Source organism: Periplaneta americana, chromosome 5 (assembly GCF_040183065.1).
Source record: "Periplaneta americana isolate PAMFEO1 chromosome 5, P.americana_PAMFEO1_priV1, whole genome shotgun sequence".
Lineage (NCBI taxonomy): Eukaryota > Metazoa > Arthropoda > Insecta > Blattodea > Blattidae > Periplaneta > Periplaneta americana.
Genome location: NC_091121.1, coordinates 113,458,015 through 114,034,730, shown reverse-complemented (window position 1 = coordinate 114,034,730; position 576,716 = coordinate 113,458,015). Strand labels below are relative to the sequence as shown.

The 576,716-nt window shown below is 35.6% G+C and overlaps 1 protein-coding gene across 2 annotated transcripts; it reads left to right on the top strand.

Moving 5' to 3' along the window:
- Nucleotides 1–109,186: 109,186 nt before the first annotated feature.
- Nucleotides 109,187–542,963, top strand: LOC138700080 (uncharacterized). Of its 2 annotated transcripts, XM_069826394.1 has the most exons (8): nucleotides 109,187–109,394; nucleotides 213,242–213,272; nucleotides 338,884–338,947; nucleotides 434,376–434,572; nucleotides 484,273–486,235; nucleotides 491,379–492,706; nucleotides 524,368–524,494; nucleotides 529,952–542,963. In XM_069826394.1, the coding sequence occupies exons 4-8, from the start codon at nucleotides 434,422–434,424 to the stop codon at nucleotides 529,986–529,988; spliced, it is 3,606 nt and encodes a 1,201-aa protein (XP_069682495.1). In that variant the 5' UTR covers nucleotides 109,187–109,394; nucleotides 213,242–213,272; nucleotides 338,884–338,947; nucleotides 434,376–434,421; the 3' UTR covers nucleotides 529,989–542,963. The 2 variants fall into 2 exon arrangements, with proteins under 2 accessions (XP_069682495.1, XP_069682496.1); XM_069826395.1 differs by lacking the exon at nucleotides 213,242–213,272.
- The last annotated feature ends 33,753 nt before the right edge of the window (nucleotides 542,964–576,716 follow it).

The window sequence follows — 576,716 nt, the reverse complement described above, 5'->3', positions numbered from 1 at the left end:
TTTGCACACACTTCATTTCATGGCAAATGTCGCCAAGAGCAAAAATTTTTCTGTCGGAATCACAAGAATTGGTTACATAATTATTAACCTGGTTAATTTTCCCGGAAATTCCAAGTTCCTTTCTTACGCTTTTTTGTTAGGTTGACTACCATCACAAGTGAAAGCCACCACCCTTATATTGTTCTTTTCTAGTTCCACAATGACTTGTACTATTTTTTTTTTTTTGCTAGTGTGGCGCCGTCAGTTGCGTTCTTACTTAAATAAATAGCAATGGGCAGCACCCAGTTCTTCATTAAAGGGACGAGGAAAAATACCAAAGCATGGTCTCCTAGAACATTTTTGGCTTCTTCCTTTTTGAATTGGCCCATATTAACAAATCCATCAAAAGTGCAGCTACTCGAATTATATCTGATATCTTCTCTTAATTTCACCTCGTCGAATATTAGAACACAATTACAGCTATTGTCATCATCTGCTTCCATATCATTGGCTAGTGCTGAGAGTACATATGGATTAATACCATAATTGCATTTCATCCCACGGGATAACTTTCTTAACAAAGAAAGTGAAGGCAATGGCAATAACTGATGGTTCAAACAATGTTCATAACCTTTTCTCGATTTTATTAATAACATCAAACTAAGATAAATTCTGATTCATATATCATTCCACGTGGACATGTCTCACTCTTCTTGGTCATAATACGAACCACGAGTTTTTGTTTATCATTTAACAAATTTATTTTATATCTGGTTAACAACCTTCTTAATTAATTTATTTCATTTACATAACCCCGCTTCTTTTTCCTACTTTCAGAGAGGAGAAGTCACAGCCGCTTTACTTCTTTTCGAAGTTGAATCACTTCATCTGAAAGATCATTGTTTGTAATCGACGAATACTACTGCATTCGATTCTTGTGATATAATTTTGGGTTCCTCAGTCTTTTTTCTCTTCTGTTGATGAGCCTGATTATTTCGTATTTTAGGAGCCTTTCTTTTGCTCGGTTTAAAATTGAAATATTTTGGAATTCCAGGGAATTGGTGTGGTACAGCATCTGTTGTTAATTTCCATTTATCACGTTTTAGTTCAACTGTTTTCCCTTGTATTACAAATGAGTCTACCTTCACTATCATGTCATTGTTAAAGTGAACAACGCAAACCCGATCTTTTTCTGTCAATGAGTGGTCACTTCTCGGAATTACCCTGTTCCATTCATCTAAACTATTTTTAGGGGGTTTAAAGAAGTGTCTACCATCTCCCGCCACATACCCTGATTTACAACCAGGCACAAAACAGCTGGGCATCGTGAGAGTTGACTAATACTTAAACCTTTTGTCCAATATAAAGTATAAAGCCATAAATATACTATTATAGCATAACATTACGCTGAACTGGTATACTCACATGCATTTACTCTCACTTAATCCCCATAAAACACACTATTCTCATAAAAACGACAGCGATTCCACTCACATTACTACATAAAGTCCACAGTCACTGCCAGCCATATCGTCCGTTACGACATCTGTTGAGGAAATTTGCAACTATGTCAGCTGAACTATGGGTTCTTATGTATGTTCCCTCACTTAGTGATTTACCCGCCCTGATAATACTATGATTACAAGCAGTGTAGCCTTATTTACTTTCGTCTGCGTACTGCTTGGATCCACAATTAGCGTCGTTGCGCTTCAGTTTTCTGTTTTGGGAATGAATAAAAACAATATCGGTTGGTGTGTCCCTATAAGCACACTACACTCAAGAACACAGCAATTTGCGTTACCTTTCCGCTTTTCAGGATCATCCATATTTCTAATCATTTAACCTGAGATGTTAAGTATCTTCATACGCTTCAAGCACAACTCTGTCGCTGCTGTCCTGCAGTTAGTAACAACAGTCGCCACCAGAGGAGCTTGCACGGTGCCTATAACTGAACGTTGTATTATTATTTCCTGCAAATCAAGATTTCAGGTATAACTCCCTGTAAAGTTGATTTGAATAATTTCGAGGGAAAAATTGTTCCGGAGCCGGGTATCGAACCCGGGACCTTTGGTTTAACGTACCAACGCTCTACCACTGAGCTACTCGGGAACTCTAACCGACACCGATCCAATTTTTCCCTCTATATCCACAGACCTCAAAGTGGGCTGACAACCGTCAAGCATCCAACTTCGAGTGCACACTAACTCCGTGTGACTTAAATTGTGATTTTCTGTTAACGAACAGTGACGTGTATTATGCAAATCAAGATTTCAGGTATAACTCCCTGTAAAGTTGATTTGAATAATTTCGAGGGAAAAATTGTTCCGGAGCCGGGTATCGAACCCGGGACCTTTGGTTTAACGTACCAACGCTCTACCACTGAGCTACTCGGGAACTCTAACCGACACCGATCCAATTTTTCCCTCTATATCCACAGACCTCAAAGTGGGCTGACAACCGTCAAGCATCCAACTTCGAGTGCACACTAACTCCGTGTGACTTAAATTGTGATTTTCTGTTAACGAACAGTGACGTGTATTATGCAAATCAAGATTTCAGGTATAACTCCCTGTAAAGTTGATTTGAATAATTTCGAGGGAAAAATTGTTCCGGAGCCGGGTATCGAACCCGGGACCTTTGGTTTAACGTACCAACGCTCTACCACTGAGCTACTCGGGAACTCTAACCGACACCGATCCAATTTTTCCCTCTATATCCACAGACCTCAAAGTGGGCTGACAACCGTCAAGCATCCAACTTCGAGTGCACACTAACTCCGTGTGACTTAAATTGTGGTTTTCTGTTAACGAACAGTGACGTGTATTATGCAAATCAAGATTTCAGGTATAACTCCCTGTAAAGTTGATTTGAATAATTTCGAATTTTGCTAGGTGTATTACCAGCATAGGCTATGACGTATATGAGTGACTTGGGGCAATCTACGATATGATTCTTTATGCAACATCTGTACACAACCGGCGCTACTGGTATTGAATACGTAATGTTTTGATCCCTGCGTATATAACTTGAATCCATGAAATCCGTTCTAAGTGCCATTTACCCGCAACTTGTACCTCTGAATTGCATAATTTACATATGAAGGGCTCAGAGCCAAAGGCGACCAACCCACAATTTTGTATTCTTCATTATTAAGCCTTTTTTCATAACTATATGGATACATTGTTGTTCATGATTTTTTTTGTATTTATTCAATGTAGACCAATTAAAATAAATTGTGAAACCAATCATTTTTGTCAGAATCCTCTTAACATCAACTCTTATTTACTCATTTTGTAATTGTGGGTTATTCACCTTTGGCTCTGAGCCCTTCATATAATCATATCTCCGCGTAAACTGAAAATATCACCCCCTAACATACAATATGTTTCAATTTTTCAGGGGCGATTTCTCAGGGCATTCTATGCTTGCTGCTCAAGCCCAATATTTTCGTAGAATGTGCATTTCTCAAAATGGGATTACGTACATTAAAATTTATTTTGATTTTTGGAATATTGTATAGGCGTAATGCCATCCGCAGGTTGCACACCGCAAGTATCGCAACGCTTGCTCGTTTCTCGGAGCTACAGGGAAGACGTAGAAATAGCGAGAATATGATGCGCGCCCAAGTGCCTTCCTTCTTAGTCCGTCCTAGGCGCACATGCTTGTGTTATGCGTTGTTTGAAGCTCTGGTCCGAGAGCTACACCAACGACTATTTAACGTTATACAGAGCAGTATTGACATCGGGAATGTGCTGTGATTTGCGAGTGCAATGTAATTGTATGAACGGAATGCATATGTTAGCTGCTGCATGTATCATTAATTTTTTAAACATTAATTTTAAGTAATGCAATGAGTTCGGAATTGTGTGTCATTGAAACCTTGTTATTAAATCCATTTTCCCGAAGGACTATTCAAGAGAAGACAGACATTATAGAGAATATGTGCGCTCGTTCAGTGCAGCTCAATACAACAATGTGCATTGGTTGGCAGGGTCGAAAAAACTAAATAAACTGTTTTGTTGGCCATGTTTGTTATATTATATCGAACTTCTACATCTGATAAGCGAATATGATCCAAAACTCATGATGATTTCATAATTATAAAATAAATTATTTATGTGGGTCTGATTATTTTTATTAATTATGAATTATTATATCCTCCCATCTTCCCCTATGAATAAAAGAGCAAGCCTAACTTTCGTGACTAGCATTCGCCCCTGCAATTTTTCAATGTCTACGGTTTTATTCTTCGGCATTATGACAAAGACAAAACGAACCTTTACACAACTGCTTCTTTGTACTGCACTGACACTACTGGGAAAGAAAACCACCTATAACTGAACGTTGTACTATAATTTCCTGTTTTGCTAGAAAGTGTATTACCAGCATAGCCTATGACGTGTATGACTGACTTGGGACATTGCTACTGTAGGATTATTTATGCAACCGACGCTACTGGTATTAAAGACGTAATGTTTTCATCCCTGTGTATAAAACTTGAATCCATGAAATCACCACAATGATCCGGACACGGGTTATTAATACAGAGTGATTTATATAGAACTGACACATTTCTTTCATTAATTGTTTCAAAACGAATTGTGCTAGCGACAACTTATTATACCTAAAATGTAGAGGAATTTTGGGAGATTATTTACCTCTATAGTAAATGTTGTCCGGCGTTGTCAAATCCGGAGATCTTGGTGGCCACAGGTTCCTGGAAATTATTCGGTCGTCACATAACCGGATAAATGTTCCATGCTTCATCTGTGAACCATGTGATGGACAATATGGCAGGATTTTGCACAATGAACTTCTGAAACCAACGACAATAATTCAATCTTTTATCCTTATCTGGTTCCTGTAGCTGATGAACAACCCTAACCCTATATGGCTTTAGGCTCTCTGACACATTGAGTAGGTGTACCCTGTCTCCTGCGACAAACGTCTTAATGATTTTTTGGGTGACTGCTCCAGTCGTGCTCTTACGTCAACAACAACCGTGGGAAGCCTAGATGAACGATGCTTGCCCTTTTCACTCACCAGAGATCCAGTTGTTTCCAATTTGTTTACCAGTCCCAGTATTGTGTTTCTTTTGGGAGGATTGCGAACACCAAATTCTCTCTGGTATGCCCTTTGAGTAGCTGTAATTCAATTCGTAATTCAGTATTGCTTCACAAGGAAGAGTCGTTGATTTAATGTGTACTGCATTTTCACGTTGACACAAAATGTCGAAAACAGCTGTCAACAATAGGAATAAAACATAAACATCTGCGCATCTAGTGACAAGGAATCGAAAGTCCAGAACATTCTGCTGTAGGTTTCAGACGTTCATTGTGCAAAATCCTGCCATATTGTCCATCACATGGTTCACAGATGAAGCATGGTTCCATTTATTCGGTTATGTGACGACCGAATAATTTCCAGGAACCTGTGGCCACCGAGATCTCCGGATTTGACAACGCCGGACAACATTTGCTATAGAGGTAAATAATCTCCCAAAATTCCTCTACATTTTAGGTATAATAAGTTGTCGCTAGCACAATTCGTTTTGAAACAATTAATGAAAGAAATGTGTCAGTTCTATATAAATCACTCTGTATAACAGTATGGAAGTTTTAATCCGGCGAAGCGCCGTGAGTTCGAAGTTGCAAGCAGCGGCGGTAGAGGGTGGGACCTGCCACTGGTCGGCTGATAGGAACACCGGGAACATTCGGTGGGACTGACTGTAATTTGAGACACTAAAATTCTCAGTCTGTACGTATCACTTGTCCACGCCTGTGGAGTAACGGTCAGCGCGTCTGGCTGCGAAACCAGGTGGCCCGGGTTCGATTCCCGGTCGGGGCAAGTTACCTGGTTGAGGTCTTTTCAGGGGTTTTCCCTCAACCCAATATGAGCAAATGCTGGGTAACTTTCGGTGCTGGACCCCGGACTCATTTCACCGGCATTATCACCTTCATCTCATTCAGACGCTAAATAACCTGAGATGTTGATAAAGCGTCGTAAAATAACCTACTTAAAAAAAACGTATCACTTGAGCTATATTTTGGTTTATATAATGTTTTATAAAGACCAGATGAGTATTGCAAAAATCACATTTGTCAGGATATCCATGAATATTTGTCCAGTCTTCTGGCAGCAATGTGAGGGATTAAGCTTCACCATATTCTTTTGCTACTTTCGCCTGGATTTTGTCGTAGTCTTTGTTTAATACCGTGCGTTTTTTTTTAAACCGCTTCAGTAAAGCGCTTCATGCCTTTGCTGCAGCAAAATGAGGGTCGAAAAAAAACGTAAGTAGATCAAATGACTGCAAAATGGTGGACAATTAATATTGGCTTCTATTTCTGCAGTAATAAATTTAACCCTAAAGGACCAAACATGTTAAATAATTTCGACTTCCATGATAATGACATGGAATTATTATTACTAGACGATTTTGACAATAATAAACGTTGCAAAAGACCAAAACACACATTCCGCCATGATGGATCGTGCAGCAAACTCGTAAAGCGAAGTTTTGATTTGCTGCACGCTTGCTACAGCGCTGCTGCAGCGACGGTGAAGCAAATGTAATAAAAGAACGGTCTTGCTGCAGCGCTTTATGTCTTGCTTTAAAAAAAACGCACGGATATAGAGTTAGAAGGGGATGGTAGCATGAAAGGAACCCCAGGAAAACATGAGTTGCTTGTAGTGTTCTTTAAAGTGCGGGTTTCCTGCTGTGGAGACAGCTATACCTCTTAAATATAGGCCATTGCACACGTACAATATTGATCAATTATTGGTCAAGTAGGCCTATTTGATTTTATTCAGTGGGCATATTGCCAAAGTACACCCTTTGACTTGGAAAATGGTCTCCTTCCTGTAGCGTGAATTTGTTTGTCGTTTGGGTTAACGCGCGATTTACACGGGGAAATATTAAGCATCGAGGTCCGAGGGTGAAGTCAAGTCGTAGCAGCGACGTGTTTGTATGTCATGAAAGACATATTCTCTACGAAGCCTTTTATGGCTTAGCGATAGAGCTCTTTCTTCTCGTTTCAAAGACTGGGCCTCAAATCCATGTAAAAGGCACGCGTGTAAACAGGGCGTACACGATGATTCCCGAGCTATTCCGAGGTGGGACTTAATCTCTGAACAACGACCAATTTCCGTGTCAAAGTGTGTAGGTACAATGATAAACGTGCCTGTCTTGAAATTCTTGTAGAAGGAATTTGTTTATTTCTTGTTTCCGATTAACTTGAAAAGTCTACTTCTACCGATTCATCAACTTCAGTGTTTTCAGCTGTACCAAGACAAGACTCTGTTCTTACTTACTTACTGGCTTTTAAGGAACCCGGAGGTTCATTGCCGCCCTCACATAAGCCCGCCATTGGTCCCTATCCTGAGCAAGATTAATCCAGTCTCTATCATCATATCCCACCTCCCTCAAATCCATTTTAATATTATCTTCCCATCTACGTCTCGGCCTCCCCAAAGGTCTTTTTCCCTCCGGCCTCCCAACTAACACTCTATATGTATTTCTGGATTCGCCCATACGTGCTACATGCCCTGCCCATCTCAAACTTCTGAATTCAATGTTCCTAATTATATCAGGTGAAGAATACAATGCTTGCAGTTCTGTGTTGTGTAACTTTCTCCATTCTCCTGTAACTTCATCCCTCTTAGCCCCAAATATTTTCCTAAGCACCTTATTCTCAAACATCCTTAACCTCTGTTTCTCTCTCAAAGTGAGAGTCCAAGTTTCATAACCATAAAGAACAACCGGTAATATAACTGTTTTATAAATTCTAGCTTTCAGATTTTTTGACAACAGACTGGATGATAAAAGCTTCTCAACTGAATAATAAGAGGCATTTCCCATATTTATTCTGTGTTTAATTTTCTCCCGAGTATAATTTCTACTGTATGAAATAAGCAATGGATTTTTTTCTTCGGAGGACTTCAAATAATTAAATTTCTTATTCTATTGGCATTGTTTGTATGTGTTTGATCACAATAATGACAGTTCCCAATAATTGTTTCACTGTATGAAATTTATGTTAAATATTTCCTACTCCTATTTTTATTAATCTCAATTACGACACAGAAAAACTATACTTTCGCAATTGAAAACGGATCAGGATTTAAATAAATTGGTTCTGGAAATTACCAGAAATAAACAGTTTCCTGTGTCTTAGACTACATACAGTAAAACATACAACTTCGCACTTATTGTGGGTACATGGAATTGACTGAGAAGACTTAAGTGTTCTTATAGTTTTGGCACATTCGTTAGATATTTTATGCAAAGTAGCGCTTGTTTCTTAATTAGTAGCAATGTTACGTTAAAATGAACGTGAGAGTGAGTCTTTTTTGAAATCAATGTTGACAGTATTATCAAAGCTTACGTGACTTATGACTTTTGGTAAAGCTATAGTTAATGAGTAGAGACCATACTTTGTCCCAGGAGGCTACAAGATTAATTATTATTGGAGTTCTTATGTGGACGACACACGTCCGTCTAGCAAGCGAAGTACTTGACTGACGGCTCACGTGACTCTTGTTTCGTAAAATGGGGCAGAACAAACATGGACCACTTTAACAATTACACTAATATCAACAATGTACATTATTTACACTATGCACACTACTGAGTATTCATTTCAAAGTGTGTCATGACGTCACTGTTGTTGGGTCACCGATTTGAAGCGAGTTTCAGCTTATATGTTAGAGAAGTTGCCTATTATTTAAGGCAAGTTCTTCAATCTGAACTTGAGAACGTGTACGGTATAACTTGAACGTCGTAGCAACAGATGGCGGTCTGCACAGTCTGTGTGCTACCATAACCTCTTTCGAACTGTGTTTTGCGCCGGCGAGTCGTACGCAGGGTATTTGTTATCATCGGTTGCGTACGGTAACATTCGACAACACAAATCAAATGCTCCGTGTCCATGTTGACCGTCGAAGTTAATGTCAACAAATACGTAAGTAATCGTCTTAACCCTCTCCCCATATCCCGACAGTACGTATTTCCTAACAGTTCACATTCCTGCCACTACCGGCGTTACCGTACGTATCGGTACGCACTCTTCAGAATGAACGCCGTACTTGCTAGGCAACTTCTCTGCCTCATAGGTTATACACCTCTGCGGAAGTGTAGGAAGATTGAATTCTCTAGGGTCATCGGCTAGCCACATGACGGCATACAGCGAGCCATGACACACTTTGAACTGAACACCCAGTAGAATTCTCTATTTTCACTATTTACACTATCATAAATCATGTAGGGCTACGTTGATCAAACATTATTTACACTATTAAGCTTATGCACAGTGTTGTGTATTGTAATGCAAGGTGTTTTATTTCATAATGCTATAGCCTACTTATTTTGTAAATTGTGTACAATATTGTAAATAATGTTTGGTCACTGTTAGCCTTCATTATTTATAATAGTGTACCTAAATACCGAAAATATCGTATTGTAGTGTACATACATTAGTGTAAAAGGCTGTCAGACATTGACTACTTTCAAAAACCGATTGTCAGAAAGACTGCTTTTCGTGTTTAGACTATGATCTTTCTAAAAATTTTACTTTTATAGAATATTTATTTTTAATATATCAGTTTTCCTTCATTCTCGATCCAAATTATGTTATTTAACACTAAATTGTACTCGTAATTGTCTGACTCTTAGAATTATATGTAACTAAAAACATCAACATTTTGCTCTTATCATTATTATTATTATTATTATTATTATTATTATTATTATTATTATTATTGTTATCATCATTGTTATTGTTATTATTATTATTATACAAACAGTAGTTAATGATGCAATAATATTAATAATCAATTATGTAAAATGTTATTGAAGCAAGAGAAAACAAGAGTTGATTTTGTAAGAAAGATATGTAAACTGAAATAATTATCAAGAAGTATAAGAAAATAAATATGTCAGCATTGTTACCTACGTAGTCAGTGGGATGCATATTGCGTACCCTTTGAGACAATCCCATTTATCCGTGGGGTACGCATACCATAGATTGAAAGCCACTGTTATATGACAAGAAGAATAATGACATCGTACATTTTTTTTATATTCAGTTTAACATTTTACAACAAATTAAGCACTTCATATTTTCTCCATCAGCACGAAAGAAAAACTGTTTCTCCCATGCTTCCTGAGATTTACGTTTTTGTGCATTTGTTTTCTGTTTTGAAAGATGCATTTTTGAAATATAGTAACCTATACAGGCTGACTGGCTTGAAGAGGACTTCGGCCCATTGTGCGTCCTATATATGCGATGATTGTTCAAGTCCGACAGGTGGCATTCGTGAACCCGACGCTGGTAGATGGGTCATCCTGCCTCAGCCTTTGATAGAGCCAGGTACCGTCCGCATACGAGTAGTCCCAAGGATCTGGAGTCCCAAGCCCTTCCTATATGATCGTCGGAAACCCTTACTACGCCCAGACTTCACCCCAGCCTATTTTTACTATTGCAGATGATAGATGAAATGAGCGAGAGGTGGAGAATGTTGGTGGAATGATAAGGGGAAACGGAACTGTACCCCGAGAATAAAAAACCCTCTACATTCTACAACATCAGCTTTGTCCACCACATATTGTATCACGACCTGGCCAGGGATCAAATACGGGGTGCCTCGACAGTAGACCAGCGCTCTAACTCTTGATCCAAAGATGCGGCTCAGTATTGCTAGTTTAGGTCCGTTGCTGATATCTGTTTGATTACTTGTAAGGGTACGTACAAGTTGGAGCGATGATAAACAATAAAAGAAGCAGCGATGCTATATCAGAGAGAATTGAAGCATGCATTGTCATTGAGGTGTGTATATTGGAGTAACGATAAAAGCGAAGATACACGATAAAAGCGACGAAAAAGATAAGTTCCATTTTCTTCGCTCTTGTCGTTCATATAATCTCTGATTAAGATAATATTGATGTGTATAATGACCGGTGGCTATCAATATATCCGAATATTAATAGATTTATTATTATTTCGGCATATTAAATTAATTGTTGTAGATATTGGCAAATTGATCAGTTGTGTATTTATTCGTGATACATTATGTGATCACAATAACCAATCACAGCACAACGAATTTATACTACCTTTGGGATGAGAAACGGGTTCAATTTTATACGTATTTAAGTTATATTAAACTTGAACCTAGCAGCTGATATTACCTATTTATCTTCTTTCATTAAGTGGATGTATAGAATATCTTCTACTGATAAATCAAAATGTTCGCTTCCCGCGTCCTCGTCGCTCCGATATGAACACTTGATTCTTTGATAATACCAAAGCGTCGCTAGGTCATTTCTTTTATCGTTTATCGTTGCTCCAACGTGTACCTACCCTAACGAGTGAAGGAAGTAAGAAAAGGGTAGAAAGTATGAGCATGGTTGGACAACTCGTGCTCTCAAAGTGTCAACACAACCTCAGTGAGGTAGAACGAACTCTCTACTAATGTATGTATGCTGTTCTTGCAGGACACAAGTTCGCTCGCGTCTGCAGTAAATGGTGGCTTGTTTTAAGCGAAAAACAATATAATCCCCAGATCAATTCCCTTTAGTGATGAGACGAAAGATATTTTTTTTTTAAATTAAGAAGGGAGGTAAAGCTTGTACTATGTTCTATTACACTTTCTTACGCATGGCATTTTATGTTACAAATAAACACGATGAAGGTTTTAGTAAAGAAATACTGTCTAGAACAACTAAATTTAAAAATGGGATATCAACAAGGTGAGACTGATATCAAATAGCCTATCGTTAGCACGTTGTGCGTGCGAGTTACAGAATCGCATGACATATGATCGATTAGCTAAGAGCATTTATGGATAAACTTGAAATGTGGCAGTATCAAGTACCTAGAACATTGACCTACAGCAGAATTCATTGGTAAGTTTGGAGAAACAGTGACAATTGACAAGGAATCGAGATTTTTCTGAAATACTTTCGGATTACAGGCGATAGAAAATCCTGAAAGTTTATAGCTTGAGTTGATAAATCTACAGAACAGCATACCACTCAGATTCCAGCGGAAACAGGAATCGAACTGTTCTTGATGCTGCCTAAGTCAGAATTTCCAAATATACTCTTTGCTTCCATATATACTGTATATGCTTGAGGCAGAGTTTAATACAAGAAAGAAGTGTAAAAGCGCTCAATGTACAAAAAGAGCTCAGAAGTAAGTTTATTTCATCTGCCGTGACATGTAAAAGATACTTCCTTGAATTTGTGATTGTTTGCGAATACTGAGAACAAAGGAATAGGCCTACTCTTTAATGTAAAATACTTAGAAATTCTCGCGTTCTATGTTTCAAATAAGACATATAATAAGAAATATTAACAAATAGTTTAATAATAAATAAGTGTTGCAGCTATAGGCCTATTTGAAATATATTGAAAAGGTTGTATTCAGTTTGTGTTTCCAGTACTAAACTAATTTACAAAGCTAGGAAATAATATAATTTTATTATGTGTGTTTAGGTACAGTCTCTCTAAAATTACTATAATTATTGTACCATGCGTCATTCTGAAATTCAAATCATGAATTAGATATACCGACCACCTGCATGAGCCGCCAGAGCGCACCGTGGCAGTGAACTGCTTTAGCAGCGAAACTACAAACAACTTGTAACTGCTGCAGCCGGCTCCTTCCGTCTTTCTCTCTTTCAAGGTATTTTAGTACTTTGTGAGCACGAGTTGCTCATCCACGGGTATGAGCATGGATGGGCAACTCGTGCTCACAAAGTGCTAAAAAAACCTTGAAAGAGAGAAAGACAGACGGAGCCAGCCGCAGCAGTTACAAGTTGTTTGTATTTTCGCTGCAAAAGCAGTTCACTGCCGCGGTGCGCTCTGGCGGCTCATGCAGGTGGTCGTGATATCTACTCCATGATTTGACTTTTAGAATGACGCTGGTACAATAATTATAGTAATTTTAGACAGACTGTACCTAAACACACATAAAAAAATTACGTTATTTCCTAGCTTTGTAAATTAGTTTAGTACTGGAAGTACAACCTGAATACACCTTTTAAAGAGACAACAAACATAGCTGCAACTGCAACACTTATTTATTATTATACTATTTGTTAATATTTATTATTATATTTCTTATTTGAAACATAGAACGCGAGAATTTAAAATTATTTTTTCATTAAAAAGTATTCCTCTGTTCTCAGAAATGTAATAGTCTATATTCGCAAACAAACACAAATTCAAGGAAGTATTTTTCACATGTCACTGCAGAGGAAATAAACTTACTTCTAAGCTCTTTCTGTACATTGAGCGCTTTTACACTTCTTTCTTGTATTAAACTCTGACTCAAGTACATACAATATGTATGGAAACAAAGAGTATATTTGGAAATTCTGACTTAGGCAGCATTACGAACAGTTCGATTCCTGATTTCGCTGGAATCTGAGTGGCGTGCTGTTCTGTAGATTTATCAATTCAAGCTATAAACTTTCAGGATCTTCTATGACTGTAAGCCAAAAGGATTTAAAAAAAAATCTCGATTCTTTGTCAATTGTCACTGTTTCTCCAAACTTACCAGTGAATTCTGCTGTAGGTCTTGAAGTAGGGTCTTATATTTGATAAGAAGATTTTCTTATCACTCTTCAAGATAGTTTATAATGAAAGAAAGTGAAGTTGTCTATGTTCTACATGATAGGCTATTGCCACATTTCAAATTTATCCATAAATGCTCTTAGCTAGTCGATCATATGTCGTGCAATTCTGTAACTCGCATGCACAACGTGCTAACGATATTAATTGATATCAGTCTCACCTTGTTGATATCCCATTTTTACCTTTAGCTATTCTAAAGCAGATCTAGACAGTATTTCTTTACTAAAACCTTCACTGTGTTTATTTGTAACATAAAATGTCAGGCGTAAGAAAGTTAATAGAACATAATACAAGCTTTATCTCCTTTCTTAATAATAAATCTTTCTCTTTCGACTCATCACTAAAGGGAAATGATCTGGGGATTATATTGTTTTTCACTTAAAACTAGCCGCCACTTACTGCAGACGCGAGCAAACTTGTATACAGAGTCCGTTCTACCTGCACTGAGGTTGTGTTCACACTTCGGGAGCACGAGTTGCCCACCCATTGGTATGAGGCATGAGTAGAGGCTGGGGAATGTGTGGCGACAGCTTTTGGTGATCATTGGTAATGAGCAGGGAACGGATTTATATGGACTAAAAATATATGAAATATGTAAATATATATGTAGTTATTTTTACCAAAATATGGAATTAAATATGGATTTTTACCAAAATATGGAATTAAATATGGACTTAAAATTATAAAAAAATGACTATGTACGTTAAATATTGGTACATTTTAATCAAACTAAACAAAAAATATAATGGACGTACCTTATCTTCCAATGTAGTTTCAACAAAACACAATTTTTATTGTCTGTTACCATAACAATAGGTTACAAACATTTCTTTCAAGTGCTGAAAAGTGAATCTTCTTCTATTGTCTCTGAGGATAGATTTATACTGACTAAAAGAGCGTTCGACGTCACAAGAAGTAACTGGTACATAATTCAATTTCACAATGTCTGCTGGGGATAAGTCCAAGTTAATCTTCACTGTTGATTCACCACTCATCACAGCAACAACCTTTTGTAGTTCTTCATATCCAGGGTTTTTTTAAAGTACAGTGTCCACCTTAGCTCTTACTGCATCTGCAACTTTACCTCTACCACGATTCAGTTGTTCCACAGTACTATTTATAATTTCAAAACTTTCAGATAGTGAAAGGTGCCTATTTTGGAGACTTTTGAGCGTTTTTATGATGCATGAAAATGTATGCTGAATGTGAGCTAAGTCATTCTTCACACTTATGTCACAGGTAACTGTTTTCGCAGTATCAATTGAGACTGCATCTTCAGAGTCCAATGCAAGGAGAACATTGTTAATAGAGTCTATATGTTCGGCATAATATTCAACTGCTTCTAGCCATGTACCCCATCTAGTTAAAATTGGCTTTGGTGGCAATGGAATTTCAGGGTACATTTCTTTCAACACGTTAACTCTACTGGGAGCTTTGAGAAATACTTTTTTCTCTGATGAAATCAACAAATCTACTTTAGGGAAATTGTCTCTGACCACTTCTGCCACACGATGAAATGCATGCGCCACACAAGTAAAATGAGTCAATTTAGGATATACAACAGATAATGCTTGTCCAGCTTTGACCATATAAGGGGCAGCATCGCTAATAAAGAATAACACATTATCGTACATAATACCCTTTGGCCACAGGATACCCATAGCTTCGTTGAACAGTTTAACTATAGTTTTGTTATTGCACTTTTCTAGAACATCACAATGTAAAAGAATTCGTTCAGAATATTGTTCACTTAACAAACCGATAACTACATTACCAACAAGTCTACCTTCTTTGTCGGGAGTCTCATCAATGGAAACCCAAATTGAACTATCTTTAATTTCATCTCTTATCTTCTGTATTGTCTCATCGTAGATGGATGGAGCATACGTCTTCCTAAGTGTTGACTCATCCGGGATTGTATGTTGAGTATATTTTTCAAGGAATTCCCTGAAGACCTTATTCTTTAGTTTGTAGAGAGGAATATCAGCAGAGATGAGAGAACGGCACAGGTCGATGTTAAACTCAGATCTTACATTCGATGTTGTTGGTTGTGTTAAAAACAATTGTCTCTGCTTGGAATTTAGTTGTTTGTTGGCCTGATGTTTACTAGTTGTAATGTGTTGTTGCACCAGGAACTTTTGTGTAGATGATACTGCACACTGACACAAATTACAAAATAATATTTTATTGTCAGTTGATAAACCATCTTCTTTAAATTCTGAAATGTAACTTGTTAGTTTTGATTTTAAATTGACTGAATGACGTACTTTTGGCATATTTACCGTCTTTATAGTATGATTTACAAAACTGAACCTATGTGTACTCTGACTGGCATTTAACTGTTGAGCTGCACAACTGAAGTCTGTTAAAAATTTTAAATTAAATTAATACAGTTTTGTAACTTACTTTCCCATTGTTGATAGGACTGCTAATTTTCAAATAACTCTGATGTTAAAGGGATTACTGAACATGTGTTTAAATCTCTATTGTTGAAATGTATTTTTAAAAGTTAATGGAATTTTGTTTTGTTTTATTGTTAAACCTAATATAATATGGACTGTTTTATATGAAATATGGAAAATATATGGAAATTAACGAAAATATGTACTAAACTCTAAAATATGGAAAAATATGGAAAATAAAAGTAGGATTTTTCAACCCTACACATTGTGAAACATAAAGATAATGCAAAATATAAATTATATTAGCTTTATAAGTAAATATGTATTTACATATAAATCCTTTCCCTGGTAATGAGGATACTGGTGAGCAATACACTTGCAACTGTAGAGGCTGTAAACAAGAGTGAAGAAAGAAACAAGTTGATCAGGGAGAAAATTTTTTAAAAATATTGTATTTCATAAATTCTCTGCGGAAAATTTTCCATACTACATCACCTGCACGACCTTGCGGCAACGGCGTTTTTATGATCGGTGCGGCGTTAACAGAGCACTGCACTTCTGCTTCGTTGACCACGCGAGGCCTCTTCACAAACGGCGGTATTGATCGGCCGCATCGTATCATGTTATATTTGTATGGGACTGACGTGAGACACAGGAGCAACGAATGGAGACTGTGCATTCACATTCCCCTGCATGTAATCCATGTATAATATCGGGATGTTTCTAGACGAATAAACAGCGTCAGGAAGTCTAAAAAAATAGTTGAATCGGTTTTTTAAAGGCGTAATTCAGAAAAAGTGCATTTGGGGAAAATTAAAAAAAAAAACACTATGTTAGAGGAAAACTATTTTGAAATATATAATTCCGGACAATAACAAATATAAATGACACTCGGGAGGAAATTAAACGCAGAATAAATATGGGAAATGCGTGTTATTATTCGGTTGAGAAGCTCTTATCATCCAGTCTGCTGTCCAAAAATCTGAAAGTTAGAATTTAGAAAACAGTTATATTACCGGTTCTTCTGTATGGCTGTGAAACTTGGACTCTCACTCTGAGAGAGGAACATAGGTTAAGGGTGTTTGAGAATAAGGTGCTTAGGAAAATATTTGGGGCTAAGAGGGATGAAGTTACAGGAGAATGGAGAAAGTTACACAACACAGAACTGCACGCATTGTATTCTTCACCTGACATAATTAGGAACATTAAATCTAGACGTTTGAGATGGGCAGGGCATGTAGCACGTATGGGTGAATCCAGAAATGCATATAGAGTGTTAGTTGGGAGACCGGAGGGAAAAAGACCTTTGGGGAGACCGAGACGTAGATGGGAGGATAATATTAAAATGGATTTGAGGGAGGTGGGGTATGATGATAGAGACTGGATTAATCTTGCACAGGATAGGGACCGCTGGCGGGCTTATGTGAGGGCGGCAATGAACCTTCGGGTTCCTTAAAACCATTTGTAAGTAAGTAAGTATAATTCCGGACAAGTCGCCTGATAGTCTAGGTTACAGTTGTTGGTTACGGATACTTAAGGTTTTATTGAGATTTAAAATATGAAAAAATCTGCCCTTAAAAAAATCAATTTTATAACAAGTCAAATCAAATGAGATACAGATATTTTCGTGCTATTCTTGAATTACTTTACTAGAAATCATACACAATCAGCAAACAATGTATAATAATTATAAATTTAAAAAAGTGTAGAAAAATAGCGTGAATGATTCAGAAAAATCAGTCTTTTCACTTGGGATGTATTGTTTTCAAGTCATTGTACGTTGCATTATTGTATGTAGGCCAGCTGGAAAGTTCTTCATAAAATGCCGTGTGCTCAATTGAGATGTAGGGCCTACAGCTTCATTTTTTCCAAGCCTTGCACTTCTTTCTGTTTTATTGGCACTTTTCCTGCTGGGTAGACTGGGCTTGTTGGTGGAGGAACAGATTCTCGCAGAAGTGTCATGAAGAATACGTGTCTTACTAATTAATTTATACTACTAGATACTTTGATGTATCCAATTCTGTCATTTGTATACTCAAAGAGGAATAGGGCACTCATTGCAAAACTGATTATCTCACTTCTTTGTTTGTTCCTTCTTTCTTCAGAAACAGCAGTCTTTTCAGCTGGTCGCACTCAGTCACCACTGCCAATTGTTGTTGTTGTTTAGTCAACTGTCCGAAGACAGGTCTGAACCTAACAGTGATACCAACAAGGCACCATTTATGAGGCAATAGGCCAGGAGATAATTGGATAGGGTGGCCAGTTCTTTTCCCCCCTCCATTGCATACATCGCCGACTAGTTACATATTATACTAGACTGCCAATTGAAGAGTTTTAAAACGATGCATGTCATTGACTACTGACCCATTAAAACAAATTGTTATTTTAACTTGCCTTTAAGAAGCCAACGAACAATGTTATTGGCGCCCTTTGAAGCAAAAACGATGGGTTCATCAATATACTTCCGAAACTAGGATAAAAATGAAAATCTCAAAAATGATGACTTAGTAGTACGCTCTTTTAAAAAAATTCAATTCCTTTCTTTAAAAAGTTGACGTAAAATTAATCATCCCATTAATAGCAAACGATATTAAAATATATCTTTCTTATTGTATTATTTCTTTATACTCATTAAAAATGCTTCATTTATTGTTCGGTCCGTTACTTCAGTTGTTCATCCATTCTTTTTTCCATTTGTTCTGTATTTCTTACTATAAATCACAGGTTAATTCCTTAATTTGTTCTTTTATATCTTTTGTAGAGAAGAAGATATGAACATAATAGAACTAGTGAGCCAGGATATTAAGCAATTTATGATTCAAGGCATATTAAATTGTATATCTGCTAGTTATCTCTAATCCAGATTCTGGCTGATATGTACATCTATTATCAGGCATTTTTTTAAATTTATTATTTTACGACTTTTTTCAACTGCTATGGTAGGCATGTCAATTGATGCCCACAGGAGCAAGCGCGTGCTTTAGAGCCCAGGAGAGCCTGAGCGCTTTATAGCGGAAAGGAAAGAGACAGACGAAATAGGTGGTATATGCCGCTTGGTCGAGCTATATTCAGGGATGGCCAGCACTGATTCAATAGATAAAGGGAAGAGAACTTATTAAAACTGTATACATGTTAATTTTTAGATTTGCCTGAGAAGTATAAGTGCATTATAAGAATGTAAGTTTTAATTTTAATGCTCATTTTTCACAAGTTTGATTTTTTTATTCAAAAGAAATATTTTCTCAACTTTTCGTATAGAAAAGTGAAATTTTCAGGTATAGGCCTATTTATTTAGTAGTCTTACAGAATGTTTTCGTAAATCTAATATACCGTATATACGTATTACTGAAGATAGTGTATTGAAAATTTTGAAAATATTCGCATGGAAATTGTTTGTAAGGAAATGAATTAACAAAGCAACTACTGTTACATCATAAGCAAAAGATACGTGCCCATGTGTTGTAAAAATGTCAGCTCTATAGCTTCAGCAGATTTCGAGAAAATAATTTAATATTCTGATGATAGGAAGTTGCTCACAAATATCACCTTAAAAGCATAATGCGATAAGAGTTTTGTTATGTAATATTAGTTACACTTAAAACAGATACAGTACATAGGTAACTTTGCTTTGTACTGTAATGTTGTTTTGATTAGTTTATTGATTACTTTTGTAAGGCTAAACATACCATCAATATAAATTCCAACTTATCATGTCATACTCAATCTCTTTCTTTGGAATATCACTTTCTTTATGAATGATGTGTTTCATCCACTTAATACAGTATAATATTATACTACTATGGAATTTAAGTGAATATTCCTTCTTAACTCTCTATTATGTTATTAAGATTTAGAACACAAGTGCAATATTAAGAAATCAGTGTTAGTACTTTTGTTTTACAGACAATATAGATAATATTAAACAGAAAGAAGCCATATAAAAATAACGACATAAAATTTCACGTTCCGTTTGAAGTTTGTGCACCACTGTTTTCTTAATCCAACAGGTTGCTTATTCATATACACAACTCTTCCTCTTTCCATACTTAGCGCTTGCTGCCCGCGCACGACGTGAAGGTCAGAAAATGCGCTTGCTTTGACATCACTGTGCTATGGTTATATAGGGTCTGAATGAGATGAAGGTGATAATGCTAGCGAAATGAGTCTAGAGTCCAACACCAAAAGTTACCCAGTATTTGCTCTTATTGGGTAGCGGGAAAACTTCGCAAAAAAAAATAACAACCAGGTAACTTGTCCCAACCAGGATTTGGACCCGGGCTCACTCGTTTCACGGTCAGCCATGCTAATCGTTACTCCACTGGGGTGGACATTATCAGGCAATACTAGATGATCATTTTGTATGTGGAACGTAAACAGCGGCGCTGCGATCTTATGATGTTGCTCTGTGGGAAAGAGAGAGACATGGTCTACGACCAGAATAAGAGCGCGATCGTACTGCACAGGTGACGTAATAGTGACGCGCTCTATATTAGTACAACCCACTACCGTTCCACAAACAGAACGGTCGGGTAATATACATCGGACTTGACGATATGTGTCAGAGGAAGAACAATTGTTTGTACACATATAAATTCTGATTAGTGAAATATGGTACTAGTCAGCGATGTATGCAATTGAAGGGAAAAGAAACTGGCCACCCTACCTCATTATCTCCTGGCTTAGTTGCCTTGAGTAATGGCTTATTGGTGTCACTTATGAGGTTCCAACCTGTCTTCGGACATTTGACTAATCAAGAATATATCTGCTGGTATGGGGACAAAATAACGTTCGTCTAAACAACTTGAAGCTAATGACCAATCATAATATCGAAATTATTTGCAAATTCAGGACATTTAGTTTTCTACAGTTTCAAACTGTTTCACATCGGGAGCACCTAACAACACTGGGAAGGTATCTAGATCAAGAAAGAGAAAAGCTGGAGGAAAATACCTTAAACTTTTTGTATAAACTATCTAACTAATCTAACAAATGGGACGAAACTTTTAGAACACGTCTTATAATCTACAACGTCTGTGAAAAGTAGATTATGTTGATGTAAGTGGTTTATATGTAGGCCTACATCGAGGACACACATTATGCGATACCTTCATGTCCATACTGGTAAAAAAATACGTTTTATCAAATTTTACCACTTTATACCCGGTATAAGCCTATTACCTTGTTTTTTTTATCTAGATGTTACACTAATTACAGATAATAGATTGTCAAATGTCAAACAATTTTAATTTTGAATATTATCTACCTGCTATATACATATAGAGAAGAAAGTAATTACGGTATAAGACTTAATCAAGCACTTTAACATAAGATACGAGTACATATAGGCTACAGTAGTTATCCATGAAACTAGTGGGATAAGTGCATCATTATCGCTTGAGTGTGTTTTTTTAAGAACGTGACGTTAGCCGAGTTCTTTAATTACGCGAGAGCAATAGTAATGCATATCTCGCTAGTTAGATGCAATATTTTATCCATGACCGTTTAATATTTAATTCTTAAATAATGATTTTTAAAATAAAATTATCACCATTCAATGTAGGTAAGACCAGGCATGGGCAATATGTCCCTGCGCAGATACTGTATACATCATCTCTTCATTTCTCACTCCAAAAATATTATTCTATTTGCCTGCATGTAGGCTACATAAAGTGGGTAGAGGTTTAACTCGGTACAGCAGCGTTCTAATCAGGAGTGTGTAAAGTGGTGGAATATGGCGAATACATTATAGGTTTCGTTTTAGTTTCTAAGAAACATGATAACAAGACTATTTTGTTATTATGAATAAAGGTAAAGTTCAATGCCTCAACTCTTCAGTTGAGATTCAAATAATACATTATGTCAGACGGCACTTCGATCTTGAACATAAGTATTTCGGCGAATATAAACTTTAAGGTAAGAATTTAAAATAGGATTGGTCTGTTTTAATAAAATAGTTGTTACATCGATAAGTCAATGCAATGTGTTATTTTAATGTAATTTGTTATGCAGGTTGAAACAGTGAGAGAGTTTTATAAAATCTACAAGAATAATTATTAGTTAATGGGAAAGCCAACCCACAATCACTACTAGTTGAAAATTCAGTCGGTCTATAATTGTAATGATGCCAATGCCTGTTTTCAAATTTTCTACAATTTAATCATAAAGTATATAGATAAAAATACTACTATAAACAGTAATCAGAAAATTTCTAATAAATCAAAGAAAATAAAACCCTGGATCACGGCCGGCATTATTAATTCTATTCGTACAAGAGACAAACTTGCTTTAAAAGTTAAAAAGAATCCAAGTAACGTACAACTAAAAAATTACTACAGAGCATATAGAAATATGTTAACTCTCATCATTCGAAAAACGAAAATTAAATATTATGAATCCAAATTTGATAGATACAAAAATGAACCTAAAAAATTCTGGCAAGTTATAAATGAAGCTACAGATGTAAATGTACAAAATACACAGCCAATCAAGGAGTTAAAAAACGATAAGGGTGAAATATTAAATTGCAGAAAAGAGATTGCAAACGAATTTAATAATTATTTTTCAGAGATAGGACACAAAGTTACTTCTAACATTAATAAGTCAAATTTTAACTCTTCTCCACAAAATGAGACACAAGATGAACATTTAGCTTCCTCCATGTTTCTTTTCCCTGTAACTGAAGATGAAATTATAATTTTGGTTAAGAAATTAAAAAATAATGTTGCTCCTGGTATAGATGGAATTAAGAATAATACTTTCAAAATTATTATTAAATATATATTAAAACCCATGGTTCAAATTTTTAACTTATGTTTTGTGCAAGGTATATTCCCAGATGTTTTGAAATGTGCCATAGTAATTCCAATATACAAATCTGGAGATAAAAATAATTTAAATAACTATAGACCTATATCTTTACTTCCAACATTTTCCAAATTGCTTGAAAAATATTTAAAGAATAGATTAATAAATTATTTAGAAAAACATAAAATCCTCTCTAAAAATCAGTTTGGTTTCTGCAATAATATTTCTACTGATGATGCTCTTATTAATGCTACTGGAAAAATTATCAATGAACTAGATATCGGAAACAAATGTTTGGGTATTTTCTTGGATCTACGGAAAGCTTTTGACACTATCAATCATAATTTACTTTTGGACAAACTACATACTATTAGAATTAGAGGTATAGTTTTAAAATTATTCCAATAATATTTTAGTAACAGAAGGCAAATGACCAAAATTGAAGATCAATTTAGTGAATACAAATATATTGACATAGGTGTACCGCAAGGAACAATTTTTGGACCTATTTTATTTCTAATATATGTTAATGATCTGCTAAATATAAATTTAGAAAAATTTAATGGATCTATATATTCATATGCGGATGATACAGTAGTTATTTTCAGTGGTTTTTCTTGGCAGGAAGCACATAGAAATGCTAATATAGGTGCTAACATTGTTAAAAATGGCTTAATTACAACTTCCTTTCTTTAAATATATCTAAATCAACTTCAGTTCCTTTTTCGTTAACAGCTGCCAGTGTTCAAAATTTAAAATTTAGCGATGAATATAGGCTAATAATATACAGTGAAAATTGTTTAGATCCCAAAAGTTGTAAATGTCCACCATTGAAAGAAGCTACGTATGTCAAATATCTGGGTATCATTATTGATCAGAATTTAAAATGGCCTCATCACATTACTTATCTTTGTAAGAGGCTTCTTAAAACAATTTATAAATTCGTTAATCTTCGATGCTACTTACCCATTAGAGTTCTATGAAATGTTTATTTGGCCATTATTCAGTCTATCATTCAATATGATATAATTGTTTGGGGTGGAAGTACAAAAATTAATCTTAGTCCGTTAAATTTACTACAAAAACGAATAATTAAAATTTGTTTGAAGAAACGTTTCGATTATCCAACTAAATTAATTTATTCTGAATTTAATGTATTTAATATTGAACAAATTTATAAGTATACGTTGTTAAAATTTTATCATAAAAATCGTAATAAGTTTGTATTACAGACACACAATTATGACACAAGACGAAATATTAATTCAACATTAGTAGAACCTAAATGTCTCACATCTGCTGGTCTAAAGCATAGCATTAATTTTGGCCCTCGGTTGTACAATGCTTTAACTAAATTACACCCAGAACTTCTAACATGTAACCCACTAACATATAACAAGAAAATTAGAAACGTGTTAATATCTTCAATTTGATTAAATAAATTTATAGCCTATGTGTATGAATTAATTAACCTATATTATATTTGTATTCTATAATTTTGAAATATATATTAGTCCTACTTTTCACGTGCGATATTATTCTTCTCTAGTGTTATTATTATATTATATAATTCCATTGCCGCTGTAATTATATTTTAGTTCCTATTTTATTTTACTTATATATTTTTATTATTTTTTTTATTTTAATATTATATCTGAACTGCGACCGAGCACGAGCGCTGCTCATTCGGTATCAAATTTTGTTAATACTACTGTATCTTCTTTTTATATTGCTTGTATTATTTTATTTCTATTTCTCTTGTTTGTTTTGTATTTATATTATTTATTCTGTATATTTAAATTTAAATTTAAATAAATAAATAAATAAATAAATAAATAAATAAATAAATAAATAAATAAATAAATAAATAAATAAATAAATAAATAAATAAATAAATAAATAAATAAATAAATAAATTTCAAGACATAGGCGAGTCATAGAGAAGAATAATCTTTTTCAAATTTCAGGTAAAACCAGTAAGGAATTGTATGAATTATTGCCTAATGACAAGTCTATAATTTACGTCATTTCGTGCTAAGATGCTGGCAATTTTTGTATCCAAATATGTTTGCGAACATTTTCTTTTTTCTAAGATGAATCTTATGAAAAATACTATCTACGCGTACACGTCTAACAACCTATCATCTCGTAACTGCTTTACGTTTATGTAGTAATAGTATTCATCTTAATATAGACTCGTCCTGACCAAACAGTATAGGCGATTTAGAGCTTATAAGAGATTATTTATAATGAGTAGTAAGCCATAGTGACCATATGAAGTCTATATTACGTAGATATTTGACATTATTTGAAATATTTAATGTAATGACATGCTGCATTAGTTTTGTACATTAACAGAAATAAGGTCCAATGCAAATACTCCAATGAGCTAAAAGGTCCAACAGAAATTGTCCAGATAACAAAATATCCATGATATAAAGTCCAGAAGGAATTAGTTCAAAGTACGAAATGGTTCAATACTTACATGATCCAGATAAATATATTGTCCAGTTAAGTTATGGCCCAATGAAAAAAAAAAAAAAAAAGGTTCCTTAGAAATATAGTCCAATAGAGATAAAGTACAAGCTGACATAAAGTCCAACAGAGAAGTTTTAATCTGAAGAAATTCTAGAACTTGCATTCTATGTTGAAGCCACATATTTCTAGCGGACGTGCTGCAAGAGAAAGAAGGCGAGCAGTCCCGCCAAGATTTGCCCCTTGGAACACGGAATGTACTTGTATATGAACTGGTACTCAATGGTCGATAATATAGTGGGAGGTTTCCATTTTCAATTTCAGCGACTAGTTGTTGCTCATCATGTTAATATCTGGAGATTTATTCAACACCGCAACAACAACAGGCCGATACGGAGACTCTAGTCACTCAAGTGTTAGGATGACATTTATAGTATGTGAAACAACCACTACGCAGAAAATACATCGCAAATCAACATAGAGTGTTCAATATTATGACTAATAATGAGTGTAAAACAGTAATGACGTTCCACGATATTTAAGAGCCATTTTATATACCTTAAGCTCAACAGCAATCCCGAGGAAGACATTAGGCCTAATCCTTGAGACGGAGACATTTTTTTAGTGTAAAGTTACTTTTGGAAATAGATACTTTGATTCTTTCTTATTTACTGGTTAAGAATAATTGAGGACCGTTTTTGCAAAACTTACTAAATGAAAAAAACTAAATTTTACAGGAGAGACAAAACACTATAGTAAGCAAGTTTTGCTGTATGTCTCACTTATAGCAGAAAGCAAGTTTTGAAAAAATGATCACACTTTGACACACTACAATGAAGAAAAATAACCCAATTTTACTAAGACGCTTTGAACATCATGTAGAGGCCTGCCTTATGTTAACGAATCCATCAGAATCTCAATTTTGCAAATTTTGCAGTTAGCAAGTTTTGCAAAAACGGTCCTCAATTTCTTGTTTTCGTACATTTACCACTGTCACTGGACAATTTGTATTTGGACTTTGGGAATTGGGCATTTTGAATGAAGGGGCTTATTTCTATGGGCATTATGAAAAAGGGACTTTTCACTTGGTTGGACCTTTTGGAAAGTGGACATTTTGTGTATTGGACTTTTTGGGAAGTGGACATTTTGTGTAATGGACCTTTTAGAGACAAGGACGTTATCATTATCTGAACTTTATTTCAGTGTGGACGAATTGAAATTGGACATTGTCTCTGATAATCATTTTGTATATTCCTAAGCGGAAAAGAAGCCAAGTTCATGTGATGTAAACACGTCCGAAATATTATGGAAGGAGTAAACTGGATCATATTTACTTCTCCCCGTTATACCCATGCCTGGGCCCAAACCTTGGAATCCTGGACCATAGTAAGTTATTGATTGTTATGGTAAGCTAATAATGTTTATGATATGAGGCGTCAGGTTCCATAATCCTTTTTATCCAGTTTCTGTGATTTTACATAAAAAATTGTAAGGTATTTTTTCATAACTTTCTTAAACCTAAGTGTTAAAAATCAATAAAAAAAGAACAAAATAAGTCTGAAAAGTTTCATCCTTCAAACTTTAAGGATGATAAGGCATAATATTTTGGATAAGATGTTGATTGGAACCATATAGTACATTGAACACTGCAGGTTCTAGAACTGCACCGCAGGGTTTTGAGGGTGTTTGGAACCAATACAAGTAGGCCTAATTAATCTTCTCTCACTCTTTAACAAAAAGGTACTTATAAGTCTGTTTTATTTCTGAGTCATAAAATACTAAGCTGAGAAAAATATTTGTCACATTACTGAAAAATAATGAAATTTCATTATTTCGAAATGATAACCCAAAAGAATATATTATCATAAGTCATTAGCCTGATGGAAAGAAATAATTAAATTAAATGTCTCTTAAGCTGAATGTATACTATAGTGCAAAATGTGAAAATGAATAGCAAATAGGAAATTAATTGTGCTGGTCTTTAAAATTTCAATTATTAGTCCCGTGGACGTAAGGTTAATGGTACATTTACTACAGCATACTAGATGTTGGTCGCGTCACATGAGCAGGCGGTCATACAAAAAAGGTGTGTATGCACTGGTGGACTATCGGCTGTGTACAGGAACAGTTCTAGAGGGCTACAACTACACACTACTTACGCAGACTACAAGTTGTTCCTAAAATAGATAGTCTAAGTTGCACATCCCTGTAAGGATACATTACTTGAAATAACATTAAATATCTACATACCTTACTTACATATCTAGTGTCTACATTATTTAAAGAAATACATATGAATAATTTAAATAAATTGTGTATATAATTTATCTACAAGTGAATAGTCGACTTTCTGAAAACCGATGTACACACATTTTCGAAGTGGATTACGATTGGAATTCGATGCTTTTCCCTATCCCTATATTCTATAAATGATTGTACCATGAAAAGACTGATGTTTGTGTGTATTTATACAACTTTAAACGTTGAACATTTGAAAATGTCTTACAGTAGGATTTCTTTTTTATTTTCTTCAATTTTACAAAACTTTCTGGAAAAGTCCATTTTGCAGTCCGATTTTGTTTGCATGTCTACAGCACCCTTATTTTCCATTAATGCAATATTTTTCTTATATATCTTAGTATTACAATGGACCTACAGCACATATTTGCGTTTTCGTCCTCTTGTAACTGAATGACAAACTTTGCACTAAATTGCTTATTGTCCATTTTCTTCAAAATATTTTACTTAATATTATTTATTCGTTGGAGACCGACTGAACTCCCGGTACCTTCATATGACACCGTCTCCTTAAGATCACTGTAATCGGTGGTTATCTTACGAGTATACTGAGTGTAAACGGGGATTGCATGACATAGACCAGTAGTCACAACCCTAAGTGTACATAACTTGTGCCAGCCCTGATTATTACACCACAATGTAAAACCAAGAAAACTTAGTATGGCAGATAGATAACCTTGTATAACAAACAACTCAAACTCTGAGGGGGCAGAAAGTCGACGTCTATGGTCGTTATCGTGGTGTGCGTAAGTAGATATTATTAAACGATCGTGGATAAAAAATATTAACATGTGTGTATGTGTGTATCCAATGCCTATCCATTTCACTTGAGTGATTTGGGTTCCACATATTGCGGATAGTTGGCAGGACTATGACCCATTTTCAAGTTTCACACCTCTTCGGCGGGCCACGCTGTGCATGGTATGTGAAGAGATATGTTGTGTACTAAGGTGAGTTTATGTGTGTGAATGTTCATGTAAGTGAAAGTGAGGATGATGATGAAGATGGAGAAGGGAAAACTGGGTGCCGGCACGTAGCCTACTCCTGTCGAATAGCACCAGGTTGCTGGACGAATCACAATCAACAGTGACTATGCCTTCTCTTCATATGCACTGCGGAGAGATTTGGGATTTAATCCAGGCATATTGATGCATAATCTAGTGTTTAGAAGTTGTGCAACGCCACTCCTCATAGTCCCGAGGTAGAAATTTTATACGAATATCTCTGACCACGTCGGATATCGAATTCGGGTCGGCTAGTCTGGAGGCAGACACGCTACCAAAGAGCTAACTCAGCGGACAAAATATGAACATAAGAATTGTTTGGTATAGGCGTATATTAAAGCAAAACCTTATACGACGATTACTGCGGCGGGAATTTTGAAACACCCTGAAAAACCGCAAACTTCGGTATCAAATAACGCCACTGTATGGAAGTTCAAGGACATAGAAAGGAGCAAAGAGAATATTTAGTGCATTTTCAACATTCGTCGAGAATGAATGTTAGTCAACTGAAACAGCGTTATTACCTGAAAGCAGCAGCGCTCCGCAAAAAACGGGAAAGAATGTCACTCAGAGCATGTGGAAACTTTGAGTAATCATACAGAACTGTCACAAGATGCGTGGCAGCATTCCTGCGTGGACGAGAGCAATGCCACGTACAGTACACCCTCAGACTGTTCGTACCGATGTTGTTCGTGCGCTGATGGCCCAATGCACGGAGAAGACAGACGCTGGTTCTGAAGGAGTTAGAAATACTTTTATATGTATTGACCGGGCAACTGTAAATAGAATTTTACGACAATACCTACACATTCAAAGTCTGCTGCGAAGTGGGTTCCACACGAACTGAATGACGTTCAGATCACATTATGAAACATGTTCCGTGAACCTGGAAAGAAAGAAAATTGAAGGAGACGACACGTAGAGCAGTATCACTGCCGTCGTTAGAATTTGGACAAGTGCCCGGTTTTATCGAGCTTCTTTAAATCAGCCAAAACGAAGCGGCAACAAACGCTTCCTTCAGTAATAATTACAATTATTGTAAAGACATCTCTAAAAGTTGGCCGTTCACCAAACCCATTTGTTTTAAATTTACGTGCGCTTACTACGTGCTTACATTTTGCATATCATATTTTTCATGCTACTGTTGTGTCGCGTTGCTTCTCTGACACCACATTGCGTCAACTTGTTTAGTCAACTGTCCGAAGACAGGTTTGAACCTCATAAGTGACACCAATAAGGCATTACTCATAAGGCAACTAGGCCAGGAGATAATGGGGTAGGGTGGCCACTTCCTTTCCCCTCCATTGCATACAATCGCCGATTAGCTACATATTCCACTAATCAGACTTCAGATGCACGCAAACAATTGTTCTTCCTCTGATACATATCTTCTAGTGAGATGTACTGCCTGATATAGGCTAATCAGTGAGGAAAGTGAGGCGGTATGCACCGGTATGGAATACCGCCACTGATTTCTATGGCCAGAAAACATACCGTTAGTGAAAAATGACATACCGTCACTGGAAAAAATGTGATCCGTAAAAATTTGTTTATACATTCTTCACAGCAAAGAGTACCATCTGTTTACTTCGCAAATTTAAACCACAGCCTTCTGGAACTGTATTCAACGTGTATTTAGACACGTTTATTTGATAAGTCAACCCCTGAAATGCTTACAACTGTAGTATTTCAGGTATAGAAGGCTGTGATCTGTAGCTTGTGGTGGTCATTGTAGCCAATTTAGTGACTGTCATTCTTGTTGTTGTTGTTGTTGTTGTTGTTGCACTTTTCATAAATAATTAAGTAAGGCACTTAAACCCTTAACATTATCTATACTAATAATAAATCTGTAGCCGAAATTTTTCTGGTAATTTTCGATTTTCCAAAAATAATTGGTCCTAACATATATAATTAACCACCCTGAAACCGAAAATCGCTTTTTTGAAATTTTTGTTTGTATGTCTGTCTGTCTGTATGTTTGTTACCTTTTCACGCGATAATGGCTAAACGGATTTCGATGAAAATTAGAATATAAATTAAGTTCGCTGTAACTTAGATTTTAGGCTATGTGGCATTCAAAATACATTATTTAAAAGGGGGGTTATAAGGGGGCCTGAATTAATTAAATCGAAATATCTCGCTTATTATTGATTTTTGTGAAAAATGTTACATAACAAAAGTTTCTTTAAAAATAATTTGCGATAAGGTTTATTCCATGAAAAATTTTGATAGGACTGATATTTAATGCGATAAATGAGTTTTAAAATTAAAATAACTGCCATCTAAGGCCGTGTAATGAATTAAAAAACAAATGACTTCGTCTATAAGGGGCCTTGGACAGCAACAATCGAAAGCTATGAAAGATAGCCTATAGAGAATGTTTCTGTGTTTGTATGAAGTAATATCGGAAGCTAAATTAACTGATTTGTATAATTAATTATTATTTCACCATTGGAAAGTGTAGTTTCTCTAGATGGACATAATGCTATAATACAGTAACTTCTGATATATAATATAATATAATATAATATAATATAATATAATATAATATAATATAATATAATATAATATAATATAATAAAAATATAATATAATATAATATAATATAATATAATATAATATAATATAATATAATATAATATAATATAATATAATATAATATAATATAATATAATATAAAATGTAATATAATATAATATAATATAATATAATATAATATAATATAATATAATATAATATAATATAATATAATATAATATAATGTAATGTAATATAATATAATATAATATATAATATAATATAACATAATGTAATGTAATATAATATAATATATGTAATGTAATATTATATAATATAATTTAAGTTATTTGAAGGGTTCAGAACCATAGTGGGCCAAGCGCCATTTACTGAATACGTAGAAAAAAAGGGTTAAAATTAAGTTATTACCATAATTCAATGGAAACCTATAACAAGTAAAATAAAATATACACATTAAATCTAAATGATGTCAATCTTCATTAAACTATGGTTGCATGTAATAAAAATTAAGAAACATGTTAAAGGAATTGTCATTGCACCAGATGAGTGTCTCTGGACCAAAATGATCGCATTTTAATTATTTGGATGCAATTTAAATTAAGTAACATATTAAACGATTTATCCTTCTATCAAACACGAATGTTCCCTGGATCAAACTTCCTATTTTAATTATGTAATTACTTTATATTTATTTCTAACGGGTGCAGCGGAGCGCACGGGTACGGCTAGTTTTAAATAAGTCTCAATGGACATTGCAAAACAATCTAGTAAATGAATGAAGTAACTTTAAAATTTTTGTTAAGAAATTAAATGTGTTGCGTAAGCTTCAAAGATGCGCGTTACTGGCTAAATGAAACAATTTATTGTATACATCATGTAATGTGTATTGTAAGGGAGGGGATATGCATTTTTTAAATCGAGGTATGCCAGGGGAAAATCTTGGGGTAGCATACTGCCTCTGGTTTTTTCCCACTTCCCTCACTGCTGATAATAGACGTACATATCAGCCAGAACCTCAATCAGAGGTAGCGTCACACTTCTGAACACCAATTTTTGTTATGCGCGACAACTTAAGTCGGATGACTTGCAGAATAGATGGCTACTGCATTCGACTCCCACTAAAGACCATACTAAAACTTATCAGGATTTATGATACCATCTTATGATATTTTATAATGGGAAAAGATTAATTGTACTTATCGTAACATTTTACTTATTCGCCCATTATACTTAACTAATATCACTTGCTTTACTTATGCTAGTTTTAATCAGGATATATGGGAAATCTATTATTATTATTATTATTATTATTATTATTATTATTATTATTAAATAATTTATTTATTTATTTATTTAAGCTGACAGGATAAAGTCCTTCCCTTCCATCCTACCAGATAGGACATATAAATACAAAAAAGAAATACAGACGCTGATGAAAATAGTACAAATTAAATTAAAGCCCTATAGAGGGTCAACAGGGTCAAAAGAACACTATAGAGCTCTCATCGAGCTAATAAAAGAAAAAGAAAAGAAATAAAAACAGAGATAGCAATGATGATAGTGATAACTGATAATAATAATAATAATAATAATAATAATAATAGTAATAATAATAATAATAAATGCATTACATATTAATTGTCAATTTTACAACAGCATAGTTACAATATTTACTATATGTAATGGGTTAAGCCGAAGTTGCGCAATCTAATTGGTTTATCAATTGGGATTCAAGATTAAATTAATTACAAACAAAACTGTATTTGATTTATTGAATTTACTAACATAATGAATTATTTACTTACTTACTGGCTTTAAGGAACCCGGAAGTTCATTGCCGCCCTCACGTAAGCCCGCAATTGGTTCCTAACCTGAGCAAGACTAATCCAGTTTCTATCATCATATCTCATCTCCCTCAAATCCATTTTAATATTATCCTCCCATCTACGTCTCGGCCTCCCCAAAGATCTTTTTCCCTCCGGCCTCCCAACTAACACTCTATATGCATTTCTGGATTCGCCCATACGTGCTACATGCCCTGCCCATCTCAAACTTCTGAATTCAATGTTCCTAATTATGTCAGGTGAAGAATACAATGCGTGAAGTTCTGTGTTGTGTAACTTTCTCCATTCTCCTGTAACTTCATCCCTCTTAGCCCCAAATATTTTCCTAAGCACATTATTCTCAAACACCCTTAATCTATATTCCTCTCTCAAAGTGAGAGTCCAAATTTGACAACCATACTGAACAATCGGTAATATAACTGTTTTATAAATTTTTACTTTCAGATTTTTTGACAGCAGACTGGATGATAAAAGCTTCTCAACCGAATAATGATAGGCATTTCTCATATTTATTCTGTGTTTAATTTCCTCACGAGTATAATTTATATTTGTTACTGTTGCTCCCAGGTATTTGAATTTTTCCACTCCAAAAGATAAATTTCCAATTTTTATATTTCCATTTCGTACAATATTCTCGTCACGAGACATAATCATATACTTTGTCTTTTCGGGATTTACTTCCAAACCTATCTTTTTACTTGCTTTAAGTTTAATTTCCTGTGTTTTCCCTAATCGTTTCTGGATTATCTCCTAACATATTCACGTCATCCTCATAGACAAGCAGCTGATATAACCCGTTCATGATGAATTACTTACAAAAAGTATCTGTTGTCTTCACTCCTGTGTACGATACCTAATGCCATAATTTCTTCCGAATTTTCTTGAAATATTCTCTGCAGTCTATGTCTGTCAAAAACCTAATAATAGTCCAATAATAATGATCCAATCCTGATGATAATAATCCTCGCGAACTCGGAGCAACGGGTTTTGTATTCTCAACAATCGCAATTCACCTTCAGTCGGCAAAATACTCGTAAGACTTTTGTGCCTTAAGAAAAACCATAGTATCATCATAATTAAAACACAATACAAATTAGCACGTTGGATTATCTTTAACAGCAATATCGATATAAGTGAAAACAATAGAATTCCGCTCAAGGAAATAGTTCTGTTTTATGTATCGTGAATGAATACACTTATTGAATACTGTAATTCTTATCCACGTGCGTGTCAGCGTCTTCTGACGTCTGAAAAAAGTTCATAGCTATGTTAACTAATTCCCTTCCTGGAAGACAATACATTCTTTACAATTATTATTTATTAACTTCCTTCTCGAGGCTTTTATAACGCGTTACAGTATTTCTCAAATATTTCCTAAGATGATCATAGATCATAGACCAATAGAGAAAGTACTAAAGCGTAGTCATACCCTGGGTCCCAACACTACCATGACTTCAGAATCGTGAATGTGATTGGTTGCATGTGATCACGGCTGACTGAATTATTATTTATCGGCCGTGTTTTGTTTGGCTTGTGCACGAACTGCTGATTTACTAGCGAAGCAAACTAACAAGTTGTCTTTGCTTTTGATATCTTTATTGCTTAAACTTAATTTCAATCAAGGAGCCACAAAACTATATTTTGAGGGAATAATTTTGCGGCCTTTAGGAAAATCCATACGTCTAAAATATTATTATTATTATTATTATTATTATTATTATTATTATTATTATTATTATTATTAATTTGTATTCAAGAACAATATGAATGTCATCCTCTCATTATTATTATTATTACTATTATTATTATTATTATTATTATTATTATTATTATTATTATTATTATTATTCTTTAGTCAACTGTACGAAGACAGGTTTGAACCTCACAAGACACCACTTAGGAGGCAACTAAGCCAGGAGATACTGTGGTAGGGTGGCCAATTCTTTTCCCCCTCCATTGCATACATCGCCGATTAGCTACATATTACACTCGTCAAACTTCAGATGTATACAAACAATTGTTCTTCCTCTGATACATATCGTTAAGTGAGATGTACTGCCTGGAAAATAGGCCTTACTTACTTACAAATGGCTTTTAAGGAACCCGAAGGTTCATTACCGCCCTCACATAAGCCCGCCATCGGTCCCTATCCTGTGCAAGATTAATCCACTCTCTATCATCATATCTCATCTCCCTCAAATTCATTTTAATATCCTCCCATCTACGTTTCGGTCTCCCCAAAGGTATTTTTCCCTCCGGCCTCCCAACTAACACTCTGTAAAATAGGCCTAGATGTACATATCAACCAAAATCTCAATCAGAGTAATATAATAATCATTATTATTATTTGTTTATTTTTTCCAAAAATAAGTAGGCCTACATCCGCCCGGCAGTCCGAATGACCATGAAGATCCGAACATAACATAAATAGTATCATTAGTATGTCAAAAATATGTACAAAAAATAAACACAAAAACAAAAGTGAAAAGTTACTTACATGCCTATCTACATGCCGTGAACTCACAAAATTATATACATACAATGAAAATGAATACCTGAAACATAAATTATATAAATAGTAACACCCATATTTACGAGTAGTGATTATATAAATGGTTATGTAGAGTGATTCATTCTGGTTGGATTATCGTCCACTTCTGCTTCGGCATGTGACCGTTAGGCCAGCAGCCGGCTGGTTGGTCTGGGTCCTTAAAGAACTGTAGCGCCAATGGTTATTATTTTATTATTATTATTATTATTATTATTATTATTATTATTATTATTATTATTATTATTATTATTATTATTATTTAGAATGATTAGTGAATCTTTCAATATATTAAGACAATTATTGTTAAAGATCTAAGTACTTATTAATTATGATTACATAATATAATGATTTTAGGATGTTTTCGTAAATTTATATGATATACCCGAGCCCAAAAAAGGAGACCTTTAATAGGAAAGTTATACCGTGTTTATGTAGCATACATAAATTCTCATTTTCATATTACATAAAATCCGGGCTCTAATGATGAATCATGAGTTTCATGCTCACCAATATCTCTAGTATAGGTAAGTTTACACTGTTAAAAATACTGCCGAAAAAGTTATTTTTTATTTTTTCAATTTTGTCCCATTTTTGGCTTATCCTGCCCACTGAGCAGTGGCAAGGGTATTTTTATTTAAGGAAATTATATTTTAAGTGAGTTCAGAGCAGGCAACATTGTAGACCCTTACGGGGTGTTTGTATTTATAGTAATTTTATTGTAATAAACTAATAAAAGAGAAATGTCAATTTGCGAGTTGCAATCATCGAGTGCTATTGATGTTCATGTTAAACAAGGTATTTATGCACTTCGTATTCCAGTCGTAGGTGAACATTCTATAGTCTTGTGCACAAATTACTGCTTCGGGTGAAGAGAAACTGTACAGAGTGTCAAAGCGATCTAACTTATTATAGAGTTATGGTATTACAGAATGACTAAGTGGCCGGGGTCCGACGGAAACGCAGAATTACTGCACTCAAACTCCATATCTACTTCGGTACATCATAGTAATATGATAAAGCGTAAGTAATCACTTTGTGATTCAAGACGGCGCCATGTTCCCTCGAACTCCGGCCACTTAGTCGCTCGTAATGAATGTACCTCTGTACTTGTGGTTGGAAATACTGTATCTACTGTCACACATACTGTGACACGGTACACGAGGGTAAGCCAACAAAGGGGAACACAGTAGGTAGAACTTAAAAATGAGAGGGATTCAATCCGACATCGGAACTTGAATCCGGTGTGACTTAGTGGATAAAGAACCAGCACGTAAAGCTGGAAACCTGGGTTCAAGGCGCGGTGTCGGAGAGAATTTTTCTCCGTTCTACCGATTCTTCACTATTTATTACAGAGTTGCTCGAAGGGGCAAAAAACCGAGAAAAAGACTTATTATGAAGGATGGCTTTATATTTCAATATTGTATGATCGTTCACCTCTGCTGAGGCATGTGGATGTTAAGCCAGCTGCCGGTTGGTCGACTATGGCTCTTCAAGGGATATCACGCTACATGTGTCTGTAGGCGACAAAGCAAGAGCGAATAACTGACACGCGAAGATAATTACATTTAATAATCATGACGTTGAAGCAGTAGAAAATGAATATTGGCATAGCCAAAATGATAAATGGTTTAAGACGACAAATCGTATGTGTCGCGTATAGAAGCAAGCGTAATGAAAATTTGAGCAGACATCCAATGTAGTCAAAGTTGTTGCTAATGGAACACACGGCAGCTTGAATCGTTTAAATCTTTCTGATATGAAGCCTCTGCGTCGAAATATCTACCGACAACGGCGGATAACTGTGTCAGCATTGCCTTCTTCTTGCAATGAAACACAGAAAGACCTGCGACTGGTTGAAATAGAAGAATTGAATAATTCGTCCTGTTTAACAGCACATTAAGTAATATTATAATTATTATTGAGTTGTGAAAGAAATTTGAGAATTTTGTGTGAAGGTGAAACAATTTTAGTTGATGGAACGCTTAATTTTTACACCAACTATTTTATACAAATGTTTACTGTTCATGCACATAGAAATGAACATTATATTCCATTGGTGTATGTATGTATGTAATGCCTACCTACTTCACTTTACGTGATTCGGGTTCCGCATATTGCAGATAGATGGCAGGACTACGACCCATTTTTCTAGTTGCACACCAATTCGGCTGGCCACACTGTACATGATATGTTTCTGTTGAGGGTTATGTCGTGTACTAGGGTGAGTGTGTGTGTAAGCGATGTATAGAATTTATGGAATGATAATGAAGATGAGGAAGGAAGAAGGGGAAACAGGTGTCGTCACGTACCCTGCTCTTGTCAAATAGCACCAAGGGAGCCGCCAGGCTTAACGTCCCCGTTCGACGGACGAATCACTATCAACAATGAAATAATTATACCTTCTCTTCATATGCACTGCGGAGAGATCTGGGATTTAATCCAGGCATATTGGTGCACAATCTAGTGATTAGAAGTTGTGTTTTGCCATCTCTCCTAGTCTGGAGGTAAAAATGTTACATGCAAATTTCTGAGTCCACCGGGGATCGAACCCGGGTCGGCTAGTCTAGAGGCAGCCACGCTACCACAGAGCTAACTCTTGTGATTAATGGCTTTTCGTCTAACTGCTGTATTTTTGTGTGTTGTAATTCCATGCTGTACAAATGTAGTAGTAATAGTACATGCTGTAGTACAACTCTGAAGAAACAGAAGAGAGTTGCGCGAAAAATTTCCCAGAGTTCGAGTACCAGCGTGTTCCGGGATTCATAAACTAGTGAATAAATTCAAAACGACAGATTCAGTGATGAATGAAAAATCCTACAGTGTTAACGTGTGAAAAGCCTCAGACTTTAGTAGATGTCTCGAGCAATCTCCTAAGAAACCCTTAAGAAAACTTATGCAGCAAGCAGATATTTCTTATTCTTCTGCTCAAAGAGCAACAAAGAACTTGAATTTTGGTCTTACAAAGTGACTGAAGTTTAAAGTTCAAGTTCAGGAGATCCCGCTTCCGGAATCGTTTACTGCATTTGGTGCCGTACATGTACATAGCGTCAAGCATCTGCCGTAACGTGACATTTTTTAAATCCCATTTATTAATAACACTGTTTTTTTATTCCATGCGTGCTTATTGTATAGTCGGCGCTTTTCTTTTCCGTGTGGTGCTTTGTACAGTCTCGCTCTTACGCTTTAACTTGCAGTAAGCCAATATGCAGGAATTACGTGAACATTCGTAAGAATCACACTGTAGTGTACAGTCATTGTAACTATTGGCAAATTTGGATATAGCAGCAAGTTTTCATATTCCAGTTGCTGTGGAAAGAAAATGTAAATAGCCTACATTTTTTTAAATATATAAAACTAAAATAATTAAAGAATTTTCAGCACACCGGCAAGATAATTTCGCGGTCCGGTACTGGTTCACGCACCTAGGTTGAAAAGTTGTCACAAAGTTCATTTTAAATTATCAGTTTCCTCCCACTTGAAGTGCTGACGCAAATTGAGACAAAATCTGTACGAGTGCAGTGCTTCTGATCTGACTAAGCCACCACAGAAACCAACGCTATCAACCTGTATAACTGTGCTGAACGATGACGAGATGGAGAACGAAGAATCTGCGTTTTTAACTAGAATACATGGGCCAGCATTGTACCATTATGCTAAATTAAATATATATATATATATACTTATATACTTTTATTATTTTAACTAGCCGTACCTGTGCGCTCCGCTGCACCCGTTAGAAATAAATATAAAGTAATTCCATAATTAAAATGGGCCATTTGATCCAGGGAACATTCGTGTTTGATAGAAGAATAAATCGTTTAATATGTTACTTAATTTAAATTGCATCCAAATAATTAAAATGAGATCATTTTGGTCCAGAGAGCACTCATTTGATGCAATGACAATTCCTTTAACACGTTTTAATTTTTATTACATGCAACCATAGCTTAATGAACATTGACATCATTTAGATTTAATGTGTATACTTTATTTTACTTGTTATAGGTTTCCATTGAATTATGGCAATAACTTAATTTTAACCTTTGTTTTCTACGTATTCAGTAAATGGCGTTTGGCCCACTATGGTTCTGAACCCTTCAATTATATTATATAATATTACATATTATATTATATTATATTATATTATATTATATTATATCAGAAGTTACTGTAATAACATTATGGCATTATGACCATCTAGAGAAACTACACTTTCCAATGGTGAAATAATAATTAATTATACAAATCGGTTAATTTAGCTTCCGATATTACTTCATACAAACACAGAAACATTCTCTGTAGGCTATCTTTCATAGTTTTCGATTTTTGCTGTCCAGGGCCCCTTATAGACGAAGTCATTTGTTTTTATTTCATTATACGGCCTTAGATAGCAGTTATTTTCATTTTAAAACTAATTTATCTCATTAAATATCAGTCCTATCAAAATGTTTCTAGGAATAAAACTTATCGGAAATTATTTTTAAAGAAACCTTTGTTATGTAACATTTTTCACAAAAAGCAATAATAAGCGAGATATTTCGATTTATTTAATTCAGGCCCCCTTATAACCCCCCTTTTAAATAATGTATTTTGACTGCCATACTCGTATAGCCTAAAATCTAAGTTAGAACGAACATAATTTATATTACAATTTTCATCGAAATCCGTTCATCCATTATCGCGTGAAAAGGTAACAAACATACAGACAGACATACAAACAAAAATGTCAAAAAAGCGATTTTCGGTTTCAGGGTGGTTAATTATATATGTTAGGACCAATTATTTTTGAAAAATCGAAAATTACCAGAAAAATTTCGGCTACAGATTTATTATTAGTATAGATAATTATAATTAGTCATTTGTTTTCTCTTCACTGTGATATTTCATTACCAATTAGAGCAGTGGTCGTCAGCTCTCGCTGATATGGGTATCGGATAGGGAGTGTGTATGCAACGTCGTGCAGAAGGGAGAGGGAAAGCAGCCGTAGTTGTGCGGGCGATTAGTACTTGTAGACGAGCCGCAACTTTAAACAGTATCATGTCGTGGCCCCTATGACAGTCTATCATTCGCACTGTAATTATATGGATTCATGAATACATGTAAGGAAGGCATAGAAAAAATTTAAAATCAATTTTTTTTTTTTTGGAAAGTGAGAAAAAATACTACGAATTGACCTGTTCAAAATAGACATTGAAACCTTCAAAAGTTGGTAAGCGAAAAACTTTTTTATTTTTCACTTTAGATAAGAGGTCAAAGCGAGAGAAATCTTTAGAAAGAATGAAAATTAGTTTTAAAAATGGTTTCTATTTAAAATCTTTACTAGTTTCCGTGTTACGGCTATTTAAACAAAGGAGAAGTTTCGTCTGGCGGACTTCCATATGTATAGTGACTAAACTTTTGTCTGTTAGAACTGCAGAACCTCGTAGAAATCATCGCAATGATTTCAGATTTGTTTTCGAAATGTTTCCATTGCTTAAAATTTCGAAGTTAATCTTGTGTTTTGAAATTTAATAAAAATAGTTCTATTACATAAACCAGGGGTTCCCAACCGGTGTGTCGTGACACACATCCAGAAATTCTCGTTACAACGCACTTTTTATTTGCAACGAAGTCTTTGATATGGTACATTTTATTTTGAGACAGGCTGTACCAATGAAACGTGAACACCTGAAACAATGCTCAGTTCAGTTTTTCCACCATAAGGCCACGTATAGAGAAACTCTGTGCACCCACCAAGCGCAGACTTCACATTAATTTAAGTAGGCGAGTTTTCAAAAACGATAATAAAAATTTTTATTGGACATCCAGCATAAATAGGTTGGAATTTTTGACACATACCTTTGTTTTTTTTTCTAAAGTCACTCAAGTTGCTTCTTGTTCTTTTAGAATTTTCGATTGCATGTTAACATCCACCTATCTACAACACTGGATGTCCGACACTACATAGAAGTTATTAGTGCTTTTTTTGTGGAACGCGCTGGAACGGCGTTCCAGCACGTTTTTGTTGCATTTTTCATCATGGAACCGAAATATGTGTGAATTACTATGTTTTTAATATAATTTTTCTTTGAATTCAGCTTAGATCTTTAAGTCTTAGTTGGACGAAAACAAGGTTAAAAACGACAAAATTCCCGTGCAGTGAACAGTAACCATTTCCCCGTCCGCTAAAAAATATTCGCCCTTTTCTCCAGAAGAAAAGTACTGGTTATTATTATTATTATTATTATTATTATTATTATTATTATTATTGTTATTGTTATTATTATTAAATCAAATAAGTGTGTCGCGATATCGTGGGCGTTCAGTAAATTGTGTCGTCAGTCAAAAAAGGTTGGGAATCACTGACATAAATAATACGAGTATTTATGCTGATTAAACACTATTGTGACATACTTTGAAATTCATAAAAATGAAAAGAATGTCTTAGTAATTTTTATATTTATTATTGGTATTAGTCACTATTATTATTATTATTATTATTATTATTATTATTATTATTATTATTATTATTATTATTATTATAAATTCTAGTTTGAGACCGTAACAGGCCACTTGGCCTAATACTTGTTACGAAGATGATGATGATGATGATTATTATTATTTGGACTGAAGCTGTTTTGTTTCATTTTCCGGCCCTAGCACAAGAGCCATTCCAATTCAAATCTATCAAGACTTCATATTGCTGTACCCAACATTTTTTAAAATTTTTTTCTGGCACTTTTAACTCTGAAATAAATTTTATCTATGTATATTATTTTTATAGAATTATAATTTCGGCAGATATTAAATTACGAAATTTTCTAAAAACCGTTTGTACCTATTTCTCGGATTTATTTATCCCCGGTTCTAATAGTTCATATTATTTAGTCTTGGGCTTAGATGAAAGGTAAAAATCGCAGTGAAATAATGAGATATTTTACATATCAGGATTTGTGGCTTGGCCATTTCTTTCACTGGACCGTTGAATAAGTTCAGGAGAGATCTATATTTTTAGGTTATTGACATTGTAAACGAAGGTGCTGTTTATTTATGAATTATATAAACTATGCTTATTTTAATGCATGCGTGAACATTGTGTGTATCATTAAACTATTCTTGATGACGTAATTTGTGGCACGAACGAAACCCCACCACTGGAATACTGCATACTGCATAGTTATGGAATATAGAACAGTAGGTTGGGATCCGTACAGACAATACCAAATTGATTCAATAGAAAAGGTCCAACGCAAGTCAGCAAAATATGCCAAAATGGGAAAGGGACGTGGTGAGGAGATAGGAAAAGACTTAGGGTGGGAACTTCTCAAATCAAGGCGACGAAAAACCAGACTCATCGCATTGTTTAAGGCACAAATGGGACACAAAGCATGGTTCGACATCAATGCTAGATTAGCAACACCATCATACTTAGGCAGGGTTGATCGATCATATTAGGAAGTTTAAATGTAGAAAACGAAGAACGGACGTGGCAAAATTTTCCTTTGTTAACCGCACAATAGTAGACTGGAACAGCTTACCTGCGGCACTCTTTCAGGGTGGTCCTCTCAAAATCAATACATTTAAGGAAAGGTTGAGAAGATTAGACTGAAAATGTAATTGTAGGTGCAGTGTAAATATCTAAGTTGTGTCATGTAATTAATTAAGTTGATATGTAATTAATTAAGATGATATGTAATTTAGTTGATATGTAAATAAATTAAGATGATATTTAATTAATTTGATTTGTAATTAATTAAGGTGATATGTAATTACTTAAATTGGTAATAGTTGGATGAAATAGAAGTACTTATAAATTAGGTTTACTTTTGCTTATTGTAGGCGTTATTATAGAATAGTTTTTATTTATAGTCCTAGGTTTATTTCATCTATTTATTTATAGTTAGAAATAAGTTTAGGTTTATTTTATTTTATTTTATTTTTCTTTTATTGCTGTAATTATTGTAGAATTATAATGGTATTATTGTATATTATATATCACTGCCACCGGGTGTATACCCAATTGTAGTGTTAATAAATACATACATACCCTCCAGCAGCCACGGTTGCACCCTCGTGTGTCTCATACCTGCGGGTAAGAGATGCTAGCCCGAGAGTGCATTGTCCTGATGACCGCTGAATTAGAGTATAAGTTCAATTTTTTAATTAATTTATTTTACGAAGCTTTATGAACTGTGATATTTATTTAGCATTTGAGTGAAATGAAGGTGATAATGCCAGCGAAATTAGTCCAGCACTTGCTGCAATGAGTTGAGGGATAACCCCGACAAAAACCTCAAGCAGGTAGGTTGTCTTAACCAAGATTGGAATCCGGACAGTTATTCCAAACTCAAATATTATATTGTGTTTAATTAAAAACCCTAAACCTAGCGGTGTTATACAACGTTTTTCCATAAAAGTTGATCATATAGGCCTATTCATTTTATTAATACTTTCAGTTTAAAAAAGTGCTTCATTTTTTGTAGTTACAAGTGTCTGGTTCTATAAATTGTAATAAAGCATTTCTTTCATTAAAAAAAAAAAACAACAAAATTTGATGTTGTTACAGTTTTTCTTCATGTTTCTAATATTTACTTTTTGTTCCGTACAACGTAATTCCGGGAAACATCTAATTTATTATAGAACTTATGTAATTATTCCGCGCATTTAAACTTTTCATATATTTTCCACAATTTTAACGTACAATCTAAAGTAAGTATCTTTATTACGTTCTCCTCGTTCATTACTGATTTCAAGAATTAAATCATTCTAATTTATTTACTGTCCCGTACCTAAATACATCATTCAAAGTTTTAATTCTTTGTCATAGCTTATATTAGAGACGACAAAACAAGGCAATATGGAAATTTGTACAACATAAATAATTTATCAGAAAATATCTTCTCTTAATTCATAGTTTTCTGTCCGGCACAGGTATTTTATCATAAACCCAACATTCTCCAATCCTTCCAATTTTTCGTCTTCCTCTTAGTCTCCGCACACGATCCATATGTTGTCTATCATCTGATATCTTCCGTTCATCATTCCTTCCACTGCATCCTTCGGTAAGCAGTTTCTTCTTAGCAAGTGACCCAACCAATTCCTTTTCCTCTTCCTCATCAGCTTCAGCATTATTCTTTCTTCACTCACTCTTTCTAGCACAGCATCAGTTCTTATTCTGATATCCATTTCACACGCTTCAATCTTCTTCATATCCACATTTTAAATGCTTCCAGCCCTTTCTCTTCACTTAGTCGTAATGTTCATATTTACTCCCCTTACAATGTCACACTCACTAGTCTCTTAGGGTGCTATTCATAGACATTTCGCTAGCCCGGGCTATGAACGTGCTAAAAAAGATTCATATCATATCATATCATATCATATCATATCATATCATATCATATCATATCATATCATATCATATCGCTGACACTGGTTTATGAATACGAAAAACGTTAGTTCGCTGATCATCCACCGAAAGTCCGCACTAAGAATGTCTATGAATACGGCCCTTAGTTATTTATCCAGAGATCAACAGAAGAATTGACCTGGTTGGCGAGTTGGTATAGCGCTGGCCTTCTATGCCCAAGGTTACGGGTTCGATCCCGGGCCAGGTCGATGGTATTTAAGTGTGCTTAAATACGACAGGCTCATGTCAGTAGATTTACTGGCATGTAAAAGAACTCCTGCGGGACAAAATTCCGGCACATCCGGCGACGCTGATATAACCTCTGCAGTTGCGAGCGTCGTTAAATAAAACATAACATTTTTTTCCACAGAAGATGCTCTTCCTTCTATTAAAAAAAAAAAAAAAGATTTCTTCGCTATTCTTATCCTCATTTTGACTTTCTGTCGGCAGCTTATGTTACTGCTTAGACCAGGCCTGCACAAGGTTTGCGCTCTCCGAGCTGGCTCACAGCTCATGAGCGGAATGCAGATATTAGCTGCGCTCTGTATAAGGGTGGACTGGAAGAAGGGGTGATCTCGTACAAAATATAAACAAAAGGAAGTACTATGACGAGTGTTCATGAAATGAATTCCCGTTCAGTGTTTGAAAACTATCTCGGACTTATTAATTAATAAAGAAATATTTATTTTACAGAAATAATAGAAATTCTATAGGCTACCTACTTTATGTACAATATCATTTTGTTATATTTTCATTTATCAGTACATGAAAACAAGGTTTTATGCTGATGGCAGTTGAAAGGAACAGTAGCCTACTGATCGTAATGAAACATCAGTTACAGATGTTCGATGCCTGCCTTTATTAAAGTTGATTATAGAAAACAGTTGCTCACAAATATAAATGTTGAGCCAAACATAGCAATCATTTTCACAGCCAGCCTATGTAGTCGTGGATATTGTTGCTAATGTTTAGTCGTGTAAAACTCAACCAGGCTAGTACTATTATTCAAACGATCTTTAGCCCTTAGGACACATTGAAGATCAATAAGTTCGAGCTGTAAATCGTTAAATGTTAAATGTTATGTTTTATTTAACGACGCTCACAACTGCCGAGGTTATATCAGCGTCGCCCGTGTGCCGCAATTTTGTCCCGCAGGAGTTCTTTTACATCCCAGTAAATCTACTGACATGAGCCTGTCGTATTTAAGCACACTTAAATGCAATCGACCTGGCCCGGAATCGAACCCGCAACCTCGTGGATAGAAGGCCGGCGCTATACTAACTGCGCCAATCAGGCCGACCTGTAAATTATATGACATTGTTTCAACTGGTGTTGAAGGAATTTATTATGATAACTTTAAACTTCTTTCCAATTAAGACAAGATCTTGGAACCTAGAATTAAATTCATTTTGAATTTAAATTAATATTTGCACACAGTCGTTTAACATGGCTTCATCATGAGCAGTTTCTATCGTTCGAAAGTGAGCCATATTACCTTCCCGAAACTGGCTTACGAAAAGTGTAAGTTTAAGACTGAAATTTATTCAACTTATCAACACTGAGCTGGCCTTTTCTCTGAAGAGAGATATTTAAATTGTTGAAGATTAATATCTTTAGTATCTTTATGTGTGGACTCGTAATGACGCATTATGTTATGTCTCTTTCTACCTTTCAAAATGTTGTGGTAGATAAGGCACTGACTATTTAATCCAGCAGCTATGAAAAAAATAAGCATTTTCCCATGCAACATTGAAAGAATTTGCCAGATCACCATTTTTCTCTCTTTTGGATTCCTCCATACTGTATTATAGCAGTAGGTAAGCAACGTGAAACAGTTACTGAGAATACACACTGCACTCCACTAGATAGCTGAGTGGTCGTTTCTCTCTCCTCTACCTAAAGCAAGTCTATGTCATTCTGACGTATCTTCCTCCCCGTTTCGGAGAGCGGCAAACACGGCTCTCCCGCTCCCAAGGAGCGTGCGCGCTCGTTGAGCGCTGTTTGTGCAGATGACTTAGACTATAGCACACCGAAATATTTGAAGCTGTCGACTTGTTCTACTGCCTCACTTAGAATTCGCACGTTTACCATCTTTATTGTTCTTCTAATAACCATGGTCGTCTTGTTTGCATTTATCTTTATCCCGTACTGCGCACAACTGTCATTTAGCTCCAGTAGCATATCCCTTAGTATCGTCTCTTCTTCTGCTAACAACCCCAAGTAATCAGCAAATCTTATGTACTTTATTATTCTTCCTCCTACCATTACTCCTCCCATGTTCACTAATTTCTCAAAGAAAATGTTGAACAGGGTATTTGCCCGACCCTACGAGCGTAGCTCATAGATGTCGGTAGTGCCGCTAGTTCGTCAGACACTATCCAGAGTGCACCACAGGATGTGGGTCTACATTACACTCATAAAGAATTGTGCTGATAAAGATGAATATGATAACTGTTGAGATGTTACAGAAAACCCGGAGGAACCGCTGTGTTGCAGGATCACAGGCTTGCCCAATAGGCCTACTAGTCATAAGTTCAGGATCGACCGGCATTTGAACAGAGTCCCCTGGCTTATAAACATTTGTCGTAATCTCAATATTTTCAGAGTTACATTAATTTGAAATTGCTTGTAAAATACCATTATTCTTCAGTTTTAAGTGTAAAAGAATATTACAGATAAGGAATGAACTATTCAAGGGTATCATTTCTTTAATTGGCTAATATTCTGAAACTAAAATTGTATTGTGAATTCCATAGTTGCTTCGTACAGATTTTTTTTTTATTTTTAACTACAAAATTACATTTTTTATGCATTTATCATACCAATTGTTAGAAATCACGCCACTCTTGTAAATTCTTCAAGACCATACATTAGGATGCATAATTAAATTGTAAAGAATCAAGTTCCTAAAGTCGTATGATTTGTAATAATTTTTATGATAAATGCGTAAGAATGATGAAATTTTTAGTTAAAAATTGAAAAACAAAATTTTTTACTAATCGATTAACGACACATTTTTAGCTTCAGAACACTAGCCAGTTAAAGAAATGGCATTCCTGAATAGTTCATTCTCTATTTTTAATATTCTTTTACCCTTAAAACTAAAGGAAAAAGGTATTTGACTAACAATTCAAATTAGTGTGACTCTGAAAATATTGAGATTAGAACACATCTTTATATGACTTTTTTTGTTCAGAATATCTTCGGAAATAAGCTCCGTAAGTGACGGTAAATCCTTGTGAATCACTCTGTATACGCCTAACCCTAGGTAAAAATGACAAAATATGTAGATAAATATGTAATAAATAAAAAATATGTAACTTAAAATCTAGGCTTTATTAGAAGTATTTTTGCACACTGAAAAGAAAACAACTGGAAAAAATTACAGGTGCACACGTGAATCAACCTCACTCATTTAATTATCGTTTGAAGGCGCAATTAATGATTAAATATTTTTCCACATTTTCTGCCGTCATAGATTGTCTTCTGTCGTTAGAATATTCTTATAAATGGAAAACGATCTCTCAACTTCACACGAAGCAATTGGAGCATATTTGAGATGAGGACTGATACTCGGAACAATGTTCTCAGGGAGCTGCACACACTCACCATTAGTATTGTGCATACAGTGAAGAAAGTTATGTATCCTGGGTTATTTTTCAATAAATCATTCAATCTTACTGAAATACACTCACCGATTATTCCGTCGCTGGTTAACAACAGTGCTACAAATCATGATGCGTTTTGAGAACAAGAAAGGAAAATGTTTGAAACGAGTCATTATTGGCGGCATCGAACTTGTGTATTTTAGCTTTGAATATAACGATAATGTATGAGTATTTTTCTTTTTTCTTACGGTATTGGATAATTCAATATAAGCACAAAATAAACCGAGAAAATATTTATTTATTTATTTACTTATTTATTTATTTATTTATTTATTTATTTATTTATTTATTTATTTATTTTCCAATGACAGGTACTGATATTTACATCTTTGACCTAAACACAACTTCAATACAAAAACATGAAAATAAAAATAAGACATAGAACGCAAGAGGAGAAGAAACATTAAGTTTCTCGTCTCCCAGTATCGGTCACACTTTTTCACTTTGGTTAAGGTTGGACAGGGAAGTCCAACACTATCCATTTCTTCTTGTAGATCACACAAGGTACATTTTGGGTCTGGTAGTAGGAAGCCAAAACGATGGAGGTGTAGAGCTAGGCAGTCATACCCAGTGCATAAGCGGAACTTTGCGACTGCTTCATTTCTTGGCCAATTTGGTATTTCTAAGATCTCCCTTTGCCAGTGTTTCTCTTGTGTTCTGCTCTTAATATCTTGAGCGTAAGCCTCTCGGATTACATTCTTGATGTTTAATTTAGCTGTAAAATAAGGTATTTGTTGTTTCGTTGTTTGAGTTATCTGGGCGCCTTTTTTAGCCAATATGTTGGCCTAGTCATTTCCATATATATTGCAATGGCCAAGAATCCACTGTAGTTTTACCTGTTTATTTTTTTCTATTAAGAGACGTAGCGTATTTTGGCAGTTCTGGATTAATAAGGATTGAGTATCAATGGAGCTTATAGACTCTGTCGCTGCTCTGGAATCACATAGGATGACTACCTTCCTAAAACAACTCTTCTCGGGTTCTCAGCCAGGTAAGTTGGAGATTTGCTCGAAGCTTTCGACGGCTTCAGATGAAGATGGCAGAGCTAGCCGTCGATAGCTTGGAAGCAAATCTCCAACTTACCTGGCTGAGAACCCGAGAAGAGTTATTCTACATCAAACGCCGGGAAAGCCTCAAGTCATACCCAGAGTCCGTGGATATACCAAAGTAGCGCAATCACCGAGTCGGCCGCCATTGTTAGTCCTTTTCAACACGCTAGGGATAGGAATATTTAAAGTAAAACTCAGATATTTTTAATTTGAAGGACAAAAACGTCTAAAGGATCTTCTTACATTATAGAACATTATTATCAGTCAACATACTCATGTATAAAAACTTCATTTAATAATTATTATAGCATAAATACGCATTTAAGTGTTCAATATACTCCTTCATAAACATCACAGTTATAGGTATTACAGCAACACGAACTTAATAAATTACAAGTAACAAATGAAAACAACAATGTTGCTAATAAAATAACAATAAATCTCCGGCTTCCGCATATAAGGGGACACTATACCGAAATTTCTCGAAGTTTATTAGTTTTAAGAGTTCACAACAGTGAAATCAATAACTACCATACTTAAGAAAGTTGATTCACCAAATTTTGATCACTTGTATATCTGCTTAATTGTGACAAGTGTACAAAATTGCATCCGCCTATGATAGGTGGTTTGCATTTTATTAATCATTTTATTAAAATATTGAACCGCTTTATATAAAAAGTCGCTTGCAATACAATTGACATTATTCTTAAGTGATTTTCACTTATATGGCTCCTTACATACATGAAATCAAAGCTTACTATAAGGTTTTGCTGTAAAATTAGGCCTAATAAGTAAATTACTAGAATTTTGTATTATAAAAATAAAAAAAATTAATAGTCATAAAAATTCCTAGTACAGAAAATTCCAATAGTAATGTTTGTTTCAATGTATATAAAGAATCTTATAAGTGAATATCAATGACAAATAATGTAAATTGTCACGCAAGGGACTTTTTGCATTAAGCAATACACTCTATAATTAAGTTATTAATAAAGTGCAATCCACTTATCATAGAGAGAGAGAGAGAGAGAGAGAGAGACGAAATTTTGTACATGTGTTATTATCAACCAGATATACTAAAGTCGTGTCGCTGTTATTTCCGGTGTGACTCCTCCCCTTTGCTTACGTCTTAGGAAGTGAAGGCTCTATGAAGTCTAGGTAGGTAGTATTGTTCGCCATTTTTGTTCTTTCATTCCCGAGCTACCAGATGAGGAATCTATTTGCTTCACCGTTAAACATTATCATGTTGTAGCTCCTATGATAATAAATCAAACGCACTGTAATTGATCAAATAATTAAGCGGAAAATAACGTCCTCGTGTGATTTCAGCGAACGCCAACAAAAGAGGCAAAATGGCGGGCGATTATATTAAGTATTTATCGAGCCATAGTAAATTCATTACATCATGAATAGCGAATCACAAGACGCACACGTTTAAATGTAGCCGACCTGCAACGTGATCGGCTGCCGGAAATAAGAGCGACGGGACTATAGTGATAAACATTTTGTGAGTTTAGCTTTAAAAATATGGAAGTTAGTAATTTCAGTATAATGTCCCCAAGGATACACTGATGTGAGATTTTGTGGTTTCTTTGTTTTTATCTTTAAAAATTCATTTATGATCTAAAGATGCCCTCTGCCAATTTTCATGACCATACGACCGGTCTATCAGCTGTTTATGGTTACATTTTTAAACGGCTGCGGGCTCTGACTGTTAATTTAAATTCTCCGTCCACGACCTCCACTCTGAATTCTGCGATCATTTTGGAAATTACGCTATATTTCATACATTATTTATTATAGCCTATTAGATTTCCGATTGAGCCAGTGTACCTTCTCGACTTCTCGAAATATTTCTTCATAGAATCCAACAGGTGTTAGACCTACTTCAAAGGCTGCTTTCCTTTAAAAGATATTCAGTTACAAAGGAGAGCACAACTCTTATCTAAAGGAAAATTACACTTGTTGCTAGTAGCCATAACAACATGTTTTCCATGTTTGGTTTTTGTTTGTGATACAAGAAATATTTGCAAGTTTCTAACAGTTTTATTGTTGTGCAAATCAAGCTTTCAGGTATAACTCCCTGTAAAGTTGATTTGAATAATTTTGAGGAAAAATTGTTCCGGGGCCGGGTATCGAACCCGGGACCTTTGGTTAAACGTACCAACGCTCTACCACCTGAGCTACCGGGAACTGTACCCGACACCGATCCAACTTTTCCCTCTATATCCACAGACCTCAAAGTCGGCTGACAACCGTCAAGCAAACCAACATTGAGTGCACACTAACTCTGTGTGACTTAAATTGTGGTTTTCTGTTAACGAACAGTGACGTGTATTATGCAAATCAATCTTTCAGATATAACTCCCTGTAAAGTTGATTTGAATAATCCTCCCATTCCTCCACATTTCGGGCCGTTTTCGTCGCACACTCTCTCGTAACCTTCGTAACACATCCAAATAGAAATGTTGGTTCACTGTTTGTCCTGGCGGAGCGAACTCTTTGTGGACAATGCCATTCACATAAAAAAAACAAAGCCACATTGTTTTCACATTGAATCGCACTTGACGTGCTTTCTTGGGACGTGGTGAATTTGGAGTTTTCCACTGGCTCGATGCTTGCTTTGATTCTGGATCGTACTCGTAGCATCAAGACTCATCCCTAGTCACAATTCTTTTAAGAAAATTTGGATCGTTCTGCACATCACCCTTCAAGTCGCGGCAAACTCTCACGCGGTTTTCTCTTTGGTCATCTAAAAAGCCGTTCGGCTGAAAAGGACTGCGCCCTAAAGTTGGTCACCCTTGTCCAAATCTATAAGTTTGGCTTAAATGTAACAATAAATGTCTTTGCCATAGTCTTTTTCTGTACCATGAAAAATATAAGTAAATATATTTGACAATCTGTGACGAAAATAGTTTTCATTGTATCCTTGAACATGTAGGGTAAAATTGCCTATTTCCGTGATACCCCTAATCCCGCGATATTTTTCAAAAATTGAATGTCATTCAAAGCTTTGCAGTTCGACCATAGCGCCGGACATTTTTCTCGAAAGAGTGCACCTTTCATCTACTTTTGAGACATCGGTGAACTTCATACCAAGATAATCCCGTGACATTCAGTGAAAAAGAGTATCACGGAATTAGAAGTATCACGGAATTAGGAGTAGGCTATCACGGAATTAGGAGTATCACGGAATTACGCAAATTTACCCTACATACATAGTGTTCTGCCCAAGGCCACGTCTTTCACTGAAAACCCAGCATTCTCCAATCTTTCCTATTTTTTGCTTTTCTCTTAGTCTCCTCATGTGATCCATATAAATGTTGTCTATCATCTGATATCTTCTTATAACTCTTCTCCCGTTCACCATTCCTTCCAGTACATCCTTCAGTAAGCAGTTTCTTCTGAGCCAGTTACTTAACCAATTCCTTTTTCTCTTTCTGATCAGTTTTAGCGTCATTCTTTCTTACCCACTCTTTCCAACACAACTTCATTTCTTATTGTGTCTGTCAATTTCACACGCTCCATTCTTCTCCTTAGCCACATTTCTCTTCACTTCGCCGTAATGCTCGCGCTTCTGCTCCATACAGTGCCACACTTCACACAAAGTACTTTACTAATCTCTTCCTAGTTATTTTTCCAGAGGTCCGCAGAAAAAAGCTTACTTGGCCATTGCTAACCTCCATTTGGCTTCCTCCTGAACATAAACGGAGTAATAATTATTACATTAAATTTGTAGAATTTCCTATAAGAAATAGTTCGTATAGGTCTACTCGAGAGCTATGCCATAAACCGTAGACGTTTCTGGGGCAAACATTATTTCTCTAGTACTTTTTATTTTGACATTAATGGCATTGAAAACTTGACTATTGTAAAATACGTTTACCTGACACGTGAAAGCTTCTTATAACTGTAATTTTTTTAATACAATTTACATTGCTTCGCGTTCATTCACTTTCATTCCTCATTATTATTCATTTCTTCCCTTGTTTCGTCGACGGTGAAAGTGTTCTGTGCGTGCTCAAAGCTGGAACACAGAAACAAAGAAACAATTTCTTTTACAAATTATATACGGATATTGTGACGACAGACGCTGCACACACTTCCTGATTCCTGTCTGCAGTATGTCTGTTAATGTGAAACAGTTAAGCTCAATTGCAATGCATTATTTTTATATTCGTTGCTGGCAATTATGGTGTAGGTATCGGCAGAAATTAATTAAGACATACTTTCACATAATTACTTACTATATTTCGACTTTCATACTTCTTGACCAATATTCGATGTTTTTATTTAATAATAATAATAATAATAATAATAATAATAATAATAATAATAATAATAATAATAATAATAATAATGTCTCAACAGGGTAACTTTCGCTTCTGGAACCTGGACTCATTTCCATGGCACTATCATCTTCTTTTCACTCGGGGAATCGGCCTGGGTAGCATAGTCGGTATAGTGCTGGCCTTCAGTGCTTGAGGTTGCGGGTTCGATCCTGGCCCAGGTCGATGACATTTAGGTGTGGTTAAATGCGACAGGCTCATATCACTAGATTTAGTGGCATGTAAAAGAACTCCTGCGGGACAAAATTCCGGAACACCGACAACGCTGATATAACCTCAGCAGTTGCGAACGTCGTTAAATAAAATAAATTTAATTTAAATTTTTCACTCGGGCGATAGGTAACTATCGCAGTTGATAAAGCGTCGTAAAATAAACCAATTAAAAATCGTTCTTTATAAATGTCTTGGTGCTAGTGTAACTCCGAGCTCTTCTGATTTCTCGCTTGGTAATAACACTTTAATTTTATCCGTTATATCTTTACTTTTAGCTCTGATCTTATACAGGGTGATTCACGAAGATTGTGCAATACTCTAAGATGTGATTTCTGGCATTATTCTGATGAAAAAGTTCCTATAAACATATGTCATATTTTTTTAAATTGAATGAATTACGCCCTCCTAAATGTTAAACATAAACGTAGATGCTATGAAGGTTTAAGCATTTAAATTATTTACAGTAATGGTACTGGGTGTATTATAAATTCATTAAAGAACTCTCACGTTATTACTCACTTGAAAATTCTGCATTAAAGCCTGTTTTCAAAGACCCCAACTTCTGCAGCAATACACGTAGCCGCCTGAGTTTGAACTGCGCGCGCCACATTCCCTAACTTCCGTTGTTCGAATCTCAGCGCTGAGCAATCTGATGGCATCACGGTGTTCCGAATTTCACCGATGGCGTCACTGATGCTCCACCGGTGCCATCAGCTTGCAGAGGTGGTGGCAGTCTCCATCAGCCATCTGATTGGTTCTTGTATAGGGCGGGAATTAGCAGACGAATGACATCGTGCACTGTTGTGTCATGGCGGTGTATTCTGCTTTAGTTCTGCTGCATTGTTTGTAATGAGCACAACGTAAAAACAATATGTTAATGGCTTATGAGCGAACATGTCAACGGACCAGTTATTACTACCGGTTCAAGAAATAAATTGTTTATGCTCTCTTTTCTTTGAACGAGATGGCAGTACGTAAATTTCGCAAAATTTTGTTAGCGTAGCACAGACAACAACTTATACAGTCGCCATGACAGCCATCGATCCTTCCAGCAGTTTTGTTCCTATTTCGCTGCAGCGTGACGTCATCGTTGTCCACCGGTCCGGTGAAATTCGGAATACGCTGGATACGTTGCACCTGCGTTGTACCGGTGTTGAGTTTATCTCTAACCGTGACCCAGACGTCACGAGATTTTGTGTCGATATCAGCTGTACTGTAACACATACAGCTCCAGACGTCCAGAGAGAGATAAGTTCACAAGAATGCGTGTTACGAAAGAAAGAAACGTGATTTTATCCGAAACTATTCAAAATCACACACACACACACACACACACACACACACACACACACACACACACATATATATATATATATATATATATATATATATGAACTCTTTTCATCAGAATGATGTCAGAAATCACATCCTAGAGTATCTTCGTGAATCACTCTGTATATAAGTGTGTATTATATATATACATATATATTATATATCACATATCACACTGACTATTCCCAGTTTAAGGACGAATATATAGTTAACCATAGCTGTAGTTGCTTTGCCAGTGACATGCGTAATGTGTTGTCTCCTTATTAAGGTGCGTCCAGACTTGCAACAGAACATCGTAGCGCAACCGCGCTGCGATCCTATCTGGACAGCGAACGATACTTCGCAACATCGGCGCGTAGCGTGAGCCCGCAATCTGAGCGTTACGGACCTAGAGGCGCTGAGTTGCACCACTTGTCGTTTATTCCAAGGAAAAATCAAAGGATCCAGGGGCCCGTTTCACAATCCTTACAAATTACAAATTAACAATTTACAAATAACAAGTAAAAGATTACAAATGCTTGTAAATTGTGTTTCACAATGCTACTTTATTAGTTTGTAAAGTCTGACGAACTTTACAAAATCAGCTAAAGAAATTTACAAATACGCATTATTGGTTACACAATATCGCCAACGAAAGTTTACAAAAATCACTAAGGAACAGAGCTAAAGTCGCTGTATTTTTACTACTATCGATACATATGTTTATATTTTGTACTAAAATAGATTATTCTAAGCTTGCTGATTCATATTTCACCAACAGAAAATATAAAATATTGGTTTAAAAAGTTAAAAGTATTTAGATTTTTATATATTGGCGCCAATGGAGTTTCATGTGATGTGATTGGTCGAGTATACCAATACGTCTATTACTTAAATGACCAAAGTTAGCACAAACTTCAGTCAAATAAGTAAATAACAGATTTGGTCTACGTACAAATATGCAATTGATAAAAAAATAATTACGATGTCTAAACACAAAATCAGGTTAATTTTTTGTGTTGATCCATCAGTATTTATTAATGTTTTATTCCTAACCTCACAAACATTAGTGAACCCATTAGCAGCATAAAAATTCTGTGCTATAGTAAATAACATTTTGGTGATCAAAAACCTGCCCCGAATTTAACTCTTTTAATAACATCAACTACCCTGTGCGCACTTTTGCACACTGATATCTTAGAAATTCCGTGCTTATCTGCTAACCCACGGAACTGACTGCATCCAATGCAAAACAATACAGTTCTCGCTTTGAGGTTAGGGCATCACTTTTCTCTTTTGGATGTTGGATATATGATGTCCCATATCTTGTAGGAGAGATTCCAGAGAAACGGGACTCGAAACGACTTCAGAATACCGCGTAAGTAGTGTCGCTATTGCATTATTGAATTATTTATTTTTGGTGCAGGGAACTTCTTTATTAAGTGCGAGTATTTATTAAATACAGTCTTCGTATATAAATACTTACGCAGTATTCTGAAGTATAGCGCGGGACTCATTCGAAACCTTTCATTAAATTTATACAGTGATACGAATGTGCTATTAATTCTTGGCCGGAGAATTTCACGTATACATCATCGTTTGATTAGGCCTAAATTCAATATCTTCGTCTGAGTCACTAGAACTCCTTAATAACATCAAAACTGCTTTAATTCTTAGTATTATCCAGTTACTCAAAAATTAATTTAATAAGTATTTCTTTATTGTATTTATTCATAATTTGTTGCAATATCAAACTTTACACATCTCAGAGGTATTGTAGAAAATGTGCTAATTTTACAAGTAAAATTTACATGTTTGTAAAATTACTCTTCATTGTGAAACAGAATACTTGTAAAGTGAGCAACATTTAATTTGTAAAGATTTGATTTCCTTTGTAAAGTTCAACATTACAAACAAAGATTGTGAAACAGAAGTTTACAATTTACAAGCAAAGTTTACAATTTACAAAGATTGTAAGCATTGTGAAACAGGCCCCAGAGCGTTGAAGTTGCAGTAAGTGTGGACGTGCATGGAAGCTGGACGTGTAACACCTATTCGTGCCGCATGTGTGGCTACAGTGCTAGTGCACTGGCCTTCCATGAAGACGGTCCGGGTTCGGTCTGCGTGGAATGTATGATGGTAAAATAGACTTGCATAAGGGTTTTCTCGGGGTACTCTGTTTCCCTCTTTCATTCCAACACTTCACTTCTCCTTCATTTTATCTCTCGGAACAACTGGATAAGGCGGACCGCACAGCAGCGCCGACTATGCTCGCCCAGTGACCTGGCCGTACCGAAATACAGTAGAACCCCTATTATCCGCGGTAATGAAGGGGGTTGACTGAACGGTTAATCGAAAAATCGGATAATCCGTACCATAAAATATTTTCGTAAATTAAGTGAATAACACTGGTTATTTTCTCCGTGGTCTTGTGTTTAATACGCTAGGTAGTAAATCAGAAGTTCATTAATTTAAGTTCGGTTGTCAAAGACGTGTTTTTAAGAGGTAAAAGAAACTTCTTTTAATGGCTGTCAGCGGAAAGATAGGAATAGTAAAGGTCTCATGTTGTAGATTTACATACTGTATACCCTTTATCCTTGATTTTTATTAAATCGCTCATAGCTGTAACATCAGTCTCGTATCGTGATGCGAGATGACTCACAATTTCTCTTTCCCCAACCACTTAATTATTTGGATTTTATTCGACACTTAGCACAACACGTTTTTTTTAAACTCGTGGAAAACATTTTATACAGAAGTAATAGAACTCGAACAGTACACCAAAACTGTGTAGGCCTAAGTGTAAATGTTTGTTATAACACTCTAGAAAAAAATACGTATACTAATATAGCGTACAACAGTATCAACTTCATACGTTTGTGTAGCGAAAAAAAAAACGAGCGAGAGAAAGATAATCGGATAATCCGCCAATCGGTTAATAGGGTGGCGGATAAACGGGGTTCTACTGTAAGACAATCGAGATTTCGCTAGTAAATTCACGACTATATTCTTTAAGCATTATTTCAAATGCAAGGTTTACGTAGTATAACGGCGGTCTTTTGAATGCACTAGAAGAAAATACAGATTTAGTAAGATATTATATCAGGTTATTACAGAGAAATGAAGGAGAAATATGATGTGCTTTAGGAAATATCACTGAAAACATGAAATGAAATTTCGTGGCAATCGTCGTCAAGCGCTCGCTAGGCTACGTAATTATTACCGCATTGGCGTTTGGTTCACAGAAAATAGCTCATCTTTACGAAAGAAACGTTCAGCTCTCATAAAATTAATTATTGATTTCATAACATTGCTTATCAATTTTACAAAAAAAATATCATCAGAACCATTGGCGACTAGAAACATCACTAGCATCCACCGATGTGGAGTAACGGTTAGCTTGCCTGACTATGCAATACAAATTACAATAAAATACAAATACAATAAAATGTCTCCTCTCACATTATTTATCCCCTCATCTAATCCACTCCAACCTTGTCGCATTCCTCGGCCTTATGTCGCTTAGCTATCCCCTCATCTAATCCATGAAACCTTTTAACTCGCAATATGTACGCAAATAAGTTGCGTTGCAAAATGATTCAACCCCTATACTTATGGCAAGTACGGGTTTCCGATGTTAATCTAGGTTCTAAGGGCTTGAGGCTCCAGGTTCTATTCGGGCTCCTCAGTAGATGATGGAACCTTACCTGCAGGGCCAAGGAAGGATAGCCCACCTGTCAGCGTAGGATTAACGTCAATCAATCAGTCAATCAATCAATCAATCAATCAATCAATCAATCAATCAATCAATCAATCAATCAATCAATCAATCAATCAATCAATCAATCAACCATCAACCAATGAATCAACACCCATTCGTCTGTCTGTGTGGACAGTGAACATGGAATGGACCGAGCAAAACACGTTGCACTTTATGAAATTATACGGAGGTAAATAAATTTTGTGAAATGTCAAACACAAGGAATTTTAACAAAAGTTTAAGGAACGAAGCTTGGGAGCAGCTGGTGACCTTCATGTTACGACCGAGCGTTGCGGACCGAGACGCGCAGCGATCCACTGCTTGTCGGTTTTTCTGCGTAACAATTAAAGGATCCAGAGCTCTACAGTTGATGTGTTAACGCTGACACAAATACGTTGGTCTGCGCATGCTGACGTCACACTGGGATATTAATGATTGCAATTTGAATTTTATTGTTTCCGAATTATTATTAAATTCAGCAAACCATGCTGCACCAGTACCATGTTCATGCTTTATACTTATTTATGTTTATTTTATGTTCAACTTCATTATTATTATCATTGTTATGATTATGATTATTATTATTATTATTATCATTATTATTATTATTAGCATCATCATTATCATCATTTATATTCATACGACTATTTTATTGACTCTGATTATTTCCTGATATATTGTAGTATTCAATGAGATCCAAAATTGTAACATCTATGTTAATTCACATTCGGAAACCAAAATCACTGTCCATATACAAAATATTACTGTCAATAATACGAATAATCAGCAAGTATGAAGTTATTGGCATGTAAAAATATCTCAATAATATATTATTATACTAGCAAGTATAAATAATAATTATTATTTGTATACATACTGCTGATGTCTACACTTCGCTCAAACACACGCCATAATGAATTACTTATTGAAAATTAAATACACGCAAACACTAAAAAGTAATTAACACTTCTTAGGAACACAAAATTGAAGTTACTCTCAATTTCTCAATTGTTAATTGAACATAATTCAATACACCGATACGAAATGAGTGTGAGATATTAAGTACGGTAATTTTTAGTTCTACTTTAAATAATGCAGGATTTTGATTATGACTTAATGTCTTGAAGACTACTAAAATTTTTTATTGTCATGCAAGGTACTCCCTTTAATAGCATGATAAGTTTGATGATGGCGTTTGAAAATCATTCTTTCTGCAGGTATTTATACAAGTATGGCTAAATTAGTTGGAAAATTTCGTTATTACATTAGAGGAAATTTATTGAAGAGTTTAATGTACTGATTTGTTAAAGTCAGAATCTCTAATTAAAAAAAAAATTGGTCTACACGATTCTATAGCCTTTGCTCCAACTATTATTCTAATTTATCTTTTTTTAATAATATATTTTTACTATCCCCAAAATATTATTTCGTAGAACATAATGAAATAAATATAGGCAAATATATTGTCTTTAAGATACAGTAGGTACTCCTATTTACGAATTTTGTAACGACCTAATTGCGAAGCATGCTGAGCTACGTTTAGGGGTTATTTCATTAATATGATGGTTGCAGATTGATGTAGATCTATTATTAATATGCAAACCAATACATTTGGTTGTTGATGTTTCTAGTAGAGGTATATTGTTGATAGTTGTGTCTCATGTTTCAGAGATTAAATTTGAAGAGGATTTAAATTGAATTATGTTAGTTTCATTAATGTTTAAAGCTAGTTTATCGGTTGTAAACCAGTCATAAATTTTAAGGAAAAGTGTTTCTGTTTTATATTTGAATGTGGCAAAGTTGCTGTCTGTAATTATGATACTTGTGTCACCTGTAAATAGTATAGGATAATCTGTTCCTTTTATTAAGGGGCCAAGATCATTTATAAAAATTGGAAAAAGAAGATGTCCTAATAGAGATCTTTGCGTGACCCCTGTATGAACATTTCCCCATGTTGAAGTAGGTTTAAAGGTGTCACTGAATGCGTTTATTTCAACTTTTGTTTTCTGAAATGGAGATATGATTCAAACCATTGTTATGCTATGCCTTTAATAACATAGTATTCTAATTTTTAAAGTAGAATTTTATGATTAATACAATCGAAAGCTTTGGAGAGATCACAAAATATCCCTCCTACTTGTAATTTCCTATTAATTGCTTCCAGAATTTTATCAGTTAAATTAAATGAAGCTTGCTCACTTGATGTATTCTTTCTGAATCCATATTATTGTTCTGAAATGAGAATGTTGCAGCAATTAAGATGTTGATATACTCTTTTATAAACATAGTGAACAATAAGTATGGAATATTGCTAATAACTTCTTAAATTTTACAAAAAAAGTTTTATACAAAAAGCTGTTGGAGATAAACCATACAATATGATACCAGTGTTCGAAAAAAGTTAGATATTCAGACATAAAGGGTGTGACAGTAAAGTTAATTTTTTTAATGATACTCTATATTAAAATTTACATATTCCGATTCTCCATTAAATGTTATGTTTGAATGCATACAAATTTTACCCACAGAGTTAGTTCTGTGGTAGCAAGTTCTACATCCAGACTAGCCGGTCCGGGTTCGATTCCCGGTGGGGTCAGAAATTTTCATGTAAATAGTGATAGTGATTCATCCGTCGGGTGGGGACGTTAAGCCTGGCGGCCATCTTGGTGCTACTCGGCAGAGTAGGCTACGTGCCGGCACCGGGTTTCCCCTTCTTCCTTCCTCACCATCATCATCCTCACCCATTCCCTACACTACACTTACACATACACTCACCCTAGTAGCCTACACGACATAATTCTTCATAGATACGCATCATGCATAACGTGGCCCGACGAAGTGGTGTGCAATTTGAAAGTGGGCCATAGTCCTGCCATCTATGTGCAGTATGCGGAACCCGAATCACGCAAGTGAAGTGAGTAAGCATTAGATACACAAATAATATTAAAATGGATTTGAGGGAGGTGGGATATGATGGTAGAAACTGGATTAATCTTGCTCAGGATAGGGACCAATGGTGGGCTTATGTGAGAGCGGCAGTGAACCTCCGGGTTCCTTAAAAGCCACTAAGTAAGTAAATAATGTTCCTAGTTGTTTTGATTTTATTAGTCAAGTTTAGAATAAATTGTTAAAGTAAAGTTATTTGGCTTTTAAGATTACTTTGTGTTTCATTTAACTGATAAAATTCTGGAAGCAATTAATAAAAAAAATACAAGTAGGAGGGGTATTCTGTGATCTCTCCAAAGCCTTCGTTTGTATTAATCATAAAATTGTACTACAGAAATTAGACCTATTAATTTGCGGTCATTACTATTTCTACTTTAAATATATTGAGTTCTATTTGTTTTGCATGAGATTTTTATGTCTTGTGTAATCCAATTATTTTTAGATGTTTGAGAATTTTTGTGCTTTACAAGAAAACTTAGTTCAAAGGTATTTAAGAATGTATTATGAAACGCATTGAATTTACTATTCATATCTTCAATTTAGCTTCAAAGCCCTTTAAAGATTCTTCATTTATGATTCTTAACCCAATTTTAGTGTTGTGTTGATTCAGCAATGTTATTGCATATTATTGTACGGATGCCAGAAATCGCATCGTCACTGCCACTCTTTCTTGAACTGAATGTGGTATCCTTCTTTGCAACATTAGGCGACAGCAAATATTTAAAGTCTGTAGGTGACATTCTGGTAAAATTTTCATAATGTCCACCAACTGTTTTGAACTTCAAGTCAGCCAGAAAACTTGAATCGCCACATTTATTTCTACTTGTATATGATATGTAACTATGTTTGCCACCATTGCCTCTGTTTCCGTTTCTTTTTGCACGCAAAATGCAAATAAATATAGGCTGCTGCAACTACGTCCACGATTGAAAGTAGGAGTACCTGAACTGGCGGACGCTGGTAGGTTAGGGCCCAGTTTTACCAAACTTCGTTACAATAACGCTAACAGCATGTTAACTAACGTGTTGTTAAAAATTAAACATCCTGTTAGTGTAATAGTGTTTCACCAATCATTTGAGGTAGTTTGGTTAGGTAACATGATGTTAAGAGTAATGTAACAGGAATCAAAGAAGCAGTGATTGTATGAAAGTTTACTGAATGTGCCTTTAGTTGGTGTAGTCATTTGTTTCAGCGGGGAATTTTATTTTTTACATTATGGAAGTATTGGAGACTAACATAATTACAACGGAAATCGAGAAAAAGAAAGTGTAAGGAGCAGTAATTTTACCTCATATGAGAAATATGATTATTTTAGTATATCTAGCAATTATATGAATGTAATTGAACTCAAATGTAGTGATGGAACTTTCATTAGGAAAAAGGAACAAAGATGGGTCTCTTTAACCCAATATTTTCAATCGCCGTTTGGATGTGAAAACGCAAACTATGAAACAAATCAATGTTATGAAAATATTAAAAGAAATGCTAAGACAGGTCATGCACAAGATACAGTGGAACATTTGAAAAACTGACGGTGGTACTTTCACTCTCAAAGTTGATATTTGTACGAAGATTCTTTCGATTATCTAGGATCAAATAGAACCAATAGAAAATGAAAATAATAGTGATGCTGAATAAGCGTTAACATTATTTTCATATCTTATATATCTAACATATCTTCACACGTTATTAGTCATAATTACATGTGAACTCTTAAATCAGTGAAATAAAAAAATATCGTTTTGAAAATCTGCAATTATATCTGAGTATTAATACGAAATAATAAATAATTTTAGTATTTATGAACATATCTATTCTGAATAATTAAAAATGCTGAAGTAGTGATTGCAGCTAATTGTTTTCACTGCAAATATATCTCGATTTTCCGAGGCTAGTCTGGGTTTCGTAAGGGTAGATCTTGCGCTGACAACATATTCATCATGAAACAAATTATTGAGAAGAGGAGAGAATGGAATCAGATCACCTACATTGTATTCATAGATTATGTCAAAGCTTATGATCGAGTGCTGAGGAGTAAGCTTTGGGAAATTATTGACAGAAGGGGAATACCTAAGCACCTCATAAAAATATTACAGAACCTCTATAAAGGGACCCAAATAAGCATTAAGATGAACTCTGGAGACATTAAATCCGAATATATCAACATGGGTGTCCGACAGGGCTGTTGTATGTCACCTATATTGTTTAGTTTGTATATTGACGACGCCATTAGAGCATGGAAGAGAAAATTATTACAGTTGGGTTTTGACAATGACATAAACAGTGATAACTTTGTCCTTACACTTATGTTTGCTGATGATCAAGTAATTGTCTCAAATTCTGAAAATACACTCCAACGAGCTCTGTTTGAATTGCAGAAAATAATAGAGGTGTATAACTTTGAAATTTCAACTGATAAAACAGAATCTATGGCATTCCAAGATCCAACGCAAATCCGCTGTAAGTTTGTTATTAATAATAAATTGATTAAACAAGTAAACCAGTTCAAATTCCTTCGTTACACAATATCGCCTTTTGAAGAAGCGGATGTCAAACAAAAAACGGAAATATTCAACCGAATGTGCGGTACAATAACTAGAACTTGAAAAAAAAAAACAAGGCAAGGAAGGAAACAATGTTGAAGTTTTATAAGGCAATGGCAGTACCAGCGGGTTTATAAGGAGCAGAATCGTGGGTCCTCACCAATAGACATAAAAGTAGAATTCAAGCTTCAGAAATGCGGTTCCTTCGCTCAGTGATGGGTGTAACAAGGAGGGACAAAATACGAAACGAAGAAATTAGGCAATCACTGAATATCTACAGCTTAAACAACAAAATTGTGGAATATAGACAGAACTGGAGATCCCATGTGGAACGAATGAGTGATGAAAGACTGCCTAAATTAATCTTCGGGTATCAACATAAGGGCTTCCGTAATATTGGTAGACCAAGAAAACGATGGCAAGACCAAGAATAAGCAATATGTATGAAGTTCGCAACAGGTCGAGGGGCCTAAAGCGTGATGATGATGATGATGATGATGATGATGATGATGATGATGCTGATGATGATGATATAATAATGCGGCGTGTAACGTATGTTCTCTGGCAGCCATGATTCACGCTGTAACAGGACGTTAAGGATTTAACTAAGGGAGTATGCTATGTTAATTTAACAGTGGGTTTAACATGATGATAGCAGTAACAACAGTTGATGAAACATCACTTCCGTTAAGTTTGCTGTTAAACTGCCTTAACGTAATGTTAAATATTTAACATGGGTTGGTGCAACCGGGCCGTCGTGTTACGGACTTAGGCGCGGGTTTAAAAACTTCATCCCGAAACGTAATAGTGCAACCACCGTGCGTAGCATTGCCCAGGCGCGGGTCGTGGTTGCGCTACGGGTTTCGGCGCGCACATCTGTACGAGGCTTTAGCTTGCGATCAAAAATGGTGCGTAAGTGTTTCACACTATCTGAATGTGGAATATTATTCAGTAACTGAATACATTGGGTGGGTTTGGTTTGCTTGGAGAAGGTTATGACCAGTGCCCGTATCATTGTGGTGATTTCATGGGTTCAAGTTATATGCGCAGGAGTCAAAACACTGCGTATTCAATACCAGTAGCGACGGTTGTGTACAGATGTTGCATAAAGAATCATACCGCAGCAATGTTCCAAGTCACTCATAAACGTCATAGGCTACGCTGGTAATACACCTTCTAGCAAAACAGAAAATAATAGTACAACGTTCAGTTATAGGTGGTTTGCTTTCCCAATAGAGTCAGTGAAGTATAAAGAAGTAGTTGTGTAAAGTTTCTTTTTGAGTTTGTCATAATGCTGAAGAATAAAAACGTAAACATTAAAAAATTGAAACATATTGTAAGTTCGAGGGTGATACTTTCAGTTTACTAGGAGTAAGGATTACATGTAAATTATGGAATTCAAAGGTACAAGGTGCTGGTAAATGGCAATTTGAATTGCACTGCAGTTCTGAAAAACATAGAAGACATGCTCGCAGTAAAAAGATTCCATCGGATTTAAAAAGGTGCACGAATAAGACGTTCTGCGGGATTTATGTGATATGATGATGCGTGTAAATATTCTACGTAATAAATTATAGAATGTAAATTTTCGGGAATTTTTACGAAAATACATCAGGCAAGACATTCCTAGCTTTGTAAAAACTACTTCCCTTCTTTGTCTGTAGACGTCCTAAACAAAATTGGAGAAAATGTGGATGAGAACAAAATATTTGTTAGTATTGACGAAGAAACAGATGCCACTGGGAGGTTTGTAGTAAATGTAATAGTGGTAATTCTACTTCCGAATTATAGCGGAAAGAAATATTTGCTAAACTGTGAGGTAATAAAAAAGGTTAACGACGTCTCGATACCAGCTGCTTTCTCCAATGCCATTGCTTTATTGTGGCCTAATGACATCAGATACAGTAATGTTCTCCTTTTACTAACTGATGCAGCTCAAAATATGCTAAACGCAGCCCATGTAATAATAAAAAACTGTATCCAAACATAATTTATTCTCATAACTTGCGTAGCGCATGGGCTGCACAGAAGGGATTCGCTCTTCGTATATTGATTTCGACAGCTTCATATCTGATGATGAAGGATCCGTGGAGCGGAGAAACACTCTCAAAGCACCTGGATTCGAACTCGGGTTTTCAGCTCTACGTGCTGACTCTCTATCCACTAAGCCACACCGGATTCCAATTCCGATGACGGATTGAATTCCCTCAGTTTAAGTTCCACTTCTTAGTTTCCCTTTAGTGGCCAACCCTCATGCACTGTGTCCCAGATGTGTGACAGTGGCACAATGTCCAACACACTAATGTGCAGAGGTGCACTCATTACGAGTGATCCAGTGGCCGGGATCCGACTGAATGAGCGCCGCCTTAAATCACTAATTGATTATATACGCATATCATATTATAGCGATGTACCGAAGTATATATATTTTCATGCAGGAAGTCTACGTTATCATGTGATGAAGGATCGGTGAAGCGGAGAAAAGTTCTCAAAGCACCGGGATTCGAACCCGGGTTTTCAACTCTACGTGCTGACGCTCTATCCACTAAGCCACACCGGATTCCAATTCCGATGCCAGATTGTATCCTCTCAGTTTAAGCTCCACTTCTTAACTTCCCTTTAATGGCCAACCCTCATGCACTGTGTCACAGATGTGTGACAGTAGCACAATGTCCAACACACTAATGTGCAGAAGTGCGCTCATTATGAGTTACTAAGTGACCGGGATCCGACGGAATGAGCGCCGTCTTAAATCACTAAGTACTTATATACGCATATCATATTATTGCGATGTACCGAAGTACATATGATATTTTCATGCAGGAATTCTGCGTTATCATATGATGAAGGATCGGTGGAGCACATTAGTGTGTTGGACATTGTGCAACTGTCACACATCTGTGACACAGTGCATGAGGATTGACCACTAAAGGGAAACTAAGAAGTGGAGCTTAAACTGAGAGGATTCAATCTGGCATCGGAATTGAATCCGGCGTGGCTTAATGAATAGAGCGTCAGGACGTAGAGCTGAAAACCCGGGCTCGAATCCCGGTGCTTTGAGAATTTTTCTCTGCTCCACCGATCCTACATCATATGATAACGCAGAATTTCTGCATGAAAATATCACATGTATTTCGATACATCGCTATAATTCATATATAACTTTAAGGAGATATTTCTTAAATCTCCTACACCAGAAGAAAAATTCCAGGAATTGGCACCATGAGTTCCTCTTCCACCAAATTCAGTAATAACAAGATGAGGTACGTGGTTACAGGCCGCCTTTTATTATGCCACATCTGAAAATATTGTTAAAGTAATCAATGTTTTTGGTTTCAATGAGGCATGTTCAATAAAGATAGCAAAATCCTTAATCTCAGATAATAACTCTATTTAAAAGTTTATATTTTATAGAAACTATTTTTTCTTACTTGGCGGTTGCCATTATATCTTTGGAGAAGACTGATTTGGAAATGCCAAAGGCCGTCAAAATAGTGAAAGGAGTCTCGGAAAAGATTAACGATTTAGAACCCGGGGAAATAATAGAAAATATAAAGCAGAAGGTGAAGACTGTTAAAAAAAAATTGTTTTTAGTAATACGAAGTATGAGAGATGTTTTAGTGAAAAGTGATAAATCGCCTAAAGAAAAAACAAAAAATATATCCGACGTTGATACAGTATAAACTATTATTCTTATGCACCGGTTACTACTTGCGACATAAAATGAAGTTTTTCGCACTACGCTATAACTATTATTAAGCTAACAGACGTCGGGCTTTCAGATTTGAAAACTTCCGCAAGTACATTATTGTCACTGCAACGCTGAAGTGACATAGGTAGGTGCTACAATATCTTAATATATAAAATTGAATGTGGGTATGTATGTATGTATGTATGTATGTATGTATGTATGTATGTATGTATGTATGTATGTATGTATGTATGTATGTATGTATGTATGTGGGTGGGTGTATATGTTCTCTATACAAATCTACACGCTTTGACCAATATGTGCCAAAGTTTGCACATTTAACCTTCATAACCAGGAGAAGAACATAGGCTACATCAAAATTGTGCAAATGGAAGTTAAATTAATTAAAATTATAAAAAATAAAAATAAATAGATCAAATCTTCATGTATAATATTAAAATACAAAATCTTCTGCAGTCAATTTTTTTTTATTATTGTCTGTTGTATTCAACATCGACTTTCACGAGGCCTTGGAAATTTTAACATGAAATTAAACTACATTGTTGTTACAGATCGCGAAGGCTAAAACTAGATAATTCATGCAATAAGTATATTTACGCAATCCAGGATTGTATTATGAATTCCTCGATGCAGTTTTGTAGTGAGCAGACTGTTTGATACAACTGAATTCTAGAATTCTTTGAAACTACAAGGATTGCTACCACATATTTACTTAATATTGAATAACCAATAGTACTATTGCGAAATATTGACCCACCAAAATTATGCACGAATAAGAATTGGTGTGAAAAACTCATACGAAACGCAAAAGAATTGACAATATTAACTGCAAAAATAAAAGGATATGTTTTTATTCCACGTATTGCTAGGATACTCATTCACTTTTAAGCAACTGCAATTTCAATGCCACTAGCATTTGTAATGACCATATTAAAATGAAGCTCAAGGACAGTCGCTCAAAGTTACAGACATTAACTTAAAAACTGCATGTTTTTCATATCCTCAACTACATTTTATACAAAGAAGTGAAAAAAAAAAGATTTCACACACATCAATAAGCAATTCAATGATACTTTTGTCATGTTGTTAATGTAGTATGTGAATATACATAAGCCCACTGAAAATAACATTATATTAATTCTCAAAATATTGTTGTTCACGTCCGAAAATGTGTTGCTGCGAAATGATATCTGTATAATCACGTTTAAAATTTAGTATGTTAAGCGTTGTGCAAATAAAAATCTCTTAATTTCTAAAATACCGGTAGACCTATACGTTTCTCAGAATATTAGTCTTCATGTTAAAAAAATGACTTATTACGAGTTTATATTGTATCTGTATTCTGTGTATAAAATTAATTAATATAATAGCCTATGTTCTGAATTTATGAGATATAGTTTCAAGTTATATTAAAAAAAACTGGGTATGATATAAGTGGGTGTACAGCGGTCAAGAGGTAAAAAATGTTCCAATGTAAATTAAATTATATATGTATATTATATTGATTCGATGCTGAAACTGATCACAAAGAGAAGGAATTATACTTTCGTTGGATTTTACTTTGTTTATAGTTTGATTTTTCTGTTACTTTGTATTTCTGGAGGTGTGGAAGAGAAGACCTAATGACCTTAACTATACCAGAATAAATAAATAAATAAAAACAAATAAATATATAAATTTAAAACAGCAGTTAAACGTGAGGCACATGATGAAATGTTTTCTTTTCGGTGCCTGATTTACAACTGTTTTAAATTGAGTTAACCCTGGCAGGCATTTGGCTAAGGAGTTCATTAATTCATGTAAGTGACGTTAAGTAAAGATTAATCTTTATGGGCGAGGGAACCTTAGTAAAGACAATTAGTTTTGGTTGTGTATAGTTAGGTTTCCGAGATTTCCGAAAATTTAATAACCAGTTTAATTAAAAATAGAAGCAGAAAGGAAAACCCGGGCAACGCCGGATGCTATCAGCTAGTCAATAATAAAGAAGAGTATCATCATAGAATCCGGTTTTCGATTAGATATTCCATTTCTTATCAAACTTACTTCTCAGTTATGTTTATATATTTTTGAAATTACCTCCTCATGAAGATAACTTTCTCTACAAAGTATGACAATGAAAAACTAAAAATTAAAAATGTAAATTAACCTACAGTATATTGTATAGAATATGAGTTTACACTTTTTAGATTTTTAAATAGCCTACGGATCCTGTATTACAAATGAAACTTGAAAGACATCGAAATTAATTCATCGTTCGCATATTTTTTTACAGAACTGTATATGTTTGACTAGCATAAGTCCAATGTTTACCTCTTCCGATGTCTTCCCATCAACCACATTCAATTGCACTAGTCAGAGGTAAGCCAACCTCACTGAAATCATCACAGACATCCGGGTCTAGTTATGACACTAGATTTTTCTGAGTTTATAGCAATCCGCAACTTTTAAAACCATTTTTCTATCACAGTAACATACCTCTGAAGTGTGTCTATATATTTATATATATATACTTACTTACTTACTTATTGGCTTTTAAGGAACCCGGAGGTTCATTGCCGCCCTCACGTAAGCCCGCCATTGGTCCCTATCCTGAGCAAGATTAATCCAGTCTCTACAATCATATCCCACCTCCCTCAAATCCATTTTAATATTATCTTCCCACCTATGTCTCGGCCTCCCCAAAGGTCTTTTTCACTCCGGTCCAGGTATGCCACAATGGCTAAATAACCACTGAAATATTATTTTCTTTTAGGGATTCTTAAGATTACAGTACTAAGTTGTTTTTGCATAGGAATAGTTCAATGCACATGATAAAGACTGTGTATATTTCATTATATTAACTGTAGCACAGAATGTATAATAAATACAAATATAGAATAAAAAAGCGCATTACTTCTTAGCCATTACAATGAGATATAATAAGGTAGGCCAAGCAAGAACCCATAAGTTTTTCTTCATACATTGGTATGATAGCCAAGTCCAAACCATTACTAATTTCCAGATCCGTACATTAGTGTGTACTAATGATGATGACAATTATTTCTTGTGCGAGACTTTCCCTACAACAGTCGAATCAGATAAGGTAAAGGCTCCAGTGCCTGATATTTAATTGTAATTCTTTATTAATAAGATATAAAATGGAAATCTGCTCACTTACTTACTTACAAATGGCTTTTAAGGAACCCGAAGGTTCATTGCCGCCCTCACATAAGCCCACCATCGGTCCCTATCCTGTGCAAGATCAATCCAGTCTCCATCATCTTATCCCACCTTCTTCAAATCCATATTAATATTATCCTCCCATCTACGTCTCGGCCTCCCCAAAGGTCTTTTTCCCTCCGGTCTCCCAACTAACACTCTATATGCATTTCTGGATTCGCCCATACGTGCTACATGCCCTGCCCGTCTCAAACGTCTGGATTTAATGTTCCTAATTATGCCAGGTGAAGAATACAATGCGTGCAGTTCTGCGTTGTGTAACTTTCTCCATTCTCCTGTAACTTCATCCCGCTTAGCCCCAAATATTTTCCTAAGCACCTTATTCTCAAACACTCTTAGCCTATGTTCCTCTCTCAGAGTGAGAGTCCAAGTTTCACAACCATACAGAACAACCGGTAATATATATATATATATATATGTATTGCACAATATGCATTCCTTTTCCACGCAATTCCATAAGGGTTATAACTAGACCCCGGAGTTCAGATTCCAGTCGGAGAGATAGAGGTTAACTGGGAGCAGAGTATTGGGTGGAAGAAGGGGGGGACGAGGCGAGGGTTTGTTTACTTTTTTCAGCTATCGGAACTATCCACTGCGCTCTCTATCTACGACTGGTTGGAAGTTTCATACGTACTAGGGCTGAAGCTGGGACAAATTGGACAACGTGAAGTCATTGTGATGTCTATAACAATTCAAGTGAAACAAGTTTTAAAATAAGAATTATTACATTCCTTTAGCAAGAAAAAACCTTACAAGTAGAAATAAGTATATTTTATTTGAAAAGGCAAAAGGCGGCACAATTACTGGTACAAAACTACAGAATTATGGACTAAACATTTATAGTCACATGATTTTCAAGTACCCGTATCTATATAGTGGTGGTGGTCATGGTGGTGGTGATGGTATCTAATGCACTGCATGTGACGATGAAGCCATTAACAGTCGAGTCTTCCAATATTTGAACACAATGCCACTTTCCGATGAGAGAGCAGGGCAGGAATGAAGATGTTCTCCGTTTATGGTATCTATATTAAAAATTATAACGTATAAATCCAAATTACAAATAGGACAAATTTAGAATACGTAATTTGCGTATCGGAGAAAATATCCGAGATAATATCAAAATTGCAGCTAAGAAACTAAGAAAAATAAATCGTGGTTTGATGAAGATTGTCGCATGGTAGTAGAAAGAAGGTAACAGGCAAAATTGAAATTCTCGCAGGATCCAGTTGAGGCGAATAGAGATAATTACTTCAATGAAAGACGGGAAGCAAGTCGTGCACTTAGGAATAAAAAGAGAGATTACTTGAAGGAAAAACTGAATGAGGTAGAAACAAATAGTAAGAATAAAAACATTCGGGATTTATATAAGGGTATAAAGAAATTTAAGAATGATATCAGGCAAAGGTAAGCATGATCAAGAAGGAGAATGGTGACTTGCTTGGAGACACTTTTTCAATCCTGAATAAATGGGAAAACTATTTTGGACAACTACGAAATGTACATAGGCAAAATAGAAATGATCGGGACGAAATTCAAATACAAACTGTTGAGCCATTTATACACGAACCCATACTTCCTGAAGTCAAAATTGCGATAGAAAACCTGAAAAAGTACAAGTCTCCAGGTATCGATCAAATTCCAGCAGAATTAATACAAGAGGGTGGAAGTGCATTATCTAACGAAATTTATAAGATGTTACTTGCTATTTGGGAAAAGAAAATTGTACCAGAACAACGCAAGGTGTCCATAATTGAAGGGGGACAAGACTAACTGTAGTAACTTTCGAGAAATATCACCTTTGTTGACATCGTACAAAATTTTGTCCAATATTCTTTTGAGAAGATGAAATTTTTGGGAATCATCAGTGCGGTTTTAGGCGTATAGATCGACTATTCATCAGATTTTATAGTGTTTGACAGACATTGGAGAAAAAATGGGAATATAAGTGTACAGTACATCAGTTATTCATAGATTTCAAAAAAGCATATGACTCGGTTAAGAGAGAAGTTTTATATGATATTCTTATTAGTTAATTAAAATGTGTCTCAGTGAAACTTACAGCAGAGTCCGTATCTGATGCTTTTCCATTTCACTGCAGGCTAATGCAAGGAGATGCACTATTACCTTTACTTTTTAATTTTGCTCTAGAATATGTCATTAGGAAAGTTCAGTATAACAGAAAGGGTTTGGAATTGAACGGGTTACATCAGCTTCTTGTCTATGCGGATGACGTGAATATGTTAGAAGAAAATCCAAAAACGATTAGGGAAAACACGGAAATTTTACTTGAAGCAAGTAAAGCGATAGGTTCGGAAGTAAATCCCGAAAAGACAAAGTATATGATTATGTCTCGTGACGAGAATATTGTACGCAATGGAAACATAAAATTTGGAGATTTATCTTTCGAAGAGGTGGAAAAATTCAAATAACTTGGAGCAACAGTAACAAATATAAATGACACCCGGGAGGAAATTAAACGCAGAATAAATATGGGAAATGCCTGTTATTATTCGGTTGAGAAGCTTTTGTCATCTAGTCTGCTGTCAAAAAAACTGAAATTTGGAATTTATAAAACAGTTATGTTATCGGTTGTTCTTTATGGTTGTGAAACTTGGACTCTCACTTTGAGAGAGGAACAGAGATTAAGAGTGTTTGAGAATACGGTGCTTAGGAAAATATTTGGAGCTAAGAGGGATGATGTTACAGAAGAATGGAGAAAGTTACACAACGCGGAACTGCATGTATTTTATTGTATTGTTCACCTGACATAATTAGGAACATTAAATCCAGACGTTTGAGATGAGCTGGACATGTAACACGTATGGGCGAATCCAGATATGCATATAGAGTGTTAGTTGGGAGGCCAGAGGGAAAAATACCTTTGGGGAGGCCGAGACGTAGATGGGAGGATAATATTAAAATGGATTTGAGTTAGGTGGGTTATGATGATAGAGATTGGATTAATCTTGAACAGGATAGGGACCGATGGCCGGCTGATGTGAGGGCGGCAATGAACCGACAGGTTCCTCAAAAGCGATAAGTAAGTAACTGAGTAACACTCAGGCTGCAGAGCGAGATAAGAAGCCGGTAACATGCCACATTTGGACCACCCAGCATTCTTACTGAGCAAGTGCCGCGAGTCTGCTGTTTTCTTTATGCTGTATCTCTGTTGTAAGTGGTCGATTCCCTTCATATTTGGTATCAGCATGTCAAGCAGTTCTTTAGATATGTAACACTGTTTGTTTTGTTACATTTAATGTTGTTATAGGATGCCAAATTAGCATGAATGGACACAGGATAAAATATAAATATAACCATTGAGTGCAGACTTGGCTAAGGTAGAGAAAAAAAAAACACCCTTTGTTCCGTCCCAAAATGATTGTCTTTCACTTTCTCGAGTATTTAGTTCTGTTTGAAATTACTTCTTCAAGTGCGCAGATTTGCGGAAGTAATAGATTATGAGCACTATTCTTTCCAGATGCAATAGTGCAGTTTTTCTCGATTGCATATTTAAATATCTGCAAACCGAATCTGCTTCCGAAGTACAATTCAGGAAATGCGAGGTGATAGCGTGCTAATTATGTATGAAATAAGCTTTCCGAGTGCCCAAAAGGTGTAGAAGTACCTGAAATGTTACATTTGCCCCATAAGATAATTTATCATTGGAAAGAAAGAGGAAAAAGAATATGATTTTTTAAACTAAATTAACATTGGCTTAGTGAGCTACTTATTAAATTAGGTTCTCATCATGATAATAATAAAAATTTAGAGAAAACGTACCCCTGGAAAAGCCATGGCTGCCCAAGAAAGCTTTTTCATTACAGGATATAGGATGAGATCGAAACAAAGACAGTTCAGAGAAGAAAAGTTACTAATTTTATCTAAATGCATCCCCCTGTAAGGGGCAGTTCCCCTTATACAAACGTAATCAGAGTTTGTATACAAAAGAAATATACTATCTGTAACTACTATTTAAAATACCGTGAAAATCTATTGACAGGAGAAAAGTTACTAATTTTGTCTATATGCACCCCCCCTTACACCAACGTAATCAGAGTTTTTTTTATACGAAACAAATGTATTACCTGTAACTACTGTATAAAATTTCATGAAAATCTGTTAGATAAGAGAAAAGTTACTGATTTTGTACAATTGCGCCCCCTCATAAGGGATTGTAATGAGAGCTCGTATACAAAACATGTATGCTACCTGTAACTACTGTGTAAAATTTCATAAATATCTGTTAGATAGGAGAAAAGTACTAATTTCGTCTAATTTCGCCCCCTTGTAAGGGGTAGTTCCCCTTATACTAACGTAATGAGAGCTTGTATATATAATATATATGCTAAATGTAACTACTGTGTAAAATTTCATAAAAATCTGTTACAAAAGTTACTAATTTTGTCTAATTTCGCCCCCTTGTAAGGGGTAGTTCCCCTTATACTAACGTAATGAGAGCTTGTATATATAATATATATGCTAAATGTAACTACTGTGTAAAATTTCATAAAAATCTGTTACAAAAGTTACTAATTTTGTCTAATTGCGCTCCCTTGTAAGGAGTAGTTCCCCTTATACTAACGTACTGAGAGCTTGTATACAAAACATATATGCTACCTGTAACTACTGTGTGAAATTTCATAAAAATCTGTTAGGTAGCTGAAAAGTTATTAGTTTGTCCCCCTAAATTTGCATTTTGGGCCACTTTGTGATTGCTTGACGTACGCATTGTAAACATCACGTGCTTACCCTACTTCACAATGCGAAACTGACACGTACAGCTCGATTCAGGGATTTTGGCCCCTGCAAAAAGTAAGTAGATAGACTGAGTGAGAACGAGTTACTCATCACTACTGGCGGGCTGGGTCACACAGGTTAGGCTAAACAATCATAACACCTAACACTTCCCTCTTATCATGTCGCGGTACACTCCGTATTAAAACACTATATTCTTTCGCACGTCCCGTCACTAAAATAATCACTACGTCTGTTGACTAAACAATGTCATGATGACTTATATTTTCTTGACATGAGTGTCCCTCGGCTATGAGCATAGATATTATTTTCATTCTTCCTCTTCCCTCTTCCCCTCCTATGCACATTTGTGATTAAATTTCTTTCTTATGATGCAACACACAGTTCGCTCACTAGCCAAACAACCAAGGACAGAGGCCAATAACGTTGAATCGAGCTGTACGAATATTGTAACATCAGTTTGAACTGTGACACTGTGCAGAGAACTCAGAGTACAGTACTTGAAGACAAACCAGCTAGTCATTTTCTTCGCTGTTCTTGCGCAGAAGCCAAGAAATCCAACCATTTCAGGGACGGGTAATGTTGCACACATCGCATCGTTGTGTTCTGATATTCAACTCCAATTACTACGCGCTATGGATCAAAAGCAACTATTACCCCATTTTACTTCTGGATATTGCCTCTAACATCTCTATAACTAATCATCATATCATGCTGGTTCTTATCTCTAATTTCATCGCCAGAAAATCCTCTATCACGCTCCGGTCTTCGAAGACGACATTTAGTATTAATTAAACCGACAAACTCCGAGAAGTTGTATGGGACACAAATACAAACACTTTTCTTTAATGTCATATTGCGCTCTGAGGCACTATTTCGCGAGGACACCAGATCTTAATGTAACACAAACCACTGCCATGCTTTAATGCTTGAGTCTCTTATGAAACATTTACACATCAAAACCACTGCAAAAGATGTTCAAAAATACCTCCATTGACATGTACAAAAAGGTTAAATTGACAGGATATGGATTGTCTAACGCGGTGAAAGACTTCAATATTATCGTTTATTTCCCCTGCTGCAGCAAATATCCGCACCACCAGACCAGTTCAATAAAGCACTGCACTGGGTTAAGACGTACAACAACATGTGAATTTGTAGAGTCGTCATGAACTGAAGAACGCATACAACTTCTGCTGGTTTAATAAAGCCTCTGAGGAAAATATGACATTAGACAAAACCGTTTGTTTTAGTGTCCCATACAACCTCCCGGAGTTTGTCGGTTTAATTACTTTTCACCCTGTGTATACAGGGTGTATACACAGGGTGTATCAAAAGATCAAGTCAAGGCTTAAGAAGGTAATTCAGGACCTTATTTACAACAAAATATCCTAATACACTTTTTCAATATTCATTCCCGTTTCCGAGTTATATGAATATCACGTACCGTATCTGTCCCCATTTGATTCCATACCTAATGGACCTGTCTGCTTGAGAGAAGGTAGGCTAATTGCCAGTTGTCTAGAGTAGATGCTCAAAATGTCCCCCTCTTGCACGAACACACGCTTCAGCATGTCTTCTTACCTCTCGCTGCACATTATCCAATCTGTGCTGGTGTATCTCCATTGTAGCCGTGTTAATCTTTCCAACGAGCTCATACCTCCTTGCTATCTCCGTTTGGTACACTTTATCTTGCTTGCTATCTCTGTTTGGTCCAATGGTGTTAGGTCTGGGGACCGGGCTGGCCAGGCAACTATGGTATCAACTAGACGGTGCTCCAACACACTTCAGACTTCCAGATGGATTGGAAGGGGTGGTCCCATTGCCTGGCCAGCCCGGATCCCAGATTTAACATCATTGGACTCTTTCTTTGGGGCTGCATGAAGGAGAAAGTGTACCAAACGAAGATAGCAAGCAGGGAAGAGCTCGTTGCAAAGATTAACACGGCTGCAATGGAGATACATCAGCACGGATTGGATAATGTGCAGCGAGAGGTCAGACGGCGTGCTGAAGTGTGTGTTCGTGCGAAAGGGGGACATTTTGAGCATCTGCTCTAGACAACTGACAATTAGCCTACCTTCTCTCAAGCAGACAGGTCCACTAGGTGTGGAATCAAATTGGGATAGATACGGTAGGTGATAGTCGTGTAACTCGGAAACGGGGATGAATATTGAAAAAGTATATTAGGATTTTTTGTTGCAAATAAGGTCCTGAATCACCTCCTTAATGCTTGACCTGAACTTTTGATACATCCTGTATATATCTTTGGTAAGCTACTTTTGAACTACTTCTTTGCTTCCGTTATTATGGCCACATCAGTTATAATTTTTTATGCTCGACCATGCCGAAATGTAGTAATTATACACCTGGTAGTAGCCCTTTAATGCACCTCATTAAAGTACACCTATTCATTATAATTAAGTTGTTCAGCCAATGAGAAATCACCATTGTACCATTATAAAACCGCAAGTATCGATTATTCTCGGATATGCAATCGAAGGACAATTAGCAAAAAGTCACGGTGGCTGGAAATCCAATACTGTCGCAGAAGGTTATGTTCTGTTATAATAATTAGCGTTAATTGTAAATAATATTCAAATAAATTCAATTTGTCATCTCGTTTTTCAATTCTAAATCAATTTACAGGTTATATCAAGACTAATCTTCATGTTATTCTCTAGATTATATCAAGGTCAATGACATTCATGCCTCGGAAAAAATCAATACTTTCGCGTCTGCGCACATCTCACAATTCAGGTCATTTCCACTCCTCACTTACATAACCATAACATGAATACTTATTAATAATTTCAAGTTAGAAATATGGTCGAGCATAAAAAGTCGTATGAAACTTGCCTATGATGGTAATTAAGACGCTCGTATGAAAATTATGAAACTCGCTTGCGCTCGTTTCATAAACAAACTTACTCGCGTCTTAATTACTACCATTATAGGCTCGTTGCATAATGTACTATTCTAGTTCATTATCCAGTTGTTATTTCTAATGCGCATCTCTCCTACAGTCCTAGTAACAACCTTCACTTGGTCCAATTTTTTATTTTCTTCTTCCATTGTCATTGGTGGTCTGCGTGGGTTATTCATCGATTTATTCCCCCGATGATTTTGAATGTGTGGACACTGTAGATTATGTAATAATTCCTACAAGCTCTGTGAATGGACGGAGCAGCCCTTACCGTAGGGGTTGGCACACGGAGAAGCCGGGGAGGAAGCTTCCCATCAGCTCCCTTTCTGCGCAGAGCTCATAACGCCGCTGCCGTGGGACATTCTGAACTCTGTTGCTTCTAAAACAAAATAAATATAAATAACAAAGAAGTCGAAGAAATGTTTGCGGATCTTGTCACTCACAGCCGCACATCAGTCAGGTTCTTCGTATGTGCAGTGTTCCTTCCATTCACTGACCTTGAAGACATGTAGACGATCGAGTCCAGTCATTCTGACGACAGGTCGTCCGCAGTCGCTCTCACACTATACTGTTCCGATCTGGTCACCATTAAAATACTGATTTTTATCTGGTTTTACAGTCACACACTTGTAAGAGTCTGATTACAAGAAGTAGGTTGCTTCATATTCAACATCCCTCTCCATGGTTCTGTATGGGAAATATTAACAAACACTTGATCATGGAGTTACATACAATTACCGCATTGTATAGGGTATTTAAAAAGTCAGTTCAAACATTAAACTGCTATAAATATTATAATATTTTAGATAGGGAAAAAACAAAAACATCACAGTATTGGGCAAACAACGGAGTTTACAAAACATTGGGAATATATCCGCCGTTCTCTTGTTGAACGTAGAGCATTCCGCCTGCGACACCATGCACAGCATTTTGCAGATAATGTCTTGGAATATTGGCAATTTCTTGCGAGATGACATCTTTCAGTTACAGTAGGGTTGTTGGATGTGTCAGGAAAACTCGTTCTTTAAGGTAACCCCACAACCAAAAGTCGGCCGGATTGAAATCTGGAGATCGCGGAGTTGTTGGAAAAGTGCCTACTGATGACACGATTGCCAAACATCCGCGTAATTAATTGTTTTGCAGGGATAAAGATATGGGGTGGAGCGCCATCTTGCATGAAGTTTATGTTTTCCATATCGTGAGTTCTCTGTCTAGGGATGACGAAGTTCTGTAACATGCTGTAGTAGCGCCCCCCGTTTACTGTATCAGTCTGTCTTATTCCATTATTGTCCACACCTGTGGAGTAACGATTTGCCCGTCTTGCCGGGAAACCAGGTGGCCCGGGTTCGATTTCCGATCGGGAAAAGTTACATGGTTGAAGTTTTTTTTTTTTGCTGGGTAACTTTCGGTGTTGGACCTCGGACTCATTTCACCAGCATTATCACCTTCATATCATTCAGACGCTAAATAACCTAAGATGATAAATCGTCGTAAGATAACCTACTAAAAATTAATTGTGAAGTTAACATGCGTAATTGAGGTTTGTTTTCTGTCCAAAGTCATCAGTAGGCACTTTCCAATAATGTGGCCTCGGTGATCTCCAGATTTCAATCCGGTCGACTTTTGGTTGTGGGGTTACCTTAAAGAACGAGTTTTCCTGGTACATCCAACAACCCTACTGGAACTGAAAGACGCGATCTCGCAAGAAATTGTCAATATTCCAAGACATTATCTGCAAAATGCTGTGCATGGTGTCGCAGACAGAATGCTGTACGCTGAACAAGAGAACGGCGGACGTCTTCCCAATGTTTTGTAAATCCCGTTGTTTGCCCAACACTGTGATGTTTTTGTTTTTTCCCTATCTCAAATATTATAATATTTATAGCAGTTTAATTTTTGAACTGACTTTTGAAATACCCTAATACATTAAAATAGTTAAGAAATAACTTTAACTTTACTTCGAGTCTATGTATATCCATAGAGTAAAATTCACATTAATGCTAGAGAAGATGACGAAGAATGTAATTTTAATTGTACTCGTATTTCATCCTTACTTTCACAGTGACTGCATTTTCGTGTAAAATGTTTTCACCTTAACTTTTCAGATGTGAATCCAATACACTTAAGGGGAGTGGGAAGTGATGTCTGTTGCAATTAAAGAAATTCAGTACAAAAGTTCAATTGAATATTTCTAGACTTTAAGTGTTCAGAGTGGAATGAAAATTTTCATGGTTGTACAATATGTCATTCTGAATTCAGTGGTATAAAAGACAACTAATTAGTTTTTATCTAAATGCAAAAGAAAGGCCCTAACTGATAACCTGTTTTCCCACTTTCCTAAGTGTACCTCAATCTTTAGGTGCACATTACTTGCTACAGTCTTCACTCATAAATCTTGTATTTATTTAAGTTATCGAGTAATGTATATTGTAAATTGTAAAACAAAATTTACTTAAATATTTTTCCCTTAGTCATCATCATCATTTCCTGTATCTCCCACTGGAGCAAAAGGCCTTAAAAAACTTTCGCCATCGTCTTCTATTCTGAGCGATATTGGCAATTTCGGACCATGATGTATCTGGCTTCCTTAGATATTTCCTCTTCCACTCTTCTTCTCCAGGTAACCTTTGGTCTTCCTTTCTTTCTACTGCCTTGGGAGTTCCATCTTAAAGCTTCTTTCTCAATAGAATTTTCATTCCGAAGAATATGGCCAAGTCATCCCCATTTACTTCGTTTTTTTCTGTACTGTATATTGATTTGCTCTTCTTATATTCTTTCTCATAACTCTTTGTTTGAAATTCTGTTTGGACACCAAATATTTAGGATCCTTCTAAGGCTGCGATTTATAAAAACGTGGCAGAAGAACTGCTTTCACATTACTCTGACATATTCTGATTTTCGTTCGTAAAGAAATATCGTGGGACTTCCATATCGAGTATAGCTGTTCGAATGCTGTATTTGCTTTCCTAATACGGCTTCTACCAACGGGATTGTCACCACCATCTGTTATCACCAAACTACCCAAATATTACCCTTAGTGAAACAGAGAAAATATTGAACTACGATTAACAATTTTTGCCATTTTTTCAACTCATATATATTTCCCCCCTCATGATATGTGTGTAATATCCATAAACCTATAGGTCTACTTTGTAGAACACAGGCTGAGGTAGTACTGTAAAAATTTCATGTAAATATAGGATGAATCAAAAGTCTGGAACCATATAAATATCTTCCATATGCTTGATTTTCGATTACTATAGGTGTTATCAGTATTTGTAAGACCAAATACTCTACCAGTGACACATTTGATTGTAGCCCTCAGCTATCTCAAAAGCCGACATTTTGGATGAAACTTTGAAATTTTAAATGAAAAGGGAGTCATATAGATACTCAAAATCATGTGATATTTTCTGAAAAAAAAAAAAAAACAATGGTGCAATCCGTTTTGAGATATCTCTAATCGTTTTCGAGTTATTTAAAGATATATGTCACAATGACACAAACATTAGGCTAATTACTGCATCTACAGATATTTTGTAACATGGTACAGTACTAAGGAGGCTTTGGAAAAGGTATTTTTATGCAATTCTGGTAATTAACTTTTCATGCTTTACTGTTTGGTTAACATGTGACAGTTTCAATGCATTGTTGTGATTACTTGCAGCTTTCCTATAACAAATTTCTTGATTTTCGTGATGATATTATCGAAAGAGGAAAGAATTGATATCATTCTTCATTCTGGTGGGTTAAGCCACAGAAATGTTGCAGCAGACTGGACGAACAGTTCCCTGGACATTGTATTGGTCGGCGTGGAACAGTAGAATGACCGGCCAGGTCTCCAGAATGAACACTTATTGATTTTTTTCTTTTGGGATTACATAAAGAGCTTGGTATATCAAGAGAAAATTGATATTTGGAGAGAACATTTTGTAGCATTTCCGGAGTGACTTTAGTACAGGCTTCAATGATACGGTTATTTCAATGTTCCACATTCTCAATTTTCTCTTCATATACCAAGCTCTTTATGTAGATAGATATTGTTTTAAAGACCAAGTTTTGTATTTTTTTAAAGCACAAAATAAAAAATCGGATATTCGATCCCTAATCATTACCCAATCCCCTTAAAATGGAGGAAAATATAATATATTAGAGAATTGGTGGAATTGTTACACTGGAAATGGGAACGTCCCGACTAGAATATTTTATACTTACTTAAAAATAGCTTTTAAGGAACCTGAAAGTCATCGCCGCCTTCACATAAGCCCGCCATTGGTCCCTATCCTATGCAAGATTAATCCAGTCTCTATCATCATATTCCATCTCCTTCAAATCCATTTTAATATTATCCTCCCATCTACGTCTCGGCCTACCCAAAGGTCTTTTCCCCTCCGGTCTTCCAACTAACACCCTATATGCATTTCTGGATTCGCCCATGTGTGCTACATGCCCTGCACATCTCAAATGTCTGGATTTAATGTTCCAATATTTTATACTAATACTAAATAAATAAATAAATATTCAGGCTTTAAACATCTTCGGCGATACTACCCTGTTGCTGTTCTGTCGTGCTTCGTCCATCTCACATGTGATAGCTATTAGGTTATGTCTATTTCCGGCTTTCTCTATCAAAATTCTCTGTTCCTTCATATGGAATGGCAAAAATCGGAGTGAGACAAGTGACCAACAAGCTTGGTGATTACACACACTTTCTCTTTTTCTTTTACGAACACGTTGTCGCTTTCTTCTTAAATGTTTCACTTACCATTTCCCCATTGAATCATAAATAAATAATAGCACTTAAATAGTGAAGTAAATGTAAAATATAAATTATTTTATTCGTCCTATTTTGAATTGCAACACAACTATTCCTGCATGTTTTATTAACCGACAGTATATATTTGTATGAAAGCGGCAATTCTGTGAATAACATATGGTTTGTCGAAATTACGATTACATTGATAAAGTTCAGAGTAAGGTTGAGAGATTATCTCATCAGGAATCTATAACAGGTGAGAGGAAAGATTTAAAAAAATTGTCTGCCCTCCACTGAGGGTGATCACAAGCTTCCAGAATATAATAATACAATAATAGGCTAAATTTACAAATAAAGTTGAAGATTAAGATTAAAATTAATACAGTGTTATTAAAAAGTGAAAGAAAAATTAATTTAACTTAACATATAGGATGAAAGAGTAATGGAACGGACAAAAATTCTCTCCGGCGCCGGGATTTGAACACGGGTTTTCAGCTTTACGTGCTGATGCTTTATCCACTAAGCCACACCGGATACCACCCCGGCGTCGGACATAATTGTCTCAGATTAAGTTCCAACTCTTGGGTTCCCTCTAGTGGCCGCCCTCTCCGTTCCATTACTCTTTCATCGTATGATGACGCAGAATATCTGCATGGAAATATCAAATGTACTTCGGTACATTAAAATAATATATTTAACATACAGGCCTAAGTGTTAATTTATTATTTGGAGAGAATTTCTAAGAAATTTAATTAGAATTTCTTGAATTTCATAGAAATTAATTTTTAGACTTTTAAGGACATCACCGGTGAATTTTGGAAGGGTACCTCTTGCTCCAAACAGGAGGCCTCTCACAATGTATTGATTAACTGGAATTTTATATTTTTCTGACTGGAATGGCAGGCAGGGTTCGTAGATAGCCTGTTTCTCAACATTTACTTCCTCCGTCTGGGTAGTGTTCCTTTCGAAGAGAATGGTGGGATCTAAAACCAATGTCATTCCTTTTAAGTGCTATACTGTCAGCTCTCCGATTGGAATCTTTTACAGAAAGATAATGAACGTCCTCATGCACTTCCCATCCACGTTGTTGTAGGATTTGAGCTATAGATGCTCTGACTCGATGATGACGATTGTTTCGCAGCAGTTGGGTGCTTCGAAAGAACCCCAGCACACGTCCTTGGGTTTCTGTCTCCTAACTTAACGTGATTACGCATTTGAAGTAATTGAATTTGTAATATAATTTATTTTATGCTCGACCATGCCGAAATATAGTAATTATACACCTGGTAGCAGTCCTTTAATGCATGTCATTAAAGTACACCTATTCATTAAAGTTCAGGTTTTCGATTATTCTCGGATATGCAATCGAAAGACGAGGGAAACGTCACGGAAGCTGGAAATCCAATACTGTCGCAGAAGGTTATGTTCTGTTACTATAATAATAAGCGTTAATTGTAAATAATATTCAAATAAATTCAATTTGTCATCTCGTTTTTCAATTCTAAATCAATTTCCAGGTTATACATTCTCTACATTACCGGTACATCAAGGTCAATGACATTATTGTTCCTCGGAAAGAATTAATACTTTCGCGTCTGCGCACATCTCACAATTCACGAGCTATGAACAAGGTCACTTCCGATCTTCTGTCAGATACAAATAAAATGAATAATTTCAAGTTAGAAATATGGTCGAGCATGGAAAGTCGTATGAGACTTGCCTTTAATGGTAATTAAGACGCTCGTATGAAAATTATGAAACTCGCTTGCGCTCGTTTCATAAGCAAACATCCTCGCGTCTTAATTACTATCATTATAGACTCGTTGCATAATGTACTATTATTCGTTTTATATATTTCAACTAATTATATAGCGCCTAAACTTTTATTTCTTTTTACATTTTTTTCTAGATGATGAAATTTTCTTTGAATTATTGATAAAGTCTGGAAAAATAATGTGTATTCAGGAAAGTGCATGATACAGCGTTTATATCCTATCTATAATAAATAAATTTCCAAAAAGAGTAAAACTAAAGATATTGTGTAATATCTAATAAATACGGCGTTGACGATGATTATAGGTCACACAGGGCCTTGAAAAAATGAATAAGGATTTTAAAAATAATTTACAGTGAGCAAATAATTGAAGGGTTCAGAGCCATAGTGGGCCAAGCGCCATTTATTAAAAAGGAAGAAAGCAAGGGTTAAAGTTAAGTGAATACCATAGTTTAATGAAGATTGACATATCATTTAGTTTTAATGTGTGTACTTTATATTACTTGCTATATGTTTCCATTGAATTATGGTATTAACTTGATTTTAACCCTTGTTTTATACGGTTTTAGTAAATGGCGCTTGGCCCACTATAGTTCTGAACCCTTCAGTTCTACCTTCTTTTCAATTCCTTGGCATTCCAGGACAAATATAAGTAAATATAGGACACAGAACATCATTAAAATTCAGAACAATCATGGGAAATCCAGAACGTCTGCAACCCTGGTTCAGAGCTGTATAAAATGTGTAAGGAAACCTTTTAAAATCAAGAACTACACGATAATCCTAGTGTAGCAGTTTCAAACATCAATGATACATGTATGTAGCAGATTTATCTGGTCGGAGACACGGGGAAAATAAGGATTTGAGAATACTTCATTATACACATACTTCAGTTACAGTAAAAGTTTCGGTTATGGCCGATAATTGCTATTTTCACTATAGAGTTACGTTACAATTAGCTCAGACAATACCAGTTGGGTACCAGACAGACGCATGCAGGACAGGTCTGCCGTCTAAGACTGGATCCAGACAGCAAACTCACCACGATAAAGCAGTTTGTGACCTGGTTACATAATGATTTTAATGAAACAAGTTCATTATGTGCCTTAAATACCTGTATGTTCTACACAGCTCGTTCTTAATCTTCAACAAGTACAGAAATAAAGCGCGTTTATGTCGAAACAAAGTAAGAACACTACATTCTTTATTTGTTTCACTTCATTTCATACAAAGTCGCAATACATTTGAGTGGAGTAGTTGTCTAACCTTGCTACAACACACACGAATAAATGTGTAAGATTCTGTGTTACAGGCTTTTCAACACTTGAAAGGATATGCAAAATTACGCTACGGTACATGAAATCAAAAATAATCGTAAAATATTAATTGAGACATAAAGACGAAATTTAATATGATTTGCTTAGCACGAAATAATTTTATTGTATATATAGATCAAACCTAAAAAGGATAAGTTACCTTCTATGTGTTATAATAGGCTATTGACAGATTCTGAAATTGTTTCATAATAGCGATAGTATAAGTGAAATCTGTACTGTTAATCTTAGACCACTACTGCTTATCAAAATCAACATCATGTTGTTAAACTTTATTATCTATTTAAGCTATGATTATTAAGAAACATAGCAGTAATGTTTATTTCTCTGTAAATAATTTTATTCAGTTCTTTATGTAATATATTATTTGATTTACTTTCGATTTTCGAGAGCATTAATTTTAATACCGTACTCTATGCTAATCTTTGCTAAGTTGTCATACAAACAGCGAAATTCAACATTCCTCTGTTAGTATATCGATCGTCCAGCTCAAAAGTGCTACAACTAAAAAATTACCATTTTTTAGTTATTTTTACTTCTCAGAGCCCCTTTCGGAGCTCTTTCCGATTCAGTATTGAGATAAGTCATATTTACAACCAAAAAGAAAAAAAAAAACTAAATAAACTGCTTTAGAAATAATTATAACTATGGACTTTATTAATTCACTATTAGTACATTTCGAAATTTATTAATAATGAACTGGAAGATTGTGATAAACTCGTCCTGAATATTGATTCATTTCTAATTGTCGTGGTTATGAACCAGAAATCTGTTCCTTTCTAAGTGATTTATTTGAAACTTTCAACTGAAGATATCTCAAAACTTGTTGTATTTTTTTTTTTTTTTTTAGTTGTCGCACTTTTGAACTAGACGATCGATATTTCTGATTGAAGTCCATTTATTTTTCTTACAATTAGTGGAGAGCAGCTTAAGCCTACTGTATGCAGGTCTCTTACACGTCCTTAAACTCTCTCTACACTGATTTAAACTACATAAACCCTGTAGAATTTCGTTCGCTACTTATCTTTTCATACGCCGAAAGGAACTGGCCACTTTATTCCATTATCTCCTGGCGTAGTTGCCTCATAAGTATTGCATTGTTGTATCACTTGTGAGGTTCAGATCTGTCTTCGGAGAGTTGACTAAACCACAGCGTATCTTTATATGTTATTTGCGACCCTAATAGACATTCTCTGCATGCAATATTTCTCAGCACTAATCAAGAATGTATCAAGTAAAATCGTGCAAGAAAATGTCCTCCAAAGAAGGAAGACAATAGTTCTACTGTTCCGACTTTTTATTCTTATCATCTTCATCGAAGTCATCATCATCATCATCATCATCATCATCATCATCATCATCATCATCATCACCACCATCATTATCTCCCCTAAACCTGTTGCAGCTCTAAATACACTTTAGGTTATAGTTGCTCAGTCCATATTTTAAAGCATCTTCCTTGAATCTAGGTTTGGAGGCCTTTGATATCGCTTGTAACGGCATTCTCTCTTCGTTAAATCTATCGACATAATCATACCTAGAGTGACCAGACGTCCTCTTTTGTCCGGACATGTCCTCCTTTTTAGACCTTTGCCCTTTTAAAAATCAAGAAATGTCTTCCTTTTCGTAACTTGTATGCTCGATATTTTTAAACTGTCTGATTTGACGTCTTTTTCGAGTAATTTGTCTGTAGGTGGCAGCAGCACCGATGAAATATACTCTCTGCCAACGATCATAACATAACTCTCCTTGCCCCTACTTGTTATGGTCGTTGCTTTCATATGTAGGTAACTGTAAAATAATGTTATATCATTAAGTTTTATCATAAGTGTCCTGTAATAAAATAGATATGACATCATTTTAAGTATAATATAGGCCTAAGCTTAAATCTAAATATATATTTTCTGTCCTCTTTAATATTATAATTTCCTTGTTTTTCATATTTTAACTAACTGTAAAATTACTATTATTATTATTATTATTATTATTATTATTATTATTATTATTATTATTATTATTATGACTACTATTATTATCATTATTATTATTGCTATCATAATTATTTTGTAATAAAATAGATATTAACATACTTTTGAGTAGGATATAAGGCTAAATCTGTACTGTAAATATTTTGTAATTAAATAGATTCTGACGTAATTTAAAGTATAATATACGCCTAATTCTAAATCTAAGTACATATTTTCTGTCCTCTTTTTTCGAACAATGTCCTCTTTTTTAAGCTTTGTGTCCTCTTTTTTATCGATGTGAATCTGGTCACTCTAATCATAACACTTTATTCTATAATTTTGTTCTTTCTAAAAGAATAGAAGTATTCAAATCTACACACCTTTTTAAATTTGGTTCTTTGTTTGTCAGCAAGTCTGGTTCGGATTTTAAGATAACGAAAACATAGTCGCCAGTGTATTGTAAAAATCTTAGTTACTTGCTTTTTTCTCATGGGAATAATTAGTTCAGACAATTATGAGGAATATAATTTACTGCACAGAGAAGAGGGATAAATTGTAGAAGGTACTATAGAAATCATTGGTACCACCCCTAATCCCGATAATATGCGTAGCAGAATCCATAGCAGCCAATTGGTAAATCTTCTCTTATTTTCATAAGAGTTTTGAACTGAAAGGATTTGTCATATATTGCGTTCCTCTATTTCAATTCCAATTCTCATAGTTATGAAACAAAAGCTATGAATTCTTTAAGATTGTTTGAACCGAAATGCAACACTGGTACAGTATTTAATCATAGTAATAATTTAGGCCCAAGAATATGTAACAAATTTATATTTAATATCCTAATAGGCCTATTGTCAATTCTAATAGTTCTAGAATTAAATTTAAAAAGTTATATATAGATTTTATAAATGATGAAAAATTGTAAATTAGATTTATATATTCTTATTGTGTAGTAAATATAAGACAAAATGTATTATATACTTCTTCATTTAAATTCAGGAATCCGCCCCTGAGCACGAGTTCTACTCTTTCAGGGTTGAGTTAAAGTTTTATCTGTTTATATTATATTTTATGCTCGACCATGACGAAATGTAGTAATTATACACCTGGTAGCAGTCCTTTAATGCATGTCATTAAAGTACACCCACTCATTAAAGTACAGGTGTTTTCAACCAATGACAACTCAGCTTACAGGTGTTCAGCCAATGACAAGTCAGCTTTGTACCGTTATAAAACCGCAAGTATCGATTATTCTCGGATATGCAATCGAAAGAGAATTAGCGAAAAGTCACGGAGGCTGGAAATCCGATACTGTCGCAGAAGGTTATGTTCTGTTACTATAATAATTAGCGTTAATTGTAAATAATATTCAAATAAATTCAATTTGTCATCTCGTTTTTCAATGTCGAATTCAATAATCAAGGTTAAACCAAGTTTAACGGGATTAGCTACATCAAGGTCAATGACATTATTGTTCCTCGGAAAAAATCAATACTTTCGCGTCTGCGCACATCTCACAATTCACGACCTAGAACAAGGTCACTTCCGATCTTGTCAGATACAAATAAAATGTATATGTACATCTGAATAATTTCAAGTTAGAAATATGGTCGAGGATAAAACGTCGTATGAAACTCACCTATTATGGTAATTAAGAAGCTCGTATGAAAATTATGAAACTCGCTTGCGCTCGTTTCATAAACATCCATACTCGCTTCTTAATTACTATCATTATAGGCTCGTTGCATAATGTACTATTATGTTACAATTATTTTCAAAATATATACAAATTGCAGGAACCGGAGGAATATACAGTAATTGAAGAGTGTGATCCCAAATTATATATATATATATATATATATATATATATATATATATATATCGTCGTTGTTCCTGTAATAACTTCAATGTGCAAAATATAAACATTTTCAGTAGGAAGAAAAAACACATTTATTTATCCTATGGCAGCCGTACATAGGAGACTGTGAATTCTTACATTTTCGGAACAAAGAAATATAATCACGTATAGGAGATTTTATTATTTGCTGTATCACCATTTAAATTATTTAATAAAGAAAAAATCCGAAAATCGATAAATATGTCACATAGGAGTTATTGTAGGAACAACGACGATATATATATATATATATATATATATATATATATATATATAAAATCCGTGACGCTACAGCCCATGAAGGGCCTAGACCGACCAGCCGGCTGCTGGCCTTGCGTCCACATGGCGAAGCAGAGGTGGACGATCATCCAGCCAGAATGGAGGTATCGTGTGGTTAGCACGATGATCCTCCCAGCCGTTATGGCTGGTATTCGCAACTGGATTTCGCTACCTATCGCAGCTCACCAAGTGCATCACGATGCTGGGTGGGCACCAGTCCCATACACTGGCCGAAATTACATGAGAAAATTTCTTCCCCCCATGAGGACTCGAACCAGCGCGCATTCCATAACACGAGTCCTAGGCAGAATGCCTTAGACCACGACGCCACGGAGCGGGACATATATATATATATATATATATATATATATATATATATATATATATGGGCTATATAACAATGTTTGAGCCCTCAATCATTATAATTATTGTAAGCATGTTTTCTTCCAAAACAACGATAATGCTTGCCTAAAAGAGCGTATTATCTTGCATGTCACTTGAAAACTCGCTCAGTCCGTAGGCCGGTGGATTAAAAAAAACTACCCCAATCCTTTTATAAAAATTGACTGCACGCGTTTTGGGATCACATTTTTCAATTCTATAAGATTGTAGCTTACGAGTTGAATTTGTAAGGTTTTTGAAAGATTGATAAGTGAAAGCTTTATTGGTGTACTCCAAACAAAGACGGATTATCCGGATTTCATGTAGTTCTCATAATCACAAACCAGTCACAGATCATCTTTTAAGACAAAAGAGCTTCTTCAAGAATTAGTATTTTGTGGGACCGTTTGATTTGCAAAATTCTTATAGTAGTTACCAGGAGACTGTATGCAATTCTGCTCACTTTGTAGAGCAGGAATTTTGGCGAGAGTCTTCATTATTTTCATCAACTTCATAGCAGAGATTTGCTTCCGATTTTACCTATATAGGACACATTCCAATCAAGTCATGAAAATAGCGCTCAGAATATTTTGTATTGGGTGTCCTTTTTCCATTGAGATGAATGAAATAACTGACATAAAAGATGGTCATATTTCGGACATTTCAAACGCTGATGTTTTCAGTTTATAATATTGTAGTAAGGTAAAGTACCCAAATAAGAGACAGGGCCATAATAAGAGATACATTGTTAATTTGTCTGGTATAATTTGCCACCTCTCGACAACTATGAGAAATCAATGTTTGTGCTTCTAAGGCATCATGTTCTTTGTCTGGCCTCAGTTGAAAGTAAGCAAAGAAATTGAGAGTAAGGAAAGTAATTTTTCACACTTTGGACTTTTTTTGGTTTTTGTTGAGGATGTGACCAGCAGTTAATGTAAGATACAACAAATTTATTATTAATTTTATAAAATTTCTGGCAAAATGTTGCATATAATAAGGTAGATTGCTAATAAGAAAGATAATAATTTATGACCTTGGGTAGCTATTTCATTTTTATTTATTCCGTTCCCTAATAAGAAATACCTAGGGGTTCTATTAAGAGATAGCATCTCTTATTTACAACCCTTATTTGGTTTCATTATGATGCTCACCTTTGAGAGTTCACGAAAAGCGTTAATGCTTCTAGTCGTGTCAGTTTGTCTGCCATTAACTACATAAGAACCAATGAAAGAATAATTGAAATATTAATTAAAATTAGTTACGAATTAGGTCAATCATTAATTTATCCTTTGTCCTCAATTATTCATTACAAAAATTACTAATTGAAATGATTAAGTTATCATTATTAATGACTAAAATTAATTATTCATTGAGATGACAATAAGATCAATAGCTAAAGTCAATTAAAATTGGCTAGTCTGACAATATTTATCTTACTTAAAGATCAAAGCATAAGTGCGTAATTCGTGAAATATTCTCTACATATTTCAAATAAAAATCTTGTGTAATCAATAAAACTATTAAATTTAATTGTGATTCTTGGTTTCGAAAATTTCGTTGGATCTGTATAAATATCGCCACTGCAGCCAGTGCCAGCGTTTGTGGCGCTTGTCCTTGAGTACAAGTCAGTGAGCACTTTTTGTCAGTATAGCTGAAAACGGTAACACCCATGTCACGTAAGCAATCTGCCAATCACAGTTGTCAGTCTTTTTGCCCACTGACAGCATCAAAGGCAAGACACTCGCACTTTGCGTTTCTGGGATCTGTCCTTGAGTACACTGTCTAGTCAGTGGCTTCTGTTGCCACTTCGGCTGAGAGTGGTACCACCTCCTAAACAGATGTGACTTCAACAATCTGCCAATCACAGTTGTCAGCTTTCATGCCCACAGACTGTGGCAAAGATAAGTTATTCGCTCTCAACGTTTCCATTACTTATTTCACGCGCCAGAAACGGTGACTTTAGTTATACAACAGTTACAAAAGCAGCAGCAGCATCAATAAGCATCTCAAGAGCCGCAAGCTTCAACCAGTGGGGAGTCGCATGTAAAGTATCCAGGGTAGGAAAAGGATCTATTATAATATCAATGCTTTATCAGAGACAAATGGGAAAGAGTTGATTTTTTTTAGTTCGTTATTTAACGACGCTGTATCAACTACGAGGTTATTTAGCGTCGATGGGAATTGGTGATAGCGAGATGGTATTTGGCGAGATGAGGCCGAGGATTCGCCATAGATTACCTGGCATTCACCTTACAGTTGGGAAAAACCTCGGAAAAAACCCCAACCAGGTAATCACCCAAGCGGGGATCGAACCCGCGCCCGACCGCAACTTCAGACCGGCAGGCAAGCTCCTTAACCGACTGAGCCATGCCGGTGAGTGAAAGAGTTTATATATAAGGAAAAACAAAGAAAAGATGGAGCTCGCAAGACGTTGTTCGAAAAACAACAAAAAACAACAGAAAAAATCAGTCCAAGAAGCACTGCTTGAGTTCAATCAATGATGAAGAATTCGATGTGGAAATAAAATTCATTAACTCTAGTGACTCGAAATGTGGAGAAAATTATGATGATGGAGCGTGCTTGTTTTGCACTGGATTTTTTTTTTCAGAGGACACCAGGGCCCAGAAGGGAGAAATAGACTCTGTGTTCCAAATGTCGTCGTTGGGCACCCGGAGATTGCAGCACTGATGAAGAACTTTTCATTTGTCCAACTTGCTCAATACAGTGACATAAGAACTGTGTCAATTAAAGGAGTTACAAAATAAGTGCAATCAACTTAAAATTGAAATATGGAGATCGAAGTTTAATACGCTATCATTTTCTCTTTCTCTAGCAAAATATTAACGTTAGCAATAGTAGCCTAAGTAAAATTAGTACATTCATGTCCAATTTTACCGACTTTGTGTTATTTTCGTAAACCATATTAATTTCACATGGAAAAATTCCAAATAAACAACAGAATTTATTTTGATAGGAGTTAGACCACTGTTGCACTGATCCCATCAATTTTAAAATGTTATGTTTTATTTAACAACGCTCGCAACTGCAGAAGTTATATCAGCGTCGCCGGATGTGCCGGAATTTCGTCCCGCAGGAGTTCTTTTACATGCCAGTAAATCTACTGACATGAGCCTGTCGCATTTAAGCACACTTAAATGCCATCGATCTGGCCCGGGATCGAACCCGCAACTTTGGGCATAGAAGGCCAGCGCTATACCAACTTGCCAACCAGGTCGACCAATTTTAAAATGTTCCTGAATTTGTTAAAGTATCTACATGATTTAACAATGTTATATATTGCTTCAATTTTCACCCAATGATGATAATTTTTGTCCTTATTCAAAAATATAGTTAAATAACACGTATCTTATTTGGAACCCCTTTCCATAACATCATTATTTCCCAGTTTTACTTCTTTTTATAATTTAAAATAATCAAAACCGACTAAAATTTGTATTGTCAATTAAAAAAATAGACGAAATGCTGTATGTATTCCACTCATTCAGAATAAAAATGTCTATTCTCATCCTCATTTAAAAGCCGTTAAAAAAGTGTCTCTTAATTGGGTACTTTACCTTATGTCTCCCGATACCTGTTATCTACCTTTTGTCAATTGCAACTGGCCGTAAGCGCCCTAATGTATGTAGTTATAACGTAGTGGATATGAATATTTTGTACTCAGGCTACAAAAATGTTCATTTTCACAAAGTACGTGGACTACGAGTTGAATGCAATTCTTAAAAATTTGCTAGCAATCATAGTATAATGGAGAAACATTTTTACTGAAAATAAGGTAATGTGGAAATATAATCCATGAAACGAAAAGTAGTTCAGGAACACTGTGCTATGAAAAAAGACGTGGAATAACTCTCTTTACAAGGGAAATACTACAATGAAGGTAAATCGTCTTCTTCAAAACCGGAGTCAAGTATACATAATTCTATATGTATTATGTATAATGTTAGTTTGTTGCAATATGCTTTTAAACAAGTGAAATTCCTGTAACAATCATACTGCTGCAGTCAGAAATTTGGAAATGACTGAAGCCGTGAAATATGTGGTAAAATAGTATTGTTCAAGTACTGGGTGTTCAGTTCAAAGTGTGTCATGGCTCGCTGTATGCCGTCATGTGGCTAGTCGATGAGCCTAGAGAATTCAATCTTCCTACACTTCCGCAGAGTGTATTACCTATCTGCCAAAGAAGTTGCCTAGAAAGTACGGCGTTCATTCTAAAGAGTACTTACCGATACTTACGGTAACGCCGGTAGTGGCAGGAATGTGAACTGTTTCGAAACATGTACTGAGGTGAGTTTTTTTTTCTTACTGTCGAGATATGGGGAGACGATTACTTATGTATTTGTTGACATTAATTTCGACGGTCAACATGGACACGGAGCATTTGATTTGTATTGTGGAATGTTGCCGTACGGAACCGATGATAACAAATACCCTGCGTACGACTTGCCCGCGCAAAACACAGTTCGAAAGAGGATATGGTAGTACACAGACAGTACAGACCGCCATCTGTTGCTACGACGTTCAAGTTATACCGTACACGTTCTCAAGTTAAGATTGAACGCCTTGAATAATTGGCAACTTCTCTGACATAAAAACTGAAACTCGCTTCAAATCGCTGACTCATCAACAGTGACGTCATGACACACATTGAAATGAACACCCAGTATAGGCCTACTTAATATACCAATCCGCAGACGTCCCTATAGTCATTAAAGAAAATATGAAAAGTGTCCTTGAAATGAATTATGGGTTGTATTGTATTGTATTGTATTTATTTACATTCCATGGTTTTCGTATTTGCTTCACAGCTAGAATATGGAACATATAAAAAATCTTAATAGAACTGGGTATAAAGTCTTAATTACAGTCACAGTCTAGATGAAATATATACAGAAGAGTTTTACAATATAGTCTACGAGTACAACATAAAGGTTTAGTATCAATACTTAATACAAGACATAAATATTCATGAAGCGTTGTTGAATGTCATAAATTCACGTACAAAATATAAGGCATGAGAAATTAGTTACTTCTTTAATTTGCCCCTAAATAATCTTATGTTAATATGATGTGCCACTTACGAGATGCACTATTAGATTCATAAAGCTATTGTTCACTTGACAATATAGTAGTAAATACTGTATCAAATTTCAGATTTGCTCTAGTTGCATCTTGTGAAGTAGAACGATCATTTTCCACATACAAATAGTTTTACGATTACAGAAGAAATAGGCTATTTCTTTTGACTATTACACTCTTACTACGTCATACTACATTTTACCAATAAAATGGTACGAAAGGACGTATTTCAACCAATCATGGCTGCTTATCGCACAATTTTATCGCGTCCCTAGCATTTGTTTAATTTTATCGCGTCCCTAGCATTTGTTTCTTTTTTGCCAACATTTGAAACTGCGCTGGTCTGGACATCAAAAAAAAAAAAAAATATATATATATATATATATATATATATATAAATTAGAAATCAGTCCAGTGGCTTTTAAGGAACCCGGAGGTTCATTGCCGCCCTCACATAAGCCCGCCATTGGTCCCTATCCTGAGCAAGACTAATCCATTCTCTATCATCATATCCCACCTCCCTCAAATCCATTTTAATATTATCCTCCCATCTACGTCTCGGCCTTCCCAAAGGTCTTTTTCCCTCCGGCCTCCCAACTAACACTCTATATGCATTTCTGGATTCGCCCATACGTGCTACATGCCCTGCCCATCTCAAACGTCTGGATTTAATGTTCATAATTATGTCAGGTGACGAATACAAAGCGTGCAGTTCTGTGTTGTGTAACTTTCTCCATTCTCCTGTAACTTCATCCCTCTTAGCCCCAAATATTTTCCTAAGCACCTTATTCTCAAACACCCTTAACCTATGTTCCTCTCTCAAAGTGAGAGTCCAAGTTTCACAACCATAAAGAACAACCGGTAATGTAACTGTTTTATAAATTCTAACTTTCAGATTTTTTGACAGCAGACTGGATGATAAAAGCTTCTCAACCGAATAATAACAGGCATTTCCCATCATTTATATTTGTTACTGTTGCTCCAAGATATTTGAAATGTTATGTTTTATTTAACGACGCTAGCAACTGCAGAGGTTATATCAGCGTCGCCGGATGTGCCGGAATTTTGTCCCGCAGGAGTTCTTTTACATGCCAGTAAATCTACTGACATGAGCACACTTAAATGCCATCGACCTGGCCCGGGATCGAACCCGCAACCTTGGGCATAGAAGGCCAGCGCTATACCAACTCGCCTACCAGTTCGACAAGATATTTGAACTTCTCCACCTCTTCAAAAGATAAATTACACATTGTAAAATTATATTGGAAGGAACGTATACGTTAATTGTATGATTATATGTATATGAAGACTTCGCCATCAGGGAGTTATTTTTGTTGCTCGGCCAGGAAGTCAAACAAAGTTTTCGACTTGATCCGTGATCATTTTAAATCAACTTGGAACAGGAGGAGTACAAATATTTTGGATAGAGAGAATCTACTGAGAAATTGGAAAATCATTTCTGTACAGGTGACACTGGGTTCTGTTGTACTCATACGATGTTTAACTCAACATACATTCTCAGTACATTTTTTGTGAAGTTTCCACATATTGCCTTTGTTTATCGGTGCACAGGCCATCTATGGCAATCTCGTCTAGCAAGTGTCCGGTTTAGCGAACTACTTTCTGTTATGGATATCCGACTACCACCACCAGCATTAGAAAATCACGTCATTCCTCCGTGGATTATGAGTGAACGACTATTTGGTTTAAGCTTGAGACAATGTTTCAAAACTTATACAGTTAATTTACTCTTAGACTATTTATTTATTTACCAAAATTTTCTCAAATCAGAGGCTGCCATTAGACAAAGTATATAAAAGATGAAAAGGGAACAAACAAACAGACAATGAAAGATAAGAGAGAAAGGCCTACTTAAACAGACAAACAACGGAAGTTGACAGAGTAGAAAAATTGACAACAAGTAAACAAACAAACAAAAAACAAACAGAGTATGAACAGTGACAAACAAGTAAATAAGCAATGAACGCTAATAACAAGAAAAATGATAATGGCGCATTAATTTTTTCACTCCATTGAATTAGAATCCATAGGTGGTTCCGTAAGAGATTTACTGATTCTTTAATTACGAGGAGGGCCAGATCATTTAGAAAAGATTTGTGCAGCCCTAGAGTCTTACAGAATTGATACGAGAAGTCGGGTATCGTTCCTCCTGCTCCAAATATTCATCTCGTGACACTGATATAGTTAAGTTGGTATTTATCTTCATAATATGGGATGGTTGGAACGTAGATTGCTCGTTTCTCCTCGTATATGTCTTCAGGCTGTCCTTTATATGTTTCAAACCTGATGGTGAGGTCAGTGATCATACCCTGATACAGGGATTCACTAATGGCGATTATATCAATGAGTCTGTTACTGCCATTGTCGGAAGTTCCTTGGACTTCTTCATAGACGGTGTATTTTAATCTTCTAAGGGCATCAGTCAATTTAGTTCTGACTGCATGGTGCCTATGCATAGCATAAGGGTAGGCTCCCAGGACATGTCTAAGGGTTTCTATCTGACTGAGGCATCGCTTGCAGTGGTTATCCTGAGACCTACCGGGTATGGCACTTACAGCACTTACATTGGCCGTCATTTTGATAGCCTCCTTCCATTCACCGCTATTTATTCCATCTGGTTTAGTTATTGTTTTTATTTTATTGGGTTATTTTACGACGATGTATCAACATCTAGGTTATTTAGCGTCTGAATGAAATGAAGGTGATAATGCCGGGGTCCAGCACCGAAAGTTACCCAGCAGTTGCTCGTATTGGGTTGAGGGAAAACCCCGGAAGAAACCTCAACCAGGTAAATTGCCCCGACCGGGATTCGAACCAGGGCCACTTGGTTTCGCAGCCAGACGCTCTGACCGTTACTCCACAGGTGTGGACTGGTTTAGTTATCCAGTTAGTGAACTTAATTGAAGTGTTATAGTTTTACAAGTATTCTAGTGTTTTCAGTCTAATGAACTTTTTATTTGTTTCTGTACCATAGATGGACACATCTCTGGATTTTAACTAAATTTTATAGGTAGCAGTGTTTCTATTGAAGTTCTACAGTCATGTCTTATATAGGAAATAATCATCATGCTCATAATCAGTATCATCCTAATCATTACTGAGCTTTCAATGATGACCTGCTCCAACCTCAGAATTCGTCCGTCACTTTCTTCGTTGGTCGGCCCAGCTCTCTTCTTTCGTTTGCAGTATATGTCATTGTTAATTTTGTGTAAATTTGGTTCACAACTTCAACATGATTCGTTCTGTACGTTGAATTTTATTTTTTCGAAACTGGTATTTAACTTTGAACTATTGAAAAATTTCGACTTGAAATCTTATCAATTGTATCCAGCTGTTCTTCATATAAATGTGTCTCAGCAGATTTCAATCTGGATTTATCTATAGCTTCGAGAATTCAGCTATGTACTACAATAGCAGGTCTTGCGTTCCGTATAATTTTATTCATGTACTTTCTGTACTTCGTAGCGTTTGATGATAATAACAATTCCTAAAAAGATAAAACAACTTCGAAATATTACTATCTTTATCTCTTTCAGTTTCATATAAAACTAAACTTACTAGACAGTTGAATGTATTTATTTTTTTGATAATTTTGTTGTTAATTCATCACTTAATTCAATTTTATGAAGCGAAAATATTATAAAGGAGTAACTTAGTCACTCGTAATGAGTACACCTCTGTACTTGTGGTTGGACAATGGTGTCTACTGTCATACATACTGTGACACGGTACACGAGGGTAGGCCAACAAAGGGAAACATAGTAGGCAGATCTTAAAAATGAGAAGGATTCAATCCGGCATCGAAATTTGAATCCGGTGTGGCTTAGTGGATAAAGCGCTAGCACATAAAACTGGAAACACGGGTTCGAGTCCCGGTGCAGGAGAGAATTTTTCTCCGTTCTACCGATTCTTCACCATTATAAAGGAGACTACAATTTTAATATACAAAACATTCAGTTTAGAAGAAGACCGTACAATGAAGAGTAAGGTATATAATTATGTGCATATTTTGTTTGTAATAGTAATATATATTACTACGTCTATGTATATATTACAATTTAATGTTGTGGTTCAGAGGCAAAATGCGACATGTGCTTTCTTACAGTTTTTTCAGAAGCGAGCATTTAAAGTTTAAACGACTGCATAAGATCATAGTAATCATATCTCATAACAACGGTTTAGACAGAAAAATACCAGAGATATGCATGCCATCTTTTACCATGATAAAGATACCATCAGGATGTACAACATATCTCAAAATATCATTTTCGTCAAAAACTGACATCACCTTTAGCTTGGAACCACTGAACTAGTAACCGATCATTAATTTTTGTTGACAAATGCATTAAAACGGAGCGAATCATTTCTAACATTTGGTGTAGCTATGTATGGTGGGTCTTCTTTTAAATAGAACACTCTGTATAACACAATAGTAAAAAGTATTTTACTTTATGATGCCGAAGCATGGACACTGAAACGGAAAGAAAAAAAATAAATTGCTTATCGCTGAAATGCACTTTTTGAGATGTTCGGAAAGATTTAAAGAAGGGATAAAGTGAGAAATAATGTAATAAAAAAATGGAAGTTACAAGAACATTCTTCAAGAAATAGAACTGCAGTTAAAATGAGGAGAGAAGAAGTTTCGAACTGAAAGCCACCTGGAAGAAGGTCACTACCTACTTGGGCTGATGGAATAAGAAGAAGAGGGATATGGAAGATAGAAATTTTTCTGGACCGAGTTTTCTCGAAAAGGAAAACTGTCTAATGGTTAAGGAACTGTGTGTATATCCAGAAATATTCCACCGACAATTAATGACGAATTAGCTAATGTTTTACCTTCTTTGGATGTTTACCTCGTAACGTCATTAAATCATAGTCTTTTTTATTAATTGTTTAATTTGTTACTTTAAAACTGTAAATTATGTTCTGAATCTGATATTATGAGCTGATTATGTACGAAAATTGTAGTTCAAATTATCTTCATCATTCGTCACCATTAATGATAACAGCCTCTTTCGATATCAGTCCATTTTCTTAGAGGTCTACCAACATTCCTTCTCCAAGTTGGTATTTATGAAAGTATTCCTTTAGGCAATCTCCCTTCCTCCATTTGATCGTGTTCTTTCCATTTAAGTATATTTTATTTCATTTTATCATTTACTGAAAAAAGTGATATTCTCTTATATTTTCATTTCTTATTTTATCCAAATTTGTACAACAATACATACTCCGAAGGAATTTAATGTCATTAGCTTGTATCTTGTTTTATTCTTTTCTACACACAGATCATGATTCACTGCCATATAAGAACGTCCGTACAAAGAGTAGTTTATAGAAACGTAACAGGGTCTCTCGTCTACATTTCCCATGTAATGTTCTTCTAGTGAATCCATTTGTTGTTTGATATCTTTGGAGTTTCTTATTTATATCGTAATCCTCCTGGTAGAACCCTAAAATGTGACACTTGTTCCAATATCTTATTTTCAACGGTTATTATTTTTTTTATCCTCAGGATACTTGTCACAAGAACATAATAATAATTATATTGAAGACCTCACCGGAAGAAAAATTTATCATCAGATTCTTGAAATATGTAGAAAAATGTAGGTGGAAAAAGTAATTTTAAAGGATTTATTTATAACAGTAAATTATTGCGTGCAATGGCAGAATAAACTTGTAATCTTGTTTAGTCAAATGACTATATGATAGTAAATATAGGCCTAATGAAATATGACCCTGAAATTATTTTTCTTTCTCTTGAATTATGAATTACAATTTTGTTCGTTACATCCTATTTAGTGCTCTCCACTCATATAGAATTTAATCTATTATACAAATATTGAATAATGTTAGCGACTGAGGAAAAACCTGCTTCATTCCTCTGTTGATATCTTCACGGCCCACATTTCTCATCTGATCTCATCCACTAGGGGTCATTCATGTCTCCACATTTTCGTTTCTACTCCTCGTTATAAGGACAGACTCTTTGCCACTCTTTGTGACGTCGAGTTCTGAAGTTTGAGTAACGTGAATTCCGGGTCCGTGATATATCCGAATTATTAAATGATACCGATGCTGCTTCGATTGGCATGGTGGTATGACCAATTGACAATTAAAGCACTTAAGGAATTGTCTGCAGGACTGGGAAATAATAAGTGGCATATAAGAAACTTGTTACGTCTGTAAGGGATTTGCAGAAGTAGCACTCACCACACTAAAGAATGGCCGTAGTCATTTGCCATATGGCTACTTTCTTATTGTCAATCTTGCATTTGAGTGTGATGCATGTTACAATGAATCTTATAAAATAGGTCTAAACAACTAATAAAATTACAAAGAGTTTAGTACCGTTCGGGACCTTCATACTCCGTTCCATGCCTGCGCTGAACCTCACATTGCAACCGTGAAAAGTTACTAAGGAAGATACTAGTGAAGTGCTCTGTGTGGAGTGTGGCATTGTATGGAGCAGAAACATGGACATTACGACGAAGTGAAGAGAAACGACTAGAAGCATTTGAAATGTGGATATGGAGAAGATTGGAGCGTGTGAAATGGATAGGCAGAATAAACTAAGCTGTGCTGGAAAGAGTGGGTGAAGAAAGAATGATGCTGAAACTTATCAGGATTAGATAGAGGAAAAGGAATTGGTTGGATTACTGGTTGAAAAGAAACTGCATACTGAAGGATACACTAGAAGGAATGGTGAACGGGAAGAGTTCGGGGCAGAAGAAGATAACAGATGATAGACGAAATTATGACATATGGATCATAGGAGGAAGCTAAGAGGAAGTCAGAAAATAGGAATGATTAGAGAATGCCGGGTTTGCAGTTAAAAGCCTGTCCTTGGGCAGAATACTATATACGAATGAAAAGTAAATCTAGAGAGATATCATTACGTTTCGATTTGTTACTTGTATACGTATGCGTGAGTTATTTTAGACTGTAAATTACGGAGGTAAAAATCATAATATAATAAATTACATTGGATCACTTAGAATAGGATGGTTGGGTCACATAATAAGGATGGAAAAAATATATAAATGGAAACCTATAGCGAGTAGAGCAATCAGCGGAGCAGACTTAAATTTAGATGGGAGGATGATGTGATGGATGACCTGAAGAAAATGAAAGTGACTTAATTTGAAGTTAGCCAAAGACAGAGGTGTCTGGAAGAGTATTATTAAGAAGGCCAAAATTTTCGATTTTGAAGTTGTTGTGCCTTTGGATGATGATGAAATTACGAAGGCTCAAATTGGCAATTAGTGTCTTTTTACATTATTTGTGTATTGTGTTTCTTGGTCTATGACCGTGGACCATTGACACAAAGACAAATTTGGTTAACACCCAGCTGTACATGTTTCTTTGCTGGTTTGTTGACGTTTAGAGCTGCGTTCCTACTGTTCATTCGGTAGATATATATATATATATATATATATATATATATATATATATATATATATATATAGTCAAAGTTCACACAACGTAATAGTCTCGGTACCAACTTCCTAGCTCTGATTTTTTTGTCTTTAAACGCGTGACGTCACGCTTGCCCAACTTGATTCAAGAGAACGTCTTTGGATTCAAGCGTATAGAATAAACACTTATGTTTCAGCGACTTGTGTGTGCTGTATTGTTTCAGTTCATGCCAGTCAGACGTCTGAAATTAAAGCATACCAGTTCGAACCTAGAAAAGGAGGAATGATAATAAGAAAGATTTCGATAATACGGACTTAAAACCTGCACATACATCGTGGTGTTAGTCTTGTCAGTGCGAAATGTTACCAACAGATGAGGAATACCATTGTTGTCACGAAAGTGACGCAATACAAATATAACGGGTAGTGCAGAATGCATAACGTTGCATGATTCGTTTGGAACAGTTGTGCTGGCACTTCAAAACACTTCTGGGTAATTAATGATGGCGAGGGAAATATCTGATAAAAAGAAGTAATAACACAGACTATATAAATTTTCGTAATATACTAGTCGTATAGAGGCAATTTGTGCATTGGACAAATTGAGGCAATCTTCTAGGGGGGGGGGGGAAATTCCCGTATGTTTCGTAAGCAAAATCGGAAAACTGTACCCTGAATCTGATGGAGGGTAATATAAATTTATAACGGCTTGTGGTAAAGACGTGGATCATTTCGACTAAATGGACAAGTTGGTTTCTTCGTCGTATTTTTTATTATTATTATTATTATTATTATTATTATTATTATTATTATTATTATTATTATTATTATTATTGCTACTACTACTACTACTACTACTACTACTACTACTACTACTACTACTACTACTACTACTATTACTAAAACAAGTTATAGTCGGAGGCACCGATTTTGGCAGATGACCTCGATGACATTTCCAGTAGGCGAGCCAATATTGCTTGTGTAAGCTGCGAGAATGAGATGCGATAACATTCTGAGTCGTTCATATTTTCATAACAGCAGCTCATATCAATTATCCTTATTATGAAACACACCACGGTACAGTCCTACTCAAAGAATACCTTTAATAAATGTAAATGACTTCCGTTCGCAATGATTTTACAATACGTCTCCTACATTTTCTAAATTAAATTAATTCTTAATTAAAAGGAAAAAGCATTGCATTGCGCATATATATATATATATATATATATATATATATATATATATATATATATATATAATCCTACCCTTACCAGATCAATATACAAGATCTGTCCAGTAATAATCTACGGATCATCTACTGGTGGTGCGACAATTCAAGTTAATAAAATTACGATTCTTCTTAAGAATCAAAATATAATTTGGTTAATTGGGTAAAATTGCATGCTGCGGAAGTTAGATTTATATAAGAGTATAATAAATAGGATTGTAATGGATATTACAAGGGCAATAATTTCTTCACACGCACATTGTGAATAGAACAGAGAAGAAAGCATTTTAAAATATTCGAAATCGTACAAAATATCGGAGAAACCAATTTTCCCTGCACAAATTGCACCAATTGAAAATATAATTACCATTCACAATAAATACTGTATTTTATGGATTCTAAAAAGTTAATCTAGAGGTATTGGCTGATGACTATATTAAATTCCAGCACAACATTCATTCAGAATATGTAGAAATTACACTTTGGATTTTACTAAATGTATAGGCCTACTATCAAAAGGTGTTACATACCCCGATAAATACTGTACATGTGTTACCTGTGCGATATCCGATGTTTATTTTTTTTAAATATAATTCATAGTACTGAAACTGCCATATTGAATTCGCACAAATTGTATTATTCGTAATTTTCGTCTCGAAAACCCCTAAGATATCTAATTTAATTTTTCACCCATTTTTGTCCCACTCCACCACTTTAGGGACAAAGTCGGACTAAATAATACCTTATTTGTATTCTGTGATCGCAAAGATCTCTAGATATCGACTTTCATCGAGATCAGATGACATGAGATTTCTCACTCCCTTCTGCCTTTTCATCAGTACCTTAGGATATGGTATTTAAAGAAATCTAAGAATGTTTAACCAATATTGTAGAGAGTAACCTTCATTTTAAATGTTACGTCTCTAGTTAAATATAGTTTAGTGAATTTTTAAAATCGTCGACTTCTTTCTTTCTCCTCTCTACTCGGAAGTAAAAAAAAAAAAAAAAACTGAAGTTATTTCAAGGGAGTAGCCTACATGAAATTGAATTTTTTTACTTCCCTTATACATTTTAGAAACAATTCTGAGAGATGAGATGAATAGTCTAACCCAATTTTATGAGTGAATCTTTGTTTTAAATTTAAAGGCTGCACGTCTGCTTGTTAAAAAAAAATAAATCGGTATAATTATTTTGATCATTACTGCCTCCCATTTTCCATCCCTTAATGTTCGTATTTCGTAAAACTCAGTCTTATCTATTGACTAAGGATTAACATATTTCCATATACATATATATATATATATATATATATATATATATATATATATATAACAGATTATATTTCCATTTCGTACAATATTCTGGTCCCGAGACATAATCATATACTTTGTCTTTTCGGGATTTACTACCAAACCTATCGCTTTATTTGCTTCAAGTAAAATTTCCGTGTTTTCCCTAATCGTTTGTGGAATTTTTCCTAACATATTCACGTCATCCGCATAGACAAAAAGCTGACGTAACCCGTTCAATTCCAAACCCTCTCTGTTATCCTGAATTTTCCTAATGGCATATTCTAGAGCGAAGTTAAAAAGTAAAGGTGATAGTGCATCTCCTTGCTTTAGCCCGCAGTGAATTCGAAAAGCATCAGATAGAAACTCGCCTATACGGACTCTGCTGTAAGTTTCATTGAAACACTTTTTAATTAATCGAACAAGTTTCTTGGGAATACCAAAGACACATATAGACTACTGTAATATTTTTTTAGTTTTTGGAGGTGACTGTGCACAGTTCAATAGAATACTCGGGCGTGCATGTTTACTCTTATGTCCTACCCATTTCACTGCGACAGAGATAACAGCCGATCTTGCAGCGGTGAGGACTCGCTCTCCAGTTCACATTAAGAAAATCCATCTGCCAAAATCCCTGGCGCGACCTATAGTAGTACGAATCAATTTACGATATGAATACGGTAACATTTATTTAATTGACCACCATAAATTAATATATTTTAGTAAATAGCGCATCTCTCAATGTCAGTGAACCAGAACGACAAACATATACAGCCCAATGGTAACCAAACATGTGCTACAATCGTCCACAGCCTTAGAACAAGAAAATAATAAACGAGTAATAAAAAAAAAACAATAATTTGTAATTATAAATTTCGTAATTCCCAAACAATAATAATTTACCCATACATATAAAAATAACGTACAGAGTATACAATTATGATTCTAGCCTCATTATAATAAATAACAATGAACATTTTCATTTTATCAAAAGAAATACTCCTTTTGTTCAGAGAGAAAAAAAAACAATACTTGTACTCTGAAAATATTCGTTCTACGTCACAAGACGTTACTGGAGCAAATATGAAATATGATATAATATATCTTACTATCATCAGGTGAACAACTACTTTACAATTCTAATAGTGTATCTCGTATGTGGTACATAATATTAAAGCCATAATTGTTTTAAAGAAGACTTTTCATTTCTATTGTAATGACACGTAGGAAATTCGTATCTACTGTAGTTCCGATGTTGGACTGTAACGCAACCGAATGCATAGCAACACGAGACGTCAATATTTAACGAAGAATAATCCGGGAAAAAATAAACGTGCTACACACTCCTGTTTGCATAATTATTTAATAACAGATGCGTTTACTTTCTTGAAATCATGCATAATATTAACATTGCGTAAATAATGTAATAATAACAGAATCACTTTCAATTAATACAAGAATTTAATTCAGTCAATACTTAACAATGAGAAATACATTAAAATTTATGTTATACCAAAAAGTAACATTACATAGGTATGTTTTTAACGACAAACGTTTTCGCCAATTATATTGGCATCTTAACAAAATGAACACTTGGTCTTAACTAGTTAAAACAACGTTAAAAGTAGAATATAAATTAAAACAGTTAATAAAATTGAGTGATGCAGCCACCAGGTTGTATGTAGAAAATGATGTATAGTAGAAAGCATGTATGACGAGGGGGACGGCAAGACCTCTTCTAGTATTGGGGTAGCAGTTTCGAAATCAGATTAAAGTTGCTACAAATAGGGCGGTCGTGTTGCCGAGTAATAGTGACAGGATAAAGCCCTGTAATTAGCAAAGGACGGTATGAACAAAATTGTTTGAAAATATTATTTAAGATTATATAGAACGTTACTTGCAAGAAGTTGAAAGAGAATCACTTTGTTCAGAACCTAAAATATTAATATGAATTAACAATATTCTTCAAACTATTCACGACTCTATACAGCTTCACAGAATGCCACTATGCGTTGTTTACGTGAACATACTGTGTATCGTCTGTAGCAAGGGGGAGTATGAGTAGGGCGAGACGCAAGTGACATCTGTACTCTACTGAAATCCATTGTTTTGGTACAAACTTCCTATCTGTGGTTATTAGTGTTCCAACCTACTGTCATTATTTGAAGACATGTCAAATAGCAGAGAATTGAAATTATGCACGCGTATAATGAGACTCTCAGTTGTAGGGAAGAGAAGTCATGTAAGAAAAAGAAAACCTTTAAAGGACATGGTTTCTCTGTGTTGGGAGTTGCCCAGGAGCAGAATACTTGAAGTAGCCATGGTCCTCAAACTGACGGCAGCTCTTCAACAAACTTTTATTTGCGCCGCGTTCAGGAGTGGCGAATGCAGCGCCTCGAAGTCTGTGTAACACGATGGTGGTGGCAGGGATTGTAGCCAGTCCTCCGCCGGGCGGCTTCTTGGTTGCACGCGTGGATGCAGTTGTGTTCTCTGTTGTGGGTGTGTTCGCGGAAAGCTTCGTCCTACTGTAGCGTGCATGCGTACTGGAGCAATCCTAAGTAACCCTCAAGACATCATGTGGTGAGTTACAACTCAATCGTGTATGTCATACTTTATTAGTTAAACATTATACCTAGATTAATATAAGACATCAGGAAAATTGCATCGTTTATTTGTCATGTAATGTACTTCGCTTCTCGTAGTGGGTTTTGCTGTTAGTTTCCGTTTTTCATAGTTTTCGGTGATCGCTAGGTTATGGCAATAAAATATTATGTATGTACTATGTTATTTGGTCATTTTTATCTCATATTAAGCAAAATTAAGAAGTAAATTATATCACATATTATACATTTTGGAAACCAATGTACTGGACATAGTGATTTAACATGGGAATTCAATTATTTATAAATATAATGCTCTCTGTATTTACCGAGGAAAATTTTATGATGATAAATCTTAAATTAATATCATTAATGCAAGAAGAAACACTACTGTATTTTATTTTCTTGAAAAGTTTAGAGGAATTAATTAAATAAGCTCTTGTTATAAAATGTACCTTCATTTGTTTTATATGACATTTTACATAGTTTCTCTTCTACAGTGAATAATTTTGATTTCTGTTGTATTTAACATTGCATTTCACACTGTTTCATTGGAGAAATAGCATGCTACTTAAATCAGTAAAATTAATTAAAGTGAATAGCATGAAATTAATTAGCCACTGGCGTAGCTCAGTCAGCTAAGGCGCTTGCCTGCCGATCCGGAGTTGCGTTCGGGCGCGGGTTCGATTCCCGCTTGGGTTGATTACCTGGTTGTTTTTTTTTTTTTTTTTTTTTTCGAGGTTTTCCCCAACCATAAGGCAAATGTCAGGTAATGTATGGCGAATCCTCGGCCTCATCTGGCTATCACCAATCCCATCGACGCTATATAACCTCGTAGTTGATATAGCGTCGTTAAATAACCAAGTAAAAATGAAATTAATGAAAGAATTATAAAAATAATATCCAACAAAACCACATTGAATAATATTAATTATTAATAGCTTTTCTTTGTACTTTAGCATTAAAACAGTTTTTTGTTAAGTTTATTTATACACGCTTTAACATCTACGGCCATGTCGCGTGTTAGAATCTCTGGGTAAGAGAGTAGGCCGTTGTTACTATTGTTCAGTTCCTGTTTCTGTTGTGTGTGTAGATGGCTTGTGTTCATATAACTGTTTTCAGATTTTCATTAATGTTGGTAACTGAGGTGGTGATGAATCATAGTATGTAAATTTCCAATCTGGAATTTGCCTTTGTGACTGAGGGAAACCATGAAAAACTCCAGTCAGATTGGTCGACCACGGGGTTTGAACCCGGGACCTCCCGAATACGAGTCACAAACGCTACCGTCTGCGCCAACTCGCTAGGTGAAACAGTCTGTATCGTTAGTGAAAATCGTGCATAATATGCCACATTATTGTACCAGAGACGTAAAATATTACCGTGCCAACTAAAACATCATGGCTCCTATTATGACTGCATAACTAGTACCATAAATGTAATATTATGAGAACGGGTTTTCGTGCTATAATATTGTTCTCATAGCAACTACTTTCTTCATAGATTATATCAAACTACCCATCATTACAAATAATGTGATGTTATTTCTTTACTAATTCATAATGCTGTCGTATAAAAAATAACGTATGAAACACATTTGAAGAGTCCACTTTCTTGTCGAAAATGAACCAAGACTGTCAATGCATAGCTTAAGCCATATAGAATGTACATACAGAGTTATATGGCATTAACACTGATAGTCATTGCCCAGTAACGATCGGAAAATCACAGTTAAGCTTTGAGCGCTAAGCATTTCAAACTTTTAATTGCTTCTCCTGCAAAATGTATTCCAAATGACATCCATCATTCTTGCAGTGGACTCTTCATTTATAATGTTATACAGTTATTGCACCCGTCAAAATTAGGAAATTCGCTTCGTTCGTTTCCTAAACATTTACTCGTGGCGTATAATACAACTTTATAAACTTGTTTCATAATAATGCTATTTTTATCTCATGGTCCTTATTTGTTATAAAAGTTGTAACATTGTTATGAATCATGGCTAACATCAATGAAACGCAAATCCTCATATAAAAATTAACGAATTTAGTAACATTGCTATTTATCTCTAACAGTAAATAAAACATTAATTTGCTTTTGTTGTATTATGATTCATTTTTTTTTAATTTTTAAATAAATAAATGAATAAATGAATAAGTGAATGAATGAATAAATAAATAAATAAATAAATAAATAATTAAATAAATAAATAAATAAAATATATGCCAGGCCAGGGCACTAATATCTAAGTCGAGTCACTGCAGATTTCCACTTAACTCCCCACTCCACCTTCCCCGGCTGTGACGAGTAGACAAGAAGGTAAGCATTGCTCCATGACGCATTGTATAAGGCAGGCATCATAGCTTTTATGAAATTTTTGCTCTCGCTGGTCGCCTGAAATCCATCACTGATGCACAGTACTTACTGTGCGTTTGTTTACAAGACAGTGTAAGCGAAAAGAAGATAGGAGGGGTTTTAGAGTTCCGTTCCACTTCTCCGTTGTGCCCAGGGCTGATATATACGTATATATGATTATCTGCATGTTGGTTTACGTAGACTGGTGGTCAGCATACTTACTTCCAAATCTGGAGGTCCTTGGTTTGTTTTTCGGGTCAGCTGTCGGGGAATTTTCCTTGAAAAAAAAAATCGATGTCTAGAGTCTAGAAATTTGTATGAACACATGTTTCAACATCAAATTTTTATAGAAATACTAATAACGCCATCAGTGAGGACAACCAGAAAGCACTAAGAGATTGCAGAGAGTTAACAGTCAATTAAAATATAATATATCCTATAATATATACTTATAACACTTATTTTCTGAAATGAACAGGGGAGAGAGTATTTGAGAAACACTGACTTCACATGTTGTCTGTATGTCGTGTGCTTTGATTTCCACAGTGTATGTGTGGGTATTGTAATGAAGTATCACAGTCCTATGTTACCGGCTTCTTAGGTGCGAACCAGTGCAAAGTCTTAGAACGGGCGATTAGTGTTTATTTCGTTAAATGGGAATAACACACAGGGCATGATCAGTTAAATGGACCTACGATAATCCCATTAAATAAATACATTCTTCAGATTCTGTGAGCTAATGACGTGGAACAATTGTGTAATAAAACGGACAAGTACGTGTAGAAATGATGAAGAAAAACCTGTTTGATGTGTGAAAAAGATATTAAATCCATTGGACAGGTTATAACTAGAGTCCTACGTCTGGTTACTTTAAATACAAATTGGGTTTACAGTATATCTATCATACGGTACGGAGAGCAAGTTGCGCGTCAACAGTTCACCCTGCAGTTCAGCACTCTCCGGTATTGTGTGTTTACATCTGTTTATTCGTATATGTGTGTCTACGTTGGTGAAAACAGATATAGTAGTCATGTACAATATACTACTTGGATTTAATAATAACATAATATTTAAAGGGAGCATTATATGCAATAAAATATAATTTTTACTAGGGATAGACAAAAAAAAAAAAAAAAAAAAAAACAGGCGTCAGCTGCTTTATTTTCAGGATCCATGGTATTTTACAGTAAGAAAACTATTTGAGCTAACATAAAGATAATTCTACTGAAATATATTAAATAATATTAAATATCTATGCAATGCAAATATACCCTGTCAGAGACGCTTTCAAGCTATGTAGGACAATATCTTGAGATATTAACGTTATTAATTTAAAAAGCACATTCAAATATCTTCCTACGACCGCTTTTGTTAACATTATGTATTAGTAGTAGTGACATAAAATAAATCGAAATCTAAAAGAAAACAAAAAAAATTTTTGAACTCAATAAATAATTCAGGCGCCATATAAAATTTTTTAGTTGCTGTGGTTACATGGCGCCAGGAATTTGTCTACCCCTGATTTTCACAATTAGTAAAACGCATATATATACTTTAGATCAGTGATGTCAACGAGAGCACAAGCGTGCCTCATCGTCCGTATGCGCTGCTCAGAGCACGTAGGGCACGCAGGTACAAGTCACTGGTAAACACAAGGGTTGTACATTACACATTGAGGAAGAAGTCGTTCAGAAAGTTTTAGGCTGACTAGATTCCTGACTTCGTATGAGTAAAAGAGGCGAAAATGTTCTTTGTCTGATATATGGAAAGCATTTAGTTACGAAGAGGAGCAATGTGAAACGCCTGAAATTATTAACTAATGCACATAATGATGTATTGAAATTTTGTTGTTTTATTGACATTAAATAGTAATAAATATATGTTTAGATGTACTGTAGAGGTTCTTCCTTGCTGTATTCATTTAAGTTTACAGAATGAAGTACAGAAAGTATGGATGCTAATAGCGTGGACTCGTTATGAATTGTGTCTAAAAAATTGTGAAGATATGTCGTCCATAGATTTTCAGTTTGACAATGGTCCTTACCATTGTGATATCCTTTGGTTAAGCCGAGCAAAAGTTCTCTCCAGGTTATTTGAATTGTGTGAACAGAGTCAAGTTGGAAGTTCGCCTTGCCTGGTAATATATCCAAGTTACGAATTTTTGCGGCGCAAATTATTTCTATATTTGGCAGTAAGCACGTATGTGAGTAATTTTCCTTACATATGAACCTCACAAAACCAAGACTAATACCAAGATTATCAGAAGATAATAAGCTTGCTATGCTACGTCATGTTGCAGGAAACATAATTTCGTCGGACATAAGAAGGTTGATGTCGGCAAAAACAAGAAAAAAACACTTCTGTATTAGACGAGAAGTCAGGAATTTAAATTTGTTTCTAGAAATGTGCTGTTCATATAATAAGCACATTATTAAGTTACATAGCAATTAATTAGGTAGGCCTCATTATCTAAAACCTCTAAGATAAAAATATACTATGTTTATTATTTGTTGCAATCCTATTATTTCATTTTTCCGTATGCACAATGTCCTGTAATTTCTTTCACTTTTGTATTGGTAAGTTTGAAACAGGAAAACAGTGTTTTTATACTAGTTGGATTATTAGATAATTATATAAAAATTAATTATATTCTAGCTATTATCTGAAACTATGTAAGTTAAGGAGAAGCTATGCTTATTATTTATTGTAGCCTACTATTTTATAATTCATTGCATTTATTAGAGAGATACACTCTACAAAACATGTTCTGATTTATTGTCATGTATGATTGTAACATGTTATCTATTATTTAAAAACAGTTTAATTCATCTTTAAGTGACAGGCCAATAGAGTTCACTTTGCTCACCCCTCCTTATTCTCCGGTGCTGCTTGCAGAATAGATTCATTGCAACCAGTGAGCGCTGGATCGTACGCAGAACCATCTACGTGCTCTTGACCTTGACATCGCTGCTTTAGATATAATTAAAGTTTGGAATTAACAAACGAAAAAATATAATTAATGTTAGCATAAACTTAAAAATTATGAGTGCGTGCTTTACGAGTCTCTGCAAATTACAATCAATAACTATAAACATTTTAAGTGTTTCACATTACACAAAATGCTTATTTTGATAAAATAAATTTTCTTCTTTTCTATTGACGAACTCGCTACCAAATTCTTACATTAGAGCACTCATTTGCAATAGCCTAGCTTTGTTTTGTTTTCGTATGTTCCCAGAACAGCAGACCAGAACTAAGCAGCGTTGGATGCCGTCAAGTTGTACTCCATATAAACCTACACTGTTGCGGGTTGCTTGAAGGCTTTAGGTAACCAAACGCAGGACTCTAGTTATAACTAGTTTTCTGAGTTGAGGCACATAAACTCTGAAGTTGCGTGCGCACAGGATAAAGCAGTATTTACAGAACAGCTGGCAAGGTAGTCCTCTTCCACCATACATACATCGTATCATTTAGAGATTATAGGCCGAGTAAATAAATAAATGGATGAATAAATAAATAAATAGATAAATAAATAAACGTCCGTCTAAAGTACAAACGTAAATTTTATGTTGGCTAAAATACAATGTAGACTATTACTGTCTATTAATTGTAGAAACATAGCATTTTCTTCGGCCTATAAAAAGTTAGAGCAATACAGTTTAAAATGTAATTTTAACAATTTGAATAATGATGATGATGATGATAATAATAATAATAATAATAATAACAATAATAATAATAATGATAATAATAATAATAATAATAATAATATGAGAACATAACTTACAACATTTGCAATTAAAATAAACGTCATAAATAAAGCAATTGTGGAGTATAAATCCAGAAATATTATTAATGTACGTATTTGAAATTCATATGTGCCTATGTTAGAAATATCAAGAAAACTTTAAAAAAAATTACGATACCAACTTAACGCAGCTGATTTCTTGGCAATAGAAGGACCGAGACTAGATCCTGAAAACTTACTGCGAGATTTGTTTATACAGGGACATCATTTTATTTTTACTAACATTTTTAATATTAACTTGCCTATACCTCTGGATCAACGCCGTTTGTTACCCCCTTCCTCGACTGGAGTTCGATGATACTGGCGTAATATACAAACAAATCACTTCACTAGGTATAGGAGGGAAGAAAAGTAATTCATCCATTTACGTAAACTAGGAAATATTGCGCTTTTGAGTTTGATCATTTTCATTAGATTTTTGTTTAATCAAAATACAGTACAGTGTTAACAATGAGTGTTTTTACTCATGAAATGAGATGTCCATGTGGACGTATTCATTATGCAGTTTATATTATACTGTCTACAGCACATTAGAATACAATATAGAGAATGAAGTTAAACTGAAAAAATAATCATAATATGGATATTTAAACACATTTTTGAAAATGGTGGCCGTTCATTTCGATACAGGCTTCAGTTCTATGTGCATATTATCGCACTATAGACTATTGTACCTAATCCCAATTACCAGTTTCGTTCTTCGTACTAGTAACTCATGTTGAAATAATTCTGTACCTACTCTTTTAAAGAGTACCTTACGTACTATAAATTCAATCTTCACTTCTGCCCGATCCGAAACGATAAAATTACTCAGACATGCTATCTACTGTCCGTCCAAGTGGTTATGTCGTAGGGTCGTAGAAAGGGAGGAAATCACGTGACAGTTAATTACTTAACGAGGCCCTTTTATTTAAGTTATTTTAAATAGTTGTATAATATTACGTAGACGTCCAATTCCTAACAGAAATTAATGTTCTCAGAAAAGAGCTAAGACAGCCCAGCCACTAGCTGGCAAATAAAAGCTGGTGGGGGCAAACAGGGATACGACGTAGGCAAATGGACGACAGTACCTGAGCGAAAATGATTCAATATTGAAATCTCTTTCGTCACTGGAAAACGCGAACATATTTTTGGAACGTACTGTTCACTATGACCGTAAGGCTACTATGACTGTATATGCAGTCTTGGATCTGTGTGGAGGACGATTGAACTTCATTAGTAGAAGGGGTGGGAGTGAAGTACATTCAAAAACTCAGGTACAATAAAAATTGAAGTAAAAATAAAATGATGTCCCTGTATAAAATGACTGTGGGGTTGATTTCTCAGGTCATTTAGTTTTTTTCAACTGTTATAATTTCACTATCGCTTCATTATCGTAATAAACATTGTTAAACAAATATTTTTCTTGTCGAGAACCAATCAGTTCCTGTGTTTGGTAGGAGATATTGAATTGACATATTTTGGCTTCTTCCACTTTCATTTCAACATAAAGTAGTCGATAATCAACACCAAATTGTAATAATTACTGTATTACTATCAGGCCCATGTCAAATTCAAGGGAGAGGAATGAAAGACATGTACCGGTAATAAAACATAATTTGAAAATATTTATTCGTAGGCCTACCTATATTAATAACATGCTGGAAAATAAATACATATATTATTATTGTTATTATTATTATTATTATTATTATTATTATTATTATTATTATTATTTTCATCCTTTGCGTTTGTATCTTTCTGCTGTCATCGAGATGACTTCACCGCCTGATAATCGTCTTGTTCCTGCAATAACTCCTATGTGACATATTTATCGAGTTTCAGATTTTTGCTGTATTAAATAGTGATGCAACGAATAATAAAATCTTCTATATGTGATTATAATTCCTTCGAAAATTTAAGAATTCACAGTCTCCTATGTACTACTGACATAGAATGAATAAATGTGTTTTTCTTCCTACTGAACAATTTTATATTTTGCACATAGGAGTTATTGTAGGAACAACGACGTAATGCAAAACTTCTATCTTCTCGCGAATTTGTTTCTTAGTTTTTGTTGGTTAATTTGTACCTCTGGACAGTCTTTGAAATTTAAATCATTAACGTATAGTGGCCTATTTCATTCTAATTAATATATTATACAGTATCTAGCATTTATAACTACGCAGAAGAACAGGAAACACTAAAACTGTATAAAATTTTCCATTGCATAGGCATATTGTTCTGTCCTTAATAGCCATATCCCTTTTAACCCACACATATTTTTAATGTTTTATATACGTCCGATTTATGTTAGTGGCAAGTTATGGCTAGAGAATGTATTTAATCTTTAGATACCATCAGAGTGATCAGTGTTTCGTAGAGTGGAGGGGAAGAAGAAAGTGAAATTCTTCTGGCTGCTGACTTGAGAAGGTTGAGGAATGTGGTTATTGCAACGTAACAGGAACAGCTGTAACAGCGTTAAACAAAAAATTACAACTTTGCTTATTTTGAAATAAAATTGGATGTTTCTATTTCGTTAGTACGTCCAATCGTAGTCTGAAATAAGAAATGCTTTTACATTTTTGGATATTTAAAAATATTGTAAACTTATTTAATTGTTAATCTCTTTTACATTAAGTAATTTACTGTTTATCTGGTCAACTATTGGGTTTGCTGAATTTTTCATAACTCCTAGATTGTTTGCATGCGTACGTAAATTAGTTCAACACATTCTAGGTATTTAACATGTGCGCGACCCAATGATAACGCCAACTTTGTTGAAAGTTCTAATTAATCATAGTCACGAAGACGAAACAGTTCAGGAAGTATGAAAGAGGTTAATGAAGATTAGTAGGTTTGCTAATTAGATGGAATATGTTCCGTAAATGCATTTATTTCCGGAAATAAATACTTAGTCACCGGCGTAGTTCAGGCTGTAGCGCGTTTGCTTGCTGATCCGGAGTTGCGCTCGGGTGTGGGTTTGATTCCCCCTTGAGCTGATTACCTGGTTGGGTTTTTTTCCGTGGTTTTCTCCAATCGTAAGGCGAATGTCAGGTAATCTATAGCAAATACTAGGTCTCACCTCACCAGATAGCATCTCATTATCACCAATTCCATCGACGTTAAGTAACTCAGTAGTTGATTGCAACGTTGTTATATAACCAAGTAAAAAAATACTTGCTCCATTCGACATACGCAGAAAATTTAGTGACGAGAGTTACATTCCTATCCTTACTGTGCGTATGTTTGATCTTAGACAAAAAATGCCATACGCTAAACCTCCTTCGGAAGAACGAATTTCTTATGCAAAACTCCACTCTGTTTTTCCTTTGTTTTGTTTGTTTGTGTGTTTGTTGCTTTTTCTGTCTGTTTGTAGATCAAGTGTTGTAACTAATCTGTAACAAATATACAGGGTGATTCACGACTAATGAACCGCGGTTTAGGAATCAGTTCTATGGACAATATTGGGCATAAAATGTCATATGAAGATGCGTTTGACTATCGACCGTTAAGGAGTTGTAACTGATTGAATCCTATGAAAGTAGCAGTGGTTTTGAGCAGAACTAAGAGTTATTCACTTAAAATACACAAATATTAATGAAAAATACTATATTAATCATACAATAAACATACCTCAGTTTGGAAGCAAATTTTGAACTATCCTTCCTTCCACTTCAATGCACTTGGTCGCACGGATGTGATGACGCTTAGCGTTCCGTACATCGGGAAGGCTGTCTGAAAACCTCAGCCATGTCAGCTTATAATCACCAGACCTATCTCTCCCTTCACCCTCGTACTTCACGTCACGACGCAACCCTCTGTTTAGTTTATGTTCCAACATTTGTATTACGATGCAAGCAACTCCAAAGCCTGATTCATAATATGACGTTCGGATTTTTACGAATAACTTTTAAATTAATGATAATCGGACCCATGTTCATATGACATTTTATGCTAAAATGGTCTGTAGAACTCATTCTCAAGGCGCGGATCATTAGTCGTGATTGGTAATTTTTTGTATCTGAGGCTGTACTTGCTCTACCACGTCCAGATTTAATTGTAAAAAAATATAGTTTACTAGAATAGAGCTTATAATAATCATGGATTGAGTAGAAAGAAATTTAATGCTATTCAGAAAGGAGAGGATATGAAATAATTACTTTTATTTTCGAAAATATTAGAAGAAAAGAATTTTTCAGGATTTCCACTATCCTATGTCTGCTATTCGAGCTATTTACGTGAAACTCAAGTATTTACAAAGGGAAAATAAATGTTAATAAATTTAAATAAAAAAGAAATAGAAAAAATGAATGAATTAGGAAATGTGAGGAGAAAAATTTCATCAGTGTGGATTTAGGCGTAATAGATGAAATATTGATAAGATATTTTGTATTCCACAGATAATGGAGAAAAATTGGAGTATAAGGGAACAGTGCATCAGTTATTCATAGATTTCAAAAAGGCATATGACTCAGTTAAGAGAAAAGTTTTATATGATATTCTTATTGAATTTGGTATTTCCAAGAAACTAGTTCTATTAATTAAAATGTGTCTTAATGAAACGTACAGCCCAGTTACTTTATGGTGACAGCTCGTCGACGCGAGAGAGGAGAAGGTTCGACTGTGGGAGGGAGACCGATCCGAGACGAGCGAATGGAGGGAGGGAAATACAGTCATATCAGAAATGAAGTCTCACGTTGCAGCGTCTGCATAATTTTGAGTTCCTGTCAATGTGTTCACTTCATATTCCGGAACAATAGTCACTAATAAACACTAAAGAAGTAAACTAACATGGAAATACAATGAGCAGCAGTTCGGAACAATAATAAACACTGAAAAAGTAAACTAACATGGAAATACAATGAGCAACAGTTCCGAGCAATAATAAACACTAAAGAAGTAAACTAATGTGGAAATACAATGAGCAGCAGTTCGGAACAATAATCACTAATAAACACTAATGTGGGAATACACTGAGCAGCAATCGAATCACTATATTTAACAGTTAATCACTAATTAACAATGAAATATACTCATGCGGAAATATCGGTAATATTCATCAGTGCTTCACTGTTACCTTTCCAACCACCACAATCATCATCATCATCATCATCATCATCCATGTAAAAGATGGAGCGCCTTCTTCTCTGTACTTCTTTATTTCCCTCAAATACTGCAAACTTTTGGCCTTAATACTGTGATGCTCGACCAGAATTTGGCGATTATTTTGTTTTTCTTTTTTCAATGAAATCCTAATTTCAAAGTAACTTTCCTCAAAGTTGAGATACCTCCCTGAAGGCCGATAGTCTTTCAATTTCAATAATATATATATATTTTTTTTAAGTGTGGGCCGCTATTTCTGTGAAATATAGAACTCGTGTTTTGGTTCGTCTTATGACAGCTTCATTAAAGTTGTCCACAGTTGATTTTGGCGCCGATTATCAATGTCTCCCTTATTATTTGGCTAACACAGCTCTCAGACACAGCGGTAAACTCTGCTACAGGTTTTTCAAAATTTGTTACGTTTTTTCTTCCGACGCTATCTTCATAAAGCGCTACACGTTGCTCACGACATCTCGCGACTCCGAAAGCAATACCCGACCTTTCAGTTTGCTTCTAACAGACAGCATTTTCACAAACAGAAAATAGCAGTGAATCTAGACAATAAATACTTCGTACTAAACAATACAAAACAGAAGCACTACAACTATTTAAGTAACTAAATGAAATGTACGTAACAAACACACTAAATTGCAATATACAAGACAGTGGTGGTGTAGTACGTCCTTAGCGCGACTGTATGCCCACACTAACGCTCCCGAGATGTGACCGCTAGCGCAGCCAGGGGAAGACTAAAAGGGACACCCCTTCGAACAAACAGTGAACTCGCCCAAACCACTGCGTCGCCAGGCCAGAGCTGTCACCATAAAGTAACTGGCCTGTACAGCAGAGTTTGTATAGGTCAGTTTCTGTCAGATGCGTTTCCAATTCACTGTGGGGTAAAGCAAAGAGATGCACTATCATCTTTACTTTTCAACTTTGCTCTAGAGTATGCCATTAGGAAAGTCCAGGATGACAGAGAGAGTTTGGAATTGAACGGGTTACATCAGCTGCTTGCCTATGCAGATGACGTGAATGTTAGAAGAAGACCCACAAACGATTAAGGAAAATACGGGAATTTTACTTGAAGCAAGTAAAGAGATAGGTTTGGAAGTAAATCCCGAAAAGACAAAGTATATGATTATGTCTCGGGACGAGAATATTGTACGAAATGGAATTATAAAAATTGGAAATTTATCCTTTGAAGAGGTGGAAAAATTCAAATACCTGGGAGCAACAGTAACAAATATAAATGATACTCGGGAGGAAATTAAACACAGAATAAATATGGGAAATGCCTGTTATTATTCTGTTGAGAAGCTTTTATCATCCAGTCTGCTGTAAAAAAATATGAAAGGTAGAATTTATAAAACATTTATATTACAGGTTGTTCTGTATGGTTGTGAAACTTGGACTCTTACTTTGAGAGAGGAACATAGGTTAAGGGTGTTTGAGAATAAAGTTCTTAGGAAAATATTTAGGGCTAGGAGAATGAAGAAAGTTACACAACACTGAACTGCATCCATTGTATTCTTCACCTGACATAATTAGGAACATTAAATCCAGATGTTTGAGATGGGCAGGGCATGTAGCACGTATGGGCGAATCCAGAAATGCATATAGAGTGTTAGTTGGGAGGCCGGAGGGAAAAAGGCCTTTGGGGAGGTCGAGACTTAGATGGGAAGATAATATTAAAATGGATGTGAGGGAGGTGGGATGTGGTGATTGAAACTGGAATAATCTTGCTCAGGATAGGGACCAATGGCGGGCTTATGTGAGGACGGCAATGAACCTCCGGGTTCCTTAAAAGCCATTTATAAGTAAGTAAAGAGGAGAAACATTCAAGAGTTACGCGAAAACTCATAATAGCAAGAGGAATTTGGACTATGAGGAAGTGTTATGTGAGTTTCAAGCCTGTTGGCCACTTATCATATTCCGATTTCTGCCGTTCCGTTTGTAGGAACATAACAGAAATTTGAAAGGGAAAAGCCGAAAAAAGGAACGTAACCTAATAGTTACTACTTGCGAGAAGGATGAGATGAATAGGATGACGAAGCACGGCAGAACAGCAATAGAGCAGTTCGCCGAAGAGGTTAGAAGCCTTGCACTCTTTTATTTGCATGTAACAATTTTGTCAGATTAAAGAAAGAATTTTCTTTTTAAACATTAAAAAATTATTATTTTATTTTAGCCTATTGTAACTCATCATTACATAAATAACTAATAGGTGAATTGACCATCACAATTAATTCGTCACTAGTTTAGAACTTCAATTTATATAATGCTCTAGTCAATTTGTTTCCTCTTAACTCACATTATATAATGCTCTAGTCAATTTGTTTCCTCTTAACTCACAATAATACAGTACAGTGCAATCTATGGCATCTGTCACTCATTCGTACACCGTCCAAATCCATTGTACACACTATGCTTTCAAGAACCGAAAGGGTAATTTGGACCTAAAGTAAAACAATGTTTAGACAAAGATAAGCTATTTTATGTCGTGGTCGATGCAAGTAGTCCCGGTAAACTGACAAAGAAATCACGTGAAAAGATGGCTAAGAGATGCATTTCTACTGGATGTTAAGAAAGACACACTACTACTTCTGGATTCCTGGAGTGGTCAGATAAATAACACTATATTTACTTTTGAAGAAGTAAACAATACTGTACAGGATAAGACAATGAAAACACAAATTACCCCTGCAAAAACAACACGATTTTTGCAACCCTTGGATGTGTATCTTTTTAGACAATATAAAGCTGTAATTCAAAGGCTAGAAGATTATTTCATACATATAATTATCTGTGAAAACATTCCGAACATATTGCACGATAGGGGCTTCATAATGACATTTATATTCTGTTGTGTATCACCAGTTTCATTCACCTATCCTTGAAGACATATTATACAAATATACGAGCGGCAGAGGTGTGAATATGTGACGGAGAAACATGTGAGAAAGTTTGATAACGTTCTTGCAACAGTGCTGCATGTTAGAAACAGTGTGTGTGTTAGAGAAGAGTGTGAAAAACCGGTCTATATAAAATGTTTGTACTGTTCTAATGGCTCTTTGTTCCGAACACTTCATTTCGAATTCTGCTGTCATATTTAAGGTTAACACACATTTTAAATTCAAATTGAATTTGTATTTCAGCAAGAATACTCTATTAATGTGAGTTAAGAGAAAATGAAAATAGACTAGAGCATTAATGCGGGAGCTGTGTGTGATACGGTGTCGCGAACTATGAAGATCTAGTGCGTGCAAGAAGCGGTATAAGTAGCATCGATTTTCAAGTCATTATACAGAGTGGATCGCTCGAATGTACCTAATTTCAATTTATGTGACTGGTAAACGGTTGAAGATAGAAACCTACAGTAACGTTTGTATGAAAGGAAAACTCAACAAGTTTCGATAAGCACATCACCATATCTCTACGTGAGCTCCAGCTATCACTATGACGATATCAAGGCAATGAACGATTTCTTGCCAAGCACGTTGGAGCATGTCTTCTGGAATGTTCTCAATAGCCTCTATGATGCGCTCCCAAAGATCACGAAGGTCTCTGACTGGGGTGGCGTACACTTTATCTTTGACGTAGTCCCAGAGAAAGAAATCGAGCGGTGTCAAATCCGGAGATCTCGGGGCCAAGCGACCGGTCCTCCCCTGCTAATCCAACGGCCAGGAAACACGTTGTCTAAAGTCGTACGAACGTCATTGAACCAGTGTGGAACGTGGCTTCGTCCGAGAAGAAAATCTTGGACATAAAATCAGGATCAGCGCCGAGACGGTCTAGCATCGTATTGGCGAATTCCACTCGTTTGGGTTTGTCATCCGGCTCCAGAAGTTGCATTAACTGCACTTTTTATGCGTACAGTTTGAGACGTTTGCGGATAATTTGTTGCAATGTTCACTTTGGTAGCTCTTCTGAATGACTTCCGTGGGCTTCGCTCATACGAGGATTGAACACCTGCAATCATTTCGTCGAATGTTCTACGACCACCACCATGCTTCTTCAACACCGATCCTGTGGCTAAAAATGTATTGTGCCACTTCTTAATGCTTTCAGCAGCTGGAGCATCATGGTTAAACACTCGCCGATACTCCCTTTGAACTCTTACAATTGATTTAAACTCTGCATACCACAACACAGTTTGCGCTTTCATCTGCGGTGTCGCCATTTTGACAATCGATACAATCTACGAAAAGACACCGTGTCTGCGCACCATCTACCGACAGGATTCGAAACTTGTTGAGTTTTCCTTTCATATAAACTTTACCGTAAGGTTCTATCTTCAACCGTTCACCAGTCACAATTGAAATTAGGTACATTCGAGCGGTCCATGCTGTATTTCGTAAACGAGGAAAAAGCGAAACCAACGACTATCACCACGTTACTTAACGAACGAAAATTAGCATAAATGTGCATTTTCATTAAATTCAAGCTGCACGACATGGGACGGTTCCCTCGTCAGAGTTGCTGAAATTTATGGAAATACCTGTGCATAAAGCCAACGTTGAAAGAACAATAATTTCTTTGATGAATGCTCAGTGGTCAGAAGGAAGGAACAGCCTATCACATAAGTTAAATGCAATTATGCAGTCTATACAATATAATATGGAAAATGTAAATTGCAGTGAATTTCACGTTATTCAGAAACAAGATGCCTTTCTTCTATTCACATTTCTATGAGTGGTACTGTAGTGGTGATACACAGACTTGAATCACAGTCTACTGTATACAGTCACGAAGGTCAATACGTAGGGAATATGCATCCATAGATAGTTGCTAACCACTAGGATCGCTACTATCGCCTCATCACAGACAATGCGAAATAGTACCGGCACAGTCTATTGTTCCTAGTACCCTCAACAATTCAAGCTTCGTGACTGTATATACTAGACTGTGCTTGGTCTACTGCTAAAATAAATGTTAATGTCATGCTCATGCCAAATAAGATGATGATCGACAAGATAAATCGTATTACTGAAGTGTCCAACCTTGTTCATATTAAGTAAATAAGTGATACTGATGTAGTGCCTATAGTAAATGAATTATATTTAGTGTCATATTAAATGCAGTATAAGTTTCTTAGAAGTTCGTAAGTTTTCTGTTGCCGATCGAAATGACGTGTCCATCATGTTCCGTTTTATGTTTCTTCATTATGGCAACCTTAGCTGCTAGCATCAGATCGTCTTATCTTTTTTATGCCAAGTGCAAGGTCCAGTTCCAGGTTTAGCAATCGAAAAGCCAAGGCAGGCCAGCTATAGTTTTTTATCCTATGCCTCACAACTCACATATACTATGTGGCTTAGTCCGATAGAAATACTTTATCCAAGTTGTACACACGACATCCAATAATACTTTTATAAAACAGCATTCCTGCAACAATCAGTCTTGCACTGTCATAACCTCACATTTTATCAGAATGCGATTTGTAGATAGGGCACAGAGGAACAGTACGGAAAAATATGTAAATCTGTATAAAATGTCAACGACATAACTGTACTATATCTTGTATAATAATGAAAATTAGTGTGGTGTATTATTTTTATTTTTTTATTTCAATAGGTTATTTTACGACGCTTTATCAACATCTTAGATTATTTAGCGCCTGAATGAGATGAAGATGTTAATGCCGGTGAAATGAGTCCGGGATCCAGCACCGAAAGTTACCCAGCATTTGCTCATATTGGGTTGAGGTAACTTGCCCCGACTGGGAATCGAACCCGGGCCACATGGTTTTTCGGCCAGACGCGCTGACCGTTCCTCCACAGGTGTGGACAGTGTGATGTAAAACACTGTCCTGCTATATGAAAAAAATGTTTTTACGATTTAAAAAATTATTATTATTATTATTATTATTATTATTATTATTATTATTATTATTATTATTATTATTATTATTATTATATTTTTTTTAATTCACAATGGTGGCAGTTCACTGTGCAGTGATGAAGCGTTTCCCTCATAACTAAAAAACTATCCAACATTCTGTGATGAAATTTTTTGTGTGTATTTATGCATGTCATATATACAATATGATGCACAATCACTACTTTACCTTTAATAGATTGATAAAAATAAATTCATTTAAAAAATGGTCAAATATCAGTATTTTCTTCTAACACAATATATATATATATATATATATATATATATATATATATATATATATATATATTTATTAAGGACTGTAGTTGAAAGAGCATTATATTGTAAACACGAGTTTCAGCAATAAAATAAAAGAGAGAGAACATGAAAAGTTAAAATTTTAAAAGTTAAGAGGGAAACACTTCATCACTGCACAGTGAACTGCCACCGTTTTGAATTTTGAAAAATAAAAATATATAAATATTTTTTTTCGTGCAGGAGAAGGGCAGTGTTTTACACATACCAATTTTCATTGTTGTACAAGATATGATAACGGAGGAAAAAAATGTTGAATATTTTCAAAAATTTTACTGCTGTAAGCTGTACCTAATCCCTTAATATTGAAATAATGGACGACAGAAAGACATGAGCGCGACGAACACATTTGCAGAACGTACAAACGTTATTCCGAAAACTGTTTGGTAGGCCTACTATACGTTAATATACATACGTCATCAATACGTCACTAATAACGTGAATATAGCGTTAACGAATTACAGACGGGCGGAATGCGAAAACTTTCTATTAACACTTTATTCTTACTGTTAAGTATTTTCAGGAAGGAAATGTTAGTTGTTAAATTTGAATGAATTAATTTCGAAATTGTACGTAAGAGAGCGAAATAATTAAAATCGATACTTGAAAAAAATATGATATTAGGACAGTGATTAAAGAGTGACGAATTCGGGAAATACTGTAAGTTTATGAATAAATAAAATTTGAACTCTTATCAGATTCACTACAAAATAATGGAACAGTATAAGTTAAATTAACAATAGGCTATACAGAGCGTTCGTCAGGAAACAGATTTCGCTCAGGTATTGGCCTTCATCCATATTGTTACAGATCGAACGCGACTGCCGACGAAATAGTTTGTACATTTCCCCTGAATCGAACATGGGAAAGTTTTGTGTAGCGTAGTGTGGATAAATAACACAGAATGAAGAACGCAAAGATTAGAGCATTAGTAGGCATTTCCGTTCAGTGCGGTTCGGTTAGTTCGTGGCAATGCAGTAGGCCTACACATCAGAACGTGAAAACTTAATTTGTGATAGTACGTACTTATATTACGAAGAAATCGTAGAAGAAGTATCGTGCTCTATTGCTACTCAATTATCCATGTGTTCAAAAACGATCTAATTCAACAATCCAGAATTCAGCGAAAAATGAGAGAAACCGATTCCCTTTTAAATATAAAGACAAATCGCATACGTAGCGTTGTAACTTAACAAGAACTCGATTACATAGGCTCAGCCCGCTATAGGTTAGAGCAACCGTGGCGAAAATGTGACTCGCGAGCACATTGTGGCTCGCAATGATAGCTATGCATTTCTCTTGCTTCCTATCTTCCCCAACGCCCACCCTCTCACTCACTGAAGTCAAACTCCGTTCCATTTGTATTTGCCTCTGACCTGCGAGTGGCGTATCGTGCAATGTCTCTCTCGAAACCATGTACCTCTACAAAAACGAAAGTTTCAAATAAGATGGGAGGAGGCATTTTTTCTGCCAATATGATGAGAATATTAAATGTATGATTTGTTCATAAGTATTACGAGGAAAACGGTTGTATATTATAAAACTGCATTATACTGCATGTTAAAGTTATGGTTTATTTAACGACGCTCGCAACTGCAGAGTTTATGTCAGCGTCGCTGGATGTGCCGGAATTTTGTCCCGCAGGAGTTCTTTTACATGCCAGTAAATCTACTGACATGAGCCTGTCGCATTTAAGCACACATTGCGACGATACGCCACTCGCAGGTCAGAGACAAATACAAATAGAACGGAGTTTGACTCCAGTGAGTGAGAGGGTGAGGGTTGGGGGAGTTAGAAAGCAAGAGAAATGCATAGCTATCATTGCGAGCTACAATGTGCTCGCGAGTTACATTTTCGCCACGGCTGGTCAAGACCATTGAAAATTCCACGGAGACGTGAATTTCGACTAGAATATCGATGCTTGTAAAATATATATCAATTAATGTTGTAATTATGCTAAAATTTGTAATTCACTTTCCTGTAAATTCACAATTAAAGATTGATAATAATATAACTTTCATCCGTTCTATAATTCACCAAGAGGCACTATGGAGCAAAGCAGCAAAATATGATTGTTATGGAGTTAATTGTTGACACCATGACCCAAATAAAATCAAAGTCACATTAAAACATCAGAAATTCCGAAAACTCCTACAGGATATGGAGGAAGAATACCAGATTGTCTATATTATACAGCTGTAAGGTGACTTAGCCTTGAAAAAATGCTTTGTCGGTTTTTGGCAAGCGTAAAATAACTTCTGTCTTTAAATACCGGTAATTGTCGCCTATATTTGAAATATATTACACTGCCCTAGGATTTCAATATGTTAATAAATAATTACAGGCGTAGGACACAGAAATTCCGAAGTTGGAGGAAAATTGGCTGCTAGATTTGACATTCCTTTCTGATATTTGAGAACACTTCAACAATTTAAATCGATAGTTTCAAGAGAATAAAAAAAATTTAGTTCATATGTACGACAGCATCAATTCTTTCCTTTTAATTATAGATTTATGGAATCAAAATTTGTTAGAAAAAAAGACATTTAATTTTCCTTGCTTACACTCAGTTGGCATTTCGAAAATAAACTTACAATATCACATTGACCATTGACCTCTTGAATGAACACCAAATAGATTTTCTAACAAAAGATTCGTTCAGTTTAAAAAATTGAAACTGATTTCCAATGTCATGGAAATCCTTTTCGCTTAGAAATAATGATAGTAAGACCCCAATTACAATAGGAAGTTGTATATCTATTAAACGACATGTTTTTTTTGGAAAAACAGTATAAAGATTCCGAAGGTGTTAATATTTTCAAATTGCAAATACAAATTAAAATACGCAGCCAAAATCACAGCCATGTATAGTATGGCTCCACATTATAATATGTGAACAAATTTTTACAAAAAATGAACATTGCAAAATCAAAAAGAAGAACCCGTATTATAGATGAGCATCTCACTTTACAGTTAAAATTACTCATATGTAATTTTACTTCTGACTGATCATTTACTAAAATACCATTTTTCTTTGAATTACTGTCCCAGTTTTGTTTTGTTATGCTTTATCAGTCATTGTTCAGTGAAATTTGGAAAAAGTGACGAAAGTAAATGGAAACATTCTCTCACGAAATCGGTAAGAGAGCTCAGCAGACAGGTGTATCCAAGACACAACTTGGAAAGAGACGAAATTGTTAAAACTAAAGCCTTACAAGACAGTAGTCTTTCATAAATTGTGTCTAGGGCATGTCTATAAATGATTTTCGAAATTTATGTCATTAGAGAGCATGGTAAACAGTTACAGCACTTGTATATGGTAAGCCAATAAATTACATCCGTTTGAATACTCTTGTCAGTCGCGAGATTTTATTACCGAAAGCGGACACGTTGGATCACCCTAAACGTGCTGTTACTTGCCCATGCCATTTTCAAATGGTGCCATATTAAGCGAAACCTAGTTCAGGCGTACTCGTTGCAATGAAATAGCCTAATAGAAGAAAAACAAGGACGAAATACAGATGATGAACAATAATGAAAAATAAAATTATTAATACTCTAGGTGTAAATAATTTTAATGGTAATCATATATTAAAACATATAAGCAAATTGAAGATAATAAAGACTTAACTAATTATAGGTAAAATGATGAGATTTGAGTAACGTAGAACTTTCTATAGTAGAAAATGTAATCAATCGGTATACTATACAGGATGTTAAAAATGAGTCTGGTTTTAAGATGAAAGGTGGGTGAAGCGGAGAAAAATTCTCTCCGGCACCGGGACTCGAACCCGGGTTTTAACTCTACGTGCTGACGCTTTATCCACTAAGCCACACCGGATTCCAGTTCCGATGTCTGATTGAATCATTACGAGTGACTAAGTGGCCGGGATCCGACGGAATGAGCGCCGTCTTAAATCACTAAGTGATTAATTACGCATATCATATTATTGTGATATACCGAATTACGTACGATATTTCCGTGTAGGAATTCTGCATTACCATCTCCGCTCCACCCATCCTTCATCATATTATGGTAATGCAGAATTCCTGCACGGAAATATCGTAGTACTTCGGTACATCACAATAATCTGGTTTTAAGAGGTGGTAGAACTCATCAAAACAAGTAAAAAAAGGTTTAATAAACATGTATCGTGAAATTAATATCTTCCGAGATATTACAACTTAATTGTTCATGGTAGATGCTTGATGTGACTTCCATTCATCGTACCATATCCTTCTGCTCACGTCTTAGGGAACCACGCAAACTTCCGAACATTCCAGATTGGTCTCGGATGTGCTGACAGGCTTTGAAAACACGCTCCTTTAGCGTTTGGACGTCTTCAATGGACGTTGCATACACTAAGGCATTGAAGTGTCCCCATAACCAAAAGTCCAAGGAATTAAGATTTGGGGATCGATCAGGCCATGGAACAGGACCTCCCCTACCATTCCATCGAAGATTAAATACCCGTGTTAGATGTCGCCTGACTCTGATATGGAAATGGGCTGATGCTCTGTCATGCAGAAACCACATTTATTTTGTAGTCTTTGATGGTATGGTACTTCCTCTAGCAAGACGGGCAATTGGTTTGCTAAGAAACGTCGATACTGAGAACCAGTTAATCTATGTGGTAGAATGTGTGGCCCTATTAAGCTGTCACCAATAACTCCTGCCCAAATGTTGATTGAAAATCGATGTTGACTGAATACACCATATCTTGTTACCCGTTTACTTACTGCATATCAGTTATCTAATAAGAAACAATGAAAGAGTCGACATTAGAAGATAGTATTCTGTTGTTACTACACGACTTTTAAAGAACGTTTTTTGTAAAAAGTGTTAATTTTTCTTATGTTGAGTAATTACTACACTCATGAAAATATTAGACTCTTTTACAACATCCTGCATAATACAGGGTGGCGTAGAATAAAAGTAGCCCGCCTCCCGTTTCAATGCGAATGCGGTATTTTGACTGCTTGAAATTCCATTATCGTATTCTCTCGTATCGCATCTAACAAAATGAGTAAAGAGCTACAACAATGGACAATGTTGTGCAATAATAGATTGTTGGCAATCTTCCTGTCAGTATTTCATCAGTCATCAGTCAAATGACACATGTCTGTTCGCATTTTGTAAAATGACTTACTCGATACAAGAAAAAGTGGACATAGTGGAAGCGTGTGTGAAAACAGGTTCGATTAATCCTGGAATGGTAACATGAAATTGCCTAAGATAAATGGTAACGTGGGATGTCATTAGACCCCCTTATTATATGCAAGTCTGAAGACTGAAATATGGAAGAAATGTAATATATTCTTTAATATTACATAGAACCAATATGCTTACACTAATAGAATTGAAAAAAAAAACATATTTGGCCTACAAACAAAACAATAAAACTGTCCATTCGTCTGAGATATTCCAGGAAATAAGTATTTGGGGGTCTAGTGGACCCCCACGTTACCATTCCAGGGTTAAGGAAACCCACGAAAATTTCAGGGACAAGTTTCAGGATAGAGGACAATCGGTAAAGAGAGCAATACAAGAAAAAGAAAGAAAGAAGGAAAGAAAGTTTGGTGCAATTTTGGTAACGAAATTCACAGGAAAAATCTACAAGCTATAAAATTTACGAAAATGATAAGAACTACGTACTTCATTTTTCGCTAAATTCTCGAATATATTGTGATGGTGTTCGGGTAAATGGGGGTTAAGTCATTTTTGTGCAAGTGGAGTTTTGTTCTCCAGCTGACTATACCAGTTAAATTCTACATGTGGGTGTCTAAATATCAAAATAACACTAGCATTTGATGTGTTTTATTTTCTGTATAAAATTATTTACAATGAGGGTCCGAAGTTTAATTTTCATTTATATAATTTTTATTACCTCTCTACCTTTACTCAAACACCATAGATTTATTTTTTGGGAACATCTCTAAGCTGGGCATATTATGTGGAATTTTGAAGACAGTCAAAAGTTGCATTGTTATGGGTATATTGTAAGAACATATGAAAGTACATCGGCATATATTAAAACCGTAATTTTTGAATAGTTGAAAGGACTGAACTAATTAGCTTTACTAAATTGAATTAATACATATTTTATTTTCAAATAAAATTAGTAGTGTCCAAAATCCCTATATCAGCGGTGCCCACTTGGCACCTGTGGGTCACTTTCCCTTTAAAACGTAATTTCACCCCTCCCACCGCACTAGGCAACTAATGACCTGCGCACTCGGTGTTCGTATATCGAAACGAAAGAGCAGTGACAGGCGTAAATGAGTGACAATGTCATCTTCTGCATCAAGATATAATTTTTTATGTTGAATGGGAAAGAGAATACTTCTGTAATTTAGATTGCGGTAGTATTAAGTGTCTTATTTGCAATAAATATTTATCATGTGTCTTCCATTATAACATTGCAAAGGTAGCTCGGTCGGTTAAGGCGCTTGCCTGCCGATCAGGAGTTGCGCTTGGGCGCGGGTTCGATTCCCGCTTGGGCTGATTACCTGGTTGGGTTTTTTGCGAGGTTTCCCAACCGTAAGGCTAATGTCAGGTAATCTATGGCGAATCCTCGGCCTCATCTCGCCAAATATCGTCTCGCTATCATGAAATCCATCGACGCTAAATAACCTCGTAGTTAAATAACGAATTAAAAACATTGCAAAGAATTTCGATAAATACCACCATAATGACCATGGTAACATATTATTCTCTCCGGTATGTAAACAGCAACGGTAAATTGTAAATTGTCAGTGTATGCGTTATGAGTTAATCACAATTTAATTTAACTTATAGTAGTATGATTCAGAATTGTTTGTTTTCAGGCGAAACTAGATCACATAAACTTGAAAGTTTGAAACCCCAAATTTATTATGTTTCTAAGATTGATAATTTTGTCAAGCTTTCACATAGAATATAGAATTGTGGAACTTACTGGAAAAAATATGAATTCATTTAGTGAAGGACAATTTATGAAAGACTGCTTCATAACAGCAGCTGAGGAAGTATGCCCTAATTTAGCAGATATGTTTAAAACTGTAAGTCTTTCGCGAAAAACTATAACAAGACGTATCGAAGAATTTTATTGGGTTGTGATTTGGAACGAACAATATTTCTGAGGGGCATTGACTGAACTAAAAACGTATTACTAGAGAATTTCTAGATACCGATATAGTATCTCTTAAAACTAAAACCTGTGGAGAATACATTTTCAAAGCTGTTTGTAATGTTGCATACAAATTTTATCTCCCATGGGATAAACTCGTCAATGTTGCAATATTTGGTTCTACGTAGATTTGTGAAGAAATATTTTCAAAAACTCAACTACATTAAGAATAAATATCGCAACATGTTAAGTGAGAATCACTTCGTTTAGTGATGTCCATGGTTTGGCAATTCGTGCTCTCAAAGTGTCAGCACAACCTCAGTACAGATAGAACGGACTCTGTACTAGCTGTAGTGTCTGTATTCGCTTCTTGCAACACGAAAGTTTGCAGTAAGTGACGGCTCGTTTTAAGTGAAAAACAATATAGAAGGTCTTATGGCCTTAATCCTGTCAGATTAAATAAATAAATAAAATATGTTTTATTTAACGACGCTCGCAACTGCAGAGGTTATATCAGCGTCGCCAGATGAGCCGGAATTTTGTCTCGCAGGAGTTCTTTTACATGCCAGTAAATCTACTGACATGAGCCTGTCACATTTAAGCACACTTAAATGCCATTGACCTGGCCCGGGATCGAACCCGCAACCTTGGGCATAGAAGGCCAGAGCTATACCAACTCGCCAACCAGGTCGACATAAATAAATAAATATAATTCCCAGATCATATCTCTGTAGTGACGAGTCGAAAGAGAAATTTTTGTCTTATTAATAAGGGAGGCAAAGCTTTGTACGCACATTATGTTCTATTACACTTTCTTACGCATGGCATTTTATATTACAAATAAACACCGTGAAGGTTTTAGTAAGTAAATAGTTTCTAGATCTGCTTTAGAACAGGTAAAGGTAAAAATGGGATATCAACAAAGTGAGACTGATATCAAATATCGTTAGAACTGTAAGATGTATGATCGACTAGCTAAGAGCATTTATGGATAAATTTGAAATGTGGCAGTATCATGCAAACATAAATAACTTCACTTACTTTGACAATAAACTATCTGAAGAGTGACAAGAAAATCTTATCAAATATAAGACCCTACTTTAAGACCTACAGCAGATTTCACTAGTAAGTTTGGAGAAACAGTGACAATTGACAAGGAAACGAGATTTTTCTGAAATCCTTTTGGCTCACAGCCGACAGAAGATCCTGAAAGTTTGTAGCTTGAATTGATAAACCTACAGAACAGCACGCCACTCATATTCCAGCAAAATCAGGAATCGAACTGTTCGTAATGCTGTCAAGTCAGAATTTCCAATTATAGACCCACTCTTTGTTTCCATTATATGCTTGAGGCAGAGTTTAATACAAGAAAGAAGTGTCAAAGATCTCAATGTACTGAAAGAGCTCAGAAGTAAGTTTATTTCATCTGCCGTGTCATGTAAAAATACTTCCTTGAATTTGTGATTGTTTGCGAATACAGACTATTAACTTTCGTATGTTTCAAATAAGACATATAAAGTGGGTGCTCCTGTTATGACCATGTTCCTGATATGGCCATCCCCCCCCCCCTTGTGAGTTAGTTAACCAAAAAATCCGCTAAATTGCAGCAGCATCCAGTGAAAGGGCATCCTGGTATGTCACTTGATCGTTTTCCATCCAGTCAGGTTGAGCAATATGGCGTCAGTTGCCTGTTTTGCGGTTTTCATGTGACCTCTTCTTATTTTTCTCTGGTAAGTCTCTTTTGTTTTATGTATGTTTTTCAAAGACTTGTTTCATGAAAACCATTGTACTCCATTCAGTTTTTAATTTTCTGTTGATTGGTGTTGTAGTTGATGGCGTATCTTTTACGAGTTCTTCATAAACAAACGATTTTCGTGAAAGCTTACCTGCTCCTGATATGGCCATATCAAATGCACCATGGCCATATCAAGTTCATTTCACTTTTATTTTTTCACCTGACAATTTACATGCCTTATAGCTGGGATCACGCAAAAATTTTGTATTTTAGAAAAACAACTTAATTTTTTATGGAAAAACCTGTTTTGACTACATTTTTGAATTATAAAAAATATTATTAAGTGTCATTTTTATTCATTTTACACCAATATTATTTAATTTTAATACAACTGCGCTATCAAACTGAAAACAATCACGATTTGTAGAACATGGAACAAGGGTGGCCATATCATGTGCACATGTTCCTGATATGGCCACTAGGTACACTTTTGGAATTTGGGACTTTTTGGACAATTAAAGCTATTTTTATGGGGAAAGTAAACTGTTTTAAGAAAGTCCATTAGACTGAGAACGAGTAAGAAAAAAGTGGTTTGAATTTTGTTTCAAAATGACGGCTAGAAAAATTCTCAAACCTTAGCATGGCCATATCAGGGACACCTACCTTAGTAAGATATATCAATAAATATTATAATAATAAATAAGTGTTGCAGCCATATTTGTTGTATCTTGAAAAGTTTATATTCAGTTTGTCTTTCCAGTACTAAACTAATTTACAAAGCTAGGGAATAATAGGCCTATAATTTTATTATGTATGTTTAGGTACATTCTGTCTAAAATTACTACAATTACTGTAACACGCGTCATTCTGAAATTAAAATCGTGGAGTAGATATCATGACCACCTGCAGGAGCCGCCAGAGCGCACCGTGGCAGTGAACTGCTTTTGCAGCGAAACTACAAACAACTTGTAACTGTTGCGGCTGGCTTCGTCTGTCTTTCTCTCTTTCAAGGTGATTTTTTAGCACTTTGTGAGCACGAGTTGCCCATCCATGGTGATGTCAAACTCAATGCCAACATAAACGTACACAAAGCACGGTATCAGACTCGGGGCAGATGTAAAGCAGACGACAATTCAATCGTACCTGCATTCAGTGTTCTGTGACCGATCATTTTGCCGTATGCGAATGTAAGACCAGGGAAATTTATTGTGGACGATTAGCTACAGTATTTAACGACAAGCTTATGGTCTCAAACTTGGAAGATTCATTGGAACATAGGCTACATTCCTTGCTGTTGTTAAAATGCAGTCCTTAATAAATTATCCGTCTGAATAAATTCCATGTCTTGCGAAAATCATACGCGGTAGTTCTTAACTTGCTCTCACAGCATCAACACTATACATTTCCATATTCTACGGAAAAATATACAGGATGAAAAGTAATTAAACCGACAAACGCCGGGAGGTTGTATGGGACACTAAAACGGTTTTCTCTAATGTCATATTTCCTTCAGAGACTTTATTAAACAGGCAGAAAGCGTATAAACCTTACATTCTTCAGTTCATGACGACTCTACAAATTCACATTTCGTTGTACGTCTTGACCCAGTGCAGTGCTTTATTAAAGCGGTCTGATGGCCCGGATATTTGCTGCAGCAGGGGAAATAAACGATAATCCTGAAGTCTTTCACAACGTTAGACAATCCATGTATCGCCGATGTAATCTTTGTGTACAGGTCAATGGAGGTATTTCTGAACATCTTTTTCAATGATCTTGGCGTGTAAATGTTTTTGAACACCCTTTGCAGTGATTTTGATGTGTAAATGTTTTATAAGAGACTCAATCAATATAGCATGGCAATGGTTTGTGTTACATTAAGATCTAGTGTCCTCCCGAAATAGTGTCTCACAGCATAATATGACATTAAAGAAAAGTGTTTGTATTGGTGTCTCATATAACCTCCGGGAATTGTCGGTTTAATTACTTTTCACTCTGTATATAAAAACACTTTAAGAACAGTGCGCTAACCGACAGGTTGTTATCTCAGTTTTTGGACCTATTTTCAGTGAAACAAATGTGTCTTATGTCCGAAAATTACGGTATATACCGGGTAATATATAATAAACATTCATAGAATACATAGTAATTATAATAAAAAAAAGTGTACCTCACGGAATAATTAATGTTTGTTTATGTCACTCGCTTTAAATTTGTGGCCATTTCCTTCAAATTCTACTATAAATTTAATGTACAGTTTTATATTTCCTTGGGTCATCGAAATGCAGATCCCGGTCATTAATATTACTTATTACTGGTACAATTTTTTTTTTACATATTAATTATGTTTCTATGAGACATATCTTTATTTTCCTCTTAGGATTGTACAGTATTGGCAAAAAGAAAAAACCGGACCGACCCTTGTAGCTGATTTCAGAGCCTTTTCACTCCAGAGCACGATAGACTGGAAACTAAGACTTTCGTGGTTCGAATCCTGCCTGGGAAGGAAACTTTTTTTTTTGTTCCTTATTCAAATTTATTCCCAATACTTTTCGATTGCTGGTAAAATTCATGTTCTGGGAATAATATGTTAATTAAATAGTAACATATCGCTGCATATAGACATTCTTAGCGCGGGTTTCCGGTGTATGATCAGCGAACTAACGTTTTTCGTATTCATAAACCAGTGTTAGCGATAAGATATAGGCTAATATGAATCCCGTACAAGTAATCAGTCGATAGCCGGTGCTAGTTTAGCATGCTCTTAGCGCGGGCTAGCGAAATGTCTATGAATAGCACCCCAAGTGCTTACGTCTTCGCCAGTCAAAGCACAATGCTAGCAGCTCGGGGCCCTGGGCCGAGCTCGTGGCAAACCTGTGGCAGCTGCCATCAGTGGCCGAATTTGACATGACTGACTTATTATAGATTTTTTTTTATTAATTTGTCAGACAGAATAAAATATTAAATATTAAATGACTGACTTAGTTTATATACTGAGGCTGTGCACTTCTTCTTTTGAAACAAATATTGATGAACTGGTTAAACGTAAATCATGCCATAAAAGTCAACCCAAGAAAGTTAAGCCAGGTTAAAACAGAGGCAGAAGTGTGTGTGTGTGTGTGTGCGTGTGCTATTATTACCTTTTTATAAATCAGGAATAACATTGCGACCCGTAGATCCGCCACTGGATAAAACTAATTAGTAGAGACGTTTTTATACACAAAGAGTGTATGAACGCGTCATTCTCTTGCAGTGAGTAGGAGGAGGTGAGTCCACCTTCCCCTCTTCTGAATGTTTGGTCGCCCATGCCCTATATTATACTGTACTATAAGTGCGATGTTTTTAAATTGAATGCACTTTTCGGCATGATGCCATCACGTGCTACTAGTTAATATTACGTTATTTGAGGAATTGTTTCATAAAATAGTATATTAAAGTCAAATTGAATTATAAGAATGAAATAATTCAAGCCGTGAATAAGATAATAAAAAAAGTTATGTGGTAAGTTAGCTGAAGAATGAGGAAATATTCAGAATTATGTAGATCTGATGTCTTTTTCCAAATCGTCTAATCATCTATTTCGGGCTTTCCAATGTTCCTTTTTCCCCTCTTACTCTCCTCTATACAGGATCTCCTTATTTACCCTTTCAACAAACTTTTTTTTCCAAATTAATGCCCTAACTACTTTTGTTTAGCTGTAACCAGGTCCCTATATTGATAAGCTTAAACATCATAATTATGTTTCATGATTATCTATCTTATTCTGTATATTTCACTCCCCTGTTCTGGGCCATGAATCTTCCCTAGAATTTTCCTCTCGAAGATGTTAATGAAGTTTTCATGTGCACTCGTTACCACTCAAGTCTCTGTAACTGTTAGCTGATCAGGTGTTTACTTCGGTAATTTGGTTTTACGTGTTACTAGTGATTACCGTTACTACGGTGTTTGCAAAGAATAATAGCAGCGGTTTTCTATTGTCAAACGAGCTTGAATTTCCTTCTTTCCTCTAATATTAGGTCTTAAATATTTTAGCTCTTTCATTCTGTGAAATTGGTTTTGCTTAAGACATAAATCCTTTAGTTGTGCCATACTTTTGATTTCTTTTTTTCTAACATGTACATGATATTCATATTAAAACCTGATTTCTGTGTTTCTTCTTTTAGCTCCACGTAGTCTGATTGTACTACATCACCTACATTTGCTGCAACTTGTGTTGTCTGATTGCGATTATAATCCTTCATGAATGTTGTTATGAATTTTTCTGAAAACCTCTTCTAGATGTAAATAGTTCAATAACTTACAAATGGCTTTTAATGAACCTGGAGATTCATTGCCGTCCTCACATAAGTCTGCCATCTGTTCCTATCTTGAGCAAGATTAATCCAGTCTCTAGCATCATAATCCCACCTCTCTCAAACAACTGCGCAGATATTATATCACCTTGCTTTAAACCATGATATGTGCCAACAAGATCAGATGACTAATTTTGAACTTCATTTCCTGTTCTAGTCATTAAAAGGATCATCGTCACCAGTCTTACCTTCTTTTTAGGTATGTCCAGTTCACCCATTGCAGAGTATCATCCAAAAACTCGCCAAGTCCATTTAGCCATGCCTGGTTGGCGCAGTTGGTATAGCGCTGGTCTTTTATGCTCGAGGTTGCGGGTTCGATCCCGGGCCAGGTCGATGGCATTTAAGTGTGCTTAAATGGGACAGGGTCATATCTGAAGATTTACTAGGATGTAAAAGAACTCCTGCGGAACAAAATTCCGGCACACCGGCGACGCTGATATAACTTCGGCAGTTGCGAACGTCGTTAAATAAAAACACAACATTATATATATATATATATATTATATATATAATATATATATATGTATATATATATTTATATATCTCCCGCGTCGTGGTCTAAGGCATCTTACCAAGGACTCGCGCTACGGAATGAACGCTGATTCGAGTCCTCATGGGGAAAGAAATTTTCTCAAGAAATTTCGGCCAGTGTATGGGACCGGTGCTCATCCAGCATCGTGATGCACTTGGGGAGCTACGTTAGGTAGCGAAAATCCGGTTTCGCAAACCAGCTATAACGGCTGGGGAGATCATTGTGCTAACCACACAATACCTCCATACTTGTTGGATGATCGTCCACCTCTGCTTCGGCATGTGGACGTGAGACCAGCAGCCAGCTGGTCGGTCTTGGCCCTTCATGGGCTGTAGCGCCATGGATTTACTTTTACTTATATAGCACGTGTGACCGAATCCAGAAATGCATATAGAGTGTTAGTTGGGAAGCCGGAGTGAAAAAGACCTTTGGGGAGGCAGAGGCGTAGATGGGACGATAATATTAACATGAGTTTGAGGGATGTGGAATATGATAGAGACTGAATTAATCTTGCACAGGATAGGGATCAATGGCGGGCTTATGTGAGGGCGGCAATGAACCTGCGGGTTCCTTAAAAGCCATTTGAAAGTAAGTAATATATATATATATAATTAATAATATATAATTATATATATGAGACCTCTATAATTATATTTTAAGCTTCTTTTCTTCCAAAACAACGCCAATCCTGTCTAAAAGTTTGTGTTATTGTGCATGTTTCTTCAAAACTCTCTCAGTTCGTAGACCGGAGATAAAAAAAAAACCATCCCAGTCTTTTCCTGAAATAGATTTAACGCGTTTTGAGCTCGCACTCTTCAATTTGTGCCTGTTAACGTAATATTCTTCATTTGAGTGGATAAAATTGATTTAGGGTGATATACTCGAAACAATTTGCCTAAGATATTCCTAATATAAAAAATGTAATCTACATATCTATCTTTAGAAACCGCACTGATAGTCTGTAATAATATTTTATGTATAGAAATATATTAAAAATACGTATTTGAGTTATCAAAGAAAATATTAACGATAAAATTAGAAATTATGTAAGTCTAATATTCTACTATATCATACATTTAATTTACGATTGAAACTTGGAAATGTTCCTTCCTGAAAAATAAAAGTGATGAGATCAATTATTATTAAAGCTCAATTGAGTAAAAAATGTAATGTAATTATAATTGAGTTAAACATAGTCCTACTGAAGAAAACATAATTGAAGACATTGATTCAAGAGAAGTAAGGATTATTATTATTATTATTATTATTATTATTATTATTATTATTATTATTATTATTAGTATTATCAGAATCATCTGTTATGGTTACCATTGGCTATTAATGGAGAACAAGAAATTCTTTGTTATTTATTTCCGTTAAATGAATGTGTTCATTGAAATTTGTAACAGCTAACAGATAAAGTAAATTCAGTAGATGCTGTTAATGAAGCAGAGTTCGATATTACAACGAATAGTCTGTTATTGTAGACCAAAATTAACTTTACATAACATTGTAATTAATAAGTGAAGAAAAGTGCGCATTTTCCTTCTTTTTATGAAAAATTATAAAGTTAGTACACAAAATGTTTAACTTGATAAAGTAAATATGTAACTTTCGAATTATTCTAACCATAACACATTGAGATTTTCGATAAATACTTAGAAAAATGTGTATGGTTTAGAGTGTAAAATAAATACATTAACATAACTAAAAACGTACCTCCTCATACTCATCCTCTTTCACAATAGCCCTGCCAAGACTCTGGAATTCGCTACCTGCTAGCATCAGGGACTGTCGAAATAAAATTGAATTCAAACGCAAACTTACTAGGCACTTGGTCAATAATTGATTTCTTGTAAACAGTTTCCTTAATCTATCACAAAATATTTCAATATCCAGTAATTTCATCACTATACAATTTTGTTATTCTAGGTTTAATTTGTAATTCAGTAAATATAAAATGTTCTTTGTTTTTATATGATAAATTATCTAGCTTTAATTAGTGAGGTAATCTTTTCGTACTTTGATTTTTATTGTAATTGTAATTGTAAATTTAATAGTAATTGTAATTTTACTTGTACTTGTAATTGTAAATTTAATACTAATTGTAATTTTATTCTTCGTATTATAGTTGGAATCTCCTGGTAGAGGGGCAGAGAAGGCCTGACGGTCTTATCTCTACCAGGTTAAATAAATAAATACTAATATATACTAATACTAGATAAATGTGGTACGAAACGTGGGCTCACAGTCGGAAGTGATCCATATCAACATGTAGCCCTAACTGCACAGCGATGCGAACAGATATGTTCCGATAATAACGTAGGCTTATTATGGAAAAATAAGCATTTTCCGTCCAAATAATGGAGACTTAGTACTAAAGTTTAATATATGTAACGAGTCATTTTGAACCAAAAATCTCATTTTCATTTATTTGTGAAAAATGAACTACTTGGCTTGCATGCAAAATTTGAACTTTAAAAGCTTTTTTTCACACACTAGACCTACTTTGAGCACATTTTCTTAAGTTGACATTGAAACTCTGCCTCTTGATTATAATCATGTTGAGGTTATCAGTGCGTTATTTATCTATGAGAAAATGACAGAGTAGGGAAGTTTCACGTTAAATCTCTTGGATTTCATGAAACGTCTTTATTTTAGACATGTAATTTTTAGGTTAAGTATGGATGAACTTATGGTTTAAATAATTTACTACTATAGGCAGGATGAGTACACCTTATCCAATAATTAGATAATCGAGCGAGAAGGGCGAGAGATATTCAATAGAGAATGGAGAGTGTCGGACAGCTTGGGAAACCACGAGGCACGAAGTTCATCTTACACTTTGTTTCCATGGTACAATTTTTCTCTCCTTGTTGATCGAGTAGGGAAGTTTCACGTTAAAACGACGATAAATGAAACTGATTCCATGTCGATATCATGCTTCACAAGCAACAAGTAAAAGAAAATACTCTTAATTTCGTCTTCACATTGAAAAATAAATTTCTCTGGCCTACATAGAACCAAAGTAAATATAATCTTTAAAAAGGCGGTGAATGAAACCTGCTGTGTGGTACGATAAATTATACGGGTGGAGTGTGCTTTTAACATTAAGCCAGTCTATTAATATGCTATGTGGGCACTTGTATATAGCGTAATTTCTTTACACGCAAACACACAGCAGGTGTGGGAATCGTAATTTCCTTCCCTAAAATCGATTTATGGTACATAATAAATTGATGTACCATTCACTACAGTATTAAATAATCAAATTATGTTAAGTGATTATCTTAACCCTCCCCTCTCCCCCAAAAAATAACATACCAGATTTTGATTTGGCAAAGACGATATTTTCATAAATTTTGCAGGAGAGACAAAAATCACATCATTTCTTCCAAAATGAAGGTATAGTAAATACAGAGCGTTATGCCGTAATGATCGGCAACTTTTTAATAATTTAGATTACCGAGCACCACGAGATCAATAAGGACACAAAGCTCCAGCAGGATGGAGCGACCAGTCAAACCACCTGGACTATCAACATTTTTTCCGATTCACTAATTTCTAGGCCGGCTTGATGATATACCCTGGCCGGAAAGATCACCAGACCTATGATAAGTATCGAAAGACTCAAAGAATTCGTTATTAAGTGTCTCAAATCCCCGTGCTGAGGTTGCGCCGTGTGATGGGTTCTCTACGATCAAGACTCGAAGAATGTTTCCAGCTAAATAGAGGTCATCTTAAGAACGTGGTTTCCAGAACTTGATAAATTATTACATAAAAGTAAACGGTAGGTTAAGTACTTTATATTCATTATAAGTAAGACTTCTTAACACGCACATTAGTAGATTAAGAAATATAAGAGTTTAAAAACGCCCTTTTTATTTGGGTCTTCTTGTTTTTCACTATTGTAATTTCTCCGTGCTATATTCAATTCCTACAAGTATAAAGCACAACAACGTTCTAATTTTAAGGAAAACTTATTTATTTTGATTCCTGTTAATGTATTACGTTTAAAATGTAAATTACTTATCGTCATGTTACTCACATAAGATAACTTATCGTAAATGAAAGTGATCCGAAGCAGATATCATGAATCACAAGTAGAGTTAAAAAATGCTCTTAATATCTTTAAAATTACAAAATTAAAGCATCACCCTCACTTAGCACCAAAGTAAATATAGTTTTTAAGAGGGCTTGAAAATAAATTACATGGTAGAAAAGCACATCGAGGGTTCAGAATGACAAGGTTGTATCTAGTGTTTAGTAAATTTTACAGGATACCATTTTAAAAGTTCGATTGTTAATAAAATCAATACAGATAAGAACCTTTTCAAACTAACTTTATCACGAACAATGATTGCGATATCAACATATAATTTATATGGCAGATAGCTGTGAAGTAGCAGAATTCAATACAAAAAAATCTCGATTTTGCTAAAAATGTGAGATAGAATCTTGTCATTTTGAACCCGCGAATGGCAGAAGTCAGCATTTTGTAGAACCTGCGAATATATGTTTGCTATGCGGACACTTGTACATGCCAGAATTTTCTTTATATACAAACACGTGAGAATCGCAATTCACTCCTCTAGGGTAAAATCGATTTTGGCTACATAATTGATGTGTTATGGAGTGCAACATTAAATAATCTATTATGTGGTATCATTATTTTGAAATCCTGAAAATCTCCTCATAGCATGCTTTGACTTGGCAACGAAGATATAGGATGAGCTGTAAGTAATATCATTATTTTCAGGCGGTTATTCTTCGAGATATTTCAAACAAAAAATATTACTACAATTTTTTCTCTTTTTTCTTCCTATCGAGATAAAAATTGTTTTGGGAACTACCATTAATTTAATTCTTAATATGCTGAATAAATTTAAAAGAAAGCAGTATAATATGATAATAAATGATTGAAAGAATTTTAGTTTTGTCCTTTTAAATTTGCAGAAATTTGATCGGAACATATGTAACACTGAAAAATTTCTTTGTAGAATGAAATGTTAAATTTGTTCGGATCAATGAAACCTACCCTGGGCATTGGATCGGTCTTGGTGGTGTCATTTCTTGGCCACCGAAGTCATTCGACCTTGCACAATTAGATAATTTTTTCTGGGGTTGCCTGAAGAGCGAATTCTACAATTGCAAAGTGGAGACAAGGGAGCAATTGCTTGCGCACATTTCAAATGATTGTGATCATAGTAAGTAATGTCCGAACCAGCTCAGATTATCAACACGAGCTGCAAAATGCATCGAGGTTGACAGTGACATTTTTTAAAATGTTATGTAAAGTTGAATGGATAATTATACACAACATACAGACAAGAATCTATTGATTCACTATCATCTACTTGTTGCCGTCCATCATGTTTTTAATTGTTGTTCTCCAAAACAGTTGAAAATAAGATATAATGTTTATATAATGTTTTTCATTTAGAACTGCCCGCAGGCTATTGTCATCTCTTGACGTATGGCTCTTTTCTCCTGAATATCCTGTGTGTATATAATATATTAAAGAAATACTTGGAAAATAAATAGGAAATCCGAACTATAAAAATAATACGCAAGCTGGAGTAAGTTTCACTAAGTAAGAGGATTTCGAATTGTGAATCGAATAATAGCCGAAAAGTTTGTTATTCTCTTATAGAAGACTTCGGCTTGCAGCCTATTGGGGAAAAGAGTTGAAGAGGAACGGCTGGACACCATGAGTAGACAATAACTGAAAGCTTTCTGCAGACACACTTGACTACAAAAGCACGTGATGTCTTGAACGGAGGAAGGGGTGGGGGATTATGAATGTAGGACATCTATATGCGGTGAATGTATCGAAATAGTGGCAACGTCATGGATGGATAAATCGAAGGACATTGTATCTGCACAAACTAAGTTCCACCAAATTTATGAAAGAAGTGTACGTACTGGGTACAAATTCGTAAGAAGAAAATTTTAGTGTGCTTTCTTTGCAAGAGTGTCTCAACGAGAGGACAGAAAAGAATCATGATATGAGAAGTGACCGATGAGAATTCAATATAGCTACACAATTTCCAATAGAGTAAGTAAAGGTATTAACGTCATCAGTTCAAAAAATGGGTTACAACCGACCAGAAAAATGGACAATAATATTGATTTATTAGATGTTGATTATTTGAAGGGTTCAGAGCCATAGTGGCCAAGCGCCATTTATTAAAACCGGAGAAAGTAAGGGTTAAATGTAAGTGAATACCATACTGTAGTTTAATGAAGATTGACGTATCATTTAGTTTTAATGTGCATACTTTATATTACTTGCTATATGTTTCCATTGAATTATGCTAATAACTTAATTTTAACACTTGTTTTCTACGTATTTAATATGTATATGGCGCTTGACCCACTATGGTTCTGAACCCTTCATTTGTAGCCTTACCTGCGAATTGTACGTTTCAAAAGTTGTAATTGTGACAAGATTTTACATCAATACAAGTAAATAAAAGTATGACGCATACTGGCTCTATTACCTGCAGTGAAGGTAATAACACCACTTATTTTTTTAGAACAAAGAAACACGTTTATAAGCAAAAGTGATAAAAATGTAAGATTACATTATAGACTTGAGCAACTATAAATGATTAAGGACAACAAAAAAGTTCCAGTTCTCATTACCACATAACTAAAGAATTCAATCAAGGCCATTGTCATTGAGTGGTGCACAACTGTCTTCTCATAGTGAACAGAGTCCAGTTTTCTTTGTGCTACTCATGTCGCAGGTTTCGTGGTACCCAAGTCCTGTCAATTAATTATCCCTAAGTTAGAGACGATTAAACTATCCGCTATTATTACATAGGCCTAATAAATCAAAGTTTATTCTAGCAGCGAGATGGCGTTATTACCTGCAGTCGCAAATTCTATTTTAAATGGATAATTACCATGACATAATAAATCACAGTCTAGTATATACAGTCACGAAGCTCAATACGTAGTAAATATGCATCCATAGATAGTTGCTAACCGCTAGGATCGCTACTATCGCCTCATTACAGACAATGCGAAATAGTGCCGGCACAGTCTATTGTTCCTAGTACCCTCAACAACTCAAGCTTCGTGACTGTGTATACTAGACCAGTGGTCGTCAGCACTCGCTGAAATGTGCGAAGGGTACGCGGTACTGTCCCGTGAGCACTGTCTTGCAACAGGGAGAGATAGAGAGCATACCCGCTAGCAGCTACGGAGTGCACCCTAGACTGTGATAATATTATACATGTTAAAACAGCACCACTCCACTAAACTTAAGAACACATAAAAACCAATTTCTCATAGCATTTCATCATTCACTGTATTTCAAATTCAATTTTCTGTACTTAACTACTTTATGCAAAATACAATATTCACGTCATTCGACTATCAACTCAAGCGCGCACTTCTTCATTTTTAGATTGTTAAACTCACAGACAGAAATCTGTTTCATTGTTTGTTCTAGATGTTTAAGAAAGATTCCTCTAAACTATATACTTTTCTGACTAGAACTGCCAACACAGATTTTCACGTAACTAAAATTATAAAATATTAGATGGCGTTATAACCTGCATGTGCGTTAATAACTTCAGTTATCCTATTTAAGATGCTCAACAACAATACAATCCGGCTTTCATATTTATTTTCCGAAAATTGCCATGAATAATCAGATTAATACTTTCAGACCCTATATAGTGTGTTGCATAAAGATGTACTGGCTTGGCTTTTTAAGGATTGTTCCTGGTCGATGCACTTAGGTTTGCTTTGGCCTATTGTGCGCCCATGTGTGAAATGACTATCCAAGTGCGATAGGCGGCCCAGGTATCATTAATGAATCAGATGGTGATAGGTGGACCATCCTATGTCAGCCCTGACAGAGCCATGTCCCATACTCTAACGAATAGACCGATATGCGCCAGGACCCTGCCTCAAGCCCTTCCTATATATACGTTGGAAAATTGTACTATCCAAAAGAATTCATCCCAGCCTATTAGGGGCTGCAAGACAATAAACACCTTTAAAAACAGCTTAAAAGATAACCTTATTAGCATTTCACTTCAATCTTACTGATTTAAACTATCACTGACTACATTGTTACTTCATTCTTTAGACATCATCCTGATAGTGCTGTATTTTCAAAATTGTCTCATAATAATCTCTTTCTATTATCTAATATTATTTGAAATATATTAACATTCTATGTATTTTAGCTTAATTCTGCTACACAGTTTATTTCAGTGTCTAATTAATAGTTCATAGTATTTTGTTGTTTAATTCGTATATAACTCTTGTATAGGCTACATGTAACTCTCACTTAATCAAATTGTTGAATTTTTTGTAAGTTCATGCATATGTATATACACTTTTTGCTGGTTGAGTGGAAGAGAAGGCCTTACGGCCTTAACTCTGCCAGCTAAAATAAATAATAATAATAATAATAATAATAATAATAATTATTATTATTATTATTATTATTATTATTTTTATTCATTGCTGGTAGAAAATGAAAATGAGAGGAAGCTGGAGTGTGTTGAGAAAATGTCGGTAAAATACCATGAGAAAAATCCTCTGTAAAGTCTGCTTCATTCACTAAAAATTAATCTTTTTCATCGCATTATGAAATTGTTGTACTATTAAGAATACCTATCATACAATTTATATTATCTGCCCATGATTACTAACGTATCATATGACAACACTGCACGAGAGTAACAGCGGGAATATCATCATACGAGTATTCAGATTCAGGGGACTTGCAACTTCCTTAAATTAGTGATAGAGTGTCGAAGCGATAGTGTTACTTCGGCTGACACAAACAATTATCGGGAGCCTGCAACTCTACTGAATGGGTACGTGGATGTCATAGACACTAATTGTAGTCTACACCTGGACGTGTATCTTGCTTACCTAAAATATTAGGCGCCAAATGAAACATTGTTTTAAACTGTTTTTGTTTTACTCTGTTAAAATTTTATCATACAAATCATAATAAGTTTATATTACAGGCACATAATCATGACACAAAACGAAATTATAATTCAACATTAGTAGAACCTAAATGTTTTACATCTGCTGGTCTAAAACATAGCGTTAAGTTTGGCCCTCGGTTGTATAATTCTTTAGCTAAATTACACCCAGAACTTCTAACATGTAACCCACTAATATATAACAAGAAAATTAGAAACGTGTTAATATCTTCAATTTGATTAAATACATTCATGGCCTATGTGTATGAATTGATCAGCCTATATTATAGTTGTATTCTATAATTTCGGAATATATATTTTTAATAAATTGTCCTCCTTTATTCACGTACGATATTATTCTTCTCTATTTTAATATTATATTATATTATATAATATTTCATTGTAGCTGTAATTTTAATTTTAGTTCCTATTTTATTTTATCTTCTATATTCCTCTTATATTAATAATATATGAAGAGTCCACTGCAAGAATGATGTATGTCACTTTCTTGTCGAAAATAAACCGAGACTGTCAATGCATAGCTTAAGACATATAGAATGTACATAGAGAGTTATAATGGCATTGACACTGATAGCCATTGTCCAGTAATGATCGGAAAATCACAGTTAAGCTTTGAGCAATAAGAATTTTAAACTTTCAATTGCTTCTCCTGAAAAATGTATTCCAAATGACATCCATCATTTTTGCAGTGGACTCTTCATATTATATTACACAATTTCATTGTAGCTGTAACTTTAATTTTAGTTCCTATTTTATTTTATTTTCTGTATTTCTCATATATCCTATAAATAATCTGAACGGCGACCGAACACGAGCACTGCTTAAATTTTGTTAATATTATTGTATCCTCTTTTTTATTGATTGTATTATTTTATATCTATTTCTATTGTTGTAGTCTGATGTATTATTCTGTATTATATTTTCAGTTCTCTATTATTATTATTATTATTATTATTATTATTATTATTATTATTATTATTATTATTATTATTATACAAATTTGTAATTAATTACGTTATAGCATCTTCCGATGCATTTGAAATTTGAAATAAACACATGAAATTAAAAAAAAAGTTATTTAAGTAAAATTGAGAACTGAAACAATTCTTCTTGGGTTCTCAGACAGGTAAGTTGGAGTCGACGATTAGTCAATCCCTAAAGAAGCTGGCATAACTAGTCATCGAAAAGTTGGAAGCAACAATTAAACTCACCTGGCTGAGAACCCGAGAAGAGTTACTCCATATCCAACGCCGGGAAAACCATAAGTCCTACAAATCGAGAATTAACAGTATGGGTATATCTTTATTGCGACTAGTTCATATAGTAGATACGGATAATAACTTCATTTTTTTTTAAATTACACTGTGTACTTTTTATTCAGTGAATAATTTGACATCTTCAAGGTCTGTTAAAAATGTAGGCTATCACAATGTACCATTCTAATAAACAAAACATTGAGAGTTGCAAAAGAATATGGAACTCATAGTCTACTGTACATACTTGCTGCAAGTCCGAAGTAAAGAAACACTTTGGTACTGCCGCTAAAACTGAACATTTCCATGTCCTGCTTGAAGTGCTCACCATTGGAATTAATGCATAATTCCAATCTGTGGATGAATGACGCACAAGAGACTAGATCGTTTTATTGTTGCCTACTGAATGGATATAAAAGCATTAATGGAGTGATTGTAGGAGGAAGAAGAATAAAGTATATAAGATTTGCTGATATGGCGTTGTTGGCAGAAGAGGAGATGTTACTAAGGGATATGCTACTGGAACTAAATGACAACTTTGAGCAGCATGGAATGAAGATAAATGCCAACAATAAGGAAGGAAAGTAAAGAAGGTAAACTTGCGAATTCTAAATGAGGCAGTAGAGCAATATACGTGCTTGGGGTGTACTATAAGCAGTAACATGAGCTGCTGCCAAGAAGTCAAAAGGAGAATAGCAATGGCCAAGTAAGCTTTTAATAGAAAAAGGGGCATCTTCTGCTGACCTATGGAGAAATAACCAAGGAAGAAATTAGTGAAGTGCTTTGTGTGGAGTGTAGCTTTGTATGGGGCAGAAACATGGGCATTACGACGAAGTGAAGAGAAGCGACTATAAGGATTTGAAATGTGGATATGGAGAAGAATGGAGCGTGTGACAGACAGAACAAAATTGAAGCTGTGTTGGAAAGAGTGGGTGAAGAAATAATGATACTGAAACTGATCAGGAAGAGGACAAAGAATTGACTGGGTCACTGGTTGAGAAGAAACTGCCTTCTGAAGGATGCAATAGAAGGAATGGTGAACGGGAGAACAGTTCGAGGCAGAAGAAGATATCAGGTGATAGACGACATATAAGAAGACGAAGAGATAGGAAAGGCTGGAGAATGCTGGGTTTCCAGTGAAAGACCTGTCCTTGGGCAGAACACTGTGAATGAATGAATAATATGTTGTTGCATGTACTCTGGTGGTGTTGGAACATTTCGATAGACGACGTCCTTGACTCCTCCCCAAAGAAAAAATCCTAGCTTGGTAAGTTCAGGAGAACGAACAGGCTAATTGGTCTAGCATGTCACGGCACTGTTACAGTAGTTATTAAAGAAAAAAAATTCGCTTCGGCGCCGGGGATCGAACTCGGGTCCTTGGTTCTACGTACCAAGCGCTCAAACCACTGAATTACGGCGAAGCTCAATCCATAGCACCGGATCGACTCCCTCTTCTCTAGTGTTTTTTCCCCCTTTGTGACCTTACGTAGTACTATTACTATTTCGTCTCAGTTGTATGGAATGGAATGTAATTAAGATGTATAATCCAGATGTATAATTAAGAACATAATTTTATAAACTTGTACATTTTAATGGAATATTATATTTGGTAATCACACATCAGAAGAATATGAAGATGTAATAAACAGTTTTAAATGTTAAAAGTACAAAAAATTAATCTTGTTACCAAAACAATTTCGTTTATGACACTGGAGCATAGTCTTTCATACATTTTTACATTCTTCAGAACTCGGTAAGTCTTCGTCTTGTCATCCAGAAACAACGCCATCAAAATGTGCGTGTTACACTTGAATCTTCTTTGGCTTTGACGGTCTAGTGTCCTCTACCTGAAAAATGTGTCCCTTGATGATCCAGGTTCAATGTACATTTCATAAAAAGAACAGCATAGTCTCATAGAAAAAACACAGCAACACTGAATTAAAAGCTTTCATATTCACAGACATCTCGTTTCACAGACAACTAATGGAGTTCGGCAACGGTTTGTATTTAAATGGCCTTTATTACAAAGCAAATAACTATGGAATATTGTGCAACGTAGCGTTACTTAAAGGTACTAGGAATCACACAGTTCAAAGAATTAGCAATAGATGCCTACGAGCTTGGAAAAAAATCTCGCTTGTCTCACAGACGGTTGGTCTGTGTTTAAGGTTTAAGAATCTAGGATATCGTCTCCCATTTAGGCTATCATTTATGAAAATAGGCCAAATAACGGTATTGCAATGCTACAAAGTGTCATTTTACTTCCGACTTGCAGTAAATACGTACATTATAAGTCCCTTATTCTTTTGCACCTCTCAGTGTTATTTTTTATTAAAATTGTGATACATTTTTGAACAGACCTTGAAAAGGTTAAACGATTCATTGAATAAAATATAGAGAAATGAAATCATTACTTATATCTCCTTGATGAATAAGTTTACGAGAAAGACATACACATATTCTTAATCCCTCATTGTACTTAAACAATTTTTGTTTGAAACTATTTTTCATTTAACGCTTAAGAAAACATTTATTTTGGGTGAACAAGATAAATGGGACAATCTGTATAATATAGAGGTAGTAAGAAACATTAACTCTATCTACGGTGCTAGTATCCACATAGGGACCACGGATTGGAAATCATCGTCTTAGTTACCTTACTGTTAACATGCTGACCATTTAATACGAGATTCTCAGATTGAAATCCGGTCAACGACAGCGATGGATTTTAAAGGATAATAAAGTCCTTAACAAGGCTTCCTCAGGAGAGAAAGTAAAGTGAAAGGGCTGCAGGCAAAATCTGTTGGTCACTTTCAGCCCCCGTTTAATTTTGAACGTGAACCATTTATGTTCGTGTGTAAAAAATATAATAAAAATAAAATAAAAATGGGTACGGCAATCTGAACATCTGACGTCACTTGCTTAGCAAAGACGAGTTACCTCAGACTATTGCTTAGGAACGGCAAAGAGTTATGTTTGTAGTCTGACGCCATTCCTTAATAAGTTTCTGAACTTGATTACAATGACAGCTCTATGAACCGTGCATGCCGGCTCAGACGCCAGAACTGCCTACTACAGCTCATTTTGACTAGGACGACATCTATACTATGAGCATTTCCTACCTTCCTTCCTTCCTTATTGGCCAGCAGGAAATTATGGGTATGTAAGAGATGGGGAACCGAGCTCAGCTGGATAGTGGCGGTAGATTACTATGCCACTCGGAAATCTCTAGGCATGTAGTGAAGAACTAATAGTGTAAAGAATATTTGGTATTCGGAATCTATTATCATGTAGGGTAGAACTGGCTAATAGACTCAGAAACCTGTAGGCATGTAATAAAGATCAACTAGTGTATTGCGATAGATTTATAAATGCGCCTAGCCGCAGTTGGATATGGAAAATAGTATTTAGACTGTTCAAAATATATCTCGGCATAAATGTCTGTTGTGGTTATATTTATGGAATATAAATATGGTTGTTTTGGTAAATTAGTAGCTGGTTTCATAGTATGGGTATTTTTCTTCCTCTCATTACTATACGCCAGAGTTGTAAATGATATATTGTACAGTCCACACCTGTGGAGTAACAGTTAGCATTTCTGGCTGCGAAACCAGGTGGCCCGGTTCGATTCTCGGTCGGGGCAAGTTACCTGGTTGACGTTTTTCCGGGGTTTTCCCTCAACCCAATATGAGCAAATGCTGGGTAACTATCGCTGCTGGACCCCGGAGTCATTTCACCAGCATTATCACCTTCATTTCATTCAGACGCTAAATAACCTAAGATGTTGATAAAACATCGTAAAATAACCTACTAAAAGATATATTGGACAGATGTTAGTGAAGAACTGTTTTATGAACATGGGGGAGTTATAGTAGGAGGAAGAAGAATAAAGTGTATAGATTTGCTGATGATATGGCGTTGTTAGCAGAAGAGCAGATGATGCTAAGGGATATGTTACTAGAGCTAAATGACAGCTATGAGCAGTATGGAATGAAGATAAATGCCAACAAAAGGAAGACCATGGTCATAGGAAGAAAAATAAAAAAGGTAAACTTGCGAATTCTAAATGAGGCAGTAGAGCAAGTGGACAGCTTCAAATACTTGGGATGTATTATAAGCACTAACATAAGCTGCTGCCAAGAAGTCAAAAGGAGGATAACAATGGCCAAGGAAGCTTTCAATAGAAAAAGGAGCGTCTTCTGCGAACTTCTGGAGAAGGAACTAAGGAAGAGACTAGTGAAGCGCTTTGTGTGAAGCGTAGCATTGTATGGGGCAGAAACATGGACATTACGACGAAGTGAAGAGAAGCGACTAGAAGCATTTGAAATAGGAATATGGAGAAGGATGGAGAGTGTGAAATGGAATAAGAAACGAAGCTGTATTGGAAAGAATTAATGAAGAAAGAATGATGCTGAAACTGATAAGAAAGAGGAAAAGGAATTGGCTGGGTCACTGATTAAGAAGAAACTGACTTCTGAAGGATGCACTGGAAGGAGTGGTGAACTGGAGAAGATTTCGAGGCAGATATCAGATGATAGACACATTAAGATATATGGATCATATGAGGAGACAAAGAGGAAGGCAGAAAATAGGAGAGACTGAAGAATGCTGTGTTTGCAGTGAAAACTTGCCCTTGGACAGAATAGTAGGAATGAATGAATGTACAGATGTGTGGACAGAGTTTGTTAATGGCCGAAGTTATATTCTATATACGACATTGTACAGGAAATAACCTGATAGGATTATTGTAAGATGTGCCGGTCATTAAGAGCATCAAATTTAGTAACTATTGTACGTTATCAATGTTATTGTGTTACCATAATGCATATTTGTTAATTCATCAGAATAAATTCATTGTACATTATTGTTATACGTCTTATACGTTCAGTCAGATTATATACCATATTGTTTGAAGTACTAAATTTATTAATATTATTGATTCCACTGCGCTAATCGACCAACCCAGTGCACCTTAGCACCAGATTTTGAGACGTAAGAAGTAGTAGCCGAAATGATAGTAGAGACGATAGTAGTAAGGATAACTGGTACTTCTCCGGTTCAACTATTAATAGTAATACCGCAATCATTGATAGTTTCTCATAATTGTATGGAGCTTAACAAAATGTGTTTGTCATGAGAATTATTTCGAGGCTGAAGGTTGAGAAATAATTATCTCATGACAAGAGACACGAGTTTAAAGGAACTGAAAATATTGCGAGTGGTATTCGGCTAGATAATATCCATGCCAAAATTAATTATATTGCATGATTGCGTTCCATTATTTATCTGTGGAAACAGAGGTTGTAAGTACATACCTAAACCTTCTGCAGCATGAAGTTCGTTAATTAATATTTGAGAGAAAAGAAAAAGATCTTGACTTCCTTGGAATAAAACAAGTAAAAGTTTGAGATCGATACATTTCATCCAGTGATATGTTGGTGTGTTGTTAATAAAAGCCACCAGCATAGCTCAGGCGGCAGCGCGGTTGTCTGCTAAACTGGGCTGCGCTCGGGCTTGGGTGCGGTTCTCGTTTGGGCTGATTATTTGATTAGTTATATTTTGGAGGTTTTCCCGAACTGCAAGGCGAATGTCAGGTAATCTATGGCGAATTCTCGGCCTCATCTCGCCAAGTATCACTTCACTACCACAATTCCATTGACGCTAAAAACCTAATAGTTGATAAAGCGTCGTTACATAACCGAATTAAAAAATTAAAATTGAAGATATTAATTAAAAAAAAAGACAATCATTCCAATTTTTCACCTTGTTTTATTAAAGCTGAGTGCTTGGTGCTCTTATGCATTATGCAAAAGTGAGTTCATAATGTCCATTTCAAATTTTTTATAAATTTATTTATGGAGCAAACTGGCATTCAGGTTTAGCTCCCTGTGAAGCTGACTTGAATAATTCCAAGGGAAAAATTATTCCGGGGCCCGGTATCGAATCCGGGACCTTTGGCTGAGTGCGCCAACGCTCTACCGACTGAGCTACCAAGGAACTGTACCAGAAACCGGCTCAATTTTTCCATTCATATCCACATACAAGACAAGAATTATTCAAGTCAGCTTCAGAAGGAGCTATAGGCGTACCTGAAACCCAGATTGCATAGTATACGTTAATGTTCGTTAACAGAAAACCACAATTCAAGTCACACAGAGTTTGTGTGCTCTCAGTGATGGGTCTTTGACGTCTTGTCAGCCCAGTAGAGGTATGAGGATATAAAGGGAAAAATTTATCCTGTGTCTGGTACAGATCCCGGGTAGTTCAGTCGGTAGAGCGTTGTCGTGCTCAACCAAAGTTCCTGGGTTCGATACCCGGCTGCGAGACAATTTTTCCCTTGAAATTATTATTTATGGAGATACATCAATGGAAACTTTATTATTTTACGATAGAATTCGAATATTTATAGATTTGTGTACATAGGGTGTACGAATTCTACCGCTTAGGGCATTTAGGTACAATGGAATGCTATAAATAGCGAAATAATTGAAGGCAAATTCGGGAGACGCGCCGCACTTTTTCAGAAACAATTGTACTTCGCCACTAATGCGATGGAAAGTGAAATCTCCATATATCGTGGTATGAGTGGTCCACGGTGGTAATATTATTGTCATCATTTTTTGTATATAAAATTATTTTCGTGACATTTCAAACGAAAGGATTGAAGGTGGTACAACGGGAGAGTTGCCGCAATGCCAGGTGTTATGCCGCGTACTTGGGAGAGATGACGCAGTCTCGTTGAAAGGGAAAATTAATGTGTGTTGGTGGTAGGAACACATTTTTAGGAAATAAATAAATAAATAAATAAATAAATAAATAAACATATATATATATATATATATATATATATATACACACACGACCTAGTCCTTTACACTCGACATAATATAGACAATTACTCACTAGTAGCTAATATGCTGTACATGATCATGAAATTAGAAATAGTGAACAATGAACAAATTAATATTCCATACTGTAAATTACATAAGACTAGTACAAACTTTCGTCATGGGGATGAAATTATATAATAAGCTTCCCAGTCAATATTATAAGTTACCAACCAATAGTTTCAAACTAGATTTTATAATTGACTTTTAGTTAATCATTTCTATTCTGTAGATGAGTTATTTTTTACTTAAATTTATATAAAATTGTTTTTAATAAATAAGATTACTTACGTTCAGTTACAAATAATACATTAGAAGTGAAGTATTTTCATTAATTTTTAGAGTTTCAGAATATTTTGTAATTTTGTATTGCCTGTGCCCATTAACACTTATCGAAAACCAATCTCAATGCGTTCGCTCTCGGCACATTAATAAACTTCTCTTTTACCGGGACAGTAGGCTATGATGACACCTAGCGCATCCAAGAGCGGTATGTATAGCCACAGGAAGATGAGGAAATGAGTTGGTTGCCATGGCAACACAACCATAACTAATTCTTTAGGTACTGAACATTTTTTTCGTGTCGGGTATTGTCCTCAATATAACGCTGGGATTTTTTCGATTTTCTTCACTTGCTTCAAGTGAGATTAATTGGCATGCGTGCTATTTCAGTTTTTGATGTCAGTTCATATAGCGTTGTCTTGAATGTTAGCTCTTGGTATTTCTGTGATTATAATTGAAGAGTCCACTGCAAGAATGATGGATTTCATTTGGAATACATTTTGCAGGAGAAGCAATTGAAAGTTTGAAATGCTTAGCGCTCAAAGCTTAACTGTGATTTTCCGATCATTACTGGACAATGACTATCAGTGTTAATGCCATATAACTCTCTATATACATTCTATATGTCTTAAGCTATGCATTGACAGTCTTGGTTCATTTTCGACAAGAAAGTGACATCCATAATTTTTGCAGTGGACTCTTCAATTATTATTATTATTATTATTATTATTATTATTATTATTATTATTATTATTATTATTATTATTATTATTATTATTATTATTATTATTATTATTATAAGATCAATGCGGTATGCAGGGTAACTTTCGGTGCTGGACCCCGGACTCATTTCACCAGCATTATCACCTTCATCTCATTCAGACGCTAAATAACCTAAGATGTTGGTAAAGCGTGCGTAAAATAGCGTACTAAAATAATAATAATAATAATAATAATAATAATAATAATAATAATAATAATAATAGTTTATTTAACCTGGCAGAGTTAAGGCCATACGGCTTTCTCTAACACTCAACCAGGTGGTTCGTAAGATTATAGTTCTACCGTGAATCATAATGAATCAACGGATAATTTAGTGTGTTGCTTAATCCAGACACCTTTTTTGTCTATGAAAAAACGACGACAAACGTAATCAAAGAGCTGATTCTAAAACTTAGAAAATTTAAACCTCGTTGGTATAAGGAACATAAATGGCTGTGTGACAGTTATTTCCAAAAGCTTTATTGTTTGCCGTGTTCATTCATTCATTCATTCGTTCATTCGTTCGTCCGTTCATCCACTCAGTCACTTACTCTCTCATCGTTTTCTGCCCAAGAGCAGGTCCTTCATTGTAAACCCAGCATTCTCGAAACTTCTCTCTTCTTTGCCTTCCTCTTAATCTCCGCATGCTATTAGTATATCTTAATGTTGTCTATCATCTGATATCTTCTTCTGTCCCAAACTTTTTCCCCCGTTCACCATTCCTTCCAGTACATCCTTCAGTAGGAAGTTTCTTCTTAGTCAGTGAGTGATCCAGGCAATTTCTTTCTCTGTTCCTGATCGTATTTACTAATCGACGTCAAAAAGAGGCTTATGTAACTCTAACGGCATGGCAGTTTGCAGTTTAAAAATATTACACCAGCATTTCGCAAAAAAAAAAAAAAAAAAGTATTCTTTAGAGCATATTATAAACTATTGGGTCGGCTCAAAGAGCTGGGAAAAATTAGGAGCCTAGCCGTCCACTGGCACCGTGAACGGCCGAATATTTGTTAGGCCGTATACGGCCGAATGCCGGACAACCGGCAGAAGAGCCGATCGATCGTCCACTGGAGCCGACACTTCGGCCGTCAATTACCAGTTTTATGTCCTCGTGCTACATGCTTATACTTAATAAATACATACATACATACATACATACATACATACATACATACATACATACATACATACATACATACATACATACATACATACATACATACATACAACCAGCGGCGTGGCTCAGTCGGTTAAGACGGTTGCCTGCCGGTCTGAAGTTGCGCTCGAGCGCGGGTTCGATCCTCGCTTGGGCTGATTACCTGGTTGGGTTTTTTCCGAGGTTTTCCCCAACCGTAAGTTGAATGCCAGGTAGTCTATGGCGAATCCTCGGCTTATCTCGCCAAATATCATCTCGCTATCACCAATCTCATCGACGCTAAATAACTTCGTAGTTGATACAGCGTCGTTAAATAACCAACTAAAAAGTACATAGGCCTACATACATACATACATACATACATACATATATATATAAATGGCTTTTAAGGAACCCACAGGTTCATTGTCGCTATCACATAAGCCCGGCATCGGTCCCTATCCTGTGCAAGATTAATCCAGTCTCTATCATTATATCCCACCTCCCTCAAATCCTTTAATACTCGTATTATTCTCCTATTTACGTCTCGGCCTCCCTAAAGGTCTTTTTCTCTCCGGCCTCCGAACTAACACTCTATATGCATTTCTGGATTCGCCCATACGTGCTACATGCCCTGCCCATCTCAAACGTCTGGATTTAATATTCCTAATTACGTCAGGTAAGGAATACAGCGTGCAGTTCTGCGTTGTGTAACTATCTCCATGGGTAAGTTTCATCATCTACACCTACACAATAAAATTCTAGAAGATGGTGCTAAGTTTTTCGATTATTATCGGATGAATGTTGATACATTTCAATATATTTTAAATGTAATTCGTCCATCAATCTCAAAATGGTCAAATTTCAAAGAAGTTGTACCACCTGAGAAACGTCTGTCACTGATATTAAAGTAAGTAGTACATGAATAATAATTTAAGCCTTAAAAGTTTTAGTTCACTTGTTTAATGAAAAAATACAAGATCTAATTAATTTTTCGGCGTTCATGGCGAAATTTATGGAAACAGTGACCACGTGTTGCTCTGTTCGGCCGAATGAGACCGGAAAATCCCATCTGATTTGGATCCAATCGCCATTCGGCCGTCTTCGGCCGCAAACGGCCGAATAGGGCGATTGTAATGGACGCGCGCCAATGCATTCTCTGGTTGTGGGATGATTCGGCCGTGTACGACCGTAAACGGCCGAGTTGTTATTCGGCCGAATTCGGTTCCAGTGGACGGCCAGCCTAACTGCAGATACACTTGTATATAAACATTAAGATGAGTTTTACTTTAGTTGTTGAAGTAAAGTAGTTTGATGTAAGGCACTGCAATAAACTCGTTTCTTAGCAATATGCTTCTCTGATTCGGTTTTTTCTCGCCTTCCGCGATGCTATATTATCATTACAAATCTTGGGTATGATTCCCTGTTTTACGGTGCTTATCACCAACAATTAGTCAAAGCTGAAGTCATCAAGTGCGTTAATAATTTATTGTTATTTTTATATTTAGTATTATTGTTATCATTATTTTATAGGCTTCGAGACTTGGGACCCGATACAATAAGCTTACTGTGCATGTACTATAGGTTGTTGACTCGCTGCAGGTAATGAAAGGTAGAGGTAACAACGTTGCTATTTAGAGTAGAATACGGTAATATGGGGAAACACACACACATACAGTATATACATTCTGAAAGTAAATACACATTACACAATGACATTGTCAAAGAATGTGAAAAGCATTTATTCTCCTGTCTTTTATAAGCATTTGTGTTTAATTACACACAGTGTTAATGGTGGAATTAAACACGTAGTAATTTTAATTTCTTCATTTAGCCTATTGGTCGTCTTTAGAAAGTGCAGTTACAGTACCGAATTGCAATGTATTACAAGATACATTTTCAGTGTCTCAAACGTAAATCTTTTCGGTTATCTGCCAAACACAGTTTGTGCTGTGAAAAGCTGAGCTCTACGTCGCATGACGTGATAGGAGCAAAACGAAAAAATCTAACATATTGCAGTCTCTAAGGGCCGTATTCATAGATATTCTTAGCGCGGGCTTCCGGTGGATGATCAGCGAACTAAAGTTTTTCGTATTCATAAACCAGTGTTAGTGATATGATAGGATTCCTGTACAAGTAATCAGTCGATAGCCGGGGCTATTTAAGCACGCTCATAGCGCGGGCTAGCGAAATGTCTATGAATAGCACTCTAGGAGACAGTCCTTTATTCTCGGATGACTCTAAGTCTACTGATTTGCTTTTATATTACACAATGTTCCATATCCGTTATTTTTACATAAAATTGATTTCCACTTCTGTTTTACACTTTCAGTAACCGGCGTACTTGGTGTCTCATTAATTCTCTGTGTCATTTCCTCAATTAATTTGAGGGCTTCCGGCATGTCTTGCTCTGACTTTTCTAACCGTGTAATAGTTTCAGACACAGTTTGAAAATAGGTTTGTATGAAAACCAAATTACTCGTCAGAACCTTCAAATCCAGAACGTTTTTCTTTGCGTATTTGTTGGCATTCATTCTACAGTACTCCCACCCACTGTACGTTTCACCACTACACTCAGTACGCCGTTATATGGATTTCCCACTGAACTGCTCTATTGGGTCCGAAGTCTCGAAGCCTAAATATTAGTATTACCTATTATTATTATTGTTACTATATTAATAATAATAATAATAATAATAATAATAATAATAATAATAATAATAATAATCCGAGACAACTTAAGAATGAAGTGAAGTTACAGTGCAACGGACTGTAAATGGAGTGAGGTGGCGCGCTGAGTTTTGTTTACCTTTGCGTCAGTGTACAATCCGGTTCGTAATCAGAAGTACAGTATTCTTCCGTGTCTCCCTACGAAACGAACTCAGGCCATCACAGTGCATTTGAATTCATAATAAACAGTTTTTTCGAACTAGTTGCAAATATGTACATGGTTGTTCACTGTAACGCTAACGCCTTCATCGTCGCCGAGGGACATGAAAACTTGTGAGGTATGTATCCTACTTCATTTTCCACCGTCACTAGATTGTACTATTAATAGTAGAATATAACGAAGCACATTGACGTCTTTGTTTACATGTCTGTCTACTATGTTCAAGGAACTCTATAGTTAAGGTGTGAGTATATTGGTTACTAAAGTGTCCCCGATCCTAAGCCTAATTATTATTATTATTATTATTATTATTATTATTATTATTATTATTAAAGGTTCTATATTGTGCGTAAAAATGACTTGGCAAGCCTCTACCTGTTCAATTGAAGCATTACCTCCGAAAAGGGCTTATAGTAGTATGTGTTGTTGAGAGCCGTGTAAAGGACACGTAATCTTGTGTTACACTATTCTGTTTGAAATCTTTAGGATATTTCAATATTTGAGTGTAGTGGACTTCTGTGTTTGAAACCAGCGAATACAGCAATAATCCCATCTCAATATCATATTTTATTTTTATCATTTTGTTTGCCTAACAAGAAACTTGTAAGTGTATTTTTATATTGCACTTATGCTGTGGAAGTAATAATAAGCACTGTTAGCCCAGAACCACCATTACAAGCATCCAAACTTGGTGGAAAAAAATCAATGAATGAAAGTGAGTGGAAACAGGAAGTAAACATGAGAACAAACATTGTTAGTTAATTTTGACAGCGGTCAGAACGTCTACAGATTTAATGTATAATATAACAATTATTTATTTATACTGACAGAATTAAGGCCAACAATGTCTAATTCCTTAGGTCTAACGACAGAGAATTTAAGAAAACGGGTCTAATACCAATATGTCTAATGTAAAATGAAGTCCATTACATCTATGTATGTCTAACTTAAAATCTTGTTCAATACATCTATGTCTAACTTCTAATATTGTCTAATTCCTTAGATCAAATGACAGAAAATCTAAGAAAGCGGATCTAATACCAATTTGCCTAGTGAAAAATTAAGTTCAACACAGCAATACTTAAAATTAGATCTAAAATTGTCCAGTGTTGCTTAAGTTGTGAAAGGTGAAAAATGTTCAACAGATTTTGATTTTAGATAGAGGAAATAACATATTTGTACACAGTAACATTTGCATTTTATATCTGTAACCGTGGTACATAATATACGGTAGTTCCGAAAGTATTGTCACCCCCCTTACTTGTATGTTGATGTGCATCCATGTTAAAATGTCACAGTAGATGTGTGACAATGGTTGACATTTTACATTGCAGCTTGTTTAGTGATCCAGAACATCAGTATGGACACCATCATTGTCGCGGTACAAAATGATGCGGGGCCATGTCCTGTGTGAAATTTTCCGCAGCAAAGGCGGTGTGATTTCCCTGAATGCCTCCCTAACAGCTTGCTTCAAATCTTCAATTATCTGGTATCGATGTTTCGAGACATGCTGCATAATTATTCCCCGAGGGGAAATCACACTGCCTTTGCTGCGGAAAATTTCACACAGGACATAACGCCGCGACAATGATGATGCCCATACTGATGTTCTGGATCACTAAACAAAGTGGAACGTGAAGTATCAACCATTGCCACACGTCTGCTATGACATGTTCAAAATGGATGCACATCAACATACGAACAAGGACTTTCGGACCTTACTGTATATTGAAAAGGTAGTGCAACCCTTTTAATTTTCCTCTAATGATTCGGTTTGCAGTTTGAGGCTATAGCGTAAGGTTCTAAGGAAGAGCGACCAGTTTCTGGGACTTTTGAATGTACATTTTTTTTTTCCAATTAGGCAATGTGCGATAATACTACATACATGGTTTTGGGTTTTGTCGGATGAGAGAGCGGTAACACTGATAGATTGATAGTATGTAGGCGTTTCATTGTTATTTACTTTGTATTGTATATATTTGTATAGATTTGGCCGATGAATTGTATATGCTTTAAATTGAATAGTAATCTATATAGCTCTACTGATAAATTGTTTGTGTTTGTAATTTGAAGTAGTTTGCATGATATGTATTATCAATTTCTGTATATCACAACTGGTTGAATTGTTTATGCCTTAAATTTAATTAAATTGTTTTGTATTATAATATAGCTCAACTTATGAATGATCGTTTGCGTTTGTAAATTTAATAATCTGATTGGCTATGTATTGTATACTTTTAGTAGAGCCATCGATGTTGGTCAGTCGACAGACTCGCTGGGCTGCTGATCCGGAGCTGCGTTCGGGCTTGGGTTGGACCCCCCTTTGGACTTTGGTTTCTTCGGAGGTTTTCCCCAGCCGTGGGACTGAAGCCGGATGGTCTATGGCGAGTCCTTGACATCAACCCCTTTGATTTGATTACCCCCTTTGATTTGATTACCTGGTTGGGTTTTTCCGAGGTTTCCCCCACCGAAAAGGCAAATGCCGGGTAATATTTTGGCGAATCCTCGGACCTCATCTCATCTCACTACATCTCGCCAAAATGTAAAAAAAATGTAAAAAAATGTAAAAAAATTGTACAAAATTGTAAAAATTGTAGAAAATTACTAAATTGTAAAACTATAAAAATTTGTAAAAATTGTAATTGTAATATTGTAAAATGTTGACATGTTCCACATCTTAAAGCTTCATTGCTCATGTAAGATCTATGGAATAAAATAAATGAATGAATGAATGAATTTTTCAATTGACCTTATTGTACCATGAAGTTTAATGGGTATTGTTACTACAGTATTAGACCATACTTCAGTAGACAATATTTGTGATTAGACCTAATTCAAAATTAGACATTTTGGCATGAGACCTTTTCCCATTGTGCATGGACAAATTGTAGACTTATTTTTCATTGGGTGTAATTGCTTAGTAGACATTATGCACTTTAAACCAGCTCACCTGAGGCGGAACAGGCCAAAAGGCCTAATCCTTGACAGAATTTGGTGATTATGATGATGATGATAATGTACTTTAGACCTCGTACGTTTGGACGTACTGACTTGAAAGTATTTTGACAAAAGCTTGCTGAAAGATTGGAGTGGGTCCTTGGAACCTATGCTTTTTAAACATCCTACTGGTCAAAAGAAAACAAGATCTAAACACAGCCCTGTTTAAAAATGTAATACAAAGCAGATAGAACTTTGCTGTTATCACTTATGAAACAATATTTTGCTCCTATTGTTTGTGGAAAACATACTATAATGTTTTCATGTTACGGTCTATTCATCCAGAACGTCCGAAACACTGGAGTCAGAAGTGGAAAATTGACAGACATACGTGTATTGTTCAAGTTCAGGGACCAACACGAGAGCATTGACTGGATGAAAGCTCTACTAGACGAAAGTTCATCACGTCTCTTACAAGAAGTCACTTGAGGAAATGAGCGATGACGACAACACTTAAACAATGGGGAACATCTAAAAAAAAAATTACTTTTTTTTTTTTTTACTAAACTATGTGATCTGCAACCTAATATTACCTCAGTAAACAAACAGTCTTTAAAATAGTGTTAAAAACTTTCTTGTTCTTCATTTCATTTGTTGTATATAAATAGGACATATAACATGCTTTATAAAAATATGTAACGTTAATATGAAAACAATCTTACAGATACAGTTATCTCTGTTGTCTGTTATATGAATACATGATATTACTTCCTATATTAATACTGTATACCGTATTAATAACTAATTATTTTTAAATTAATGACCAATAATTCATATAAAAGTCATTAAAATTGATTTCCCAAATCCTGCCATTTTCTGCATGTGCCCTTTTGGCACTGTCATTGCTCACAAGTTTGCATTGGTCCATTGTACGCCTAAGTGCATTGATCTCTTGCAGGTCCAGCTCTAAAAAAATCAGCCAGCCGACCAGGGTTTCACAACCATAATGGACCAAGTCCACTTAAGAAAAAAATGTGATATTTCATGTATAAGGTACAGTAAACTCTACTCTATTCACTGCCATAGTGAACCAAGCCAAGAGTTCAGTTAGGGGAGAGTCGGGTAGTATCGGACATCGGGTAATATCGGACAGTGAGTTTCTTTCATCTACCACACAATGAAAGTACCTGATTGACATGGTTACGTTTCTGTGATGTCGCATAGAGAAACGTAACCATGTCATTCAGGTACTACCATATGGTGGTAGATGAAAGAAACGCACTGTCCGATACTACCCGATATCTGATACTACCCGACTCTCCCCTACTTTCTCAGAGCTAGCACCTCAGTCCAGAAGAGGTGAAGTAATTCATGTAACCTTCACAGCCATACTGAACCAAGTCCGTAGTGGTCCAGAAAATGAGTAACGATATTGACATAAGGGCATTATTCAATATTCTGATGCATGTGGTGTGGTCAATATCGGAATGTCAAAATATCTCGTACACTCCTGAAACTATAATAACTACTGAGGCTTTCCTGGCCATGTGATGACTTGCAATTTTCTCGGACTTCCAGCCAGGTAAAATGTTGATGATACAACTAGTCAACAGCTCAGATAATTGATCAAAAAATTCATTGTGTCCGGCCACTCTTTCTGTCCAAACGGAACGAATGAAGCAGCAAGTTGCAAGAAAGAACATATCTATGGTCCTGGAGACTGGAAGAAAACTGTCATGAACACAAAGAGGAAATGCCCAACATTTTACGTCACTGAAGTTAATAATTCTGATTTCCTTTCTACTGCAGCTTTGGAAGAAGCTGTCATAAACAGAAAAGGTACCGAGGGTACTTTTTGAGTTAGATGGACGTTAGATGTCTGCGAGTTGTGAGAGATTGTCCCTTCATATTACATTTCAAAGAAACCTTGAATGAAGACACACATACCTATTCGAAAATTAAATTTGGAAAAGCAGGCTCGTGGACAAAAGTTCCTTTTTCTGCCACATGTCACCCAAGATGTATTGTACACTGGCCGTGGAAAGATCAATGTGGCTAAAAGAGATAATATGATGTATCTTGTCACATACATTAAGCTGATTCATCATACATACTTTAAGAATCTTCCATTGGAGGCAAATAGTAAGCTCCAAGCTACTTTCAGCACAGTAGAGGAAGATGATAATGTTTCTTCTGTGAGTGATGTACATGATAACATGATTCACTTTCTATGTTTTACAATAGAAATGTAATAAATAAATCAATATCAATAAATACAAAGTTATTTTCCGAAAATAATAAGGCAGTTTTCATTTAAACTGTAACATAATTTTTCCTGAAACTTTCATGGCCATGTGAACTAAAAAGTATACGATATAAAAATAGACATAATAACTTTGTTATTTTCCAACGCAGTTATTATAAAGATGATAGTTTTAAATGAATATTGCCATTTGTATTATTACATTATCACTCAACCTGAATTAATTATCTCGTGAAAACTTTAATGGGTTGATTTCTCAAAATATTCTTAGATGGACTTGGTCTACTATGGTTCTGAACCCCTCATATATTAGTAGTTCGGTTTGGCTCTGTCTACTTGTTTCGTCTAGCCATACATGAAGCACTCAGCAAAGTAGAGGGTTCTTCAGGTAGAGTTCGACTCTTTTTACTTTACACCCTAAGGATAAAACCTAACCATCTTCCCCCCTGTTACTACACAATAGTGGACTAATGATTTTGTAGATGTCAGGTTGAATTTTCTTTTGTCAACTTTATTTCGAATTTCGGTACAGACAAATACTGTAACTGACAGTTACTTTCTAAGTTAGAATGTACCTTTCCCAAAGGAGCACACCATCTAAAATCTCGCATAGCTCTTGTTGGAGGTACGTGCGACCACTAAGTCTGCCGAGTAAGAAATTATGTTGAAAATGTACCATGTATAATCGGTTGGCGGCTACAGTGATGATGTCATACCTCGGAAACGATCGGTTTCTGGACCTTTATTTATTAGATCTTTCACTGTCCTCTAGCCACCCCTCCAATTGGTACCTTTACTTATGGAACATCTTGTATACTGTAACATTCTTAGTTCTGTGGAAACATTTCGGCATTACTACATGATCAATTCGCACTATTATTTAAAGCGAAAATTACATGATTATCATTGTTACTATAATTGAATCAGTCGGAGCTAAAAGGAATTAAGTTACTTTTCACAACTTTCCAGGAGAAGCAAAAAACATTCCACTAATAACACAAACGTATATATTTTTATGTTATAGAAGACAAAATAATAATTAAAACTCTTAGTTCCTTCTTCCACCGTTAGATGCGCATGACATCCATTGTTCAATTATTGCATAACCCAAAACTGCATATTTTGACTTAGTTCCTTTTAGCTCCGACCGATTCAATTAATATCTCCTCAAAAGTGGCAATTTCCTTATAAAGTAGCATATATTCTTGAAATTCATAGACATTCAAATCAGCAGGACTCTCGTAATGTGTTCAGCATGGAGTATACAGTAGAATGGAATAGAAATTACTCTGAGGGACACTATGGCATAACACTGCGACCTATTACGATCTATTGCGCTAACCCTCAAGTTAGGCGGATTCCCAAACCCACACCGGTTGACTACATTAAGGTTCGTTGCGTACCTTGTTCCTAGGCCAGCCCCCTCCGTGTGTCACCAGCCGGCGATCGAGGAATGCTATGGAATGATGACGAAATGGAGAAATGTTGACGGAATGATGTAGAGCCTCAAATGGGGAAAAACGGGAGAACCGGAGAAGAATCCCAACTGCGACCATGTCCACAAGTGTCACTATGGATTCTTCAATGAAAAATTCCAGACCTGACCTGGACTCGAAAGCTGGCCGCCTGTGTGACAGGCCGGAGGTCTGACCACTCAGCCACCGCAGAGGTACAGCATTGAGTAACTCTGCTGCTGAAGACGTATTTCTCACGCTGCCAGTAGAGACAGATGTGGGAAAATACGTTCTATTTCAGTTTTCAGTTTTGGTTTATACATATGTTCACTCGTACAAACGATTTTCCCCATATTCTCCCTATTTCGTTATTATCTTCCTTCATGACGACTGCTTTTCGTGTCCGAGTTCCGGGCTCATGAATCAGTCATTTATTTTGTTGCTCACTTTGTAACATACCTCCAAATACGCGCGCTGATTTTCTTAAAGTTAGGTAGGCCTACACTCATGCATTTTGTCAAGACACTCACGATGTGCAGTACAGGAACAACGTTTCTGTCGAGGGGGTAGGAGTAGAAGGAAAAGTCGGACGTGTGTCTACCGAGTTCAAGGCAAAAACTAATCCATTCCCCTTTAATTCGTAAGTAGACTCATCCGATCTCGTGCGCAGCTCTGTGGGAAGAGTGGGGAAGTGTCTTGACAAAATGCATGAGCTGTACTTCCTTTCATTCATTATGTTTGTGTTTCTTCTTAGGTATTTTTTTCTGTAATGCTTAGGCTATGTTTTATTTTGTGGGAATTGTGTTATAGATTCCTTAGGATAAACTATCACGACTACGTCTTACTGTGTTAAATATTCTTACAAGCTTTTGTATTCCTGAAGTCTTCATTTGAATTTTTGGTAAAGGTTATTGGTTTTTATGTTTTTTGGTATGAATCACTACCTACAGCATTGTTGTTTTCGGCGTTTTGTTATTTGTGTCAAAATAAGATATTTCTCAAAATTTCGTTATGTTGCATACATTCATTCACATTCACACAATCTACATGTGAATGCGTGGTCCAATCGAAACATCTGAAGCGTCAATTGGTAGTAGAGTTAGCAGAGCGAGGTTAATTATGACATGTATTGATGTATGAATTCAGGCTTCAGTGAGTTTATTTCCTACCACTGCTTAGTATCTGAGTTTATATTTGCACAACCTAGTTGCTACAGCATTTAATGCATGCTGTGTTAATAACATCGCGCGTGCATTAATATTTAGCTGCCCATGAAAGGGGATAGGTACAGGAAATAATATTTCTTTTTGGGATTCCTCGTAATATATACTCGACAGTTTTCGATATCATTGACAAAGTTAAATAATTATATGATTTCATTTGATTTTGTAATTTATATTTTTCCAAGATTGAAAACAGTCAATGATGTGACGTGTAAAACGGACGCGAGAAAAAAAAACGTCATATGGTTAATAGGATTCTGCATTATTAATCGAGCCTGAGTCATCTTGTAACTTACTCCAGAACACAGTAGGTAAAGAAGTAAATATTTTAAGTCTTAGTTTGGGCCGAAAACGTATCTGCCTTGTCATAGATTCTTGAAGAGAGTGATTTTATTTTTGCAATTTAAGAACAATTGGAATTCGTCAATAAAAAATTGTTGAATCTTAGTACTATTTCGACCGTTGATCACAAGAATCTTGTCCACTCAAATTTGGGCTTAGATAACCAATGTAGCCTATTTTTTCGAATATGTATCCCACATTTTAATGAAGAGACTTTTAACACCAACATGGTCCTTCCAGATTTTCTTGCTTTCCGAAGGAATCTGTGTTAAGAATTTTTATAGCATTTAAAAGTCCATTGTTCTTGACCAGACGAACCTAAAGCTTATTAGCTCGTAATGTACGGCATGATCAGTGATCACCATTTAAATACAAATGAAGACTTGAATGATGCAGATATGGTTTTAGCTAGGCGGTAACATGGTTTAATCAGAGCTTTGCGTGGTTTCGTCTCCCGACCTAATGTTTTGAATGTGTCCAATAGAATATTGTTAAGGAAACAGCGATTAATAAAATAAACAAATTATTTTGTTTGATTTTAGAATTAGCGGATCGTGGATTGTCAGAGCTATTAGCTCTGGTTGAATGTATAGGTCTAATATTGTAATGTAGAAAATAAGTAATATACAGAAAGGAAAGTAGATATCGGTTCCTTCGATTATTATGAAGCCGTGCTGTCAGCCGTGTTGAAACCAGGCCTGGTATACATACTAGTAATACAAAAATGAAAATGTATTACGTATAGAATTAGACTTATTATACACAATAGAAAAATACAGTAGTAGTGGTAGTAGTAATAATAATAATATCGTAATAACGAAATTAATTATATATACATATTATATACGGTATTCAAGGAATACCATACTTAAAAGGGTAGTGCTTTTTGTCTCATTTTTTAAATTCCCATTCATTTATGAAGCAACTACAAATATGTAGAACCTACATTGAGACCTACCAGTGCATGCCAAACATAGATTAGGTACACATTTCATTGTACAGTACCTGTATTTACCTAATCCTACTATTTCGTCATTCAATATGAAGCAAAAAATGACATTTCATCTGAAATTAAGACAATATTTCTCTATGTCACTTAAATTACTCAGTTTAAACTTTACACCAGAAAATATAAATTAATTTAGGGAAAGAGAGTACTGCCATTTTTCTGTTATTTGTCTTAAGCACATTGTAGACAATTGTTGCAGTAGGGTATTGCATAAACGTATAAACATTAGGACTTAAAAAAATCCTTAGAGCCACAATTTTCAGCTCCTTTGGGTATCAAATTCCTTTCTTGTACTATCCCGTAAATCCATTTGAATTTTCACAATGTGTGCTGAATCTTTACGGTAGTTAAAAACATATCACATAAATTTTTAATTGGTCGCTATTTCCACCCGCAAGCTGAAAATCACGACTGTTTTCTCCTGCTTTGTACAGCTGTCAAAAGAAAAAGTGGCCGCTCTCCTGGAACAAAGTTCCCTTCGGGTATCTTCGCTATAATTCGGAGACAGGCGATGTTACATGTTGTTGGACCACGTTGCCTGATATCTACAGTTATAATTGAAGTATTATCTCTGTGATTCGATAGCGTAAAGGTAGCGTTCAGGCCTCTTATTCATGAGGTCCTGCATTCGACTACAACCTCGTGCTTTTTATGTTCTTTTTTGTTATGTTTTTGAGAGAGACAAACTATACATAATGGCTCCTTTCTCTTTTACGATTATTTGAGTAATTAACATCAGGTTCATTGATATATTATGCCATGACTTTATCATTATGATATTGTGGCTGCAAATGGAAAGAGAAAAGATTTTATTCTCAATAAAAATATCTTTCGTGGCATAAACAAAACAAATTTACTGGCGTCGGCCTTAAAACATTCAAACAATTAAGCGTTCAAAAAACAAAACAAAAAGCCACAATTCAATATTTACTCTATCTTCCTCTTATCTCGATCATCTTGCAGTCGAGTGGGCATGGAATCGACTAGTCTTTGCAAATAGCGACTGTTCTTAGACACGATATTCCAGGCATTCTGAACATACCCACATACATAAGTGTTCTGTCCATGGGTAGGTCTTTCATTGCAAACCCAGCAATCTCCAATCTTTCCTATTTTCTGCCTTCCTCTTAGTCTCTGCATATGATCCACATATCCTTATGTCTTCTATTATTCTTTTCAACCAGAGACCCAACCAATTACTTTTTATCTTTATAATCAGTTTCAGCATCATTCTTTCTTCACTCACTTTTTCAAACACAATTTTATTTCTTATTCTGTCTGTCCACTTCACACGCACCGTTTTTCGCCACATCCACATTTCAAATGCTTCAATTCGTTTCTCTTCATTTCGCCGTAATGTCCATGTTCCTTCCCCATATTATGCCACACTCCACACAAAGCACTTCACTAGTCTCTTCCCTAGTTCTTTTTCCAGAGGTCCGCAGAAGATCCTTCTTCTTCTATTAAAAGCTTCCTCTGTTCATGTTTGCAGTTTTTCTTGGAAAGGATAGGCCTAAATGCGGTAACATCCCTTTGCTTTCCGCACACCACTATCTCTTTCGCATCTTATTAAATTCTAGGGGACCCAAGCATGGAGATGAGGAGAGTGGATTTGAGTAATTGGGCCCTCCGGACTTCACCGAAAGTCACGGCAAGGGTTAAATATAAATTCTATCAGGATGTTTGACCCGATCAGAGACCGGGAAATCTCAATTAGCCTTTGCCCCCCCCCCCCCGCATCCTGGACTAGCTTCTACGAATCATCAGAAAATCTTAGAGTGTGATTGGGCCAATTTTTCCGAAAATGTTTCCACACTTTTGCCCTCGTAGCTCAGCGGACGAACGTCGAAATTTAGATGTCAACGTGTCAGGTTCAATTCCTCGTTACTCCTTTTCATTTTATTGTGGTTCAAGATAGTATAATGTAATAATACAAAAAGAAAAACTAATACCAGTATTATGCAACTGGATTTTTCCAAACCTAATATTAAATTTATGTTATTTATATCGCTAAAGAACGATTACAATATAAATAACTAGAATATTATTTATACAGTATCACTAAAGAACGATAACAGAATATAAATGATCAATATCGGTTTGTTTAATTAATATAAGATATTATATAATACTTATTTAATTATCTAAATAAAATAACCTATTTTACAAAGAAGGATGGTTATTTGTGTTATAATAAATACTTACATAAAATACAGATTATTTATATTGCGAAAGAACAATAACAATATAAATAACTTGAATATTATTTTATAATGCTAATGAAGGAAAACAGAATATAAATGATAACTTGAATATTATCTATATCGCTAAAGAACGATAACAATATAAAAAAACGTGAATATTATTCATATCGGAATTTCACAGATTTATTACAGATATATTTAAGAAATTGTAGAAGAATAGTAATTAGTAACAGTGTCCTATTTATTCTTCTTGGAGCCAAATTTGTAACTTTTAAAAGTGTGGTTACTATGTTGAAGTGTATGTGTTGTAACGGATGCTTGATTTGTTATGTATGTGAGTCAGTTATGTGATGCTTGATGTCGTCGCAATGTCGTAATTATAGTTTGATTGTGTTTGTGTGACTATTGTGTATTAATTTATGATGTATGGCACGGAAGGCTGCGTATTTGTGTTATAGAAGTGTTACGTATGTGTGTTGTTAATGTTTTTGTATGTTTAAAATTGATACCTGATATTTATTTTGCAATCGCAATGCCTAATTTACGGTTTGTTTATGTTTTGTTTACATCGCGTAAGCTAATTTAATTTTCTTTTCCATTTCTCTTTATGCTTATGTTTTTTGTGTATGAAACTATAGCCCTAACATACATATGTAAAATAGGGCTAACCCACATTGGAGATACAATAATAAAAATTGTTATTCATATCGTTATAAAACGATAACAGAATACAAATGATGACTTGAATTTTATTCATATCTCTAAAGAACGATAACAAAATATAAATAACGTGATATCCATAAAGAACGATAACTGAATATAAATGATAATTTGAATAGCATTTACATCGCTAAAGAACGATTAAAAAATAAAATGAAAACTTGAAGAAGGCCCGAACCCACAACCTTTGAATCACTAAACAAGCACTCTACCGCTGGCCTACGAGGCGCAGACATGGAACACTTTCATAGTTCGGGAACTGCTTGTACAAGCACATGCATCGTGTAACATCGCCGCGACCCGAAGTGGACTTTGAAAATATTCGCTGTTCACGAGTGCGGCCACTTTTTTTTTTGACAGCTGTACATGCCGTTTTCTTAAGTCATTTTAATTTCCTCAATCTTTCTTTCCTCGGATTGTGGTCTGATAAATCAACTTCACTTCCAACAGAAATAGTTATTTTGGAACACTTTGCAGAAATATCAGGGTTGGTGCAATTACTTGCATTTTTATTTATATCTTCAACCTAGAAAATAAGATATAAAATTATTTAAAGACATGTAGTTCTGATATCTAGGTTATATCAGGTGACTTTCTACAAAAGTAAAATATCCCTACATACTAAATAACTGCATTTAGCTTGGGTTGACACAAAGGGTCGATTTCTAAAACACGGACCAAATTGTGGTTCGAATCCTCAGGTTTAAACCGCTATCGAGGTCTGAATCCTTACGCGATTTCTAAAACGGGGTCGAGACGCGGCTTGAGAAGAAACCGAGTTTCGTGGGTTTTATATATGGCAACGTAGCTAGGAATCGATTTTTATTCCTGATAAACAGTCGATATTAGAAAGAAATGAACATCGGGATTAATATTTTTATTGAATTGCAAGAAGTCACATTCTTTTGTTCTCAGGTTGTATTTACTGATTTACAGAATATAGGCTAGGCCTATGTGCGTTTAATACTAGCATTACTTTTTAATAGGGAATGAATTTTTAGGTACCAGAATGATATTGACCAAATAATTACCACAAGTCGAGCGTTTATGTTGTAGTTCATCATTTGTTCATAACTAGTACCAACATTAACTAAGTACCTGAAAACCCGGTTGTAAGGAATTAATAACCTAAATATTAACTCGATTAAAATTTCAATTGAAACTAAAATGTAGTATGGTTGTATTTTCACATATAACTGGCCTACTACGTGGAAAGCCCAAGTAGCATAAAACTTAAAATAAGAAGACGAAATCACGTTTGCTTCATATTCTTGTAGGCCCACACCATTTTCTAGTGGTATTAAATGAAATGTCCAAAACTACTGTAAAGACTAAGAATTAAGTTATATCGTCTTATTAGCACAAAGATATAATTAATATAAAATATTATATCGTATTTTCCTCAAAGCAACAAAGTGTAAAAGAATTGTCAACCTGCCGCCTCTTGAATTTCGTTGCAGATTAATATTTACTTTTGTGTTGATTCCTTCGAAAATCGAAATATCCGTATGAAATTATGGTCGTTATATAGTTATAAAGAATTGTTTTTGTCTCTCATCACTCTAATCCGGGGATTTAATACTCGTAGACACAAATTTTCATTTTGATAATCATCCAGCTGATCTACTACCTCCATCTTGTATACATGAAGCCGTGGTTTTAAACCTACCCCAGCCGTGGTCTCTGCTTTAGACCATGATTTCGAGCCATGGCTCAGAAAAATGAAAAAGACCACGTTTTATAAATCCAAACGCGGTTTAAAGCCATGGCCGTGGCCTAGACCTTGTTTTAGAAATCGACCCAAAGGGTTTTTAATAAAAGTCCAAGCCGCCCAGGACTATAGTTTAGTCTAATAATAAGTCCACATGAATTTAGAGTACATTAAATATATCAGAAAGATACCAAAATTATTTACGTATAGTAGCGTGTACCTATCTAGTTCCTAAGACATTAATATATTATTATGAGGTATTGCAAACGCTAAGTTAAACTACTGTAGTTTGCCATACACCACAGCTCTGATAGTGTCTGGCATTGCGGTCTGCTCCGATAGTCTGTCTGGATTGCTACGGAGAACGAAAGAAGCTCGCTATGACGTCACAGAGCATTGAGCTCGAACTGACTGATCTACAGGATATAATCTTTAAGAAATGACTTTGTGGTTAAGTAAGTGATAAATGGCATCTCTATTCCAATTATTTCAGCATCCATGGCCATATGAAAGGTCTATGCATTTAAAATAGTAAAACACGGTTAAAGAGGGGAAGAAACTGCCACCCTACCCCATTATCTCCTGGCTTAGTTGCCTCATGAGTGATACCTTATTGGTGTTGACTATACAATAACAACAACAATACTGTTATTAAAATCTCCCGTCTCCACCTTGTAAAAGGGTGGGGTGACAGTGTTAAAACAATTGCTATAGATCTGTGATTTCGGCATCAGATGGACTTATAGTTAGTTTAATATGGCCTAATTCTACAATACTTAAATGTGGTATTAATTTTCAAATGAATCCAATTCTCTGTATTGTCAAATTATTAATGATTATATTATTGAAGGGTTGAAAGCAAAAGCCAGAGAAGTTTAAAATATTTATTTTTCAGAAAAAGGAAAAAACTGACCCTACGTTTCTCATGCAATATACTAATCTGATATTTTATATAGGTATCTCATATATCTACCAACTTTGGTAAAAAGTTTCGCCGTTCTCTTTTGTATGGTTTCTTGGGGGGGAAAAATAATTTGGACATATCCACTTTTTGGAGAACATTGTATATATACACACATTAATTAGGAGAAAATATATGAACTGATGTTTAATTCATACTTTCAACTGTATCGACATACAAATAAATGCTTTATAAGTGTTTTATTAAATTAAAAACTTCATGTTGGAATGATTTCCTGAACACGAAATAATAAAATATTGTTATGTTTGCAAATTAAGCTTTCAGGAATAACTCCCTGTAAAGTTAATTTGAATAATTTCGAGGAAAAATTGTTCCGGGGCCGGGTATCGAACCCGGAACCTTTGGTTAAACGTACCAACGCTCTCCTACTGAGCTACCCGGGAACTCCACTCGACACCGATCCAATTTTTCCTCTATATCCACAGACCTCAAAGTGGGCTGACAACCGTCAAGCAACCAACATTTGAGTGCACACTAACTCTGTGTGACTTTAAATTGTGGTTTTCTGTTACGTACAGTGACGTGTATTATGCAAATTACCGGACGATTCATAACACATTACAATTTCGTTACCGGACGATTCATAACACATTACAATTTCGTTACCAGACGATTCGTAACACATTACAATTTCGTTACCGGACGATTCGTAGCACTTTACAATTTCGTTACCGGACGATTCATAACACATTACAATTTCGTTACCGGACGATTCGTAACATATTACAGTTTCGTTATCGGACGATTCATAACACATTACAATTTCGTTACCGGACGATTCGTAACATATTACAATTTCGTTATCGGACGATTCGTAACACATTACAATTTCGTTACCGGACGATTCGCAACACATTACAATTTCGTTACCGAACGATTCGTAACACATTACAATTTCGTTATCGGACGATTCGTAACACATTACAATTTCGTTACCGGACGATTCATAACACGTTACAATTTCGTTATCGGACGATTCGTAACACATTACAATTTCGTTACCGGACGATTCGTAACACAATAAATTTTTGTACAACAATATGTCTTCCGCAGTTACGATTTCACATACCATTCAACAAAATTTGTATAAGCGTTTCCACAGTTCCGGTTTCACATTCCATTCAAATAAAATTTGTGCTAATTTTTATTGTAATATTTCGTAATGAAGAACTGTTCCCAATTTTCGACTATGTGGAAGACAATTTCATTAGAGGTCGAAGACGCGGTTATGGGAGCCAACAACCCCTTTTCCCACCGAACATATGGAACTGCTATGATAGGTCCTTAATGTAATTACCAAGGACAACATACACCTGTGAAGCTTGACACAGGCGACTTAACCTTTTAATGGGAAAGCGCACACCTCACTATACCATCTTCTGGCACTCTTTTAGAGAGAAACGGCGGAAATCAGCGTGAAAATAGAAAGAATGGTAAGTGGCATATCTCTACGCAAGAAAAAGAAGACATACGTTGACTTAGAGAAAACAATTCAGAGAATTGTTGAAAAATAGGGGAGTACAAGGATAACGATAATATATTGGGGTACTTACGGTTTCTTGGACATAACGTAGCAGGAAATTTTTTACTTTTAAATATTGAAGATATAATAAAATGTTTAAGATTACAATACAGTATTTATTCATTCATATTGGCAGCAAATAGGACTGTGACTAAACTGTCTTTGTAACGAACATGTCACATGTTACGAAAAAATACATGTGAACAACTTATCATTGTGGCGAACGGTATTATGGCGAACTTATCATTGCGACCAAGATGCATTGTGACCAAATTTTCATTGTGACGAACTGTCAGTGACTAAACTAGCCGGTGACGAAACATTTGTGACGAAACGTCCTAGACCCAACTGTACTATGCCCAAAATTTGAATTTTTGGACTTGTCCGGCTTTTGTTATTAACGCTTCACTTTCAAACAACTCATTGGCGTCATATTAATGTGTGAATCATTTCGATTACGAATTGTATTGTTGTCTTGAAACTAGGCCTTATGGAATGAGGAAGCGTTTATGAAGTAGTTAACGAGAAGGCTCCACCTTGTTAAATTTAAGTGCGGGGAGTATGAGACAGAAATTAAGAGAAATAAGAAACTTTTATTTCAAATTCCACATATTCTTACAATTCCGACCAAGCTCATAACAACAATCACAAATTAGAATAAACTTTTCACGTAATTGTAGGGATTTTATGAATCTCCTGCTGTATTTATTGAAATAAGTTTGTCATTGAAACTTATTAAAATGAATTTCTTTTTTCTTCTCCTATCCTCCTCTCAACTACCATCCGACATCTCTCTCTCTCTCTCTCTGCACTTACCTCTCCCTTTGTCACCTCTGTAAACTTTATTCTCGTATGTGTCGGCTGCCCATTGGATCAGATTGAATATCATGCGTTCCATTTGAGCGTTATAACAAGGTCTTGTTTGCCCCGGTCTAACAAAGGAGATTATGAGAACGTAACAAAGAGTTGGCATTTCTCGCTGCCGGTGAGCAGCTGACGCTCCGGTGCTGCATTGCCGAGAAGCCAGGCGCTTAGAATGTCACCGTAAACCCTCAGTAATGGTTACTGGTGTACGCGATGCAGAGCGGCTGTCAGCCCCGGGTCCTCAGTGACTATATAGGCTACTATGTACCTACATCGAATCTACATGCTCCATTCCTGAATATTTTCCTCGCGGTTTTTTTTTTCATCATACTTGTGAAAATACTCTAAACCAGCCGTGGCGAAAATATCATCGTGCGCCGAGCCACAGTGTAACCTGCAACGTGCATAGCACCTATGGAGGGAGGCGGACACCCGAAGGGGAAGTGAAGCAAATGTCTGACTTATTAATGGATTTCATTTTCCTTAGTCAAGCACTTAAATATAATTTTATACAGTAAAAGGTTACAAACTAATGTCTAGTACTTGCAACGAAGAAAGAAATGAACAAAAAAACATGGGACACATTATCACAACCTATTAATTGTCTTCAGAATGTCTCTGCAACAGTTTAAAATCAGGAATTATGTCACTTACTGTCGGTCGTAGTTGATCACGAAGGTATTTTTTCTGTCAGTCGTGATGTAAATTTGGTTTTTATTATTTTCATTGCTGAAAATAATTTTTCAAAAACGTAAGTTGTAGCGAACATGGCTTCAACAGAACAAGCGAAAAAACGAATCTTCGGATATTTATTTTTTGGCAAAGATTTGAAAAGTTCAACATTTGTCAAGTTCTTACATATATCTTTCATTTAACATCACATTGCAAATCTGCGAGTTTAAATTGAAGATCTAACGGCATTATTCGTACATCTGCTGAAAAAGGATCGACGTACAGAGATAATAATAATAATAATAATAATAATAATAATAATAATAATAATAATAATACTTCACATTTTAATGTTTCATGAGTGACATGTAGTATCATGCTGTTTTATGTTATACAACCGTTTCCTCTTAAAACTTGTGAACAAATCATACATTTAATATTCTCATCATATTGGCAACAAAAAAATGCGTCCTCCCATCCTCCTTGAAACTTTCGTTTTTTTAGAGGTACATTGGTTTCGAGAGAGACATTGGACGATACGCCACTCGCAGGTGAGAGACAAATAAGCAAATGGACGAAGTTTGATTCCAGTGAGCGAGAGGGTGGGGCTTGGGGAAGGAAGGAAGTAAGAGAAATGCACAGCTATCATTGCGAGCCACAATGTGCTCGTGAGTCACAATTTCGACACGACTTCTCTAAACATAAGCTTTCGAAGCTAAATTTACTCTCCGAGTAGGTAAAGATTGAATATTAAACTTTGTAATTTAAACATAAGATTATTTAAAAGAAACTGATTCATAATACGAATATACAAGGGTTCCATTCAAACCTCTCTGATTTGAATTAATTATAAAAGAGAAAGTATGACAGATAGGGCAATGAAATTACAGAGAATTCAAGAAAAACTAGTATATTTTATTTTACTCACATTAGTACTCCTCTACATATGCGCATTGGTAGCACGAACAATATCCAACCTGTATGCAAGCAAATTCCTTACGACGCACAGTGATCCTTCTACGCCATCTGGACGCGCAAAATTCGATTTAGTATTAACAAGATGTAGAAACATTAAAATAACAATTTGTACTTGTGTTAAGTATTTTATTTATCCATATCGACATGATTCGAATTCAATTTAGGCTTAATATTAACTCTCAAGCACAGACATATAGGCTAGGTATTCTACATGCAACAACACTATAGGACTTCAGCCCTTCATCACTGCATGTATGAAATATATAAGTAAAATACATGGAAGAAATCAGTTACATTATAATTCTTATTTTAATTGCACTCTTAACTTCACACATGACATAATATTTCAATAAAAACACTAGTCTATATGGTTTCCCTTATGTTAATCGAGTGAGATATTTCACTGCAATCAGTAGATAAGTACATTTTCTTTCCATACAGAAAGTAGTGGGTGCCCCAAATTTTAACAAGTTTTATCATAACAAAATACATAATATATTAAAACTAGATACACGTGAGTGTACTTCTACATATTATCTATATTTATATATTCACAATAATGATTTCACCTCTACAGTCGCAGCGAGGCTCGTGCCATTCCTGCAGCTATGTGCTGCTTATGTGATCCTTCTAAGGAGGGAGGTATTGTAATCAAACATTCATTTTGAGGGATGTACCACACATTTATCACTTCAGTGTTTTCTATTATGACATTTATGACATAGCTAGTTTTTTTATTATACTGTAAATTGTGAGGAGTACGAGTATAAAGTAATGGGGGAAAATGACATGACGTACACTAATAATGAACACTTGTCGCTACTAATTTTTCCTTTAATCTTTAATGTAATTCAGTGTTGAATGTGTTTTCAATAATATTTAGTTCTCAGTGCTGCTGTAAGCTTCAGATTAAGTTCCTGAAACGGGCTCGGGGTCTTGATTAACAAAGAACTTCATTAGTATAGGTCCACTTCTCTTTCGCGCTTTCTTTGTGGGACTGCTTACTACACGATCTGGCGACACCAAAAGCATATTCAGAATTAAGTGACAAGCGACTTATGGAAACTTTCATATAAAACAAATTTCTCGGCTTCTTTTTAAGACCGGAATTTACTCAGAATTCGGTGACAAGCAAGTAAAATTAACAATCTTAACAGTATCTTAAAAAACGGATTATCTGTAAGTTTTCGAATCATTATTTTACAGTGAACAACTAATAGTTCATCACCTCTTTCTGCTTTGTCATCTGGATGGCGCCAAAGATGAAAAAGATCGTTCCGCGATACCTCTTCTGAGAGTACTAAAACCTGAAAAAAGGCAAAGTTGCAAAAAGTAGCAGCTAGTTTTTATGTAGGAGAAAGAATAAGGTATTGGCTTTAGTCTTCTGAAAAATAAGTTTGACCAATCGTTGACAATTCTAAATTTCCGGATGTAAAAATACTCAAAACTAGAAGTTAAAATAGCAATAATTTCTCAGTTTTCAAGCAAATTTCACTTTAAAGTAGTAAGTTCTGTGGGATTTTAAAAATATTACAAACATAGCACATATCTTGGTCTCCCATATCCACCAGTAACCGATTAGAATCGTCGGAAAAAAACACGTCCTTTCAAGCACAGTTATCGAACATAAATTATGAGCTCGGCTTCAGGCCGGGGATGCGATAAGACACACCATACTTGTGACTTATTTTGCATCAAATAAGCATAACTATAAGAAATCTGGTATCCTTATATTATAGTAATTAAAAACTCCATAAAACATGAAAATATGTTGTGATACTCAATTTTTGTATTTTGCGCGACCAGATAGCGAAAAAGAATCACTGTGCGCCGCGTACTATTGTTTGGTTTCAGTTGTTGCACAATCTGCACTTCATATGGAAAACCGAAGCCGCTTATGCAGAACTCGACGCACAGTTGTTGGCACATTTAATTGCCTTGATCCTTGGCGAAGGATTTATTCGGGCTTCTATGGAATCCCGCTCGAATTTCTTCCGCCTTTTCTTCTCTCACAGAATGCCGAGCTCCACCAGATTGTTTTAGGATATTGCCGTTCGTAAGCAACTTATTGAACCAGAGCCTAATTGATTTTGCATCAGATGCAACTCCTCCGTACACTCGTCTGTAATTTCGTTGCAACAATTGATCAACTGAACAAATAAGGCTAATAGGCTATACACAGTAGAATAATATGACTACTTTGTCTTCGTGTGAAAGTGTAAATCGGCTATATAATAATAGTAATAATAATCCAAATGTTATAAAACTTACACACCCTGTAAATAATGGTTATTAATAATATCTGTTTAAAACTGTCATATTGGCAAAACTTATAACCAAGGAACTTTCGAAACCAAAGAGTTTCGTATTACTAACTTTACAAACTCTTTGATCGAAATACAGTTAGCGCTGTCCCGCTGCGGCAAACTAAGGAACATCTATGAGCATCCAATATCTATCATGTAAGTTAAACCCCCCTGGTGTTAGGTGCACCACGATTCCCGACCGGAGATTAGTGTTAAATGCGCCAAAGTTTCATAACTGCCTATAATGACACATTATTATATTTTCCATTCCTACTTCATCAGACTTGGACTGGATAAGAAATTACGTAGACCTGGTTAAGATGATTGGTCAGAGCATTTTGTCAGTATTGGTTAAAATGATTTAGGGAACATTTGTTGTCCATTATGCAATTTATTACTGTTTGAAGTATAGAGCATCTGTTTTCATAGGGTGATTTTTTCATAAAATCTGCTCGTGTTCTTTCAGAATCGTAATTTGCTTGTACTTGTCGCAGACATTACGAATTCTTCTCACTGATACATGCTGAGGACTGCTTAGAATGTATAAATATATTAAGGTTTGGAATTCTAGTACGGTGTCAATGAAGAGAACTATGTCTGAATGTTTATGACAAAAAAATTGAACTTGGACTGCAACAATTCTACATAATTTGTGTTTTATTTCATTCTTGTACAGTAGCCGTCAGCAAATTTGTACTCACGATGACAACACTGGACGCAAGTCGCAATATATAAGATGTAATATCAATCGAGGAGTATAGAGCGCTCCGTTCGGATCCCAGTGGCGGACTCTCAACCTAATCATCTGACGTAGACTACACAATATTAAATTTATAGTTGGACAGCTTACATTTTATTTCATCTTTATATTTACTGTGCTAAAACAACCAAGGAAAATAGTCACAAATTGCCACTCTTAATACAACTCGTAAATTTTCGTCTTCTAGCCACGATTTTTCTTTAGATTTTACAAGTTTTCGCTCAGAAAACAAGTGTTCGGAAATATACTGAATGCAGAGCCAAACATAGCAGCTATGTAGGGTTTCGGGAGGCGACCTATGATAAGACTACATATATTTTTCTATGGAGAGCATTTTAAATAAATCTGTGAGTTTGGTGTGTTATACAGGTACAATAGCAACGTTTTATGTCCTCACTTATTTCCAGCTATATTAATAACACGTTAGTCCACACAGTAGACTTCTTAAAGTCGCAGTTCGAGTCCCATATGTTCCTACATATACAAGTTGCTTTATTTCGAATTCATTTCTTCTATATATTTTATTCATGCTGTATTTCCTTCGAGTGCAAAGACATCAAGTAATTATTATTATAGAAAGAGATCCTTCGTAACTCCGTATTTTTGTGTGCTGAAGTAAAAAATGACATAAAAATGGCACATCTCTCACAGTTTTTTTTTTCAGAACTATATTTTATGTTTTACAATATTAATGTACTGGTGATTTTGCTGCACCCATGACCCAGTGGTGTAATGTAAAATTTTGTACTAACCTTTCGATGAGCATCAGAAACATAATCTGGAAGGGTGTGTGATGTAGAAAGTGGAAGTCCTGAAGAGTTCACCAGTTTGAACTTAATGATTTACTAAGAGATTTTGGATTACCGAAGGAAGAACCTGAGTTCTTATACTCCAGATTAAAACAAATAAATTTGCTGGCACCAGGAACATTTCTTCATTGGTATAGGAGTGAAGATTAAGAATTTACTGCCTACTTTTTACAAGAGGGTGCCATAGTATACTGCAGTGATATACCTGGTTTGATACAAAAGTTTAATATTGAGTACGAATTGGATGAATGGAGATTTTGATCGATTTCTCCAAAAGAAGTCTGAAGGCTTTTGCAGAACAGCAACAAGTATGCTTCGTTACCTGTTGGGCATTCGGTGCACCTTAAAGAAACTTATGAGTATCTTGAACTGGTTCTTACAAAGATAAAATATAAAGATCATAACTGGATGATCTGTGGAGATCTGAGAGAGTTGCGCATACTTCTTGGTCAGCAGTTTTCATATGTCCTCTGTGAATGGGACAGCAGAATAAGAAGCAGTCATTGGGAACAAAAACATTGGACATAAAGAACATCGTTTGTACCTCATTCAAGAGGGAAAGAAACAAACGCGACTTCAACATGAAGAGAAAAGGATGGTATAAAGCATTTGACCAAATGTGAGTTGTTAATTATGAGAGTCTAATAGTTTTGTAAAATATCCTTTAATATTTTCCACAGGACATGTTTAACTTCATCACTTTTTCACATTAAATTCAATAGCGTTACATTCACGTTGCTAAAAGTGCCAATGCATGTTGCGGAAAAAATGGTACGTTATAGAGAAAATCTGAGCTCAGTTTTGGATTCAGCACCCCAAGAAACTATAAACGTAGCATCAAATTTTAGAAAAGTTTTTATGACCTTTTGCAGGCCTGTGTTATCTTTATTCTTTCTACTACCATCGAACAATCCTCATCAAACCACATTTTCTTTTTCTTAGTTCGATAATAACCTGCGTTCTACTCAGCTGCCGACTAACTGTATAGATTATACTTTTTTGTAGTCTATATGTTACATAAGGGTGCACGCGGTAGCGTCGCGGAAAATTCGTAATGCTTTAAGCCATAAGGTCGCGAGTTCGAGTGTGTATGTTGCCAAGGAGTTTCTCCATTGATCTAATCCTTCCGGCTGCAACATTACCCTGGATTTTTTTACTCTGAGGAGGTTCCGATGGCTTGCACCGTAGCCTTAGACTTATTGCTCTTACCTCCTTTAGATGTGGATGGTTATTTCAAGTCCGTAGGACCGCGTTTCGGTAGATATCTTTATTCACTATTTGGTGCCATCTATCGATTCAGCTACATATTATCCAAATGGAGTACGCACGAGAACCGCTACGTCACCATGGGAATTCTTCAGTTTTCTCAGATATATGTATTGTTCAAGTAAGTCACAGTTCCACATCCTGCTAAAGGTCGCAGTCCTTTAAAGATATCGTAAGTCATTGTTTGGTGCCAACTATCTATTCAGTTATACATCCCCAGTTTCGACGGAGTCCGCACAAGAGTTGCTCCGTCTCCCTGGACTTCCACAGCTTCCTCAGATCGATTCCGTCTGCATGCAAGTCACGATACATCCTGTAGCATTGTGAAATTGGCCAGAACTATTGAAAGATTGGGATGAAATTGAAATTAACGAAAGCGAATGAGTTCGAGGTCCAACGCTGAAAGTTACTCAGCAATTCTGCTTCAGTTGATGGGGGGGGGGGGAACCTCGGAAGAAACGTCGCTCAGGTAAGTTGTCTCCAACAAGAATTTGAACTCGTTCCACCGTAAAACTTTAACAGAAAAATTAAAATTATGGTTTATTTAACGACGCTCTCAACTGCAGAGGTTATATCAGTGTCGCCGGTGTGCCGGAATTTTTGTCCTGCAGGAGTTTTTTTACATGCCAATAAATCTACTGACGTGAGCCTATCGCATGTAAACACACTTAAATGCCATCGACCTCGGCCGGGATCGAACCCGTAACATCGAACATAGAAGGCCAGAGCTATACCAACTACGCTACAGAGGGCGACTCTTTAACAGAAATGAGTACCGGGAGTATTTACTTTGAAGTAAAGGCGGCTGGCACGTAGGACTGATATCCCTACTGTCATTAATGCCGATTGTCTATTCAGAAGGGAATCTCAGCCTCCCGCCTTCCTGTGGACCTCCATGGCCTATAGTGTGTGATACTTCGTACCTGTTATAAAATATATTACCAATGGTACAGTTTTTTACTTAGTTATTTAACGACGCTGTATCAACTTCGAGGCATTATAGGACTTGGTAGTGCTTATAGTACCTCCCTCATGCCAATAACTCTGCCATAGAAAATAATAATAAAAAATGCCATAATAAATCTCTTGATTATCCTTCAGAGCTTTTGTATTCAGAATTTAAAGTATTTGACTTCCATCAAATTTATAACAATGTATTTCTGAATTTCGTACATAAAAACCGAAACATATTTAATTTATATTCACATAAATATAAAACCAAAAGATCAGACGACATAAGTTTGACAGTTCCTAAATGTACTACAACTGTAGCATATAATCATAGTAGCAACTTCGGTCCAAGGCTTTATAACATGATAATAGATAAATTCCCAAACATACAATTTGCTAATGTTCCTTATTTCAAAACATCTATTAAAAATTGCTGTTAACAGAGAAAGTTTAATGTTCAATTATTATGATTTGTGTTTTTTCTTGTTCTTTTTTTTTCTTTTATTACTTTTTACTGTGCTATTCAATAAAATTTCTTAACATTAACTTATGTGGAATGCCCTCTGAGCACGAGTATGTAACTTACACTTTCTGGGGGTGCTAGAGAGTTCTTATATAAAAAATCAGTATGTATCTTTGTTCTCGCAATAAAGTATTACTATTATTATTATTATTATTATTATTATTATTATTATTATTATTATTATTATTATTATTATTATTATTTAGCGTCGATGGGATTGGTGGTAGCAATATGATATTTGGTGGGATGAGGCCGAGGATTCGCCATAGATTACCTGACATATGGAAAAAAACCTTGGAAAAAGCCCAACAATGAAATCAGCCCAAGCGGGAATCGAACTCGCGCCCGAGCGAAACTCCGGATCGGAAGACAAGCCTTGGCCAACTGAGGTACGCTGTTGGCTGATAGGGTTAATAACTGAGGTCTTTGGTGCTATTATCGCAGAAATAAATAGCAGAGACGGTTATAAATATGTGACTTCATTAATTAAATAAGCTACAGAAGACTGAGAACTGTGATTTTGATCCAATAGTAAATAAGATTTTAATGCATAGTTCATACGACAGGACTGATGCCTTCAATAGAGAAACTTTCTCGCTCATCCCAAACCATATCCATAACTGAGGCCTTTCAACTCTGTTGAGTGTGCAGGCACTTCATTGTAAAAATTGAATCATATGAGACAATATTTTCCATCTACTTGGCTTTCTAGATCAGAAAGGATTCATAATGAATTAGTAGATCTTCATCACAAGGTGTGTATGTAAGTTTATGTAAATGATAGTGTATGTAGGCTATCTGGTGAGAAATCCGATTTCTCGGAGTGCTTTTCGTGAGCATAATCGGACGCCGGAAATTTTATATTAGGCATACTGAAGAACGACATCGACTGTACCTTCCTTAAAAATGGGTTTACTGTGCAGTCTTATTTGATTTTAGAAAGCTTACGAAACCACATGTAGCTATTATGCACCGCTGAACACTACGTAACGTCTTTACATTCATGTTCATGGCAGAGAGGTTTCAGAATTCGCAGAGGTAGCACACTTTCTTCAGAAGAATAGCGTTCCGCAAGCATCGCTATTGAGTGTTAAACTACTTTACACTGGGACAAACAGAATAGCTATGACATAGTTATCCGATTTTCACTTTTCATGGTAATGATTTTACCGCGTACGATTCGTTCCTGCATATTGGCAATCAAATCGGCTGGCAATTCCAACTGGCCATCAGAATGTTAAACAGCACAAATCACGTTCTGACTCTTATGAGAGAAATGTTACAGTGTACAGAATTATCGCCATTTTTCTGGATTATGACCTATCGCCTATTCTGGATACAGAGGAATGAATTGTCCCACAATTGTTTGTACCTTGCATGGTTTCTTCTCCCTTCCGGTTCAAAATGTAGAACAATGTTTGGCAATCTGCCGTTTCATTCTCTGACCGCCTATGCATCGCTAATATTTTTATTCTTCTAATCTTCTATTTAAGTTTATATACTTAGACCCAGTTGTACGAACTCGGAATAAAGTCCTATTAAAATTAACTCCATGATTACACGAGAAATATGTTGTACGGACTCGAAATAATGCTCTATTCGGAGGATATCTTCCGAATATGCTATTCCATGCTTTCAGTCATTGTTGAAGTGTTATCTAGAGAATTAATTATAAAATGGCAGCAACATTAAATATGAAGCTCTGATACTGATTATGAATTGCAGTAGAACTCCAATTATCCGGACTAATAGGGGAAGTATGATCCGGATATGCAGGGATCCGGATAATTGGGTCGGATGTGAAAAAAGTCCAGAAATAATAGTACTCGTAGTAAGCTACTGCATGTATTAAGAATGTAAAATGACTATAGGCCTACAGTTTATAATGAACAAAGTTACACATATTCAAACAAAATAGTATTTTAAATGGATTAAAATTATAAGAAATCTTAATATTCCATACAGAACAGAGCTTTACACGAAATAAGAAACCTAAACATATGCAACTTTCTTTGAATGAACAATTCTAAACTGTCCTGAAACGTGATCCGAATATTTTGAGTTCGCATAATTGGAGTTATACTGTACTATAATATACTCGTATTTTTGAGAACGTGAAAAAAAGAAAATAAGGCATAATAGACCTGATGTATGAAATGAGTATGACGATGAAGAATTTCTGGCAAGATATAGTCTAAAAATGGACACTGTTTTAAGCGTACTGGAATTAATTATTTATGACTTTGAACACATGACAGATAGGTAAAAATAGTTCACATTATCATCATTATAAATAAATGCTAATTCTTGAAATAATTACAATTTTAAATACACCGTGTCCCGCTTAGAGAGATCGAGAAATAAGTGCTAATTTAAAGGATAAATAATGGTTTTATAACATAACATTTTGTACAACTTTATGTAAAAACTCTCCGAGTTTCGTAGAATGGTCAGTGCAACTCGATGTGTGCATCTCGAGTTACCCTGAAGACATCTTAAAGGTACTCAACCTTCTGCCAAGTGTTTCATAACATTCGTGGGGTGATTAGCGCAGCTACATTTATAATGCGTTGTCTCAGTTTTTCCAAAGTGTAAGCCCCAGAGGAAAGTCAATGGGCGTCAAGTCGGTTGACCTAGGTGGCCAGGAAAGGGTTCTCCTCTTCCGATCAACCTATTGGGAAAGTTTGCAATCAAGAAGCCACGCACTGCTCCATTGTAATGGGGTGGAGCCCCATGTTGCTGAAAAACAGATTCTGGGAGGAGTTGATAACTGACTGTCGCCTCGATGAAGAAGAATGGTCCAATTACGGAATATTCTACTGAATGGCGACAGGCTTGTTTCCACGATAAACGTTAGTGCGCACGCCCATGAACATGCAACAGTTTTTAAACCATTGGTGAATAAACTTGAACAGTTTCTGCATCTTATTAGATGTAAATCACAACGATAACTTCTTCTGATTTTAAATGGTGAGAATTTATTTCTCGATTCCTCTAAGCGGGACACGGTGTATATTCATAAGGCAATATTAATACATAATATTACAATATCCTTGCTTGCAGACTCTCATTCAATCCTGAACAGATGGAAAAAACTATTTTCGGCAACTACTAAATATACACAGAACAAATAGAAATGATCGGGACGAAATTGAAATACAAACTGCTGAGCCATTTATACCGAACCCACACTTTCTGAAGTCGAAATTGTGATAGAAAATCTGAAAAATTATAAATCTCCAGGTATCGATAAAATTCCAGCAGAATTAATACAAGAGGGTGGAAGCGCATTATCTAACGAAATTTATAAGCTTGTATATGCTGTCTGGGAAAAGGAAATTGAACGAGAACACTGGAAGGAGTCCATAATCGTACCTATCTTTAAGAAGGGGAACAAGACTAACTGTAGTAACTTTCGAGGAATATGCTTATCACTTTTGTTGATGTAGTACAAAATTTTATCCAATATTCTTTTGAGAAGATTAACTCCATATGTAGATGAAATTATTTGGGATCATCAATGTGGTTTTAGGCGTAATAGATCAACTATTGATGAGATATTTTGTCTTGGACAGATAATGGAGAAAAAATGGGAGTATAAGGTTATTGTGCATCAGTTATTCATAGATTTCAAAAAAGGATATGATTCGGTTAAGAGTGAAGTTTTATATGATATTCTTATTGAATTTGGTGTTCCCTAGAAAATGGTTCGATAAATTAAAATGTGTCTCAGTGAAACTTACAGCAGAGTCCGTATAGGTCAGTTTCTGTCAGATGCGTTTCCAATTCACTGTGGGCTAAGGCAAGGAGATACATTATCACCTTTACTTTTTAAATTTGCTCTAGAGTATGCCATTACGAAAGTCCAGGATAACAGAGAGGGTTTGGAATTGAAGGGATTAGATCAGCTGCTTGTCTATGCGGATGACGTGAATATGTTAGGAGAAAATCTACAAACGATTAGGGAAAACACGGGAATTTTACTTGAAGCAAATAAAGAGATAGGTTTGGAAGTAAATCCCAAAAAGACAAAGTACATGATTATGTCTCGTGACGAGAATATTGTACGAAATGGAATTATAAAAATTGGAAATTTATCTTTTGAAGAGGTGGAAAAATTCAAATACCTGGGAGTAACAGTAACAAATATAAATGATACTCGGGAGGAAATTAAACACAGAATAAATATGGGAAATGCCTGTTATTATTCGATTGAGAAGCTTTTATCATCCAGTCTGCTGTCAAAAAATCTGAAAGTCAGAATTTATAAAACAGTTATATTAGTCTACCGGTTGTTCGTCATGGTTGTGAAACTTGGACTCTGACTTTGAGAGAGGAACATAGATTAAGGGTGTTTGAGAATAAGGTGCTTAGGAAAATATTTGGGGCTAAGAGGGATGAAGTTACAGGAGAATGGAGAAAGTTACATAACACAGAACTGCACGCATTGTATTCTTCACCTGACATAATTAGGAACGTTAAATCCAGACATCTGAGATGGGCAGGGCATGTAGCACGTATGGGCAAATCCAGAAATGCATATATAATGTTAGTTGGAAGGCCGGAAGGAAAAGGACCTTTGGGGAGGCCGAGACGTAGATGGGAGGATAATATTAAAATGGATTTGAGGGAGGTGGGATATGATGATAGAGACTGGATTAATCTTGCTCAGGATAGGGACCAATGCAATGGCGGGCTTATGTGAGGACGGCAATGAACCTCCGGGTTCCTTAAAAGCCAGTAAATAAGTAAGTAATATTACAATATCAGCATTATGTTCTGCATTCCTGTACGTATTTGTCTGAGCATGAAATAACCAAGCTACAGGCTCCCGTGCGCTTGCCTTTTGATAGACGTTGTGACTTAAGACATCAGTTTTTTCTAGCACATTTTTATGGTCATTCACTATCTCACCTAGCTCGAATGTGTCTTCTCTCTTATAGTTTTGATTCCTAATTCCTTTTGATTCAATTTAATTTCTTTATAATAAACTCCGTACACAAAATAGTAATAATATGTTCAGAAATATTGAAAAAACTGGTATTGTAAATGCTCTTTATAAACAAAATGCAATCTAAAATAATTGCCCACTTCTATTTCAATTCTGCTATGGGATAGATCAGCGGTTCCCAAAGTGTGCTCCGCGGAGCCCTTAGGGCTCCGCGAATGATTTTCAGGGGCTCCGTCCGCGGAAATTATGAAGATGACAAAAATTGCTAATTCCATCTAGTCTCTAGCGTCCATCAAGCGAAACTATTCCATCAAGCGAAAAATACTTTCTGAGAAAGTAGTTTTCGTTCTTCTTGCTACATGGAAGCATTAATATTAGATCTACTCGTCACTGGAACTATCTCGATCTTTGTTGCTTGCCAAGTAAGTTACTCAATGATTCTCGAAATTTATTTTATTTTTATATACTGGGCAGGCAGCGTTTGTTATTCGTGGTAGGTGGAATCTACAATCTATTGACTGTTACGTTACCTCAGAAAATATATATACTGTATACAGTGGCGGCTCGTGAACTTGTAGATTGGGAGAGCTGCAGTAGATTTTGGTACATACAAATTTCACTTCTTGATACCATTACTAATAAATTTAGGACAAAAATAAATGCACTACATATCGAAAAACCAAAACTTTCTGACCTAGTTGGGAGATGTCTGTGGTATCATTTGCTAATCGCTTAAAAAAAAAAACTAATACCATCGATTTCAGTCTGAATTTCTGATCGGCAGACACTCAACTTGCAATCAACCAGTTCATTCTGAATTGTCTTAGAATTACCTTTAAAAAACAGTGGCATGTTCCAAATGATTTTTGAGACGCTCGTTTAGATTACTCACGGACTGTAGCCACCCACGAAATACACCAGAGTCCTTCGAATCGTTTTTTCATCATGTCCCCTAAGGGGAAGTTCATAATGGCCACAAAATTTGATACAATCTATATTTTTTAAAATAATTTCACGATTTTTTCCCACTTCTTGATTATGTTTGAGAATGTTTGTTCTGTTCGTTTCACTTAATTGCGCAGCAATATTAGTTTTGCCTAACATAGCCAATGAAACAACATTTTTCAGGTGAGATTGCGAAGATTCGTGCTTTTTAATTTTTAGGGGCAAATGTCCTAAATCTGTGACACCACTCCTAGTCTATGCAGTATCACTACCGAAGAGGAGGCAACCACAAATGCTCAGTGTAAATTTCATTGTTATACTTCCTTACATATATGCACTATTTCGGCTGGATGAAGCTTGAGTAAGATTTAAGTCGGGTAACGAACGACCCTTTAATTTCACTTCATTACATCAATTTTCTCCGCAAGGGAAAGTTGAGAAAAATAAAATTAATATTCTGTAATTCACACACACTCATGCTTGCACATTTGCACTGGTTAAGTTACGGTACTAAAACGTCACACCAAAGCAACACTCAGATATACTAATGGTCAACAATTTTCTAAAACTGGAAAAGAAGTCTCTTTCGTATTTTACGTGCTATATCAAAAGGATTCTACTCGTGCAATCATTTTGAGTTAAGGAAAATATTAGGTTCTGCTGGAGAATGGATATATACGTAATAATAAGGCAAAAGAGAATATTAATTTCGTTATATTAACTCGATAAGATTCTACAACAATAAGTATGTGAAGAGAAAATAAAAATTTTGTCGTTAAGTTTCAAGGGAATAGAGAATCCATTTGACGTAGCATTACAATAGCGGTGTGGGAGGGAAGAAAAGATCCCTTGTGGCCTGGCTCTGCAAGCCACTGCAGCGAGATATGGGTTTTAAACAGCGGCAGTTTCCCTCTGCTTCCCTTCACCTCTCTACCCCCTGACCAAGCAAGACACACTCTCTATGATCTGTCCCACCCTGCAGATCCCAGGACGACTTTGAATGCAGTGTCAATTCCAGTACAGTCGACGCGGAAAAAGATAATGCATATGATAATAGTACGATACACATTCCCGGCCAGATGAAATATAAAGCAATTTACCAATAAAAGCTGTAACAATTCTTCTACAAATTAAAATAAATATTATTTTTATTTTCCTGTATAAGCAGGGAGTGCTGCAGCTCCGCAGCTCTTATGGACGAGCCGCCCCTGACTGTATAATTTGATAGCAGATGTGTTAGCTAAACTTTCGTTGAACCGGAACTGTGGCTTAAGACGGGCTCCCTAAGACCTAAGAGTCATTAGCCATCAACCAGTGCTCAGTCAAAGGGAGATAACAACAGCTATAACCTTACTTTCAAAGAAGATAGTGCGAATATGTTGAACATGATTCTGTCTCAGAGTCTACGATGCCTAGTGTAGAGGTATTGAAAGTAACAAACGAAAATATTGTGATTTATATTTGGACATGGGATTCACTGAGTTTGCTGATGAACGTCCACAGTGTGTGATATGTAACAAAGTTTTTCCGTAGTTCTATGTTCCCTGCCAAACTTAGACGGCATTTCTCAATTTAAAAATTTACAAATAAAACTGCAGACTACTTCGAAAGAAAAAGTGACGAACTCCATGCAGTTCAGACAATATTTTACCTCGTGTAAAAACAAACAACGAGAAAGCACTGAACACGTCTTATTTGGTTAGTCATGACCAGGCTCTTCCTGGTAAACCTCACCCTTCCTGAAACTCTTATGAAACCACTATTAGTGAAGGTAGTGAAGTGCATGGTGGAAAAGAAAACTGCAAAGTTGATTTCCAGTGTGCCCTTATCAAATAACACTGTGCATAATGGAATCCAGAATAGCCTATATGAAAAGACGTAAAAAATATCATGATTTTCCGTATCAGTTAAACGAAATTTTCGTTACAACTTGACAAATCCACAGCCTTTGCAGGATTAGCTATGTTAATGATGTTTGTGCGGTATGAATTTTCAAGTTCTTTCATGAAATATTTTGTTCTGCAGCCATTGTCATCCTCTACAAGCGGTATTGAATTTTTTTTTTCTTCATTGAAAACTCGATACCGTGGGACAATTGCATTGACGTGTGCACAGATGGCGCAAAGGCCATGGTAGGTCCTGTTGCTGGCGCTGTTACAAGGATCAAGAAAGTTTTAAAAACTGAACAAGTAGTCACTGTGTACTACACCAACACGCCCTCGCAACGAAAAAATGCCAGCTTATTAAAGTAGGTACTAGACAACGCCGTCAAAATGATCAACTTTGTTAAGGCACGACCTTCGCAGTGTAGATTACTTAAAATCCTGTGTGAAGATATGGGTAGCATACACAAGTTATTGTTAGTAATATTACACACAGAAGTGCGATGGTTGTCGCGCGGTAAAGCGTTGTCCCGATTACATGAACTTCGAACGGAAGTTTATTCACTTTTGAATTACCAGAACAGTTTGCTAGCAGATTATTTGAATGATCAGGAATGGTTGTACAAATTATGTTACTTGGCAAACTTTTTCAAAAATGAATTCAGCACATACATATAAGGTAAACGGAAGACTATATTCGATGCTGATGACCAGGCTTCGAAACTTCGGACTCAATAGAGCAGTTCAGTGGGAAATCCGCATAACGGCGTACTGAGTATAGTGGTAAAGCGTGCAGTGGATGGGGTACTGTACAATGAATGCCAACAAATACGCAAAGAAAACGCTCTGGCTTTGAAGGTTCTGATGAATAATTTGGTTTTCATACAAACCTATTTTCAAACTGTGTCTGAAACTATTACACGGTTAGAAAAGTCAGAGCAAGAGATGCCGGAAGCCCTCAAATTAATTTAAAAAATGATGCAGAGAATTAATGAGACATCAAGTACACCGGTTACTGAACGTGTAAAACAGAAGTGGAAATCAATTTTATGTAAAAATAACGGATCTAGAACATTGTGTAACATAAACAGCAAATTAGTGGACATAGAGTCACGCGAGAATAAAGGACTGTCTCTTAGAGACTGCAATGATGTTAGGTTTTTTCGTTTTGCTCCTATCACGTCATGCGACGTAGAGCGCAGCTTTCTACAGTACAAACTGTGTTTGGCAGATAACCGAAAAAGATTTACGTTTGAGACACTGAAAAATGTATCTTGTAGTAGGTAGATTGCAATTCGGTACTGTAACTGCATTTCCTAAAGACGACTAATAGGATAAATGAAAAAATTAAAATTGCTACATACTTATTTCCACCATTAACACTGTGTATAATTAAACACAAATGCTTATAAAAGACAGGAGAATAAATGCTTTTCACATTCTTTTGATATTATCATTGTGTAATGTATATTTACTTTTAGAATGTGACATATGTGTGTTAAACCATACTACCGTACTCTATTCTAAACAGCAACGTTGTTACCTCAACACATCTCTATCTACCTGCAGCGAGTTAACAACCTATAGTGCATGCACAGTAAACTTATTGTATCGGGTCCAAAGTATCGAAGCCTGCTGATGACAAATTGTCGCACTGAAGAAAAAGATAGCGTTCTACATAGAAAGCGTCGACAATAAGGATCTTACGTTTCTCATTGACTTCAAACTTTATAGAAGAAAATAACATAACAATGAATGTCTCATTCATAGCAATAATGAAAGAACACCTTGACAATTTGCTTCAAAATATGAATTCATACTTTCCAAGGGACACTCAGGAATCGATTCTAAAGAAATATGAGTGGATTGTAGATCCATTTCCAGTGATGTCAAAACCAGCAGTCCTCACTGCTTCAGATATGAGGTCCTTATAGACATGGTTTCGAACAGCCACTGTCAGGCATAATTTAAAAGCAAACCATTTCCCAAATTTTGGGCTAAGTTAGGGGAGGATCTTTTGATATTAAGTTCAAAAGCTAAATTTCTCTCACTACCTTTTGGTACTGTGTACAAAAATAAAATATCGAACTTGTTTGGACACAGAAGACGATATACGTCTTCAACTGACTTCTGTGACACCGGACATTGACAAACTCTGTCTCAAGAAACAGGCACATTCTTCACATTAACTTCGGGTGTACATGTAACATTGTAACATTTTTTAATTATCTTAAATACTTGTTAATATCATTTTGTAGATTTAAATAAGTTATATCCAGTACTTTTTACTAGTGTATATATATTCATACTTCCGTTTATGTATCGTGTGAAATATGCTTCATAGAACGTAGACAGATAAAACTAAAAAGTAAACATTTCTTGGGGCTCCACGAGAAAATTTTGCTTCAAAAAGGGCTCCGTGGCTGAAAAAGTTTGGGAACCACTGGGATAGATAACCTTGGAATAAACGAACGTCATACAACACGGATCTTCATTTATTCTATAGTTAGGCTATTCCACGAAGAGCTATTCCAAGATTTATTCGCAATCGTACAACTGGGCCTTAGTGGTTTATTTATACTCGTAAATTTTCGTTCTGTTTATCTAATAGGGTTACAGTAAATCCAGGCACAAAACGAAGAAGTGGCATTTCCGCAGATTCAATTATATTTTATCAGTTCTATCATTAGTCCAGGTTTTATAGAGACAGCCACCATCCCTCTTCTAATTTTTTTTTTTAAGATTTCTAACGGTTCTGCAGGTCAATCTGATTTTTATCTATGTTATTATCTGAGTCCATATTTCCTTTTTTTTATAAATGCTTGAAATTTTAAACTTTCTCAATTATTTTCCATCCCTTCGAATTTATTTCACAAAAGTCATAGTTTTACATTTTATGACTGAATTTATCAGTTTATGTGTATTTATATTTTTTACAGTTAGTGTGTAGTTTTCTTAACTGTATGTCACTTATTTTTTATACATTTAATCTAAGATTCAATCCTTCACTAATAGGCCTCGTCTGTACATACGTTAAAAGTGTTCGTGATAGAAGGTAGCTTTCTTTAACTATATTTGGACAGAGTTTCGCAATAAGAGACCAAGCGCCAAAAACCTTTTTTGAGATATTGGCCATTGAAATAAATCTGTTTTTTTTATAAAACATTTTAAGCAAGAACTATTATAACATTCATATTATTACAAAAAAATAGCACAAATAATACCAAAAAAGGCTAACCGATTTTTAATAAGAGACCAACAGTTGAGTTAATATTTCAAAGCAAGATAAATAAATGAATTTTATGCAATAAACGGATTTTTGGATATAAATACCAGCAAAATTCAGATATCGCATTCTTGAATTTTTCTAAGTTAATTAGCCTGCCATCAACAGATTTGTGCAAATATCTCATTTTGTTTTCAAATTGTCGGTTGGTCTATTATTGCGTAACTCCGTCCATTTATTGTTTCACTCTTATTATTCCCTCTGATACTAACTAATATGCTTTATATAAAATAGAACTTTGGAATAAATTCTGCTACTGTTCTAACTGAAATTGTTATAACTTAATACAGGGTATCTAAAAATATACTCACAAAGTTAATTGTGGTAATAGCCACACAATAAAGAAAATGGGCCATTCATTTTATCATTCTGTAGTATGTTAAACTCCAATCTCAATAATGAAAGTTAGACAACGTCTGAGAGGCCTAAAAAACGGAAAAATAAGGTCCCTGTGGTTATTAAGGCCCACGTAACGGATCTTTTATTATGGCCGCTACTGAAGTTGGTTTAGAAATACACTAATGAGGTAATGTCTAAATATGTTCATTTATGTAACAAAATACAAAAAGAACAGACTGATATATCAAAATGTTTCCCTGTTATTCCAAATTTAGCAGATCTTTACAACTGGGCTTTATTTCCCGAGTAGTCTGTTAATATGGCCCATGCCGTAGGGTAATAGAGCCCAAAGAGAGTACATTTCAATTAACTCATCAAATTAGAAAACAGAGTTAATATCACAATAACATAAAGTGAAATGAATAGAAGCAACAATTACATGAACTGGAATACCTGAACAATCGTATTTGTAAACAATAGTGACAATAAACTTCTGATAATCTGAAACAGTTTGTCACAGAAAAAATCTGACTATTCCAAACATTTAGGGCATACAAGAATATCTTTATAAGAGGCAGTGAGGCCCACACAAACTTCATGGACCCACGATGAACATAATGCACACTGTCTCATATCCAATGCTTCAGCTGATTGACAGACAAAACAGTACCAATCCTTATTAACATCATGTCTCGACATGACATGTCTCTTTTTTAAGCCAACTCTTCTCGTTTCCTCAATACTTTCCTGCTTAGTGTTTTTCCTTTTAGGGGTTGGATTCTTATTTCCCATTCCTTTATTATTGTCTTTCTTATATCTTTCTTCTTCGCTCTCTTTGGTTACTTTCACAAAGCATTCCTTTGTAAGTGTGACTGCTTTATAATTTAATGCTTTTTTACGGAGTACCTGTTTCTCGCATGCTACTTTCTTCGGTGTGCTCAGAATAGTTGCGAATGGGCTTGTTATCTTACCAGTATTTTTGATTTGTACTCCACTTGTGCTGGCACCTGGTTGTCATCACTCAGGCTACTTTCTATTGTAGTTGATTGAGGTGTTGAAGGCTTGGAGCCAAATGCCTATTTTCTATACCAAAGAAAGATGATTCAGTTGTAATTTGTGAATGAGTTGCTGCTGGTATTTCTGACTCCTGTTGTTCCAGTGGATGTTCAGTGACCAAACTTGGAGCAAAGACTGTTTCTCGTATAACATCTGGCGCAAAAAGATATATACCAGTGGCTCGGAAACCAGTGGCGACATTTTGTACGGTCATGCATTTATTCCACACAGGTGTAAATATTGCTGAGAATCTCTCTTTATGTAGTCGCCTTTCAGGATGAAGCTCCCAGTATCTGAGCAATGTTTCATCCCAATAGTGTTCGAAAGATCTATAGACTGTTTTATCAAGTGGTTGCAGTTCACAAACACATAAGAGTAAATGTAATGTCTGCGAACAAAGTAGTAATCTGTACTTAAATTATTTATATAGCCTACTTTAATTGTATCCCTAGATATTTATTATTATTATTATTATTATTATTATTATTATTATTATTATTATTATTATTAAAACATTTGCAATCTGAAGTAGAAGTTCATACTCAACAATGTAATTAACTTATTTAATCGTCTTGTAAATTTTAATAGTTGTCGGGAAATAAGGCCCGGGCCTTATTTACCTGTTGTTGTCTGGGCCTTATTGCACGATCACAGACCTGGTATGATTTTGAGGGTATATCTGGTCATGGAGATTTGGAAAAATTATTTTGAACCTGTATCTGGAACGATGAAATATCTCTCAAACATAACATGCAATAACAATTTCAATATTCTGAGCTTTGAAATTTATTATTACATTTAACTTTACTTCCAATGTTATAGTTTTGTCTCCTCAATAATGTTTCGGCGCGTTTTCTTCTTGTTACTGCACTACTACCAACATAAGCTGCGCGCAAATTATTAGGCAGATCTAATTTTAGTTCCCCAACATGACTACAGAGTGGTCACTCTTATTCTTAGCCTTGATCCGCGAATTTCAAAGTTGGGCCTTATTTCTCGATGGGCTTTATTACCCACTGGGACCTCATGTGTTTTTTCCAGTAATGATATTCACGATGGTTGTTTCTTTTCGCTCAAGTGATTTTCACTTTTTCAATAGGTAAAATGATGCAAATTCAACCTAACTCAGAGTGATTAGATAGTGTGTGAAAAGCTGTTCTCTGATTCCTCAGGAAGATAGAAGTTGAAGAGGACGATGTGAGGTACATACTAAACAAATGTCCAATGCATATGGTGTACACCAACATACTGTCTAGTTACAAATTAAGTTTATTTTTTATATCTCAAGGACTATTTCAGTTAGAAGATTGAAACTGTTTGATTTTGTATTATTTTCAATATTTGAACATTCCAGAGATGTTTTGGTTCATTTTTGAGACACCCTTTTATGCTCTTTATTACCTTTTCAAGGTGTGCAGGAATTCCTTCCTCAATAAGAATTGTACATAATTATTTTATTCCAAAGTACACTATCCAATACTTTCACGTAAACAATAGTATGTAGGTTGGAAGTCCGCATATCTTTGTTTCTGATTCAGTTGTTTCATTATAAGTAAGAATCTGTTCAGGAACTCCGTGTTGTGAAACGGCATTGTCCCCCTTTTAATATCGTTCTGTTAATTTAATTTAATATCTTAGTCTTTGTTTTTGCACATATTGTGTGTACAGTATTTAATACGCTAATGTGTCTGTAATGTTTGTGCTAATTTCTTCTGCTCTGATATTACTCGTATAACTGCAATTTTCAATCTTTCGGCATTGGATATGTCTACCAGCATACATTAAGCAGCTCCAAGAATTTTTATTTTATTTCTGGAGAAACATACTTCAACAATTATATATTTGGTTCCGTGGAGTCTTGGAGATTTTTTACTTTAAAAAAGACCTTTATTATGTTATCTAATTCCTTAGATTCTATTGGGTTAGAGTCTGTAATTTCATCAAGATTGGCTGCAATTTTCTGCCGTTTCTTGTAAGTTATAATATTAATTCGTCCATAGCATTTTGTCAGCTATTCCTCTTCGGTTATAACCAGGCAGCGCATTTTCGTTCCGAAACGTTCAGCGGATCGAGTAGTTTCTTCTGGTAGCTATATCAATTACGTCACGCGCATGCGTAAGCAAGGTCGAATTGCAAGCAGGTACGCATGGGGTCATTAAATAATAATGATATAATGTAATATAAATTTGCCCCTGTAACGTAGAAAGAACATTCTCTTAGTTTAAACAAATTTTATGGGATGTTCGTAAAAGATATGCATTTCATAACCTCAGAATATATGTTTTCGTTCACTGCAACGGGATAGGTTAGATGAACGAATTATTTGTATATATTGTGTAAAATGTAAATATTGATAATTTGTATATTGATTTTTGTTATTATTATTATTATTATTATTATTATTATTATTATTATTTTGTCCCTGTAATATCACGTGACGTAGGACAAACATTTTCTTAGCTTAAACAAATTTTTCCTGGCATTATAGTAAAAGATATGAATTTCATAATCTCAGAATATATGTAATTATTTGATATCGGATTTTTAGGCACTAAAAATTGCAGTCTTAGGCGCCTAAAATAAGCTCAAAATTTGTAAAATTAGGCTCTATTTTAATGAAAATAGGCATTTTAGGCACATCAAGTTATCATACTTATTTCTTTCACTGAAATGTTTAGTTATACACTAAAATACGCACAAAAAAGTATGTTTAAACATTAAAAAAGAATACTATATTATATTTATAAACAGAGCTGCACAAATTTAATATATTGAAACTAATGAAATAATGATTATTGTTATCAAGATTACTCATTTTAAGTTATTGAAATTCAGTTCCATGCTCAGACTTTATTATAATTATCTGCACAGTACATCACCAGAATTTTTTCTAAATTCTCCACAGTTAACCTTTGCCTTTTGTCTCTGAGAATCATTTTGAAAGCAGAAAAACTTCTTTCAACCGAAACTGATGTGAGAGGCGCAAATTTTAAATTAGGTACAATAGAAACATCAATACTTACTGGAACATTTACACTTTCCCCCGATATCACTCTTGATACTTTTTCCAACAATGAAAATCCTACATTCTTATTTAATACGTTGTCCCACTTATTTTTAACTTTTTTCCCAGTTTCGCCCAAAGCAGAATGTATGTTCACTTGAGCTTCCTTTACTATTGCTATTTGGCTACAAAGAGATTGTTTTTCACGTTCTAATTGTTCAATGCTTGCAGGTATGAAAGAAAAGTTTGATGTTATGTAGGCAATATCGTTTTTCACTCGTGAGTCATTCAGACAATCTTTCATTGGTTTCACACACGCTGCACTATCAGTTTCAGGTAATTTATCAATAACTGTGACCACTTCTTTAAAATATTTAGAATAATACACCACTGACTGAATCCAGGTTCCCCATCGTGTAACAACCGGCTGAGGTGGGAGTGGGATATCTGGAAAGTTCTCTCTGAATATTGAAATCCTGGATGGGGCTTTACAAAAACATTTTTTTCGTGTTAGAAATAAACGAATTGACAAGAGGAAATTCATTCCGGATTGTTTCAGAAACCCTGTGAAGGCCATGTGCTAGACAGGTTATATGCGTGAGGTTAGGATAACATGTTTTAAGAAGTGGAGCTGCAGCAACCATGTATGAGGCAGCATCAGTACAAAACAACAGAACTTTAGAATCGTCTATATTACCTGAGTATAAAGACTGTAGGCCTTTATTTACAAAATAAGCAATGGCTTGGCTATTCACTTTCGAAAGTTCCTTAACACATACGAGGTGTGGAATCGAAGGTCCATCAGGACTAAGTTTTCCTACTACCATATTTGCTATATACCTATTCATAGGATCTGAGGTTTCATCCACAGAGACCCATATGTAAGAATCACCTATATCCTCCCGAATGGAAGCTAAAGTTTCATTGTATATTCTGTCTAAGTAATTTTTTCTTAGGGTCGACTCAGATGGGATATTTTGTTTGCAGTATTTTTGTAAAAACTGTCTTAAAACCGGATTTTCAATTGCATTCCAGGGAATGTTAGCAGCAGCAAACGCTCTGGTTAAATCAGCATAGAAATTGCTGCTGAGATTGGATGAAGTAGGCTGTGTTAGTAAAGTTTGTTGCAGTTGATTTTTCTGCTGAGCTTTAGCCTATGAGCCGCTCCTTGCACATGCTGCTTTAGGTGGCACTTCTTTTCTTGCGAAATCTAAAAATGTAAAGTAAACTGAATTAAAATAAAATCCTAATTGCTGTATTTCCGTATTTCTATCACAAAGTTAGTGGGTTCGAACAATCAAAATTTTAATGACCTGCAAATACTTTAACTATCGGAATTTAAAAGGTTAAAGTGTAGTGGTCTTAAAAAGAATTATACCTCAGGATAGCTCAGTCAATGTATAAATATTATAGGCCTACTCATTAAAATTAATAGAATTTATATATTTCAACTATTGTTACATACCTGTTTGCTACAAATCTTGCAGAATATTATTTTTCCATCATAAGTGAATTCTGAATATTCTGTTAGACATTGCCGGATCAATGTAGATTTTGCACTTATATTTTTCGGCATTATCGCGTTAAACTTCACAGGAAAACGTCCTACCGCTCAAAACTTCTCAACACAAATAAGGTGAGGGAAAGAGCAACTGTTAACGAGCATTCAAATGAACCGTTGTTATTGAGATTCAATTGGACAAAAATACAAAGTTCCACTTATTGTTGCATTTCCTGCTAGTGTTAACACTAGGAGGGCCATTCTTTTAAATATTTTGTAACGGTTTACCCTACTAATTCGCAGTTTTACGACTTTTCATAAATATTTAAAAAACACTCATTCTCCAAAAATTGTGATTTTATGACACTCTGAAAGGCAGTACAGCTAATCGGTTTCAGACCGAAAACAGTCATTTTTATAGTATAGTATATCTCTGAATCGGTAGCAGCACATGTGATTGTTGCCTGCTTCAAAACTAAGGTTGGTTCTTTGTCGGCATTTATGCCTCCAAACATGTTAAATTCGGTGAAATCTATTGCGAGTGTCGTGAGATTCAAAACATTTTGTTTCCTTTATCAATGGTTTCATGGCCGGTGTGAAGCAAACTTTCCACTTTTTAAATGCCTTAAATTTCGCAGTGAATGCATGTATAAATTATAAAAAAGTAAGAGTAAAATGCGAAACTTTACAGTGAGTTAGGCATTTTTAGGCGAATATTAACAAATTAGGCTCTAATAACCGTTTTAGGGCATTTTAGGGCACTATAAAACTCTTTGAATACCTTTCAATTTCCATGAAACACAAATATTAATAATTATTTTTACTTTTCTCCTAAAGAAACAAAATAGGCATTTGCCCTAGAATCCGATGTCTGGTAATTATATGTAATTGTATTCTTAATATTGTAGTTGTAATCCCCTGGTAGAGGGGAAGAGAAGGCCTGATGGTCTTATCTCTACCAGGTTAAATAAATAAATAAATAAATAAATGAAATAAAGAAAATATTTCTGTTCACCGTAACAGAGTTGATTTCGTTAAATGAATTAATTGTGTATATGATATGATATATGATATTATATATATATATATATATATATATATTTGATGTCAACATTTGCATCATTGTAATGTGGACCTCACAATTCTTATACAGTATAGGGTAAACTTTGGTAATTTCGTGGCAGTGGTTATTTCGTGATACTTTTTCTTTGCTCTTTTGTGAACTAACCAATGGTGTTACGAGATCCAAATTTCCGCCAAGGGATTGCATGTGTTGTCCAGTTTCCAGAAACATACAGATAAGCTTTGTGTGACTATTGTAGTTGCTTCAGTGAGCTTTTATGTTTGGAGAGAGCAAGTTTGCGTCGACTTCTCAGGCATACAAATTTTGTGCATGTTTGTAATTACATTACAGGCTTATTACTAAAGGTAAGCATATGATATTTGGCACAAAGATTTATTGTATCTTCATGAAATTTTAGGAAATGTTTTTGGAATTTTAGATACATCTGTAGTCGCCATATAGGCTTAGCTTTACTGATAGAAATCTTAGCTGTTTGAGGCGAAATTTTGTTGAGCATTAAGTGTTACAATTTTTAAAATATTATAAAATGTATTACAATAGAAATTTTAGAAATCTGAAGACAAGATGTGATAACAAAAAGGAAAACGGAGACGCAATGGGTTCAGTTAGCTTCTGTTTGATTTGTTAACATGCTAAGTGTCAATGATGAGTGCAAGAATTGTGACAGAATATGGAACATGGCTCCACCATTTTGGACCGGAGACAGAGGCAGACAATGGAGTGGCATCATGCAAATTCACCAAAGAAATAGAAATTCAAAAGTACACCTTCGGCAGGAAACGTTATGGCTACTGAGTTTTTCGATTCAGAAGGACTCTTGCTTGTGGACATCATGCCACACGGAGCCATCATTAATTCTGACGGGTATGTTGCAACTCTCAAGAAACTTCAAGTTCGACTGAGTCGTGTTCGACGACATCGGAAGAAGCAGGATGTTCTGCTATTGCACGACAACGCACAGCCATATGTCGGTCACAAGACCACAGACCAGATCAGAAAATTCGGATAGACAACACTGAAACATCCGCCTTACAGTCCTGAATTGGCACCGTGCGATTACCAAAACCTGAAGGATCCCTTCGTGGAACGAGGTTAGAAGATGACTCCCTTGTGCACGCTGCTAAAGAGTGGCTCAGACGTGTTGGTCCAGACTTTTACCGTGCTGGTCTACAGGCCCTCGTTCCTAGGTTACGTAAGGCAGTTGAAAGGGACAGGGATTATGTGGAAAAGTGACATTTTGTTCCTTAAGGATGCATCTACATCCTGTGAAAATAGCAAAGCTGTAGGATTAAAATGTAATTTTTAAACAAACTTTATGCATTACTTTTGGACTTACCCTAGTAATATAGGCAATAGTAAAGTCCGTAATAAAAGTGTTCACCCTTTCAGGGCAAAGAAGATCCCTTTTCAATTTCAATTTTTACTTTGATTTCATTCTTATTATGTGTTGACGTGTATTTCTATGTTTTCTTGCTATGAATATTAGACGGAATTACTATGTTTGAAGTCTTGTAACAATAAATGAGAATTTCATTTGACTGTAATGAATTTTTCCACAATTCTTCTACCTCTCACGAAATTATCAATGCAATATCACGAAATTACCAATGTTATCACGAAATAACCAACCTTTCAGCTTAAGTTGTAAAAGTGGTTTTGGGCACATATTCAAGAACGTATCCAATCTTTTATGTCTCCAGATTTGTACAGCAAGTTATCGTCTTTTAGATGAAAAAATCGGAATAAGGATATATTTACACATTTACATTTTAGATTAGTTTTCATGAAATTATCACGAAATTACCAATGTTTACCCTATAGAGTAGGGTAAACTTGCCTAATGCCGTGATACCCCTAATCCCGTCAAACTTTTTTTAAACTGAATGTCAGTCAAAACTTTCCGTTCGATCATAGTGCCGGACGTCATTCTCGAAATAGTGCATATTTCACCTACTTTTGAGACATCGGTGAACTTCCTAGCGAGATATTCAATCCCATGATAGTGAAAAAAAAACGTATCACGGAATTAGGGGTATCACGGTATTAGGAACTTTACCCTATATACAGTTAATGTGTATAATGTATAATATATATATATATATTGTATATACTAGTTCAGTAATATTATCGATCTATTTATATTTTCTGTAATACTCGTATGTAGCACTAATATTTTGTACAGAGCTAGTTTCGCAGTGTTAGTGCGTTTATATGGTCAAAAAGTAGCTGGACAGACCATTTCAATTTAGTAGCAATCCCACTTACAGTTGTCATGCTCCATTATTATTAAGTACCGAAGCTAAGTTATACCTTTCGTAGCGTCCTGATATTTAGGGTAGTTTGAACTCCAAAACTCCAGGATATACTAACCGATAACTTTCGTAACTTGTTTGGGAACGAAAATGCGCTGCGTGGTTATAATGTTGATATGTTATTTACATTTCGGATTTATTTCATTCCTTCAAGATTTTATAGCTAAAAGAATTGTGTTTCGTGTACATCACATATTATTTCACGAACTGCTACGTTGTAGTTATCTAGTTTTTCCTTTTGAAACGACACACACACTTTTTTGTATGCTAATCTGCCATCTGGAAATTTTGTTTATAAAAATTGTTGATAATTTCTTTTCTTCTCACGTATGGCGTACTTCATTTATTAATGCCAAATCTTTATTTGGTTGGTGCTATGACTCTTTCCCCCAAAGCTTCATTTGCAGCCTTATACAGTAGGTATATGTTAGTTAATTTCTTAAGGATAAATAGATTAAAAATGAAGAAAATTGATCAACTCACCTTATATTATTTTTAGCTCTTACAGTTACATTCTTAATATTATTTTATGTGAATCTAGGAGGTAGCTTTAGCTTAAACTGAAGACGTATAATTTCCTTATGCTTTCCTGCTCTCCTGCTGTAGAATGACATTCTGTCCTCACTATTACTTATCCATCTTTGTGGAATTTTCAATTCTGTTACAAACAAGAAGTGTTCTGAAATTTATTCTGGACCTCTATATGATCCTGTGTCTTCTGCCAAATATAATAGCTTAGTATTTTGTCAATGTCTTCTAGCTGATCATATAAATTTATGAATGTACTTATGCCGGTAATATACAGACTGAACCATAAGTACAGTAATATAATTAATTTCAGGAAATTATTCTTTGAGTTATTTCAAACGAAAAACTTTAATACAATTTTGCTCGTTTTTGCTTCGTTTTCGAGATAGAAATTGTTTTATATGAAACATTTCTTAGCTTGTTTTGAATAGGCATTGATTGAATTCCCGATATGGTCAGTCAGTTTAAGAGGGTAGTATATTGTGACAACAAATGATTGAAAGAATTTTAGTTTTGTCCTTTACTCTCGACCACAAGCGTTTACTCATACTGAGGTAAATTCTTTAATTTATATTTCTGTTTTATGTAGCCTATATAATAGCTTTTAATGTATTTTTGTTTCTATTACATTTAATATGTGTTTATGTGATTTTCGTATTGTAATAATTGTGACAATATATGTACAAGTATATTTAAATTTTAATGTTGATAAAAATGAAAATGTGCAGAAATTTGTTCCAAATAAATGTAACATTGAAATAGTCTTTGCGCAACGAAAAGTGGCATTTGTTCGGATAAAATTTCTGCACATTTAAAGAACAAAACTAAAATTCTTTCAGTTATGTATTATGATGATACATATGTATATCAGTATTCTGCCCATGGGCAGATCTTTCACTGCAAACCCAGCATTCTCCAATCTTTCCTACTTTCTCTCTTCCTCTTAGTCTCGCACGTAATCCATATATCTTAATGTCGTCTGTCATCTGATATCTTCTTCTGCCTCCAACTCTTCTTTCGTTCACCATTTCTTCCAGTGTATCTTTCAGTAGGCAGTTTCTTCTCAGCCATCGACACAACCAATTCCTTTTTATTTTTCTGATCAGTTTCAGCATCATTCTTTCTTCACCCACTCTTTCCAACACAGCTTCATTTCTTATTCTGTCTGTCCACTTCACACGATTCATTCTTATCCATATCCACATTTCAAAAAATGCTTCTTCTCGTTTCACTTCACTAGCCTCTTCCTTAGTTCTTTTTCCAGAAGCATGCAGAAGATACTCCTTTTTCTATTAAAAGCCTATTGTCTTCATGGCTGCAGCTCATGTTACTGCTTATAGTACATCCCAAATATTTGAAGCTGTTCACTTGCTCTAACTGTTTCATTTAGAATCATGATACACAGCTCTCTTAAATAGAGTGAGCATATTAGTAATTAAAACAATGACGTTCCCAAAACACGCTACGGAAAATTTGAAATAAAACATTTTTTATCTCGAAAATGAAGCAACAACGATAAAAATTGTATTAAACATTTTTGTTTGTAATACCTCAAGGAATAACCCCCTGAAATTAATGATATTACTTACGGCTCACTCTTTATATTTTAGGTTTTGGACAGAAATGTCGCTTCAAAATTTTTTGGTTAGGATTTTCCAAATTCATTCAAAGTATTTTCAGCCTAACTGTTGGTTAAATTTTCAATGGAGCTATTGAGAGCACGTGGTACGTCATAGTCTGCTGTTATTATAATGTAGAGTAGCCTATTTACATATTCCAAGTTTATATGTACCTACTGCTGTACTCTTTCATACAATTTATTTATCGCTGTCTTACTTATGTCATTCTGGTGTTTATATTCCTACTATTTGAAGGGTTCAGAGCTATAGTGGGCCAAGCGCAATTTATTAAAATCGGAGAAAACAAGGGTGTAAGTTAAGTGAATACCATAGTTTAATGAAGATTTATATAGCATTTAGTTTTAATGTGTATACGTTATAGTACTTGCTATATGTTTCCATTGAATTATCGTAATAACTTCAATTTATACCTTGTTTTCTACGGTTTTAATAAATGGCGCTTGGCCCACTATGGTTCTGAACTCTTCATTTTTAGATAGGTTCGAGAAATTATATTTGTCATGTTTATAATCCTGTCATTAATAAAATTATAATTATGAAGCTCTATTTGTTCATTCCTTTTCTTTTATTAAGATGGATACTCCATGTAAAGCGCATGTTGTCGTTGTTCAACTCCTGAGTAAAACGTAATGCATCCATGAAGATGCTGAGTGTCTTTCAGCTTATTTTGGTTTGTTAGTATAGCCATATGAACAATCACTTCTTAATCTCTTTCTGTTTCTACGTTACTGTCCGTCAGACTTCTAACATTGTATTAGTTTGTGCCTAAATTAATTCCTTTCGCGATATCTAATATGTACAGAAAGAGCAAGGGATTTTCAACATAATCGTTCATAAATATTTGAGAGATGCATGTAAGAAATTATAAGGAGGCTATGATATAAAGTTATATTATTCATGACTACGGGGATTTTATTTATGGTTTATAAAGTAATTAAAATTTTAAAATATTTTAGGAACTTCAGCATCTGACATCGAAGTTTAGCACCGGAATTTTCCGCAAAAGTCGGATGTAGAATCTCTACTGTCATTCAGAAAAAGTGTAAACCTAGTAGCCAAGATGGCATTCTGTAGCTATTATTCTGATCAACAGTTCAAATTGGGAATTTTTACCTGGCTACTGTCATTAATGTGTTTGGAACTCTCTTTATACGTTTGCGAGTTATGAATTGCCTGCTATTTAATTTAATTGGGAGAGACATTTCGACACCGCTTACATACGGGCTATGTATTGTCAACTCACATCGATATTCTTAATCTTAGTTGAGCTTTTAAAATCGGATCACATATGGATGAATCTGTAAACTCTTATTTTTTTTTAAGTAAAGCAGAGGTACATATTTAAATAGAGTACAAATAGCAGCCTCTTCTCTGAAAGACTGTACCTTAGTACAGGTTATAGCTCCTTTTAGTTAATTACAGAGGGCAGATTTCTTGAATAATTTCGAGGGAAAAATTGTTCCGGAGCCGGGTATCGAACCCAGGACCTTTGGTTAAACGTACCAACGCTCTACCCACTGAACTACCCGGGAACTCTACCAGACACCGATCCAATTTTTCCCTCTTTATCCACAGACCTCAAAGTGGGCTGGCAACCGTCAAGCAACCAACATTCAGTGCACACTAACTCTGTGCGACTTAAATTGTGGTTTTCTGTTAACGAACAGTGACGTGTATTATGCAAATCAATCTTTCAGATATAACTCCCTGTAATGATTTATTGTGTAGGTATTAAGCTTCAAACTACGATTACTTATCTGTAATTAAGCTGTGATTCTTATGATTTGTTATTAATGTATATGTATATTGCTTCTGTGGTTCCTATGAAGATTTTGTTGCATGATAAGCATATCACGTTTTCTCCACGAGCACAACAGAAGAATTTTTCTTCCCAATCTACCTAAAATGGGCGTTTATGAGTATTCGCTGAGGTTGACATGTTCAACATCGCAAAGACAATCCGTCACATCGACTAAGGGTCGCTTACAGAGGGGTGGATGTTGGGGGGAGGAACGTGACGTCAGAACCCTCCTAGCTATTGGAAGTAATCATGATTACCTGTTTCCCCACTGTAAAATGTCAAATAATTAATGTATTGCTGATATCACAAATAATATAGAATTGAAAGGAGCAATGTAATACATATTATGCAAGTAAATGAAGGTGGTTAAATCAAACAAGTACAAAAATTATTGTTGGTTAAATTAAATAAACATGTGCTGCCAATATCATTGAAATTACACCCACATGTAAGTTAGATTAAGCAATCTATTAATATTACATTCAACGTCATATTCATGTTCAGTATTATAATATTTAAGGTATTTTAAAATGCTTTAGTAGATTGTTGCTATTTTTTTATTTTATATTTCTTGCGTATTATTTTTAAAGTTAAAATGAGTGATTTCATTACGATTTGATTGTATGTTTTATTTTTTTTTTTTTTTCAGAACTTGGATCTTAACAATTTCCTGGAAATAGGTAAGTAGATACGGACACAGTAAGAGAGTTCGGAATTCGATTCTAGACATGTATGTTACACAGAATAATTTTAGAATAGTTTTCCAGTGAGTCTGTTTCCCCTTCTATTCATAGTGTACCATTTGTCCTATAAAGCGACATTTGTTATCCGTGAGACGCCATCATCGCAAACTTAGGCTACCACACGCCAGAGCGATGGCAACTTCGCAAACGATGCATCAATTATCTCTTCTTGCTTCCAGAATTACCGCTTTGACTCTCAACAAATCTCAACGCCAGGGACACACATTCTTTTCTGTCCTTAACAATAATATTCATATGTCCCCGCATTATGCCCTCAGGATCGATTGGTTAATAATCATTTATTGGAATCATCTCATAATCAATTAGCAAATCCAGGGGCGCCGAACTGATGCTCCCGGTAGAGGCACTGGTGTTGTAGTTGCTTTTAAAAACGTTGCCTTTTGACCGAAGGTAACCGAATGGTTCTCACCAGAAATGCAAACCGGTACTCCACAGCGGTGGATTAGCTCAGTAATTAGATGCGTAGGTGGATCGGAAAGTAATGCACAATAATAAAAAAAAACATTTAATAGGTAAACAAAAATAAAATATAGACAAATGAACTCGCATCTTTTAGCTACTTTTCTACATAGGCGTCAAGTTTCTCAACACATTTCTCCCATCGTGGTACCAGTTTCAGTATACCTTGTTATAGAAGTCCTTTCAGTTGGAGTATAGCCATCTGTGGACAGTTGATTGCATTTCTGCATCGGTCGCAATGCATTGGCCGGCCAGGAATTTCTTCATGGCACCAGACAGATGAAAGTCCGACAGTACAAGGTCTGGACAGTATGGCGGATCCTGGAGCACTTCCCAACCAAATGTGTTGATTTTCTCACGAACAGAAGCCGCAACGGGGGGGGGGAGCATTGTCGTGAAGAAGTTTGACATCGTCAGCATTAATGTTACGACGGTTGTCACAAAGGGCACGACGCAACTTTACCAACGTTTGAATGTAGGCTGCAGCATTCACAGTTGTCCCGTGTTTAGCAAAGTCCACAACAAAACACCATGCGTATCCCAGAACACTGTCACAAGCACTTTCTTAGCGGATTGCGTGACTTTGCATTTTTTCTTTACTGGGGAAACAGCATGTTTCGACTTCATAGAGGCCTGCTTTGTTTCGGGCGCGTAGTGGTACGCCAGGACTCATCACCAGTGTGTCAGAAAGTCATGTCCTTCTGAAGCGTAACGCCTTAAGTTGTCCAAGCATGTCATCATTCGCTGGCCCTTGTGGTCGTTTGTCAGGTTCTTAGGCACCCAGCGGGCACTAAATTTATGAAATTCCAATGTGTCATGCACGATATCGTACACCGCACCATATGAAATGTTGAACTACTGAGATAAGGTTCGCAGTTGGATCCGCCAGTCTTTCAAATTACCATCTCAATGCCTGAGACATTACGCTGGGTTATAGCTGCAGCCCGGAACGTGGCGAATCACAAAGGTTCTCAAGGTCGTCTGCGAAGAATGCTCACCACCTGGAGATGCTGCTACGGTGCATACAGTCTTCTCCGTACACGCCACACATATCTCTGTGAATTTCACTCGGGATATGTCCTTGAGCCTACAAAAATCGCGCAACACTTCGCTGCTATTCACAAGTTGACAACAGTAACATGTACGCCATCTTTGTTGGGTAGTTCACGCTTGTCTCGCTAGAGCTGCACATACAAAACAAATTATGTCTGTTGTAAAAACTTCAAACTATATCTCGGTAAAATGTCAACATCCCAGCAGCAACACCAACGCAGAAAAAAATTATTGTGCGTTACCTTCCGATCTACCCTCGTATATATTTAATAGAGATAGAATAAAAGGGGACTGATTTTTTTTTCAAATTTGTCATTCAGTCATAGTTTTTTTACCTGTCATAAATTGATAAAGGGACCCCCAGCTTCACTTTCCTTCCAAGCGAAATCATATTAGTGGTTTTTATTATAATTAGATTCTGTCTTCCTACGTCGTATATGAACTCATACTGAGCATAATAACCTTAAAGTAAAATTTAGATATCCAGTCGTAAGGAAATGTGTTTGTAGTCTTTCTGGTATTGGCTTGTATGTTATCAGTGAAGCGATGGCAAACAAAACACAGTATGATTTACGCAGGGTAGCGGTTTGAATTGCTCATTCGAGCTACTGCACCGGAAAGCTACTACTTTCCGGAACACTGCTCAGTATCTTTCAAATCAAACGGTCAATTACGATCTAGGTCACGGCGACACGTTCGTACTTCACCGTAGGTTAGATCTGGAAACCACGTCCACGAATTATTGGACAGCCTCAATTTACAACTCTTTTTAATGGCAAATCATCTTCATAATCACCACCACCACCACCACCACCACCACCACCACCACCACCACCACCACCACCACAGCCATCATTAGTGGCCGTACTTTGTCCCTTGAGATACGGAGTTTTTAAGTGAATGGATGCGTGCGTCTAGCAAGCGAAGTACTTGACTGACGGCTTACCCTACTCTTGTTTCGTAAACTGGGGCAGAACAAAATATGGACCACTTTAGCAATATTACACTGTTGTTTAGCTCGTTACAAACCCTAGCATACGAATATGCCATTAGGAAAATCCAGGATAACAGAGAAGGGTTTGGAATTGAACGGGTTACATCAGCTGCTTGTTTATGCGGATGACGTGAATATGTTAGGAGAAAATCCACAAACTATTAAGAAAAACACGGGAATGTTACTTGAATCAAGTAAAGAGATTGGTTTGGAAGTAAATCCCGAAAACACAAAGTATATGACTATGTTTCGTGACCAGAACATAGTACGAAATAGAAGTCCACACCTGTGGAGTAACGGTCAGCGCGTCTGGCCGCGAAACCAGGTGGCCCGGGTTCGAAACCCGGTCGGGGTAAGTTACCAGGTTGAGGTTTTTTCCGGGGTTTTCCCTCAACCCAATACGAGCAAATGCTGGGTAACTTTAGGTGCTGGACCCCAGACTCATTTCACCGGCATTATCACCTTCATTTCATTCAGACGCTAAATAACCTAGATGTTGATACAGCGTCGTAAAATAACCCAAAAAACAAAGTACGAAATAGAAATATAAAAATTGGAAATTTATCGTTTGAAGAGGTGGAAAAATTGAAATAACATGAAGCAACAGTAGCAAATATAAATAACATCACTACATAATGGAATAATAATAATAATAATAATAATAATAATAATAATAATAATAATCACCATCATCATAATCACAGTAATAGCTAGTAAGAGTAAAATGTAGATGTGTTTCGTTACATGTAATTCTGAAGAGTTAAATAAGTACAATTTAGTGTTAAATAAGACAGTAAGGTGGATCGAAGGCCTGATTAACATAATGAAGGAAAATTGATATATTAAAAATAAATATTCTACAAAGGTAATATTTGAAGAAACATCATATTCTGGAGACGAAAAGCAGTCTTTCTGACAATCAACTTTTGAACGCAGTAAATGTCTGACAGTCCTTTACACTATTCACACTAAAATACGCTATTTTCACTATTTCACTATCATAAAGAATAAAGACTTACATGATCAAATATTATGTACATTATTGTACATAATTTACAAAATTAATATCCTATAGTATTATCACAGTCCAATATACAGTCACAAAGCTCAATATGTAGGGAGTATGCATCCAATGACAGTTGAACTTTAGTCACTAGCTACTAGGATCGCTACTATCGCACAGTCTATTGTTCCTAGTACTCTTAGTTGCTAACCGCTTGGAGCATTGTATCTCGAGCAATGCAAAAAATCACCTCAAGCTTCGTGATTGTATGTAGGCCTACTAGACTGTGATATTATGAAATAAAATAGCTTGCATTACAGTACACAACACTGTATATAAGCTTTATATTGTAAATAATGTTTAATCATGTTTATTAGCTTTACAAGTTGAGGTTTGCGAAAATTCGAAGCGTCTGAGAGATTTCTTTGGCGATTTACTTGCGGCTTCTTATCGAGAACAGATCCCGTTTTCCTAGGTTTATTAACAAGATTACGCAAGTAGCTTAGTTTTGTGAATCAGAATTACCGGGAAATAAATTTCTTTAAAATTCGCCTCATTCTTCTGCACGAATTTTTTTTCAGACGCTGACTGAGTTCCCGGGTAGCTCAGTTGGTAGAGCGTTGGTACGTTTAACCAAAAGCCCTGGGTTCGATACCCGGCCCCGGAACAATTTTTCCCTCGAAATTATTCAAATCAATTTATACCTGAAAGGTTGATTTGCATAATTCACGTCACTGTACGTTAACAGGAAACCACAATTAAAGTCACACAGAGTTAGTGTGCACTCAATGTTGGTTGCTTGACGGTTGTCAGCCCACTTTGAGGTCTGTGGATATAGAGAGAAAAATTGGATTGGTGTCTGGTAGAGTTCCTGGGTAGAGCGTTGGTACGTTTAACCAAAGGTCCCGTGTTCGATACCCGGTCCCGGAACAATTTTTCCCTCGAAATTATTCAAAATGATTCTCGTTTTATTTTATTTCCGCCAAATAAAATGTAACACAATCATATTTGGTTTAAAACTTGAAGGGAAATCGCGATACATACCATAGTGTAAAAAGTATATGGTTATTCAAAAGTAAGTTACATAAATTTAGAAACGGATTTAACATTTTTTTTTTTAATTAACGTATAGACCTATACAAAATGGTAACATATTTGTATGTATCGAACAACGAGATTTGTTCATTTATCACAGTCTTTTCTTTTGGTTAACATGGTAACTGGTTTTATTTATATGTATCAAAAGTAAAATTACTTCTTATTGAATATTTAAATCACTCTCATTGACTGTGTTTTAAAATAATTTTGACTTTACAAGATCGAATTAGTGTTTATCAGTTGGTATTATATGAATGTAAATGAAGTTTAACAAACGGCATACGAAAATTCAAAACAAAACATAATTTACCTAACACCTGGCCAGCGCTCTTTCCTGATATCAATCCAGCAGATTTTTGGCTGTGGAGTTTTTTGAAAGACCGATTCTTTTAACTAGACTACCGACGAACTAAAATATGCAATTTCGCTACAAATTCAAGACATTCCACCAGATCTATTAGTCAATGCAGTTTACAACATAGAAGAAATATTGTTACTAATTGAGGAACAAAATGACAGACATATTCAAAATTGAAACTGAAACCAATAAACCCCATATCTTTATGAGTATAAATGTGTTCCTGTTTTGTGTACCTATATCTAATTCTTAAAAAAGCGTATGGCGATGTCAAAATGTATTTTACTTTTAAATAACCTTATATAACTATATATTTTTTTAATTAACTCTCTTTATCCACCACAAATGGCAAAATTCACGTTATATACAAAAATGCATTATATCTAGTATAGGTGATTAGTACATAAAATCTTACATCTTACACATGACTCAACCCATTTTTCAAAGGTTGGTGACATCTCTCTTTATCCAGCCACCCGGGCACTCAGTATATTTCAACATACAGATGTTAAATGCAACATTTGCGGGTAAGCGATCTTTAAGTGGCTTAACTTGGTCGTGGGCCTCAGAGTATTAAAAGCACTACGACTTTCTGCTATCTCTCTTCCCCCTCACCGCAAAATGTAACGTTGGACAGAGACAGAGATATAATAATAATAAGGACCGATGTAACCAAGCTTATTTAACTTTAATTGTTACTTATAGTCGTTTTAATTGACGCTGAAAGGAACAAGGCTTTTCACCAGCACAAATTGGGTTTTAAACTGTCATTAAACTACATTTAAGTTAATTGGTCAATATTTGGCCATTTAAATATTTAATCCTTCATTAACGACAGTAATTTTCATTATGGCGAAGACAAAGATAGACTTGGTATTAAAAATGATTATTTCTTACCTAGATGGGTGAGGATAACTTCCTAAAGAAGAGATTAGTTTAATACAATGGACGAAAAAAACTTTCAAATGCAGTTTAGGTTAAACAAAACAATAAGCGTTGTACATTTTGAATGGTACAAAAGGTGATTTAGAATTTCCAACTGATAGTTATTTCATATTATTATTTAAATTCAAATTCAAATTCAAATTTATTCACAATTTACATTTGAAATGAATACAAATGAATATATACCCGAAATGAGCATATGCTCGTGCTCGGGTACAGTCCAGTAGTCTACATAAATTTTAAAGAGATCAATAATAAAGTTGATGTTAGAAATAATAGTAACAATAATAATAATAATAATCATAAAATTATAATAAGTTAATAGAATATCCGTGACGGAGATAATACAAAGATAATAATACAAATTAAATCATTAATAATAATAATAGTAATAATAATAATAATAATAATAATAATAATAGTAATAAAACAAAAATATTTACAATAATAAAATAGGGCTAAATACTAAGACGGATAAAATAAAATATAAAACCACTAGCGAGAGTTAACACAACTTAAATAAGCATATAATAACCAGAAAAAAAATGATGAACTCGAAAATCAACAGAAAAGTTCGATGTATAGCAGACGACAGCAACCGCCGTATTGACATTGTGTTGTGCATTATTGGTAGTAGGGGGGCCGAAGGTCTACGAAACTGCCGTTCTCTTCGAATCTTCTCATACAATCATGGGAAGTTAATACTGAAAAACAAAATGTCTACGAGTCAAACTGTTCGCTAATATATACCAGGATAAATACAAATAATACTGAAATACAATATACAAATATTAATCAAGTTTCAGTTATAGATCTCCCCTTTTGTGCAAGAGGTATCATAACAAAATATTTTATGAATGGCGGGGAAAATATAAATTTCAATAACTCTGTAGTGAGAGAGATAGTGACAAGTGCAATCAAGTGTATATGTGGCAATGATAAGAACTCATTTATTGGAGATATACACTGTTATTAATTAAGAAAATGGTCTTATATTTATTACAATGTTTTATCTTATAGGTTACATGCATCAGATAAATAGAATAAATATTAGTAACATATAATGCTGGTAACACTTAAAAGATAATAATAAAATTTATCAAATATCATACAAACATTTTCACTTTATTTTTAAACTTAAGAATATGTAGATTGCTTAGGTCTGGATTATTTTTCAATACTGAATTGTATAATCTTGGTCCATAATTCCTACTGTGTCTTAATCCAGCTATAGTGTGGCATTTAGGTTCTGCCAAAAGAGTTGGGACATTTCTTCTGGTGTTATGTATATGTTTTTCAGTTATAAAATTCATTCGATTTTTGTGAAAATAAATTAGTACTGTATGTTTATATATTTGCTCAATTTTTAGTACTTGGAATTCAGAATGAATAAATGATACACTTATTGAAGAAACGTTTAATCAATCTTATGTTACCTGAAATACAGCAACTAAAGTACTCGTAATTTGAATAACAAATTTATCATGTAGGCCTAATATTACATTTGAAGGCATTGGAATGGCGCAAATCTGTGAAGTCTTTCCATTTTGCTTGTTGCATGATATTTTCTTGCATCTGCTTTCATATTATTCCGTTTTGTCTTCAATATTGCTGGAGATATTGGATGAGGTTTCCTTGCATTGAAATCTCTCTGTACATTTCAAACCTTTCTTCTAAAGTCTACCCATCCATCTTTTTGTTTAGATGATTTTAATAATTGAGGAGTTGAATGCAATAAGGGCCCTCGGGAGGTTTGGCCCATTTTGCGTTCAACGGCTTTTTAGAATCTTTAAACTTTGCTTAGTATGCCTGCTAAGTTTGGTTATAGTATTTTAACAACAGAGCTCAGGAGAGGCTGGAGAGAGAACGAGTGTTAAACTCTCACTTCCGGTATCTTCTTCAGCTGGTGTTGTGTTATGTGCAAAAACTCAAGTTTTTGGCTAAAAATAGTTTAGTAAAGAGCAAAAAGGTGATAATTATTTATTTAAGGAGATTTTTGATAAGTATTACTAAGATTAGCCTTGAATAATGAGTACAGAAGATATTGCATACTCTTCTACTGTAGATGGAGAAATTGACTCAGAAGGTAGTCAGGAGCCTGGGCCTAGGAAACAGAATCAGCGAATCGAAAGGAAACGAAAACGAAATAGAGGCACACCATATTTGAATACAAGTGGCAATTTGTAAGAAGTAAACTCTATGTAGGTTATTTTACGATCCTTTATCAACATCTCAGGTTATTTAGCGTCTGAATGAGAGGAAGGTAATAATGCCGGTGAAATGAGTCAGAGTCCAGCACCGAAAGTTACCCAGCATTTGCTCAAATTGGGTTGAGGGAAAATCCCGGAAAAACCTCAACCAAGTAACTTGCCCCGACCGGGAATCGAATTCGGGCCACCTGGTTTCGCAGCCAGACGTGCTAACCGTTATTCCACAGGTGTGGACTATGAAGTAAATCTTTTCAACTTGTTAGTAAATGTTGTCCTAAGAAATGTTTCGAAAGAGTTTATAATCAGGTCGATCGTTTTAATTGTTTCTATGATTGTGATGAATCATCTCGAATGTGGTGTGAAAAAGTCCTTACAAAAGCTTAACAAAATGATGATGGGAAGAAGAAGAAGATAATGAAGATGATTAGGCAAGTGAAGAAAGAGAAATGAATGTTAGACTACTATTTTTATAAAGCTGTGAACATTAATAACATAATATGAGTAATAACATTTGTTTGCATTTTTTATTAATATGTAGCTTAAGTTAACTTTTTAAAGTTCAATACACATTCTTTCAAGATGAACTGTTTGTAATTTTATTCTTGCTTATTATTTTTAAATGTTAAGACAGAATACAACCAAATATATGTATTTATCATTACCATAATATGTAATCAGTCTGTAGGACTGTTGAATGCAAAAAGGGCCCTTGAAGTGTTATTATTAAATTCATCTCTCACACACTTATAATGATGTTAACATCCAAATTAAAGTGCAATCCTGCCAAAAATGGCCAAAAAAACTAAAAAATATAGTAGTGTTACTATGGAGCGTGCCATAACATTTCTATGGTAATTTGACAACTTTGAAGGTCATTATCTCAAAACTGCTTTTTGTGGGTTGGGCCCTTATTGCATTCAACTCCTCAATTATGTTTTCAGATTACCTCTGTGTATGACGACATTTTACTCTCGTAATATAACAAATGAACTCACTAAGTATATAGGTCTCTGCTTACATTAACAAGGCACATGCTTTCGAAAATATGATTTTATCAACTATGATTCCGAAGGCCGCGATGACTTAATTGGGATTTAAATTGACTGACTTTATTATAATTGTGTATTAGTTTGGTGAAATGGAGACGAATTAAATACGATTTAACTTCCATATTTAATTTATTATATATTAAGTCAACTGCCATTATACAAGGAGCGCACACAGTTAAGTGACTCGGTGGCCGGGATTCCACAGTAATATGCACTGTTGCTCGAAGAATCTGCGTGAAGATTAATTTTTTGGTCCTACAGAATACGTCTGTTACGGTAACAATTAATATTGGAGGAGAAAAATTCGCTCCGGCGCCGGGGACCGTAACAAACGTATTCTGTAGGACCAAAAAATTAATCTTCACGTAGATTCTTTGTGCAATAGTGCATATTACCGGGAATCCCGGCACCAAGTCACTCAATTGAGTGCGCTCCTTGTATAATGGCAGTTGACTTAATATAAAAATGTGAATATACATGTCGAACTTGGAGACAGGCCATAAAGGGAAAAACACTGAAAGGGAGAGATTCGATCCGGTGCTGTGGATTGAACTTCGACGTAGCTCAATGGTTAGAGCGCTTGTACATAGAGCCAAGGACCCCGGGTTCGATCCCCGGCGCCGGAGCGAATTTGTCTCCTCTAATATTAATTGTTACCGTAACAAACGTATTCTGTAGGACCAAAAAATTAATCCCTACGTAGATTCCGTATTTAAGTTAAATTACAATGAGTTAATTGTGGATTAGTAACATGTTGGTGAAATCGGCCTTAAGTGTTACACATTCTCGGTTAATCGAGCCACAAAAAGAGCTGTTTATTATGCTGACGTATACTGTTTCTTCCACAGGAATTCAGGCCACACTTATAAGGTGTCCAAACGCTGAAGATTTTTCCAACTGAATACAATATGCTTTTCGTCCTCCTGATGGCTCAAAATTCAGACAGAACCTTTTAGTATTCGATTGCTGTAGTTCGAATTCTTACTGCAAATATGAATAAATTCTTCCTATTAAATTATTAATGTTATGTCTACATTAGCCAATTTTTAAATACAAGTAGTCAAACAAAATGCGTGCGTTACGTACGTAGACAAGAAATGTAAATTCAAATTCAAGTAATATGAAGTAGGACCAGAGATCTGTGAAGGCGAAGGAGAATCGTCAGTTGCCCGGGGCAGAATGCAACTTATTTGTTTTCATATTGTGTAACAACAGGTGGCGGTCAACGCTCTTGTTTCCTTTTAATATTTTTTGTGTCGGTTGCCACGCGAAGCCAACCAAGGTCCTGCCAACAGTGAGTAGCGCAGCTGCTGTGGGCAATGGCCTCAGGGATCACCTTCTTCCGTTCCGTCTGCCCTAGAGCGTCAGTCTGTCGCCACACACGCTTCGAAATCTCTGCCCAATTACAAACTTCTTGTTTTTCTTTTTCAACTACTTAGAAGATTTTTATCCTCTAAACCTTTTTGTGGGTTACTTAGTTATAATTAACAGAAGAAATCTCGTTAAAATAGAATTCTAACCGTTGCGTTGTTCTGAATGTAAAGTAAGAAACTCCTTACCTTATCGTTAATAATGTATAATATCTTGAATAGTACTCATTAATATTATAAGGGCCTGGGCACTGTATCATCACAATCTAGTATATACACTCACGAAGTTCAATATGTAATAAATGTACATCCATAGATAGTTGCTAAACACTAGGGTTGCTACTGTCTCCTCATTACAGACACTGGGGAATAGTACCTGCACAGTCTATTGTTCCTAGCAACCTCATCAACTCAAGCTTCGTGACTATATATACTAGACTGTGGTATCACCACCCCTTCATTTCTCCCTCCAAAAGTATTCTGTCTCCATGTAGGTACATACAATAGCAGAAGTTGAACTCGGAACCATAGCCTTCTGATCAGGAGTGTGTAAAATGGTGGAATATGGCAAATCAATTGTAGGTTTCATTTAAATTTCCAAGAAGCGTGGGAACAAAACTATTTGATTATGAATAAAAGTAAAGCTCAATGCCGCAACAGTTCAATTGAGATTTATATGAAGCATTATAATAACAACCATCACTTCGATCTTGAAAATAAGAAGGATTTTGGTAAAGATAAACTTATAGGTAATGGTTTATATTAAGGGAACTGTGCCTAATATCGCACCCATTTTGAAAAAGTAATATTTCAAGTATTAATATATTACAAAAATTTGAAATAAACATGGATACTTAATACGGGGTTATTATGTTTATATCAGCGAGGTCAGATTTGAAAATTACTTTTATTTTGCATTTATTTTTCAAGTACAAAGGAAAAATTGCAAAAACGGTACTAGGAGAACTAGTGCTCCTAATATCGCACCCCTCTTTTTGTGGAAAATACATAGGACAAATGCTAAGTTTATTGTACAGAAACAAATTTTCTTACGTATTTATTACATATATGTTGTATTTAAGCACAAAACATGTTATTTTTTAAAATAGCATACGAATACAGCTCGGAAATTATAAGATTTTCTGATACAATGTGTTTGACAGTAAATAACTACACATTCAACTGCCAAGGTATAGAATGTCTGTTAGTTAACGGTATACATAGTCCAGATATTTAGGGAACCAAATCTAACCTTCCAAACAATAAACACAAATGAAACTTTTGTAGTCATCCTCTCCAGAACACTCTTCGTGGCACCAAATTCCACATTTCGTGCATACGATCCATTTTTCTCCCCTTTTGTCACAAGAAAACTTGCCGTTGCAATATGGACATTCTGCGTCATCTTCACTATCTTCATTATCAGTGGAGATGTATACTGGATCATCCAACTCTTCGCCTTCTGAATCTGAAGATATCTGGCTTTGTTTTTTCTGTCTCTTTCTCTGAGTAGGTACTTTATCAGCCTGCTTCTTTTGAACGCTTTTTCGTTCATATGTCTTCTTATCTGTGGGTGATTTCCTCTTAACATCATCAGCCAATTGGTTTTTATATGGTGAACTTGTTAGTAGAGCGGCAGAACCACTTTTACGTCCTCTACCAGTTGGATTTTTTTGTTGTATTGTAGGAACTGGTGAAATGTCAACAGGCGTAACAAAAGGTGTAGTTTGCTTCTCGACTGGTTTTGGTGGAGTTTTTGGCTCGTTGATACCGCTAGGGCCTGGCCGAGGTTGAGAAGTGTTGGCATCATGTAGTCTATTTGGTAAACCTTCAGGTGAATGGTCACTTGCTTCATGGTTATTTGGGGAAGCTTCTTGAAATTCAAAGTCGCTGAAGATATGGCGGTTGCAAGGATACAGACCAGTTTTTCTGAAGCCATTTGTAGCTACAGCAACAGTTGCTGCTTTATTGAAAGCTTCTCCCAATAGCATACCAACCTGGTAGTGAGTCACTACTCTGCCTGCATTTTGTTTGAGCCACTGTTCAATTGCTTGAGCATAGTAAGTTTTGAAAGGTAGCATAAATGCCACATCCAAGGGCTTCATCTTATGTGTGCAATGTGGAGGTAAACACACAATATGAACACCATTAGCACGTGCTAGTTCGAGGAGCTCAACATTTCTAGTGTGGGAATAATGCCCATCCAATACTAGAATTACTGGGTCATCTTTCGTAGGCTTCACATTGCTGAGAAAGTGATGAAACCAATGAACAAAACTTTCATTCTGAATCCAGCCAGATTTGTGACACACCGCTAAGCTACCATTTGGTGCTCCATCCAGAAGTTCGGTTTTCATGTTGACCCTTGGAAAAACCAACAACGGGGGCAGGAAATGGCCTGCTGCGCTCATGCAGGTCACTGCAGTCACTAGAGATCCCCTCTCTGCTGAAGATACAGATCCAACCTGCCTCTTACCTTTCAGACTAACTACTTTGTTGACTTTGTGTTGAACTACTGTCAACCCAGTCTCGTCACAGTTGTACAGTCTGTTTGGTGAATGGTTTATAATGTTCATCAGTGGTTCATAAATGTCAAAAAACTTAATTACGTTCTCCTGATTGAAGCCTCTGATCCTTGCCATAGACGTGCTTTGCGGTTTCCGGAGACTCAATTCCTGGTGTCTTCTCAAGAAACTGTGCAGCCATTTCCATCCTGCGGCTTCATCGCTCTTTGAAAATGGATGCTTCAAACCATTCAGAGATGCTAACTGAAAAGCCATAGTTTTAACATCCTTTGCAGATAAACCATAAAATCGCTTCTCCATTTCTAAGCAATATGAAACCAAAGAATCTTCGAGTTCAAATGGAAGTACAGGTTTTCTGCCAAGTTTCGTGCTCACTAGCTTATCTACATCCTCCTCTTTGCTATTGACTTTATCTTTTAAAGTATACTTAGGAACATTGAAAGTATTGGAAGCACGTTGCAATCCCCATGACTTTGTTCCTAACTGATATGATTGCAGCCTTCATAACCTCCTCTTTCCACAGCTTACGACATTTTGGATTCATCTGCAATGGCAATTTTTTATGAACCTTCGAATTACCAGATTCATTGTACGATTATATTAGTTTGCAGTAACATCGTCCTAATATCGCACATCATCATCCTAATATCGCACTGTGCGATAATAGGAAAACAGTAAGTGTGCGATATTGGGCAAATAACATACACGAAACATAATAGTTTGTTTCAATAAAAATAAAAAGTTTACAATATTTCTTTAGCGGATTAAAAATATTACACGACTAACTAAATCAAACTAACAGTGTATAAAAATTTTGCTACTTACCGTTAGTTGTACAATCGTCCCGAACAACGCACACTACAAATATTTTCACATTGGCTATTCCTGACTAAAGGCGTGTAGTGTGTATTGAAGCCCGTAGCAATCCATCTGCGGGCGCTAACGCTACTTTTAATTGAACTGAATAAGCTACTACTCCATTCAGGGTCTTATGCCTGCTCTCAACTCAGAAACCATGGGGTGCGATATTAGGCGCGTGTGCGATAATAGGCACAGTTCCCTTAATGAAATAGTTGTTACATGCGATAAAGCAATGTGTTATTTACTGTAATTTGTTGTGCAGGTTGAAATAGTCGGAGAGTTTCCAAGAATCCACAAGAATAATTTGTTAATGGAAAAATCAACCCACAATCACTATTGGTAGAAAATGCAATCCGATCAATTTATGGCATTTCAAAGACATAGACGAGTCATAGAGAAAAATACCCTTTTTCAAACGTCAGGTGAAATCAGCAAAGGATTGTAAGAATTATTACCTAATGACAAGTCTGCTAACTTAAGTAATTTCGTAGCTGAGATGCTGCCAATCTTTGAATCCACGTAAGTTATGTGTGCGAACAATTGTTTTCTAAAATGAACCTGATGAAAATTATTGCGCGTACACTTCTAACAGCCTCTTATCTCATAACTGCGTTACGTTTATAGAGAGCGAACAGTAAGTACTTACGGCTTTTAAGGAATCCGGAGAGTCATTGTCGCCCTCACGTAAGTCCGCCATCGGTCCCTATCCTCAACAAGATTAATCCAGTCTCTACATTCATATTTCACCTCTCTCAAATCCATTGTAATATTATCCTCCCATGTACGTTTCGGACTCCCCAAAGGTCTTTTTCCCTCCGGCCTCCCAACTAACACTCTGTATGCATTTCTGGATTCACCCATCTGAAACGTCTGGATTTAATGTTCCTAATCATATCAGGTGAAGAATATAATGCGTGTAGTTCTGCGTTGTGTAACTTTGTCCATTCTCCTGTAACTTCATCCCTCTTAGCCCCAAATATTTTCCTAGGCAACTTATTCTCAAACACACTTAACTTCTGTTCCTCTCTCAAAGGGAAAGTCCAAGTTTCACAACCATACAGAACAACCGGTAGGCCTAATATAACTGTTTTTTTTTTTAATTTTAACTTTCAGCTTTTTTGAGAGCAGGCTGAATGACGAAAGCTTCTCAACCGAATAATAACGCGTAAAAAGAACACCAGCACCATGGATGACTGCTGACATACGTAGTATGATTACGGACAGAAACACTGCATACAAAACGTTTAAACATGACAAGATAGAAATCTCTTATAATTATTATAAACTCTTACGTAACAGAACTACTCAAGCCATTAGAAACGCAAAACTGAGACATTTTCATAACATCTTGAAGGGGGGAGCTGACCCTTCCAAACTGTGGAGAAACTTACGGACAATTGGCTTAGGAAATCCCAGGACTCAGGTAGACAGTGTGCCAGTTTCTCTTGACGAACTAAATGACCATTTTGCAACGGTACAGTCAATAACCTTGGATACGGTTGACAAACAGCAGACAGTTAACGAATTACAGATGACTCCAATTCCGGATAGAGAAATATTTTTCTTCACTTATGTCACAGAAACTGAAGTGAGAGCGGCAATAAAACGTATTACTTCTAAAGCTGAAGGTGTGGATAATATTAGTATAATATTATTGAAGAAAATATTGGACATAATACTGCCGACATTAACACATATATTCAACGCCTCACTCATAACTTCTACCTACCCGAACCTCTGGAAGAAAGCCTTTATCCGTCCGATCCCTAAAATTAAAACCCCATTATGTGCAAATGATTTCCGTCCAATTAGTATCCTACCTGCCCTATCAAAAGCTCTGGAACGTATTGTTCACAAACAACTAATGAACTATCTAACCGAACATGCCTTACTGGACGAATACCAATCCGGGTTCAGAAATGGACATAGTACGACTACAGCACTACTAAAAGTGAATGAGGATATACGTGAAGCCACAGATGAACGTAAATTAACATTACTGACATTACTTGACTTCAGTAAGGCATTTAATACAGTTGACACGGACCTTCTATTATGTAAATTAAGACTTCTGCATCTTTCTGAAAGTTCTGTTACTTGGTTTGAATCCTACCTTCGCGAACGTCAACAATGTGTCATTGCATGCGATTATTCTTCAAGATGGTGTGTCGTGAAATCTGGAATTCAACAAGGATCAGTTCTCGGACCTTTACTCTTCATGATTTATATTAATGACGTGACTAAAATGATAAAACACTGCAAATACCATATGTATGCTGACGACTTGCAAATTTATTTGCATTTCCACCCTGATGAGACTAGTGACGCAGTAAATAAAATAAACGAAGACTTAAATTCGATTTCACTGTGGTCACACAAATTTGGATTAAGGTTAAATCCAGAGAAATCGCAAGCAATCGTAATGGGACATAATCGTCTACGAAGTACTCTTGATAGTGGTACTATACCACATATAACATTGAATGGGATTATTGTTAAATACAGTGAAACAGTTAAAAATCTTGGCATTTTTATGGATAGCGATCTAAATTGGAACACCCAAGTAACACACACTTGCAAAAAAATATTTTCTCAACTTCACTCTTTGTTTCATATGAAAGAATTTCTACCACTTAGTCTAAAAAAGAATCTTATTCAGACGCTTGTAATGCCCCATTTTGATTATTGCGATTCCTTACTAACTAATGTAAGTTCACTCTTAGCTGAGAGACTACAACGTGTTCATAATGTGTGCATACGATTCATCTGCAATACTCGTAAATTTGACCATATAACACCTTCCCTCCAGTTACTTTCATGGGTGCGTCTGAAGGAACGAAGAACAATACATTCACTGTCTCTTCTATTTAGAATCATGCATACTTCTACTCCGAATTATCTCTTATCGCGCTTTCAATTTCTTACAACTCTTCGAAACCGACATCAAGCACTTCTTTCTATCCCTCATCATAGAACGTCTCTATACTCATCCTCGTACACTGTAGAAATACCTCGTCTCTGGAATTCGCTACCTAATGATGTCAGGGACTGCCGGACTTTATCACAATTCAAAATTAAATTGGAAAATTTTGTCTTGTTTAATGCTTTTTAGATATTGCTAGAAGTGTCGATTTGTGTTTTTTTTTTTTTTACTCCAGATTAAAATCGCAAGTTTCTTGTTTATGTTAGTTAATTAGGATACAATTAATTATACTTAATCACTCATTTAAAGTTTGTGTGACTGCAACCTGTGTATATTTTTGTGTGACTTTACTTCGTTTATAGTGTTTTTTTTTTCCTTTTTATTTCTGTTATTGTATTTGTATTCCTGGTGTTGTGGAAGAGAAGGCCTGATGGCCTTAACTACACCAGAATAAATAAATAAATAAATAAATAAATAAATAAATAAATAAATAACAGGCTTTCCCCATATTTTTCTGCGTTTAATTTCCTCCCGAGTGTCATTCATATTTGTTACTGTTGTTCCAAGATATTTGAAATTTTCCACTTCTTCAAAGGATAAATTTCAAATTTTTATGTTTCCATTTCGTACAACATTCTGGTCACGAGACATAATCATATACGCTAATTTGTATTTTCGGGATTTACTTCCAAACTTATCTCTTGACTTGCTTCAACTAAAATTCCCATGTTTTCCCTAATAGTTTGTGGATTTTCTCCTAACACATTCATGTCATCCGCATAGACAAGCAGCTGATGTAACCTGTTCAATTCCAAACCCTCACTGTTATCCTGGACTTTCCTAATGTCGTACTCTAAGTTAAAAAGTAAAGGTGATAATGCATCTCCTTTAGCTCGCAGTGAATTGAAAAGCATCCGACAGAAACTGACCTATACGGACTCTGCTCTGCTTTTCACTGATACACATTTGAATTGATCGAATTATTATCTTGATAATACCAAGAGTGATCCGTAAGTAATGTCATTAATTTCAGGTTATTATTCTTTGAGATATTTAAAACAAAAATGTTTAATACAATTTTGTTGGTTTTTGCTCGTTTTCCGAGAGAAAAGTTGTTTTATATGAAAGATTTCATAGCGTGTTTTGGAAAAGCTATTAATTTAATTCTCAATATGATCAGCCAATTTAAGAAAGCAATGTATTATGATAATATATTATGTTTGAAAGAATATTCGTTTTGTACTTTAAATGTGCAGAAATTTGATCTGAACAAATATAACATTTTAAAATTCTTTTTCAGCAAGAAAACATAGGCCTATTAGCTTACACAAATCAGATCTCTCTAATTATTATTATTATTATTATTATTATTATTATTATTATTATTATTTTCACAATGTTGAAAAAATGCAGATAATAACACTAGGTACGTAAACTATTTAAAATATTTTATTTTTAATATTCAACTCTCTGTATTAGATATCTTGGAACGATCAAGTTGCAAACGCGAACTGACCTTGATTGTTCTTTGCTGGTACTACTGAACTGTAGATTAGCTTCGAAGATGTCAACCTTATACAGTGGATTCTTCTAAGTTCGTCAGAACAGAATTGAAAGTTCTGTCCAATAAGGGTAGTGGGTGTGGCAGGTGAAATGAATAAAAATTCTTATTGGTTATCCATCAGCGAATACAGTACTGTACTTGCATTTCCTGCCCGCCCCGAGACTTGCGTAATGCGTTTCTAGTACCACAGTGGGTTTCGACATTTCCGTCTCACAAACGGCACAGTTCTCAAATAGAAAAAGAGGAGTTCATTAATTTGAAATCAGTGATCAATATGGATGCCCTAATCAATAAAATATTTTGTTTTCCTTTAACAAAAATTTCACTACAAGACACAGAACCAATTCCCATTCAAATGCCAAACCCATTTCTTAGTGCCCGTATAGGGCGTGTCTAATTCTCCTACGTAAGCAGTCGAACTATAGGATGTCGAACTTGATTTCTGTCAAACTTAAGAGCTTCTACTGTATTTTAAATCACAAATAATTAATGTTTATTGTGATACGAAGTTGAGAACACATTAAGCTTGAAGTTCTGAAACGTTTGCCCTCATTCGATTTGAGTGTAATAGAATTCTCATTCCCTTCTAATAGCACAGAAGTCAGACAAGTTCTAAATCTAAAGTCCTCGAACGTCTCATTAGCATTATGATTGTAACTGCTTTCATAGTGTTCAGCCCAAGGGCAGGTCTTTCACTGCAAACACAACATTATCCAATCTTTCCAGTTTTCTCTCTTCCTCTTATTCTCCTCAAACGATCCATATATCTTAATGTTGCCTATCATCTGATATCATCTTCTGCTTTTTTGCAATTGTTATCCTCTTTTTGACTTCCTAGGAGCAGCTCATATTACTACAGGGAATATCTTTTAACTCTCCTGGAGAGTTGCTGATGACACAGTTATCGGTTGGCGGTCTCAGTGCTAGACTGGCTGCCGTACGGGGTGGGTGCATACTCCAATGCTGTTTAATTTCTGAGCTGTGCTTAATTATGTACGTGAAGTTAGTGATTAGTGTGTGAAGTGATTAGTTCAAATATCATTTTCATTACGAGAGAGTGTATATATTTATAATACGTACATAAAATACAGAAAATCTTGTGCAAACTTGTGACAGTTAATAATCATTTTATAAGAAGGTGTCAGCAAAGTGTAGCAGTCAACGGGGGGACATTTTAGCATAAAATATGATCTGAGTAAGTACAAATAACTGTACATTATTTGCCTGCCAGGAGAATAGTGGGTGCATAAATAGGGAGAGACAGTCTCTCTGCAGCCACGACCAGAAAATTCCAATTCTCCGGGACAATTAAAAGATATTCCCTGTACTTATAGTACACCCCAAGTATTTGAAGGCGTGCATGTCAAAACACAACTGAGTAACATTATTATTTTAAATATATTGCAACCCCAGTATTGATTATACTACAATACACCCTCTTAAGGGGAGGGGCACTAGCTTGGACTGCTCGTACACGTAGGCCGCTTGATTGGGCCTATTGTGCTACCTAGGATGGAATGATGCGCATACCTTAAATTTCCGCGCTACAGATCCCCCTATGAGCCCTCCCGAACTCCCCTGCAGCCTGTAGAATCCCCTTTACCTTTTCACGTAGGCATCATCACTGTCTCTCAACCGCGGTCTCACGAGGTAATATGGGAGACAGTAGAGCCCACGGTACACAGCACTACCTCCAGCAACTAATGGCCAGTAAGCTACCACGGGGTCGAAGTTCGGTGGTGACCCGCAGCAGACTCTGCGTCGTTCGCAAATGCGAAATGGCGAAAAGAAACGGAGATAATTATGAAAGAGCGGAAGTGTAGGGGAAGTGGAGTGGTCGGTGTGAAGATAGAGAGATAAGGAAGTACTCCGAGAAAAATCTTTGCAACATCTGCTTTGTACACAACAAATTCCATCAAGACTTGTCGTGGATCGAAAACGGTGAACCTGGATGGAAGACACGGATTAGGTGTTTAGTAAATTCTTCGAAGTATGTTATGCATATACTGTATGCAGATCCCCCATGTGTGTAGGGATTGACTCATTCAGGTGCTGAGGTTTTGGGATATATTATGTAAGTATTGCCGTGACAACTGAAGTCCAGTATCCGTTTCACATAATACTTTCTTTTTTTCTATTAGTGTAGGTTGAATGTAGACGTTGAACATCAAAATATTAAGCTTCCTCGAACGTGGACTTTTATTCATTGCCGGTATTTTTTGAGTTGTGCAGTATGGCTTCACAGAATCAATAGTAGAGAAATGTGAACCCGAAAATCGAAATCTGATATTCTCCTAAGACATAAATGTCTAATGGAAGGAGTAGCTATATGGAAGGTGTCAAGTTAATAGTCACCATGATCAATTATGTAAGACTGCATGTTAAACATTAAGGTAAAGTACATCGCACCGTGTGACTGAAGGAACAACTGGACACAGCGAATACAGCCGTCTTTAGTTTTATGGCTGTGACGCTGTCGGTTGTGAATTTGCGTACTCTTTCGAACATGGACGTTTATTAGTAGCCAATATTGTCACATGTTATGAAGTGCCGGCTTCATGCCAATCTCACAAGATAGGATTGTGAATTGATAAATTTGAATCTCAATAGACACAGAGAAAGCTAAAGTTAACAGAAGCACATGCCAACACATATATCATATACAGTACATATTCCACAGTTTCTGCAAAACAATGGTATAATAATAATAATAATAATAATAATAATAATAATAATAATAACAACAACAATAACTATAATAACAGCACTAACAATAAAAACAACAATGAAGTTATTATTGAGGATTCTATTCTTTCACGACCTGCTTTTCTTACTGAGTTTTTTTTTTTTTCACAGTTTAATCAGATACTTGAAATGTCAGTATAACAACTATATACGGAATATTAATGTATCATTCTGATATTGGAGTCAATTGCCAATGTTGTTTGAAGTAAATAAACAGCGCTATAATGACTGTTGTGAAAATAATAATAATAATAATAATCTTCTTCTTCTTCTTCTTCTTCTTCTTCTTCTACTACTACTTCAAGGTTAGGCTTTAAGTCTGTGCCGACTCAAAGAATATCCGTCCACCTGGTCATGGGGCGTCCAACGGAACGTCTGCCTCTAGGTCTATATTGTAACGTCTGTTTTGATAGTCGAGATGTCTCCATTCTGTCTCTATGTTGAAACCATTTTAGTTTGCTGTCTGTCAATTTATTTACTAATTCATATATTTGTAATTGTTTTCTAATATCGCCATTGCGAATATGATCCTTTAGAGCAGGGATGAGACGATATTAGCTCCCAATCATGGTAGAAGAGCTCGACCTTGATCACGAGCGCATAGCGCATCCACTACGTAGCGTCGTAACGTAGACACAGGGATGTACAGCACATGCACATGCTGCGAATAAAGGCAGCAATTATTACAATAACTTGCGTTACTAAATTTCTGCTATGTAATAGAGCTAATTACTAAGTTATTTAATATACATGCACATATATAAACAAATCGCAAAGGGAATACATAGAGAAATAGGAAAAGTTAATTGTATGTAAACCATTTTATTGTTAAAAGCAATTATTTATTATGTAAATACTTCACTTCATTGGTTAGGAGAAACTAATAGAGTCTATCTGCTCGACGTGTGTGATCTCTAAGTACTTTTGAGTATTTGTTGAAAAAATAATAATGACATTATTGATTGAAATAGAGTATATTGATTGTGTGATTGTGAAAATGTAGTCCTTACTCTCCAGTCGTGATTATGTAATGAGTTTTCTTAGAGTGATTTGTGAGATTCACGTAACACGAAAAAACAAATTGATTAAATTAAGATAATTTTTGGGGTAAATCATTTAAGGGGATATGTATGACTTTTAAAACTTCCACAATTTCGGCCAAAATTTGTGAAATTTAAACTATATAAACAGATCTATAATAATATCATCTGTACAAAATTTGGTGCAATTAGGTCTAATAGTTTTGAAATTATATTTTTAAGTGTATTTTATATTGACGTTACTAAAAAAGCTTTTTGCATCAAAGTTTTCAAAATGTTTAGTTCATATTTGCTCAAAATTATGAAAATAGTTATTGGAATAAAAGTGAATTAGCATTTTGAGCTTAGTAATAGTATAAGTTAAAGTGCAATCAAAGCTAAAATATTATTTCTAAATTAAAGAAACACGTAGTCTAATAATAAATATCCAGAAACAAGCAACAAATAAAACATCAACAATTCATTTAAAATAAAGAAATAAAAGGAATCTAGATACAATCTACTGACCCAAATGTAAATTAATTTACCTTCGATGTCAATTCCGAAATGAATTTATTTCTCTCTTGTCCTGAATAATGCCTATATTTTTTTTTTCATGTTTCGTCTCATAATGCCGTTTTATGTTGCTTTTTTTTTGCAAAAGATATTTTTTACACAACAATCACTGGACTTCATCACCATGTTGGAACCATAAATATTGTATGTTCCACTCTTCCTTGAGAATTTTAAGCGTTTCCGTTCCGTCATGATGCGCTGTGTTCTAAGATCTGTACATCCTTTAGCAATGTTTACAGGTAAAAGAATTCCGTGCACGCGCAGCGGGCATAAAAGAACTCTCGCTCGCAATTATTAATCACCATCGCAAGACTGCTTTAGAGTGTATCCTGCTATCCTTCTTAAGAAGCGCATTTCTGCCGTTTCGATCTTCCTTTTTCCATATATATTTAATGTCCAGTTTTCACTTCCATATGTTACAAGTGGGACTGCCAAAATCTTATAGAATCTCATTATTGTCTCTTTCGTGGTTTTATTACGCAAGGTTCTTTGAATTGTTCCGCACATATGCTGGAACTTTGATAATTGAGTATCTAGATCTTTCTCTTTTTCATAAGATAATAAGCATCCTAAATAATTGAAACATCTTACTTCCTCTATTGTAATAATAATAATAATAATAATAATAATAATAATAATAATAATAATAATAATAATAATATATTATTATTATTATTATTATTATTATTAGCATTATTGTGGTTATTATTATTATTATTATTATTATTATTATTATTATTATTATTATTATTATTATTATTATTATTATTATTATTATTATTATTTAGTCAACTGTCCGAAGGCAGGACTGAACCTCACAAGTGATATCACTTATGGGACAACTAGGCTAGGAAATAATGTGGTAGAGTGGCCAGTTCCTTTCCCCCCTCCATTGCATAGATCGCTGACTAAAGATGTCGCCATGTAATTTGTCCACGAGGTGCGCAAATGATGGCGAGAGGGCGGGCGGGTGGGTGGATGAGCTTATAGTCTGATCACCCACATGTGAGCTAAGCTATCTGAGCGGCTGGAAGCAGTATCGGGGAGAGGAGTGTAGAAAGGGGAAGACTCCGTCACGTGATGTGAAGGTAGGAGTGACTGCCCAGAAATTGGTTTCTGCGTCGAGGACAAATTGCGTGGCAACATCCCTAACATGTTACACTAAACAGACTTCAGATGCATACAAACAGTTGTTCTTCCTCTGACACATATCGTTAAGAGAGATGTACTGCCTGATAATAAATGTAGGCCTACATATCAGCCAGAACCTCAGTCAGAGGATAATACTTTTCTGCCCAAGGGTAGGTCTTTCACTGCAAACCCTGCGTTCTCCTATCTTTCCTATTTTCTTCCTTCCTCTTTATCTCCGCATAGGATTCATATATCTTAATATTGTCTATCATCTGATATCTTCTTCTGCCCCGAACTCTTCTCCCGTTGACCATACCTTTCATTGCATCCTTCAGCAGACAGTTCCTTCTCAGCCAGTGATCCAACCAATTCCTTTTTTGTCTTCCTGATGAGTTTCAGCATCATTCTTTCTTCATCCACTCTTTCCAACAGAGCTTCATTTCGTATTCTGTTTATCCATTTCACAAACTCCATTCTTCTCCATACCCACAATTGAAATGTTTAATAGAAATAGAAATAAATGCACTACGTTAGAAGCGGTTCTCTTTATGGCTTTGAAAAAATATTCTGAACCAGCCACATAGTTATGTATTGGGTTGATGCGAAATGTCGTAGCGTTTTTTCCCTATGACTATAGTTTCTATTTGAGATGAATTGAAGATACGAGTAGAAATTAATCAGTAATATATTCTTTAGCATTATCTACTCTCTGTCAACACCGGGTAGTTTTTCGATTTCGGGTCTAAAGATATTTACTGGTTTGGAGTTAAAGAAGTCGTAAAGCCAAGTTTGTAAAACATCTCCGTTATCAAAGGAATTTCCTTGAAGATTGTTGTATAGAGAACAGAAAAGATGGAAATTTGAGAGAGTTAGGTCGGGAGATTATGTATGGGGGATGGTGAATAATTTCCCAACCAAGCTCCTAGATACCTGCTTTCGTCATGTTAGTTGAGTTCGGTCGTGCATTATCGTGTTGCAGCTGCACTTGATACAGCCTTCCCGATCGTTTTTATTCAATTGCAGCCGCAAGGCTTTGGCAATAAATTTAAGCAGTTATGCTTACATTTCTGGGAAGCAATTCGTAATACAGAGCGCATCTTTATGCCATCAGACGCATAACATCATATTCTGTGGAAGGGCAGTAAGTTTTGTGCGGAACGTTGTGTGTTGAAACGACAGAACAATTTTCTTGCAGTGCTTTCTCCGATAGTATTCTCCCCTTACACGTCATAAATATTTCGAGCCGTCTTCGTTGCATTTGATCCTCTATTAAACTCAAACAGAAGAATAATGTACGAGTATATTGGAAGTGTTCGCTATGTTCCACTTGACACTCCACCTCACAAATTAAGCAAACGTTTTTCAAATGCGCAAAATTCATGGCGCAAATGAAAACTATAAACAATCTCCTAACAACGCAGTGTTGTGATGGCGAACTTATGGATCAACCTAATAGTAACTTCCACTTATTCTATTTCTCTATGTTGGTTACAAATTAAAACTAATCTCTTAAGACAGAAAAACCATGGGGAACGTAACGATTAATAGCCAAATCTGAAGCTACATGAAAGACGTAATTATTTCGAATCTCGTCTAGAACAGAATAGTTACTACCGTTGTGTTAACTCAGTGTAGTCTTCAGATCTACCACTACTGTATATTATGGCTTTGTGTGGCTGTTTTATTGCTGCAAGATAACTTTGTATGCTTGAAAGTAAAATACGTGATGTAGACTAAATAACACATACATACATACATACATACATACATACATACATACATACATACATACATACATACATACATACATACATACATACATACATACATACATACATACATACATACATACATACATACATACATACATACATACATACATACAGGGCTTTCATTTCAAAACTTTCTAGTGTAAATAACTAATTATTTAAATTGAATTCAATTTAAAAAAAACACGTCAATTTAGATACTGAGAGTCTGAAATCAGGTTTAATTGCATTTTAGATTTCATCCCCACCCTCAAGCCATGCCTAATTTGAAATTTCAAAGCCACCGGCGTGGCTCAGTCGGTTAAGGCGCTTGCCTGCCGATCTGAAGTTGCGTTTGGGTCCGGATTTGATCCCCGCTTGGGCTGGTTACCTAGTTGGATTTTTTCCGAGGTTTTCCTCAACCGTAAGGTAAATGCCAGATAATTTATGGCGAATCCTCGGCCTCATCTCGCTAAATACCATCTCGCCATCACCAATCTCATCGATGCTAAACAACCTAGTAGTTGATACACCGTCGTTAAATAACCAAATTAAAAAAAAATCAAATGCCACCCCTATATTTTTATGCTTAAATATGAAAAAGCATTCAATTGTTTATACACCTCATTCTTTTATTTCACATCTTTTGCCTGGCAACCTGACAAAAAACAGTTTATTTTGCACTAAATCAAGTGTTCAAAACGTGATCCATTGTTGGTTAAACAGTAATACAGTCTATTTTCAAACTCCTCGCGAACGTTTTGATGTGATTCCTTAGTAATCCGAATACTTTCTTGGATTATTCTATTTTTCAGTTTTTGAATATTCTCAGACGGAGGAGTATAAACAACTGATTTCAAATGGCCCCATAGAAGATGTCAAGCAGCGTCAGGTTTGGAGATCTCGCCGGCCATTCTATAGTACCTCTCCTACCAATCCATTTTCCAGGAAATCTTCTATCCAGCCATTGTTGCACAAGTACTGCATAGTGTGGGGAGCTTCGTCTTGTTGAAAATGCAAATTTTCTTCGTCCAACACCAGTTTTCCTTCATTGACTTGGTTCTTTAGCGACAGTATGACAAGTGGATCAATTACATTTTCTAATATGCTCAGATACAATTCTCCAATCAGGTTTTCTTCAATGAAAATCGGTCCAATAATATCATCCCCAAAAATTCCAGCCCACACATTGATCTTCTGAGGAAACAGAGTCTTATCTTCACGAAACACATGAGGATTTTGAATGTCTCAAAACCTACAATTGTGTTTGTTGACAAATCCATTTAAGAAGAAAATCGCTTCATAACTAAAATAAATATTTTGTGTCAAATTTGGATCATCTTCAATTCTCTGAGACATCTCTTCACAAAATTCCACTCTTGTATAAAAATCGTCTTCGCTGAACTGTTGGTGACTGTATTTTGTAGGGGAAAAATTTTTTCATTTTCAGCACTTTAATTTTGGAACCAACCGAATTGTTTGTTACGGCAGCTACTTTTGAAATGGAGGTGGTGGTTTCATTAATGAAATTACCGTAGTATTTCAATGTGCGAAGTTTCATCAAGTTTTCTTGGTTGGCCATTTCCTTTATTGCACACAGAACCAGTTTTTTTTTTTCAAATTTCCGTATTAGATCTATGACATATCGATGACTTATGTTTTTCTCACGATGACTCTCATTGAAAACTCTAGAAATTCTACGAGCACAATGGTTTTTAGCTCCATAAATAAATATGATTTCTGTTCTCTCTTGAAGGGTAGACACCATTTTACAATAATTTAATATACGAACACATCTGTTACAAGAAATATTCAATGATATTTGTAGCTTCAGCTCTAATCAACAATAACAACAATCGAATTTCCAGGCAACAAAAGAATGAAATAAATGAATGAGGTGTATAAACAATTACTGATCTTTCATATTTAAGTATAAAAATATACGGGTGCCATTTGAAAAATCAAAGTGTGGTAGGCTGGGGGTGGCGGGTGAAATCTACAATGCAATTATGCCTGGTTTCAGACTTCCCCTTCTATATCTAAATTGACTGTTTTTTGTTTAAATTTAAATAATTAGTTATTTGGACTGGGAAGTTTTGAAATGAAAGCCCTGTATAGACATTCACGAACCGTTGGCAACTGAGCTACATAGTAAGAGAACGATTCATATCGCGGTCACATTATATTGTGGTCTCTGAAAATAAACGAGACCATGAATTGCATTAGACCTTGGCGAAACAATTTGGTTCGTTGACGTTTACATGAGTGTCGTTTAAATGCCCACGGATATGTGTGTACATTCCAAGATGGGCAGAATTTTAAAAGAATGTAGTGAACGTTCGGCATTTCGTGGCGGTGTCATTATACTTTCAGCTTCCTTCAGTCTATTACACATGCTTCATATTTTAGACATCTGTATGCTGATTCCTTTCAAGCACATATGATATGTAAGTTTCCAAATGAGAAAAAATATATAAGCAAATAAATAAATAAACAAACAAACAAACAAACAAACAAACAAAGTATTTAATTGAGTAAGTAATCAAAGAGGTAATTAAATAAGTAATTAATTGAGTTCGTAATCAAATAAATAAATAATGAAGTAAGTAATTAAATAAATAAGTAATTAAATAAGCAATTAATTAAATAAGTTAGTAATTATATAAGTAAATAAATAAATAATTTTATATATAATGAAATAAGTAAATACTGGAATAAGTAAGTAATTAAATAAGTAATTAATTAAATATAAGTAATTAAATAAGTAAGAAATTGAGATAAGTAAGTAATGAAATAAGTGAGAAGTTAAGTAACTATTTAAGTGAGTAAGTAATCAAAGAAATAATTAAGTAAGTTAGTAGTCAAATAAGTAGGTAATTAATGAAATAAGTAATTAAGTAATTAAGTAAATAACTAAATAAGTAAGAAATTAAGTATTTAAGTAAGTAATCAAAGAAATAATTAAATAAGTATTTAGTACGTAATCAAATAAGTATGTAGTAAAAAAGTAAGTAATTAAATAAGTTAGTAATTAATTAAGTAGGTATTTAAATAAGTAATGAAACAGGCAATTAATTAAGTACTTAGGTAATTAAATAAGTAAGAGTAATTAATAAGTGATTAATTAAGCCACGCAACGCAATTCCGGATCGGTAGGCAAGCAGCTCAACCGACAGTGATAGGCTGGTGGCTTCGCTGAATGATGTGGATTCATTTTTTTTTCTTTCAATTTCTGTTACGACAACCTTTACTATTTTCATTTTCTCGCAGCACACCAGCGGACCATTCTTTCATTCGCGGCAACCCGATTGAAAATGCCTGCGTTAGAGTTACAAGAACAAGTATTTATTCTCATCTATCGCTACTTTTTGACTTCCAAACAACGTCAAAACTTTTCTGGAAATTTGTGTTTCTACTTCTAATAAGGAATTAGGCGAGTTCGGGGTACATTTATTATAATCGAGGCAACATTTACATTTCAGCTTCTTCAAAATACTAGTTATATATTCTCAGAAATAAAGAGAAAATATACTCATATGAAATATGTTGCGTTCGATTTGGAAATAGTCTACAGTGAAACTTTCCTACACAGCTCTACCCTTTGAAATTATTGTAGTGCACAGCCTCTCTAATAATTCAATACTGTTTCACTCCATTTCTCGAGATTTATCATTATATATCTTTTTTAATTATTTCGTCACTTCTGTTTAAATATTGTAGTCTGTTTACGGTTGTAAAGTTACTGATTTTGTGACGTTATATGTATGGAGAAATTTTCCTCTGGTAGGCCACTTCAAGCCGAAAGTTTTTATTCTTTCTATTCTATTTAAAGTTCTAACACCATAGGAAAGGAATTCTTAACCAAGACCTAAGTCAGCCAGTATCAGGCGATCAACTTTTGCGATCAATGGGTCTGTTTTGAAGTCTAACACTTCTAATGTAATAATATCGTATAAATGAGTTTACAAATTAGTTACTATTATAATTATATAGTGTCCCATTTATCTTGTGCACCTATTATAACTTTTTTGTTTGGATAGGTATTGGAATTTTTGTTTTTGAGCGTTATGTTAGAACAAGGTTCTAACACGAGTGCGGAGATTTTGTGCATGTAATTACATTATGGTACAAGCTGCACGTGATGTCATCAATTTTTCAAATAGCACTAAATACTTTAATCATGTTACATTGATTACACACATTAAGACGAGTTCAAAAATGTATCACAATGTCCCTTTCCTAATCAATAACGACAAAACGAAACAAAAACGTACTTCCAATGTGATAATGTTATGCTTTGAGAGGCACAGAAGATGTTCCAAATAGTGACCATTCACATTAATGCACATTCGAAGACGTTCCCCGAAAGACGTGTGACTGCCCGGCATGTTGCTGGCTGAATGGACACACAAGCCTGTCGAATGCGTTGCTGCATGTCTTCTGGTGTTGTCAGAATGTTCTAGTACACACTGTCCTTTACAGTTCCTCACAGGAAGAAGTCGAGTGGCGACAGGTTCGGAGAACGTGCAGGCCACTGTACGTGGATTGTGGCGTCCACAGTTGTTGAAGTTTGTTTACATGTTAAGACAGCAAACACACAACACACGACGTGTACGGACGTCAGTCGTTTTTCGTTTTGTGTAAGTTAATGCACAAGATGAATGGGGCACCACAACAAACGGCACATTCTGATGGCATTCATTTTGCATTCTGTTGTTATTATTGATTGAGATGGTGACATTGTGATATATTTTTGAACTCGTCTTAATGTGTGTAATCAATGTAACATGATTAAAGTGTATAGTGCTATTCGAAAAATTGATGACGTCACGTGTATCTTGTACCATAAATTAGTTATATGCACCAAATCTCCACAGTCATGTTAGCCCCTCGTTCTAACATAACGCTCAAAAACAAAAATTCCAATACCTATCCAAACAAAAACGTTATAATAGGTGCACAAGATAAATGGGACACTCTGTATAGACAGACATTATCGTATTTTCATTATTTTTTTGTAAAAACGTAACTGTCTAGAACAATAGTTCCCAAAGTAGGAATCGTGTAAAGAGCTGAGGAAGGTCGCGAGATGATTTACAAAATAAAACAAGAAACGCCTTATTAACATATAGTATGTTATACTTAGAAACATGAGCATAAACAATGTCGAACATAAAAATCTAAAAATGTTTCAAAAGTTATAAAGTAAAAAATAATGCGATAAATGTGTCAATTTTTAGAAAGTATACCTTCCAAAATCTGAACTCTGCATTCGATACATACAATTATTGGTATTTGAATTTCAAGGAGATTTTTCGCTCTTGTTTTGATGTCAATCATGGACAAGCTTGTTTTTTTTTTTTTTTTCAGAAATACTGGATTACAAATGTTATAACAAATTTAAGAGATTCTTTTGCAAGCTCGAATTATTCTTGCATTCTCTCGATCCAAAACTGCCCTACGAGCTACGAAAAAAAAAAAAAACAGTCCCAAGATTCTGTCAGTAGGTACATATTTAAATGAGTCTTTCCTTAATATTCTTTGGGATTTCAGTCAGTTATGCAGCTATATAAAAAGTGATTCAGTTACTATAATAACTGTTTTGAGTTTCTTTCGAAAAGTTCTGAAACATATATTGTTTTAAAATGTGCAAACTCAACGATATGTCCGTAAAAACAAGCGGTGCTTGTCAACGCATGTGGTATGTACGAGCTAAATTTTCCACGACTTTTTTAATATTCTTTTTTCTAGTCTTACAGGTACTAGTACAATTTGATCAGTCATTTAAAAAAAGTGACAGAGAATACCTAGCATACAGCCTTATTAGTCTGTTCTAAACAAAAATAATTAAACTTGAAGTCTGTTGCAGATGCGTTTCTCTTTATTTGATTGTGTACAATTCAGAGTTTTCTGTGAAATCTGCTTTTCCATTTAATGCTATTTTGTAAATTAATTCCTTTTATAAATACGTTCCATAAGTAGTCTTGTGTTTTGTAAACTTCCGTGATAATTGAATACCCTGGTGCAGTGCCGCAATTGTGATAGGATAGTACAGAAATTAAGGGATACCATGCCTGGCAATTATTGTTTCGACTTCTGAAAACAAATGTGAGGGAGAATTTTATAATACGTGTGGACGTTGACGTTTCAGAGGCTTCAAAATACTAATTATCAGTAATTATTATATCCTACAAAGAAGAAAGCAAAACTACTTCAGGACACATACTGTATGTATATGATTTAGTTTAAGTTAGCAAAAGAAACTAAGACCTTACTTGAGCAACAAGTCTATGCCTATTATGCCACTCGCACGCCCACAAGGCGTGTATGTTCTTGACATTGACTGTAGGTTTGTTATATCTGTTGTAGTCCACGGCATCATGTCTGGATTCGCATTACGGAGCGCGCGCTGGTTTGAGTTCTCATGAGGTAGGAATTGTTTTCTTGAAATTTTGGCCAATGTACGGGACCCAACATCGTGATGAATTTCGGAAGGTACGATAGGAAGCGAAATCTAGTTTCGTAAACCAGCTATAAGGGCTAGAAGGATCATCGTGCTGACCACAACATACCTTCATTCTGGTTGAATGATCGTTTACCTCTTTTGAGGCGTGTGAATATGAGATCAGTGGTTGGCTGGCTCTTCATAGGTTGTTACGTCATGTGTTGTTATTTAACGACAGTGTATCAACTACAAGATTATCTGGAGGAGGTATAATAAATTGATGATACTGATAACCAGATTGAGGTGCAGGGTACCGAAATGCATGAAGTCACGAACTCACTGACCACTGTGTTGTGTAGATCGAGGGGAATGGGAGATTGAAAGTGCAGTTACTCCTTGCCTCAACATGTAAACATTCAGCCACAGTAGGACACAAAATAAATGTTCACGTTTACACACACACACACACACACACCATATATATATATACACACACACACACAGTGCATTTCTAGTACAGCAATTAATGGCCTAACAATACATGTTTCAATTTACATTGTACTGTATAAGTTTTAACAATATAAAATAATAATTTTTGTGTGTGCGCAGGAAAGAAAAAAATATACAGTACTACATAAAATACATTTCTTCACAATTTAATGCACAGAATTACAAAGTACATTCGAAGCGTATCAAAAGAAAACTTTTTTCAAGAAACGCTTTGAAATATTGTTGAAAGGGATGTTGTTTGGAATGTATCAACATTATATACAAATCTCGAAGAAATTCTTTTTCATGTTTTATGTCTGATTTTGATGTTGAAGGCCAGTTTTACTGCATAATTAAATATTTTCCACGTACCTTTTGCTATTACACAGCTCTTTAAAGTATTGAGTTCTATCTGTCCTTATATTTTTTTATCAATTTGCAAAATTAAGTTTTTTTTTCCTTTAATAAGTAAAATATTCCTTTCCGAATTTCTCTATAAGTTTATTATGAAGGAACGCTTGGTGCTCTTAATTTTCGATATGTCCTCAGTAGTGTGAATTATAAAACAGCGAAATTAATACTAATACAAATATGTATGTATAAGTAATAAAATAAATAAATAAAATATACTTGTTTACTCACAGGATCTCAAGTACGTGTGATGATTGCAGGGACCCACGCCAAGCAGAATGAGAACGGCGGTAATGTAATTTCTTACGAAACCGACTGTACTCTCACAGTGCCATCCCACCCCATGATTCACGTATACTCCGTGAGTTCCAAACTTCAGTTTCGCCAGTCGGTGACCCTAGGCCGCAGTCCGTTGATAACGATAGGCCTATGAGACCGAGAATTCACCGTGGAATACCTGAAATTTGTTTTGCACTTTGGGAAAAGCTGGGATGATTAAGTCCACTCGCTGAGCTGACCCTGAATTTCGTTGCATTATGAGATTGTCTTAGTTTTAATACCGTTCCTAACCGTAAAATTTGAAACAAATTAATAAATTACTTTGTTAGCTCTTTTAGTTATTGAGTACTAGTTTAAAGCACCCTATGTTGCTCGGGTTTTTTCGTTTTGCTTCTCTTTTTAATCAAAGTAATGTTTAGACTTTCCGAGATCTCATAAAACTCAGCTATAGGAAACTGAAACGAGTTGTCTTTGCCAAGCTTTCCTCGTCTTTATATAGCGTCACTTACTTGAATTAATGACCTTCTTAGCCAAAATATCTGCTAGGGTTAATTCACTTTAAAACAATTGAATATAAGGCACCGAAAAGAAAACATTTCATCATGTCCCTTACTTTCAACTGCTTTTGTTTTTAATTAGCAGTCTTTGAAGTTAAGTAAAATAGAAACACAATCCTCGGTCCCCATATGCCCGCTTAGTGTTGACTCATTGTTCTACATACTGAATCTATGCTGAGACATTTAATGTAATTTCACGTAAATGTATGCTTTCACTTGACCTTCAAGGTCAGTTGACGATAAATGGGGAATTCCAATCTGAACCCCTTGGGGTGTCATAGTGAGCTACAATTTACCTCTTTATCGGTCATACCAAATAATTATTTAATTTACATTTACACATAACAGAAATAAACAACAATTGAGTGTAGAAGAGCCTATTTTATTATTACACATGAATGTTTGATCATATTAATTTTATATTTATTTAAAAATAATTTAAGGCCCATTTATCGAATTTTAATGTTATGAAGGTTTAACATACATGTATACATACATACATGCATACATACATACCCATACATACATGCATACATACATACCCAGCTTATATCAAGACTTCAATCTTGTAAACAGCTGGGTCAGACACACAGGCCCTTCTAGCTCCAAGTGGAGAGACAAGCTAAAGATGACCGGTAATGTTGTTCCTGTATGCGTTGTTCCAGTCAGAACTCATGACATTAACACTGTAGGGAACACCACAGTGAGGTTGAAACTTTCGCTCATGTCTTGGGTTCATGCCCAATTTGGCGAAACTCCTCGTAACAGCAGACACCATAAGATCAGGTCTGTAATCGCAACATGCCTTAAGTCCAATGGTTACACTACCTACGAAGAAGTTCATGGAATAGCGGATACCGAAAGTCTTCGACGTATTGGTATTATAACATTTAAACTTGGAGAGACAAAATATTATATTCTGGATCCGACCATTAGATTCGAGATGCATCAGAATTAACCCGAGGAGGTCAATCTAGAGAAAAGGGCAATTTATGACCCAACAATCCCTTATTACAAAACATAATATAAACTGACGGATATAGAAGTCATAGGATTAATGGTGGAGGCTAGAGGGACCATAACAAAACAATGCGTGTCGTTCTGTCACAAATTTGGAATCCCAACAACAACAATTAAGAAAATTTCTATGGTAGCTTTGAACGGTTCTCTGAAGTTTTTACGGCGACGCTTGTACTTTATTTCAAATTGAATTATCTCATTCTATTTTATTTTTATCTGTATTTTTTTATTTTACTGCAAATTTTCGATATCTTAAATTATAAAACATAATCTACTGTAAATTTCAGTTTATTGAAAAACAATTTCTTGTAAAATGTCACACCTTAAATATTACTGTTTAACATTCTTTGTCTCTGGCAACCTCACCAAGTTGAGGAATATTTTATATTATTATTATTCGTGTCAAGATTTGTCATTTCTTGTAACGGCACAGTAGCAGGATCAGACCCTACAAGGTAAACGTTGTTCATTAATTAATTAATTAATTCATTCATTCATTTATTCATTCATTCATTCATTCATTCATTCATTCATTCATTCATTCATTCATTCATTCATTCATTCATTCATTCATTCATTCATTCATTCATTCATTCATTCATTTTATTCCATAGATCTTACATGAGCAATGAAGCTTTAAGATGTGGAATAAGTCAAAATTTTACAATATTACAATTAAAATTTTTACAAATCAAAGGGTTTGATGCCGAGGACTCGCCATAGACCATCCGGCTTCTGTCCCACGGCTGTGGATAACTCGGAAGAAACCAAAGACCAAAGAGGGATCCATCCAAACCCTAACACAGCTCCGGACCAGCAGCCCAGCGAGTCTGCCGACTGAGCTACATCGATGGCTCTACTAAAAGTATACAATACATAGCCAATCAGATTATTAAATTTACAAACGCAAACGATCATTCATAAGTTGAGCTATATGTATAATACAAAACAAGTAAGTTAATTAAATTGAAGGCATAAAAATTCAACCAGTTGTGATATACAGAAATTGATAATACATATCATGCAAACTACTTCAAATTACAAACACAAACAATTTATCAACAGAGCTATACAGATTACTATTAAATTTAAAGCATATATAATTCATCGGCCAAAACTATACAAATATATACAATACAAAGTAAGCAGAATAATTTAATTTACAAGCATACTTTAATTAAGCTATACAAATTTGTGCAATTAATATCAAGTAGATTAATTCAATTTATAATCATAAACAATTCATCAGTTGAGCTATACAGACTACTATATAATTTACAGCATATACAATTCATCAATTAAGCTATACAGACTACCATTCAATTTACAGTAGGCCTATATACAATTCATCAGTAGAGCTACGCGGACTAGTAATCATTTTAAAAGCATATACAATTCATCAGCCAAACTATACAAACATATACAATCAAATTAGTTCAATTTACAAACTTATTTTCGTTAAGCTATACAAAATTGTACAATTCATATGAAGTAGATTAATTCAATTTATAAGCTTAAACAATTTATCAGTTGATCTATACAGTATACTATTCGATTTACAGCACATACAATTCATCAGTTATGCTAAACAAAAATATACAATGCATAGTAAACAGATTAAGTCAATATAAAAACATATTTTAGTTGAGCTATAAAATTGTACATGCCATTTAAGTAGAATAATTCAATTCACAAGCATAAACAATTCATCAGTTGTGTAGAAGGTATGAGTATGTAGAAATATGGTTAATTCTTTTCTAAACCTTTTCTCGTGGTTCTTCAAATCTTTAAGATAATTAGGCAGTGCATTGAAGTACATGAATAGCGAACTCCTTTTTTAAAACAGCTTAGACTAACAGAGGGTAGATGATCTGATTTATGTCTTGTATTAAAATGATGAATGTCTTGATTAATACTGAATTTATCTTGGTTCTTAATTTACAGCATCATTAGGGAAAGAATGTATTCACAAGGTAAAGTCAAGAATTCTAAGTTTCGGAAAATATTTTTACATGATGTCCTTTTATGCACACCGGCCATTTTTCTCATAGCTTTCTTTTGTAAAACAAAAACGTGTTTAGCTTCAGACGAGTATGTACTATTAAAATAATAATAATAGTCTTAATGATAGTGATATTGTGGTGGTCTTAGTTATAGCGATAAATATGGAATGAAAAGCAAATACACAAGTAGGACTAGAATTAAAATATTCCAAAGAAAATCAAAGTTAAGTCTAGGTAATTGCACTACAGCACGCATGGTTTCGGAATTAGAAATGAGTACTCAAGGGTAAGCTAGAGAAAGGAATACGTGCCATTCACCTGTTCCCCAGCGTGGTAGAAGGCTGGAGATACACTCTGAGAATTTTCGAAATCAAAGTCATTGAAACTCGTTAGTCAGCAACGGTGGAGTTGGAGAGCATATCACAGTAAAGAAGAGGAAAAGCAGTGATAGAAGAGCCACTTTAATGGAAGAAGAAGCAAAGGCTGGAGTAAATATGGATTACGGGAAGGTTGGATTGGAGGATCGGGTAAGAAAAGAATTGTTCATTCTTCAATTTATAGAGAAAAGAAATGTTCATTCTTCAATTTATAACTTATAAGCACATTAATTCGGGTATTCGTTTCTAAATTTGATTGTCGTGCAAAAACTGGACTCAGTACGAACTGAAAGCTAAATTATCCTTTGTGCACTTTTTTGTTAAGTGGCTGTGTGTTCCGTGCATGTTCTTTGCTACGGTAATTATGTTTACACCGACATGTTTGTGTCATTTTGCTATCTGTGAAAAAGAAGAATGTTGAACTTGCGGATACACATGCAACGCTCAAACATGTCTTTGGATTCAGCGACCTCGTGCTTAAGCGTATGAAATAGGACGACTGTCATTTGACGACGACAAACGTTGTTTTCGCAGTGTAATCTGAACAGAACAAGAAATCATCCTAAAAAGCTACAAGAAAATATTCAAATATTTGTAATGGGTATTTTGTATCCGTATATCAACTCCGCAGTTGTTTATTGTCTATGGAATTGGTAATGTTTTAGCGAGTGGAATCCGAGAGTTCATGACGATATTCTACCTAATTTGGAGAAAACCTTGTAAAAATCAAGCCAGATAAATTGTCCAAGCAGGTTTAGAACTCAAGTTGCAGTGCAGCCACGCTTGTGGCTTCCTGATGTTTGAAGGATTACATATTTTATGTAGACTGTAAATCCTGCCAGTACATTTCATCAAACATTTTCAATAGGTGGCTTATTGATGTCAAATTTGTGCCGAGATTTCTGCCTTGAATAAAATTCCAGAAAAAAAATATCGACTGGGCGTCTGGATGGAGGATATGGAAAAGAACAGATAAGCCTCTAACGTTTTGTCTACCCTGTTTGCTAGTGACTAATGTTGGTTTGTATAGATGTAACCATGCATGCGCTGTCATATGTCGTTCTGAAAGTAGGGCTATTCATAATTAATTATTGGAATCTGGCATTAGAAACGGTAATACATGTAGACAAAAAGAACCTACTAACATTTCTAAATGAACAGAAGTCGAAACATCAGAACCGAAATATATTATATGTTGTTTGTTGTTGTTTAGTCAACTGTCCGAACCTCACAAGTGATACCAAGAAGACACCACATATGAGGCAACTAGGCCAGGAGATAATGGAGGTAGGTTGGCCAGTTTCTTTCCTGCTCCATTGAATACATCGCCTACTTGCTACTTAAAACACTAATGAGACTTCAGATGCCTACAAACAATTGTTCTTCCTCTGACACATATCGTCAAGTGAGATGTACTGCCTGATAATAGATGTGCTGTACATATCAACTAGAACCTCTCAGAGGGAATAATATATATAACTAATTTTTAATTGTGAATTTTCAAATTTCAATTCTTTCAATAAATTCTAAACTCATTTTCCTTTGATAAAATATATTTACTTATTTTAAAAACTGCAATTTAAATATTCAAAACTCTGTGAATAGGCGAAAAATAATGAGCATAGACTTTTACTTATCAGGTGAAAAATATATTGTGAAACAAAAAAACTAGGCGTAACTAGAGTCTAGATGTGTTTTACTTATTGTGAAAATAATCTTCTGTTTTCCGTAAGATGACTTTCAATAAATATTTGTTTGTTATTAAATACACATTAATTTTTATTTTGTACGTGAGCAGCATTCTCATTGTTCAGTGCCTCTACTGCCCTATACGAAGAAGTGGATGTAAAGCAGCCGTGGCGAAAATGTGATCGTGCGCCGAGCCACTCTGTAATCTGCAACGTGCATAGCACCTATGGAGGGAGGTGGACAGCCGAAGGGGAAGTGAAGCAACTGTCTGACTGATTCATTTTCTTTACGTCAAGCACTTACATATAATTTTATACAGTATAAGGTTACAAACTAATGTTTAGTACGTGTAACGAAGAAAGAAATGAATAAGAAAACATAGGACATATTATCACAACATATTAACTGTCTTCAGAATGCCTCTGTGACAGAGTTTCAAAATGAGGAATTATGTCACTTACTGCCAGTCGTAGGTGATCACGAAGGTATTTGTCTGTCAGTCGTGATATAAATTTGGTTTTTACTATTTTCATTGTTGAAAATAAATTTTCACAAACGTAAGTTGTAGCGAACATGGCTTCAACAGAGCAAGCGAAAGAACGAAGCTTAGGATATTTATTTTTAGGCAAAGATTTGAAAAGTTAAGCATTTGTCAAGTCCTGATATCTATCTTTCATTTAACATCACATTGTAAATCTGTGCGTTTAAATTGAAGATCTAACCGCATTATTTGTACATCTGCTGAAAAAGGATCGACGTACAGAGTGGATGATGATGATGATAATAATAATAATAATAATAATAATAATAATAACAATACTTAACCTTTTAATGTTTCATGAGTAACAAGTAGTATAATACCGTTTTATGTTACACAACCGTTCTCCTCGTATACTTGTGAACAAATCGTACATTTAATATTCTCTTCATATTGGCAGTAAAAAATGCATCCTCCCATCCTACTTGAAACTTTCGATTTTGTAGAAGTACAGCTGTCAAAAGAAAAAGTGGCCGCTCTCCTGAAACAAAGTTCCCTTCGGGTATCTTCGCTACAATTCGGAGACAGGCGATGTTACATGTTGTTGGACCACGTTGCCTGATATCTACAGTTATAATTGAAGTATAGTGTGTGTTATTCGATAGCGTAATGGTAGCGTTCAGGGCTCTTATTCATGAGGTCCTGCGTTCGACTACAACCTCGTGCTTTTTATGTTCTTTTTTGTTCTGTTTTTGAGAGAGACAAACTATACATAATGGCTCCTTTCTCTTTTACGATTATTTTAGTAATTAACATCAGGCTCATTAATATATTATGCCATGACTTTATCATTATGATATTGTGGCTGCAAATGGAAAGAAAAAAGATTTTATTCTCAATAAAAATATCTTTCGTGGCATAAACAAAACAAATTTACTGGTGTCGGCCTTAAAACATTCAAACAATTAAGGGTTCAAAAAACAAAACAAAAAGTCACAAATCCATATTTAGTCTATCTTCCTCTTATCTCGATCATCTTGCAGTCGAGTGGGCATGGAATTGACTAGTCTTTGCAAATAGCGACTGTTCTTAGACACGATATTCCAGTCATTCTGAACATACATACATAAGTGTTCTGTCCATGGGCAGGTCTTTCATTGCAAACCCAGCAATCTCCAATCTTTCCTATTTTCTGCCTTCCTCTTAGTCTCCGCATATGATCCACATATCCTAATGTCGTCTATTATTCTTTTCAACCAGAGACCCAACCAATTCCTTTTTCTCTTTCTAATCAGTTTAAGCATCATTCTTTCTTCACTCACTTTTTCAAACAATTTTATTTCTTATTCTGTCTGTCCACTTCATACGCACCGTTCTTCTCCACATCCACATTTCAAATGCTTCAATTCGTTTCTCTTCATTTCGTCGTAATGTCCATGTTCCTTCCCCATACAATGCCACACTCCACACAAAGCACTTCACTAGTCTGTTCCCTAGTTCTTTTTCCAGAGTTCCGCAGAATATCCTTCTCCTTCTATTAAAAGCTTCCTTTGTTCATGTTTGCAGTTTTTCTTGGGAAGGATAGGCCTAAATGCGGTAACATCCCGTTGCTTTCCGCACACCACTATCTCTTTCGCATCTTATTAAATTCCAGGGGGCCCAAGCGTGGAGATGAGGAGAGTGGATTTGAGTAATTGGGCCCTCCGGACTTCACCGAAAGTCACGGCAAGGGTTAAATATTAATTCTGTCAGGATGTTTGACCCGATCAGAGACCGGGAAATCTCAATTAGCTTTTGCCCCCCGCATCCTGGACTAGATTCTACGAATCATCAGAAAATCTAAGAGTGTCATTGGGCCAATTTTTCCGAAAATGTTTCCACACTTTTGCCCTCGTAGCTCAGCGGACGAACGTCGGAATTTAGATGTCAACGTCTCAGGTTCAATTCCTCGTTACTCCTTTTCATTTTATTGTGGTTCAAGATAGTATAATGTAATAATACAAAAAGAAAAACTAATAGCAGTATTATGCAACTGGATTTTTCCAAACCTAATATTAAATTTATGTTATTTATATCGCTAAAGAACGATTACAATTTAAATAACTTGAATATTATTTATACAGTATCACTAAAGAACGATAACACAATATAAATGATAAATATCGGTTTGTTTAATTAATATAAGATATTATATAATACGTATTTAATTATCTAAATAAAATAACCTATTTTACAAAGAAAGATATTTATTTGTGTTATAATAATTACTTACATAAAATACAGATTATTTATATTGCGAAAGAACAATAACAATATAAATAAAAAACGATGAATGTCACATTTCTGTTAAGGATCAGATAATGATTAATTGAGTCTATAACTGCAAGATGTAGTGCTGTTTCTATAGAAAATAAAGGAAAGTATTACTGCATTCGTGGTGATAGTTACTCCTTTTTACCATTTTTCATAAGAACAACATTAAATTTCGCAGTGATCCATTTAATTAGATAATGACATCAACCTTAAGAAAACTGTGACATTCATCGTTTTTCCCGCGAACTCTTCAAATGATAACTTGAATATTATTTATATCGCTAAAGAACGACAACAATACAAAAAACGTGAATATTATTCATATCTGAATTTCACAGATTTATTACAGATGTATTTAAGAAATTGTAGAAGAATAGTAATTAGTAACAGTGTCCTATTTATTCTTCTTGGAGCCAAATTTCAACTTTTAAAAGTGTGGTTACTATGTTGAAGTGTATGTGTTGTAACGAATGCTTGATTTGTTATGTATGTGAGTCAGTTATGGGATGCTTGATGTCGTCGTAATGTCGTAATTATAGTTTGATTGTGTTTCTGTGACTATTGTGTATTAATTTATGATGTATGGTACGGAAAGCTGCATATTTGTGTTATAGAAGTGTTACGTATGTGTGTTGTTATTGTTTTTGTATGTTTCAAATTGATAACTGATATATGTTTTGCAATCGCAATGCCTAATTTAAGGATTGTTTATATTTTGTTTACATCGCGTAAGCTAATTTAATTTTCTTTTCCATTTCTCTTTATGCTTATGTTTTTTGTGTATAAAACTATAACCCTAACATACATATGTAAAATAGGGCTAACCCTCATTGGAGATACAATAATAATTATTATTCATATCGTTATAAAACGATAACAGAATACAAATGATGACTTGAATTTTATTCATATCTCTAAAGAACGATAACATAATATAAATAACGTGATATCCATAAAGAACGACAACTGATTATAAATGATAATTTGAATATCATTTACATCGCTAAAGAACGATTAAAAAATAAAGTGAAAACTTGAAGAAGGCCCGAACCCAAACCTTTGAATCATTAAACAAGCACTCTACCGCTGGTCTACGAGGCGCAAATATGGAACACTTTCATAGTTCGGGAACTGCTTGTACAAGCACATGCATCGTGTAACATCGCCGCGGCCCGAAGTGGACTTTGAAATATTCGCTGTTCACGAGTGCGGCCACTTTTTTTTTTTTTTTTTTGACAACTGTACATGGTTTCGAGAGAGACATTGCGACGATACGCCACTCGCAGGTCAGAGACAAATACAAATGGAACGGTTTGACTCCAGTGAGTGAGAGGGTGGGAGTTGGGGGAGGTAGGAAGCAAGAGAAATGCACAGCTATCATTTCGAGCCACAATGTGCTCGCGAGTCACATTTTCGCCACGGCTGATGTAAAGACACGAAACGGAGAGGGCAGACGAGTCAGAGCCCTTTCTTTGCAAGCGAAGCTAATATGATTTATGTGCATCCAACTTGTACTCAAAGTAACCACACGCAGGAATCTAGAAAATATTCCAATAAAATATAATGCATTCACTGTGCAGCATGTATCTTCGTCTTTTGTTTTTTTTTCTTACAATCTTGCATAACAAATGAACATCACAAAATTGGACGTAGATATCTTTTAGATGTATCAATTATTATTAGTCCAAACGTGTTAGACCTCTTTTATTAGACCTAATGTCATTTTATTGGACCTTCTGTCATTGGACATAATTTTCTTAGTCTTACTGATAGCAGATCGTTCCAAAGACTTTAAGAGAGGGGGAGAAGTCGGAGCTCTCACTCCCACATCCCAGCACTCTTACTGGGATCTTTCCTCTCTCTCTCGAGATGTTTTAGTAAATGGATCGGACTGAATGAAGTATTAATGGTGGTCATAGTACTGGTGGTTGTTGTAGTAGTGTTTTATTTAACACTCTCAACTGCCGTGGTAGTGCAGAGTATAACTTGAACGTGAACAGGTAATGGCTTGCACATTTTGTCTGCAATCTTCTATCAGGAACAGGGTTCTTATCCACGTCGTAATGAAACCATGCTAAAGATTTAATGGGCGCCATAGCACATAGTAAGAACCTCATAGTGGGAGTAAGTGAGCTAGCTAGGTACAAGTGGAAGCGTAGACTAAGGGAAACATTTTCCTTACGCGCAAGTATGTTTCACGAGATAACGAATGACCTACAAAATTTATCACAGTCATCCGAGTTTGAACTCGGGAATCTCGGATCCATCTGACAGCTTGTTAACCGCAAGAACATAGAGGACGAAAAAAGCGAAATGCATGCTCTTAACATTTTTCAGGTATGCATTAACTTATATACAGGGTGATTCACGAAAGAAAGCTATGACTATAGAATGTGACGATTGAAGTCATTTTGAGGAAAAAAAAGTTAATATAAATATGGCTCCGATTTCGAGTGATTACAGAAGTATGACTATTTTAATTTACAAAGATAGCTGCATTTTCACAGCTATAAATAATATTTAGAGAATAGTAGCTGGTAGCCAGAAAATTTACACGATGTGTTCACAGTTACATACTACTTAGCAGTAATACCGCAGTCTAGTATATACAGTCACGAAGCTTGAATTGTTGAGGGTGCTATTTCGCATTGTCTGTGATTAGGTGATAGTAGTGATCCTAGTAGTTGGCAACTATCTATGGATGCATATTCCCTACGTATTGAGCTTCGTGACTGTATATATTAGACTTATTGTGGTCTATGATAATGCTTACAATAGATTTTAAAATGTGGGCTTACTGTCCTCTGCAGCAATGCACTTTTGCGCTCGCGTTTGAATCGTGCGCGTAGCTCGATCCAGTTCTTTTTGACTGTCTCTTATGAGTTCTGCGAAGTCCAAAATGCCATGGAATAATGAGTCTCTCGTATTTATTTCTACTTTTGCCTTGTAGACCAGATCTTTCATCAGGCAAAAATCTAAGGGAGCTAGATCTAGGACCTGGGCGCCAGTTTTTTGGGCCACTCCAACCAAAATATCGTCTATTCCAACACTCGTTGAGATAACTTCGAACTACACAGAAAAATGAGGGGCACGCCTTATTGGAAGTACATACCACGTCCTTTTGCCTAAATTCACGTCTTCTAAAAACTGCGACAGTATATCTCGCAGAATGTCCTTTAAGACGATCGCCCAAAAATAAATGGACCGACAAGTTTATAATTCACACCACACCACACCACACCACACACACCACACCACACCACACCACACCACACCACACCACACCACACCACACCACACCACACCACACCACACCACACCACACCAAAAAATATTGGAAATTATTGTTTTCCACAGCCTCATCAGGATTTAACTAAGGCCTCGCATGCGAGTTTAGTTTAATGTTGATATCTTCACTGGTAAATGATGCTTCAACAGCAAACAAGATGTAACGACACAACTACCGATGATGATTTGGCCAGTTACAGAATCCATGTGTTGGGAAGGATATTCTGATTCGACGTGTTGAACACGTTGTACGTTCTTTCTTTGTGTAACACGAAGACATATAAAAAGCCTTCACGTACGAGGACTACGTTGAACCATGAGAACAATGTTATCTTCATCATCAGCATTTTGTTGAGCTCCATGTTCAGTTTTCTGATTAGCACCAAGAAGAGAACTTGTACCACGCAAAGTCTGGAATACACTGGTAACATTCTTCAATAGTCCGCCGAGTTAGCTCTGTGGTAGCGTATGTGCCTCCAGACTAGCCAGCCGGGTTCGACTCCCGGCGGGATCAGAAATTTTCATGTATAACACACACACACACAGATATATATATATATATATATATATATATATATATATATATACATATATATATATATATATATATATATATATATACACACACACACACACACACACACACACACACACACACACACACACACACACACACACACACACACAGAGTGTTTTTCCGAGGTGGTGATGGCGAAGGGCACATATATCAATTTGAGATAAGGAACCACGGTCCTAAACTGACGAGTCAAAAGTTATAAGCAAAAATAGTTGTGTTGAAATGGAATTGTAATTTGACACCACGTGCCCTCCTTCCCTTAACCTTTGGAACAGTCGTGGAAAGGTGGTATGGGCCGGATGTCTCCTACGTGGGTACTTGTCCCGTTACAATCCATGAGCTTGTCTACAGTTCCCATTGGCTCATCCGTATTCGAAAATCAAGTCTGCTTATTCCGCTCTCATGTACTCCTCCATTTCAATAGGACTGATCGACTGGACACTGCAACTTGTACACATACACTGCTATCTACAGACGTGCATATCAGGACCCACCATGTCCGTTACACATTACGCTATCTGCATTGCTTTAGTGTAGTTTCCTGTCCCTACCCCTCAACCAGCGCACTGAATGGAATACTGTAAGTAGACAACGTAAACAACATCAGATGAATACAGTATGTGTAAGATATACAGATAAATACACATAAATAAGGTGTACAGAGGAATAAAATTATTTCATATCCACACAACTTTTTTTGTTTGTAACTTTCGACTCGGTCATTTCCGGACCAGGGTTCTTTATCTCAAATTGATACATGTGCCCTTGGCCATCATCCCTGAAATTTGTAACACAACCTCGGAAACACTCTGTATATATATATATGACAGTCGTGCGAAATTGTTGTCTACATGCGAGTGGACTCCCGTCAAGACTTGCTCCAAATTTTAATTCCGCATCTGTGTAGTCTTAGACACAAAAAAATAACCGATCTCCGATGTTTGTGTAAGACCAGCTATGGACAGCGCCTGGTTCACATGAGAAAAATTCTGTCGTATTTATAACCATTAAGAGAAGAATTTTGTATTGCACCTAATATACTTCTTGCAATAATTATATCTTTGTTATACATTATTTGTAACACTTGATCTATAAACATACAAATAAAAACTAAAACAAAAATGAAAAAAAGAGCGAAGTCTTAGTCTCGTAACCTCTCGCTAGTCACATTATTCATAATGGATTCGAGGAAAGAGTATTATTCGAAACATTGACAACAAATTGTTAGAACTCTACCGCTGCAGAAGAAATTAGTTCATGTGTGAACCGAAGTCTTCCGAAGAGAACTTATGGCAGCGGATAAGTTTTTGTTTAATATGATGGAATTTCTCTCTTTCGGAATAATAACAGTAGGCCTACTGTATTGGATATCACAAATTATTTTTTGAACAAATAGGTGTACTTCTCAATTCTTTTCTTATTTTTGAAATTATTTCATAATGTCAAAAAACTAAGAGTTCATGTCAAACATGAACTCATGGTGCACGAAGCCAAATTCTACAAAAGAAAAGAAAGGAGAGATTGCATAGACACGTTGCTTTTGAGCGCCCAATTGTTTATACGCCATTTTTGGGTCGTTTCTCCTCACGTTCTCCCTAAGCCACTTCAAAAGTAATAAAAGAGCTTGATTTTGCTGCCTGCCCTGACAAAACAAATTCTTTATGAGCAATCGTATACGGAGTAATTAACGAAGAAAGGTAATAAATTAAAGATATGGTTCTCTGCAACCGTTTCGAGTGAAAAAGTTCATATGATTTTATATATATATATATATATATATATATATATATATATATACACACATACATACACTATTTGGAAATAGTAAGAAGTTATAGCCATTCATTTCTTAAAAATGAAAACATCACTCTACCCCTTCGGTACCTATGATATCCAGTGCCATAGTCTTGTTCAAACATTCAAACATTACTCTTAAGTCACCAATGTGTGAGAGCACGTCCTATTCAAATGAAGATTCAGTAGCTACGCTCGCATACTGGATGTCAAGGTCAAGGATAAATTAAAGCCAATATTGGTCACGCTACTATACATACGCAAAATGTATCAGTTGATTAAATGTTAACGTGATAACAGTAGCCTAATTATGTGCTATACTTTCAACATACCTTTTATAAATATATAATATAGAATTATGAATATAGAGTTATGGTATATCTTTATGAATTTTCGATGAAAATTCGATTGCTGCTGTCGCTGAATAGCAACGATATTTCCCAAGTGGGAGTATTTCATATTGAAGAGGGTAGGTCTATGCATTATGTATGTATGTAATGCCTACCCACTTCACTTTACGTGATTCGGGTTCCGCACATTGCGGATATACACTAGCTACAGAAAGTTTAAACTCACCTTTAAAAATATGTTAATTCAACATTTTATGATACTCCTTAAGTAAAAATAGTTGAGATCAATTACTAATTTTATTCTGCAACAAGCTTCAGTGCATGTCCTATGAACTTCATACAAATCACGCACATAAAACATATTTTAAGACTGAGAAATAGTCTTTTTTCGTGAAGTAAGAAAATGGTTCAAATTTTGTGTTCATCTATAAGACCATCTCTTGCTTTGATGACAGCTTTACAAATTCGGGGCATCCTTGCAATCAGTTTTTGTAACACCTCTGTAGTTATAGAGCTCCAGACCGGCAAAAGACACTGCCACAGCTCATCCACATTAGTAGTTGCCGCTTGATTTGCTTTCCTTTCAAGTTCCTCCCAATTGGTGACAAATCCGGGGACTGGGGCGGTCAGTTCATGTATTTTCGGATTACTGCTGTTACTTTAATACTGATATGATTCTTACACATCTTTGAAGTATGTTTAGGGTCGTTGTCTTGTTGGAGAACAAAACCACGTCCTATAAGTCTTGTACCAGATGGCACAGCATGAAGCGAAAGAATCCAATGGTATTTTTTTTTTCCAAAATACCAGCCACTTTTACTAAGTCTCCAACTTTATCATTCTCGAAACACTCCCGCACCATTACAATATCATCTCCGTGTTCCACAGATGGGGTGAGACAACTCCCCAGCATTCTTTTCCCAGGACAACAGCGGACTAATTGCTAACTATTTGAAGCAGATTTCTCGTATTTGGATTCATCCGTCCACAGGACATTTTTCCAGTCGTCCATGGTCGAATTTTGATGCTCCTTGGCTCATTGCAACCTTTTAAGCTTGTGCTGACGGGTTAGCAACGGTTTCCGCACAGCTATGCGACCAAACAATGAAGTTGCATGCAGGTGACTTGTTACTGTTGACACTGATTCTGACTCCTCCCTAGCAGTATTTATTTCACTGCAATTGGCTACTGCTGAACGTTGTCTGTGACGTTTGTCCAACAATATAATCCTGTTGTCTTCAACTTTGATGTTTTTCTTAGATGCCCATAGCATGGTCGATGAACTTAGGACGCAGTCTCTTCTCTGCGCTTCAATGCAGAGCGAACACTATAGTCAGAAATGCCCAATTTTTCAGCAATTTTTCTGTTTGATCGTCCTACATCTTTATATGCACATGCCATTGCTCTCTTTTCCTCACTCCGATTGACTTTTTTCCCAAATCTTGCTTTATTAAGACACTTAATACTGCACTAATAAGTTTACTACACAATTAAAACTATAATGAAAATTCATACACTAGGCTATCGTCAGAAGTGATCAACATGACTTTAAAAACGGACTGACTGCACCACATGCTTTGGGAAGTGCTCTGGAATACTCTAGATCAATCATTTTTTTTCACGAGCCATAAGAGGATAGGTCGTGATGTATAAACAAACAATACCATATCACAAGATAAGGATCAATAGAAGAGTACAGTCACAGGTTAAAAATGATATAACACGTTAAATGTGTACAAAAATATAGTAAGAAGGCTCAATCAACTTGTAACAGAGCACTTTGTTACAAACTTTACAGTATTTAATAGGAAAAATAATTTTAGTGGAATAAATAACATTACAAACAAGTATAAAGCAAAATATAGCAAGCGAGTTTAAACTTTCTGTCGCTACTTGTGTTCTAAGAGAAACTTGTACAATAAGGAAGCTCCAAATTTTATTTCCGTATCTGTACATAGTCAGGTCGATATGAGGATTCTGATGGTTGTTACATAGGCTACTTCTTATACCAGCTATAGCCTATTTATTCCTTTTCATGTAATGTGAACAATATGTTCTCCTAAAACCATATTATCATATTAATTGATATATAAATTACAAATGTGCGTAAATCTCTTACAGTCATAATCAGTTTCACTCTTTGTCCGAAATCCAACAGGTCCCACTGAACGTTCTACTATTGACATTCTGACCATCTCTTAAATATTTGGGAGGGACATTCTTCAACTAGCACCGGAACACTTCCAAGACCTCATTATGTGAGCCCTCGACTGTCGTGAGCGTTTCACAGTGTGTTATTATTCTGGCTGGCACTCCTCTTCGATAATTGAACTTCACCCTAAAGCCATACTTTTTTGCTGGTATCAAATTATATGACAGAGAAAGTGAAATTGAGAGTATTTATGCAATGCCATTTATAATTCTGGGGGAAACTGAGTACTTCGGGAAGTAACTTCACCCTACGGTCTTGTCGCAACAGAGACCACTGCAATCTATGCCAGGGATTGAACCCGAGATAGGTGAGTCATAAGTCAGTGCTCTCTCGCACACCAACAGGATAAGGCGCTGGGGTTGTATTAACATGTTCGATCGTACCTCATTTACTTTATTGTTTATTAGCCAGAACTAATTCATTCATAGTTTTCTTCCCAAGGGCAGAGCCTTCACTGCAAACCCAGCATTCTCCAATCTTTCCTATTTTTTCTCTTTTTCTTAGTCTCCGTATATTATCTATATATATTAATGTCATCTATCATCTGATAAATTATTCTGCTCCGAACTCTTCTCCCGTTCAGCATTCCTTCCAGTGCGTCCTTCAGTAGGCAGTTTCTTGTCAGTCAGTGATTCAACAAATTCCTTTTTCTTTTCTTCATCAGTTTCAGCATCATTCTTTTTTCACCTACTCTTTCCAACACAGGTCCATTTCTTATTCTCTCTGTCAATTTCACACGCTTAATAATTCTTCTCCGTATCCACATTTCAAATGCTTCGATTCACTTCTCTTCACTTCGTCGTAATATCCATGTTTCTGCCCTCATACAATGCCACACTCCACACAAAGAACTTCACTAGTTTCTTCCTTAGTTCTTTTCTAATTGTTCACAGAAGATGGCCCTTTTTATATTAAAAGCTTCTTTTGCCATTGATATCCTCCTTTAGACTTCAATATACAATTATTACAGTATCAAACCAAAGACCAATGCATCACCTCTCCTTTTTGGAAACCTTATTGAAATTTCAGCTTTGTACGACTACTTCAGTTTTAACTTCCCCGAGTGCCGGATAGCTTGGATGTCTCAAAAAGTGTGAATTTTAAACGCTTACTGCACGGAAACTACAGTCTGATCTATTTGGGTATGGATAATATTAATTTATTATTATAAATTTCTTGCTTGTTATATTATGATTAAGAGATGAGAATTTCCATTATGACAATCAACAATGCATAATCTGAAAGGACAAATTGAAATCGTAGATGAATAAAATGGCTACTACAAATCAACAGCGAGTACAATGTGTTCTTTGGTATGTTCAATTTGAGAGTGTTAAAAAAGTTCAAAGGGAATTTCGACGTGATTATGATGTGCGTAAAATACCTAAATACGATTTCATAATGTTGTGGTATCGAACATTTTTTAGAAAGAGGTTCCGTGTTAAAAAAAAAAAAAAATCAAGCAAGAGGTCGCAGGCGAAACCCAGTACGAGAAGCAGCTATCTCTTGGCTTGGTCTCCAAACTCCCCAGATCTAACCCCTCCAGACTGCTTCGTGTTGGGTTTTGTCAAAGACAATGTCTATTCACAGAGTCCAGGAACATTGATGACCTGACAGTAAAAATTACTCAAGAATTTCAACAAATCACTCCACTTATGTTATGACGGATATGGGCTGAATTGCATCACCGTTATGAGTGAAGTATCTCAAGGAATAACTTCCTGAAATGAATGGCATTACTTATGGTTCACTCTGTATATTTGACTCTGAAGCTTTACGAACTTGAGAACGTAATTGACTGCAGTGGATGTTATGTTGTAGAAGATTTAATTTGTTTCAAATGCATACGAAGGAGAGTGGGAAATAATAGTGCCTTGTGAACGGGGAGAGATTTTGTTGGATTGTGAACATTCCCGAATTATTGGCTAGACGTTTTCAAGTTTAAACGCTACCTTTCATTTTATGTAAATAGGAGAATGACAATAAATTATATTGGAAGTGTGAAAACAGACTAAACTTTGACTGGTTTGGTAACTTGCGAAACGTCACGTGCTCTTTACACGGAAGGAATACAGTTCCGATAATCAGAGCACGACAATTTTTCTAGCGTCAAAAGAGCTCTTATATACGAGTACATAGGCTAATATGATGAGGACAAGTTAGTATCGCAAAATGTAAGAACTTAACATTGTTATGAAATAAATACAGGATATCTACAAAGAAATGCCTCACTTCATCCTGTTCACAATGCCAGAGTAATAAAGATAAGGGAATTTTATTCACAACATGAGTCGTATGAGGTATTAAGTTTACAAAATAAAATCGAAACACTTCGACGTGGGCCCCTGTGGTGGCACATTCCGTTTAAAATGGCCGCCGAAACATGCAATTGGAAGGGCATAAGTATGTGAAAATTGCTGCAAAGTTAATGCTAAAAACTAAAAATGTGGCTTTTTGACCAAAAAGGACTATTTTTCACCTATGTGCACCTTTAAGCATATCACAAAAAAATTCGTATCGTGATGGCTTGTCTTTGGCTTTAGAGCCTGCAGAATCTACACTTTGTATGCATAGAGACGCAACCGCTTTCGAAGGTTCTTATACGAGGCGTATCCAGAAAGTAAGTTTCCCTGTTTAAAAAAACACACACTTTCAGGAAAACATTTATTGGCAACAGGTACAGCAATGTTTCAGCTATTTTTCAACATAGCCACCATCAGAATTGAGACACTTGTCGTATCGTGGGATCAACTTTTGTATCCCTCTGTCGTAGATCTCTGCCGCCTGTGAATTGAACCAGCGTATGACAGACGTCTTCAGCTCTTCGTCTTTGCCAAAACGCTCACCGGAGGACAGGAATTTCTTTAGGTGCAAGAAAACGTGAAAATCGCTGGGAGCAAGATCAGGACTGTAGGATAGATGATCAAACAACTCCCAGCCAAATTCCGTCAAAACGGCTGATGTGCACCGAGCCGTATATGGACGGGCATTGCCATGGAGGAGCACAACACCTGCAGTAAGCATTCCACGCCTCCTGTTTTGAATGGTACGTCGCAATTTTCGCAGTGTTTCACAGTAACGGTCAGCGCTCACTGTTTCACCTCTTGGAAGGAAGTCAATGAGCAGAATGCCCTTCCTGTCCCAGAACACCGTGCACATCACTTTCTGTACCGACAGCGTCTGTTTGAATTTCGTCCTGACCGGAGATCCACTATGTCGCCAATGTATTGACTGCTGCTTGGTTTCCGGGGTGAAGTGTGAAATCCAAGTCTCATCGCCCGTGACGATCCTGTCGAGGAACTCGTCGCCGTCATCGTGATACCGTTGCAAAAATGTGAGTGCTGCTCCTAAACGTTGCATTTTGTGTTCGGGTGTCAGGTTTTTCGGCACCCACCTGGCACACACTTTTTTGAACAGCAGGTGCTTAGTGACAATCTCATGCAACAAGGATCGCGATATCTGCGGAGAATGGCTGCTCAGCTCCGTAATCGTGAAGCGACGGTTTTCCATGATGCACTGCCGCACCAGCTCAACACGATCATCATTGATGAGGGACGGTCGCCCACTGCGCTCTTCATCATGGACACTTTGACGACCTTCGGAAAACTGCCTACACCAGCGACGTACCATCTGCTTACTCATGATGTTCGGCCCATAGACCTGACAGAGCTGCCGATGAATTTCAATTGGCGCAATGCTTTGTGCATTAAAGAACTTTATCACCGATCGAACCTCGCAGGCGGCGGGAGAAGGAATAAGAGCTTCCATCTCGGACCACTGCTGCCATGCTACTGGCACCAGACGGGACCTGTTCGGCTGGCATATGATTGATACGTCATAGATCTGTTACGCATGAGCATTGACACGGCTAATTACGTTTACTTTCAAGGGGAAAAATCGGGAAACTTACTTTCTGGATGCGCCTCGTAGATAGTTACTCGTGACACGAAGTTCCTGTGGAACCTGGCGAATAGTCTCTGCCTGGTCATCGGAGACACGCCCGCCTTCTCCACATTTTTTCAATACGCTCCCAGTGTCCAGAAACTATGATGTACTTTTATCTCTTGGTGTCTGGTGATGCTTTGTTGTAAACACAGTGAAACTCCCTTTCCACCTTAACAATGGACTTGAACTTGAACTCGGAGTCAGTCCACACCTGTGGAGTAACGGTCAGCACGTCTGGCCGCGAAACCAGATGGCCTGGATTCGAATCCCGATCGGGGAAAGTTACCTGGTTGAGGTTTTTCCGGGGGTTCTCCTCAACCCAGTACGAACAAATGCTGGGTAACTTTCGGTGCTGGATCCGGGACTCATTTCACCGACATTATCACCTTCATATCATTCAGACGCTAAAATAACCTGAGATATTGATACAGCGTTGTAAAATAACCCAATAAAATAAAAAAAATACTCGGAGTCATATCTTCTTTCTTCTGCTGAACTGGCGCTGTTTTCGCGCTTCCTGACAACAGCGCCAAATGTTGTCTGTGAGACAATTTAGGCGGAAATTTCAAGTCCTGCCGTACAGAACAGACAAGTCAGACCTGAAAAAAATGCATGTCCTATTATATAAAGACTCCAGAATTAGGGTATTTCGGGGTAGACACCGTATATATTAAATGTGATAAGACGAAATAGTTTACCTCGATATTCAGCAGCTTCATATCAAATTACGAATAACTCAGTGCGATTCTATTTGGTAACTGGAGACGCAAGGAGAAGAAGCGATTTGTAGGAATATTTTCCAGACTAATTACAATATTCTAGGTCAATGATGTCAACGAGAGCGCAAAGGTGCTCGTAGCCAGTATGCGCTGATCAGAGCACGTAAGGCACGCAGGTACAAGTCACTAGTGAACACAAGGATTGTACATTACACATTGAGGAAGAAGTCGTTCAGTAAGTTTCAGGCTGACTAGACTTTTAACTTCTTAGGTAAGTGAAAGATGAGGTGATGCCCATTGTTAATTTGTGGAAATTATTTAGTTACAAAGACAAGCAGTGTCGAACGCCTGAAATTATTAGTTCATCATATAGAATGTTAAAATATTCAATTTTGTTTGTTTTTATTACATTAAATAGTAGTAAATGTATGTCAAGATGTATTGTAGAGCTTCTTCCTCGCAGCATCGTATTTATGTTTACAGAATAAAGTACAAACAGAAGTGTGTGCTGCTAATGGCGTAGACTCGTTACATGTCAGTTACGAGTTGTGTCCATAAATTGTCCAGGTTTTCGTACATAAATTCTCAGTTTGACGATGTTTCTTACCATTACGATATTGTTCTGTCCAGGTGTTTTGAATTTCGTGAATAGTTATCAGAATTCATAATAGAAAAATAGATACAGTCCAGAACTAATTGACTCTACATGGATCGAGGAACTTAACTTTCTCAAGGATATATTCGAGCATCTGAACGTTTTGAATTTGAGATCGCAAGGAAAGAATCGATTAATTTGTGTCGACAGATATTGTTAAAAGCTTTCAGATGAAGATTTCATTGTGGATGTCACAGATCTCACAGCACAATTTTTATAGTTTCAACGCCTTCAGTCACTGAACTTCTGCTCAACAGTGTAAAATATTGCAATGTTTTAAAAAATCTCTGGGAAGAGTTCCATAGACGATTTAAAGATATTGACCTTCTCCAGCCCAAGCTGGATTTGTTCTGTGATCCTTACTCATCAAACCCAGAAAATATAGGCCTACCAACACAGTTACAATTGAATACCTGAATTGACAAACATTCCGAGTCCAAAATTTACCGAATTCGACTTTTTATCTAACAAGTTGTGTTTTACATACATAAACTATCACTCTGTAAAAAGAATATCCGAAGTCCGATTCTAAGCCTGTGTTTTTGGAGCATACAAATATTTATTTCAATACTCATAATACAAGCCTATGTAGTTTCTCTGCAGTTCTGAAAAATTTACTTCAGCGGACTTGGAGTGTTATTCAATTCAGGTCTTCCATTAGAAAGTATTTTGCTGCAGGAAACATTTCACCAGACATAAGAAGGCTGGTGTCCACACCTGTGGAGCAACGGTCAGCGCGTCTGGCTGCGAAACCAGGTGGCCCGAGTTCGAATCCCTGTCGGGGCAAGTTACCTGGTTGAGGTTTTTTCCGGGGTTTTCCCTCAACCCAATACGAGCAAATGCTGGGTAACTTTCGGTGTTGGACCCCGGACTCATTTCACCGGCATTATCACCTTCATATCATTCAGACGCTAAATAACCTAGATGTTGATACAGCGTCGTAAAATAACCCAATAAAAAAAAAGAAGGCTGGTGTCGGCAAAAACCAGAAAATGTACTTCTGAATTACGAGAGAAGTCAGGAATATAAATCTGTTTCTTTCTTTCTTTCTTTTTCTTCTTTTTTTTATACGGCGCTGTATAAACATCTTAGGTTATTTAGCGTCTGAAGGAGATGAAGGTGATAATGTCGATGAAATGAATCCGGAGTCCAGCACCGATAGTTACCCGCATTTGCTCATATTGGATTGAGGTAAAGCCCCGGAAAAACCTCAACCAGGTAGCTTGTCCCAACCGGGATTCGAACCCGGGCCACCTGGTTTCGCGGCTAGATGCGCTAACCGTTACTCCACAGGTGTGGAAAAATTTGTTTCTAGAAGTATGATGGTGCTCATATAAGTAGTACATGATTATTTAACAGTTAACAACAATTAGGCTAATTATACGCCTCATTATGTAAAACTGCTTAAATTAAAGAGAAGCTATGTTTATTATTTGCTATATCCTACTATTTTATAATTAATTGCATTTATTAGAGGAGTAGGGGAGAGTCGGGTAGTATCGGACATCGGGTAATATCGGACAGTGAGTTTCTTTCATCTACCACACGATTATAGTACCTGATTGATATGGTTACGTTTCTGTGATGTCGCATAGAGAAACGTAACCATGTCATTCTGGTACTACTATATGGTGGTAGATGAAAGAAACGCACTGTCCGATACTACCCGATGTCCGATACTACCCGACTCTCCCCTACATGCTGCAAAACATGCTTTTATTTCTTATTTTCTTGTATGAACGTATAGGTCGCGCCAGGGATTTTAGCAGATGGATTTTCTTATTGTGAACTGGAGAGCGAGTTCTCACCGCTGCAAGATCGGCTGTTATCTCTGTCGCAGTGGAATGGGTAGGACATAAGAGTAAACATGCACGCCCGAGTATTTGTGCACTCTGGACAGTCACCTCCAAAAACTAAACAAATATTACAGTAGTCTATATGTGTCTTTGGTATTCCCAAGAAACTTGTTCGATTAAAATGTGTCTCAATGAAACTTACAGCAGAGTCCGTATAGGCCAGTTTCTGTCTGATGCTTTTCCAATTCACTGCGGGCTAAAGCAAGGAGATGCACTATCACCTTCACTTTTTAACTTCGCTCTAGAATATGCCATTAGGAAAGTTCAGGATAACAGAGAGGGTTTGGAATTGAACGGGTTACATCAGCGTTTTGTCTATACGGATGACGTGAATATGTTAGGAAAAACTCCACAAACGATTAGGGAAAACATGGAAATTTTACTTGAAGCAAATTAAGCGATAGGTTTGGTAGTAAATCCGGAAAATACAAAGTATATGATTATGTCTCGTGACCAGAATATTGTACGAAATGGAAATATAATCTGTTATATATATGGAAATATATATGTATATGGAAATATGTTAATCCTTAGTCAATAGATAAGACTGAGTTTTACGAAATACGAACATTAAGGGATGGAAAATGGGAGGCAGTAATGATCAAAATACTGTAATTATACCGATTTATTTTGTTTAACAAAGATTCACTCATAAAATTGGGTTAGACTATTCATCTCATCTCTCAGAATTGTTTCTAAAATGTATAAGGAAAGTAAAAAAATTCAATTTCATGTAGGCTACTTCCTTGAAATAACTTCTTTTTTTTCCGAGCACAGAGGAGAGAGAAAGAAGTCGACGATTTTAAAAATTCACTAAACTATATTTAACTAGAGACGTAAAATTTAAAATGAAGGTTACTCTCTACAATATTGGTTAAACATTCTTAGATTTTTTAAATACCATATCCTAAGGTACTGATGAAAAGGCAGAAGGGAGTGAGAAATCTCATGTCATCCGATCTCGATGAAAGTCGATATCTGGGGATCTTTGCGATCACAGAATACGAATAAGGTATTAGTTAGTCCGACTTGGTCCCTAAAGTGGTGGAGTGGGACAAAAATGGGTGAAAAATTAAATTAGATATCTTAGGGATTTTCGAGACGAAAATTACGAATAATACAATTAGTGCGAATTCAATATGGCAGTTTCAGTACTATGAATTATATTTAAAAAAATTAAACATCGGATATCGCACAGGTAACACATGTACAGTACTTAAGGGGGTATGTAACACCTTTTGATATTAGGCCTATACATTTAGTAAAATCCAAAGTGTAATTTCTACATATTCTGAATGAATGTTGTGCTGGAATTTAACATAGTCATCAGCCAATACCTCTAGATTAATAAACAACTTTTTAGAATCCATAAAATACAGTATTTATTGTGAATGGTAATTATATTTTTCAATTGGTGCAATTTGTGCAGGGAAAATTGGTTTCTCCGATATTTTGTACGATTTCGAATATTTTAAAATGCTTTCTTCTCTGTTCTATTCACAATCTGCGTGTGAAGAAATTATTGCCCTTGTAATATCCATTACAATCCTATTTATTCTACTCTTATATAAATCTAACTTCCGCAGCATGCAATTTTACCCAATTAACCAAATTATATTTTGATTATTAAGAAGAATCGTAATTTTATTAACTTGAATTGTCGCACTACCAGTAGACGACCCCTAGATTATTACTGGCCAAATCTTGTATATTGATCTGGTAAGGGTAGGATTTTCCTTTTAATTAAGAATTAATTTAATTTAGAAAACGTAGGAGATGTATTGTAAAATCATTGCGAACGGAAGTCATTTACATTTATTAAGGTATTCTTTGAGTAGGACTGTACCGTGGTGTGTTTCATAATAAGGATAATTGATATGAGCTGCTGTTATGAAAATATGAACGACTCAGAATGTTATCGCATCTCATTCTCGCAGCTTACACAAACAATATTGGCTCGCCTACTGGAAATGTCATCGAGGTCATCTGCCAAAATCGGTGCCTCCGACTAAAACACATTTATTACTGAAGAGTAGTTTAATTCATCTTGCAGTGGTAGGCCTATAGAGCTCATTTTGCTCACCCCTTCTTTTTCACCGCTACTGCCTGCAGAATAAATTCATTGGAACCCGTGAGCACTTGGTAGCACGTAGAGTCTTTCACGTGCTCTGACATTGACATCCCTGTTCTAGGTGAAATGTGTATGTTGTCACTCCCTATCATGGATCGTTTTGCTACTTTGAATGTAAAATATAAGCGATTTTTTGTCGACTTTATGTTCAGGGGCCCACTGTGTATAGGCGCCTAATTTTGGGGCAAGCACTTTCTGCCCCTTATAGAGGCAATAAAATTAACAGAGAGGCGGTCCACCGCTATGGAGTAACGGTTAGCACGTTGACTTTGCAAAGAGGGAACCCGGGGTCAAATACTGGTTGGGACAAGTTACCTTGTTGGGGTTTCTCCGGGGTTTTCCCTGCTGGGTATTTTTCGGCGTTGGACTTCTGACTCATTTCGCCATCATTAATTGACATATCATCATCATTCATACCATAGCCCGAGTTAAGTTCACGTTACGAGGTGTTGTACTTGTACAAGAACGCGGCCTTAGTCTACCCAAGCATTCACAGAATAGGAATGGAAAGCACAATAAGCCTGAGTCTGCAGTGTGAGCTTTCGAGTCCCTCCTCCGTACAAGTAAAAAAATAAGGGGGTGGCGAGGCTCCAGATAAAGTCCGTTACACACTTGAAAAAATCTCGCTAACGAGAAATGTGTAGCGAGAAAGAGGCGAAGAGCCCTCCTCCACACACTTAGCGAGTTATCGCTATGACCATCTATGCACTAAAGCTCTTGCATTTTGTCAAGACACTCGCGTTGTGCAGTACGGGAACAACGTTTCTGTGGAGGGGCTAGGAGTAGAAGGGAAGGTCGGGCTGTGTCTACTGAGTTCAAGGCAAAGAGTAACCCATTCCCCTATAATTCGTAACTATACTCTGTAGGAAGAGTGGGGTAGTGTCTTGACAAAATGCATGAGCTGTACCTTCATACAGATAGTATTTTTCTGATTGTAGTAATGAGTAATCATCACTCATTGAGGTTATGTATTTAATGATGTCGTACTTTACAAAATATGTGCGAACGCCACTATGTTGAATCTAAATCTTCAGATGATGACGAAATGAAGTTATATTAACATATTTTGTTAACGAAATGAATAAGCAGGCCTAAAATTAAAGCCAGAAATGTCTGAAAATCACATTGCATTTCACGAAGATAAGGGCGAGTTTCAGTCACTGATTTCAATTTGGATAATAATACGTTTATGCGTTATTTCAGGGTGAATAAACCTCAGTTTTTTGCAATTCATGATATGATAGAGGATTGTTTGCTTCGTTCTGATTGAAATTATGTAAACTTTAAGAGATATAGATACAATTTAAAACACATAGATACAATTTCAAATGTTGTAAATAATAGGCTACTATTAAAGCTCATCAAAATAAAATATAGTCCTACTTATTTTCAGACCATCTGATATTTGTCTCCAGTTTTATTCTTTAAGTTTCGTTTTTGATAGTTTTCATCATATGTATCATATAAATAGGCCTACATGTGACATCGTACAAGTTCGATAAGTTTCTCACTGCAATTATCAGCCATCTTTCCTCATTGCCAATAAAAAGTAAAAACAATACAATTAACCGCTACCTATTATATTGTCTTCATCTTTTTCTACATTCAATCGCCATAACAAAACAAAGAGTACTGAATTTATCGCTCATCTGCTGTCCACGCTTTCCTAGCAATGAAGTATTTATTTATTGTATATAATAGTTTGAGAAATTGTGAATTCAGTATTGTGTTAATTTCTGAAATTATGGTTCTCACAAGAGAGGAGAAGTTATTTATTGTCGAGCATGATTTCCGGTCATACAGAGTACTGAAATCACAAACATACTCTGAAAATCAAGATAAATTGTTATAAGATGCAAGGCAACATAAGACTGATCGCGTACGACGGAACTTCTCGACGACAGCTAACATTGTTGTGTTATTGGTGCCGCATTATTAAATCGCTCCTGGTACTGCTCTTTAACGTGACGCAAGCTCGGTCCATTCTGACGCCCCACTCCGTATGACCGGGAATAATGCTCTGCTGGACGATAAACAGCTTCTCGTCTCTTGTGAAAACCATAATTGCAGCACTAACCCCAACACTGAATATACAAAATGTTAAACTATCATACAAATTAAATAAATATTTGGTTGCTAGGGAAACATGAACAGCAGATGAGCGATAATTTCAGTGTTGTTTGTTTTGGCCCATACCGTATTTTTAATGGTAAAACATATACACACACAAGATACGTACAGTCTTCATCCGTACGCTTGCCATGAACATGGTTGGAACCTATTTGAATACACCAGTCGAGAATTACAATTTTGCTTAAAAGTAGGGTAGACTGTGTAGTTATTGACACATTAAGCACTTTTCTTTACATTTCTCTCCTGCAGTTCTTTGTTTTCAGTAACTAAGATGTTTTAATTTTTTTTACTAGTTCTAAAGAACGCCTATGTTATCTTGGGTGAGTCAGATACGTTCAAATACACTTTAATGGTCTTTAATTGATTAATAAATAAAAAATTACAAGAAAGTATAATTATTGACACTTATTAGATAAATATTGACACCTTTGATACAGTTGTTGACACAAAAGTATTTTATTTACATACAGACCTAGCCTACCTGTTTTTAAGTCCACTTTTACACAAAATGAAATGAAGGATATTTAGACTACATTACACTTACAATACATAATAAATTATGTAGTCTATCCACATAAAGGTCAACAACTGGTTATGAGAAATGAACATAGAATCCTACATACGATCATGTAGAATGTCATCCATAAATGTTTTACAATGGTCACAATAGTGAATACTACTGTCGGAATTTTATGTTGAAGGGAGATTTGAGAAACATTAGTCATGAAACAGTTTTTCACAGAAGTCACACTCTCTTCCATCATTCTTTACATTTGCTGCACATTTAAAACATAGTCCATCTAAAGTGGGTCTTTGTTTTTTCTCTGAAATATTGAATACAATATCATTTTGGCTTGTCAAATTCTGAAATTTCGTTGTAGCTTCATCAGAGAAAACTTGTCCCCTGATTACCTTAATTTTTTCTTGTACCTGATTCCCTGTTTAATTTTTTTCTGTAGAATTTCATTCTATTTTAGCTTATTTTTTTTTACTATCTTCTACCCTATTTTCAGTTACAGTCTTCTTTACGTTTTGTTTCTGTAAACCTTTGTTCTCTTTTCGGACTGCTTTACTTATTTCTTTTTGTTTTTTCTTCTTTCTTTCCTTGTCTTTTTCTCTTCCTTTCCAATTTCTCTTTTTCTAATGTAAGCTTCTTCTTTTCTTCCTCATTGTGTAACTCCTGCCATTTATCTGAAGTCGGTACAAAAGGCATTCTTTCAATATTTCTTTTCCCCTTCCTCTTAGGGGTATTTGGCCATACAAGAATATCTGACAGTGGTGATTTACCCTGGTTATTTTGTGTTGGTAGACTATTATCAACCAAAGCATGGTTATCATTTACACATCTTTGAATTGATTTTGATTCACCTATTGGTTGATTTGCATCTGAGATGTACTTTTCCTCTTCGAGTACAGAAACATTATCTTCCTCTTGAGTCAAATCTCTTTCTTTGTTCCCATCATTCTCTGCTGGTAATTGTTTCCAACATTTCAGTCCGACTTTCATGGGAAGATACTAGCTCGATCCATATTGTAAACAACATTTTAGACTCTTCATTCTTCCAAGTACAGATCTTGTTGTTTCTGTCTACAGACTCAAATTTTGAAAGCAAATGTTGACCAATAATTTCCTTGAATCCGTTGTATGTGAGAACAGAGTTGGATGTTCTCTGTACATAGGTATCTCTACTAGGTAAATCATTTCCATTGGCTTTTATTTTATTGCTGTCACCCAAACACGTTGAATAATCTATAGCATTGCTATCCCAAAGACATAGACCACAAGCTCTGAAACCTTTCTGCAATGTTTCAGCCTTTATTTGTGTCTTCACCCTTTTTTTCCACGATTGCAGCAAAGAATTCCTTGGTCAATGCTTGTGATGGGTGTGCCTTTCGTCGTTCTAACACAGCAGACTTCCATCCAAATTTAAGGGGAACGAAAGCAGATACATCTGCTGGCTGTATGATTCTCGTAGAATTTGGATACAGAGCAATCAGAATTATTTTTAATTCAGAACAGAGTTGACTCAACTGATTTGTGAGATGAGTTTTGTGCCCATTCACAGCGTCTATAGCAGTCTCCAATGCTTCAGAAGAGTACCAATGTTTTTGTTTATTCATATTAGGCCTAGGCCTAATAAGAATAAGATAGTTGTTGACACACAACATACAGTTATTGACACCCATGTGACAATAACTGTAAGAAGTGAAATTAGCACTTCTAAAATCCGTATTATGGTTTCATTATGGCAATATCTATATAATTCCTTTAAAATTCTAGCTGTAAATAAATTTCTCAAAAATGCAGTTGTTGACATAGGGTATCAGTGACTGAGTTTAATAGCTATAAGGTTCTAGTTATTGTCACTGAGAATAAATCATCACAAGATAGTTAATAAAAGTGGTACAAATAGTTTTAATATATTAGGTTGTTTCATTATCAAAATACTAATTGAAATTATGTCTTACCTGATACTAATATGTACGCAGGCACACAAAGAATAAATGTAAATGCTTAAGAAAATATTAAAAATTTGCACTCATTTTTACACGTCCTATGAAAGTTGAGAATTATTCGACAATGCAACCAATTATTTAAAACGAATTACCAGTGTTGTTTTAAGATTGAAGTGTACCATCAGATAATGAAAGTACCTTCTTTCTCTTTGCAGTAGGAACCTTATTATGTACACAATAATGGAAAACTGTCGATAACTGTAATAGTGTCAATAACTATACACTCTACCCTATATTGAAAACAAATGGCTCGGTTTATTTCAGCAACGGAAAAAGTCCCAACAACATCTATCCTCATTAATGCTGTATTCACTCTTCAAAATATTTCATTTTATTTTTTCATCATTTCCATAAGGTTTATACTTTATATGTATACTGAGTGTTTAAGAAAGTATCGCATATTTTTACAGGAGGTAGCGTTGGTCGAAACTAGAAGAAAGTTCCTATAAACATGTGTCCAGAAACAAATATCTGTTGAGATATGAGCTATGCTGTAGACCTATTGTGGCCTATGATCGTCATTAGTTTAAAAACACAAAACAATGGTGCATGTTTTGAGAGTGGACAGTATTCCTCAATAGAAGTAAACAGAGAATGTAGTAGTAAACAAATTTCCAAGATACTACGGAGTCTATCATTTTACTTTCGTTAACAAGTGTTAGAAGAATTGCAGTTTCTGAAGGCATCAACCACGCTCTTGCTTGGTTAATTCTACACTAGTACGATGAAAGAGTAATGGAACGGAGAAAAATTCTCTCCGGCGCCGGGATTTGAACCCGGGTTTTCAGCTCTACGTGCTGATGCTTTATCCACTAAGCCACACCGGATACAACTCCGACGCCGGTCAGAATCGTCTCAGATTAAGCTCCAACTCTTGGGTTCCCTCTAGTGGCCGCCCTCTGCACTACGTCATAGATGTCTATGAACGCAGGACCGAAGTCCACGCATGTGCTGAGGTGCACTCGATATGAGTGACTAGTTGGCCGGGATCCGACGGAATAAGCGCCGTCTTAAATCACGAAGTGATTTACGCATATCATATATATTATTTTAATGTACCGAAGTACATATTATATTTCCATGCAGATATTCTGCGTCATCATACGATGAAAGAGTAATGGAACGGAGAAAAATTCTCTCCGGCGCCGGGATCCGTCGGATCCCGGCCAACTAGTCACTCATATCGTGTGCACCTCAGCACATGCGTGGACTTCGGTCCTACGTTCATAGACATCTATGACGTAGTGCAGAGGGCTGCCACTAGAGGGAACCCAAGAGTTGGAGCTTAATCTGAGACGATTCTGACCGGCGTCGGAGTTGTATCCGGTGTGGCTTAGTGGATAAAGCATCAACACGTAGAGCTGAAAACCAGGGTTCAAATCCCGGCGCCGGAGAGAATTTTTCTCCGTTCCATTACTCTTTCATCGTATGATGACGCAGAATATCTGCATGGAAATATCATGTGTACTTCGGTACATTAAAATAATATATCTGCACTAGTAGTTATTTTATGCATACCATATCCAACGTGTACAAACGCTTAAGCCATCAGACCACCATGCCAGATTAGAGTTCTTTCAATGACTTCTAAGGCAGAGAGAAGGTCTGCAGGTAACAGCCTACATTTTATTTACAGACGAGGCGGGATTCACAAGAAATGGCATAATAAATTACTACAATACACACGGATGGGCAGATGAAAATCCTCGAGCGGTTCAACAGGTAAGGCATCAGGATCGCTTTGGTATCATGTCTGGGCATGAATTGTGAGTGGCAGACTCATAGGGCCGCCTTACCGAATAGATTAACAGGTACTGTTCTTCACGAATTTCTGAGCAACGAATTACCCGCGCTATTGAAGGACATTCCCTTTGCACAAATACAACGCATGTGGTTTATGCACGACGGGGCACCGACCCATTTTCTACGCCTCGTGCGACAATACATAACCCAGAGATTAATAGACGATGGATTGGTCGGGGAGATCCAGTAGCATGGCCTCTTCGATCACCTGACCTAAATCCTTTGGATTTCTGGCTATGGGGACATTCAAAGATATCGGTGTATGCAACACCCATCAACAACGTACAAACGTTACGGGAGCGTGTATTCAATGCATGTTATTAAATACGACAACAACCAGGTGTAGTCGTAAGAGTTAGTCGTAACAGACGGATGGGTATCGTAGGCCAAAATATAGCATGGCCCATATCTCAACAGATATTTGTTTCCGGACACATGTTTGTAGGAATGGTTTTTTTTTCTGATTTCGACCAATGCTACCTTCTGTAAAAATATGCGACGTTTTTTTAAACATCCTGTATTAATCCTTCAACAACATTACCAAAGTGTCAAAGAAAGCGAATGATATGAGTTTTTAGGATTTACAGTTGTGCTAAGAAGTGGACTATAGGATACTTGCCTATCCCATTGTTTGGTGTAGCCAAGAATAACGGATCCATCAAAGTACTGTATGTGACTTTCCAGGTCTTACCTATTTGCATGATGATATCTGTATATAATTCCGGAACGTTAGAAATGTGACGTTTTAGGGCACGGTGGAATAGCCAAAAGTATAATTCTGAAAGTTAATGATTAGTCAGGTAAAATTCATTAGTTCGTAGAAATTTATTATTATTTTTTTATTTACTTCGTGCTCAATAAAGCATTACTTATGCTAACCATTGTTTCTTAAGGCTCGTCTCTACTATTAAACATTTAACAACAACAGATATAACGTTGAATTTAACATGTATATGGACATTTCAAGTCTCAATTAACTTAACATGTTGACTGAGTTTGTTGAAGTTAACACTTTTAACATGTTGGCGTGTTTTCCATCAACAATGGAAAACATGTCAAGTCACTTCATTTGCTCGTGCAGCGTCGGTACAATTCTGCAAAGTTCGTACAGTTTCCATAGCAATAATTAACTTCCGATTTTGTGGCGCGTATCTTGATCATTTTTATACTATCATTGGTCCTTGTTGTTGGCTGTAAGTTCGAAGTAATGGAGTGGACGAAAGAAAGTGCGTTAGAATAAAATTAATGCACTGATGGAAAGGCCTTGTTTGTGGGATGTGTCTGCAAAAGGATACAGAGACAAAACAAAGAAGGCCGACTTTAGATAGCTGGAATTATTATTTAACTGTTCTCGAGAATACAATAGAGAGTTTTCACACTCTCGTCGTACGCTAAACGTTAATGCTATGTTGACGTCAGTAATAGTAGTATTTGGTGGTGTACGTTAACGTTCGTAAAACTTCGGAAAGATTTTATACGATATCACCCGCTCCTTTAACATCTGCATGTCGTAGGTCCTATGATAGTCAATCAATCGCGTTGTAATTTCTTCAATTGAGATGAAATGGCTGTACTTAAATTGTGTCTTTCTTTGATGGAACAAGAAGTATTTTTGCAGCACTATATTAAAATGTGTTCTGACATTCTCAGCAAGATTTTGATTCCAAATCTATCTTCAACTTTAAGCTTGTTTAGAATGTCTTCTGCATAGTGTCTTTTACTAAGATATTGCCGCACTATATTCTCATTTTCTTCCTTTTCAAGGCCTTGTAACAAGCAATAGAGGCAATTACAAAAGTCAAATCACCATCTGAGTCCATTGTCGAAGGTTTGAAAATAAGACACTACCTACATTAAAATCTCGTAGACTGTTTGTGGTGGACTACGCAAAGAAAATCAAGTTTAACATGTTTAAGATTGTGGACAAGGTGTTAAATGAAATTAGCATTAACATGTTCAACCAACATGTTGGGATGTTAACAGTAAACAATTGAATATTTAAAAAAAACATTCAAAGACTCATAACCTAAATATGTACGTACTTTTATAATAATTGTAAGTTCAAAAGTGTTCCGTGCCGTAGAATCGTAGTATACTGCAGCTTGCCTGAACTAATCAGCGTTGATTTGAGTCCTCATGGGAAATAAATTTTCTCATGAAATTTTTGCCAGTATATGGGACCCGTTCCACTCTGCATCGTGATGAATTTGGACGACTACAGTATGTACCGAAATCAGATTTCGCGAATCAGGTATCAGGGCTGGGAGGATCATCGTGCTAACCACACGATATCCGCGTAATGCCGCTTGATCGTTCACAACTGATGATGCGTGTGGACGGGAGACCAGCTGTCGAATGGACAGTCTTGGCTTTGTCTGAATTGTCGCATCCAGGATGATGATGATGATAATAATAATAATAATAATAATAATAATAAGAGCATTATTATTGTTATTATTATTATTATAATTACAAGAAACAAATTTAAACAAAAAATAAATTAAAAACAGGAGACGATTTATAATGAATCGCCGTTACGCTCCATTTAATTTAAAGTAAACGCAGTAATCCTGTGTAAAATTATGGTATTTGACGTCCGAATTAAATTGACTCTTAGACACTGAACGTGAACAAATCTGTTCATATTTGCTGTTTGCAAAAAGACGGATACTCACAATTAGACAGTGAGTATTCCCAAAGATTTATTAGGTTTCAGGGCTGTTCAACATGTTTATATTCACGAAATAGATTTTTGTAGCGTTCCAATATTTTATCTTTACCGAATTGAAAGATATGCCACTTATGCGCTTTTGCAAGAAATTTTCGTTACCAAGTTACGAATTATCAGAGCTAGGAAGTTCGTACCAAAGCTGTAGATTTCAGTTGAGTACAGCGAGGAGTATAGATATCACCCGCGCCTCGCCCTGCTGCCGCTCGCTACAGATGATATATAGTACAGTAGAATCCCTATTACCCGTCACCTTATTAACCGATTGGCGGATTATCCGACTGTCTTTACCTCACTACTTTTTTTTTTTTTTTTTTTGCTACAGAAACATATGAAGTAGATACTATTGTACGTTATATTAATTTACGTATTTTTTCTAGAGAGTGTATTACAAGCATTTACACGTAAACAGTTCTGGTCTACAGTTCGAGTTGCCGTATTGCACAACTTCTATAATATAAAATGTATTCCATGTGTGTCAAAAAAACTTGTTGTGCTAAGTATCGAACAAAATGCAAATAATAATTAAGTGGTTTGGGGAAAGAGAAATTGTGGGTCATCTCGCATCACAATACGAGAATGATGTTACAACTGTGCACGATTTAATAAAAATCAAGGGTAAAGTAAATCTACAACATGAGACCTTTACTATTCCTATCTTTCCGCTGACAGCCATTAAAAGGAGCTTTCTTACTCCTTAAAAACACGTCGTTGAACGTAAATTAATGAACTTAACATATCAAACACAAGACCACGGAAAAAATGACGAAAGTTCAGTGTTATTCACTTAATTTACGAAAATATTTTATGGTACGGATTATCCAATTTTTTCGATTAACCGTTTAGTCAACCCCCTTCATTACCGCGGATAATAGGGGTTCTGCTGTATATTCACAAACAGTGCATAGTGAAATTCTGTGAATCTGTGTAGAGTCGTGAATAGTTTGAACAATATTGTTAATTTATATTATTATTTTAGCCTCTGAACAATTAACAGTGCATTCAACTGCATTTTTGCCAAGTATCAGGATTTTGAAGGCTTGCATGCATATTTCTTTCCATGTACTGCGTGATGCCATAAGAGTGCACACATAAAAGAAAAGTGTGTTGCAGAAGAGGAGAAGCAATTTGAATATTTGTATTGAAATTTACATTTAAAAATATAAATAAGATAGCGAAAAATATACACATGATCTTTAATTTTTTTTTTGTTTTGTTAATGACCTGAATACAAACAAAACTATGGTACTTAATATTTATATAATTTGAACCAGTATGAATAGTCCTAGACATTTATGCAATTAAGTGTAGGATGTCCAATAAAACATACCTTTGTGTTACTCCTCATTCTGTAACACCTATGTAATTTCAAACTACGGTACTTCAAAAGTTAGGCTTTGGTCAACCCTACTTTAAATATACTATTTTTAGATACTCTGAAGTACGCTAGCTGAGTTGCCTGGAATCAAACTACAGTTTATCCAAAAATCTGGTTTGTCAGAAAAGACGAAAAACTAGTACAGTTAGATCCCAAACGGTGATTTTACTACTAAAAAGGCAGATAAATTCCAGTTTGACTCCAAACGAGCAAAATACTGCATTTCATAATTTCATATTTCATAATTTGGAGAAATTGCAGTTTGTTTTTAGGCGACTCTGTTATGGAAATGTCCCTATTGTTATGGGACACTTGTATTTGAGGGGGTTTTATGAAATTCTAACGAAATTCCTTTTATTGTAAATTAGCAATTCTGTTATTCAGACATACGTACATCTACCCATATACGGCAAAGGAGACTAACTAGTGTATTTTATTTCTTGAAAAAGAAGTGGAGCTCAGGCGACAGGGACATCCCTCTATTGATCCGGAGTTTCGCTCGGGCGCGGTTTCAAATCCCGCTTGGGCCGATTAGCTGATTGGGCTTTTTTCGATGTTTTTTCCAACAGTAAGGCGAATGTCAGGTTAACTATGGCGAATCCTCGGTCTCATTTCGCCAAATACCATCGTGTTACCGTCAATTTCATCCACGCTATAACACAGTAATTGGTACATCGTCGATAAATAACCAACGTAAAAATAATATATAGTCCCAACTTTATCTGTTTAATCATCTGGATGAAAGGGACAATAGCTTTGATTTAAATCGTCGATGTGTGTTTCCGATTTCAAACATTGATCTATTTATTTATTACTAAATTTTATATTCCATGTATAGTACATTGTTTCCAAGTTAAATGTTCATAGACAAAAGGACACACTACGAGCCGTAAACAATTTTTTAGTATCAGAAATGGGAAAGCCTATCTATGTCGACTTCCTTCAGCATGAGAGAACTATATCTTATGCATGATATATTATGGAAGTATAGATATACAATACACTTTAGATATGAGAACAGATACTCCATTTATAGGCTACTACTTAAGCAAGACTTGTATTTTAAATTAATGGACAAACTTCGTTCACGTTCAACATTCACGCCTCAATTTCCTGTCTTTCTCCATGTATTTCTCCTCTATGTTTACCTATGTGCAATTAAGTTTGTGCTTGAGTAGCGTTTAAAGAGAAAGCTTCTTTTACTACCGTGAAAGCCGTTGCGGGGCATTCACGCTGTGGTCAAGGCACGGTCGAATTCCTTGCTGAGGAGGCAGCCACATCGTCAGCTGAGTTTCCTTCTGCGTTTCAAAGGAAACGGAATCTAGATAGCGGTCTTGCTATTCCTAAGCAGACACTATGTTCCTCTTTAATTGGACATAGTTGGCAAATTTTAAAGCATTGTGCGCCGTTCAGAAGTCGTATTTCTGCCGTAGATAATGTGAGGGAATGAAATACCTTCTCTCACCACTAAACAGAGACACTGGATGTAGAAGTCTTGGTAATACAACAGTCTAGTACATACAGTCACGAAGCTTGAGTTGTTGAGGGTGCTAGGAACAATAGACTGTGCAGGTATTATTTCGCTTTGTCTGTGATGAGGCGATAGTAGCGATCCAAGTGGATAGCAACTATCTATGGATGCATATTTACTACTTATTGAGCTTTATGACTGTATATACTAAACTGTAGTAAAACCACAGTAGCCTGTGGTAATACCACAGTCGTAATATACAGTCACGAAGCTTGAGTTGATGAGGGTACTAGGAACAATAGACTGTGCCGGTACTGTTTCACATTGTATGTGATGAGGCGATAGTAACGATCCTAGTGGTTAGCAATTATCTATGAATGCATATTCCCTACATATTGAGCTTCGTGACTGTAATACTAGGACTGACTGCAGGAGGATAGGAAGACAAGAGGGACCAAAAGCTTAAGTGGAATAAAAATGGTACTGGCGCTACGTGGGACGAGGTTTGGTGGTAACCCCCCTCCCAAGACCCTCAGAAAAAATAAAAAGCGAAACGCTGTTGAAATTCTGCAACATTGTAACTAATAGTGACTTACTTCCAGTAATACAAAACTGTTCAAAATAATGGCACCTCTCCCTGTAACTACTCGTACTTCTTTAAGGTCATTTTCAACATTATGAAAATGTAGGTCTTAGAACCTTAAGAACAGCAAAGGGGAGGAAGGTCTTACATGTAGACTACATACCGGGAGATCATTTTATTTTTACTAACATTTCTAATATTAACCTGGCTATACCTTTGGATTAACGGTTGAGAACCGGAAACACTGTTTGCTACCCCCCTTCCACGAACTGAGTTTGATAGTATTAGCGTAAAATGCAAACAAATCACTTTACTGGTTACAGGAGGGAAGAAAAGTAGTGCATCCATGTACGTAAACTGGGAAATATCACGATTCTGAGTTTGATAATTTTCATTAGATTTTTATTTAATCAAAATGTACTACAGTATTAACAATAAGTGTTACGAACTGAGCTATCCATGCGGACATATTCATTGTGCAGTGTATATTATATAATACTGTCTACAGCAGATTAGCATACAATATAGAGAATACATTTAAATTGAAAAATAATCAAATATGGATATTTAAACAAATTGTTGAAAATGATGGCCGTTCATTTCGATACAGGCTTCAGTTCTTTTTTTTTTTTTTTTTTTTTTTTTTTTTTTTTTGCATTTTATCACACTATATTGTACCTAATTCGTATTTCCAGTTTCCTCCTTCGTACTAAAAAACAGTAACTCATGTTGAAATAATTCTATACCCACTCTATAATAGAGTACCTTACATACTGTAAATTTAATTCTGATCCCACAGATAAATTTACTCTGTCCGTCCAAGTGGTTATGTCGTAGGGTTGTAGAAAGGGGGAAATCATGTGACAGTTAAGTTATTTAAGTTACTTTAAACAGTTATATAATATTACGTATACGTCCGATTCCTAACAGCAAATGTTTTCAGAAAAGAGGTAAGACAGCCCACCCACTAGCCTTTACAGAGGTGCGAGCAGAAGGTGGTGGGGGATGCGACGTAACCAAATGGACACAGTACCTTTGCGAAAATATGATTCAATATTGAATGCTTTTTCTTCATATTTCTGGAACGTACTATATTCACTCACTCAGTACTGCCTATGCGGCCTTGGTTCTGTGTGGAGGACGGGTGAGGTTTACTACATAGTAGAGGAGATGGGAGTGAAGTACATTAAAAAAAACTGAGGTAGAATAAAAATTGAAGTAAAAATAAAATGATGTCCCTGTACTGTACATAAATGAGAAAATTTCTGTGAATGAAAATGACGTGCTCAAGGAACTAGGTAAGAAAGGCAGAAGGTTGATATACATTGTGTCCGACTTCAAATTATAATAAAAATAATGTGACCGTCAGTAATTCTGTCACAGTTTATTTTTTTTTCTTTCCGTACATAAATATTTTTCATTTCTTCGCATGTAATGAACATATAAATCTGTGCTCACCTATCCCACTCTCCTCAAGTACTGTATACGGGATAAGTCGCTAGAAATGTATTGTTCGTACTGGATCAATATGAATAATTTCTTACGTGTTTGTTTATTCCCCCCCCCCTTTTTTTTCACTGTCCTTCGCACTTCTAGTGGCTCAACACAGTTTATGTTTCATTTATATATATATATATATGTATGACTAGGAAGATTAGGTGGATTTGTTTTACAACATTCATGCTGCAGTCCATTCTGTACATTTCGAAATTGTGGTGTTTCAGCTTACAAAAGGGGGGAGGGGAGGAGATTGTTATTTCATTGCTTTTCAGAATATAATGAAAAAATTCAAAGCATTCACTAACAGGAGGGGCCTATGATACTAGTTCTGCAAAAACATTTGTTTTTGTCGATGGTAAATAGGAAAGACCAAAAAATAAAAGTTTTAAAAAACTTTCGAATTTGAGATTTTTTGTGAATTATTTTACGACGCTGTATCAACATCTCAGGTTATTTCGCGTCTGAATGAAATGAAGGTGATAATGCCGGTGAAATGAGTCCGGGGTCCAGCACCGATAGTTACCCAGCATTTGCTGATATTGGGTTGATGGAAAACCCCGGAAAATATCTCAACCAGATAACTTGCTCCGACCGGGATTCGAACCCGGGTCACTTGATTTTGCGGGCAGACTTGTTTTGTTTTGTTTTGAAGCTCCTGGTTTGATAGACGAGTACTATTTCCTTTAATTTTCCTAAGCCAATTCTGTCCTAAGTGAAACTACACTCTGTAAATTGAACACGGGAAAAATTAATGTTGACATCATTGTGTGACGATTAGACATCGGATTTATATGCACTAAAACTATCTAAAATATGCATGCATTTATGCTGTCAAAATCTTTAATATATGCTCTATACTTTTGAAATATGCACTAAATATGCACTAGAAATTTTAATTTTAGGCGTATACATTTTGGTACTTGCAATGTATATTCTTCCTTTGACATCATTCTGGTCGTTGTAATTTGCTTTAGAGCAAACAACTATTATTTTTCCAAATGCTCAGAGGTACGTTTATGGCGTTTATCACTTAACAGAAGTTTGTATGCTGAGAAGGATCTTTCCACGTCTACATATATTTTTGGACAAAATTTAAAAGTACTTACTAGCTCTGGGGAAATTTCTTCTGGAAGCAGTAGGTCTTCAGCTCCATATTTGTTCACAGAACGCAAGTTCACAGAAACTTTAATATCAGAATTTCGCTCTAAAACACTGCACAATTTACCACGTAATTTTTCTGCATACTTTAAAGGAGCACTCTGAAGTTTACTCTGAACCTCCTTGAGAGGACTGGTAAATATTCAAGTAAAGACAAACCACATATTCCGAGTTTTTTTTTAGAGGCTTCAGCTATTACTTTGAAATGTGCCTTGATTACAGCCAAATTCATTTGCAGATAGTCACTATTAAAAATATTCTATGAACATTGAAGGTTAAGCTGCATGGTGACGCAATATAAATAAAGAAATGGACAACACGTGATTTTGTCGCAACAGCAAACTTACTGGTTACTTCCATAGAGAGAAGGACTGCATGATTTCAGTTGGATGGTGATATAATCTTGTCTCTTCCTGCAGACGAAACTGATTGGTAACTCCTCACTCTACTTCTCGCTAACACTCCTGCTTCCAACTGTCCGTAGGAATGTTATTTCCCGTAATATCACGTGATTTTTGTCAGTAGCTATAGAAGAGGCTCCTTACGAGTGCCCCTATAGTAAGGACTTTATTATCTTGTCACTAAAGTGTTTAAATATTAATTAAAAAAATTAAAATTAAAAAAATACATGTATACAGGGTGTTTCAAAAATACGGGGCATAATTTCAGGTATGTATTTCCCACATGTAGACAATCAAAATAGTTCATTACAACATGTGTCCGGAAATGCTTCATTTCCGAGTTATGGCCTTCACAACATTGAAATTCACCGGAACGTTTTTCTTTCCGCAGGTCGTTGTCATTACAGAAAATGTTCAAAATGTCCACCTCCTGCTTGAATACAGTCCTCACATCGATGTCTCATTGACCTGCGAACACGATCCCAAACTCCAGGAGTATTGCGTATGTCCTCAGAACATGCCACAATTCGATTCCGAAGGGATTCCAAATCAGGCACCGGAGACGAATAAACCAATGATTTTAAATGGCCCCACAAGTAGAAATCGAGAGGCTTCAGATCAGGTGAGCGTGAAGGCCAAGCAATTGGGCCACCTCTACCTATCCATCGATCAGGAAACCTTCGATCCAAGTACCGGCGAGCCGTACGACTGAAGTGTGCAGGAGCGCCATCATGCAAGAAGTGAATGTGTTGACGATTGATCAGTGGAGTGTCTTCTAAAACATGAGGTATTGTGTTTTCCAGGAAGTCTGTGTACAATAAAATAAGTATATATAAATTTCAATCATAAGACACATCTGTTCGCAAATGTTTATTTGCTATATGAATATGGAATATATTAACGTTTTCGCCTTATTGGGCATCATCAGATATAATAAAATATGTCATCTGAACCTTGATCAAATTGAGAAAATAACAAATGAGCAATGTATTATACATGGTGTTGGATCTTGATGAGCTTTATGTACACAATTTTCAGATGAGGATATCGAAATATTGAATAAAGGATATAAACATAATTACCCACAGACAAATTCAACTAAAACAATAGAAAACTTAATCATTGAAACAGAGTCAGTCATACAAAATAGTAGGCCTAACCACGGTAATAAAGATTACTTACGATATAACGCTGCTAAAATGATCAAAAATTACAAAAAAAAAAATCCTAAAACTAAAGAACAGTTTGAAAAAGCCAAAATAGAAAAGCGCAAAATCAATAACCTAAAACAAAATATGAAAGATAATAATCTCATACACGTTAAAGCTGATAAAAATAATGCAGTAGTTATCATTAAAAAATATCAATACATCGAGAAAACCACTGATTTTCTAAATAAAAATCAAATAACAGAAATACAACACAATCCAACTGATAATTATCAAAAACAAATAAAAGATACATTAAAATCAATACCAGACATTATTCCAAATTCAGATAGACATAAATACATTAACCAAAACCCCACAATCTCCACTCTTAGAACATTACCAAAAACTCATAAAAAAGATTTAACAATGAGACCCGTAGTCAACAATATAAACGCCCCAAATTACAAATTGAGTAAATTCTTAGACAAATAGCTAAAACAAACATTACAGCTAAAAAATCAATATACCATAAAAAATACAAAGCACTTAATAGATAACTTGAATAGATTAAAGATCAACAAGAATTCAAAATTGATGTCTTTAGACATAGAAAATTTGTACACAAACATTCCAATTCAGGAAACCATACTTATTATTAAAAAAAAAAAACTACATAATTTACAAATACCAGAAACTAAAATTCAAGAAATAATACGATTGTTAAATACCGTCACTTCCCAAAATTATTTCACATTTAATCAGAAAATATATAAACAAAATATCGGCCTAGCTATGGGCAACCCCCTATCAGGAACTCTTACCGAAATCTTCTTACAAAACATAGATAACAAAATCAACGAAATTTTAAATAAACATAACAATAAATCATACTATATGTATGTAGACGATACAATCATAATTTATGAAAATACGTCAACAGATAATTCCATTCTCGACTCATTTAATAAATTACACAAAAATCGAAAATTTACAGTTGAACATGAAATGAATAATTCTATACCATTTTTAGGTCTAAAAATAATAAAACATAAATTCGAATTGAGTTACGATATCTACAGAAAACCAACACATACAGCACATAGTATACCTGCAGATTCAACACATCCCCAGAACCAAAAACAAAGCATGTTTAATTACCTAACAAATAGATTAACACAATTACCTTTATCCAAAAACAAATACAAAAAAGAAGTGCAAAGAATATTAGACATCGCAAACGAAAATGGATACACTAAAACTCTCATTCGGAAACTAATTCGGAAAAAAGAAAATAACATACAACGACAGACAGCCATGACCTTAGTAAGATCTACCAATAAAAAACCAAAATTTTGGTCAACACTCACCTACAACAAATACATATCTAATAAATTAAAAAACTTTTTCAATAAAGAAAATATAAATATAGCATTTAAAACAAATAATAAATTAAATAACAATATCCATAATACAATAAACACTAAAGATAAATTAAATAGTAAAGGTATATATATGCTCAAATGTCACACATGCGAAAAGAAGTACATAGGCCAGACCAAACGTAACTTAAAAACAAGATATAAGGAACTTGTCAATGACTTTAAGAACAAGAGAGAAAAATCAAAATACGCGGCACACTTAATTAATACAGGACACGAATTAGGCCAACGTCAGAACACATTAAGTATCTTAAAAACTTACAATAATAATAATTTCATAAATGCAGCTGAAGAACTTTTCATTGCATATTATCACAATAAAGATAAAAATATAATTAATGAAAATTTACTAAACTTTAGAAATCCGCTTTACACAATTTAAAGCAGACCCACCCACATCACAAACGTCCATGATACGCCGTACAAATAGGTCCCTTTAAAATCACTGCGGCACTACACAGCTGAACATATACGATCACCCAGTCTTTAGTTCGCTTCAAACCACCAACACACTTCTACAAACATCAAGACATATATATATATGTAAGTAATCAAAAACCGTTATTAACATTATAACAAACTCTTAGTATTCCAAAATTTGCATTTGCTTCTTAATAATTACTTAATAATTCCCATATTTCTTCCCTCGTTCTTAAAACTGTTTGAACAGATTGAGATAAAATAGTAAAATCAACATTGTCTTATTTTTACAGAAATCATCTGTACATATACAGTCCCTGATAAATTTTGATTACACATAGCAATTCATCAATGATAATTATCTGTATGTTATTAAAATCAGATAGAATATTTTAGATCTAAATTATCAATAACAACCACTATTTGCATCAATGTCAGATAACATTCAGATCACAAGCGAACGTATACGTAAGTAATCTTATAACAATTTATTATATCCATCTCTAAAAAAAAAAAAAAAAAATAAAAAAATAAAAAAATAACTTTTCATCCTCTCTATTTTGACTACTAATTAATGCTTATATCAAGTATAACTATTACGAATTACAACTCTGATTCTTCCCACCTTTGTTTTTCAGTACACGATTGAAATTCTACATGTATAATTACAACTAATCGACAACATAAGATCCATCAGTCACAACACAACATCAATATTGTATATAGTACCTTAAGACATTTTATTCTTCGAACAATGTGAATTTAATTAATTCTTTTTTAACTAATATATTCATTTTATTCTTTTTATTTATAATTTATTTTAACATTACTGATAATTCGTATAATTCTAATTGATTAATTTGTATTTATACTGTAACATGAGTTATATGTATACACAATCAATTTCAATTTCAAGTTTAAAAGTTTGCATCACATTGAAATTAATTATCCTCCAATTTTATTTATAGTTTTATACATAAAGCTTATGAAGATCCAACACCATGTATAATACATTGCTCATTTGTTATTTGCTCAATTTGATCAAGGTTCAGATTACATATTTTATTATATCTGATGATGCCCAATAAGTCGAAAACGTTAATATATTCCATATTGATATAGCAAATAAACATTTGCAAACAGATGTGTCTTATGATTGAAATTTATATATACTTATTTTATTACATTACTAGGCATATCTGAAAATATAAAATGAATTGTAAAAAAAAAAAAAAAAAGTTTGTGTACGCCTGCCCCGTAAGTCTGTTTACAAGTACATGGGGTCCTACTAATCGATCACCAATGATACCGGCCCACATGTTGAGTGAGAACCGCACCTGGTGATGAGATGGAACAGTTGCACGTGGGTTTTCATACGCCCATACATGCTGATTGTGGAAATTTGTTATGCCATCTCGTGTGAACTGTGCTTCATCTGTAAATAATACTAAGGCAGGAAAGTTCGGATTTACACCACACTGCTTCAAGAACCACTGACAGAACCTAACTCGTGCAGGGTAATCTGCTGGTGACAGGGCCTGTACACGTTGTAAATGATAAGGATACAATTGATACTCTTTCAACAGTCTCCAGACAGTCGTATGAGGAACATTGACTTGCAACGCTACCCTTCGTGTGCTGATAGAAGGAGTCATGTTCACAGCCTCCAGAATCTCCTCCTGTACTTCTGGAGTTGTAGATCTTGGTCGTCCCCTTCCCAAACCAGGAGAGTTAAATTTTCCATACTCGCACAGACGGTAATGGAGACGTACAAATGTCTTCCGATCTGGACATTGTCGTTGTGGGTACCTCTCCTGGTACAAACGACGAGCCACAGCAGCATTGCCGTCCGCCTTACCGTACATGAAGTGTATCTCTGCCATCTCTTGATTTGAATACATGTCGCACAGTCTAATGCCTACACAACACTGAATGTAATCTTCGCCTCGGAATGAACTGTCAGAGTGCCCTCTTAATGTCTCCTTTGACGGCAACGACCTGCTGTAAGAAAAACGTTCCTGTGAATTTCAATGTTGTGAAGGCCATAACTCGGAAATGAAGCATTTCCGGACACATGTTGTAATGAACTATTTTGATTGTCTACATGTGGGGAAATACATACCTGAAATTATGCCCCGTATTTTTTAAACAACCTGTATATATATATATATATATATATATATATATATATATATATATACACAGGGTGATTCACGAGGAGTTACCACAACTTACGGAGCTTATTTGCGAAGATATTCTGACAAAACTGTCAATTAAACATGGGTCCTATTTTAAATACTTTCAGAATTACACTAATTTGAAGTTACTTATAAAATACCTTTTTTTTTCTTAAGTTTTAAGGGTAAATTATTATTTAAATAGAGTATAAAATATTCAAAAACATAATTTCTGCAATTGTCTAGTATTCTGAAGCTAGAAATGTGTTGTTAATTCCTTAGTTGATTCATGCAGAATTTTATTTTCAAGTTTTAACTAAAAATTACTTTATTCTTACGCACTTATCACAACAATTGTTACAAATCACACCACTTCTAGCGATTTGCTTCTTTACAGTTCAATTTTGCATCCTAATGTAGAGTCTTAAATAGTTTACAGGAGTGGCGTGGTTTGTAACATTTGTTGTGATAAGTGCGTAAGAATAATGTAATTCTGTAGTTAAAAATCGAAAAAAAAAATCTGTACGATGCAATTGTGTAATTAATTCACAACAAATTTTTAGCTTCAGAGTTTTAGCCAATTAAAAAAATTATACTTCTGAATAGTTCATTCTTTATTTGTAATATTATTTTACACTTAAAACTAAAGAAAGAAAAGGTATTTTGCATACAATTTCAAATTAGTATAACTCAGATAATATTAAAAATAAGACCTATGTTTATATGACATTTTTTGCTCAAAATGTCTTCGGAAATACGCTCTGTAAGTGGTGGTTACTCCTCGTGAATTACCCCGTATATATTCTAGGAAATAAAATTAATTTGTTTAACTTTTTAATCAGATTCGCTTTTGTAATGAATTAACAACTCTTAAATACCTATTCCCGTATGATCAATTTTTTAGTGTCCATAATATTTCTTTCTGTACCCTATCTTCCTAAACATGATGCTTGCCGATTGCAGGCGACTTGCTCTGCGTGTTTTTTTTTTTTTTGCAACATAAGAATCTTACGAATGTGATATACCCTAACTATTAGATCACAGATGACCACTAATTATAGTTTTTCAGCTGCTTATTTCACTAGACGATTTGTATTACGTCTGTGCAAATAAGTATAAGATGTTGGGCAATAAACAGCATAAATTTAGAGATGCTAAACCTGTAGTTTCTGTATCATGTTCTTAAATGATCAAAATGAGTTTCTGAATCATATGCAATTATGTTAATAGTCTTGTAAGCGGAAAAGAAACACGAGAATCTTGGAAAGAACCTTAAAACATGATTTTTAATTGGTTATTTAACGACGCTGTATCAACTACTCTGTTATTTAGCGTCGATGTGGTTGGCGAAAGCGATATGGTATTTGGCGAGATGAGGCTGAGGATTCGTCATAGATTACCTGACATTCGCTTACTATTGGAGAAAACCTCGGAAGAAACCCAACCAGGTAATCAGCCCAAACGGGAATCGTACCCACATCCGAACGTAACTCCGGATCGTCAGGCGAGCGCCTTAGCCGTACAACATGATGTTAGGATTAGAATAGGTGAAATATGATAAAAAATTAAAGATATACTGTATACTAATAGATAAAGAATATTATACTGTTTCATTAAACAGTTCTTATGAGAAAGATAGTACCGTAATTCATTATTTAAAGAAAATACAAACATTTTTAATTGCTAGATGTATTCGATACCTAAAACATTAAAAAAAAAATATATTGCAATTCAATTATAAATCATTTTAAAAATATTTCATTGTTCTAGGTGCAGTACTTCAGAAAATATTAATGACTTTCTGAAACAATACGTTTCGACCTACATCTACCCTTTGTCTTGCAGATTAGTCATTACGTTTTTTTGAGTGACATATTTAGGAAATTAGCCAATAGTCCAATTAAGTGAACAAATTACTTCTATTTTCAGAAAAGAGCTCTTCTAGTGTCTTTCACGGATTCTTCGTAATCTCTGAAATGGGTCCTATGCCATAAATGAGACGTACCGTTTGTTAATATATGCGAAATTATACATGATGAAATAATTGAAGTACTCTCAGATCAGTTTCTCTCTTTAACATAAAATAAAGTGACACGTTAAACAAACCAGTTTCACACTTCCCCCCCCCCAAATAAACTGTCAAGATATATAGCATGTGGTCCGTCAAACGTTTAGTTCTGGTCCGCAGAGCAAACGGCAAAAAGAAAAATAAGCCCAATCAGATGAAGTAGTTACGCGAAATAAGATTGTTTTGAGGAAATCTTCAGATATTATTCCAAGCAAATTTCATGACAATATTGCTTATATAAACAATTATAATTCATAATTTGAAATTTATGACATTCATGGGTCAATAAACTTTAAGTCATTTAATTGAATTTAATTTTTTTAAAAGGGCGTAAGTCATGATTTTTGACATTTTCATTTTTATCATAGTTTCGAAAGTACATTGATAAACCCATCGGTTTTGCTTGAAAGGGCGCCAATAACATTGTTCGTTGGCTTGTTACAGGCAGTTAAAATCATAATTTGTTTTAATTGGTCAGTAATCAATGACATGCATAGTAGGGCAGAGTGAATGTACACATGAAATTGATTTTTATCTGTTTCCTAAATGTAAGAGTTGCGTAAATCTGTGTTTTCACTTAGGAATGTGAAAAATATGGAGTTTCTATACCAATTTTTGATGTGCCCCCAAGGGCTTTGAAGTGTCTTAAAATTATAATTTATTTTATTCTTTGTATATTTTTTCTATTATTTTGCTTTTCATTGTATAGCTAGTGAATTGTTGTAAATCACATTCTCTTTATTTGGAAGACTCTAAATTGGGATTGCAACAGACAGTTTTGATCACGATAAGCACGAATCAGTTGTAATATTCTTGTATGACTGACTGTCAGAATAGATGCATTTACCCAGATTTCCTTACTTTTGATAGTAACTCTTTCTGAAATCTCTCCAACAGTAGGTTCTTTTGATTTGAAGTCAGGTTTTAATTCATTTTTGACCCATAGATAATATTTCATGATAGATAGATAGTTGTTGGGTTCAGCCCCTCCGGCATTCCGGATACAGGGCAGAAAGTCGGATTTCTTGTCTTAATTAGAGCCATTGTTCTGATTTAAATAACCTGCCACATAAGAAGAATGAATTTACATTAATTATATTAATATTATATCATACCTAAGAGTTTTGCGATGTCCACACCTGTGGAGTAACGGTCAGCACGTCTGGCTGCGAAACCAGGTGGCCCGGGTTCGAATCCCGGTCGGGGCAAGTTACCTGGTTGAGGTTTTTTCCGGGGTTTTCCCTCAACCCAATACGAGAAAATGCTGGGTAACTTTCGGTGTTGGACCCCGGGCTCATTTCACCGGCATTATCACCTTCATATCATTCAGACGCTAAATAACCTGAGATGTTGATACAGCGTCGTAAAATAACCCAATAAAAAAGTTTTGTGATTATGCCCAATATTTTTATAAATTGAATTTTGTGTGGCATTTCAAGACGAAATAAGAGGGAAACAAACCTATCCAGAGTCTTTTAACATTTTTTTAAATCTTCCTGGTATCCTGTTCAGATTACACAACTGGAGAATGTTCTCTCTGTCTCTAAAAAATCTGAACCTCCAAATTTTGTGAAAATTAAAAAAAATGGTGTTCATGGGTCACCTCTAAATATTAAGCTATAGAAAAAATATCTTGTATTGTTCTTTATGATATCACCCCACAACTTTTCTCTGGTATTGCATTTTGATTCCGTAAACGTCATATTTTCACTCCACGCTAATACACAATTTTAACACTATTCAATTGGTAATGGTGACTAAGTACGAACAGCTGAAAACAGAAGAAACATTACAAAAGACTGCTGTTTCTGAAGGAAGAAGGAACAAACAAAGAAATGAGATAACCAATTTTGCAGTGTGTACCCTATTTCATTTCGAGTATACACATGACAGAGTTGGATACATCAAAGTATCTAGTAGTATCAATTAATTAGTAAGACATGTATTCTTCATGACACTTCTGCGAGAATCTGTTCCTCCACCAACAAGCCCAGTCTACCCAGCAGGAAAAGTGCCAATAAAACAGAAAGAAGTGCAAGGCTTGGAAAAAATGAAGCTGTAGGCCCTACATCTCAAGTGAACATACGGCATTTTATGAAGAACTTTTCAGCTGGCCTACAGACAGTAATGCAACGTACGATGACTGGAAACAGTAATTGCTTCCCAAGTGAAAAGACTGATTTCTCTTCATCATTCATGATATTTTCCTATTTTTTTAAGTCAGAATTATTATACATTCTGTTTGTTGATTGTGTATGATTTCCAGTCAGGTAATTCATGAATAGCACGAAAAGATCTGTATCACATTTGATTTTATTGTTATAAAATGTATCTTTTTAAGGTCAGCTTTTTTCATATTTTAAATCTCAATAAAACTTAAGTATCCTCATAATGTGTATAATTACTTTAAATACCAACAACTGTACCTAGACTATCAGCCCACATGTCCGGAATTAGGCATATATATTTACGAATATTTTTCCACTAAATTAGTTCTTTTCAATTTCCCACAAATTTATTTTTCCTGACTTACGTTCTTAAAAAAACGAATCAATTATATTGCCTTGTATGGCCAAAATATGTGAATAATTTTCCAAAAGTCAAGAAACTCGCATTGTGAATTTTGCCAATATTTGCGTTAAGCTACACGAGTGAATCAATCTTGTCTGACATAAGTAGTACGAACTTTTACAGAAATGTAAAACCACAAGATCCTAAGTTAATGTACACTTAGCGGCAAAAAGAATGGGCTGGCCGACAATTTCTAAGTTCCAGAGACATAACATTGTGCATGCTCGTCTCGTCAAAGCCATAGTTCACCAGGTGACACATAATTAAACCGTTTAAATTTGCTGTATTTTGTTTAAGAGTCTAAAACATGTAATAAAATCGAATGGCGGGTTGATTCTAGATACATCAGGCCCTTGAAGAATGAAATAATAATACAATTGATAAATACAAAATCAACCGGAGCGAATATGAACAGGAAAAGCACGTATTATGCCGACCTGGTATTAACAGTCACAGTAGCATAAGTCGTTACGGCATTGGTCTATTGAACAAGTTGATGGTAGTAGCTCAAGGTTCGAATCTTCTCCAATCTTCATTTTTTTAATTACAAATTTGCCATCATATGTGTCTCGCAAAGCTATAATTATGTGGCGATATCTCTTAGAATATGCCCAAACTCTATTAAATAATAAACCTCCCTCTCTCTTTCAAGCAATACTGCTATCTGTTAATACAACGTTCTGTCTCGTCATTACGCTTGAAGATGGCACAGAAACAATACCCTGGTTCGCATAGGTTATTCTGCGTATGCTACTCTCCGACATGACTTCGATTGGAGAAATGTCATTTTCTCCGCCGAGGTAACTGTCTCCAATAGCAACGATAGTACTGCCCTAGTTTATTGTATGAATGGCCACCGATAATATGAACGCTTCGTGAGACGAATTATTAACAAGTCGGGTTGCGTGGATGTCATGCGATGGGGCAGAACTTCTGGAACGCATCCACGGACGGTTTACGGCAGAAGTCTACGAACACATTTTGGCAAATGTAATGATCCCTTCCGCCCGAAAACGATATCCAGAAGGAAGACTTTTCTTCCAGCAGAATAATCATCCGATACACACCGCCAACCGTATTCAAAGATGGTTTACGTGGAGGCGTGATGTCGACCCAGTCGACTGGCCTCCAAATTCACCAGATATGAATCCGATACAAAATTTGTGGGCTGCAGTCAAAAGGATCCTACGCTCTAATTGGACAGAACAACCACCCGTTCAGACACCTGAGGAATTGCGGGACAGAGTTCTAGATGCGTGGGAGGAGATGGCCAAGAATTTAGACTTGTTCCATAATCTTGTGGACTCCATGCCGCGCAGAATGAGGGCAGTTGTTGACGCAGGTGGTTTGTGGACGAGATACTATTCCCCACCACAGGCCTTGTTTTGTTAATATATTAAAAAAAGTGTTTGTTTTTGTTAATTTAATTATTTATTTGTGTTTGATATGCGTCCGGTTTTTTACGATGTGAAGCAAGTATTTTTGTTTATATAGGCCAGGTCTCACCTATTAATAGCCCACAGGTGATGGGCAATATTTTTAAAAGGCAGGCATAACGAAGTTTGTTAACAAATGCTATTTCACATTTAAACTAATAAATTAAATAAAAGTTAAAATAAAAAAAATAATTTTACCGTACCGGGACGCGAACTCACAACCTCTGGTACGGATGTCAGACTTCTGACCACTGGGCCACACACTGCTCGTAAGGTTTGCTACATTATAGACGGACGACTTTCAATAAAGTGACACCACAGCAATGCCTTGCACTGGGTTACGTTTACAGGAGTGAACCGCGCGATAGAACTTAACATTTCTATCGACGAAGAGTCGGCCCATTCTTATTGCAGCCAAGTGTACACTTCTGTCTACATAGTACCACGAGTGGCGCCATAGTAAACTTATGTCAAAACGTTGCAATTTTATTTGTACCTCGAACACACATTTTCACTACACAACTGAATGTTAAACATTAGGTACTATGGAGTTCAATACTGGCCAAAACTGACAATAGTTACAAAACTACTTTGTATATTATGGAAACAAATGTACATTATGTGAAGTTCAACCTTAAAATGAGATTATCTGGAAGGAATTTTGCGATCTTGTGATTTTTACACATAACAGCGCCATCAGGGCGGAAAATTAACCGAAGTTTCTATAGATAACAAACAGTTACCTCTCAGTCCTGCATATAATGTGGAAGAGGTTTACTTGATTGTGCATGTCTTATACTGGTGGGCAGCCGATACACTCGTACTGTGTGATGGGATGGGAATCGCAGTCAAAGAGAGAAGGACGTCAAATCCATCCCGGTAAATAACGCGTGGGGTGCGAGATGAAAGGCACGAGGGGTAGATCCTACCCCTTGGCGCTGTAGCAATGCCCGACTGCGGTCCAGGATATTGATTTGTCAAAGCCACCTCGGCTATGTTGGGGTCTGAGAGGTGTTCCCCGCGCCCCCTCATCGTAACATTCATTACAATTTCATTGAATACATGGAGTGATACTGTGCAACTAAGCTCGGAATTGAAACGAGTACTACACAGGCCTACGTACGCAAACCAACGTACACATGTCAAATGAACGTAATAACATTTTGGATTTTTGAATCTATAGCTTCATCTTGCGAAGTAAATGAACCGTTTTCACTTTTATTTATTATAACACAAAGTCTACTATGTACTACTGCTTTCACTACTGATAATACTTACAATGCTACAAAACTACTATTACTTAGGCCTATGGCTTTTAAGGAACCCGGAGTTTTATTGCCGCCCTCACATAATCCCGCCATCCTGAGCAAGATGAATCCAGTCTCTACCATCATACCCACCTCCCTCAAATCCATTTTAATATTATCCTGCCATCTACGTCTCGGCCTCCTCAAAGGTCTTTTTCCTCTCCGGCCTCCGAACTAATGCACTATATCCATTTCTGGATTCCCCCAAACGTGCTACATGAACATGCCCATCTCAAACGCCTGGATTTAATGTTCCTAATTACGTTAGGTAAAGAATACAATGTGTGCAGTTCTGCGTTGTGTAACTTTCTCCATTCTCTGTAAGTTCGTCCCTCTTAGCCCCGAATATTTTCCTAAGTTCCTTATTCTCAAACACACTCTCAAAGTGAGAGCCCAAGTTTCACAACCATATAGAACAACTAATAATAATAATAATAATAATAATAATAATAATAATAATAATAATAATACTAATACTAATAATAATAATAATATAATAATAATTTATTTATTTACTTACTCACTCACTCACTCACTCACTCACTCACTCACTCACTCACTCACTCACTCACTCACTCACTCACTCACTCACTCACTCACTCATTTATTCATTTATTTATACTGGCAGAGTTAAGGTCATAGGGTCTTCTCTTACACTGTACCAGGTCACAAAGTATACAAGCAGCAAAAATTTAACAAAAAGCTAAAGAACAGAATACTAACATATTACACAAAAATTTATAGCATAACAAAATCGACACTCAACAACATGAAAATAATACCACAATAGAAAAAAAGAAAGTAAAATACGGATCTAAAGATTGGAATATAATAAAAGAAACTCAGTTAGTACAAATAGTTAATAGGGAAAACATAAGGAATAATACAACAAAATGGAATGTAGTAAAATAATAATAAAAAAAGAAAAAAGAATATGAAAATTAAATAAAGTTCACAAAAAAAAGGGTATGGTAATAAATTCATCTGGCGATCAAGGGAACAAAAAAAAGGGGAAAGGAAAGGAAAAGAAATATACATATATTTTTAAAAACTATCGCAGAGAAAAGGGCTTATAATTGAAAGGAAACTGAATTGAAAAAGTGCAATATTAGTTTATTTGTGAAACTAGATAATGTCCAACAATCTCTGACATGTTTTGGTAGAGAGTTCCAGATGTGAGCTGCATAAACGGTAAAAGATGAAGAGTAGAAGGATGTTCTGTGCTTAAACATGGAGAATGTGATATGGTGTTGTGAGCGAGTATCTATTTCGTGATATGAGAACAAATGTTGAAAACGAGAGGCTAAGTAGCTAGGGTTGAGGTCTGAAGAATGTTGAAGAGTAACGTGATATAACTGTTTTATAAATTCTCTCAGATTTTTTGAGAGCAGACTGGATGAAAACCTTCTCAATTGAATAATAACAGGCATTTTCCATATTTATTCTGTGTTTAATTTCCTCCCAAGTATCATTTACATTACTACTACTACTACTACTACTACTACTACTACTGCTAATAAAATGGGCGGCCGGGTAGCTCAGTTGGTAGAGCAGCTGGCTACAGACTGGAAGGTCCGGGGTTCGATCCCAGGTGGTGGCAGGATTTTTTCTCGTTGCCAAACTTTCAGAACGGCCCCAAGGTTCACTCAGCCTTCTATAAAATTGAGTACCGGGTCTTTCCCGGGGGTAAAAGGCGGTCAGAGCGTGGTGCCGACCACACCACCTCATTCTAGTGCCGAGGTCATGGAAAGCATGGGGCTCTAACTCCATGCCCCCCAAGTGCCCTCATGGCATGTTACGGGGATACCTTTACCTTTTTTACTGCTAATAAAATATCGATGATGTTAGATAAAACGGCTTAATCCTCATTTTTAAATGTGACTTCTTTTGCTGTAATCAGTGTAATTATTTAAAATTTAATTACTACTACTACTACTACTACTACTACTACTACTACTACTACTACTACTACTACTACTACTACTGCTATACTCAAAAAATATATAGTAAGGTACCGAAGATCACATATGGCTGACATTTAATACTCCAAAGTTGAATCTAAGATACTAATGTTACAAAATATATGTTCATTGCCTTAAAAAGTGATGTGACGGTAACAGTAATTTCACAACACGTATAGGGTGTCTTACTGAAGTCGTTCCTTTTTGCTTAGGCAGCCCAAATAACAGTCGAAACATGTAATAATAATAATAATAATAATAATAATAATAATAATAATAATAATAATAATAATAATAATAATAATAATAATAATAATAACAATAATGATTTATTTAGCCTGGCAGAGTTAAGGCAATACGGCCTTCTCTAACACTCAACCAGGAGTAAAAACTGCGTTATAGAAACACTACAAATTTACAAAGTACACACAAAACTGAATAAGATAATAATAATAAAATGTAAACAACAAGTAAGAAGAAATCAGACATAATATATAACATACAGAAAGAAAGAAAAAAGCATAATAAAATATGAACAGCAGGTCAAAAATAAATGAGGCCTACAAAGTATAAAAACATAAGACAATTATTGATAATAATAATAATAATAATAATAATAATAATAATAATAAATAAGAATAGTAATGATAATAATAATAATATTAATAATAATAATAAATAAAATAATAATAAATACAGGCCTAATAGTAATAATAATACTAATAGTAGTAATACAATAGTGCAGTACAAAGCATACAATGAATACAATATTTTTAAGTATACACAGTAAGGAAAATTACGTTTATATATAGCTCAACTTATCACATTAGAGATATACCATTATCGGAAAATATGAAAACAAAAATATAAAATAAGTTAAATATCACTAGAACATACAAAAAAAATGTGAATACGTGGAAACATGCAATACAACACTTGTCATAATAGTAAGTTAGTTTGGCAACTCGTCATAAGGTAATTTTCTAACTTGGATTTGAAAGATTTCAATGTTCGGCAGCCCTTGACTTCAGGCGGCAGAGAGTTCCAGTGACGAGAGGTAGCAACAGTGAAAGATGAGGAATACAGAGATGATGTGTGAAGTGGAATTTCTAGCGTGTTATCGCGTTGTGATCGAGTATTAATATTATGATAGCGAGAGAGAGAGTATGAAAACGAGCGAATAAATAATAGGGGGATGAAGTGTGCATAATTCGATATAGGAGAGAAAGTGAGTGCAGATTTCTCCTCTCATGTAACCTAAGCCATGATAACTTCTCGAAAGAAGGTGAGATATGATCATAGTATTGAACATTACAAATGAAGCGGACGCACGCGTTATGAACACGCTGTAGTTTCTGGGCGGAATCAATCCTGAGATCACTGAACAAAACGTCGCAATAATCGAAGTGAGGTAGAATGAGTGTCTGTACCAGCGTCTGTTTTAATTTAGATGGATAATGATACAATCTTTTTAGTGAATGGAGAATAGAGAATGCCTTCTTACATGTATATTTAATATGCGTATCCCAACTAAGATTAGATTCGAAATGCACTCAGAGATTTTTTACGGTAGAGCTAAACGGGATGACTGTTTTATCCAGTTTCACAGGTGGAATATTCAGGTCGTTGACTTCAGGAATTAATCTACGGTTCGCGAACAGAATAGCCTGTGATTTACATGCGTTTAGGTTAAGCCCAAATTGTTGAGACCAGGAAGAGATGGAATCAAGATCTTCATTAAGACTATTAATGCTATCATTTAGTGCATCAGGACGCGCTGAAATATACAATTGAACGTCGTCTGCATATACTTGATATCTGCAGTGGTTAAACGATTTAGAAATTCCATTTATATAAATAGAGAAGAGCAAGGGGCCTAATACTGATCCCTGAGGAACTCCTGTATCTACAGTACGCCAAGATGAGAAACGATTATTAGATATGACACGCTGCTGGCGGCCAGTAAGGTAGGAGTACATCCAGGTGATAGCACTATCAGAAAGGTGTAGCGTTTGTAGTTTAGTCAATAGTAGATCGAAGTCAACAGAATCAAAGGCTTTGCTATAGTCCAATAAAACTAGTACAGTAGCCTGTCGTTTATCCATGGCTGCGCGTATGTCCTCAGTAACATTCAAAAAAACATTAGAAGTGCTATGGCCATTTCTGAATCCTGATTATAAAAGGTCTAAAAGATTAAATTCTATTAGGTAGTCTGACAACTGCTTATGAATGATGCGTTCCAGGGCTTTGGATAAAACGGGAAGAATGGAGATTGGCCTATAGTCTTTTGCAGAAATTGGTGAATTTACTTTAGGAAGTGGGCGTACCAAAGCTGTTTTCCAGAGTTGCGGATAAACAGACGTGATAACTGAAGAATTGAAAATATGGGTTATTACAGGAAGCACGATATCAACTAACTTATTGATAAAGACTATGCTTATGTTGTCAGAGCCTTGTGCTTTAGATTTAATGCTTTTAAGAGCCCTTCTTACTTCAGAATCAGTAATGTGCGAGAAGAAAAAATTTTCGCGAGAAGGAGGAGGATTAGCTAGGACAGTATTAATTGTATTTAGTTTTGACTGTTTTTCAGGTCGTATAGTGGGAGGTGAGGTAAAGTATTCATTGAGTTTATCAAGTGGTATGTTTATAACTTCAGCTTCTGATGCTTTCTTCCCTACTCCCATATCACGTAAGTTATTCTTAAGACACCGCGGGGGAACGGACGGGTCGACGAGACTCAGAGCGTGACGGCGTTTAGCATTCCTAATGCTTTGTGTGGTTTTGTTTCTAAGTTTTTTGTAGTTGTTAAAGTTTTCGGCAGATTTGTTGTTTCTGTACTTCCGGAAAGCAGCGTCACGTGACGTCATAAGATTACGAATACTGTCATTCAGCCATGGGGCGGGTCGGTGGGTGACTCGTCTCTTCTTTAAAGGTGCATGTTTGTCGAATAATTGTATTATCATGTCATTAAAGGTGGCAACTTTTTCGTCAACTGTGATTAAATTAAAAATAGTATGCCATGGCATTTGTAAGGCGTCAGAAGTTAGTTGGTCGTTGTCAATGCCTTTTAGATCTCTGTAAGTAATTACCTTAGGTGCATTTTTTGGGCACTGAAGAGAGTACTCGGCAAAAATAAGATCATGACCAGATATTCCCGGAACTGGTAACTGTCCTGAAGTTAGAATTCTATCAGAACTATTCGTAATGATTAGGTCAATTAAAGTATCGGAAGTAGGTGTGTGGTGGGTAGGATTGAGTGGAAGAATTGTTAGATTGAAAGTTTCGAACAAATTACGGAGTTGATTAGTCCCATTTGATCTGACTGCCAGAAGATTTAAATTGAAATCCCCCATAACCAAGACATGTTCATATTGCGGTAAAAGATCGGCTAACGGACTTTCTAAATCGGATAGATGTCCAGCTTTGGGAGGCTTATAAATAACTGCTAAGAGACATTTATGAAGACTTGCTTGTATTTTTACGAACAAATATTCGGGTCGTAATGCATCGCCTTGTGATTTTAGAATAATTTTAGGGTGCAGATCATTCCTAATATATGCGCAAACTCCACCCCCTCGTTCGCAAACTCCACCCCCTACGTAGGCGTAGGCGGAATCAGGAGTCGGTATAACATTCCACGACATCATCATGTAAATGTTACGAATATTAGTCTCCGTATGATAATTTTACGTGCAACACTTACTGTCAATCTGTTATTTTCTTCCTCCTATCCAACGTTTATTTCAGTCTTGTAAACTGTTTTATGGAGTCATCTGCTCTTCTTATACTCCTACAACATCGTTTTCTTAATACCCAAGTAATATCCAGTTCTTCAAATTAATTTATTTGTTTTATACATCTTGATTAGATAACTTTTAACGTTATATTTGTTTTGTCTCATTCGGAATGAGTAACGTATATTTAAAGAACAAAGAGCAGAGAATTTTAACACATTTTATTAATCTATTTCAATATATTGTGACAGCGACGTGAGATTCGAACTCACGACCAGCGTCCCGCAAGAGAGCAGACCGCACGTGAGCCGACACAGGCTCCACGAAGCACTGTGGGACGGCGCGCGGCGGAGAGAAGAAAGGGGAAAGAGCCTAAGCGACGAGGGAGAGTGCGCGCGCAACTGCTGCGTACGGAGTAGGGGGGACGGACTGTCCCGACTCTTCCAGAAGTGCGTCGAAGTGGAGATATCCAGATAATTCTCTGCACACCTGTAGAAATTTCTCGCAACTATGATTTCGCTATAAAAGAAGAAACGCTAGCGAACTCGAGCAGTTTTCAGTTATTCAGTCAGTGAGTAAGCCAGAGCAAGCAAGCCAGACTTGTGTGCCGGAGTTCGACTCGAGTGTGCGTCCGCATCTGCTTCAGCATCCAAAGGCCTGAGTTCGAGTGCAGTGGACCGCAGTTGGAGGGACCTGAGTTCGAGTGCAGTGGACCGCAGTTGGAGGGACCTGAGTTCGAGTACAGTGAACTGTCTCTGAAGGTGTGTGGTTCGAGATACTGTGAACTCGAGTGACTGAGCTAGAAGAACTGTGAACTGAGAACTGATAGTTCTGATTTGTAAATAGTGCTTTGTAAATATTAGTTAAGATTAACAGTTCATTGTTGTTCGTAATAGTCCAAGTAAATTGTCATTGCTGTCAGTGGAGTGCTATAACGAATACTGTGTTGAGTGAAAATTCCTATTGTTGACGAGAGCGTTTAAGGTGAATTGTAGAAAGGAATTATTGTTGGAAGAATAAAATCCTATTGTTGAGTAAAAAAAAAAAAAATTCACAATATTATGAATATGTCACGCCTAGTGACATTACCATGAGAACATCAAAACCTGAGTAGACCAAGAAAAAATTCTATTCAGCCTGTGACAGACCATATGGTCTAAGACATACGAGATCGATAACAACCCGCATTGAGTTGTCCAATGTCGACGTAGTTTGCTTGCTGGAACATCTTATACAGGGTGTTTTAAAACAGATGTCGCATATTTTTACAGGAGGTAGCATTGTTCGATACTAGAAAAAAATTTCCTATAAACATATGTCCGGAAACAAATATCTGTTGAGATATGGGTCATTCTATATATTGGCCTACAATACCCACCTGTCTGTTACGTAGAAATTACAGAAGGTGCTCTATGTGGTTACCACATATTGTTACACTCGCTTCAGCCCTTCTCAGTTAATAACAAACTCTTGCGACCACACCTCATTGTTGTTGGATTTCCTCACATGCAGTGGATACGTGCTCCTGTAATGTTTGTACGTTGTCGATGGGTGTGGCACACACCAGAGTCTTTAAATGTCCCCATAGCCAGAAATCCAAAGGATTTAGGTCAAGTGATCAGCGAGGCCATGCTACTGGATCTCCTCGACCAATCCATCGCCCATTAAACCTCCGGGTTAGGTATTGTCGCACGAAGTGTAGAAAATGGGGTGGTGCCTCGTTGTGCATAAACAGACATATAATCTACACCACTAAATACTGTACGTACTTACTAACACAAGTGAAATGATATATACTGCGTAGTATCCTGGATCTTCATTTTCTATTACATTCTCTGTTTACTTCTGATGAGGGCTGCTATCCACTCTCAAAACATGCACCATTGTTTTGTGTTTTTAAATGAATGACGAACATAGTTCACAATACAGTATGGTCCATATCTGAACTGATAGCCTATTTGTTTCCGGACACATGTTTATAAGAGTTTTTTTTTCTGGTTTCAACCTATGCTACTTCCTGTAAAAAAAATATGCGACACATTTTTAAACACTCTGTATTAATTGTTCTCTCTCTCTCTCTCTCTCTCTCTCTCTCTTTAACTTTTGCTGTTACGAGCTTCAGATATTCAAACCGTGATGATTACCGACGGTAGAATTCTAGCTTTTATACGTACAGTGTGGAACATTCTGTTCATATGATGTTGCAATGGATTACGTATTTTCATTGTAAAGTACCGTAGTATTAATTAGAATATTCTAGAACCATCAGGATTCGAAATTCTAAATTACAGAGTATGAAACAAAGGACCAAATATCGAACCATCCATCTCAGATAGTCGAAACATTCATACGAATACATCAATCTGGCTAAGAGCCATGAACTATTCTCGAGAGATTCGCGTATTATTGATTTTTTTTACTCAGTCGCATTGTATGAATTAATATATCAAATAGTCCACCGAACCTATCTCTATTTATTATTTTTAGGTGTTCTCAATCGTTACTTAAGGGGTTAGGTACAGCTTACAGCAGTAAAAGTTTTGGAAATATTCAACATTTTTTCCCTTCATTACTGTTTCTTGTACATTAATGAAAATTGGTATGTGTAAAACACTGTCCTTATGATATATTATGAAAAAAGTATTTTTACGATTAAAAAATATTTGTTTTTTTCAAAATTCAAAATGGTGGCCGTTCACTGTGCACTGATGAAGCGTTTCCCTCATAACTCATAAATTTTGTTTAATTTTTCCATGTTCTCTCTCTTTCATTTTGTTGCTGAAACTCATGTTTATAATATCATGTTTTTAAAACTAATTCCTTAATAAATATTTTTTTTATTTTGTGTTGGAAGAAAATGGTGATATTTGATCATTTTTTAAAGAAATTTATTTTATATCAGACAATCTATCAAAGATAGACAAATGATTTTGCATTATATGTTGATATGACATGCATAAATACACACAAAAAATTTCATCACAGAATGTTAGATAGTTTTTGATTATGAGGGAAAAGATTCATCACTGCACAGTGGACTGCCACCATTTTAAATTTTGGGGAAAAAAAATTAAATCCTATATATATATATATATATATATATATATATATATATATATAGGACAGTGTTTTACACATACTAATTTTCATTATTGTACAAGATACAGTAATGGAGGAAAAAAATGTTGAATATTTCCAAAATTTTACTGCTGTAAGCAGTACCTAATCCCTTAAAATAAAAATAATATAAGCACTGCGATTTAGGGAATTTCAACGACGAAAAGTATTATGCATCCAACCCTAGTTGTGTTGTGCGTGATGCATAAAACAATTTATGAACGGCTTGAGTCAACTATACAACTCGCTAAATAAAGGAATAATGATTATATTTTCGCAACAGATTATGTTATATTATAATCGCAACATAATATAGGCTTGTACGCATAATTTGGCTTCTTAATAAAACTGTGAATTAAATGTAGAGTAGCTTGCCTCGCCTAACTTATATATCAAATTGTGCCAACCTAATAGTTACAAAATGACCAGTTATTGTGATTTCTGTAACATGCGTGTTTAGGAGAAAATGTTTCCAGTAAACTTAACAGCTAGAAAATCACTAAATTTAAATGATCAAGTAATGCGGGAAAAACTATTGAAGTTACAATTTAATACCAGTGTCATCGACGTAGCTCAGTTGTAATAAGTTTCAATTGGACCAACTATGCTTATCTTATGTTACAAATATAACAATGAACATTAAGTGACAATACCCATCAGATAAGATATCTCAAGGTCTGATTTATATTTATTCAAAATACAGTGCAACTAATATAGTGAAACTAATGTAGTGAAATTTTAATAACTTGTTGTCCCATTAAACTATCACGACAACACACATCAACAATATCATATAACCAAGATCACGTCATATCAGAAACGACCACGGTGTTTTAAACAATTGATTTTAAATAATTGATTTTTAATTGTTTGTTTTACTTATTTAATAGCATATAAGTGTTTTATGTTATTTATCTATGTAACCACAGTAATTGATCATGGGTACAGTATATTACGTACACAAACACAGATCATTCAAGTCCACGATACATGCATCTATTGGCCTGGTTCATAATTAGTATCAAGTATACATCTGAAGATGGTACACATAGTACTGAAAACGTTAATATGACAAATCAATAAAAAACTTATATTTGTAACATAAGATAAGCATAGATGGTCCAATTGAAACTTATTACATTATAGTTAGCTTATCGGAAAATCAAAACAAGATTAAATTGTAGCTCAGTTGGCTAAGGCGCTTGCCTGCCGATCCGGAGTTGGGTTTATCCGAGGTTTTCCCCCAACAATAAGGCAAAATATGCCAGGTAATCTGTAGTGAATCTTCGGCCTCATCTTGCCAAATATCATCTTGCTATCACCAATCCATTGACGTTATATAACGTCATAGTTGATACAATGCCGTAAATAACCAAGTAAAAAATTAGTACCTTACGTTATATTCTACCGGCACTACTACTGCTGCTGCTGCTGCTAGTGCTGCTGCTACATACTTCGACTCAATTCTCTGAATTTGCAGTTACTAATATTCAGTACAGGTGATCCTCTGTCCAATGTAACGTACATGTATTACATAAATTCTATCTTTATTCTTTTTAACCTTAGGCAATGATATCCTATGGGTATATTGTTCAAACGACCATATAACCCGACTGTTGTAATATAATAGTAAGTAATACAGAGAATTATAATGAACCATTTATGTTGGAAAACCATAAATGACGCTGAAAAATATCATAAAATTTTTTCGAATGTCAGTAATATCCACAACAAATGCTTATATATCTACCACGAGTGTAAAATTCTGAAGTAAAGCAATTTTTGGGGCTACATGTAGCTGAGTGAAGAAGTTGAAAAGTTATCCATTATTTACTTTATCGCCTTTCTATGCAGCAATGCAGAACATTTTCATATGATGTTTTTAATTATCGCTATTATTATGTTTGATATCTTCTTGTTAGCTTAAGATTATTATGATATATTAATTACGTAAAATATGATTACTGTCGGTTTAGAATAGCTGTGATTTTAGTTCAGCGAAGATTTAAATATCTGAAGTTTTAATTTGGAATAATTTTGAATTTTATATATATATATATATATATATATATATAGTTTATAAATTGAGCGTAACGGCAATTGCTGCCACTCCATACACAAAGCAGTTCTCTAAGCGCATCTAGTAACCATATAAATGTTTCTTTGCCATCTCTGTGCTCTTCTCTGGAATACAAATTCCCCCGTTGAACGTCCTTATCGTGTTCCTTCCTCTGTTCCTTTCATAGTCCATAGTATCCACAGTGATCCATAGTGTCGCAGTACTCAAAGTCCTCTGGCCTTTTCTGCAATAATATACTGATGCCACAGTAATGAAATAGACGAGAAATTGTTGCATTGATTACATTTGACAACGATAAGAAACACGTGCTACTTTTTTGTACTCACGTTTTGAAATCCGTGTTAAAGTTACAGTACGTATTTGATATTGCAGCTGACCTGAAGAATATCCATCACAGTATCCTGTAAAAGGCCTAATCACTCAATATGGAAGTAACTGTTCCTGGTATCTGCTTTCTGTCATATTAATGATATAATTTGTATGCCTACTACTAACTACATTCAAATTTTCGTTAAACGTGGTGTAAATTAGAATTAGAGAAGTACGTTATACATATTAGATACCATTCCTCTGTACATCTTAGAAAGATCTGCAGCTTTTACAAAATAGATCTCAGGTCAATAATTTTCGAAACTACTTTCGGATTCTTTTGTTCGCTTACACAATCAGAAAATTGTAGGCCAGATATCTTGGAACGCCAGTGTACATATTATACATCACGTAAATTATCTGATATTATTTGAGAACTAGAATGTGACGTACATAATTGGAGTTGTCGTGTAAATCAATGAAATAAATTTAATAAAAATATTAGATAAATATCCATTATATCAATACAAACTTATTCCAAGATAAAGTGAACTTTTGCTGAACACAACCATTGTTTAATAGTACATTATGCAACGAGCCTATAATGGTAGTAATTAAGACGGGAGTATGTTTATGAAACGAGCGCAAGCGAGTTTCATAATTTTCATACGAGCGTCTTAATTACCATTCTAGGCAAGTTTCATACGACTTTTTATACTCAACCATATTTCTAACTTGAAATTATTCATAAGTATTCATGTTATTCTTATCTGACTGGGGAACGGAACTGACCTTGTGCAATATCTCGTAAATTGTGAGATGTGCGCAGACGCGAAAGTATTGATTTTTTCCGAGATACAAAGTCGACGACCTTGATATAATCTAGAGAGTAAAATTAACATTAATCTTGATATAATATTGAAATTGATTTAGACATTGAAAAACGAGATGACAAATTGAATTTATTTGAATATTACTTACAATTAACGCTAATTATTATAGTAACAGAACATAACCTTCTGCGACGTATTGGATTTCCAGCCTCCGTGACGTTTCGCTAGTTGTCTTTCGATTGCATATCCGAGAATAATCGATACTTGTGCTTTCATATTGCTACAATGGCGTATTCTGATTGGTTGAAGAACTGAACTTTTATGAATAGGTGTACTTTAATAAGGTCCATTAAAGGGCTGCTACCAGGTATATAATTACTACATTTCGGCATGGTCTAGCATGAAAGCTTTTACCAGTAACATAGAAATTTAAGAAGAAAATTAAACATTGGAACGATGTACAGAATACTGCGTATGAATTTAAAATACCGTAGGTACGCAACATACGATATATTAAATAATGCTAAATTCTGTGAGAATGTGGGAAAATTTATGGCAAACGTTCGACAGCTGAGGGTGGGACTGGCTGAAGGTGAAACTGGCCGAGGGGGCCGAGGAAATAAGGCGAAGAGTTATTTATTAGTGTTGCAGTGAGTAATATTAACACTGAGCGAATTAGGTAATTAGGGGATAATGTTTTTTATTTATTGTGTCCTTTCTATTTGTTTTTATTGCGTGTGTATATGTTTTTATGTCTTACATTTATATTTATTATTTGGATTATTTATTGAAATTTTAATGAGGAATTGAATGAATTGTTTATATATATATATATATATATATATATATATATATATATATATGTGTGTGTGTGTGTGTGTGTGTGTGTGTGTGTGTGTGTGTTTCCTATCACCTTTACTTTTTAACTTTGCTCTAGAGTATGCCATTAGGAAAGTCCAGGATAACAGAGAGAGTTTGGAATTGAACGGGTTACATCAGCTGCTTGTCTATGCGGATGACGTGAATATGTTAGGAGAAAATCCACAGATGATTAAGGAAAACATTGGAATTTTACTTGAAGCAAGTAAAGAGATAGGTTTGGAAGTAAATCCCGAAAAGACAAAGTATATGATTATGTCTCGTGACAAGAATATTGTACGAAATGGAAATATAAAAATTGGAAGTTTATCTTTTGGAGTGGAACAACAGTAACTAATATAAATTATGCTCGTGAGGAAATTAAACACAGAATAAATATGGGAAATGCCTATTATTATTCGGTTGAGAAGCTTTTATCATCCAGTCTGCTGTCAAAAAATCTGAAAGTTAAAATTTATAAAACAGTTATATTACCGATTGTTCAGTATGGTTGTCAAATTTGGACTCTGACTTTGAGAGAGGAACATAGGTTAAGGGTGTTTGACAATAAGGTGCTTAGGAAACTATTTGGGGCTAAGAGGGATGACGTTACACAACACAGAACTGCACGCATTGTATTATTCACCTGACATAATTAGGAACGTTAAATGTAGACGTTTGAGATGGGCAGGGTATGTAGCACGTATGGGTGAATCCAGAATGCTTATAGAGTCTTAGTTAGGAGGCCGGAGGGAAAAAGACCTTTGGGGAGGCCGAGACGTAGATGGGAAGATAATATTAAAATGGATTTGAGGGAGGTGGGATATGATGATAGAGACTGGATTAATCTTGCTCAGGATAGGGAACAATGGCGGGCTTATGTGAGAGCGGCAATGAACCTCCTGGTTCCTTAAAAGCCAGTAAGTAAGTAGTATGTGTATATATGTTTCACTGTGTTTTTCTTTCATATTTTACATTTACTTTTGATTACTGTAAAATATAACTGTCAACGATGTACGATATGCATTAGAAGGGAAAAGGAACTTTCACTCTACCCCGTTACCTCCTGGCTTAGTTGCCTTATGAGTAATGCCTTATTGGTGTCATTTATTAGGTTCAGACTGTCTTCGGACAGTTGAATAAAGACAAATTCGTAGTACCTTAACGCTGAAAATTACAGCTAAACTTCATGTAGACGGAATGAATAATTACATCATTCATTTCTTTGTGATACTATTTTTAATAAATTATTGTAGTTCCGGAGTGTGTGATAAGCAGGCTTCGAGACTTCGGACCCGATAGAGTAGTTCAGTGGGAAATTCGCATAACGGCGTACTGAGTATAGTGGTAAAGCCTACAGTGTAGAATGAATTCCAAGAAATACCCAAAGGAAAACGCTCTGGATTTGAAGGTTCTGACGAATAATTTGGTTTTCATAGAAACTGTGTCTGAAACTATTACACGGTTAGAAAAGTCAGAGCAAGAGATGCCGGAAGCCCTCAAATTAATTTAGAATATTATGCAGAGAATTAATGAGACATCAAGTACACCGGTTACTGAACGTGTAAAACTGAAGTAGAAATCAATTTTATGTAAAAATAACGGATATGGAACATTGTGTAACATAAAGAGCAAATTAGTGGACACAGAGTCACCCGAGAATAAAGGACTGTCTCTTAGAGACTGCAATGATGTTAAGTTTTTTTCGTTTTGCTCCTATCACGTCATGCGACGTAGAGCGCAGCTTTCTACAGTACAAACTTTGGCAGATATCCGAAAAAGATTTACGTTTGAGACACTGAGAATATACGTATCTTGTAGTAGGTACATTGCAATTCGGTATTGTAACTGCACTTCCTAAAGACAACCAATAGGATAAATGAAAAAATTAAAATTGCTACATACTTATTTCCACCATTAACACTGTGTATAATTAAACACAAATGCTTATAAAAGACAGTAGAATAAATGCTTTTCACATTCTTTTGACATTATCATTGTGTAATGTATATTTACTTTCAGAATGTATATATGTGTTTGTTTCTCCATACCACCGTACTCTATTCTAAACAGCAACGTTGTTACCGCAACACATCTCTATCTACCTGCAGCGAGTCAACAACCTATAGTGTATGCACAGTAAACTTATTGTATCGGGTCGAAAGTTTCGAAGCCTGGTGATAAGGGTTGATGAAATGGTTGAGACTCATTATCATGTACTAGGAGTTCATGAGTTCGATTTCTGTTTGTGAGCTAACAATCTAATGCTCTTTATTTCTCAGACTGACATCCCACATTCTTTGCTGACTCCACATCACGAAATCCCATTGTCTTTTTATATAGTGCAGTTATAGTGCCATAAAATTTTCGACTGCCTGCCCACACCGCAGTTGCGATTTTCGGAAACACTATTACACGACAATATTTCTTTTTCTGTCTCGGTTTTCTTTTTCGTCTTTCGCCCTGTAACCAGTTGATAATCTTTTCAGACAACTATCATTACTCATACTTATTTTCTACACTATTTGAAAGAATGTCCATCAGTTTTCTGTACTAGAGACGTTAGTGCCCAAAATGTTAGCCAAAATTTCATTCATAGTTTTTAATAATCTTGATGTTATAAAAGATTGTCTCCATAAGTCCATTTACACTGCTAAGAGCGTTTCTAGCCTTTAAGGGGTTTCATGCAGTAATGGTTGCACTTTTTACAAACTATTAAGTAACTTGACTACCACTTCATATATTTTCTTCAAATTTTGCACACTTATTGTACATGAATTTAGCTCCACTTTGATATATAATACGAGTACATCTAGTAACCATGGATATCTTTGAAAGTTCGAATTTTTGAAGAAAAAATATTGTCTTACAAAAAACATGATTTAAAGTAACCTGAGAAAATAATTGTCATTTACTATTTTTTTCCTTAAATCTGAGATCATAGTCTCAAGATTGGTCCTCAATGAGCATGACAGCTGGTTTCATACTAAATTGACAGAGTTTTTAATTAGCATTTTAAAATGTTTCTTTATCAATATTTTTACTAAATATTTGCTCATTTTTCATTCAAATCTAACCATTGTAGTCCAACTTCGAGAGATTACAAAGGACAAATGTACAAGATTTGAATTAAATCAGACAAACGGTTCTTGAGATATCAGGCATTTTTGTATAGAAAAATGTAAATATCAGAAAAACGAGTCAAAAGTTGGGACATGCTTGTACTTAATTCTACACTAAAAAGCACCTGCTCCATATGTTACACCCTCCCTGTCAACATTTATCTGAAAATTTGTAAGTACATACAGAAAAGTCGTCTAGCCGCGAAACCAGGTGGCCCGGGTTCGATTCCGGTCGGGGCAAGTTACCTGGTTGAGGTTTTTTTCCGGGGTTTTCCCTCAACCCAATATGAGCAAATGTTGGGTAACTTTCTGTGTTGGACCCCGGACTCATTTCACCGGCATTATCACCTTCATGTCATTCAGGCGCTAAATAACCTAGATGTTGATAAAGCGTCGTAAAATAGCCTAATAAAAAAATACAGAAAAGTATACTCTATCGATTGAGACGATAAAAAATTTCAAATTTCTGCACGATTCTTACAGTATAAGTCCCTTAAAAACACTGTAATAAATATGTATACTGCAAATCTAAAAATCCCAAATGTCTCATTATAGAATTATTAAATTCATAAAAAGATAGAAATGGAAAGTAGCCTATCTATGACATTTTACCATTAATTGAAGGGTTCAGAGCCATAGTGGGCCAAGTGCCATTTATTAAAAACGGAGAAAGCAAGGGTTAAAGTTAAGCGAATACCGTAGTTTAATGAAGATTGACGTCATTTAGTTTGAATGTGTATACTTTATATTACTTGCTATATGTTTCCATTGAATTATGTTGATAACTTCATTTTAACCCTTGTTTTCTACGGTTATAGTAAATGGCGCTTGGCCCACTATGGTTCTGAACCCTTTAATTTTGTGTAGTGTAGTGTAGAATTGAATGTATTTTAGTGGGACAGAATGTAGAAGAAAGATATGTACCCCAGCCTCCCACAAACTGATGGCAGTTTTTATCCTCTACAGATCTCTTCTGTGGAGAGAGTTTATAAAAATGTCACAACACGGGAAAAAGAAGGGACAGCATCCTGCTCATATATGCGTGAATTTGAACAGCGTATCTCCAGCTTTGAAGACATGTTGAATTAAATGTCACTCCTTTACCAATTACTCTCTGTATTTCTTTGACACTAGCTCGTTCATACGAACTGCTTTGTATTCCTTTTTAAATATACAGTAAAAGCTAACTGGACACTTGATGTGACAGAAAATCAATATCATGGCACCTGTGTTTTAACAGAACCTAATTACAGAGCTCCAGTGGACATCTGAACGAAGTATTAGGTACGTATTATATCGATGTCCCTTTAGTGCATATCTTTTCACTTATCTAATAAGTTATAAGTAAAATTTTATTTTGCGTACTACAGTGATTAACAGAGTTAGGCCTATACGATTTAAATCCTTTCTCAAATGTTCCGCCTTCTATTCCTCTTCCACCATCTCATTCTTCTTGTTCTTCGTCTCCTTCCCCTCTTTTTTCTCCATATTTCCTCGCTCTCATTCCCTCTCTTGTTGCACGCACTTCTGCTTCTCTTAAGTCGTGAGGCATTTAATGAACTAATAACTATTCATACGAGTATAAACTTATTCTCTGATCCTTTATTCATTCATTTATTATAGTCCATAGATCTTGCATGTACAATGAAGCTTTAAGATGTGGAACAAGTCAAAATTTTACAATATTACAATAATTACAATTTTTACAAATTTTTACAATATTTTACAATTTTTACAGTTTTAAAATTTAGTAATTTTCTACAATTTTTACAATTTTTTACAATATTTTGGCGAGATGTAGTCAGATGAGCTGAGCTGCCTTTTGGTTAGGGAAAACCTCGGAAAAACCCAACCAGGTAATCAGATCAAAGGGGTGAAATGAAGTGATGTCGAGGACTCGCCATAGACCATCCGGCTTCAGTTCCATGGCTGGGGAAAACCTCGGAAGAAATCATTCAATGAAACCAAAGGGGGATCCAACTCAAGCCCGAACGCAGCTCCGGATCAGCAGTCCAGCGAGTCTGCCGACTGAGCTACATCGATTGCTCTACTAAAAATATACAATACATAGCCAATCAGATTATTAAATTTACAAACGCAAACGATCATTCATCAGTTGAGCTATATGTATAATACAAAACTAGTTAATTAAATTTAAGGCATAAACAGTTCAATCAGTTGTGATGTACAGAAATTGATAATACATATCATGTAAACTGTTTCAAATTACAAACACAAACAATTTATCAATAGAGCTATACAGATTACTATTCAATTTAAAGGATATAGAATTCATCGGCCAAAACTATACAAACATATACAATACAAAGTAAGCAGATTAATTCAATTTACAAGCATACTTTCATTAAGCTATACAAATTTGTACAATTAATATCAAGTAGATTAATTCAATTTATAATGATAAAAAATTCATCGGTTGAGCTATACAGGTTCTTTGTTGAGTAGATCTTGTTTTCAACAAGCCGTAGTGACGGTTACCAGTTATAAAGTCCAGAATTAGATTGTCCAAGCGTCTAAATAGCCATGAAATAATGTCCATGTTGAAAATGTCCATGCTAAATTGTCCAGAGTCAAAATGGCCATAGTTCTATAATGTCCACATCACGCTGAAAAAATGTTATGTTTTATTTAACGACGCTCGCAACTGCAGAGGTTATATCAGCGTCGCCGGATGTGCCGGAATTTTGTCCCACAGGAGTTCTTTTACATGCCAGTAAATCTACTGACATGAGCCTGTCGCATTTAAGCACACTTAAATGCCATCGACCTGGCCCGGGATCGAACCCGCAACCTTGGGCATAGAAGGCCAGCGCTATACCAACTTGCCAACCAGGTCGACTTCACGCTGATATTCAGAGTCAAAATATCCACTACACTCCATATTGTCCAATATATCCATTGTTCATAGTAGTTATAGTAACCTAGGTAAATTTTCAATTGCAATGGATAGACCAGCTGAAATGTTGACTTCACAAAAGGGCAAGTCTATCCTAAATTGTCGTGGATACTTGTACCACCATCAAGGCTACAACAGAGGTAGAATAAAAATTTACTGGAGGTGTAGCGAAACAAAAATTTGTAATGCTTCTATGATTACCGACAGCAATCTTCAATTTGGAGGCTTCTACAATGCTTAAAGAATGAAGAAAACCAAGTATGGACGCGAATCATCCACGTAAGGGTTGGACACACACACAAATTAAGGAACCTCTAAATAAAACATGTATCTAAAATCAAAGATAAATCCTGCAAATTGTGAGAAACTATGGGACAATTCTCACGTATGTACGAGGGATTGGATGTAATCTGAAATCTGGAGCTGTGCCCCAAGACGAAGACTAGTAGTTCAGTTTTGGAAAATGTAGGCAATAAGGAAAGAAATATCCTTTTCACAAGTTGTTCTCTTAGGATATTTAGTGTTGTGAACATTTTGATCTCATGGACATTTTGTCCTCATGGGCTTTTTGGTGTAAGGACATTTTGGTTTATGACAATATAAGGTGTAAGGTACTGACATTTCTTCTTGTTTGTGTTCACTTAAAACATATGGCCACTATTGCAAAGTGTTTTCCTTCCCACAGAAGATAAGTATTAGCGTAACATTACTGTATTTAATAAGAATGTAGAGCCACCGGTGTAGCTCTGTCGGCTAAGGCACTTGTCTGCCGATCCGGAGTTGCGTTCGGGCACGGGTTCGATTCCCACTTGGGCTGATTACCTGGTTGGGTTGTTTCCGACGTTTTGCCTAACCGTAAGGTAAATGTCAGGTAACCTATGGCGAATCCTCGGCCTCATCTCGCCAAGTATCATCTCGCTATCACCAATCCCATCGACGCTAAATAACCTCGTAGTTCATACAGCGTCGTTAAATAACCAAGTAAAAAAACATCAACAACTGTAAGGCACCTTATGTATGATCATAAAATCATTATAGTTAAGGCATAGGCCCACATCGATTCTTAGGATAAAATTCTCCATCTTTTCTTAATGGCCATCGAACATTGGTGGCATGATTCTTGGGAGTAAACTAAGTAATTTATATAATTCATACTTAAAAATTGAATTTGGGGCCGAAAGAATTAAAAAAAAATTAATAAAATTTTGACCTACATAACTTTATTAGAAATTGCCCTAGAGTAGAACTTCTTTCGCCCAAATTAATACCCTACATATGAAGAATGTTATACAGGGTGTTTAAAAATACGAGGCATAATTTCAGGTATGTATTTCCCACATGTAGACAATCAAAATAGTTCATTACAACATGTGTCCGGAAATGCTTCATTTCCGAGTTATGGCCTTCACAACATTGAAATTCACCAGAACGTTTTTCTTTCCGCAGGTTGTTGTCATTACAGAAGATGTTCAAAATGTCCACCTCCTGCTTGAATACAGACTTCACATCGATGTCTCATTGACCTGCGAACACGATCCCAAACTCCAGGAGTATTGCGTATGTCCTCAGAACATGCCACAATTCGATTCCGAAGGGATTCCAAATCAGGCACCGGAGACGAATAAACCAATGATTTTAAATGGGCCCACAAGTAGAAATCGAGAGGGTTCAGATCAGGTGAGCGTGGAGGCCAAGCAATTGGGCCACCTCTACCTACCCATCGATCAGGAAACCTTCGATCCGAGTACCGGCGAGCCGTACGACTGAAGTGTGCAGGAGCGCCATCATGCAAGAAGTGAATGTGTTGACGATTGATCAGTGGAGTGTCTTCTAAAACATGAGGCATGGTGTTTTCCAGGAAGTTTGTGTACGCCTGCCCCGTAAGTCTGTTTACAAGTACATGGGGTCAAACTAATCGATCACCAATGATACCGGCCCACATGTAGAGGGAGAACCGCACCTAGTGATGAGATGGAATAGTTGCACGTGGGTTTTCATACGCCCATTACATGCTGATTGTGGAAATTTGTTATGCCATCTCGTGTGAACTGTGCTTCATCTGTAAATAATACTAAGGTAGGAAAGTTCGGATTTACACCACACTGCTTCAAGAACCATTGACAGAACCAAACTCGTGCAGGGTAATCTGCTGGTGACAGGGCCTGTACAAGTTGCAAATGATAAGGATACAATTGATACTCTTTCAACAGTTTCCAGACAGTCGTATGAGGAACACTGCCTTGCAACGCTACCCTTCGTGTGCTGATAAAAGGAGTCATGTTCACAGCCTCCAGAAACTTCTCCTGTACTTCTGGAGTTGTAGATCTTGGTCGTCCCCTTCCCAAACCAGGAGAGTTAAATTTTCCATACTCGCATAGACATTAATGGAGAAGTACAAATGTCTTCCTATCTGGACATTGTAGCTATGGGTACCTCTCCTAGTACAAATGACGAGCCAGCGCAGCATTGCAGTCCGCCTTACCGTACATGAAGTGTATCTCTGCCATCTCTTGATTTGAATACATGTCGCACATTCTAATGCCTACACAACACTGAATGTAATCTTCGCCTCGGAATGAACTGTCAGAGTGCCCTCTTAATGTCTCCTTTGACGGCAACGACCTGCGGAAAGAAAAACGTTCCTGTGAATTTCAATGTTGTGAAGGCCATAACTCGGAAATGAAGCATTTCCGGACACATGTTGTAATGAACTATTTTGATTGTCTACATGTGGGAAATACATACCTGAAATTATGCCCCGTATTTTTAAACAACCTGTATACTAAATATTTATTTATCTTGAACCATTCTGAAGATATGCCACATTATATAAACACTTTAGAAAAAATATATATGTATATTTTAGGGATAAAATAATTACAATTGATTGAAAATAATAATTTTAGTTTACAACACAACCATATATTTAAGCTTTAATTTTATACCTCAGTGAAGTCTTTCGCCCAATTGGAAATCTACTTTTTGATTTTTGAAAGGATATTAAATGTCGGAAAATGTGAAATAAGAGAAAACAGACACTGAAGATGGCGTAAGGTATAGAAAGTATAGTGTGTTTATATTAAAAATGCCCAAATAATTATGAAATTATTGAGATAATGGGTACAAGTTGTATGTTTTTAAAACTAGAAGAAATGAGCTTGCAGATGAAGCAAAAACATTATTTACGAAAATTCTGAAGGAACCTGACGTTTCTAGAGTAGATGTATACCTTCATTGAACCAAGCTTTAGACACTACAGTGTTCAGCAATATATTTGAACACTACTTAGACCCAGTTGTTATTCGGAGGATATCTTCCGAATAAGCTATTCCATGCTTTCAATCGCTGTTAAATTGTTATCTAGAGAATAACATATAAAATGGAAGCAGCATTAAACATGAATCTCTGATAGTGATTGTGAATTACCATATCAATTATTTTTGAGAGTGTGAAAACGAAAGAAAATAAATTAGTACGCAGATGAAGAATTTCTGGAAGATTCAATCTGAAAAAGGACACCGCTTAAAGCGTGCTCAAATAAATCAATGATAAAATGGAACATATGACAAATAGGTTAATTCACATTTTCGTCATTGTAAAGAAATTTTAGTTTTTTAAATAATTAATTAAACTTAAATTAAATTAAATTAAATTAAAATTAATTAATATGATAATATCAGTATTACTCGTATATTCAGTATTCCTGCAAGTAGTTGTCTTGACATCAAATAACCTAGCTATAGACTTCTATGCTCTTGCCCTATGTTTAGAACTTATGGCATAAGATTTTATTTCCTAGCACGTTGTTATAGTCATTCACTGTCACAACTAGCTTAAGTGTATCTTCTACCCAACTACCGTGTCTCATAGTTTTGATTTCTAATTTATTTTGATTTACTCATTTCTTTGTAATAAACTCTGTCCACAAAATAGTGATATGTTCAGAAATTTTATTAACACTATTACTGGTATTCTGAATATACTTTATAAACAAAACACCATCTAAAATACTGCCAACTTCTGTTCCAATTCGGCTAACTAAAGAATAGATAACCTTGGAAGAAATGAACGTTATATAACACGATACTCCATTTATTCTATAGTTAGGCTGTTCCACGCATAGTTATTCCAAGTTTTACTCCGTCGTCGCACAACTGGGCCTTAATAAAATATACTGAGGTTTCAATTTAAGAGAAAGTCTCGTATTATGGCAACTTACCTTGGAGAAAAATTTCAAATTCGTTCAAGAAATTAGAAACAAAATACCATTGCAACCGGCGAATGGGAGACAGATACCAACCCAACTATATTATGAGGAGAAATGAAAGGATACGTCAATAGTCACAAAGGATCGCATTATACAGTTAGGTAGAGGATGTACTCTAAAACGTAAAGTGTATTCTCTAACGTAACGGTAAATTGGGAAGTTCAAAACTTTACATTGAAATTTGTACCTCTGCATCAGGGTAAAATTAGGTGAATAATTTTTAAACATTACTGATCAAAATGAGATAGATGAAACAGCATTACTCAAAAATAAACAAAAACTGAAATTAATTAATTAGTTTTTACAGCATTTATCGAACAGTCTGAAGTAGCACAGGATTTGAAGATGTGGAAATTTGTATAAGCAATATAAATATTACAAAATTACAATTACAATTGAAACAGTTCTAATATCTCAGAAATATAAAGTATTGATTGTATTTTAGACGACAAAGAAAAATGAAACATTTATGTTTACCATTCACTAAATATGACATAACTATATAAGAAAAGGATCAGCAATATATAGGTCCTATTAAAACCACACACAATAATTTTAGGAGATGTAATCTCAAAACATACACATTGGGGTTGCAAGACCATTAATAATCGGGAAACAGAATTACTCCTTTTGAACCATACTGTAGATGACGGTGATAAATGATGGAAACGTTACAGATTATTCATATAGCTACAAATCTGCAGATCTCATAGTTTTCACAATTTATACCTGAAACTTACATCCCAAATGTACTTATAAAATATATGAGATACCGTATATAAGGTATAGGGAGGGACAAATAAACGTAAAATATAGCTAACCACAAAAATGTCAGCAAACAAAACCACAAGGATTTGAAAGAGCTAATTGGAACTTATATCAGCAAAAATTCAAGAAATATTGACAAAAGTTGAATAATCAGACCTTGAAAACATATGGAAAGGAATCAACGATGCAATAATAATAGCTGCAAAAGAAACAATATTTATTTGTAAACAACAAAATTGGCATGTGAAATACTAGGTATGTTCATTAACAAAATGTGATCCAGTCTTCAATTAGATGGGAATAGAATAGAATAGAATGTTTTTTTTCGCTGACAGAGTTAAGGTCATAAGGCCTTCTCTTCCACTCAACCAGCCTTAATAAATACAATACATATTTAAATTACGAATATTTACATTACACTTAAAAGATTCTCCAGCAATATTCTTTAGTTAAGTTTTAACGGCTAGTATATGTTTATTTAAATTTAGATAAACCTATAAGATAAAGTAATAACTTAATTTATGAGCTAATTTAATTAAATCAGTTATAATTAAGTTGAGGTAGCTAGTAAAATGATGAGAATTAATTTAATATAAGTTTCCTAGAACTATGTTATGGGAAGAAAAAATATAAATCTAAAATATATTTATATAATGAGAATGTTAATGTAATGAAATTTTGCCATTAGAGGATTTGTATTTTATTTAGAGAAATTAATGGTAATAATAAGAATGGGAAAATGTTAGTTCCATTATAAGTAACAAATATTAATCAGAAATTAATCTGTTAAGTAAGAATTTATGTAATTTTGTCCTAAATGAAGTTATTGTCCAACAACTTCTTATATCACTTGGAAACGAGTTCCAATTTTTAGCAACTAAAACTGTATATGATGAAGAATATAAAGATGTCTTGTGGTACGGTATAATGAGTAAATTGTTATGATGAGACCTGGTACTTAGCTGATGATATGCGGATAAGTTTTGAAAACGAGAAGCCAAATAAATTAGGGTAGTGGTGCGCAGAATTTGAAATAAGAGAATAAGAAAATGCAGGGCTCGTCGATCGCTTAGCCTTAGCCAAGACAGATTTTGGAAAGACGGGGAAACATAATCATACTTACGAATATTGCAAATATAACGGACGCACGCATTACGCACACGTTGTAGCCTGCTGCTTAAATTTGCATTTAGGTTACTTAATATAATATCCCAGTAGTCGAAATGTGGCATCACGAGTGTTTGTACAAGGATTAATTTTTATTTATCAGAAAGAAAGTGCTTCAGTCGCTTTAATGAGTGAATAATAGAAAATGTGTGTTTTTTAATGTGATTCACTTGTTCATTCCATTCCAGGTGACAATACATATAAATGCCAAGGTTCTTCACAGTCGAGCTGTATAGAATAGTAGTATTATTTACAATTATCGATGGTAAATTTTATTTGGCACACTTCGATCTTTGATGTTCCATTAAGATAGCCTACGATTTACTTGCATGCAAATTAAGTCCGTGCGTTTTCGACCATATGGACATTGAATTCAAGTCATCATTAACTTTAGTTATAGCGTCATGGGAAGTAGAGTGCACGAATGAATACCACAGAGCTTAAACTATGGTAACATATCTTTAAATTAATATTAAAAACCATGCAAATAGGCTACTAAAATTTTTTATGCAAGTAAGGAATTTCAAAATTGAATAGAAACGTATAAAATTTAAACTACGGGATTCAGGTACAAGAATTTGAAGAAAAAAATTGACACAGACTGAAAGATAATAACATTCAAATAAGCAAAAATAACATTAAATTACGATTATGGAAGAACTGCACTGACTCATATTTTTTTAATTACCAGGGTATTCGATAAGTAGTGGAAACAATGCTGTAAATCAATGTTTTCTAGTGATGACCATTTGAATCTTGTAGTATTTAATAGAGCAGCAATTTTTCATAAACCTGCAATATTGAAAGCCTCGAAGTAACCATATTTTGTAAATAATGTCATTATTTCTGATTTAGAGTAAGTAATACAGGCCTAAAAATTGTTCATTAAGTACAAAGGTGCTTCATAAAACTAAGTTGCAAGGGGAAAAAGTGCATGTCAGTGTTTTAGGGTATTATACGAAGGTTGTGGGAAAGAACTTCTACCATACTGAACTACTGCAAGATGGGTGGAAGCGAGGCATTCGCTTTCAATCATGAGTTGGCATCCAAAGAGATTCAATTCGATCAGTGACAGGATATCCAGAAATGATGATGCTGCAGATGGAGTCTGCGACATTCCAAGAATTTGGGAACGTGTTGTTGACATGACAGGGGAATATATTTCGATTATAGAATGTTAGAAGTAACCTAAATATATTTAGTGTGAAACGGTAACTGTGTTGCTGATTTCCGGTGTAGTTCCTGGGTAGATCAATCGGTAGAGCCTTGGCCCGCTCAGCTAAAGGTATCGGGTTCGATACCCGGTCCTGGAACAATTTTTCCCTTCAAATCATTCAAGTCTGCTTGACTGAAAAAGCCAGATTTGTATAATGCACGTTACTGTTTCGATAACAAAAAACAAAATTTAATTCACACAGTAAGTGTGCACTTAATTCTGGGCATTGACGATCTGTCAACCCACTTGAGGTATGTGGAAAATATCAAAATTCAACGACCCTTCGGTTTCATCGTGGCCTCGAATCGCGAGTTCAAATGCCCCGCAAAATTTTACGCAGTGAATCATTTTTGATATTATGTAACGATTTTTACGTACTTGGTCGTTTTGTCGTTCAATACCGTGCCTATATACGTATATATTTTTCAACTGCTGCCGTATATCATATTTTCCTAAAAGATTAGCTAAATCCCATTAGCGCATTCATATGCGAACTTGATTGTTCTTGTTTTTTATAATTTTTTTTGTGACAAGTGACCTAGATCTATTACACCAGTCTACGTCCAAGACCGTTCTGCACCTCCAGTCCCAAACAATATAATATAGGGTAAACATTGGTAATTTCGTGATAATTTCATGAAAATTAATTTAAAATGCAAATTTGTAAATATATCCTTATTCTGATTTTTTCATCTAAAAGACTATAATTTGCTGTACAAATCTGGAGACATAAAAGATTGGACACGTTCTTGAACAAGTGCCAAAAACCACTTTTACAACTTAAGCTAAAAGGTTGGTTATTTCGTGATAACCTTGGTAATTTCGTGATATTACATTGACTATTACACTCTTACTACGTCATACTACTTTTGACCAATAAAACGGTACGAAAGGACGTATTTCAACCAATCATGGCTGCTTATCGCACAATTTTATCTTGTCCCTAGCATTTGTTTAATTTTATCGCGTCCCTAGCATTTGTTTAATTTTATCGCGTCCCTAGCATTTGTTTCTTTGTTTTCCAACATTTGAAACTGCGCTGGTCTGGACGTCAAAAATATATATAAAATTACAAACCACTCCAGTCGATGCACAGCAGTTTCAAATATGACTCGCATTGGCATTCAAGAATAAGAATTAATAAAAATCACTGATCATACCTATGCATCTTCTGAAATCCGATTTACAAATAAATGAAGAGCACCATTCGGAAATCCTGAATAAGTTGAATACACCATGTAGGCCTAAATCAACGAGTTCCACTTCTATTATGCACACGTCCAATATAACATCAATTGAACCACCAACCACATTCAAATTTGAAAATTGTGCATTCAATAATTATTCCTTTTAAAATTATTCATGTTTATTTTTTATGCCATCGTCGTTAATTAAAACTTTTCTAACACTTGTGTATATTAGTTAGGTTATGTTATAGCTTCTGCTCTGAGAGGATAAAAAGAACTTCTGCTATATGATATTATGGATAGTCACGTATCAGAGATTGTTTAATATTAAGATTTATTGAATAGTAATCATTTCAGTGTCTGTATAAAGACACTACTGCCATATAGCATGCATCTAGCGTAATATTTGTAATGTTGAGATGGTACAATAATACATTTGAAGACAATTGTATTTTCGTAAGTCAATTAATATTTTATTGTATTGGAGTACTTCGTTACTTCTAATCTTTATATACTTTCTTCTAAACGTGTAATAGTCAATTAAATCCCACTCGAGTTTTGATTTTCTCTAGATAAATCAAAACGTCTAGTGAGAATACTGTTGATAATTTCGTGATAGGTAGAAGAATTGTGGAAAAATTCATTAAAGTCAAAGGAAATTCTCACTTAATGTTACAAGACTTCAAACATAGTAATTCCGTCTAATATTCATTGCAAGAAAACATAGAAATACATATCAACACATAATAAGAATGAAATCAAGGTAAAATTGAAATTGAAAAGGGATCTTCTTTGCCCTGAAAGGGTGAACACTTTTATTACGGACTATACTGTAGCCTATATTACTAGGGTAACTCCAAAAGTAAAATTATATTTTTATCCTATAGCTTTGCTATTTTCACAGAATGTAGATACATCCTTTAGGAACAAATGTCACTTTTCCACATAATCCCCGTCCCTTTTAACTGCCTTACGTAACCTAGGAACGAGAGTCTGTAGACCAGCACGGTAAAAGTCTGGACCAACACGTCTGAGCCACTCTTTAGAAGCGTGCACAAGGGAGTCATCTTCTAACCTCGTTCCGCGAAGGGATCTTTCAGTTTACCAAAGAGATGGTAATCGCACGGTGCCAGTTCAGGACTGTAAGGCGGATGTTTCAGTGTTGTCTACCCGAATTTTCTGATCTGGTCTGTGGTCTTGTGACTCACATATGGCTGTGCGTTGTCGTGCAATAGCAGAACATCCTGCTTCTCCCGATGTCGTCGAACACGACTCAGTCGAGCTTGAATTTTCTTGAGAGTTGCCTGCCACAGACGCGTTTTAGAATGAATGGTGGTTCCGTGTGGCATGATGTCCACAAGCAAGAGTCCTTCTGAATCGAAAAGCACAGTAGCCATAACGTTTCCTGCCGAAGGTACACTTTTGAATTTCTATTTCTTATTTTATTTTATTTATTTATTTATTTATTTATTTTTTTTGCAATTCATTTTTCATTTTCAGAGAAGTCTATATTGTATCTTAAGAGTATTTATTTCAGTCACTGACTTCACAGCATATGTTTAAGGTGCTACACCTTTACATTACATATTTAAAGGACGTATGAACGTTTTCGTTGGTCTACGCCAACATCATCAGATACGAAGTACATTTCAGCAATATCAGTGCTCTCTACATAATATCTACAAATACAAAACTTATTTAGTGGCATGCAAAATGAGATATATTAAAAACCAACATTGCTGTAACACACATTGACATTCTATATGACTGCCTTGATTGTCACTTACTTAAAATACACGTATAGATTACAAAAATTGATTTACATATATATATATATATATATATATATATGCAAGTCTTCACATATGAGATAATAAAATGACATGATTTAAAAGTGATAAAACAATAAAATATAAAACTAAGACAAAAAGTATTATGAATGTGAAGAGTTGCAAAATTACAGTAATTACATTTAATTATATTCATATTTCTGTTTCACAATAATATATATATTTCCACCATTCAGAAACGTATGTATCATGGTTTGTGTCACGTAATTATTTGAATATTTTTCAAGTTTATATGGTTTTATTATAAATGCCAATGTATTATACGTTGGGTTGTTTGATGTTGGTTAATGATGTATATTTGATTTTGTCGATAATGCTGTTCCTCCAATCTGGAAGTAATTGAATTCAATAAGTTGATGACCCAATTTTAACGGATTTAACATTTAATTTGTATGATATGTTAAATGGAAGAAACTTTCATGGCAATGTATTGTCGATATCCAATACTGTAATTGTAATGAACATGTGGTATAGGGCAAGTAAAGTATCAGAATTAACTGAAAAAATCAAAATTGAATAAATAAATCACTACTAATGATACTGATGAAGCAAGTATTTGACTGGCATCATATGAATTTAAATGAAGGTCAAAATTCGGTGCAGTTATTTTGGGTAATGAAATAGTTACGAAAATAAATATTTGTGTGCGGTTATTATGTACTAGTAGCAATTTGAAATTGTAATATAGTTAAGTGAATGTATAAATCAAGCTTTTTAGTTATATTATCCAAAACAGCATAAAAATATCTATATAGACTTACTCAGTGTAGACGTGCCTTCTTAGATGTTTATTATATGGTGGTTGTGTGAGGACTGTGTGACGAGTACGTGTATCATGGTCTGAGGAAGATGTGGACAGTGCGCGCATGAATACATCACGTCATATGTTGTATAGTGTGTTCTGTAAGTTAGGTAAATTTTCATTAATTAAAGATTTATTTCTTTTATAATATTTCGAGATATAATATTCTTCCGCTGTATTTATATGAGTATTATCTTTATATGTTTTAATTATTGTTAAAGTATCATTTACTGAGCCAAGTTCGTGTCCATTTTGAATGAGATGGGATGCATATTTTGACTTTGCTCTGTTATGTTTAAAATCGGAGATGTGTTCTTTATATCTTACTTTGAAGTTCCGTTTTGTTTGCCCGATGTATTTGGCATTACAGGTTTCACAATTTAACATATACACTCCTTTCTTATTAAGTTTATCAATATGGTGCAAATGGTTATTAATGTTATTGTTGATTTTATTGTTAGTTTTGTGTGCTATTTTTATGTTTTCTTTTTGGAAAAATGTGCTAATTTGTTAGAAATTATTTTATTATAAGTCAAAGTCGACAACGTTTTGTTGCTCTCTTTAGTAGATCTAGATAAAGTGGACGAACTTTTCATTTTCTGTTCGTTTTCTTTCTTAGATATTAGTTTTCTAATTAATGTTCTATTATAACCGTTTTCATGCGCGATGTCAAGAATGTTCTGTATTTCTTTTCTGTATTTTGTACGGGATAAAGGAATCTGCAATGCTCTATTAATTAAATAGTGAAACATACTTAATTTATGGGCAGGAGGATGCTCTGAAGTTGCTGGTATAGTATGATTAGTATGTGTTGGTTTCCTATAGATGTCGAAGGATAGGTTACTTTTTTGTTTTATTATTTTTATATCCAAAAATGGTATGGATTTATTTGTTTCAAATTCAACTGTAAATTTTACATTATAGTGAATTTGATTGAAATCGTATGCAATGGAATCACTGCTCGATTTGTTGTCGTCTATTATGATAGTATCGTCTCCATATCTGCGGTAATATATTATACCGCGTTTATTTAGTAAGTTTTGAATGTGTTTTTCTTCTATGTGTTGTAAAAAGATTTCTGTTAATTCTTTGGTGAATTTGCATGATGCCACGCCATTGTCCGCCTCTGTCTCCGGTCCAAAATGTGGAGCCATGTTTCATCTTCTGTCACAATTCTTGCAAGTAAGTCATCTAGCTCTTATCATTGGCACTTAGCATGATAACAAATCAAACAGAAGCTACATTGAACCCATTGCGTCCCCTTTTGTTTTTTTTATCATATCTTATCTTCAGATTTCTAAAATTCGTATTGTAATGCAATTTTTAAAATAGTATAAAATGTAACGCTTCATGATCAACAAAATTTCGCCTCAAACAGCTAAGATTTCTGTCAGTAAAGCTAAGCCTATATGGCGACTACAGCTATATCTAAAATTTCAAAAACATTTCCTAAAATTTCATTAAGATATAATAATTTTTTTTATTTTATTGGGTTATTTTACGACGCTGTATCAACATCTAGGTTATTTAGCGTCTGAATGAAATGAAGGTGATAATGCCGATGAAATGAGTCCGGGGTCCAGCACCGAAAGTTACCCAGCATTTGCTCGTATTGGGTTGAAGGAAAACCCCGGAAAAAACCTCAACCAGGTAACTTGCCCCGACCGGGATTCGAACCCGGGCTACCTGGTTTCGCGGCCAGACGCGCTGACCGTTACTCCACAGGTGTGGACAAGATATGATAAATCATTGTACCAAATATCATATGCTTACCTTTAGTAATAAACCTGTAATGTAATTACAAACTTCCACAAAATTTCTACGCCTCAGAAGTCGACGCTAACTTGCTCTCTCCAAACATAAAAGCTCACTGAAGCAGCTACAATAGTCACACAAAGCGTAGCTGTATGTTTCTGGAAACCGGACAACATTTGCAATCCCTTGGCGGAAATTTGAATGTCGTAACACCATTGGTTAATTCAAGAAAGAGCAAAGAAAAAGTATTACGAAATAACCACTGCCACGAAATTACCAATGTTTACCCTACAAGAAAAACAAAACACTGTTATAACCCGACCCAGGCGAGTGTAGACACGGGCGTAATGTGAACTATCGCGATGACGCTATACGAACGCAGGAGAAGTACAAGTGGCTCTTCGGGATGCAGGACTCCTCCGGCCTTGGTCGAGTAATACTATTCATATTCATTCATTCCTATCATATACATTCATTTTAAATTTTCTAATTATTTGTCTTTGTTTTTGGTTTGTTTAACTATACTAAGTTCCGGTAAAAGCCTACCCAGTTTCTTAATATCAACTTTGCTCTGAAGCTACTACAACTGAGAAAAGTTAGTTTTTAACGTAATCTGTACACTGTTGCCAGACACTGTCTCATTCTTATATTATTTACAACACCGATTGCTTATAAACAAATTTACATAAATAATCGAAAAGTTAGCTCTAAATGTGTTAAGTATCATTTTTTTTTAATTTCATTCTATTCAATCTAAGGGAGAAACTTCCATATGAGAATATCATACTAAATTGTCTTTGTCGTAGCTCAACTGTAAGTGACTCATTCATGCGCAAAACGACGGTGTTGTAGGTATCTCAACATGCATTTCCCAATGTCTTTTTCATCAATATCTCAGAAAATTTTTTTTGGCACTTATCGCATGTAGAATATTAGGTCCTCAACTGTAAAACAAAACACACTTAATAAGGAACGTCATAATTAACTTGTTTTCGTCTTGTATATTAATATCAAGAAGGATACCACTGAAATAAATAATCTGTTTACAGGCATAAACACTGTAATGGCAAGAACGCTGCTGAGGAAGGACCGAAGCAATCGAACATAAGGAATTTTAATACATTACGAGGTGGCGGTGAACAACTTATAATCACTAAATCAAAAAGAAAATGTTATTCAATTATATGACTTATTTTAATGTAAATTATACAGTTTTGAATCTACAATGCTCATACAAAGTGTTCTAATATTTTAGAATATATGTGACGTTCAGAACACAAGGGAATCAAGTCCACTTTTGGTCAATTGGGAGATATTTCGTCTGTACATACCTTAGATGAGGCTACTTTCAGAGCATAAAAGAATCATGTTCTCACAATCTTTGCAATGGTGCAGATGTTTAAAATCACGTTCACCTTTAATAGGTAATTAACTGTAAATAAAATACTTTGTCTAATTTTCTTATATGTTCATTTTTGTGACTTAATTCTCTTGTGCTCTGAGCGCCCCATATATCACAGGCTATTCAATAACACGTTAACACACATAGGCCTATAGGTAAATTTTTAATACACACGTAACTAGTGAAATAGGTATATTACATATAAATATTTTGTGCATGTATATTTTTGTTTTGTCTTCAGTATAATACAACTCAGCACAAAATAACAACCATATTGAATCCTACAATATACAATCAGACTTAAGATTCATTTAATCATTTCGTAACCTATAACATATTCAACGCAATTGAACAAATCCTTCTCCATTCTCATAGTACTAGCATCATAACAATTTATATGTTTTTAGAATAGGCTATTAATTCAATTTTAACACATTTTGTAAAAATATACATATTTAATAACTTCATACGAGTATACAGTATTTAAATGCTTGTATATTTCCTAACAAAAAAATCACTGCATATTTATTCAAAAAAATTCTTTCCGTGGTAGTTACTTGTGAAACATCAACTTGACAGGTAGTATTCATGCACATATATTTTAAAGTAATTTGACATTGTTATTTGATTAAATATGCATGGTTAAAATATTTGATTGCAATTGGTAAGCTTACGTGTTTCACTATTTTAATATTTTAACTTTGATATCCATTAACTACACTTTGCCATGCATCATCTTCACAATTTTATTGCAATATTTTGTTTTCATAAGATATCTATAACCAATGTGTGAAGATGCCATATTGCATGGCGAAAACCTTAACAGTTTCAATAAATAAAATGTAAATTTATAACTGTATAATTTACTGTATAAGAAGTCCGGAAATTAAATAGAGAAACATGGGAGACATTCATTAGCAATAATATAGAATATGATATACATGGCCAACAGACCAAAGATACAAAATTTTAAATGAATTAAATAAAACGGTAAAAGATAATTTGAATATAAATCCCATTCCAATGGAAAGCTGGCTAGATTATTATGAACAACTATGGACGAACACGGAAGCCTCAGAAATTAACGAAAATTTAAACTATATAACAGTTGATCAGATTGACATGGAAGAACTAATATCAGTGCTTCAAAAAAGCAAATCCAGGAAAACACCAGGACCAGACGGAATCAGTACTGAACTCTTTAAACATGCCCCGCCATCATTCCTGAATAAGTTCCTAGATTTCATAAATGTCTGTTGGAGCCATGGAAGCTTACCTGATGAGTGGAATGAGTCACTAGTGGTTCCCATTTACAAAAAAGGGAATAGAAAAGATAAGATTAACTATAGAGGCATTAGTCTATTAAATTCAGCCGATAAAATATATGCAAAAATCATAAATAGCAGACTAAAGCCAATCACTGAAACGATACTTCTTGAAGAACAAAACGGCTTCAGAGAAAATAGATCTTACATTGATGGAGTTTTTACATTGGCCCAAGTTATTGAGAAACATCGAGAGTTCAATATTCCAACACACATAACATTTATTGATTTCCAAAAAGCATTTGATACTGTAAATAGATCAACACTTTGGAACATTTTAAAGAAAGAAGGGATACCACAAAATTTAATTTATGCCATTCAAAGCATGTACATTAACACAAAGATTAAAATTAAAATTAATAACAAGATTAGTTTAACGACTAGGATAACAAATCAAGGCTTAAAACAAGGTTGTCCGCTGTCTCCTTGTTTATTTTATATATATATATATATATATATATATATATATATATATATATATATAATGCACTTATTAAGGACTGGGAAATTGATTTGGCCACACATTTTATGATCGATAATAAACCCCTTAACACTCTGCTCTACGCAGATGATGTGATTATATTAGCTAACACCGAAGACAACTTACAAATGACAATTCATAGGTTATATCAAAAAGCAAAAGAGTACAATTTAGAAATTTCTATACACAAAACAAAAACCATGGCCTATATTGATAAAAATTCTATAAGACCTAAAATAGTTATCAATAACTCTGGAGTAGAGCAAGTAAATGCTTTTACTTACCTTGGCTGTAATCTCTCCTATATTCATTCTCGAGATATAGATAATAAATTAGCCAAATTTCAACAGCTGCTAAGAACAATTAGAAATACACTGTTTACGAAGGTCCGGCAAGACACAATTTTGAAATTCTACAAAACAATGGCCATTCCAACTTTGCTATATGGATCAGAAACTTGGACTCTAACAACTAGTCAACTGAAAAGAATAGAAGCAGCTGAGATGAGATTACTAAGACCGCTAGCAGGCTAACTCTCTATGACCATAAATATAATGAAGACATCCGACAAGAACTAAATATCGCAGTCATTACAGAGACAATCCACAAGTATCGGAGCAACTGGCATGAGCATGTTCTACGGATGCCAAATGATAGGCTACCCAGGAGATTATTAAATTACAGACCCCTTGGATCGTGGACGCCCGAAGAAGCGATGGAGAGACCAGCTTTTCACCTGAGACGGAACAGGACAAATGGCCTAAACCCTGATAGCTATTGATGCTGCTGCTGCTGATGATGATGATGATGATGATGATGATAATTTACATTAAAATAAGTCGTATGATTGAATAACATTTTTCTTTTTGATTTAGTACTCGACTTATTGGAACTTTGCCAAGATGAACTCAAAATTTATATTTACTAGATTGTGCATCAATTTGTCTGGGTTAAATCCCAAATCTTTCCGCAGTACATATGACGAGGGGACATAAATGTCACTGTTGATAGTGACATAATCTGAGGAAAGTCTGCAACCAGATTCACTTGACATTTATAAGAAATATTAACGCTGAGTGTATTCCCTCTGTACCTTTCTTAACATGTCATAGACCAATCCTCAACAAAACCATTCTTACTATGACGTATGGAATGAAAAGGAATGGAATCCTCGGCCTCAGCTCGCCGAATACAATATCGCTATCACCAATTCCATCGACGCTAAATAACTTAGTTGTTGATACAGTGTCGTTAAACAACCAACTAAGAAAAATACCTATTGTGTTAACCCTCCCACTAGGCGCATTGCCAAACCCACACCTGCTGATTACATTAAGTTTCGCTGCGTGCGCAGGTTTCGAGCAGAAAACCCCAATTTTCCCTGCGCCAGCCCCCTCCGTGCGTCGCTCGCCGGCGTTTGGGAAGTACTATGTACGAAAATGAGGAATGTTGACGAAAAGATGTGGATGCCTAATATGATGTAACGAGAGAACCCCAAGAAAAACTCTAACTGGACATTGTCCGCCACAAGAGTCACTATGGATTTTTAAATTAAAAATCTCGGGCCTGACCTGGACTCGAACCCGACCAGCCTACAGATCTGACAACTCAGTCACAACAAGGATTTCATACTACGTAACTTGTCAATAAACAGATACTGTCATTTCATTCATCCATCCACATAACACAAAACGCTATCGCAAGATGTATTCTGTGTAAAAACAACGGCTGTGTTGGGAGCCTACCACCTGTGTTTTTCCTCATTTCATCAGCGGATGTGGGAACACAAACAGCGAAGAAGATTGGGTTAAAATAGGTATGGTGGCGTGGTAGACAATCTGCACGCAATGCTGGTCGGCTCTATAAGAACAAGTAGAAATAAAAGAAGAAATGAGAAATAATACATGTGAGACAAGATAACAGGAAAAGAAGAGCACGATGCACACCACCACTTCTCTTTTAACGAAAGGCGGAAGTATTAAATCTGACAGGTTTAAAAAAATTTGACAGGGTCTGTTCTTACAGTTATTATCTATGAGTCAATTAATTCGAAAGTGATGGTAATGAGGTATGCTAAATTTTAGTTAATGTTATTGCACAGTACAAAGGTACATCTTCCGCTGCTGTGTCTATGTGCACAGTTTGTGAGCTTCTCAACCAAGTGGTTCGAGGTTCGATTCCCGGTGTGAGCAATGGAGGAAATTTATATTCCTTGTACTGAACTGGTTATTCGTTCGTCGTCTTCTGAATTGTCCTATGATATCTCTCCGTTGGTCCTGAGTCATGCTAATCCTATAACCAAGGAGGCCCACATTTGTGAACTGTTTAGTGTAGGCCTATAGTTCATTCAGTATCGTTAGCGACATTGCAGTTGGCGTTAAATCTCGGACAGCAACTCGTTTTACTGCAGCTCTATACTAATCATTTCACGTGATCAAACAAAATACACTTTTAGGTTAGGTCTCGTGAATCGCAGACTGTTTAGTCAAAGCATATGAATTTCATGTTGTCAGACAAAATACATTTTAATATTAGATCATAGTAATCTACTAATTACCAACATAATGTGTGAGAGATCCAGAAGGAAAATATACTCTTTCACAAATTATTGACACATTTAGAAAACACCTCCCCAACATTAAGGTCAGATGTGGTAAATAAATAAATAAGCAAGACATTGTTATTATGACTATATTATTATTATTATTATTATTATTATTATTATTATTATTATTATTATTTCAGTACATAGGATTGTGACTTTACCCACTTTGATTACATCTGGTATTAATTGACAATGCTGAACAGACGGTCAAAATTAGCCTTTTAGGAACTGCTCTTACGTGATTCTCACTGTACTCAATTTAGCATGGTTTTTAATGTACCAGTTTCTAATATAAAAACTGTTTGTTGCAGATGTAGAAAGATCACCTTACTGAAACTTTGCGGTTCCCAACGGCAAGAAGAATGGAATAATCTAGTAAGTGTTAAAGTCCAAAAATAAAACTATAATTTATTCATTTAATAATAATAATAATAATAATAATAATAATAATAATTATTATTATTATTATTATTATTATTATTATTATTATTATTATTATTATTATTATTATTAGTGTTACTTCTTCTATGTATGAATACTGTCTACATTGATTTGAGTTTCTGTGTGTGGATATAAGAACAATATTATACAGAGTGATTCTTTGACCTCGTAACAACCTCCCATTTAGGAGTGATAGCAGGATCAATTTGAATAATTTTCACATAGGAACCCATGTCTGAAAACGTTCCCTTTGGCAATTAGAAGGTTTGATTTGTGTAGTCAATGTAGTAATGGACTCATTCATATTGTTCAGTTTATCGCGTGTGACGTAAGCGTTTCCAAGTCGAACGAAGCCAAATGACGTCAGTGTAATTTTCGTTCCACCAAATTCTTTCATTTTTTTCTATTAATATAGATTGAATATGGAAGTTACAAGTAAAACATATTTGTCTTGCATATATTAATTCATTCATAGTTTTCTGCCCACGGGTTGGTCTTTCACTGAAAATCCATCATTCTCCAATCACTCCTATTCTCCGCCTTCTTCTTAGTCTCCTCATATGATCCATATATCTTGATATTGTCTATCATCTGATATTTTCTTCTGCCCCGAAGTTTTCTCCCGTTCACCATTCCTTCCAGTGCATCCTTCAGTATGCAGTTTATTCTTACCCAGTGACCCAACCGATTTCTTTTTCTCTTCCGGATCAGTTTTAACATTATTCTTTCTTCACCCACTGTTTCTAGCAAGCTTCATCTCTTATTCCGTCTGTCCATTTCACACGTTCCATTCTTCTCCATATCCACATTTCAAATGCTTCCAGTCGTTTCTCTTCACTTCGTCGTAATGTCCATGTTTCTATCTTATACAATGCCAAACTCCATACATAGCACTTGGTTAGTCTCTTCCTCAGTTCTTTTTCCATTGGTCCGCGGAAGATGCTTTTTTCTAGGAATAGCTTCATTTGTCATCTTTGCTGTCTCCTTTTGAATTTCTGGCAGCAGCTCATGTCATTTTTTTTTAGTTTTATTTATACATGGTTTAATATCTGTGGTCATAGGATCTGCGCGTACACCAGCATTCCGTGTTTTTCTTTAGTATTGTTGAGTTCCTGTTACTATTGTAAGTTATGTTGTAGATGGCTTGTGTTCATGTAACTGATTACAGATTTTTTAAATTAACGTTTATTATATTGCTAGTTGAGGCGGTGAAGAAGCATGGCATGTAAATTTCCAATCCGGTATTTGTCTTTGTGTCTGAGGAAAGCCATGAAAAACTCCAGTTTGAAACCGGGACCTCCCGATTGCGAGTCTCAACCGATAGCATCTGAACCAACTCTCTCAGTCCAACTTGTGTTGTTATTTATAGTACTTGTCAAAGAATTTCAAGCTGTCCACTTGTTCCACTGCCTCATTTCAAATTTTCAAGTTTACCTCCATTACTTTTCCTCCACTGACCATGGTTTTCATCTTGTTTCGATTTGTCTTCATCCCATACTGCTCATAGCTGTTATTTTACTCCATTAGCTTATCCCTTACTATTATCTCCTCTTCTGCTAACAACGCCATATCATTAGCAAATCTTATGCACTTTATTCTTCTTCCTCCTACTGTCACTCCTTCCATGCTCTGAAGAGTATTTTTGTCGCTATATTCTGAAAGTAAATGCTGAACAGAATTGTTGATGAAGGACATCCTTGTCGTACACGTCTTCCTATTCCACTTATCTGTGACATTTCTTCTCCTACCTTGACTTTGACTCGTTTCATATACGAGTAAAGACTACTGAGCACACAGCAATTTTCTTCAAGATCCCTATAAGTTTGTTCCAATCTACTATGTCAATGAACATAAACGTCGATTCAGTATTCACCGGAGTATCTTTGCCAAGTGCGATGTGAGGGTGATACATTTCTTACTTAATTATCGCCGGCCCAGTTCAAAAGGAAAACAACTCAAGATTAAAAGTTTTGAGAAACCTGCAATTTAAAGCTCTATGTTTCTGTGAAAAATAAAAGTGTCGTTGGAATCACTCCAAATTCAATTAATGAAGTTTTATATATATCATAAGTTTCAAATTATAGTGTGTTATTTGGATTTTTCTTAGCAACACAAAACTTTAAAATTCAGGATTTTCAAAACTTTAAATTTTGAGTTGTGTTTTCTTTAATAATTATTTCTAATGCAAAATATTGTTGGTGTTGATTGCTGACATTATTTTTTGTTGTGTTTTATTTATCTTATATAAAAGTATAAAGCAAAATTTGGTTTAATAAGCAATACGTATTCATGCCTAGCGAAAGAGCAGAAAAATTAAATTCCTATTATGCCACTGTTTTTGGGATGAGGACAATAATACCACACTTAGCTTCTGTGGAAAATACGGGTCAGTTTTCTATCAAGCCTAGGGACATAAGGAGAAGGATCTCTAAATTGAAAGCTCATAAATCAATAGGACCTGATGGTATCGCCGGAGACGTACTAAAATTGGGAGGGGAAGCCATGATTCCCTATCTAGTGCGTATATTTGAAATATCAATTAACAATGGTACTGTCCCGCGAGATTGGAAAGATGCAATAGTGGTGCCAATTTATAAGTCAGGGTCTCGCTCAGATACAAAAAATTAGAGACCGGCCAGCCTCACCTCTGTGGTTTGCAAACAGATGGAACACTTGATTTCAGCTTTTCTAAGGCAGCATTGGGATGACTCAAATTGGTTACATAACTGTCAGCATGGATTTCGGGGGGGCTATTCATGTGAGAGTCAATTAGTAACTGTATGTCAGGATTTAAAAGACGGAATAGATTCCAGTAGCCAAGTAGATGCAGTGATTATTGACTTTTCACGCGCATTCGATGTAGTCCCACACGATATATTGTTGGTTAAACTACAATCAACGGGGATTGACTCAAGAGTACTCCAGTGGATCAAGGAATTTTTAACTTGTCGCACTCAGAGAGTACGGGTAGGGGAGGAATTATCGAACCCAATTGAAATTACTTCCGGAGTCCCACGGGCCTCTTCTATTCCTGGCTTTTGTAAATGATCTGCTAGTTAATATCTTGTCTGGGGTTCGCTTATTCGCGGATGATTATATGGTAGCCTATACAGAGAAATAAAAAGTTATGAAGATACTACTCTTCTTCAGAATGATCTCAATAGAATAAACGATTGGGTTATAGCCAACAAAATGAAAATAAATTCTCTAAAGAGCAAAGCCACCAGCTTTACAAGGAAAAGAAATAAAATAATTGCATCGTATACGTTAGGGGGTGAAACCATTCCGGAAGTTAACAAATGTAAATATCTCGGAATAACATTTAGCAGCGATCTTGGCTGGGGGGAACACGTTAAAGACACAGCGGGAAAAGCATGGAGAGCGTTACACTTTGTGATGAGGGTACTAAGAAAAGGCTCTGATAAATCCAAATAGATTGCATATAAATCACTAGTACATCCAGTAATGGAATCCTTACGGACTAGAACGTATTAAGACACTGGAAAAGATTAAAAAACGGGCTCTCAAGTATTGACGGAAAAATTAACCATTAAAATGGAACACACTCACGGACAGGAGAACGCGAATTCGATTATGCGCACTGTTCAAAACATACAGAGGTGAGCCTGCCTGGAGAGAAATAAAAAATAGGTTGCAGCCGCCAAATTACTCTTCAAGGAACGACCACTCATATAAATTGAGGGAAAGAAGACAGAGGACGGACACTGGAAAGTTTTCTTTTCTCAATCGTACTATCAAGGATTGGAATACTTTACCTGCAAATTTACTAAAGGCTTTACCAACAACCAAAAATCTATTTAAAATAGGCCTAAGGACTTTACTAATAGACGATAATTATACACAGTATTTAAAGGGTGTAATTGAAATTTTGTTATTGACGTGTTCTATCAGTGAAGAATTATGTTGTGTCCGTGAAGTGTGTTGAGTAAGTGAAACGTGTTCCTGTCAGTGAAGCTTTATAGTTTATAGTGGCAGTGCAAAGTATTTGAACAGTGAAATGTTTTTGAAGTGTTAGTGAAATCAGGATAGAATCAGTGAAATGTGTCGTAGTTCTAGTGAAGTGAGTGAGTTGACAGCGAAATGAGTGTAGTGTTGAAAGGTACTTGTGCAGATATGAACATATCATACTCGTGGGTTTTAGTTCGAACATAGTTTTAAGGTACAAATTAGATTTACTTTAAATGTTATTTTAACCGATCGTGCTTCATTTAATTTAGGATGTTCCCTGCTGTTGTTATTATTATTATTATTATTATTATTATTATTATTATTATTATTATTATTATTATTATTATTATTATTGTTAGTATTAATTATTAGTATTATTATTATTTGTATTTTTTATTAATTGTGTTTATTATTGTCTTTATTGAGTGTAATTATTTACCACTGTAACCGGGTATATACCCATTGCAGTGTGAATAAATACATACACATACATACTTAATCCAGAGTATGAAGAGAATTAAAGGATTTACTTTATACTCAGGTTTCATTGGCTTACTTTCTTGTTGTCTTAATAAAGCATGTATCGCTATGTTAAGAGATGACTACCTAGTCCTATAGAATGCCTGTTCTTGAGTTTGAAATAGTGACTGATACAGACGTCTACTTTCATAGCTGTTTCCGTAGTCTTGTTTCTTGATGAATGATTACTAGGGCTAGGACAGGAATGTAATAACAACTTTTTTCTGTTTCATTAAAACATATGCAGATCGTAATGTATGCACTCAACAATGTTTCCCCATTCAAAAAATGTAATTTTTATACTGCATGTTTTTGGATATATTTTTAAATAATTTCATGATATTCAGCATTTATGGGTGAATCCAGAAATACATATAGAGTGTTAGTTGGAAGGCCGGAAGGGAAAAAATCTTTGGGGAGGCCGAGACGTAGATGGGAGGATAATATTAAAATGGATTTGAGGGAGGTGAGATATGATGGTAGGGATTGGATTATTCTTGCTGAGGACAGGGACCGATGGCGGGCTTATGTGAGGGCTGCAAATTTACATTATGTTACCCACGTACATTCATTCATTCATTCATTCATTCATTCATTCATTCATTCATTCATAGTGTTCTGCCCAAGGGCAAGTCTTCAGTGCAAACCAAACTTTCTCCTATCTTTCCTATTTTCTGCCTTTCTCTTTGTCTCCGCATATTATCTATATATTTCAATGTCATCTATCATCTGATATCTTCTTGTGCCCCTAGCTCTTCTCTCGTTTACCATTCCTTCCAGTGCATCCTTCAGTAGGTAGTTTATTCTCAGCCAGTTACCCAAACATTTCCCTTTTCCTTTTCCTGATCGGTTTCAGCATCATTATTTCTTCATCATCTTGTTCCAACACAGCTTCATTCTTATTTTGTCTGTTCACTTCACACGTTCCGTTCTACGTACATCATTTTTACAGTTGTTTACTTACTTATTTATTTATTTATTTATTTATTTATTTATTTATTTATTTATTTATTTATTTATTTATTTATTTATTGTTTTTAAGGAAACCGGAGATTCAATGCCGCCATCGGTCCCTATCCTGAGCAAGATTAATCCAAAGTCTACCATCATATATCACCTCTCTCAATATATTATCCTCTAATCTACGTCTCGGTCCTCCAAAGGTCTTTTTCCCTCCGGCCTCCTAACTAACACTCTATATGCATTTCTGGATTTGCCCATTCGTGCCACATGGCCTGGTCATCTCAAACGTCTCAATTTAATGTTCCTAATTATGTCACGTGAAGAATACAATGCGTGCAGTCCTGCGTTGAGTAACTTTCTCCATTCTTCATCCCTCATAGCCTCAAATATTTTCTTAAGCACATTATTCTCTAAGACCCTTGACCTCTGTTCCTCTCTCAAAGTGAGAGTCCAAGTTTCACAACCATACAGAACAACAGGTAACTGTTTTATAAATTCTAACTTTCAGGTTTTTTGATAGCAGACTGGATGACAAAAGCTTCTCAACTGAATAATAACAGGCATTTCCCGTATTTATTTTTCTCTTAATTTCCTCCCGAGTGTCATTTATATTTGTTACTATTGCTCCAAGATATTGGAATGTTTTCACGTCTTCAGTTGCAATTCCAAGAACACCATTAGTCGGAAAAGAAGATTAATCATTACCTGTAGACTTAACAGCTGCTACCGAGTATCTGGCCCTGCAATCAGAAATTAACGACGTAGGCGCAGTATCCTTACATCGGTAACTCGTTGCAGAAGTGAGAATGATTCGGATTACATCACTAAACTCTACATTCGTCTTTTAGCCGACACGAAAATTCTGATAGTAACTTCATCGATGCAAAAGTATCTTTCATCGCAGAATCTGATTTAAGATCGATCTAGTTGTCATACTCCTGTGATATCAGACAGGCTGGCTTGCCCGATACAGCAGAGTATGCGTTTACAACTCAAGCGCTTTCTTTAATTCTTATTTTCGTGAAGTTCTCCCGGAAAAATAGCAGTTGAAACTGCCACGCAAACTTAGCAGGTGATAGTGAAGTTCATTTACGACAATTCCTGATATGTCGGAATCTAGTTTTTTTTTTACCATTGAAAGGCTATCTAGATTTTGAGTTTTCATTGACAACGTATGGAAATTGTTAAAAATGAATAGAACATTCGAGTGTACATATTACAAAATTCTGGAACTACCTAAGTATTTCTCCATAAGCATAACCAGTTTGATTGTATATCTGTTAACATAATACAAGATTCACTCTTGCAATACGTAAAACGGATTTAAGATTGATTCTTGTATCCGGCCAGGAGATCTCGTAGGTATATCTCCTGCCTGTTTGTATATTATGCATTACATACCGTCGTTCTTGTATCACCTGGTCGTTTATATCCTTCCTGACGCCATTGAGGCTTGTTAGCTCATGTAGGCTGCTATATAGGGCAAAGCTACCGACATGCATAACACCTGTCGACAACTTTCTCATTTTTACGACCGAGCTTTCATAGCTTGAAGGTCGTTTGAGAGGATATGTGAGGTCTGCAATGAAAACAACCTACGATGCGGCACTGCACAAAAAATTGCTGTGGACAGGTAAAAGCATCAAGAACAAAATATACTCTCTAAGGAACAAATCGATTAAGTAAAACTTAAAATATTTGAGTGGTTAAGTACACATAAGAAATAGGCTGAATTATGATATGCAGTTAGTTTAGAAAACTAATACAGTATGTAATCCAGTTCATGGATTCGTTGCTACATTTCTCATACGAATCGTAATGACTGAAGTGAAGATGTAGGAAGTTGATAACCTCCATATGATCATGTTAATGAATATATAAAAAAAACTCTCCTACAGTTTTCTTGAACTCAACCAATGACTATTGCCACATTTCTGTGACTCAGTGTTAGCGCGCTGGTCTCCCATCCAGTTGGCTAGGATTTGATTCTCTGCCAAGTTGTGATGGAATTATCGTGAACAAAGCAGATATTGCAGAGGGATATTTCCTCTATTACTTTACCACTACTCTCCATATCCCTCTCATTTTATGTCTTAAATTTATTCTGTCATGGAATCTTGCGGGTAGTACGGGTTTCCGATACTGATATAGGAAGGGCTTGTACTTCTGGCCCTGTAGCTTATCAAGCACTCATCTGAGGGCATCGCTCTGTCAGAGTTTAGGCACGATGATCTACCTATGAAATGCTTGGGTGAAGACAAGAAGGAAATTCTATCATTATGGAACGAAATATATGATAAAGAGAATGGCCTGAAGATTTTACGGAGACAGTGTTGTTGCCAATACCGAAGAAAAATAATGCCAAGAAACGTAATGAGTTCAGGACTATCAGCCTGACATCACACTCGGCGAAGATTCTCCTTCGAATATTGAATCGACGGTTATATTCTAAGATGCAAGGACAGTTAGAAGAAGAGAAGTTTGGCTTCAGGAAAGAAAAAGGTCCAAGGGATGCAATTGTACTACTATGAACAATCTGCGAAATATACCTAGAGAAGAATAAAGAAGTATATATATATATATATATATATATATATATATATAGGCCTAGTATTTGTGAACTTAGAAAAGGCGTTTGACAGAGTGGATTGAAACAACCTGATGGATATCCTGAAGAAAATTGGTGTGGCTTGGAAAGACAAGAGGCTTTTCAGTAACCTTTGTATGAAACAACGAGTCAAAGTCAGGATAGGAGAAGAAATGTCTGAAGGAAGTGAAATAGGGAGGGGAGTACGACCAGGATGTCCTTTATCATCTACCCTATTCAACATCTACTTGGAGGATTTGCTGATGAACTGTTTTCAGAATATGGGAGGGGTGAAAGTAGGGGAAAGAAGAATATAGTGCTTAAGATTTTCTGATGATATGGCGTTGTTAGCAGAAGAGGAGACGATAAGGGATATGTTGCTGGAGCTAAATGACAGCTGTGAACAGTATAGGATGAAGATAAATGCAAACAAGACTAAGACCATAGTTGTCGGAAGAAAAATGAAGAAGGTACATTTGCGAATTCTAAATGAGGCAAGTGAACAGCTTCAAATACTTGGGGTTCTATAAGCAGTAATATAAGCTGCGGCCAGGAAGTCAGAAGGAGGGTAGCAATGGCAAAGGAAGCTTTTAATAGAAAAATGAACATCTTCTGCGGACCTCAGGAAAAAAAAACTAAGGAAGAAACTAGTGAAGTGCTTTGTGTGGATTGCAGCATTGTATAGGGCAGAAACATGGACATTACGACGAAGCATTTGAAATGTGGATATGGAGAGTAATGGAGCTTGTGGAATGGACAGAGAGAATATGAAACGAAGCTGTGTTGGAAAGAGTGGGTGATAGAAGAATGATGCTGAAACTGACAAGAAGAGAAAAAGGAATTGGTTGGGTCACTGGCTGAGAAGAAACTGTCTACTGAAGGATGCACTGGAAGGAATGGTGAACGAGAGAAGAGTTCGGGGCAGAAGAAGATATAAGGTGATAGATGACATTAAGATATATGGATCGTATACGGAGACTAACAGGAAGGCAGAAAAAAGGAAAGATTGGAGAAAGCTAGGTTTACAGTGAATGATCTGCCCTTGGCCAGGACACTTATGTATGTATGTACTTACGTATGTATGTAATGTATGTATGTATGTATGTATGTATGTATGTATGTATGTAAGTATGTATGTATGTATGTATGTATGTATGTATGTATGATTGTATGTATGTATGTATGTATGTATGTATGTATGTATGTATGTATGTACAGTATGTATCAGTATTTGCTTTTCGTCAATTCGTCTGATTATTGCCTTTTTTCCTTTTTTCGAATTTTAAGGGTGCGGCTTATTTTTGTATGCATGTATGGGATAAAATTGCTATCGGTATTCGCTTTTCGTCAATTTGTCTGTTTATTGGCTGTGTTTCTTTTTTCGAATTTTAAGGGTGCGGCTTATTTTTGGGCCAATGTGGTATATTGTGTAGTTCCACAATCCATTTCTGGATTATCCTGGAAATCTTTTTCATCACCCCATGAATCGAAAAATTGGTTTTGGCATGCATAATGTTTGTCCCATCTAGCATCTTTCCCGGAGTGGCCAACCGGAAACTGCTCAACAAGTCACTTTACCTAGTCAGGAGACTCTTGCCCTTCATGGGATGTTGTGAGTAATAATAATAATAATAATAATAATAATAATAATAATAATAATAATAATAATAATACTTCCTCTGTCAAGCAATTATTCTAACTATTGCCAGAAAATTATCCTTATTAATTACCTATAAAACCTGTTCAACCGATGTGTTCTTAATTTTTATATTAAGCAGTACAAAAATACGGACGATGCGGTGTGGAAATATTCCCTGAAATAAATTAATTGATATACAAAGAATTAATTTTACGATTCATTGCCATATTAGAATAAGATTTTATCCCTCCATTCAACCACAGAATTGCCGCGCCAATGCCCTACCGACTGAGCTACCCAGGAACTGCACGCGACACCGTCTCATTTTTTTCTGGGTAGCTCAGTCGGTAGAGCGTTTGCGCACTCGGCCGAAGATCGCGGGATCGATACTCGGCCCGGAACAATTTTTCCCTTGAAATTATTAAAGTCTGCTTCACAGGGAGATATACTTGAAAGCCATATTCAATTAATCATTGATCCGAGCGAAAATCTTAAACGGATGTGAAGGTAAACCAATTAAGCCATTGGGCGGTGTTGCCAGACACTAGAAGGCGTGTTAATGTAGCTATGGAATGACATATTTATGGGAGTGGGGGAAGGCAGGTATGTATTTTTGCTTCCGCGTGAAGGTGTCGGAAATGAGATTATTGGGTGTATTCGTTATTGGCGTAGGTATGTTCTGCGATCCATAGGCCTAGTACAGTCGGTCGCAGGCTGCCGCAGCATTCTCTTTCTGACTTTCGCACTTTCTTTCTCAGATGTATCGTCTGCTGTCATATCACATACAGAAATACGAGACATTTCATTATTACCCTTGTTTTATTAATGAAATTTACCAATGTGATGGGATTAAGTAAAGTGAATCTTAAGAAGATTAATTTTCACAACTTAAACATATCTCATTAACCCCTGCAAGGATTTTCACAAAACATTTTATGCAACATCATAGAAGCATAAAAATTAAGCATTCAAATTTTATGTTGTACAGTTAAGGAACACTAGACTGAGTTTTAAACTTTTACCATTTTAATCCGATTCATTTCATTTTTCAGGTTTTTATTACATGCATTAAGAATAAGGTGTGTGCAAATTTTGAGCTCAATCGCAATGCTAGTTTCGAAGTTAAGTTTATGTTAACTATGCAAATAAGTGATATTATAGTCCAAGTGTTCCATGCACATTATATTTAATTATCGCAAATTCATAATGTTTCTTATGCATCCTAATTCACAAGAAATAGGCTAATTTACCAGTGAGAAATTCATAATATCTTGGTTATTTTAAAAATAATAAACTTTTGAGTATCAGACATTTATTTTATTACGGTACATATATATATTTTTTTAATTTTCAAGATATTTAAGATTTCTCAACTTTAAATGTCATATATCTTGATTACACAACTTTTAACACTGTATCACTTCGGAAAATGTATTATTTGTCTTAGACAGATAAAGACAGATCCAAAACCTGCATCGACACATAAACAAAATACATCCGAAGCTACACTACACATTAGAAATTGAAAACAACAAATCCATAAATTTTCTAGACATCACAACAACAAAAGTCGACAAACACACGTTCAAAGTATACAGAAAACAACAACACACATACACAACACTTCCAACCACCCCACACAACACAAACAAGCTGCATTCCGAACAGTGGTACACAGACTACTGGGTGTTCATTTCAAAGTGTGTCATGACGTCACTGTTGATGAGTCAGCGATTTGAATCGAGTTTCAGCTTATGTGTCAGAGAAGTTGCCTATTAATCAAGGCGTTCAATCTGAACTTGAGAACGTGTACGGTATAACTTGAAAGTCGTAGCAACAGATGGCGGTCTGTACGGTCTGTGTGCTACCATAACCTCTTTCGAACTGTGTTTTGCTTGGGCAAGTTATACGCAGGGTATTTGTTATCATCGGTTGCGTACGGAAACATTCCACAACACAAATCAAATGCTCCGTGTCCATGTTGACCGTCGAAATTAATGTCAACAAATACGTAAGTAATCGTCTTAACTCTTTCCACATATCCCGACAGTAAGAAAAAACTCACCTCAGTACATATTTCGAAACAGTTCACATTCCTGCCACTACCGGTGTTACCGGACGTATCAGTAAGTACTCTTCTGAATGAACGCCGTACTTGCTAGGCAACTTCTCCGGCACATAAGTAATACACCTCTGCGGAAGTGTAGGAAGATTGAATTCTCTAGGCTCATCGACTAGCCACATGACGGCATACAGCGAGACATGACACACTTTGAACTGAACACCCAGTACTCAACGTACCAATGAACCAACATGACTACAAAGAAGAGCTAAACACAATCAAATACATAGCACAAGAAAACGGATATAACCCCAACATAATAAGAATGTTAAAACATAATGACAAAAAAACATAACAATACAACACAAACACAAGAACACAAGAAATACTCGTACATCACATTAACATACGAAAACAAAAACACAGAAGATTGCAACCTCATTCAATAAATTAAATTATAACATCGTATACAGAACAAATAATACTCTACAAATACATCTCAACACACAAACAAACAAATACAACCACACAGGCGTATACAAACTCAAATGCAACACCTGCAACAACTTCTACATAGGACAGAGAGGCAGATCATTTCAAACACGTTGCAAAAAGCACATCACAGCCATAGCAAAATTACAAAACACTTCCACATATGCAGAACACACACAAATGCTAACCACACCTACAGAGACATCAACACAGACATGGAAATTCTACACATCCAACTAAAAAGCCAGAAACTAAACATACTAGAACAATACGAAATATACAGACACACAAAAACACATCCAAATGAAATTCTCAACACACAACTCAATTTCAGAACACTCACACACTCTTTGACTCCACATTACACTACACAAACACACCTCCACAGGAAACAAAACAAAAGACGCCAAGACTAGCAACAACCAGTTCTGAAGATGGCCAATAGCAGGCTGTAACATGTTAACAAGTTAATATAAAATGTAACACAAGAAAGACAAATAATATGTTTTCTGAAGTTACATCTCAGTTAATATACTCATGGACACGTACGGAATATTTTCATTGAACTTGGTGAAGTCTGCATAGTATGAGCATTTTGAACCTAATATAAAAATGTTGTTTCGAGAAAAAGGAAAATTTTTGAAAGAGGATGCAGTACTAACGTATATGGAGCAGGCCTATATAAAAATCGCTCCTGCAACTGAAAGAAGACGTAGAGGCATAAAACCTCTTGCCATCAACTTCCTAAGTTCCCAAGAAACATTTTCGTACAAAAAGAAAATTGATTCTTTGGCCATAACCTATTTTTTAAAACTCAGTCCTATTGTAGGCTATACATAGTCGTTCAGGAGAAATAATAAATATTTTATAGGGTGGTAATTATGGACTATTCTTAGTAAAAACGTTCATATAAACATGTGTCCAATTTTGAACGGGCAGGGAGATAATAGTTGTCTGAATTTTACGATTGAGAAGCATTGCAAATGGTAGCAATGATGACTGTCTACGTACAGAGGATTAATACGTATTGCTATCCTAAGATCATCTGAGGGGTGCACTGTTCATAGCGAGTGTAGAACAGTGGTTCCCGAACTTTGGACAACCACAACTTCCTCTTCCTGCTGTTCATATACTGGCGACGGTCTCGTTGTAGTTACTCGGGTAAAGTCGGGTAAACTCTGAATCTTGTATTTATTTCTGACTAGGTTACTTCTTTACTGGACTCTCTAATAGGAAATATAAAATGATAAATGATAACAGAATTAACACTATTCCGTAGAAAAACGTTTATATACTAAAAAACGCCTATGTGGATGTTGTGATTTTATCATTTCTAACCACTGAGTAAGCACACAACAATATCCACCTTGCTAGCGCCTTTGCCAAAGTCTGGCGGTGCACCTGGGAGTCGCGGCGGACATTTTGAAAGCCACAGTTGCATAGAAATAGCTGTTTGCAGTTTTCTTGGCTACAAGAATGGGAATGTTTTTACAGTATGACTGAACTCTTGTATATGTTAAACTTTAGGTAACACATAAACTAAATCTCACATGGTGGTCACAGTTATTGGCCACCAAGGTCCCCCGACTTTACTCCTAAGGATGGATAAGGCGAAGTGTACAAAAACAAAGTAAAGCTGGACGTCCTTTGCGACTTGGGTCATAGGAGTGGGTACCCCGCCACTTTACGACACAACAGTGCGCGATTGGTTGTACGATATTTTTTCCCGTTAGATTGGTTGCAGAGGTTCCGTTGAATGGGGCCCACTTTCGCCGGACTCTAATCCTCTGGACTCTGCTTTCCGGACATATGTTATGTCATATCACCTGGATTTGTGACCCGGGTTTTAAACAAAACGCATTTACAACTCCAGACGTGTGTGGAGCTTGATTGAACATAAAATAGACCACAAACTATGGTTAATGCTATGGTGCGGGACATTTCGGATACCATGTACAACAAGAACCATGGCTTATGCACAATGATCACCTACTGTATTAGAAACATAACATCTCGTACATAACGTAGTCTGATCAAATTATGGCCTACTACAAACATAACAAACATCTCATATATACAATAGTCTGATCAAAGACTAATTTTAAAATTTTTGTCCCCTGCGGTGATCCAGGTAGGAGTCCCGTTCAGGTCCGGGATAGTGACACTTTTGTCGTACAAGGTGTCAGTTGTGATTTTTCTCGGCGTTCTCCCGTTTTCTCGTATTAGATATCTGCATGATTCCGTCAACATTTCTGCATTTCGTCATCATTCCATAGCATTCCCCGAACGCCGGCTGGCGACGCACGAAGGGGGCTGGCCTAGGACGAGTGGACTGGGTATGCAGCAATCCTTAGTGTAGTCAGCCGGTGTCGGTTTGGGAATGACCCTTGGTTGAGAGTAAGTGTAGTAGATCGTAAAAGGTCGCAGTGCTAGGTCATAGTGTCCCCCCCTTCCGAAAATTCCATTGTATTCGAATTTGAAAATGTTGATCAAGTGACTTTTGCCCCTCTCTGTGTTTCGAGTAATATTTCGTTAATGGGCTCCTAGTTTATAATTACATTTACAAGCTTCTTTTTTTCATCACTACTCCTGCCTTTGCCCTATCCTCTTTCCTCACACCTCTCCGTCTATAGTTTCAGTTCCATTTCCCTTCTTTGTTTCACAAATGACAAGAATATTGTCGGTCTAGGTGGCACAGTCAGAGTGCTGGCCTTCTGTGCCCGAGATTGCGGGTTCGATCCAGGATCAGGTCGATGACATTTAAGTGTGCTTAAATGCGACAGGCTCATGTCAGTAGATTTACTCGCATGTAAAATAATTCCTGCGGGACAAAATTCCGACACACTGGCGACGCTAATAGGCTATAACCTCGGCAGTTGCGAGCGCCGTTAAATAAAACATAATTTATTGATTTATAATTTACAGGACTTTCAATATTTGTTTCCTTAAATTATCTGTCTTTAGTTCTCCACTGTTGAATATTCGAAGTTAGAGAGAGCGGCTTTCTTCTATCTTTTTCTTCTTTGTCATATTTGTGGGGTTAAGATGAAAGATTGGGTTTTGAGAGCATTATATTTTAATTAACCTTTTCATCCTACCAACAAGCTCCTACTGTTACATTTTTTCATGTGTTAGGTTGCTAAGGCCTAATTCCCTAACCCCCGGCCTGGAGGACCAGGATTCCTCCTCTCGACAGGTTTCTTTCTGTAGAGGGGTCCTAACTACCCATCTGTCTAGTTCTTGGGTAGTGTTTTATTTCCCAACTACCCGCCTATTATAAACCTGACGAAGGGATTCCCCTATCCGCCACATGGAACGCACCGCTTTAGGAATGAGAGGTTCCCCCGAGGATATTATCAATTTCATTTGTTTTACTTACAGTGTTTATGCCTATTAATTGCTCTCTCCATCGTTTACATGGACGCCCCCGGCCTCTACTTCAGGGTAATAATCCAGCATTACTCTTTCGAGTCAATACTGATAAACTCTTTGTACGTGTTCTATCCATTTTATCCGATAGGTTTTATTACTGAAATGCTATCTTATATTAATTTATAGCTTCCTTCCTTACTTCGTCTGTGCCCAATAAGACGATATCCAGTCACAGATCTTAAGAAACGCATTTCGGCATGTTCCCATCTACTCTTTTATTGTTGGGTAAGTGTTCAACATTCAGATTCATAAAGAAGAACTGAAATAAAATTGACATTATAGAGTAGAACTTCAAGGTAGTCTCCTTTCTGACATTATCAATCAGGGTTTTTCTTAGAGTTCCACACACAGGATGATTCACGGGGATTTACCGTCTCTTACAGAGCTTATTTCCGAAGACATTCTGAGCAAAAAATTTCATATAAACATTTGTCCTAAAGTCATTATTTTCAAAGTTACATTAATTTGAAGTTGTTAGTAAAATACCTTTTTTTTTTTTAGTTTTAAGGGTAAGAAATATTACAAAATATAGAATGAAGTATTCAGAAGTGTTATTTCTTTAATTAGCTAGTGTTCCGAAGCTAGAAATGTGTTGTAAATTGTTTTGCACACATTTTATTTTTCAATTTTTAACTAAAAGAATGACATCATTCTTTCACACTTACCAAAAAAATTGTTACAAATCATACATTTCAGGAACTTGATTATTTACAGTTTAGTTATGCATCCTAATGTACAGTCTTAAAGAATTTACCAGTGTGGCGTGATTTGTAATACTTTTTGTGATAAATTCGTAAGAAAATATAATTTTGTAGTAAAAAATCGAAAAAAAAAATTCTGTACGAAGCACCTATGGAATTCACAACACATTTTTAGCTTCAGAATACTAGCTAATTAAGAAATGATAGGCCTACTCCTGAATAGTTCATTCTTTGTTTATAATATTCTTTTGCCCTTAAAACTCAAGAATAATGGTATTTTACAAACAACTTCAAATGACAAATGTTTATATGACATTTCTTGTTCAGAATGTCTTCGGATATAAGTTCCGTAAGGGACGGTAAATCCTTGTGAATCATGCTGTATATGTTTGAATCTTCGTAATAGCTCGTTCTATATGGCATCCCACATTGAAATCTATACAATTAAAAATTTGTCATACTTAAATAACTACTTTCTGAGCAAGCGACTCGTTTTTAACACCGACGCAACATTCGTTTCCCTTCAATTCAGCGAGGTGTGACAGTTGCTCTGCACCCAGCTGATTATCGAAATTCTCACTCGTTTCTCAAGCGCGCGTATCTAGTATTATTATTTCAGAAACGGAGCCGTAGAGATTTGTATTGCGAATGGTAGTGGCAATCGGCATGCAAACTTTGTGACAGTGACAATATTACTAGTGATTATTTTTGTTGCTGTTAGTATTGCGTACTTAAACTCGACAGTAACTCAATTAATACATTTTCAACATGAATTCAGAGTCCAGTCTGCTTTTAAAACACATGTGTTTGCATTTGGCGGAGAAGTTGAAAACGAAAAATTTAGGACGACCATCGAACATAAAGGAGTAAGAAGAGGCAGTACACACGTAAGTTGAATTAATCAATTTATTACAAACATAATTGTATTTTCGGCCGTGAAAATAACAATTCAGCGCACTGTTCCCATGCTTGTTGTTTGGAGGCGGAGATTGTATTGACCAAAACAGGTGTGGCAGTTATAAATCACCTGACAGGATCAAAAACAGGAAACCTCGAAGGCGTACATTAAAAATACTTTAAGCCTACCATTGTTTGGAAATTAAACAATACTAGACAAACAGAGAATACAGAAGATCAATGTATAGAGTATAACTTATGAGCATGAACCTTAAATGGCTTTATAAATTGCATTGGATTCTACGGAGCATTTGAATTGGCGGTTAGAGGATTAGACAAAACTAAATTCGCAAGTGATCTCGGTGTCTTCAGAGGGTTACAAAATTTCTAAACGGAATTATTGTTTCTTAACGGTCTATCGGGGTAAGGAACTAGGCACCCTACTTCATTATCCCCTGACTTAGTTTCCTCATAGATAGTGCCTTGTTGGTGTCAATTGTGAGGTTCAGACCTGTCTTCGGACAGTTAACTAAACAACAATCAAAGGAGTCCATCTAGAGAAGGTCACTGTTTCAAGGGGACTTATGAAACAATACAAAACGAAATTATCCAAATTCTATTTTATGTGTGTTAGGAAGGAATACACTAGTAAAGAAAATTCGTCAAGCGAATTTCCTTACACATCATTGTAGTGATGGTGCCAATGCATACAAAATGAGATTCCCAGCCTTTCTTCCGAATTAAAGTTTTCCGAACAGTAATATTCCGAAATAGGTATTTTCCTAATGAAAATTCCGAATTGATATAATTTCGAAAGCGAAATTGCGGAAAGAAACATTTCCTTAATGTCAATTTTTCGGAGTGTACTGTTTTTTTTTTTGCGAAAGCATTTTCCGAATTATTTTTTAGAGTTGTGACTGACACAGTAGTATTCCACTAGCTATCATTCGATCTGTTATTGCGAATATTTTTACAGTATTTGCATTTGATCTTTTCACGGGAATTTTTCAAATTAGTTTACAGTATTTTCATTTGACTTTTGTGCTGGAATTTTGCAAATCTATTACATTTGCAATAGTCTATTTACATTTGTCATTTTTACAGGAATTTTGCAAATCTGTTTACAATATGGCTACTTACATTTCACATTATTACTGGAATTCTACAAATCGGTTTACAATAGTTACATTACACCTTTTTATTGGAATTTTGCGAATATATTTACAATTTGCTCAGAAAATGAATGATCGAAGTCAATGATTTGGAAGGTGGTAAGGGATTGCAGTTATGAGCAGAAGTGTGATGATGATGTAGGGGAAACCCGGGCAAAGCGGATAAGCTAAGAATAATCAATGCCACAGGCTAAATTTTGGTGATCCCGAATCAAAAACTTCATGACTTTGGTTGTGACACATGTTGTCTATATATCTACAAAACAGCAATTAGTTTCTCGTACCTACGGACAGTGATATGATTTGAGAAAGAAAATATAGTTAACTATTCGCTTTGCACGTGTACCTGGGCAAAGCGAATAATTAACCCGGACAAAGTGAATATCCCTATAACATTTTCACCTTTCTATTTAATTTCTATTCACTGATAATAAAATGAAATCAACACATAATCACGATGTTAATGAGTCATATGAGATGATACGATATGTTATTACATCCCCTAACAGCACGTTAGATACAAATTTGAACAAGTCGACGTTTCACTGGCGCTGAAGACTTGGATTTCTTCTGCTTTTCCTCCTGCCCATAAGTTACTTCTCTTTCAACGTTTTTAATCGATATAGATGTAAGAGCTTCAGAGCGCTGACATTTTCTTCGTTTAACTAGTATCGTTCGAGCATCCACTTTTGGCACTGGTCTAAATCAAAAGAACTGACTTGGGTTCTCCTGCTAACGATGTTGAGGGTTTTGGTGTAACCGGAACTGAAAATCTGAGTGTAATTGATGTATTGAATATTTCGTCAATCTCTGTATATGCCAACATCAAGGAGATGGTTGATTCTAAGTGACCATTAACTGTTTCTTCAGCCGCTGAAGAAGCTGGCACCGCAGAATTTGTTAAATCTGAGCCAGCTGTCATTTCGCAGATTTATGTCTCAAGTGGGCGATCTGTAAGTTGATCTGGAGCAAAATCTTCATCAACAAACACATTATGGTTGTATGGCCAGGTAGCAGAACCACTGATTGGAAGATTGTATTTCTTCAAGTGCTTTCTTCATGGCTTCTTCAGACCATTTGGCTTGCTCCGTCTTCCTCTTGAAAAATTAGACCATCTGAAAACACATTACGACCTTTCTAAGTAAAAATTAAGATCAGTGTTGCAGATTTATAATTTAATTAGTGTGACTTAATGCCTCCACTATGTAAAATCATCTAACACGCTTCATTACAATAGACAAATACATACAAAAATACAGCTGATACTTATATAGTCAAAAAAGGTGGCAGGGCAAAGCGGATAAGTTATTGACTTTGCCCTATTCACTTTGCCCGCAAACGCCACTTCGCTTTTCATTTAAGGTTATACAAATATAAACGTGAATAATCTTCTTCATAAGTAGGGCACTTTAGAACTAATAGTATCGCCTATATGTTACTATCACATAACAAAGAGTTTCTGCAGTACTATATGTTGTACATATATTTCTCTTACCTTGAAATATTTTAAGAAAACAGTCAATTTTCTTCAAACACACACTGACTTCTTTTGTCACTAGGTAGAATGACGACAAATCAGTTCCAGCAGCAAAATCTGGTAGGGATTCCTCCCCAACATAGCAGAAAGCGCTACCTATTGGCGTTTCTGAGAAATATACATTATTCACTTTGCCCGCGTTATTCGTTTTGCCCGGGTCTCCCCTAGATATTAATTCCAGTCTGCAGAATTTAACGTTTGTCCCTTCGATTTCTGTGATGTGAAGAACAATTTTCCAGTTAACGTAATTATTATTGCATTAGACTTATTTATTTTTACTGATAGAAGAAATACGTTACATGAGAATATTTTATGTAGAAAATTGTGAAAATATCACTTTTTCCAGCAGTTTCATAAACCCATAATAAAAAACGAAATTTTTTCTCCTGAAAAATTATTTAGCTGAAATAAGAGATGTCAAATTATAACTAAATGTTTTCTTTCTGGAAATCTGTAAATTGAACATTTCAATTTATACGACAGTGTTTTGAATTTTACGGTAAGCAATACAATGTTAGTGTGCTATATACTTAATATTTAGTGGATTTTATATATATAACTGCATCGGATTAACAAAAAGTTTGAAACACAGAAATTTTACTTGAAGCAAGTAAAGCGATAGGTTTGGAAGTAAATCCCGAAAAGACAAAGTATATGATTATTCAACATCGGGAAACAAAAAATTTATAATATAATTTAATAAACCCTGATACATAAGGTACAACATAAATCTACTTTTATAAATTAATAATATAACCTTTACAATGAAAATAAACTATAATTAAAAAAATTTAATCAACAACATATACAAAAACAATCAATTAATTTTAACACAAAAAAAAAAATAAAAAAAAATAATTTATATAATATTTCAGATTATATCGAATTGCACCATAAAATTATGTCTCGTGACCAGAATATTGTACGAAATGGAAATATAAAAATTGGAGGTTTATCCTTCGAAGAGATGGAAAACTTCAAATATCTTGGAGCAAGAGTAACAGATATAAATGACACTCGGGAGGATATAAAACGCAGAATCAATATGGGAAATGCCTGTTATTTTTCGGTTAAGAAGCTTTTATCATCTAGTCTGCTGTCAAAAAATCTGAAAGTTAGAATTTATAAAACAGTTTTATTATCAGATGTTCTGTATGGTTTGAAACTTGGACTCTCACTTTAAGAGAGGAACAGAGATTAAGGGTCTTTGAGAATAAGGTTCTAAGGAAAATATTTTTTTGCTAAAAGGGATGAAGTTACAGGATAATGGAGAAAGTTACACAATGCAGAACTACACGCATTGTATTCTTCATCTGACATATGACATAATTAGAAACATTAAATCCAGACGTTCGAGATGGGCAGGACATGTAGCACGTATGAGTGCTAGTTGGGAGGCCGGACGGAAAAATATCTTTGGGGAGGCCGAGACATAGATGGGAGAATAATATTAAAATGGATTTGAGGTAGGTGGGATATGGTGATAGAGACTGGATTAATCTTGCACAGGATAGGGATCGATGGTGGGCTTATGTGAGGGCGGCAATGAACCTCTGGGTTCCTTAAAAGCCATTTGTAAGTAGGTCTAAGTATATATACTCGTAAGTGCATCTGTTCGTAGCTATTCGTGTAAATGCAGAATAATTAAAAAGGAATAGTATATGTTTTAGGGGGTGGTAGCGTTGACTATTCTGACTATGAGTAAAAAAGTTCCTATAAACATGAGGTCCAATTTTCAATGAGTGTGGAGATAAATCTATTTGAATGTTACGCATAAGAAGCGTTAAAAGTGGCAAGAAGTAAACATAAATGACTTAAAGATTACATTGTATAGGCCATTGCTTATTTACGTCTATTAATAGGCCTACATTTTAACACTTCAATGCACTTTTCCGCTCTTGTTCTTCTGAGGTCCTTTTGTCATTCTTTTATGAGGGCAGTGCTATTCATAATTAGAGCGACCAATTCGTCCCTTTGTTTTTGTACACATCACCTCTCGTCCACCCTCACAAATAAAAATCGGCAGTAGGAAGGTCTGGAGATCTTGCTGACCAATTCACGTGACCACCGCGGCCGATCCATCGTTCGGAAAATGTGAGATTTATATGATGCATCAACTGACGGCTAAAATGTAAAGCAACTTCGTCATGCTGGAAGATCGTGCACATCTTTGAAACCAAGTGAATTACAAACTGCTGTCTCTCTGCATCTATTGTTAACAATGCTGTCTGATTACAATGCTTAGAAAAGCGACACGTATTATTTCTTTGTACGTAGTCACTTGTCGTTGCTTAAAACAATTTTTTAGGATTTTTATGAGTAATAATGAAACAGCTGTATCACCCTACGCATGGAAATTGGACCCCCTGCTTATATGAACGTTTTATTCAGAATAGACCACAGTACCACATCCTGAAATATATGCTATTCCTCCTGAATTACCCATGCTTATGTTTGGAACGTTTAGAGAATTTTTGCATTCATATTTTAAAACTTATCGTTGAATTTATGAAACCTTTTATGTGATAGTATAAGAAATAATTTTTCAGGAGGAAGAAAAAAATAAATATCAATAGGCCTGCACTGACTCTCAATGATGTCATTTATGTTGATCACATTGACCAATGTTTAGGCCTACTACCGAATCACTTCATATTCTCATATAGGCCTTACTTAATTTTCTCATCCTCCTGAAAAATTATGTTGTACACAATCACAGAGGAGATTTTATAAAATCAACGCCGATATGATGCATATAATTCTCAACACTGCTGATCAATTTATTATTTATTGTTAAATGTTATCACTGTAACTCTCGCTTTAACATTCCTCTTTTTTCTTAAAATTCAAATATTCTAGTGTAAGTTCTATTATGAATATGGTCGATATTACATGGTTTTCGTAGTGATATTCCCTTCCTGATTAGCTATTACAGTCTGACATCGATTTCTCGAACCGCTATAACTCGAATATTCTATTTCTGGAAGAATTTTCTAGATCCCGATCGTATTACTTATTTGTAGCTACGTTACGCGTTAATAATGACATCGTTAAGCCGAAATTCGATATTTAGAATTTTCGATATCTAGAAGCAAAATTTTGATCCCAAGAGACAGAAAATACTCTATATCTAGAATTCTATAGTGTCACAGAGGAAAAGATTTAAAACGTCTACTTTTTCGTAATTAGAAGGGGTATGATTGAGTGGGTGAAGTGTGTTAGGGACAAAAATATTCCCATTACTGGTAGGCTAATTCGCGAAAAGGCAGAAAAATTGGCCAAAAACTTAGGTTACGAAACTTTCCAAGCTAGTTCAGGATGGCTAGAAAAATTTAAAGTTAGAAACCGAATTGTGCAGAAAGTTATACCGGGGGAAGGTGCTGCAGTATCGGAGGTAGACTGTGAACATTATCGGCGCAATGTGTTGCCACCACTATTAGAGGAATACAGTTCAGGAAACGTGTTCAATAGACTGGACTTTTATTTAAATGCTTCCCAGTAAAAACACTGGCTTTTTAAGGAGAAAAGTTTGTGGGGGGGGGGGCTGAGAAGTAAAGACAGATTATCAGTGATGGTAGCGGCTAACAAGACGGAAACAGAAAAACTTAAACTTCTCATAATCGGCAAATATCAAAACCTGTGATTTAAGGGTGTCATGGCGTTATCTCTTGAATATGAAAGCAACAAAAAGGCTTGGATGACTGCGACTGAATCTTAGCTCCATCGGATTAACAAAAAGTTTGAACGTGGAAAAAGGAAAATTATTCTTTTCGTCGATAATAGCCCAGCCCACCCAAAGGTCCTTCCTTAGGGGAAACCCGGGCAAAGCGGATAAGCTAAGAACAAACAATGCCACAGGCTATATTTTGGTGCTCTCGAAATAAAAACTTCATGACTTTGGTTGTGACACATGTTGTCCACATATCTACAAAACAGCAACTCGTTTCTCGTACCTACGGAGAGTGATATGATTTGAGAAAGAAAATATAGTTAATTATTCGCTTTGCCCGGTGAATATACTTATAACATTTTCACCTTTCTATCTAATTTCTATTCACTGATAATAAAATGAAATCAACACATAAACACAATGTTAATGAGTCATATGTGACGATAATAAATGTTATTACGGCCCTTTACAGCACGTTAGATTAGTACAAAATACAAATTTGAACAAGTCGACGTTTCACTGGCGCTGAAGATTTGGATTTCTTTTGCTTTTCCTCCTGCCCATAAGTTACTTCTCTTTCAACATTTTTAATCTGTATAGATGTAAGAGCTTCAGAGGGCTGACATTGTCTTCGTTTAACTCGTATCTTTCGAGCATCCACTTTTGGCACTAGTCTAAATCAAAAGAACTGACTTGTGTTCTCCTGCTGACGATGTTGAGGGCTTTGGTGTAACCGGAACTGAAAATCTGAGTGTAATTGATGTATTGAATATTTCGTCAATCTCTGTATATGCCAACATCAAGGAGGTGGTTGATTCTAAGTGACCATTAACTGTTTCTTCAGCCGCTGAAGAAGCTGTACTACAGAATTTGTTAAATCTGAGCCAGCTGTCATTTCGCAGATTTATGTCTCAAGTGGGCGATCTGTAAGTTGATCTGGAGCAAAATCTTCATCAACAAACACATTATGGTTGTATGGCCAGGTAGCAGAACCACTGATTGGAAGATTGTATTTCTTCAAGTGCTTTCTTCATGGCTTCTTCAGACCATTTGGCTTGCTCCGTCTTCCTCTTGAAAAATTAGACCATCTGAAAACACATTACGACATTTTTAAATAAAAATTAAAATCAGTGTTACTGATTTATAATTTAATTAGTGTGATTTAATGCCTCCACTATGTAAAATGATCTAACACGCTTCATTACAATAGACAAATACATAGACAAATACAGCTGACACTTATATAGTCAAAAAAGGTGGCAGGGTAAAGCGGATAAGTTATCGACTTTGCCCTATTCACTTTGCCCGCAGACGCCACTTCGCTTTTCATTTAAATTTATACAAACATAAACGTCAATAATCGTCTTCGTAAGTACGGCATTTTAGAACTAATTCAATCGCCCATATATTACTATCACATAACAAAGGTTTTCTACAGTACTGTATATTGTACATATGTTTCTCTTACCTTGAAATATTTTAAGAAAACAGTCAATTTTCTTCAAACACACGCTGACTTCTTCTCTTACTAGCTGGAATGACGACAAGTCAGTTCCAGCTGCAAAATCTGGTAGGGATTCCTCCCCAACATAGCAGAAAGCGCTACCTGTTGGCGTTTCTAAGAAATAGGCATTATTCTCTTTGCCCGGGTTATTCATTTTGCCCGGGTCTCCCCTACACATGATTTAATATCTGTGCGAGTGGTTTTTCTACAGTAGTGCACTACGTCTCTTGTAAAACATAATCCTTCATGCATATGTAATCTTTTATGGCCAAACAGTATGTTATTTTGTAATTGTCCAATGAAATTTCAATGACCCGAAATTTCTATAAGTCGAACTATTTTTTTGTCCCATTGTGATTCGAGAAATGTTACTGTATGCATTATATACATTTTTAACGAAAATAATATGAATGTTTGTTGTGTGCAGTTTGAACTTATGAATTATATGCACGAACTCAAAAAAATACATTGAATTTACAATAACTTGTTTTATAGCAAGATGAAAATACAAAGTTGAGGTTGAAAAAATATTAATGGTCGTTTAATATCTTTTATTATGTCTTGACCTCAAGAATTTGTGTTTCTTATGTGAATCCAATATACAGTCATAATTGGAGCACGGATATTTAGGCAGGCAAAAAAGGCACAATAAATTTTGAAAAAGGCATTATGCAATTTAAAAAAAAATCATTTAACACTAAATTTAAATTATATCAGCATAACTCACATTTTTACTTCGTAGTTGACACATGTTGACTTACAAAATACTTTTTTTTTCATCATTAACTGTCTTTTCACAAACCTTACATAACAAAACTCTTCCATGGGTTGAAAACACATGGGCACCAAATTCACTAACGTAAACATGAAGTTAATTTTCAATGGTTTACTGAATTTAAGCATTCTAGCTAACCGATCTTATACCTTCTGTCACCCGACAATAACTGACTGTTCCTCACTGAAATTTCTTTATCCTGCAATAATAAACACGTGTAACACAAAATTGTAACAATAAGATTTGAAAATGTGAAAACTAACAATTGAAAATGCTACTTGACAACTTATAACAATAGTAAATAAAAGTAATTTATTTCGGTGCTTAATCTGCTAATATTCGTGCTTTACTACTTTTGGCGTAATGTGAATAATTCTCGACAATCCACAATTACAAATATAATGACATGTCTTCACGATACCAATAATCAGCTTTATGATTTTTAAATTGCATACACATTACATTACAATTAATTATAAAATTGCAAATAAACAACAAATATTGCTGTAAAATGGCAAAGAAGACATTTGTTATTGAATTTGTAAGAAATGCCTTAAAAAGGCAAAATAAAAATTGGCCCTATCACTTTGATTTACCCCAAAGTACATTTATATCTATGAAAATAATGATTTACTTCCATCCAGTAAAAAGGCATTTTACCATACATCCGGGCTGTAGTCATAAGAAACAATTATTCAAATAATTTTTAAATCAATTAATGAAGTGAAATGAAAAGATATGAAGGCGAATAATGAAGCAGTTAATTTATTTGATAGATTCTTGCATCTTTAAATCAGAGGACACTGGAAATATCTTAAGGAAAGGTCTGAATTTGAAGTTGTTTCTATCTCCATTCACCGAGATTTTTTCTTCTTTTTTCGATTTCAAGAGAATGCACATGTTGTCGCTACGCTCTGGTGGTCGCCTGTATATAATGGTGTATTTCTCTTTGCTTGCTCAATTCTGGAAAGGTCAAGGCCAAAGGTGAATGTTACTTGAGAGAAATACTCTGCACCAGCAGTTTAAAGTTAACATGTTATAGTTGCAACCCAGACTAGATGCCTGTTGTCATTGTCCCTCGCGTGGAAACACGTTTCGTACTATATTCGTGATCTGAGTCATTACGCAGCCTCCAAATTATTTCCCAACAGCTGCACCTGCTTTTTAATCGCAGATTCCGCCTGAACGATTTAACAGTTAAGTTTTTATCACCATCTAAAAGGAAAGTGTTTGAAGTTGCCAAACAGTATTCAGTATTTTAATTAAATAAGTAGGAGTATATTTATAATAATGTATTCCTAAACGATGTTGTGTAATCAAGTATTATTAAGTAGCCCCTACTACTTTATAACTTGAATTAAAATGTTTCTTGAAATTGATATGAAGTTTAACAATACATGAGAGAAAAGTGTTATGATGTTTGGGCGGTCGCAAAGTTTAATGTTGGTTTTGAGTATTAAGATCTTGTGTTCTTTACTGTTACATCAGTAAATAAAAATGTCTCTGAAACGCATATCTCTATTTGGCCTTGATATTGAGGCAGTAGAGCAAGTGGACAGCTTCAAACACTTGGGGCAGTCATCGGCAGAAATTGTACTCACGATGACATCAGGCAATGCAACCAGCAATACACATGACGTCGCATGGTTGTGGGGAGGGTTGAGGGCCCGCTCAGATATCAGTGGCGTGCAGCCATCACAAACTTAACATTTACTGTACCGTACCTTTCAAGGTGCCACAGAATTCTGAGTTTATGTCACAAGTAATGAATCTCAAGATAGCGAATAAGCTTTCATATTTCAGCTGTGATCTTTGTTTTGATTTCGCAAACTTCAATTCTGAAAAAAAAAATGTTCGCAACTGTAAGTGGAACCAAACATAGCCGCTATATTGGCCTCAAATAACCTAAGGGAAGCATATTTTTTCGTAGACAGAATTTTAAATAAATTTAAACCACATATGTCTTTGCACCGCGTTTGTAAATATGTATCACTACTACTTGCTGCATCTCTGGTTTAACCTTGTTTATGCCTATGGTCAAAGTATTCGCAAAAAGTTAGAAATCATTTGCAATATTTTTAAAATCACCGAATCTCCGTTGTTCAAATTCTGTTTTTAGATTTAGATGAGCATAATTATTTAAATTTGATTTAGAAATATCAGAAAGAGGCTGTAAACATGGGAAATGATGGAACTGTTTTTCCCTCATATTTCATTTCCAGATATCTATCATTGTAATGAATGATCGCACCATATCGTACATATCTACTACGTTTTGCTATTGCCCTTCGTACTGCAATTTGGATTTAAAATATTCATAAATATATGTGATTTTCTGATGCTCTTTATGGCATAGGCTACATTATAATGACGTTTAATATTGTGTTGATAAATGCCCTTTAAAACTCTCAAGCACAATAAACATACTATTGTTTCCATAAGAACAATAAAAATACGTCTCCTCCCATTCTTCTTTAAATACACGTTTCCTACCTTTGGAAAGAGCCATGCTTCACTAGCTATATGTTACGCCACTGGTAGTTGCTTGTAAAATGTACCTGCAAAGGGTTGGTTGGGAAGGGGGATATGTATTCCTTGCCTGCCCCTGCAAAGTCACTTAGTAACAGTCAGCGCAATGACATTTCTGCTGACTTGGGGTATACTATAAGCAGTAACATGAGCAGCTGCCAAAAAGTCAAAAGGTGACAGCAATGACAAAGGAAGCTTTTAATAGAAAAAGGAACATCTTCTGCAGACCTCTGGAAAAATAATTAAGGAAGGGTCTAGTGAAGTGCTTTCTGTGAGGTGTGGCACTGTATGGGGCAGAAACGTGGACATTATGACGACGTGAAGAAAAGCGTATAAAAGCATTCGAAATGTGGGTATGAAGAAGAATGAAGCGTGTGAAATGGACAGATAGAATAAGAAATGAAGCTGTGTTGGAAAGAGTGGATGAAGAAAGAATGGTGCTGAAAGTGATTAGGAAGAGAAAAAGGAATTGGTTAGGTCACTGGCTCAGAAGAAACTGCTTACTGAAGGATGCACGGGAAGGAATGGTGAACGGGAGAAAAGAAGGTATCAGATGATAGACGGCATTAAGGTAAGCTATGTGGATCATATGCGGAGACAAAGAGGAAGGCAGGAAGTAGAGAAGATTAGAGAAAGCTGGGTTTGCAGTGAGAAACCTGCTCTTGGGCAGAACACTATGAATGAATGAATTATATTTTATGAGTTTACGTTAAAATGGTATTTCACTGGTTCACTGAAAATAAAGGAGCATGCATTTCACGAGGAAATATTTTCATCTCATTTAATAGGTGATATGTAGAGTGATACCTGATTGAGTTTCTGGCTCATTTGTACATCCATTAACAGACAGTACATCTCGAAATGGAATGATTTTATAATTTCCTCCTCAATACCAGGACAGTCTTAATAATAATTGTTTATGCTCATTGGTATAATTTTTTTTGATTATAATACAAATTATATACAAATTGAATATTATCTTCTAAAAGAGCTAGAATATTTTTCTTTGTTTTCATTTGTTTGTCTGAAGTTACCAAAGGAAGAGTGGCAACAAGAGTCAATAAGTTTAGAAAATCAGCAACTTGAAAGCACTTGAATACGAACGCATCTTCTTCAACAAATGCTTCCTGCATTTGTTCTATATGTGGAGCAGATTTTTATACTGAACAAAATGGAGAAATGTGAGTACAATGTGAAGGAAAATGCACTTTTTTGTACCATAAAGAATGTGTTGAGATGGAAATTGATTCATTTTGCTGTGATGACTTCACAAACTAAATTTAGAACATTATTTTGGCTTCTTTTGCTTTTGTTCTTAGTCTTTTAGGGATTTATTTCATTTGAAATAACATTTCTCATTACTTAAAATATTTTTCATGGTCTTTCTTCCTCATTGAATGTGTTAAATCGATTTTTAATGTAGTCTCAGTGTTTACTTAAATATTAGTTTTTTTTATTTGTTCATTGTTTTGTGACTTCACCAATAAAGTTGTTCTATGAATGGTTAGTGTAGAAAGCATAAAATACATGTATTTTGTATTGATTATAGGCTTCAAAATTTAAAATGCACTTAATTTCTATACTGCCCATATTACCAGCAGAGTCCGTATATGCCAGCTTCTGTCTGATGCTTTTCCAATTCACTGCGGAATAAAGCAAGGAGATACACTATCACCTTTAATTTTTAACTTCGCTCTAGAACAGCGGTTCCCAAAGTGTGCTCCGCGGAGCCCCTAGGGCTCCGCGAATGATTCTCAGGGGCTCCGTCCGCGACAGTTATGAAGATCACAAAAATTTCTGCTTCCATCTAGTCTCTAGCGGTAAAAACAGAAATTACTTCCATTAAGCGAAAAATACTTTCTCAGAAAGTAGTTTCCGTTCTTCTTGCTACATAGAAGCAGCAATAATAGATTTACTCGTCACTGGAACTATCTCGATCTTTTTTGCTTGCCAAGTACTCGATAATTCTCGAAATTTCTTTTATGTTTTATATACCTGGCAGGCAGCGTTTGTTATTCGTGGTACGTGGAACCTATAATCTATTGACTGTTACGTTGCCTCAAAAATATATATACCTGCATATTAATTTGATTGCACAAGTGTTAGCTAAACTTTCGTTGAAATGGAGCTGTGGCTTAAGACGGGCTACCCAAGACCTAAGAGTCATCAGCCATCAACCAATGCTCAATCAAAGGGAGATAACAACAACTGTAACCTTACTTTCAAAGAAGATAGTGCGAATTCCTCGGAATTGAGTTCAGAATATGCTGAACAAGATCCTGCCTCAGAGTCTACCATGCCAAGTGTACAGGTATTGAAAGGAAGTATAATATTGTGATTAAAATTTGAACATGGATTTCACTGAGTTTGTTGATTGACTTCCACAATGTGTGATATATAACAAAGTTTTGCCCAATAGTTCTATGTTCCCTGCCAAGCTTAGACGGCGTTTCGAAACTCATCCTGAATTCACAAATAAAACTGCAGACTACTTCAAAATAAAGTGACGAACTCCATGCATTTCAGACAACATTTTTATCTCATGTAAAGACAAATAACGAGAAAGCACTGGAAGCGTCGTATTTGGTTCGTCATGATCTGGCTCTTGCTGGTAAACCTCATACCCTTGCTGAAACTGTTATGAAACTACTATTAGTGAAGGTAGTGAAGTGCATGGTGGACGAAAAACTGCAAACTTAACCTTATCAAATAACACTGCGCATAATCGATCCAGAATCTATTAAGAGATGTAAAAAATATAATTTCCCGTATTAGTTAAACGAAATTTTCGCTACAACTTGAATCCATGGACGTTGTCGGATTAGCTGTGTTAATGACGTTTGTGCGGTACCGTCAAGTGGAGCTACTTTGATAGATTTAACTTACATTTTTTATGGTTACAGTTCAATTTTTTAGCATTTTAACATATAAAAAATATGTAGATATCAGATTGTCTTTACCTTGCTATCCTATTTGTAAGAAAATAAATGTGTTGATTTGTACCCGTGAAAAAAAATAAAGATCACACTATCAAAGCTAAACTGTGATGGGGGCTACTTTGATATACCATTATTTAAAGCCAGATTTCCGTGGTAACCCGAAGATGACATAATAGAGTCAAACTAAAGTTGTGAGATTTGCTATTATAGAGGTAAATCAGGGCAAATTAAGCAAATGAAATTATAATTAAAGGACATTTCAAATACCACATTAGTATTTCATTTGCAAGAAAAGTACAAAGGCTCATTGTGCATTATAATAGACATAGAAAATAATATAAATTGTTGAAATCAAATTTGTTCTATCAAAACATTACCAATCTCATAAATAATTAATTTAGACTACAAACTAAATCAACTTTTCATAAAAATAATGGAAACAAAACTAGAATTTACTTGAATTCAAGAACAATAGGGAAGACATAAATCATGGAATTGTCAGTTAGTTCTGAAACTGAAGAAGGTAAAATCTTGATGATGTGTTGCATTGAAATATTAGAAATGTTCTGTCAATTGGCTTAAATTTTGTTTCACTCTCATCAGCTCTTTTGAGACCATGAATCACTATCCCATTTGATGCCATGTCCAAAATTTCAAAGACATGTGTGAAGATTTTCTTTTCTTTACTATAAATAAACTTAGCAAGGATGAAATTTCCTGTTTTTGGGTTTTCTAATTCTATTTCATATGTTAGCATCTTCTGGAATTTTGAAGCCTGAAACTTTGATCTGCCTATTTACACAAATCACCTGAAGCTCTTCGTCATCATTGCTGCCTTTGTTGTTTGAAGTAGACGCAGTAACTATACTCTTCCCTGATTCAAAATTGAGTCGTCTCTTTTTTTCTCATCATAGAGCCAGCTGTACTAGAATTCCCAAATCAGTGTTCTTGAAGAAATGCCATGAGGCAACTCTCAATCTGTTGTTCAACAACTTCTACAGGCTCCGGAATTTTTTTGAGGACTTCTTTCTCATTGCAAGTACAAATGCCCGTAGAAAAGGAACTGTTTTATCAAAATGTGTTTTATTTCAGACTGTGCTGTACCTCCGGGAAATGATTGTTTATTAGTATTTGTCTGTAACTTTGTCTTATCCATGTGGATCAATCCTTTCTTCATCAAGCTTGGAAAATTAGCCTTCGGTACAGTTGAAAATCGAGGATTTTCTCTTTCCACTCCATCAAAATATGTCTCCAGGCTCCTCTGAAGAATCTGAAAAATTGTTGTACTGACGAGAACCTAGTTCCTTTTTATAATCTCGCACCATAGTAGCTCTGGACGAACAGCGATAACGTCTAAAACAATATAAATGTAATTTTAAATGTTTGACTAGATTATCAATTTCGCTCCATCCTCTCTATCAAAGTTACCCCGTGACACTTCAACGTAACTGGTGTGCATACTGCAACATTCAAGTGAACGACAAGCTACACTTTAAAAGCCAAAGAACAACTTTATTTGAAGATAGAATTGAATATTCATTTATAAGTATGCTTACCTGTGTAGCTTCAAAGTTATGCAGGTATCAGAAATCCTCATTCACTTTATAAACCACAAAATATTTAATTTCTCCTCTTCAACATGTAGTATTTATATAGCACCGTCGCTATCCCATAACTAGTTTAACAGAGCAGCCAACACGAGATCCAAAGTTGGCCACATTCTGATGTCTTTCGCGCGAATTCGATTTTAGTAATCGATCGAAGTGGTTATCAAAGTAGCCCCCAATATCAAAGTAACCCCTAATGACGGTATGAATTTTCAAGTTCTTTCATGAAGATATTTTTTTCTGCAAGCCATTGCCATCCTCTACAAGTGGTACTGAATTTTATTTTTTCATTGAAAACTCGATACCGTGGAACAATTGCATTGACGTGTGCACATATGGCGCAAAGGCCATGGTAAGTCCTGTTGCGGGCACTGTTACAAGGATAAAGAAAGTTAAAAAAAACTGCACAAGTAGTCATTATGTACTACACCAACACGCCCTCGCAACGAAAAATGCCAGCGATAATAAAGCAGGTACTAGACAATTCCGTCAAAATTATCAACTTTGTTAAGGCACGACCTTTGCAGTGTAGGCTACTCAAAATCCTGTGTGAAAATATGGGAAGTATACACAAGTCATTGTTATTAGTATTACACATTAAAGTGCGATGATTGTCGCGCGGTAAAGTGTTGTCCCGTTTACATGAACTTCGAACGGAAGTTTCTTCACTTTTGAATGGTCAAAACAGTTTCCTAGCAGATTATTTGAATGATCAGAAATGGTTGTGCAAATTATGTTACTTGGCAGACATTTTTTCAAAAGTGAACGAATTTAACTCATCCATACAAGGTAAACGGAAGACTATATTCGATGCTAATGACAAAATTGCCGTGCTGAAGAAAAAGATAGGATTCTACATGGAAAGCGTCGAGAAGAAGGACTAGACATGTTTCTCATTGTCATCAAACTTTATAGAAGAAAATAACATAAAAATGAATGATTCATTCATAGCAATAATGAAAGAACACCTTGACAATTTGCTTGAAAATATAAAGTCATACTTTCAAAGGGCCACCGGTGTGGCTCAGTCGGTTAAGGCGCTTGCCTGCCGGTCTGAAGTTGCGCTCGGGCGCGGGTTCGATCCCCGCTTGGACTGATTACCTGGTTGGGTTTGTTCCGAGGTTTTTCCAAACCGCAAGGTGAATGCCAGGTAATCTATGGCGAATCATCGGCCTCATATCGCCAAATACCATCTCGCTATCACCAATCTCCTCGACGCTAAATAACCTCGTAGTTGATACAGCGTCGTTAAATGACCAACTAAAAAACTTTTAAAGGGACACTCATGAATCGATTCTAAAGAAATGTGAGTGGATTGTAGATCCATTTCCAGTTAAGTAAAAACCAGCAGCCCTCACTGCGGCAGAATATCAGGTCCTTATAGACATGGTTTCGGAAAGCCACTGTCAGGCAAACCACTTCTCGAATTTTGGGCTACGTTAGGGAAGCATCTTTTGATGTTAAGTTCAGAAGAAAAATTTCTCTTACCGCCTTTTGGTATTATGTTTGGTACTACGTACCTTTGTGAAACAAACTTTTCGAGGTACACGGCTACAAAAACAAAATATCGAGCTTGTTTGGACGCAGAAGACGATATATTATGTCTTCAACTGACTTCTATGACACCGGACACTGACAAACTCTGCCGCAGGAAGTAGGCATATTCTTCACATTAACTTCGGGTGTATATGTAACATTGTAACATGTTTTTAAATATCTTAACTACTTGTTATATAATTTTGTAGATTTAAATAATATTATCTTCAGTACTTTTTTACTATTGTTTCCTTTATTAATGTAGCCATATATAACTTATTATTCATACTTCCATATATGTATCGTGTGTAATATCCTTAATCTGGTTTCGTCTAGGAGCCTGGAGGGCACTTAAAATCGTCAACGAAGAGGGGGCGAGAATATGTCCTCTTTGCGGTAGAGGCGAGACATCACACCATATTTTATCGGAGTGTGAAGCCACAGAAGCTCTGAGGAAACGATTCCTGTCAGAGTCCTTCATTACATCTAGCAGGGGGCATTTGGCAACATACGATATATTAAATAATGCTAAATTCTGTGACTGCATGGAAAAATTTATGGCAAAAGTTCGACAGCTGAGGGTGGAACTTGCCGAGGGGGAGGGAGCCGAGGAAATAAGGGGAAGAGTTATTTATTAGTGTTGTAATGAGTAGTATTAACACTGAGCGAATGAAGTAATTAGGGGATAATGTTCTTTTTGTATTTATTGTGTCTTTTTTTCTATTTGTATTTTATTGCGTGTGTATGGTTTTTTATGTATTACCTTTATATTTATTATTTGGGTTATTTGGTGCAGTTTCAATTAGGAATTAAATTGTTTATATATATTTATGTATGCATGTATGTATGTATGTATGTATGTATGTATGTATGTGTTTTTCACTGTTTTTTTCCTTCATATCTTACATTTATTTTATTTTTATTATTCTTTGTGAAATTGGTATGAAGTTAGATTAGTTATAATTGTGATAATTAATGATAACGGTAGTAACAATAATAACTGTTCAAATTAAAAAAAAATCAAAATTCCAATTCAAATTTATTTACAATTGTTGTTTTACTATTTTACTATTAGTAGTATTATTTTTGTTTTCTTTGAAGATTCAAACTATGCATAGTTATAGCACGAATGGCCGTACGGGCTCGTGCGAAGGATCTTGTGTACACGAGTTTGTAATATGCTTCATAGAACGTAGACAGATAAAAACTAATAACTAAATATTTCTTGAGGCTCCAGGAGAAAATTTTGCTTCAAAAAGGGCTCCGTGGCTGAAAAAGTTTGTTAACCGCTGCTCTAGAATATGCTATTAGGGAAGTTCAGGATAACAGACAGGGTTTGGAATTGAACGTGTTACATCAGCTTCTTGTCTATGCGGATGACGTGAATATGTTAGGAGAAAATTCACAAACTATTAGAGAAAACACGGAAATTTTACTTGAAGCAAGTAAAGCGATAGGTTTGGAAGTAAATCCCGAAAAGACAAAATATATTATTGTCTCGTGTCCAGAATATTGTACGAAATGGGAATATAAAAATTGGAGATTTATTCTTCGAAGAAGTGGAAAAATTCAAATTCTTGGAGCAATAGTAACAAATATAAATGACACTCGGGAGGAAATTAAACACAGAATAAATATGGGAAATGCCTGGTATTATTCGGTTGAGAAGCTTTTGTCATCTAGTCTGCTCTCAAAAAAGCTGAAAGTTAGAATTTATAAAACAGTTATATTACCGGTTGTTGTGTTGATTGTTGTATAACTTGGACTCTCACTTTGAGAGAGGAACAGAGATTAAGGGTGTTTGAGAAGGAGGTTCTTAGGAAAATATATGGGGCTAAGAGGAATGAAGTTACAGCAGAATGGAGTTACATAACGCAGAATTGCACGGATTTTGTTCTTCACCTGACGTTATTAGGAATATTAAATCCAGACGTTTGAGATGGGCAGGGCATGTAGCACGTATGGGCGAATCCAGAATTGCATATAGAGTCTAGTTGGGAAGCCGGAGGGCAAAGGACATTTGGGGAGGCCGAGACGTAGACGGGAGGATAATATTAAAATGGATTTGAGGGAGGTGGGATATGATGATAGAGACTTGATTAATCTTGCATAGGATAGGGACCGATAGAGGGCTTATGTGAGGGCGGCAGTGAACCTGCGGGTTCCTTAAAAGCTATTTGTAAGTAATTGCCCATATTACCAACATACCGTACATATGTGCCCATACTAAACTTACAGTGGAGATAATATGGGCACTTGTAATAATAAAAGGCATATAAATATGCGACATAAAATAATAATTTTATCCTTTGAATGGGTTATACCTTTTAAAATATATATACTCTTTCAAGCTGTTAGGCCTATCATTACTCAAGTGCAAGTTATAGAGTAAAATGCCGTATGGTGCCCATATTTGCCTGATTTACCCTATTGTTACGCTTTTAAAACGGGAAATTCTGATGTTACATTAATAAACAGTTCAACAAATTCCTAAAGTTAACAACAGTTCATGAAACAGTTGTGTAAAATATATGATTAAATTAGTAAAGTACGTTATGCAACGAGCCTATAATGATAGTAATTAATACGCAAGTATGTTTGTTTATGAAGTTTCATAATTTTCATACTAGCGTCTTAATTACCACTATAGGCAAGTTTCATACGACTTTTTATGCTCGATCATATTTCTAACTTGAAATTATTCAGACTTATTCATTTTATTTGTATCTGACTCAAGATCGGAAGTGACCTTGTGCATAGCTCGTGTGAGATGTGCGCAGACGCGAAAGTGTTGATTTTTTTTCCGAGGAACAATAATGTCATTGACCTTGATGTAGAGAATAACATGAACTAATTTTGGTATAACCTGGAAATTGATTTAGAAATTAAAAACGAGACGACAAATTGAATTTATTTGAATATTATTTACAATTAACGCTAATTATTATAGTAACACAATATAACTTTCTGCGACAGTATTGGATTTCCAGCCTCCGTGACGTTTCCCTCGTTACCTTTCGATTGCATATCCGAGAATAATCGAAAGCCTGAACTTTAATGAATAGGTGTACTATAATGACATGCATTAAAGTACTGCTACCAGGTGTATAATTAGTACATTTCGGCATGGTCGAGCATAAACATATTTAAATTTTAATATATATGTTGGTGAAACCGACTGTATGTTCAGTAAACATTAATGGTCATCTCTCTTCAAATTTCGTACATTTTTTCACTCTCAATAATGGCCGACACGCAATTTTAAAATCAGCTTTGTATGAAATGATGCCGGCATTAATTTTTTTAATTTATAACACTGACGAATATTAATCACTTTTAGTGTGATCTTACAAACCTCGAAATTTACGAAATAAATGTGGAAAGTTTGTTCATATAGGCTATGCAGGCGCCTTCCGAGAAATTATCGATACTTCACTAAGATGTATTTGGAGTTACTGCCCTGGTCAAGAAGCGGTCATTTGAAACACGTATTGAAGTCTAAGATGAAGTTTCATCCAGTGCTACATATTCGTAGTGTAAGCCCAGGAAGTCTGGGAGTTGATATGTCCTGACTACAAATTGTCTTAGAATAATTCCTAAGAGATGCGTCTATATTGCGCACTTGTCTGTGTCACACTATGTAACTTCAAGTTCATTCACTGCGTCTCACTCCATGACAGATGTCAAAAACTGCAACGGAACAAGATGTTGTTATAGTTGTGCCATCACAGTAACATGGTTGCTATTTTCGATGACTTTCTGACGTACCTTAGTTAATGGTAATGCTGTGAAACGTTACTGGACAAAGCGTCTCAAGAAATACTTCCTTTACATTATTTCCAAAGGGACGTGACAAATATGTGCAGTGATAAATGTCACACTATTATATTAAGATGGATCTATATCAAATATACAGGCTGATCCGTTTGGGTATCAATAATTTTAATTTATTATCATAAAACTATTATGAGAATATGAGAAATTTCTTGCTCGTAATATTATGCTTAAATGATGGGAGTTTCCATATATGGTAAGAATGAAAATCAACTATGCATAATGTGAAATGAGAATCGTAGAATCATTTAAATTACTATAATGTGTTCTTTGGTATGGTAAATTTGAGAGTGTTAAACGAGTTGGAGAAAACTGGGTTTGCAGTGAAAGACCTGCCCTTAGGCAGGACACAATGAATGAGTGAATGAATGAATGAAACGAGTTCAAGGAGAATTTCGACGTGACTATGGTGGGAGCAGTGTACCTAAATACGATTCCATAATGTTTGTGATATCGAATATTTGTAGAAAGAGGTTCTATGTTTAAAAAGAGAACATGCAGGAGGTCGCAGGCGAAACCCAGTACGAGAAGCGGTCTATTCCGTCTAACATTATTAACTTGCCTTTTCTCTTAATAAGTAAACACACACAATTTCATAAGACTTTTCTGAAGTTCTTTCTTGATTGAAAACCCACTCCTCTTCGACGAGCTTCAAAGGTCAAGTCCAAAAGTTAACTTATGGTGTGGAGTGAGTCACAATGAAGTATATGGACCATTCTTCTTCGCAGAAAAGACAATACGCTATGGCCCCCAAGCTCCCCAGATCTAACTCCTAATTTTTTCGTGTGTAGTTTTGTTAAAGACACCCTCTAGTCACTGAAACCCGGGAACATTGATGATCTAAAGGTAAAAATTAATGTCTTTACAACTAATCACCCCTCTAATGTTACAACGGACATGGGCTGAATTGCATTACCGTTATGAATTGTGCAGAGTGCGCATTGAGGGTCATGTAGAGTTCTGAGAAATCTCCCATCTTTCAAAGTTTCAACAAATAAAGTTCAGTAGTAAGTGTTTAATAGTGTTTTTAACTTATCCATACCCAAACGTATCACCCTATGTTATGCGTTTAATTCAAGTTAGATGAAAAATGTAGGCCTATTAATTAGCTCAATGGACTGTGTTACCGGTATTGCATTAAGCATAATAACATGTTCCCCAGAGTTTAACTGTTAAGAATAACCGTCATCACCATCATCATTATCACTATCACCACATAACTTTATATGGGTTTGGACTACTGGTTGATTCTTTTGGGTCTGAGTGGTATATGTAATAGCCGTTTTAGAGATCTTCCTCAGACCTTATTCGACTATAATAAACAATATGTGTGTATATCTAATGCCTAACCACTTCACTTGTGTAATTCCGATTCCGCATATTGCGGATACATGGTAGGACTGTGACCCATTTTCAAGTTGCACACCACTTCGGCGGGCCACGTTATGCATGATGTATATCTGTGAAGAGTTATGTAGTATACTATGGTGACTGTACGTGTAAGTATTCATGTAAGTGTAATGTGGGGAATAAGTGAGGATGATTATGAAAGTGAGGAAGGGAAAAGGGGAAACCCGATGTCGGCACGTAGTAGCACCATAGGGGCCGCCAAGCTTAACTTCCGCATCCGACGGATTCCCGCCGGGAATCGAACCCGGGCCGGCTAAACTGGAGGCAGACGCGCTACCACAGAGCTAACTCGGCGGGCAAATAAACAATTATTAGAGCTCTATTTAAAGAATTGGTGGGCATACATGTCTTATTAGTAATTCCTATTATTCTTAAAGGTTTTGAAATTATTGTTATGCCACTAATGCCGTTTTAATTTTCATAGAATAATAAGAATCATAGATAATTAAGTGGTTTGTTAATTAATTTTATTGTTTATTACTTTATTACTATTTTACTCCGTATTGGATCTTATCCCTTAAAAGCCATTGGTTGTGCCTTTCTCGATTGAAATTTTATTCCATACTCCATACTTTTCTGTTACTTTGTTGAGATTGTGTATTGGTAATTATTGTAAATTGTTTTTGTTGTTCTATATTACGTAACTACTTGACCACATGCAAATAGTATTGTTTTTATGTCATAATCTTGATAGCCTATACGAGTATTTTAAACCCAATGATTTCCTTTTCGCGTATCTGAATTATTCAATTCAAATATGTATTAAATAGTGTTCGGGAGAGACTGCAAACTTGACATACTCCTTTGTTATCAGTTAGTTGAGACAATTTTTAACTAATTTATGCTTCAATTTTATTATTAGTATAATCTATTATGACAGAGTTTAATTGGCGGATTTCTTACTTTCAGAATTTTCTCATTATAATAAGAGTGAAAAGTGTTTTTAAATAAAACTCACGATTTTTTCTCTTAATAGTTTAAGGCAGAAAGTTGCATCAGTACAAGGGCGAACTTTTCTAAATCCATTCTGTGTTTCAAAAATTAAGGTTTGAGTTATGTATTGAAGTATTTTACAAAGAACGTTGGAGTAGATTTTATAGAAGGTATGATGTAAACTAATACATATATTAGTTTTTAATCTCTCTTATTGCCCTCTTTGAATATAGATATGACTGCTTCATTCATCTAGGATCTCGTTTGTTTCATATACAGGGTGAACCGTAAGTAATGTCAGTAATTTCAGGGGGTTTTTCTTTGAGATGTTTGAAACAAAATCGTTTACTACAATTTTGCTCATTTTTGCTTTCTTTTGGAGATAAAAATTGTTTTATCGGAAACTGTTCATAGCGTGTTTTGGGAAAGCCATTGATTTAATCGCCAATATGCTCAATCAATTTAAGAGAGCACAGTATTATGATAATAAATGTCTGAAAGAATTTGAATTTTGTCCTTTAAATGTGCAGAAATTTGATCAGATAAATGTAACTTTTTGTTCTGCAAATTAATTTTACAATATTACATTTGTTCAGATGAAATTTCTGCATATTTAAAGGATAAAACTAAAATTCTTTCAATCATTTATATCGTTTCAACCAGCATATTGGGAATTAAATCAATTGCTTTCCCAAAACACGCTCTGAAATGTTTAATATAAAAGAATTTTTATTTCCAAAAGGAAGCAGAAAAGAGCTAAATTGTATTATTCTTTTTAATTACCTCAAAGGATAACCCCCTAAATTAAATACATTACTTACGGTTCATCCTGTATATTAATACAGAAGTGATGCATATTTGCATAGTAATTGTTAGACAGCGGAAAAAAGTCATTCGGATGTGAAGGTATCTATAACGCGAGTAGTTTGTCTCGTCAGAGGGTTGTTGTTTACGTAAGCACAGCAGGCATACTAGAGGCGCGTGCAGGTAAGACCTGTTTTCGAATCGATGATTCAGAAGATTCCTGAGAGCTTGTGTACTTTGCTATAAACCTTTTAAAGTGAGGATTGTCCAACGTTTTGAGTGGAATATTACAACTTATCACCATTCGACATAAATCCTGGCAAAAGTCATATTTCATACATAATAAATTTATTTCACTATTGTATTGTGTTACATTAAATATAAAAACATATTTATAGTCTATGTAGTAGAAACTGAAACTGTATGTATTGATGTTGTGGTTGAATAAATATTTGAGGCGGAATTTGAACTTGAACGCCTATTTTATTCTAACATAGAGCAACATTTTGCATGTTTTTCTGTGCGTTACATTGATGTTCTAACGATAATGCACACATACATAACCCACACTTAATTGTTTCACCAGTATCACTACTAAAAACGTGGACACCATATCCTTGTATTAAAGAATACAGCCTATGTTCTTTAACATCTGTCTTCGGCATTATGATCACTGCACCGAACACAAATGAATAATATGTTTACGTATCTCGATGTTCTCTCTTCACGTACGGACGAGGACTGACTGAGAACGCAGAGTGGCAGTTGTTTTCGGTGTTCGCGTGGTGCTCTCTGCGGATGGTACCGTGTTGTAGCTACCTACTTGGAAAGCGTGTACACCTCATGCCATAGTCTATGCGTACAGTACTTGTAAACCATAAACATGACTTTTATTTGACTTTTTTCCGCTGTCTAGTAATTGTGAATTTATGTGATCTTTGCTGGAACTCTTGCTATTTGTGTAACGATCTTATTCTAGTTACGTGTAGGTGAATTATCTTCTTGCTGACTACTTAATATCCGTTCACTGCATATTTGCTTGTTTTGCTTCTTTTGCTTTGTAGCCATCATAGAATTAGATTTCCTTGAATGTGAACAAAGAACCAATATCATGGAAATATCGGATGCAAGATTGATACGTTATCTCTGTCAATTTCATTAAAGTGAGTATAAATAACTATATTTTTGAAGTCCTTAGTAATGTTATAAATCGACTAGCATGTCAAGCTAAAATTCTAGCTGATGTCGCTTAGATTTCTGGCAAGGAATTAGATATTTATTATCATTCTAAAAAACTGTTCATTACATCGAGAGCATACTGTGTTAAGCGACTTTATGCCTATTTAAACATACAGTCTCATATCTCGCAGCAGGTAGAACGTAATGAGCCAAGAGCTCCACCTTAGATGTAGATGTTGACATGATGAAATTATTGATGATGAAAAACAAAATTATGAATATGACGGTTACTTTCACATTGTAAGAAAGAAAGGAAGAAAGAAGGAAAGAAAGGAAGAAAGAAAAAAAAAAGAAAGGAAGAAAGAAACAAAATATTGTGATCTTATATAATATTAATTTACATATTTCACTTTTCGTACACGTGTTATAAAAAGTTTATAACTTGTTTATAATAATAATAATAATAATAATAATAATAATAATAATAATAATAATAATAATAATAATGCTCTATTTTAGCTGACAAAGTTAAGACCATAAGGCCTTCTCTTCTACTCAACCAGCAAAATGTATACATATATACATACTGTATGTATGAACTTACAAGCTACAAAGAATTCAATAATTTGATTTAGATAAAAGTTACATGTATACAAGACTTATTTATGAATTAAACACCAAAATACTATGAACTACAGTAGCGTGTAAATTAATCCGAACACGACATATTTTTACATTTTCTGTCATTGTTGGCCTCACAGCTGCTCATACCGCTTTAATTGACATCTATAGTACGTGTAATTCCATTGTTGAAGGTCTGTCGTTATTATTTTTTTTATAATATGTGACATTTTGCCTGTAGTTTTGTACTTATAAGTATTTCAGTTGTGTTGAAGACTTAATACTGCAATCCTGTGTACAGTACATTCTGTCGTCTTCACAAATGGATACAACTCCACGAAAACGGTCTAAAATTATAACAGCAGAGCATTCTTCTATGACACAGAGGCAAATTGCTGCAGAATGTCACATCGGTTTTGCTACTGTTAATTCGATCATAAAACGATACAGGGAGACTGGATCCATCACACCTCAGAAAAAAGGAAACTGTGGCCGGAAAAGGAAGACTTCACCTGCAGATGATCGTTTAATTGTCAGGAAAAGTAAATTAAATCCTAGATTAACTGCTGTCGACTTAACTCGCGAGTTAATGGCTACCACTGGGGCGAATATTCACGTCACAACAGTGCAGCGTAGGCTTTTGGAAGTTGGACGAAGGGCTCGTAAGCCTATTAAGAAGCAACTGCTAACCCCTGTTATGTGCAAAAAACGCTTAATGTGGGCAAAATTACATCAACACTGGACAGTGAATGACTGGAAGAATGTACTTTTCTCCGATGAGTCTCATTTCGAGGTCCACGGTCACCGTGTTTCTTACGTACGGAAAGGACCAGAAAAAGTAACAGCAGCTCATCTCCAACAAGCACCCAAATACCCCCCTAAAGTAATGTTTTGAGGTTGTTTTACACATGAAGGGCCTGGAGCATTAATACCTATCAAGGGAATGATGAATTCTGGCAAATATATTCACTTATTGGAAACCAGATTCGTACCCCAGCTGCAAAAATCATTTTTGGATGGCAGAGGTGTGTTCCAACAAGACCTGGCACCATGCCATACGTCTCGAAAAATTACAGAATTCTTCAACTAGAAGAATATTCAGGTACTCCCCTGGCCAGGCAACTCACCCGACATCAACCCCATTGAGAACTTGTGGTCAATTTGCAAAAGAAGAATGCAAAAAATGGATTGTTCTACAAAGGAGAAGATGATTTCTGCCCTCATTGGTGTATGGTTTCGCGATGAAGAAATGAAGAATATTTGGGGAAATTAGTGGAATCCATGCCAAAAATGTCTCAGAGCTGTTATTAGGAACAAGGGAGGCCACATAGATTACTGAGGTATGTCTTAGATCCTTTTTTTATCCCGTTTGAGTGTTTTTGCATAAGTAATTACGTTGTTCGGATTAATTTGCACGCTACTGTATTAATTAAACAATGAAATACAAACTGCGTAGCAGAATTGAGCTAAAATGCATAGAATTTTAATATATTTCAAATAATGTTAGATAATAGAAAGAGATTATTATAAGCCAATTTTGAAAATGCTGCGCTATCAGGATGATGGGTAAAGGAAGAAATAACAATGTTGTCACTTAGGCTGCTATTCATAGACATTTCCCTAGCCCGCGCTACGAGCGTGCTAAACAGGATTCACACCATATCATATCGCTAACACTGGTTTATGAATACGGAAAACGTTATTTCACTGATCATCCACCGAAAGCCCGCGCTAAGAATGTCTATGAATAGGGCCCTGATAGTTTGTCAGTATGATTGGAGTGAATTGCTAAGAAGGTTATCCTTTAAGCTATTTTTAAAAATGTTTGTCTTGCAGCCCCTAATACTTTGTGACAAGGAATTCCATTATCGCGAGGTGGATACTGTAAAAGATGGTGAATAACAAGATGTTCTATGAAGAGGTATACTTGGGGTGTCACAGATAAGTGATCTGGTATTTACGTCGTGGTTAGAGTATAGGTAAGAGAAACGGGAGGAAGTGAAGTTGGTGTTGAAGTGTGCAGAATTCGAAAGAGTAAAGACAGAGAGTGTAAAGTTCTACGTTCTTTAAGTCAGAGCCACAAAAGACTTGCGAAGGACGGTGATATGTGATCGTATCATCGGATGTTGCACACGTCTCTATCTGACGCACATATTCTGAACTCGCTGTAACTTGACTGACAGTTCAGAACTTAGGTCACTTAATAGAACGTCACAATAATCGAAGTGTGGCATTACTAGAGTTTGTACTGGGGTAAGTTTTAGTTGCTGGGGCAAGAAGTTTCTTAAGCGACTCAAACGTTTCTTTAACTTTAAAATTGCAATTAAAATTATTATCGTAAAAGAAACCAAAATTCTTGTAATGTATATAATCTGTTTCTCTGGTTGCATGTAGCTGTTCCTTCTAACCAATTTTGTTCTGATTCCGCAATAAGAGATACGACGATAGAGAAAGAGGAGTCGATCATAAGATAATTAAAGCATTTGATTATCCAAAATAAATTTATAAAAATATTGTATTCTTTTAATCATATGGCTTATCCAGTTTTAATATTCATTAACACTTATTAATACATGATTACGTGTTAAAATGTATGAAGTAAAATATTTGCAGAATTATCTGAACAAGAACGTCTTCTTGACAAACTTCTACGCTTGCAAAGTTAATACAACAAAGACTTAATATTCTTCAAATAAAAACCTACACAACGTAGAAAGAAAACTACTGCTACTATATTTATATACATTGCTCCAACTCAACCACAAACTTAAGAATACAATATAAATCATCACAATAATACATAGTTAAATCATGAAATATGGAAATTTAACGTTACTACGTGAAATAGTGATAAAACGTTTTAACTCATAACTTAAAACATATAAGATAAACATATACAATTGAATGTTAATAATTGTAATTCATGGGTTTTGTAGCTACATATATTTTAACAATTTTAACTACAGTAATGTTAATAGGATAATTTTAACTTATATATATATATATATATATATATATATATATATACATGGTCTAATGAAAAAAATTGAAAATATTACTAAACCAAAAAAAAAAATATATGTAATCATAAAACTCATGAAGATGAACATATGTATTAATACTTACTTACCGTTAACATATTACCACAGTCTAGTATACATAGTCACGAAGCTCAATAAGTAGGGAATATGCATCCATAGATAGTTGCTAACCACTAGGATCGCTACTATCGCCTCATAACAGACAATGCGAAATAGTACCAGCACAGTCTATTGTTCCTAGTACCCTCAACAACTCAAGCTTTGTGACTGTATATACTGTACAGTACTAGACTGTAATATTACCATTACTTTTATAGAATGACGTAACACAAATATCACATTCACTATGATTGAAGTTAAATAGATGTCGCATCGCATTAACAAGTATCTGAAGATAACTGAAAAGGCGAAAACTTTTGTACAAATATTTTACTTTGTATATTAAACACGTAATCAGTGCATTAATAAGTGTTAATGAATATTAAAACTAGATTAAGTAGTATGATTTGAAAAACTATAATATTTTTATAAATTTATATAACTTATCTGAAAAGATCAGCCTCATGGTCTAGTGGTCAGAGCTTCTGGCTATAGTTCATGAGGTCCCGGGTTCGATTCCCGGATAGAGCACAGGATTTTTTCCTTATAGGGGATTATTCCTGTGTTCGTCCATGGTCTGGAATTTAGGTTAAGTTTAGATTTAAGACCTCTCCTGGCACCACATTATCATAATCATCCTATCACATCATCGGGGTAATGTAACTCCGCCTTCCAGGCGCCCCAACCTCAGAACTAACAACTTACAACTAAGCCACGGCCAGGAGAGAAGACCAGAAATGTCGAAAAGAAAACCTGATGGCATTGGATTAAAAAAAAACTTATCTGAAAAAGAAACAAAATGAATTTTAAACTATGTAAATTAATTTTAAGGTACATTTTTGTTTCCAATTGTTATGAAAAAGAATAATATAAGAGACTTAGGTGAATTGTCCTTAGAGTTGACATGGAGGTAGTCGAATTAACTTTTAGAGACCTAAATGGGACTAAAAGAACTTCTATCGAAACCTAGTCTTTCAGCGAGTTCTAACACCGTGAATAGTATAAGAGTTAATCAATGGTACAGGAAACGAGGTTATACTGGAAGATAGAAGTGACGTTATAGTGCCGGAGAGCTTAATTTGTCTCCTGTTCTGATGAAGGAATGCGTTCACATTGCCTGAGTAGATTTATCAAGGATGAATGAGAATTGAGAAGATTCTGGAACTGGTAGCAGGGAAGTTACAATATCTGCGAAGTTAAAGTTGTATCGTATGGTCGAGGACTGAAATCAGAGAAATGTTGAGTGTCCGAGAACAATCCCGAGAAGTTAAACCTGGTCAAAAAAGGGGAAAGTAACTTTTTCAACAAATTATAGAAATCTTTTATTATTCTTGAAATTTTTTCTCTTTTCTTTGTCGATTTTGGCACTCGACTGTCGGGCTACACTAGAGACGTGAAAGTTTCTTGAAAGTTTGTGTTCTTGTCTCTTTAGCGTTAGGACAAGAGAGAAGTGGTGGTTGTTGCGGTGATACAGAATGAGAATTTGAAGAAATGATTGCAGAAAGCCTTATACGTAGTAGGATGTGTCATATTTGGTTGGTTGCATCCTAGATCATATATAAAACAAATCAGCCAAGCTTATATTAAATTTGGACGCAACTGGAAAATAACGGACGCTATGCGTCGCTAGTGTCGAGAAATGAGCTTGCGATAACAAACACTAGATGGCAGAGTACCTGAACAGTACATAGAGTAATACGACTGTGGGATTACTTTTTTACGTCATGCCACCTCCAAATTTCTTTCTCATTGTAATGTGAGGTTATGTTACAATAAGACTTTGATGTGTCGCTAAATTGTAGCATACAGAAGCTTGTTTTACCCAAATTCATCAACACACATAGATGACATTTTGGTACATGGCTGATATAATGTTGTTTGCGTTCAATATATAATGTGTCATCATTTGATGTACGAAATCTAATTGTTTTTAATTTTCAGTATACAATACCTCCCTAGCAACAGTTATCACAAAATACTAAAAAGAGCAGATTTGTCTGCGTTTGTTGAATGCACATCATGATGCTCACGAAAAGGCACTAATTTATTTTGTGTGAACAAGATTACAATTTTTTAATATGAAGGAAAAGCAGGTATCCCTCTTCTGAAATTTATCCGAAAGGGGAAGAATTACAACTCCCTCCCCCCAAACATGTTTCCTCTTTTCTAGGCCTATATGTTTTCATTTTACAGGTGTATTATATGATGCGATATGGAAGCAGATAAATAATAACTGTACGTTTCTCGTCCACATTAAATTCAACGTGTTCATAACGTAGACCTGATATATTGCTACACAGCTGGCAGTGTTCTTTTTACGAATAAGCGGTCGTACTAATCATTTTCTTTTCATCTGAACTATTGCTAGAATATGCGTTTGTGTTTTTATTTGCTCTGTATGTTGTTAAATAACTACTGAACATCGTCTTTGGTTAACAAATTGTTCTAGTATTCGTTTCATATCAGTCTTATGGTATTGAATTATGTCCATAACGTGGGCGAGATATTATCAGGCTGGAAAATTCGCTCTGAATGTATTTTTTTACACAATTTTCTAATTTTCAGCAGATTTACGATACCCTGTGCGGTTTCTCTGCCAATGCAGAGTTAATTGCAATATACGGTAATTCTGTTATTTTCCTGACACTTTTATATCCGTTCTCATAAACGTACTGATTTAGATTCTTTACCCTACTGTAGGTATTTTGCTCTCTGCAAATCATCGTTAGTCAAATGAAATAGCATATAATAGTTGTTTGTAACGAATTAGTAGACAACCTCAATCCCTCCTGACCGCCTCCCTTACGAATTTCTTTCTCACTTTAATCAAATTTACTTTATACTGGTCCTTAAATTACTGAAACTAGTGCTGAGGTAGTTACGGTGATTTCTGAAGTCAAAATCGTTCAATTTATAAGGGTGAAATCAAAAATAACTTTTGTAGCCTTTCCTTGTCCTTAATTGGAAATTTGAGCAACTTCATATGACGACAATATTTCTTCGTTCTTCTACAGTTAACATAATCGCAGATGGGCATTTCTAAATGAAGTTTATTGCACAGAAACCTTTGAGACAATATTGACACTTGAAGTTCTTTATATAGTTCATATATAAGAGTTAAACTAGCGCTGAGGTAGTTTCCTTCATACTCAGCTTATTCACCTTGCATACATGAGTCTGTAACAGGTTAGGTTTGGTCAGTGCTGTCATGGTAATTTTTTTCTTGGCCATACACCCCACCTCTTGTTTTCTCCCTTGAAATATATTTTACTCTCCTCTCTCTATTTCTCCAATTGTCATTTAATTATTTTTTTAATATTAAAGAAGAAGTAAAGAAATTATTTTGCTTTACAATTTAATTGTACACGTTTGATTTAAAGAATACACCATGTAGTACCACCATAGATGCACACTTGTCTCGATGAATCTTGGAGTGTATATTTGCAGCACTTCTTGTTTTTCAACCATTATTTTATATAATTCTGGATTCCAATGCTGAAGAGGTGGATAATTTTTGTTTATGAACATCAAACAAAATAGGCGGTAGGTACAGTAGGAACAGGAAGAGATGATCTAAGCTCTGTATAGATCTCCACGTACAAAACTTAGGCACCCATATGCCGTATGGCTCCTTACAGACAAAATTTTCATTTCCCCATACGATTAATTAAAAAAAAATTGTAGGTTCCATACGATATATGGCCTCGTGTGGCCTCCATGACAGCACTGGGGTCAGTTAGTTTAGGCACTTTTACACCTTGCATATACAATCAAATGCATCTCCACAAAAAAATTCCTTGTAAATTGAACGGTTTTCACTTCAGAAATCACAGGAACCACTTCACCCAGGTAAGTAGTTAGCAGTTAATAATTTCAAAGATCTTGTTATATTATGAAATAGCATCACACAATGCTGCCAAAATAAATGTTCCCAGTGTTAAAATTACAGAGTGTAAATTTCGCTTAGGACAGTTTTTGCTCTGGAAAATTAAAGGAAACAAACAGTATATCAAACCAGCAGCTGAGACACAAAGCACCTGAAATTCTAAAGTGGTTAAAAATTTTTATATTTCGTTCTTTCTTATTTACCAGCAACAGAAGTACCGGTATCAGATTTTTTGCAGAGCTAATATCAGAGGCCCCTCCCATTAGAGAATGTTTTGAATATTATTATATTCTGGAAAACTACATTGGCACATCAACCTCCCCTCCCCCCGCCTGAATTCTGGGCTGAAGCACGAAAATTTCGAAATGTACAAACTACAGATGCGGCAGAATATTACCACAATGGTCTTCAGCAAGAATTTTGCAAGACATATCCAAATATCTTCATGGTCATTATATGTACTAAAATAAAACATATACTACATGTGAAGTACCTACTAAAAATGAGAGAAATAGAAATGGGAAGGACAATAAAAAAAATGGAATGGACAAACACTAAGAAACTATTCATCTTGAATCAATATGAACAATAGGACACTTTTTTTTGGTGTTAGTGGTATAGAATATGAAATTAAGTTGCATCAATAAGTTTTTCGAGTTTAGCATTACTTTAAGTATTTATTGTCCCCCTGTTGGAAAGATGGAATTAATTTGTTTGAAACTTGATGAAATTTTATTGTACCTTAACTCAATTTATTAAGGTACAATAAAATTCAAAATAATAACTGCAGGCCATTTTAAAATAAATCTGTTGGATGTAAATTATTTCTTAATTTATTAGGACCACAAAGGTATTATTACAAGCGATAGATTGAATCATTTTTATCTTAATAATTTAATGTAGGATGATTATTTCGGGAATTGTTATGCTCTAAATTGTGAGGATATTTTAATACTTTTTAAAAATATAAATTTGGAATATGTTTCCAGTTAGTAAAGAGTAATTCAGAGAGACAGAGGTCTCAAGCATATTTATTGACACATGCCAGAATTATTAAATATGAAAAAAGAGTTCTTGCACTAACATACTGTTTATAAAGTAATCAAATTTTAAGAAATACAGTATATGTACTGGTATTCTATATAAAGGCATAGGAGTGAATATAAATCTGTTTTAAGGAATTCCTATTTAATATTCCTGCTATAGGAACATGACAAAATCAATACAACGCAGCATGGAAGCTAATTCAAGTCTTATCGGGTATTGTTGATGAGATGTGTTATGAAGGTTGACCGAATCATTCAATATTAATGTATAAATAGGACGAATAATAATAAATTAATTTCAATGTATGTAGTATCAAAACTGAAAGCGGTAACTTGTCTATGGATGATGTCTTAACAAGTATAAATAAAATGGACTCTTGACAATAGACACACATTTGGCTTCAGTAATAACTAGGACTTCAAGGAATTTATGGTAGCTCACCTGTCAGGCAAAACTCTGAATAGTCAGCATTGTCGAACTATAGAAGCGCGATTAAAAAGTATTTTTTTCCCCACCCATTACATATGATTGCTTTTTTCAAGTCCCGGTAATAACATTATTAAATTAATTATCCACATATTTGGGTGGTGCCTTTCTTTGTTTCTGACATAATTTATGAGAGTTTCTCTTTTGCACTTCAATAGAGAAATACAACTTTCAGTGGACAATGAACGTGTAACTCTAATGGAACTCTAAGAACCACAGCATTAATGTTTTCTTCTTTTGTTTCATGCCCTTTAGTTTTTGTTGCAGATAATATCATGCTATTGGATAATTATACATGCACCTTTCTAATAAAATTGGCATATATTTCACTGGTCTCAGAAGTAAAATTAAATGTATAATAGCTTCTCGGTGCAAAATATTTACTGAAAATTATTGTAGAATTTGAATAGAAATGTCACTTCTCAGGCAAGGTTATTCGTGGATGACTGTATAATATATAGAAAAAATTAGTGATAAATCTTATATCACCGCCTTGCAAAACTAGCTTGACGTTATTGAAAACTGGACTACAACGAATAAAATTAAAATCAATGTGAGCAAAAGTAAATCAATATGTATCCTTCTGTAAAACACAAAATTAAATTCGTCTCATATACCAATTAAATGGATCACCAGTGTCACAAGTAAACACTTAGGTACTGTATATATTTTAGTAACAAACTGGTTGAAATAAGTCACTAATATTACAAGGATAGCCTGGAAAACACTACATTTCTTTATGCGTATTCTTAAGAAAGCTAACCGAAAGTCAAAAGAATTAATGCACATAACCCATGTTCGGTCCACTGCTGTGGAGTAATGGTAGGCACATCTGACCGTGAAATGAGTGGGCCCGGGTTCAAACCCTGATTGGGGCAAGTTACCTGGTTGAGGTTTTTTCCGAGGTTTTCCCCAATTGTAAGGCGAATGTCATGTAATCTATGGCGAATCCTCAACCTCATCTCGCCAAATATCATTTCACTATCATCAATCCCATCGAGGCTAAATAACCTAGTAGTTGATACAACATCGTTAAATAATCAATTTAAAAAAAGACGTCAGATAAGCAGAGGAAGTTACAAAAGCTTGTGGTGGCGAAGAATTTAAAGCGTCCGTGTTGTTAAAAATGAGAAGTACTACAAATGGCAGAAAAAGTGGATAGCCTATATTGATGTATTTGTTACGTGACATTACACAGGAGATATCACCACATATAGTTGTAAACAACCGTGGATATTTTAAATCTGAAAGTGTACTTTAGTGTAATCAAGTGTTGCTTTGTATAATAAGAACTGTAGGCACAGTGTCTACGGTAAATCTCTATATGCATTTGAAAAGATTAGTAATCAACTTGACAGAAATGTTCGTGTGTCACAATATAATTTGTAATAATTTATTTGTTAATGGCACTGTTATTTTCATTAAAGTATGCGATTTAGCAGTTACATGTACTACACAAATGTCTTAATTGTTTCGAAAACAACTAAATGCATTTATGACATTTGGCACAATAATATGAACATTTTCCATTTTGGTAATAAATTAAGTGGCAAGAAAATGTTCATGTGTCACACCATATAATATTTAATATTTTTTACATTATTAATTATTCCTTTTCATTATGATTTTCTGTTTATATTTTGGAATGCTTACGTTAAAAAACAGTGATGTGTCTTTCATGAACTCCTAAGTACCGGTATTTGATTAAATATCCTGTGAAGATCATAGTTACTTCGAAAATGTTATGTGTGTCTATGGAATGACCCATCAGTATTGTTACAAATTACAAAACCTGAAACTGTTAGAATGGGATCAGGAGTAGTGACAAAAAATGTAATGTTGTAGGCCTACATCAACATGACTATTTTAATCCAGTTTCTGATAGTTTTTAAGGTTTGAAGGCCTTTTGAGGTAAACAGTATTGAACATGTGAGGGAAGGGCTATTTCTTGGTAATGGATTAGGCCTGTATATTTTATAATATTATTAACTATATATTGTTGAAGTACCTAGTAAATATCGTAATATGTATATTATATAATACAATATCACAGGCTGCAAACTAGATTATTCTTGTTTTTGTATAATTATACGAACATGTCTGAAATAAACAAGACTACCATTGGTTAGGTTAGGATAGGATTACTTATATATTGTAATCAGGCTATATGCACAAATTTTCCAGTATACTACTATCATAACTAAATAGGTAATGTTAACATTAATTTTCATACGTTTTTGTGGTGCAAATTAAAATAATTCAAAGTAAAGTATAACAAAACTCCGACAACATTATAATCATGAACGTCAAATTCTCTTATTTTATTTATTTTTCAGTGTTTAGTCCCTTATTTCCCATTGTTCTTTGGATTTATCATTAGTGAAATATCAATTAACGGATAAATTATGTTACACACTCAGTTGATAATATAAATAATATTCACGACAAATATATAAAAACAGAAGAGATAACGAATCATAATTTAGCCGACCGATAACTTTATAACATGGCCTACATATTCTAGGTAGATTGGCTTTGCGCGAGACTCTGTATTGTATTCTATTCAATACAAAGGCGTACTTTATCTTATCTCTTCGCTTCGCCCACGTGACAACTCTAATTAGAACTCCCTCGTTCCGAACCAAGAGGAGTAACTCCTCTTGTTCCGAACTTGCCAAGGTCATATAGGCCAATAGTATTTATCCATGGTCATCAGTTGTCGACAGTACATACCGTTGCTTACGAGAATATTTCGTAAGCAAGAAATAATCGATTTAGACCGACCAGACCGGTTCAGAGTTCGTGTCTCGTGATGGTGTTGGTCATTGTGCCATCTGTTGACGATTATTGAACTACATCAAGCCGGCCTCGACTGCAAACTCTAAAGCCTATATAAGAGAGCTATCTGTTAGTATATATGATCTAGGGTTGCATACAAACAATTATTCTTCCTCTGACATATTGTCAAGTGAGATGTACTGCCTGATAATAGATGTACAGCAGTGGCAAAAAAACCGAACCGACCCTTGTAGATGATTTCAGAGCCTTGTTCACCCAGAGCACGATAGACTGGTAACTAAGACTTTCGTGATTCGAATCCTGCCTGGGAAGGAAACTTTTTTTGTTCCTTATTAAAATTTATTCCTAATACTTTTCGATTGCAGTGATACTTTACTACTTAATTAACGAAAGTCTTAGTTACCAGTCTAGCGTGCTCTGGAGTGAACAAGGCTCTGAAATCATCTACAACGGTCGGTTCGGTTTTTTTGCCACTACTGTACATATCAGTGAGAACCTCAATCAGAGTATATTATAAGAATAATGCATACAATATTAATTCTAAAAGCACTAACTAATTGACAAAGACTATCATACAGTGTAAATCTACCTAATTTCGTGATATACCTTATTTTGTGGTATGTGAAGTTAGTTCTATAACGGAGTAAAAGATACCACACTGAAACTTTTTCAAGTGTGCTGCACACATGGCATAAACCCTATAAAAAGTTTCAAGATTTGACTCACCCTTGTTTGGTGTAGAACTGTAGGAAGTTCTGTGATGAGGTTGTGCCGCTGCAGCCTCCTCGAAGGAAGGTGATTATCTTATTACTACTAAATATTTATATTATTTCTAATTATAAACTAATCTTAATATTCCAAAGTATAAATCTATCATATTTTATGTCAGTTTGTCAAGTGCAAGAAAAATACGAAGCTTACGAAAATGAATGAATTTCTTACGATTTTATGAATTTCTTCAAGAAAAATTGCTCCACATAAAAACAAATAATCTGAATGTAGTAGTAAAAATGCAATAATAATTGATGGCTCTCTTGCCAAAAGAAGACAAAATTGTAACACCTCAAGTCTGAAAAAAAGCTCTTCGGAAGGTTAAAAAAAATAAATTGTGTTTTATTTAACGACGCTTAAAAATGCCGAGATTATATCAGCGTCCCTGGTGTGCCAGAATTTTGTCCCGCAGGAGTTCTTTTACATGCCAGTAAATCTACTGACATAAGCACACTTAAATGCCATTGACCTGGACTGGGATCGAACTTGCAACCTTGGGGACAGAAGACCAGCACTATACCGACTGCGCCACCAAGGCCGATTCTTCGGAAGGTTTTAATGGAAGAGTGATCTATGTATAATTCTGCCAAAGATTCCCGGAGGCACACTGAAGGACTATGTGAAAGTGAAATGTAGTTAAAACGAACCTCAATCAGTGTCTATTGAGAAAATAGGAACATCTTGGAAATAACGACAAGGTTTCTTCAGGAATCGAATCAAACAAGTGCCCTGAAGCATTAAAAACAAAATTGTGAAAAATAAAATATGAGAAATTTATTTGCCGTACATATAAAGACAAATATGGCAGTGGATAAAATAAAGATCATGGATTGAGCGTTGCTTTTGTCTTCGCTGGTATTATGAAAACCACCAATCTGTAGATTGAAGAAATCTATATGTGTTGAGTGAGAACGTGAAGGAAAAAGTAGCAGTGACAGTGGATAAATGTTTTAGATGAGTGTGCAAGAGAAGAAGAATGTGGCAGTGACAGAGAATAAATATTTTGGATGAAACATTGGTTATCATGGAAATAGGTATCCACTATCACAGACTTAGGTAGGCTATTACGAAATAAGGTACATGTAACGTGTTTTGAGTTTGGTTTGTGTCTTCATTACCTTCATTACTTTGGAAAGCACATTTTATAATGGTCAAATAGTAGGCCTAAGTATGTAGGCAGTAAAACAAATTAAAACAGTATTCATGATAACCATGTGTGATATTTTCCATAACAAATCCTTACTATCACGAATCTTACAAATTTAACGAACTCTTCATAGCAACATTTTATGAAATAATTTTGACAGAGGACAGACATAAACAATATTATTGTGAGAGGTGTGATATCAATGCAAATCGTCTGCGTTCAAACACTTCGAATTTAAATAGAAGTTCTTCCATAGTTTGTACTGTTCTTTGGCATACAATGCTGATGACCTTAATGTTACAATTTTAAACCTCTGAAAACAACTTCCAAACTTCCCACGCCCCGATAAAAACTGCGTCATTATAAAATATAGTGATAATTTATTCTTGTCGGTAGATCAAATACAGTTTCTTCGTTCGGGATTCATTTTAGCCTCTGAGTCAATGTTCATTCCAATGTTCTGTATATGTCCCTCTTTCAGGACATTCAACGTAAGCATACTCTGAATTAGAATGAGGTGCTGTTTTGGCAAGTTTATTGGCTCTTTTATTTCCCAGAGTACCGGCATTTTTAAACATTAGAGACCGAATAGAAGCAATGTGTCAGATTTCAGTGGAGTGTACGATCAAAAGGAAGGGAGATGAACACCTAAGCTGAGCAAGGCAAATGGAAAACAAATTAGTTCTCGGCGTCATCATGTACATGACACAATGTAGTTTAAATTTACTAAACATTTTGTTGAAGAAGCATTCTTGTTTCTCGCTGATAAGATCTCAGTTTGCAATAAAAGTTTTTCAGAACAAGTGTTCATAATTTTTACTGCTGGCTATATATTTCTGGATTCGAAGAAGCTAAGAACGAAACTAGACATTATTTATCTGAGACAAAAGTTCAGAAACATTCAAGATTTTTAAAGTGTTTTGGATTTAATTGGTCTGAATAATCTTCCTCAGCTCTAAGTGAATATATGTAGCTGTGGTTATGTTATTTGCAATTCCTATGATGACATCAGAAGGAAATACATGTTTTTATACAGTAGAGCGTATAAAACGTTTCTTAGAAATAACATGTTCCAGGATTGACTGTCAAGAAGCAATGCAGTCCCGGACTTCAACCAACGAGTAATCGAAAGATTTGCGAGGGGCAGTGTAGATTTCTTAAGTACTGTAAGGTATGTTGCTTTGCTAGGAAGTATTCATGGTGGTATTTCTTACTTTAAGTATTTTTACTTTATTCTTCTATCAAGCAGTGGTATATTTTACAAGACGGACAGTAAATTTTAATTATCCCTTTTTCCCGTATATGATAACACCGCAAATTTATTATTTCGTTTTTATTTTTGGACTCTTATCTTGCGTAAATTACTTTAAAATGCCGAATGACATTTTTACACTGATCTTTAGAACAAAGAAATTTTTATTATATGATAGGCTTTTGTACAGCACCGCTAGTTTAAAAAGTCATAAGGTGGGGGCGGCCAGCAGCCAACTGTACATCAGAGCAAGCCCGAAACCTAAGAAAGAAACGGAGATGATGATGAAAGAGGGGAAGTGTAATTATGATGGTGAAATGAATCCGAGGTCCAACGCCTGAAGATACCCAGCAATTATGCTTCAATTGGTTTAGGGACAACCTCGGAAAAACTTAAATCAAGTAACTTGCCCCAACCAGGATTTGAACGCGGTCCCGCTCGTTTCAAGGTCAGACATGCTAACCATTACTCCACAGCGATGAATTTGTATATTAATTAGTCTATTGTATTAATTAAATAACATCAGAAGCTAATAAAATATGAGAAATTCTGTCATAGAATTTGAGGTAAATTAATTGCGTGTCTACTTTCATGTACAAATTGAGAAGTTAGTTACAATGAGGGCCTATGAGCGTATATGCCCTCATTATGGACATCATCCCAAAAGAATATTTGGAGCTCCTTCACCTTCCCTCCAAGTTTAATTTCTTTTTCTCAAATATTAATGTTTGTAGGACTGTTGGAAATTTGTGATCCAAGTTATTACTACCCGTCGCATGTATCTAACCTTCTTGGAGAAGGTTTCAGCTGTTGTTTACGGAGTGACGTAGATAATTCGTTCTCGAACTCGTTACTAGAGACAGAAAATAGACACTTTATGTTCACAGCTACATGTGCCAATACATTGCTTACAATGTATTTTCCAATGTACCGCACTCTGCATCAGTACACTTTTTCTTTCACACGTGAATCGAGCGTGTAGCTCGAACCAGCTCTTCTTGACGGTCCCTTATGTGTTCTACGGAGTCAAAAATGCGATGAAATAATGAGGCTCATTTCCACTTTCTCCTCGTAGACCACATCTTTCATTCAGCTTCACAGACAAAAATCTAAGGGAGCTAGATCTAAGGATCTGGCCACCAGTTGTGTGCTCCATTACAGCCAACCCATCGCCAATTGAAACAATCGTTGAAATAACTTCTAACTGCAAAGAAAAAAATAAGGGGGAGCACTGTCATATTGGAAGCAGGCTACATATTACGTAGCGTTGCTAAATGCACACATTCCTGAAGTTGCGGCATTTCCTTGCTCAGAAATTGTAGGTAAGTCTGTCCTGTGAGACAACCCTCAATATAAATGGATTTATTAGTTTATCATGTACCGTAGCACTCCACACATTCACGCTAACGCGATGTTAGAAATAAATTATTTTCCACAAGTGCATATTTAAGGATTTAACTGTGACCACACAACCGAGTTCGACTATTGTTAACACCAGCGCGGGTAAATTCGGCTTCTTCGGTAAACAGGATATATTTAACGATGCAACTGCTGATCACCAGTTAGCTAGTTACAGAATTCCACATGTGCAGGATCTCCAGGTTCGAGGTGAACACTTTTCACATGGTATGAGTACACTCATTCATTGTATAACGCATTGGCAGCTCGTGACCAACTTTCTTGGGGATTCAAATAATTCTGAAAAATTTATATAGGCTATAAACAAAAAAAAAAAAAGCTTTCCATATTACAGAATTTTTTATATCTGGATCAGATTCACCACAAATTTCTATGCATTTCTATTACATGTCAGTTGCTGAAAGAGAAAACAAAATAAAATTGTAAACTTCTTACGCACATAACGTAAAAAAATCTGTCGTAATTTACAACAAAAATCCAAATCTCATTGATTTGCCAAAATAAAATAAAACAAAAACATATCTTGAGTTAATTCAATAATTTGTGTGGCCTCCACGAACTTGTAGACATTCCTGGACAGTACGTGGCATTCTATAAACCAGGTTATCCAATTAATTTTGAGGAAAATTGTCCTATTCCTGTATGACAGCTGGTATCAGATCCCTTATGGTTTCTGGAGGATGTGGACGTTTGGTAATTGCTCTCTTCAGAAGGCGCCATGCATGTTCTACACAGTTCATATCCGGAGAAGCTGCTGACCAGTTCATCGTATGAATTCCATGTCTTTGCAAGAAATTATCCATAACATCGGCAAGGTGGGGACGGGATTTATCATCTATGAACGTGAATTCTGTTCCAGTATCCTGTGCAAATCCAGTAAGAACATTGTCTCCGTATTTCTGTGCATCCATGTTGCCCTGTATATGAACTAATGGTGTGTGGTGTCCCCACATGACTCTTGTCCACCTTGCTGCTGGTAGTGTTCAGCCATAAACAATTCATTGTAACTTTGGCCATTGGACTCCACACACGAATGCTGTTGTTATCTGGATGGAGGGCAATCCTTACTTCAACTGGAAACAATGTTTGTCTCCATTGTTCCTGAGTCCCGTTTACATGGTCTCTAGCCCATGTTACACAGTGTGCTCTGTATTGTGGAGTGAGTCAAGGAATCTTTAGAGGTCTTCGAGAACGTTGCCCTACATCGTGCAGTCGATTTCGTACTGTTTGAGTTGACACTGTGGCCCCTGTAGTCCTATGAAGGTTCCTCTGTAACTGAGTTTCAGTAGATGTAGAGTGTCGTCGTGCAGAAATACGAAGATACCGGTCTTCTACAGCCGTTGTTTTACGTGGTCGTCCTGCTCTGTGTCTGTCTGCTATGGAATTAGTCTCTTGGAATTTCTTCCATACCCTAGAAACGTCACTTTGATTACAATCTATTATTCCTACTATCTATACCAGGTCATATCGTATGTTACAGCCATATAGCACCCTCTCACTTTCTCCCCGCTCTCTTACTGAAACCAGGCGGGATGGTGTACTATCCTACTTGGCAAGTAACTTTTGCATCGATATGAGCAGAACTCAACCAAATTTTGGCATGCAGATTAACGCTTAAACACATTCATTCATTCATTCATTCATTCATTCATTCATTCATTCATTCATTCATTCATTCATTCATTCATTCATTCATTCAGTGATCTGCCCAAGGGCAGGTCTTTCACTGAAACCCAGCTTTCTCCAACCTTTCCTATTTTCTGCCTTCCTCTTTGTCTCTTCATATGATCCATATGTCTTAAAGTCGTCTATCATCTGATATCTTCTTCTACCCCGAACTCTTCTCCCGTTCACCATTCCTTCCAGTGCATCCTTCAGTAGGCAGTTTCTTCTGAGCCAGTGACCCAACCAATTTCTTTTTCCCTTCCTGATCAGTTTCAGCATCATTCTTTCTTCACCCACTTGTTCCAACACAGCTTCCTTTCTTATTCTGTCTGTCCACTTTACACGTTCCGTTCTTCTCCATATCCACATTTCGAATGCTGCTATTCGCTTCTCTTCACTTCATCGTAATGTTCATGTTTCCGCCCCATACAATACCACACTTCACACAAAGCATTTCACTAGTCTTTCCTTAGTTATTTTTCCAGAGATACGCAGAAGATGCTTCTTTTTCTATTAAAAGCTTCCTTGGCCATTGCTGTCTTCGTTTTGACTTTCTGGCAGCAGTTTATGTTACTGCTTATAGTGCGTCCCAAGTATCTGAAGCTGTTCACTTGCTCTAAAACATATATTCACGGTTTTTACGCGTGACAGAGAATAAGATTTTTAAACGAAACTATATGGGGTTCAATAAACCACTGAACACGTAGCATGAGCCACGCCTGTGTCGTGTCCTCGGACATCACGGCCTCTGTGGGATGTGAATTCGTTGAAGAAGTAAGTCCTGAATTAATGTAGAAATATTTAATGGAAGAAAAACAGAGTATAGATACAGTATGTAGGGTAAAGATGTCTAATGCTGTGATACCCCTAATCCCATGATGCTTTTTTTAAACTGAATATCAGTCAAAGCTTTGCCGTTCGATCATAGGGCCAAACATCTTTCTCGAAAGAGTGCGTCTTTCAGCTACTTTTGAGACGTCGGTGAACTTTCAAGCAAGTTACGAATCCCGTGATAGTCAGTGAAAAAAACGTATCACGGAATTAGGGGTATCACGGCATTAGGCAACTTTACCCTACAATTGACCACGAAAAGTAAAGGAGCATACGATGGTTCCCTCGCCTTATAAATCCTTGGATCAGGTTAAAGTCCAGTAGTGACACAATGTCTTCTGATTGGTCAGTGATGTCGTCAATGGGGGACCTACGATAGAGTTATCGACTGACTTCTTACCTTGACTGTCCTGTCTCTCATCGTAAGTGGGGGACTCAGGGTAAACTGACCGTCCACCGTCCACCATCCACCAAGATAAGATACCATGTTTATGACATCCGGAACGAAGCGGAAAATAAGCTTTAAAATTGACTCCCTTTACACCCTGGTATAACGTTCCCCATACTCGCGACTGGAAAGCATCAAGACGCCTAGAAGTCCATGAGAACACTGCTGCCTTCTTCACCCGCATTATATCGAGCTCCAAGCTCAGCTTAGTGATTAACACTAGGAAATGAACGTATGCCACTAGAAGTTCGGACAACTCTGATAAGCACTTGTCGATCTGAAATTCTCCTATTCGGCAATCGTCATTGATATTCTGCGACTGAATTTCCATTGCAAAATCGAGGTACAAATGCTATAACGGTATATTTAGAATTACATATATACCTTCCCATGGTTAGGTCTCTCACTGCAAACCCAGTAATCTCCCATCTTTCTTATTTTCTGCCTTTCAATTTTTCTCCGCATATGATCCACATATCTTAATGTCATCTATCATCTGATATCTTCTTCTGCCCCGAACTTTTCTGCCGTTCACCATTCCTAGGGAATTTAAAAGGGCACCTTGAGAGTAGAACACTAAACTACTATTCACTTTATATGACGTTAATCAACTGCTAGATTTTGCATATTGGTAGCGTTACTGATATTGACACGAATTTGTCTTCGACTTTGACATCCTGTGTGCGAGCATTGCTGCTGTTATCTTAATCCAGTAATACGTCGTCCCATACAGTCATGGCACAGCAAATCATATGATTCCTACAAATACTTCGAGAAAAAATTCCTGCTGTTAAAAAATATTTAATATGTTCAAATATAAATCGGGACACTTAAGTCAAAAATGGTTATTTTATATCCATAAAGAGGCTCACCTGTCACAAGGTAGATGTTAGTGACGCAACTCACACTGCCTTCTCCTGTATTTGTGGATCCCCATATATGATGAGACGGTGACTCCACTTCTTTGTATATGATCCATATTTCTTTCAGTTCAATATTGCAATTGAACAGCAACGGTCGAAGTATTGCAAGGAAATAATAATACTGTATAGAATTTACACTTCAAGTAACACTATTCCTTTGCGTAATATCCGTAAACAAATTATGATTGATGGTGAGGATTTGTAATAAGAAATAAAATTTGTTATGAAGTTTTAAAGTATAGCCGTTATCAACACTCTACTTTAGTGATTGTTCTTGAGATGATCGGTGTTGCTGGTTTGTGCTTCTAATTTTTAAGTGATCAGTGATTTTGATATAATTATTTATCGAAAATAAAACCGCAGTGAACGGGAACAGAATGATAAATTGAATTGTAGTAATGGCAGATTATATTCATCATCGCTGTAAGGATCAACGAAAGGTGAAAACGAAACAGTGAAAGGAAAAAAGATAATGCATAAGGGCGTAATATTCAGCTATCTTGAGTTAAGCAATTTCCATAGATATTAAATGAAAAATCAGTTCAAGTCATTTTCTGTAAAATATGTCTGGAAATTTTTGAGAAACAGCAATTAAAGTTTTCTCGGAATTTTTGTGCACTTCTTCCCCCCCTCCCTAATATTTCAAAGAATTCGGCGCCTGTGACATTTATATAGGTACAGATATGCAATTGCATGAACTTCTTGCCTCTGGTGATCATGTTTAAATAATATATTATTTTTATATAATTTAATTCAAATAAGAGATTATTTTAGTTCTATTTTTCATAATCTGTTCTAAGGACTGCATCAAAGTCACAAAATTATTAAACATTTTTTCATCCATTTTGTATGGTCTCAGGCTCTCTGGAGCGAGCAATTCGGAAAATGGTTAGTCAGTCTCGCATTTTGTGAACTGAGACAAATATCTTTGGTTTTTCTTCGTATTATGCATGAAATCCACTTCCATGTGTATAAGAGCGATCTCTTTCTAGGAATTTGTGTTATATTACCTAAAGAAGAGTATTTTTCACTAAATAAAAGAAAAGTGCAGCAACATGTTGATTATGATTCAATCTTTCACGTGTATAAAAAAATAGACATACTTCAGTGACCTCTTCTGGAAAGCTTGTCAGATATTTACGCAAGCAGGAACCAATTTCAAAGCTACCTCTTCTTGTATTTATTTCAGTCCATGCAAAGCACTGAGCAGTATTTAGTACGGCTGACTCATAAAGGGTGAGATTATAAATACAGAGTTTTCAACTGTAGCACATCTGGCTGACATCTGAAGTTGGTATTTGTAAACTCTACTGCAAGTCGAATGTGACTGAACCAGCATATTTGATTGTTCTTTCTTCATCCCTAGCCTTAAGTGTGTTGCAGTATTTCGTGCTTCTTATACAGGGTTGTTTCCGATCTCTGATAACGATTTTGAATGACGTCATGTGCGTCAGGAGTCACACCGACAGCTGAATTGCGGCTAGGGGTGACAGACCAGTAGTGAGTGATTTCATAATCAGAGTGCACAGTGTGTCACAGTAGCAATGCCCAAGAAAATCGAGCCTTTTTGGGAGGGGTACATAACAACTCTTTCCGATGCCATGTACAGTTACGTGAAAATCATAGGAGCCTACAAAATACGTGGTTTCGCTATTTCCAAGAAAGGCATCCTGTGTATACCTAATAAGATTGGCGAAGCTCGGTTGAAATTAATTCCAGAGTGGAAAAGCAAGCAAATCCACCCCCCCCCCCCCGTCACAAGTCGCCGCACCCCACGAGATGATACAAATTAATTCCATTCGAGCTTTACCAATATTATTAAGTACACAGAAGATGCCTTTCTTGGAAATAACGAAACCTCGTTTATTACAGGTTTCTTTTATTTTCACTTAATTGTACTTGGCATTGAAAAGTGTCATAATGTACCCCTCCCAAAAAGGCTCGATTATCTTGAGAATTTCTGCTCTGGATCGCCGTGCACTCCGACTATGAGATCACTCACTTCTGGTCTGTCACCTCGCGCCACAGTTCAGGTGTCGTGTGACTCCCGACGCACATGTCATTCAAATTCGTTATCAGAGATTGGAAACAACTCTGTATGTGCAGCACAATTGTCCGCACCCTCAGATGTCTCCACTTCTTTTATACTCCCATAGCCTCCTGAGTCCTGAGACATTTGTTGTTTTATTTTTAAAGTTCAATATAATTATACACTTCAGAAAAAGTCAGACATCAATGAAAATGCTGAAAAAATTCTGCAGGTTACAATTAGAGCACAAATTTAAGTATATTATACTATAGCTCGGGTATGATGAAGTTAGTATGAACTTTTTATCTTGGAGTGCGTTGTAGATGGGTAAGTAAAATACCTAAATTCTTTAACAACCCTTCGGTTGTTAAGGAATTTAGGTGACTGCCATTACTACATTATTGATCAGTCGGAAAATCTAAGTTAGTTGTACAGAATGATGATGATATAAAACTAAGAGACCGACACGTCTCGTAATCTTGTCTGAATATTTGTGTGTCTCGCAGCTCACATTAGGCCTATGGAGTTTTATATGCCTCGGCGTAACTAACGTCATTGTGACCCTTGTAAAGTGTAAACCTATGAAATGTCACAGAATATTCTGGCACATTCAGTGGTCGTCAGCACTCGTTGAAATATGCAAAGGGTAAGCGGAGCTGTCCCGTGTGCCCCGTCGTGCAGCAGTAAGAGACAGAGAGAATACCCGCTAGAAGCTACGAGTGCATTGTGTTCTCCGCGCGGGTAAGAGACGCTAGCACCAGTGTGCTCTGTGCTGACGACCGCTGGTCTAACTCATGATGTGACATGGTTTGGACTTTGACTATGAATAAGTGCCCATATCAATAATAGGGTCTATATAGACGCATAATTATGAGTAAATACACTGGCACGCGTCCCTATGTGGTTTGGAAGAATTTGATTTCAGTCATAATGGTAATAGTATCACCCTTAATATTAATAATAATTTCCTTAGAGTAAGTGCATACTTATCATACGGCATAGGCTACATCTTATATCGTAATCATGTATGAAGTATAGTGTAGTACAGTAGCGTGCAAATTAATCCGAACACAACATATTTTTACATTTTCTGTCATTGTTGGCCTCACAGCTGCTCATACCGCTTTAATTAACATCTGTAGTACGTGTAATTCCATTGCTGAAGGTCTGTCATTATTTTTTTTATAATATGTGACATTTTGTCTGTCGTTTTGTACTTATATGCATTTCAGTTGTGTTGAAGACTTAATACTGCAATCCTGTGTACATTCTGTCGTCTTCACAAATGGATACAACTCCACGAAAACGGTCTAAAATTATAACATTAGCAGGGCATTCTTCTATGACACAGAGGCAAACTGCTGCAGAATGTCACATCGGTTTGGCTACTGTTAATTCGATCATAAAACGATACAGGGAGACTAGATCCATCACACCCAGAAAAAAAGGAAACTGTGGCCGGAAAAGGAAGACTTCACCTGCAGCTGATCGTTTAATTGTCAGGAAAAGTAAATTAAATCCTAGACTAACTGCTGTCGACTTAAACCGCGAGTTAATGGCTACCACTGTGGCGAATATTCACGTCACAACAGTGCGGCGTAGGCTTTTGGAAGCTGGACGAAGGGCTCGTAAGCCTATTAAGAAGCAACTGCTAACCCTTGTTATGTGCAAAAAACGCTTAATGTGGGCAAAATTACATCAACACTGGACAGTGAATGACTGGAAGAATGTACTTTTTTCTGATGAGTCTCATTTCGAGGTCCACGGTCACCGTGTTTCTTGCGTATGAAAAGGATCCGAAAAAGTAACAGCAGCTCATCTCCAACAAGCACCCAAATACCCCCCTATAGTAATTTTTTGGGGTTGTTTTAAACATGAAGGGCCTGGAGCATTAATATCTATCAAGGGAATGATGAATTCTGGCAAATATATTCACTTATTGGAAACCAGAATCGTACCCCAGCTGCAAAAATCATTTCCGGATGGCAGAGGTGTGTTCCAACAAGACCTGGCACCATGCCATACGTCTCGAAAAGTACAGAATTCTTCAACTAGAAGAATATTCAGGTACTCCCCTGGCCAGGCAACTCACTTGACATCAACCCCATTGAGAACTTGTGGTCAATTTGCAAAAGAAGAATGCAAAAAAATGGAATGTTCTACAAAGGAGAAGATGATTTCTGCCCTCATTGGTGTATGGTTTCCCGATGAAGAAATGAAGAATATTTGTGGGAAATCAGTGGAATCCATGCCAAATCGTCTTAGAGCTGTGATTAGGAACAAGGGAGTCCACATAGATTACTAAGGTAAGCCTTAGATCCTTTTTTTTTATCCCGTTTGAGTGTTTTTGCATAAGTAATTACGTTGTTCGGATTAATTTGTACGCTACTGTATTATCGACCGAGGCCAGTGGAGTCCTGCAGCTCGGAGCCGTGGCGGCTTTGCTCCTGCGTTCGTAATACCCAAAGAGTTTGTAATACTTAACTAGAGACACATACCCGCGAGTGGCAAGCAAGGAAAATGTCACAAATTGAATCAGCTAGCATCCCCCAGGGAGTGTTTGCGGCGTGAAATTCGAAAACAGTACCACAATACATTGATGTAGCCTGGTGATAGACACTATTTTAAAGATATTTTACCAAGGATGAGTCGTGATGAAAGAACATGAATGGCAGAGGAGCGCTGTATTTATTGAAGTATTATATGATTCATCTTTGGCGATATTGCAAAAAAATAAATAAATTCAATCACCCACATATACTCGGGATAAGTAAGTGAAATATTGAATAATGGCAATACCAACATGAATTTTCAGTATTAGCAGTATTTTTAGGGCCACAATAATAGATATCTACTAATATTTAAAATAATATATATTTTAGTCCTTTCATACAAAGGAAGAGGAAGATATGTGGTGCGTAGAAAATGTTTAGTGGTGAAATATGAGGTCATCAAAATTCTAGAAACCTGATTTAAAACATAACAAGAATAAATTTTTAGCATAAAACAATTTATTAATTGTATAGCTGTCAGTACAGGCTTTTAAATGGAGTAGTATTAATAAGCCTAGTAGTAGTGATATAATAAAGGCCTAGTAGTAGTGGTAATAGTAGGCCTAGTATTGGTGATATTAGTAGGCCTATTAGTAGTGCTAAGAGTAGGCCTAGTATTGGTGGTATTAGTAGGCCTATTAGTAGTGGTAAAAGTAGGCCTAGTATTGATGATATTAGGCCTAGTAGTAGTGGTAAGAGTAGGCCTAGTAGTAGTAGTAGTAGTAGTAGTAGTAGTAGTAGTAGTAGTAGTAGTAGTAGTAGTAGTAGTAGGTCTAGTATTGTGGTAATAGTAGGTCTAGTATTGTGGTAATAGTAGGCCTAGCATTGGTTATAATAGTAGGCCTAGAATTGGTGGTATTAGTAGGCCTGGTGGTGGTGGTGGTGGTCGTAATGGTAATAGTAGGCCTAGTAGTAGTGGTATTAGTAGGCCTAATATTAGTGGTATTAGTAGGCCTAGTAGTAGTGATGGCAAGGCAAGTTGTGGTGGTGGTGGTGGTGGTAAATTTGTGGCCATCAGCTATATTTTCACGAATAAACTAGAAGTACCAAACGGAAATTACATGATTTCATTTATTCTGAAACAAAACAGTTTTATACAGATACTGTCTGAGGATTTTCTTATGTACTTTATTATTATAATACGCTGTAATATGATGGCACCTAACCCTTACATACATTGTTGAAATCAACCATATAAACCTGATTAATGTGTTTCTGCAAAAACTTTATCCAAGAAATGTTCCGATATTCTGTAAACATATTGAAAGGAGGAATTGCATTTAGAACATTCTTCCAAATATTAAGAGAGCATGCTTTCCTGGGCATCCTACAATAGCAAGCTACGTTAGAACAATTGTTTGCGGCTCAGCATTTCACCATTTCTTATTATTTTTCCTTCAAGTGTACTTATATTTATTCATACTCCTCAAATAAACGTGAACTGCTCGCACTTCTGGCGAAGCATCAACTCTCTTTAATGGCGGTCGAACACCGGTTCAAATTTGTACGCTACACTAGCGCAATCGGTGTCTCTAGTTACGTATTACAAACTCTTTGGTAATACCGCATCGCGATAGTTCACATTACGTCCGCGGCTCCACTCACCTCGGTTGAGTAATACTTATATTATACTTTCAGTACTCAGGAGGTTATGCAAGACAGTGATGGCACTGCTCTATCATCATCATCATCATCATCATCATCATCATCATCTTCTTCTTCTTCTTCTTCTTCTTCTTCTTCTTCTTCTTCTTCTTCAGACAGAGGGCTGTTAGCCTGTTACGACTCCAAATTGGCTTGTCCAGCGTTTGTAAGGTCGACCTATATTTCTATATCATATAGATTTGTAATTTATTAGTTCATTTGGGCAATCTTTCACTGGACTTTCGATACATGCAGTCTCGCCATTTTTCTCTGCAATAATAATTCTTTCATTTACAGTATGCTATATCTCTAATTTTTTTAATTTTTTTTTTCCATCCGTGTAATGCCCAGCTCTAAAAAATCTAAACTTTGCAGCTTGTACCCAAATTCTCGTTTAATTGACCAGCATATAGACAAATTGTTGCAGCCAATGTTTTATTTAAATTCTAATTAATAGTCTCCTGCCTTTATTTTCAACGTTCTTTTATTGGGTCACATATCTCATTGAAATTTTTGGCCTTTTTTGGCAATATACAGTGATAACTAAATTATATATATATATATATATATATATATATATAGATGAAAAAGTAGTTGAACAAGATAGCAAGTTTTTCTTCATAGTCCAATTTTACGTACTGCTAGAGACATGTTGTATTATTTCCCTACTTAACCTCTCTCCATATTATGTCTTCATTATTGACAATAATGTCAGTTGATCATCAGCGTACATGAGTGACAAGACAATATTCTTATTATTCCAATTATCCTCAGTGTTTAAAATACATCAATTGTGCTTGAACTGTCGGAGAGCATTATGTATGTATATATATATATATATATATATATATATATATATATATATATGAGGATGCTTAAAAAAAGTAAAGTAACAAGAGCTCTCGTGAATAAATTTTACTTCACAGGCAGATATACTGATACACTGTAGTAGGGCACTGGTACGCATTACTTTTCAACATAGGCACCATGCTTGTCCAAACACTTGTTCCAGCGATAGACCAAAGCATCGATGCCGGCATAGAAGAAATCTGCGTCAAGTGTCTGAAGTCACGGCATGACGGCACAAGTTGACGATGAATATCTGCTGGTGAGATGCCCTTCAGGCGCAAAAACCGAATCACATTGCGCATTTCCACTTTTGACTATGATTCCACGCGCGCATCCATCTTAGAACTGATATTGTGAGGGTCTGACGCAACATATGCGCCATCTAATGGCTACGTGATAAAAGTGTGGTGTTTTGCTGCAGCCCTGGCAGAAAATTCGAACGAGAGGAGAATATGTCACCCATGACAACTCTTCTTACCCTACTTTCTTAATCACTCTCGCATAAATTAAACAGCACCGGAGAAAGTACAGAGCCTTTTCTAACACACGGTGAAGAATGTGTAGAATGGAGAAAAATTCTCTCCGGTATCGGAACTCGAACCCGGGTTTTCAGCTCTATGTGCTGACGCTTTATCCATTAAGCCACACGGGATTCGAGTTCCGATGCCGGATTGAATTCCTCTCGGTTTAAGTTCTACCTCTCTATTCCTCTTTGGCGGCCTACCCTCATGTACTGTGTCACAGAATATGTGACAGTGGCACACTGTCCAATATTATGTACAGATGTGCACTCATTACGAGTGACTAAGTGGCCGGAGTCCGACGGAACAAGGCGTTGTCTAATGTAATGTAATTCGGTAAATCATAGTAATATAATAAGCGTAAGTAATCACTTTGTGATTCAAGACGGCGGCGCCCTGTTCCGTCGGACCCCGGCTACTTAGTCATTCATAACGAGTTCACCTCCGTACATAGGGTTCGACATTTTGCCACTGTGACATATTACGTGACACAGTACATGAGGGAGGGTAGGCCACCAAAAGGGAATAGAGAGGTAGAATTTAAACTGAGAAGGATCCAATACGGCATTGGACTGGAATCCGGTGTGGCTTAATGGATAAAGCGTCAGCACGTAGAGTTGAAAACACGGGTTCAAGTTCTGGTGAACGGAGAGAGTTTTTCTCCGTTCTACCCATTCTTCACCATGATAATGCAGAATTCCTGCACGATTATATCACAATTATGTACTTCGGTGCATCATAGTTTCTTGTCTAACATATTTATTGTTTTTCTATCATTAGAACAGATTATGGTTTCATAAAGATTTTGATTTTATTGTATTAAAAAATCGGTTATTTGAGAAATCACACAAGTCCATTTTTAGCCAAAACGAGTTTCTTGTGTTTCTGACATTAATACGTCATATATTTGCGCATGAGTAGAAGAAAGTACACATATCCGTCTTATTTTGTGTGCTGATGTTATGACAATATTTTCCTGAAGATTTTCAAATGATTTTATTAAGACATATTTTCCTCCCCTAGTGGGAACAGAAAAAAGACAGCTGAAGAACTTTAACTCATATATGCCTGTAATTTTTAATTTTGAAAAACGTCTTCATTTTCACAAATGTTGCTTCTTTTATTCATAGTAAGGGAATAACAATGCAAAATCTCTGCTTACACAATCTTTAGTGTCCATTTAACCTTGGATCGAAAACGACCCTGTGGGCATGTGAGCAACCTTTTCTTGCTTATTACTGTAAAGTCATCATAACGATTATTTACTAAAACTGTTGGACATAATTAATAAAAAATGACTCTTTTGCTTAATATAACTAAAAAATGTATTATTACACTTATATTTTGTGTATACAAATACAAAGGGACATACTGTAAGTAGAAAACTACAATGCATATAAACTATCTCTGTTACTCAGAAATTCCAGGTGGGTGCTATGTAATAGGGCGTATTTACTAAAGTTGTTGGACATAATTTATTCAACCTTTTACATGTCTAATATAATAGGAATTTTTTTTATCACTGTAAGGATTCAGTTTTTACAAAAAGAAATATAAAACGATAAATTTATATAACTAGTACTACCAATGAAAGAAAAAAGTTTTGCACAACTAAAGCAGTCTAAACCAAACAAAATATTACCGGTAACCACTAACCAAATAAGTGCTGATTTCATGAACTTGCAAATTAAGGGAATGGCAATGGATGTACATCATAAAAAATACGCATGGAACTATATGAAACACTTATCATACAATGCTATATCACATCTTTTGCATTCTTTTGTGGTTTTGGTTTTGCAGTAAACACATCTTTTAGATTTCTGGCCCACACCGCGAGAAAAATGAACTCTAATTCTACAGAACTGGAACGATTAATTGTAGCTAAAGACTGTTTTTATAAGGTCACATCAGTCCCCCCAATTATCACTGATGCTCCTACAGAGGAGGCCCAGGAATATAGTTGTAATGGTATTTCTACCACGTTTTCATTTTCGCAATCTGTGTTATGAATAATTTCATTGCAATCTACAGACTCCTTACTGACAAAAAGTTCAGCTGGAGCCTCAAGTTGACGATGGCACAGAAATTGTTACAATCTCCATCAACCGAATCGTCACCAATTTCATTACCGTCATCTTCAGGAGGTTGTAGAAGAACTCAATATTTGAAACATTTTCTTGAGAAGATACTGCCTCAAGTTCTTCCAGTATTTCGAAAGTGGTAAGTATCTTTTTGTGAGACTTGTCGTAATTATCTCTAAAATAAGGGAAAACAAACGTCTCACAAGAAAACATTCTGATGGAGGCAGAGAAAAAAGTTAATTAATTTCTTTCACCATGTTAATAATCTCAAAAGAAGTGCTTATACAAATTTTGGCCACTCAACCGCAATTACGAGAGCCGTAAAAAAAATAAGTTCACCAGGGGAAGTTAACAGAGAGAAAACACGATTTCTTTGGAAAAATTTATTGGAACAGACAAAGCAATTGTAGAGCTATTTTTCAACATATTCTCACCGGAACTGAGATATTTGTTACATCATGGGATCGACAGATACTTGCAAACGGCTATCAAACGCTGATTCCGATCCCAAGCGACTGACTTCTACGACACAAAGATACAAAAATTGATCCCATGGCATGACTGATGTCTCAATTCCAGTTGGGGATATGTTGACAAATACTGCAACAATTGCTGTATCTGTTCCAATAAATCTTTCCATGCAATTGTGTTTTTTTCTGTAAACGGTCCCAGGGAAAATTACTTTCTGGACGGCCTCGTAATTGCGGTCGGGTGGCCAAAATTTGTATAAGCACTTCTTTTGACATTATTAACATGGTGGAAGAAAAAAAAATAACTTTTTTATCGGCCCTCATCAGAATGTTTGCTCGTTAGCTGCGTAGGCAGGACAGCAGTTTTCCAAAAAAATTAGTTCACGTATTTATAAATCGTAAATTTTCGTAAATTTTCATAGGGAAAATGAAAGTAAAGAAAATCAGCTCACAATGATTATCAATAATATTATTACAAAATTTAGCATAATGTACGAAAGGTTCCCTATGTGCCCATAGGGTCGAAAACGACCCACGCCAAATTTCTTACACTATTACGTCTCTACTGAATACAATTCATGACTCCACCTCATATAATCATATTGGTTACTGCTTTTCCTACGTAATAAAACAATAACAGAACTAAAATACTTAACAATGAAGTGTCTATTTACATTTCTTTGTTGACGTGTATTATAACCAAAATGTAGTGTTACACATTTTCAGTTAAAATGCATTACAGAGAGTTACAACGGAATGCTTGCACAAACAAAAGTATTGCCAATATATTATCGAACACATAATGATGGTGTCCAACCGAAAATTTAAACAAATATTAAAGGTACTAATAAAAATATGATGTGTGTCATTAACGACCCTGTGGGCATATATGGGTGTGGGTCTTGAATAAGATATTAGTGTTTTCACTTTAAAATGTTGTAGAATTCTTCTATTTATTTTGTAATATGTAGGACGATAATACATTATTTACTAAATTGATACTTCAACAGTTTTTCTTCTCACTAACTTACGAAATAAATATAAATTATTATAGTTTTTTACTGCAAACATTTCGGGTATTTTGGAAACGATACATGTCAACGAAATTTAGGGCACCCTGGCTCTCTCAAATATAATTAAACATTTCTATAGAATATGTAGAAATATTACAATTTAAATTAAAGATTCAGCTGATAAAAATAAGAAAGTACAGCCAATATTTGTAACCTGCAAAGAATTTTTTCTTTCAATTTTCTCAAAACTTACAGTTAAGAACATGTGTATACATAATGCTTGTACATAATGCTTGTGTTCGTTTCATTTTTAACAGCCGTCGCTATGATCATGTCTCCGAGTATTTCTTTCAATTATATTGGCTTCGTTTACGGGAGAGACGTTCAGTTCATTCACCCTCTTTACTGTTTCAGATTTTAAATAATTCCACACCTAGTTACCTAGTTCCTCGCTTCACACTTTTAGCATCCCACCACAACCGTGATACGCGTTCACAGCATAACCTTGTTCTATCAATTCCATTCCATCAAACATCTCTCTACTCTGTTTCCTTCACAATCCACAGCTCGTGCCTGGAATTCCTTGTCACAGGAAATCAGGAGCAGTCGGAGTCTAAAATCTTTTAAGTACACTCTACTTAGAAATGTTTTTAATGAACAGAACTAGACTCTTGCGGAAGTTTCTAAATAGTCTTAAATGACCAAGTTGTAATTTTTTCTCCTTTCTCTCTTCTTCTTTTTTTTTCTCTTTTTTTATTATCTTGATATATTACTAATCATTTGTATTTGCATGCCATTTAGTACGACTTTGCTAATCAACATTTTATGTCTTGTAACCCACATGTATTCTCCTATTAGTATATTAACTGTATAGTATATTTGAAGTGAATTAATCGTCGAATTTATCTCGAGCATTTTAGGTCTTATAAATTGTGTGTGTGTTTGTGAGTGAATGTGTATATTCCCCTTATGTTATGTAACTGATTTAGATTATGTGTAATTTTCTACTTTATTTTACATATTATGTAACCGAACTTGACTATTTGTAATTTTATATTATGTAACTGATCTTGTCTATTGTAATTTTATACTATATTTTATGTAATTTCTAAGGTATTTTCTTTTGTGTTGTTTTGTAATCTAATTTTGTATTTCATGTATATTATTGAAACCTGGTTGAGTGGAAGAGAAGACCTCATGGCCTTAACTCTGCCAGGCAAAATAAACCTACTACTACTACTACTACTACTACTACTACTACTACTACTACTACTACTACTACTACTACTACTACTACTATTATCTCAAATAATCGATTCAAATTTTCTATTACTCTAATAATTAGTAATGATGTAGAATGCCTTTATTATCTAATACAGCGGTTCCCAAACTTTTCCACTCGCGAACCCCTTCCACAACGATCTGAGTTGAGTGAACCACTGACTTTTAAATATACTGTACATACAGTACACATGCATAAATTTAATTCCAGGCAAAAGGTTTAATAACCATAAATTAACTTAACCCTTGACGGTTAAAACGTATAGTTATTCTAGTTACGGCTTAAAAGTTACACAACGTGTAGGCTTAGTTGCAATAATAAATACAAGTTTTCACTGTAATTACTCACCTCTTCCTTGGAATTCAGTGAGAAGGTTGCACCTGCTTTCCATGGCACAGAGCTTTGAAGTTAGGAACCACAGAAGTTAAATAAAGTCTCAAATCACTTTCAGCACAAAATCTGTTTCTGTATTTATTTTTTAAATAGGCGTATAAAGAAAACGAATTTTCGCACAAATATGTGGATGAAAAGGGTAATAAAACCGTTATGGCTTTATTCCCTAACACTGGGAACTCCTTCAAACTCAACAAAGAACCAATTAATGACAAAGATTTATAACTTTTCTGTAACTGAAAATCAGTGGAAATTTCAAGAAGCTGCTCTTTTTCATCTACGCTTTATGTGGATTCTAAAATTGTTGACTCCCGTTCGAAGGGATTGCGAATCCAATTGTTATTATTGGACATAGCAGGGGAATATTCTCTGAAGGTTTTTCAAGTCCCTTCAAATGTTCTTTAACCATGTTCTTGACATTTTCGTCCAAAGAAAGATGATTTTTCACCAGGAAGTCGTGAAGGGAATCAAAGCACTCGGTTTGATTGCTATTGAAACATGTTTCCCCAAAATTAAGTTCTTAATGAATGATTCAATACGGTCTTACACAATATAAACGTTTATATTTGACCCCTGGAGAGATACGTTTAAACTGTTAATTTTGGAGAAAATGTCTGCCAAATAAGCTAAAGTCTGAAGCCAGATTTCATCTTCCATGGATTTTGCATGGTGAAAGGCATGGCTGGTGAGAAAAACGTAAACTTCGTCTTTAAGCTCATACAGTCTGGAAATAGTTCTATCTCGAGATAGCCACCTAACTTCAGTGTGAGGCAATAAACACTTATGAATGCTTCCCATTTCCTCACAAAGCACTGTAAATATGTGGGAACTTGTAGGGCGAGCCTTAATAAAATTAATTATTTTCACTGCATCGTCCAGCACACATTTGAATTCATCGGGCATGCGTTTAGAAACAAGAGCCTGTCTATGAATACAACAATGTGTCCAAGAAGCGTTCGGCGCTACCGATTTCACTTTGGAAACAAACTCAGCATAACACCCTATCATAGATTTCGCACCATCTGAACAAATACCAACACAGCGAGTCCAGTCTATTGAATTTTCGCGAAAGTATTCGTCGGTTAACTTGAATATATCTCCTTCTGTAGTCCTCTCTCTTAACGGTTTGCAGCTCCTCTTCTACAGACTCCCCATTAATATAACGGACGATAAGTAACAAAATGGCTAAATTGGCAACATCAGTGGATTCGTCAAGTTGAATCGCAGAAGAAGGACTGGCACGAACTCTTTCTAAAATTTCATTTTCGACATAATTTGCCATGCGGTTGATCGTATTGTCGGACAATGGTACCATATTGACTTTTTTGTGAAAGATTCTCCAAGCATGCACTGTACTACATCATTTATACATGGCCGCACTAAATCCTCAGCTAATGAATGAGGTTTTGCAGCTAACGCGATAAGACGCTTCAAGAGCATTGTCATTGTCACTGTTTGCAGCGGATACAAAAGTAGTTAAATCATTTTTCCACTCGTTAGCTTTTCGTGTAAAAAAATCAGCAGATTTGTTTACGTGGATGGAGTGTTTAGTTTCTAAATGGTGGTTAAGTAGAGAAGGGTTCAGACTACTGTTAGCAAGAATGTCGCCACAAACAACACACTGTGGTCTTGGACAGTCCTTGTCACCTATATATGAAAATCCAAACCTAATGTAATTATCATCGTACATTCTTTTCGTTACACACGGTTCACTTTTGTCGGATTGACACACATCACTAGAAGCTGAATGACCTTGCGATTTTGTTAAACTTTGTTTCCCTTTCAAACTTCCACTTTTCAACCAGTTATCCATTTTAATGTGAACAGAAAGGATTCTGATACAAAACTGACAACTTACTGCATTTGCTACAAAGGAAGTAGAAGTAAGCTATTGTTGCAAATACAAAATTAAATATAAGTGTGTTGAAATTCCACATTAACATCTAAAATCAAAGGCCTGACCGCCATGTAACCGTTCCTTATTCGGGTCGCGGTACTGTTTAAACCTTTTGATTACCCAACAAAATTAATTTTTCAGGAATTTGGCGTATCAAATCTAGAACAAATTTATAAACAAAAATTGCTGATTTACTTCCATAAAAATCACAATAAATTTAAATATGATCCTCATGAATACCAGACGAGACAAAACTACAGTTTCTTTCTAAATACTCCCAAATGCCACACAACTGCTGGATTAAAACACAGCAGAAATTTTGGACCCAAAATATATAATACATTAATTAGAGCTTACCCTGAGCTAAGTACACTTAACACACATAGATTTAAGAAACAAATCAGATTAATTATTTAACTGTTTAAGCCAATTGAGTTAAAATTGTTACTCTAATATTCATGTACTTCTGTATTTTCTATTTGTATATAGACCCTGTTATTACATGCTGTATGTATTTTACCATTTATTAATGTGATTGTGCTCAATGAACTCTCGTAATTTTGTGATATATTTTGTATAACTGATCTGAACTGCGCCCGAGCACGAGCTTCTGCTCTTTCGGGCTGCAATGCCTAATGTAGCTCAAGTGTATAGTATTAATAAATATTATTATTATTATTATTATTATTATTATTGGGACCGCTGGCGGGCTTATGTGAGGGCGGCAATGAACCTTCGGGTTCCTTAAAAGCCATTTGTAAGTAATTTGTAAGTAAGTATTATTATTATTATTATTATTATTATTATTATTATTATTATTATTATTATTATTATTGTTAAAACACAAAGAAGCTGGCAGACTAGATTTCCATTATAACGAAATCAAATGCATTACTAACGTTGTTACATAACTGTAAATCAGGCATTAGCGGTAAATATTAATTTATTATGGAAATAATGTGATAAATTCCCCGATGTTACGCATATGTAACAAGGGGCATTATAGGGTTAATTTAATTTTAAAATTATGATTATTATTATTATGACAATGCCGCAGAAATGAAGGAAAGAATAATAGGCCTAACCTCGAAAGCCGCCATTACGAAAAAGTTTTGGCGAACACCTTGAAATATTTTGGGTTCGCGAACCACAGGTTGGGAAACGATTATCTAATACATAGCGTTCAATTTAAAAGAGGACCCTGGCGATGAAAATGGAAATGATGTCCCTCACTTCCAATGCATTTGTCCTCAAAAATTGATTGTTGCTTGGTTACTAATTATGACGTATGCATATGGCATAGGAATATAGCCTATTACTACTATAAATAATATATAGGCATAGTTATGTTATGTACTCTTCAATGTGCTGCCATCTTTTAAATTGAACATATTCTATTTACCACTATTTTCTTTATCAGTTGCTTAGGAATAATCCGCGATGAAGCATAGGTTTCACATTCTATTAACTGCTTCAGAGTGAAGATACTATCTATTGTATATCTTCCTTTTCTGAATCCTGGTCTCTCTTGGATTTCAAAATGTAAAATTATAATTATAAAATTCGCCCCTGTGTAACTCTTCTGCGCTTATTTGCTTATATTAATACATGATTGATCATTTTACCGCGTTTTACTTTTCATTATCATAATATTTTAATTGTTTATTTCAAGTGACTATTAGCTACGTGCTCACTGTTGCCAATTGTATAAAAAACTTACAAATATCAAAACAATTGCTTATACATATTTTGACCACTCGCCCGCAATTACGAGGCTGTCCAGAAAGTGATTTTGCCTGGAGCTGTTTACAAAAAAACAGTCCGATTGCATGGAAAGACTTATTGAAACAGATACAGCAATTGTTGCGCAATTTGTCAAAATATCCCCCTCTGGAATTAAGACATTTGTCGTACCATGTGATCAATTTTTTTTATCGTTATTTCGTAGAAGTCTGTCGCCTGGGATCGGAACCAGCCGTCTGCACCTCTCTGTCGATTTCATGGTATGACAAATATCTCATTTCCGGTGGGGAATATATTGAAAAATAGCTAAAAAATTGCTGTGTCTGTTGCAATAAATGTGTCCAATGAAATAGTGTTTTCTTTCTGTTAATGACCCCTGGAGAACTTATTTTTTACGGCCCTCGTAATTGCGGTCGAGTGGCCAAAATTTGTATATGCACTTCTTTTGACACCAACGTGGTGAAAGAAAAGAATTCAACTTTTTTTTTTCTGCCTACATCAGAATGTTTGCTTGTTAGATTTGGTGGTAGCAGTTCTTCCTAAATTGTTCAAAATTGAAACATAAAAACTGTAGTCAGGGAGAACACGCTAGAGGTGTTTCCCAGTCAAGAATTTGTAATTTGTGGATTTGGATTTCATCTTCATAAGAAATAAAGACGGGATAGAGGTAGTCTATTAACAAACGGATTCTCCCAAATTACAGAGCGAAGAACTCTATGGGCCTACTTAACTACCACATAATTTATTATCTGATTGATTTGTTTTTGAAAATTGGAGTTGGAGGATTTTATTTATAAACGTACGATTTAATCTATTATAATGGACTATTTCTGATACAGTATCTCAGGAATACTACATATTATTTTGTTTTAATGTGACTATCTTTAAAAAATTAAATTTTTGTAAGGTTTTAAGTGGCCTGAAATTTAATATAACACTGATAACAGTCAAAGCTGAATGAAACTGATATACTATGAAATATAAATTTAAGTAGTTAGACTCATTATTAGTTCTTATTGGTAAATAATATTTTTTGAGGGACTGGTTGACTTGTTGCTGGAATAAGCCTAACAGTAAGAGCAGCAGCAATGATTACCAGAGCAGGCCGCATACAGTGTAGAATTCAAAATAATAATGTACATGTTCTATTCGCGATGTATAGGCCTAACCTTTACCCAAGATTTAAATTTGTCTAAACCTAATATTACACCTGCCACTTAGCTTTAAGTGTGAATAAATATTTGATTGTATGTATTCAGTCGTAAATAACACCTATTCTTACAAGAAAGTTGTTCGTAATGATCTGTTCTATCATCACTAAAAGTGTCTAAAAAAGTCACAGAATGACCCTATATATTTTATATGAATGGTATATTTAAATGACACTTATAGGCGTGAATTTGCAATGCTATTAGAGTAGAGGTAACTGATATCAAAATCCAAGACCTGAGTTCGTCATACACGTCACATCTGTTGCATTAGTTGCTCTAGAACACAAAGACTCTCCTCTTCTTTAGACCGCTGAAATGGCATCTGGTCAAGCGAGTAATCATAAGCTTATTAAGCTTTTATTCCTAGAACGATAGCAAAAATTCGTTTTTCTTTACAACTATGTTAACTGATCTTCAATTAAGCGTTTCATTTTCCTTCGAGATGTACACAAATATGTGATTCTGTATGTTACAATGACCGGAAATGTCGGTAGTTTCTTTAACTGTACCAGGAAATCATAGTATAGAAAAACTACTTAACTATACTGGGTGTTTCAAAAGTTATAGGCAATAGTTTACAGATGAAAAAGACAAATTAGCACAAGCAACACAGCTGAAATGCACATTGGTCCGCAAAGCAACCGTTGTCGAGATAATGCAAATTTTCTGTTGAAATTTTTCTTTGACTAAAAGCTGACATGCAGACATCCCTAACTGAATTCTACATAAGGCATATGTTCAAAATGATTTCCATATCTGAAAGCAACGTTGTGCTCTTCTCTGTAATGAGCTGCATATTCTCTCGGGCAGTCCTGAATCATTCCTTATTTGCTGAAAGGTGCGTTCAATTCTAAATAGTAATTCCTGAAGTGTGTTGACCTCAGAAGTGTAAACCGGGCTTTTTACATGATCCTAAACACAGAAATCTATCCGATTTAAATCCGGTGACCTAGGAGGCTACGGCATAGGACCTTCTCTGCTTAAGGAAATATTGCATGATCAGTTAATTTGCGGGCCAATGTTTATTTGAGCTTTTGTGCTTGTTTCAGTTTGTATTTTCATCTATAAATTTGTGCCCATCACCTTTGAAACAGCTGGAATAACTGACTAATGAGTAATGAAATAAGTGACTAACAAACTGAGTAAAACTAGCTAACTACATAATTTGTCTAAATTAATTAAAATTAATATTCATAATTAATATGAGTCTAAGAGACACAAGACTCGTTTTTCGACATGAACCAAAAGGAACGTGAAACAATTCGAGCTTCAGGAATAGACAGGGATGCCTACACCATAAAGTATCTTATCTGCTGCTGGTAATAGCGATGATGACGACGATTATGATTATCATGAAGAATTGTATACTTTAACTCAATTAATTAATAATCCATTTTAACATACTTCTCCTTCGCTCCACATATGTTTATAATTCAGTCATAATTGTATTAACATAGCCTACTGCGTTGTATTATACTCGTTAGCTTCAGTATAGCAAAACTATTTAATACATATAGCATCTGGAAGCGACAGAAAATGCGTTCCCCAGTGAAGACCCGAAAAAATGAGTTTTCCATAACGCACTTACAGGCGTGATACCTTTGACAACGACACTACGGCGAGGGATATTTTAACACATTATATCTTCTCATATCATGGTTCAACTATCCCCAAACGTTACTTTCTATCTTTCAAAGCCACTTAAATTTTGAAGTTGAGATATGTTGGTACATTTATTTGCTTGTTTGCTTGCTTGCCTGCTTGATTGCTAATTTATCTATCGGACTGCCTGTCTGTCTGTCTGTCTGCCTTTTTTCTGCATCTTTATCTATCTATCTATCTATCTATCTATCTATCTATCTATCTATCTATCTATCTATCTATCTATCTATCTATCTATCTATCTATCTATCTATCTATCTGTCTGTCTGTCTGTCTGTCTGTCTGTCTGTCTGTCTGTCTGTCTGTCTGTCTGTCTGTCTGTCTGTCTGTCTGTCTGTCTGTCGGTCGGTCCGTCCATTCATCCATCTGTCTACGAGTATTGATGAAATGGCTGGAGCCAAAACTGACGACATTTTCCCCTCTAGTCTCTCAGTTAGGCTAGGTTAAATTGGATACTAAAAACACTGCAACTACTTTTTCATAATCAACTGACTGTAAATCCAAACTTCACCAAACTACCTCTTAATAGATTTCATTGAGGTCGTTGAATATTTTAGTGGTAATATGAGCATCCTAGTGGCATTTATGGACCACATAGTTGTATACGACGTACTATAGTGAAATAAACTTCTTTGGAAATTACAGAAAATAGTAGTAAATAGCAAGGTTGCTACAAGTCACTTACCTCTCAGAAACTGAATATGGAAAATGTTTAGCACTCTGCATTCAAAACCAATGTTCGTCTACTTCAAGGAGCCGTTACATGTAACAGAAAGGACTTATCGTATAAATTTTAAAAAATAAATTACGCTAAGTTTTCCATGTCTATTGAAGACATACCGTAATTTCCCATAACTATGGTCCAGGTACCCAAATATGGTCCAAAACGCATTATGTACTACTTAGTCCCCCAAGAGTTAGGTGTTTGCCATTTAAGGCGCCACTGTGATGGAATTATGTTCCCCATAGATGCTTCTATCTACCATTATACATGGCAATGATATGGATGCTTAACAAGGTCAGTGTGCATCGTTCTATTGAATGTGTGAAGACACGAAATCATTCAGTTTGTGATTATCTGTTTTATTAAACTCTCCTCTGTAGAACTGGTACGTTATAGATATATGATTCTTTGTACAATTAAATCTGGCTATATAGTGTTTACTTTCACGTAATAATTACACTGGCAGAGGTTAAGGCCTCTGCGTGAAAAATGTTCAACCTCAAGGCTAGAAGTCAGTCCTCAACTATGTACCACAATTTTTCGTGCACCATAGTTGTATTTCATTTTGAAATATTTGTTTCAATAAAATGTGACCAATGTGATTATTTACTTCTGCAAATACGATATTTCAGTATATTCTAAAACACCATTTAACATTATAGTCAAGTAAACAAAGAAACAAGCTGTTCCAGCATCAATGGTACTAGCACGAATGATGGTCCGGTAAAACGAAAACTTCAGGGTAGAAGGAAAACAACCGTCCCTGTAAGTGACTATGAGAGCGATGAAATTGAATTGGATACAGATTATGATGTTTCCGGTGTTCTTTCCATATTTACAGATAGTGAGTCAGATATGGAAAAGAAGACGAAATCTGTTAAATTAATGCTAAAGGCACATAGTTATATGGTAGTTACTTATGAGGAGGAATTGTGGCCAGGGAAAGTTTTGGAAGTGAAGAACAATGGAGCTGTTATTTCATGTATAGTAAGAAGCGGCAATTACTGAGGTGGTGAGAAATGGAGACCAGAAGAGCCTTCGAGAAAATAAGACAAGTTAACGTGAGTAAGAGAACTGTAGGAGGACGGCTGGATGAATGTGGGCTAATTCCAGAAGACCAGCCAAAGGCCCAGAATTTCTCCAGCAACATCATGTTGAACGATTACGTTTTGCTCACAATCATGCTAATTGGAACCTGGGGGGAGTGGCGACGAGTGCTCTTCATAGATGAATCGAGATTTAGTTTACAGATGGACGTGAAAGAATGTGGAGAAGAGAAGGAGAACGTTTTTCTTCATGTACCTTCAGTTCACGTGTCAGTTTCCAAGGTGGATCAGTAATGGTATGGGGTGTCATTTCGTATGAAGGTCACACAGAACTTGTTTTCATTAATGGAGGTCGTTTGACTGCTCCAAGATATATCGAAGAAGGTCTAATTTAACATGTGGTACCATATGCCCCACTTATTGGTGGAAAGTTCCTGTTAATGCATGGCAATGCTTGCCCTCATGCTACAATAATCGTGGATGAGTTCCTTCACGACGTTGGATTGAATAGGATGACATGGCCAGCAAGAAATCCTGATATAAATCCTATTGAACTTGTGTGGTAAATGCTAGGGAAGCGAGTTAGAAGTCGTCTAACTCCTCACAGCAACTTACAGCAGCTCCGAAATGTTCTAAGTAAAGAATGGAATAGAATCGATCAGACTGACATCCAGAATCTGATCGAAGGGATGAATCGGCGAATGGTAACAGTCATACAGTCACGGGGAGGCAATACCCGCTGTTAGCAACATCTGGGTGGCCACGAAATCAGTTGAACTTTTGGAAGAAAATTGATATAATTCGTAAGTTTTTACACTTTTTAATTATATCCATTGTTTGGCGTTGAAAATAATAGCACAAATGATAATGTATAACTTTTTTCTGGGAAGCAATGTTTTCTTCATTTCATAAAGGATTTTCTGATTTATCACCTCATAAAAAATTGAGAAACTTTAGGTGGCCCGTTTTTTTTTTTTTTTTTTTTTTCTCCCGGTGAGTGTAGTTCTTCATTATTGCAGAAAAATGACTTTCAGATTTCACTTGTTTATTGAGTGTTTATGTAATGTGTACTAATAAAAAGAATCCATGTACTTTTTATTTATTTTTAATAATTCTGTGCTAGATTATGTTTCTACCCTTAAATGAGAAACTCAATGTATTGATTTACGAATAATTACAGCTCCAGCTATAGTTAATTAATTTTTTCAAGCTTGAATATATGAGTGGATCATAGTTGGGCAACTCAGACTACAACTATGTACCAATGCTTATTATTTTTTTAATACTTGTAATTAAATAATTTCAAACACATATGCCAATATTTATTTAATATAAACTTACAAGAGCCCGAAGCCAAAATTTCACTTAATCTGGATGAATAGTACTGAATATACAAAGAAAATGTAACAAATGTGGACCATAGTTAGGGGAAACTACGGTAGTCATTTGGAAATCGATGAAATCTTAATAAAAACATAAAAATGACTGAGAATCCTAAGAACATGACAACGTAAAACCTCACGTCTGGGTTCAAGAATTTGACCTGGTAAACTAACTACCAAAAACAACAAGTACGTATCTCCAAGACCCAAAAATTAAAGGAAAGTCTAACAATAAATAACTAGCATAAAGAAATACACAAACATTCGATATAAAAATAATGAATTAACTTGAGGAGAATATACAGTATAGTCTCTGCGGCATCTGCTACACTTAATCCCGTATAAATAAATAATGCGCCCGTAAGAAGTATTAAGAGAATGTTATGTTGATCTTACCTTTATCAGTGCAAAAAATCACATCGGTGTAGAACATTCTGAAATACCATCTGCAGCTTTCTACTTGTAATTATGGAGCTTGCTAAAAAAACGACCTCGATTATAAAACTCTATTTTGAGAAAACAACCGATCGAAGAAATGAAAAATATGATAATGGAAACAATTTTTTTCTTGATAAAATTTTGTTTGTTGTGAATTTAACCATTCTTTACCGTAGTTGACATTCTTCCATTATAGTTTAATATTTAAATTTCTATAAGAAATTAAGATATTGCCAGAATTATGACATTTAGAGATAGAGCTGAAGTCGTTTTCCATCATTCCATTATTGTGTTTATTACAAATGATTATATATTTACTGAAAAAATTAGAACAGCATTTGTTTTGCATTCTGATGATTTTAAGAAACATGTTCTTTAACAGAAATTAAATTAATGTCCATTAATTCCGAATCATTAACTTGTGTCTTCAGCCTCAGGAAAGGTAAGTTCATTATCAGAAATGTCACGAACATCATAATGAAGATTCTTCTTAGTGAAGCTACACCTCAAACCGCTGTATTTGTTTACTTCACAAGAACTCATATAATGACCTTATATATCCTTCAGTTTTGTTGGTTTCATTTTGTTTTTTTTCGCATCAATGTCAATATTTCAGCAAAGTTCTAAGGAAATTTCATTCCCTTGATCAGAAAAGAGAAACGCACATAAGTTATACTCCATTGCAAGTTTCTACTCCCAGAAGATTCCCATTTTGTGTGAATTGAATCCTGCAATATTTCTGAATAGAAAAACTGGTTCATTTTATCTCAGGTCTATTCTCAAACCTTTTTTATAATCAGTAGGGAGCGGATTTTTATGTACTAAAAATTTAAATATATTTATTTTTTATGTGCTAAAAAGTACGAAAATATTAGCTAAAAAAATTATTTTCCCTTTTAATATAACAAAAATACCTTACTTAGCTTGGAAAAAAAATTGTTACTAGATACTCACCAATCACACTTGAGTGCTGGTAGTTGGCCGAGAATTGCAGTCAACAACAAAGGTCATCTCCATATTCTCCATCACAAATGCATGCCGATTATCTCTGAACAACGACTTATACTGTGAAAACGATCTTTCCACATCGCAGGACGTCAGACGTGCCTATTTAAAGAGAGGAATGTCACAAACACAAAGATCGTCAATTTCACCTACAGGCACACCCTCCAATACTTGAGCAACTTTACACATTTTTTTATATCCACTGATTTTCCCAAACACATTCTGGAATTTGTCCTTTAGTACTTCTACTTCTGAACCTGGTAGCGTGTCTAGTTTAATTTCCACGGCACGCACCTCCCTGTTTTAGACAACAGGTTTTTGGATGTTTCGATTTTTTTATGGTGTCACACAAAAAGCTTAGATTTGCTAATAGGAAAGCCAAATCGTTTTCTAAATAACCATCTTTCAGTATATCTTGAAGGATATCGGTTGACGAATCCCAATAACAGGGAATCACAACAAGATATATTGCCTTACTTGATAGACATGAGCGAGAGGCGAGAGATTTGTTTAAATTAAATAATGTTCATACCCGATCTCTTATCTGTTGTGTTTCACAAACAAAGCGTGGAATGAAATCATCTTCAGCAACAATAAACATTCCTAATTATGTGTTGCAAGATCTCTCCTCCTTGTCCATGTTAATTTATTCTCTAATAATAACACTGATATGCTGCCTAGCAATTCTCAGAACTTGAGGTGATACTATTACAAAAATGTATCACCGATACACCACACAGCGCTTAGAAACACGAAGCAACCAAGACTTCTTTAAAAAATAGCGTACTTCTGAGTGACATAATTGATATAGTTTTAAAATATTTAAAAGTTCTTGTAAAAATTATTTAAGTAAAAAAACTCCAAGATGTATGTGTTTATAATAGATTTCCTGAAAATATGTATTTACATAATTTTTTTTGTCAAAATATGTGTTTTTATGTGAAATAAAATTCGGGTTTTAAACTTGAAACTTCATGTTCGGAATTTTTAACTTTGTTAATTGTGTTTTATCACACGCAAAAATAATATTTAATTACATAGGAATCCGCTCCTTATTAATCAGCTTCCCACTGTTTTATTATTCCATTTCCATGAATTATTACTAAAGTACATGGAATTTTTGGGAGGGAGACACTAAGACCCAGCACTACGAGGTAGATGCTTTTAGATCTATTTACAATCTTAAAGTGAACTAACACACTTCTGTCTATTCTAAAATTCAACGACGACAGGAATGATGTAATGGAGATAAATATTATTTTTGTTTCTTGCGTAAAGTTGGCTACTCTACGCATTTCCGTTTTTGTATATGATGATGTGTGCTGTCTGGAATCAGCTGTTTATATTTATTCCGCTTAACGAACATGATTGTCACAAAAATCCCTACAACTTCCTCTGTTTTATAACTATGTTATCTTAATTCTGGTGAAGCATGCTCAACATAGTGTAGAATCGTTTTAAATGATTGATGAAGAAACGGCACGAGTGAACCGAGTGCGTTTTTCCAGCAAACTCCTCAATTCACTGAAAAACATGGATCCAATAACCCGTTTACATGAAAAATCCACCTAAATTGTGACCCCAGATTCAGTCAACTATTGTTCCATTCTTAGATAGGGGTTTATGGTGAGTAGTAAGTGTAATTTTGCTTATTAACAGCGCCTTGAAAGGTCACATTTCGTCTGACCAAGTAATTTTTCGAATGATACTATCACCTTGCCTTTATTCATTCTTTTCACATAGGCCCTAATTAGGCTAAGCGGCGATCCGGTTCATCCTCTAATAGTCCATGAAGTAATTACGGCTAAACTTTCATCGGACAACTAAAAAATATGCGGAAAATGCCTAACTCATAAGAAACTCCTTTTTCTTTTTTGAGGGGGGGGGGCCTTTCAGTAAATGCTAGAGAAACACACATTAATCATATGCAGGGGCAGTAACACTGACTGGTCGACCACTTTTGATATATTTAAGATGGATCCAGTTGAAGCAAATTTATAAAAAATTGTTAGTCTAGTTGATGGAGGTGTATAAAATTCTACATCTCAGTTCTACCTAAAACGTTTGATGCTCTGTCCCCCTGTATTGTTTTGTTATCCAATATCTTTGTTCCTTGGTTATTAATTACCGACCATAATTATCTGAACTTTGTAATGTTTACACAAACATCACCATGGCATCATCAAGACCTATAAAACCACACAAAGCATTAGGAATGCTAAACGCCGTCACGCGTGCGTCCGCTTCATTTGTAATGTTCGATACTATGATCATATCTCACCTTCTTTCAAGAAGTTATCATGGCTTAGGTTACATGAGAGGAGAAATCTGCACTCACTTTCTCTCTTATATCGAATTATGCACTCTTCATCCCCTATTATTTATTCGCTCGATTTCATACTCTCTCTCGCTATCATAATATTAATACTCGATCACAACGCGATAACACGCTAGAAATTCCACTTCACGCATCGTCTCTGTATTCCTCATCCTTCACTGTTGCTACCTCTCGTCACTGGAACTCTCCGCCGCCTGAAGTCAAGGGCTGCCGAACATTGAATTCTTTCAAATCCAAGTTAGAAAATTATCTTATGACGAGTTGCCAAACTAACTTACTATTATGACAAGTGTTGTATTGCATGTTTCCACGTATTCACATTTTTTTTTATGTTCTTATGATATTCAAGTTATTTTATATTTTTGTTTTCATATTTTCCGATAATGTTATATCTCTAATGTGATAAGTTGAGCTATATATAATCTTAATTTTTCTTATTGTGTGTACTTAGAAATATTGTATTCACTGTATACTTTGTACTGCACTATTTTATTACTATTATTATTATTATTGTTATTATTATTATCATCATCATTATTACTATTCTTATTTATTATTATTATTATTATTATTATTATTATTATTATTATTATTATTAATTGTCTTTTTTTGTATGCCTCATTTATTTTGACCTGCTGTTCACATATTATTATGCTTTTTTCTTTCTTTCTGTATGTTATATATTATGTCTGATTTCTTCTTATTTGTTGTTTATATTTTATTATTATTATTATTATTATTATTATTGTTATCTTATTCAGATTTGTGTGTAAAATTGTAGTGTAATTTGTAAATTTGTAGTGTTTTTGTAACGCAGTCTTTACTCCTGGTTGAGTGTTAGAGAAGGCCGTATGGCCTTAACTCTGCCAGGTTAAATAAATCATTATTATTATTATTATTATTATTATTATTATTATTATTATTATTATTATTATTATTATTATTATAAGTCCACCGCTGTTGAGTGAAGTTTAGCATATCTGACCGTGAAACGAGAAGTCCCGTGTTCAATTCCTGGTTGGGACAAGTAGACTATGTTCAATACGAAAATATCCACTTCGAAAATATTAGTTATCGACATGCGTGTATTTCATACTGTGAAGAGGTCGTTCTAAGGGTTTCCACTTTGAAATGAAAATTTTCCAGTCTTTAATGAAAAAACATTTGAAGTGTTGCGTGGAGTTCGGCATGGTACTGACCTCTCGTCACGGAATTTACATGACATGTCTGTGTAAAATATAAAAGTGAAATTGTCTGAATGTTAAAAAAATAATAGACTCTGAGGGGATATTGTGTGAAATAAGAACTAAAATTAAGAATAAAATAAAATAATAAATGCATAAAATAAGTATCATGAAGTTATTCAAAGCATTGCACTTCAGGCTCATTGCCAAACTAGAATGTTACACACAGCATTGTCGTTTTTAGTGTAGTGATACATACAAGCAGAGAAGTTGAAAGAATATGAGGTGATTATTGAGATACTTAAAACTGTTTCTAGGACCTGCTACAATGTATGACCGTTGAGATATTAATAATGAAGAAGGTTCCATCAATAATATAATAGATCACATGAGTCATATTAAAATAATTCTTCTATTTAATTACAATGGATAAGAATCGATTATTTATCACAGTGAAGCTTTGATTGTGATCGTGATGAACGCAGAGGTACTGGCAATAATCCAGGACATTGATGTTGGTTAAGGACACATCGAACTCGAGTGGAATATGTCCTAGAATATAAAGCCGAAATATTAATCATTATCGTAATGGTAGTTATGATTGCAATGCTGATAATGAATTCAATTATGAAGACAGGATATTGAAATTAGAAATTGTGTCAAATTCCTATGGAAGCATTTCCCCTACGTTAGGACGCGCATGACTGAGTGTCTGTCAAAGAGAAAGAGAGAGAGAGAGAGAGAGAGAGAGAGAGAGTGAGAAATGAGAAGTTAGACGAAAAAAGAGATCTCTTTCGCCCGGATTATACGTCGATTGATGAAATTCTATATGGCATGAAGTTCTCGTATAGTCAAGTCGACACTACGTATCTCAAATTTCCAGGTGAGTTATAAATAACTTAACATTCTTGTGGTGACGAAACAAAAAATTGTGTTAATGGAGATGGATTTTCGTTTCAACAACGGAAAAACAAGCTATTGCAAGCTGATCGCGCTTTCATTTACAGATAACGTAGTGTGCATGATGGTGATTTCCTTCAAGGAAATGGCTTTCCAAATCTCCTGATCAAAGCAGAATAATGATAGAATGTTTACAATGCAATCACGACTTTCGAACTTGTAAACAGAGTCAGTTGAGACTTTCCGTTTTAATTCTGCTAAAATAAGAGAATGATTAATAGAAAGAGCTTAAATGTAGTCAACAAATAAGAAAAAACATAGGTCTAAGATACGAGGAGCAAAAATTAAAGAGACTAAATTAGGAAAGGGAAGCAAAGAAAGTAGGATAAAGAGAAAGTACATGTAAAAGAAAATACATTAAAAAGAAAACAGGGAAATAAAAACTAGGAAATATAAAATATTAAAATTTGTAATTACTATAATAAAGAAAATATTATGGAATTAAAAAGTAACCATATGAAAAAAATCTCAATGAAGAGATATACAAGAAGGTAAAAAAGAAATAAAAAAGAAGTGGAGTAATTATAAGAAGAAAGGAAGATGTAAAAGTTGAAACAGCTTAAAGTAACAAAGAAAAGGACGAGCAAAGGAAACAAAAACACATTTAACAAAGTTTAGAATAACCAAAGCTGTTGATAAAGCGTCGTAAAATAACCTACTAAAAAAAAAAGCAAAGTCTAGGAAAAATAGCACATATATAAAAATCATAATAAGAGGAATTATAATTATATATAGCTAGAGAGATTGAGTGAAAGAATTGTATGACTTTTCATAAATAATATGGAACTCACATTTTTGTATATAAAATGAAATCATAGTTCGTGATTTCTTCAGAGTAACGACAGAATACAGATGCTAGCCATGTGTGGAGTAATTACAATGATTTGGCTTAAGGCAGAATTGACGTATACAGTTTATAGACTGAGAATTTGGCTATTTTGTCAGTGATTTATGAAACAGACCACAGGCGTAGTTTAAGACACTCACCGTGTTCCGCAGAGCGTAAGACGTTTGGGACGGTCGTGCGTTTTATTACCTACCTTTATAGGTACCTATTCAGTATAAGGAGGTTGAAGATATAGGGACGGTGCACAGTGTGTAAAAACGCTAATCTAGCTGGACAAAATTATAACTTCTCTCCTGGCCAACAGATTTTTATGAAACTTTGTCCATGTGTTACGGGTAGCATATATTTCTCGCGTGTAATTTTTTTATTATGATTGTGTAAGAGTAACTACCCCTTTAAAAGGGGCGGTTTTAGACAAAATTAATAACTTCTCTCTTGTCTAACAGATATTCATGAAACTATGTACAGGGGTTATAGGTAGCTTATATGTTTTGTGTCCCAACTCTGTTTACCTTTATGTAAAGAAACTACCCTTTCATAGAGGGTAGTTTTAAAGAAAATTAATAACATTGTCTCCTATATAACAGATTTATATAAATGTTTGTGGAGGAGTTACAAGTAGCATATATTTTTAGTGTACAAACTCCAATTCGCAAACACAAAGTGCAAATGACACAATCCCGGTAATCCGTTATGATTTCGAAGTATTTCTCCAGACGTTGAATAGCTGCTGTCTTAAATCTATTCCAAACAATAATTAAAAATATAAGGTCCGCATTTTTCCGCACTTTAGAATTTTTCATAGACACTGAATAAGACTATACCTACCATAGATATACATTTATTTATTTATTTATTTATTTACTTATGTATTTCTTTATTTGTTTATTTATTTGTTCATTTATTTGTTTATTTATTTGTTCATGTGTTTACTTGTTTTTTGTTTGTTTATTTATTTTTCTATTTATTTGTTTGTTTATTTTTTATTTGTCTATTTATTTATTTATTTATTTATTTTTTTGTTTCTTTGTTTCTTTGTATATTTATTTATTTATTTATTTTATTTATTTATTTTATTTATTTTTTATTTATTTAATTTATTTATTTTATTTATATGTGGGCCTAAAGCTTGTACATAAAATTCAGAGGGGAAATTTGGAATATTTTTTTCTAGGCATACTCAGAAAACGAAAAACTTATTTCTATACAATATGTAAGCTCCGGGAAAATGTAGTAATTTAAAAATATATTATTAAACAATTAAACCATACTCGAGTTACACTGTTTCTTCCGAAACTCACTGAAGTCGACTAGCAGCACGATACGTCATGTCATAAAAATAAACTTCAGACTTCTGCTGAGTCCACAGTTTGATGTCAGAAGGTGAGAACCAAAGGTGGTGATACTTTATTGTCTGATTAACATTATTTTTTCTCTGAGACAATTGTTGTAGTCCAAAAATCGATTTTTGTTCTGTTAGAATTGAAAATTTTCATATTGTGACGCTTGATATCCTGTAAAACAGTTTGTAAATGTGCCAGGTTTAATTTTGAGTTCGATTTCATGTTGAAAATTTTCGAAACATAATACAGTTATGACGTGATTAATTAAACACTTCAGCATTGCGCGTCTCTTTCTTATTCCTCAACACAAAACGCCGAACAGTTGCCGGATTACGGAGTACCGCGGGACTGAAAATGATTGGTTTCAGTTAATTGTACATGTTTGTGTAAGGAAACAAAAACCTGAATCGCCACAACAATAAGATTTAATGAAATACATAAATTATCTTGAGTCTCCATCAGCTTCTTTATCGTATTTCTCGTTAAAGCTTGAAAATTATTTGAAAATTCATGTATGCAAATGTTAAAAAAGATACCCTTGTGATAAGGCTAAAAATAAAAATTAATAAGATTTTATGTTTTATTCTAAACATTGTATATGGATTAATAAATTCCATGACAATAAACCATATATACCGAGGAATAACACCTACATAAACATGCAATTTGTTCTTGTTTTCGTATGTTAGTGTGATTTATTTGTTTTGTTCTTGCAAGATTGCATCATCTTTCAAGAAATTAAAACACAACATTGCATACAGATCACAGAGCACACTGCAAAAACATCTTAACACACAGACAAGACACACAAATAAATACAATAAAATAGGAGTATACAAACTACTATACAACAGTTTCAACGACTTCTACATTGGACGTTACAAGAAACATATCATGGCCATAACCAAACTACACAACAATTCAACCTACGCAGAACACATCAAAAACTACAATCACAACTACAACAGCATAGACACTGACATGAAAATGCTATAGATCCAGCCAAAAAAAACCAGAAACTTGACACTCATGAACAATATGAAATATACAAACATACAAAAACAAACCCCCAGCACATCCAGAATACTGAAATCAATTTCAAAACCATGAACACACCCCACCACAATAGGAAACCTAGAAGATTGCGCGGGATGTTCACTACACTTTGGACAATGAAGAATAACACTTCGAAAGTAGCCAGCCAGGTAATTTTCTAAAACGTGAAGATTTTGTAAAGTTGATCAGTGATTATAAAAGTGCTAAAATATATAGAGAACAATGAAGAAAAAAGCATTATAAACTTCTACCATATCTTTTATGCAGTGCGAAAGTTTTACCTTAACCTTTGCTGACATTATGACCGGAAACAGAGTTATGTAATAAAAACAATCGATGGGAAATGAAATTATTGTGGTGACTTTTATGAAGAAAGAAACATAAAATCTGCAGGCAGGAAGTCTCGACGTTCTCAAGGCCGGATAACTTCCGTTTTGACGCGAGTAACGACCTGGAGGTCGAACTCTGTTATCAGCAGCACATTGCGACCCTTTTCACTCCTTCCCAAGGAGAATAGAGTTACCGCACACTTGATTACATACCAGTCATCGCTTGATTGTGCAGGTTGCTGAAGGCAGTGTTGTTGCTGCACCCATGTGAAGAAGTCGCGATGCGCCTGTTCAGGAGCCGAAGACACTCCGAGCCGCCTGCGGCCCCTGGACCGCTGGAGTCCAACGCCAAGGACTGTGTGGAGTACCAGACTGTGAAGGCGGTGCCGGCAGTCGTCTTGGAGGAGGCCAGTTCCAAAGAAATGAAGAAAAGTGAGTACATACATTGCTATCGATTGTCTCAATGGCGCAAACATTACGAAAATCACTCAACAGAGGCAATGTTAGAGACTTAAAATTCACTGTGAAATATCAGATAAGTCAATTAATTATTTCAATATTTGTATTAATTAATTAATTTATTATTAATACAGTCAATATTCCTTATAATACAATATTGTAATTAACATTTACATCATGCTATTTACATAATTTAGTAGTTATCGTTTTCACCATTTCGACATCATCAGACTACAATAAATAAATAAATAAATAAATAAATAAATAAATAAATAAATAAATATATATATATATATATCTGAATGTGGGTGTATATTAAATTTACAGTGTCGCACAAGTACAGGGTTGTTTCTGATCTCTGATAATCAATTTGAATGACATCATGTGCCTCAGGAGTCACACAACACCTGAACTGTGGCGCGAGGTGACAGACCAGTAGTGAGTGATCTCATAGTCAGAGTGCACGGCGACTCACAGCAGAAATTCCCAAGAAAATCGAGTCTTTTTGGGAGGGTAGATAACCCATTCCGATGCCAAGTACAGTTAAGTGAAAATAAAAAAAAGCCTGCAATAAACGAGGTTTCGTTATTTTCAAGAATGGCATTTTCTGTGTACTTAATAAGATTGGTAAAGTTCGAATGGAATTAATTTATATCATCTCGTGGGGTGCGGCGACTTGTGACGGGGGGTGGATTTGCTTGCTTTTCCACTCTGGAATTAATTTCAACCGAGCTTCGCCAATCTTGTTAGGTATACACAAGATGCCTTTCTTGGAAATAGCGAAACCACGTATTTTGCAGGCTCCTATGATTTTCACGTAACTGTACTTGGCATCGGAAAGGATTGTTATGTATCCCTCCCAAAAAGGCTCAATTTTCTTGGCCATTGCTGCTGTGATATACCGTGCACTCTGATTATGCAATCACTCACTACTGGTTTGTCACCTCACGCCGCAATTCAGCTGCCGGTGTGATTCCTGACGCACATGACGTCATTCAAATTCGTTATCAGAGATCGGAAACAACCCTGTATAATGTAATATGTTCTATTAACATCTTTGACCCGGGTTGTACTATAGGTTATACAGAGTGAACTCTAAGTAGTGTCATTAATTTCAAGAGCGTATCCTTTTAGATATTCTAAACAAACAAAAATCAATAAAATTTTGCTCGTTTTTACTTCCTTTTAGAGATAAAAATTGTTTTTTTGTATGAAATATTTCATAGCATGTTCTGGGAAAACCTTTGATTTAGTTCCCAAATTGTGTAGTCAGTTTAAGAGAGTGGTGTATTATGATAATAAATGAGTGAAAGAATTTTAGTTTTGTCCTTTAAATATGTAGAAATTTGATTCTAACAAATGTAATTTGTCATTTTGCAAAGGAATTTTACAATGTCACATTTGTTCGTATCAAATGTCTTCACATTTAAAGGACAAAACTAAAATTCTTTCAATAATTTTATTTATTATCATAATACACTGTTCTCTTAAATTCACTGAGCATATTGGAAAATAAATCAATGGCTTCTCCAAAACATGCTATGCAGTGTTTCATATGAAACAATTACTATCTCGAAAAGAAAGCAAAAACGACCAGAATGGTATTAAACCTTTTTGTTTGAAATATCTCAAAGAATAACCCTCCGAAATTAATAACACTACTTACGGCTCAGCCTATATAATCCAATCATTTGTTGAAATGTTACACTACATCTTAATTTAAAGCTACTCGTCTCATCATTAATTATTATGAACTATTTGAAGAGTTTCACGGGAAAAACGATGAATGTCACATTTCTGTTAAGGATTACATAATGATCTAATTGAGTCTATAACTGCAAGATGTAGTGCTCTTTCTATAGAAAATAAAGGAAAGGATTACTGTATTCGTGGTGATAATTCTCCTTTTTACCATTTTTCATAAGAACAACATTAAATTTCGTAGTGATCCATTGAATTAGATAATGACATCAACCTTAACAAAACTGTGACATTCATCGTTTTTCCCGCGAACTCTTCATTTTAAAACCTTAAAACTTAACCTGTTTTACAATAATTGAAGACCTAACATTGTAAATGTGCTAAGTACGAGTTTTTCAAATTACATTTTATTCAATCTAAGAGAGGAACATTCATATGAGAATATCATACTAAAGTGTCTTTACCTTTTTTGGGGGGGGGGGTATTTTACGACGCTGTATCAACATCTAGGTTATTTAGCGTCTGAATGAAATGAAGGCGATAATGCCGGTGAAATGAGTCCGGGGTCCAGCACCGAAAGTTACCCAGCATTTGCTCGTATTGGGTTGAGGGAAAACCCCGGAAAAAACCTCAACCAGGTAACTTGCCCCGACCGATTTTCGAACCTGGGCCACCTGGTTTCGCGGTCAGACGCTCTGATCGTTACTCCTCAGGTGTGGACGTCTTTATCTTAGCTCAACTGTAAGTGACTCGTTCGTGCGCCAAAAGACGGTGTTGTTGGTATCTCAACATGCATTTTGCAGCGTGTTTTTCTTCCATATCTCAGAAAACTGTTTTTGACACTTAGCACATTTAGAATGTTAGGTCGTCACTTGTCGCTAATGCCCAGAAGCTTAGGCTAATTAGTTTGGCAGAGTGCGTCTCAGGTGGTGGTCCATCATTATACTAGTAATGAATGACGATGATGGAGAATTGTTGGGATGAGACAGGGGAACCGGCGTACCAGGAGAAAATACAAATTGTCCAACACAAGTTATAAATCAGAGTATATCGGGATATTAACCAGAGACCCCTGGCTTATAATCCCAGCTCTCTAGCACTGAGCCACTATGGCCGTTACGTGACGAAAATACAGTTTTACTATTAATCGATGGTAATATAGCCTATAGTATGAACCTTACAAACAGGGCCTAGTGTTATATTTTTAAAACATTTTTGAATGGAGGCCACGTATACACAATTTCACTCAAATTTCATATTTTTTGTTTTATAGGATATTGCATTTGATAGGAATTGCTTTGTAGTTTTAAAAGTATCTGCTATTATGTATATAGAATTACTACTTCACACATAAATAAATTAGTTACTTCTTTGGGGCATGTTGTGAGTGAAAATGAATCAATATCTTAGCGTGTGTAGGCCTACGCATATGTGAGTGAAGCTCATTTATATAAACTTCATGTATTCGTAATGCATGTGTGAATGAAAATCATTTTTGGAAACTTCATGTACTCGTAATTTCATAAATAATAATGGCATTATTATTCCCCTGTTAGAAAATACATGATGCTTAATATTTGCACTTGATTAGACATGACATAAGATAGACGGATCATAGAATTCAAGAATGGCTGTATCGGTAGTTTCTTCTACATGAGTAGTCTCGGATCAATATAAGGTAGGCCTATGACATTTTTAACAGATAAAGGGGAGAATGTAGGTATCGGTAGGTCCCTATCTCCGCCATGTTAAATTGATGCACTTTATGTGCCTTTTTCTCTAAATGTATTTAATATAGAATCATGCAATTTTGCACATTAGTAAACCAGAATGTTTTTAATCATCCTTGGAATCTTTAGATTGTAATGTTAGAAATATTGAGATTTTTCACCAAACATACATACATTCTCCCCTTAATACAATAACCATGTCCTAAGAATATAAATCCACGACCGTGGCTTCCACACAGGTTTAAAATTTTGTTGATCATTATAATCTCGGCCATCCAGCAAAATAAATTTTATTTGTGAATTTAGAAATAAAGTAAACTTACGAAATAATGGCACTTTTCCTTTACATCCCCACATGGTAGTTTGTCATTACCAGGCGAGGGTTAGGTAGGGTTAGATGAGATAGTGACCAGTTCGCCGTTCCTTCATTTAATCTTGCGTAACGCGGGGTCACTACCCACTCATCTAACCTTACTTAACCTTCGGTTGGCAGTGGCGAATTACAATGGTGGCAGTATAACAGGAAAGTACCCAGGAATAGATGAATTAATATTAATAAAAAGATATAGATGTAGTATTATACAGAATTATACACATGTTCACAAGTTAAATGTAGAGTAATTAAATGTAAATCCTTCAATAACTGTTATATTTTATTAGATCTGATAGTTATACGGATAAAACATTAGGTCATGATTATAAGTTAAATATGACTAGCGCTTTCGCCGTATAAGGCAACATCGGTTCTAATAGGTAAATATATCGAGCTGTATGAACGTAAAACATAACTTCTTTGTTACTGCTACACTTTGGCCTAAGAAAACGTATTCCTGAACATAGTTAATGATTGATATAATAGACCCACCAAATAGTTCAGCATTTGATTTTGCTTTCAAGGAGTTCTCTATGCGCCAGTTAGCTGTCTCAATACAGGCCTTAACTTAGCTTTCTGTTAAGCACTTACACGTCATTGCGATGCGGGACACGTACTAGTAGGAGCACTGCAGTGAACTGCGCAGCAATAATGAGGGCTGAAGCGTTAGGAAATGATGTTTCCTCCTGCGTAACGGATCTTAATTTCGAGCAGGAAATACAACATAGTACGCATACCAAAATACCCCGCTGTTCCTCCGCGTAATAAATGAGAGTCGAATGTTTTGTTTATTTATGTAATAATTTTCTATGTATCGATTCGAAAGAAGTGAAACTGTAGGTGACAAATTTAGAAATGAGACCTCGATAGAGTGATGAAGTTATTGATCTAGCGCAAACTTCGACGACATGCAAAATTTTTTATTAATTTTTTTTGTCATTATTTCTAATACCTAAAACATAATATAGTATGTAGCTACAAAGTGTAAGTGAAATTATCCTGCAGTTATGCAGAGCAAAATGTATTCGTCATATAGAGTACAACAAGACAGTCTAATACCATATCGGTGTGAACTTTATAATTTTCGAATTTTTTTTTATATCCGAAAAATTTAACGTTGTCGTTGTTGATAATTACTACACATACGATCTTGATTACTGTCAATACTAATAGAGAATGTAATAAGTTATATTTTGTCCTTTCTCGTATTCATTTAGAATGGACGATTTGGATGTAAATTAAATAAGTACTGCAAATTTGTTGGCTGACTATCAAGACTAAACGTGGCAACACTGATCAGCTGTTCTCGAATTTCTTTCGATAGGGGTAGGGGATAACTGATAGTCAAGGTCGTATTATCCCAGTATTACGTGAATATCCAGTGGAAGTAAGTGTTTAAGTCTTCCGATCTTAACTGAACTTTGTTTTGCCATTCAACTTAGCGTAACGCATGATTTTAATTTACGGAGATGCCGTAAACACGTGTATGCAGAAAAGTTTCCGGTAGGATATTAAATATTGTAAATAGTAAGCTCAGTGATTTTGAAAGTGATATTTGAAGTAGCAAACATAGATGTCAAAATATTGTAAATAGAAAAGTCAGTGTTTGTGAAAGTGCCAATTAAAATATTATAAGTAGTAAAGACAGTGTTCATGGAAGTGATGATATTAGCAATATGTGGACAGTGCATAAAGGGACCAAAGAAAAAAGTGCTGAGACTAGTAAACTTTAACAGAGTTAATAACCGTGCCATGACAGTATTTACAACTTCACCTGGATTGACTCGCCAAACGAGTACCCATGAGCCACCTCTTTAAAGGAGGTCCTACCTCCCAACAGAGGAGGTCTTTGTCCAATATGGGACATCATTCATTCGTTCATTCATTCATTCATTCATTCATTCATTCATTCATGTCAGTAGATTTACTGGCATGTAAAAGAACTCCTGCGGGACTCCTGCGACGCTGATATAACCTCTGCAGTTGCGAGCGTCGTTAAATAAAACATAACATTTAACATTTCATTCATTCACTTATACCCAGTGGAATACGTAACGTTTTGTTTACATCTCACCTCGAATAAATTAAATGCCTCCGGGTGGAAGTTTGGACACTGCGACGTTGATAGCGAGTATAACCTTTTGATGAATTTATTTAATTGACCATGCACTTAATCTCAAAACGTACGAGATTTTTTGTTTATTTTCATGTATAGTAGTGGAAAAAAACCGGACCGACCCTTGTAGTTGATTTCAGAGCCTTGTTCACTCCAGAGCACGATAGACTGGTAACTAAGACTTTCGTGGTTCGAATCCTGCCTGGGAAGGAAACTTCCCTTATTCAAATTTATTCCCAATACTTTTCGATTGCAGCGATATTTTACTACTTAATTAACTTATTATTCCCAGAACATGAATTTCACCAGCAATCGAAATTATTGGGAATAAATTTGAATAAGGAACATAAAAAATGTTTCTTCCCCAGGCAGGATTCGAACGACGAAAGTCTTAGTTACCAGTCTATCGTGCTCCGGAGTGAACAAGGCTCTGAAATCAGGTACAAGGATCGGTCCTGTTTTTTTTGCCACTACTGTCATCTACCCCTTCTTTCAATGTGCAGTTTTATATCGCTTCCAGCCTGTGGGTGTTTGTGCGTGCGTGATAACTGTGCAGATTGTTGAAGGCGCGATAGAATATATTAAAAGAAATAAAAGATATGCTATGCGTTTTCTAATTAAGTGCATGATTAATTAGAGAATTAGGCTAAAATTCTGTGTGGTTTGGCAACAGTTCATCGCCGGCTCACCTACAAATACACGTACGAACTCGGTCTGAATAGCAGCATTCCGTGCCATACTTAATGCAGTGGGGTTGCCACACTTTCTAATGGCAGGATATAACAATACGTATTAATATTTGTATGTAGTTTTCAAGAAAACCGTCAGTTTTATGTGAAAACTGAGAAGGAATAAATCATTCCTCGTCTTTCTCTAATGATATAAGTAAAAATCAGTATCGTACGGATAGCACTTATCGAGTAAAACAGTGTTAACATTTAGGGATTCTTTTTCTGAGAAAAGAATTCATTTGGGACCAATATGGCATTATAATTTTTGTATACCTTGCAACTTGCTGATATGAATTTCATTTACGGAAGAGCAAAATGAAAGTTGCATGGTTTAATGAGTCAAAATATCATTTACAATGCCAACTAGCTTATCCTATGTTTATGAGAAATCACCAACATTTGCAAGAACAGGTCGTCTGCAACCAAACTTCAAAAGGATGACCTTGAGTTCGATTCTAAATCGTTACACTAGGCTTGTAACTAGCAAATGGACATGACATAGGTTCCTATATGAAAATTGTTCATAATTCTCTTCAATATCGTCCCTAAAAGTTTGTAACATAGTCACTGAATCATTGTTTATACAAAATTTGTTTGATTCTAGTTCTTTGCCACAGGAAGTTATTATTAGAGATTTTTCAGCTAATATTTTCATAGGATATTTTATACTACTGATTCCCATTCAAATATTGATGTTTGTAAAGCTAATAAAACCAAATATATGAGAAAATTAAGATATATATATATATATATATATACACTGAGTGATTCACGAGAAAGGTCAAAAATTTTGGATACGATATCTTAGGCCATTTTGAGGGAAAACGTTGATATGAACATAGGTCCGTTTTCGAACGACGGCGAAGATAGAAGCATTTTTTTTTTTTTGGTAAAACGTCTCGCCCCAATATGAATCAGACGTTACCATATGCGCTGACGTGAGACAAGGTCACCGATCGCAATGAATGACGTAACATTGGAATCTGCATTGTGAGCGATGTAGATAAGAGAAGTTCATCTCACAATCCGGGTGGTGCAGCATTACACATGTTCAATTGTCTGCCCTTGTCTGATGTAATGACACAGTACTCTCACATAACACAAATACAGTACACTATCACTTATCAGTTCACAGCAGTTCAGTCAGCTACCTACAGTACAGTAGTTATACAGGTACAGTTATCAGAAGTGTTAAGTTGTGTTTTTCAAGTTTCCTTTAAATTTTCGACTACAGAATACTCCGATATTGTGTATGTTTATGGTTTTTTGCGATGGAAGTTCCTTGCGTGCTGTCGCTGAATATGAACGACGCTTTCCGAACAGAAGGGTACCATATCGAAGAGTATTTACTGTCTATGGGGTTGGATGAAAGAATTGGTGGATCTATACCAAAGGAAGGTGGACACAAGAGAGGCGCTAATCCACCGCTAATCGCACGCCGCATAAAGAACAGCTACGAGCAACTCTCCCGAACGATGAGCGCGATTCACGCCCAAGCGCAACAGTGCACTGAAGCAGAAGGTGGTACCTTTGAAAATGTGCGAAAACATCGACCCCAATGCACAGTGTGTAATTTCAAGCAGCTAGCCGGCCAAAAATCATATTTCTCACCCCTGTCTTTAATTCTCAATTCTTGGGTAGGCGTGTTTATAACGCTCCAAAATATAATATCCAAGTGGTAGACAGATGGTTGCATCTTGTAAAAGACCCTCATAACTGAGCGAAAGTTGCATTTCTCCGATAAGATCATTTATGCTGCAGAGGCAGGCGTGCAGTTTGTATTTGGATGGTGCAAAGTGGTGAAGTTAGTACAGTATTTCTTCTAATACAAAGTGTGGAAATATTATAAGAAGGTATGTACTTACATATAAGCTAATTTTCGTGACAAATATTATTATCTTATTGTCTAGAATAAGTGTCTGGATAAACATGTGCAAAGAGTTTGAGTTTTACCTGATTATATGAATTCGAGTTGACTTTTAAAAGGTGTAGCCCTCTATCACCTCGATAAAATTTTGTAGACATATTCATTATACTTTTCCGAATACGACGTCGTGATTTTTTTCTGCAAACAGGTGCATACAGAGTAGCTATTAATTATTTTCAGACACCATGCGCTCCGTAACCCGGAGAGCTGTTTTCCAGGTGTGGAACAAGAGCGAGGGAAAAGTGAAATTCTCAAATATATAATTGAACATTTTGGTCTCAAAGATTACTCTGAAGACATTTTACAGTCAATAAAGAAATGAGTTAGATATCTATGGTCGAAAATTCGATTACCGTGGGAAAAATACAGCACAAATGAGAAAATTTTCTTAAAATATAATGCGCTATGTGTGAACAAAGTCTGGGAATGAAATTTATAATGTTTTGCCATTTACTACAAAAAAAAATCCAATTTGAGTCTACCAGTACAAGCATTCGAGGACGTCCACGTTACCTTTTCGGAGAACTGAGCGAAAGATCAAAATTGAAAAAAAATTTGTCCACTTTTTCAAGAAAGATCGCCAGAAGAAAAGCTTTCTGCTGCCCATATGAGTTTTAGGACTTCTAGGAAAAGAGATGCGGCCAATATTGTAGGAGAGCTTTCACTTGCATCACTTCAACGTGCGGCATATCGGAGAAAAAAACGTGAAAATCGATTTTGCAGGAACGACCAACAACTGTCACCTAATAAGAATCTCGCTTTGATTACTGATTTATAGTTGACTTCTAATCAATATTGTGACAGCGACGTGAGATTCGAACTCACGACCAGCGTCCCGCAAGAGAGCAGATCGCGCGGGTTCCACGGAGCACTGAGGGATGGCTCGCGGCGGAGAGAAGAGAGGGGAAAGGGCCTACGCGGCGAGGGAGTTTGCGCGCGCATCTTCTGCTTGCCTAGAGAGGCCGAGAAGTCCGTCGAAGTGGAAAAATCGCGAATTCGAACTTTCCAGGCTACGTCGCTGTGGTTATAAAAGAAGAAACGCGAGGGAACTCGGACAGTGTGTGTGATTCATGATTAGTTCAGTCAGTAAGCCAGTGGACAGAGCAAGCCAGCCAGTCTTGTGTACCGGAGTTCGACTTGAGTGTGCGTCCGCAACTGTGTCAGCATCCGAAGGCCTGAGTTCGAGTGCAGTGGACTGCAGTTGGAGGGACCTGAGTTCGAGTACAGTGGACTGTCTCTGAAGGTCTGTGGTTCGAGATACTGTGAACTCGAGTGACTGTGCTAGAAGAACTGTGAACTGAGAACTGACAGTTCTGATTTGTAAATAGTGCTTTGTAAATATTAGTTAACATTAACAAGTTCATTGTTCGTAATAGTCCAAGTAAATTGTCATTGTCGTCAGTGGAGTGCACTAACGAATACTGTGTTACGGTGTGGAGAGCAAATCCAATTGTTGAGATAATAAAGTTACATTGTTGTCTAGTTTAAAAAAAAGTTGCACTGGTATCAGAATCGGGACATTATCGACAATGGAGAACTTACAGCAGATCCTGCAAGCCATCGTGGAAATGAAAGCTGAAATGAAGAACGACATAAGTGAAGCAAAAGCAGATATGAACAAGCACATTATTGAGGTTAAGAACGACATAAGTGAAGTGAAAGACGATATAAGCGGAGTGAAAGGCGACATAAGCGGAGTGAAAGATGACGTCACTACGCAAATTGAAAGCGTTTCGGCCCACGTAGATGGAATTGTCGCCATCGTGAAAGACGAACTTAAGGCCGATTTGGATAAACTAAACCAGAATTTTACAACTATAAACGAGACAGTAACCGAGTTGAGACAGGATGTAGACCATTTCGACGGCAAAATCCGCGATCTCGAGCGTCGTCAAGAGCAGACGACCGAGTTGCTGGACAAGACGAGTGAGGTGATGGACAAACACGCCGAGGAAAACAACCACATACTCACGTTGATGGACCGACATGCTGAAGAAAACAAGCACATCCTCGCGTTGGTGGATCGCCAGGCTAGAGAACATAAACAGATAGTTGCCGAGGAGGTTCGACGTGCCATGCAAGAAGCGGCCACAGAGTTGAGGACCACATATAGTGGCCCTGCGGAACCATCGCCTTCAGCCAGACATTACAACGTCAAGACGCTGAAGTTGGACGGTACGACGTCTTGGACGATATTCCGTCGCCAGTTCGAGGCCATCGCAGAGCACAATGGGTGGACGCCAGCAGAGAAAACCACTCAGCTGCTGGCCGCGCTTCAGGGACAGGCGTCGGAGATTCTTCACAGCGTTCCAGAAGATGGGACAGCGCCGAGATAATGGCGGCCCTGGAGGGCCGTTATGGTGACCATCAACTTGCGGCAGCATTCAGGACCCAACTGAAAACGAGGGTCGAACAGTCAGGCGAGTCTTTGCAAGAATTTGCAATGGCGGTGGAACAACTGGCCCATAAGGCCCTCAGGGGCCTACCTAATAATTTCATCGCTGGAGAGGCGGCCTACACCTTCGGCAGCGGGGTTCGAGACCCCGAAATTAGACAGCAGCTTCTCCTGGCAGAGCTTCGTACCATCAACGCAGCTCTGGCGGCGTCCCTCAGGATGGAGGCAGCAAAGTTGACGGCGAACGTCTCGACGTCGCACCGGATTAAGTTTGTGGCGGCGGCCGACGTCGAGGAGCGTCAACCGAAGTCACCCGAGCGCCGAAGACGAGGAGTGCCCACCTGCTGGTCCTGCGGTGAACCTGGACACCTGAGGAGGGACTGTGACCGATCTGGTCACAAACAGGAAAACTAAAAGGGGCCGATGCGATGAGGGGCACGTCGGCGCCGTCATCACCATCCCCTCGGCTGATCTTGAAGACGGTTAACAGAAGATGCGACGATGGGCTGATTCCTGACGGATGGATAAGTGGCCGCCCATGCAGAGTACTGGTAGACACCGAGGCGTCGCTCACCATCGTCAGACCTGAAGTCGTGCGTGGCCTACCTGGGAGGACGCCGCTGCGCCGGTATGAACTACGTACTGCCTCAGGCGAGAACCTGCCCATCCAAAAAGAGGTTTTCCTGGATCTGACATTGGGAAAGAGGAGACTGGAGATGTGGGTGTTCGTCGCCAACATCACTGATGACGTCATCCTGGGACTCGACGCCATGCGGATCTTCGATGCAACGGTGGACGTCCGGCGCCGTATCCTCCGTTTTGGTCAGGATGAAGTGTTCCTGAGGGACGTCGAAGACCAACCCATGGCCAGCAGACTCACCTTGGAGAATCAAGTGACTATCCCGGCAGGCTGCGAGATGGTGGTGACGGCAAGACTGGACGGACAACCTAAGAGAAACCTGCTCCTCGATTCGCAAACAACTCCGATAGATGGGGTTTATGTGGCCAGATCCCTACTCCCGAACAAGAAGGTGGTACCGGTGAGGGTCCTGAATGTCACCAGTCGGGACAAGGACGTGCCTAGTGGAACTGTATTAGGTAGCGTCGAGCCTGTGGTGTCTATGACGTCTCTGGCAGATAACGAGGAGTGTTACCGACCACGTCCAGATCTAGACCCATCACTGAAAGAGCTAGCTCGAGAATTGGCGGAGAATTTAAGCAAAGGAGAAAGAAGACAAGTCCACGATTTGCTGACAGAAATTCAAGACGTGTTCAGTCTGTCTGAAAACTACTACGGGAGGACGGAGAAAGTTCAGCACAGCATCGACACCGGAAATGCTCGCCCAATCAGAAAACCTCCTCGACGCGTCCATCTAGCTGAACAGATTGAGATTGACAGCCAACTGGAGGGCATGAAAGCAAGAGGGATCATCGAGGAATCCGACAGCCCTTGGTCATCACCTGTGGTACCGGTGAAGAAGAATGGGGACCTGCGTTTCTGCGTGGACTACAGAAAACTGAATGACGTCACCAGGAATGACTGCTTTCCCCTTCCACGAATTGACGATTCCTTGGACACCCTGGCCGGAGCAGAGTGGTTCTCGATGTTGGATCTCAAATCAGGATACTGGCAGGTGGCGCTACATCCGGACGACAAGGAGAAAACGGCATTCTCTACAGGCCAGAGACTATGGCAGTTCACCGTTATGCCGTTCGGCCTCTGCAACGCCCCGGCTACATTCCAGAGACTAATGGAGTCCGTAATGAGAGGCCTGACATACGCCACTATTTGCTGTACCTTGATGACTTCATCGTGGTCGGCAAGACTTTCGGCGAACAGCTGTTGAACCTGAAGAAAGTGTTCGAGAGACTGCGACAAGTCAGACTGAAGGTGAACCCGAAGAAAAGTCATCTATTCCAGAAGAAGGTCAGCTATCTGGGGCACGTAGTAGGGACCAACGGAGTGGCCACGGACCCAGAGAAGCTACAAGCCGTCAGAGGATGGCCGAGACCGAGGGACAAGCAGGAGCTACGCCGCTTTCTCGGCCTCTGCACTTATTACAGAAGGTTCGTAGCTGGGTAAGCCAACATCGCTAAGCCTCTAACCCAGCTCACCGAGGAGAAACGACAATTCCAGTGGACGGACGAGGCGGAGTCATCCTTCCAGTCTCTGAAAGAGGCGCTCTGCACTGCTCCTGTACTGGGATATCCCATCCATGGAAGGAAGTTCACGCTCGACACGGAAGCTAGCAACGTAGGCATCGGCGGAGTACTCTCTCAGGAACAGGACGGGTGATTGCCTACTTCAGCCGAACATTATCCAAGGCTGAGAGAAACTACTGTGTAACACGTAGAGAACTTCTTTCCATTGTGGAAGCCCTGAAGCATTTCGACAAGTATTTGTATGGCCAGGAATTCCACCTGAGGACAGACCATTCTGCACTCACCTGGCTATTGGGCTTGAAGAATCTGGAGGGACAGACCGCACGTTGGGTTCAACGACTGCAGGAGTACAACTTCACCTCCGAACACCGCCAAGGGAAGAAACATTCCAACGCTGATGCCTTATCACGACTCCCGTGCCCGGACGGCTGCAAACACTGCCTGAAAATAGAAGAGCAAGATGGCGCCCACGCAGTCCTAGCAATTGCCGCCCAGCCGAGCCCAGGATGGGATAACGCCGCCATAAGGAGGGAGCATCTGGAGGACCCAAACATTGGACAGCTACTTCGTGATGTGGAGTCCGGGCAGAGACCAGTATGGGCGGATATCGCCAACCGCAGCACTACTTACAAGAGCTACTGGGTCCAGTGGGAATCCTTCATTGTGAAGGACGGTATCCTGAAGAGGATTTGGGAGTCGGCCGATGGAAGGACCCGCATAGAACAACAAGTCCTGCCCAGGAGCAAGGTGAAGGAAGTGCTGGAAGAGACTCATGATGGAGTGACTGGAGGCCACCTGGGAGCCAACAAGACACTGGACAAGTTAAGGCAGAGGTTCTATTGGTTGCATCAGAGAACCAACACGGAACAATGGTGACGAAGATGCGACAACTGTGCAGCCAGTCGCGGACCAAGGACACGCAGCAGGGGAGCCATGCAGCAGTACAACGTGGGAGCTCCTTTTGAGAGGATCGCCATCGACGTTACTGGACCGTACCCGATCACGGATCGCGGGAACCGCTATCTGCTAGTCGCCATGGATTACTTCACAAAATGGCCAGAGGTGTACGCGATTCCCAACCAAGAGGCTTCGACGGTGGCCGACGCGCTGCTTGACAACTTCATCTGCCGATTTGGGGTGCCCCGGGAATTGCATAGCGATCAGGGGCGCAACTTCGAATATAATCTGATGGGCGAATTGCTCGAGCGTCTGGGGGTGCATAATACCAGGACCACTCTCCTCCACCCACAATCCGACGGCATGGTGGAACGCTACATCAAAACCGTGGAAGAGCACCTGCGGAAGGTGGTGTCCAACCATCAACGAGACTGGGATGCCAGAGTCCCACTGTTCCTCTTGGCCTACAGAGCTTCGGTCCACGATACAAGAGGGATGACACCGGCAAACATGGTGTTCGGGAGAGAGCTGCGCCTACCCTGTGATCTGCTGTTTGGCACACTACCCAGCGCCGACCAGCCAGCAACTGACTATGTGGCAGAACTCTCCGAGAAGTTGAATGGAGTTCACCAACTGGCCAGAGAGCACCTCAAGATGGCCAGCGACAGGATGAAAGTGCGCTACGACAGATTAGCCAACTCTGCAGGATTCCAGGAGGACGACCTGGTGTGGCTGTATCGACCTACCAGGACCAAAGGAAAATCACCAAAGCTGCAGAGTGCCTGGGATGGACCATACCGCGTGGTGACCCGGATCAACGACGTGGTGTACCGCATCCAGCGACAACCCCGAGGGAAGATGATGGCGGTGCATCTGGACCGATTAGCAGCCTACCAAGGGACTGCCCGGGACGAGCAGCCCTAAGGAGGGAGCAATGTGACAGCGACGTGAGATTCGAACTCACGACCAGCGTCCCGCAAGAGAGCAGATCGCGCGGGCTCCACGGAGCACTGAGGGACGGCTCGCGGCGGAGAGAAGAGAGGGGAAAGGGTCTACGCGGCGAGGGAGTTTGCGCGCGCATCTTCTGCTTGCTTAGAGAGGACGAGAAGACCGTCGAAGTGGAAAAATCGCGAATTCGAACTTTCCAGGCTACGTCGCTGTGGTTATAAAAGAAGAAACGCGAGGGAACTCGGACAGTGTGTGTGATTCATGATTAGTTCAGTCAGTAAGCCAGTGGACAGAGCAAGCCAGCCAGTCTTGTGTACCGGAGTTCGACTTGAGTGTGCGTCCGCAACTGTGTCAGCATCCGAAGGCCTGATTTCGAGTGCAGTGGACTGCAGTTGGAGGGACCTGAGTTCGAGTACAGTGGACTGTCTCTGAAGGTCTGTGGTTCGAGATACTGTGAACTCGAGTGACTGTGCTAGAAGAACTGTGAACTGAGAACTGACAGTTCTGATTTGTAAATAGTGCTTTGTAAATATTAGTTAACATTAACAAGTTCATTGTTCGTAATAGTCCAAGTAAATTGTCATTGTCGTCAGTGGAGTGCAATAACGAATACTGTGTTACGGTGTGGAGAGCAAATCCAATTGTTGAGATAATAAAGTTACATTGTTGTCTAGTTTTAAAAAAGTTACAATATAAAGAATTAAGGGAAATGCGAAATCTTGTAACAGTTAATTTAGATCCACTGAGTTATTATTGCGAAACATTGAAGACGGGATAGGTTAAGGCAGGAAAGGGGACTACTTGTTGGCATGATAAAACAAAATAGTCGCAATAAAAACGATGTAAATACCGCAAAAGATTTTTAAGGGCGGTTTCAATTTTCACATATATTACGGGAATAGATGGAAATCTAATAAGTCGTCTACGCACATAATATTAGAAACCTTTTCTTTCCGTTTTGCAATACTGATAAACGGGCATGTGACATGTATGCAAGGGAGAAAAGGGAATTATATTTATGCTTGTACAAATAGTATTATATGCCTACAACCCTTCACAAACTCTTGGCTCACGAACAGAAGGTCACAGGACACTATTATACCTATTCGTAAACTAAGAAGAGAAAATCGCTGTCGATTTCAATATTAGAGTTACAGTCTAGTATATACAGTTGCGAAGCTCAATACTTACTAATATGCAAACATAGACAGTTGAAATACGCATCCATAGATAGTTGCTAACCACCAGGATCGCTACTATCGCCTCATAACAGGCCCTTTCCCCAGCAGACGATACAATGTACTGTACTTTCGATATCGTATTCTTTTGAAAAAAATATTACTTTCCTTCCACTATTGAAATATGAAATACATAAGATTTATATATTATTTTCATAAAGCATATATTATATTTTATAAACTCACCTCCCTGGATCTTTCGGAAGAAGGATAACTCTGACCTCTTTTTCTTACAATATTTATAGTACTGTACCACAAACGTGTTCTTGTCCCATATTATTATTCAAATTATTGTATTTTAGCCATTTAGGGTAAACATTGGTAATTTTGTGATAATTTTATGAAAACTAATTTAAAATGCAAATGTGTAAATATATCCTTATTCCGATTTTTTCATCTATAAGACGATAACTTTCTGTACAAATCTGGAGACATAAAAGATTGGATACGTTCTTGAATATGCGCCAAAAACTACTTTTACAACTTAAGCTGAAAGGTTGGTTATTTCGTGCGACGTCTAGAATATTAGGTATGTATGGATACGTGAATACAAACTTTAAATTTGTGTGTTATCTCTCTCTAATTGCGAGTTAGTACAATGGAATCCCAGACTTTTTGTGAAATCAAAGAGTCATATCTCCGTAACCGTTCGAAAACGGACCCATATCCATATGAACTTTTTGAGTCAGAATGACTTCAGAATTCACATCCCAAACTTGACCTTTCCTCGTGAATCTGCCTGTATATATACTTTTTAAATTTTCCTAATATTTAGCTTAAGTAAAAGAGTACTACTACTACTACTACTACTACTACTACTGCTGCTGCTACTGCTGCTACTATTGCTACTACTGCTGCTACTATTGCTACTACAACTACCGCCACCAGCACTACTACTACTACTACTTATAATAATGATAATAATAATAATAATAAAATAATAATAATAATAATAATAATAATAATGGTAATAATAATAATACTGTTAAACGTAGCAATGTTTTATAGAGTAAAGAGGTGCTTATAGGACCGGACATTGAGAATACTTAAGTACTTCAGCACAGAGAGGCCTATTGTGCACTCGTGATGTAATGCGTGCCACATGTGCTGCCCAATTGAGCCGACTCTACCATGCGCACATTACGAATTCTTCTTCTCTCCAGCCTTCAAATCTGTATACTATACCACTGATGGTGGTCTGCCGCATCTCATAGATCTATGCTATATGAGTAATCATGATCTCGTTAGGAGGAATGTAGTCTAAGATCCTGGGGGAGGACTCCGGTTCCTCTTATCCATATCTATGCGTCATCTGGGACGCACTACTTCTGAGATCTACAAAGCTTTGGTCAATCCGCTGGAACGTCCACCATGACGGAAGGCTGATTGGCGTCAGGTTTACAAAGAGGGGACGGTATTTTTCGGAACGGAGATAATAGTGGAAGATAATATTTTTAATTTATTATTTTACGACTAGCCTATTAATCCACTGCTATGTTTATCTAGCGTCTGTATGAAATGGTGACAATGCTGGCGAAATGAGTCCAGGGCCCGTCGCCGAAAATTACCTATCATTTTCAAAGGGTTGAGGGAAAATCCCGGAAAAAAATAGGCCAGATAACTTGTCCCAACCAGGATTTGAACCAAATCCTGGTTCGTTTCAAAGTCAGGCATGCTAACCGTTATTCAACAAAAAATACATTCAAACCGCAGCAAATCCCTCAGAATCTAGGATTTTTCGACCACAAATATAAGTCTGTCATCTGCCAAACTGAGAAGGAAGGCTTACCAGGTGATAATACACTATGTAACAAAGAGTAATTGGGCACTGATTTGCCCCTTTAGAACCTCGCGGTACCACCTTTTGTTGCTATAACAGCAGTCAGGGATGCTCTCCACTAGTTTGTGTAGGATATCCACTGGAATGTGGTACTCAGTTGGACAATGGAAATTGGCCGCATCTCCCGAGACCTCAATCGCCGGTCCAATTCTCTCCAAAGGTGCTCAATGGGATTGAGATCAGGACTCTGTGCAGGCCAGTCCAACGGTGAACATTATTGTCTGCATACCACTGCATGGTAGCAGCGGAAACATGAGGCCAACTTCCATTGTCCAACTGACTGCCATGTTGCAAGAGCAATGATGACGCATTCCAGTGGATATCCTACACAAAATATTGGAGAGCATGCCTGACAGGGTGACTGCTGTTATAGAAACAAGAGGTGGTACCACGAGGTCCTAAAGGGGGAAAAACAGTACCCAATTACTTTTTGGTAGATAGTGTACTTACTTACTTACAACTAAAGAACCAGGAGATTCATTGCCGCCCTCACGTAAGACCGCCTTTGGCCCCTATCCTGTGCAAGATTAATCCAGTCTCTATCATCATATACCACCTCCCTCAAATCCATTTTAATATTTTCCCCCCATATACGTCTCGGCCTTCCCAAAAGTCTTGGATTTAAAATAAGAAATCTCCCTGTAAATTTCTACATCCGGATAAAGCCTAGTTTTCGAGATAAGGTTTTTCATATTTTTCAATCTAGAACTGTAACAGCTAATGGAAGCATTGCTATGTGCTAAATATATCAGACAAATCTTATCTAGCTGCATACCGTACTGTCAAATTTCCTTACATAACGTAAGTTATGAAAATGACATATCAGATTTATAATATTCATGAAATTGGCCACAGAATAGTCTGTGAACAAATGATAAGGAAATGTAAGCATATCTGAAATTACTTACGGTATTGATCACACTATTGGAAATCGTTGTAAAAATGCTAAAAAAAAAACAGTGGAACTTTGCACCATGAGCATTTCTGAAAAACAAGTTTCTCACAGTCGGCTTTAGAGCAGTTCTGCACTTATGAGGTTTATGCCAGACATATTTAAACAAATTTACATATCTAGAAGATGAAAGCTGATTATGTGTTAAAGGCTGAAATTTTATCACAATATTACTCTGGTGTAACATAATATTCGTGCCAAGTAACAGAACACTATCAGAAAACTTCCAAATTAAATTATTCCAAGGCCTAATACTATAAACATCAAGAAGTTGAACAATCGGAGTTGATTGTGCTTTGGAATTGTTAAAACTTCCACCGTTTCACCTTCTGGAGTTATTCTTTCTATAGTCCGTCTTACTCGGCATCTGGAAAAGAATGCTATGATCACTGGCACATGGAGAGTTTTCTTCTTGAAAGCACTTGAAGAGTTGAGGTTTCATAAGCTTCCCCGATTTTCAGGGCAGTGCATAAACATTTGGAGCCTTAAACATTTTCTTCTTCACGATGACAATGGAGATATGAGACATATGAGGGTCAAGCGATTATTTTGAAAATCATATCTCGAAGGATAGGCTTTCTCCGAATGTAAAATTTTTTTGGGAGATTTCTTATTTCAAATGGAACGTATGGGAGAAAAATCTTTGTGAAAATCCATTATCACTTGGTGAACTTTCCTTGTGAGCTACGAAGTCCGCATAGTAATGTTATGCTACACAAAAAAGACATTTCACTATTGAAAATATTGATGCAGATTGTTCAGCTGGGCATTATTTGATTACCTTGAAGCACCACGGCAAACTATTCACAGGGCAAGCGATACACACTGAATATTAGAAAATAAACCTCTTGCGCGACAGCCCATGAAGGGCCAAGTTCAACCAGCCGACTGTTGCCCTCACGTCCAAATGTCTCACCAAAGATGAAAGACCTTCGTATGTATGTATGTATGTATGTATGTATGTATGTATGTATGTATGTATGATTGTATGTATGTATGTATGTATGTATGATTGTATGTATGTATGTATTTAGGTATGTATTCACACTGCAAATGGGTAATTACACGGTGGCAGTGGTAGGCTAATTACACTCAAGGGCAATTAATAATAAACACAATTAGTAAAAAGTATTTTCAATAAATAAATAAATAATAATACTACTAATAATGATTAATACTAATAGTAATAGTAATAATAATAATAATAATAATAATAATAATAATAATAATAATAATGAGCATCCTAAATTAAATGAAGCAAGATCACTTAAAATAATATTTAAAGTAGGCTAAATATAATTTGTATCTTAACCCTAAGTTCGAAATAAAACCCACGGGTATGATAAGTTCATACATGTACAAGAACCTTTCAGCACTACACTCATTTCGCTGTCAACTCATTCACTGCACTGGAACTACGACACATTTCACTGATACTATCCTGATTTCACTAACACTTCAAAAACATTTCACTATTCAAATACTTTGCACTGCCATTATAAACTATAAAACTTCACAGACACAGACACACTTCACTTACACAACACACTTCACTGACACAACACACTTCTTCACTGATACAACACTTCAAATAACAAAACATCAATTTACACTCTTTAAATAGTGTGTATCATATGCTACCGGCTGTTAGTAAAGTTCTTAAGCCCATTTTTCAAATACATTTTTGGTTATTGGTTAAGCCTTTAGGAAGTCTGCAGGTAAAGCATTCCAGTCCCTGATAGTGCGATACAGAAAGAAAACTTTCCAGTGTCCGTCTTCTGTCTTCTTTTCCTCAAATCATATGAGTGGTCGTTCCTTGAAGAGTAATTTGGTGGCTGCAATCTATTTTTTTATTTCTCTCCCGGCAGGCTGACCTCGGTATATTTTGAACATTGCGCATACTCGAATTCGCGTTCTCCTGTCCGTGAGTGTGTCCCATTTTAGTGGTGAATTATTACGACAACGCTTAAGAGCCCTTTTTTTTTTTTAATCTTTTCCAATTTGTTAAACTTTTCCAACAGTCAATATGAGTTAACGTGTGGTTATACGATACTCTACCAGCCGTATTAGCTGGCTTTAGAAACTGGACTTCACTACGCAATGCAGCTTCTTAAATTCATCACGTTGCTGGGTGGGCACCGATGTCATATAGGTCTATATTACATTTCCTTCCTCATGAAGATGGCCCAGAGTTCATTCTGTACCTATCCTAGTCTACGGCTTGACGTTTTAGACCACGCATCTGCTGTTCGAGAGGCACTCATTAAACAGGGGAAATTATAAACTTTCACTTTCTCCAAGTAATCAGACCAGTATCTGCTGGAATTTCAGCAGGAAATGCTACTTAATTACAACGTAGGATAAATGTAAATTAGAATGAAGTTACTGTACATTTAATTCCATAAGTAAATAATCCTTCTCGTGATATTACATTATATAGGGTGTTAAAAACTATATCCAATATTTCAGGAGGTGGTAGTTGCATCAAAACAAGCAAAAAATGTCTAATAAACATGGGTCCTACAACACATACTTTCTCAGATATGAACACATGTGCATAGGAGGTGCTCAATGTGACGTCCATTTATGGTAATGCATTTTTTGCCCTAAAATACAGCAGGCTACTAGATAATCATACCGTAGTTGACACCCCTGGCATGGAATACTGATACGTAGCAAGGAATACTGAAAAGAAAACTTTGATTGCGGGTATGAGCGGGGTTCAGCAGAGATGGTGTTGTGAATTTTGGTAATCAACATGTGCGGGCTGATGAGAATTCCCATGCATTTGAAGAAACTTGAACATGAGCACTGATTCTCAATCAACGTATGCCTTCTTGGTAATAGATTAAGGGGCATACGTGTTACCACAGAAATTAACTGGGGCTCGTTATCAGGATTTTCTAATTAATGCATTGCCTACCTTGCTGGAGCATGTGCCATGTCAGCAAAGACTACAGATGTGGTTCATGCATGATGGCACACCAGCACATTCTTTCCGCAATGAGCGTGAACACCTGACGTTGATATTTCAGGACCGCTGTATTAATTGGGGAGGCCCTACACCTTGGCCTTCTCGTTCCTCAAATCTAAATCCCCTAGACTTTTGGTTATCAAGAACAACCAGGTCAATTTCAAAGAGTGAGTGATTCCTTACGCGGAAGGACAGAGGAATGCATTACTATGAATGGACGTCACATTGAGCACCTCCTATCAACAAGTGTTCATATCTCAGAAAGTATGTGTTGTATGACTCATGTTTATTAGACATTTTTCTCTTGTTTTGATGCATACTAGCATCTCCTAAAAATTGGATACTTTTTTCTTAACATCATGTACACCTACTGATCAAGCAACTAAATTATTCCATTTATGCCCACTGCCCACTACACAACAGAGAACTGCACACATTGTGGTCTTCACCTGACATAATTAGAAACATTAAATCCAGACGTTTGAGGTGGGCAGGGCATGCAGCACGTATGGGCGAATCCAGAAATGCTTATAGAGTGTTAGTTGGGAGGCCGGAGGGAAAAAGACATTTAGGGAGGCCGAGACGTAGATGGGAAGATAATATTAAAATGGATTTGAGGGAGGTGGGATATGATGATAGAGATTGGATTAATCTTGCTCACGATAGGGATCAATGGCGGGCTTATGTGTGGGCGGCAATGAACCTCTGGGTTCCTTATAAGGCAGTAAGTAAGTAAGTATGCCCACTGCCCCAGTAGTGGGGCGTTGTATATTTTAGCCTCCCACTGTTCACGAAGCCTTTTTTTTTCTTGCCGTAACTGTTTCGAGACTTTAAGTTGGTACTACTGAAGAACGACAATGTACAGTTTATACAATCTGGGCCTTCCGTTGTAGACAGAACACAAACAAAGAAGGAGGTTTTATGAGAAGATGGCATCTACAAATGTGTAAGTAATTTCTTATGTACAGTTATTGATAATGTGATTAAATTTTATAGTAAAGTATAGTATACTTGCCAAATAATGTAATTCGAATATGCATTCATCATATTATTTCAGTTTTCTTTCTATTAGATGTTACATTATACCGCCCCAGAAGTGGGGCACTGGGCACGGTCGGGTAGGGGTTTTGTGTCTCCTACCAGAGTCTAAATTATTGCTATTGTGGAGGAAGATAATAATATCCTGGATGCCAATACATTTATTAACCCTCATGAGATAACCGTTTTGAAGAAATTTAACGTATTTTCATGTATGTGATAATGGGAAAATTGACAAAAATGACAACTTTGATAAAGTGAGGCCACTGTGGTCGCTTCTAAATGAGCGCCAGTTTCAGTTCTTTCTAGAAGAAACCAATTTAAGCATCGATGAAGCAATAATACAATATTTTCTTTGTCACAGTACGAAACAACATATTCAAGTTAAACCCATAAGATTTGGTTACAAGTCATGTCGCTTGTGTACACGTCTTGATTACATCATTCAATCTGAATCGTACTGAGAGGCTTCTACTGGCAGGATAATTCCTGGGTGGGTCTGTTGCCAGAATTACCTTGCCAGTGGTGGACCTTCTTGCTGAATTTCCAGAAGAAAAATCTTACTTCTTATATATGAATAATTCCTTCACTTCATTGTCACTTTTCAGAAAATTGAAAGAGAATGGTCATGATGCAACTGACACTATAAGGGCAAAACGGACAGCAAAGGCTGTTCTGAAAACAATAGAGGCCATGAAAAAAATTCCGCGTGGTTCACATGACCAAGTTATTGTTATTGTTAGTAAAATAACATGTAAAAATATGCAATCTTAGTTCTTCCCTGAAGGAGTAAAAGGAGTGACAGATGATATATCAGGAATCACTCTGGTAGGTTACTACGACAATAGTATCGTAACCGTTGTATCCACGAGCACAGCACAGAACCCATGGGAGAAGCAAGACGTTGGAGTGCAGTCCAGAAAAAGGATCACAATTCCACAGCTTGCCTGTGTTGTGACCTATAATCTGTTTATGGATGGGGTAGTAAGATGGACAGAAATATATCATCTTACAGAATCAATATTCGAAGCAAGGAATGGTAATGGCCTCTCATTACTTTCGACTTCAATGCCACAATGGGCAATGCTTGGCAACTGTATTGTCTAACACCAAAGGGTAAAGAGGTGGTATGGATCTTCTGTTCACGCGATGCATTGTACAACATATATGACACAATACCCCGAGACTAGATTATGTCCTGGTCGCTCACCACTCAACTGGAAAACGACGGGTTCCTGATGACTCCCGCCTCGATGGTCGTAATCACATGATTGAAAGAAGTGAAACTCAAGTAAGATGTGCAGAGAGTCATAAGAATACCTTCAGAAAGAGTGGGAAATGTAATGTAGACTGTTACATCCATTGCTTTGAAAAATTCCATACCTAAGTTGCAAACTATGACTAATATCTGAACTAAGTGTAAAATAAGAAGAAAGTGAACGGCTCAAATAGGCCTATGTTTGTTTGTAATGTAGAATTGTTTATAATTTTCTTACATAGGTGTTATAATAGATGAAAAAGAGCTCTATACGATTTATTTTACAAAAAAAATATCAATTATAAAAACACCCATCCCATTCATGCCCACTGCCCCATTTCTGGGGCGATGGTTTTCTTCAAACTGGCTAAGTGAAATTTGTTTTGAGTAATTTTATTTTTAGTTACTAAGTCTTATGGTTACAATATTAAAGTATTTCTAAAAAATTGCAAAAAAAATTAACTTGGGCATAAATGGGTTAAAATAATAAACGTCAAAGTATTATCATATCATTAAGAGTCACAACATTATGGCTAATGAACAAATAAAATAGTAGTGACATCAGTAAGCATAGCGAAGGAAATATAACAGTGGTAGAATAATATAGGCTAGTATGACCTTGACAATATCGGTATTTTCGTTAACGATTCTACACTGAAAACTGTAAGCTTAATGTAGGACTATAAGACGAAAGGTAAGATGCAGAATGATAGAGTGAATTAGAAACCATGAATTTTGGGAAGAAGAATGAGATCTATAAAATATCCATTAAGGATAGAAATTATAGACAAGGAAACGATCGGCTATAGTAAAAATAAGAATAATTGATTTTAATTCTATAAGTTTAAATATATTGGAATATTAAAGCTCATAAATGTGAGAGATTTTGAAACATTTGCAAAATATGGCATTAATATTTTAGAACATATGATATATACCATGGGTTTTCAAACTTTTTGCTGTTGTGGATCCCCTGAGGTTCAGAAAGCAGCACACGTCTCCCCTCTCGACAATTAACTTTCAATATGCGATAATAAGAGAATGTTTTTCACGTTCTATGTTTCAAGTAAGACAAGTATCAGCAAATAATGTAATAATAAGTAAGTGCTGAAGTTACCGGTGTATTTGTCGTAGCTTGAAAAGATTGTGTTCAATTTATGTTTTCAGTACTACATAATATCGTATTCTTATTAAGAAATATTGGTATGTGTGTTTAGCTACAGTTTGTATAAAACTAATACAATTATTGTACCATCCGTCATTCTGAAATACAAATCATTAATTAGACGTGGTGACCACCTGCAAGAGCCGTCACAGCGTACGGCAGTGAACTGCATCTGCAGCGAAACTACAAACAACTTGTAACTGCTGCGGCTGGCTCCGTCTGTCTTTCTTTCCATCAAGGTTTTTAGCACTTCATGAGCACGAGTTGCCCGTCCATGTTCATTATCAACAGTAGCACTGATGAAACCGAAGTACAAATACCTCTCTTAATATTTGCTGTACTTCGGTTTTGGTTTATCGAAAACACTAGGTTCAGCCTAGTCTAGTTCTTATTTCTTACATGTACCGGTATTTAAAAACTTATACATTGGGATAACACACTCACGAACTACTAAGTCTCAAATTGAAAACAGACGAAGTGGAACTAGCTTTTAAACCTCAATACTAGGGACTGGATTTTTATGTAATTACATATTATATTCCTTCCAACCTAACCATATATAAATAAGAAATCTTTGGGAATCTTGTAATTACCATTAATATATTAAAATTTGATACTATATATTTTTACATATTTACCTCATATTGCATATTATGGCTTGGTATTACATAAATCTACATATTTAGGGGTTTTATTCATTTTTACTTCTCTAAAAAAAAAAAAAAACTTCTGCTGGGGAAGTTTACAATTTTAAATACACACTTTTAAAAAGCCGTTTTACCTACCCGAGAAAAAATATATTTCGGGACGAAACATAACGTTCTTAGTCCCAGGAAGTAATAGAGGCATTCGCTCGATACCACCCACTGTAAATATGAGTGAACAAAAGGCAACCTTTTTCATACAACCATCTTGTATTGTAAAAATCACTCAGAAAGTAGCATTGCCTTCAGGGACGAGGACGACATGATTTGTCTAGAACTATAATTTATTGTTCTGCACACGTCTTAACAAGTCGTTCCCATGCAATTTGCAAACTTACCCACCCTCTTCCTAATCCTTCCACGGAAAACCCGTGTCAAGTCTGACATGAGTCGCAATAAAGTAGCCGACTTTTGAAAAGAAGCTGGGGTAAAGGAACAAACTTGAAAGATGTTTAAAGATTAAAATAAATATCCTTTCAGGTCATTACTTAACCTCTTTACTTTAAATTTAGTAGACGTATACGGAAATGGAATTTTCCGAGCAATTAGAAAGTATGGTTCTCGGCTGGAATAATCCTACCCTTCTGAATGAGACAGGAATGTCGCTTTTCAAACAACAATTTCTAAATGCCTATAGTTTGAGGTTTTAGTAGGTACTTTGTTTCTTACAGGGAGCAGCTAAAATACGTGTGTCCCACATCTCCTCTTATTTTCTCCTAATCCAGTAAAGCGAAACAGTGCTTGCAGTACTGTTGTGTCATTCATTTCATTCAGTTCTCTAGTTTTAGTACTTACAGTATAAAGTGCAAGTGAGTTTATCCACTGCTTTTAACTAACTAAAATGTCCCCTGTATCTTCAACCCTAACGACAAAAATAAAATCATGGATTGCGATGGACGAAGCTTTCACTACAGATGGAAAAATAGTAATGTGTCAAGTGTGTAGTGAAAAAGTCGGGTGCTCTATGAAATCACAACTGGAGAGTTTTACCTATCCTATACCTGCCAGATATTCACATTAAATATTTTCATGAATGTACATATTTTGGTACATATTCAGTTTCGACACCTAAGAATGAAAACCTCGTAAGTCAACTTTTTTTTTTCGAAAATGCGATTTTCACTCAAATTTATAGGAAAGCCTGTGCTCTTATGGTCTACAATTGCAAAATTTTCATTTTCAATTTTTTTTCATGAAAAAATAGAAAAATTGAAAACCAAGTATCTCTTTATGCTTTAATTTTAAAATGAAAAGCGCGTATCTCTAGTCATTATAGAAAATCCGACTTACGAGCCATCTATGTATGTCGATTTTTTGCTCTCCTGTAAAATTTAGAAAATTGGACATACGAGGTTTTCATTCTTAGGTGTCGTAATATTTTTCTTACATAAATATTTAAATATTTCACACCTTGATATTACATAAAATTCCGGTCCCTACTCACTACTCTTGGAGACACTAGTCACTAATGCTGCTCGCCTACTCTAGGTACAATCAGGCTGAGTCATGGACGCTGTTGCCAGACTGCACTTCCTATGCCTCTAATTGTTATCAAGGAACTATGAAAATAAAAAAGTTATTACAGAGTAGTTTTTTTATTTCGAATATAATCCATATTTTACAATTTCGGTACAAAAATCGAGTACATTCTTGCGCCTCCCTTGGTAAACACTGAAGCCTCCCCAGGGAGACGCGCCTCACAGTTTGAAGAACACTGGTATATAGCCTACTATATATAAATTGCCTTGTACACTTTTTATCCATTACTGCTACTTTTGTTTGATTTAGCTAACTGGCTTGACGAGGACTTGACCTGGCATGAATCTCTACACTTTTGGTACGATTTAGCCCAAAGTGCGCCCTATATATGCGATGATTGTCCAATTCCGATAGTTGGTCCTGGTGGCATTCGTGAATCCGACACTGACAGATGAGTCATCTTGTCTGTCATCTCTTATATAGTCACATCTCCTTTCGCGGACCAGTATCCAGGGGCCCGGAGCCCCAAGCCCTTCCTGATTAGCCGACGCTGACAGATGAGATATTTTTCCTCATTCCCTGATAGTCAGGTCCCATTCACACAGAAGTAACCTCATAAGCCGTAGGGGTCAGGAGTCTTAAGCTCTTCCTATATCAACATCAGAAACCTGTACTACCCTCAGCCTATTTTTACTCTTGCAAATGATGGATGAAATGAGAGAGTCGTGGAGAGTATTGATGGAATAATTGTGGGAAATGGGAGTATCGCGACAAAAACACTCTGCAACGTCTTCTTTGTCCACCACAAATACCAGCACCACCTGGCCGAGGATCGAACCGAGACCGTCTGGATGGAAGACCAGCGCTCTAGCATTTCACCCATAGGCGCGGTCTTTCTTCGATTAGTAGAATACAACTGGATCAGGTAGCTGAAATAATTGATACTAAATTATCTGAGAATTAGCTTCAAATCACTTGTATAATTTAGTACACGACTTACAGTAAGAACTTACGTCTGATAACGTTGTAATAATGTTGGATATAACTCATAAAAATCCTAAGTTGACGAGTGGTATACGGACCATTCTGTAACCATTGTAACACGTCGGATATACTGTGGTGACTCATACCCTATTACTATTAATCTTTAACGTGAAACGCTTATAACCTTTCTTACTTGTGCCTTTTTAAGAAACCCGGAGGTTCATTGCCTCCCTCACATATGCCCGCCATCGGTCCCTATCCTGAGCAAGATTAATCCAGTCTCTATCATCATATGCCACCTCCCTCAAATCCATATACATTACTTACAGAGGAAAAAACTGTATGTTTGACATGAAAGGCTTTTCTGTATACTCTAACGTCAATCATGGTACCATGCATGATTGACTTAGAGGAAAAATCTATGTGAGCACCTAGCCTGTTAGCCACTTGGGTTACTCCGATGTTCGTCGTTCAGATTGAAAGTACAATAGAGAGTTTTGAAGGGTTAATGCCGAGAATGGTCGTAAGCTAATAGCTGCCACACGAGGGAGAGGAATATCGTGAGCATAGCTGAAAGCAGCAGGGCGGAATAGGCTTGGAGCTCACATCGAACTTCCTCTCAGCAAAGAAATTTACTTGCAAGAAAGCGCGATCTCGTATTTCTTAAATATTTCTCCTTTCATTTCTTCTTCTTTTCACTTCATTGTACTCATTCTGTCTGTGGTAGTCAAGGTACAGGATTATATAAGATAAACCGTTCCCGTACTCTTTGATCTCATTGGCTCCTCAATTAAAAGTTAAACTTTGTTTTAAACCACTAACTCCTCTATTAGTTCATGAGTCATTCAATAAAAAGAATTAGTATATAACTAAGGTAGGTGTATCAAACAAGGCCCACCTAAATTTTGGGACCATCTAGGATTTTAATGGTTAAATATGAGAAATCGTTATTTTCTATGTTCACAGTTGAGTTAGTACTCCCTTCGAAAAAAAAAAATTCTAAATATATGTTTTTAAGATTTTGGCCGTGGTAATTAGGCCCATTTTAACAATTAGTTGTCATGAGGACCTTATTGAAAGCACAGGTTCTAAATAAGGCCGAGGACTGTCTTTATTTTTGTTGATCACAGGGGTGTTTAGAGATACTTCACTGTTAATGTCTGCTGATGTTAGATCCGTCACATCATCAGAATTATGAACTTCTGCCTCTTCGTGGGATGACAGGTCTGGTATATCTGCATTTGAACCTGAGTTTCCTTCAGTAGGTTTCAGATTGAGGAATAGCTTGAGAGTTTAAAGGACAAATTCTTGTTCCTCTAAACTTTGCAATCAAATTGCCATTGCTCTGAGCCAAGCAGATGAAAATAGTTCACCAAATCTTGATTGTGTAATCGTTTTGACTCTTCATGTACCAAACAAGATCCACCCGGGCCTTATTACAGACCTGCAGTTTTTCTTCGGTCTCTTGCTCACTACTCCTCGTCACTAATATCTTAAATCTAATTATATTATCTTCAAAAGGAATAAAACAGGTTTCGAAAAATTTATAATATTTAAATATTAGTTACAAATAGCTGCAGAACTACGTAAAACTGCACTTTCCTTAGTTAGCCAGACGAACAACTCAAACACAGGAACATACAATGGCGGCAAACCAATTACAGCTGGCATGGAATCCATTCACTGTTGTCATCTAGCAGATATCGCATATACGTTTGGCACAAGAAGGGGTGGGCTTTGTTAAGAGCTGGTCTTGTTTGATACACTTACCTTATGAGAACTATTTAAGCTATATAGACTGTTACTAATGGATAATTAATAGAACATAATATACATGCAAATAATATGCATTATTAATTGCTATTTATACTGTAAATGCATGAGAAGCCGCCTTCATACATATTCTAAGCTAATCATAACATAACTACAACATGCTTAATTATTTATGTTTAATTTTAGGAATAGTCTTACAGGTGTAGAAGCGTCAGATTTACGTTGTTTTGGAAGATCTCGTTGTCACGCACAGCTGACTCTTCCCCTCTATGTGTTCCTACATATTTTCCGTTCTCATTTTCTTGTTGCGCTGGCGCATTGCAAAGCATATAATGGTGGGTTTACATGTGCATGGATATACTGGCGATAGTTAACACGCCAGTCGTACTTTTGCGCCAGTAAAGGTTTACATAGGTTTCTTTATTTTGCCTCGCCAGTGCCATTTTCAAATGAGGCTGCTACCTGAATGGTGCACGAAGACATAACATGTCAAGTGATGTTGAACTTGTTCTTAGCGCTTGCCTAATAGTCGTAACTTCGTTGGTTGGGGAGATGATTTGTGACTTGGAATGAAGAAAAGACATGAAAGAAGATTGCATATTATGGGTGAAAAAAAATGGATTGTTCGGAGGGAGAATTTTGATACATCTGCGAGAATTCTGAAAGAACTTTCAACAGATACCTACTAATGTTACATATGACAGCAGACAATTATGATAATCTACTACAAAATGTAATAATAATAATAATAATAATAATAATAATAATAATAATAGTGATAATAATAATAATAATAATAATAATAATAATAATAATAATAATAATAATAATAATAATAATAATCCGTGGCGACACAGCTCATGAAGGGTCTAGACCACTAGCCTGCTACTGGCCTCAAGTTCACATGCCGAAGCAGAGGTGGACGATCATCCAACCAGAATGGAGGTATCGTGTGGTTAGCGCGACAATCCCCCAGCCGTTATAGCTGGCTTTCGCAACCGGATTTCGCTACCTATCGTAACTCCCAAAGTACATCACGATTCTGGGTGGCCCGAAATTTCATGAGAAATTTTATTCCCCCATGAGGACCCGAACCGGCGCGCATTCCGTAACGCGAGTCCTAAGCAGGATGCCTTAGACCACTACGCCACGGCGCGGTACCACTACAACATCTAGTAGTATCATTATATTCAAAAGTGTGCTACCGACATAAGAGATGCTTTACTTCCAAAATTGAAATCGAAAATTACATTGCTATATTTGGCACCTGGAAATTATTTTGCTTCATTATAACATTTTCGTTTTTACGCTGTATATATACATATATCTTGTGGCGTTAAAGATCCTTAACACCACCAGAATAAATACATATATTATTATTATTATTATTATTATTATTATTATTATTATTATTATTATTATTATTATTATTAACCATTATCATCATCATCATCATTAATATTTGTATCCTGTTCCAACGTTTAAGTTACAATATCGAAGTTCTAGCCAGCCAGAAGTTCAGATACCATCTATATTGCACTAAGTAGAGCAAGCGGACAGCTTAAAATACTTGGGGTGTACTATGAGTAGTAACATGAGCTGCTGCCAAGAAGTCAGAAAGCAAAGGAAGGTTTTGAGAGAAAATTGAGTATCTTCTGCTGACCTCAGGAGAAAGAACTAGGGAAGACACTAGTGAAGTGCCCTGTGTGGAATGTGGCATTGTATGGGGCAGAAACATGGACATTACGACGAAGTGAAGAGAAACGACTGGAAATATTTGAAATGTGTATATGAAGAAGAATGGTGCATGTGACGAAAGAATAATCCTGAAACTGATGAGGAAGGGAAAAATAATTTGGCTTTGTCGCTGGCTAAGAAGGAACTGTGTACTGAAGGATCCACTAGAAGGAATGGTGAACGTGAGAAGAGTTCGAGGCAGAATATATCACGTGATAGACATCATTAAGATGTATGGAACATAATGCGGAGATTAAGAGGAAGGCTGAAAATAGGGAAGACTGGAGATTGCTGGCTTTGCAGTGAAAGACCTACCCTTAGATAGAAAATTATGAATAAATGAATGAGTATAATATTTGCATAGGTAAATAGCACGCACACACGTCAAAATCTCATTTTTCAGTAGATGGCACTTAGGCTCTATTCAGTCTTAATAAATTGTGTATAAATTAAGATTATAATGTTTTTTTACAAAGTTCCAAAAATTTCTGAAGACTGTCTTTCTCTTATTTGCACTACATGGTACAAAATCCCATTAGCAACTGGAAACCATGTTAGTTTACGTTTGTTGATGTCATCTGAACCACCATCAGATTTCAGGCTTCTTGTTGCTTTCCTTACCTGCAGAACGTACGCATCTCGTATGAATTTTATTTTTGCTTTCACCTCGGTAATTCCGAATCCATTAATTTTCATTGTCTTTATCGTGCTTTCGTAAGCCTCTATTCTGGCATCTCTATTTTTTATAAAGATTACTTAGAGTTCAGATCCCACAAACACTCGTGTTTTGTGACTATTTTAGAATTGCACTTACTCATTCTTAAAAATCAAATTTATAAAACTTGATGCAAAGACATCAGCGGACTATGTACTGTATAATACTGGCGTAGTGGCGTGCCGATGAGAAACTTCATGTTTACACGTGCAACAGAAATGTCCGCCTGCGCCTGTGTCACCACTGGCGCATTGAAAAGTTAGAATGCCACTAACTTATCGAAACATTGCATGCAGTGTCTAAACTTGCACGCCAGTAAAGGTTTACACGTGAAAGTTGTTTTTACTTGCACACCAATAGCTATTGGCGCCAGTGAATCGATGCACGTGTAAACTCACCATAAGGGTCCTGACATGGAGCAAATATTTTCCTCGTCGAGTTCATCATTTTTGACCTAATCTCAGAGATCGGTGTTTCTTTGATAAATCGAAAAAGGAAATACAATTTCAAATTCGACAATATTTTTGCACCCTTCTCCTGATGGCTGAATACGTCCTCCCTTTGAAATAATATAAATCCAATTCTCAGAACTTAAACTGTTGCAAAATAATACCTATTGTCACTAATTTCCAAAATATTGTCGACAGAACGACACTTAAAAGACAATTTAGCCAGCGAAAAATTTCACTGCAGTACGTTCTGACTTACATAATAATTTTCTAGGATTTTGGTCCAGTTTTTGTCTTATACTTGTATTAATATTGCCTCGTAAAATTCAACGGTATTGGAAAATGTTCAACAACACTCGCACATAATAATAATTGTAAAAAGTTGTCCTTGTTAACGTCCTGGGACATATGGTCCTTATATCGTTGTAATGGGCTACATTCAGTTTCCAGTGATTCAACACTAGAAAAAAGGATTTCCTGGGTGCCTTTAAATAACAGAAAGCAAATTAAATGCGTACTTGAAAAGGAGACGGATTCTTACAAAAAAAGTTTAAGCCTCAAACACGAGAGAAATAGGCTATTGTTTTCTAAACAGTCTTGGTTCAACTTAGAGCTACTTTTCAGTCAGATATTTTCAAAATCCCTGTTGCTTATCATTTTGTGACACGATGATTTTGGAGGCAGGGCCCTAAACTTTTGCCGGTATTCGTCCCAGCTCTACAACGTGGCTCATAGGTGTCACTAGTATACCAAGAAACATAGATCACTTACATTGTTATGATGTGGCGAAGTACATATATTTCCATGGAGGAATTCTGTGTTACCATATGATGAAGGATGTGTAGAACAGAGAAAAATTCTCACCGACACCGAGACTCGAACCCGGGTTTTCAGCTCTACGTGCTGACGGTTTATCCACTAAGCCACACCGGATTTTAGTTCCGATGCCGGAACGAATCCCCTCAGTTTAAGTTCTACATCTCAGTTTTCCCTTTGGTGGCCTACCCTCGTGTATTGTGTTACAGAATATGTGACAGTGGCACAATGTCCAACGTACTATGTACAGAGGTGCACTCATTACGAGTGACTAAGTGGCCGGGATCCGACGGGATGAGCACCGTCTTGAATCACTAAGTGATTACTTACGTATATCATATTATTATGATATACCGAAGTACATATGATATTTCCGTGCAGGAATTCTGCATTACCATGTGATGAAGGATGGAACTGGAATCTGGTGTGGCTTAGTGGATAAAGCGTCAGCACGTAGAGCTGAAAACCCGGGTTCGAGTGCCGGTGCCGGTGAGAATGTTTCTCTGTTCTATCCATCCTTCATCATATAGACCACTTATTTTGTCAGAAACTATGCAGAGTGCACCACAGACGATGGTTCTACATTACATTCGTAATTGATGATGATGATGATGATGATGATGATGATGATGATGATGATGGCGATGACGATGATGATGGAGAATTGTTGCGATGTCACAGAAGGAACCCGATAAAACCATTATGTTGCCTGACTACGGACTTTCCCAACACAAGTTACAAATGCAGAATGATCAACCGGAAGATTTGAACTCAGGTCGCCTGGACTATAAGCCCAACGCTCTTAAACTCAGCCACCGTGGCGGTACTTAGATGTTAATATGTGTATCATATTTAATTGTTTCGTGTTCTCATAAAGTCCTATAACAGATCGAGAATTACTTCGACTGTGAATCTACATTCTTTCGAATAGTTCGAAGTCCTTAATCAGAAGTACGAACGTCCCTGAAAGATTTCATTCACGATTAAACGAATCATTCTGTTCTCCACAACCAAATATCTTTACTTTCTTAGATGTGGTTAAAGAGTATCAGATGACAGAGCCATAGTTATTAATACCTCTAAAAAGGTGACGGGCAGTGGCACAAACGTTTAGTTGGGAAGAGAGATAAAATGTACAAAGAAAACGCAGTTGACAGGTTTCACTGTTTCATCACAATCTTAATATTTCAGTCACCACGAGACATAAGAAATGTTAACATTTTAATCAACATGACACATTATTAAGAAAGTGCTTAACATTTTTGGGACCTAAAACTGCTAAGACTGGTCCAGAATAAACCGAGAATGGAAACGATAACGAGATCAAGAACGGAAATATTGTTGAAAAAAATGCATTTAAATGTGAACAATCACAATTAACTTTCACGTTCCCCATAGGCGGAGAGAGAAGAGTTTCCTTGGAGGGGGGGGGCAAAGCAAAACTGTAGAATCCCCATATAACGGGGTTACGAGGGACATCATTTATCTCATAGTTTTACCGTGGTACAGTATATCGGAATATGACTACTATATTTTCGAGAGCATGTTTCTTAGAGTGTTACATCCACATCCGCGATGTTTCGGACCGAGTTGTATAGGACTTGAACTGTAGGTCTGCTGCAAATTATAAAAGGGCATAATTTAAAACAATCTTCCTCTTTTTCTCTCTGGTACAGAAACACATGCATACATCAATAAAACTACGTAACAGTGCTAAGGAACTTTTTTATATATGAAGTTTACCCTCCTGAAGATATCATATGAAATATAAACTCTAATTATTTTTTTAGAAAGCATGATGGAATATTCAGATTGTCAATTTCTATAAATGAATGATATAATATTTTATTACTCAGTCAATGACAAATCAATGTGAAATAATGACTTATTTTATAGTCATTCAGTTTATATACATGAATTACAAAATTGCGAACGTTTTCGCCTATTCAGGCATCCTCAGGCAGAGTTATACAATATCTCAATGTCACATACGTAGCTATTGGTGGTGAGTACTATTTGAATTAATGATGTACAAGCCATCTCCATTGATAAAATGTAATATTACAGGTAGTAAACTTAATAATGTTAAAAATGTTAGATAGCCTTACAAATAAAGTTGAAATTAAACATGATATTGAACAACAGAATCCAAAACCCAACAGGACAATTAATTTAACCGATGTAGAATTCACACAGGAAGAAACTAACATTTTGAATCTAGGTTACAAATATAATTTTCCTCAACGCAATATAAACCAGACATTAGATACGTTAATAATTGAAACTGAAACCATAATACAAAATTGTGCTCATCCAAACAAAGATTTTCTCAGATATCAAACCGCAAAGTTAATAAAAGATTACAAAAACAGTTCCAAAACCAAAAAACAATTCAAAAAAGCCAAACAAATAAAACGAAAATTAAATAACTTACAGAAAAAATTTAATGATAATAATTTGGTCCAAGTAAAAGCCGATAAATCCAATGCTGTAGTAATTTTAGATAAAGAACAATATTGCAAAAAAACTTTAGAATATTTTGAGAAAAATCAAATTATTGAAATTAAAAATGATCCCACAGATATTTATCAAAAAGAAATTAGAACCGTTTTGAAAACAATGCCAGATATTATCCCACCTAATGAAATCTTTAAATATATTAACCAAAATCCAAAAATTCCATCTATGAAAACCTTACCCAAGACACATAAAAACCCCATAACAATGAGACCAGTAGTTAATTGTATAAATTCTCCAAATTATAAAATATGCAAATTTCTCCAACGTTTTCTAAAATCTGCTTTGAAATTACACCATTTATACACAACAAAAAATTCAAATCAATTGATTAACAAACTTCAAAATTTCAAGATTACAAAAAATACTAAAATGTTATCATTAGATATGGAAAATTTATATACTAATATTCCCATAAAAGAAACTCTTGACATAATAGAGAAAAAACTACTTAAAAACAATATACAAAAATCCACAATAGAGAAAATAATTAAACTACTACACATAGTAACCAAACAGAATTATTTCCAGTTTAATAATAAAATATATACACAACAAAAAGGATTAGCTATGGGTAACCCATTGTCCGGTTTACTTGCTGAAACATTTATTCAAGATATTGAAGATAAGGAAGTCAATAATATTCTAAAAACACACAATATTACATTTTACAATAGATACGTAGATGATACTTTAATAATTTATGAAAGCCAACAAATTAATAAACAAATATTAGAATCTTTCAATAATTTGCATAATAACTTAAAATTCACACAAGAAATTACAGTTAATAATATGATTCATTTTTTAGACATTATGATAAAAAACATAAAAATAAATTAGAATTTAATATTTACAGAAAACCTGGAATTACTAACCACTGCATCTCCATAAATTCAGAACATCCTACTGCACATAAATTAAGTAACTTCAATTACATGGTTAATAGATTAATACAATTTCCACTAAGTAAAAACAATTACAAGAAAGAATATAATAAAATAATACAAATAGCCAACGAAAATGGCTATAGTACTAATTTGATTAAAAAACTAATAAACAAGAATAAAAGGAAAAAAGAACTAAGTAATATATCTACATTAACAAAACAAAACAAGACCAACAAAAAATACTTTAGTTTAACATATAATAAATATATATCTAGCAAATTAGCTAACTTTTTTAAAAAAGAAAATATTTTCATAGCGCACAAAACAACTAAACTCAATAACAATTTAAACAATAGACTTCAAGAAGTTAACAAACTCCACAATAATGGTATTTACAGATTGGAATGTTTTACATGTAAAGAAAAATATATAGGGCAAACCAAAAGAAGTTTCAAAATTAGATACAATGAGCACATTTCTGACTTCAAACATAATCGTAAGAAATCTACATATGCATCTCATCTAATAGATACTGGACATGAATTAGGCACAGCAAATGAAACCTTAAAAATATTAAAATCAGGAATAGAAACTAAATTGATAAATTCTGCAGAAGAATTTTACATTGCTAAACAGATTCAAATAGAGAACAGCATTCTTAATGCAAATTTAACCCAAATCCGAAATCCCCTGTACAACCTCTAACCCCGTTACCACGCAGTATCCTTCCGCGTAGTTGTTTACACGAATATACACTTCCCCCACGTCATACCAGTTACAGTCCTAATAGCAACAGGTCGTCTCACCACTACGTAAGTACCTTCATAATTTAGCCCTCCAATTAATTTTTCAAATTTTACTAAAATTGATATTAATTATTATTTCATTACAGATAATTTGCATTAAACACAGGATGTTATAGTAATCCATACAGTTGCTAAGTATGCAGTTGTCACATTTTAAATCGACGTGAGTACTTTTAAAATATCCAATTCGATTACAATTTACATTTGATATTCCCATTTCTATTATATTTTTTATACATTTCAGATATTCACCACTCATTGGACTGAACAAGAGTTCCACATATTATGAAGTTTAATTACTAAATGGTTTTAACATTTTTAACATTATTAAGTTTACTTCCTGTAATATTACATTTTATTAATGGAGATGGCTTGTACATCATTAATTCAAATAGTACTCACCACCAATAGCTACGTATGTGACATTGAGATATTGTATAACTCTGCCTGAGGATGCCTGAATAGGCGAAAACGTTCGCAATTTTGTAATTCATGTATATAAACTGAATGACTATAAAATAAGTCATTATTTCACATTGATTTGTCATTGACTGAGTAATAAAATATTATATCATTCATTTATAGAAATTGACAATCTGAATATTCCATCATGCTTTCTAAAAAAATAATTAGAGTTTATATTTCATATGATATCTTCAGGAGGGTAAACTTCATATATAAAAAAGTTCCTTAGCACTGTTACGTAGTTTTATTGATGTATGCATGTGTTTCTGTACCAGAGAGAAAAAGAGGAAGATTATTTAAATTATGCCCTTTTATAATTTGCAGCAGACCTACAGTTCAAGTCACATTTAAATGCATTTATTTTATAAATATTTCCGTTCTCGTTGTCGTTTTCGTCCCCGGTTTATTGTGAACCAGCCTTTAGTCTACCTACGGGGAACCCTGAGTAAGAATAAGTAAATTCCGATAGGCTACGTTCAGCAAATCAATGTGTCTGGAAAGCAGATGAGCTTCTCTTGCAGGAAACAACTGGTCTGTAACCCTCGAACGGCCTAAAATTATCCTGTACGCAACGAGCGACAACCCTCACGGGACTCTTCGACATTTTTACTGCTGTACGGAAGTGGGCGACTCCCGGCCCCGTGACATTGCACAGTAAACGTTCACCTTCGGCGATTTCTTTGCAAGCTCCAGGATCGCGTGAGGACATCGGATTACCGAGACACGCAGATTATGGTGATTGTTTGCCGCTGGTATGGAAAGTTACCACATCGCTAAACACTAGGCGCTGTGCAATAGATTCATCATTATACATTTCTGCCTGCAAAGTCTCGCTATGCTTTTCCGTTCAAAACAGGAGTTGTCACATTCCAATTCGTGAATCATGGAAATTGTATGAGGTTTCATACTAACCTGAATGTTTCGGATAATCCTTTCGGTGTTTTTAAGTCACGACTTCCCTTCCACACAAATTTGTTTGACGCTGAATTGAAAATGTTTAGAATCAGATAGTCCAAAGCCACGCTTTAAACAAAAATGGTTTTTGTGCGAGTTCATTTCTGACACCTATGGGGAAGTTACTCATGCAACATTCATTCAGTGTTCTGCCCAAGGGCAGGTCTTTCACTGCAAACTCAGTTATATCCAATCCTTCCTGTTTTCTGCCTTCCTCTTTCTCTTCTCACATGATTCATATAGGCCTAATTTCGTCTATCTGATATCTTTTCCTGCCCCGATCTCTTCTCCCGTTCACCATTTCTTCCAGTGCATCTTTCAGTAGGCAGTTTCTTCTCACCCAGTGACCCAACCAATTCCTTTCCCTTTTTCTGATCAGTTGCACCATCATTTTGTCTTCACCCACTCTTTCCAACATACGTTCATTTCTTATTTTCTCTGTCCATTTCACACGTTCCATTCTTCTCCATATCCATATTTCAAATGCTTCTATTCTGTTCTCTTCACTTCGTCGTAATGTTCATGTTTCTGCTCCATACAATGCCACATTCTACACAAAGCACTTATCTAGTCTCTTCCTTAGTTCTTTTTTCAGACGTCCGCAGAAGATGTTGCTTTTTCTATTAAAAGCTTCCTTGGATATTGCTATCCTCCTTTTAACTTCCTGGCTGCAGTTCATGTTACTGCTTATAGTGCACCCCAAGTATTTGAAGTTGTCCACTTGCTCTACGACCTCATTTAGAATTCGCAAGACCGTCTTCATTTTTCTCCTATGACCATCGTCCTCGTCTTATTTGCATTTGTCTTCATCCCATATTGCTCACAGCTGTCATTTAGCACCATTAGCATATCTCTTAGTATCATCTTCTCTTCTGCTAATAACGCCATTTCAGCAGCAAATCTTATGAAATTTATCCTTCTTCCTCCTACTATTACTCCTCCCATATTCTGGAAACACTTCTTTAATAAATCCTCCAAGTACATGTTGAACAGTGTAGGTTATAAAGAGCAGCCTTGACGTACTCCTTATCTAATTTCATTTCCTTCTGACATTTCTTCTCCTATCTTGACTTTAACTCGTTGTTTCATAAAACTATTACAGAAGAGCCTTCTCTCTTTCCAATCCACACCAATTTTCTTTAGGATCCCCACCAGTTCATTCCAGTCCTCTCTGTCAAACGCCATTTCTAAATCCACAAATACTAGCCTACATGCACTTTTTTATTCTTTTCTGGGTATCTTTCGCCGATTGTTAGTAGCAGTTCAATTATTGCATCTCTCGTACCTTTTCCCTTCCTGAAAACAAACTGCTCTTCTTCCAACTGTTCTTCCAACTTAGCATATAAACTTCGATTCAGTATTCGCAAGCTACTAAGCTTATTAAAATAATATGAAAGTTACTCAACAAATTAATGACGTACCACACCTAATAGCATCGGACCCTAATCCTTTAACACGCTCTGCTGTAAAATTTTGTCTGTGTGGGTTAGAGCTATATCATTATCATTGCTTCAGTTTATATGCACTAAAAACTGCCAAAAACATGCATGCAACTAGATAAGCTTACTAAGAACATAATGAATGTGAACTTAATTATGAATTAAAATTAAAAAAAAATAAGCTATGGTACGCATTAGTGCGCTTTTAATGTGAGATTCAGATGAATTTCAAACAACACTTTTACTTTAAAAAAAATTCTGATAGCAAATACACCCTACGTTCCGAAGAATGGTATAGTAACAAACAAAACAAGTTTGATTATTGCGCATGCGCACAGAAAATATTTCGCGGTTAGGTATTCTGTTCAGTAGTGAAGGGACTATCAGACAGTGCAGTTGTGAATGTTTCTAATCTTCTGTGGTGCATCAAACTATAATATTTAAATAGTTAATTATGAACAGAAATCAAATGGGCACCTGCTGTTGTATTTCTGTTACAGAAAACGTAACACCAACCTAGTCAATTTTGAATAGAACATCTAAGGCACAACAGTCGTACAAAAACGGGCTATAATTTATTGCAGTTTTTATGTTAATTTACCTCAAAACAATTTTCGTTTCTTCTTTAATAATTTGACATCACAAAGAATGAAATATACCTAATTTTTATGTTTTTCTTATGTTAATTTATCAATCAAATAAATATGTAGAAGATGTATTATAGTTATATTATATTACTGAGAACTTTAACAAATGAATACCATATTTTGGAACAGAGGGAGTGTCAAATAATTCCACAACATTGCTGTAATTTAAGTCGCAATAAGCTATAATGATTTTTTCAAGATGTTATTTTTCGAATAAGGGCTTTCTTTCAGTTATTACAAGCCTGTAAGTTAAGCTGAAAATCAATGTTCACTATTAGAGTATGTAACTAGGGAAAACTTAAAAAGTGGGACCATTGTAAAATTCCAATACCGGTACCTGCTCCTTCAACACTTCGTGCAAATGACAGACTACTATTTTTCTGGCAAATTGTGATACATTTTTGACGTAATTTCTCCAATCTCCTTTAAGCCTATCTTCTGCATCTTCAACTACCGCTAAAGATTCAAGGAGAGGTAGATTCTTGGTCTTCAGTTTTTCAATGGTCTTAGGCAGAAACGAGTAATGTGCTGCTAGGAATTCCAGGATCTCCTGCGGACTAGGTTTACCATCGCCCTGCCTTCTATAAGTTATTCGCTGGAACTTAGCCGACTATCCGTAGTCGTCCGTTTATGATCTGTGAATAAACTTTTTATTTTCTTCTTCTAGCGATCTGGCTCAAACCAAGCGCATAAATAAACAAACAATTTGGAATGTCTGTTCACTTCCATGGGTCACGAATTTCTTGAACGTGATTATCACAATCATCTACCTCACTTTGAAAGTTTCATTGTAAAAATGTGTGCAAAACGTGAAAAAAAGAATGGCAAAATAGGAAATTATATGCAATCTTAAATTAAAATATGCACTTTTCACCAATATGTTCAAATATGCACAATATACAAAATAAACTTCGTCTTATTCGATTTTTCTTCGGTCTAAAAGCAAAGATATATCAGTATTTCTTAAATGTGAAGTATCAATAAAAACATACATTTTGATGCAAGTCCTTGGTCCAAAAGTGATTTTCACCTGTTGTACGGTCTCTTCTTCTCTTATTCGAGATCGGCCATTTTTTCTTTTGGTGTACTGCATATCTGGTTTTTAATTTGTCAAACTATCTTTTATCGATGCTTCAGGAGGAGGAGAACCTTTGCGAAACCGTCATCTAAAAGCCCGCTGGATACAGGATCATGAATTTGTTTTCGTGTTCTCAATCACGCAACATATTTTCTCCATGGGTGCCACAAGGCCTATTTATGAAAAATAAAACAATAGTATATTACGTTACAAGGTAGGGAAGTGCTTTTTACAAAATCGATTAAGAGTTTGAAAAACGAGCAGGGAGAGTTTTTCAATTTTCGAGATTTTGTAATGTACTTTACAAACGTGAATAGTACAACATTTTTTGAACGATAATATTTTGATGTATGAAAGAGGATATTATTCATGCAGTAATACACGTTCACTGCAACTTATTCACTTATTTTCTCATCCAGCCATTTCTTCAAGCTTTCGTTCATTTACACACTCATTCCCTATCAAATACCCACTCACTTCTTCATTCAGTCAGTAATTTATTCATGCAATATTTTGCTGCTTGTTAGTACGTTCACTTACAGTTCACTACAGCAAACTATGACTAATTATGTACACTATACACCAATTTTGTCACCCATTTACCAAAACGGGTTTACCAACTCACCTCACTCCTGCCTGTAATGAATAGTGCATGAAGTCGTGGTTAATTACTAACATGGTACATACATAATTGAAAATTAAGTAAGAATTGCTAGGCATTACCTAGAAAGACAATGAAGTAAATATAAAATTGAAGAATCGTTTTAGGCATCACGGCAATGATTTGGCACTTCGAGAATAACAGGAGGATCGAAGAAATATTATTGAAATAAGTTTTAAATAATAATTAGATATAATTTTTGATACAGTTCCCACATATAGGGTGATTCAAACCTACGCGACAAACTCTGACGAGTGATAGCTCTAACAATAAGGAAATCTTTTTGTTAAACAACCTATGTCTTTTGACGCGTCGCGTCGTTTCGAAGTTACCGTTGAAAATATTTTTACGCGGGCGAATGTCAATTTATGCGAATATGTGCACCCCTGTTTTGTTTGTTGAGATGTTTGTAAGAGACGGGAAGGGTTGTTGTTGGTGTTTGTTTACGTTTAATATTCAATACCTTTTCCGTTCAGTTCAGTCTAATCATCAATTGAGAATGGATGTCTATACTTTTCCCGAGTTAGTCGACATGGTAATGTGTTATGGGAAGGCTCGCGGAAACGGAAGAAGAGCTCTCCACATGTACTAACAACAGTTTCAACACAGAAATCACCCTCATCACACAATGTTTGTTCGACTTTATCAGCGCCTTCGAGACGATGGGTCTCTTCTTGCCCGGCGCATTGGTGAAAGGCCGTGTAGACATCCATTCTCAATTGATGAAAGGAAAGGTATTGCACATTAAATGTAAACAAACAACAACAACAACCCTCCTCGTCTAAACGAACATCTCAACAAACAAACAGGGGTGCACACATTCACATACATTGACGTACGCACGCTCAAGAACCTTTTCAACGGTAACTTCAAAACGACGCGACGCGTCAAAAGACATAGGTTGTTGAACAAAAAGAATTCCTTATTGTTAGATCTATCACCCCTCTGAGTCTTTCGCAGAGGTTTTGAATCACCTTGTATATTAATTTTGTTTCTACAGTAGAATAAAATATAAGCTACACATAAAATATTTGTTTTAATTTTTCCCAGTGCTTGGCAGAGGACATTGTTTTCTGCATGTATGCATCGTAAGACACGGCCTTTGTTGGGACAAACTTTCCGCTGACTGACTTCCAAGGAAACACCGTAAACCTAGGTTAGGCGTATTTTGTAATTATTTTTGAGCAATTGCCAGATTGGAAGAGGTTGTCTTCAGTGCAAGTGCACGTCTGGTAACTTTTCATAAATGGCAACTAAAGATTATAATGTGTTCTCTTTCTAGTACAATTCATTTGTTGCGATTTTAGAATAACTAATACCTATCGGTAATCTTGTCTTAATGCTTTCAAAGTAACACTTGCTTCGTTATTGAGTCCAAGGCTACACTATTCAATAGATTTTATGAGTTTGTATATTTTATTATATTTATTATTATCAGTTTTCACAGGGGTGTAAAATCCCATCCTAATGTCCAAGCACAAGGCCAAGCCCAAGCTTCCTGATACGTCTGACAAAGAAGACTTCAGAAAAGTATTGTTTATTACAAGAGCATGATAATATAAGTATTGGTATAAACGCAGCATAAACATTAGGGCCTATGCGAACTCTTTAATTCATTACTATTTTCATACAGGCTGTGTGTGCGTTAAGTCTGAAGATTTCTATAACAATTGTAACATATAGGTTGTCGAATATGAAATGCATAATGAAACATTTTTATACTTCACTCAGTTACAACACTGAAAATATTTGACTTTCATAATACAGGTTATTAATATCTAAGGTTTCTGAGACTCTTTCAAACAATGTCTTCACTCCGTCTGAGTACCAAAGGTCTCTGTCCTTTAATGGAAAAGCGCAGGGAACTTCCTTTCGAATTCCTAATTGTTTTAAAAATTTTATCCTCGAAGAAAGTGGACCGTAAGTGGAACCAGAAGTTAATCTGAACACGTAAGGTCAGGAAAAATTGTCAGATGCAATTGGTCATTATTTCCTTCTAGGTCTTTCGTCTGGGACCTTGTATGTACACTTAGCGGCAAAAAGAATGGGCCGGCCGACAATTTCTAAGTTCCAGAGACATACATTGCGCATGCTCGTCTCGTCAACGCCGTAGTTCACTAGGTAACACATAATTAAATCATTTAAATTTGCTGTATTTTGTTTAAGAGGCTAATATATGTAATAAAATCGAATGGTGGGTTGATTCTAGATACATCAGGGCCCTTGAAGAGTGAAATAATAATAAAATTGATAAATATAAAATCAACCGGAGCGAATATGAACAGGAAAACCATGTATTATGCCGAACCGATATAAACCGTTGCAGTAGCATAAGTTGTTATGGCATTAGTATAATGAACAATTTACTAGTAGTAGTAGCTCAAGGTTCGAATCCCCCCCAGTCTTTTTTTATTACAAATTTGCCATCATATATGTCTCACAAAGCTATAATTACGTGCGATATATCTTAGAATATGCCCAAACTCTAATAAATAATAAACCTCCCTCTCTCTTTCAAGCAATACTGCTATCTGTTAATATAACATTTTGTCTCGTCATTACGCTTGAAGATGGCACAGAAACAATTACTCATTTCCCTGGTTCGCATAGGTTATTCTGCGTATGCTACTCTCCGACAGGACTTGGATTGGAGAAATGTCATTTTCTCCGACGAGTTAATTGTCTCCAGTAACATTCTGTGTATGCTACTATCCGATGGGACTTTGATTGGAGAAATGTCATTTTCTCCGACGAGGTAATTGTCTCCAATAGCAATGATAGTACTGCCCTAGTTTATTGTATGAATGACCGCCGATACGCTTCGCGTGAGGGTCGCGTGTTGGGGGTGGATGTCATACGATGGGCCAGGACTTCTGGAACGTAGCCACAGTCTGTTTACGGCAGAAGTCTACGAACACATTTTGGCAAATGTAATGATCCCTTCCTCCCGAAAAAGATATCCAGAAGGAACACTTTTCTTCCAGCAGGATAATCATCCGATACACACCGCCAACCGGGTTCAAAGATGGTTTACGTGGAGGCGTGATGTCGACCCAGTCGACTGGCCTCCAAATTCACCAGATATGAATCCGTTTCAAAATTTGTGGGCTGCAGTCAAAAGGATCCTACGCTCTAATTGGGCAGAACAACCACCAGTTCGGACACCTGAGGAATTGTTGGACAGAGTTCTAGATGCAAAGGAGAAGATGGCCAAGAATTTAGACCTGTTCCATAATCTTGTGGACTCCATCCCGCGCAGAATGAGGGCAGATGTTGACGCAGGTGGTTTGTGGACGAGATTACTAGTCCCCACCACAGCCTTGTTTTGTTAATATATTAACAAATTGTTTGTTTTTGTTAATTTAATTATTTATTTGTGTTAGATATGCGTCCGTTTTTTTTAGGATGTGAAACAAGTATTTTTGTTTATACAGACCAGGTCTCACCTATTAAGAGCCCACAGGTGATGGGCAATAATATTTTTACAAGGCAGGCATAACGAAGTTCATAAACAAATGTCATTTCACATTTAAACTAATAAATTAAGTAAAAGTTAAAATAAAAAAAAAATAATTTTACCGTACCAGGAGCCGAACTCACAACCTCTAGCAAGGATTTCAGACTTCTTACCACTGGGCCACACAGTGCTCGTAAGGTTTATTACATTATAGACGGAAGACTTTCAATAAAGTGACGCCATAGCAATGCCTTGCGCTGGGTTACGTTTACACGAGTGAACCGCGCGATAGGACTTAACATTTCTATCGACCAAGAGTCGGCTCATTCTTTTTGCCGCTAAGTGTACCTAATGGAATATAAGCATCACATTGTTGAAGTACTTGACTCATCTTTGTAACATGCTGGCATTCAGCACGCTCTTGAAGGCTACATATATTTTCGAGCCATAGAGGCTGCCTATAGAACAATTCCCAAAAATATCACAGCCTAGTATATACAGTCACGAAGCTTGAGTTGTGAGGGTACTAGTAACAATAGCCTCTGCAGGTACTATTTCGCATTGTCTGTGATGAGGAGATGGTAACGATCCTAGTGGTTAGCAACTATCTATGGATGCTCATTTACTACGTATTGAGCTTCGTGGCTGTATATACTAGACTGTGGTAATATCCAATAATCACATGCATTTCTTATGTTTTGCTCATTTAGAAAAAAAATTACCATAACGTTGTCACGAAAAAATATTAACGTGACACCAGACATGATAAGGTTGAGTCTATTAAACCTTAATTAAATTCGAAGAAAATTAATGGGACAACAGAACATTACTTATTCAAGAGAACATAATGTAATGTGTTTAATATAAAGAAATGAATAAATAAAAATAAATTAGAAATCAAAATTATAAGATAAAAGATACATTTAAGCTAGTTGAGATAGGAACATGGTAGAAAACAAAACCTGATGCCATAACTTTTAAACAAAAGGCATGGGAATTTATACTGAGGTGATATAATGCAGAACGTAATATTGATATTATAATATTGCCTTATGAATTTGCTTAAAATTTAATTTTTGCCATTTAAAAAACTAGAATTTCTTTACAATGATGAAAATGTGAACTGTTTTTACCTGTCTGCAAATGTTCTAAATCACGATTAATTAATTCCAGCTCGCTTTAAGCAATGTCCTTTTTTAGACTGGATCTTGCCAGAAATTCTTCATCGCTATACTCATTTAATAGATAAAGTCTGGTCCTTACTTTCTTTTGTTTCCGCACTGTTATAAATACTTGATATGATAATTCAGACTCAGTATTAGAGATTCAGGTCTAATGCTGCTGACATTTTATATTTTATTCTCTAGATAAAAATTTAAAAATTACTGAAATCATGGAATAGTTTATTCCCAAGATAACCTCTGTCTAATTCTCTATTCAGAGTTTGTACAACACATTTCTCTCATAACCATGGAATTAATTTTAACAGGACTTTATTCCGTGTTCGTACAACTGGGTCTTAGAAGCCGATTAAACAGAGTCAGATCGCTTAAGATAAAATTTATTAACAAAGTGGTGGGATTGATTACGTTACAATAATTACAACAATGTTCGGAGAATACCGCAATAATGATTACTCAATTTCATTCATTGCTGTATACTTATACAAAGTATGGCCAAACCTGATAATGAATCAAACAGCACTTAAGTAAAGTTAATACACGTGGTGAAAATCATGATAATGAATAAAATAATATTTAAATAAATTAATACACGTGGTGAAAATGCTTATGAATCAAACAATATTCAGTCAAGTTGAAATGAGTCTAGTCGGCCCAATTTAACTTCAATAAATTAAATACATGATGAACGAACAATCGAGGGAAAGAAGCTTTACCGAAATTAGAATTTTGGAAATTTAAACCAACAAAGACCCAGTAATTTCCCTATCTTATTACGCTCCACAGAGCTGACTTTATTTAAGTTAAAAGGAAAATTCCACCTGTTCTCCGTTAATGGCCGACTAGCCTTGGAGAGGCTGCTTGCGGTTCGGGAACTATTCTTCAACTGCCACATCGTTCAAAACAAACTCTACATACATATGAAACAGAAACACACATGCGAGACTGAGAAATCAGTTATTGGGCCGACCAAATGATGTCGCCAACATAGTATAAGAAATATACCATTACAGAGATAAATGATCATTAAAATTCCCCGATCCTCTTCTGGACCCTCTATGTATACAATTAATTTGTAACTAAATCATTTTATAAAGGACAAACATTCCATTGCATAGAATCATTGGAATGTAATATCCTTAAGACTTGAAACGTAAAAAAATTGGGAATAATTTGTTCGTACACAGCTAATTGTGTGGGTTAGAGTGATGAACATTTTCCTACATTTTATCACAGACAATGCTGTTATAGAATAACCCGCGTTCCATTTATTGATAATGATATAAGTTTGAAAATGTAAATATGGTGCATTGTTTCATATCTTTATACGTTGAATATTACATAGGCCTAGTCCTACCAGTATCTTGTTCCAGTCGAGATTGTGCAGGGTTGTCCTTTAAATTGCGTTACAATTTATATTTACCGTTAATTATGCAATAATTTTGTATTGACATTGTTAATTATTTTCTTTACAGTGATCTCTACTTGGGGTCGACGGATGGGGCGGAAATTAGAAATTCTACGCCGAGGAGATTCCAGGGAATCCTTGAACGTGTCTCCATCCCCTACGCACTCAGTAAGCAGCGGAGAGAGTTTCCGCAAGAAGTCAACTTGGCGAATCGGTCGCAGTGCGTCCGAGTCGGTACCCAACCCACCCTGCAGTAACTCTGTCTCCAGTGACACAGAGAACACTCGCAGAAGGGCTCTCAGCGACGTAACAGAGCATACTCCTTCACCCATTAAGAGCTTCTTTATCAGAATGGGTTCTACCGGTATGCTCAACACCTCCAAGCACCATGGTTCTCTGAATTCGAGTCCGAAGAGACTCGAGATAACGTACGGAAACTCTTCTCTCTCTGGAGGAAAAGTTCTGTTCAAAAGTAGCTCCACTTCACAGCTGTCCACCTCCTACGTCAAAGGCGAAGACCCAGCGGACGGATTGGACTTATCTTTGCAATGCTCAGAGAGTACAAAAGATTTATCTACGGCGTCAAGGGACTTGAGAAAAGTTGCATGTGACATCAAAAGTCGCGTTCCATCGGTTGATGCTGACCCCAGTTATATACCCACAAAGACTCGAAGCTGCGACAACATAGCGAGTCTTGGAATTAGCTCAGGATTGCCGTGCCCAATGGCTGCTGCAGCTGCAGGAAATAAAAGAGCTCATTTTCCGTATGCATTTCTGAGGTCGAAATTATCGGTTTTACCAGAAGAAAACGGCGGAAGCGTTATTAATCAGCAATACAGAAGAAGAGTTTCAAACAGAGAAGGTTTTCCTGAATACCGACGATCTCTCATCGAAACCACCTCCGAACGAGCCTACAGATTACGAGCAAATTCCGAGGAATATGTTCCAGCAGCATTATTAGCTGAAGAAACCTCGTCTCTTTTCGAAGGTACAAACACATTAGGACGTAGAAGGAAAGATAGTGTACAGTGTGCATCATTGAGACAATATAATTATCCTCATCCTCCAAATCAGTACCAAAGTAGCAAAGTCGAGGACGAGTCTTTAGTACAGAAGACAGAACAGCCGCTAGCAAACAATTATTATGTCAGCTCAAATGAATCAGGTTATGATAGCGATGGCCCTAGGCACGGTGAAGAATCACTATGCAAAGTTGGAAACAGTGAAAAGTGTCTTAACATGGCTCCAGACCAGGACGGAGACAGCGGGATTATAGCAAACGAAAGCTCGGATTCTGGTTCTATCCACGACTCTGAGGTAGGAAACACTGAAACCAACAGTGGAAAACCTCACGGTGAAATTCCAGCAAATGAGCCCCCTCCAATACCACCACGATCCATGACTCCGAGTCATGAAGATCGGCCACATCGTCGTGATAACTGGGCGCGATCATCCAGTGTTACAGCTCTTCATACAACCGGCGGTAGCAAGGATGCACGAACTGCAGACACTCAGGGACATCTGGCTCCTTGGGAGAGGAAGTGTTCTGTTGGGAGATATTATCAGCGACAGAACAGATGTTTAAGTTCAATTGATGATGTAAATCAAATGCGTCGTCATCAGTTTCTGACTTCGCAGCTGCTGGAAGAGACATCTCCTTCGCAGGAAACTCCAAGTCAGGACAGCCTATTTTCTTCACACCGGCATTCCAGTGGATCCGCAGATCTGCGCACTATGGAAAATTCGTATGATTTAAACGAAGGAAAGCTTTATAACACAATCCAAAATGGAAGACCTGACATGGTGGGTACTTGCAAAAGACTCCCTGAAGCATCGTCTCTAACGTCGTTGAATGATGGACGTTGTAGAGAAATACACAGACGAAGATTCATCATTGTTAAACTTTCAAAGACGAAAGAAGACGATCTTCTAGGAATTCACTTGGTACAAGAACCCACTGGCAACAATATAAATTCTGCAGCAGTACGATTCTTCATCTCAAAATTTGATGGAGGCGGTCTTGCAGTAAGGTATAGTTGGATAAATCATACAATTGTATTATTATGCAGAATTGTTCTATATATAATTTTTTATTTATTATTTAAATTTAAATGTACAGAATACAGAATATAACTACAGCAATAGAAATAGAAATAAAATAATAGTATCAATATGAAAAAGGAGGTGCAGTAATATTAACAAAATTGGAGGACCGAATGAGCAGCGCTCGTGTTCGGTCGCAGTTCAGATATATTATTAATAGGTCTATAAGAGAATATACAAAATGAAATAAAATAGGAACTGAAATTAAAATTACAGCTACAGTGAAATTATATAATATAATATATTAATATAATAGGAATATATAAAATTAAATAAAATAGGATCTAAAATTAAAATTACAACTGCAATGAAATTATATAATATAATATTAACATACAGAAGAATAATATCGTACGAGAATAAAGTAGGACAATTTATGAAAAAATATATTTTCCAAAATTATGGAATACAAATATAACATAGGCTGATTAATTCATACACATAAGCTATAAATTTATTTAATCAAATTAATGACACTAACACGTTTCTAATTTTCTTGTTATATGTTAGTGGGTTACATGTTAGAAGTTCTGGGTGTAATTTAGCTAAAGAATTATGCAACCGAGGGCCAAAATTAATGCTATGCTTTAGACCAGCAGATGTCAAACATTTAGGTTTTACTAATGTCGAATTATTATTTCGTCTTGTGCCATGATTGTGTGCCTGTAATATAAACTTATTACGATTTTTATGATACAATTTTAACAGAGTATATTTATAAATTTATTCAATACTAGCCGTACCCGTGCGCTCCGCTGCACCTGTTAGAAATAAATATAAAGTAATTACATAATTAAAATAGGACGTTTGATCCAGGGAACATTCGTGTTTGTTAGAAGGATAAATCGTTTAATATGTTACTTAATTGAAATTGTATTTAAATAATTAAAATGCGATTATTTTGGTCTAGAGAGCACTCATTTGGTGCAATGACAATTCCTTTAACGTGTTTCTTATTTGTTATTTGTTATTACATGCAACCATAGGTTAATGAAGATTGACATATCATTTAGTTTTAATGTGTAAACTTTATATTACTTGCTATATGTTTCCATTGAATTATGGTAATAACTTAATTTTAACCATCGTTTTCCACGTCTTCACTAAATGGCGCTTGGCCCACTATGGTTCTGAACCCTTCAAATAACTTAAACAGTGATACAGCATAAACTGTGATATGTAATTATATTTATTTCTTTCGAAAATGTAAGAATTCACGATCTCTTATGTACCATTGCCATGGAATGAATAAATGTGTTTTTTTTCTTACTCAAAAATTTTATATTTTGCACATAGGAATTACTGCAGGAACAACAACGCTACAATCTGAGGCGACGGTGAAAATGTATTGTATTGTTATTTTAAAAGTCTTGTATATCCTTAAATATCAGTCCTATCAACATTTTGCATAGAATATCTTATCGGAAATCATTTTTAAAGAAACTTTTGTTATTTAACATTTTTCACAAAAACCCAATAATAAGCGAGATATTTCGATTTATTTAACTCAGGTCCCGTTAAATGAAGTATTTTGAATGCCATATAGCCTAAATTTTAAATTAAAACGAACTTAATTTATATTTCAATTTTCATCGAAATCCGTTCAGCCATTATCGCGTGAAAAGGTAACAAACATCCAGACAGACAGACAGACATAGAAACAAAAATTTCAAAAAAGCGATTTTCGGTCTCAGGATGAATAATTATACATGTTAACACCAAACATTTTTTGGAAAAGCGAAAATTACCAGAAAAATTTCGGTTACATATTTATTATTAGTATAGATTATTAGTATATATTATGTTATATATTATTATATTATATTATATTATATTATATTATATTATATTATATTATATTATATTATATTATATTATATTATATTGTATAAAAAGTGCGTTGATAACAGATGTACTCCGATAAGTAAGTTTTTAATTTGTTGTAGGGGTTCTTGAATCTGAGAAGGAACAACTTTTACAACAGCGCAACATAATCTGCTTGGCTCATTACCCAATTTTTTTTTTGCATTGCATTTATTGCATATATATTTTATGTATTTTAACACGATTCCATTGAGCATAGTTAAAATTTGAATTATAAAATAATGGATTGCAAAGCTAATGTACTATTACTGCATACTAAATCAATACAATCTCGTTGTTCGTTAATTCTGTGAGATTAAAATGAGTGTACATAAATATTATTTTAAGAAATACAGAAAACGTATGTACAAAATAGCCTATCAAATTTCTGTGCATAAGAAGCTATTTTAATCTTACCTGTCCTCGTTTTATTCAGAAGTTACTGTAATAACATTATAGCATTATGTCCATCTAGAGAAACTACACTTTCCAATAGTGAAATAATAATTAATTATACAAATTGGTTAATTTAGCTTCCGATATTACTTCATACAAACACAGAAACATTCTCTGCAGGCTGTGTTTAATAGCTTTCAATTGTTGTTGGCCAATGCCCTTTTTCGATTGTTGTTGTTCAAGGCCCCTTATAGACGAAGTCATTTGTTCTTATTTCATTGCACCGTCTTAGATGGGGTTATTTTAATTTTAAAACTCATTTATCTCATTAAATATCAGTCCTATCAAAATTTTGTAAGGAATACAACTTATCGTAAATCATTTTTAAAGAAACTTTTGCTATGTAACATTTTTTAGAAAAATCAATAATAAGCAAGATATTTCGATTTATTTAATTCAGACCACCTTATAACCCCCTTTTCAAATAAAGTATTTTGAATGCCATTTAGCCGATAATCTAAGTTACAACGAACTTAATTTACATTCCAATTTTCATTTAATCGGTTCAGCCATTATCGCGTGAAAAGGTTAAAAACATCCAGACAGACATACAAACAAAAATTTAAAAAAAGCGATTTTCGGTTTCAGGGTGGTTAATTGTATGTGTTAGGACCAATTATTTTTGGAAAATCGAAAATTATCAAAAAAATTTCGGCTACAGATTTATTACTAGTATAGATTAAATACATTAAATTTAGAATAAATTAATTTAGTTGGATAATCAAAACGTTTCTTCAAACAAATTTTAATTATTCGTTCGTAGTGGTCGAAATTAGGGACGATTTAATAATTTGATATATGGAGTTGAAACTCTCGTGTCGGTATAGTGCCTGCAGCATACATCTAATAATTTTTTGTGACAGATGTTGACTTGCTATATGAATTTTAATCGATTGTCTCCCCTCCTCAGAACACGTCGTAATTGTAGGCTCTTTGTCGCATACCGTTGCCAATGGAAGATGGTTTACAGTGCATGAGTAAGATGATTCTGATTATTAATAGAGCAATGGTGGAATAACGGTTGGAACACGGGAGTATCCCGAAAAAACTAACCGTCGAACACAGTCTTTTCCCACCACAAATTCCACGTCGAATATTTTGTATTCGAACCCGAGTTACCAGCGTGGAAAGCCGATGCTCTACCCGTTCGGTTAAATGTTCGCGTGATTTTTATACAATAAGGTATAGGAAATGCCATAGTGACATCCTCCTGCATCCTGAGACATTTTTTGTTTTATTTTTAAAGTTCAATATAATTCTACACTTCAAAAAAGTTACTGAAATCAGGAAAATGCTGAAAAAATTCTGCAAGTTACAGTTAAGGCACAAATGCAGATATATTATAGGCGACTATACTTCCGGTCTCTGCCCATACATCTTATATGATAATTTTTTTACCCTTAAATTATAACGTTTACTTTGTACTTACTTGGAAAGCATATCCTACGGTGCCTTGGAGTTGGTTTACTGGTCGGCATTTTCATTTACAAATAGTTGAAACGCGCACTGATTGAATCGATCTTCTTGTGCTTCCTGCAAGTCCCAAGAGATGTCAGAAGTTTAACAAGCACAGAAAAGAGCTGATCGATAATGATTCTACCTCGTGGAAAATTTGAAACTGATGCACGTATGAAGTGTAGTATACTATACTCCAGGACCTAGGAGGTTATGGAAAAGGAAAAATTGAATATTTAGAAGGATAATAAAACATAGGAAATTATATTCATTTGGGAGGTTATTCATGTCTAAATGGGCAAGTTTACTCTTCGAGGATGGACATAGAAATGATCTCAGATTGTGAAACGTAGTCTACAATTACACAATTCATATGAAACTCACTTTGTAGATGTTATTCCAAAATCAATCATTTATGACCCCATTTTCTGTCATTGTATTTTCACAAAATAAATTTGTGATAATGCGTTAATGTAAAGTATAAAGAAAAATCGAACTCATTACAGAATGAATATGAATTAATTTTATTACTAAAATCGCCACCTGCGTTACTCAGTCGGCTGAAGTGTTTGCCTGCCGATCCGCGTGCGCTGATTCTGATTAGTTTTTTTTTTCGAGATTTACTCCAACCGTAAGGAGAATGTCAGATAATCTATGGGGAATCCTAGGCCTTATATCATCATCAATCCCATTAATACAGCGTCATCAGATAAACAACCAAAAAAATTACTGAAATCGCTTGTTAAACTAAATTAAATTCTAGCATTGTGTAATTTAATAGGATAACGAGTCATAATCTTTGTATATTGTAAATTATTGTGTTAAATCTTTTCTGGATTTTAGGGAAAAAATATGCTATACAATCAAACAGCTGTATTTCCGTACAAGTTGAGGATTGGACGTAAAAAGAGTCTGTAAGTGCCAAAGAGACAAACCGTAGGATACAGCTTTTTATCCAGCTAGTAATGTTATATCATAAGTTTTTCTCGTCTGTGGAGAAGCTGCCTAATTAAAATTGCAATGGGACTTACCAATTTTTTTTTTGAGTGAGTCAGGGACATACATTTTTTTTTCAAAAACTTATTTTCAACGATATTGGCCTCTTTTATGTCCAATCTTCAGTTGAAAATTGTACAAATTTGTATTATCTATATGGCTTTATACAGAGAAGAGTCCATACTCTCAAGCCCTACAATATTTACTATTTTTCAAGAATTATCTTTTATAAAATAAAGTAAGCTGAATGAAAATATAATGGACATTACCATCGTTATTTAGTATTTGATTTCTTTACAGGGATGGGCGTTTGAGAGTAGGAGATGAAATAGTTAATGTGAATGGCTGCCTTCTGCGTGGGATGACATCCGTGGGAGAGGCTGAGAGTACCTTAGAGAAGTGTTTGCCGCCATCCCCATCGAATCCCATAGGTGGTTTTGATTTTGACATCGTCATAGCACGAGATGAACATAATGAAGGTCCTTCAGAAACAAATGGATATATCAGCGAGGAAAGAAAACCGTCACAAAACAATTTTTGGTCTCCAAGGTCAACTGTTCTTGGTTACACAACTGATGGAAGTTCAACTTCTCGCACCACAGGCAGTACGGAGCACATCGAAGCTACAAAGAGCGATCGAGAGACAGCAGTTGGCCACTCAATTGCTATGTCCAAATTCTATTGGTCCAAAAGCGAGGATTTGGGTGATGGTGTGAACATTCCTGCCAGTGACGAGTCGCTCGGTGCGAGGCACTCCATCGACGGGTCAATCTCGCGAACAGTGCCGTCCAGAACCCTTTTGCCGGGGAAGCTAGATCTCTGGCTACGGAACAGAAGATCTCAAATCAATGAAACGGTAGTACAAAGAGATTGCCATTCGTTATGCCATAGAGACTTCGATGATAGTGATTTTCCAAATTCTTCCCCCAGTACAAAGCATACAGGAATATGCAACAGTAACAATAATGACGGAGAACTAGCAAAAAATTTCATTCGTAGTGACAGCAGTGATTGTAAATATCAGGTTCGCGATAACTGTGACGACGATGAAGTGTTCGTGAAGACTCCAAATGTCGATAATCCTTCAGACCTCGAAGAAGATTTGCAAAGCGTCGTGAATTCTCACCTCAGTTTCCGAGATTCTGATTCGACCATAGTTCACGAGAGCTCTCCCAAGAACCGTAGAAACATTTCCGTTAATGGTAGGATCTTGAGACCTTTGGGTTCCCTTGAGAGGGCATCCTTTCCCGATTCGGGTTTGGACTTGCGTCATCGCTCTTCAGTCGCAATGTCTAGTCCGTGTTCGCCCGTGTCGTCTCCGCCAAGCATCCCCTTGTCCATGCGCCACAGCACCGCATCCCTCAGCCACGAGCTCTCGAAGAGCCGTCGCAGTTCCACGGGTATGAGCTACGGATCGCCTCTCTCGTCGCCCACGTCTCGACCCAGCTTCGGCGCCGCCAACTGTCCCGTCACGCTGCACGCTGTCGTCTTTGAGAAAGGAGTTGGAAAGAAGTCTTTGGGCTTCAGCATCGTCGGCGGCCGGGACTCTCCCAAGGGTAACATGGGGATATTCGTGAAGACAGTCTTCCCCACCGGCCAGGCGGCAGAAACAGGGATGCTTTTCGAAGGTATGTACGTTTTGTTATATTGTTTCATACTATATCGAATTTTACTTCTTCCCGTACTCCAAACCAGTACGTGAAGTGGAACATTACGTTATAGTTCCTTTCCGGACTCTAGCCTACCAACATAAAAACCTACTCATAGTATGAGGAAACTCAATTAGTAGCCTTTTGTACGGGTCTTTGTTATTGGATGTTATTCTTATAACCACAACTATGACTTCAACGTAAAGTATTTAAGGGGAATTGGACGTTATCGCTTGCAAAGTAATGATAAAAATAGCCTATCTTCAAGCAGTCATAAATGTAATACTATTTATCACAGCTATTTCATTTTTTTATTGATATATGTATACATATTAAGCTTTAAAATGAAAAAAATAATGGTTAATCTAGTGCAAATCCCACCCTTAAATTAATTGTTAAATTTAAACATATTTTTTATATAAATTCACTACACATCTGTGCTTAGGTACACTTTATTCACTTATCATAGCACACATTAAATTAAAATTTTGGCCACTTACTGCTAATAGATACTAAAACATACCATACTAAAATTATTAAAATATCTGTAATACTACATACATACATACATACATACATACTCGTGTAAAGTAAAACACTCGTTGCTACATATTTTTAAATAGAAACGTGTTATAAAAATGTTATAACACCTTCCTAGCAATATCAATCTAAAATGGCGACGACAACAACAGCAACAATGTTTCTTGATTATTACGTTGCTGTAATATAGTTATTAGGAAACCCTGGATGATAATATATAAAAAGAGACATTTTAAATATATTACGAATTAATTTTCTTGTAATTTAGCAAAATACACAACACGTAGATAAAGTATCGTATACTAGTTGCAAAAGTAGCTATATGGCACTCGTAGGTTTTAGAACATTCCCTGCGGTCTTGTTGTAATCGGACCCAATCTTGCATAAAGCTACACTTTTACAACTAGTTCTTAAAATATAGTCTACTGTTAATAATGTATGTAAAACAATCATATTGTGTGACTACCTTATGAATAATGAGTGGCAAAAATACGACTATACTACGATACAAGAAATGAAATAAAACAATTCCGCTATTGATATGACGTAACCTCATATAAATGTAATTAATTTTGTGATTTTAACTGTGATATTGATAACGTAACTGACAGGAATATTCAAGAAAAAAACTTGAAATAAAATATACATTTAATGCTGAATAGAGAATTCCCTAACCCATTAAGTGGTGAAAATGATAATAATGGTGGTGGTGGTGGTGGTGGTGATGATGATGATGATATGGTGAACACAATAACAATGACACTATCAAATGAAGGCTTATGTGACTGAGGTTTGCTCACGTGTGTTCCTAGGCCGAATGGAAGTGACAGGCCAGTGAGCTCTAAGACTCCTCCCTGTCTGATTGCGATTGTTTCACATTAATATGAATACTGTGTTCCTGCGACACGTAGAGGAATGCTTGTACAGTTTCTTCTTCTATAAAGTGGGCACAAATCTGACAACTTCCTTTTCGGTACGCACTTCGTATTTGTTTAACGGAATCATAGAAGCATTCTTCAGAGCGAAGCGAGTAAAGGTGTGGTTCTCAATGGACCCGAACTCTTACAAAGTAACTCCACGCATGGCCTGATTTACAATTTCAGAGGCCCGGAGCTTAATTTTCTTTCTGAGGCTCCTATCTATCACCCATCTCCTTTGACTGTGTATTTATTTCACAGAGGTTTTTAATATTTCTATATTTTGAGAAGAATAATTAAAAATGAAGTGGTTCCTTATGATAATCAGTGATTATGTGTGGCCACAAGACAGGTCAAAGCTGATTGCATTGGTTATATTGTCCCTTGTTTCCTCTAGTGTAGTAATTCAGGAATTTAGAAGGAATGTTCATTTTTCCTAATTTCTGGCTTAGGCTTATACAAAAAAAAAAAAATAGCTTGACTCTCCACAGTTTAGTAACTGTGGCGGATTGTTGTCTCTGTATGCCAAAATCTTCATTAATCTGTGTTAAAACATTCTTAACTTCTTGAAACTACAGGTCCCTTGGATAAAGGAGTTACTGCTAGTAACATATGAACGAACATACTTGCTCAATGATCAGCGTTTTTTTTCCGGTTGTTGAATTTCAATAGCTTTCCGTTTTCTTTTAATGGCTCCTAACTCAAATTGGCTTGGGAATTCCATTTTTAATTATGGAAATTCCTACAAAAACACTTCAACACTATCACTACACACCGATAATGGTCCTATACCAACAAAAATTGGATAAGGTGCAAGAAACACAAGCACTAGGCACTTGGTTTAACACTGAATACAATGAGAACTGACAATGTTGTTGACTTTGGCTGCTTAATTCATTATTAATTATTTAAATACGCCCACTGTTACAATTTGAATAAACTGTACATGGTAGTCAACTGAACACATTAAATTCTGCAATCAACTTATGACTCTAAACTTAAAACAATAAAATGATATTTTATGCGTTTTGTAACATAATAATTAAGTAGGTACTAATTACTTATTTTCTCAGTTCTGATTTTCAGTCGGCAGATTTGCTGTCTATTCCATTTGCATAATTCACTTAAATAAAGCTTATTCCTGGATCATGAGGCCCTGAGCATAGGCACCATAGGCTCCTGCCTAAATCAGGCTCTGACTCCACGTTGACGTTTTCCGGCCAATCCCTAAAATTATTCATGCTCAATTAACCAATGACAATCCAACTACATTCATAGTTTTATTCTGCTCAAGAATAATAAATTACAGTCTTTTTTTAATGAATTCTATCCTTTTATTCCAACGTGGTGGACAATTTAAAAAGAAATGCTAACCAGCGAATAGGGATTATAAAGAATGGACACTGAGCGAAATTTCCTGTGTTTTGTTTCTCTGTGCGGTAGTTTTCTTAGTTGAATTATTTTTCCTACTCCTTTATTAATTTGTTTACCTTTTTATTTAAAAACTTTAGTATTGTTAGTTAGTTTTTTAGGTGGTTGATTTGGTTATGAAATTTCTAAAATTAATATTCCAGCGTATAGTTCCACTTTCAAGCGCTAGAGGTTAGTGTAATCGAGCATAGGCTAAGATAATAATTGAGAACAGAGTTAAGACACAGGATCCAAACATCGCCTACCTTATTGCATAACCCAGTAACGCTTTGCTTCAAATAAATTCAAGTTAACGGCTTTTCCTTATTTCTCAGTGACAAACTAGTTGTAATAATAATATTTTTTATTTCAGATATAATAAATTATATTATAAAATAATATAATATATTATAAAATTAAGTATCGAAATCGTTTAATATTTGTATATAATATAATATAGGTATATGGTTTTACTTCTCGTAAGAGTTTTGTTTTTTCCATTTTCAGCGCTATCACACCATTACCTATTTTAATTGTTGTTGGGGTCAACGTCTCAACTCTCATTATAAAGAACTCTAGAGTCTAGACATTACAGTTAATGACGGATTTATTATTTTATGGATCCAATTTATTTTATTTGAGTACATAATGTACCTATATGTATTAATTATATGTGTTATATTTCCGCTGTGTCGACTGCTAGCTGGTGTGATGTCAGCGCCAACTCTAGGGAGAAAGCAGAATCTCACGCTTTAGCTGGCTTGAAGGTCATTGAAATCAATCCGGCTACATCAAAGGTACCGACGCGAAGTGTCCATTCTTTATAATCCCTATTCGCTGTGCTAACAATCAAACGCTTGCATCATGCAAACAAGTCGACAGGAACTGTCATGGATTACAATTGCACTATTAATTACTACTATTGTTTATAATAATTTTCAAATTATATTTTCGTAATAATTTACGAATTTTACAACAGAGTTATAATAGGCTCATATTAATTTTAGATTCCCTTTGTTTTATAGCAAGGAAACCATTTCGCTTTTACCAATTCCAACGACACTAAATGACTCAGTAGCTGATGTAGCGTCGTTAAATAACTAAGAAAAATACAATTTCACACTTAAACTTCAAACACAGAGTGATTCACGATGATTTACCGTCCTTTACGGAGCTTATTTCTAAAGACATTTTGAGCAAAAAATGTAATATAAACGTAGTTCCTATTCTAACTATTTTCAGAGTTAAGCTAATTTAAAGTTGTTTGTAAAATACGTTTTTTATTTAGTTTGAAGGTAAAATAATAATGCAAAATAGAGAATAAACCATTCAGAAGTATCATTTGTTTAATTGGCAAGTATTATGAAGCTAAAAATGTTCTGTGAACTCCTTAGTTGCTTCGTACAGACATATTTTTCTATTTTTAACTAGAAAATTACATTATTCTTACGCACTTATCACAACAATTATTACAAATCACACCACTTCCACCGACTTAATTATTTGCATTTCAATTGCATCCTAATTTACAGTCTTGGAGAGTTTACAACACATTTTAAAAAATGTCGCCGTCCACTTGAGTACACTTGTCCGCACGCTTGTGAACGGCACTCGTCGGTCTACATATGTTTGAATTCCGTAGTGCTCGCACTAGCTGCTGACTGCACGCTGACTAAGATCATGCGTTCATAACAATGCGTTACAAAAACGAAACGTAACTCTGTAAATAGTGAGAATAGGACCCAGGTTTATATGACAATTTTTTCTCAGAATGTCTTCGGAAATAAGCTCCGTAAAGGACGATAAATTCTCAACTTCAATTTTCCTATGGATTATGTTATAATTCTAAACCCTTTATTCCTTACCATACAATAAGTGTTGGAACTGTCGAACATCCTGTGTAAAACACAATTCACATCTTTTCGAAACATTTCTAGACACGCTGGATTTCGTCTCCATCGTTATAATTGAACCAAGATATACAGTCCATTTCATTAAATTTATGAACAAGACTTCGTGTTAAGAATTTATGTCACTTTCCAAGCTGCTGTATTGGATAAACCTGCATATTGAGCTAACGAGTTCATAGTATACTGTTGTAGTCTATATCAGTGGTTCCTAAACTTTTCGAAGAAGCGACCCACTTTTGGGCGAGACTTCCCTATGCAATTCCCACTGCCGAACTGGTAGGATACTTAACCCTATTCGGAAAATAGAAATGTTGTAAAATCGAAAATACATACGACCAAAATATAAGATTATAATGCAACAATGACACGAAATATTACATGGACATCATTACTAGTAGCATAGTTCGCTGATATTTTCGAACAGTTGCCACTTTGAATAGTAGTTTGCAAGGCCAAGATGTTAGCATTATACAACCAGGGGTAAAATCAAAGGATTTATAAAGAAACATCATTTATGGTCAACATCACTTGATGAAAAGGAATATGATGGATTTCAATGCATTAAAGAACTCGTTGAAAATTTAGCTACGTATTATAAGATAAATAATGAGTTTGTTTTTTTTTTTTTTTTTTTTTTGATAGGAGATAGTGATGATGAATATGATGTGTAAAGCGGAAAGGATGTTTCTGTATCTGAAATATATTTCAAATTATACAAGTTCTTCTTTTCCTACATAACACCTTCTGACGTAAAATCAGCACTAAAGCGCATCAAGTCAAAATCACAAGGAGTAGACAATATAAATATTGAACTTCTGAACAAAATTATGGACATAATTCTTCCGACACTAACCCATATATTCAATGCATCCATAATGACTTCACATTACCCAGACATATGGAAAAAGGCTATTGTTCGTCCCCTTCCTAAAATTAAGTTACCTGTAACACCTAATGACTATAGACCAATTAGTATTCTTCCTGTTCTCTCAAAAGCTTTGGAAAGAATTGTGCACAAACAACTGACAGATTACCTCAATACTCACAATATTCTTGACCCTTACCAATCAGGCTTCAGAACGGGACACAGCACATCGACTGCACTGCTTAAAGTGACTGAGGATATACGTGAAGCTTTAGACAAAGGACAGATCACAATACTAACACTTTTAGACTACTCCAAAGCCTTCGACACTGTAGACGTTGACTTACTAATTGCAAAATTAAGAGTACTGCATTTTTCTGATAATGCGTTAGCGTGGATGGACTCCTATCTTCGTGAACGCCAACAGTGCGTGTCTATTAATAATCGTTATTCCACTTGGCGTACCACGAAGACTGGCGTACCACAAGGCTCTGTCCTAGGACCTTTACTATTTTCTATTTATATTAATGATATTTCTTCTAATCTAACATCCTGCCGACACCATATTTATGCTGACGACATACAAATCTATCTGCATACTCGACCTAACTACATAAATGACGCCATAACTAAAGTTAATGATGACTTGAATTCTATATCCATATGGTCGAAAACGCACGGACTTAATTTAAATGCAAGTAAATCGCAGGCAATCTTAATAGAACATCAAAGATCGAAGTGTGACAAACAAAATTTGCCACCGATAATTGTAAGTAATACTACTATTCCATACAGTACGACTGTGAAGAACCTTGGTATTTATATGGATTGTCACCTGGAATGGAATGAACAAGTGAATCACACTTCCAAAAAAATATTTTCCATTATTCACTCATTAAAGCGACTGAAGCACTTTCTTCCTGATAAATTAAACTTAATCCTTGTACAAACACTCGTGATGCCACACTTTGACTACTGCGATATTATATTAAGTAACCTAAATGCAAATTTGAGCAGCAGGCTACAACGTGTGCATAATGCGTGCGTCCGTTATATTTGCAATATTCGTAAGTATGATCATGTTTCCCCGTCTTTCCAAACTCTGTCTTGGCTAAGGCTAAGCGATCGACGAGCCCTACATTCTCTTGTTCTCTTATTTCAAATTCTGCGCACCGCTACCCCAATATATTTGGCTTCTCGTTTTCAAAATTTATCCGCATATCATCAGCTAAGTACAAGATCTCATTATAACAATTTACTCATTATACCCCACCACAAGACATCTTTATATTCTTCATCTTATACAGTTTCAGTTGCTAGAAATTGGAACTCGCTTCCGAGTGATATAAGGGGTTGTTGGACAATAACTTCATTTAGGTCAAAATTACATAAATTCTTACTTAACAGATGAATTGCTGATTAATATTTGTTACTTATAATGAAACTAACATCTGTCCATTCTTATTATTATTATCTTTAATTTCTCTAAATAGATTTACAAAACCTCTAATGGCAATTACATTAATATTCTCATTATAGAAATAGAAATATATATATTCTCCCTGTAACATAGTCCTAGTAAGCTTATATTAAATTAATTTTCATCATTTTACTAGCTATCTCTAATATTAAATTAATTATAATTCATTGAATTAAATTAGCTCATAAATTAAGTTACTACTTTACCTTATAGATTTATCTAAATTTAAATAAATGTGTAGTGAAGATTATTGCTGGAGAACCTTTTAAGTGTAGTGAAAATATTTGTAATTTAAATTTATGTATTGTATTGATTAAGGCTGGTTGAGTGGAAGAGAAGGCCTTATGGCCTTAACTCTGCCAGCGAAAATAAAACATTATTATTATTATTATTATTATTATTATTATTATTATTATTATTATTATTATTAATTTGTTTCAAGTCAATAATTGTGTCTTTATAACTCCATTTATCATGTTTCTTGAGTAAAAGAAGTTGAAAATGAACATAAAATAAGGGGTAATTAATATTTGTGTGATAAAATGGTGATATTTTGCAGAAAGAGGACTCCTCCATAGACATTAAGGGCCTATACCTACATTTGAAACTATGCATTCGAATTTGTTATTTTTATAGACAGTAATCGAAAATAGTTCTGCTAAAATATTGAAATATACTCAAAGGTGTTGTTTAAAATTGTACAAACTTAATTCCATATTCACAATTTTTATTTGAAAGATAATAATAATATACTTTTGGTTGGCACTTCTGATTAAGCAAGCGCTTGTGACAGGGAATGGAGTTTACATTAACTAATGAGAAAGGAATGTTACACGCTTAAGTCTACACTAAAATAATTATTTAATTGTTTAATTTAATTAATCAAGTATAAGTAAGCAAGAGTAAAGTGAAAAATACCAAAATAATAATACAAGAAATACAATGAAAGTATATCAGGTAATACACGGAATAATAGGTTAACTAGAAAGCCACAATATCTTCGTTATAAATTATTATTCGTAACACTTGACCTATAAACAGACAGAAACAGCAACAAACAAAACAGAGGAAAAGGGCGGAGTCGTGCGTAAAGGACCCCATACACGCTCAGTTTAACTGCGTAAAGAACTGACAAGGAGACCGCCCCACTTTGATGTCAAGATTCGGGTCGGGAAAATTTTGGGTGAAAGTTTTTTTTTTTTCATTTTATTTATTGTATTCCATAGATCTTACATTAACAATGAAGTTTTAAGATGTAGAACAAGACACAATTTTACAAGACTCAGTTACAATTTTTCGGCGAGATGTAGTGAGATGAAGCCGAGGATTCGCCAACAGATTACTTAGCATTTTCCTTATGGTTGGGCTAAACCTCGGAATAAACTCAACCACGTAATCAGAACAAACGGGGATGAAGTGATGAGGTGAGGCCGAGGACTCGCCATATACCAATCGGCATCCGCCCCACGGCTGAGGAAAAACCTCGGAAGAAACCAACCATTCTTCATTGTTCAAAGGCTATCAGCTAAGATAAATCCTAAATATTAACACAATAAAGAAGTGGAAATTTAATCAGTAATAAATTTCCATCTTATATTGCGTCGTATTACATTGCATTGGCACAAAATATTCCTTCAGATGATTCACATTACTACATATCAGAGATTAATTGTAAACATAGTGCATTTGTGCTTATACCAAACGTTCAAATGCCTATATTTCTTTAACCATGTGCAGTAGGATCGTGCAAAAAACGTCATTGTAATTCCAATCTCAAGCACTTTTATTTCCTTAATGTCAATGGGTTTCGTTCCGTTTAAAAATTGACATAGGGCCTAATGCTAGAAAAATACATTGTGTTTATTGTTGGAATTCTGTATGGTATACATTTGTGAACCCCTTTCTGTATTTTCATTCTGTTAAAACAACACATCAAGGCCCACCTCGTTTCTGAAGCGTTTTCGGTGGTAATTATTTTAAGTGATTCATCAGGTATAAAGTTTACTATTTCGCTACTCTAGTGAAATCATGGCCATCCTACTCCAATAACTCCTGGTTTAATTGCCTCGTGTGTGATGCCTTATTGGTGTCACTTATGAGGTTCGAACCTGTATTTGTACAGTTTACCAACAACAACATAGTGAAATCAGTGTATTGCAGCAGGAATTCAATCATTGCACCTAATTCAGACTTTACATTGTAACAACCTTCCTCTTATCTACAGTTCATTTCTGTCCCTTTTGTCTTCAGTCACCTTTCCTTTTATTCGTTCAATGCATAAAATCTAATAAAGCTTCGTTACGAGCAAAAAATATATATGAAGATCTTTAGACAATAAAGTTTTGAGCATAGGCTATCTTAAAGAAGAAAGAGTACTTTCGGACATGTCGTCTATAATAATTCTGTTTGAGTACAGCGATTTTTAGAAACTATTTGTCAGATTTTATTCATAATCGGTATTTTCCAGGAAATTTATCAACAGTAATCTCACTAGACGTTTTGATTTATCTAGAGAAAATCAAAACTCGAGTGGGATTTAATTGACTATTACACGATTAGAAGAAAGTATATAAATATTAGAAGTAACGACGTACTCCAATACAATAAAATATTAATTGACTTACGAAAATACAAAACTGTCTTCAAATGTATTATTGTATCATCTCAACATTACAAATATTACGCTAGATGCATGCTAGATGGCATAGTGAGCAAAGCCTTCTCGTCGAGAAGTTCTCGATCTATTATACACAATGGCAATGTTACTAGTCAAGAAGGCTTTGTTGATTCAGTTTCACTTTTATTAAAATGCAACATTCCACTTCAATTATCCGAATCCCAGTAATCAACGTCACTTGACAGATGATTTTCAATAAATCTTAATATTAAACAATCTCTGATACGTGACTATCCATAATAACATATAGCAGAAGCTATAACATAACCTAACTAATATACACAAGTGTTAGAAAAGTTTTAATTAACGACGATGACATAAAAAAATAAAAATGAATAATTTTAAAAGGAATAATAATTATTGAATGTACAATTTTCAAATTTGAATGTGGTTGGTGGTTCAATTGATGTTATATTGGACGTGTGCGTAATAGAAGTGGAACTCGTTGATTTAGGCCTACATGGTGTATTCAACTTATTCAGGATTTCCGAATGGTGCTCTTCATTTATTTGTAAATCGGATTTCAGAAGATGCATAGGTATGATCAGTGATTTTTATTAATTCTTGTTCTTGAATGCCAATGCGAGTCATATTTGAAACTGCTGTGCATCGACTGGAGTGGTTTGTAATTTTATACCGTATATATATATATATATATATATATATATATTTTTTTTTTTTTTTTGACATCCAGACCAGCGCAGTTTCAAATGTTGGCAAAGAAAGAAACAAATGCTATGGACGCGATAAAATTAAACAAATGCTAGGGACGCGATAAAATTAAACAAATGCTAGAGACGCGATAAAATTGTGCGATAAGCAGCCATGAGTGATTGAAATACGTCCTTCCGTACCGTTTTATTGGTCAAAAGTAGTATGACGTAGTAAGAGTGTAATAGTCACAGTAAGAATCACACGAAATAGGGCCTGTATAAGTTATAATAAATAACAGTCTCTTTTTTGGAATCAAAGCAACCCACAATCGCACAAGATTATCCTTATCAGTTCTTGTATTACTTACAATAAACTGTCGAGCAAAACAATGAATATGGACGAGTTCCTAAGAGAAAATTGTTACATATTCAACCGCATTACAGACCAAATCTTCCCATTAGGCGGCGTAATATTAAGGCTTCCACCTTTACACACAATCGGCATTAATGGTAGTAGGGATGTTAGTCCTACTTGCCCGCCACCTTCACTCCCCATGAAATATCCCTGGTACTCATTTTGTTAGATGCTGAGTAACTTCCAGGGACATATATGGGCCAGAAGGCTTAGATCAATGGAGAAAATCCATGAAACTATCGGGAATCGAATCCGTGATCTTCCGGCTTTCCAGCATTACGTCTTAACTGTGACGCTACAGCGTGTCTCAAGATAAATTAATTACTGTATAAAATTATTTGTTCTTTGATAAATTTGCTGAAATCTTGGACACTGCAGACCGACGACTGAAACAGCGGAGGACAGAGGGGAGTGTCTCATTTTAACCTACAATCACAGACTATAAAGTACCTACTAGAGATGAACAAAACTAACTGCCGCTCTCGCTCGCTGTGTTCGCTGCATTTGTCTTTCGAGTCTCGGCTCATCATTCTCGCTGCGCTTCGAGTCTCGCTCGTCATTTTCGAAATAGCATTTGTTCGACGTGGAAAGATTTCGTAACTTTGAATAACATACATCATTGAAATATATAACGTAAATTTTTAAATGATACAAAAAGACAAAACAGAACAGTATCTTAGTTATCAAAATCTTCCGGTTCTATTATATTATATTACCTATGGTTATATAAATAAAAAAAAAACAATTCTCAAATAAATTTGCATTTCTAAGAAACATAAAACATGACAATAATATCTTTTTACTTGAGATTGCACACTTGATCTTAAACATATGAAAAGAAAATTCCTAGCCTTTTAATAAGGGCCTAGTAATTAAATAAAGACTGGGGAACGGATTATTATGCACTGAATGGTAGAGATGATGTTTCAAATAGGCTACTTGATTATTTATACATATATAACAGTTGCCAAAGTAGATAAAAGTTCAGTCAGGCATAAACAACTGCTGACTACGGGAGATGATCAATATCGAGTCTCGGAAGACTCACAACCAATCTTTATGTCAAGGACGCGACGTAATACAACATTGTCGTGCGGGTTTTCGTCTTTGCGGGCGCTGTTAGTCTCGTTTTTCGATCGTTATTCATCTCTAGTACCTACCCATAATCTATTTAAGATTTAAACCACTCTGAAATTTGAATTTTTCTTAGTAGAAAATGGTTAGAAGAGATTACAATATACACAGTGCGGCAAACGAAAAATGAGACTGATGCTGGAAAGAAGTAATTCCATGTAGCCTATGAAGGATCTGAATGTTGTTTATTCAAATTAATTCCTCGTGCAGCTACAAACTACACAGAACAATCATGGAGCAACTGAGGAATAGCTACGGTGAGGCACTGTAATGTGTACTTCAACCATTTTACCACAATTCCGGTCCATGGTAGGATGAATGTTAATTTTTAAATTTTTACTCCATTTGCATTGCATTTTTGTTTCAGGAAAAGTACTCATATTTTACGAAAACTCTCGTCTTTTATTCTCTTACGGTAGACCTATTACCGCGACTCACTATATCGTAATCGTAACTGGAAGGAATGTAGGAAAAGCCTTATCAAGAATTCTGTTTACGGCTGTCGTTAGACTCTTTTCAATGGTGCCCACGTCATAAAAATAACAGCAATCCAGTGGACTTTGAATTGTGTGAACAAAATAAAATTACGATTCGCGATATGACTATAGATGTTACAGCGAGTATAAATAATAGCGAAAAAAAATTACGCTCTCCTGATTCCTATGAATATGTATACAAAAGCATACAGTCAGATTTGCAGTCCAAAATATCTCTACGAATGACAGCCCGTTTAGCTTTTTGAGCTGTCACGCAATAGGAACCAACTGTCTTTTCTCGATTCTGAGGCCGTACACAACGGAATCTCTGGATCGTACATTTCAAAATACTAAAATAGGCAGCAGTAATATCTGGCTACTGTGTGTGATTTATAGTGAAGAATCTCCCCGCTGTAGCAGACAATATTTAGGAGCTTTTGTTTGCTTTGAAGAGAGTCTGTTGACTTCTAATCACTTCATTGCTTTGTTTCGGAGTGCTATTTCAAACGCCATATCTCGTCACGAATAACAATCGAATTGCTTTTGTTTTCTGTGATCTCATTGAATTCATGTAATATTCAACTTTGAGTTGTGTTTAATGAATGTACAACGAACCAATTGGGGCCGATAGGTCTAAGTTTCTTCAATTTCCTGACTGTTATTTGTTTCTTTGTTAACTGACATTTTTTCATTGGGTACGAATTCTTGTGCAAAATTTCCTTGCTACGGTAGAAAATACAGAGTGAACCTTTCGAACTTCCCTGACTTTGATTGTTATAAAAGGGAGACAAAACACACAGGAAACTTTTATCGATTTTATTGGAAAATTAAACTAAAATATTTTCGTCACTGACGTGAATGGCAACCATGAGTGTTGTCTGTGAAACGAGAAATTACCCAACGTAAAAATTACCCTTAAGACGTCTTAGGAACTTGATACGAAAACATTGCTGTCAGGTTGAGTACAGCCATACATATTAAATCTATTGCACTAGCATACTATACTCTGTTCATATAAACAATCCATAGTATATCTGCAACTTGTCACTGCATTACAATAATATGCACAGTAGAGAAGCAGTTTCATTACGTACTAACATTCGCAGTGGAGTCTTGCAGTTTAATTCGCGGTTTTCAACGTGACTGAAATTGAATCCTCCATTCGCTAGAAGTTGAATGAAATTATTCAAGAATGTGCTTGTAACCACAGTACCAAATGGAGAAACATTTTACTGAAAATTATGAAATCTAGACGTTTAATCTATAAAACCAATACTAGTTCAGGAACACTATGCTATGAAAAAACACGCGGAATACCTCTATTTACATGATAAATATAGCAATGAAGAGAAATCTCTTGTTCAAAACGTGATTCAAGTATACATAGCCTACTCGTATTTTTTATATTATGTATAACTTTGGTATGTTACAATACCTATTCAAACAATTGAATTGTCTATAACAGTCATTCTGCTGCAGTCCAGAATTATGTAAATGAGTACTGCCGTGAGATCTTGAAGAATACTATATATATATAACAATCCAAGTTCCAGTAGTTATTAATGCAAATATAAAAAGAGTCCTTAAATATAATTATAATGAGTTAAAATGTCACATACGAGATGCACTGTGAGATTCACCATGCTAATGTTCACTGTTTGTTATTAACGGAGAAAAATTCGCTCCGGCGCCGAGGATAGAACCCGGGACTCCCTGTTCTACGCACTGAGCGCTCTAACCACTAATCTATGCCGAAGTTGAACCCACCGCACCGGATCGAATCCCTCTCCTAACTGACCTTACTCCATGTTCGACTTATATATTATTGACTTACGTTTATTGTTCACTGGATGATATAGTAAGAAATACTATAGGCCTATCATATTTCAGATTTGCTCCAGTCACGTCTTGTAACGTAGAACGAACATTTTCCACATACAAATAGTTTTTTTGAATGTAAGTGGAGGATTTCTTCGAATAAACTGAAAAAGTACATCATTAAGTTTTATAACTAGTCTAGAAACATATCGCTATATATTTGATTTGGTACTTTTATAAGTACACGTAGATTATTTTCGATTTAAATTTATGACTGTCTAATTTGAAAATGAGTGATTTTTATATTAGTTATAGTGTTTGTTTTTCTATGGACATGACCATTGACACAAGGACACGCTTTTGGTTATCACCCGACTGTACATGTTTGTTACGCTTCTTTGTTGACGTTTAGAACTGTGTTACTACTGTATGTTGTTCACTCGGTAGAGGTATAGTCCAAGCTCACACAACTTAATAGTTTTGGTACGAACTTCCTATCTCTGCTTACAGTATAAGGTACAAAGCACACAACAGATCAAAACAACCGACAAACCTCAGATTCAAGAATTTGCATATGACATCCTAAAGCGCATTAACGAAAAGCACGAGTTTTAAATCATGTTATGTTTTGTAACGAGACAACTTTTCATTTATCTGGAAAGTTAGCTGGCATAGTGTTCGAAAATATGGCTCTCTAAACCTCCACATTGTCTCAGGATATGATTGAGTGTACTGTTTGTCATAGGAAAGAAATAAGGGGAATAGATATGGAAGAATTCTTAAAAGCGAGCATATTACGCACAAATCCTTCGAATGTAACATGCGTTGGATTGAAGTCTGTGAGGGCCAAAGCAAATAGTCGATAGCCTCAGTATGACTTGTACCTTCTATTGAAAGGATTCAATGCTATTTGTGAACTTATGAAATTTAACAGTGATGAGTACTAAAAGAGAAGAAACAAATTTCAAAATTCGACTTATATCACTTTAATATAGGCCTATATATATATATATATATATATATATATATATATATATATATATATATATATATAACATTACTAGATGCTCCTTTCAGTATTCTGGGTAAGCTGCCAAACTGCAGAGTTCAACACTGGAATCTGGCACTGCTCCAGGGATCATAGTCAGCACCTGCAGGAATGCGTCTTCAGAGCATGAAGACGAAATGGCTTCACGAAGTCTAGTGATAGTTTGTGGAATGTCATAATTTAAAAAAATAGACTTATTGCAGAAAAATTTTTGGAGACACAGATTCCTTACAAATCTCAATCACTATGTCTCAACTACATAAATATGTGCAAATATCTCACCAGAAATATTTAGGCATTCAGTTAATATCGCCCTGAAACACACTATCTTTAATATTTGTCAATCGTAACATATGACGCCAGTTAATGAAAGAGTGGCGCGCAAACTTGATCTCATAAATTAATAGTCACAAGAGAAATAATTTCAAGGATTTGAGTATAGTAACTACTTGTTCAGTTAAAATGAGCATACAGGGTGACCCCTAAGTAATGTCATTAATTTCAGGGGGCTATTCTTTGAGATATCGCGAACAAAAGTTTTTAATACTGTTTAGTTCATTTTTGCTTCCTTTTCGAGATAAAAATTATTTTGTATGAAACATTTCATAGCATCCTTTGAGAAAGTCATTCATTTACATCCCAATATGCTTAGTCAGTTTAAGAGAGCAGTGTATTATGATAATAAATCTGATGGTGAAGGAGATCTGGGCACCTCAGGAGAGGGCACTATGTGTATCCCGGTTTATCGGGATATGATCAGATACACAGGTGCAACGTCACGTCCGGACCCAATATGAATGAGAACCGCCATCACGGCCAACAATCCGGGAATGGGACCGAAAATGTATGGGGACTAGAAGTGTGCTGCGGCAAAAGGGCAGTGGGGGCGAAATGCAAGTGTGGAGGACATTGAACGTGTGCAAGGTGCATTTGTCCAGAATCCTAGTAAATCCATTCGCAGTGCCTCCAGGGAACTGAAATTGCCGCAATCGACTGTCCACAAAGTCTTTCACAAGAATCTGGGCTGTACGCGTACAAAATTCAGCTAGTGCAAGCTCTTCAGCCAGATGATCGTCCACTCCGCACAGCATTTGATGTCGAAATGCTGGCTAGAATTTATGCCGAGGAAGGATTCCTTTGTACAAATGAACCTTGCATACGTTCAATGCTCTCCACACTTCTGCTTCGTTGCCACTACCATTTTGCCGCAGCACACTCCCAATCTTCATAAATTTTCGGTGCCACTTTCTGATTGTTGGTCCTGATGGCGGCTCTCTTCCATATTGGGTCCGGATGTAATGTTGCACCTATGTATCTGATCGTGTCTCGATAAACACGGATATACATAGTGCCCTCTCCTGAGGTGCCCACATCTCCTTCACCATCAGATTTATTATCATAATACACCGCTCTTTTAAATTGACTAAGCATATTGGGATGTAAATGAATGACTTACCTCCTGAGATATCCACATCTCCTTCACTGTCAGATTTCAGATTTCAACGAAATTCACGCCTACAACCAAAAAACGCATTTCAATAATCCACCAAAATTCCCATAAAAACTTTGACAGTTTCTGGTTAACATGCAGAAAACCGCATCCAGATATCTTGTCTCAATAATTTGTTATTTACATCTGAATATGTAAAGGTTTCATGTGGATACACTGTATTATGACAAATTTTTCGTGCTGTTATATAAATTCTGAGGTCTACTCGAACTTGCTGTCAGATGTTAATAGAAAATAATAGACATTTTACTTGTGTAAACTATTGCACATCTTTGCGTGTTCGAGTCGGCCTCGGTAGCATAGTTGGTATAATGCTGGCCTTCTGTGCTCGAGGTTGCGGGTTCGATCCCAGCCCAGGTCGATGGCAGTTAAGTGTGCTCATGTCAGTAGATTTACTGACATGTAAAAGAAATCTGCGCGACAATATTCCGGCACACCGGCGATGCTGATATAACCTCTACAGTTGTGAGCGTCGTTATATAAACATAATTTTTTTACGTGTTCGAAAAGGAAAATATATTTTATGAACTGTTCATTAATTAATAATAATAAACAAGACAATTTGTCGTCGTGATGCAGGTTCCTTATCACGAGAATAGGCCTACTGGCAGAGAATGTATATCATATGTAAACGTACATGAGTCATTCCACGTCAAATCGCACAGCAAAAAAAAAAAAAAAAAAACACGACCTTCTCGGAAATGGTCGAATTTTTTTCATGAATTCCAGACATCAAATAAGGAGACCCGTATTGTTTTATTTTCACAATTATTAATTATTTGTGTAGTTATGACTATTTAATGTTACGAAAATAATGCGCGCAAAGTTACATAAACTCACTTGGAACTCTGTGTCTACATATAATTGAGATTTGCAGTTTGGCGCATTTGAAAGACTAAATACAACACTTTTTATTACTTTAGGCCTATCACAAATAAATTTAAAATTTAGCCTATTTTTCATCATCTCTTTTTCAAAGCAAAATTACTATATTAAATAGCCAAGTTAAAAATCTGAAAAAATATAGACTTGTTCGCTGATGTATTATCTGTAAACTACTGCATCTATAAATATGGGATCGGCACCCATACATTTCTAACAATTTATTTTCCGGAGGCATGCACGCGCTCGCGATGCGCAGCTAATGAACTGCTTGCAGCCATAGGCTAGAAGGCTGCCCGTGGAAAGTTTTACGAAATCTCCCGTTGCATCTGATGTCACCATACTAATCATCAAATGATTAATACCTTAAGGAACAGTAAATATCTTATCTAAAATTATTTTATTATTGTCAGCTAAGAGGGGGAGCCCTTCACAATGCTTTATATTTATACTGTAATAAAGCCAAGTGTTTAACGATAGCAAGGCTGGGTAAGGCAGTAAACTTTATGACAGTAAACAGATGGCAGGAGACAAAATATAGAACAGAAAAATAATCAGTTAGGGTTTGAATTTCACGGAGTGACGTGACTTCTATACAACATGAGTGACGATAAAGATCGCGTAATATATAACAAGTGTTAAATCCATTTACCTTCCTAATCACGCTTTTAAAAAGAAAAGTACAGTAAGACACGTAAGTCGCGACTTATTGATAAAGCTCAATTTAAAGGAGCCTTTGATTGTGCAAATATGTGATTCGTTTCGTAAAAATCAATCAATTTCCGGGTAGGTTAGCTGAAGTTATATGTGAAGCCAGTAGTTCTTGTGATATTAATAAACATGAATCAAATGAAAGTGCGGACAGCGAAAGTGATTATCCCAGTTCTTCTTCTAGCAGTTCTATGGATACAGTGCTAGAAATCACTAATATTGAGGAATTAAACATGAGTTTGATGTCAATAGAATCCCCTATCAAGAAAAGTTTCAAAAAGTAAAAGGCTCCCTAGCATGTAAAGTTTTTCATGTAGAAGATGCATCGTCATCCCTTCAAAAGTCAGCCATATTTTATTTTTGACGGAATGCAAAGAAATGTACAACCTGAAAATTACATAGTTATTGCAGACTTTTCTGAAAATTATTCATTTGTAATACAAGATTCAATACAAGGTGTGCATTGGAACCTATGCCAAGCCACAATACATCCTTTCGTAGTATATTTCAAAGGAGATACAGAAATTCGTCACAAAATTATTGTCATCTCAGAAACCATGAAACATGACACCGATCCCTTTCACTTTTTTCAATCCGAAGCAATCAATTTCTTAAAGCAAGAATTCAACGATATGAAAAAAAATCATCTACTTTTCCAATGGATCAAGTTCACAATACAAAAAAAAAATTAAATAATTGCTTACATGAAGACGATTATGGAATTAGTGCTGAATGACACTTTGCAACGTCGCATTGTAAAGGTCCATGTGATGGCATTGGAGAAACTGTTAAAAGACTTACCACGAGAGGCAGCCTATAAAAGACCCTATAACAACACCAAAAAAAAAAAAAAAAAAACTGTTTGATTGGTCACAAAAAAAACATTTCTAACGTGCCATTTATATTTTGTCCATTGAATAAGCACAAAAACCACACTGAAAATTTGCAGGCCTGATACCACAATCTAAAACCAATAACTGGTACATTAAAATTACATTCTTTCATTCCGTTGTCAAAAACTGAAGATTTAGTAAAACAATTTTCTTTCAAGAAAGAAGGTAGGCGAATGAAAATTTAAAGTGTAGTGTGAATGAAAACAAACTTTTAAAAAGCATAATGTACAAATATTTGAAGATATCATAATAAGTAAATTAGCAGCGTTTCCTCAAGTAACTTGATCCGTACTGGGTGTAATGTTGCAACGTTCAGTCAATCATCCAGCGCCGATAAATCTCCCAGCGCGCTTCAACGCTTCCTGTCCACTGCTGCTGCACCGACCGCTACACATTGTGTAGTAAGTAATTAAATTTCCATTAAACTATTGGAGATCCCATTCTGATTTTTTCTGGAATTATTAAGAATACTTCAGTGCACCTAGTAGGCATTTTTTTTTTTTTAGATTTTTAATAGGGCTATTTCACATTGATATGTAACTTTTAAGAATTGAATTATAAAAAAAGTTTGTAATAATTATATTAAAATTAGTTAGTAAATATTTAATAAAATAATGTATTTTAAGCATTTAAATGCATTTTTTTTTAATTTAACGTTAATATCGTCAGAAATATGACGCTTTAAATGTTGCATTGTGCGACATTTTTAACGAATTTTAACATGTAATATTTTAAAAACATGTGGACTTAGGAGGAAATAAAAATACACTTGTTGGTTTATTAGACCCATAGAGTTGGTAAAAAAAATATAAACGCAATCAGAAATATGAAGGTCAAAATTCGTATAATTTTGTGCGATTTGACGTGGAATGACTCACATGTACATTAGCCACACGTAGTGTATACAAGAACATAATCTTATTATTAAAAAATTGTTCCACCTCATTTTATGAATGGAAGAAATACAACTGAAACTTAAGGGACAATTAACATTGGATGACGGAAAATAAATTGAACGCACCTGTAGTTTTCTCACAAAGGATGAGCGGCAGTAGACTTCCAAAGCAGTTTTGAAATATTGCCCTGCTCGGATACTTTTCGACCGATCTCGGTAGTGATAGACGGAAGATGCTAGATCGTAATAGTCTCGCAGCCTAATAAGACATGGCAGGATAATAATGATTGTGATGGTGATGATGATGATGATGATGATGATGATGATGATGATGATGTCGATGTCCTTAAGTCGGGGGATGTCAGAATGAATATTTCCCTTTTTTGCTTTTGGTTACTTTCAAATTTACATAAGATGTTTAAGTATACTTGTTGGTTTACATGATTACAATTTGAACGAAGTTTTTGTTTTATACTCTTTGACCATGATGCCGCCATTTATCTCTTATCTTTGTTTCGCATACTTTAATTCATTTATAAAATTTTCATTTCAATTTACTCCATTACAATTCACCCCTCAATAATTTAAAATGAATATATCATTTCCTGCTTTTATTCTTTACAGTTCCTGTTTCTTGTCGTTTATATTTATAAAACACACAACAATATTCTAAAATTCTATTTGTACATATTACTCCTCATATATTTTCTCACAACACCGTTATTTTTCCCCGAACAGTTTGTAAATATATCATACAAATCTCATTTATCTGCATTACCGCATGATGAGAAGAAACAACCCTCAGAAAGAAATAACTACATAACACATAAATCCTGAAATCATGAAGTCGGCCTGGGTAGCGTAGTCAGTATAGTGCTGCCTTCTGTGCTCCAGGTTGCGGGTTCGATCCCGGCCCTGGTCGATGGTATTTAAGTGTGCTTAAATGCGACAGGCTGATGTTAGTAGATTTACTAGCATGTAAGAAAACTCCTCCGGGACAAATTTCCGACACACCGGCGACGTTGATATAACCTCGGCAGTTGCGAACGTCGTTAAATAAATCATAATTTAAAAATTTTAAAATCATGAAAGATAATGAAATCATAGAACTGATCATTTAGCCGCATATTCATCTAAGATAAAGAGAGGGAGAAGGATTGAACTGGAAACTTTCCGTTCAATAGCTAAGCTAATTACTCTACTACCTGGGTTACCCGATCGCCGTAAAACTATAAAACCAGTACTGAAACTGTGGAATCGTGACATGATTTAAGCCATGAAAATTGATGCTTATGTGATGATTATTTTAGGCAAGTAAGTTCTTGCCCTAATGAGCTACTAATATGTATGCAAATATCTCCTTAAAAGCTAACAAATATATGCAAATAGATATGCACTAATACAATTAATGTTCATTTAGTGTAATTTAATTGATATGAAAACTTTTTACTTTGTTATGTAAAAGAATTCTACTGGATTTTTAATGAATAAAATGAAGTTAATTTTCTTGATAAGTTTTCATTGTTAAGACTGAATACGTAATGAAACTGTGCAGAACCTGTCCACAATTATATTTTTGGCTGTGTCGTGTTTTTAACAACCTTACCGATGTTGTTAGTAGGCTTCGTAAGTTAAACATCCTTATATTTTTCGGCTGATGTCATTGTGATTATATATACATGCATATATCTGTAATCTTTCCAGATTAATTTATTGGAGTGGAGATTTGTAAGAAAACAGGAATAATTAATATAGATAGCCCGTAACACGTAGTGTGAAAACCATTTCTGACGACTTCCGCTTGTTGCACTGAGCGCCATTCGTGGGGTCGTGGCTGAACGCAAAAACATCCTTGAAATAAAATACGTATTCAGGCATTAACCTATACCGAAATGCAATTTATTTAGTCTGATATAGTATAACTAATATGTCACCTACAAACATCTTCTATATGCTATTTATTTATATTGCTGTATATTTAATGTGTCACCGACCTACTTCTTTGAAGGCAAAATTAAACTTTCTATCATTTATTTGATTACAACATTTTCACAATCGCCGCCGAATAATAACAAATGAATAACACCTATCGACAAATACCAATGATAACAAATGAATGACACCTATCGACAAATAACAAACGACGATCACACATGAAAATGTAAGCGTCCAAAAACAAACTGTTTATTTGAATTAAAAAGATTAATAATAAATTACTTTTTTTATTAAGATCGGCCAATAAACAGTATGCAATACATGTGTTAAGTGCATAACAGAACTCGGAAATAGAGAAGACGAGACTCTAACTTTTCTTCAATTCTGTTATAATGCACTTACCACGCTTGTATAGCAATATACTGTTTTATTTGTTACAGAAACTGATTGTAATCTATAAATGTACAGTGTTCGCAATCTAAATAATCTTCAAACAATTTAAAAGTAAAGAAGAGTAATCTATGCAAATTACGTTAAAAAGCAATGGTAATACTGGACGACTAAAAGATAGAGCAAGAAGTATAATTTGAAATTTTGGAACAACAACAAGAGTTATGTTGTGTTTGTCGAACTGTCAACACGAATACGTGCTTCCTGCTGGCGTTCCTAGTAGTACTGAATATTTTACTCACAGTTACACAGTTAAGGTGTGGCTTGACAACTTGGTCATTCATCTTGTTCTATTGCAGCCACTAAAAAAGAAGGAAAGAACACTGTGTCTTATATTGTCAAGTTAAATCTCATTGCCAATGGAGCTGAGTAATATAGTAATATCCTCAACTATCTACGCTCATAATATCCATTAATAGTAGTAAGGATGTCAGTTCAGGACCATAGTAGGCCTATAGCCGGAAGGATTAAATCAATCTAGAAATTCCATAACCTCATCGGCCATCGAACCCGCGATCTTTGGCTTAGCGTTACTCCTTAACCGCGACGCTATCGCGCCCCTCCCAGAGTTGTTACATACCTATGAGGAATATATTCGTTATATTGATTAAAATCTTACCACTGGATTTCACAGAACAGCCTTTTACTGTTTGTACTCTGGGTTATAAAAATATGTAACTAATTGTACACTCATCTACTGTTAAAAAAGGTGTGATTACTACAAATTTCATTTCTAATCATCAATATCACAAGGTCATGAAAACCACGCTGAGGAATTAATATTTCCAAATGCATCCTTGGAAATAAGAAGATAATCCCTTTACTAATATATAAAAATTATGTAGCTTGGGTGCGGGTTGGACTCCCGATTGGGCTGAGTACGTGGTTGGGTTTTTTCCGACGTTTTCTCCAACCGTAAGACAAATGTCAGGTATTGTATGGCGAATCCTTGGCCTCATCTCACCAAATATCATTTCGCTATCACCAATTCCATTGACACTAAATAACCTCATAGTTGATACAGCGTCGTTAAATAATCAGGTAAAAATGTAAAGATATTTCCTTCGGAATTTTTCATTGCTTTTTGGAAGCAGGATCGCCGAGAAGTGTTACAGTCAAAACTCGAAATCCGTCAATATCAGTTTCGACTAGTTGAAACTCATGTACACACGATCCTTCACACAAGCCCGTACGGCCATTCGTGCTATAACTATGCACAGTTTGAATCTTCAAAGAAAGCAAAAATAATACTACTAATAATAAAATAGTAAAACAACAGTTATTATTATTACTACAGTTATCATTACCACAATTACAACTAATCTAACTTCATACCAAATTTCGCAAAAATAATAAAAATAAAATAAGTGTAAGATGTGAAAGGAAAAAAAAACATAGTGAAACGTATATACAAACAATTCAATTCAATTCCTTATTGAAACTGCAACAAATAATCCAAATAATAAATACAAAGATAATACATAAAAAACATAAGGCAATTCGGGGGAATATGGGCACGTGGGGAATATGGGCAATATTAAGTTTTCATGTCAACACTCTTGCAAAGAATTATGTTTCTTCGCTAATAACGGTTAGTATAAAGTGAGAGTATCGTAATGGTTGCTATACGATGCGCGCTATGCAGTACTGTCTCATATTGTTGTTAAAACAGCCATCTAAATCGTGAGCATTGACTTCCAAATATACTAAAATTTCACAATACTTATTTTGGATATAGTAGAAAAGTTTTCCGGGCTATGAGGCCGTGGTCTGTTGGTTGTGAGACCAAACGTTTCGTTCACTGCTGCGGTGAACATCTTCAGTGGTGTCTATTGCTGGTGCAAAGCCTACACTCCAATTTATTTTAGATATGTTATATGCAGTAGATTACACATGAACTTTAGAAAATAGTTTAAATCTAATAGTATACATACAAAATACACATATTTAACTGCCGTTTTATTGCGTCAGAAGCTGTTTTGTGAATAGTTTACGGTAGTGCCAACTGTTCAAAGTAAACCCTACATGTCGGGGTAATATAGGCGCTAATGTTCGGGGGAATATGGGCAAGCATTACAGTTCATGAAAAAGACTCTTCAATCTTGTTGAAAATGGCCTACAAATGATTACAAGAGCGAAAGATGTCATTGCACCCAAAGCACACAAAGTGGTGCATTGCATTTACTCTAAAGAAAAGGAAAAACCATTACCCTTGTAGCCTGCTTCAATGCAGCAGGAAACTACTTTTCTCCAAGTATCATTATAAATCGAGTGAGGACAATAATGACTGAAAGAAGAGCTGCCTGCTGCCAGTAAGTTGTACACCAACAAGCAGTCTGCCTACACTAACGGAGATACGAGGTATTAACGGAGGTACGAGACCTGTCCTATAAGTGGAAATAAAACTACCTCATTTAAATGTGGCTGCCATCACCTTCAAGGTAGTCCTCTATGGCAGCTGTATACTGATCCCAGATTGTTTGCCATTTTTGGTGTGCCTCCTGGAAGTCGCGTTCTTGAAGCCTGTGAAGCACCTTCTGCGATTCGCGTTGGATCTCCTCCACAGTGCTAAAACGGTGACCCTTTAGCTTGAATTTCATCTTCGGAAACAAAAAAAAAAAATAAGTCGCAGGTGGCCAAATCTGGTGAATACGGGGGTGAGGAACGACGACCATCTCGTTAAGAGTGCAAGACTGGAGTGTTGCGAGAGCTCTGTGAGCTGGAGCAGTGTCGTCATGGAGCATCCATTTGTTCTTTGTCCAGAGCTGTAGTCATTCATATTCAAAATGGACGTGAGGATCATTATGCACAATTTGTCGATTTTTTCGACATTTTCGCCAGTGTTGCACGTGCGTAGTCGACCTGGCATCTCGTCGTCCTTCAGCGATGTTTTTCCATTTCTGAAGCACGAGTGCCACTCGAAACATCTCGCCTGAATCACTGCTTCATTCCCGTAGGTTTGCTTCAACATTCCCTGGGTTACGGTTGCCGATTTCCCAAAGAATTTGACGTTGGCTCTCTGCTTCAGTTCCGAGTCCATCGCATTTCGCAAGTGCGCGGATGCACGTGCTAACAAACCTTGTGTAACACAGGTTTCAATGAAGAGAGCGCTTCGAAACTTCGTGTCGCGTCTTTTCAAGATCGTCTAGTGTCACTGCTGCGCACGCGTGTCAATCACGTGATCCCTTCGCCCACAGCAGACAAAATCTCGGAATTTAATGATCACACCTCGTACATTTTTTCTCAATAATCAAGAACTTCGTTGCTTATTTCAACATCAGTAAGCATGCACCTGCAATTTTGATAGTAGATGCACGTGATTCCCATAGTTGTAATCCTGACACTCTTAACTTTGCAGTAGAAAATGGATTATGCATGTTTTCTCTTCCTCTACACACCACAGCCTGGCTTCAATCAGCAGATAGTGGTCTGTTTGGTCCTCTGAAGAAAGCTTACAGCAGTAGTCCTACAGCTTTCTTCAGGCAACATAGGAGACATTTTACGACGCTCGAGTTTGCTTCCATTGTCAAAGAAGCATGGAACAGATGTGTCAATGTATGTCTGCTGTAAATGCCTTCCGAGCTTCAGACCCTTTTTCACTGCACATGAGTGTCATTCCTGATTATGCTTTAAATTGGAACTGCAGCATAAGGTGACAAACCTACAATTCATACAATTCCTTTAACTGATTCAAATGTATTAGAATCTCCAAACGTCATTCATCGCCAAAGAGTCACATCATCTGCTAAAGGCGTTACGCAATAACCATCACAAATTCCATATACAATATATAATATAGTTAATACAGCTATATTTTCAAGTATTTTAAGTGTTTTTCACTTCTTTCAGTTGAATATGATTCACATGATTAATGCCCAATTTTACCCCCACACTCGGGGGAATATGGGCAAAACACATTAACTTGCATTTTCCAGTTCTACTTGTATACAATTAGGAGTAAGCAATTAGGATTCTTAAATAATATAGCTAAATAGTTAAGAAACATATCCCAGCTGTAAAATTATGTATTAGAAAAACCCGAGAGATATTGCACCCGAAATAGTACTAAGGTGCCCATATTCCCCCGACTTCCCTTATACACACGCAATAAAAACAAATAGAAAAAAAAACACAATAAATACAAAAAGAACATTAGCCCCTAATTACCTCATTCGCTCAGTGTTAATATTACTCATCACAACACTAATAAATAACTCTTTCCCTTATTTCCCCGGCCTCCTCCCCCTCGGCCAGTTCCACCCTCAGCTGTCGAACTTTTGCCATAAATTTTCCCACACTCTCACAGAATTTAGCGTCATTTAGTATATTATCGTATGTTGCCAAGTGCCCCCTGCTAGATGTAATGAAGGACTCTGGCAGGAATCGTTTCCTCAGAGCTTAAACAAACAAAAGTATGAATAAAAAGCCTGAACAAACCAAACCTAACCTGTCAGCAAGTCTAGACCTTACGAAAACTCGCTTCCTATTTTTGTTTAAACTAGATTTTACTAAAGATTATTTTTTTGGTCCTACAGAATATATCTGTTATGGTAACAATATTAGAGGAGAAAAATTCGCTCCGGCGCCGAGGATCGAACCCGGGTCCTTGGTTTTACGTACCAAGCGTCTCATCATTGAGCTACGCCGAAGTCCGAATTTTTTCTCTTCTAATATTAATAGTTTTACTGGTTGAAACTGGTTTTGACCGATTTCGGCTTTTAACGGTAACATTAGCAACGTTATCAGCTGAATTGTACTCAGGACCAGCCAAGCTCTACAACTCGTTTTTAATGAATTGATGGACCCGAAACACAATTTTACGCCCCTCTTTATGTAAAACCTGACGTTTAAAATTTCCTTCTTCCATTTCCACATTCCTATGCCGCACGGCCGAAATTCAAGTGTAGAACCAGAAAAAAAAAACAGAAATCACATAAAAAACAGTGCAATCGAAACAAAATCATTACACATGCATTACACGAACCAAACATAGATGGATGCTCATTGTGCGAAGGGAAATACGTAATTTTGTTTTATTTTATTATTGCCCATCCGCCATGTCATAGAAAGCACCCGCTACCTTACAACATCCAAAATGTATCGTAGTATCTAAACATACTAGACTCTTCCATTTTATCGTTTGGAATAGAAAAGTGCAAGTCCTTGGCGAAATCGAATTCTGTGTAACTAGCTTTTCGAATTTGACCACTGTAAAAGGACGATTGAACACAGTTGATGATACGGGGATTTCCCACCTCCGCCATTAACACAGTAAAAACCTTCAAAGATAGTGTCAACCCAACCACGAGGCGTTGGACACAGCAGTGTAAGCTCTTCCACGTGATCTTATTTCTTGAAGTGTTAGCTCAGCCACACACAAATAACCAAGATTTAGGACCAACTACAGTACGATTATTTAGTCCTGACAGTTGCCGACAATGTGCGCCTGGGTAAGGCGAGTCCATTAATTACGCCAAGGGGTGTTCAGGTTAGTCGCTTGCATTCAGAGTGATCGGATGTCTCGCATGCGATATAGAGTTGTGTTTCCAGTACAGTTAAGCTGTAGTGCATTTCTTTACTGACGGCTCGCTCCTATCTCTACTCCGGAACTCTCCCCGCTACTCCTATTACTTCTCCTCTTTCGCGTCGGTGAGCTGTCAGAACTAAATAATCGATCTGTACTTTAATTCCTTACTAAATGATGCTAGCATCTCATGATTTCATGTTCAAGAAAAGACTTTTAGAATATTACATCATTATCTTCCAGAGAAGAGCAATAATTTTAATCACACCTATAAATCTTAGCCTACTATTTTCAAATTTCATTTCATTTTAGATAACGAAATTTTAAATGTTACAATATAACATGAGAAATGTGTAAATTAAAATTTCGTAGTCAGCATTAATTCTGCCAATGGAGAAGGGAAATCTTGGTTATTTGTGTGAAGGCGCGAACATTAATCGAAACTAAGATTGAACGATGGAGCTGACACTGTTTTTGATAAATTACATTATTAGAATAAGCGTGGCGGATGTGGTATAGGCTATAGACCATAATATTGGTAATGACAATAATTAAAGTAACATACATTACGACAGATAATACAACTACAATTTAAGACTTTATCCATACTTCGCCATTTACAAGATTTCTGAGACTTTCCTGCTGCTCACAAATGCAGAAAGATGCCAACTCTGTTGTAAGCGTTGCCTAAAGCTGATATCCACGATTGAACTAACTGATAGGTTTCCAAATCCCTGATTTACTTCACGGACTTTCAATGTTTTTTTCTGATTTTTTTTATAGATTTGGAAAATGCTTAATCTAAATGATGCAGAATTTAATGGCGAATTGTTTAAAAACGATATAGAATGTGCTTTAACATTGCTGTTGATAAAAAGAAAAGGAAATGAAATGTAGTGTTTTGCAATGACTCCAACAAGTAGAACATCCTTTTCACTCAATTTTTATTCACCTAAAAACAACATATAACCAGCCTTCGACACACCTTGATTTGGTTTTTCCATTATAAACAATAGAAAATTCTAAACTACACGTTTTATAAAAGAAAAAGTCAGTCAACAAGAATGATTTTTATCTCAGTAAATAATACATTAATTTATTGAAATGCCGTTTGTAATAAATGACAGAGGATATCAATAAATCTTTATGTATGCATCACTTGTAACACGAAGACATCGAAGCGGTATTTAGTTCCTTGCGAGTGTTTTCCAGCATAGGCTTATCCGGAATGACAGTATCAGAAACAGCTAGGATTCTCCCATACAAACCTTTCAAATATGCCACTGGGTTCTGTAGACGATGTGTTTTAAGAATCCGCATTAAAAGAAATTTAAAGGTGTTAGATCTGGAGATCTGGGAGGCCATGCTATGAATGCACCTCGTCCAATCCAACGCTCACGGAAGCAGTTATCCAAACGATAATTGACGTGCGCCATGTAGTGAGGGAGAGCTTCGTCTTGCTGCAAGAAATATCCTATATCCTTCATCACCCTCTGCAGAAATTCACTGTCATCGAACATTGACAGCATGCCGGTAGCGAGCTCCTATCGTGCAGGAATACCATTTGGTTTCAACTTCTGCACCAACTGGAATTTGTTTACATGAATATGTAACCTCTTATTAACAACATCAAGGATAGTCGAATTAGTAATCTCTAGTTCGCTGCTGGCACAGAGAACAAACTTAGTTGCTGGAACGCGTCTTGAATTATTTAGATTTGTTGCTCACACACTTTTTACCATGCGCTAGTTTCCCTGTAAGGAGAGCTGGTTTCAAGCAGCTGTTTATGTTGGAATATTGTTGTACTTCTGCCTGGCAGTTGTTGTGGTGGTATTTTTGTCGAAATTTTCTCTACAATGTCACAGGAAATTTGAATTCGGAAAGCCAGTAGCAACACTCAATTTTGTTACACCGTAAACGCCAGTTTGACTGCCAGTTGTGTACAAATAACACTGGGATGTACCAATGATTGCACTGATGCCAACATCGAAACTCAAAAAGTTCCTTTGTCATTTTCTGCAAACAGCATTTTCATACATAGGCTACATCAGGCATGTCAATGTAAATCATAGGTGGTATTTGCCATGGCCCTTGTTCGACTCTTCTACAGTGGCCATATGATTGACACTCAGTTGAGGGTTCGATTGCTGGAAGTTAAGTTGCTATTCTCTTGTCATAGTAAACATACTGAAAGCATTGGTTGTATGCTGTTTCAGGAGATATAAAGTTTATTTCTTTTACTATTGATTAAGTTTACTTCTTTTAAGTGTATCATATTATTGTAATATTACAATAGAGTTTTCTAGTGGAACCAGAAAGTGGAACCTCGAAATTGGTGAATGTCTAAAGTCTTTAAATTTATTTTAATTTTTTTTCTTTTAGTTTTTAAGAGGAATTACGTGCTGTACAATACTTATGGCTGAAGTACGAGTAGATATTTTCTTGTGCAATATTTGAAGTGTGAGATAATGCAGTATTAGTGATGCAAATCAAGCTTTCAGGTATAAATCCCTGTAAAGTTGATTTGAATAATTTCGAGGGAAAAATTTTTCCGGGGCAGATATTGAACCCGGGACCTTTGGTTTAACGTACCAACGCTCTACCAACTGAGTTACCCGGGAACTCTACCAGACACCGATTCAATTTTTCCCTCTATATCCACAGACCTCAAAGTGGGCTGACAACCGTCAAGCAACCAACGTTGAGAGCACACTAACTCTGTGTGACTTAAATTGTGGTTTTCTGTTAACGAACAGTGACGTGTATTATGCAAATCAATTTAAGTCACACAGAGTTAGTGTGCACTCAACGTTGGTTGCTTGACGGTTGTCAGCCCACTTTGAGGTCTGTGGATATAGAGGAAAAAATTGGATCGGTGTCTGGTAGAGTTCCCGGGTAGCTCAGTTGGTAGAGCGTTGGTACGTTAAACCAAAGGTCCCGGGTTCGATACCTGGCCCCGGAACAATTTTTCCCTCGAAATTATTCAGTATTAGTGATTCCTAAAAACGAATGTTTGTAAACCTGTTTTCCATATTACAATAAATTAAAAATATCAATATTTTATAATGCATTATTCATTACGTGAGGAAGTAAAATAATATAATATGTAGAAATAATTAGATATTTTACAATAAGCATGTTTAATATTACAGTTTCGGAATAAACCGCTTGTATAAATCTCTTTTAATACGAACATTTTGTACACAGAGTTCTGGATCTTACGTAAAGTAAGTTTATCATAAATTTAACATTTAACGTAACTTTATTATGTAAGTATCGCAAGGTTTTAGTTCTAGTAGACTATTTTTATTGGAGACAGCTGCTACAATTGCCACGCGAGCCACAACCCTCTCGTAGTGGCCAGTGACCTTGAGAAGACTGGGCTACATTATGCACTGAATTAGAAACCTTTGTTGTTGGATTTTTTGTTCCTGACACCCAGGTTCTGTAGAGGAGGTATTATAAATGATATTTATTTCGTAATTTATATTTTACAGGAGATGAGATCCTTGCGGTGAACGGGGAAGCGCTGCAGGGCATGTCGCATGCGGAAGCCATCGCAGCGTTCAAACGCATCCGCTGCGGTCCCGTGGCGCTGCGACTTGCGAGGAGACACATGCACAGGTACAACATTCATTACTCTAATGATTCTCAGTCGAGAGATTATATTATGTATGGTCTGGATTCAAAGATCGTTTGAATGGTGAAATGTGGTGTTCTTACACTGTAGCCTATAAATATTCTTTAGCAGCAGAAAATAAATTATAATATTAAGGTACAGTACAATTATAACTAGAATTCGGATTTCATTAGCCAAAATATTGGGAAGAGGTTAGCGGTATACACAGTATAGCTGAAGTTTACATAACGAACTCTGAATGGACATACTAAACTACTGAGTGAACAATCCTTCCTGCCCCCCGCGCTTTAGCGGCTTACGGCTAATCGGAACCAGCTGTCAATCCTCCCGCTCCCACCGCGCTGAAGGTCGTCAGGCGTCAGTGTGAGTTGTACTCTTGTAAGATAAGCACATGTTTCTTAGATTAGGAATAGTAATACAGTTTGCCAGTTAAGTCAATATGGCTCAAAATCTTCGTTCTACTGATTCTTGACCTCAATTGTTCTGTTTTCGATTTTGTTTTGTAGGCGTACTCTCTGAGTCATCCTAGGACGGGCTGCCTGGATATTCGTCTGGTTTTCACAGGTGCATGCTTGTTGTATAGTTCAAGTCCATGTCATTGAACATTTCGATTATGTCATCTATTTTCTGCAGACTCCAGATCTTGTACCAAGGTAAATGAAGAGCGTCATTGTTAAGTCTCGTTTCGTCAATGTTTTTCAGCTCAGTAACGTAGCTCTAAATGTCAACAAACCAGCACAAGAAACATGTATAGTCGGGTGGCAGTCAAACTTGTCTTTGTGCCAATGGTCTATTCTACGCCATGGCCATAGAAAAAGAAACAAAAAAGGAAATAATATTAAAAGACAGTAAATTATCAGTTGGAACCTTCGTCATTTTAAATCTAAAATAGCTTACGCGTGCGTATAAAAGTAAAAAATCATATAAGCTTACATAGCTAGCCCACACCTGTGTTGTAACGCTTAGCGCGTCTGGCCGCGAAACCAGATGGCCTGGGTTCGAATCCCGGTCGGGGCAAATTACCTGGTTGAAGTTTTTCTGGGGTTTTCCCTCAATCCAATATGAGCAAATGCTGGGTACTTTCGGTGCTGGACCCCGGACTCATTTCACCGGCATTATCACCATCTCATTCAGACGCTAAATAACCTAAGAAGTTGATACGGCACCGTAAAATGACTCGCTAAATACATACATACATACATACATACATACATACATACATACATACATACATACATACATACATACATACATACATAATGATATGTTTCTAGACTTGTTACAAAACTTATAATGTACTTTTCCTATTTATCAAAACAAATCCTCCACCTACGTTCAGAAAAACTCTTTGTAAGCGGAAAATGTGACCGGAGCAAATCTGAAATGTGATATTATAGTATTTGTTACTATATCATGCAGTCCAGTGAACAATAGCTTGGTGAATCTCATAGTGGATCTCGTATGTGACATATATTTGAACCATAATTATTTTTAAGGGCACTTTTCATAATTGCTTTAATAACTGAATCGGTGAGTTGGAAAAGGGGTCAAGTCCATCATTTTTCAAAATGGTATTTATTGGCGATACCTCACTGCTATGTCTGTACGCATCGTTTGGTATAACAAGGAGTCATGTCCCGTCCACAGAAGTGTGCGTTAGATTAGTATTGAGTTGGAGAAGGGGTCATGTCCAGAGTTTTTTGTCTCTCCTGAACAATTTACTTTTCAGGACATGACCCCTTTTCCAACTCAACGATTCAACTATAGTGAATTGGATTGGTATATATAGTACATAGCAATAGTATTCTTCCAGATGTCAAGGCTTCACTTATTTCCAAAATTCCTGACTGCAGCAGAATGACTGTTATAGGCAATTCAATTGTTTTAAGGTGTATTGTAACATGCTAACATTATACATATATCCAAAAAATTCTATATACTAAACTCACGTTTTGAAGAAGACTGTTTCTCTTCATTGCTGTATTTCTCTTGTAAAGAGAGATGTTCTATGTGTTTTTCATAAGAATGTGTTCCTGAACGACTATTCGATTTATAGAGTAGATTATATTTCCACATTCCTTAATTTTTACTAAAATGTTTCTCCATTTGTTACTGTGGTTACCAGCAAATTCTTGAATAATTGCATTCGACTTCACGTAATTGTGAATTCAACTCCTGTCACGCTGAAAACCGCTCATTAAACTGCAAGACTCCACTGCGAACGTTAGTAGGGTGAAATGAAATGATTAGCCTAAAAAAAAAGGTGCCTAATTCCGTAATACCCCTAATCCGATGATAAAATTTCAGTTGACTGCCATGGAGTTGTGGTCTCTGATTTTAAGTTTTTGGAATACCTAACAGATGCCAGGAGATGTCTTCTTTTCAATAAATTCTATTGACTACCCGCCTTTTGAATAGAAACAGTCGACTGCAGAAGCTTTTGTTCAGTGAAAGGTGGTTGACCAGTAAGTTTTTCTTTCTCTTGTGACCGCTCCTGAAGAAACATTTTATATTTGAGGTAAGAATTAATATAGCATTATAAAAATGATATATTACTGTAGATTATAGTCAGCTGAATCAATGTGTATGATATATACCGACGCTAAATTGTGAAAATTAATGTCTATAAAAGAAAATAGTTCGTGGAAATAATAATAGAAATAAGTTATAGAAAACATCAATTATAATTACAATAAAATAATAGGGCATATATTTAACTTAATTGAAGCGTCGGCTGGAACAACGTTGTAAGTTACAAAATTTTCATTCGACGTGTTTCCGTGTAATAATGTTGTATGCCATGTTACCTTGCTGTACTCTTTGGCTTGCAACTGTCCATCAATGCAGTACGTGAAATTTGTCCACTCAAAATTTTTCTTCCCCATAAGAACAACGTTGTACGTGTACACATTTTTGCACCTTCTGTAAATTTTACCAAATGTAACTTATAACGTTGTTCCAGCCGACGCTTCAATTACTGCTGTTGTTAGGAATATAAATAACGAGAAATAATTGTTATAATTCAAATTATTCAAATTTAATTTTGTATTGAATTTAACTTTCAGTTTATTTTGTTTATAATATATTAATATGTAATACGAATTCCTATAGTTACACAAGTATTTTTTATGAAATTTGTCACTTAGGCCTTCTTTTTATGTTGCAATTTCTTACTTAATCCATATTAAAACAACATACCATGACTTTAATTTGTTTTTCCAAATACGCGTTTGTTTTCTGAGCAGTTAATGAGGATTATTTTAGTATCACGGAATTAGGAAACCACTATCACGGAATTTGGAGCCCTGTCACGGATTTAGGAGCCACTATATAACAATTAAGAATCATATGTTATATACCAAACTTGTGAAACTGTTGACACTGAATGTTGTAAAAACTGTACCTAAAAGTCCAAATAACGTCATTTAGGTGTTATTTGAAAATTTTTATTACAATTTTGGCATAAATATAGACTTTATTAAATATGTCACGGAATTAGCCAACTTTACCCTACTCTGTGAGTTGTTACATGAACAGAGTATAGTAATAATAATCCGTGGCATCACAGGCCTTGAAGGGCCAAGACCGACCAGTCGGCTGCTGGTCTCATGTTCACATACCGAAGCAGAAGTGGACGATCATCCAACCAGAATGGAGGTATCGTGAGGTTAGTATGATGATTCTCCCAGTCGTTATAGCTGGCTTTCGCAACCGGATTTTGCTACCTATCATAGCTCCCCAAGTGCATCACGATGCTGGGTGGGCACTGGTCCCATACACTGGTCGAAATTTCGTGAGAAAATTTCTTCCCCCATGAGGATACCATAGACCACGACGCCACGGCGCGGGACGAACAGAGTACAGTATGGTATTGAAGGGTAGATTTAGCCTATATGCTTAGCTGCACTCAACTTGAAAACAGTGTGTTGGTACGAAATCCCTAAGACTGTTCAGTAATAACTTAGCGCTCCAAACTGCAGGTAGATTTATTGCGGACTTCCTGACACCCGTTCACAGCGGTTATCGCTTGAGACCCGCAAGTAGTGGAAACGGGCGCGCGAAGTATTGTTCGCCCAATCGAATATCAAAACAACTCTCGTCGCGCTTGTTTCAGTAAGCATCACGCAGCTTCTCGTTTGATTCACCAAATTTCGACAGTAGAAGTGAATCAAAACCTTTCCCACGACTAATACCCAAATATAATTTACATTTTCTACGAATTTATATCTTTTTCACTATTAACTTTTACCTGTGTCGAAACTGGGCTTGGTTTATTGTAACCAATTTACAGTTTGACTGTTTCAGCATTGTCTACAGAGAATCGTCTACGCCTAGACTTGGTTTGGAAATGTATGGTTTAGACATATTGTCTGATGTTTCCTTACTGTTGTCTTTTGTAGATTTCAATGTGTTAATTTTTTCTTTGCTTCGCTAAATTCCAGATACAGGAGTGTGATTTTATCCAGTTTATAATGGATACTTTATCATGTACACAATAATGTACTGTATTATTAATGTTCAATAATTTGAGCCGTTCAGAGCAAAAGTCGTGTAAGTCAAAATCGGGTAATGAGGTTTAAAGTAAAAATTCTGTAAAATACAGCGCGAAGTGGCAATTAATATGTCCTTCTTGCTATCCACTGACTAATAATTTAAATAAATTGAATATTAATTGCTACTTTGCGCTGTATTTTACACAATGTTTACTTTAACCCTCATTAGTCTTTTTTGACTTACACCACTTCTGCTCCGAACGGCTCATTTATCCTTACCAACAGCACACGAAATAGCTTAAATTTTAAAAATACAATATCGCAAAATAAAATATAGTCCTACTACTCAATTGTGGAATACGGTACCAAAATATTACAACATAATGTAGTAAAATATCGTGAAGAACTTAGGCATTTCACGTGACCGAATGCAGCGAGTATGTAGGGCTCATCTTGCCACTGGACAAAGTCCTAGGGAAAATAGGAGTGGTGATAGACGCACTAAATTATATTCAAACAGAAGGGAGGCTGTAATAAAATTCATACAGAGATTAAATAAGTAGAATCTCACTACACATCCAATCAAAACAGAAACTGGACACGTTATTACAAAATAATTATTCAAATACAAGCCTTCCATGAACACCACACTTTCCAGTCGAAGCTTGCATAAAATACATTATAATTACGCACATTTTTAGATTGGTGCAAATTTACCACCTAAGAGAACACAGAACAAACATAAGACGTGGTACACATACCCAATCTATGTGATGAAGATATAATATAGTGCTGCAGAATTTTGATCAAATATTTTGCTAGCCTGGAACAAATAACTTATTCAAACATTTTTCACCTTTTTTTGGCCTATCATATAAACGCATTATAAAATTGTAATTAATTAATCTTATAGTTGAAATAACTGTAAATTTTTATTATTTATTTCAGATACACGAGACTCAGGTCATCGGAGAGTGTGGAGTAGACATATGCCACAAAAGAACAGTGCTGAAGAGTCCCGAAATAGGAGCGAAGACATGAGTTTAATTATCTCTAAAAGACTACACAGTTAACACTTCGACAATCTTAGTTTATATTGTAGTATTTCTAGAAGGGCTGAAACCTAGAGTAATGTTTTGTTAGTTTAGTCCTTTGTCGATCATTCTAGTCATAACCAGTGCATAATTTATGACATAGTACTTCAAACAGTGGAGTTTCTTGAGCGACTTGTATATTACACCGTTTTCTAATTAATACTTAACATGTAAGTCTCTGTGATATATTACCTGATTTATACTATTCGATAAGTGTAATGACAATTTACATGTGGATGAACATAAAAGTTTTTTTACAGTTCAAAGCCTTAGAATTGACATTTTTGGAAGGTGAAAAAAGAAATAATTATATTATGTTTGGTGTGAACTTTTCACAAGGATATACAGTATATAGGTTTATTTATATTTTTTATTAAATTTGTGCTATGCAGTGGACGTCACTAAATAACCTATACGCATTCTTCAAATTGACGCTCATCCGCGAGTGTGCGGTCACTCTTGGCGGCAGAGCCAGATGTTCATAGTCCCTTAAGTCAAGTGCATAGATTGCTCATGCAAATTACAGTAACAATCTACTTTCGTCATAGATGTTGGGAATGATATCCTTGTGTCACCACACATCTCTCACACCTTATAATAATACAGTATTTGCATTAACACGCATTATTTCTTCTGCTAAAATTACTGCAATTCTCCTTCTCATATTGTCTTTCAATTCTTCCAACGTCTGCGGGTTATTCCGGTACATTATATTTTATAATACGGTAACTGGACTCTTTTATGGCCTACCTAAGCTTTTAGCTTCTGTGAACTGAAATATGAAAACTGATATTCACATTGGAAAGCGCATATTTGTAAGCATCTTTAAAATGTATCAGCACATTTTAAATGCCCACGTGGTTAGATTGAAGCTTAAAAATAGCATTTATGTCTTATTGGGTACATACATGTATATGCAATATGGCCTATTATCATTTTTTCTTTCTTTTGCATAGAAATATGGAAATAATGATATAGAAATAAAACAAATATTCTCTTTGAACATGTATTGGTATATGAAAGCATAGGCGGAGAGAGAACCGTTTCCTGGGGGGGGGGAGCAAGCAAAACCATAGAATTCCGATGTAACGAGGTTGCGGGGGATATCATTTACTTCCTCCCTCATTATAGCTTGACCGTGGTACAGTATATCGGAATATGATCATTTAATAAAAATATTTTTGAGGTGCATGTTTCTTACATTGTTACATCCATATCCGCGATGTTTCGGACCGAGTTCTATAGGGCTTCAACTGTAGGTCTACTACAAATGCACCCCCCCCTCCCAAATTTGTTTGAACTCTTTTTTTCTATTAACATTACAAAATATTGAATTCAAAAGACTTTCCTTGCTTTTGTTTATGAATGGGATATTATTTGTAAATGCTACCATCGTACCATCTTCCTGGAAAATGGCTGTTTTCACAAAAAAATCTTTGGAATATAGTTATTTTATGAAAACTACTGAAAATTTCCACTCCTTTAACATGGGACTATGGTGTATTTTTCACTAACACCTAATTCAGTAGATGGCCGCTGCAGACTTCTAACACAGGGGTACAGGCTGTTAGAAAAGAAACATTACAATGCTTCCATTCCTCAAACGAGGTATATAAATTCTTATACATTCAGAAATTTAAAATAAATATTATAGTCAAGACACATGATATGAAGACATTAATTCGTCGATTTAAGCATAGAAACTTAATCATAAACAAAAGCAAGAAAAGTCTTTTGCATTCAATATTTTCTAATGTTAATAGAAAAAAAAAGTTCAGACAAGTTTGGGGGGGGGGGGACAATATCCCCCATTTTCCCCCATAGCTCCGCCTATGTATGAAAGTGTAAGAAAAACTGCTCTAATTGTTTTTTTTTAAGTTTCTGAAGAAAAATAATCAACAATAGAATTTTGCCTTCTCAAAATTATCATTTATGGTTCACAGTCCGGGCAAATAAAAGGTAGGCCTACTTTGTCGTTATTTGGTTAAACCAGCACATCCTTCATGCACATACGTATCAAAACTTTCATACTTCCGTATGGCTTTTATTTCATCTGTTACAGAACCATGATTCCTTTTTCTTCGTCCCTGTTACAAACTGTTTTCTTCTAGTTTTCCCGATTTAGTGTTTGAGGTTCCTGCTTTCTGACCACCATCATGTGAAATATCCTTAGGTTGCGCTGCTGTGGTTTCTGAGGCAGGAAATAATTCACTTTGCAGGACAACACCTCGACTGTTGGTGGCTAATTTTCGATTCGAGGTTTTACGTGTCTAGGATGTTGACATCAAATCTTTGAATGAAGTGTCAGTGCATACTCTGTATCACTCTTTTTCTATAATGACTGAGTCCCATTTAGTATACCAGTCTCGACAGGATCATCTTCGTCACCATAGGCCATATTGGTTCCACTTGATATAACGTTCTCTTTGTTTGGTTATGGAAAGGATGTTATAAATAAACGTAAACTACATTATATGACTTTAAAATAGATATTAAAAGCTACAATAATACGTAACTCTGAAATGAATGACCAACAATGCGTATGTATATACAGAGAGTGGGAAATTATCATTGGAATATTAGATTACATGAAAGAAAAATTCGTTACTCAGCAACTTTATCAGACTGCAGCCAATTGAAAACACAAACTGCACTGCCACCAGCTTCAGTGCTGCTAACATATCGCTCTACAATCTCGCTAACTTTTCAACAAATAGTAGCTAAATCTCTCCAAAGTTTCTTAAAAAATCTCCAGAACTATCGCAAAAAATTAATAATAAATATCACTAAACAAAAATAAGAGAAACATGCATATGCGGAGAAAAATATAATTTCCTCGTCGTGACCCTCTTCTGCGGAGTCTGGTTGTATTGTTGACAGCTGTGATGTTGAGATGGAAGGTGTGGGAACAGCTGATTGTGAATACACTGGACTTGACTCAATCATTGACACTAAACTTTCTGGCAAATTGTAAGTGTGGAAATTTTCACTCAAGCGATTGACCACAATTATTTTTGTGAAATCTAACACTTTTTAAATCTTATGTATTGAAATATATTAAAATCAGCAAAAATCTGCAGTCTCATTTCCTTCACACGAACTGTCGGCACAAAATTCCAAAACTCAACTGCCTCGGTTCGGTTCGGAGTGGAAAATCTCCGGAAAGAACTGAGAATTGGCTGGAGCTCGCGATTCGTCACGTGTCAATCAAAGTTGCCACCGTTTATCGGTGTTGGAGCAGTAGCACTGAGAGAGAACCTAACCCGTGAGAATCATTGAATCTGCATCTTTCACCCCTGATCACAAATATATGAGATCAGGGCTTTCACATAGGCCTATGAATCATTAGACGACTCAGTCATGCACCCAGGCCTCGTCTGAAACTAAGTGCACGACTTCAGTTGAATGTTTTAACTTAAAAGAAAGGAAAAAGTGGAAGAATATAAAAATCATCAGAAAAGTCGCTAATCATATTTTACAAAATTTGTCGCCGAGACTGATTCAAAATTCCCTAGATTTAGCAACTTATCGCTAAATATGGCAACATTGACAAGCTTGAAATGAGTCTACAGGACTGCCTGCATTAGATTGACTACCTGCTTTACATGCCAGCGCTATCTGGTGAAATTCAGCCATAACTACGTCAAAATAAAAAAACTAGGCCATACTGGGTCCACCTACATGATCTCCCATAAAATAAGAAATCGCATACGGCAAGATCTAGAAATAGCGTTTGCCATATTCCCTTACTGATGACCGTAAGCTTCAAAAATGTCTGCAATTAGTGCTAACAATAGATCAGCTGTATACGTTGTAGTGGAGTCTTGTTTAAAATAATGCCTGTATATATTCAGTGTTAAATAATTTTTCTAAGAATGGCGTGATTATGTTATCCCAAGCACTTTCTTCCTGATAAACTAAAATGAATTCTTGTACAAACACTCGTGATGCCACACTTCGACTACTGCGATATTAGGCCTATATTAAGTAACCTAAATGCAAATTTGAGCAGCAAGCTACAACGTGTGCATAATGCGTGCGTCCGTTATATTTGAAATATTCGTAAGTATGATCATGTTTCCCCGTCTTTCTAAAATATGTCTTGGCTAAGGCTAAGTGACCGACGAGCTCTGCATTCTCTCATTCTCTTATTTCAAATTTTGCGCACCGCTACCCCAGCTTATTTGGTTTCTCGTTTTCAAAATTTATCCGTACATCATCAACTAAGTACCAGGTCTCATCAAAACAACTTACTCATTATACCCTACCACAAGTCATCTTTATATTCTTCATCCTATACAGTTTCAATTGCTAGAAATTGGAACTCGCTTCCGAGTGTTGTAAGGGGTTGTTGGACAATTACTTCATTTAGGTCAAAATTACATAAATTCCTATTTAACAGATTAATTCTGCAGTGCATGGGGAAAAGTGACATAAGTCAGTTTCCACAAACCTTTTTTGATAATTTATTGACAACTTACACTGGCTTATGTCGATTTGATTTTTTTCTGTATGAATTATTGTAATGGGGGAAATATTGACGTATTTTTTTCCAAGCGAGCAGATGTTCCGTAAGTTGTCAATAAATTATCAAAAAAGGTTTGTGGAAACTGACTTATGTCACTTTTCCCAAGCACTGCAGAATTACTGAATAATATTTGTTACTCATAATGAAACTAACATCTGTCCATGCTTATGATTACCATTAATTTCTCTAAATAGAATATAAAAACTCTAATGGCATAATTTCATTATATTAATGTTATCATTATATCAATATATTTTAGATTTATATTTTGCTCCCTATAACATAGTTCTAGTAAAATTATTTAAATTAATTCTCATCATTTTAACCAACTAGCTATCTCAACTTAATTATAATTCTTTATGTATTCCATATAGACTGAATTGAATTAAATTAGATCATGAATTAAGTTATTACTTTTTCTTATAGATTTTATCTGAATTTAAATAAACATGTACTAGTCATTAAAACTTAAGTATATTGCTGGAGAATCTTTTAAATGTATTGTAAATATTCAGAATTTAAATATGTATGTAAGTATTGTATTGATTAAGGCTGGTTGAGTGGAAGAGAAGGACTTATAGCCTTAAATCTGTCAGCGAAAATAAAACATTCTATTCTATTCTTTTGACCTCTGGACATTTACAGCATTAGAAAAATATAGGCCCTATAATTCTGTAAGTATTCACTATGCAACATACTCTAATTTTTTGGCCATGAAATGACATTTCGTGCACAAGATCCAGTACCTGTTGATTGTTCTGTGTCGCTACACGACCATGTAAATAAAACCATACTTCATCCATGAAAAAAATTAAATGTGTATCAATAGAGCCATTATTAACATTATCCACCACCGAATTGTAGAAATTTACTCCACTCACATTAAGACGTGGCTACAATCCCTGAACAAATAAAGTGGTACATGACTGTTTTTTATTAGACACATTAATTTCGAGATCTTACACAGAATATTCTTGTAATGCCGTGTCCCATTTCTGTCTATGAGGGAACTTAAAATTATAAATAAAAAAGTGTATCGGAATAACCAGCATATGTTGGAAGAACTGAAAGACAATATAAGAAGGGAAATTGCAGAAATTTCAGAAGAATAAATTAATACGTGTTAATTAAAATCTTCTTAAAAACTGTGACAGATGTGTGGTTACACAAGAATAACATTTCCAACATCTTCTATGACAATGGTAAGTGGTTACTGTAATTTGCATGAGCAATCTATGTGCCAGACTTCAGAGGCCATGAATATCCTACTCTGCCGGCAAACAGCATGCTTCCAGCCGCCACGTGCAACTGTACACTCACGGATGAAGGTCTGCTTGAAGACTTTGTATGCGGAAATTACTCTCTCAAGAGTTAAAGGAATATTTATTTAAGATAAATTAATTTAGTTACATTGTATATTTGACGTAAAATACCTCACTTAAATTACGAGAGGTCCAGGAGGAAATTTTATTGGTTGAAGAAGTTTCGATGCGATCATTTTATAATCTTTAAGGGTTTAGGTACAGCATACAGCAGTGAAATTTTGGAAATATTCAACATTTTTTTCCTTCATTACTGTATCTTGTACAATAATGAAAATTAGCAACTGTAAAATATTGTCCTTCTGCTGTATGACAAATATTTTTACGACTTAATTTTTTTTTTTTTTTTTTTCAAAATTTATAATAGTGGTAGTTCGCTGTACAGTGATGAAGCGTTTCCCTCATAACTAAAAAATTATTCAACATTCTGTAATGAAATTTTTTGTGTGCATTTATGTATGTCATATCTACAATATGATGCAAAATCACTTCTCTACCTTTGATAGATTGTCTGATAAAAAATAAATTCACTTTAAAAATGGTCACATATCAGTATTTTATTCTAACACAAAATAAAAACTATATTATTTATTAAGGAATGTAGTTGAAAGATCATGATATTGTAAACATGAGTTTCAGCAATAAAATAAAAGAGAGAGAACATAAAAAGTTAACAAGTTTATTAGTTATGAGGGAAATGCTTCATCTCTGCACAGTGAACTACCACTGTTTTGAACTTTGAAACAAATATATACATCAATTATTTTTTTATCGTAAAATTATTTTTTTCATATAGCAGAAGGACATTGTTTTACACATATAAATTTTCATTATTGTACAATATACAGTAATGGAGAGAAAAAAAAAAGTTGAATAATTACAAAAATTTTACTGCTCTAAGCTGTACCTAACCCCTTAATTTCTAATTGCTTTCATCATTGTGGTGGAAACAAAATACAAACTTGAGGCTTGAGATGAATAATACGTTTTCACTTGACAAGTTCCATGAGATTCCTAGGAATGTTCCACGAATTAACCAACCACAGAAAATTCTTCAGTTCATGGTGGCATCATAAGTTATAGCAGTATAATGCTAGTCGAACATTTTGAACAATAATTTATTTTCTGAGACTTCCACTTTAAATTATTAGCATAAAACATGTTAGGAGGAAGTAAGAGAGTTTACTAGGTTTGGTAATCTGAGGTCAACAACACATGTTCAATATATTTTACAGAACATATATTTAAATCTGTATGTACGGATTGTGATTCCTTCTTATTTTGTAATCGCCCTCTTGATTCTTTATAATGTGAAATTGCAATTTTATGCTAATTTAATTTAATTTTATGTATAACATTTATACATTTCTATACGTTTGTTATGTATATACATATTCTAATTATTATTGTGGAAAAATGTATGACTAATTTTTCTAGTTTATTAGATCATATTACTATGATATGAAGATATGATTTGTTTTCGCAAGCTAAAATGTGCTAATATGTCCATTGCCTTCTCCAGCTCAATTAGTGAAAGGAGATAGGTGCTCCGTAAGTTGTTAATGAGCCAGGATAATTTCTCAAATATGTTTTTATATTTCGGATTCAAGTTTATGGTTTACTATTCATATTCTAGACATAAAAATACTATAATAATTTGAAAATTTGAATTTATATTGAGTCGGATACCCTAGTCATTAATTATACATAAATACCGTATACAACTAACCGCTCTTGAAAGCATATGGGACAGGAATGTTAATCCGTGATCGGTGTAATATATATTTTCCCGGGACGAAAGTCTAGTGAGAAAGGAAAAGGATGAACTTACGAAAATAATGTCAGTTCTCATTATTGGTGGTTTTATAATGCACACATTTTTACATCCAATAAATGAAACAGAGTTTTCGAATTTCAGAAAAGGAGAATCAAAGAAAACTACGAGAAGTGAGGCAATGACATTACTGGGTTACTATATTTGCATTGGATGAAGAAAAGAACTAAATGTAGATAGTGTCCGAATAGTCACTGTGCACCGAATATAGTAATGATTACTGCAGTTTATTATTGTGGTATGTAATATGTTAATACAGACTTTTTAACTGAATTAGAATGAAATGGAATCGATACGTTACATGGCAGTGTTTTGTTGTGTGTTAATCGTTACCCCACTATCCCAGTCATATTTCCTAAACCATTTTCCAAAAATAATTTTCATAATGACATTTTTCGTAATTTTTCATTAATAACTGTTTTTCATAACCATTTTTCCTAAACTGTTTTTCATAATGGCCATTTCTGTGCTTTGGGGCAAGACAATATGGACCATATAAAGATAAAACCACTTTCTGAATGTTCCCTTGTTCTACTGCCTATGTCTGTAATTTATTTGGTCATATCTGCCATCTATGAAGACTGTGAGAACAATTTGAAAATAGAGACACCATTGCATTACAGTGAAGACAATGGTAAGCGCCATTCGTGTTGTGAAAATGGCCGCTACTAGGAAGAAGTTACTGTTGCAAGGAGAAATAATGAGTCCAAATGAAGAACCATCATTCAAACGGGATGCTAAAAGTGGTTCTCAATATGGATCAAGTACTTGAAACGAGAGAAAGAGGGGAAAAGACAACGAAGAAACTAGAAAGCAAGAAAACGAGTAAATTGAAAAAAAAATAGATAAAACGAGAGAGAAAATAGAAGCAATGCAGAGGACAAATTAGTGGTAAAATAAAAGAGAAAATAGAGGGAAATTAGAAAAGAAAATCGAGAGAAAACAGGGAAAATGTAGAGAAAGTAGAGGAGAAATTAGGGGGAAAGTGGAGGAGAAAATATAGCCAAAACTAAGGAGAAAATAGATGTAAGATAGAGGAGAAATAAACTATAATTAGGCCTACTCTGTTTTCACTTCTATTTCTTCATCCCTTTTCTGTTTATTTTTCCCTCCATATTCTCTCTATTTTCACGCCTATTATCCCTTTATTTTCCCCTGTTTATTCTCCTATATTTTCCGCTTTATTTTGCCCACATTTTCTCATCTATTCTCTTCTGTATTTTCTTGTCTATTTTCCCCCTATTTTTCCACTATTATTCCTCTATTTGCTTCTGTATTTCCCTTGATTTTCTACTGTATTTGCTCCTCTGTTTTCTGCTCCATTTTCTACATGAATCCTCAATTTTCCCCTATATTATCCCCTCTATTTTCCTATCTATTTTTGCTCTATTAAAAAAATTATGTTTTATTTAACGTCGCTCGCAACTGCAGAGGTTATATCAGCGTCGCTGGTGTATTGGAATTTTGTCCCTCAAGAGTTCTTTTACATGCAAGTAGTATATCCTGTAGTCAGATTATTAAACCAACAATCAGTGATATTAACAAAAATTTTGTATGACACTTGCCTAAAATAACTTTTGATGAATATAATGGTAACTCTACAAACAATGAGGCGTGTAGCGTTGTGTATATATATATTAATTACTATTAAATATGCTGGTGTTTGATTTTAAAAATATGATTAAACGATAATGAATATTATATTAAATCATATGAACTGGACTGAAATATCAGCTTTTACCATATATGATTCATAGGCCTTTCCAAACTTTGTTTTTTCAACTTCTCAAAACTTTTCTAATGACACTTACCATTGTCTTGCCCCAAGGCATAGATTTACCATTATAACAACATTTTGGTTTTTGTTCTGAAACCGTGCTAACGGAACCTACGTTAAACATTGATATTTGGAATTTAATACAATTCGGAGCGTACATAACAGTTAAAAGAAGAAAAAATTGAACAGCCCAAAATTGTCTGTAAAAATCGATCATTAGTCGTCATATGTATTACAGAGCAAAACCGCTTATTCCAAGAAAAACTTACTAACAGTGTGTAAAGTAAAAAGGAAAAGAATGTAAGGGGTGAATAGTTACTCTTCAGGGTGGTGAAGATATCCTGATTACAAAACGTTCTGATCATTTTCACGCACCAAATCGCGAGAAAGCCGAAGCAAGATGTTAAATGTACAGAAAAAAGAATTGCAGAAGAACATCCAGTGCAGCCACCTGCTCATGTACTTCGGACACAATTAACGCAATATAATCTGGAATGGGGGGCGCGGTAGCGCCATGATTAAGGCATAACGCTGCAAGCCGGAAGGTCACGGATTCGATTTCTGATCGGGTCATGGATATTTCCTTTGATATAATCCTTCCAGTCGCACTATGGTCCTGGGGTCTACCCAATCTCTACCAGAAATGAGTACCAGGGGTATTTCCTTGGCGGTAAAGATGACGTAGGACTAGCATCCGCTGCAATTAATACCGATTATATTATCAGTAAAGGTGGAAACCTGAACCTCTCCTCATTCTCTGGGTCGATTTGACCTTTAATGGGGTTTACTTTACTTTTATCATCAGGATTCCATCGAATAATGGTACATAGTTGGGCGTTCAGCACGAGAAAGACTAAGAGCAGTTCTATCTAGATATTCAGTGGAAAAATGGAACCATTACAAGGCCAAAAGGAGCGTTTCTCAACGTACTAAGAATGTACAGTAAGTGAGGCGTGTCATAATCGCTTTAACCCCGTCGTCGGGAAACGTCACTCTGATTTCTATTTGACGTTGATCGAGATTCAAAAAGAACAATCAGAAACAGAAACTATTAGAGAAAAGTTAAGTTTCAGAAGAAGTGTTAAGGCAGGCACAAGAAATAAGTAGATTTCAAATGAAAGAATAATAATTAGAAACATAGTAAAGAATTATAACTTTTATAAGAATTAAAATCGTGTTTGAATAATTTCGAGGGAAAAATTGTTTCGGGGCCGGGTATCGAACCCAGGACTTTTGGTTAAACATACCAACGCTCTACCAACTGAGCTACCCGAATTCGATACCCGGCCCTGGAACAACCCTCGAAATTATTCAAATCAACTTTACAGGGAGTTATACCTGAAACCATGATTTGCATAATACACGTCACTGTACTTTAACAGAAAACCACAATTTAAGTCACACAGAATTAGTGTGCACTCATTGTTTGTTGCTTGACGGTTGTCAGCCCACTGTGAGGGCTGTGGATATAGAAGGAAAAATTGGATCGGTGTCTTGTCGAGTTCCCGGGTAGCTCAGTGATTTGGATGAAATCTGTTTTGCAATATCTGCATGAATTAGTACATATAATTCTCCTACAAGATTTAATATAATAAAGTGTTTTCATTTTTTGTAATTCAGTATTTTTATGATATTAGGAAAAGTCGCATTAGAAAACTGCAATTACGATTTTTAGTTGTAGCAAAATTCGTTTTACGGAAGAATGAACTTTAGGAACAGTTAAATCAATGTAACATGAAAAGTGTTTATTAAACCAATGGAAATTCAATTGACTGAAGCATTCGCATCGGTTTCAGCGGTGTTACAACCTTTAAGAAATACTCAAGGGTTCCATCCAAGAGCACGAACAGAAATTGTCCTCGCATGCAGTCCGTACGTGTGGTTCCATTGTACTATACGGGATGATGTACATGCTAAAGGCCCTGCACTACAAATTTCCCTGCGCGCCGCCGCCGAACTCCCCTACACCCTAATCAGTCATTCCAAGCCGTGACAAATCTAGCCTTCAAAAGAGGTGCAACAGTGACGTAGAATCTCAGAATATCATGCAAGCAGACACATAAAATATATTCTACATCAATGTCGCACCACAATTGAAGGTTAGATCTACCCCGGCTGGGCATGCCTGGCCTACATGATCTCCTTTACCTTCCACGTAGACATCACCGCGATCCCACGAGCTACCACAAATCCAGTGTACAGCCCACGGTACATAGCACTACCACCAACAACGAATGACCACATATCCACGCGATCCAAGTTCGATGGCGACCCGCGAGTCTACATCAGAGCAAGCCCGAAAAATGGGAAAGAAACGGAGATGATGATGAAATAAGGGAGTGCCGAAATATGTCCGAGATCCAACGCCGAAATTTACCCAGAAATTCTGCTTCGATTTGTTGAGGAAAATCTGCGGAAGGAACCTCAACCAGGTTATGAACTCGAGCCCGCTCGTTTCACAGTCAGACGTTCTAACCGTTACTCGACGTTAGTGGACTCGCTCAAGGGCTAAAATACTATATTATAATATAGGAATGAGGATTAGGCGTCCATATTCAGGTGAAGGAAATGGCAATGATACATATTAGCACATGATTTTAATGCTATGGTCCTGCGATTAGAAATGTTTGTCTATGTTCTACAGCTGATTCGAATGCATATGCATTATCATTGGGGAGAGTAACCGAATAAAGGGGCTAACAAATATTTAAATTCTTAACTCCTCTTACGTCAGCCACTGTTTCGCTTCAAATTCTGATCGGTAATCATCAATATAGGCTCAACAAAATTTCTGAAGCATAAAAATGTAATAATAATAATTAAGAGGAATATTATCTTCGTCCAACTACATATACAATATTATATCAGTTCAAACTTGTCGATATTATTTATCGGGCAGAGATGTGTCTCCTTTTCTCTAGGCAGAATTTGTGTGATCTCTGGAATCAAATTCACAAGCAATTCAGTCAGTATAATAATACCTTAACTTCCTTTATATTTTTTTATTATTGTGGATTAGTTTCAATATTGTGTTATATGTATAAAATTACATTTCCTTAAAAATATATAGCTCATGAATTTCGCACTGGTTTTATTAAAATATTAGTTACATTATAAGTTTCAGAAAATATCGGCAGACACACAAATAGGCACGTTCAATGCATTTCATTCGTAGAACTTCAGTAATTTATAATCAGGACATAAAGGAGTTACACATTCTTACTTGTCTTTTTTCTGATACTCTGTTAAGTAGTAATAGTTGTTATATAATTGTCACTAGAAACATTTATTTAAGTTTCCATGAAAGAAAGTCCAATAGTTGTAATTGTTTCTGGTATGTAACGTATTTGTGTTCATGTAGTAAGCATAGTATCTTTGTGCAATATTAAATGTTTAGCACACTTACATTCTTGTTATTGTTAATATTACTATTATGTTGAAGTAAGTATTTTGTAAATCATTACTAATTCTACCACCTCATTGATATCTTGTTTACGCAGTGAGCCTTGTACTGATACGGAAATAAAATTTGGAGCTCCTTTATTGTATGAATAAACTCAAGGGAAAAATTGTTTCCGGGGCTGGGTATCGATCCTTGGACCTTCGGTGTAGCGCATCAACGCTCTACTGATTGCGCTACCCAGGAACTTCACCCGACACCGTCTCAACTTATTTTGTTTCGCTTACAACACACTGCGCATGCGCAGTTCTCCAAAGCGGTAGTCCATACGGCATCGTTTTGTCAGCAATTTAAAAATGTAATTTTTCTTCGATTCTTATCGCAATCCGAAAGGTATTTGAAATGATGCGATGAAAAGTAATGTAATATTAATAGTAGATGGATATTTATAAACATTGCAGTAAAATAGAACGACAGTAAATTGAATTTGATCTACATTAGGAATTAAAAAAAAGTCTAGGTATATGATCCTAACACGAGCCTTGCTCTTAGCGATCAAGCACGATGCCACGGAGCTATCGTAAACCTTAGGTAGGAATGTCATAATCACGATTATCTTACCGAGTTCGTTTACTGAGTGACTTTTAGTCATTAGTTTGATTGAGTAATTTCGCGATTTTGTTTATTAATAGGGAAAATACAGTTTGATCCGTTTGGGTATTAATAATATTAATTTATTATTATAAAACTATTATGATAGTAGGAAAAATGTCTTGCTGGTTATATTATGATTAAAAGATGGAAGTTTCCATATATGACAATCAACAATGCATAATCAAAAAAAAAAAAAAAAACAAATGAAAATCGTAGATGATTAAAATGGCTACTACAAATCAACAGCGGGCAATATGTGTTCTTTGGTATGCTAAATTTGAGAGTATTAAAAGAGTTCAAAGGGAATTTCGACGTGAGTATGGTGTGCGTAATGTACCTAAATAAGATTCCATAATGTTGTGGTATCGAACATTTGTAGAAATATGTGTTAAAAAAACATGCAGGAGGTCGCAGGCGAAACCCACTACGAAAAGCATCTATCTCTTGGCTTGGTCCCCAAACTCCCCAGATCTAACCCCTCCTGACTTCTTCATGTAGGGTTTTGTTAAAGGCATTGCTTATTCACAGAAACCCAGGAACATTGATGATGTCTTATGTTACAACGGACATGGGCTGAATTGCAACACCGTTATGAGTTGTGCAGGCTGCGCAATGGGGGTCATGTTGAGCTCTGAGGAATCTCCCATCTCTCAGTGTTGTACGCAAAAAGTTTCAACACATAAAGTTCAGCAGTAATTTTTTTACGGTGTTTTTATTTTATCCAGACCCAAACGGATCACCCTGTATATCTCCCTCTAATACCAGTAAAATTGAACTGTTCTTAAAAGTTGCTGTTCTCGAAACTTGGGAAGACCTCGCCATGGATCGAGAATCCTTGTTCCTCGCCGGCTCAGAGCAATGGTAGAAGCTCGTCGATGATGTATTAGGTCCTCCAGTACTTTTTTATATTTTTCTTTCTTTATTATGATTAAGTTTTCTTCTTTTTTTTTTTCATTACGAAGACAAAATGGATCTTGATAATTATGACTTATTTAACGACGCTCGCAACTGCAGATATTATATCAGCGTCGCCGGTGTGCTGGAATTTTGTCCCGCAGGAGTTCTTTTACATGCCAGTAAATCTACTGACATGAGCCTGTCCCATTTAAACACACGTAAATGCCTTCGACCTGGACCGGGACCGAACCCGCAACCTCGAGCATAGAAGACCACCGCTATACCAATTACGCTACCGAGGCCGACTAAAATGGATCTCCCGATATGTATTTTTTATACTGTTTTGCGTGTTCAAGCCAAATACAATCCCACGAGACGTGGAAAATAATTATTCCACATAAAGAAACTAACTGAAACAACATCCGTCGCAGTTGTCCGTAACAATTTTATGTTAAGGAAATAAAATTCGCCGTTCAAGGGGACCGAACCAACGTTGTTCTGCACGTCGCTTACACGACGCAAACGATTGGGCTGGTACCTCAGGACACAAACTCTGTCATTTATGTGACGTGTCGCTCTTCTGACGACGGTCCGGGTTCAGTATTACACGGACAGGGAACGTAGTAGTGTCAACCTCGCGCTATGAGCATCATCGAAATAAGCTCGAAATTTTATTTCCGTTTCTGTACATACATAGGCTATTTATAAACGAGTTATTCCATGAAGAGAAGTATGAAGTAACTTGAAATATAAAGATAATAGGATTTATACCTATAAAGAAATCGCCCGCAAAACGTCAACGTAGGTGATGTCATATGAGACGCAGCCCACCTTGCAAGACGAAGAGTGGTAGAAAGCAGTAGACTGGTGGGAGAAGAGGATTGAACCTCGCCCATATAGTCTGGAAATAATTAACCGAACTACGTTGAAATCTGGTTCTCCATCATAAGTTGCAATTTGTAATTTATTATGTTGGTCCTTTAATCTGGAGGGCGCTTTACATTTAACGTGTTTCATTTTTTTTAATTGCTCACATCAGTATATGTTTACAATTAGGACGCAAAACATACTGACAGAATGTTTTAAATACAGGAAATTTGCCCTCAACTGAAGACCTATAATTTCAGCGCCAAAATGTTAAAGGTCGTTGGCAGCATGGATCACACTCTGGTCAGACAGAACACAACAGAAATGAACAGATTGTTTAATATGGCGCTAACAATTGAAAGGAAACGAAAGACAACCAAAATTTAACCAGTGTGACAAAAGATAAAAATAATATTTATGCAATACCTATTATTAATTATCTCGCCTACTCTTGCAGATAAGTAACAGTATGCTAAAGCTCGCCATTTTGTACCTAGATACGGAGTTTTGGAAACAATTCTCATATTTAATTTTAAATTTACTGCTGTGTTTTGGAGGTTTAGCTCAGTTATAATATCGCCATTCCAATCTCCTAATCCAAAAACATAGGGGAAACCCGGACAAAACGGATACGCTAAGAACAAACAATGCCACAGGCCATATTTTGGTTCTCCTGAAATAAAATATTCATGACATTGGTTGTGACACATGTTGTACACATATATTAAAAACAGCAATTCATTTTTCATACCTACAGACAGTGATATGATTTGAGAAAGAAAATATAGTTAATTATTCGCTTCGCTTAACCCGAGCAAAGTGAATATCCCTATAACATTTTCACATTTATATTTAATTTTTATTCAATGATAATAAAATTAAATCTACACATAAACACGATGTTAATGAGTTATATTAGACGATAGGATATGTTATTTACAGCCCATTACAGCACGTTAGATTAGTACAAAATACAAATTTGAACAAGTCGACGTTTCACTAGCACTGAAGACTTGAATTTCTTCTGCTTTTGCTCCTGCCCATAAGTTACTTCTCTTTCAACGTTTTTAATCGGTATAGATGTAAGAACTTCAGAGCGCTGACTTTTCTTTGTTGAACTCGTATCTTTCGAGCATCCACTTTTGGCACTGGTCTAAATCAAAAGAACTGACTTGGATTCTCTTGCTGACGATGTTGAGGGTTTTGGTGTAACCGGAACTGAAAATCTGAGTGTAATTGATGTATTGAATATACCTTCAATCTCTGAATATAACGACATCTCAGAGGTGGTTGATTCTGAGTGAGCATTAACTGTTTCTTCAGCCGCTGAAGAAGCTGGCACCGCAGAATTTGTTATATCTGAGCCAGCTGTCGTTTCGCTGATTTCTATCTCAAGTGGGCGATCTGTAAGTTGATCTGGAGCAAAATCTTCATCAACAAATACATTATGGTTGTATGGCCAGATAGCAGAACCAATGATTGGAAGATTTTATTTCTTCAAGCGCTTTCTTCATGGCTTCTTCAGACTTTTTGGCTTGTTCCGTCTTCCTCTTGAAAAATTAAATCATCTGAAAACTCATTACGACATTTTTAATTAACAATTAAGATCAGTGTTACTGATTTATAATTTAATTAGTGTGACTTAATGCCTCCACTATGTAAAATGATCTAACACGCTTTATTACAATAGACAAATACATACAAAAATACAGCTAACATTATATAGCCAAATAAAGGTGGCAGGGCAAAGCGGATAAGTTATCGACTTTGCCCTATTCACTTTGCCCGCAGACGCCATTTCGCTTTTCATTTAAGGTTATGCAAACATAAATGTCAATAATCTTCTTCGTAAGTACGGCACTTTAGAAGTAATCGTATCGCCTATATATTACTATCACATAACAAAAAGTTTCTGCAGTATTGTGTGTTGTACATTTGTATCTCTTACCTTAAAATATTTTAAGAAAACAGTCAATTTTCTTCAAACACACGCTGACTTCGTCTCTCACTAGCTAGAATGGCGACAAGTCAGTTCCAGCAGCAAAGTCTGGTTGGGATTCTTCCCCAACATAGCAGAAAGCGCTAACTGTTGGTGTTTCTAAGAAATATGCATTATTCTCTTTGCCAGGGTTATTCGTTTTGCCCGGGTCTCCTCTACATATACATAAAACTCTGAAAATGAAAAAAAATTAGTTATCTAGTTTTATGAAAAGGTCACTCACAGAAATAAGTTCGTTTCAAAATTGGTAAAAAACTGGAAATATAATACTGACTCTTTACAATTATTTGTTATAATATTTCTTCTGTTCAGTATGGGAATAGTCCACCAATGTCAGTTCCTTGCTACAGGAAAGAGTCTTCTTAAATTATATGCGAAATTTTTCATATACCGACTCAAATTGTTTGACATTTATTCTGTTTATCATCACTGGATTCATATATCATTTCTTCCGATTGCTTAAACCTTCCGGTAAGCTTTTGCTTAACGTTCTTCAGGTCGTACAGTCTAAAATAAGCCGCGATTTGGACTCTGAAATCTGTTATTAATTGGCGCAGTTTATAATGGATTAAGCAACACAGTGAAATTAGCGATCGACAGTTGAAAATTAATTATAAATAATTTACGCTCTCTTTCCAGGTTTACTTTCAAGTGTACTGAAAACTACAAAAAAACATATACAGAAACATAATAAGTTGCAAGAAGAAAAGAGTTAATTTTGTGAATGACTTGCAAAATAATATTATGTAGCCTATCACTCAATATCGGAAATATAACAATAAAAATGGAGGAATATAGGACTTACACATGTTTTTTTTTTTTTTTTAATTTCTACATCGTTAAAATCTTGACTATGACTTGCCAAAATTTTATCTTTTATCTTCACAGCATCGATAAATATGTAAACAAAATATATGGCCAGTGTACATATTGTACCCACTTGGTGAATGAAGGGTTAAAGAATATAGACGATTTCTGATTAAAATAATTACAAGTTTCAGTCATATGTGACAGAGATAATAATATTGTTGAGAAAACAAGGCATTATTTGTAGAGCGTTAAAATTTGCAGTTTATAATATTCTAGAATTCTGATTTTAGGTAAACATCTCTTTCAATTTTTAAATGATAAGTGCATGAAGCTTGCAGGTACATATTTTACTGAAATCTATGCTTAAAATTAGTAATTTTAGAGTACCTAAAATGCCTATTTTGACGATAGAGCCTAATTTTGCCTGTTTATCATGTTTTGTCCTTGAAAGGCCAAAACACACACTTTTTTTCGAAAATGTTTATTATAAATTCCAAAATTAATTTTTCACTCTGTATTAATTTTTAACTTGGACTGTTTAATTATATCACATTTGATGGCCTGGGCGGGGTTGCTCCATTATTTATAGCAATTAATAAGGGCTATACACTCGGTTCCTGGAAAATAATAAAGTGCCCTCAACTATCCCTCCTGCCTGGAATCTATTCATCTATTGCAAAATAATTGTACAGTCTGTCTTAAATTCTTGAAGTGGTGTGTGAATACATGAATCGTGCAATGCCGAAAATTAAGAATTGAATTGCTTCTCTAATACTTTAATGGTTGCAAGAAATGTCGACTTAAATTCGGATGAACAGGCAATATATTGCCAAGCGTGCAGCAGATAAGTATGAACATTGAAATAAATTATTTTTGTTTAAATTATTGAAATAAATTACCTTTTTTAAATTATTCAAGTAAAAGACTGTTCAGGAGCCGCAAGAAAGTTTAATTACCGTTGGTATATTCATTTTCTCCCCTTTCGCTGGAATAAATCACGTAATATTTTCCTTAAAATTTTATTTTAAACCAGATTTATCATGGGTGAGCATGCTTCCTAATGAAGCGACATTGTTTCCAGAGACTGTAACTTAAGATTTGCGTTACTAAAATGTTATTAGAAAACAAAAATGTATAATAAATGTAATGCTTTAAAAGTAGGCCAGGTTTCTTAAAATAAGCAAAAATTTACCTAAGCTATAAAATTCATAATTTCGTTTTCTTTGTGAAAATACCTAGTGACTAAAGCATCCCACTTAACTCAACAAGTGCAAGGAAACGTGGAGCAAAGAAAAAACAACTGAAACAGTCTCTACTAAACCAGAGATTAAATAACATTCTTCAAACAAAAATTAACTTCATGCTGAAATATCCCAAGCCATCGTCGTAGAAAATATCTCTTTTAACGCCCTTTGGAATTCATGTTTAAGGCTCTTTGGAAAACAATTGCCATTGAAATATTCCATCTGAACCCACGATAAGGAAAAATCATTGTGTTCATAATACGCATAAGAGGACACTGTACATAATTCGATCGATCACTATTATCTAATTCTCAGTAGATGAAACTACATATAGAATGGGGTACTAGGTAACCCATTTAATTGTTGGAAAGTTGAGTTTTGATGCCCCCTCAAAAACATATTTGATTTGTAGCAATTGGCCAGAACCAATTCTAATATAGGTAGCAGTGGTAATAGAGAGGTAGTAGTGGTGGTGCTGGTGCCGGTGCCATTAATAGTGTTATATTATTATTTAATTATTTATTTAATTAATTTATTTAAAAATCTAGCTAGCTAGTGAGTACAAACTAAAATTGTAAAACAAAAATGTTTCTAGCCACTACCGTAGGAGCCAGACTCTTGTATGGTGTGGTCTTAGCCAATAATGTAACATAAAATTTATAAGGATAGTTTACTAAATACAGTAAGTAACTTAATTCAAACCAATAAATAACACACAAGAGTAAAAAAAGAAGAAAGAGAAAAAGAGAGCAAAAACACATCTATATATATAATTTCAACTGGTAATGGAAATTACGGGAAAACGGCTGAACGGATTTTAATGAGTGACCCCTCATTTTCATGCCTGGCATCCAAAGTTTTTCGGAAAAGTAGTAGTTTTCACTGAAATGTCAATTTTCCTACATAATTTTCCTATTTTCCAAAATCCATCTGTTGTCAGTTTTGAGAACTAATTTTATTGAATCACGGCCGACTTGATTGAATTTCAGAACAAAACAAAACACACACTACAATATACAATAGGCTATTACACGAAGGCCATGACCTGCAGGATTGCCGACATATTTTGAGCTCAATTCAATTTGTTATTAAAAACTGATTGTGCAGTGTATAATTTTCTGAGTAGGCCTACAGCTGTGTATTGGATATTCAAATCTACGAAACTTGAGGTGGTTTGATGACATTATTACCATTAGAAATTAAATATTATTATAGTTAATATCATGATGCGTCTATTCTTCATTAATTGTACATAATATTGATACTATAATGATGACATGAAAGTGAAACGTTTTGAGGTTATGTAAGTAAATGTAGAGAATGTCTTAATTTAGATCTTCATTTCTATAATTTACTGAGTGGCTGCTATATATATATATATATATATATATATATATATATATATATAACAACGAAACTTAAGTAAGATAATAATAAAATATTTTTATACTAATTAAACCAGTGGGGTTGGGTCTTTTTCATATACTTAATGGCGGTGTAGTTCAGGATAGGGACCAATGGAGGGCTTATGTGAGGGCGGCAATGAACCTCCGGGTTCCTTAAAAGCCAGTAAGTAAGTAAGTAATGGCGCTGTAGTGTAGATATTGATATGTGTCATTGCCTTGAGTATTGGCTCGAGAGAGCGCAAAAATTACAGTTCCTAAGAAAAGATACTTACTGATAAAATAAGTGGCCTAGAAACTTTTGTAGTCTCCAGATAATTTCAGCAAGATCTCTTAGTAGGATAAAATGATTTTACACTCTTCATTTCAAGTTCTACATGCAGCAGCTATACGAAAATGCTATTGTTCGAAAGCTTAGCAAATCTGACATTTTTTTAACTTTTGCCTACAATCCACAATGACCTGAAATAGCTACTGCTATCGTCCTGACATTGATACTTGCGTTTTCGCGTTGAAACTCAAAAACTGAAGTTGGATAGGTTCAAGAAAAAGTATTTGGCCTGAAAAAATCCATTCAGAGGGAGTATATTTCATTATTATGGAAGCAAATAACTATCAAAAAGACAAGTACTCTTCATTGAAAATAAATCTGAAAAATATTTATTTGAACGTCTAGCGAACTTAGTTTGCAGCAGCATTTGCTTCACAAACCACTAGTTTAATATAAACTGACAATCAGAAGCCAGTGATATTCAATAAAAACATGAATATAGTCTGCAGAAATAAAAGGTAAAAAATACACACATTTGCTAATTTAATGATATTATAAAGACATAAATAAAGTCACACTTTTATGTATGGTATTTCAGCAAATTTATAAATGAAATAAAAAAATAGTTTAATGTTAAACCCTAGTTATTGAATTTTATATTCTATGTCCTACACTTTAAAGTCTACTTTAGGGACCTAAAATCACATTTTAGCGACCTAATAATCGGAAGTCTTAATCTAATGGCGGGTACTTTCCATCATTGACACAAACGTCTCTATCTGTTAACGATGAGCCGAAGCTATAGCTGTTTTTATCGCCGTAGGAATTGCCGCCCGTACGCCATGGGAGGCGAACTACATAGACTTACATTCACATGATGGGAGGAATGATGAAATTCAGGTAGTAACTCTCGAAAACTTACAACCAAACACAGTCTTTTTTGCCAAAAGTTCTATTTGGATCTGCCTAGATTCGAACCTGGGTCACCATTTATTATTATTATTATTATTATTATTATTATTATTATTATTATTATTATTATTATTATTATTACCTAGGTATAACAAAATTCAATTGGTGAACTGATCATAATAATGAAAATTATGTAACAATATAAATCTTAAATGTTGGTCTGTTTCTTGGAAACCTGCGTTTCGTTATATTTTTCACTGAAGAATTGGACTCTTGAATTTGGTAAGTAATATCACTAATATCACATATTGACTGTAATAGATATATTTTATAATGCTATTTATTATTATTATTATTATTATTATTATTATTATTATTATTATTATTATTATGAAATCAGGAACAAAATTTTAAGGAGAAAGCAGAGAAGGAACACGTTTAAAATTAGTAAGAGCGTATAGATTAAATTTTTGTTCATGACTGTGCATATTTCAGATTTCTATCTGAGAATTCAGAAACACAATGGACTTTATAGGATTATATACAACCTTAGAAAATAGGGTATGAAGATCAAAGTTATATGTTTTAAATTAATTCAAAGAGCATTGAGAATGGGAATTCAAAATAATATTAATTTACATCCAACCCAGACTCGGATATTGCAAAACTTTTAATAACAGCCTCTACATATCATAGTAATATAATGCCCATAATGCCATAATCAAAATAATCAGAATAGATTCTGTTCTGAAGTAGAACAGATATTGCTCGAATCTTGATTTGAATTACTTGTATTTCGTATATATATATATATATATATATATATATATATATATATATATATATATATTGAAACATGAGTCGCTGTTTTGAAGGATTAATTAATGTTCGAATGTAGGCTTTCACGGTCGGCGTCAATGGGGTGAGTAGACATCTTCATGTTTTCAACTTACCGCAGCTGTAGATGAAACGTTTGGACGTAACATCGCCAGTAGACCACGGTCTATTAATTCGGAAAACACTCTCCTCGGTAAATTACTAGCTTGCACGGCTGTATAATTAGTTATTTTTAATCTATTCCATAACAACTAGTTCCCTGATTATACGTGAAATCCTATTTTATTCAGTTGAGAAGCTATTGTCATCCAGTTTGCTGTCAATAAAGCTGAAAGTAGAATTTATGAAACAATTATATAGCCGGTTGCTCTGTATGGGCTTGAAACTTGGACTCTCACTTTGAGAGAGGAACAGAGCTTAAGGGTGTTTGAGAATGAGGTGCTTAGGAACATATTTGGGGTTAAGAGGGATGAAGTTATAGGATGAATGGAGAAAGTTACACAACGCAGAAACTGCACGCATTGTATTCTTCATCTGACATTATTAGGAACATTAAATCTACACGTTTGAGATGGACAGGGCATGTAGCACATATAGGTGAATCCAGAAATTCATATGGAGTGTTAGTTGGGAGACCGGAGGGAAAAAGTCCTTTGCTGAGGTAGAGATGTAGATAGGAGTATAATATTAAAATGGATTTGAGGGAGGTGGGATATGATTGTACAGACTGGATTAATCTTGCTCAGGATAGGGACCGATGGCGGGCTTATATGAGGACGCCAATGAATCTCCGGGTCCTTAAAAGCTATAAGTAAGTAAGTTTCCTAGAAAATTAAATTAGAGCTCTATACAGAGGCAAACTTTTAATTGAATTCTTCTGGACATTGAGCAAATTTAGTTAACTGTCAAAGATTTGTTAGCAACAGATTACATTGTTACATAGAACATTACACTCAATCCAATAATGAATGAAATGATGCTGCCGTCTAATCCCCTAATCAACATCACCAGTTAAGAGTGCATGTATTTAATCAAGATCTAGCCACTTCATTGTACGTAATCCGAGTTGTTCCGCATATTGCGAATAGATGGCAGGACTGTGACCCATTTTCTAGTTGCACACCAGTTCGACGAGCCACGCTGTACATGGTGTGTATCTGTGGAGAGTTATGTCGTGTACTAGAGTGAGTGTATATGTAAGTGTTCATGTAAGTATAGTGTATGGAATGAGTGATTATGATGACGAAGGGGGAAGGTGAAACCCGGTGCCGGCACGTAGCCTACTCCTGTAGAATATCACCAAGGAAGCCGCCGTCCCCATCTGACGGACGAGTCACTATCAACAGTGACATATGCTTTCTCTTCATATGTATTGCGGAGAGATATAGGCTTTAACCGAGGCATATTGGTGCACAATCTAGTGATTAGAAATTGGGCACCGCCATCTCTTCTAGGTCGGAGGTAGAAATTTTACATGGAAATTTCTGACCCCGTCGGTACTCGAACTCGGGCGGGCTAATCTGGAGGTAGACACGCTATCACAGAGCTAACTCGGCGAACACAAATAAGAGTGTTGAAATTCACTTAATGTAAAGAAATATGTTAAACATTCTGATCACAATAAATTACACGTTTAAGATATATTACATTAGGTGTTAGATATAAATAAGTACCGTATTCAATAATGTTCTGAGTTCGAATGTACTCTGCTCCAATTCATAGGCCTAGCTGTTTGAAGTCCACGCCTGTGGAGTAACGGTCAGCGCGTCTGGTCGCGAAACCAGGTGGCCCGGGTTCGAATCCCGGTCGGGGCAAGTTACCTGGTTGAGGTTTTTTCCTGGGTTTTCCCTCATCCCAATACGAGCAAATGCTGGGTAACTTTCAATGCTGGACCCCGGACTCATTTTACCAGCATTATCACCTTCATATCATTCAGACGCTAAATAACCTAGATGTTGATACAGTATCGTAAAATAACCCAAGAAAAAAAACTGTTTCAGTGGTATTCTACAGTATGTATTCTATGTGTTTCTTCTGATTACGGCACATCATTCCAGTCATAAACGAATTTCAGGTAAATGTGAGGAATGTCCCCGTCTTTAATTATCTTACAGCATCAATCTTTTAATTCTTCCGAGTGAAATGGAATTTGTGTAGCTTCAAATTGTTGGCAATTTTTAGTTGCATGCAATTTCAAAAATGGCATTGTGTACAGATCAAAAGAACAGAAGCATCTGAAAGTGATGTTAAGGTTTAGATCATTTTTGTTGCGCAACTTTATTGCGTTAATCTTGTTACTAAGATGAGTTTGCTCAAGACTGTTATGATTGTGTACGCATTATTTCTTATCTTAAACAATATGTGATAAATCTAGTGGAATATTAATGGGTATTTACAAACAATTTTATATATTTCGTTGGTAATAAATGGCCGAAAAATATACAATGGACACGAGATATCACAAACATTTTCAATTTTATTATTATTATTATTATTATTATTATTATTATTATTATTATTATTATTATTATTAGTGTATAATTTCTTTCATGTCCCTCCAGCAGTAGCGGTTCCTCGGGGGAGGGAAAGGAGGAACGTCCTCACATTTTTCTTCTTTTGAAAGTAAATACCAATATGTTCCTTGAAATTCAAGGAAGATTCGATCATTTTTAAGTTCACAGCTATAAGAAAACCTCGGTTGATCGAGTTTTAAACGATGCACCCTCATATGCTGCTAGAAAACTGTGAGAAAGATGCGAGATTGTTTGTGTGGAGGAAATTCAATCTATTCCTCCTTTACTGCAGTTAGCACACATAGACAACAGCGCACTAGTGGCCAGAGAAAGAAGCAGAGTTTTAAAGCAAGTAAATGAATGGAGAGAGAGGAGATCCTCCTCTGAATCAGCGCATGGGCGGGAAATAGAAACCGACTGCTCGTGCAGCAAGCTCGCTACCGCTGCCATCTAACGATCTTGCATTCAACCAGACTATAACACATCCAGGAGGAGGCACAATAAAAACAGTTTTAACGCAACGCTATAAAAGACACCATATAAACATTTTTTTTAAATTATAAATCAAAAATATTATTCATTGCACTTTATATAAGCTACTATTCATTGTTTGAAACTTTCAAGGATATTTGAAAGTTAAAGTCGGGTTTATATAAAACAAAGAGGAAGTAGTTCTACGTTAGTATCGCAGATCTTTTTGGCTCCTGAAATTCACTTCCATTCATTGTGTACTAGATAGGGCAACAGTCAAGTTGTCAGTTTTGTACAAATATTTGAAACTAAACCTAGTACTCCAAACTACATTATTTTTAACATAAAAAATATATTAGCCACCGGCAAATTTGAACAATAATGGTAGTATGACTTTACAACAACTAATATTCTTCAAAAGCATGTGATACTCAACTTTTAAAATGTACATGTGGCAACACAGACCACGTGGGTGGGTGAAGTTTTCTCGCTTTCCTCAGATTATTTCCCATTCCCATTTCCGCGGTTCCGATTACGTGTTAGTAGCTATAGTCTCTTCCAACACATGTGATGCTGTAGTGTGCTCGAAAAATGCTGCGAGGTGAATTTACTTGTAATTGTTAATTTGTGCAATTATTCAACAATGAATGGAAGTGAAAACATATATTTTTGAAAATTGAGGAAACTCAGTTTACAAGAACAGATTATTGCTATACAGAAGGGAAGACCAACCCCAACACTACCTGGTCTTACATTTATGCATGTTGGCTAATTTGTAGCATGTTTTATTCAAGGTGTCATTTCGTCTTGTTGCTTTCTTTCCTCCCCTTAAGAAATACGCAGGAGCCGCCACTGCCCTCCAGTCAAAATACTAACAACAATACGGCCTACTCGCGACTTTTACAGAATTTTGGATTCCAGTTTCGAAATACAATTTTAATATTTTATTGTTATTAAGATTTTAACTGAGTTTGAAACGGAATTGTAGTGGTTTTATCCGTATTTAGTTTAAGTCCATTATTAGTGAATAATTTATTTGGTTTATCGTGTGTCTTCGAAATAGGCCTACTTTTTATAACATACAGCTCATTGTCTTCATGGAGTTGTGCATTATATATTTATCTTCGAAGTGTCGTTAATAGAAAAAGCTATGCTCGGAGGGACACAATTTGTCTCGTTACATATTTATTACCCACTGTTTCACTACTTCCTTTTTTGTTTTTCAAAGGGAACCTGCAAGAAAAGAAAAATACTGTACTCACGGTATGTTATAACGGGCCTTGTTACACATTTACGCATGAAAAAAAAATGCTGCTAATTAACAAAACTGGTGACTTAACTTCATAAAATTTACCTGAAATATGATAGGCCTACATCAATTGTCATTTTTATTCTGCTATTGCAGTTAAATACAGCACACACAAGAGGCATACATATATTTTTTGTAGCTCCTATCTCCGTATACACAACTTTGTAAGCCGACGAATTTATAAAATGCAAGGCGCTTATTTCATATCTGACCTGTTTCGCAGCAGCACCGCTAAAAGCGCTGTACAAGGCAACTTCGCCACTCCATAATCTCTCTTGTAACTCGTTGATATGACCCCACAACCAAAAATCGTAGGAACTGAGCTCAGGCGATCTCGTCGGCCATGCAACAGGTCCGTTGCGTCCACTCCACCTGCCTTGATGCCGTTCACTCAAATGACGTTTCACTGCACGACTGTACTGCGCAGATGCTTCATCTTGAAGTAGCAAGTGTTCAACCATGTTGACAGTGGTACCGTTTGTTGTGGTAGTTCAGTCTCCAGAAAACGCAAATACACAGCACCTATTGACTGATTGTAGCGTTTTTCTCACTTAAATAACAATAATGTACAGTAAAATGTCATCTGAGCGAATGATGCATGTATAGCTTCGACGCAACGCCAACTCGCGCGTTCCACAGTGATGCCATATATCGATAACAAAGCCGTCACGGCTATATGTTTATATGACAAAATCTGTTTATATTGGAATATAGACTACTCTACAGTACTTTATAGTACATAATTACATCTCACTATGTATATGAACCCTCGGTACAACTTATGTGTGTATTAAGTATTTAACCGAACCTTCCAATATCGGAACATAGTACACTCTGATGAAGTTTCAATATCTACAAGGAATTCGGTTACACTTATTTGCCGACAGAGGCAGAGGGACATCGCATCAAACACCACATAGTATGCAACTAAGGTGTTACTAGGACGCGAGAGAGGAGAAATTTGGTCCAGAGAATCTAATTGAATAGCTAAGAAGAAAAAGCATTGCAAACCCCAAATTTTAAAAACTTACAGGAACAGATAAAAACACTTTATGCTTAGAGTTCTATCGTTTTTCAATAATCTCTTAGATTCTATTCTCTACGTAGAAGGTTTATCCTCTGATTGAGGTTCTGGCTGATATGTACATCTATAATCAGGCAGTATATCTCACTTGACGATATGTGTCAGAGGAAGAGCAATTGTTTGAAGTGTGATTAGTGTAATAGGTATGCTAGTCGACGATGTGTGCAATGAAGCGGAAAGGAACTGGCTACTCTTCCCCATTATCTCCTGGCCTAGATACCTCATAAGTAGTGCCTTTTTCGTATCACTTGTGAGGTTCATATCTGTCTTCTAACAGTTGACTAAGCAAGTAACGTAGAAGGTTGTACTTACATTTTCAACCAGCAGAGTTCGCTACAGTATAACACAGAATATTTGAAATGTGTTTCATTGAGTGTACGTGATAAAGTAATGTCCTGGCATGGCGCATGCGCTAGCGGAACTTTCCGAGTGCTCTCAGTAGCTTCGTTGCATTGGTTGAAGATGGACTTTCCTATTCCAGCTCCCGCCGAGTGTCAAGTGCGGTCAGTGATAAAGTTTTTGAATTCACAGGGCATAGCGCCGATTGAAATTGATCGTCAGCTATGCCAGGTCTATGGGCAAGCAGATGGTGCGTTGCTGCTGTAAACAAATTTCAGCAGGACGCCAAAATGTGCATGACGAGGAGCGCAGTGGGAGGCCAACCATCATCACAGACGACCTTGTGTTGCAACGCACCATCTGCTTGCTCATGACTTTAGGCCCATAGACCTGGCACAGCTGACGATCAATTTCAATTGGCGCAATGCCATGTGTTTTTTTAAAATTTATCACTGACCACACTTCCCACTCGGCGGGAGCTGGAATAGGAACGTCCATATTCAACCAATGCAACGAAGCTACTTAGAGCACTCCGGAAGTTACGCTAGCGCATGCGCCATGCCAGGACATTAGGCCCGTAACACACTTCAAGAGTTTTAGCTAGCGAGAAATGTGTTGCGAGAAAATAAAAAAATTGATAACATGGATTCAAATGGACGTCCACACACTGGAAGAGATTCTCGTTCGAGGCAAAAACCTCGTGCGAGTTTCTCGCTGGAATCGGTAGCTCAGCGAATTTTCTTGATACATTTATCAAAGATGTTTGACATTTATACCTACTCTTTATAACGATTGATTCTAGAAAAAAAATATCACACGTGGCTATGAATTGTATTGTTTTTATTTGGAAATGAGGAAAGATGGCTGATAATTGCAGTCAGAAACTTGTCGAACTTGTACGATGTCACCCATAGGCCTATTTATATGATACGTATACGGGATGAAAAGTATAAAAACACGAAATTTAAAGAAGATATCTGGAGATAAATATCAGATTATCTGAAAATAAATAGGGCTATATTTTATTTTTATGAGATTTAATAGTATTAATTAAACATTTGAAATAATGTATCTATATGTCTTAACAGTTTACGTAATTTTAATGAGAACATAGCAAAGAATCCTCGAGCATATCATGAATGGCAAAAGCTGTGGTCCATTCAACCTGAAATAACGCCTAAACGTATCATCATTCAAATCAAAACCAGTGTCCAAAATTCGCCCTTATTTTCGTAAGATACAATGTGATTTTCTGATATTTCTGGCTTTAATTTTAGGCCTACTTTTTCTTTTCATTAACAAAATATGTTCATGTAACTCCATTTCCTCATCATCTGAATACTCAGATTCAACATACCGTTCGTACGTAATTTGTAAAGTACAATATAGGCCTACTTACAGGTTATATATTTAAGTAAGACAATATACGTCAATACATAACCTATAATATTTCCCCCAACGAGCGATTACTATAATCAGAAAAATGCTTTCTGCATGAAGTCAGTGCATAGATGATCATAGCAAGGTGTGATCTGTGATAGCGAGAACTCGCCAAATGTGTGGAGGAAGGCTCTTCGCCTCTTTCTCGCAACACATTTCTCGCTTGCGAAAACTCTTCAAGTGTATTACGGGCCTTACTCTATGACGTACACGTAGTCGCTTCGCACAACATATGGTTTGCTAGCTGTGGGACGAGCGGGAAAATTACTTTATGGACGCTCCTCTTACATATGTCCGGTTTTGAATAGTTTTGAATAAAATCACGATTCTTCCCTCCGTAACACGCATCCTTGTCTCTCTCTCTCTCTCTCTCTCTCTATGGACATATGGAGCTGTGTGTGTTACAGTACATCTGATAGCACGACACAAAGTGTCATGACACCAGGATCAGGGTTAGAGATAAAGCAACACAGGTACGACGCATCTACCTAGCAAACGAACAATGAAAGTTAGGAAATGCGGCGCTCGCAGTTCACACTCGGGCGACTTCATGTTTTGCTACAGAAGGTGGGTTCATTGAAAACCGGATTTAATATAGATTTTTCAAAAGAGTAATAATGTGAACATGCTTAAATTAATTTATAATACACTCGTACTATTTTCGTAAATAATTTAAATGCTTAAACAGTCATAACTTCCACGTACATGTTTAAAATTCAGGAGGGTATAACTCACTCAAAAATATGACATGTTTATGTTAATTTTTTCGTCACAATGATGTCAGAAATCAGATGCTATAGTATGACACAATCTTCGTGAATCACTCTGTATAATTTCCTAACACTAATATGAAAATCAAATGGTAGACGTTCTACGAAGCACGTAACAGTAAAATTTCTTAGAGTTACGATGTCCGAATCTTCAATTACTGTACATGTTGTTGATAATTATTATTGTTTTTCTATAGCGAACGATCGGAGAAGAGTCCTATTTAAATCCGGGTGTTTTCGGTGGCGTCATATACAAGACAAAAAACATGCAGATTGTTCCGTTGATACTGCAACTGCAAGTATTTTTCTGCTTGTACTGTATGAAGATTGTCAATGTGGATGAACGGAGAAAGGCAGTGCAACTAGTCACGATTCCTATGTCAGATATTTCAAGAACAGTGACGAAAGAAAATCCACTCAATTTCTCGGAGCAACTAACTGTGATGCATATCAACAAATGCTGCAGGGACAATGAAGTGCTGGACAGCGACGTATACACCTGTGTGCAAGACAGGCCCATGCACATAGCTGAGTGGTTTCCGGTCGAGTTGGTAAGTTCTATCGGTTCCCTTCTGATTCTTCATTTAATGATACTATTACACAAGTACTGAAATTAATAAATAATTATTAGCATCTATTTTATGATTAATATAATATTGCAGTAATAGGCACCGATTTCTTAGAAATATTGACGACAGGAAACAAGATTCTGCAGAAAAGTCCAAGAGAACATTTATTGCTATTTCTAAAATATTTCTTTATCCGTCAAAGTGGGTGATATTGTGCCACCTGGGTTGAGATTTTGCCAGTCGAACTTTTCCTACAGCACATTAGAATGAAGTTACAATGTTGTCAACAGGTGTCGATAAGGTTATTTATCACCAGGTACACATAACGGCAAAAAGAATGACCCGGCGACAATTTCTCAAGTTCCAGACACACCACATTGCGCATGCTCGTCTCGTCAAAGGCGTAGTTCACCAGGTAACAATTAAACTGTTTAAATTTGCTGTATTTTGTTTAAGAGTCTAAAATATGTTATAAAATCGAATGTAGGGTTGATTCTAGATACATCAGGCCCTCTGAAGAGTGATATAATAATAAAATTGATAAATACAAAATCAACCGAAGCGAATATGAACACGAACACCACGTATTATGCCGAAACGATATTAACAGTCACACTGGCGTAAGTCGTTCCGACATTAGTCTATAGAACAAATTGATAGAAGTAGCTCAAGGTTCGAATCTCCCATAATCTTCTTTTTTTAATTACAAATTTACCCTCATATATATCTCGCAAAGCTATAATTATGCGGCGATATTTCTTAGAATATGCCCAAACGCTAATAAATAATAAACTTCCCTCTCTCTTTCAAGCAATACTGCTATCTGTTAATAAAACGTTGTGTCTCTTCATTATGCTTGAAGATGGCACAGAGACAATAACTCATTGCCCTGGTTCGCATAGGTTATTCTGGGTATGCTACTCTCCGACAGGACTTCGATTGGAGAAATGTCATTTTCTCTAACGAGGTAATTATTTAAAGCAAATGTGAGAATATTATGAAACGGAAAATCTATCTATCTATCTATCTATCTATCTATCTATCTATCTATCTATCTATCTATCTATCTATCTATCTATCTATCTATCTATCTATCTATCTATCTATCTATCTATCTATCTATCTATCTATCTATCTATCTATCTATCTATCTATCTATCTATCTATCTATCTATCTATCTATCTATCTATCTATCTATCTATCTATCTATCTATCTATCTATCTATCTATCTATCTATCTATCTATCTATCTATCTATCTATCTATCTATCTGTCTGTCTGTCTATCTATCTGTCTGTCTGTCTGTCTGTCTGTCTGTCTGTCTGTCTGTCTGTCTGTCTGTCTGTCTGTCTGTCTGTCTGTCTGTCTGTCTGTCTATCCATCCATCCATCCATCTGTCTGTCTATCTCCAGTAGCAAAGATAGTCCTGCCCTAGTTTACCGTATGGATGGCCATTGATACGATGAACGGTTCGTGAGCGACTTAACAGCTTGGGTTGCGTGAGGGTCGCGTGTTGGAGTGGATGTCATACGATTGGACATGACTTCTGGAACGCATCCACGGTCGGTTTCCGGCAGAAGTCTACGAACACATTTTGGCAAATATAATGATCCCTTCCGCCCGAAAACGATATCCAGAAGGAATACTTTTCTTCCAGCACGGTAATCATCCGATACACACCGCCAACCGGACCCAGTCGACTGGCCTCCAAAAAATCACCAGATATGAATACTATTCAAAATTTGTGGGCTGCAGTCAAAAGGATCCTACGCTCTAATTGGGCAGAACAACCACCCGTTCGGACACCTGAGGAATTTTGGGACAATTCTAGATGCATGGGAGGAGGTGGCCAAGAATTTAGACCTGTTCTACAATCTTGTGAATTCCATGCCGCGCAGAATGAGGGCAGTTGTTGACACAGGTGGTTTGTGGACGAGATACTAGTCCCCACGACAGGCCTTTTTTAGTTAATATATTAACAAATTGTTTGTTTTTGTTTATTTAATTATTTATTTGTGTTTGATATGCGTGAGGTTTTTTAGGATGTGAAACAAGTATTTTTGTTTATACAGGCCAGGTCTCGCCTATTAATAGCCCACAGGTGATAGACAATAATATTTTTACAAGCCAGGCATAACGAAGTTTGTTAACAAATGCCATTTCACATTTAAACTAATAAATTAATTAAAAATTAAAATAAAAGCAATAATAATTTTATCGTACCGGGAGGCGAACTCAAAACCACTGGTTCGGATGTCAGACATCTTACCACTGGGCCACACACAGCTCGTAAGATTTACTACATTATAGACGGACGACTTTCAATGAAGAGACACCACAGCAATGCCTAGCAGTGGGTTACGTTTACACGAGTGAACCGCGCGATAGAACTTAGCAATTCTATCGACCAAGAGTCGGCCCATTTTTTGCCGTTAAGTGTACATGATTCTTTTCTTATCCACCAGAATTAATCAAGGACAGGTGGAGCGGAGAAACATTCTCTCCGACACCGGGACTCGAACCCGGGTTTTAAGCTCTACGCTTTATCCACTAAGCCACACCGGATTCCAGTTCCCATGCGGGATTGAATCCTCTCAGTGTAAGTTCCACCTCTTAGTTTCCCTTTAGTGGCCAACCCTCATGCACTGTGTCACAGATGTGTGACAGTGGCACAATGTCCAACACATCATGTGCAGAGGTGCACTCATTACGAGTGACTAAGCACGTGAGTCATTCCACGTTAAATCGCCCCAATTATACAAATTTTGACCTTCATATTTCTGATTGCGTTTATATTTTTGTTATCAACTCTATGGGTCTAATAAACAAACAAGTATATTTTTATTTCCTCCTAAGTCCACATGTTTTTAAAATATTACATGTTAAAATTCGTTAAAAATGTCGCACAATGCAATATTTAAAGCGTCATATTTCTGACGATATTGATGTTAAAATTTTTTTGAAAAATGCATTTAAAAGCTTAAGGTACTGTCTTTTATTAAATATTTACTAACTAATTTTAATATAATTATTACAAATATTTCTTTATAATTCAATTTTTAAAAGTTATATATCAATGTGAAATAGCCCTATTAAAATCTAACAAAATTCTTACTACCTGCACTGAGGTATTCTTAATAATTCCAGAAAAAATCAGAATGGGATCTCCAATAGTTTAATGGAAATTTAATTACTTAAGACACAATGTGTAGCGATCGGTGCAGCAGCAGTGGACGGGAAACGTTAAAGCGCGCTGGGAGGTTTATCGGCGCTGGATGATTGACTGAACGTTGCAACATTACACCCAGTACGGATCAAGTCACTCGAGGAAACGTTGCTAATTTACTTATTATGATATTTTAAAATATTTGTACATTATGGTTTTTAAATGTTTCTTTTCATGTACACTTTTTTAAATTTTCATTCGCCTACCTTCTTTCTTGAAAGAAAACGGTTTTACTAAATCTTCAGTTTTTGACAACGGAATGGAAGAATGTAATTTTAATGTACCAGTTATTGGTTTTAGATTATGGTATCTGGTCTGCAAATTTTCAGTGTGGTTTTTGTGCTTATTCAATGGACAAAATATAAATGACACTTTAGAAATGTTTTTGTGACCAATCAAATAGTTAAACACTTGTTATATATTACGCGATCTTTACCATCACTCATGTTGTATAGAAGTCACGTCACTCTGTGAAATTCAAACCCAAACTGATTATTTTTCTCTTCTATATTTTGTCTCCTGCCATCTAATTACTGCCATAAATTTTACTGCCTTACCCAGCCTTGCTATCATCAAACACTTGACTATATTACAGTATAAACATATAGCACTGTGAAGGGCTTCCCCTCTTAGCTGAGCTGATAATAATAAAATAATTTTAGGTAAGATACGTACTGTTCCTTAAGGTATTAATCATTTTATGATTAGTATGGTGACATCAGATGCAAGGGGGGCTTTCGTAAAACTTTCCACGGGCAGCCTTCTAGCCTATGGCTGCAAGCAATATATTAGCTGGGCATCGCGACCGCGTGCATGCCTCCGGAAAATAAATTGTTAGAAATGTATGGGTGCCGATCCCATATTTATAAATGCAGTAGTTTACAGATAATACAGCAGCGAACAAGTCTATATTTTATCAGATTTTAACTTGGCTATTTAATATAGTAATTTTCCTTTGAAAAAGAAATGATGAAAAATAGGCTAAATTTTAAATTTATTTGTGATAGGCTTAAAGTAATAAAAAGTGTTGTATTTAGTCTTTCAAATGCGCCAAACCTCAAATCTCAATTATATATAGACACAGAGTTCCAAGTGAGTTTATGTAACATTGCGCGCATAATTTTCGTAACTTTAAATATTCATAACTACACAAATAATTAATAATTGTGAAAATAAAACAATACGGGTCTCCTTATTTGATGTATGGAATTCATGAAAAAAATTCGACCATTTCCGAGAAGGTCGTGTTTTTTTGCTGTGCGATTTGACGTGGAATGACTCATTTGCACATTGAAAGACTCCTTTATATTGAACTTTATCAATAAGTCGCGACTTACGCGTCTTAGTGTACTTTTCTTTTTAAAACCGTGATTAGGAAGGTAAATGGATTTTAATGGACTTGTTATATATTACGCGATCTTTACCATCACTCATGTTGTATAGAAGTCACGTCACTGCGCGAAATTCAAACCCTAACTGATTATTTTTCTCTCCTGCCATCTGTTTACTGCCATACCCAGCCTTGCTATCATCAAACACTTGGGTATATTAGAATATAAACATACAGCACTGTGAAGGGCTTCCCCTCTTAGCTGACAATAATAAAATAATTTTAGATAAGATATTTACTGTTCCTTAAGGTATTAATCATTTGATGATTAGTATGGTGACATCAGATACAACGGGAAATTTCGTAAAACTTTCCACGGGCAGCCTTCTAGCCTATGGCTGCAAGCAGTTCATTAGCTGGGCATCGCGACCTCGTGCATGCCTCCGGAAAATAAATTGTTAGAAATGTATGGGTGCCGATCCCATATTTATAAACAGTAGTTTACAGATAATACATCAGCGAACAAGTCTATATTTTATCAGATTTTTAACTTGGCTATTTAATATAGTAATTTTGCTTTGAAAAAGAAACGATTAAAAAATAGGCCAATTTTTTAAATTATTTGTGATAGGCCTAAAGTAATAAAAAGTGTTGTATTTCGTCTTTTAAATGCGCCAAACCTCAAATCTCAATTATATATAGACACAGAGTTCCAAGTGAGTTTATGTAACTTTGCGCGCATAATTTTCGTAACATTAAATAGTCATAACTACACAAATAATTAATAATTATGAAAATAAAACAATACGGGTCTCCTTATTTCATGTCTGGAATTTATGAAAAAAAATTCGACCATTTCTGAGAAGGTCGTGTTTTATTGCTGTGCGATTTCACGTAGAGCTGAGTCCGGTGCCGGAGAGAATTTTTCTCCGCTCCACCCAACTTTCATCATATGGTAATGCAGAATTCCTGCACGGAAATATCATATACGTACTTCGGTACATCACAATAACTAGAATTAAGTCACCAATTAACACAAATTGTAGGTAAACTTCTTCTGGCACAATATCACCCCATTTGACAGCATATTTTACGGAAAATAACAGTTCCATTTTCCATATCATACCCATGGATAATGATTAATCCAAAATAGTGAGAACTACGGCTCTAATGCACTACTTTTTTCTTTAATTGCTTTGTTCATCCTTGTAACGATGATGAACATAAACTATAATTTTCACTTCCAGTACTACCTGCAACCGATTTGTCATTCTATCCCCGTTGAATACAGTTTTATTTTGGATATCTTCTTTGCTAAGAATTTATTAAATATTGATAGCACATTACAATCACTGATTACCAGGCAGTTCATTTTCGTTCCCAAACGTACAGCGGATCGAGTAATTTCTTCTGGTAGCTACATCTATTACTCACGTGAATTCATAAGATAGGTAGAATTGCAAGCAGGAACGCATGGAGTCATTAAATAATAATGATGTAATGTATTATAAATATGTCCCTGTAACGTCATATGACGTAGAAAGAACATTCTCTTAGTTTAAACAAATTTTATGTGATGTTCGTAAAAGATTTGCATTTCATAACCTCAGAATAAATGTTTTCATTCACTGCAACGGGATAGGTTTTTATAAACGAATTATTTGTATATGTTGTGTAAAATTTAAATATTGATAATTTGTATATTGACTTTTGTTATTATTATTTTGTCCCTGTAACATCATGTGACAAAGGAAGAACAGTTTCTTAGTTTAAACAAATTTTTACTGGCAGTTATAGTAAAAGATATGAATTTCATAATCACAGAGTATATGTTTTTGTTCACTGTAACGGAGTTGATTTCGTTAAATGAAATAATTGTATATATTATGTATAGAGTGTTTACAGTTAATGTGCATTATGTTCACTAATATGTTCTATAATATATATTGAATATACTAGTTCAATATTATTATGGATATAAATATATTTTCTGTAATATTTTGTACACAGCTAGTTTCGCAGTGTTAGTGCGTTTATGTAGTCAAAAAGTAGCTGGGCAGACCATTTCAATTTAGTAGCAATCCCACTTACAGTTATCATGCTCCATTATTATTGTGTACCGAGGTTAGGTTATATCTTTAGTAGAATCCTGATGTAAGCATTTAGGGTTAGAGATTGAACTCTGAAACTCCAGAATATACTAACCGATAACTTTCCTAATTTGTTTGGGAACGAAAAATGCGCTGCCTGCTGATCACTTAACAAACATACACAAGGACGATCATTATCACAGGAAATTATCACTAAAACTGAATGTTGATAATGATTGCTTTTAAATTGTATAACAAATTTAATTGTGAATTAAATATATTTAAAATTAATAATAACAATTTGTTAACTGTTATAAGGCGGGCAAAAATACAGAATAATATAGTGTTAAATTCCGCTTGATAATACTCATGATCTGATAACCGTTACTATAGCAGTAGTTGATACATGTGAACTAAACTGAAAAATTGTAGTTCATAGTAAAGAAGATTGTATCATGTGTGAAAATTCTTCGATCTGAAATGCAGGAGGGAAGAAAGGGATGGAGTACCGTATTGTGAGTTGCGTCAGAGACATGTTGATTGTGACAGCTGATCCTATTAATTTAAAATAACCGTTGTTTATTTATGTTATAGTTCTTTTAAAGGAACGAATTATTTATTTTAACATGAGGACTCCCTCTTGATATTATTTGGACGGGCGAGTTCCCTCTATTAGGTTTATTGGGGACAGACGGCGCCCCTGACCTCATAAGTTGAGAGGACAGAAAGTGTTTTGCCCCCCCCCCCACCAAATCGGCGCCTGTGATTACAGTACCTATGTACGTGTATATATTTTTTCCTCCAAATGACTAAAGCGCTTTCAGAATAAGAAGACATATAAGGCGGAGCTAGTTCAGGCCGGTCTATGTCAACTAGCCAGTGACAGTGAAGCGGTGTTGCCTAGTTAAATCGTCGTGAAGTCTCGCTGAAGCGTCGCGTATTAGTTTCTTTCTTGCGCGAACAATACTTATGGCTAGGAATGAATTTTAAGCTGTGCCATTCGATAGAGCTACACATACTGAAATCAACTATACAAGAATAGCAATTGTATGTCAACTGGCTCGCGTGTTATCGCTTTAAGACTAAACAGAGATATCCAACCTACAGCATAGAGCATATTTTGCTCTGAAGTCCCTCTGTGTAAACGAAGATGATTGTTTATTTTCAAATTCAGATGTGGACTGTTTTCTCTTGTGTGATGTGTAACTTACCGTTACAATGTCTCTTGAAGGGATTGTAAGTGGCTCTGGTGTTTCATCTGTTATACGCAAAAGGATAGTCCTACACTCACAGGCGATGAGTATGGTATTTTGTGTTATATATATATATATATATATATATATATATATATTAAAGGACTAGCTTATGATGCAATGTGTGTGTCAGCTTTTCACAAACAAAGAATCTGACTGCAGAGGTGTGTGGATTAGAAGTATATAGGTTATCTCGTATTCTCGAACAGGGCAAAGAGACAATTGAAAAGGTCGTATACCTGAATTTACCTCTCCTGCAAAATAACGCAAAGCAAACGTGTTAATTATTTGTACAATTTTCAGAACCGTGTATTACTTCATCGTACGATATTTGAAATACGTGTATATTAGTAGTATGTGTTAGCAGTGCCATTATAATAGAACGTGGAAAGAAGAAGAAAGCTGAGAATAACCATAGGCATGATTTTCACTTTTTATTGGAATATTATACATGGTATAAGCCGAAATATTGCATAAACATATGAGATACTTGGATGATATTGTAAACTTAAATACTCCTTCCCCTTTTCACATGAATTATACGACGAGTATTAACAACATTCTTCCTTAAGAGCATTATAAAACTTTATAAGATGTATCAATTTAATTACATTTCATTTTCCAAATAAATACAGGCATGCTAGAAACGAGGAGATTTTATAATTCCAAAATTCAATTTCTATTTTAGAAACTTTTCGTTATATATTACACTTTATACGTTTTTTCTAATATATAATTTTACCTTCAAAATATTAACGATATTATTATGGTTTTCATATTCATTTCTGTATAACTACCTTCACTAGTAGGTTTTATATTGCCACAGGCCAGAGTGTCAGAACATAGAATCCTGGACTTCTAATTAGGTATAAGCTTGAGAATTAAATTAAATTAGATAGGCTAGATTTGACAAAGTAAAACAAAAGTAATCTTCAATGTCAATATGAGTACTGAATTAGGCCTACATATGAACAGATACCGGTATGCTTATATTCTTATAGCCGGATTCTTAGCCACAATATGGAACCCTGAACCTCTAGATACGTAAAAATTATATAATAAGATAAAATTAGATAGACTTAGTTTAACAGAGAAAAATGAAATAATCTATACTTTCAGTATGAGTACTGAATTATGTATGAACACACATTATGATTACATTGCATTATATCCAGATTCGTCACCAGAATATAGAACCCTGGACTCCTGGTATGTGTAAGCTGGATAATTAAATTAAATTATATAGGCTTTATTTAACAGAGAAAAAATAAAATAGGCCCACTTTTCAACTTCAATAACAATACTAAATTATGTATCTGCAGATATGTTTACGTTTTATTATCGCTAGATTCGTAGGCTGCCCCTACAAACAAACTGTATCTGATCTTTCCTCCGGAGAAATAAATAAAATAAATTCAGCTTAGCTGTACAAGGAAGTCTGAGACAGAATTAAGTTATTCTTTCTCAGATATTAGCAAAGTAAATTTCTACATATATGTCACCTTATTTCGCAAGTTAGTGACTCCAAGATCTACTAATCTGTGAAGCGAAGAAATAATAAAAATTGGGATGAAAATTACTTCAGTAAGAGTAATTATATTTCAACATCATACACAATGAAGGAACAGATCTCGACCCGCCTGCTCGATGCAGGAAGCTGCAACTGATATTTTCTGTCCGTATCTGTTGTCTCTGTCTTCCACGTCTCGTGCACCGTGTGACAACTCTGACAATGTCGTACTGCTGGTAGCACTCAATTGGCTTAGGCCATATGCCTTCTTATTCTGAAGCCGCTATAGTAGATATTCTTCTGTATTTTCTAATTTGTCTGTATCACGATTATAATTTTGGATTACAATAGGATCTATTATTCCTTTAGTGTATTTCTTTTAATTTCACGGATAAGATTAATTCCTTTGTCACGTTTTGCATCACGCACTCCTACTTTACTACCATGAAACAATTTAGTTAAATTCACTAATGTCATCATCGGCATCATCAAATTCATCATTATCTCAATCACAACCACTACCATCACCAGAGTAACACGAGATAGATCTTAAGACCTATTCCTGTCACGAAGAGATTACATGTTTTTAATTCCTCATCCTTTCCTTGAAAATGTTTCTTTCATTCTTGTTCATTCTTCCTCTAATTGGTAATTGAGTAGTTAGTAATTTAATAGCGATACACATATTAAGATATAAGTATACGTAAGAAAGCATTTTCTATTCTCCATTCATTAAAATATATTTTCGTCCTTGACTGAAAAATAATCATCTCGGAAGTCTTTTACAAGCATAGGCAAAGTTGCAGATCTTGTTGGCAACATTTTAATACATCTTCAGAATACCTACCTTCACTAGATCACAACTGAACTATGTCGAAAGGTTTACTTTTTAAACATAAAATAGGTGTGCTATGGCGAAACAACTATTATAATGCAGTAAACAATACAATACTCCCGCGCCCTGGCGTCGTGGACTAAGGCATCCTGCCTAGGACTCGCGTTACGGATTGCGCGCTGATTCGAGTTCTCATGGGGAAAGAAATTTTCTCATGAAATTTCAGATAGTGTATGAGACCGGTGCCCACCTATTATCATGATTCACTTGGGGAGCTAAAATAGGTAGCGAAATCTGGTTGTGAAAACCAGCTATAACGGCTGGGGGTTCATCGTGCTAACCACACCATACCTCCATTCTGGTTGGATGATCGTCCACCTCTGCTTCTGCATGTGAACGTAAGGCCAGCAGCCGGCTGGTCGGTCTGGGCTCTTCAAGGGCTGTAGCACCAGGGATTATTATTATAATTTTATAATTAAACAATACAAAACCCGTACCCATTAAAATTCTAATGAACAGAGATCCCTTCACGCGACGTTCTTCATTTTGCACATGAACCTGAAGGTACATCAGTAAAGTAAACAACTGACGTCATCCTATAACCAGTGTTCTTTAAAGCTGTAGCTGTGTTTAGGGAATGTTTAGGTTCCCAAACTTCGTTCTCCACTAATTAGTATCAGGAAATTATACAGGGTGATTCACAAAAATTGTGTCATAGTCTAGGATCTGATTTCTAACAAAACAGGCATGCCATTCTCACCTACCAATAGAGAATCTATGACCATTTCTGCTGAAATTCCTGAAGCGAATCCCAGGCGATACTCCCATTTCACATAGTAAGAATTATTGGAATCTATAAGATTACTGTCACTGTATAACAAGCTATTAATTATCTTGTAATATTTGGCAGGTGATTACAGAAGAACTTTTGGATGGACGACTGTCGGTTATGCCAATCTTAAGCCACAGGGAGCCTTGTCACTACAGTGATGGGAAAAGTGTATCATGGTGTCCGGACGACAAATTCACTTCTTTTGAACTTGTCCCGAAATCCGGGTTCTTAATGGAGTATGACAAAAGGCAGGATATATTCAATTTCTTCAATAAATATAGTAACAAGAATTAGGCGAAAATGAAAATAAAAGTGATGGAAGCTTAATTTTTAAGAATGGTAAAGGAAATTATAAGTGAAATTTTGTTAAATATTCTTAATTTTTAATTTTCAACGAATACAAAATATGTAATATTAATGGCTGTAAATGCTGAAAATTAAAATTATTATTATGAATGAATGAATGAAATTGTTAAGTTTGGGTGGAAACACGCATTACATACAATTAATATGACTGGATATTTATTAATAATGGTTCATAAAAAGTACATAAACTTAATAAATTACAATTAACATATAGGTACACGAATAGCAATTATACGCAATAAAAATACATTTAATACCTCATTTTCCATCATATATCTTTTTCAATTTATGTTGGCTTTAACGTGCATTTACGTCTAGTTTTTAGTGCAAGTTTCAACCAAGCACGTTTGTTTAAAACAAAAAAAAAAGACCTTGAAGCTTTTTTACATATTACTTTTTTAATTTTTTAAACTCCAGAATAAACAAGTGTACATCAATCTTTCCTGTTGCTCTATTTATCCAATATTTATTTTTAATTTTAGGTCTTCTTTTACATAATAACTTATTATTTCAAATAGGTGAGCAGATGTCGACATACTGTAAAGTCATCAACCTGAAATAGGTGAATCGGTACATTCAATATGTAGGGTAATCTTTACTCTTGCAATATTTTCTTGTCAGCAGAATCGTTTGCGTAACTTCTATGAAGACTACCGCATACATGTTTAAACACACACTTGACAAGTTGATTACATAATCAACCTCAATTCAGTTTCATCATTATATCGTATGCACTCATTTTCGATTCACTGCAATTATGATGGCTAATAAATTTATTATAAATGCATTTTATTTAATTTAAAATATAGTAGTTTACCAATTTATATAGTCAATTACCTTTTGAACATTTACTAATTAATACAGCTATCGGAATACATCAATAACTTCATTAATTCTCTATTTTCAATTTTTTTTATTTCAAAATCTTGACGTTATTCTATCTTACTTTCAAAACCTGTCTTCTTATCTTATTAAGTTAATAATTAGCTTTTCTAATTTTAGGAAACTTTAATCTTTGTTGATGCCTATCTCTTAGTAGGTAGTTTCGTTCAGTATCTATATCCTTCATTGAATTTAATTCATTTCTGTTAAAGTTTCTATTTGTCATTTTACCTCTTATTAAATGATCGTCACCTGCTTCTACTTCATCGGTTCATCTCGCACAGCTCCACCATATTGTAGCACTTCCTCTCGAGCACCCGGACTACCAACGGCCTGTGGCATTCTTATTAACTGAGCTTCACTTGCGCTGACCTTGCCGGTTGATCCACAATTGCTTCACCTTGTTGCATTTCCACTCGCGCACCTCGGCCTACCCTCACTGGTCATTCTCTCAGTCTGTGGCACAGCTCCCCAAACAGCATCTTCACTGGTTCCAGCAGCTTCTTCCATACTAGGTTTTCCTTCTTCACTCTTATTTCTTCTAAAGGGATCTGTGAAAACAGTGTTTTCGAGTTTACTTAGATATGCTCTTATATCATTCACTCCTGTAAGCTCATCAATTATTCTGTTTGTTATTTCTGATTGCTTATGCCCACTTAATGAGTTACCTTTCTGATCAGTCCTCTCTACGCTTCTAGACTTCCTGTTTCGTGATACACTTCTTCTTCTGTTTACGTGTGGTGGAGATGATGCTCTATTTCCACAAGTCTCAATTTCCTTATTTCTGTTCTTGTTGCAACAACTGAATAAATCCTCAATGTTTTGATTATTTAAGGATTCTACGTCAACTATGTTTCCGTTTATCTTGATTTTATCTTTTACTAAAGTTGCCCTAAATCCTTTACCTCGAGCTTCTTTTAATAATAGTATTAATTTCTTTCGTTTCTCTCTTATTTCTTTCGCAAATTCATTTTCTATGTAGATATTTGTGCCTTTGAGTTGACGAGTATTGGCTCTTTGATAAAGTAACTGTTCATTTTCACTATAATTGGTCTTTTCTTTCCGCTACCGACTCTACACGTATTATTTATTGCACTTATGTCCAAGTTTAGTCTGAAATAATTAGTCAATAATTTTAACACTACAAAACAGTATCAATTCCTTTTTTTCATAATTGCACTCTACAACACCGTAAATTACTACGTTATTAATTCTACTATCACTTTCCTATTTTCTAACTATCGATTTTAACACCACCTGCTCTTGGATAACCTCGTTTAACTTCTTTTCCACTTCAGTGTATCTGTTGACTAATGCACCTGTATCATTTGCTACTTTGTTTAGTAGAACACTTGCCTTTTGTCTATCTTCTCTCGTTTCTTTCATGTAGTTTATCCATTCTCTTTGAAACACTTCATCATTATAGACTCTTCCTTCTGTATCGCCAGGACCAGGGTTTAACTCCACATTTCCAATAATCAGTAGAATTGATAAAACAGCCGCGGCCATAAATATGTAGATACTATCAGACACTAATGCATTTTCACTTTTTGAATATCTGCAACACTGCCCTGCATTGTAGCTCCCGATTCGCGACCTATAAGAATTTAGGTCGTCGCCCATACTTTCTTCACACGCTAACCTACTTGTATATGCTGCTTACTACACAACCATTCTCTACGACTGCACTTTGTGAGCTGACAGTTAATATGAATAAATATCATTCTGCAGAGTTTTCCTTCTTCTGTGTGTCCAGTATTCAGCAGTCTATTGAGTTAGCATTTTTTTAACGAATATAACATACAAGCCCCTACAAGATTAGGAGCTTCGCTTAGAAAAGATGTTAGTCTAACATGAATATAGATTCTATAAGAAATACTTAACTAACTGCAAGTACTAGTAGTTAACACACAGCGTAAAAGTATTGATATAATTATTACATTTATACTCACATTTTATTTAATATATTTTTTTTATTATCCAATTTAATAAACCCTATTTCACTATATTAGGGTTATAGTTAGCATCAAAATATATATTTTATAACCAATAAACAATAGTAAAGTTATAATATAAAATAGTGGTCACAGTTACAATTCACATTAATTATGTAGAAGAATGCACCTTAATGAAAGAATGGATCCTCCTAAAGATTAATGAGATGTTTGAGGAATAATTAATACAAAAGATATACAAGAATGTCTAACCGTTCCAGAGTAAATACACGACCTTAAAAATATAATCAATAGTAGATTAATATAACAAAGTTTGACTTTCACTTTCAAATTAATACTTAATTCATGAACAATGGAACAGTTAAGAGTAATAAAGAGATATTACAAGCAATGATTTACGGTTACAAGTTATATACGTGATTCAGGAACAAGTACAATAATTAAAATAATTAGACAAGTAATGATTAACGACTAACGAAATTCTTGAAGGACAATATATAATAGTAGGGGTAATACAAAAGATTTAAAAACAAATGTAAACAGTAAAGGAATAGTAGAACAATTGACTTAAAAGTACAAGTTAAACACATTCTTTTTAAAGCAATAGGTAACAACAAAGAGATATTAATAACAATACACTGACTGTAGTTACAGATTAAACACATTATTTTAAAAAGAAACACGCAAAGGATCAATAGCTATTTTCAGGCATTATATACATGGACCATGACTTTAATTCACATCTTCTTGACGTTACTTCGTATATTATTTTGTGTTTCAATCTATTTCCATTTGTTATTTTTCACTGTAACAACAAAAATATGTTTCATAAAGCCTCAAGGCATTTCTATATGTTTATTGTGTCATGGTAATCTTAGTCAATGGCAACCTGTAATGGTTATAGGAAGAAAGATATATAAATAAAAATAAAATAGCTATTGAACACATTTATTTAATATTTATATATTTGTTTATTTAGTAATTGTGTGAAAGAGGCAACAACCATATCTGTTTCAATAGTCACAAGATCATGCAGGAACGAGGGAAAGCAATGGTATGACCATGTAGCATAATATACACATAATCACT

Excerpts from the sequence above, each read along its gene's own strand:
- LOC138700080 (XM_069826395.1), top strand. The coding sequence starts at position 434,422 with ATGCGCCTGTTCAGGAGCCGAAGACACTCCGAGCCGCCTGCGGCCCCT. Across the intron at positions 486,236-491,378 it reads GGAGGCGGTCTTGCAGTAAG|GGATGGGCGTTTGAGAGTAG; the intron begins GTATAGTTGGAT and ends ATTTCTTTACAG. Across the intron at positions 524,495-529,951 it reads GCGAGGAGACACATGCACAG|ATACACGAGACTCAGGTCAT; the intron begins GTACAACATTCA and ends TATTTATTTCAG.